We start from the raw sequence: 576,716 nt of genomic DNA, 5'->3' as shown, positions 1-576,716 counted from the left end.
AAACTATAAAACACTGATGAAAGAAATCAAAGATGACACAAACAGATGGAGAAATATACCATGTTCCTGAATTGGAAGAATCAGTATTGTGAAAATGACTACACTACCCAAAGCAATCTGCAGATTCAATGTAATCCCTATCAAATTACCAATGGCATTCTTAACAGAATTAGAACAAAAATTTTTACAATTTGTATGGAAACACAAAAGACCCTGAATAGCCAAAGCAATCTTGGGCAAGAAAAACAGAGCTGGAGGAATCAAGCTCTCCAACTTCAGACTATGCTATGAGTCTACAGTAATCAAGACCGTATGGTACTGGCACAAAAACAGAAATATAGATAAATGGTACAGGATAGAAAGCCCAGAGATAAACCCATGCACATATGGTCACCTAATTTATGACAAAGGAGGTAAGAACATACAATGGAGAAAAGACAGTCTCTTCAATAAGTGGTGCTGGGAAAACTGGACTGCTACATGTAAAAGAATGAAATTAGAACACTTCCTAACACCATACACAAAAATAAACTCAAAATGGATTTAAATCCTAAAGGTAAGGCCCTCTAAAACTCCTAGAGGAAAACATAGGCAGAATGCTCTATAACATAAACCATAGCAAGATCCTTTTTGAACCCCCTTCCAGAATAATGGAAATTAAAAAAAATAAAATAAACAAATGGGACCTAATGAAATTTAAAAGCTTTTGCATAGCAAAGGAAACTGTAAGCATGATGAAAAGACAAACCTCAGAATGGAAGAAAATGTTTGTAAATGAAGCAACTGACAAAGCATTAATCTTCAAAGTATACAAGTAGCTCATGCAGCTCAATATCAAAAAAACAAACAACCCAACCCAATAATGGGCAGAGGAACCTAAATAGACATTTCTCTAAGGAAGGCATACAGATGGCCAACAAACACATGAAAAGATGCTCAGCATCACTAGTCATTAGAGAAATGCAAATTGAAACCACAATGAGGTATCACCTCACACCAGTCAGAATGGCCATCATCAGAAAATCTAGAAACAGTAAATGCCAAAGAGGGTGTGGAGAAAAGGGAACCCTCCTGCACTGTTGGTGGGAATGTAACTTGATATAGCCAGTATGGAGAACAGTATAGAGGTTCCTTAAAAACCTAACTAGAACTACCGTATGACCCAGAAATCCCACTCCTGGGCATATACCCTGAGAAAACTATAATTCAAAAATATTCATATACCACAATCTTCATTGCAATATTATTTACGATAGCCAGGATATGGAAGCAACCTAAATGTTCACTGGCAGATGAATGGATAAAGAAGAGGTGGGACATATATACAATGAAATATTACTCAGCCATAAAAGGGAACAAAATTGAGTTATTTGTAGTGAGGTGGATGGACCTACAGTCAGTCATACAGACTGAAGTAAGTCAGAAAGAATAAAACAAATACCATATGCTAATGCATACATACGGAATCTAGGAAAATGGTATTGATGAACCTAGTGACAGGGCATGCATGGAGATGCAGACGTAGACAATGGACTTGAGAACACAGTTGGGGAAGGGGAAACTGGGACGAAGTGTGAGAGTGGCATTGACATATATACACTACCAAATGTAAAATAGATAGCTAGTGGGAAGCTGCTGCAGAGCATGGGGAGATCAGCTCAATGCTTTGTGATAACCTAGAGGGTGGGATAGGGATGGTGGGAGAGGCTCAAGAAGGAGGGGATATAGGGATATATGTATACACATAGCTTATTCACTTTGTTGTGCAGCAGAAAATAACATGACATTGTAAAGCAATTATACTCCAATAAAGATGAAAAAAATGAAAAAGAGTCATATGGATGGATTAGTAGAGGCCTGTGTGACCATAGGAATTCCATATGCCAGTGGACTTAGATCTTAGATCTGGATGCTTGACTCAGTACTCATTGATAAGAGGATAGAGTTAAACTTGACTAGCTTAGATCTTAGCAAAATCTTAGCAAAAGCAGAACAACCCTGAGGAGGCATTTTAGAAATCTGAAGCAGCTTTAAAAAAACTATTCTAATGATTAGAGAGAATTAAAGATATTTAGTGAATGAGGGTAGAGGAGGTGAAAGATGCTCGGAATCATGTGCAGAATAGTTCTCCATAAAAAAGAATGTCCCATAAGACATTCAAACGTCCTGCTAGACACTCATGCAGAAAGTCATATGCGATTGAATTTGGTAGTGGTTCGTTATCACTAATCCTCACAATAATTTTGCTTTTATAAAGACATTTTAGGATTTATGAGTATGTTTCTTATGGAGTTGTGACTGTGCATATACATACTGAAACCCACATGATATTATCAACATTACATTATTTTAATTTATGCTTTGTATTACAGTTAAAGTATTATATTACTTTTTATCTGAGTAGGTGACTCTCATGTTAGGACAACAAAGAAGGCGTTACAAAAGATGGCATCAAGACTGTTACAGTTGAAACCCATTGTCTTATATCAATTAATGCCAACCACTGGGCACATGGCGGCCACATTACAGAGTCAGCAGGGCATGGATGATGGGAGAGAATCATGTACACAGGTGATTCTTTCATCTAGTTTAATAAAAAAAAAACAGTATATATCATAGAAATGATTCCGTATAAGAGCTAAGATATTCAATCACAGATGATCTTGTTCATGATCAGTTTTGAGCCCTGGATATGGTCTAAAAAAGCACTTATTTTGTATAGCAATTTTTAAAGCTATGTAAAATAGCTAAGAAGTAAAGAGGATGTATTTTTACTTTCTAAATGCTAGTCCAATGCCATACATTTTAAATTATTCCTCAGTGTATGTTATAGTGTATTACAGTTATATGCAAACTTTGATCCCTTTAGGGATTCAATTCGTTTTCTAAAAATATATATCATGCTAATGGAATGTCTTTACAAAGTGAAAACTAAGGTGAAATGAGTCTCCTCATCACCTGCATCCCCTGAGAGCCAGAACCGGGAAAAGGTGATGCTCTTTATTTCCCGCTAGGAAAATTTTAAGAATCCACATTCAATTCCTTTTTTAAAAATCTACATTACATTTCCACAATCAGTGTTGTTTCTGTGAATGATGGATAATATTTTACTTCTCTGTTTCCTTGAAGAAGAAGCATTACTATCTAGAAACAGCAAAATGCAAGGAAGGAAAGAAAAATACTTCTGCCACTCCACTCAAAATGTCACTGCATATTGAAGGCAATATGCCACTAGAGGAAAAGTGTGTGTGTGTGTTTAATACTAGGGATTTTCATGTGGTTTGACATCTTTCCCCATCTCCACGGGGAGCATATGATAAGATTTCCTAAGAGAGCAATCTGGAATGAATATTTTAATCTTCCTCAGGAGGGGAGAATTTATAGCATCGCTGATAAAATAATAAGCATCTTAATGGCATCAGCTTTTTTTCTTTCTCTTATTTTTAACTTATAAAGCATGTCTCTGAAGACTTTTATGAATGCCTTAAAGTTCTACTTCTTGAGAAATTATTTAGAAAGGAAAATTATTCTCATTTGCTTACTTGAGGAAAATTACCCATTGTCCCTTCATAAGAATCTCAGTAACCAATTTTGATACTAAAGTTTTCACAGTAAGGGTAACAGCTGTATTGAGTTTTTAATTTAAAAGTATTTCTAGCAAATGGCATAGAGCACTGCCCTTCTGGTTTCTGGGAAATGCATATGCCATACATAATTAATTGTTATAAAAGAAGATTAATAACTGATATTCACTGCCACCATCTCGCGCATCTCCTCTAAATATCTCTTGTTTGAAATCGAAATCTACAGATGACTGGGATCAGGACAACAATGAATGTTCCATGATGGCCTGGCATGTAGTAGGTACTACACATACATGCACACACACTGAACGCTCGAATCATCGACTCTGCTTCCTTTCTGTTTCTTAGTGGCACTATAAAGGACTCTGAAGATGTCACCCACATGTGAAAAGTTGCCAATTCCTGGACTGAACCTCCACTCCCATCCTGGCCTGTCAATGACAGAACCAATCAGACACCTTTTGTTGTCCTGATGGTGTACACTTTTTTTTAAATCTCAGGAGCTGCACGAATCCAAGGACTGTCCACGTGGCCAAGGAAAAGAGAGGAGTGGATTTTTCTAGGGATCATTCTCTCCCCCATCCTGTCTCCACAGTTCCCGTATGTCAGGCATCTGCTCCGGCTAGGCCACTTATCAATGGAATCCCATACTTGCCTTTCCAAGCTACCTCCAAATTTCCCCTCTGCCAGCTAGAACTCTGGTCCACTCACACAATGTACCAGTAGAAATATGAAACTCTCTTCCTATCCACGTCTCCTCCAGAGCTTGGGGTTTATTTGTACTTGCTCCTTTAAATCTATTTCACAAAAGAAATGAAAGTGTAAGTATTATATGACACAGAAATGTCTGGTTTTGTTTTTATAAGACTTCTACCTGCTGTGGTTAATCACCTTGTGTCTATGGGAGATCTTGGTACCTAATAATTACTTTTATGTATGCCATCCAGTGTCATATTGTACTCACTGGCTGTTCTAATTTTTATTTTTCTAAGAAAACTCTAGTAGTGATGGGAAAAATATCAAAGGTTGAACTTCATATTTTACATAACCACAGGTGAAATGTTCCATCAGGTCGTCATGCCTTTATTTCAAATCATGACCTTAATTAACTTCTTAAGCCAACAAAAGCTGATTAGAGATGGGCTGTTCATTCAGTCTAGCATCTAGCAGAAGATGTGATACACAGTAAGTGAATAAGTGATGAATTTAAAGTTTTGAAAAAATTAAGTTGAACAAATCCCTTTCAATTTTCTGATCTGTAAAATGAGGACTGAAGGAAAATAACACATATATCTAGTTCAGGGCTTGGTGCCTAGTAGGACACAGCAAATGTGTAGCATACACTCATTCCCTTTGGATGTACCACATTCTTTTTTTTTTTAAATAAATAAATAAATAAATTTATTTTTTTATTTATCTATTTATTTAATTTATTTATTTTTGGCTGCATTGGGTCTTTGTTGCTGCACGCTATCTTTCTCTAGTAGCAGCGAGCAGGGGCTACTCTTCATTGTGGTGCTTGGGCTTCTCATTGCAGTGGTTTCTCTTGTTGGGGAGCATGGGCTCTAGGCATGCGGGTTTCAGTAGTTGCGGCACACGGGCTTAGTTGCTCCACGGCACATGGAAATCTTCCTGGACCAGGGCTCAAACCTGTGTCCCTTGCATTGGCAAGCAGATTCTTAACCACTGTGCCAACAGGGAAAGGATGTACCACATTCTGCTGCCTTTGTACCTCTGCTCATATTGTGACCAGGGCTTGAAAAGACTCTATTCACCCTGCTGGAACTTCCCCGCTCAAATATCACCCCTGTCGCATGTTCTCTCCTAATTTCTCCTCCTCCTCTAGGTCCTCTTTTCTCCTTTCTCTATACTCCCTTCACACTTTATTCATGTTGCTATTGTACTATGGATTGCATGTTGGTACCATTACAAGCATTTGTATACTAACATGATGACATCACTGAGAACAGGGACTGTGTCTTATAAGTTTCCATATCCCTCAAATGTCTTGCACAGACACCGCTATTTTTTGAGTCAATGAATGAATCAATAAACTAGTTGCCCAGCAAACTAACAAAAATATCAACCTGAAATAAACTAACATTCTAGAAACACCAAAACCTTTAGTTCTTATTTGCTCTATTGCCAGATATAGTGTGTAATTTTTATTAGTAAAATAAAGATAAAGACATTTACTTTTAATTTGAAGTAAATGAGACTAAGATTTATTTTTTCTAAATAACATTATGTGTGTGTGAGTGTGCACTTATGTGTGTGTACACAGAGACAGCAAGAGAGAGGAGAAACATCTCCATGTCATTGGATGTTAACATGAAACTCTTCTGTTTCATAAATGGGTGGATCTCAAAACAATAGGTGTCAACAATTCCATATGTAAGGCATATGCTGACCATCTATGCAAGATTTGCTGAGAATTGTGTTAAAATCATTCACAATCCTTGGTGACTTATCCATCTTGAGGATACAAAAGACCTGCACCTGTAGAAAAGTGGAGGAATCTTTTGGAGAGAGTGTCTTAGGCATGTTACATCTTCTCCCTTGAGGAAAGGGTAGGACACTTTTTCCTAAACTAAAACACAATGGAAGAAGGAGGAGATTCAAAATAATTTAGAGGATTTGGCATATGGATTTGCGGGGCTCAGTGTACTAATATAGACACACACCTAGGGAAAAAAATGGTGAGAGAGCTAGAGCTTTCCACCAGCTAAATTAGGCAGCCACACAGGGACCAGTGTACACCACATGTGTTTGTCCAGGTAAAGGATACTTAAAGGATTCCTGTGAGCTATCTTGAACTAGTCTGGAGCCATCTTAAAGGGGATTTACCCAAGATGGCGGATGGATTCCCCATTGCCAAGAAAGACTCTCTATGGGCTAGATTGCCCAAGGTAAGGGGAAACTAATTCCCATTAATGCTTTGGGAATTACATACTCCTCTGGTTTGTTTATTTATTTATTTATTTATTTATTTATTTATTTATTTATTTTGTTGAGAGCCTTCTCTCTGTGTATGTGTGTGTGTGTGTGTGTTGTGCAAAGTCCTTTACTTAAAGATCCAGTGCTGTTTCAAAATTCCACATTTTTCAGTTTAGAAAGGTCAAAGCACAATGCATGTTACATATTATAAACACACCTATAATCAAAGACATTATTATAGATATACATATTTTGCAGTGAAATATGAATATTGTACTAATAGACTGCCTTAGTTAAGAACTGGTTTTGATCTAAATGAATAATGTAAACTCTGAGTTTTCAAATTGTTTTAAAGTAATGGGGACTGTACAGATTTTACTCATGCCTGAACACAGGGAACGTTCACTTCTGCGCTACTTTCTATTTTGTCTCCATCTGGATAATCTTGAAAAAACTTGTTCTCTCTCAGCCTTGGTTACTACAATTTAAAATAGGAGGGAGGGAGAAAAGATGGCGGTGAAGTAGAGAGACGTGGAGTGCATCCCTCTCCACAGATGCATTGGGAATGCACGGAAGGACGCAGTAATTCCCACATAGAACCAGCTGAACACCAGCAGACGTCCTCGGACACCAGAAAGGACTGTGGGGAGCCCGACATAGCCGGTAGGGAGGCATCTATGAAGGCTCAAAGAGGGTGAAGCGGCGGAGCTGCGGCAGACGGGAGGGAGTGAGAAACATACGGAGGGTGCGCAGCGCAGCTCAGCTTTCCCGGACCGAGACATCGATCCGCGGCTGAACGGAGGGTCCAGCAGCGGGAGCGTGGGAACTGGAGAGCTGGTTCAGGGTGAGAAACATTGTTGCCGGTAGGGTGACGGACCAAGAGGACAGGAGGGAGGAGGTCCACGGAGAGGAGTGCCCGTCCCTGAGAGCTGCCCGGCCATGATGGCGGCTGGAGGCTGCAGGCTCACGGGCAGGGGGGAGGAGCCGCGCGTGTAGCCTCTCCCTCTCTTTCGGTGCCTCTGCGACAGGCAGTGGAGAGAAGCCCTGCGGGCCACCTAAGGCGCTCAGGGATAACAAGCACCCTCAGGCGCTCGGGCGGGGCTAGATTAAAACCCCTTGCAACGCCAGCAGCAGGGAGGCTGCGGAGAGAAAAACAACAACAACAACAACAGCAACAACAACAAAAAGAACCGGAGAGAGGCCCAACTCTAAGACTTTCTGTTTACGCCTGAGCCACTGGGCGTCCCTCTGCATCAGGCACCTCCAAGCCCGACTGAAACAACGGTGCGCCACTGCTCACTCACTCCCAGGAGAAGGAGCCACTATTGTACCCTCTCCCTCCCCACACACGGACCCTTACAGACGAACAATAAAGGAACCTCTGCTGGTCACAGAATAATGCAAAAAAACCCAAGGCAAGGAGAAGGACACTTACAGCTGAGACGCTAAGGAAACAGAAATAGTAGTATCAATATCTATTGAACTGGTCCATTCTGGGATCAGTTCTGGAGTTTTTTTTGTTTGTTTTTTGTTTTTTTTTTTTCTTTTTCTTTCTCTCTCTCTCTCTCTCTCTTTATTTTTTTTTTTCATTATTAAATACAATCTTAGCCCTAAGGGATCTACAAGTTTTATAACATAATTTTTTAATGATATTTTTTATTCTTTTTTTTTTTTTTGCCTTTTTATATACTTCTATATCTAGCTAAGTTTTTGGTAGTACGGACAATATATCTCTCATACTTTCCTTTCATCCCTGTCTTTTATACATTTCTATTCCTTTCTTTTTCTTTGCATATTTCCAACCACATTACGCTCTTCTGTTCCCCTTTATTCCAGCCATTTTAAGTTTATTTTATCTTAACATACTTATAAGCAACACTATCGGTCTGCTCAGACTCCTTGCTCTATTCCCTAGATGACGCACTGCCTTGGTATTTAATATTAGGCTTTTGTCTTTATCTTAGTTCTTAGTACAGTTGTCTAATTACATGCTGAGAATCTCCATTCTCTCTGGTGGTACTCCAGCTCTTTTCTATATTTGATCCTAGCTTACAAAACTCCCTGGATTAATGTTTGTATGTGTAAGGCGTTATTTGTTTGTTTGTTTGCTTTTGCTTTTGTCTCTGATTTGTTCTGTTTCAGTTGTCAATTTCTGCTGGGTTTCTCTTTGAATATCTGATAGCACACTGGGGTTCTGTCAGGTCTTTCTAGAGCCTTATGTCCTAACGGATTCAGTAATTGTGTGTCTTATACATGTATGTGTTTCCTAGACTTAATATTTGTTTAATCCAATACTTGGACATTAGTCTGAGGCTTGGACAGTCTTCTATAAACACCTCTATCGCCAGGACAAGCAACCCCAAAAGTTTGGACAACCATGAGGCAACAAAGAAACACCATGCAGGCAAAGGAGCAGGAAAAAACCCCACAAGACCAAATAAATGAGGAGGAAATAGGAAAAATGCCTGAAAAAGAATTTAGAGTAATGATAGTAAAAATGATACAAAATCTCGATAACAAAATAGAGAAAGTACAAGAAACAGTTCATAAGAACTCAGAAAAACAAACAGCAATGGATAACAAAATAACTGAAATTAAAAATACTCTAGATGCTATAACCAGCAGAATGACTGAGGCAGAAGAACGAATAAGTGAGTTGGAAGATAGAATGGGGGAAATAACTGCCACAGAGCAGGAAAAAGAAAAAAGAATAAAAAGATTAGAAGACAGTCTCAGAGACCTCAGTGATAACATTAAGCATACCAACATTCGAAGCATAGGCATCCCAGAAGAAGAAGAAAACAAGAAAGGGTCTGAGAAAATATTTGAAGAGGTTATAGTGGAAAACTTCCCCAGCATGGGAAAGGAAATAATTCACCAAGTCCAAGAAGCACAGAGAGTCCCATACAGAATAAACCCAAGGAGAAATACACCAAGACACATATTAATCAAACTAACGACAATTAAACACAAAGAAAAAATATTAAAAGCAGCAAGAGAAAAGCAACAAACAACATATAAGGGAAAACCCATCAGGGTAACAGCTGACCTTTCTACAGAAACTCTGCAGGCCAGAAGGGAATGGCAGGATATCCTGAAAGTCCTGAAAGAGAGAAACCTACAGCCAAGAATACTCTACCCAGCAAGAATCTCATTCAGATTTGAGGGAGAAATCAAAAGCTTTCCAGACAAGCAAAAGTTGAGAGAATTCAGCACCATCAAACCAGCCTTACAACAAGTGCTAAAGGAACTTCTCTAAGTAGGTAACACAAGGAAAGGAAAACACCTACAAATACAAACCCAAAACAATTCAGAAAATGGTAATTGGAACACACATGTCAATAATCACTTTAAATGTAAATGGATTAAATGCTCCAACCAAAAGACACAGACTGGCTGAATGGATACAAAAACAAGACCCTTCTATAAGCTGCCTACAAGAAACCCACTTCAGACCAAGGGATACATATAGACTGAAAGTAAAGGGATGGAAAAAGATATTCCATGCAAATGGAAGTCAAAAGAAAGCTGGAGTAGCAATACTCGTATCAGACAAATTAGACTTGAAAGTAAAGACTATTAAAAGAGACAAGGAAGGACACTACATAATGATCAAGGGATCCATCCAAGAAGAACATATCACAATGGTAAATATCTATGCCCCCAATATAGGAGCACCACAATACATAAGGCAAATGCTAACAGCTATAAAAGGGGACATCGACAGTAACCCAATAATAGTGGGAGACTTGAACACCCCACTTACATCAATGGACAGATCACCCAAACAGAAAATCAATAAAGACACACAAGCTTTAAATGACACATTAGACCATCTCGACTTAATGGATATTTATAGGACATTCCATCCAAAAACGACAGACTACACTTTCTTCTCAAGTGCACACGGAACATTTTCCAGGATAGATCACATCTTGGGTCACAGATCAAACCTCAGCAAATTCAAGAAAATTGAAATCATATCAAGCATCTTCTCAGACCACAACGCCATGAGACTAGATATCAATTACAGGAAAAAAACTGCAAAAAAGACAAACACATGGAGGCTAAACAATTCACTCCTAAACAACCAAGGAATCACTAAAGAAATCAAAGAGGAAATCAAAAAATATCTAGAAACAAATGACAACGAAAACACAACAACCCAAAACCTATGGGACGCAGCAAAAGCAGTTCTAAGAGGGAAGTATATAGCAATACAGTCCTACCTTAAGAAACAAGAAAATGATCGAATAAACAACCTAACCTTACACCTAAAACAACTAGAGAAAGAAGAACAAAGAAACCCCAAAGTGAGCAGAAGGAAAGAAATCATAAAGATCAGAGCAGAAATAAATGAAAAAGAAAGGAAAGAAACCATAAGAAAAATAAATAAAACTAAAAGCTGGTTCTTTGAGAAGATTAACAAAATTGATAAACCATTAGCCAGACTCATCAAGAAAAAAAGGGAGAAGATGCAAATCAACAGAATTAGAAATGAAAAAGGAGAAGGAACAACGGACACCTCAGAAATACAAAACATCATGAGAGACTACTACAAGCAACTATATGCCAATCAATTGGATAACCTGGAAGAAATGGATACATTCTTAGAAAAATACAATCTTCCAAGACTGAACCAGGAAGAAATAGAAACCATGAACAGACCAATCACAAGTACGGAAATTGAGGCAGTGATTAAAAATCTCCCAACACACAAAAGCCCAGGACCAGATGGGTTCATGGGGGAATTCTATCAAACATTTCGAGAAGAGTTAACACCTATCCTTCTCAAACTCTTCCAAAATATTGCAGAAGGCGGAACACTCCCAAACTCATTCTACGAGGCTACCATCACCCTGATACCAAAACCAGGCAAAGATATCACAAAAAAAGAAAACTACAGACCAATATCACTGATGAATATAGATGCAAAAATCCTCAACAAAATACTAGCTAACAGACTGCAACAGCACATTAAAAAAATCATACACCATGATCAAGTGGGGTTTATCCCTGGCATGCAAGGATTCTTCAATATATGCAAATCAATCAACGTGATACATCATATCAACAAATTGAAGGATAAAAACCATATGATCATTTCAATAGATGCAGAAAAAGCTTTTGACAAAGTTCAACATCCATTTATGATAAAAGCTCTCCAGAAAATGGGCATAGAAGGAAATTATCTCAACATAATAAAAGCCATATATGAAAAACCAAAAGCCAACATTGTTCTCAATGGGGAAAAACTGGAAGAATTCCCTCTAAGAACAGGAACAAGACAAGGATGTCCACTCTCACCACTATTATTCAACATAGTTTTGGAAGTTTTAGCCACAGCAATCAGAGAAGAAAAAGAAATAAAAGGAATCCAAATTGGAAAAGAAGAAGTAAAATTGTCACTCTTCGCAGATGACATGATATTATACATAGAAAACCCTAAAGACTCTACCAGAAAACTGCTAGCACTCATTGATGAGTTTAGTAAAGTAGCAGGATACAAAATTAATGTACAGAAATCTCTTGCATTCCTATACACTAACAACGGAAGAGCAGAAAGAGACATTAAGGAAACTCTCCCATTCACCATTGCAGCCAAAAGAATGAAATACCTAGGAATAAACCTGCCTAAGGAGGCAAAAGATCTGTATGCAGAAAACTTTAAGACATTGATGAAAGAAATCAAAGATGACACAAACAGATGGAGGGACATACCATGTTCCTGGATTGGAAGAATCAACATCGTGAAAATGTCTGTACTACCCAAAGCAATTTACAGATTCAATGCAATCCCGATCAAATTACCAATGGCATTTTTCACAGAACTAGAGCAAGAAATCTTACGATTTGTATGGAAACGCAAAAGACCCCGAATAGCCAAAGCAATCTGGAGAAGGAAAAATGGAGTTGGTGGAATCAGGCTTCCTGACTTCAAACTATACTACAAGGCCATAGTGATCAAGACAGTTTGGTGCTGGCACAAAAATAGAAAGGAAGATCAATGGAATAGAATAGAGAACTCAGAAGTAAGCCCAAACACATATGGGCACCTTATCTTTGACAAAGGAGGCACGAGTATACAATGGAAAAAAGACAGCCTCTTCAATAAGTGGTGCTGGGAACATTGGACAGCAACATGTAAAAGAATGAAATTAGAACACTTCCTAACACCGTACACAAAAAGAAACTCCAAATGGATTAAAGACCTACATGTAAGGCCAGACACTATAAAACTCCTAGAGGAAAACATAGGCAGAACACTCTATGACATCCATCAAAGCAAGATCCTTTTTGACCCACCTCCTAGAATCATGGAAATAAAATCAAGAATAAACAAATGGGACCTCATGAAACTTAAAAGCTTTTGCACAGTGAAAGAAACCATAAACAAGACTAAAAGGCAACCCTGAGAATGGGAAAAAATAATTGCCTATGAAACAACGGACAACAGATTAACCTCCAAAATATACAAGCAGCTCATGAAGCTTAATACCAAAAAAGCAAATAACCCAATCCACAAATGGGCAGAAGACCTAAATAGACATTTCTCCAAAGAAGACACCCAGATGGCCAACAGACACATGAAAAGATGCTCAACATCACTCATCATCAGAGAAATGCAAGTCAAAGCCACAATGAGGTATCACCTCACACCAATCAGAATGGCCATCATCACAAAATCTGGAAACAACAAATGTTGGAGAGGGTGTGGAGAAAAGGGAACTCTCCTGCACTGTTGGTGGGAATGTAAGTTGGTACAGCCACTATGGAAAACAATTTGGCGGTTCCTTCAAAAACTACAAATAGAACTACCATATGATCCAGTAATCCCACTACTGGGCATATACCCAAAGAAAACCATAATCCCAAAAGAAACTTGTACCATAATATTTATTGCAGCACTATTTACAATAGCCAGGACATGGAAGCAACCTAAATGCCCATCAACAAATGAATGGATACAGAAGATGTGGCATATATATACAATGGAATATTACTCAGCTATAAAAAGGGATGAGATGGAGCTATATGTAATGAGGTGGATAGAACTACAATCTGTCATACAGAGTGAAGTAAGTCAGAAAGAGAAAGACAAATATTGTATGCTAACTCACATATATGGAATCTAAAAATGGTACTGATGAACTCAGTGAGAAGAACAAGGATGCAGATACAGAGAATGGACTGGAGAACTCGAGGTATGGGAGGGGGCGGGGGGTGAAGGGGAAACTGAGATGAAGCGAGAGAGTAGCACAGACATATATATACTACCAACTGTAAAATAGTCAGTGTGAAGTTGTATAACAAAGGGAGTCCAACTCGAGGATGGAAGATGCCTTAGAGGACTGGGGCAGGGAGGGTGGGGGGGACTCGAGGGGGGGGGGAGTCAAGGAAGGGAGGGAATACGGGGATATGTGTATAAAAACAGATGATTGAACCTGGTGTACCCCCCCAAAAAAATAAAAAATAAATTAAAAAAAAAATAAAATAGGAGGATTGGGCTAGATCAGGAATCACAAATGCAAATGTCTTCAGAGCACAGGTTATAGATACTAGTGAAGCAGCCAGTTGCATATGTTACTGTCAATGAAAAAATGTTGCCTGCCAGCTCAGTAAACAAAGGATGTTGCGGCCATCAAGCCATCACATTACAGCTGCTCCAAATGGTGAGACCTGAGGATGCTCAGGATATAAACAGGATGCCCGCCATCTAGCAGACCGTCACTGCAGCCACCCCCGATGGCACACCCTGAGGGGACTTAAGATGAGGAAGTATGAGATGCTAGACCCACACACCTGAGGTGCATATCAAAGGAATGATTTCAGTGAGCCCAGACTTTTGTATCTTCCCATATATAGAAAAGCACAATTCACTAACTCGAGATGTCTGGTTTTCTTTAATTAACAGTAATCTTTTGAGGTTCTGACTCCATGGTCTTTGTAGCAAAAACTCCTATGTGTCCTGGCTCCTCCCTTACCTCTTAGGAGCAATCTCTCAGAGCTATCTGAGAGGCTGCATTCCAGGCTTAAGTCTTCAGTTTTGTCAACTAAATAAAACATAATTTTCAACTTTTAGGTTGCACATTTTTTTTCAGTCGACAGCACCATAGTAAGAGTTGGCGAGGTTGGGGTGGATTGGAACACCTCATCCTGTCCATAGGCATCCACATTCAGGAGGACGTCAGTGTTTTCTGAGGATCAAACAGCACATCTGTGAACAGATTCTCTGACCTACGGCTGCCTGGGTGGGTAACTTGACCTGTGTCCTTCCTCAACCTGTATTCTTCAACGTTGTTCTCAAACTCCACACACGATGCTTGTACCATCACATAAAGTCATCATCCGCTGAAGCAGTCTCCTATCTGCTTATTCCTCCTTTGTTTTTTCTCTACTGAAGTCATTACTGTCTTCCTTTCCTCATTCATTTATTTTTTTTTCTATCCAGTAGGATTAAATACTCAGAGGTTTCCTTTTATGACAAAATAAAGGAGCCAGGAGTTAAATGAAATGATCCAAAGAATTCCAAAATGGATGAAAGCAAATTCAAAGGGAAAAAATAATTGAGTCCAGGATTATGAAATCACTTTCCTCTACTTTCAAGCAATGGATTTGTTGGACCATTAAAAGCAAGCTTTGATGAGAAGCCCTCTATTCTACAGTATCATAAAAATAATAAAGCATTCCATCCCACATGCTGCAAACTCATCACTCACTGAAAGCATTCCTGTCTGCTACTTTCCCTTCAATATTCACTGTTCTATGGGGGGAGTGCTATTTCAGAGCTCAGTGGGATTTCTCTGCTTTTCATCAGAGTTTTGACACTTTGGGAGGCAAATTTCACCTATGATAGCCTTAAAAAGTCCAAGTATTCAAAAGAATGCACCTTTTCTTATGCTTTCTTACTACTATTTCTCTCTGACGTGCCCACTTCTGCCTTACATTTGCTTCATGTGTGAAGTGATGAAGAAAAGGCAGTTCAGAATTAAACCATCCAGCATTCCATTTCAAAACCTTTTTCCCTGCAGTGTGCATTTCTTCCTACACTGTGGGTATTTGTTGATGTCTGGGTCTTGTTCAAGCTTTTAGACCTGTTTACATGCAACTGGCAATCAAGCTAAGTAGTGCAAATCCTTTCCCTTTGTGATGAATACTGAATTTGCTTCTCTGTGACATCTGGCTAAGAAGGACAGAGCAATTCCATGATTGAGGGAGAGAACAGGGCAGAGCTCTGATGATTCTGAAGGAAAAGATACCATTTGGCTAAAGATATAAAATTACTCTGACTCTCCTCATTTCCCAATCCCTTGTGTTCACCAGTCAACAAAAATAAAAGTTTGTACTTAGTACTTGTGGGTTTAGTTATTCATACTTGGATTCATGAGCTAACTTAGTGCTTGGTACTAAGAAGGATCCGATAAGAAATCCAAGGCCATCCCCGTTTAGTATCAGTAAAGCATTTACCACACTAACACCAAACAGAAACAAATATAAAATTAAGACTTTTTAAAATGCTTCTCACACTCATAGATGAGGGGGTAGGGGGGATAGAGGAGGCAGACACACCCCTGTGTTCTCACTTCTTCCTTAATCTACCTTCACCAAATGACCTTTGACAAGAGGTGAGCTTTCCATACTGGCTGGGGCTGAGGAGCAGGGGGAAATTCTGTGTGTGTGTGTGTGTGTGTGTGTGTGTGTAGTAAGGGAATTAAAAGCAGTGGTTTCTGAAAGACGAGGATACTTAAAATTTGCAAGAATCACATCATCTGTACTATATTATTTTGATAATGTCATGACCAGTGACAGGATAAAACCCTGACCTGTTTATGTCTCTAAGCAGAGATTCAGGATACATATTTTCTTCTCCACACTTCATAATTTGATTCTGGGAGAATGAGTCTATATACAAAATCTAAATATCAATGCATAGTGTAATACAGAGATTTCAAGAGGCAATACACATGTACGACGGAGGCCTTAAACTTGGGGATTTGGAAAAGCAGTAAAGACTGTGAGGGTCCTGTGTATCTAGGACTTTGGTATCAATCAGTGCCAGCTAGTGACTCTCATCCTTCTGTAAAGACCCAGTTAAAAAATAACAGTAGGTCCTGAGGTGTATGTGCTTTATTTATGCTTTTGGATTATTCTCTGCCTCCTGCCCAAGCCTGGGGTTTCCTTTGACCCATTTTTCCCTGGAATCCTGAGTCTGCTGTGGTGCCTGTGGTACCTCTTGCCTAAACACTGTTTGAGAGATGAATGGATAAAGAAGAGGTGGCACATATATACGATGGAATATTACTCAGCCATCACAAAGAATGAAATAATGCCATTTGCAGCAACATGGATGGACCTGGAGATTATCATACTAAGTGAAGTAAGTCAGATGGAGAAAGACAAAGACCATATGTCATCACTTATATGTGGAATATAAAATATGGCACAAATGAACCTAGCTATGAAACAGACACAGACTCACAGACTTGTGGTTGCCAAGGGGTAGGAGGAGAAGGGGAGGAAAGGAATGGGAGTTTGGGATTAGCAGACACAAACTATCACATATAGAATGGATAAACAACAAGGTCCTATTGAATAGCACAGGGAACTATATTCAATATTCTGTGATAAACCATAATGGAAAAGAATATGAAAAATAATATATGTATATTATATGTGTACAATATATATATTCAGTTATATATGTATATCTGACATCACTTTGCTGTACAGAAGAAATCAACAGACATTGTAAATCAACTATACTTCAATATTTTTTTGAATGTGAAAAAAACCAGTCAGTTGTAATACTTAAAAGATTTTAAAATACACTTCAGCACAGAAACTGTAAAGGGGACCCTCCCACCCTTTTGGAATGGAGTCATAATTTCAGGGACTCACCAAGCTGTGCAGAGGAGGATGAGAAAAGTTGGAAAAAAATTAGAAGTCACGTCGGCTCACATGTGTACTCTGAGTTCAGGGAGTGCATACTTGGGAATGTTCACCCTGCATGCCCTCTGCAGTTAGGGGAATGCCTGCTTCAGATTCTATATGATCCTGAGCCAGATCCATGTGGAGATGGAAAAGGCAGCTGTCTACACACTGAAATTTGAAAGGTCCTCCTGCCAGTCTGTCACTGTGCCCAGAGCACAAACCTCTGTAATCACTCATCTGAGATGAGGGACTATGTCCTCAAGAAACCTCTGCCAATAAGAAAAGGGAATGACTTGTTTATTTATCACAGCTCTGTCTTAATTAGGGATATTCTGGTTGCAGGTAACAAAGGCATATTTCAAATTTGCTACTTTATTGTAAAGTAATTGAAACGTCTCTCAATCCAAGACCAGGAACAACCAGACCAGGTTGGGGGGTCCCTACAGAAGAAAGCTATTAGAAACAGAAAACTCTTTTTAAAACATTCTCTCTCCCTCTCTCTTTCAATTCCCCCCACCTGTGGGGCTGCACAGTCTCTGCTGTGCTTCTTTGAAATGCTGCCATTTCTCTCTGTCCGTTGCTTTGAGAATGTGGTGGCCACATGACGTCAGCCTCGGCTCCTGAGTTCAAATCCCTCACTCCAGGCAAACCGTCCAGAAGGAATTAGAGTATCTCTGAATTAAATGAATTTTGGAGAGACTGAATCTTGTTGGTGCGGCATTAGTCCTGTGTCTGCCCTTGGCTTGACTGGTCATGGGCAAGAGTGTGAGAACAGTCCCTGTGTGTGCAGCAACCCAGAGTGGTAGGTTTTTGTTTGTATGTTTAAAATTCTTTACTGAAGTAGAGTTGATTTATAATATCAATGTAAGTTTCAGGTGCATAGCACAGAGAATATATTTACATATATATATATATATATATATATATATATATATATATTCTTTTTCAGATTCTTCTCCCATATAGGTTATTCCAGAATATTGAGTAGAGTTCGCTGTACTATATAGTAGGTCCTTGTTGGTTATCTGTTTTCTATATAGTCGTGTGTATATGTTAATCCCAGCTTCCTAATTGATCCCTCCCCTACCCACCCCCTTCCCCCTTTGGTAACCATACATTTGCTTTCTGTATCTATGAGTCTGTGTTTGGGAAGAAAGTTCACTTGCGTCTTTTTTTTTTTTTCATTTAGCATCCACATATAAGTGATACCATTTATTTGTCTTCTGTGTTTTATTTCACTCAGTATGACCATCTCTAGGTTCATCCATGTTGCTGCACATGGCATTATTTCATTCATCTCTATGGCTGAGTAATAGTCCATCATATACATGTACCACATGAAGTCATTTTCACAGAAGTAGGACCTTAAGTTATCTGCAATAGATTCACTAAAGCCCACTATGCAGGTTGAGGGTCTTAGATTAGCAAAACATGGTCTGGCATAAAGGAAGGAAGATTGGACCTTTTGAAGGGGTAGGAAGGTATAACAATACTGAGGAACTCAGGGTTGGCTTGGCTTGGAAGTAGGTGTCCGGTGGCAGGGCAGCTGCAGCAAGTGAGGGTGAGACCCACCAGGGGAAGGAAAACCCTGAAGACTAACACTGCATGGAGGAGGCCTTGTGGTCTCGAAAGACACACTCTTCAACCATGCTGGGTAACTTTCCTCCCTGTACTATTCTTGCTCACTGGGAAAAATCACCAGCTAGATGACTTGCTTGCTCAGCTTACTGTGTAACTTCTAGGGAACATTTGAACAGGCTTCTAGCAATTTTGCAAGTAAGATGTGAAGAATCATCCTTCTGTGAATTAGTAGTTTTCTGGAAAAAATTTCAGTGGCCAAGTATTTTTGAGAATCACAAGGCAAGGCAAACTTAGCAGGAAGTTTCATTGTAGTGAAGTTTCTCGGAGCTGTTAAGAAGCTTTTGCTCATGTTTTAAGTGCACAGTCTCCCTTGACCTGGTTCCTGTGTTCTCACAGCATTTTTAGGCACTGCTTTTCTGTAGATCATATTTTGAGAGGCTAAACAGAAATGGTAATGGATCTTCTACATATAAAAAAAGGAAAAGCCAACTTGTATGCAAATATATATTACATGGAAAGTACCATGATCCCAGATAAGGAGAATGGTTTTGTAAACAAGTTCAGAAACATTCTCAAGCTCTTGTAGGAAGGTGAGGCAGCTCATAAAAGGACTGGACAAAAAACCAGGATGTGATTTGTGGTCCTGTCTCCACCTTATAGTTCATGGGATATTCAACAAAATCACTGCCTTTGTGAGCCTGGAGTCATGGGTTACTCACTTGTGAAATGTCTGTCCTGTTGTAATCACACTGCTGGCACAAGAATCAAAAACATAGTATAGGGAATTCCCTGGTGGTCCAGTTGTTAGGACTTCACTGTTGTGGCCCAGGTTCAATCCCTGGTCTGGGAACTAGGATCCTGCAAACCACATGGTATGGTCAAAACAATCAAAAAAACAAGCAAACAAACAAACAAACTAGTGTATGTGAATACATCTTGTAAATCAGAAACTACCGTGCTAAATGTTGTCTCCAAGCCTAGCAAGAGTGCAAGTGTGAAACAGGCTCAGTACTCAGTAAGTGTTGCTGTGTCACCAATCATTGATATCTTAAATTGCCATGACATTGGCACAAGTTATCCTCATGTAAGATCATCATAGCCCTGTATATTTTAAAAGAAAATTTGTATAAGCTCCATTTAGAATACTAAAGCACATATAAAAACATAGTAATAATTACATGTAATCATACCAAACCAATTATTTTACATATGATTTATCCTGGAATTGTTATAAAGAGTTTATAGGTTTCACCTAGCATTAAAGTGCACATTTTCCCATGTTTCTATATAACGTTCATAATAACTAGAATATATTCTAATGTCTTGTGCCATATGATTAAGCCATTTCCCTGTTTAACTAAACTTTATTGATTAATTATGTGTGAAACTCATCACTCAATGTTTATTTGTATTATCTTTAATCCTTGCTAAAGCCTTATGAGACCAATGTTATTATTATATCCATTTTATGGACTGCAAAATTGAGGCTCTGCAAAGTTATGTGACTTTCCTAAGATCACACAGGTAGAAAGTGACAGAGCTAGACTCCAAATTAGTGTCAGTTTGGATTCAAATTGTTTCTAATTTTATTTTAAATATTTCTTTAATAAATGCCTTTTTGTGTAGTTCTTTATTCTTTTTGCTTGTAATAATTTGCTTTCTAGTATAAATTCCTGGAGATGGACTTACTGGCTCCAAAAAAGTACATTATTTTGTATCTCTTGATGCATATTGCTACACTGTACTCAAATTACAATTTATTTTATTTTTTAAAAATTAAAAATATATTTTATTTATTTATTTATTTATTTAGCTGTGTTGGGTCTTTGTTGTGGCATGCAGGATCTTTCCTTTTGCAGGCTCTTTGTTGAAGCGCTTGGGCTTCTCTCCAGTTGTGGCGTGTGGGTTTTCTCTCCTCTAGTTGTGGGGTGCAGACTCCAGGCACATGGGCTGTGTAGTTTGCGGCACACAGGCTCTATGGTTGAGGTGCACAAGCTCAGTATTTGTGGTGAGTGGGCTTAGCTGCCCTGTGGCTTGTGGGATCTTAGTTCTGCAACCAGGGGTCGAACCTGCATCCCCTGTATTGCAAGACATACTCTTTACCACTGGACCACCAGGGAAGTCCCACAATTTATTTTAGTTCAAGACCCAACTTTTCATTGGTCTTGATTTTACAATCTGTAAGTCAAGTATTTAATTCTCCTTTTCTAAGAGAAAACAACAGAAGGAATACTGACATGTTTTAACCAATAAGAGCTCTATATACAGTATTTAAATGTTATTATACAAATTTAATTCATACATTCAATCAACAAATTTCATTCAAACATTCAACAACAAATATTTTGCAACATACTGTGTGCATGGCATCGATTTATAGCAAATTTCTTTATCCCTGGGTATTCTTAAATTATAATATTCCTTTTTAGATTGCAATGTTTAACTGTCCTACTTTGTGAAATTTTCTATCTTTCTACCCTTTCCTATTTCTTTCACTCTGATTAAAGACTTTTTTGGGGGTGGGGGTGCGGCGGAGTTAGAGAACAGCAGGTAGTCATTTCTAAATGTCATTCCCATCTAATTAGAAGAACATTTCTCAATCTATTCTATCGATAACTCATTCCATGGAAAGTTCTGTGAAGAAAGGATTCATAGACAAAGTTTTGGGACTTTGCAAATGTACCCTTTTTTAGAATCAATCAACAACTAGCATCTGAAAGCCTTGAAGAAAGCCTTTAATAAATATAGTTCAATTTATTTAGTCCAGAGTTTCTCAAACATATTTGACCATGGAACTCATTTTCAAGCGCATCATCTGACACTAATGCTACAGGCGAAGCCCTACAGCAGCTGCCGCTACAGCCCATTGACTTTAAAAGGCAATTTCATTCCACAGTGTAGCAGGAATTGCTGAGAGATCTGGGAACATTTATTCAATTATATGTGTAATCCTAATTTCTTTGGGCCTTACTAAACTACAGGGCAAACCAGGGCATATTAATGGAAATAACTCAAATTTCACTCATGCATTGATTCTATTACATGAAGCAGGACCTATTTGTGAAGTGTCCATATAAACACATGTGAGTTCACCTGTATGTATGTGTGTGTATGTCCACATATGAATTAAATTTGGGGGGAGACATAAGGGCAGTTTTTAGAAGGTATTTCACATGTATTCACAAATAAGCCCACTTCCACTGAGGTCCTGCTGCTAATATAGTACCTGTGGTTACTGACACAGGCCCACAGGGATCAAAGGTCTCTCCTCCTGCCCAGGGTCACTTGCACAGGGCACCAACTCTCTTGAAATGCCTCCCTTGACTTTGGGAATTCTCTGTTAAAGTACTTACTGAGCTCGACTGTTTTAAGAGGTTTTAGTGAACTAGCTCTCACAGTTATAATTCTGTGCCTTGAATCAGTACTTTCTCTGGCCACTAAAATTCCACAGGGTCTGCTTGTAATAAACAACTTCTTCACCTGGGATGAGTTCTCTCCCAGAAGCCTCCTCAGTCTTGGAATGGTTCTCCCAGCACTCTTGATGATATGTAAGCTAAAGGTGACACATTTTGTGATGTTTTTCAAAAGGTGTTGAAACTTTCATTCAAATAACCTTCTGTTGGACCACTCTGCTACTTCTCTCAGTTTTCTGGCCATGTGCTCAAATTTTAGGCTGAAGCTGAGATCACAAGTCCAAAAATATGCAATAAAAATTGTAGTTCCCCTGTCTGTAATAGGATGATTCACCTCCATCCAGATTAGGACTTTGTCCTTAAGGACTCCCAAGATCATGAACTCCAATTCTAGGCTAATCTGATTCTGACTGAACACTGTTGTTCAATCTGACCTCTTTGGTTTCTCAGTTCTCTTTCACTTTGTATCTGAATTCTGTCCTTCTCTTCCTCAGGTTGCAAAACCAATTTGGAAAACTCAGTACATTCATTTGCCAAATTTGTTTCTGAATTGCCCATTCTGGCTCACCGACTGCCCAGCTGTCTAGGCTTCCTGCTTACCTCCTGGAAGAAAATTGGGTGATGGTTACTTACAAAGTCAATGGCTACATTTTAAGTTTCCCTCTTCCTCAACAACTGTCTGTGAGTCTTATATTGCTGACCAGGTATTAGTCCTGAAACTCCCTGGCAATAGTGACTTTGTATTTGTCTTATTCTACTTTCTCCCTCTCTTAGCAACACTTCCTCTATGCTTCTCACCTGTGGTTGCTTCCTGTGGAGTGTCTCCAGGCTTCTTTTCTCCACAGTTCTCCTATGGAAATCACTTTCATCCTTAATAATTCAGCTCTTGCTATGTACAGAAGGCTTGAAGACTCACATCTTCATTTTTAACTTTTGTCCTCTGTTCCAGGACTTGAAAACTTACTGCCCATTGGGTGTCTCTAGATGGATGCCTGGTGCCTGAAACCCAACATGTCCAAAAGCAACTCTTCACTCTCCTCTTCCACATGGCTCTCCTTAAGTACTCTTGCTAACCCTCCTTTCCAAGTCTTAAACTCTCAGGCTTTTTTGAATCTTCCATTTTGACTCATCCTCCACAGGCTGGCAGTTTCTAAGACTCATTGACTTTACCTTTATTTCATTTTTCCTCCATTTTTCTTCCTGCTAAAGCCATAGTTTACACTCTCTTGTCTCTCAGACTAAGATTCTCTTCTATTTGGTCACCTGGCCACCAGTCTTTTCTATACACAAGCCACCTTACAGACTACTATTGACCAATTTTCCTCAACTTCAGTACTTCTTCTTTGACTATAAAGTCCAAACCTGGCTTCTAATAAGCTGTACTATATACCAACATCCTTTTCCAACTGTATTTAGAAATCCTTGTATTTAAAGGCTGCAATCCAAATGACTTCTTGCTGTTCTCCATATATGTGCCAAGTTTTAAGCCTTGACGGCTTTATTTATGATACTCCCCCATATTGGAAGGTCCCTCTTCCTTCCAGATCGTGTTATCATGTCCAAAATAATTTTCTTTAGTATATTTATTATATTAACATTTTCCTTATTATAATATTTCCCTTTGTTTTTCTCCTCAAACGCTATCCTTCAATGAAGCTTTCCATGGTACAACTACAAAAAAAAATATTGCTTAAATTCCCCTCCGATATTACTTTCTGTTATGAAAACTTCCCTTTAGGTACCTATGTTTCCTACCTTTTATTTTAAATGTGGTTGTATATTTTCCCTTCTAGAAATTATGTTATTTGAAGAAAGATTCCATAAGCCTTATTTATCTTTATTTTCTTCATGATACTTGATGAACTATTCAAATTGTCCTACGTGATAACTAGTAATTTTTAAAGATTTTAAAATAGATTGACATGTTAAAAAAGTGTCATGTTTCTAAAACCCTTAGTATTTATTAATTAATCAGCTTGTGAGTTTTTGCTATCACAAAGTTTCTGCTATGGAGTTTGGATTAGTGTTGCCTTAAGGATAAAGCTTGGCTTAACACATTCAATTATCTGAATCTGTGGGATGTGATTAAAGAATAAGTAGTGGCCTGTCAAATTGTTTTACAAATTAAATTACTTTCATGAAGACCAAAGAATAAGATGAACTGAAGAATAGGGTTTAGCAAAGAGGATGCCAGATTCTTCTAAAGTACCTATAAAACCAAGTGAATTAAAGGATGGAGTGTCAAATACAGGGCTCTGCTGAAACTTCTGATAAGGAGAGTAGGAGTTATAACGTCAATTTTAAACACCCAGTGGCCTAGCCAGCAAAAAAGTCCAGGAAAAAGAGAAAAAAAAAAGTGGGCTCTTCTTTTTCAACTCGAGATTTAATACTGCATGTCTATAACCAGCACTATGTAGAAACAGACTTAGAATAATACAAGTTAAGAGGAGATAGTAACTAATATCTACTTAATGCTTACAAAAGTACCAGACACTGTCCTAAGTGCCTTGGATATATTCCTCGTTTAATTCTCACAACTCTGTATATAGGTACCACTATTAACCTTTTTTCACATTGGAAGAAAAGTAACGCACAGACTAGTTAAGTAAGTATTCAAAATCATACAAGAGCCCAACTGAGAAGACTGAATTTTAATTCAGGCAATTGGGCTCCAGGGCATACAATCATTATGCTCTATTGTTTTACAGATAAAATTATCTTCCCCAACTTGTCATATGAGAGCACATGCAAGAAAATGAGCAACATTCATTCTGACCCATTTGTTTGTTGAACCAATATCTGCTGAGCACTTCCATTGTACTAGCTAACTTTATGGGCACTGGAACACAGTTAGGAACAAGGTAGAAAAGGCTCCTGTCTTGAAAGAGGCTCCATGCTGGTTAGGTATACAGACAAAAATTAAGTAAAATAATAAAGAGGTAATATAAGTCTAGATGTTACTTCAAATATATAAACTAAAAGAAATAAAGAATATGTACTGATATGGAGGAAGGGGTCCTACTGTAGTTAGTTTTGTCTAAAAAGGCTTACCAGAGGAGGGGGTCCTTTGACCAGGGGAAGAAAGGAGCATGCCATGTGAAGATGTGAGTGACAGATGTGTAAAAGTCCTGTTATCAGAAGACAATAGACCATGTACCTGAAACTGAGTGAGCAATGAGAGAGTAGAAAAGTAGAGAGAAGACAGAGCATGTAATTTTTTTTGAAGGCCAAGGTGGTGAGTTTGAGTTTTATTCTAAGTGTGTTGGGAAACCATTACAAAATTTGAACTGAAGAAGTGAACTGATCTATGTTACACTGTAAAAGATTCTTTGTGGCTACAGTGTGGAAAATAAGATGTAGAGATTGGGGAATATATGAATGGAAAGAACGAGACTATTTAGGAACGATTTCAGTCTTCTAGTCTAGATAAGATGGAAAAATAGTGGTGGACATGATGAGTGATAATCAGATTCTGTATATATGTTGAGAGCAAAGTCAACAGGACTCTTTTGACCCTTTTCCCCCTCTTCTTCCTGAACTCCACTAATGCGTAAATTGTTTCTCTTAATAATATCCCATAGGCTTAGTTCACCTTTTCATTCTTTTTCCTTTGTTTTCCTCTGATGGGATAATTTCAAGTGAACACTCCTCAAGTTCAGATTCTTTCTTCTGCTTTTTCACATCTACTGTCATGCTCTCTATTACATTTTTCATTTCACTCATTGTATTCTCTAGCTCCAGAATTTCTTGTTGTTGTCATTTTTGTTTTATCATTCCTGTCTCTCTGTTAAACTAGTCATTTTGTTCATGTTTGGTTTTCTTGAGTTCATTTAATTGTCTTTCTGTGTTTTCTTGCAACTCACGGAGCAGCCTTAAAACAATAATTTTGATGTCTTTTTCAGGCAAATTATAGATCTCCATTTCTTTGGTGTTAGTTACTGGAAAACCATTGCGTTCCTTCAGTGGTGTCATGTTTCCTTGATTTTTCAGATTCCCTGAAGTCTTGTATTGCTATTCAGTCACTTGCAGAAGTGGTCATCCCCTCCAGTTTTGGCTGACTGGTTTCAAGAGACAAATACCTTCTGTCAGTCCTGCCAGGCTTTCTGATCCTCTCTCAGAACTTTTTCTCTCTATGTGCCTGCTCTAGACTTCTTGTTCCTGCTTGTGAGGGAACTTTAAGCTTGTGTTCCTTCTCTTAATTCTGCAAAGGCAGGCTGGGTGCTGACAATCTCCAGTTTGCTTTCCCTAGTGCTGAATGCTCAAATTTATGTGCCTCCTCCCAATCCCACAGAGTCAGGGTAGATTTCTATGTGTTCTGACCATCTACAAAGGCTCACACTCACCACCCTCAGAAGCATGCACAAGGAACCAGTCACATGGTGTGTGTGTGTGTGTGTGTGTATGTGAGTGCATGTGTGTATTACACAGTAGGTTGGGGATTCCTATGAGTCAAATCACAGGAATCATAGGCAAGGCTTCCCAGCAGCTTGAGGGCAGGCTTCCTGATGTGTCCACAGTGAGTGTAGTAGGATCTGCATCCCTTTGAAGCCCTCCAAGAGGTCTGACTGCTGTTCTTCCAGTCATTCCCTGCTTCCCAGTCATGCAGCATACCTCAGGATTCTGGATGGGGCCAGAAAGTTGTGGGCCTCTTGCTGATGTCACTCCTCTATATGCTTATAAATTTTTATGCTCACAAATTTATTGGACCAAAACAAAATTAAGAACTTCAACTCATGGAAAGACATTAGTAAGAGAGCAAAAAAGCAATCAACAGAGGGGGAAAAGATATTTACAATACATATATTTGACAAATGACTCATTCAGAATTTAAAATTGATAAGAAAAAGGAATACAAAGAAATAGGAAAAAGAGGAGCCTTAGACTCAAAGAGGTACTTCAAAAAAAGACTATTCAAATATCTAGAGAGAAGAAAGATGGCAGCAAAGTAGAAGGACATGGAATGCATCCCTCTCCACAGATGCATCAGGAATACACCAAAAGACGCAATAATTCCCACAGAGAACCATCTGAACACCAGCAAATGACCTCAGACACCAGAAAGGACTTCAAAGATCCTGACATAACTGAGTAGGACAGAGGGGGAAAAAAAAGGAGGAAGAGGAGGAGAAGAAAGGAAAGGGATGGGTCCCACACCCTGGGGTTGGGGGATCTGAAACAGAGGGGAGATTGCCAAACTTGGGGAAACATCCCTTATCTGATGGGGAAACCCCTTCTCCAACAGGGAATTTCCCTGGGTCAGAAGGGAGGCATTGGGACTGTTGAAAGAGGGGGAAGCAGCTGAGCTGCGGCAGACAGGAAGGAATGAGAAACACACAGAGGGTCCGCACCACGGCTCATTGTGTCTGGACTGAGACATCGGTTCACAGCTGAATAGGAGGTCTTGGAGCCAGAACATGGGAACTGGAGAACTGGTTCAGGGTGAGAAACATTGTTGGCAGTGGGGAGATGGACTGAGAGGACAGGAGGGAAGAAATCCGCAGTGGAGAGTGCCTACCACAGAAAGCTGGGTGGCCATGGTGGTGGCTCGATACTGCTGACTCACAAGCAGCGGGGAGGAGCTGTGGGTGTAGCTTCTCTCTCAGAGCCTGCAATGGACAAAGGAAGGACCCCTGTGGGCCTGGCTAATGCACTTAGGGATAACAAAGGCCCTCAGGTGGGACTGGCCTAGAGTGCCTGCAGCTGAGAGCCAAAAGTCTGCAGAGTGGCCCAGCTCTGGAGACATTCTCTTTATACCTGAGCCACTGGCATTTCTCTGCAACAGTCACCATCACAGCCAACTGAACCACCGTGACCTAGGCAGGGCACCCCAGTGGAGTCATAACGGGGGCAAGAGCCACGGTTGGAGTTACTCTCTTGGCCTGAGCTGCCTGAGCCACCATGACACAGGTAGGGTGCCACTGCTCACTCACTCCCAGGGGAAGGAGCCACTATTGTACCCTCTCTCTCCCTATACACCAGCGCTTACAGATGAACAATAAAGGAAGCTCTGATGGTTGCAGAGTAATACAAAAAATGCAAGGAAGGTAGAAGGGCACTTACAGCTGAGACCCCAAGGAAACAGAAATATTACTGTTAATTCTATCAATCTGGTCCATTCTGGGGTCAGTTCTAGTTTTTTAATTTTTTTTATTAATTACGATCTTAGTCCTAAGGGATCTACACCTTTTATAACATTTTTTAAATTCTATTTTTATTCTACTTTTATTTTTAGCCTTTTTATATATTTCTATTTCTAGCTGTTTTTTGTAGTGCTAACTGTATCTCTCCTACCTTCTTTTCATCTCTATCTTTTATACATTTCTATTTCTTTCTTTTTCTTTTCATATTTCTAGTCACACTATGCTCTTCTGTTGCCCTGTTTTCTATCCTTTATTAGTTTCTTTTATCATAATATACTTTTCAAATATCTAATAAGAATAACAAAAAGATGTTCAGCATCATTAATTAGGGGAGTGCAAACTAAAACCCACAATAAGTTAACACTTTGTTTTCATACCTGCTAACACAACATCCATTCTCATCCAATAATCACAGGCTCTGGGCCTCTGCTTGGTTCACCAGGTCAGCAAGCCCTCTCCATTCAAATTCCTGACTGAGGATCCCTCTGCTCTTTTCCTTCTGACCCTGTTCATCCATCTGCTTTCTTTCTCCAAGTACTGTTTTGAAATTTCTCATCTGCTGACAGTTTCCCATCTCTTCTTCTTGTGGGAGGTAATTATTTTAATACAACTATTTAATAAGACATTGAATGAGAAACTGTGACTTTAAAAAAAAATTTTTTTTCTGGTCTCTTAAATGGCACATGTAAACATTTTTCTTTCATTTTATAAAACATAAAATTTTATTCTGATTAGAGCATTAGCTTTTATATGAAATGTTCCTATTTTTGTTAATTCCTACATGATTTAGAATTTCAGTTTTTATTATCTTTTTGATGGAGGACATTATTATGTTGACTCATATGAATTATGATTTTGTAGATCAAAATGAGAAAATATCAGCAATTGCATAGGATTCAGCTTAGGTTGGATGTCTCCAAGCTGTTCCATTTTTTTTTTTTAGTGTTTTTGTTAATTACTCATTTATTGGATTTTGTTAGAGAACATGGCTTACAAACTATATTATTTTAGATCTATAATAAGATTTTAAAATTCATGTGCAAGCATATAGAATTTTTTATGGATGAACAAATGTATTCCTCTGGAGGGAACACAGTAGTGTGTGTGTGTGAGGGGTACATGTGCATGTGTGTGAACTGTAGTTATTCAAATTCTTTATATCAGTATCTGAAAAGTATGATATACTGTACAGATTCCTACCAGTAGAAAACTTTATTTTTGGCCTGTTGAGTTTTTAAAAACTAAAATTTGAATGCCTCTAGAGCAAGGCATGGACTCTCCATTTCAGCCACAGTCTTTACCATTCCCTATTGTATTATTATTAATCTATTGCACACAATTATATTATCTGCCAAGATCCTGTAGGCACTTGACTTTTATTACCTCATTTATATATTTTCTTGTGGGAAGACATTCTGGAACCTTTTTGAAGCATTGAAAGTGTTGAAGTATGTGGGCCGAGCGATGGGATTCAGAATGTCCTGCTTGAGCAGTGGAGGAGCTGAGGGTGCGGGGCGTGAAGACTAATATCACCCTGTTTGGTCCTGAGGGATGGCTGGTTAGCCAAAGACGGGTAAGATTCCTCAGAGGAGGAACAACCTAAGACAGGCACAGCCGCAGAGGGGCCAACAGGGTTGGTGCATAGAACCTTCCTTATATCACCGTGTTTGGCCCTGGAGGATGACTGGTTAGCCAGAGACGGGTAAGATTCCTCAAGGGAGGAACAACCTAAGACAGGCACAGTCGCAAAGGGGCCAACACGGATGGGGCACAGACCCTTAATCCTTTTGAGAGAGGTCTCCTGCCCCCAGGGCTGTTTTGCTCTCCACCCCCAGCTCAAATCCACACCTGCTCAACTCAGACCCAGGAAGTAAACAAAGATAATTGCCTCAATCATGTGAGGCCTTTGACTGTTTATGAGTGTAACCTGAGAATGTTAGCCCACGAACTCAATAAAAGCAGCCTGGGATGAGTCAGCGGGGCTCTTGATCCGAGAGGTCTTGAGCCCCCCGGTCCCACTTTTCTCTTCAGTCTGTGTCTGTGTCTTCTTCAAGCTTGCGGCACCCGTCACTCGCCTCGAGTCGCCGAGCTGGTCTCGGCATTTTCTCTTGCAATTGTCACCATATTTTGTCTTGTTAGGTAGTTCTTCCATTATTCCTTTCTACTGCTAAAGCAACTATCCTCCTCTTCTATTCCTGTACAAAATTTTATAATTCAAATATCATGCTTCTTTGGTTTCATAAAGACCTTTGTTATGCTCTAATTGCTACCTCTTGAGAGCTTACATTTCTTTTTTGTTCAAACTTTTTTCCACCTTTTCATTTATTTTGTCTCAACGGGAAACACCTGTTCTTATTATTCGGATTAGTCTTTTTCTCTGTTTTTACTGAGTCTTTTAAAAATGGATTTCTTTGCCTTCTCATGAGTTTAGGTACCTCCACATCTTCATAAACCAGGATGTTGTGGTTTCTTAGGTATGAGCAGCCCCTGAGAGACACCATAGTCCCTTCCCTGTGAGGCAGTGGATAAAGTCAGCTGACGATATCAGGACCCTTTGCAATGAAGCATGTGATGAAGACTGAGTGATGTTTTAGTCTTAATTAAATACTCTTGAGGAGGTGTATCTTCTCCCAACCACATGAAATATTGTGTAGCCCACTACGGGCAACTCTTTCCTAGGCCATTGGCACCATGAGGACCACAGAGCTTCCTCCAGGACTTGATTTCACAGGAGAGAAGGCACAGCCCTCTCCTCTCCCAATTCATGTCAGGCAGTCAGGGTAATTTATTGGTCTTCACTCTAGGCTCTGCTACCTCTACAAATAATAAAAGCCAAGTTTTGGTAGCAAAGTGATTTCCTCCAGACTCATTTAATAGGATTATTTTATTTGTTGAGATGCCCACTAAGGAACTAAAAAAAGGGGTGTGTGTGTCAGGGACGTAAATTCAAATCATCAGCTTTCCTGAACAGCCAACCATTCTTTTTCAATCATGTTCACCAATTTTTTTCTAGTCTTATAAGGTTGAATATCCTCTAGCATTGCCCAGTCTTCTTTCATCTTCTACATTGTCACTGGAGAATCCTAGTACTTCCCATCCCATCATCACTTACTCTCTAATGAATCCCCAAAGTTACCTCTAACTCCAATCTCCTTTCTAACCTCTAGCCCCATAAATCAAACCACCCTTCAGGAAGCTTCTCATGGAGATTCCAAATTGAATTCAGCAGTTCAATGTGATAAAAATTGAATTCATCATCTTTCCCATACTTGTTCCATGTTCCATAAGGAATTCATCAAATTATATCAATAGGAAGAGTTTAGATGGTGGCAGAGTAGAAGGACATGGAGTTCATCCCTCTCCATGGATGCATCAGAAATACATTTACAGATGCAACAATTCTCATGGAAAACCAGCTGAACACCAGCAGAAGACCTTGGACACCAGAAAGGACTATAATGATTCCTGCATAACTGGGTAGGATGAAAAAAAGAAGGGAGAAGGAGGAGGAGAAGAAATGGGGTGGCACCTGCACCCTGGGACAGGAAGCTGAAGTAAAGGAGAGATTCTTGAGTTTGAGGAAACCCCCTATCTGACAGGGAAACCCCCTTTCCGATGGGGAATTTGATTGGGACAGAAAGGAGGCATTTGGGGCTGTCAGAAAAGAGTGAGGCAGCCCACCTGTGGCAGATGGGACAGGGTGAGAGATACACAGATAGTCCGTACCATGACCCAGGATGCCCCAGACTGAGATGTGTGTTCACAGGTGTGCAAGTGGGCTTGGAGCTGTAGTGTGGAGATCAGAGAACAGGCCCAGGGTAAGAACTGATTTTGGCGAGGGGGAGATGAACTGAGGGAATGGGAGGGAAGAAGTCCACAGCAGGGAATGCCTACTGGGGAAGACTGGGCTGCCATGGAGGCATGGCACTACTGCCGAGTTACACACAGGGGGAGGAGCCACTATTGTAGCCTCTCTCTTAGTGACTGCCAATGAACAATGAAGGAAGCCCTTTCCAAGGCAGGCTGTCACATGCCAGTTGATGAGTAATAGAAAAAGCCCCTGTAAGAGCTGGCCCTAGCATGCCTGCTGCTGAGTGCCAAAAAAAGACTAGCCAGGGCTAGCCCTCACTAGGGCCATGGCCCTCAGCTGCCCTGTACATTTCGGGCTGCCACTGGGGCTCCCACAATCCAAGCAGGGTGCTACTGCTGAGTCACATGCAGGGAGAGGAGTTGCTATATTTAGTCCCTCTCTCCTCACATGCTGGCACCTGCAGGCGAGGAATAAAGGAAACTCTCTCCAGGGCTGGCTGTTGCATGCCAGTTGCTGAGTAATACAAAAAGCCCCCTGAGGGCTGGCCTTCATGTGCCTTACTCAGGGCACCAGAAAATTCTCTCAATAGGGCCATAGCTGTTGCACGAGTGGCCATCGACTTCCCTGCACATTTGGTGCTGCTGGGGCTCCCACAATCCAAGCAGTCATACCACCTATGTGCCCTGTCCTCCCTGAGGCAGATCCAAGAGCTCCAAGGCAGGCTCAAGACCAGACTCCTTTGGGTGGACCACATGCAGAGGTGTGAATAAAACCAAAGATGAACATCAGGGACAGGGGAACTAAGGAAGAGGGTCAAAAATCTTTCCATCAGCTGTACAAGCTATAAATTAAATCCCCATGATTTAGGGGTAGACCCTAGCTGATTTTAAATTTTTAAATTTTTAAAAATTTTCGTGCCTTTGGAATATCTGAGTAGACAATGAATGTTCCCACAAATGAAAAAGCTCTATCTCTGGCAGCTGTGGACTTGGGGGGCAAACACGTGCAGGAATTGGACCAGATCAGAGACTAAGTGGACCCCATATGGCCCACAGCATATCCAGATTCCAAGCTCCCCAGAGGCAGAGGAGGGCCTCTTGGGGAGGCAGAGGTGGCCTGTGGCTCAAGGCATGCACAAGGACACTTACAGCTGTGGCCCAGAAGAAATATAATTATTATTATTAATTCTATTGTTTTGAATCATTCTGTGTTGGTTCTGGCTTTTTTTTTTCTTTATTAATTTAGTCTTATGAGTTCCTTGTGTTTTATAACTTTTTTATTTTTATTTTTTATATGTTTCTATTTCTAGTTTGCTTTTCTGTTGTGCTGTGTTCTTTTCCCTTATCTTTTTTCTTATTTTTCTTTAATGTATTTTTAATTTTTAAAAAATTTTTAAATTTTTAATTTTTTAATTTTTCCATTTTTTAATCAATTTTATCAGTTTGTTTTGTTTACTTGCTTTATTCAGTTGACATACTGCTTTGGCTTTTGTTATTAGGTTTTGTATTTTTCTTAGTTTTAATTGTAATTGTTGGTTTAGTTTTGGGGTTCTTCAGTTTATCTGGTTGTTCCCTTGCTCTTTGTTATATTTGGTCCTGTTTTGGTTTCTTTTATGTGAGTGTCTGTTTCCTTGTTTCTATTTTTGATTGTTTGATTTTGTTTTCATTTTTTCTATGGGGCTTTGTTTCCTCTCTCTTTTTTTTTCTTTTTATTTTCCTTTAAAAATTTTTTTTATATTTCCATTTCTTTGTTGCTCTTCTGTTTTTCTCTTTTCTTTCCCCTTTCTCTCCCTTTTTTCTTTTAATCATTTCTGTCAATTTGTTTTGTATCCTTGCAGCAATCTTAGGTTGGCACTCTGCTTTGGTTTTGTTTTTGTGGTTTTGTGTTTTTGTTAGTTTTCTTTTTAATTGTCTGATTTCATTCTGGGGTTCTTTTGTGTTGTTGTTCTAGTGTTTTATGTTTTATTTGTCTCTTTGTTTCTTTTGTGCATGTACATGTTACCCTGTTTCAGTTTTTATTTGTTTGACTTAAATTTTTACCATTAGTCTGGCACTTGATTAGTCTTTTTTTTTTAAATCCCCTTTATTGCCAGGATGAGTGACCTGTAGGGTCTGATTCCATGATGAGAAGTCAGGCCTAATGATCTGGGGTGGGAACACGAGGTCCAGGATGCTGGGCCACTAGAGAATTCCTAGCCACAGGGAAGATTAACTGCTAAGAGCTCTCACTGAAGCCTCCATCAGAGTCCAAGACCTGGTTCCTCCCAACTGCCTGTATCTCCCAGTGCTGGATGCCTCACATCAAACAACAAACAGGAGAGGAACACAAACCCACCAATCAACACACAGACTACCTAAAGTCATACTAAGCTCACAGACACCCCAAAACACCACCTAACATGGCCCTGCTCATTAGAGGGAAAAGACTCAGCTCCACCCACCAGAAAGCAGGCACCATTCCCTCCCATCAGGAAACCTACTCAAGACACTGGATCAACCTGACCACTATGGGCAGAGAACAGAAGCAAGAGGACATAGGACTGGGCAGCCTAGGGAAAGGAGACCTCAAATCCCATAAGTTAGACAAAATGAGAAAACAGAGAAACATATTGCAGGCAAAGGAGCAAGATAAAAACCCACAAGACCAAATAAATGAAGAAGAAATAAGCAAATTGCCTGAAAAAGAATTCAGAGTAATGATAGTAAGGATGATCCAAAATCTCAGGAACAAAATAGAGAAAATACAAGAAACATTTAACAAGGACCTAGAAGAACTAAATAGCAAACAAACAGTAATGAACAACATAATAATTGAAATTAATAATACTCTAGATGGAATGAATAGCAGAATAACTGAGGCAAAAGAATGAGTAAGTGAGCTGGAAGATAGAATTGTGGAAATAAATGCTACAGAGCATAATAAAGGAAAAAGAATGAAAAGAGTGGAAGGCAATCTCAGAGAGCTTGGGGACAACATTAAGTGCACCAACATTCAAATTATAGGCATCCCAGAAGAAGAAAAAAAAAGGGTCTGAGAAAATATTTGAAAAGAATATAGTTGAAAACGTCCCCAACATGGGAAAGGAAATAGTCAATCAAGTCCAAGAACTGCAGAGAGTCCCATACAGAATAAACCCAAGAAGAAACACACTGAGACACATATTAATCAAACTAACAAAAATTTAACACAAAGAAAACATCTTAAAAGCAGCAAGAGAAAAGCAACACATAACATACAAGGGAACCCCCATAAGGTTAACAGTTGATCTTTCTGCAGAAACTCTGCAGACCAGAAGGGACTGGCAGGATATACTTAAAGTGATGAAACAAAGAATACTCTACCCAGCAAGTGTCTTATTCAGATTTGACAGAGAAATCAAAAGCTTTACAGACAAGCAAAAGTTAAGAGAATTTAGCACCACCAAACCAGGTTTACAATTGCTAAAGGTACTTCTCTAAGCAGGAAACACAAGAGAAGGAAGAAACTTACAAAAACAACCCCAAAACAATTAAGAAAATGGTAATAGGAACATACATATATCAATAATTACCTTAAATGTAAATGAATTAAATGCTGCAACCAAAAGACACAGACTGGCTGAATGGATACAGAAACAAGACCCATGTATATGCTGTCTACAGGAGACCCACTTCAGAACTAGGGACACATACAAACTGAAAGTGAGGGGATGGAAAAGGTGGAAATCAAAAGAAAGTCAGAGTAGCAATACTCATATCAGGCAAACTGGACTTTAAAATAAAGACTATTACAAGAGACAAGAAAAGACACTACATAATGGTCAAGGGATCAATCCAAGAAGAACATATAAAAACTGTAAATATTTATGCACCCAACATAGGAGCACCTCAATACATAAGGCAAATGTTAACAACCATAAAAGGGGAAATCAACAGTAACACAATAATAGTAGCAGACTTTAACCCTCCACATACACCAATGGACAGAGCATCCAAACAGAAAATAAATAAGGACACACAAGTTTTAAATGACACATTAGACCAGATGGACTTAACTGATATATATAGGACATTCCATACAAATGGAATACACTTTCTTCTCAAGTGCACATGGAACATTCTCCAGGATAGATCACATCTTGGGTCACAAATCAAGCCTCGGGAAATATAATAAAATTGAAATCATAACAAGCATCTTTTCTGACCACAATGCTATGAAACTAGATATCAATTACAGGAAAAACTGTAAAAAATATAAACACATGGAGGCTAATCAACATGCTTCTAAACAACCAATAGATCACTGAAGAAATCAAAGAAGAAATTTAAAAAAAACCCTAGAAACAAATGACAATGAAAACATGAAGACCAAAAACCTATGGGATGCAGCAAAAGCAGTTCTAAGAGGCAATCTTATAAAAATACAATCCTATCCCAAGAAACAAGAAAAATCTCAAATAAACAACCTAACCTTACACCTAAAACAATTAGAGGAAGAAGAACCAAAAATCCTCAAAGTTAGCAGAAGGAAAGAAATCATAAAGATCAGATCAGAAATAAACAAAAAAGAAGTGAAGGAAACAACAGCAAAGATCAGTTAAACTAAAAGCTGGTTCTTTGAGAAGATAAACAAAATTGATAAACCATTAGCCAGATTCATCAGGGAAAAAAAGGAAGAAGATGCAAATCAACAGAATTAGAAATGAAAATGAAGTATCAATTAATACCACAGAAATTCAAAGGATAGTGAAAGACTACTACAAGCAAAACAGACACTCTGGAAGAAATGGAGAAATTCTTAGAAAAGTACAACCTTCTAAGACTGAACCAGGAAGAAACACAAAATATGAACAGACCAATCACAAGCAATGAGATTGAAACTGTGATTAAAAATCTTCCAACAGACAAAAGCCTAGGGACAGATGGCTTCACAACCGAATTTTATCAAACATTTAGAGAAGAGCTAACACCTATCCTTCTCAAATTCTTCCAAAATATAGCAGAAGAAGGAACACTTCCAAACTCATTCTATGAGGCCACCATCATCCTGATGGCAAAACCAGACAAAGATGTCACAAAAAAAGAAAATTACAGGCTAATATTACTGATGAACATAGATACAAAAATACTCAACAAAAAACTAGCAAACGATTGCAGCATTATTTACAATAGCCAGAATATGGAAGCAACCTAAATGCCCATCAACAAATGAATGGATAAAGAAGACGTGGCATATATATACAATGGAATATTACTCAGCCATAAAAAGGAATGAGATGGAGCTATATGTAATAAGGTGGATAGACCTAGAGTCTGTCATACAGAGTGAAGTAGGCCAGAAAGGGAAAAACAAATATTGTATGCTAACTCATATATACAGAATCTAAAAAAAAAAAAATGGTACTGATGAACCCAATGATAGGACAAGAATAAGGATGCAGATGCAGAGAATGGACTGGAGGACATGGGGTTGGGGGAGCAGGGGGTGAAGGGGAAGCTGGGACAAAGTGAAAGAGTAACGTAGACATATATATATACTACCACTGTAAAACAGATAGCTAGTGGGAAGTTGCTGTGTAACAAAGGGAGATCAACTCAATGATGGGTGATGCCTTGGAGGGCTGGGATGGGAAGAGTGGAGGGGGAGTCATGGGAGGGAGGGGATATGGGGATATGTGTATAAATATAGCTGATTCACTTTGCTGTACCTCATAAGCTGGTACAAGAGTGCAAAGCAATTATATTCCAATAAAGAGCTTAAAAAAAAAACTAGCAAACAGAATTTAACAGCACATTAAAAGGATCACACACCATGAGCAAGTGGGTTTTATCCCAGGAATGCAAGGATTCTTAATATACACAAAACAATCAATGTGATATACTGTATCAACAAATTGAAGGGTAAAAACCATATGATAATCTCAGTAGATGCAGAAATATCTTTTGACAAAATTCAACACCCACTTATGATAAAAAAAAAACTGTCCAGAAAGTGGGCATAGAAGGAAAGTACCTCAACATAGTAAAAGCCATGTACAACAAAACTGCAGCCAACAACATTCTCAATGGTGAAAAACTGAAACATTCCCTCTAAGAACAGGGACAAGACAAAGGTGCCCACTCTCACCATTATTATTCAACATAATTTTGGAAGTTTTAGCCACTGCAATTAGAGAAGAAAAAGAAATAAAAGTAATCCAAATGGGAAAAGAAATAGTAAAACTGTCACTCTTTGCAGATGACATGCTATTATACATAGAAAATCCTAAAGATGTTACCGGAAAACTCCTAGCACTAATCAATGAATTTAGTAAAGTAGCAGGATACAAAATTAATGGACAGAAATCTGTTGCATTCCTATACACTAACAATGAAAAAGCAGAAAGAGAAATTAAGGAAACACTCCAACTTACCACTGCAAGAAAAAGAATAAGGTACCTAGGAATAAACCTGCCTAAGGAGGCAAAAGACCTGTATGCAGAAAACTATAAGACATTGATGAAAGAAATCAAAGACAATAAAAACAGATGGAGAGGTATGCCATGTTTTTGGATTGGAAGAATCAACATTGTGAAAATGATTATACTACCCAAAGTAATTTACAGATTCAATGCAATGCTTATCAAATTACCATTGGCATTTTTCACAGAATTAGAACAAGAAATTTTACAATTTATATGGAAATGCAAAAAGACCCTGAATAGCCAAAGCAATATTGAGAAAGAAAAATGGAGCTGGAGGAATCAGGCTCCCTGACATCAGACTATACTATGAAGATACATTGATCAAGACAGTATAGTATTGGCACAATAACAGACATACAGATCAATGGTACAGGAGAGAGAGCCCAGAGATAAACCCACACGCATATGATCATCTCTTCTTTGACATAGGAGGCAAGAATATACAATGTAGAAAAGATAGTCTCTTCAATAAGTGGTGCTGGGAAAATTGGACAGCTACATGTAAAAGAATGAAATTAGAACACTTCCTAACACCACACACAAAAATAAACTCAAAATGGACTAAAGAGCTAAAAGTAAGGCCAGACACTATAAAACTGTTAGAGGAAAGCCTAGGCAGAACACTCTATGACATAAATGACAGAAATATCCTTTTTGACCCACCTCCTACAGTAATGGAAATAAAAACAAAAATAAACAAATGGGACCTAATGAAACTTAAAAGCTTTTGCACAGCAAAAGAAACCATAAACAAGACAAGAAGACAACCCTCAGAATGGGAAAAAACACTTGCCAACAAAATAACTGACAAAGGATTAATCTCCAAAATATACAAGCAGCTCATTCAGCTCAATATTAAAAAAAAAAAACCCAATCCCAAAATGGGCAGAAGACCTAAATAGACATTTCTCCAAAGAAGACATGCACATGGCTAACGAACACATGAAATGACGCTCAGCATCTTAGAGATTCTTAACTAATCATTAGAGAAATGCAAATCAAAGCCAATGAGGTATCACCTCACACCTGTCAGAATGGCCATCATCAAAAAGTCTAGAGAAAATAAAAGATGGAGAGGGTGTGGAGAAAAGGGAACCCTCCTACATTGTTGGTGGGAATGTAAATTGATACAGCCACTATGAAGAACAGTATGGCGGTTCCTTAAAAAAAACTAGAAATAAAACTACTGTATGACCCAGCAATCCCACTACTGGGCATATACCCTGATTTTTCTCATAATTCAAAAAGATACATGTCCCACAATGTTCATTGCAGCACTGTTTACAATAGCCAGAATATGGAAGCAACCTAACTGTCCATCAACAGATGAATGGATAAAGAAGAGGTGGCACATATATACAATAGGATACTACTCAGCCATAAAAAGGAATGAAATTGAGCTATTTGTAGTGAGGTGAAGTAAGCCAGAAAGAGAAAAACAAATACCGTATGCTAATGCAAATATTTGGAATCTAAAAAAAAAATGGTACTGAAGAACCTGGTGGCAGGGCAAGAATAAAGATGCAGACGTAGAGAATGTACTTGATGACACAAGGTGGGGGGGAGAGTAAGCTGGGACAAAGTGAGAGAGTAGCATTGACATATACAAACTACCAAATGTAAAATAGATAGGTAGTGGGAAGATGCTGCATGACACAGGGAGATCAACTTGATGCTTGGCATTCACCTGGAGGGGTGGGATAGGGAGGATGGGAAGGAAGCTCAACAGGGAGGGGTTATGGGGATATATGTATAACTACAGCAGATTCACTTTGTTATACAGTGGAAACTGCACAACATTGTAAAGGAATTATACTTCAATAAAGCTCTGAAGGAAAAAAAATCAATATTTTTCTAGCTTTTAATCAAGCTAGAAGTTGAAAACAATTCTTGACTCCTGCCTTCCTAACTCCAATAGTAAGCGGATACTCCAGTGTTGATTTCACATTTGGAATATTCTGAATTCATCAATTTCCCCATTTCTATGACCACCATCCATTATGGACCCCCTTGTTCTTTATCAGGCACTATTGTAACATTCCTAACAGGAACCTTTCTCTCCAGATTTTCTGTTTATAGCCCATTCATCAACCTGCTATATGTTTTCAAATTGTCACATTCCCAGAGTTTTCTTTCAAAACTAGAGTGGAATTCCCATTATAAACCTAAACCCTTTAATGGCTACATTTCCATAGCATAGAGCATCTGGTCCTAGAAATCCATCCCTAATCTACATTTAAAGGTTCATCTCCAGTCCCTCCTCTAACAGAGACATCTCAGGCTCTAGCTATGCCATGATATTCACCCTTCTCCCTAACATACAATGTACTTTTACACCCTCATGCGCAGGCTCTTGTAACTGCATTTACTTACTATTCCTGATGCTCTTCTATCCTTTTCTACATATTCTCCATATTCTTTAAGACTAAGCTCCAATATCACAGCTTCTTTCAAATCTTCTCTGATTTTGCTGAAAATTACCCCTTCTTCTATCATCTCAAAGCATTTTGAAATAGCATATTGTGTACCAGAGTTGTTTTAACTTATTTGTTTCTTTGGATAAATTGTAAGTTGTGGAAAAGCTAGATAGCATCTTTTATCAGTAATGTAGTAAGTTATTAAATAAATGGTTTGTTCAATAAATTATGAACCACACTATTCTGATTATTTGGACTTCTCTGATTATGGGGAGAGAAAAACAAGTTAGTTTAATCAAAATAGGGAAATATTGACTGACATAATCGAATCAAGAAAAGATAAAAGGGCTTATTCCTTCCTTCCTCTCTGCTTTCTTTTATATGGGGCTTTTCTCTAGTTGGCTATCCCCATGGACCTGGAATCTTACTACAAGCAACACTACAATCACAGTCTCACATCAGAAGGAAAATGGAGTTGTTTTCCTCAAGCCCTCGATAGAAAACACAAATGGAAAACTCCACGTGATCCAGTTTTAATACGTACACAAGGAGACCAGAGGGCAGGGGACTGCCTCTTCCAACAAAATCACAGGATAGAAGGTGAAAGACACAGTTCCTCCAAATAGACTGCATTTTTAGTTTGAGAAAGAATAGAGGTTCCCCTCCATTACATTCATTATGTGTAAATATCAAACACCCAGTAATTGGTCCAAAAAGTGAGTATTAGCCCTTTTCATCAACACCAGTTTTATATGTGCTTGAATTTTCTGTAGCCTAAGGAGTTTCCTCTTTTTAAATATGAAAACATTTTATTCACAATTTTTGCCTCCTGAATAAGCTAACTCCAGAGGCAGAGAACAAATAAAACTTTCAGTTTTGCTATTACTCCATTGCTATGGTGTAGAGAAATGGATATTTCATGAACATAAACTTTTTTTCTCATCTCTTTTTATAAGAACATTGCTAGGGATATTAAAAATTAGTCCCTATGGAGAAATAACTAGTTTCCTAGTGTAACAGAACTTTACAGGCATGTTAATGTCTGAGATTTCCATTAAATAACCAAGCAAAAATCAAGATTCTTGATTGAATCTACATGCATTATTGATTACACCTGCATCTGTTTTTTAATCAAATATTCTGAGAATCACACAGCACTTCAAATACTAATTGGCCCATAATTTAATGCTTCTGCATGTAGCATCAAATATAACCTCAATTTTAAAATGTACAAATTACGTATTTGAAATTTCAAAGTGCTGGCAGCTAGCTAAGTGTTATCTTTTCTACCAAAGAAGATTGGAGCAGAGAATCTAAAAAAATTAACTTTTGTTGTACTTTGGAATACATATGGCTTATTTAGGAAAAAGCGTTGCCTCCTAAATTTTCTTGATTAAGCAAATATTAAATTTTGCCTTGTATTGCCTGAGTGTGCAGAGCTTGGTGAATCACTGATTTCACTTGCATTGACTAAAGCGTCTATGTAACAGAGTTGCATTTGGCTTCATGAAGCAGAAAAACAACTCTAACTGTTTGACGAGGAGTGTGTGTGTATTTGAGATTTCCAAGCAACGAGAAATCTGGATGATAGACTGATCGGGGCTTACTCCAAGGTGCTGAGACCCAGGCTTCTATTCCCACTTTTAGCATGCAGCTTTTGTGTGCATGATTCCAAAATAACTACTTAACCTTCAGGAAGAAGGAGGCAGTGATAAAAATAAAGGCATGATACCTATCTCAGAGATGTAAAACTTCCCAGAAATAGATGTCTGCTTCTATTTCATTAGCTGAAATTTTTAAACATACCTCCCATTAGCTGCAAAAATGGCTTTAAAATATCATTTTAGCCTGGACCCATGCAATCTGGGTTCTCTTAATTTTAAGAAAAAGGAGGGGCAGTGAGGGTGAATAGTGACAAAACTCACAGTGTCCAACACAGCCCACATTGGTTAGTGATTGTGTTAATCACCAGAGAACAGGAACTGAAGGAAAAGATGAAAGCCTGCCAAAGCTTTGTGGTGATAATCATGCTTCAAGAAATCCACAGGGCTCATGCTTCTCTAGTTGAGGCAAAAAAAAAAAATGATCAAATCCAACTCAGTCAAAATTTTGTTTCTGTCAGAAGGAGCCAGACACACATGTATCTTCAAGAAACCTGCGGTGAATATGAGTTTGGCTCCATCTCTTTCCATTGGTCTGGGCAAGTTCCTTAACTTCCCGTTGTCTCCTTGTGTGTAAAATGAGAAAACACTTGCCCATTGTGTTGTAGGAGAAGTAAATGAAGTGATATATGTAAAACACCTAACTTTGCAGCAATAATTATTAAGAGTACTAGACAACCATAGTTAGTTGAAAAGAGGTAACGTAGCAAAATCCTTGTCAAAAGCACTTTATAGTGAAGAAAATTTATGTAATTATTCACTTTACTATTTTAATTTTTTTCTTAAAGTCTCAACTAAATCCTCATGACCAACTCACGTCATACAACTCTCGAAAAATCTGACTTTTATTCTCACAATGTACACTTAAATGTTTTATCCCTTTCTTTATTTCCTGAGCATTTAAAATATTCTTATTTTCTATGTTCCTTATATCCTGGTGTTCAGATTCTCCTGTTTGTTTCACCACATTGCTCCCTGTTATAAAGCTCTGTGTCCTTGAATCTTGTGAAGTCTTTGTGAGTTCATCATGTTTTCCAACCCACATGCCCTGTGCTGTGGAAACATTGTACTCTTTCATCTCTGCAGAGCAGAGCCGCTATGGGTTCATTGACTCTCTCGCCATTCCTGAATTAATTACCAGTTTGGGGATGCTCACTTCACAGGATCTCAGGTCCATTACAATAGAGGCCTGAGGAACCTTGCTTGTGAGCTACACTTTTTCTAGTAAGACCCCCAGGTGGTCTGCAATTTCCTTTAAGTGTCTTTGTTTTCTTATGGGCAGGCTGCACAACCTCCATGCAGATTCTCAAGACCCTGAGTGGGAGCCCTTTCTAATCTGCTGGGACTACTGTGTAGATGAATTCTTTCCCATGTAGGATCTGTTTATTCTTTCTTCCTCCTTTGGACTATGAGCTCCTTTGAGGCTGGTCTTGGCAGACTTAACTCTTTTAGCCTAGTCATCAACCAATATTAGTCCATTATAAAATTAATGAAGAAATGTTAAGTCTGTGAGCTTTAGTGTTCCACGTCCCACTGCTTTCATATCTGGGGGTACATTTACCCCTGTGTGACAACCCAGTTTTAATAAGCAATGTGAATATGGACAAGCCAGGCATTGTGATGCTCTGCTAAAGAAGATACTTTTACACAGAAAAAGGAAATTGCTGTTTCTTTGTGAATAAGTGTTGGAGACATTACCTTCTTGAGAAGGGCAGACTTAGCAAGGCCAACTATTGAGTTTACAGTAGGGAGAACGCACTGCTCTCCCGCACTCAGGTGAGGGCAAGAGAAGACTGAGAAAGCTTGTCTCCGGCAGACTGATGTCAGTGACTCACTCCCATTCGTGGTGTTTCTTTGAGTTTTATTCATCTTTAAGAATATGATGTTCTAGAACTCCTTTATCCCTTCACAAACAACACCTTATAACTGCTGATTTTTCAAAGATGCTCCTTTCCCGGTCAGGTCATTCTGTCAGTTTTATACTAAAATCCAGTCTCATATTGCCTATTCAAGGATGTACAGTGTATTTCCTCTTTTGAAACATTTTAAGATTCATTTCTTAAAAAATAATTATAATAGGAGAGATTTTAAATATAATGAATGCATTTACTTGCATAATTGTTTTCATACTGAGTATGTTTGATTTAAAAATCAAACCTATATTTTTCATTGTTTTATTTTTATCAAAACATGAGTAAATACAAAATAATATAAAATACACGAAGACATAAATAATAATGATAAAAGGGTCACCTGAGAATCCACTATTGAATTTTTTTTTTTGGCTTTTACATTTGCATTTATTTTTTGTGTTGTTTTATCCCGGGTCATAAGTTTTTGTTTCTTCAGTTTCTTCTGGGGTATATTTTTCTTCTGTGCAACCTCCTCTTCTGGTTTAGGAACAATCTGTTCTCTCTCAGTAAGGATCATCTCACTGTGGCAGGGAGAGCTCATCTATGGATTGATCTGACCATGAGCTCTAAGTCCTTCGTCGCATCTTGTGGGCTTTGTTCACCTGGATGTGTTCTGTGACCAGAGAATCTACACATAAGGGCTTAAGTTCAGCATTACTCTCTGCATTTTTGAGCACGTGCAGTAAAAATTCAGCACTCTTTTTGGGCCACCGACCCTGCGTCCAACCCCACTGTTTGGCCTGGGCACACCTACCAACTCCCCCATTGTAATGGCGGAGTGGCACACATTGCTTCTGTAAAGTGACATCCTTCAGATACTTGGTGGCTTTTTGGATATGCATACCCTTCATGGCCTGGGCAGTTTCACAAGTGTTCTTAAATGAATACGAAGATTTGAAACTCTCGACTTGCATGATTTTGTGGGGTTTTCTGGGTCAAGTGTATAGCGAACCATTTTTAGAGGTCGCCTCAGGCCGCTTGCCAGAAAAGGAAGAGTGGTGGCTTATCTCCACTATCAATTTTAAGGAAATAAAGAACAGCTTTCACTTTGAAGACATTATCATCAACTTTTGTGTCACATCCTGATTGCATCCCAATTCCATTCTCTCTCGGATGAAATACTCATCATGAAATTCTGTATCTACTATTTCCTGCTTTTTCTTTATACTCGTATTTATGTGTACTTGCTCCTAGTTATTTGCTTGTACCATATAATGTGTAATATGTGTTTTGTATTATTGAAATACAAATATATGTAATATATTTAGTTTGTAAGTCTTCTGAAGGAAAAGACTGAAGTACCAGCTCAAAGCAGTCAGGTAGGCAGAATTCTCTCTTACTCAGGGAAGGGTCAGCCTTTTTGTTCTATTCAGGACTTCAGCTGATTGTACCAGGCCCAACTGGGTTGGGAAGGGTAATCTGTTTTCCTCAGTCTACAGACTGATTGTTAATCTCATCTGAAAAACGTCATCACAGATACTCGTGCAATAATATGTGACCTACTATCTGGGCATCCTGTGGCCCGGTCAAGTGAACACACAAAATTAATCATTACAGTTGATATGAAAAAGATCAGCTGAGTTAAAAATATGTTCACATTATTGCCAGAATGTGCAACTTAACCACTGGAACAAAAGGAAGATGCGTTTTCTACTCTAAACATAGTTTCAACTGTTGTACGTTTATTGATTTGAGAAACTAATTTTAACTTTTATTACATATTGGCGTGAACAAAGTTCTTTGCTGATGCTGATTTTTAAGAATGTGAAGAATTCATTAGGCAAGAGGCAGGATCGAGACTTGCACAGAGTAACTGCAAGTATAAGGCAGATAAACACATTCATGGAAATGAATTCAACGTTGCCATAAATATTCTGAAAACATATTATTTGGAAGTTTTAGATAACTTTAACTTTAAATTTATTTTAAAATACTTTTTATTTTACTTTTAAAATATCAATTAATAAACTTTTGCAAATCAAAGCCTCAATATAAATGCTTTCAGGATTCCTAAACTTTACAGTAGTACAGACCATATGTATATTTTCATTGTAAATGTTGGGAAAAAATACTCTGAGTGTATGTTTAAGAATAGAAATTCTACTTCAGACAGCATGAGCATAATCTTTAGTAGACAATGGCTAATTGTTTTCCAACTTACACCCCAAGTAGCAAAGCACAAAGCGTTCTTGTTCCTAATCTTTGCCAACACTTGACGTTCTCATGGTTTTTCATATTGGCAATTGTGTAGGTATGCTTTTTAATTTGTAGCTCTTTAGTTATAAAGGAGTTTAATCATCTTCCATGTTTATTTACCGCAGTTGCTTTTTATATGTAATATCCAACCAAATATTTTGCCCACTTTAATTGCTTACCTTTTTCTTATTGATTTATAAGAGTTCTTTGTTCATCCCAGATAACAATCCTCTGTAAATTCTTTATAAATCCTCCCAGCACATTGATTGACTTATACTCTTTAAGGTGCCTTAATGAGCAAAAGTTTTTAAATTTTAATTTATCAATCATTTCCTTTTTGGCTTACATCTTTATATCTTGCTAAGGTTTTTTCCTGTAATGAATTATTATTCTCTTATATGCCTTCTAAAAGTTTTACAGTTTGCCTTTCCCATTTCGGTTTTAGTCCATCATTAATTTATACTGGAGAAGTAGGTTGGGATCAATTTTTTTTATCTGATATAAATATTTTCATCAGCAATCTGCACATTCTTCTGTCATAAGCCAAGTTTTTATATATTTAGAGCACAGTTTGAGACTCCCCAGTCCGTTTAATTTACAACGCTCTGTATCTCTTTGCAATATACTTCAGTCCTCATTAACATATTATTAAAAGTTCTAAGTATGTTAGGCTTTTTATTTCAATCTCATTAAATCTGTAGGAAGGACTGAGATCTTTCAGCGTTGGTTTTTCAATGTGTGAAGTTGTTGTATTTCTCCATTATTGACCTTCTTGAATGTCTTTTAGTGAAGTTTTTTTCATGAAGGTCTTGAAACAGTTTTTGATTTATTCTTATTTTATATTTTCAAGGTAATGTAAATGTATGTTTTTATGATTATATTTTCTGTGTGTTGTTAAGGTAGAAAAATTCAGCTACTTTTTGTAGAATGTATTCAGCAAACTTGTACTCTCCCACAGGTGCTGAAAATTCTGTAGTTTCTTTGGGGTGTTTTGTATGGAAAACCATATCATTCAAAATAACGAGTGTTATGATTATTTCTTCCCAAACTATATTTTTTTTTGTTTCAGTTACTGCTTGTATAGAGATGGCCAGAGCCTCTGCTTTCATTCTGCTTACGTTCCTTCATGATGCCTTGTTTCCATGTGTGTGTGTGTGTGTGTGTGTGTGTATGTGAGAGAGAGAGAGGGAGGAAGGGATTTGTGATGATAAAATTACATTTTGGGGAACCTTATTATGTAAAACACTTGGAAGCCTATGTGAAGATGAGTTATTACTTGGGGAAGTAAAGGTCTATATTTGCTTCTACCATGCACCTGGGGTTACTACAGAATTTTTCTATTATTATTTTTTTAATTTATTGAATTACAGTTGGTTTACAATGTTGTTTTAGTTTCAGGTGTACAGCAAAATGATTCAGTTATACATACATATATATTTTTTCAGATTATTTACCAATAGAGGTTATTACAAGAAATTGAATATAGTGCTCTACAATAAATCTTTGTTGTTTGTCTATTTTACATACAGTTGTGTGTATCCATTAATCCCATACTCCTAATTTATCCCTCCCACCTCAGATTTTTAATTCAAGATATTTTCAATACACCAAGCTAAGGTGAATTTGGACTATAAACCTGCCTGAGGACCATTAAATGAATATTCTAAATTTTTGTGCACTTCCACTTATGACAGACAATTTTCCTGGTTGCCTCTCAGAGTGGGCTGTTTCCACTCTAACCTGCAGAGACTAGACTTGTTCCATGGAGGGATCCCAGCAGTTTGAGAAAAGTTCCTTATTAGACCTGCCATCTCGGGCTGCTGGGCACTTTTTTCCCTCAAGCCCCTGAGTTCAACACTGTCCTCAAGTAAACACCAACATCTGTGTGTCTGTTTTCATTTACCTTTAGCCCTTTCTGTGTTTCTTATTCATTTCCAGCTTATTGATTCATTAGAGATATTTTTTAAAACTCTACATTTTCAGGTGTCTTTTTTCATGGGAGAATTGAGGATTTGTGGGGCAGGTGGCCTTATAACCAGAAGCAGAAGGATAAATAGTCTCAGTGCCATTCTGATTTGTCCTTTTTCATGCATATTTATTTCAGCTTTAAAATGACAGTCCTGGTTGCTAGGAGAAATTCTTCTGTACTTCAAGCACATCAATTAGCAGAATTGGCTGCTCTTTTCAAAACAATGAGTTAAGTTAAAGAAGCTGTGGTGGCAGCAGAAGTCTGAGATGGCCTCCCTGGTCCCCAGCCCTTAATGTCCACATTCTGTATTGTCCCCTTTCCTTGGGTGAGGACAGGACTATGAACAGAATGCATTTCCCTCCCATGATTAGATCACATCATAAGACAAAGGTGAGGACACTTTTCTTTTTTTTAACTTTTTATTTGTTTATTTTTTACAATAAACTGCATATATTTAGAGTATACAATTTGGAATCCCAGCCTCCCAATTCGTTCCCCCCCCAACCCTCCCCACTTTCCCCTTTGTTGTCCATATGTTTGTTCTCTACATCTGTGTCTCTATTTCTGCCTTGCAAACCAGTTGATTTGTACCATTTTTCTATGGTCCACATATATGTGTTAATATACAACATTTGTTTTTCTCTTTCTGAGTCACTTCCCTCTGTATGACAGTCTCTAGGTCCATCCATGTCTCTAAAAATGTCCCAGTTTCATTGCTTTTCACAGCTGAGTAATATTCCATTGTATGTATGTACCACATCTTCTTTTGAGGCTGTAAAAGAATTTGAGTTAATTAAAATGGAGATCATCCTGGGTGGGCTTGAGCTAATCAGGTGATCCCTGAAGAGGGAGCAGGTCCTTCTTGAAACAAGTAATTCAAAGCATGAATTACTGCCTTGCTTGTCCCAGAAGAGCAAACTGCCACAGTCTCAGAATAACCACATGGCAAGGGCTTGAGAGTGGCCTCTGAGTGTGGAGAGTAATCCCTGGTACCCATGTGCAGTAAAGCCAAGCTTCTGACACTCAGTTGTGGTGAATGAAAGTACAACATTTATTGCAGGGTGCCAAGCAATGAGAGCAGGCAGCTCAAGTTCAAAAGACCCAAACTCCCCAAGGGCTTTCATGAAAGGGGCTTTAAAGGCAGAGTGAGGGAGGGGACTACAGGATATGTGATCTGCTTGTGCTCAATTCTCAAATTGGTTGGCATCAAGGTGAAATTCTGAGCATCATCCACCTTCTGGTTTCAACCGGTCTGGGGTTTACATGCTTGTGATCAGCAGTTTTCATCTGGTGGGGAGTCTGCTTCCTGTAAAAACAACTTAGGAATGTGGGTCAGGCCTTTATCTTTCAGGGAACTGAAAATTTGGTGATTCTGCTATGTAGCGAATTTATAAACTAAGTTGTTATAAGTTGCCAACTCAACAGTTATTTTTTGGAGCCAGTCTTTTGAGACTGGGGGAAAGTCCAAGAGACTCAAGCCAAAGCCTCTTGCTATAAAAGATAGGGACCCAGGGGCTTGTATACAGTTTCAGTAGCCATCCAGCAAGACAGTGGGACCTTAGTCGTACAACCACAGGAAATGAATTCTGCCGAAGCCTGAGGAAGCTTGGAGGTGGATATTTGCCTAGTCAGGTCTCCAAAAACAGAATGAGGTCAGCTGATACCTTGACTTAGTCTCTGGAGATACTGAGCAGAGGACCAGCTGAAATGCATGGAAACAGTGATGTAGTACAATTGTATTGTTATAAGCTGCTGTGTGTGATGATTTGTTACACAGCATTAGAGACCTAAAAAAGAAGCCATCACACCTAACGCATGTTGTGTCAATACTCACCACTTTTTTATTGTCCTCTCATATAAATATTCCTTGGCACTAAAATTAAAATCATAGAACAAAATCTTTCCAGGTTCACTTTTTCATCGGAAGAATAGGGTTGATTTGGGGGAAAAACAGCATTCCCTTTTGTAAATTTAGACAAAGTCTGCAAGTTAACACAATATCTTAGAGAAAGTTTATTTTACTTTATTTTCAGGGCATTGTTAGCATTTAAATATCTGGAACACATGTTATATAGAAAATGTTAATTATAGTTTTAAAAAACTAGTATAAAAATTAAGAGAAATTCATTTTTAAAGCCTATAAAAACTAATTAAGGTAAAATTATGATGATGCTGGTTTATCGCATCACTGTATCTTAGGGACATAGTCAAGGGAACACCATAGTGACTCACTCAGTACCTCCTTACAAAATACCATTATTTTCATTTTTTAAAATGTTATTGAAGTATAGTTGATTTACAATGTTGTGTTAATTTCTCCTGCACAGCAAAGTGACTTATACACACACATACACACACACACACATATACTTTTTTTTTCATATTCTTCTCCATTATGGTTTGTCACAGGATATTGAATATAGAAATACTGTGCTATACAGTAGGACCTTGTTGTTTATCCATTCTATATATAATAGTTTGCATCTGCTAATCTCAAACTCCCATTCCTTCCCTTTAAAATATCATTATTTTAAAACTCAGTGTAGGAAACCTCAAAACTTGCAAAGTGGTGTAATTTTGTCTTCCTCCTAGTTGACAGGAAAATGTGCATGTAAATTACAATAGTTGTGCTTTGACAAAGAATTTTTTAACTATTATGAACTAGCAACACATGCTATCAAAAATAGGGTCTTATACCTTGGACATCTTGTAAAATTGCACCACCACAAGACTTATTCCTCACTGATTTCACTTTGTCAGAGGGATGTGAGGAATTGGTTTATGGTGAGGGGCTGTTTGATTCCAATTAGAAGCCAAACTCCAACCAGACAGACAAAGTTTGGCATTACAATGTCTGACCAGATGAAGCAACAGAAATGTGTCTTAAGCTACCTGATCGCGTGTTAGCTCTCAAACATTTGTTAAAACATAATTCCAAATCTCTTTCAATTACTCTAGGAAAAGTAGTATGTTAGCACCATAACAGAATGATCTCCCCACGCAGAAGCATTTGTTTCTTAGTATCCCATAGAGTTGTACATGTCATAAAAGGTCTGCGCCTCCAGGGCTGAGCTGAGAAAAGAGAAATGGCTGTAACATCTTTGCAAAAACAAGAGTCAGAGCCCAAGGCATCAGCAGTGATGTGAGGAGAAAGCTGACCACCTGTTCTTTTTTACTGCAAATAAAGGCAAGGGTTTGCAGCGCCTCTAGTCATTAAATTGCTGTATTTGTCCATTAAGAACAAACAAAGCAAAACAGAAGCGAACAAAATAAAATCAATATTTATTGAGAAATCAGATATGATAGAATAAGGAAATTTTCAAACGTCCGATCAAAGCTATCAAGTGTTGGTATGTTGGCTAATGTCAGTGTCACTCTGATCAGAGTCCTTGCTAATTCTCTGAGCCTGATGGGATAAAATTAGAAGGTAGCTTCGCACTCTCACCCCACCCCACCCCTGCCTAGACCCTCCAGTTTTTATCTGGGCACTCTCTCACTCTCCTCTACTCTGCCACTGGTGCTTTAAGCCAGGGAAATTTTTCTCCTTGCCTGCAGGTCAGCCCAGTTCCATGGTTCTCTTAAGTGCAGCAATTAGCATGCAAGACATAGCTCTGGTTGCTGTCAAAGCACTGGAAGCAGAATCTCTTTCCTCAAAGATCTCACTGCCAGTAACAGATACATATGACTCTCCTGATAACAGCCCCAGACCCTATATCACTGACCACATCCACCTTAATCCAACTTCTTTATCAGTTTCATCTTCTTGACCCTGAGCCGGCAGCTTGATTCCTGTTTTTGGACCCAGGACTTATTATTTATACTTTGCATCTCCAACATTTGATCCCACTTATCCAGCCAACTTCTGTTGCTCTTGTTCTGAGTTTCCTGGGTTATTTCCAGTAGGAACATACAATTCCATATCTGGTGCTTGGGCACCACGTGGGACATTCTATTCTCCCTTCCTTCTCCTTAAAGGGAAAATTTAGAGATTCATCTCTCTAAGTACCTCCCTGAAGATTTCTCTAGAGATGTTGTCCTGTTAGCAGAGACTGAGCAAAGGCTATAGCACACCATCAACATTCAGAGATGCTGGTTACACCGCGTGGGGCTGAACACAGAGAAGAATGTAAGCTTAGGGCTGGACAGAGAAGGACATGAATCCCAACACTGCCACTTCCAAGCTGTATCCTATTGAGGAAATCACTTAATAGCTCTGAAATTCAGTTTTCTTATTTATAGAAAAAAATCTGGTTTTGCAGGATTGCTTAGGACAGGCGAATGCATAGTAGTCACTCCTCAAATTGTAGCTGAAAGGTATAGAATGAGAAACAAAATGAAATCCAGCTCTAACCACAATACTGGTTTTCCTATATGCCTAAGAAAATGGCTTCAAGTGCAGAAAAATGCTAAAAAAAAAAACCCAAAAAACAAAAAACAAAACCCCCCCGAAAACCAGGTACAATCAAATATACACGTGCAAATTGTGTCTAGTCCCTAGCAAGATAAAACAACACAGAGGCTATCTGGGGAATCTGAAAATAGCCCTGAAATCCCTCTGTGCAGATAATAGATATCTTATATACAAGCGTATTTCATAGTTCCTAGGACATATGTATCTTATAGTTCATATTCTATTCATAAGATAATTTCTAGGATCAGTGTACAGAGCCTATTTACCCTTATTTTACCAAAATTTCATCAAGTTCACCTTTCTAATTTCCCAATTCATAACATGTTCAAAATAACAAATTAAGTGGGAATAAAGAGTCTGCATGGAAATAAATAGATGATTTTATTATCCAAGAATTCATTCCTGAGGGTTCAGATATTTTTTAATGGGAGTTATGTTGAAAAATGAATCTTTGCCTTGCATTTTCAAATTGTATAGTGATATATAATTCGAGAGCCTATCTGAGACAAATGGAACAGTGTATTAAGTAAGGTCACCTTTTCATTGTCACTCAGAAGTTTTCTCTAACACAGGAGATCAGACTTTGTTTTCCCTCAAATCTTTATAAACAAAGCATTTTAAAATATTTACTTGGGATGGATAAGAGTAGATTACTACAAAACAGGATATCAATATTTATACTGATATACTGTGGTATATCAGGGACTCCTCAAAACATAGAAGTTAACCAAATTTCTTGGTTTGGATAGCCTCAAACCACCAAGAAACAGTAATGACCTGCACTTAGGTTAGACTTTCTTTTCAAACTTCCCCATATCACATCAGGCCTTTCTAGCCGAGATCCTGTCTAATTTCAGGTCTTAGATTTAAATTCTTAATCCATTGTAGTTCAAGTTTCATTATTTTACATGTGGTTATTCAATTTTCCTAACTATCGTTTCCTCATTGTGTGTTCTTGGCACCCTTGTCAAAGATCAGTTGATCTTATATGCATGGATTTACTTCTGGGATATTTATTATCTTCCATTGACCTATACAGGTGTCTTTATGCCAGTATCATACTTTTGTGTTTTGTCCATAGTTTTTAGTAACCATCAGTGGGAGAGACAGGTTGTGGTGAATTGACTTCCTCTTAGCCTAACAGAAGTCTCAGGTCAATGATGTAAGTTTAAAAAAAGAAATCACAAAGACACTAGAGGAAAATATAGGGGGGTATATTTTGTAAAAACAGGAGAAATCATTTCTAAGTGATAGTCATAAAGAAAAGATAACCTGACTCCATGAAACTTAAAATATCCACATGACAAAAATAATACACACAAAATGAAGAGGGAAAAACAAATTGGCCAAAAATATTTGGCAAACATACTCAATACGTTAATGTCAGTACTCTTTAAAGAAATCTTATAAATAAATGTATAAAAGACAACAACCCAACAAAGGTCAAGAGCAGACAGTTCATAGCAGAAAGACATTTTAAGCCTGCACAAAGCTATCCAGCCTCACTCAAAATTAAGGAAATTTAAACTAAGACAAAATATGTCTTTTTTCTTCTATCTGAGAAGCAAATAGAAAAGTTGTGGTTATGTACTGGGTTGAAAGTAGTTTGGGGAAACAGCCTCTCATACAGTTTTTTAAAAATTTTAATTTAATTTATTTAATTTATGACTCTGTTGGATCTTTGTGGCTCTGCACAGGCTTTCTCTAGTTGCAGTGATTGGGGGCTACTCATCGTTGTGGTGTGCGGTCTTCTCACTGCAGTGGCTTCTCTTGTTGCAGAGCACAGTCTCTAGGCACACGGGCTTCAGTAGTTGCAGCACACAGGCTCAGTAGTTGTGGCTTTCAGGCTCTAGAGCACTGGCTCAGTTGCTGTGGCGCATGGGCTTAGTTGCTCCGTGGCATGTGGGATCTTCCTGGAGCAGGGATCAAATCCATGTCCCCTGCATTGGCAGATGGATTCTTTTTTTTTTAACTCTTTTGTTTTTAAATTTATTGGCTGTGTTGGGTCTTCTTTGCTGCACACGGGCTTTCTGTAGCTGCAGAGAGCTGGGGCTACTCTTCATTGTGGTGTGTGGGTTTCTCATTGTGGTGGCTTCTCTTGTGGAGCACAGGCTCTAGGCATGCAGGATTCAGTAGTTGCAGAGCATGGGCTCATCATTAGTTGTGGCTCACCAGGTTTAGAGCACAGGCTCAGTAGTTGTGGCGGTTGGGCTTGGCTGCTCCGCAACATGTGGGATCTTCCCAGACCAGGGCTCGAACCTGTGTCCCCTGCGTTGGCAGGCAGATTCTTTTCTTTTTTTTTTAAGAACTTTTATTGAGATACAGTTAACAGACAATAAACAGCATATATTTAGAGAGTACAAGTTGGTATCCCAATCTCCCAGTTCATCCCCCCCCAACCCTCCCCACTTTCCCCACTTGGTGTCCATATGTTTGTTCTCTACATCCGTGTCTCTATTTCTGCCTTGCATTTCCTCTTTCATAGTTGTGAGCATTTGCCTTATGTATTGAGGTGCTCCTATATTGGGTGCGTATATATTTATAATTGTTATCTCCTCTTCTTGGATGGATCCCTTGATCTTCATGTAATGTCCTTTCTTGTCTCTTGTAGCATTTTATATTTTGAAGTCTATTTTATCTGATATGAGTATTGCTACTCCAGCTTTTTTTTTTTGATTTTCATTTGCATGGAATATCTTTTTCCATCCCCTCACTTTCCATCTGTATGTGTCCCTAGGTCTGAAGTGGGTCTCTTGGAGACAGCATACATATGGGTCTTGTTTTTGTATCCATTCAGCCTGTCTGTGTCTTTTGCTTGGTGCATTTAGTCCATTTACATTCAAGGTAATTACTGATATGTATGTTCCTATTACCATTTTCTTAATTGTTTTGTTTTTGTTTTTGTAGGTCCTTTTCTTCTCTTATGTTTCCCACTTAGAGAAGTTCCTTTAGCATTTGTTGTAGGGCTGGTTTGGTGGTGCTGAATTCTCTTAGCTGTTGCTTGTCTGTAAAGATTTTGATTTCTCCATCGAATCTGAATGAGATCCTTGCTGGGTAGAGTATTCTTTGTTGTAGGTTCTTCCCTTTCATCACTTGAAATATATCATGCCACTCCCTTCTGGCTTGCAGAGTTTCTGCTGAGAAATCAGCTGTTAAACTTATGGGAGTTCCCTTGTATGTTTTTTGTCATTTTTCCCTTGTTGCTTTTAATAACATTTCTCTGTCTTTGATTTTTGTCAATTTGACTACTATATGTCTTGGCGTGTTTCTCCTTGGGTTTATCCTGCCTGGGACTCTCTGCACTTCCTGCACTTGGGTAGCTATTTCCTTTCCCATGTTAGGGAAGTTTTCAACTATAATCTCTTCCAATATTTTCTTGGGTCCTTTCTCTCTCTCTTCTCCTTCTGGGATCCCTATCATGCGAATGTTGGCATGTTTAACGTTGTCCCAGAGGTCTCTTAGGCTGTCTTCAGTTCTTTTCATTCTTTTTTCCTTATACTTTTCCACATCAGTGATGATCACCATTCTGTCTTCCAGGTCACTTATTTGCCCTTCTGCCTCAGTTGATCTGCTATTGGTTCCTTCTAGTGTATTTTTCATTTCAGTTATTGTGTTGCATATCTCTTTGTTTGCTCTTTAATTCTTCTGGGTCTTTGGTAAACTTTTCAATCTCTGCATCCAGTCTTTTTTCAAAGTCCTGGATCATCTTCACCATCATTATTCTGAATTCTTTTTCCGGAAAGGTGCCTATCTCCTCTTCATTTAGTTGTTTTTCTGGGTTTTTATCCTGTCCCTTCATCTGGTACAAAGTCCTCTGCTTTTTCATTTTCTCTGTCTTTCTGTGGCTGTGGTTTTCAGTTCCACAAGACAAAATACTGCTGATATTGCTTGATACTTCTGTCTGCCCTCTTGTGGAGGAAGCTGTGTAGGAGGCTCGTGGGTGCTTCCTGATGGGAGGGACTGATGGTGGGTAGGGCTGAGTGGGCAGAGCTCAGTATATCTTTAATCCAATTTGGTGGGGAGAGCTCAGTAAAACTTTAATCTGCTTGTCTGCTAATGGGTGGGGCTGTGTTCACACCTTGTTGGTTGTTTGGCCTGAGGCTACTTAGCACTGGAGCTTACAGGCTCTTTGGTAGGGCTAATGGTGGACTATGGGAGGGTTCATGCCAATGAGCACTTCCCAGAACCCCTGCCACTAGTGCCCCTGTCTCCTTGGTGAGCCACAGCTGTCCCCCACCTCTGCAGGCAACCCTCCAACAGCAGCAGGTAGGTCTGGTTCAGTCTCCTGTGGGGTCACTGCTCCTTCTCCCTGGGTCCTGGTGAGCACACTTTTTTTGTGTGTGCCCTCCAAGAGTGGAGTCTCCATTTCCCCCAGTCCTGTGGAGGTCCTGCAATCAAATCCTGCTGGCTTTCAGAGTCTGATTCTCTGGGGATTCCTCCTCCCATTGCTGGACTCTCAGGTTGGGAAGCCTGACGTTGGGCTCAGAACCCTCACTTTAGTGGGTGGACTTCTGCAGTATAACTGTTCTCCAGTTTGTGAGTCACCAACCCAGCATTTATGGGATTTGATTTTAATGCTATTGCACCCCTCCTACCGTCTCACTGCGGCTTCTCCTTTGTCTCTGAGTGTGGGGTGTCTTTTTTGGTGAGTTCCAGTGTCTTTCTGTTGATGATTGTTCAGCATTTAGTTGTAATTCTGGTGCTTTTGCAAGAGGGAGTGAGTGCACGTCCTCCTACTCCACCATCTTAATCCTACCTCCTGGCAGGCAGATTCTTAACCACTGTGCCACCAGGGAAGACCCCTCTCATACGCTCTTACTGGCCATATTATTTGGCAGTCTCCCACTGGAACATGATTTATACTATGCATAGGCATTAGTGTTTAATGTTTACAAAGTTTATTTCACACATATTAACTAAATTTATCCTCCCAACACCCATGAGGGTTAGTTATTTCTTTTTAAGCTCTTTATTGGAGTATAATTGCTTTACACTGTTTTGCCAGTTTCTGCTGTACAACAAAGTGAATCAGCTCTATTTATACATATATCCCCATATCCCCTCCCTCCTGGGACTCCTTCCCACCCTCCCTATCCCACCTCTGTAAGTCATCACCAATCATGAAGTTGATCTCCCTGTGTTGTGCAGCAGCTTCCCACTAGTTATCTGTTTTACATTTGGTAGTGTATATATGTCAATGCTACTCTCTCACTTCATCCCAGCTTCCCCTTCGCCCCCCCACCTCTGTCCTCACCATTGTAAAATTAAGAAAATTGAAGCTCAGAGATGCCATGTCAAGTTATGTCATACAAGCTATAAGTAGCATAGTCAGGCTGGAAGCCCATGTCTTTGAATTTGAAGTTCAGTTATATTTCCAGTAATCAGAGTTGACCTACCTTGAAAGGCAAGCATTTTGTACAACAAAGTGCATCACTGTTTCGTACAATGAACATGAAAAGTGCTGTGTTTTATTAGCATGAAGACAGATAATGCACTGGTATCATCTCTATTTCCAGGGTAGTAGAGTTGCTATGGCAAGAAAAGTATTAAATAGACAAGAAAACATTAAGGTTAAGGACATTCTTTTTCTTTATTAAAATTTTGAAAGAGTGTTTCTATTTTTATGTATTTTTGTTTGTTTTAAGGATATGTTTCTAAATCTATCAGTTGGAAGCTTTGGGTTAATAATCCTTTGGCTGTTTCAAAGAAGAGATTCTGGAAATTATTAATATAATCAATGATTATTTTAAATAAAATACATGGAAAAAGTAAGTGTCATTTTGAAATAACATATTATCTGGCATTGCACCAGCTTTTGAGAGCGATAATTATTGTGAGTTCCTGAAGCTTACTGCAATTTTCACATGGAAGTATTTCTTCTCCCATTTCCTCATATTACTGAAGATGTATTATGAAAGCTATAATATATTGGAAGTTTGCAATTTGGAACTCATTTGATTTAACTGATAAGAAGCTTTTTCATTTCATGAAACATAACTTCACTCAGAATTAGAAAACTATTGTGCTGTATTAAACAGTGAACAACAAGACAGCAATGTTAATTGGCTTTTGGACTGTGAATATTTGAATCAGTTCTCTTCCTCGTTATTTTTCCATTAGACTTTGCTTGAATTACTCAAAAAACCAAGTTATGAATCCTGATGTGTAACACTGTGTAACATTTTTCTAAAATTACTATTTTAGCATTTTTAGAAATTCTCTGTACTATAGGATACACATAAAGCTACTCCAGAATGTGTGTTTAACTGATTGGCCATTAAACGTTTGTTCACTGTTCAATGACAATGTCCAAGTCAAAAATATCAAATAGGATGTTTAGTTTTATTGTGATAAAAGGGAAAGGATGAGTTTGGGAGTTAATCCTATTTAGGTTTGATTCCTGACATCTTTGATTTGCTGTCTCTCCTCTAGGGCAGGATCAGGAACTAGTTAATGATGCGAATCCTTCACTCAAGCAACCTTTCTTTGGCCACCTCTTAGCTGTGTGAATTGGGGCAAACTACTTAGCTTCTCTGAACCTCAGTTTTCTCACCTGTAAAATAAAGTAACCATTTAAACACATAGAGAGTTGTAATAGGTAAATGAGATAACCGAGGCAATGTCTAGTCCAGCGCCTGGAACATAAGAAATATTAAATGCATTAATTTTCTTTTCTCTCCACTCCCTTACCTCTCCTCTACAGCTAGTGGGGCTTGCTGTGAACCCTGTGATATGCCAAGATTCCCTTTCAAAGAGGGTCTTAATGTCCCAGTTGCTGGCAGACAGTCTTAAGTGGCTGCCCCTTCAGGCTTGCCTCAGCTGCTGCTGGCTGCTTTCAGAAACATCACAACCTTCCTAGGGAAGCTCATGAATAATGCTGGACCAGTCCTTGCATAAATAGGTCAGGCCATCTCCGCTCGAATCTTAACAACTCTGGAAGGTCAATAACTGTCATAGAGGGGTCATAGAGCCTCTCTATGGGGTCTCTTAGGCTATCACTAAGGCTGAATCCCAGCTTCTCCCTCTGCGCACTGCTGTTGCCTTTCCCTTCTCTCCAGAGGGATGGGTCCTAAGGCCACTGCTTGAGAAACATCTTTCAGTTAACCTGCAACTCACAGTTCGCTCTCCAGAGAACCTTAGCAGCAACCCGTCTCCATCTGCGCTTTGTAAGTCTTCAAGGAATATTCAATTCAGACCATTGCCAAGGACACTCACTTTCATTTCATTTTCCCTGCCCATAGCACACAAGGGCCAGCACCCCAGCCCAGGTGAGAAAAGAGCCAGCAACTCAGGGAGAGCACTGGCTCTTGATAAAAGCCCTGGGCTTTAGTATACTTACCATTTCTATAGGCTGGAAAGCTTTCTTGCAGGCTGGTCAGACTCTTAATTCTATAGCCAAGAACTACAAAGATTTTAAGACATTGGTATGAAAATCAAATTAACCTCAGTGTTATATGTTGTTCAGAACAGGCTGTTTTTGATAACACATTTGTATTTGAACAAAACAAAATATTTAATGCTATCATTCTACCATCAACCATTCCTCTAACTATTACCAATAAAAGCACAGGGAACTACATTCAATATTCTGTGACAAACCATAATGGAAAAGAATATGAAAAATATATATATATTTATATGTGTGTGTGTGTATAACTGTCACTTTCTATATAGAAGAAATTAATACAACATTGTAAATCAGCTGTACTTCGATAAAATTTTTTAAAAAAGAGCAACAAACGTAAAAATAATTTACTTTCTGATTTTTTTTAATTCAAGATTTTTTGCCATCTTGTTAGAGTTTAGAGAACCCAACACATAAAAGTGATATAGAGAAGTTAGGAGTATTACCCTGATACTGTATATAAAGAAAATGAGGCCCAGACAAATTAATTGTTCATAAAAGTTCACAGAGCTAGTTGGTGAAATTGAGACTAAATTCAGACTTCTAACTTTAGACTTAATGGTTTTCCTCCTCCATTCTGATAAACCCTACATCTCTTACAAAAATCAAGCTTGAGAATGTGAATACAACACAGTCTTAATTCTTTCATAGTAGACTACTGTGAATATGTACATTAATCCATAGAACACAGGTTTGCAGGGTACTAGTCTCAAAGAGCTGCACTTGCCTGCGCATAACAACAAATGAATTAATGTACACGTACGGACTATAATTATTAACCCTGATTATTAACAGAGACAATATTGCACAGGTGGAAAATGTGGCTTTTCCAAGGATACATGTGAAATCGAGCAAACATCTGATAGGGCCATCATCTGGGGACAAGTTTAGCTTTGTGTTCTAAATAAAGAGACCCACCTACCAGGTAGGGACTGGAGGCTGGGAACTGGAGACAGGGTTTCTTTGTTTCATCATGTATGGACCCCTTGATACAGAATATAAAGAGGCTTCATAGTGATGTGAATGGCAAGTGCTTTGTAGAATGCTCTACATTTAGAAATCACACCGAACACACTGTCAGAATTCTAATGGCCTGATGTACTTTCTGGCTTTACTTTGCTAAGAGGAGTCTCTAATGATGGTTTAGTTGACATATATCAGATATCTTCTCTGGCATATGTTTAACATGAATAACAAAAGCACGCAAAGATTTCCATTTCCCTCATGTAATTGCTTTGATGGAAAGCCATTTTCCCAGCATTTGCAAGATGGCAAGAGATTCCAAGGTACTGAATAAAAAATACGTTGTTCAAAATCCATGAAGAGAGTTCTTTATCAGTTTACAAATGGAGATTCATAAAGTTAGGTTGGTAAAGGAAAATTTCCCTTCAGCATGTTCCTCACTAAAGGTGATAGCAGGCATTGCCCAGAACAGAGCTAATTCTTATTGTCAATGTCCCACATGGAAGCAGAGGCAACAGTTATGGTCTGATGGAGACAGACCTGGAGACACCCTGGATGTGCTTCATGGGGCATGGTGACAGCTAACACAAGCTGGAGTTCGCTCTGTCCCCCAAGAGAACGATTTGGTATTTCCTGAAGTTTGAGATGACTACATGCTTTGTTTGTAAGTGTGTGGTATTAGTGGAGAATTGCTTTGTAAACTGTTATGGGATGTTCACAATCCTATAAAACTTCTCCAACCTATAGAAACAAGGCGTGACATCTCACCAAATTGAATACTTTTGTATATCTCCTTCCAATAAGGAAAGAAAGAAATGGTTTTCTCATCTTGGGTGTCCATCACATATATAGTTTATAATTTTCCATGTTCTAATTTATTAACTTTTTTCATTTATGCATATTTTCCCTAATCTTACTATTTAAAAATATTTTTAAAATTTATTTTCTCCTTTCTTAGTTGAGTGCCGAATCCACTTACTTTTATTTTTTTCTTGTCATGTGATAAAGGTATATAAGGCTCCATATTTTTCCTCTGAAGAAATTCTGCATTCTAGCTTATAAGCTTGATACATATGTTCTTAAGATTATATTTTTTCTATATATTCGACAATTTCCATTTTATTTTCATCTTTGGTTCTAGTTTTCTCAAGAAAAAAATTAAATTTCCAATAGTTGGAAGACTTCCTCCTTAATTTTTATTATTTTGGTTTTATTATTGTAAGGGTGTGTTGAAATGGTCTCTTTCTAGTTTTTTTTTTGGATATTATTACTGTTTTATATGTCCATAAATATGACTAATTTAAATTCATGCTTCATGTATCCCAAGATGTGTCTTTGTTTCCAGGACACATATCGACTAGGGCCATCAATTAAAATACTCAGGACTATCCTATATTGCTGAAATTTTATCTTAGTTCATTAAAAACTGGGAACAGGAGACTTCCCTGGTGGTCCAGTGGGTAAGACTCTGCACTCCCAATGCAGGGGCCCCGGGTGCCATCCCTGGTTGGGGAACTAGATCCCACGTGCATGCTGAAACTAAGTTTCCATGCTGAAACTAAGAAGTCTGCATGCCGCAACTAAAGATCCCACACATTGCAACAAAACATGCCACAATGAAGACTGCGCATGCTTCAACTGAGACCTGGTGCAGCCTAAAAAAATAAATATTTAAAATTTTTTTTTACTAAAGACGAAACAAAAAACCCTCAAAACTGAAAACAGAATGATAAAATAATTTTATAAATATTGTTTTTGCTAAATTTTTCTTATATTTCCAGTAGTTTTGTAATCTATATTTCAGGGTTATGTCAAATATTACATAAAAGTTTAGGATTATTATGATTTTTGCAAAGTCATTTCAGAGTCATTATAAAATAGATTCATCCTAGTTGATACTTTTTATATGCAGCATATATTACATACACAGTATATGTATATGTGTATATGTATATATATATATGTTTATATTACATATTTTATATTATAAACTATAACAGTATTATTTTTCATTTTGTGTGTAGGTTTGTCTGGTATTTCTTTAATTATTCTTTTACTGTTTGCATGTTTAAATCTCTCTGTGGTGTAGTTATTACACATAACATATAATAAACTTTTCTTTTTGAGTCAAACTGAGTAGCTTTCTTATGGGCTATTTTCCTATTATATGTATTGTTATAACAGATGAGCTTGATGTATTGTAATTTTATGTCAAGCTTTGGCTTACTGCCTCCTTGATTTTTTTTCTCTTTTTATTAAAAAAAAAAATCTCATCCATTTCTTTAAGGCTTGATCTGAGCCCCTCAACTACTGCAGTGATTTAGAAAGTACATAGCCTGTTTTAAAGATTCTATTTGCATTTACTTTTCTTCTCTTAAAATAATTACTTAAACACATAAGCTTTGTTTCTCACCTTAACAGAACAGGAAATTATATTTTTCCTTTACTAATCTCCTGACATTTATTTGTTAGGTCTGTAATTGTTTTCCCCATTCTATTAATACTGATCATCATTTGACATTTTGAGGCTTTTTACAAAATCTTTTAACATTTGTATTCAATGCAGTAATCATAATTTCATTTATTTATATTTATTTATTATTCAAATGGATTCAGTGCTTACCACTAATTCATTCATGCCGTAGTTTTACCTCTTTACCAGTTTTTCTTTTAAATTCATAATAAGTATGGATAATTGATATCTCTTACTGATGTGTCACTTATTGGAAAAAATGTATTGATTCGTGTTCACATGAATAAATAATAATTTGATACTGTATGTGTGACACTGTTGGTTGCCTAACCATAATCAATCCCACTTTCTTATTTGCTATCAAAATTTCAGGGTTTCTTTTTTTTTTGAAACAGCAATGTACCCAGCTAAATATTAATTTTTCCAACCACCCTAGACAATAGGCTGTAAGTACGCTAATAAAATGGTCCAGGTGCAGGTTGACTGGGCCCCTCAACCTTGTCTTGAACATGGACACCTAAAGCTGATTTAGGGATCATGGGCCATGAGGCTACATGCTTGAAGACAAAAGCTAACAGGCTTAAAGTGTTGGAGGAGAAACCTAGCATCTGTGCCTCTGAGGTCATTTTTAACCAGCTGGACCAACTAACTACTATCTGTCCCTGAAATGCTTGTTATTTGAAGAGGGAAACTTATTTGTTTAAGCCACAGTAATTTGGATTTTCAGTTCCTCTCAGCTGAAAACATTCCTCCTAACTAATACAGATTGCCAAAGATTACAGGTGGTTTGGGACTTCCTACGTGATGCAGTGGTTAAGAATCTGCCAGCCAGTGCAGGGGACACGGGTTCAATCCCTGCTCCAGGAGGATCCCACATGCAGCAGAATAACTAAGCCCGTGTGCCACAACTATTGAGCCCATGTGCTGCAACTACTGAAGCCCACGCACCTGGAGCCTGTACTCCACAAGAGAAGACACCAAAATGAGGAGACCGCACACCACAATGAAGAGTAGCCCCCACTCTCAGCAACTAGAGAAAGCCTGTGTGCAGCAATGAAGACACAATGCAGCCAAAAAATAAATAAATTAAGTAATTAATTAAAAAAATAAAATAAAAATTGGCAAAGGATTCAAATAGACTTTAAAAAAAAGGAGAAGAATACAGGTGGTTCAACCTGGTCCACTGTTTACCAGCATTAGGGTAAATGGAAGCTCTAAAGAACAACAGTTCTTCTAGTAATCTTCAAGGTAATTTCAAACTTCTGAAGATAATTTCACTATGCCAATGATTATGTAACCCAATCTGCAACATTTATTCTTGCTACTGATCCTTGCCTGAACATCTGGCCAGTCTCAAAACTACTGGTCTAGACCTCTAATGCTGAATACACTAGCCATTAGCTTCATATGTCCGGTTAAATTTGCATTTATTAACAATAAATACAAGGTGAAAGATTTATGCAATCTGAAGAGAAACCAGAGTATGATTATTAGAAAAATGCAAATCAAAACTATGAGCTATCACCTCACACTGGTCAGAATGGCCATCATCAAAAAATCTACAAATGATAAATTTGGAGAGGGTGTAGAAAAAAGGGAACCCTCCTATGCTGTTGGTGGGAATGTATATTGATACAGCCACTAAGGAGAACAGTATTGAAGTACCTTAAAACACTAAAAATAGAGCTACCATATGATCCAACAATCTCACTACTGGGCATACATTTGGAGAAAACCATAATTCAAAAAGACACATGCACTCCAATGCTCATTGCAGCACTGTTTACAATAGCCAGGAAATGAAATCAACCTAAATGTCCATCAACAGAGGAATGGATAAAGATGTGGTACAGGTATACAATGGAAAACTATTCAGCCATAAAAAAGAATGACATAATGCCATTTGTGAATAGTGCTGCAATGAACATTGGGGTGCATGTGTCTTTTTGAATTATGGTTTTCTCGGTATATGTCCAGTAGTGGGATTGCTGGGTCATGTGGTAATTCTATTTTTAGTTTTTTAAGGAACCTCTGTACCATTCTCCATAATGCCTGTATCAATTTACATTCAGGGATGATGTTTTATATGAATGTGTGCTTGTGTTAAAACCGAGAGGACTGTACACTTTAATAAGTATATTTTTATTGTATTTTAATGTGAGCAATAAAACTTTTATAACTGTGAAAACTCATTGGGGAAGAGTAAACTTAAAATGCAAAAGGAATGCTGAGTTAGAAGCTCATTCTATACCATTACCTAGTAAATCACCTGCATTAAGTGAATTCAGTTTTAATTCTTCTCAGTCTGTTAAGTGGATGTAATGATACCTGACTCAGCTTTCTGTATAGCAGTGGTTCTCAATGTTTTTTAATCCCCATTTCCATTTAAGTCCTTAAAAATTATTAAGAATGTCAAAGAATTTTTATTTATGTGGGTTATACTTATCAGCATTTACAATATTAGAAACTAAAACAGAACAAATGTAAATATTTATTAACTCATTTTAAAAGGATAATAACAAACTTATTACATATTAACACAAATAACATTTTTAATAAAAACTATTTTTCAAACAAACAACAAAAAAAAGAATGACATAATGCCATTTATAACAACATGGATGGACCTAGGGATTGTCATACTGAGTGAAGTAAGTCAAAGACAAATATCATATGATATCACTTATACCTGGAATCTAAAAAAGACTACAAATGAACTTATCTACAAAACAGAAAGAGTTACAGATGTAGAAAATAAACTTATGGTTACTGGGGGGTAAGGTGGAGGAAGGGATAAATTGGAAGATTGGTATTGACAGATGTACACTACTATACATAAAATAGATAACTAATAAGGACCTACTGTATAGCACAGGGAACTCTACTCAATACTCTGTAATGACCTATATGAGAAAGGAATCTAAAAAAGAGTGGATATATGTATATGTAAACAGATTTACTTTGCTGTACACCTGAAACTAACACAACATTGTAAATCAACTATACCCCAGTAAAAATTAATTAATTAATTAATTAAAACATCAATAAGTACAAAATTAAAAGTTCAGAATTCTCCATTCTCCATTGCACTAGCCACATTTTAATCTCCACAGGTGGTTAGCACCTGCCATATTTGAAAGAGCAGATATAGCACATTTCATCATTACAAAAAGCTCTACTGGACAACGTTCGTCTAGAGTTTGCTATACAAAAAAGTGATCCTTGGACCAGAGACATTAGAGTCCCCTGGGCTTGTTAGAAATGCAGAATCCAGGTCACACTGCAGATCTCTGAATCAAAATCTGAGTTTGAATAAGAGTCCAGGTGGTTCATATCAACCCTAGTGTTTGAGGTGCACTGCCCCACGTGATCTGGTCCTGCATACACCTGGCTCTCAACATTTAATAATGATCTACCATTTATTGATCTCCAACAAGTTCCTAAGAACTATGCCAAGAACTCTATAAAAATCTCAATGATTTCTCACAATAGCCCTGTAACATCTGTATTATTATCATATAGGAAAACAAAGGCACAAAGAAGTTATATAATTTTACTTAGATCACTCTGAGTATGTCAAGAAGCCAAAATTAAAATTCAGTCATTCTGACTAGAGGACTCACAGTGTGCTTCACTGTCGGTACCAGGTGGTAAGCTCTTGGAGGGAGGACTGTACCTTATTTACCTTTTGAGTTTAGAACATAGTACAATATTTGGCACACAACAGGTGCTTAGTTCCTATTTGTGGAATGAAGCATGAATGAATGCAGGGATCTAGCCTTCTTTTGTCCCATGTCAAGTGGCGCTCCTGACAACCTTGTCACAAAGCCCATCCTTTCCTGAGGAGACTTTGTCCCTATTTCGCTTAGGTAAAAATAGAACCCTAAAACTAGTCTGCACAGTTATTACTTTTAAGCAAATAACAGATCCAGCAAAGGGTCTTCACATCGAGCCCTGAGAAGAGTGAGTGGATAGAACATGTTTAGGGATGAGTGCCCACCAAGGAGGTGTTCAGAGCATTAAACTAGTCCGAGGACAAAAGCAGTGTGATGACAGCTGCTATAGCAAACCAACACCAAGGTGTATAATGACAAATTTAATAGAAGTTTATTTCTTATTAATAGAAAATCTAAAACAGGTATTGGTGCCTAGTTCCCTCCAAATGTTTTTTTAGGGCTGATTTTTCTCGACTTTTTTGACTCTGCTATGTTTTCCATGCAGCTTACAAGTTAATTAAGTTCACCATGATCAAGCCATGAAAAATATCTGAAAAAAAGAAGTATGAAGAAAGCAACTTTCTTTGTAACCCTCTTGGCCTGGGAGTAACATGCATATCTTCTGCTTACATTTCATTGGCATGATTTAGGTGTCTAGCTCTATCTAGATGTAGGCAGGGTGGGGGTGGGGATGCTAGGGAAACACTGGTACCATCATGCATCTCTGAACCAGAGTGAACCTGGCCACACACCTAATTACTGAAGTTATATTTTATTGTTCCTGAGTCAATCAACACCTCTCCAACTTGGCGTATAGGTAGGGAGAGATGACACCCATAAAAAGGGTATTTATATAAACACGAAGCCAACACTAATTACATTTAATTGTATGAGAGCCATGGATGCTACAAGTAAAATGGAAAGAATTGTATTAGAAAAGGCTTTGTCAGATCCATATCCATCCATCATTTAACAGCAGCGTGAACTCAGGCTCACGGGTGACTTAACCCCTCTCAATCTAAAAGTCTTGAAACACAAATCAGGATGGACTAATACCTATCCCGTGTGCCCAGTGCCAGTGTTTTATGCTAGACAGCCTGGCATAAAAGAAAAGCCAAAAAACCTATTGTATATTTTAATACTGAGCCAAGAATCAACCACTAACAGAAACAGAGTAGAATGAACCAACTGGGATAAAGATACTGTAAGAATTTCAGGAAGAGTAAGTAGCCTGGAATGTGATACTCCATCCTGGGCTGACAGCGGAAGTATTCCCACCACTAATAATGAGTTGGCTTCATACGTTTAGAATGATAGTAGTAAGAAAAATGCCTGTGGATGTTAGAGATGTTTATAAGGTCTATTCACTTTCAGTACTAATGCTTTCTTTGACATTCAAGGTGAGATCAGTTTTTATTCTTCCTGACATTGATCTAAGTCTGCATCTAGCTCTTAAAAAAAAAAAAAAATCAATGGCAGTTCCTCCCTGGGCTCGTCTTTGGAGACCCAGAAGCAAGTCCAGCAGGCTTGTAGTTTCTTTTTGGTAAAGATGAGCACGATAGAGAATGCCTGGACACCTGTAGCATCCCTGATGAAGTAGTTATTCCTGATTATTCTGAGCAGACAGACTTATTTGCAGTAATATGTCACACGTATTATTCCTTGGGTCCTCTGGTTTACTAAACTTAGACATTGCAGGAGCAGAGAGTGACATTATCATATTTTTATAGCCACAATAATCCCTTAATATTTAGAATTAATATTTTTAATGTTCATGATAAAATATTTTTATCAGTCTCTATCTCCTAATAATACATTACTCCTATACTTATATTTCTATTTTATTTATCAGTCTTTTAGTAGATGTATCATATAAGATCTTCCAAGGTTTATTTTAATGATATTATTCTTAGAGATATTCTGGAGGATGCATCTTCTTAATTACAGCTATCTCATTACTAACCTAACTTTGACAGCTATGTTTTCCATGAGTTGAAAATAGCAATATAATAAAAATCATTTTTCACTTAGTCTGAATACATATGAATCACAATAGAGACACTTGGTAAACACAAAACTGTTTTTTTTCCGAAGATACTAATGCTAATTTAACTTTAGTGTATGCTAAGATCTGTTTTGCAAAACTGATGAAAATAATAATCAAGGACCATCATTTTATGTGACTGAATTCTATGTCAGGGCGGATAAGTGGTACTCACACATTTCTTCTGTATTGATTGGAGGTCACTTATTGAAATTATGTGTATTATTTACCAAAAAAAATGCCACTTGGTATATTCCATACCCTTCCAAGCCTCCACCGCTGCCATTGGCAATCAAGAGTGAGCAGAGATACTTGTCCGTGGCTTTGCTACCTTGATTATATTTACAAGGTTGTGCTGGCAGCCTGCTTCACTGAATGGATGAGTAACTGCCAGGATATTACACCGAAAACATTTTCTCTCTATCTCCCATCAACATGTCTCAGGGAACTTGTTAGTTGAAATGTTAGTGGGTATCATCAACGCTATCATTTCTAAATTGGTTTCCTCTCTATCATGTTCCTTTTCAATATTCACTTTTTACATGCTCTAAAAAATGTTTGTTATTCATCAGGAATGTAGAAAATGCTAATAGTCAAAATGGAGAAAATTAAAATAAAAAAAAACGAAAAACAACATCCTGAGAGAACTCGTGACTCATGTTGCCACATTTCCTTCACATATTTTTGTTTCTACATCTGTGTATTACATATATGTATTTCAGTTTTTAAGGAATCATTATTTTTTGAGTTGACTTTTTCACTATAGAATCTTGAATATCTTTTCATTTTACTAACTGTCCTATCACACATAATTTTAATGGCTACATGGTATTCAGAGCTGTCAGGATGAATCTGCTGACTCCACAGTACCAGTGATCCTCATTCAATCGTGTACTATTTTTGCCCCTGTGTTGTCCACCAAGACCTGACTTCCCTGGTCATGTGTTGCAGGCACTTACTAATGATCTTTTTTATTTTTCAAAAAAGTTTTTTTTGTTTCATTGGTTATTAGTGACTTTTTATTTATTTATTTATTTATTTCTATTTTGGCTGCGTTGGGTCTTCGTTGCTGCATGTGGGCTCTCACTAGTTGCTGCAAGCTGGGGCTATTCTTCAATGCAGTGCATGGGCTTCTCATTGTGGTGGCTTCTCTTGTTGCAGTGCACTGGCTCTAGGGTGCGAGAGCTTCAGTAGTTGTGGTGCATATGCTCAGTAGTTGTGGCTCACAGGCCTAGGTGCTCCACAGCATGTGGCATCTTCCTGCACCAGGGATCGAACCCGTGTCCCCTGCATTGGCAGGTGGATTCTCAACCACTGCACCACCGGGGAAGTCCACTAATGATCATTCAAGTAACTCTTCTGCCTTGGCAGTCAATGGGCTGCCAATATTTCAGTTTTCAACCATAAACAGATCACCATTGTCTTCAGATCCCATTAGGTAAGATAACAGTTACAGATTTCCCTCACTGCAGGTCTGTTGCATGCAGACATTTATGGTTTCAAATATAGTATCAATCAAATTCCAGTTTAAGAAACAGAAGCCCCTTGAAAATTGTTAGAAAGAAAATAATTTAATACAGAGAATAAGGTGTTCTCCTTTGCAGGACTGGAGGAGTAGGAAGCAAGAGGCTGCCACAGGAATTATTGAATTTAAGGGTATAAAATTGTAACAACAATCCAGGTATCAAAGGAACAGCTGTCATCAATATCCACAAGAAGCAGCTGCAGAAAAAGGGCTTCAGCTTCATTGCTGCCTTCCAAATCTCATACAAATGCACCTAATTGGTGGAAACTACTGCTCATCCAAAACCCTGGCTCTAAGTATATGGGAGATGCAGTTCTCAGTTTTCTGAATCCTGAAGTACAGAAACACTTATAAATGGAGTGGGATGGATGTTGACCATGTCAGTGGTAGTCATGCTATAGGATTAGTTACAATCTATACCCTTTGTTTCAAACCCATAATTTTATTTTTGTGCTAGAAAGCTGCCTGACCCACTGTAATAGCTACATAAGTGCTAGCTGTTTTTTTAATTTTTATTTTGTATTGGAGTATAGTTGATTTACAATATTGTATTAGTTTCAAGTGTACAGCAAAGTGATTCAGTTATACATATATATGTATCCATTCTTTTTCAGATTCTTTTCCCATATAGGTTATTACAGAATATTTAGTAGAGTTCCCTGTGCTCTACAATAGGTCCTTGTTGGTTATTTTATACATAGTCCTGTGTATATGTTAATCCCAAGTTCCTAATTTATCCCCCTTACCTTTCCCCTATTGTTATTGTTATCACTATTTATAACTTCTCTTTCTAGACCAAAATATACATGAATTATTACCATTAACTCATATGAATGCTTTTAGAACATCTTTAGGTTTTATAAATCTCTAAAGGATCATGGGGTTCTGGAAGAGGTTGTCAGCAGGTGAACAAGTAGAAGCCACATGTCCCCACTTTCTAGTGGCAGTGGAGGTTCACGACGGACCCCTAGACGAGGTGAGAGGGGACAGGTAAGCAGTGAGGCGGCAGACTTGCTCTCCACTCCTCATCTGCTCTGGCTCCATGGAAGCCCTTGGATCCTCTGTATTTTGCAACATAAAGATAAAGGGCAGCTGAGTGTCCTAAGAGAGGGTTGTGAAAGAGAAGAAATTGAATTGTGCCCTTAGATTTTCTCATTAACTTTCTACCTCCAGAGAGAAAAGTAGCTTTAATCCTCTGAATGGGGATGGGGCAGTTGGAGCAAGGAGCTGTCAAAGAGAACTGCAATGCCTATTTCTAGATGTCATCTTAGCTTTCCTGCCAAGTCTGTATTTTTATTTTACGTTGTAAGAGCAGAAATTAGGACTGAGCCTGTATACGGCAACACAGGCTCTTTTAAGGGAGTTATATAAAACCTTAGTTTCTTTTATTTCTTCGTATTTTTAAATTTTATTGAAGTATACTTGTGTTAACAATGTTGTGTTAATTTCTGCTGTATACCAAAGTGACATACATATGTGTGTATATATTCTTTTTCATATTCTTTTCCATTACGGTTTATCGCAAGATATTGAAAATCGTTCCCTGTGCTCTACAGAAGCACTTGTTGTTTATCCTTCCTATATATACTAGTTTGCATCTGCTTATCCCAAACTCCCAATCCATCCATCCCCCACCCCACCCCCTGGCAACCGCAAGTCTGTTCTCTACATCTGTGAGTCTGTTTCTGTTTCATTAGATATGTTCACTTGTGTCATATTTTAGACTCCACATATAAATGATATCATGTGATATTTATCTTTCTCCTTCTGACTTATTTCACTTAGTATGATAATCTCTAGGTCCATCCATGTTACTGCTAAAATCTTAGTTTAAAGGTTAACTGTAATTATTATCACAATCTTTATTAGATCAGAATTAGCTGCTATCACATGGTAACTAATCGCTTTAAGATGCAGATATTAAGAATTCAGAAAGGAAGAGAGGTTCCTCTCATCTTTATTGCTTAGTTCCCTTTGAAAATATAATAACAATAAAGATAACTTCTGCAAACACTCAAAGTCTGCTCTAATATTTCCTTCTTTATAATTTCATTTCAGTTATACTAATAGAGACGTTTTAAGAGTTAAATAAAGAGGATGTTAAATAAGTAGCTAACATAGATTAGTCAGAAATGAGAATAAGAACATTCCCCTTAAACTACACAAAAATCCTCATTTCTGTTCATGTCGGCATTTCTTTTCGTTCATGTTAAAAGTCAACAGTTCTTTTTGTTCATGTTATCTCTCTTACATCAAGCCTGCTGAAAGTTAATTTGGCAGAAAAAAGGTATGATAAAAATATGAGTCTTATCTTTTGAAATTCATTAGAGACTGTTCCCTCTGGTAAATTTCCCTTCATCAAACACTGTATACAGATTATCAACAAAAACACCTTGATTGCTTGATAAACTCATTGAGAGTAAGACTCCAGCCCAGGATCCCATCAGCTATTGCTCTAACCTGCTTCCCCCAGAGACTCTGCACTCTGATTGCTAATCTTACAGAGGAAAAAGGGAATAGGAATCCTTAGAATCAACCACTTCTTTTAGAAAAGAATGGGTGAGAATGACTGATCAGAATAGCAGGAGATGCAGAACTTTAATCTAGTTTAGTTCACCTTCAAAGTCCTTCACAAGTTGCTACATAAAATGAAGAGAGACTTGGGCGAAACCTCTTGGACTCAGCACATTATTTAACCCACTTTGTGACTGCGAGGCTGAGACAGGAGGAGATTATGAAAATGTATCCCAGACCCTCCTAATAAAAATGTCTGTCTGTGAACTGACCCCTCAATATGCCTTTCTTAGAAGCATTCATCACTGTCATTTTCAGGGATTTTCTTTCTTTCTTCAGGGAACTTAAACAGGATGTGTAGGTTAGAAGCTTAAAGCCAATGGACTTTTTAATTTTCTTCACCAAGTCATCATAGACTGATATAGCACAAGAAATGACCTTCAGAGATTATATTATACCTGATCACAGGGCATGGGCATAAAAATGCTACAAATTCATGCAGAGGCTGACACGGGTGGAAGTTCAGATTGAAAACACCTTTTTCATTATTTACAGTGGAGAAAAAATATGTGTGAAGAAATATTGCTCTATTAAAATTTACGGTCTTTCAATAAAAGGGCACAGACACCCCTCCTATTCTAATCAATTTTCTCACTGTCATGCATTTTATCTCAATACAGGTGTACTTGGTGCTACTCAATCAGTGACATTTCACCTGAAAGCAAGATCTCAGGTTACCATGTAGGAGGAAGACCTGGCCAAAATGGGGCATTGCCAGTAGAACACACACACAAATGCTGTCCCATAGCCAGGCTGCTTCTTGAATAAAGCAGGTGGTAGGAAACAACTCTAGTGACATTGGCTCAAGGGATTCCTACACAAGGATTCCTATTTTAAATAAAATCTTTTTGAAAAAAGATTTATCAAATATGAAATTAGCATAGCAACCTAACCAACATAAATGCATTCACAGTGCCAAGCCCCATATCAGGCACCAAGGGAACATAAGAAAAGTGTCAAAATAGGTTCCAGTGGAGATGTGAATATGCTTTGGTGTCCAACAGACCTGGCTTTAAGTCTTGCACTGATCACTACATTGTTACTTGTCTTAATCTGTAATCAAGCTAGTTTAGGGAAAAAGAGGAATTTATCAAAATGTTCAAAGCTTCTAGAGCTGTTTTTTCATTGCTTTCTAGGTTTTATTTAATAAGACTAGCTTGTGCACATGGTTTAAATCATTGCTGCAAGTGTTGACATTGCTTTATTATTTCTGGGCCCCAATTTAAAGTCCTGGAACAGGGTTTACCATTGCTTGATTTCAAGTCAAGTCCTGATCTCACAGACAAAAGTCTGTGTCTGGGAATGGAAGGTGAAATAGTAGGGTAAGGTTTTTATAAGAATATAGAATTTTACAATCTCTATCAAAATTTCAATGCATTATACAATGGTGATTGATTTAAGCTAATAATACTCTATCATATATTAAGTATTTCTAAAAGAGTAGATTTCAAATGTTTTCACCAAAAAAAAGAAATGGTAACTCTGTGACAGGATGGAGGTGGTAGCTAATTCTATTGTAGAAATAATTTTACAATATGTAAGTGTATTAAATCACTACATTGTACACCTTAAACTTACACAATGTTATGTGTCAATTATATCTCAATAAAGCTGGAAAAAAAATTCCAATGCATTTTTACAGAAATAGACGAACAATTCTAAAATTTGTATGGAACCACAAAAGACCCCAACTAGACAAAGTAACCATGAGAAAGAAGAACAAAACTGAAGTTTTCATGCTTCCTAATTTTAAACTATATTACAAAGCTATAGCAATGCAAACAGTATGTATGGTATTAGTATATAAAACAGACACATGGAACATAATAGGGGCACAGAAATAAAACCACACATATATGGTCAATTAATGAAGACAAGGGAGCCACGAATATACAATGGAGAAAGGAAAGTTTTTTCAATAAATGGTGTTGGGAAAACTGGACAGTCATGTGCAAAAGAATGAACCTGGACTACTATTTTCACCATACAAAAAAAAATAACTCAAAATGGATTAAAGACTTGAGTATAAAATCTAAGACCATAAAACTCCAAGAAGAAAACATAGGCAGTAAGCTCATAGACATTGGTCATTGCAATGATGCTTTCAGATTTTATACCAAAAGCAAAGGCAACAAAAGCAAAGATAAATAAGTGGGACTACATCAAACTAAAAAGGTTCTGCAGAGAAAAGGAACCCAACAAAATGAAAAGGCAGTCTCCTGAATGGGAGAACATATTTGCAAGCTGTATACTGATAAGGGGTTAGTAATCCAAAATATATGAAGAACTCCTACAACTGAATAGCAAAAGTAAAAATAAAGTAAAAAATAAATCTGATTAAAAAGTGGACAGAGGATCTGAATAGATATTTTTTTCCAAAGAAGACATACACATGGCCAACAGGTACATGAAAAGATGCTCAACATCACTAATCATCAGAGAAATGCAAATCAAAACCACAATGAGACATCACCTCACATCCGTTAGAATGGTTATTATCAAAAAGACAAGACATAACAACAGTTGGTGTGGATGTAGAGAAAGGGGAAACCTTCAGGAACTGCTGGTGGGAATGTAAACTGGTGCAGGCACTATGGAAAACAGTATGGAGATTTTTCAAAAAATAAAAAATGGAACTATCATATGATTCAGCAATTGCATTTTTGAGTATTTATTCAAAGAAAACAAAAACACTAACTTGAAAAGATATCTGCACTTCCATTGCCACATTATTTACAATAGCCAAGAACATGGAAGCAACCCAAGTGTCCATGATAGATGAATAGATAAAGAAAATGTGGTATTTATGCATACAATGAAATATTATTGAGCCATAGAAAGGGGAAATCTTGCCGTTTTCTACAAAATACACAGACCTTGAGGGCATTATGCTAAGTTAAATAAGTCAGACAGAGAAAAACATATACTTCTATGTGAATCTAAAGCAAAAACAGAAACAAAAACACCAGAACTTATAGGTAAAGCAAACAGATTGGTGGTTGCTAGAGGCAGGGGCAGGGGTTGGGTAAAAAGAGTGAACAGGGTCAAAAGGTACAAAGATTCAGTTATAAAATAAATACATCCTGGGAATGTTATGACAGCATGGTCACTGTAGTTAATCGTACTGTATTGTATATTTGAAAGTTACTAATAACCTACAAGGACCTACTATATAGCACAGGGAACTCTGCCCATTACTCTGTAATAACCGAAATGGGAAAAGAATTTGAAAAAGAATAGATACATGTATATGTACAACTGAATCGCTTTGCTATACACCTGAAACTAACACAGCATTGTTAATCAACTATACTCCAATATAAATTTGTTTCTTAAAAAAGAGAGTAAATCTTAAAAGTTTTCATCACAAGAAAAAAAAATGTAACTGTGTGGTTAAAAAAGGAAAAAAAAAAAGAATATGGTATTTTCAATTTGACCCTGTCGTTTACAGTGACTTCAGTATTAGAAAAGGGTACCATGGACTCCTACATTAACCCTGTAAGTTGGCTCCCTTTGTTGCAAGTGAGAGGCATTCCAAACTCAAACTGACTTAGGCAGAAAAAGTACCTATTGCCTGACACAGCTGAGAAATTCAGTAATCACCAGGCTTCAGCAGTACAAAGGGTTTAATGTGATACCATCAGTTCTCAGTTTCTCTCTCTCCATCTCTTGCTTTACTTCTTTTTTTTTTTTGGCTTCTTTTTGTCTTAAATAAAAACTTCACTCCTAGTGCCAAAATGGCTGCAGAAGTCCACTGGAAATAGTGAGCTTCTTTTCTAGTATTCACTCCCCTCCCCCCGCCCCCCACCCCGCGCCTCCAAAAATCTATATGTTCATTCTGATTAGATTGACCTAAGTCACGTTTCAACATGTGAAATAAATAGAGTGGCTGAAATAATGTGCTGGTTTACACTGACAGGCGTGAGTCAGGTGCTCAACTGTGGAGCACAGGTGTGGATCCCTACACAGAAAATATTGAAAGGTCTGTTTATATATTTTTTATTGAAGTATAGTTGATTTACAATATTGTGTTACTTTCAGGTGTACAGTAAAGTGATTGCAATATGTATATATATACTTTTCCATTATAGGTTATTATAAGACATTGAATGTAGTTCCCTGTGCTATACAGTATGTCCTTGTTATTTATCTGTTTTATGTAGTGTGTATCTGTTAATCTAAAACTCCTAATTTACCCCTCCTCTCACCTTCCCCCTTGGTAACTGTAGTTTGTTTTCTATGTCTGTGAGTCTGTTTTTGTTTTGTAAATAAGTTCATTTGTACTATTTTCTGGCTTCCATATATAAGTAATCATATAATATTTGTCTTACTCCATTGAAAGGTTTTGAGGTATTAACCTTTATCTAAAAACTGAGGTTACTGTCAGCAAATGGTAAAATAGAGGCTAGGAAAGCAAATGACAAATATTTATAAATAATTCTTAATGGTGAAGAAGTAAAAGACAGAAGGTGAAGTAGTTGCTCTAATAAAGCATTTTCTCAGAAGTAAAAGCAGCACCATTTTGGTGTCAAGTGACAACGGTCATACAGGTAGAATAGAATGTATTCTCCACTCATATTTTCTGAAGACCCTTTAGCTTCAATACATTGAGGGATCAAAGATACAGCCTTATTCTAACAAAACAAAGATATGTGGGTTGAGTAGAGTCAGGAAATGAAGTGTTCTGGAAGCATCTGCAGTGGAAAGATTCCCCTAAAAAATCTTCGCAGAGAATAATAAAGAAGAACATGAGAGGGCTCTTCAAAAACTCATGAGTCACCTCTGATACTCCCGGAAATTAGTGGCTTCAATCAGATGGTGATAAGAGAAAGTGAAAAATGATTATTACCTTAAAGTTTCTCCAGGCTGCACCCATAGGCTGGTGAAACTACAGGAAACTTCAGTCAAAATTACCAAAAACCCACAAATAGCAAATGCATTAGGGGTAGAAGAAAAAAATTACAAATGCAAAAGAGAGAAAGCAAAAAGAAAGCAGCAAAAAAAAAAAAAAAGGAGGGAGGAGAATTTAATCCAATCCAGGGAGTTGCACATTGCAGAGTATAGTCGTGACAAGGAAAACAAAAATAAACTATAAACAAGTTATATTAAAAAAATACTGCCATTTTTCCATGGAAGAAACAATATTTCCAGTATAAGAAAACAGCAGAAGCAGAAGTACAATGGCAAAAATTTCAGAATATTTGTATTATCAATTTGATTACTTTAATCAGAGTGGAGGGATGGATGAATATGTCTGGTTAGTAGCTTGTGAAAAAGTGAGAAGTGGCAAGTTAACTCCTTGGCAGCAGACTCCCAGAGTACAGAAAAGAATACCCCTACTACTGTGATGGGTACTACCTGCTATAGGTAGTGAAACTTAGAACCGATGACAGGTATGCCAGGGATGTAACACCCCAAACAGAATGCAACACACTGGGTAGTTGGATGAACCTGAAAATGGGGTCTAGGAAACTGATAAAAGGCTTTAAATCAATGCTCAGAAACTTGGTCTTTTTTCTACAAGTAACAGAGAGCTGGCAAAGATTTTTGTGTAAGGAGATGATATTATAAATCTACTTTAGAAGCATAATTCTGGCAGCCTGTGCAAGATAGAGGTACACATTTATTTAGGAAATTATTGCTATGATCCTGCTGGGAGTAGTGATAAGCCTTTAAATAGGATTATGTCAGTAGGAATGGAAAGAGAATGGATAAGAAAAATGATTCCCAAATACAATGAATAAATCATATTGCAAGTAGGGAGTAAGTGAAATGATTAGAAAAAAAAAGGTTCTGTGATTATTCATTTGAGTTTTGAGGGAGAGGTAATGGAAATCACAGGAAGAGAGGAAATTTTGGAGAGTAGAAAGAGGAAATTTTGGTTTGGACAGTAAAACATCCAGTTACAGTTGTTCAGCATATATTTAGAAAGCTTGGGTCTGCAGCTCTAGAAAAAGGTGAGATCTAGAGATTATTATAGCTAGAATGGGGAAGACAAGGCCAATGGACACTGAGCGACATTGTAAATGTGCTTGTAGGGATGCTCCTGGAAGCCTGGAGACTCGCCTCTGGAGTCTCCATTTCAAATTATAGCATCGATTCACTTAACAGGTTAAAAATGTGTATCAGCTTCTATTTCTCACCAGGATGGCATAACTGATAAAGGACTTATTCTTCCAGTGTTGTAAAGCACAAAACTGGACAAAGTATATGAGGCACTTGTTTTCATGCATCGGATATGGGCCATTGAGCATTTTCTGAGTGAAAGGAAATAAAAGATATAAGCCCCACATTCACCCAGTCTTTTTACCTGGGGTCAGTTTCCCAAAATGCACAAAGGAAGGCAGCCTCAAGCAGTGGGTGGAGGTCTTCACAATGAGGAGGCACTGAGCAGAGTCCAGGATGGGGGTGGTAGGTAGACTTGGAGGGACATAATCCAAAGAGGAGCAGCCTTCATAGAGGGTTTGTTTGCCTGTGGACCCCCTGTGAGTTGTTGACTAAGGGCTGGGCTGCATGTATTCAGGGAAAGACTCTACAACACCCAGCACAGAGTGACAGTAGTGGATCTGAGAGCTAAACAAGATATCAGACTCATCTTAGAGAGACCACAGTGAGCGGTGGCTTGAAGGGAGATCTTAGTTCACTGCCCAGGAATTGAACCTGGGCAGCCTGAGTGAAAACCAGGAATCCTAGCCACTAGCCCACCAGGGGCTAGAGGCTAGAAGCAAAATTCCTCTGGCCCTTGCCCCCATTGAAAAATGCATTTCTCAGGGAGGCCAAAATTGTAAAACCAAATACAAAGTTTATTATTAGAGACACAGCACAACAAGCAGGAGAGCATGCAGAGAAATAGTTTGTTTAATTAAGACAGAGCAAGGCAGAGATACACACCTGGAGAGAAAGGTTGTGGGCATCCTCCCTAATGAGGAGGAGTGCAGTAGAGAGACAGTTAAATCATATGTATAGGGCAGTTCTTCTGGGGCTTTCTTTACCTTTGGCCAATTATCTGATTTCTTTTTCCACACCTGCCCTGCCCTAGGAACCTCCCCAACATGCGTGCGCAACTTTTTTCCCAGATGGATTCCAGCAAAGAGGCCTATGGGGGGCCATGGCATTACCTATTCTGGTGTGGTTCTCCCTCCTTTTTGACCCCCAAGGAGCCTTTCTGCACATGTACAGTGTTTCCCTTGCCCCAAGGATGGGAAATATGTGACCTCTTGCTCTTTCACTCAGATAGGGTTTAGCCCCTCTCTGTCCCTGCCATAACTGTTATCTTAAAGCATCCACAGGAGGCAATGTCCAGCTATTTACTCTGTTCCTGTTGTTATTAACATCTTGAAGTGCAAACAGAAGGCTGGTTGTAAATATCTAATCTAGAGCTCACCTGCCTCCTTCCTCAAGAAATGCAAAGAGGAGGCCAGTTGTAAATGCTTAGCCTGGAGCCCATCTATCTCCTGACTCAAGACAACTTATAAGACTAAGAGACACTGGAGCTCTTACCCAGAAAAGAATCACTCTTGGGAATCCATTGGAAAAATCTGGAAAAACCATACCTTATGAGTAAGAATCATACCCTGAAATAGGAGCTACACCCTAGGACTAAGAAAAACTGAAGCAGTCTTACCCTAACAAAGAGTAGGACCAAAACTAAGAGAATCAAAACCATTTCCTAGTGATTTAATTGCTGTAAAACTAAAATTTAAAACTATTTAAGGAAAGACAACATAATCTTGACTCTCTTCCATGAATCATTAAGCAAAAAGAGAGGAAAAGAGGATCCATAATGAGAGAAAATAGGTGTCAATAAGAGAGATTCTAAGATGACTCAGATGTTAGAATTAGCAGTCAAGTATTTTCAAAGAGCTATTATAAATGTCTTCCAGGACCTTTAAAAAAAGATGGATATAATAAACAAAGAGACGCAAGCTGCAGAGAAAAGAAACCTATAAAAAAAGGCTAAAACAATTTTAATAAAAGAGGATCAGAGTTGGAAGTCTCACATTCCCTGATTTCAAAACATTATAAATCTGTAAATAGTAATCAAGTGCTATAAATAGTAATCAAGACAGTGTGATGTTGGCAAAATAATAGATATATAGATTCATGGAAGAGAAAAAAAAATGATCAATTGATTTTCAACAAAATACTGACTCAAACTTAAAAGAGAAATGAGTTTCTTTAATAAATTGTGCTAGAACAAGTAGATTTCCCTCATACCAGCCACAAATTTAATTTAGATGAAGTATAGACCAAAGATGTAAGTGGAAGCTGTAATTATTCTAGAAGAAAGCATAAAAGACTATCTTTCTGATATTCTTAGAGAGAATAAAACAAAAGAAAAATAATGATAAATTTGACTTCATCAAAGGTAAAAACCTATGCTCATTAAAAAGTAGTATTAAGAAAATAAAAAGGCAAGGCACACATTGGGAAAAAATATTCTAAATACATATATTTGACAAAAGGTTGGTATTCTGAATATATAAGGAAGTGTTATAACTCAATAACAACCAAGCCAACAACTTAATTAAAAAGAAGCAAAGAATTTAAGAAGACACAACATTGTTCTGTACAGTGTTTTCCAAATGGCCACTAAGCTCACAAAAAGGTGCTCAATATCCTTGTTATCATGAATATACAAATAAAACCACAATGAAATATCATTTCCTAACCTCTACAGTGGCCAAAAATTTTAAAATAATAATTACACCACCAAATGTCAGCAAAGATGTGGAAAAACTGGTTTCTCCTACATTTCTGGTGGGAATGCTAAATAGTACCACCTCTTTGGAAAACTCTTTAGAAGTTAAATATACACCTGCCCTACCAGCTAGCAATTTCACTCACAGATGTTTACCAAAAAGAAGTGAAAGTATGTGCTCACAAAAGGAATAATACAAGAATACTTATGGCAGCTTTATTGAAAATAATCCCCAACTGGAAAAAACCCACCGAACATTATAATGTCCATCAATAGAGAACGAAAAAACAATTTGTGGTATATTAATACAACAAAACATTACCCAGCAGTAAAGTATAATGAACTAATATAAATAATAATGTGGGTATAGCTTAAAAACCTATTGAATGAAAAAAGACAAAAATACTAATAATACCATTTAGATAGCATTCAAAACAGACAGAATAGTCAAGGAACAAAGAAATCAGAACAGTGTTTGTTGCCCATGTGTAGTGAAAATTGACTGGAATGGGACAGGGAGGATCTTGCTTGATGATGGAATTGTTCTCTATCTTGACTGGAGTGTTGGTTACATGGGTGTATGTATCTGTCAGAACTCATGAACTGTATGTTAAAAAGCTGCATATGTTACTGTACATAAAGTTTACATACATACACACATACACTAGAAAGAATGTGTACAGAACCACATGGGTTTGTGGGGGACCCAAAGAACAACAAGATGACCATTAGAACAAGGAGACGATAGATTTACTCAAACATGGTTTGGAGATCTAAGTGGTGAAGACGTGATTAGAAGCCTTAGTGAAACCTAGCAGGGCCCTATGGGGCTCCTGGGCACAAAGCCTTTCTGTGTCCCCCATTTCTTTGATTATAGGAAATAGACTTCATTCAGCCTCCATGACCTTCCCTGAGTTCCAATGGGCAGATTCAAGCAGCTGTTAATTAGGGAAAGGAGGGGATATGAGACCGGGGGAAACAAACAGTCAAGAGAAACAATAGTGCAGCCTTGGGGCAGGGTCCTGGTTTCCCATCAAGGGAAACACACAACACTACCTTTGAACTGTTTTGCAGATACTGAAAACCCCACCAGGTGGAAGAAGTTAATGGTAACAACATTATGCAGCCCACAAGCACGTAGACCCCAGACGGGTTAGAGCCTGGAGGTTGATGATGCTGACTCCTAATGACCTCACTACCAATCAATCAGAAGAATGTCCATGAACGGATCACATCCTCTTTGAACCATTGCTATAAAACTTCTCACTATCCTGTCCAAGTGGGGACACACCCTTTTGAGGGCATTAGCCCATGGTGGCCCCCTTTTGCCTGACCAAGCAATAAAGTTATTCTTTTTGACTTCACCCAAAACTCTGTCTCTGAGTTTTAATTCGATGTTGGATTACAGAGGCTGGATCTGGCTTCATTAGTAAATCATTCCTTTGCTCTTAGCAAAGGTAGCTTTTTCTTGTTTTTATTACAACAGTAATATATTTATAAACAAGAACAGCTACTCATTAAATACATAACATAATCACTTACGTACATTTTGTAAAAATATAAACACTTTGGAACGGCTAAGTTTTACCCATTACTTTATCTTTTAACCACGTTCTTGTTTCTTTTCATGGTTAAGTGCATTGCCTTTTAAAATTCATTCTCCTCAACATTTTCTTTGCCTGACCTTTTCCCATCTCCAGAAATCTCTTTTCAGCTTCCTAAAAGTAGCTTTCCTCCCTTCTTTACTTGTCACTCTAGGGAGAGAACTGATCAGTTCCATCTTAATCAGAGAGCAGGCATGAACTTGTCTTTTTAGCATTCTGAATTAGATTGCTGAATACCAAGCATCTCTGCTGTGTTTCTTCTGACACCCTCCTCTTTTTCTCTCTACTCTTGGCAAAACAGAAAGAGACAAGAATTATGCAGCAGCATGAAGCCTCTGGTCTGAATGAAAACTCTGTGATTGTCTTTTTCCAACCAACAAGTTCTCTGGAGGACAGCTTCTAAATTGCCTTAAGCTCCCCTCTCAGTAGGTATGCTAGATGCTTACTAATTAATTTGAACTGAATGGACCCTTAGCAACTCTCTATCACAGAACTAAATCTCTGTGCTCTGTAGATTTGAAAGGACTATACCTTCCAAGAGTGTAACATTTTACAACCTGGATTAGGTTTGTGAGCAGATATTCTATAAGCAGCAAGTTAAGCCTAGCTATTAACATATTAATATGTTAATATTTAGAACATATTACAAACAAAAGAATGGGAAGCACTGATTGATGGGAACTTTAGGCATTAAACTGAGCCACTTAATTTTAGTAGATGTTTAGGTACCTATTATATGTATCGACATAATAAAAAGAGCACTTGACAAAAGTATGTGCATCTTTTCTGAAAATCTGGAGTTTTTTTTAACGTAAGTGATCTTCAAGTGTGGGGGAAGAAAATCAGATTCTAAAAGAAGAAAAACTAAATATTTTAGAAACTGATATAAATGATGTTACAAGTGGGTGAATATTACAAAAGAGCGAAAAGATAGTTGATCAGGAATGTTTGGATTAATAACAGATCTGTGATGCTTACTGAAAAAGAAATTATAGAAAGCACACATCTATTATCTATCTTCACCCTTACTGAAAATAATTTTTAGAAAAAGGAATACTGGGAATAATATAATTACTGAATCTGAAATACTCCCATGGTTAGTGTTGAGTACTTACTTTGTTACTTGCAAATGTATCTTTCTTCAACTTTACATATATCATCACTTAAAGCACTTGGCCAATGGTAGCACACTCCATGGAGCCTGTTTTGTCTCCATGTCTCTGTGGACAAAGAATGTTGCCTGCCATCTCAGTAAACAAAGGATATTGAAGCCACCAGGCCATCAGCCACTGCAGCCACCCCCAATGGTGCACCCTGAGGGGATTCAGGATGGAGAAAAATAAGATACTGGCCCTAGATAGCTAAGGTACATAACAAAGGAATATTTTCAATAAGCCCAAACTCTTGCTTCTTTCCATTTGTAGGAAAGTGCTAAATTCATTAACTTGAGGTATCTGGTTTTCTTTAATTAGCAGTAATCTTTTGGTGGTCCAATTAACTGGGGTTTTTTTTTTTTTTTTTTTTTGCAAAAACTCCTATTTATCTTGCCCCTCTTCAGAACAGCCCCTCAGAGTTATTTGAGAAGCTGTATCCTAGGCTTAAGTCCTCAGTGATACACTTTTTTTTTCTTTTTTTTTTTTGGTGACTCCATGTAGCATGTGGGATCTTAGTTCCCTGACCAGGAATCAAACCTGTGCCCCCTGCATTGGGAGCTCAGAGTCTTAACCACTGTGCCCCCAGGGAAGTCCCATGCACTTTTTTTTTTCAGTTGACATCCCAAGTGACTTAGCTGACACCAGGTGCTATAGACTGAATGCCACCCCCCCAAATTCATACAAAAATCCTGATACCCAATGTGATAATATTTGGAGGTGGGGCATTTGGGAGGTAATTAGGTTGTGAAATTAGAGCCTCATGAATGGGATCAGTTTGATAAATGGAATATGGCTGCCATATCAGTAAACAAAGGACGTCACAGTCATCAGGGATTGCATCCACCACCTGACAGTGAGCTGGTGAGCCCTCAGGGGACCCAGGAAGGAAAAGAACACCTGCCATCTAGCAGCCATCAGACTGCAGCCACTCCCCATGTTGAGCCCTGAGGAAACTCTGGATGAGAAAACACAGGATACTGGCCCCAGATGGCGGAGGTGCATATCGAAGGAATGATCTCAGTGAGCCCAGAATCAAGCATCTTTGCCTACATGGAAAAGTGCTAAATCCTTAACTTGAGATGTCTGATTTTCTTTAATTAACAGTAATCTTTTGTTCCTACTACCTGCCCTTTGTTGCAAAACTCCTGTATATCCTGACTCCCCCCCATCACCTCCTCCTTGGAGCAGTTCTCTCAGGGTTCCTTGAGATGCTGCCTCCCAGGCTTGAAGTCTTAAAAATTCCCACTGAATAAAACAGAATTCTCAACTTTTAGGTTGTGAATGTTTTTTCAGTCGACAGTGTCTTTATGAAAGAGACCCCAGAGAGCTCCCCTGCCCCTTCTGCCATGTGGGGATAGAGAAAAGAAGGCCGTCTATGAACCAGAAAGAAGGTCTCACCAGACACCATATATGCTGGTGTCTTGATCTTGGACTTCCCAGCCTTCTTAGTGTTCTATTATAGCTGCCCAAAGGGACCAAGAAAACAAGCCACACCCAAGGTTTCTGCAGTATCTGGATGTTCTCAGCTCTAGTGATTCATCAGAGTTAAGTATGGATATTTTTAGGCACATGGAAAGCTTATCTGGACTTAATGAATCATAATCTTCAGAAGAGGATACTTTATTTAGAGTGGCATAGGCAATTTTGATGTGTAATCCAATATGAGAACTACTAGTGTAGACCAACTCTCCTACTGAAGACTGCAAGTGAAAAACTAAAACCAACATAATTTTTCTCTCCCTGCATTAAATTATATTGGGACCAGGCATACTTTCCTATCCCTCTGTTAAAGAATACTGGGATTAAGGAAAAATAACCTAGCTACTTGCACCAGGCAATATTTGCTCTTGGAAGATAAGTCTGTGAACCAAGGAATAAAGCTTACATATCAAGACAAACAGTTTATTCATCAAAACTGACTTCAAGACTTTTGCCCCATTGTGCCCCCAAGTCCAGAGCTATTATGTGATCAAAATCTGCTAAATCCTGAGTAAATCTTGCCTTGTAAACTGACTTTTAAGTTTCCCAGGCCAGGCCCCAGTGCCTTACAAATAGGTTCCCTGACTCCCCTTCTATTGAGGAACGTCTGAGAGTCTCTCAAGGTGGTGTTCTCCCTGATGGCAGTGTGTCCAATAAACTTAGCTTTGCTTGATCAATAGGTATTTTTGGTGAGTTGAAAATCACAGTTCAATCATCATCACTCAGTTGTATTAATTATACACTTAATAACAATGGCTACATTTTATAATAATAAAATATAGAGTTCAAAAGGCATACATCACCTGGATACAGACTGAGGTGAATCACTTGGGCATTTTTTGCAAAAATTGTCTTGGTTTCTCCTTTCCGCAGATGATTTTGTTCTTCGGTGAGCTCTAGAAATACTGCAAGATTTGATAACCCAGAACAACCTAGTTTAGTACCTTCACCTGGAGAAGCTGACAACAATTTCTAAGCTGCATTTTCTCCTGTTCAAACATCATGCCACTCCCAGGAATCCAAAGTCCCTGATTGTTTTCCCTTTGTTAGGGGTTATTTTGTTGCTGTTTCCATCTATTAATGTATGTGCTAAATCAATTAGGAAAATATTACCCATGGCAATTAGGCAATTATGACATTTACTTCACCTTAATCTGTATCTCCTACTTTGAAAAAAACTGTTTCTATTTATTTTACTCAGAAGTAACTTAATTCTACTATATCTAAATTCTAAACCTATATTTGACGTTAGACACACATTTCAAAAATCCCTGACAGAATATGTTGGAGCTCACGAACTGAGGTTCTAAAATGGAAAATATTCAAGAAAATTAGAGACTATCAATTTAAAAAAAAAGGAAGAAAGAAAGAAAGAAAAAAAAGGTGGTCTGAGAAGAAGGAACATTAGGTTAAATACCCAAAAGCCAAATAGGGATATTTGACCTGTGAGATTTTTAAAGGACACATATAAAAGACAACTAAGAGTGAATTTGATAGAGTGGATGACGTGAGGATCCAGAAGAAGCCTACAGTTGTGCCCAAAAAATTAAAATAAAATTATTTTCAAGTCAAATTTGGCTAAACCGGCCTTTAAAATTACCTATGTAGTATGAAGAGGAAAAGGAACTGAGCTTGAAAAACTTTACAAGAGCAATTACATCCATTCTTCAGAGCATGTGGTTAAAGGTTAAAATTCCTAAAAGATTTTGACTCAACCTCAAACTCCCAGATTTAAGATAAAGAAAAATAGACTTTATAAATAAATGTCAACATATGTGTTTTTGATCCACTATTTGACATGTCTGGTTAGAGGCAATAAGGGAGGAATTAGTGAGATAAAGCCACATGACAGTTCAGCTCAGGTGGGTCATTGAACGCTAAGGACTGGGTCCAGCTGCAAGTTCAGACACAATTATGATGCATGGCGTAGAATAAACTAGGCCTCTATGGCACAATTTTAATAGAATGAGCTTTCAATTTATCCATGATGTTTATTTCTGGTTTTACTTTATGATAATGTCTGGATCTGTAGTTAAGTCACCAAAGACATGCAATGGGTTAGGACACCCAAATCTCAACATCAAATAAAACATTTGCTCATATTTTAATATATAGACTTCCAGACTTGGTGTGTATGAATATAGAGACACATAAGACTGGTATAATACAGTGTTTAGTGTTTTATAACCTTTTAAACTTTACCTACTAAGGTTTGTCAAAAATACTCATCAATAACTTTTAATGGCTGCATAGATACTGGATTGGATCATAACTGATTTAACTATCAAACTATTATTAAAACCATAATGTTTTAGCCCCCAAACATTCATATAGCTATAATATTTTCATACACTACTAAATATTTTCTCCAGATAAACTCCTACAAGTACAAATACTGGGTCCAAGGCTTTTCTCTCATCATTTCAGCTGTTAAAAGTCTCTTTGGTATGAATTTATTGATGAGAAATTGTATATGTGAAAAAGAATAAAGGCAAACGTCAGTAACTGTTCTATTTCACAGTATGATATTTTAACATATTGGGTGTATCAAGTTGGCAACAGATAAGGAAGTGCTAAATGTGAGGTTGGAAAACCTGGATTAAATTCCCACCATGTCACCTATTACTAGAGTCTCTTAAGCAATGCATTGATCTCTATCAACCTATTTCATCATCTTTGAAGTTGGATTAATAATACCTGTCATGCCAATCTCTCATGCTTGTCTTAAGAATCAATATGAAACAAAGTACCTGGAGCACTTAGAAATATATATCAAGATTTTCACTAAGGCCAGGGCTGAATGGAAGTCACAGCTAGATCTCAGAGTTTGTCTGCAGTATCCTCAAGAGCCCAAGTACATCTGAGTAGGTCAGGGAGCTTCCTGGTCCTCTGACCAGCTAGACTTCAACATGTACATCATTCAGAGAATCAGTTTCTGCTTAAAGTAAGGGAGCATGTCATTCTTTTTCTATTGCTACATCACAAATTACACTCTGTGGTTTAAATAAAAACAACCATTCACTATCATTCACAGTTTCTGATGGTTAGGAATTCAGACAAGGTTGTCTGGAGCCTCAGTTGGAACACTCGAAGGCTGGAGGCTGGGATCTTCTGAAGGCTCCTTCATGTATGTGCCTGGCAGTCGACGCCAGTTGTGAACTGAAGGCATGGTTGGACTATCACTTTGAAGGTCTATACATGACCTTGACATGTGCCCTGGTTTTCCTTACAACATGGTGGCTGGGTTAACCCACGGGCTGGATTCTATGGAGAGACATCTAGAGGGAAAGGGAGAGACACAGAGACAGTGAGAAGCCACCTTGCCTTTATGCACCAGTAAGCGGCTATGGAGGTCACACGGCATCATCTCCACCACATGCTATTGGTTGAGACAGTTTCAAAGGTGCACTCTGGTTCAAGGAGTGGGAACAATGATGACACCTCTTGATAGAAGTGTGTCAATATCACATTGTAAGGCACCACCTGGGATGTGATATACCTTGGTGAAACCATCTTTGGAAAATATATAATACAGAATATACCAACCCCTAGAACTGTTACTTCTCCCCTCCTCCGTAAAGTTGTAAGAGCTACATTCTTCTTCCCAGGAGCCATCTTGGGAAGGTACCAGTGGTGGTGTTGTGGCATGGAAAACTCAAGAAATCTGAGAGATTATCAAGTCTAAGTATTATACATATTAAAAAAAAAAGCTACCTTGAAAATTATTGGTATTAGCTAAGTTCTAAGTTGGGTTAAATTAATGACTAATATTCTAGTATTTTTTACTACCCAATGTGTAGGGCTTGGAAGAAAGAATCATTTAGTTATACATAAAATTTTAAATATTGTGTTTTTTCAATACCTTCATTCTAGTATAAGTTAAAATTTATTACTCTGTTTTTATTGAATTAGGTTTGTTAAGAGAATTCTTACAATTATTAAAAATTGCTTCCTTCTATTTAATATAGTAAGTTGCCTGATTATGATTGAATATTAAAATTGTTGAAGTTGGAAAATCTTATTTGGGATTCGAGGCAGACACCTTTGAACTAGGAAAATGGTTATATTTTGATAGACGTTTATAAATATGCACTGCCTAAAGAGGTGCTTTATAATTATTCTTGAGGAAGTTCTAAACCCATCACTGTTGATACCTAGGAGTAACTCCTAAATATGGTAGATTTGGGGGAAATTTACTGTCAGGTGTTATGATTATCTTATGTGATTGAAGCATGAAGAAGGCCTGGGTTCTTGAGATCAGTACACGCAGTGAGAAAAGGAGGCAAACTTTGGACATAGGCAGACAAATATCTCCTCTTTCCTCAGGCCAGGAGGCACCTGGAGATTCTTTTTATCTTTTGAATTGGCAGACAGGAGTCATACTGTCCTCTTTTTCTTGCCCAGGCCTTTGTCTTTTGTTTTTGTTCTACTTTCTTGTTTTGTTTCATTCTACTTCTTTGTTTCATTTTGTCTTGCATTTCCTGTACTCTATTCTTTATTTTGAATAACATATTTATAATTTTCAGAGGTTTCTCAGTTGTATTGTTTCTTTTCATACCATTTATTTTTTATGGGTGCAATATTTTCTCTTGCTTCTGAAAGATATTGATTATAGTTACTTTGATTTAAGTTTTCTCTAGGCACTTTTTCTGCTTACTTATTTTGTAGCTATCTTTAATGTTGGGGAATTTCAATTGTCTGGTTACATAGTGTTGGCTACATTCAAGAACGGGACACCAAAATTAAGCAGTAACTCTATGCCTGTGGACTAGAAGTCTTCCCTGGAGGGTGATAGGGTGGACAGCTGGCTTTTCTCTAACTTCCAATGTAAATGTTGGTAATCCTGCCTCCTTTGGTTCATTTTCCAGAGAAGGATCTTTTAGTATCATCACAGGAAGTTTACAGCTAGTTTAGGAAAGGTGGAGGGAGGTTTTCCACCATTCCATATGCACATCTTTAACTAGTCTCTCTATGTTCAACTTTGCTCTTTGCCCTTATTTATATCTAGATTTATATTGAGGGGGAGAGGTTACCTCTTTATATCTAGATTTATGTGGGGGAGGGGGAGTGTTAAGAAGGGATGGTTATCTATGTGTTCAGGGTGGAAGCCTGAAAGTATAGCAATTCCCTTAAAATCAGCTCCTCCGAACACTCTCATACTTCTTAAGGTTTTCTGGGGTTCCATGGAGAAAATCGCCTTGTTTCTCACAGAACCACTCCAACAACTGCAGGAACATTGGGAAATTATTCATCTTCCCTCACCTGCCTTACACCATCATACATGGGGATAAGAGGGCTGTAAAAGTCTCCTAGTTTCATTTCAATTCAGGATTCATATTTCTGTCTTCTCCTTGATGATTTGGGATAATTTTTTAAAGGAGAAGGCAAAAGACATGCAGACTCTAATCTTTGAAGTTCTAAATCTGGTTTACATATCAAATATATATTTTTATAGAATTAAAGCTAGAATATCTAGATTTTAAAGAATAGAAATAATAAAATAAAAAACATCCAGAATCCTATCACTCTGAGATAACACTCTTAAAGTATTAATATATATTTTTTAATAAAAATTTTAATATATTCTTTTCTTTAAGCTCTTTATTGGAGTATAATTGCTTTACACTGTTGTGTCAGTTTTTGAAGTACAACAAAGTGAATCAGCTCTATTTATACATATATCCCCATACCCCGCCCCGCGACTCCCTCCTACCCTCCCTATCCCTGCCCCAAGTCATCACCTATCATTGAGTTGATCTCCCTGTGTTATGCAGCAGCTTCCCACTAGCTATCTATTTTATATTTGGTAGTGTATATATGTCTATGCTACTCTCTCACTTCATCCCAGCTTCCCCTTCGCCCCCAGCCCATGTCCTCCAGTCCATTCTCTACATTTCATCTTTATTCTTGCCCTGTCACTGGGTTCATCAGTACCATTTTTTTTCCAGATTCCATATATATCATTTAGCATACAGTATTTGTTTTTCTCTTTCTGCCTTACTATGCTCTTTATGACAGACTCTAGTTCTATCCACCTCACTACAAAGAACTCAATTTCATTCGTTTTTGTGGCTGAGTAATATTCCATTGTATATATGTGCTGCATCTTCTTTATCCATTCATCTGTTGATGGGCATTTAGGTTGCTTCCATGTCCTGGCTATTGCAAATAGTGTTGCAGTGAATATTGTGGTACATGTTTATTATTGGATTATGGTTTCTCTGGGTATATGCCCAGTAGTGGGATTGCAGGGTCATATGATATTTCTACTTTTAGTTTTTTAAGGAAACTCCATACTGTTTTCCATAGTGGCTGCATCAATTTACATCCCCACCAACAGTGTAGGAGGGTTCCCTTTTCTCCACACCCTCTCTAGCATTTATTGTTTTTAGATTTTTTGATGATGACCATTCTGACCAGTGTGACATGATACCTCATCGTGGTTTTGACTTGCATTTCTCTAATGATTAGTGATGTTGAGCTTCTTTTCATGTGTTTGTTAGCCATCTGCATGTCTTCTTTGTAGAAATATCTACTTAGGTCTTCCACCCATTTGTGGATTCAGTTATTTGCTTTTTTGATATTGAGCTGCATGAGCTGCTTGTATATTTTGGAGATTAATCCTTTGTCAGTTGCTTCATTGGCAAATACTTTCTCTCACTCTGAGGGTGTCTTTTTGTCTTGTTTATAGTTTCTTTTGCTGTGCAAAAGCTTTTAGGTTTCATTATGTCCCATTTGTTTATTCATAATTTTACCACCAGTATTCTAGGAGGTGGGTCAAAAAGGATCTTGCTTTGATTTATTACATAGAGTGTTCCACCTATGTTTTATAGGGTCTGGCCTTATATTTAGCTCTCTCATCCATTTTGAGTTTATTTTTGTGTATGGTGTTAGGAAGTGTTCTAATTTCATTCTCTTACATGCTGCTGTCCAATTTTCCCAGCACCGCTTACATTTTTGCCTCCTTTGTCAAAGATAAGTTACCCACATGTGCATGGGTTTATCTCTGGGCTCCCTATTCTGTGCCATTGACCTACATTTCTGTTTTTGTGCCAGTACCATACTGTCTTGACCACTGTAGCCTCATAGTATAGTTTGAAGTCACAGGGGGTTCTTCAGCTCCATCTTTCCTTCTCAAGATTGCTTTGGCTATTCAGGGTCTTTTGTGTTTCCATACAAATCATAAAATTTCTTGTTCTAGTTCTGTGAAAAATGCCATTGGTAATTTGATAGGGATTGTGTTGAATCTAAAATTGCTTTGGGTAGTATAGTCATTTTCACAATGTTGATTCTTCCAATCCAAGAACATGGTATGTCCCTCCATGTGTTTGTATCGTCTTTGATTTCTTTCATCAATGTCTTATAGTTTTCTGCATACAGGTCTTTTGCCTCCTTAGGCAGGATTATTCCTAGGTAATTTATTCTTTTTGTTGCAATGGTAAATGAGATTGTTTCCTTAATTTCTCTTTCTGATCTTTTGCTGTTAGTGTATAGGAATGCAAGAGATTTCTGTGCATTAATTTTGTATCCTGCTACTTTACTAAATTCATCGAGTAGTGCTAGCAGTTTTCTGAGACCTTCTTCACAGTTTTCTATGTGTAATATCATGTCATCTGCAAAGAGTGACAATTTTACTTCTTCTTTTCCAATTTGGATTCCTTTTATTTCTTTTTCTTCTCTGATCACTGTGGCTAAAACTTCCAAAACTATGTTGAATAATAATGGTGAGAGTGGACACCCTTGTCTTGTTCCTGTTCTTAGAATGCTTTCGATTTTTCACCATTTAGAATGATGTTGGCTTTTGGTTTGTCAAATATGGCTTTTATTAAGTTGAGGTAATTTCTTTCTATACCCATTTTCTGGTGTGGTTTTATCATAAATGGATGTTGAACTTTGTCAAAAGCTTTTTCTGCACCTATTGAGATTATCATATGGTTTTTATCCTTCAATTGTTGATATGATGGATCACATTGATAGATTTGCATATATTGAAGAATCCTTGCATTCCAGGGATAAACCCCACTTGATCATGGTGTATGATCTTTTTAACGTGCTGTTGGATTCTGTTAGCTAGTCTTTTGTTGAGGATTTTTGCATCTACATTCATCAGTGATATTGGCATGTAATTTTCTTTTTTTGTGTTATCTTTGCCTGGTTTTGGTATTAGGGTGATGGTGGCCTCATAGAATGAGTTTGGGAGTGTTCCTCCTTCTGCTATATTTTGGAAGAGTTTGAGAAGGATAGGTGTTAGCTCTTCTCTAAATGTTTGATAGAATTCACCTGTGAAGCCATCGGGCCCTGGGCTTTTGTTTGTTGGGAGATTTTTAATCACAGTCTCAATTTCAGTGCTTGTGATTGGTCTGTTCATATTTTCTATTTCTTCCTGGTTCAGTCTTGGAAGATTGTACTTTTCTAAGAATTTATCCATTTCTTCCACGTGATCCAATTTATTGGCATATAGTTGCTTGTAGTAGTCTCTCATGATCTTTTGTATTTCTGTGGTGTTTGTTGTTAACTCTTTTTCATTTCTTTTCTTTTTTTTATAAATTTATTTATTTATTTATTTTATTTATTTATTGGCTGAATTGGGTCTTCATTGCTGCACATGGGCTTTCTCTAGTTGCTGCTAGTGGAGGCTACTCTTCACTGTGGTGCACAGGCTCCTCATTGTAGTGGCTTCTCTTGTGGAGCACGGGCCCTAGGTGCACAAGCTTCAATAGTTGCGGCACATGGGCTCAGTAGTTGTGGCTCACAGGCTCTAGAGCACAGGCTCAATTGTTGTGGCACATGGGCTTAGTTGCTCCATGGCATGTGGAATCTTCCCAGGGCAGGGCTCATACCCATGTCCCCTGCATTGGTAGGTGGATTCTTTACCACTGTGCCACCTAGGAAGTCCTTCTTTTTCATTTCTAATTCTGTTGATATGCATCTTCTCCCTTTTTTTCCTGATGAATCTGCCTAATGGTTTATTAATTTCGTTTATCTTCTCAAAGAACCAGCTTCTAGTTTTATCAGTCTTCGCTATTGTTTCCTTCATTTCTCTTTTGTTTATTTCTGATCTGATCTTTATGATTTCTTTCCTTTGGCTCACTTTGGGTTTTTTTTGTTGTTGTTCTTCTTCTTTCTCTAATTGTTTTAGGTGTAAGGTTAGGTTGTTTATTTGAGATTTTTCTTGTTTCTTGAGGTAGGATTGTATTGCTATAAACTTCCCTCTTAGAACTTCTTTTGCTGCATCCCTTAGTTTTGGGTCATCGTGTTTTCATTGTCAATTTTTTCTAGGTATTTTTTGATTTCCTCTTTGATTTCTTCTGTCTTGGTTTTTTTAACAGCGTACTGTTTAGCCTCCATGTGTGTATTTTTTACATTTTTCTCCCTGTAATTGACATCTTGTCTCATGACATTGTGGTCAGAGAAGATGCTTGATATGATTTCAATTTTCTTGAATTTACTGAGTTTTCATTTGTGACCCAAGATGTGATCTATCCTGGGGAATGTTCCATGTGCTCTTGAGAAGAAAGTGTATTCTGTGGTTTTTGGATGGAATGCCCTATAAATATCAGTTAAGTCGAGATGGTTTAATGTGACATTTAAAGCTTTTACTTCCTTATTTATTTTCTGTTTGGATGATCTGCCCATTTAGTGTAAGTGGGGTGTTAATGTCTCCTACTGTTATTGTGTTACTGTTGATTTCTGCTTTTATGGCTGTTAGCGTTTGCCTTATATATTGAGGTGCTCCTATGTTGGGTGCATAGACATTTACAATTGTTATATCTTCTTCTTGGATGGATCCCTTGATCATTATGTAGTGTCCTTCTTTGTCTCTTGTAAAAGTCTTTACTTTAAAGTCTAATTTGTCTGATGTGAGTATTACTACTCCAGCTTTCTTTTGACTTCCATTTGCATGGAATATGCAAATTTTCCATCCCCTTACTTTCTGTCTGTATGTATGCCTAGGTCTGAAGTGGGTTTCTTGTAGACAGCATATATAAGGGTCTTGTATTTGTATGCATTCAGCCAATCTGTGTTTTTTGGTTGGAGCATTTAATTCATTTACATTTAAGGTAATTATTGATATATGTATGTTCCTATTACCACTTTCTTAACTGTTTTGGATTTGTTTTTGTAGGTCTTTTCCTTGTCTTGTGTTTCCTGCCTAGAGAAGTTCCTTTAGCAATTGTTGTAAGGCTAGTTTGGTGGTGCTGAATTCCCTTAACTTTTCTTATCTGTAAAGCTTTTGATTTCTCCATCAAATCTGAAAGAGATTCTTGCTGGGTAGAGTATTCTTGGCTGTAGGTTTTTCTTTTTCAAGACTTTAAGTATATCCTGCCACTCCCTTCTGGGCTGCAGAGTTTCTGTAGAGAGATGAGCTGTTATCCTTATGGTTTTCCCCTGGCATGTTATTTGTTGCTTTTCTCTTGCTGCTTTTAATATTTTTTCTTTGTGTTTAATTTTCCTTAGTTTAATTAATATGTGCCTTGGTGTGTTTCTCCTTGGGTTTATTCTGTATGGGACTCTCTGTGCTTCTTGGACTTGATTGACTATTTCCTTTCCCATGTTGGGGAATCTCTTCAACTATTTTCTCATACCCTTTCTGTTTTTCTTCTTCTTCTGGGACACCTGTGACTTGAATGTTGGTGTGCTTAATGTTGTCCCTGAGTCTCTGAGACTCTCTTCCATTCTTTTTATTCTTTTTTTCTGCTCTTGGCAGTTATTTTCATCATTCTATCTTCCAACTCACTTATTCCTTCTTCTACCTCCATTATTCTGATGTTTATACCATATAGAGTATTTTTAATTTCAGTTACTGTGTTGTTCATTACTGTTTGTTTGCTCTTTAGTTCTTCTAGGTCCTTATTAAATGTTTCTTGTATTTTCTCTATTTTGTTTTTGAAGTTTTGGATCATCTTTACTATCATTACTCTGAATTCTTTTTCAGGCAATTTGCCTATTCCCGCTTCATTTATTTGGCCTTGTGGGTTTTTGTCTTGCTCCTTTGCCTGCAAGATGTTTCTTTGTTTTCTCATTTTGTCTAATTTATAGTATTTGCTGTCTCCTTTCCTTATGCTGCCTAATAGTAATTCCTCTTGTCTCTGTTCTGTTTGGCTTGAGGTATCCAACACCGGAGCTTGGTGACCTTTGTTTGGATTTGGATCTCAGTGTTGAGAATGAGACCTATGGGAGAGTACTTGCTGATTAATATTCCATGGGCTCTGGAGTTCTTTGGTGGTCCAACATCCTGGACTCAGCTCTGCTGCCTCAGAGGTGTAGGTTTGACCCCCAGCCTGGGCACTAAGACCCTGGAAGCTGCACAGCATGGAGAAAAAGGAGGTAGAAGAATAGAAAAGAAAAAAATTAAAAAAACAAAAAGGAAGAAAGAGAAAGGACAGACAAATCCCCCAGACAAGTGGTAAAAGCAACTTTAATTAGTCAAAATCACCCAAGAAGATATGCACACTTGCACTTGCAAAAAGAGAAGAAGAAGAGAAAACAAAGAAAAGAGAAGGAGAGAGAACAAAGAAAACAAAGAAGGGAGTAAACAAACAAATAAGCAAACCCACATACAAATATATATAGTAAAGATTAAACTAACAAATACATAAAACCAGGAACAAGTCAAACATACCAGGAAGTCCTCCAGTACTTTTGTGTAGGTCTCTCCACCTGTTGGGGGAGGACTGTGGAGAGCTCAGACTGTGATCTTGTATTAGTCCTGCATGTATTTTCCCCCACAGTCCACAGTTACCCCCTAAGTCTACAGACTCTATTATAGAAACACTCTTCTATTCAGGTGATCCACCGACAGAGGGTCTATCAAACCTATTGTGGGTATTAAATCTGCTCCTGTGGCTGTTTCCCTTTCTATTCTTTGGTCGTTCAGTCCTCAGGGATCAGTTTTGGTATTGGTCCCTTTTTTCTATGTGGGCTGCTCTCAGGAGTCAGTTCCCCACCCAGGCAAGTGGGGCCAGAAAAGGGTGATTGGGGCTCACTTGCAACTTCAGGTCAGGGGGATGGAGGGATATGGCAGTCTAATTGAAATTTGAAGGAGTGTTTGCAGCAGTAGAGGTTGCATGAGCCTGAGGTGTGCCATGCATTTTCCCAGGGAAGTTGGTCCTGAAATTGAGATCCTTGGCCTTGGTGGGCTGAACCTGCTGCTGGGAGGGTGTAGCCAATGACCTGACTTATACACAGGACCCTTGGTGGCTGCCACAGCAGGCTCTGTATTTTGATTTACCAGCCATGGGTCATGGGTGGTGCTCGCTCAGGTGCTGCTCTGCAGCCTGTGAGTTCGTGGAGCAGCAAGCTCCTCTCGAGCACCCCGAAACAAAGGTCTCCTGCTTCTCTGTCAAGTCCAGTCTTTTCCCCAGATTTGCTCCCAGCTAGCTGTGGTGCACTTGCCCCCCAAGCTGTTTTCACACAGCCAGCCCCAGTTGTCTCCCTGGTGTCTGTTCTCCAAAGCCCAAGCCTTGGTGCCCAGCCCCCACCCACTGCTTCGGGTGAGCTGACTACTGTCTCTGGCTGGGGAGTGCTGTTTGGCCTGGATCCTCTGTGTGGGAATCTTTCCACTCTGCCCTTTGTCTTCTACTTTTCTCTCTCCTCTGGGGGTTCTGAAACACCCCATATCCATCCCCCCACCCAGTGAGGGGGCTTCCTAGTGTGTGGAAGCTTTCCCCTCTTCACAGCTCCCTCCCAGAGGGGCACATCTCCTCAGGATTCCATTGTCTCTTTTTTTCCCTTTCTCTCTTTTGAGCTACCCAATTATGTGGGGGTTTTCTTGCCTTTTTGGAGGTCTGAGGTCCCTGCCAGCATTCGGAAGGTGTTCTATAGGAGCTTTTCCATAAGTAGATGTATTTTTGATGTATTTGTGGGGAGGAAGTTTATCTCCATGTCTTACTCCTCCACCATCTTCCTGTCCCTCCTCCTTAATATATATTCTTAATTGACACATTAGTATTCTATCTTTCTGTTCTAAGGTTGTTTCACCACCCATGTCCTCACCCATGTAAATACCTTCCACAGCCAGTTTACCATTTAATGGAACTACTTCCTTTAGAGTATCAAGTCTATCTCTTTATTTACAGCTATTTTTCTGGAAGACATTTGCAAACATTAGAGAGCACTCCATAAAGATTTGGACTCTAAGAATCGATACTTCTGTCTATACAAATAAATAACTGAAGTCAAAAACAAAAATTCCATACAATGGAGAAAACAAAAAGTGTTAGTCATTGATTACTTCTCTAGAAAGAAAGAAATTATCTGTAGTTTTACTTTCCACAGCTCAGAAACAGTAACCCTTGTGAAGCTCTCATGAGCTACCTAATTAATCAATCATGATTCGTGACATTGAGAAATCCCTTCACAACAGAGGCTGTGTCTTATTTAGCCTTATCTCTTTCCTGGTGCCTTGATAACTACTTTGCACATATTTCACTCTTAAGAAAAGGATATTAAATACCCGAAAAAATGACTCTGACATAATTTAATAGACTGTATTTTTGCATTCAGGTTTCTTTTTCCCTTTGCTGATATCAATTTCAATTTAGACTAAGATATGGCAGAAACTAATTTATTGTGCAGATGGCAACTGCAAGTGAAAATAAAATATAGTTTGCTTGGCTTTCCTCTGAATAAGGGTGCTTTGCTTCTCTTTCAAGCAAAAAGATATTATATTGACAGAACTGTGTGAAAGAAGTCTAACTTTTGAAAATATCAAAAGGAAAATGGTATATTTGGAGTATAACAAATTTGATTAATTTACACTTTTTAATTTAATGATTTATTTATTACTAGAAAATCTATATTGATAACATTAAAAATACAAATAAGAAACAAAGATAGAAAAAGAAACAGAATCATAAGCCCAATATAGCCACTGTTTACATCTTTGTTCTACTTTTTATGCATAATATGTTTACCAAATTTAAAGATAAAGAATTGCATGATTTTGTCATACAAATAATTAGAATTTTCAGACACCCCTGGGAGAGTGTAAAGTGGTATAGCCACTTTAGAAGCATTCTGGCAGTTCCCCAAAAGGCTAAACAGAGTTTCTATATGACCCAGCAATTCTACTACCAGGTACATACCAAAGAGAAATGAAAATATATGGCCACTCAAAAACATGTACATGAATGTTCATAGTAACTTTATTCATAATAGTCAAATGTTTGTCTGGTTTTGGTACCATGGTGATGCTGGCCTTGTAAAATGAGTTCAGAAGCATTCCTTCTTCAGCAATTTTTTCAGTAGTTTGAGAGGATAGGTGTTATCTTTCCTTTAAAGGTTTAGTAGAATTTATCTGTGAAGCCATCTGGTCCTAGAGTTTCATTTCTTGGGATTTGTTACATTACTGAATGTAATTTCAGAATTATCATTTCTGAATATTATTATCAATTTCAGAATAATCACTCTGTTCTTATTTTCTATTTCTATTTCTTCCTGGCTCAGCCTTGGGAGATCATATATTTCTAGGAATTTATCTATTTCTTCTAGGTTGTCCATTTCACTGGTGCATACTTCCTTATTGTAATCTCTTATGATTTTTATATTTCTGTGGTGTCAATTTAAATTCTCCTCTTACATTTCTGGTTTTATTTATTTGAACTCTTTCTTTTTTCCTGATGTGTCTGGCTAAAGATTAGTCAATTTTGTATATCTTTACAAAGGACCAACTCACTGATAGTTTCTAGTTTTTTTTAGTCTCTTTCATTTATTTCTACTCTGATCTTTTTAGATTTTCTACTAATTTTAGATCTTATTTGTTCTTCTTTTCCTCACTACTTTAGATGTAACATTAGATTCTTTATTTGTTTTTTGTTTTTGTTTTTGTTTTTTTTTATTTCCTGAGATGGGCTTGTATCACTATAAACGTCCCTTTTAGAACTGCTTTTGCTGCATCCCATAGATTTTTGATGTTGTTTTTCCATTTTCTAGGTATTTTTAAATTTCTTCTTTGATTTCTTTGGTGACCTATTAGTTATTTAGTAGCATATTGTTTAGCTTTCACGTGTTTGTGTTTTTTGCAGGTTTTATTTATTTATTTATTTATTTACTTATTTACTTATTGTAGTTGATTTCTAGTCTCATACCATTGTGGTTGGAAAAGATTCTTGATATAACTTCAGACTCTTTAAATTTGTTGAGACTTGTTTTGTGGCCTAACATATGACCTATCCTGGAGAATGTTCCATATGCACTTGAAAATAATGTGTATTCTTCTGCTTTTGGCTGGAATGTTCTACACACAGTTGACCTTTGAACAACTTGAGAGTTAATCTGTGTATAACTTATAGTCAGACCTCCATATCCACAGTCCTTCACCTCTGCAGATTCAACAAACCATGAACCAAGTAGTACTGTAATATTTACTGTTGAAAAATATCCACAGATAAGTAAACCTATGTAGTTCAAACTCCTGTTGTTCACGGATCAAACACCTAAGACCAGTATTTCTTTATTGACTTTTCTGTCTGGATGATCTCTCCATTGATGTAAGTGGGGTGTTTAAATCTGCTGCTACTATTGTTTTCTATCTTCTTCCTGGATTAATCTTTTTATCATTATATAATGTCCTTCTTTGTCTCTTGTTACAGACTTTGTTTTAATTTCTATTTTTTAATTATTTATTTACTTATTATTATGATTATTTTTTGGTTGTGTTGGGTATTTGTTACTGTGCATGGGCTTTCTCTAGCTGTGGAGAGCAGGGGCCACTCTTCATTGTGGTACACAGGCTTCTCAATGCAGTGGCTTCTCTTGTCATGGAGCATGGGCTCTAAGCACACAGGCTTCAGTAGTTGTGCCACATGGGCTCACTAGTCATGGCACATGGGCTTAGTTGTTCCATGGCATGTAGGATCTTCTCAGCCCAGGGATCAAACCTGTGTCTCCTACATTTGCAGGCAGATTCTTAATCACTGTGCCACCAGGGAAGTCCTAATTTCCATTTTGTCTGATAGAAATATTACTACCCTAGCTTTATTTTTGTCTCCATATTTTTGAAATACTTTTTCCATTCACTTATTTTCAGTCTCTGTGTGTCTCTAGAACTGAAATGAGTCTCTTGTAGGCAACATATATATGGATCTTGTTTTTTATCCATTCAGCAACTCTACATCTTTGAATTGATGTTTACATTTAAAGTGAATCTTGATAGGTATGTTTTATTGCCATTTTGTTAATTGTTTTAGGGTTGTTTTTATAGTTCTTTTTTGTTCCTTTCTTCTTTTTCTCTCTTTGCTTGGATGTAATGACTATCTTTAGTGTTATGTTTGGATTCCTTTCTCTTTTTCTATGTGTGTATTTTTGGTTTCTGGTTACCACAAGGTTCATATATGACAACATATATGATATAGTTAAATAGATAGAGGTAGATATAAGAGTATTTAGTTATTTTAAGTTGGTGTTTTCTAAGACTGAACACATTCTAACAACCTTGCAGTTTTACTCCCCCATCATAGTTGAATGTTTTTTTACATCACATTTTACATATTTTTATTTTGTGTATCCCTTAACTACTTATTGCAGATGTAGATAATTTTACTAGTTTCTCTTTTAAACTTCCTACTAGCTTTAAAAGAGGTTGACCAACTACCTTTACTGTCTTTCTGCCTTCACCAATGAGATTTTTCCTCTTATAATTTTCATGTTTCTAGTCGCAGCCTTTTCTTTTCTGCTTAGAGAAGTCCCTTTCACATTTCTTTTAAAGCTGGTTTGATGGTGCTAAGCTTTTTTAGCTTTTGCGTGTCTGTAAAACTCTTGATCTCTCCTTCCATCTGAATGACATCCTTGCTGGGTAGATTATTCTAGGTTGTAGATCTTTCCCTCTCATCACTTTGAATACATTGTGTGACTTTATTCTGGCCTACAGAATTTCTGTCGAAAAGTCAGCTGATAGACTTATGGGAGTTACTTGTATGTAAATTGTTTTTCTCTTGCTGCTTTTAATATTCTGTTTATATTTAATTTTTGCCATTTTAATTACAGTGTATGTTGGTGTGGTCTTCTTTGGGTTGATCCTGTTTGGGACTGTCTGTGCTTCCTGGACTTGGATGTCTATTTCCTTCCCCAAGTTAAGTAATTTTTCAGCTATTGTGTCTTCAAATATGTTCTCTATAGCTTACTCTCTCTCTTCTCATTCTGGTACCCCTATAATGTGAATGTTAGTATGCTTGATGTTGTCCCAGATGTCTCTAAAATTATCCTCATTTTAAAAAATTCTTTACTCTTTTTTCTGTTCCACTTAGGTGATTTCCACTACTCTACCAGTTTTCTGATCCATTCTTCTGTATCATCTAATCTACTGTTGATTCTTTCTGGTGTATTTTTAAATTTTTAAATATTCTTCAGCTCTGTTTGGTTCTTCTTTATATTTTCTATTTATTTGTTAAAATCCTCACTGTGTTCATCCACTGAGGCATCACATTTGTTGAACATCTTTATGATTATTACCTTGAATTCTTTATCAGGTAGATTGCTTATCTCTACTTTGTTTAGTTCTCTTTTTTGAGGTTTTGTCTTCTTGCTTCGTTTGTATTATATTCCTCTGTTTCCTAATTTTGTCCAAATTTCTGTGTTTATTTCTACATATTAGGAAGGTCAGTTTCATTTCCCAATCTTGGAGAAGTGGACTTGTGCATGAGGCATCCTATGGGGCCCAGCAGCACACTCCCCTTTGGTCACCAGAACTACATGCTCTAAGGGTGTCCCCCATGTGGGCTGTGTGGGCCCTTCTGTTGTTGTTGGGCTGACTATGGTGGATGCATTGGTAGGTGGTGCTGGCTCCCAGCCTGCTTGGCTTCCATACTCTGCCTCATGTGGTGGCTGCTGGCCTGCTGGTGGGTAAGCCTGGGTCTTGGCATGACTGGCAGCACACCTGGGGAGGTTCCCAGGGCTGGTGCTAACCTGCCAATGGATGAATAGTCCCCACTGCTGCCTAATTTCTTATGACCTGTGAGACAAAAATGGGTGTCAAATTTTTTACTTGGCTGGATAGAAATCAAAAGATGAATAATAATTTAAACATACAAAATTATATGAAATTCAAATTTCAGTGTCATATATAAAGTTCTGTTGGTACAACCAAACCCCTTTATTTATATATCATCTGTGGCTGCTTTCATGCTACACAGAGATAAGTAGTTGAGACAGACATTGGATGGCCTGCAAAGTCTAAAATACTCTCTGGCGATTTACAAAAAACATTTGCTGACCCTTGGTTTAATCTTTTCATTCCATTCTAATATCAGCATCAAGTGTTGATATTTCAGGGTGGGAAATAACTCTATTTGGCCCATTCAGCCTAAGACTAACTTATTAGAATTGGGAGCCCATTTTTTAAATTATTCAGCTACTATATTTTGATGAATAAAAAAAAAAAATTCAGCAAAACCAAACAGAGAGGCATCTGCTAGAAAATACAACATTTCATCCACTGCCTTTATTCAAGAGTGTGCTCCAGCCATAAGCATCATTCACTTTTTCACGATCTCTTTATCCGAAGACAAGATAATCATTGAAGCATCAGGCTCTTGTAATCCTCATTTTGAGTGATCTATTTATCTTTAAGAGTGACTCATTAGAAGCTGGGAACTATTTCTTATTGTCTCACTGATTTTTCTTGGTGAGTGAGATAAAGTTTAGAGGCCCTGGTTATTGTCAGCAGTCATTGAGGACTTCAATTTTGTTTTGTTTTTTTATCCCAGAACTTGCAACATATAAACAAATGTAATGTTCACATTTCTTCACCCTCCCCAAAGTAAGATCATCACCAACAGAATTTGAAGCTATCTTCTTTTAAGTTTTGAAGAGATGTACTTGGATTCTCTTCAGTATTAGGTGTTTATTACTAAAATACAATATATAATGCAGTAAAGTACACACTTTTGTTTTCAATAATATAGACTCTGAGACTGGGGTATATAACATGCTCCAGAGATAATGAAAAGAGTAAGTTAGAGATATGGTTACTTCCAGAGACCTTCATTTTCTTTGTTCATCTATTACTTTTACTTTCAGGGGAGATAATTTAAAATTGTATCAGTTTTTTTTTTTACCAGGAAGTATGGAGTAAAAACTCCTGCAAAAAGAACTATACATATGTTAAATTTTTGTTGAACTGAGGTAATATTCTAGGGCTCAATATGTTTGGCCCAGACCAAAGTAAAGAAATAACAAAGCTAATGGAATCACTGTATCTAGGAAATCTTTGGTGGTGACTGAAATATTTTTTCTGAAGATTGAATGTCATTCAGGTTCATAAATTTAGTTGACAGGAGGACCACTCATGTCTTCCTCCTGGCCATCAATATTATACCTCCATCCAAAATCTTTTGCTCCATGGGTTAGGGAACCACTAGCTTTATTATTTTTTTAATTACTAAATACAATTTCCAAGTATATACTCCTGAATCTGGGACTTCAAAATTGGAAAAATTGTAAACCATTGGAAAAAATATAAATCATTTTCCCACCTACTGTGAGATAAATTCAATCACAATCATCCATCACTTGATAACATAAGCCTCTAGTGGACCACTGGGGTCAATGTGTGAAAACTTTTAAAGTGCCCCTTCTCTAGATAACAATCACTTTATAACTTTTTCAGTTTTTAAAGAAGACAGAGTACAGTGGCATAATCTGTATAAAAGCAATTATAGAAGCCTGTATCAGAGCTTATTTTCTCATTTGCTAATTGTCTACAGTCTTCTTATAACAAATGAGACAAAGTATCTTGGTCTTAGTAACAAAATTTAATATTTTATATATTTTCTCTTCATTCTCACAACCCTTTGAAGTAATATTCTTATCTCCATGTTACATTTCTTTTGAAGAGACCCAGACCCCAAATCACACAGCAAGTTTAAGGGGAACCCGATATTTGCCCCTAGGCTGTTTGCACTATACTGTTGATATAATGGCTAGTTGGTATGAAAGAAGCACAGCTCCCATCTTTATCAGGCCAGTACAATTTCCTTGTTTATACAGGTCAAATGAAATCTTAGGGAATACATTTAAATTTCATTTTACACTTTCTAAGCCATGACCAAATGTCCCTGGTGTTGTAATTCCCCAACTCTTGAGAACCACACCCACTTCTTGCTCTTGTTTGTGGTCACTACTTGACCAGTCCCACCATAATCAACAGCTCCTTGTGCTTACAGCCTCTTCCACCAGCGGAGGAAAGGACAAGAGGTTCACTGACCCCTCCTGGAGCTTCTTATCAGCCTCTCTTTCTGGCTATTAACAGGGAGGACACAATGTGTAGGAAATATAATGTGAGCTCCAGCAGCCAGCCGGGTGATATCAATAGGTCTACTCCACAAATTCTTTGGCCCCAAACACTGAATTTCTTTGCCTAAAGTATGCCAAATGCTGGCTCATCACAGCAGTCATTATGAACCAGGGATTAGCATAATTGTGCATCAGTTAAAACAGCACACAGAGTTGTCCATGATTGTGCTTTAACGTGCATGCCTGATGCGTCCAAAAAAAATAAATGAAGTGTGCTCCAAGTACATGTTCATGTCTTTCAGACAAAGGATCTCTAAAATGAAGACCACTTCATCTCTTTTACCTTCTGTCAATACTCTGAAGACTTGTACAAATCATCCTGGGTCCATTTCCACTTCTCCTGAGTATGGATTTGCATAGTGATGCTAAAGTCAGTACAAATTCCAACTCTATTTACTTTTGTGTCTCATATTTGGAAAGATCATCCTCGCTGCAAGAAAAGAAAGATGGAGGGAGGGGTCCAGGTGGCAGGGAAATGGTTAGAAATGTCTTGGTGTATGATGTATTCCAAACTTAAAGCTTCCTTTAATCCTTTTAAAGTCCACACTTCAGTGAAACAAATCCTAAATTTGATGGAGAACCCTGCTTTTTTTATTGGAGTATTGTTGCTTTACACTGCTGTGTCAGTTTCTGCTGTACAGCAAAGTGAATCAGCCATACGTGTACATATACCCCTTCTTTATTGGATTTCTTTCCCATTTAGGTCATCACAGAGCAGCAAGTAGAGTTCCCTGGGCTATGCAGTAGGTTCTTATTAGTTATCTATTTTATACATAGTAGTGTGTGTGTGTGTGTGTATATATATATATGTCAATCCCAATCTCCCAATTCATTCTAACCCCCTTTTCCTCTTGGTATCCATACTTTTGTTCTCTACATCTGTGTCTCTGTTTCTGCTTTGCCAATAAGATTATCCATATGATTTTCCTAGATTCCATGTATATGCATTAACATATGATATTTGTTTATCTCTTTCTGACTTACTTCACTCTGTATGACAGTCTAGGTCCATCCACATCTCTATAAATGACACAATTTCATTCCCTTTTAATGGTTGAGTAATATTCCTTTGTATATGTGCACCACATCTTCTTTATCCATTCCTCTGTTGATGGACATTTAGGTTGCTTCCATGTCCTTTGTATTGTAAATAGTGCTGCAATGAACATTGGGGTGCATGTATCTTTTTGAATTATGGTTTTCCTCTAGGTATATGCCCAGGAATGGGATTGCTGGATCATATGGTAGTTCTATTTTTAGTTTTTTAAGGAAACTCCATACTGTTCTCCACAGAGGCTGTATCAATGTACATTCTCACCAACAGTGAAAGAGGTTTCCCTTTTCTTCACACCCTGTACAGCATTTATTGTTTGTAGATTTTTTGATGATGACCTTTCTGACCAGTGTGAGGTAGTACCTCACTGTAGTTTTGATTTGCATTTCTCTAATAATTAGTGATGTTGAGCATCTTTTCATGTGTTTATTGACCATCTGTTTGTCTTCTTTAGAGAAATGTCTATTTAGGTCTTCTGTTCACTTTTTTATTGGATTGTTTGTTTGTTTGTTTTTGATCTTGAGCTTCATGAGCCATTTGTTATTTTAGAGATTAATCCTTTATCAGCTGCCTCATTTGCAAATATTTTCTCCAGTTCTGAGGGTTGTCGTTTTGTCTTGTCTATGGTTTCCTTTGCTGTGCTAAAGCTTTTAAATTTAATAAGGTCCCATTTATATATTTTTACTTTTATTTTCATTACTCTAGAAGGTGGGTCAAGTAAGATCTTGCTGGAGTTTATGTCAAAGAGTGTTCTGCCTATTTTTTCCTCTAAGAATTTTATAGTGTGTAGCCTTACATTTAGGTCTTTAATATCTTGAGTTTACTTTTGTGAATGGTGTTAGGGAGTGTTCTAATTTCATTGTTTTACATGTAGCTGTCTGGCTTTCCCAGCATCACTTATTTAAGAGACTGTCTTTGCTCCATTGTATATTCTTGCCTCCATTGTCCTACATTAGGTGACCACAGGTGCATAGGTTTATCTCTGGGCTTTCTATCCTGTATCATTGATCCACATTTCTGTTTTTGTGCCAGTACCATACTGTCTTGATTGCTGTAGCTTTGTAGTGTAGTCTGAAGTCAGAGAGTCTGATTCCTCCAGCTCCATTTTTCTTTCTCAAGATTGCTTTGGCTATTCAGGGTCTTTTATGTTTCCATACAAATTATAAAAATTTTTTGTTCTAAATCTGTGAAACATGCTATTGGTAATTTGATAGGGATTGCATGAATCTGTAGATTGCTTTGGTTAGTATAGTCATTTTCACAATATTGATTCTTCCAATCCAAGAACATGGTATATCTCTGCATCTGTTTGTGTCTTCTTTTATTACTTTCATCAGTGTCTTGTAGTTTTTTGAGCACCAGTCTTTTATTTCCTTAGGTAGGTTTATGCCTAGGTATTTTATTCTCTTTGTTGCAATGGTAAATGGGATTGTTTCCTTAATTTCTATTTCTGATCTTTCATTGTTAGTGTATAGGAATGAAAGATTTTTACATATTAATTTTGTATCCTGAAACTTTACAAAATTCATTGATTAGCTTTAGTTGTTTTCTGGAGACATCTTTAGGATTTTCTATGTATAGTATCATGTCATCTGCAAACAGTGACAGTTTTACTTCTTTTCCAATTTGGAATTCTTTCATTTCTTTTTCTTCTCTGATAGCTGTGGACAGGACTTCCAAAACTGTGTTGAATAATAGAGGTGAGAGTGAAAACCTTTGTCCTTTTCCTGATCTTAGAGTAAATGCTTTCAGTTTTTCACCATTGAGAGTGAAGTGTGCTATGGGTTTGTCATACATGGCCTTTATTATGTTGAGGTAGGTTCCGTCTATGCCCACTTTCTGGAGAGTTTTTATCATTAATGGTGTTGAAATTTGTCAAAAGTTTTTTTTTGCATATATTGAGATGATCATATACTTTTAATTCTTCAGTTTGTTAATATGATGTATCACATTGATTTACATATATTGAAGAATCCTTGCATCCCTGGGATAAATTCCACTTCATCATGGTGTATGTTCCTTTTAATGCATTATTGGATTCGGTTTGCTAGTATTGTGTTGAGGATTTTTGCATCTATGTTCATCAGTGATATTGGCCTCTAATTCTCTTTTTTTGTGTGTGATATCTTTGTCTGGTTTTAGAGCCAGGGTGATGGTGAGCTCATAGAATGAGCTTGGCAATGTTCTAATCTGCGATTTTTTGCAAGAGTTTGAGAAGGATGGGTGTTAGCTCTTCTTTAAGTGTTTGATAGAAGTCACCTGTTAAGGTATCTGATCCTGGACTTTTGTTTTCTTGGAAGATTTTTAATCACTGTTTCAATTTCATTACTTGTGGTTGGTCTGTTCATATTTTCTGTTTATTCCTGGTTCAGTCTTGGACAGTTGTATTTTTCTAAGAATTTGTCCACTTCTTCCAGATTGTCCATTTTATCAGCATATAGTTTTTTGTTGGACTCTCTTGTGATCCTTTGTATTTCTGTGGTGTCAGTTGTAACTTCTCCTTTTTCATTTCTAATTTTATTGATTTGAATCCTCTCCCTTTTTTTCTTGATGAGTCTGGCTAAAGGTTTATCAATTTTGTTTATCTTCTCAAAAAACCAGCTTTTAGTTTCATTGATCTTTGCTATTGTTTGTTTCTATTTCATTTATTTCTGCTCTGATTTTTATGATTTCTTTCCTTATACTAAGTTTGGGGATTTTATATTATTGTTCTTCTTTCTCTAGTTGTTTTAGGTGTAAGGTTAGATAGTTTATTTGAGATTTTTCTTGTTTCTTGAGGTAGGATTGTATTGCTATAAACTTCCTGCTTAGAATTGCTTTTGCAGCTCCCATAGATTATTGGGTCATTGTGTTTTCATTGTTATTTGTTTCTAGGTATTTTTTGATTTCCTCTTTGATTTTTTCAGTGTTCCATTGGTTATTTAGTAACACATTGTTTACCCCCATGTGTTTGTGTTTTTTACAGTTTTTTTTTTCCTGTAATTGATTTCTAATCTCATAGTGTTGTGGTCAGAAAAGATGCTTGATATGATTTCAGTTTTATTAAATTTACTGAGACTTGATATGTGACCCAAGATGTGATCTATCCTGGAAAATGTTCCTTGTGCTCTTGAGAAGAGAGTGTATTCTGCTCTTTCCTTATGGAATATCCTCTAAATATCAATTAAGTGTATCTGGTCTAATATGTCATTTAAGGCTTGTGTTTCCTTATTAATTTTCTGTCTCAATAATCTATTCATTGTTGTATGTGGAGTGTTAAAATCCTCCTCTATTATTGTGTTACTGTTGATTTCCCCTTTTATGGCTGTTAGCATTTGCCTTATGTATTGAGGTGCTACAATGTTGGGTGCATAAATATTTACAATTGTTACATCTTCTTCTTGGAATGATCCCTTGATCATTATGCAGTGTCCTTCCTTGTCTCTTGCAATAGTCTTTATTTTAAAGTCTAATTTGTCTGATATAAGTATTACTACCCCAGCTTCATTTTGACTTCTATTTGCATGGAATATCTTTTTCCATCCCCTCACTTCCAGTCTGTATGTGTCCCTAAGTGTGAAGTGGGTCTCCTGTAGACAACATATATATGGGTCTTGTTTTTTTTTTATCCATTCAGCCAGTCTATGTCTTTTGGTTGGAGAATTTAATCCATTCATATTTGAGGTAATTACCAATATGTATGTTACTACTGCCATTTTCTTAATTGTTTTGGATTTGTTTTTGTGGGTGTTTTTCTTCTCTTGTGTGTCCCATCTAGAGAAGTTCCTTTAGCATTTGCTGTAAAGCTGGTTTAGTGGTGCTGAATCCTCTTACCTTTTGCTTGTCTGTAAAGCTTTTGATTTCTCCACTGAATCTGAATGAGATCCTTGCTGGATAGAGTATTCTTGGTTGTAAGTTCTTCCCTTTCATCACTTTAACTATAATCTGTCACTCTCTTCTGGCCTATAGAATTTCTGCTGAAAAATCAGGTGATAACCTTGCTGGGATTCCCTTGTATGTTATTTGTTGCTTTTCCCTTGCTGATATTTATATTTTTTCTTTGCATTTAATTTTTGTTAGTTTGATTAATATGTGTCTTGGTGTGTTTCTCCTGGGTCTATCCTGTATGGAACTCTCTGTGCTTCCTGACTTGGGTGACTATTTCCTTTCCCATATTAGGGAAGTTTTTACTATAATTTCAAATATTTTTTCAGACCCTTTCTCTTTCTCTTATTCTTCTGGTATCCCTATAATTCAAATGTTGGTGCCTTTAATGTTGTCCCAGAGGTCTCTTATACAGTCCTCATTTACTCATTTATTTTCATTCTTTTTTCTTTATTGTGCTTGTGGCAGTTATTTCAATCATTCTATCTTCCAGGTCAAATATGCATTCTCCTGCATCCATTTTTCTGCTATTGATTCCTTCTAGTGTATTTTTCATTTCAGTTATTTTGTTGTTCATCACTAATTGTTTGTTCTTTAGTTCTTCTAGGTCCTTTTAAAATATTTCTTGTATCTTCTTGATCCAAGCCTCCATTCTATTTCTGAGATCTTGGATCATTTTTAATACCATTACTTTGTATTCTTTTTGAGGTAGATTGCCTATTTCCTCATCATTTATTTGGTCTTGTGAGATTTTACCTTGTTCCTCTGTCTGCAGCATATTTCTCTGTCATCTCATTTTGTGTAACTTTTTGTGTTTATGGCCTCCTTTCCACAGGCTGCAGCATCATAGCTCCTCTTGCTTCTGTTGTCTGTCCCCTGGTGGGTGAGGTTGGTCCAGGGGCTTATGTAGGCTTCCTAGTGGGAGGGACCAATGACTGAACTCTGGTGAGTGAAGCTGAGTCTTTACCCTCTGATAGGTAGGGCCATGTCAGGTGGTGTGTTTTGGGGTGTCTGTGAGCTTAGTATGACTTTAGGCAGCCTGTCTGCTAATGGGTTGGGCTGTGTTCCTGTCTTGCTGGCTGTTTGATGTGAGGTGTCCAGCACTGGAGCCTGCAGGTTGTTGGGTGGATCTTAGTCTTTTTGTTGTGTCAACTGAAAAAAAAAAAAAAAAGCACAACATGAGAGTTGTGAGCTGAGTTTATTTGGGGAAAAATAAGGTCTGCAGCCCAGGAGACAGCATCCCAGATAGCTCTGAGAAACTGTTCCAAAGAGGCAGGGTTGAGGATTAATATATATGAAATCTTGGTAAAGGAGGAGTACATGCAACCAAATACATATTTTTTTGTAGGAGATTTGTGCTAATCACAAGGAGCAGGTGTCACCATGTAGGGATTTAGTGCTTTTCTAGATATGAGGAGATGCAAGAGTTGGGCTCATAAAATCAGCTCCTGAAAGCACCTACCTATCTGACAACCTATTCCACCCATTTTCCAAGGCACAGAGTGCCTCATTCCTGGTCTCCACCCTGAATTCCCTTCAGGGGATGTTGAAGGTCAGCAGCTCCAGCAGCACATGTGATTTAATCCTTGTAGTAGAGGTACATGGCAAGTGCCCATGGCAAGTGCCAATTTATAGTTGACAGTTGAGATGGATACCTTCAGGAGAACACATGCCAGTTAGTATTCCCTAGGCCCAGGAACTCACTGGTGGTCCAGTGTCCTGAACTTGGTGCTCCCACCCCAGAAGCCCAAGTTTGACCCCTGACCAGAGAACCAAGAGCCCATACAGTACAGCCAGAGAAAAAAGAAAAAGAAAAGAAACAGACAAACAAGACCCAAGACAAATAGCAAAAACAAAAATAAGCAAACAACAACACATACACAAAGAAAGAAAGAAAACAGACATCCAAACTTAAGACAAATGATAAAAACAAAAGCAAACAGAAAAAACAAACAAAAAATAAGAGAACAACCAAACAAAAGAACTCAAAAATGAAGCTAATCAATAAAGGCTAAGCTAACAAAAAAAAAAAAAAAAAAAAAAAGAAAAACAAAACAAAAATAGAATGCAAATTAAAGAAAAAGCAAAGAAAACATAAACACATAAAAATTCAAAAAAGAAAAAACAAAAAACAAAAACAAGAAAAAAACAGCAAACACAAAACACAAAAACAAAACACAAAAAAAGTAAAGATAGAAAAAATACATATTAAAAAATAGAAAAATAAAAAATAATAAAAATAACTGAACAAAATGAAACAATTAAAAAATAGAATAATAGTAATAAGGATATTTTCCTGGTGCCTCCCCTCTCAGTGTCCTTACTCCCACAGTGAGGCACAGCCAACCACTGCCTCCCCAGGAAACCCTCCAAGACCTCTAGGTGGCTCCCTGGTGCCTCTGTGGGCACTGTGGTGGCAGCTCAGACTCTTACCTGGCCAACTCCTGTGTGTATTTGCCCCCAAAATCGACTGCTGTAAAAGCTAGACCAGTGTCAGTTGTAGGAACACTTGTCTATTCAGATATTCTCAGATGCAGGATTTACCAAGCCAATCATGAGGATTTAATCTATGGCTTGTGCAGCTGCACAGAGAGATTTCTGTTCCTCTTCCTTAGTTGCATGGCCCCTGGGGCTCAGCTTTGTTTTTGGCCCCACCTCTTCATGTGTGCCACCCTTAGATGTCTGTTCCCCACCCAGGAGAGAGGGAGTGAACACAGCAACTAACTGGGGCACACTTACTCACTCAGGCCAGGGAGGGCTATGGCAGCCACAACTGTGGTCTGTGTGAAGTGCCTGCAGCAGCAGGGACTAGAGGGTAGTTGCAACACACTGGGGCACCCTTGCACTGGTTGGAGGCCCTCCCAGTGCCCACAGAGGCAGGGGTTGGTGTGTGGGGGCAGTGGTGGCCCCACCCCTTGTGTGCCACTCAACAATGGCACCACATTTCCTAGGCAGACCACACTTCCTTTAGGGGCCTTCCTGGCCATGGAGCCCCTCATTCCTCTTCCCTCTGTTGTATCTGCACAGCCAACAGCAATCTTCCCCCCAGATCCACTCTCTTAACCCCATGCTTTAGCACTCACCCCTTGCCAGCATTGGCAGCTTCCTGTCTCAGGCAGGGGTGCCCAGGGCTGATTCCTGAGGAGGCTTGTGATGGGTGGCCCTTAGGACATCAGAACCTACATGGGTTGCGGAGGCCTTGGCCTGAGGGGTGGGAGAAGCTGCTCAGTTGGGTGCCCCTCTCAGTGCCTGAGGAGGCTGATGTCGGTGGGGGTGGGGGGAAAGGGATTATAATGGCAGCCTTCCCCTTGTGCGCCACTCAACAATGATGCCTTGTTTCTATGGTGTCCTGGGCTTCCTCAGCAAACATTCCCGGTTTAGGAGCTCCTTACTCCTGTCCCTTCAGGCTGTCTTTTCATAGCCAACAGCTGTCCCCTCCCTGGGTTCATGCTCCAGACCCCACTTTCCAGCACCCTCTGCAACAGGAGACACACTTCTCAGGCTGGGGTGCACGGGGCTGTGACACAGACCATGTACACAGTTCTTACTTTGTTCTGCCTTCCACAGACCATCTTCTGCATCCCCCTTTGATCCCCTGAAGCTTTCTTTCTGTCTCAGCTGATTTCCCCACCATGAGGGAGTTTTTCTGAGTGCAAGGACCTCTCCTCCCCTTCAGCTTCCCACCAGGTTTGCTGGTACCTTTTTTGATTCCTTTTTTCTCTTTTTTTCTTCCTAACTGATTGTGAGGGGATTTTTCTTGTTCTTTTAAGAGTCTGATGTCTTCTGCAAATATTCAACAGGTGCTCTGTGAGAATTGTTCCATTTATAGATGTATTCTTGATGTACTTGAGAGGAGAGATGAATTTCATGTCCTCCTATTCTGCCGTATTGACTCTTCCACCCAAAACCTTGATTGTAACTGTGAAAAATTAATGCACTTGAGAATTCAGCTCTTCTTTACATCTTTCTATGTGCCTACACTATTGCATTGCCTGGAATACAGCTGTGAAAGCACTTGATGCAAGCTGAATGTGTTTCCTTCTATAGAGTCACATGGCTGTGGCAGTTAGGACACATTTGAGCCAAAGAACAATAGACCTTCCTCAATGCACTTTGATAAGAAGACACTGCTTTCTTACACCACGAAGATCTGTAGTAAAAAATTTCAATGTTGTTCCAAGATCTTCATATCATCAAGGACTGAGGCTCTTTTTACCTTCCTTTTCTACCATACTCAGCAAGATGGCTCAGATTTCCTCTTGCCCCTCATGGTAAAAATATGCCTACTGCAGTTCAAAGCATCATGATAGCCAATAAAGTATTCAGTCCAAGGAAAGGGATATATATTCAACATTTCTATTATTATGGATGAAAACACTCCATAAGCCAAGCAGACAGCCCTTTGTTTCCCAAACCAGGTTCTGGCTACAATGGGCTGAGATGCCTGGGCATAACCTCCTCACAGATAGAGCAGCCAAAATGAGTACCTGGAATTTCAATCTTAGGCCAAAAGTCCTTACAAACATCAAAAGGGAGAAATAGTCAGTTGGGTAAGCAACCCAGCATATTCGACACAATATGGAACTCAGTTTTGTTAGTTGTCTAGAATCAGAATATCTGAGTATATTGTTTTTTCTGTATAGAATACAGAGGGTCACCAGAATTGCCTATTTATCCTGTTATTCTTCCATATCATAATCCTTCCAAAATAACATACTGTGGTGCCAGGTTCATGCCTGAACTCTTGATTTTGTTGCATATGTCACCCTGAAATAACAGGGGTTGATACCTTAGTTTCTAATTTACTCCCTACACCCAAATCTGTGTCAAGTCTGAGGTCTGTTCCTGAAAACCTCAATACCAGGCATCAATAGGTTACAAAAGGACTAGGAGGAAGAGATAAAACCTAGGCGCCTTGGTACAGGACATTTATTATGAGTGCTCAAAATGAGACAGGAGGGAAAGGGGCAGGACACAAATGCTAGACAATAAAGAAGGGGTACAGCTGTTGGGATGCAATAAAGACCGGCTGCAACCAGCTGAAACCAAGATGGCTTTGAAAATAGTCTTGTCATTGATATTTAGCTCATTATATCATCATTGTAATCATTCCCCATTGTGCCATGACTGTCCTGAGGAGGACCATAAAAGGCCCAAAAGTGGGCAGTGACCTGATTCCTGGGAAATCCCCACCTTACTATGAAGTAGCAAGACTAATTCTCTTATTCCTTAGCCTGTGAAATTACTTAACCCATAAAAACCTATGACCACTCTGGGAAGTGCTCATTCACGTGAGCCCTCCTGCAGTATGCCATTAGCCCCACCAAAGAGCCTGTAAGCTCCAGTGCTGGGTCACCTCAGGCCAAAAAACCAACAGGGAGGGAATGCAGTCCCACCCATTGGCAGACAAGTGGATTAAAGTTTTACTGAGCTCTGCCCACCAAAGCAACACCCAGCCCTAACCCACCACCAGTCCCTCCCATCAGGAAGCACACACAAGCCTTTTAGATAGCCTCCTCCACAAGGTGGCAGACAGCAGTAGCAAGAACTATAATCCTGCAGCCTGCAGATTGAAAACCACAGCCACAGAAAGATAGAGAAAATGAAAAGGCAGAGCACTTTGTAGCAGATGAAGGAACAAGATAAAAAAAACCCAGAAAAACAACTAAATGAAGTGGAGATAGGCACTTTTCCAGAAAATGAATTCAAAATAATGATAGTGAAGACAATCCAGGACTTCGAAAAAAGACAAGATGCAAAGATTGAAAAGATGCAAGAAAAGTTTAACAAAGACCTAGAAGAATTAAAGAACAAACAAACAGAGATATGCAACAGAATAACTGAAGTGAAAAATAAACTAGAAAGAACCATTAGCAGAATAAAAGAGGCAGAAGAATGGATATGTGACCTGGAAAACAGAATGGTGGAAGTCACTGATGTGGAAAAGCATAAAGAAAAAAGAATGAAAAGAAATGAAGACAGCCTAAGAGATCTCTGGGAAAACATTAAATGCACCAACATTCACATAATAGGGGTCCCAGAAGGAGAAGAGAGAGAGAAAGGACCTGAGAAAATATTTGAGGAGATTATAGTCGAAAACTTCCCTAACTGTGGGAAAGAAAGCACAGAGAGTCCCACCCAGGATAAACCCAAGAAGAAACATGCCAAGACACATAGTAGTCAAACTGACAAAAATTAAAGACAGAGAAAAATTATTAAAAGTAACAAGGGAAAAACAACAAATAGCATACAAGGGAACTCCCATAAGGTTAACAACTGATTTCTCAGCAGACACTCTGCAAGCCAGAAGGGAGTGGTATGATATATTTAAAGTGATGAAAGGGAAGAACCTACAACCAAGAATACTCTACCCAGTAAGGATCTCATTCAGATTTGATGGAGAAATCAAAAGCTTTACAGACAAGCAAAAGCTAAGAGAATTCAGTACAACCAAATCAGCCCCACAACAAATGCTAAAGGAACTTCTCTAAGCAGGAAACATAAGAGAAGAAAAGAACCTACAAAAACAAAAACAAAACAATTTAAAAAATGGTAATAGTAACATACATATAGGTAATTACCTTGAATGTAAATGGACTAAACGCTCCAATCAAAAGACACAGACAGGCTGAATGGATACAAAAACAAGACTCATATATATGCTGTCTACAAGAGACCCAATTCAGACCTAGGAACACATACAGACTGAAAGTGAGAGCATGAAAAAAGATATTCCATGCAAATGGAAATCAAAAGAAAGCTGGAGTAGCAATACTCATATCAGATCAAATGGATTTAAAATAAAAAATGTTGCAAGAGACAAGAAAGGACACTACATCATGATCAAGGGATCAATCCAAGAAGAGGATATAACAATTATAAATAGATATGCACCCAATATAGGAGAACCTCGATACATAAGGCTAATGCTAACAACTATAAAAGAGGTAATCGACAGTAACACAATAATAGTGGGGGACTTTAACACCCCACTCACACCAGTGGAGAGATCATCCAGACAGAAAATTAATAAGGATACACAAGCTTTAAATGACACAATAAAACAGCTGGATTTAATTGATATTTATAGGAAATTCCATTAAAAAACAGCAGATTTCACTTTCTTCTCAAGTGCACGCAGAGCATTCTCCAGGAGAGATCACATCTTGGGTCACAATTCAAGAAAATTGAAATCATAACATCTTCTCTGACCACAACGCCATGAGACTAGATATCAATTACTGGGAAAAGAATTGTAAAAAATACAAACACATGGAGGCTAAACAATATGCTATTAAACAACCAAGAAATCACTGAAGAAATCAAAAAGGAAATCAAAAAGTACCTAGAAACAAATGGCAATGAAAACATAACAACCCAAAACATATGTGACACAGCAAAAGCAATTCTAAGAGAGAAGTATATAGCAATACAATCCTACCTCAAGAAACAAGAAAAATATCAAATGAACAACCTAACCATACATCTAAAACAATTAGAGAAAGGAGGACAAAAAAAAAAACCTAAAGTGAGCCAAAGAAAAGAGATCATAAAGATCAGATCAGAAAGAAGTGAAAAAGAAATGTAGGAAACAATACCAAAGGTCGATAAAACTAGAAACTGGTTCTTTGAGAAGATAAACAAAATTAATAAACCATTAGCCAGAGTCATCTGGAAAAAAGAGAGAGAAGATGCAATTCAACAGAATTAGAAATGAAAAAGGGGAAGAAACAAGTGACACCACAGAAATACAAAAGATCATGAGAGACTACTACAAGCAACTATATGCCAATAAATTGGATCACCTGGAAGAAATGGATAAATTCTTAGAAAAGTACAATCTTCCAAGACTGAACCAGGAAGAAATAGAAAAAATGAACAGACCAATCACAAGTATGGAATTTGAGACTGTTATTAAAAACCTCCCAACAAAAAAAAGCCCAGGGCCAGATAGCTTCACAGGTGAATTCTATCAAACATTTAGAGAAGAGCTAACACCTAGTCTTCTCAAACTCTTCCAAAATATAGCAGAAGGAGGAACACTCCCAAACTCATTCTATGAGGCTACCATCACCCTAATACCAAAACCAGGCAAAGATGTCACACAAAAAGAAAATTACAGACCAATATCACTGATGAACATAGACGCAAAAATCCTCAACAAAAGACTAGCTAACAGAATCCAACAGCACGTTAAAAAGATCATACACCATGATCAAGTGGGGTTTATCCCTGGAATGCAAGGATTCTTTAATATATGCAAATCAATCAATGTGATACATCATATCAACAAATTGAAGGATAAAAACCATATGATAATCTCAATAGGTGCAGAAAAAGCTTTTGACAAAGTTCAACATCCATTTATGATAAAACCACACCAGAAAATGGGTATAGAAAGAAATTACCTCAACTTAATAAAAGCCATATTTGACAAACCAATAGCCAACATCATTCTAAGTGGGGAAAAACTGAAAGCATTCCCTCTAAGAACAGGAACAAGACAAGGGTGTCCACTCTCACCATTATTATTCAACATAGTTTTGGAAGTTTTAGCCACAGCAATCAGAGAAGAAAATGAAATAAAAGGAATACAAATTGGAAAAGAAGCAAACTTGTCACTCTTTGCAGATGACATGGTATTGCACATAGAAAACCCTAAACATTTTACCAGAAAACTGCTAGCATTAATCAATGAATTTAGTAAATAGCAGGATACAAAATTAATGCACAGAAATATCTTGCATTCCTATACACTAACAATGAAAGAGCAGAAAGAGAAATTAAGGAAACTCTCTCATTTCCAACTGCAACAAAAAGAATAAAATACCTAGGAATAATCCTGCTTAAGGAGGCAAAAGATCTGTATGCAGAAAACTATAAGACACTGTTGAAAGAAATCAAAGATGATACAAAGAGATGGAGAGACATACCATGTTCTTGGATTGGAAGGATCAACATTGTGAAAATGACTGTACTACCCAAAGCAATTTACAGATTGAACACAATCCCTATCAAATTACCAACAGCATTTTTCACAGAACTAGAACAAGAAATCTTACGATTTGTATGGAAATGCAAAAGACCCCAAATAGCCAAAGCAATCTTGAGAAGGAAAGATGGAGTTGGTGGAATTAGGCTTCCTGACTTCAAACTATACTACGAGGCTACAGTGATCAAGACAGTATGGTACTGGCACAAAAATAGAAATGTAGATCAATGGAACAGAATAGAGAACTCAGAGGTAAACCCATGCACATATGGGCACTTTATCTTTGACAAAGGAGGCAAGAATATACAATGGAAAAAGACAGCCTCTTCAATAAGTGGTGCTGGGAAAATTGGACAGTAGCATGTAAAAGAATGAAATTAGAACACTTCCTAACACCATACACAAAAATAAACTCAAAATGGATGAAAGAGCTAAATATAAGGCCAGACACTATCAAACACCTAGAGGAAAACACAGGCAGAACACTCTATGACATCCATCAAAGCAAGATCCTTTTTGACCCACCTCCTAGAATCATGGAAATAAAATCAAGGATAAACAAATAGGATATAATGAAACTTAAATGCTTTTGCACAGAGAAAGAAACCATAAACAAGACAAGAAGACAACCCTCAGAATGGGAGAAAATATTTGCCAATGAAGCAACTGACAAAGGATTAATCTGCAAAATATACAAGCAGCTCATGCAGCTTAATAACAAAAAAGTAAATAACCCAATCCACAAATGGGCAGAAGACCTAAATAGACATTTCTCTAAAGAAGACATTCAGATGGCTAACAAACACATGAAAAGATGCTCAGCATCAGTAATCATTAGAGAAATGCAAGTCAAAGCCACAATGAGATTACCTCACACCAGTCAGAATGGCCATCATCAAAAAATCTAGAAACAGTTAATGTCGGAGAGGATGTAGAGAAAAGGGAACCCTCCTACACTGTTGGTGGGAATGTAAGTTGGTACAGCCGCTAGGGAAAACAGTTTGGAGGTTCCTTAAAAAACTAAAAATGGAACTACCATATGACCCAGTAATCCCACTACTGGGCATATATCCAGAGAAAACCATAATCCAAAAAGAAACATTTACTACAATATTCATTGCAACACTATTTACAATAGTCAGGACATGGAAGCAACCTAAATGCCCATCAACAGATGAATGGATAAAGAAGATGTGACACATGTATACAATGGAATATTACTCAGCCATAGAAAGGAATGAAATTGAGTTATTTGTAATGAGGTGGATAGATCTAGAGAATGTCATACAGAGTGAAGTAAATCAGAAAGAGAAAAACAAATACTGTATGCTAACTCATATATATGGAATCTAAAAAAAAAAAAAATGGTACTGATGAATCCAGTGACAGGGCAAGAATAAAGATGCAGATGTAGAGAATGGACTGAAGGACGTGGAGTTGGGAGGGTGGGGGGAGAAGGGGAACCTGGGATGAAGTTAGAGAGTAGCATAGACATATATATACTACCAACTGTAAAATAGATAGCTAGTGGGAAATTGCTGTATAACAGAGGGTGATCAACTTGATGATGGGTGAGGCCTTAGAGGGCCAGGATAATGAGGGTGGGAAGGAGTCACAGGAGGGAGGTGATATGGGGATATATGTATAAATACAGCTGATTCACTTTGATGTACCTCAAAAACTGGTACAGTCATACTCCAATAAAGAGATTAAAAAATAAATAAACAAAATTAGCAAACAAAATAAAAAAAAGAAAAAAAATCATATTGTACACTTTAAATATATGCAGTTTACTGTATGTCTGTTATATCTCAATAAAAGTTCAAAAGAAAAAGAAAGAAAGAAAGAAAGAAAGAAAGAAAGAAAGAAAGAAAGAAAGAAAGAAAGAAAGAAAGAAAGAAAAAAGGAAGGAAGGAGGGAAGGAAGGAAGGAAGGAAGGAAGGAAAGAAAGAAAGAAAGAAAGAAAGAAAGAAAGAAAGAAAGAAAGAAAGAAAGAAAGAAAGAAAGAAAGAAAGAAAGAAAGAAAGAAAGTCACAGATATGAAATGTAAAAAAAAAACAAAAAACCTAAGACCCCATGCCCTGTGGTGACACTCACTTCCTGAAATGATCTGCATTCTGCCTATGGAATGTGTGTCTCTCTAAATAAACTTGCTTTCCCTTTATTCTGGCTCGGCCTTGAATCCTTTTCTGCACAAAGCCAAGAGCCCTCACTTGCCAGTCCATCCTAAGGACTCCTGCAAGTCCCAGGACATAACATTTCTGTCTTCTGCAACTTAAAGGGTGTTTCTATGTCTCTGTAGCCATGCTTGTTGTTCTGGGTTTGGGTTTCAGTTTTTAAAAGAGCAAATATTACCTTAGTGATAGTCTGCACCAGACTATTCAGAGCTAAATCAAATGATCAGCCTTCTCTTTGTTTATTTAGTATTTATATATTCTAAGAGTGATTAATTTTTTCACCGTTCATTGTAGAGAATATCACCAAGCAGAGCTTCATCTTGGCCATGTCCGGAGGAATTGGTTTATTCCAAGAGCAGCTGCCAGTGGACATGTTTGAATCAGGTATTCTAGTTCCTGATTCCATCATTTGTGGCTAGGCCAGCATGGTTACTTTTATTCAACCCGAGTGGCATGATCCTCAGAAGTTCATTGTTAAAGCAATACTAATTAGAAGAATACAGTGGATTTCAAATGTGCTTTAGGCTTTATTTCTGAATCACTCCAAAGCATCAACAGCAGCCATTTGGAGAACGCTTGTTTCACACCAGTCAACTTACTAAGTGTGTTGCATATTTAATCAGCATAGTAGTAGTAACCTCTCCATAGTACAGATGAAGAAACACAATCTCCAGTATCATACAATAGGTAAACCTATCTATACTCACTGCATTGGTTGACTTTGAATAGCTTGAAAGAAGATGGTGAAAAGTGAAAAGTGAAAAGAAAGCCCTTTAACCTTGATCATCTTTTAAATCAGGCACTTGTAAAAAGAAATAAACATAAGGAGACAGCCAAATATTAGCCATGTTTCAAATGTTTATGGCTAATATTTCTCCAAGCAGGCTTTAATGATTAAGAAAAATAAAGTGAGTGTAAGATAAATCTGAACTTTAAGTAATCATCTTCATCTGAATAGAATTCTACTTAAAGTCTCAGCTAAACTTGATCTATAGTTGCTTTTGTTTTAGTTGTTTTTTTTTAAATTAATTTATTTATTGGCTGTGTTGGGTCTTTGTTGCTGTGCATGGGCTTTCTCTAGTTGTAGCAAGCAGGAGCTGCTCTTCATTGTGGTGCCTGGGCTCCTCATTGTGGTGGCTTCTCTTGTTGCAGAGCATGGGCTCTAGGCACGTGGGCTTCAGTAGTTGCGGCACATGGGCTCAATAGTTGTGGCTCGTGGGCTCTAGAGTGCAAGATCAATAGTTGTGGTGCACAGGTTTACTTGCCCTGCGGCATGTGGTATCTTCCTGGGGCAAGGATCGAACCTGTGTCCCCTGCATTGGCAGGTGGATTCTTAACCACTGCACCACCCAGGAAGTCCTTAGTTGGATTTTTAACTATTGCTTTCCCCACCTGTTAAACTAGAGGGAAACTAACTCTGTCATGACAACTGCGTGCCAGGCATGAGGCCGGATGCTTTATGTACACTAGGTCACTGAGTTTTATTAATAGTATTACATTTCTCTTATTTGAAATGTATAATTCCCCATTGATTAAAGAAGTAGGTCACAATGACATACATCTTGTGAGAATTCCTTAACATATGTATTTAAATATTATATCACATCATTTACCTGAGAACCTTAGACTATCTCTGAAATATCTCCAAATTTATAAATTATGGTTTTCCAAAAGTGATTCTAGGTTTTTCTCATTGTTACCATGAGCACATCTAATGTTTCGCCTGGTTATAACCATCCCCTAAATGGAACATTACAAACTAACCTGGGGAATGATTTTGATCTATATTCTGATGTTGTGGATATGCCCCTCGTTTCTAATTTGTATTCAGATTCACATCAGGAGGCAAGAGTCTAATTGGTTGTTCTGAAGACAGAGTGCAGACTGCATGAAAATAATTGGAAATCTTGGACTCAGCCTTGTATACATAATGCATTTTTCCCCAGTTAGGATTTCTTTTGAATTTGAGGTTGTGCGGTCAAAATGAAAATTATTAAACTAGCCTTGCATTATTATGGATACTTTGCAGTTCATAAGCATGTGCATTTAAAATACCAAAAAATGAAGTATCAGGGACTTTCTTTATGGTATAATCTAAGTTCAACTTCACTTGAAATTTACAGTTTCATTGTTAAACAGGTAAATACAGATGACCTGTGTTCAAATTCTGACTCTCCTCTGATGAGCTTGTTTAACCTCCTGCCCAAGCTCTTTAAGCTTCTTTCCTAATCTTGAAAAGCCCATAATAATTCTGAGTATTATCTGTGAGGATTATGGAATAATATAAGTGAAAATGTCTAGCCCAAGACAGGCTTTAGTAAATGTTTTTATGTCTCACTTCTGCAAAATGTTAGCTTGTCTAAATGCTGCACAAGTTACATAAATCTCCAAGACAAAGGGAAATTAGCATTCATGTAAAAAACAGTCCTAACCATTTCCTTTTCACTCTCTGCAGGTAAAACAGTTGGATTTCAAAGTAAAGGTAAAGGAAAATTCTGGTAACCAAGTGGCAAGACAGAACTGTTACTCTGTTTTCTCCTTAAGTACCTAAGTGTTTAAGTACCTTAGGGGTAGAAGGACTAACTTTCCAGCATCCGCTCCAGATATCCTCCCTTATAAAATACCCATCCTTTATATTGTTCCCGCATCCTTGCCTCCAAATTGAATGTCTACCTCACAGCCCACGTTTTCTTTCTATACTGAAAATGTGCCATGTTCTCATCCCCATGCTTTTCAATGTGCACCTACTCTCCTATGACCTAATACCTCTCATCTCAACCTAGATAATACCTGCCTAGAAAGCCTTACCTGAACATCATACTCTACCCAAAGAGAATAAAAGTACGTGCAATTCTATCCTTGCTAGGGGGAGCAGATGCTCAATAAAGAGGAGTACACACGGGGTACTCAGAGCTTGTTGACTAAGTCCATTGGCTTCTTTTCCTCCTGTATCAGCAAAGGGACTGTTCTAAGTCAGAAACACAATTTGAAGCTGTCTGAAGATTCACGAATGTGATCTTTGTATTTTGGAGTCTAATCTCCATGTCAAGTCCACGGGCACAAATAAGTTCAGAGTGGCAAAGAGAAAAGTTGAAAAAACAACTCAATCTACGTTATGAATTTATGCCTGATTGCACGCTTGGCTTTAAAAAAATGGTGGCGTAAGTAGCTGCAAAGGACAGTGGACTGTTGGAATTTCTACACTTGGAAACTTATAGGTCAGTTCCTGTCACACTTCTGGTGTGTTATTTGGTGCTAGCCCTTGACATTGACCTTAGAATAATATTAAGAAATTCTCATTGAGCAATTTAAAGCTTTTCTCCTATAGGTCTAATAATAAGAAACAAATACAATGATAAAATTCAAAAAATATTGGATAGTGTAATTAAATATTATGATTACGTTAAAAGTAAATAAATATTAACTTGAAAACCACATGTAATAATGCCCTACGTTTATTTGTATTATATTCAGGAGCATAAAGAAAACACAGCTTTTTTATTTTCAAATTAACAGATGTGATGGTAACTTGAGCCCCCACCTTCTGGGTAGCTGGGTGGTGGAAGCAAAAGAGAAAACAGTAAATTTATTTTAATATGATAACATTGGTTCATTATAATAAATTGAAAGTATTTTAAACTTATATGTTCTCTTTTGGGTCATTCGGCTTTCTCAGATCTACCTCTTCCCCTCTTGGAGAGGAGCCCTCTTCTCTGCAAATCTGAGGGCTTCTCTCCAAGCCAGACCTGAGGAGACTGTGAAAAAACATGGCACTTCAGCCCCCAAGTTGCTCACCTGCTCAGGTCCCTTCCAGGGCTCTGGAATCTTCTCACAGGGTGATACATTTGAATGGAATTTGCAATATTAATACATATTAACCACAACTGGTGAAGACCACTGTTTGTTTCCACTCCGATTTCCTCTGTCACAGATCCCCTCTTCTTTGGTGGCATTGGCACAGCCATGGGAAGTTTTGGAATCAGCCTATGGAGACATTTAACAGGGAATCCATATTGTCTAAGTTTAGAGTAATCTACTTTTGCAGTTTGCAGTCATTTCTCTGTGAGTCAAATTACTGCTGGCAGTCTTGAATGGTTCCTAGGACTAATGTAGTCAGTTTAAAGAGTATTTAAGTGTTTAAGGAGACCTGAAATATCCTTAAATGTTAAAGCACACGTATGACAGAAGCTTGACAAAGGGTTTTCCAGATTTGACAGCCATGGTAGAAAACCTACATGGCATTACTAATTATGAGTTGTGAAGCCAAAAGGAACTTTTTTGAAACTGATACTATTTTTTAAGAAATTAATTGCAAATTGATGATTTTTAAAAAACCAATTATTATTAACCATGCCAGAGGAAAGAGAGTTACTTTCCTAATCTCTCTGTGAAGGCATACAAAAACACATCTTATCAAGAAGCAGTTAAAATATAAGCAGGGGGGCACTTCCCTGGGGATGCAGTGATTAAGACTTCGTGGTCCCAATGCAGAGGGCCCTGGTTGATCTCTGGTCAGGGAGCTAGATCCCACATGCATGCCACAACTAAGGAGCCCACATGTCACAACTAAGGAGCCCGCCTGCTACAACTAAGACTCAGCGCAACAACAACAGCTATATAAGCAGGGAATAATGTAGGGATGAAAATTATGATAGAGGTGAGTCAGGGAGCTCATAAATAATAATTAGTTATATCTTTTTCCTCCCATATATTTTTTAGAGCATTTGATAGCTTTTGAAAATTTAAATATTCTGTTGTAAGTTCTTCTCCATCCTGAATATACATGTTCATTTTCATTCTTAATGTTTTTACTTGTAATTTTATTTTCTTTTTTGGCAAAGCTTCAAAAATTGTTTCAGGCACCACAAAACCAACAGCTTGAATCCCCACCGCCCACCCCGCCACCCCTGCCACCCCCGCCTCACGCTACTCCCCCCAACCCCGCCTCGGCCCCCCACCATGTGGCTGCTGTGAACTTGTAGCTCCAGTTGGGAAGGAGGCCTCCAGTGTCTGCGGTGTCTTCCTGGGAGACCCAGCTCTGAGCGTGAATTAGTGTGAGAGGCCCCATGCACTGTTGGAGGCAACCACTGACCCCTTGTCAGAAATCCCTGGTCTCAAGTTGTTCTCTTTGCTGCAACCCCAATCCTCTTCTGCTCCACCAGCCATCACTAAGTCCCTCCACATCTATCCGGGGAGGCAGATGCCTTGGGCTTCCCTTTGCACAGCACACATCCACAGAGGGGTGGCAGGAGCGATGCTTAGGATTCTCTCCAATGACTGCCTTTCATCGATACCACAAAGTTCCCTCACACAGTGGAGGGGACTCCCGACTGGGGCATTTCCTCGAGATTGTTGTCCCCAGAGAAACACAGAGGAGGGTGCTTCTCAAATCACCTTTAATAAGCCATAGGTTTCTAAAGACCACCTCTCATCATTTAGCCCAAATGGTGACATCCCAACATTTAACCTAGTTCCCATTTCCTCCATCCATTTAGACTATGATTTTACTTACTTTCTGATCATAACCTCCTGTACATAAAATTCTATGTTCTACATCTATGTCTTGACTTGATAGAGGAGAAGTCATACTCATGCATCATGGAATCCAAGCTGATTCTCTCACTCAAGTTTTGAAAATCCACTTTTGGATGTCTGAAACAGAATATAAATGATTTCTTTCTCTTTTTATTTTTGCTGGGATACATTGTAATCTACCCCCAACCCATCAGCCACGAGCAATAATGGATCTCATGCTGATTAAAGAAAAGGTCGTGTACAAAGAGAGACAAAGGAGCAAAACAGGTATTACTTGAGTTGCCCAGTCTTCACTCCCTCCCTTGCTTCACAGAAGTAGACAAAAAATAAGCAAAATAATTTCAGAAATAATATTTCAGAACTAATTGGAAATGAAAATGGGAAAGAAGAAAACCTATCAAATTATAAGCACCAAGCTTTCTTGCATTGGCTTGTATTTACTCTATTTTAATGGCTTTCCACGGAGTCGCCCCTCTCTTGAGGGAAACACAGAGGGGAGAACATAGTGTTGACCCCACTGCAGGCAGTGACACAGCCAGGATGCTGAGTTCCTGCTCCCAGAACAGCCCAGAAGGTTCTCCTTAAGGTGGGATTCTGTTTTTAATGGCAGCAAGACAAAGAATAAAATGAACATGCATTTTGATATTTTTAATCTTTGGCGTCCTACTTCAGTAACTGGAGAGAATCTATGTAGTATGAATTCTTAATTTCATAATTGCTAATAGCTTTTCTGACAAACATGGCATAACCTGAATTTCCTTTATTCTTGCTTATATTTGGCCAACTACGTCACACAGTAGGAGATACATGTTGATGAGAAATAAACATGCCAACCTAAAATACAATACCAGTCATTAACTGCTAGTTGAAATATGAACTCAACCCTTAAAGTATTCAAAGATGATTTTTCCTTCCCTTGTCCACCTGTTTCATTTTTCCACTGACCGTTCCATTGTGACCATTGAAGCATTTGATGCTGCCAACATCTTTTCCCTGTGTTTTCTACTGATACTCCGAAGTTGTTCAGCTCATAATATTTTAAACAACTGCACTTATTTTAAATTGGAAGAAACTGAGGCTCTAAAAGAAAAAAAGATATTTTCTGAAAACAGACAGCTGTTACTCTCAGACTTCACTTCACCCTTTGTAATATGCAACACCCTCCTTCTTTATTTGGCTGCAGATAATTGCACCATCTCCATTAAAAAAAGCTGACTGGGTAGAATCACAGAATTTCAGGTCTTGAGAGATACCTCAATGAAAATACTATTCAATGTCTTTATTTTACAAATGAAGAAACCAAAATCCAAAGAAGTTAAATATCTTACTCAAAGTCACACACCTAAATGGTGACAGATACAAGACTCCCATATAAAACTCTTTATATAAAAATGGTTGAAATATAGACTAAAAAAATACAACCTAGGATAAGGGAAAGAAGCTTATATTTTTCACTGGGCAAGACAAAAAATTTAACTTAAGAGCATTACAATTTTGTACAGCATACGAACAAAATAAATTGCTTTGCACAAGTTTTTTATATATGAAAACATGCTCAGGAAAACCATCTTTAGAAAGGACCTCAAACAATTTCCAGATGAAGAGTAAATTTTGAATGTAAAAAAATAAAATTTTATTTAAGAAGTAGAAAACAGAGATTGATAATTTTTCAAACCCTGTATAAAGACTTTCTAACTTTAAGACCAGTTAGTAAAACAAACAAACAAAAATAAATGAATTTGACCACACAAAAATAGGAAACATCTCTGAATATAGAAACACTATGCAGTATATACCAACAAGACATATGTATGTAGTACATACAATATATACAAACAATATAGGCAGAAGCGAGAATAAAAGCAAAATAATTGCCAGTCACAAAGAGAATTAAAACTCAAGCAGCTAGCCTGGAAAATATATTTGTAAAAACTCTGTAGATATTTAATATCTTTAATATTTTAATATTTAATATTTTCTATAAAAGAAAAGAAAAATACTGAGACACTCTTCTGAGTTGGATTGTGTCCCTCTGAAAAAGATGTGTTGAAGCTCTAACTCCTATGAACTCAGAATGTGGGTTTATTTGGACATGGGGTCTTTAAAGAGGTAACCAAGTTAAAATGTAAGATCATTAGGGTGGGCCCTAATCCAATATTACTGATGTCTCTATAAAAGGGGAAATTTGGACACAGAGACAGATGTGCATACAGGAAGAATGCCTTATGAATGTGTAGGCGCAGGTCAGGGTGGTGTGGCTTAAGCCAAGGTTGTCAGCAAACTCACAGAAGTGAGGAAACAAGTCTGGAACATACTATTCCTCGCTGTCCTCAGGAACCAACCCTGCCAACACCTGGACCTCAGACTTCTAGCCCTGAGAACCGTGAGTCAGTGATTTCTGCTCTATAATCTACCTGGTCTCTGATACTTGGTTAGGACAGCCCAAGCAGCTCTCTACAAACCCCACACCATAAACGGGCAAGGGACACAAGCTGATACATTTGAAAACTAGCCTACACAAATGGTTAATAAGTGTTTTGCAATGATTAAAATTTGCTAATAATTTTAAAGTGCATATTTAAGTAACACAGTTTTCTTTTTCATAAAGTAAATTGGCAATTAAAATGCTAATATTGAATGCTCTTGGGTATCTATGAGTGAACAATTTTTCATTATGAATCATGAGACAAAAATAATATTTCTACTTCTTGACTGGGTATTTTCCACTCCTCTAAATACCCCTTTTACGGAAATAGGGAGACAAAGGTTGATGTACATCCCATTACTTAAAAGAGCAAGTAACTCAAAAACTTGAATTTCCAAAAATAGAGAGTGATTTAAAGAAATTAAAGTCCCTTTACAGGAGGGATTAATTTATAGAGATTGGAAATAATATTAAACAAAACTTTTTAATACTACTGGGGAAAACTATTTAATTTTTAAAAAGAAAGAAAAACATGACTACACGTGAATTCACAATTATAAGCTTGGTTATGCAATAGTTTATTTGAAGAAAATAGGTGGAGGTCATTTTTAAATGTGAAAAGTGGCTGTCTTGAGATATAGAGGATTATTTATTTATTTTTTACAGGTAAGGAAGCCCCTCAGGCTTCCCTGTGAAATGTATATAAAGGGAAGAGAAGGAATCAAAATGGAAAGTGTATTAGTTTCCTAGAGCTGCCATAGCAAATTACCAGAAATCAGAGGCTTAAAAGAACAGAAATAAGTTTTCTCATAGTTCCAGAGGCCTGAAGTGCAAAATCAAGGTTTGAGCAGAACCATGTTCCCTCTGAAGGCTCCAGGGGAGGATCCTGTCTTGCCTTTTCCAACATCTGTGGCTTCTGGTTTCATTGGCTTGTATCAGCCCATCTCCACTGTGCCCCCACCCTCATGTGGCCTTCTTCCCTGTGTCTCTATGCCTTCATCTCTTCTTGTAAGGAAACCATTCATTGGATGTAGGGGATATAGGGCTTGCTAGAAATACAGGGTAATTTAATCTCAAGGCCCTTAACTAATTACATCTGTGAAGACCCTCTTTCCTAATAAGGTCACATTCTGAGGTTTCAGATGGATGTAAATTTTGGTAGGACACTTTTCAACCCAGTACATAACAAAGAAAAAGGGAACAAAATCTTTTTTAAAAATGTAGCTATCTTTGTGTTGAGATTATGTATGATACATTTTACTCAGTGTCTTTATATCAGTTCAAAGGTTGCAATTTTCTTTTACTGTCAGAATAATTTTAGATAGGTAAGATCATGAGTCTTATGTAAATGCACAACAAATATGTCGTTTCATTTAACTCAATTTTTAGAATTTATTTTTTATTGAAGTATGGTTGATTTACAATGTTGTGTTGGTTTCAGGTGTACATCAAAGTGATTGTTATATATACATATGTCTATTTTTTTTCCAGATTCTTTTCCCTTATAGGTTATTGCAAAATACTGAATATAGTTTCTTGTGCTGTAATGTAGTAGGTCCTTGTTGGTTATCTATTTTATGTACAGTAATGTGTATATGTTAATTCAAAACTCCTAATTTATGCCTCCCTCCCACCATCACCTTTCCCCTTTGGTAACCATAGGTTTGTTTTCTATGTCTGTGGGTCTATTTCTGTTTTGTATAAAAGTTCATTTATATCACTGTTTTTAAGATTCCACATATAAGTGATATCATATGATAATTTGTCTTTGACTTACATTACTTAGCATGATAATCTCTTGGTCCATCCGTATTGCTGCAAATGGCATTATTTCACTCTGTTCTGTGGCTGAGTGATATCTCATTGTATAAATATACCACATCTTCTTTATTCATTCATCTGTCAATGGGCTCATTTGATGAAGAATCAGGAAGATGTTAAAACTGGTTCAAAGATACTTCTCAGCTTGAGGGCAGGTGACACTTCCTTCAATATGGCTAAAGTGGGGAGAGAAGGACAGACAAAACACAGAAGCCAGCACCAAGTGTTCTGGAGATTTGGTGTCTAAGTCATCAATGGTCCAGAGCGAGCCTATGTCTTTCCCCTGAAGAACCCATTCTGAGCTCCTAAGTGTAAAAGGCCAAATTACCTCACCTGCCTTCCAACATGGGAGAAAATCTGGGGGTGGGGGTGGGAGGAGGAGTTGAATATTTTCACATGGTTGCTAAAAACTTTGTGCTACAATGAAATACTACACAGCTGGCTTTAGCAAATTACAGTCCAAGGGCCAAATTCAGCCCAATGCCTGACTTCACAACTAAAGTTTTATTGAAACATACACACACACTAGTTCAAAGGGCATTTGAAAAGCTTAATATTAGTAAGTGATATCAAAATAAAGTTGTTTATTTAGAAATGAAACTAGTAAAACTTCAAGGGACCATAAACTATAACCTTTGGAATTTTTCTATTCTACCAGGCAGAAATTATCTGCATCTCCATAGGATAAAAATCTTGTGACTAACAGATAACTTCACTAAGTCTCAGGCATTTAACCAGTGGTAAACAATAAATTGAACTAAATATATTCCAGTCATACAGTGGTGAGAGAAGAGAAATAGAATAAATTCTGTAATGAAAAGAAAGGAATTTTTAAAATGGAAAAATATTGCACACTGAAAATTTCAAAAGTTAGTTTTGATTATATTCTCAGAAAAAATAGTTCATCAAATAGTAAAGTGTTATATTTGGAAGTATTTATTATTCATTCCTTTTAAATATAAATAATGGTCCCAAATGTAATTTTAATACTAAGGGTCTTATTTTTGGAGGAATTGGTAGAGGTAGGCAGGACACCGAGGCTTATAATGCAGGAAGCAATGTTTATTGTACCTGTACAGGCCCAGTGGATTCACATCCAAAGACTGAGTCCCGAACCAAAGGAGAGCTTCTCCTTTTATAGACCAGTTCCCGCGCTTTGGGGAGCCTATAGCTATGTTTATCTATGCAGAAGCAATGTACAGAAGCCAGAGTGCATACATTAGTTTTTCCTTATCTCATTGACCCAGGTATTTGTGCTGCCCCTGGCAGGGTCTCGTGAAAGAGGCCATAAATTATTTACTCCCTGGGGCTTGCATTTTCCTATGTTTCCCTGTTTTTGTTATTAACCTGCCTCATTATGTGATCGTTATATTAGACTAAAACTCTTGAGATAATTTCGAGTAACAAAATATATTAGGATGAGTCATTAATTTCATTTCAATACAACTAAATTCAAACTAGTTTACACATCAGTTTTTTGGGTATAATTAAAATTGAAATGTCATCTACATAATTTCTGAAGTAATTAACTGTTATAAAAATAAAGCCATTAACTCATATGCTATTCTAAAATATACATATACAATTTATTTATATGTAATTCATTTATACATATGTGTATTCATCAAAATTCATTTACATTTATATGTATATTCATCAAAATCATTTACCATTTTAAAATACACATACATATATTTGTGTATAGTTTATATGTACATATGTAACCACACGTAGTTTTTTTCTTTAAGAACTTTTATTGAGGTACAATTGACATACAATAAACTGCATATATTTAAAGTGTACAATTTAATATTTTTTTTCTTATTAGTAATGTATATATGGCAATCCCAATATCCCAATTCATCCCCCACCCCAACTCTGCCCTACTTTCCCCACTTGGTATGCGTGTGTAACACTATAGTTTTTTGAAAGATGGGACAGAATTTTTTTTCTTAAAGGGAATCTTTATTGTAATGCAAAATGAATTGTAAAATGATTAGAAATTGTCCAATCAAGAAAACAAATCTGGGGACTTCCCTGGATAAGACTCCGTGCTCCCACTGCAAGGGACCCAGGTTCAATCCCTGGTTAGGGAACTAGATGCCACTGCATGCCACAACTAAGGAGCACATGTGCCGCAACTAAGACCCAGCGCAACCAAGTAAAATAAAATAATTTTTTTTGAAAATTAGAAAACTAAGGAGCATCAATAATTTACAAAGAAAAAAAGAAAACAAGAAAACAAATCTGTCATTTCCTATCAGGCAGGAGTCCCTAGGATGATGACGAGCCCCTTTGGATGAAGCAAGAAGTCTCTCAAGGTGGACAAGGTCTTCCACGATCTGCCCATCTTGCCTCCTCTTGCCCCTTCATGCTCTCCTCTCCAGTCTCACTCAACTTCTGTTGCTCCACAAGGTCCAGATGTCCCTTTGCCACCAGGCCTTTGAACATGCTATTTATGGCCTTGCTGTCCCCCTTTTACCTGGCTGACTCCTGGACAGAACTTTTTAATTGTTAAAAAGTTTTCTATACACAACACCAAAACTGGAAAATACATTTTAAAAAAATGAAAATACATTAAAATTTCTACTAAAAGAAGAAAATACATTAAAAGAATAAAGTAGCCATGAAAAGATTTCAAAATAATCTTATATGCTTACGCGTGTTTCACTAAAGGCTACAAGAACTTTCTCTGATAAAAACTGTTAGAATGTTTTGCTACCAGAAGAATATCTATGTGATTTTTAAAATCAATACGTTTCTCTGGATCTATCACAATTACATCCACTAGTTATGCCAGTTTGAAAACATATTCATCAGTTTCCCCTTAAGCACTTACATATCAAGGATGAGTCACAGGTAAGAAGCCAAAAAAATTAATTTCAAAGAAAATGTAACCAAATAATAATTGAGTACCTTCTCTGAGCCTGTACTTTGCTGGATACTTTAGGAGAAACAAAAGTCATACTTTTAGAGCTTTCAGGTATCCCTACTGGAAAATTCCCTTAACCTGAAAATGAGGATAATTACAATATCTTTTCTGTACAGCAACTGGAAATCTGTTTCTTTGTTGATTGGTAATCTGAGAGCCCTACTGATATGTCAGGACTATTGCATCATCAAGGCTGAGATCAAAAAGAAAGAATAAAGCACATTCACCTATTTAGCAAATAATAAACATAAGTGTCCATGAGTTGCCAGACACTTTGATAGTGAATTGAGGCCAAGCCCCTTGCGCCTTCTATTTTAATATAATGGCTGTCAAATTGGTGGTAAAAATCTATTCATGTGAAACAATTGGAAAGCTATGAAAGAGAGTATATTGTAATCTGGTACTAAAACACTGAAGCAACTCTTGACATCTTTTTCTCACATCCCATATCCAATCCATCAGAAAATCCTGCATGCTCTTTCAAAATACACATCCAAATCCAAACAACGGTCATGACCTTTCTTGTCTGAGCACCACCATCCCTTACCTGGGTCCAGCAGATGGAACCCATGTGGTCCCCCAGTGTCCATCTTTGCCTTCCTATAGCCTATTCTCAACACAACTGGGAGAGGGATCTGCTTAAAATTTAAATCAAATCATAACCACCCCCCCCCCCCCAATTAAAACCTGCCAAGACCTCCCACTTCATTCACAACAAAAGCCAATATCTCTGCAATGGCCTGCAAAGCCCTACCTGGTCTGGCGCCCGCCACTCTCTGACTTGTCTTCATTGGTTTCCCCTCCTTCCACTGGGCTAATCATTCAGGACACTTCATTTTTTCAAGCATAACAAGCCTACTCTCACCTCAACATTTGGTACTTGTTTTGCCCTCTGCCTTGAATGCTATTCAGTGAGTGTGCTTCTCTCTAACTTCCTCCCAGATCTCTACTTAAACATCCGTTTATTGAAGGCTCTCTCACTGAGTTCTGTACTTAAAATAATAATCGACCTCTTTCCACCTCGTGCTGTTTGTTGTTCCTCATAGAAGTTAATCACCATTGGTTGCACAAGGTATTAACTCTTTTTTTCCTTCTTCATGGTTTGCAAAAAGATGAAAAGCATTCTGAACAGAGAGAAGAGAAATTGCAAAGACTTTTGGTCAGTGCTGAGCTACCTCTGTCCTGGACTAGCGGAACTGGGAGGGAGAGAAAGAGAAATTGACTGAGGGTGGGGGAGAGGTTTAAATAAAAAGACAAGCATGAGAAGCATGGTGAGAAGCTTGACTTTCCATCTAGCTGTAATAGGTGTTTTACATATTGGATTCACAAGGTATAAATGGTGTTATTGAAAGGTCACTTTACTGTGTGAAAAAAGGATGGAGTGGAGCATGCTGGATATTTTCTAGCTCTCCTTACCCACTTTCTTTCTTGTCTATCCTGGGAGGCTGATCATTATAAACAGTATTAATCAGACCTCTGGCCTTCTGGATTCCCATTCGATTTGGCCAATGGAAGGATTCAGAAGGAGAGATCAATTAGGGGAACTTTTTGCTCCAACAGCATACTGAGCTGAGGTTTGGCAGCCCCTGTGTTATTCTACCAAAGGCCTCGGCTGCTGTCAGGAGGATGCCTCGTATAGTCCCTGCTGGCCCTGGGTTCCCATAACCACTCTCTTGCCTCACGCACTGTGACACTGGGCTGGCCTAGACAGGGGTCATCATTCCTTGTTGGTTCCTTCACCACATTCACACCTTGTTGCGCACCATCGTTTCCTGCCAGAGTCCTGACAACAGGTAAGTAAAGAATGAGTTAGGAAGCAACTTTCAGTCCAAGAAGAGAGGTGGCTTAGACTAGCATGGTGTCAGCAGAGATAAAGATAGGTGTGAGATATATTTTGGAGGTAAAATTGGAGGCCTTTACAGTTGGATTATCACTGGAAGACAAGACAAAGGAATAAATAAGAACCCTGATGTTTGTGCTTGAGCTTCTGGCTGGACTGTGGTATTGTATAAAGACAGGAAAACCAGGATGGTGCAAAACAGTATGGAGGAGGAAAATATGGAGAGTCCCTTTTGACAAGTGGAGGTGAACTTGTCTTTTGGCAGAGAACGTAATTAGGGACTTGAGTGCCAGGGAGACACTAGGGCTGGATAAAAGTGTGGACGTCATCAGCATAGAGGGGATATTTAATATCAGACAACCGGAAAGGGGTAACCTTAGAAGAAAGCATGGATTTAAATGAGAAAGTCTGCAGGGCATAGTCCCTTCCAAAGGTGGGAAATGCAAACCTTTAGAAATTGGGTAGAGAAGGAAGATTCAGCAAAGATAACTGAGAAGTATGCAATGTGGAGGTAGAGAGGAGAGAATCAGAGTGCAGAGTTCCAAAGGCATGGAGGCATGAAAGAGATTTCATTGAAAGGATTTTTGCTTTAGGCATGATGTGGAGGTTAAATGAAACAAAGATGTTTTCATTAGCATCCCACCCAGCTCATTAGAGACCTACTCTGAGGATAGAGGATTAAATACCACCTAGTTTAAAAAAAATGTTCTTTTGTGTTCATTTATTTATTATTATTTACTTTTCACAGCTGAGGATATATTTTTCTTGGCACCATGTAGGCAGGCTGTACTACTCACTGGTAGGATTCAGGGGTCAGTGCCTTGCCCCTGCCACTATATGTTTGTTTATAAATATCTATTACCACCACATCTTAATTGAATTATAGGGCATATTATGCTTTACCAGCAGAATAACAATAGCCACAAAATAAATTACAGATGTTCAAGATGGCATAACAATGAATGCACTGTCATTAAAAATCCTACTTAAAAAGTTTTTAATCTATCCAGAGAGCTTTATTTTTTTTTCCATTGTCTCACTTTAAAAGCCACTATTCCAAATTCGCTTTTATAAAAATTTTAATAAGTTTTAACAATAATAGTTATATAGTCTCTCTCATCGATGGGGTCTATAAAATATTTTGATAAGAAAAGAATTCCATTGCTATAAGGTGAATATACAGATCATTTTGGGGGTGGGGGGGGAAGTGGTATGTTTATTCAAGAACTCTTTTTTCTATTTGCAATTAAAATATTCCAAATAATTTTTCCATATTAATACTTTCATTGCCTTTTCTATTGCAAATAATAGATAACTAATCAATAACATGGTCCTACCTCAGTATCAAGATAGAATTTAACTATAAAGTCAAGAAAAGCTTGGTAAAAACAAAACAAATTTGATTTGCAGAGAGCATTTTTAATTTTAAACTGCATTTTATTATAAACATCATACCAGACTTTACTAGTTATCCTGTTTTTCAGATGAGATTTTTTAAATGACATTCCTCAAAGTTGTGTAAATAACAGGGTTTATATAAAATCATCTGTGTGCTAGCTCTAATTTTTCCATTCTATATTTTAAGGTTTTTTGATGTGCCAATTGCCTTAGTCCTTAAAAGAATCAAACAAAATTGGAATGCAAACTAACTGATTAAGATTTGTTATCTAATATGAAAATGAATGCTTTGATCCAAGACATAGACAGATGGCTATTGTAGTAATTAATTAAAACATGAATCTGTTTTTTACGTTTAGATAAACAGCATCCTCCAATAATCGCTTTTTACTTAAAGATACCTGTATAGCTCAAATATCCTTCCCAGCTTCAAAACTGTACTTAAATAAATCAGAATGTAAACAGATTAAAAGTAGATGACTCCAGTTGGGATATAGATTATTCAAAATAGGACATTGCAATGGAACAAAACCAGCTCTCAGAATAAGAACAAAGAGAGAAGAGATTTGATTTCATACCAAGATCTACCCACTCGCTCTTGGAAGAGTCAAATGTCGCTTATGTTACTTTCTTTATAAGCAAAATAAATGGGAATCTGCTTCTTTCTATTTCAGGAAGAGTTGTTTTTTGTTTCTTGGGTTTTTTGTTTATTTGCTTGTTTTTGTTTTTTGAGAAAGAAGGCTTTCTTTGGATTGTTTTGGTTTTGTTAACCTGTGGAAATGTGAAGTGTAAGTACAGCTTAAATTAATAAGATACATGATGACATATATTTGACTGAACACCTCTTGGGAAGATCCAGCCTTGATGGACTGTACACTTTAATTTTAATAAGGTGTCAAATTTCCACAGTATGGATTTGGTTTTTCCATGGGAGAAAATGACTTGATATACCCTGATATAAATGTAAACTCTGTGGATCACTGGTATAGGAGTAACTATTATTTTTTGAACAGTTCATCAACTTGTACAGAAATTGGGAGAGAATTTCCAATCTGATATCACTCTGGTGACATAACTTGGAAATGACATGTACCTGTATCAATACTTTGTTTTTGCAATAAATAAGCACAACTTTATTTTTGTCTTCCACCATCTCTTTAAAATTTATTCAGCAGAGAACATTTTCTCTACTGGAGGAAAAAATTCTGGCAGGATCTATGACTTTTCTGGTGACTTGGAGGTAATAGAAAGTCCTATGGTCACTGTAAATTGTAAACAATCTTGACTCAAATTGTATTGTTAAGACTGATATATTAAACAATATTTCCATCTGGATTCAAAAAAAATAGGCTTTTCCCCGCCTCCCAGCTGGGGCATGTAGTAGGCAATTTGCCTGCCTTCAGGGGAGGGCTGTGGAATGGACTGTGCTTACTCTCCTTTTTCTAACTTTTTTTTTAGACATATATCAGATTTACAGAAAAGTTGCAAGAATAATACAAAAAAATCACCTTATGCCCTTCACTCACATTTCACAAAGGCTAAAATGAATATTTTACCGTATATGTTGTTCCACTTTATCTATATATAATTTCTTCCTGAACTATTTGAGAATAACTTGTAGCCATCATGCCTCTTTATCCTCAAATGTGTCAGTATGTATTTTCTAAAAACGGGAACTCTACCCATATGGGAAAAGAATCTCAAAAAGAGTAGATATATGTATAACTGATTCACCTTGCTGTACACCTGAAACTAACACAACATTGTAAATCAACTATATGCCAATAAAAATTAAAATAAATCAACAAACAAGCAAGGCTGTTCTCAACTCACAGACATAGAGAACAGACTTGTGGCTGCCAAGGGGAAGGGGAGCTGGGGGAGGAATGAATTGGGAATTTAGGATTAGCAGATGCAAACTAGTATATATAAAATGGGTAAATGACAAGGTCCATATAGCACAGGGAACTATATTCAATATCCTGTGATAAAATGGAAAATAATATTAAAAAGAATATGTATATATATATACATATATATATAAAACTGAATCACTTTGTTGTACAGCAGAAATGAACACAACATTGAAAATCTACTATACTTCAATAAAATATTTTAAAAATGCTGTTCTCATATAATTTCAATATTATTTTCAAAATCAGGATAATACTATTGATACAACTCTATGACCTACTCTCAGACCTTATTCAGATTTTGCTAATTGTCCCTGTAACATCCTTTATAGAAAAAGAAAATTCCAGGTCTTTTTAGTTGTCATGTTTCTTTAGTCTTCTTCTGAGGCTTCCCGCAAATCCCACAATTTAGGGCTTGGGCTACTCTACTCCTAGAGCAATGACTACTTTAGATTTTAACAAAATTCCAAACAACCTTCACAGGAATCAGATTTAGCCATCAATAAAATAAATGGTTACACTTCTGCCTACAAAGTGTCCATGCCTCTCTTCTTCAAGCTTATAGACTCTCCCCCCGGCAGGAAGAAAAACCATAGTTCTACTCAGTCCCTACACCAGCTTATCCTGGATCTTTATTGAAGTGAAGTTTGATCCCTTGGGCTCAGATCTAGTGATTTGTGAAGTGAAACAAGAGGAAAATTATCGTTTTCTTTGCTTTTCCACAGATATCAACCCTCAATATGCGATGGAATCACAAGAACAAAATATTTCCAATGATAGTTCCCACCAGAATAGAAGCATACCAATCAGCAATCAACTGAAAATGACTTTCATAAGGTTCTGATTAGAAATCCATTCTGTGGCTCTTGGATACACCTTCTGGAAGGTTCTTTCTTGCCTGTTTTCCTCCTTGACCACAACGGCAGTGATCATTGGGGGTATGTTACTTTGGGGCATGATATTTGAGACTTCTAGAACTTTCACAGCACAACTCTTGCTGATGCAAAAGTGGAGCCCTTGGAGTTGTTTTGACCCTAGAATAATGACAGGCTTTGTTGTTGCTGTTTTGCTTAGACTTGTGATTTCTTTAACAAACTAATTCTCTAAAAAATTTAGTAGGCTTTTGCTCTATTTGCTTCCAGTTTCTGGTGCCAGTAGGCACACTGAAAGCGTTTTTCTTAGACATGATTCATAAATCTAATTTATCTGTTTGCTTCTTTGCCCCGTGTCCTTTTCTCTCAACCTAATTACGGCTGCCTCAGGACCACCACTATGAAACATGTCACTTTTCCACTGTTGGATTGCAAATAAGGCATCAACTCCATATTTTCTTTTTGCATTTCCACTAACAAATTCTCCCTCCTTATACATAGAGATTCTTTTGCCATATTTCCATTGTTTGCCCATTTCGTTAATGAAGTCCTTGGAGTATTAATTAAATGTCACCTCATAAAAGTATTTTTCCTAACAAACAACCTAAAATAGATTTCCACTCAGTTTGCTCTATGACCCTATTTGTCTTTCTCAGCATTTACACACTCCGAATTTTTGGTTATTCATTTTTAACCCTGCAAGTTTTCTGCCTTCCCACGAGCTATACAGAGCATGAGAGAAGTGGCAAGCACCGTGTCCAGCATGTAGGAGGTGCTCAGTATTTACACACTGGATTAGCACTGGACAAATGAGCCAGAAAATGCTTCAGGTAAAACATGTGGCACTGTGTTCCAGAATTATAGTTTTTAATGCCTCTTGAGCCATTACCTTCTAAGTGGTTCACAAGAATGGTACATGCACAAATAAAAGAAGGAAAAAAAAGAAAGGAAGAAAATTCTAGATAATCTCAAAGTTGTGCACTTATTTTCTGAATCATGCTGGAACACTTGACATGGAGCAGAACACCCTCTTGGGAAAGGCAGGGCATTAAGCCGATGAGTACTTTGCCCCTACAATCTTCCCTGGAATTTCATTCCAAATGGAACTCAAGAGTCTCCTTAACTTGTTCCTTCTAGTTTACCACCTCCCCCTGATATCTGAGTGGAATCTGAAATAACAGTGCTTTACTGTCAACACTATAAGGAACCCAGGAGTGGCCTTCCTTCATATGGAAAGTTGGCAGAAACATGAACTTCTTAACTTCACAGTTTTTAGGACACTGTCAGAATCAGTAATGGAGCAAACCTCCTAGTCATCCAAAGAAGATATCAAACTGAAAAATCATATAGTACTTCTATGAGAATACAAATACATACTGAAGCATGCTACACTTTAGCAAGTTAAGTAGAATAGAAAGTTTAGTATAATAGTAACATAATGTAATATTCTTTTTTCCAAAGAAGACATACACATGGCCGACCAGGTACATGAAAAGACGCTCGACATCACTAATCATCAGGGAAATGCAAGATAAAACCACAAGGAGGTATCACCTCACACCTGTTAGAATGGTAGTTACCAAAAAGACAAGAAATAACAAACGTTGAGAATATTGCTGAGGATGTGGAGGAAAGCAAACCGTTGTGTACTGTTGGTGGGAATGTAAATTATGGAAAATAGAATGAAGGTTCTTCAAAAAGTAAAATAAGACTACAATATGATCCAGCAATCTCACGTCTGGGTACATAGCCAAAGGAAATGAAAACAGGGTTATTTGTACCCCGTGTTTTTGTATGGGGTTATTCATGTAGCCAAGGTACAGAAACAATCTAAGTGCTGTGGTATACATATGTATACTCAATGGAACGTTATTCGGCCATGTGAAAGAAGGAAATTCTGACATTTGCAACAGTGTGGTTGGACTTTGAGGGCTTTGTACTAATTGAAATAAGTCAGACAGAGGAAGCCAAATACTGCATGGTATTACTTATATGTAAAATAAAAAAAAAAATCCAGTGTATAGAAACAGAAGAAAAGTAGTTACCAGGAGCTGGGTGGGTGAGGGAAATAGAGAAAGATTGGAAAAAAGATACATAGGTTCAGCTATAAGATGATTAAGAGATGAATGAGATCTGAGGATCTAATGTATAACATGGTGACCCTAGCTGATAACATGTATTGTATAATTGAACTTAAATGTTCTCACCAAAAACAAAAACAAATGCAAACTAACAAAATATTTTGTAACATTTAAAAGTTGGAAATACCATCTAGAGAGAAATGGATAAAATGTGATATACTCACAGACTTGAAAACTACAAAACCACTGAAAATTTAAAAAGGAATGAATGAGCTACTAAATGTAACATGGACAAATCTCACAGACATCAAGTTGAATGAAAGAATCCAGACATAAGAGTACTTATGTGAAGTTCAAATACAAGCAAAACTAATCTATGGTGATAGGAGATGGAGTATTTGGGATTATTGAATGGGAAGTGTTCTATAGTCATGTTCTAAATATTAGGCTGAGTGTAAAATTCACTGAGCTGAACACAACATTTACACACATTACTATAGATATGACATACCTTAACATAAAAATATATTTAATCCATGGGTCCTAGAGTATATATGTTAACCAAACATTTCTTGTTAATGCTGTATTCAGATTAATTTGTATCACCACAAGACATTTCTATCTATATTTCAAAAATGCTTTTCAGTTTCTCCTCTTTCTACCCCAGTTAAGTGTAGGACACCCACTTATTAACTGCCACTCTGCTATTTCATTACCCAGTTCTATTTTCTCTGAGAACTTCTTTCCAATTCTGAACAACCTAAGAAGCATTTAGAGTTTTGAATCATCTGAATAAATTTGCCTAAACCGAGGCATCACTTTGAAGTTCAAAATCCATTTGAACCACCAAGCAGTTCTATGCCAACCAAGGAGTATGATTTAAATTACAGCAGAAATGGCAATCAAGTTCAAAGTGAAGCAATATGCTAGAGAGAAAATGAATCTAATAATATCTTTTCCCTCTTTTTCCAGAAGTACCAGATTAAAATGATTGCTAATGCCTTTTGTTACCCAGACACTCACACCTAAAAGGAATAAAAGAAACCATGGATATTAGCATAGGCTTTTCTTCTGAATGAGAATGCTGTGTGTTTTGCCTTTATGTAATTGAAGGCAAATATATAGAAAGACTAATTCCATTCAAGATGGTTACAAAAATAAAATTCTGAAGCATAGATTATAACCTATATTTCACGGCAAAATAGTTGTCTTGGATTGGGCTGCCGTAACAAGATATCATAAAGTGGGTGGTTTAAAAGGTAGAAATTTATTACTCACATAGCAGGATGCCGTCATGATTGGCTTCTCTGCCTCATAGTCCTGTGCTTGTGGAGAGTAAGAAAGAGCTCTGTCCCTCTTCTTATAAAGGCACCAACCTGTCAGATTAGGACCCTATCCTTACGACCTTGTTTAGCCTTAATTAGCCTTAATTAACTCCTAAAAGTCCTCTCTCTAAATAGTGTCCTTTGGGAGTTAGGAATTCAACATATGAATTTTAGGGGACTGAATTATGTCCCCTAAAATTATAACAACATAATAATATATAACTAAATATAGTTCAATCAAGTTCAAATCTCCAATCCACCACCTCCTAACGTTGTGACCTTAAACTCTCTGTGATATACTTCTCATCTGTAAATCAGATAATAGTACTAACCCTATAGAATTATTGTGATAATTAAATGAATACAGACATGCATAGCAGATGGTAATTTTTTCAAGATGTAATTGGTATATAACTGTTTTCTTTTAGCTGTGCAATATGATTTGAAATAAGTATATATTGCAAACCTATTACCACAATAAGTTTAGCTAACATTCATCTTCCCGCAGTTACATTTTTTTCTTATGGTGAGAACTTGTAAGATCTCATAAGGTCTACCCTCTTAGCAACTTAGCAGTGATGAATAGGAGAAATGTAGAAGCCTACAGGCAATAATAATAATAATAATAATAACGATGTGGGTTTATTTAGCACAAAGGCTTTTAAGTTAAATCTACTCCAGAGACAGCAGTGTGAATTCTGGTATCTCTGCTGAAAATCTCCAGGATTTGTCTTTTTCTAAAACAGGAAGTCACATGAGGAGCTATACTGCTCAAGAATTTATGCAAGCCATTTATGTTCTAGGCTAAGCCCTGAGAGCAGCTTCATTTGATAATACAGTTTTGCAAGTACCTGCTTGAACACCAGAGACACTTTTGCATAATCTTACTTTATCTCTGCCTTTGGCTTTGCAAATGTGCTTCACTCTGTTATAAAATGGCATTATGTCATTTTTCAGTTGGAGTTCATATTGACTGGAAGTATTAAACAAGAGAGACTTGACTGGAATCCAAGTTATTATCCACAGCAACATTACCAAGATATTAAAAATGAATAAAAAGGAGTCAAGGCCATAAGCCTGTTTCACAGATGAGGGGCTGAAATGACTTCCTCTGATTTGTCACAGCTGAACATGAAAGTCAAGAAGAAGTGGGTCAGTGTACGTATGAGTCCTATCCAGAAAGTTCTTCACTATCAATTCAACTTCAGAATTTATTTCTGTATTCACCCCTCATGCATCGCCTAAGGCCATGGTTGCAAAGAACATTCACCCAGAAATTAGGGATGGGGTGGGGAGGTGAATGACTAGGTAAAAAGGAGGAGGAAGAGTTAAGGGGAAAGAAAGTGAAGGTGAGTGGAAATCTTTAACAGCAAACATGCTTAATAGAATTCACAAAATGCTTTATTCTGTGTAGTTGTAATGGACTCTTCAGGCTGTAAACTAACCGAACAGGTAGTTTATGCAGTTGCGACCCACCCAATGAGGCAGAGCAAAGAGAAGTCAAATATAATGCTATGCAGAGAGTGAATATTCAAGAAAGACTTGGTTATTACTTTGGTAAGCAAAGTATCAAGGCACACGATCATCAAATTGCCTCCCTCCATCAGCATCTCAGGGGCATTTAATTGGGTTCCTATAGGACTGCAAAAGTCCGCCTTCGCGCTTGAGTTACCCAACATCTTCCTATTACTATTCATTCAGTGGCGGGTTTACAGTGAGTACTTCATTTGTACAGGTAATGAGGTACTCCACACGTGTTTAATTAGTATTTTATTTCAAGTGGAACTGAGGTTAATGGCTTATCAAAGGCATTTTAAGTGAGTAGTTGACTAAAAATAGAGCATGGCTTTAAACACATGTGCATTATATTTAAACATTCGTACCGGAGTTTGAGTGATTTTGTCAGTTAGTGGGCTTATCATCCCAACCACCCTAGTGCTAAAGTCCTTGAAACATTGATTTTTTTTCCAGATTCACTAACCATCATTGTCACATAAATCAGAATGCCTTGCTTTAATTTACATCTTTACACAAAAATATTATTTAGATATTAACTCACAAGAAAGCAATTTATAGTTGAAGTAAAATCGCTCATAGACTTTTGGTTTACAATAGACCATTTAATTTTAATCAGCTAAAGCTCTCAGTCCCATACCAAAGGGCTTAAAAATAGGTCTTTCAGGTTTTAAATACAAAGGAATTTTAAATGTTAAGAACAATCCCTTGTGAAATGCAAACTCCTTTTGAAAATTATACTATTTAAAAATACTTCCGTGGTGGTGAACTCATTCCTAAAGAAGCCACTTTGCCCCTTTACATTGCAGATTCTACCATAAATATTTCTACCCTGAAAGTTAGATTTCCATTTTATTATATAAAATATAATTTTAAGCAGGTTTTAATTTTATTAGAAATGTCAAATGAGATTTCGTACATAGAAAGTAAAAGCGTTTTGAGGAAAAGTTTTTTTTTTCATTTTATTTATTTATTTATTATTTTTTTGAGGTACACCAAGTTCAATCATCTGGATTTATACACATATCCCAGTATTCCCTCCCTCCCTCGACTCCCCCCCACCCTCCCTGTCCCAGTCCTCTAAGGCATCATCCGTCCTCTAGTTGAACTCCTTTTGTTATACAGCAACTTCCCACTGGCTATCTATTTTACAGTTGGTAGTATATATATATATGTCTCTGCTACTCTCTCACTTCGTCTCAGCTTCCCCTTCACCTCCCCCGCCCCCTCAAACCTCGAGTTCTCCAGTCCCTTCTCTGCATCTGCGTCCTTGTTCTTGTCTTGTCACTGAGTTACAGTACCATTTTTAGATTCCGTATATATGAGTTAGCATACAATATTTGTCTTTTAATTATACAATTTCATTAGTGTCGACCAAAAAAATTCACAACCCAAAAGTTGAGAGTTATGTTTTATTCAGCAGGAATTTTTAGGACTTCAAGACCAGGAGGCAGCATCTCAAGTAACCCTGAGAAAACTACTATGAGGAGGGGAGGCAGGGAGCCAGGATATATACGAGTTTTGAAACAAAGGGCAGGTAGTCTGAATGTCAAAAGATTATTGTTAATTAAAGAAACCAGATAACACAAGGACTTTAGTGCTTTTCTCTGTATGGGAAGATGCAAGAGTCTAGATTCACTGAAATCGTTCCTTCGATGTTCACCTCAGCTATCTGGGGCCAGTATACTGTGCTTTTCCCATCCTGAGTTTCCACAGGGCTCAACATAGGGAGTGGCTGCAGTCTGATGGCTGCTAGATGGCAGGTGTTCTTTTCCTTCCTGGGTCCCCTGAGGGCTCACCAGCTCACCTTCAGGTGGTGGATGCAGTCCCTGACAACTGTGACTTCCTTTGTTTACTGATATGGCAGCCATATTCCATTTATCATTAACAATCAATAATTTGCAGAATATTCTACTTTAATTTTCAATAGTCTGCAATCAGAAAAACCTTAACTGCTCAAAACAAATTTTTAGAAAATGAGTCCATTTCTGCTCAGAATAATTTGGTTTTTGAAGACTTTACTGTTTTGCACACAGTTTTTAATATGCATTATACATTCAATGTCATATATTTGATATGGCTGCTTCTGTTGCCTATGAGTTTTAATCAATTTTTTAAAGAAATGCTAGCAAAGTGGTTACCCATGAAGCTCTGGATTTAGGCTTGGGACTGATTCTTGGTTTCCATTGAACTAGCTACAATGAAGTACAAGTTATTTTTTGGTTTTCTTGTCATAAAATAGGATGTATCAATTATCTATTGGTATGTAACAAGTTACCACAAGTCCAATGATATCGATCAGGCACCATTTTCTTCAAAGCTTATTCAAGCAGTTGGCAGAATTCATTTTCTTTAGGTTGTAAGACTGAAACCCTCAGATTTTCAGACTGCCTCTCCCCACAGGCAGTACACAAATGGCTTCTTCAAAGCAAGAGGGAAGAGTCCCTCCTACCTCCAGTCTCTTCTCTCAGGGAAAGCACAGCCATCCTTTAAAGGGCTCACTTGATAAGGTCAGGCCCACCTAGGATATTCTGCCTTTTCATCAACTCAACATCAACTGATTAGGGACCTTAATTTCACCTGCGAAATTCCTTTAACTTTGCCCTATTCTATGGGTTAGAAGCAAGCTTCAGTTTCCACCTGTACTCAATGAAAAGAGCTAGGTACCAGGAGAAGAGAATCACAGGTTACATCTTATCATTTTAACTACCATATTGGAATAATAATGGTACATATCTTTTTGGGTTGATTTTTTAAAATTTATTTGTATAAAGTATTTAGAGTAGTGCATGACACGCAGTAACTATTATTACTTTTTTTTAGTTTGATAGTCATTTTTGCAGAAGCTTTGAGCAATTAAAATGGTGGTCATACAGGGGAAGGCTACAAGCTGACATGGAGGTGGCAGGTTGGAAGGGAGCCTCACATGTCCACTGTGCTCCATTGATATCTTTGTGGTAGGTATATTCTGTTGTCTTGTGTGTAGCACTAATGGACCCAAGTGACAAATTTCCATGGGATCATTATGTTGTCCCATAATGCCCCATGGTCTATCATATTTCAAACATTAAATATTTTTCCTACTGGATATTGAGAAACTAAGTAAAATTTGAGGAGAGTTAAGTGGGTTGTTACATGGGTTATTCTATAGTCTCCAGATTTACATTCTCCTCATTGCTTTAATGAAGGATCCAGAAATTTTTTCTAAGGAAATAATTTTTGCTCAAATGAATGGTAAACTGTACTTCATTAACCAAAGAAAGCATCTTTAAAAAAATATTTCTGATGATCTCACCCTTTCCTCTTCCCTCCACATATCACAGGAAAATCTTCAAATCATCCACAGAAATGCTCTGTTTAACTAGAATAGAGTAAGCAAGCTATGGTAGTATTAACTTTTTGCTCTGAAAACAGGGAAAGCTCTTTTTCTTCCCTTGAAGCCCCAGACTGTGGTGAGGTGGAGAGAGAGGGAGTGTGAAGGGTGACATCCTGGTACTGCATGAATTCGGGGTAAATAAAGTTTTTATTTTCCTGAACGTGCTTGAAAACAAAACGATCACCTATTTCCCTCCACGGTATTCAGCTCTCCATTCGACCCCTAGAGGACTCACAGGAAATTCAGGCTACACCAACACACAGTCCCTATTATTTTTCAGGAACAGTTGCCAAAAGAACTTTACAGCTTTTTCTCATTAATTCTCAGAAAACCCCAGTGGAAAAGGGGAATTCTTAAAAACAAAATGTAGAGAGTTTAGTGATTCCAAAATGTAATTTAGGTAGAAAATACATCATTCTTTGTTTTGATAGGTCATTGACATTTTAGCTTAATTTACTAAATATTTTAAGTGAACTTCAAGAGTATTCTCGCTTAAATATGCAACATTAAAACAACTCACTATGTTTTTCTTCTGGCATCTAAGTAATTGTCACCCCCGCCCCGCCCCCCAAATTTCTCACAAGGATCTCTTTCCTAAGATTTCTTGAAGAATAATTTGTTTGAATATGTTGCCAAAGCCATTGATTCGTTTCATATTCTGGTCAAAAATATTGTTAATAAGTTCACTTTTTAAATTGCAAAGCAGGCATACATGTTGAGGTGACAAAGAGAAGCTGTTTGTTGATCATTTTCTCTGTTTTCACCGAATTTTGTGGTATTTCTTAAACCTTATCTCAGCTTTTTTAATCATTTCAGGTTTTTTTATTGATATCTACTAACAGCTTGAGTTTTATTTCTTGATTGCATAATTTTAGTAATCATTTTCTTGATTTAATTGTTTCTGCATGTAGGGAAATATTTTAAAAGACAGAATTAGTTTATGTAAACATGTACAGCCTCAATACACACAGCCACATAACATTATGTTTATATTTGGGGAGGAGATTTATGTGTGTGTGTAACCACCCATGTGGTGTTTTCAGGTCTTTTAAGTCCACTTTATCCCATATTTACAACGTCCAATCCACTCTCTTATGTGAAAATTGCATATTCAGAGACTCAGTTTTTTAGCTTAAAGTATTGATTTCATTGAAAATCAGGTCCAGGTGTAAATTCCAATTTGGTAATTGTTTGACAGGCAGTCACTCTGCTAATGTCTCCCTCAAATACTTAGGAAGTTACACAGAATCATGGCGACATTTCCATTAGATTTAAAGTCCATGGAATTGGACTGAAAGCCCAACAAGTAGAAGAAACTGTGATACACCAGTAACTTTATTGCTTTAAAATATTGCCAAAGATCCTGTCTATTTCCCTCTTTTTTGAACTCTTGTCAAGATAAACAAACAAAAGAAAAAGAAGGCAGCCATCTTTTCACCACATGGGTACATGTTTAAGGAAGCAGTGGAGTCCTCCCCTTTTTACAATCTTCTCTTCTATACCATTGAGAGACAGAAATGCTTGGGAAAAAACAAAACAAAACAAGACAAAATAACAAAAAAGCAAGAAGAGCGAACTTCGTGGGGAGTCAACTGGAATTGGCACATTGCTTTATGGTAATCACAGTTCCTGTCTGTCGTGCAAGGTAGACTTGGCAGAAAGAGGAAAATTTACTAAACACAGGACATTCTGAGAATTGAAGTTATTATATACTTCTTTCTTTTACCCTAATGTATCATGGTTCAGAAAATGAGGATAAGTGAAGACCCCATTTTAGTCCAACACTGGTGCCAGAGAAGAAAGCCTTTCAGACGCAGTGAATTGGCAGAGTCAGCATTTCCCCACATTCATATGTTCTAAGTTACTGAGAAAAATAGGTTAATTTTAAAAAGTGGTTTTCTTTTTTAAAATTTATTTTGTTGAAGTATAGTTGATTTACAATGTTGTGTTGATTTCTGATGTACAGCAAAGTGACTCAGTCATACACATATATATTCTTTTTAAAATATGTTCTTTTCCATTGTGGTTTATCACAGGATGCTGAATATAGTTCCCTGTGCTCTACGGTAGGACCTTGTTGTTTATCCATTCTATGTATAATAGTTTGCATCTGCTAATCCCAAACTCCCAATCCATCCCTCCCCCACTCTCCCTCCCTCTTGGCAACCATAAGTTTGTTTTCTATATCTGTGCGTCTGTTTCTGTTTTGTAAATAAGTTCATTTGTGTCATATTTTAGATTCCACATATAAGTGATATCATATGGTGTTTGTCTTCTCTTTCTGACTTACTTCACTTAGTATGATCATCTCTAGATCCATCCATGTTGTAAAAAGGGGTTTTCTTAACTCAAGTTCTCAGAATTTTTTATGCCAATATTCATTGTAAAGAGGATCATGGGGGCAGCCAGCTGCATGATTTGCAGCATTTATAGAAAGTATAGCATAACTGCACCCTTTCCCACACCAGGACATCTTGTGCGATGGGGATTCTCAAAAGAAGATGTAATGATTAAAACTACATATGTCAGCCTACCCTTAACCTGTAAATCTGAGAACCTATACAAATCAGACCCTTAAAAATAAGGATTTGTTGCCAGAATGTGTGAATGAGACAGGAAGACCTGTGGTGAATGAGGCAGACTGGCAAAAAATCACTTCTTTTCATGGCCTGCATGGTAACCCTCTCTTCTCTCACTACTAACTGGTCAACCCTTTCCCACAGCCTTATCTTTCCCCTCAAGTTCCTGGTCTAAATTCAGGAGGAGCCAGTGTGCGTGGCTGGATTAATTAGCACACCCCCACATTGAGCTGTGCTCTCAGCGCTTTGCCAGTGCTGTGTCCTCTGACATCTGTGTGGGGTCACCTTTGGCCAAAGGACCTACCCAATGTCCAGTTAGAGTCTACTTTGGGCTGTCCTGTTTTCCTGACCTAGGGGCTATTGGAAAAGAAAATTGAGCAAGCCTGAAACCATGATAGACAATTCCATATTTATGAAATAAAATTACAGAACTAAGGGGAAAAAACAAGCATCATTCTAAAAATACAGAGGAGAAGCAAATCCCTGAAAATGACCTTCTGAAAGAAGCAAGAGTATTGAGAAATGTTGAGCAATCTCAAGATTCCAGAAGATCTTATTTGTCTTGGTAAAAGCAGAAATCCCCAAGAAGTGAAAAAGTCTAAGCGGGGGAAGAAGCAGGATGAGATAAAGAGAAACAGAGTGTCAAAGAAAAAAGGACAATGGCATAAATCAAACAGACAGAACAAGGACTAAAAAGGAGAATCAATGCTATAGAAATTTAAATATTTGATGTGAAAGTCAAAACTACAAAGTGATGAAAATAGGAAAAAGTGGTATTTATATAAGAAGACATTGACTCAAACCCAAGCCCTCTCAAATCTTCCCACTATGCCCTCTGGGATTCATGGTCAGTTACCAGCATTTTCTCTATATTCCTTCCTTATGAAATATTTTCCTGAGGGTGACACCTAACTTAACAACTCTCTCAGGTCAAAGCTGTATTTCATTTCATGCACCATGTATCCCAGTGCATAGAGATAAGCCAAGTGTCTCTTTGTTCTCCATTGCTGTTTCCAAACCATCTTTAGTTCTTTTTTTTTTCCACAAACCTCCACCTCTTTGAAAGCCATGTTTTGGAGCTCTGCCATTTGCTACACTCTTTTATGTGTCATCTACATTTTTTTTTGTATAGACAGTGTCTTTCTCTCCACCAGTATTTCAGCAATTATTCTTGATGTTCTCAACACTCATTTGGATAATTCCTTTTGGTGTTCAATTTCTTTGACCTACCAAGCTCCAGTGATATATACATTTTTTTGTATCCCACCTTGGCTAAGCACATGGTTGTTGTCTTGATTTGTTTATAGCAACTGACCCCCCCCCCTTCAAAATCACAATAAATATCTCTTTCTGATGACTGCCTCTAATTTTCCCAGTTCACTCAACCTGGAATCTCCATGCCATCAATCCCTAATTCATTAACCCAGCCATGTTTTCAATATTAGTAATACTTCTCATCTCATCAACCACTCCACTCCATACTCTGCCCAGATTCCAGAACTCCTGACAGCTCATCCACCCAAACTTTCCCCTCCCCTAGTCTCCACTATCCATCTGCTTGTACAAATAAACAACCATGCGGCAATTTAAAAAATTTCTTTTCTTCAAACCCCATAGTCAACCCATCAGCAAGTCTTGTCAGTCCTACCTCCAAGCTGTGTCCCAAATTCATGCACTGGTCTCTGTTGCCTACCATCTCCCTGATTCAAACAACCATTACTTCTCACCTGACCTGCAGCATGAGATACCCTAACTGCATCACCTGCTTCTTTCCTATCTCTTTATAATCATTCATGATATACAAACAAAGGTAAATGTTTAGAGAATGTAGACTGAATCATATCTTTCCACTTTGTAAAACCCTTCAATGGCTTTCCCTTTCAAACTCTATCTGAAGGTCTCATTATGTCCTTTGTGAGCTGGACCCACCCTATCCCTCAGACCTCAGCTCCGAGCAAATGATGGCATATTCACTGCGCCCAAGACCTTCTGGCTTTCTTTTATTTATCTGAGCAGTCACCACAATCATCATGCCTCCACACAAATGTTACCCTTCAGAGAGGCTTTTTCTTATGACTGTTTAAAATTGACCACCTTTTCCCTTCTTCTCTCATCAGGCTTTTCTGTCAACGACACTGTTTTTCTCCCGCATGTTTATTGTCCATCTCTTTCTCATAGTATAAATATAAAGATCCACTACACTACACTAAGGATCTTTCTGTCTTGCACATCATGACATCTCCAACAGTCAGAACAATGCCTGCTACAGAGTGATTGCTACTCAGTAAGAAACCAGAAAAATTAAAATAGAAACTAAGTAAATATACAACTGAAAAAACTCATCAGAGCTGAGAAATGATGTGTGTTCAGATTTAAAGTATTTAAATGTATTAAGAAAAATCCTCAACCTGGTAAGAACAAATTTATGGAAAGGTTGCAAAAGATAAAGACAAGTTTTCCACAGACTTTTCAACTACAACAATAGGAGCCCAGGGACAAAAGGGATGGCTGTTATTTCAAAAAGTTTATAACCAGCTTAATTTTCTTCCAGATGCAATGCTGCTAAAAGACTCTCTCGGGTGGGTTATAGCTTAGGAAGTTTAATATCAACTCTTTTAGGATTAAAATAAATAATAAACTAGAAAAAATTTTAAAAACAAATGAATAAAAAATCAGGAACCAAAATAAGAAGATTTTTTCAAACTTCAAGTGAGCTACTTAGGTACGTTTTATAGACTTACAAAACAGGCATCACTGTGCTTATGTTAGCTGTTTGACTTTTCCTACAACCTTTTTTGCATACCAGGAATTCTTTCTCATTCCACATGCTTAAGATTTTGAATGAACTATCTTGCCAACCATGATAACCAATTAAAACAATAATTGGTTCTATTCCGTTCCAAACTTGAAGTATTTTTGCAATTGTGACACTGTGCTGGGAGAGATGCAAGAAAAATCAATCTCTCCCTCCCTCACTCCATCAGTGAAGAGATTCATAGAGCTGTATAATGGCAATTTTCATTATCTAAAAACTTAAGTAATAATTTTCATTATCTTTGAATGACCTCAAACACTACTATTAACTCAGGAAGGATAATAAGTCACCTTGTGCCACATGCTGTCATCAACAAGCCTTCCTTTGTCCCTTGCTATGTCATTGGCCATATAAATGTTCCTATGTTAATACTGAGTGGAAAATGATCTCAGCCATGTTACACAGACTGAAAGGGTGCAATGAAATTAGCCAAAATAATAGCGTTACTATTTTTTTAAGGACTTTTAGTAGGGTTACTATTGAATCACAAAATTATGCATGATTTTTCCTCTTTACACATTTCTATATTTTCTTAATATACGGTGACATCATTGTGTTTAAAATCAGCTGGAAGTCCTTATAGATCTTGCACAATGTCATAATATACTATGTGATCATAATTTGGTAGAAAAATACATAACAAGCGACTTGAGAGAAATCACGTTGTTAATGGTAGTCACCTCTGGTTGTATAAAAAGAGATGATTTTTTTCTTCCTTTTAATCTAATTTTTATACATTTTTTCAAAATGAACCTGTGTTAACTTTATAATAGGAATGAATAAACTTTGATTTTAAAACTGTGTGTTCCCTGGAAAAGTTAACATATCAAGCTGCAATCAGCTGCTTTCAATTTCAGTGTGAATTAAGAAGCTGAGCAGGGACAAATAAGGGTGGAGGTGGGGTCGTAGAGGGGGAGAAAGCTAGAGGGGGAGAAAGGGCATTGAGGCACAGGAGGATTCTGTAAAGTAGGAAGGGGTTAGGGAAGGATCTATGATAAATATGCATATTTGCCATCATCACATTCCCCAGAGATACTTTTCTTTGCCTACTTTCAAACAAAGTTGAGCTATTTACCTGCTTTTCAATCTTGCTTAAGGCTGACTGGACTCTGCATAAGTCAAAACATCAGCTGCAACATTGTCAGATTGATATTTTTGACATTAGAGGTAGATTTTACAACAGTCCGTTCATTCCCCAAGTATTTATTTAACATCTACCACTGAGCCCTGGAGTACAACACTAAACACACATAGATGCAGATTTTAAAAACTAGTGCAAGTGTGTGAGAGGGGGATGGATAATAAAAGACAAACACAAAATCAAGATAATTTTAAATATTAATAAATGCTGTGAAGACAATAGAACAGGTGAATAGAACAGGGGCAACTGGAAAAATGGGGAAATTGGAGTTTGATATGAGTAGGGGCTCTCTACATAACACTGAGTTAAATGTTTACCAAATATCGATTTACTGGCAATTTGTTATGTTCTGATAAAAGAAATGTTCACATATTGAGATACAGGGAAGTCATTCTGGCTTATACATGAGTTAACTCGAATTTGACGCTAAAATAGCCTGCTTGTGGCCTATCATACATACATTGTACATCTGCTTTAATCGTTAAAAAAAGAAAGTCTGTTTTAAAAATAAAGATTAAATGCCCCTCTTCCTGGGACACCAATGCTGGTCCTCCCTGGATGATAAGACTCCCTCCCCAGGTGCCAAGGCCATGCTAGACACACTGTACGTGCACGTGCTGGTCTGCTTTTTTGAAACCTTGAAGAAATGTTTCCCTGACTTGTTTAATGTTCTTTGCTCTGATGAGATATAAAACTGTGCTGAAAAGCTTGCTTCTTGGGAGCAGTTTCTCAGAGTAATCTGGGAAGTGGGCTTCTGGGCTAGTCCTTAGTTTGGTTCAAATAAAACTCTTTTTATTATTATTACAGATTGTTTATTGAAAAATTTCCATTAACAGTTCAATACACTGAGTTCAGTGAGATGAAGAATGAATGATAAGAAAAAGTTACTGCTTTTTGGAGACTCACAACCTAGTGGGTTTACAGAACACCTATTTTTTTAATGCAATGGTTCTCAAAATGTGGCCCTCAGACCAGCAGCTTCAGAATCTCCAAGTACTTGTGAGAAGTGTAAATCCTTGGGCTTCACCCTAGACCTACTGAGTCAGAAATTTGGGGGTGGCCTAGCCGTGGGTGTTTTAACAGCCCTCCAGACAATTCTGATGCATGTTCAAGTTTGGGAACCACTGCCTTCTTTCCTGCTCAGCTGACTCTGCTAATGGATCCGATTTTCTCAGCTAACTGGAAATTACTGACGATTTAAATATGTTCTTTTTCTCCTTTCTTACCTAGGACTTCTCAGAAAGTCTTAGAAACTTCATAGTGGCACAAATAGTCTAAAAAGTCACAATCTCTTCTCTGAATCCCTAGGGAAGAGCACAGACTTTCTTTCACAAATAACTCTGCAAACTGACATTACCATGCTGCAAGAGAGGCCGTGCAGGAGAGGTGAATCACCCCACTTAGTCTCAGCACACTTGCCGCTAGAAGGAAAAAGGAAGAATTGTTTTTTTTAAAAGCCCCAAACCTAGAGGAGAGCTAGATGCTTTCTGTTTCTAAGAAAAAACATGGCTCTTTATACGAAGTAGATGAACTGATCTCATGACAAATAGCTCATTCTTGTAGCTTGTTCACTCAGTGAATAGCTGTGGAAAGGAAAAAAAGTAAGAGAAAATATAATTTTTATGGCCACAAGTAACTCTACTGGAAGATTCACTAGAAAGTTGAGGCAGCAAACTCTAATAATCGATATTTCTCATATTGAATATATATTTCACTTCTTCTAAAGAGACTTCCACGTGCTTTATGCTGTTATGAAAGGAACAGGTGTGAAGATGCTAGTTCCTTTCTCTTTACACTTACATGTCAATAATGCTACCATCAATTTTTCCAAATGATAAATGAAGTTAAAATGGTGTTGGACTGTACCCCACAGGCCTGCCAGCCTTATTGCCCAGCCTCCAGACTAAACAAAGAGCCCAGAGACAGTGACAGAGATAAGGATGGTTTATTGGGAGGGAAATCTTACACAAAGGGTCCTGGTGCGACACCCCACCGTGTGCAGCAGACGATGGGCAGGACATGACAGCAATCTTGGCTACTCGGGGGAGAAGGAGGCTACCATTTAAAGGGGGAATTGAGGTCAGGTGGGCTCATCAGTTATCAGGGACTAATTAAGCCCTGTAATTAAGAGGACTGGTTGGTCACGTGAGGGAAGCAGGGACTGGCTTAGCAGGGGAGGTACAGAGAGCAAGAGAACAGCCATCTTGAATGGCCTGACCGCACGTGGTATGCCATTCTCCTCAGTCTTATGCTTTTAAGAAAAGAAAGAGGGGAAGAGGAGGGAAGAAAAGAGAGAAACTGAAGTCAGACTCTCAGCTACAGGGCCTAATAAAACTTATCTTAAAATAAAATTCAAATTAAAAATACTTCTCAATGAAGAAAATAGAACCAATCTCAGGATTTTCTTGTTCTATGTTTTTAAAGCCCAAACGCATTTAAACTAAAAAAGGCTACAAACAGCACAATGCTAGGAAATTCTACTCACCAGACATAACCACTTTTGCTGAATTTGCAAACCAAACAACCATTTTAAAGAGTAAGGCTTTAAAAGCTATTTATAAATTAAACTCAGCATCGTGCTAGTTTCTTATTCTCTTATTTTCAATATCCATGTAATTCTGAGCTGTTGTGTTTCATTCCAGTTTTGAATATTTACCCACTGTGTGTCCAAATGGTCCAGAAGAAGACACTTAGCCAGAATTACCATCCTCTGTCCCACTGATGGGCTGTCACGGACGTGTTATTGCTCATGGTGAGTTCTGTTCTTTCATGCCTAAAACGTGTTTGTGATGAAGCCAAACTAATTACACAATTTCAATCCCGAATTGTTCAAGTTTCTGGTAAATTAGAGTGTAGAGAATGTACAAGTTTTATTCATTCACTCATGGATATTGAATATACTGTTAATATTACATAAAATCCAGTTTAATAAGGTGCATAATTATTCAACCAGAAAACAATATACAGATAATGCAAGTCCTTTGGTCTATATAATGCATATAGTATGTAAGATATTTCAATCCTTTGGGGTAACATATCTATAAAAGCATGCGTTAATATTTCATAGCAATTTGTGGCAAATTAACAATTATTTAAAATTTCATGTTTTAATCTCACTGAAATACCTTGATTCTTTGATAAAGTTATCTAAAAATGAACCAAAGTACAGAAGACCCAAAATTCTAAAAGATGGAATTTCTGTAGTAAGTACAATAATATATAAAAAATAATAATTCTCCATGAAGTCTACAAAGATTAAAAAAAAGGAAGGAAATATAATCAAATGTTGAATGAGTAGATAATGATGTAAAGAAAGCAAATAGAAAACCATTGTCTTACCACAAAGAAAGAAGGATAATGGGAAGGCCACTATAAAATCAGAAACACAGTGAATTTATTATTTTAAAAAGAAATCTCTTTTGCAGCTCTCTCACTAAAGAACCCTGATGCAAGGTCATATTGTCTCCCAATAGTATGACAAAGACAATTTTATGTGCACCCCTAAACCCACTAAAAGGTAGAGAAGAGGGGAGAAGCTGAGTTCATGACTCACTGTAGGCAAATGTCAAGGTAGGTCAGGACTATCTTGAGAAGAAGCAAGGATCTGTTCATAGGTTTCAAAGGTATTGCTGAAATGGGAAAGCAGCTGTATCAAACTTTCAGATGTTTGATTTCACTGAAAGGAAAAAAAAGCTATAATTAAATGGAATAAGTTGAATCTGTGAAAAGCCATGAACCCCAAAGGATACTCAAAATGGAAAAATAAATGCAATGTGTTTAAGCAATTATTTAACATGCTAAAGGAATAGCACCGATAAAAATATATAATATATTGATTTTTAATAAGTTTGGAAGTATTTGAATCTGTTTCTGGTGTTAAGCATATTTTCACTCAAAGTATTATATGAACCCTTCTCTATCGATCGTTTAGCAGCGCTCCCCAACTTTTTGGCACCAGGGCCCGTTTTTATGGAAGACAATTCTTCCAAGGACTAGGGAAAGGGGGATGGTTTGGGGATGATTCAAGAACATTACATTTATTGTGCACTTTATTTCTATTATTATTACATCAACTCCACCTCAGATTATCAGACATTAGATCCCAGGGGTTGGGGACCCCTGGTTTAAAGGAATAGGAACAGGGAACTCTATGCTGTAAACTCTCGGGAGTGAACCAGGAGGACCAGTCAACAGAGTAAATACACATACTTACCCATGGCCAATCTTCACTAAAGGTGACACCATGACAACTGAAAAGAGGAGCTAGCGATATGGTCCAAAATGATGGCTTAGACAAATGTTCTCAAAGGGAGAGGTCATTTTGCCCTCAACCCTGTGTCTCCTGGAAATAAAGCCCCTAAATCGTTGGTAATGAGACGTTCACTAGTCAAGCATGTTTTCAATTGCACTAATGGTCCTGGACAATAGGGAGGAGAAGACAGTGGATATGTAACACCGGCTAAGTAAAATTCCTCAACACAGTCATGGAAAAGGGAACAGGATCTGCAAGGCTAAAGCTCAGTGGAAATGTCTGGGCTCAGAGTCCCATTGATGTAGCAGTGAAGCTGAGCTATAAGACAGTGCCTAGTTTGAAGCACTCCTGGTGAGGTTTGGAAAATACAATTAGCTCTTTATGCCAACCACGAGTCCATCAATCATCCAGAACCTGCAACCTCAGCTTCCATGAGACAAGAATCTTTTACTTTTTTTTGGCTTGGAAGATGGTTGTATCCTAAGGAAAATATAAAAAAATATATCCAATGAAATTGTTGTAACCTTAGCATACATAAGAAGCAGTTTAAGAAGGTGTGTATTCACTGAGAATGAGAGAATAAAAAGATAATTAGAAATAGAGTTATATGCACTGTATTGATTATTTTGTACTAGATTAAGTGTAAGTTCATAGCTTTAAAACAATTTTAATTTTAAAATGTGTTTTGTCTGCTTCTTTAGGTGACTAAAGCAATTAGATCTCATAGTATACTTAATTTTAATTACATGTTTGGGAAATTTGATTAAATAAATGTCATAATCGTTAAATAACTGGAAATTTTTCCTTTTGTTCAACTTACAATACATTAGTTTTTTAAGTATTTAAGTATTCAGAATAATATTATTTAATCAATATACAATATTAAAACATTGAGCATTAAGTAAATTACGAATAGTTTTAAATGTGTTTCTGCATATACAGGAGCCTATTGGGCATTAAAGTTAATAAGAAGAAACCTATTGAGCACTTCTGTGTGCTGGTACTGTTTCCAGTGCCTTGTCACGTTTTTCCTCGCAGTGTACCCTGATCTGTGCACTATGAGTTTTATACTGTTGTATCTTATAGATGAGGACCCTCCAGCACAAAGAGATGAAGAAACGTGTTCTGGGTTACATATTATGCAATCCCAGACAAGGCGACTTCACCTGTTCCCAATCTTAACTACTATGATGGGGCACCCCAGTCACACCCATACGTAATGAGCAGCATTGAGTCACTGCTGGTACGTGAGTTGAGCAGCCCTCTTCTCAGCAGAGCTGAATGTATACAAGCAAACCTTGGTGAGTCTTCATCGAGGTAGAGCATTTACACAAGTGGCAAACGGGCCTCTTAGTAAGATGTTCTGTCTTAGTATCTCCTGCCTCTGCTCTGCTGACTGCAATGAAGCAAGACTTCACTTAAAATTCAAATCTTTGGAAGGAAGGCTCTGAAGAAAATGGTTGCCCAGCCGCATAATTCATATTTTGAATGACAGCAATAATGTATGAAATAAACATTTTTGAGTTCAAAATCCTTTCAGTACATTAAAAAAAATGTTTATACCTTCATTCAAGACACCAAGAAATACAGAGACATAGGTATTTCTAAATCGTTTAATGTTCTTTCCAAAGTTCAACTCCCTTCATTTAATTGTACTTTTACACACGCAAACAAAGTGAGCAAGGATATGCAATGAGTCTAGGACCAATTTTGCCCTGCTTTTGGCATCAGCCAAGAGCACAAGTTTCCATATTATTGTTACAGTCCCTCGGTGCTTAATTATCAGCTACGGCCAAACGCCCTTATGAATGCAATAACACGTGTCTTCCCAGGCAAGAAGTCTTTCTTCTTCCTGTTGGGCTCCGCACTCATCAGAGGGCAGGAGAGCTCCCCCTTCTGGTCTCCTGACTATTTTAATTGCAGTTTCTCTTCATTAACTTTTACACTTATTATCAATTTAAACCCAACTTAATTCTCTCATTTCTTTCCACTTTCCTTTCACCAATAACCCTAACTCTTTCTATATCAGTCAGCAGTCTTGCTTTCATTCTGCCTGTGACATATAGCACTTAAAATCTTTGAGTCTGACCTTATTGAATCCTAAAATCCTGCCACATACAAGCTTCGAAGAAACTTGGGACAATCAACTCTTCTTGGATAAATTATTTACCACTCCTCTCTCCATAGCTCCCATGGTTTGTAAGTTTATAAAGAGAACATCCACGTTTCTGGGTCTGCTACTCAAAGTCGGCTAACCACAGCCAAAGTTGACAGTGGGAAGGCTGTGGTCAGGACTTGGCCTCTGAAGACTGACTGCCTTGTCTTAGAACTCAGCTAGTGCTGTGAACTTAAGAACATTGCTTCACTCCTCTATGACAACATTTGTTCCCTTTAAGTAATCATATTCTAATCATTCTTCAAAATTTCCACCCCCTTGAAGCCTTGTCTATATTACAGAGGATGAATTCTTCCTCCTCTGAAATCATTTAAGAGGTAAGTATATTTTCTATGTCACTCAGTAGGGTTTTAACAGAGTATTCACTATGTTGCTAATGGTTCAGAAAAGGCAGTCTGTCTCTCTAGACAGAATCGAAGCTTCTTGAGGACAGGAACAGTCTCTTCTGTGCTTTATACATAACTATTGGTTACTTCATTGAAGTTCAGCAACAAGCTATAAACACAGAAGATGTTTACTTATAAACAGGGGGTGTATTTTTGACATCACCCATGTCAACTTCATCCTTCATATTTTTTTTCCAGATTTGTTAAATTTATTAAGATATGCAGGGGCAAAAACCAGCAACTTTTCCTTGGGAGATTAAGTTCCTAAATTTTTTTTTCATAACATTAGCCACAGCTACAAGTATAACTGTGACCTTTGCCTCCATACAGTCCAGAAAGCATACAGCTAACTCACTTCCTGATTTAAGGCCAACATTAGTGTCAGTACCAGTAAAAAAGCACATGTGCTCACATGCACACACATGATTAGAACTAGCTTGTAAACAGCAATTAGTTTTGAACGATCTTCTGTTTTATTCCAAGGGTATTCTTTTCGGCACCTCCTGCATCTGATCACTAATTGGCTTAAATTGAAAAAATATATTTTAAATGTGGAAGAAAATGTAACTGTTGACCATATTACCATTTTCTTCTCTCACAATATTATGCTCTCAAATGAGAGGTAAATATTTTTTATGCACTTTTACTGCACTGCAGGTTTATCTTACCAGGTTATAAAAATGAAAAAAAAAATCATTTGAAGCAGTGAGGAATGTGCTGACAATTGGATACACTTGAATGTCAAATATTAATATTCTGAATAATTGTCAGGTTATTTTAGTACATTTTGTCAGGCCGCACTTGTTTGGAGATATTTCTATGGGAATTAAATTTTAAAGCTGTTTAGGCAGCTAGATCTATGAAGTCCCTAAATCTAGTAAATCACAAAAGGTGAATTATTTTTCATGGAACTTAACTGCTTTCAATCAGCTTTTGTTAGCTTTTCCTTAGAGTGTCTAAAGAATGTTGCAAATTAAGTTGTGTATTAATAATAGTAGTCAACACTTAGGTAGGGTCTGCTCTGCAGTAAGCATTGTTCTAAGAGTAGGCATTGTTCTAAATCCATGTATTAACATAGTTAATAGTTAGTATTATGTTTCCTGTGTTACAAACAAAGAACCAAATAACATGGCCAAAATCATAGTGCTATTTGTATTGCCCCAATTTTATTATTTCATGTATTTAATGAATATTTAGGAACACTGACCATGTATGAGCCACTTTACATATTTTTACATGTTTTTCTCTTTGGCTTGATTCTCTCATTTCTTTTTCCTATCTATTTATATTGTATATGTTTTGGAAGCCGTAAAAAAATTAGAATATAGCACATGTATATGTATACAGACACCTGCATATGCATTCACTAAACAAAAGCCTCCCAAGGCTGATTTTGAAATGCAGGCAATTTATGGGGCTTATTACCCACATCTCCCCACATGGCCAGTGTCCCAGCACTATCATCTCCTCAACATCCCCACCATCACACACTTATGTATTGGCTCACGGTGTGTCTGCAACATCCTCCCTTCTCTATTTAGTTGAATCCTATCCTTAAATCCCATCTTCTCCATGAAGTCCTCTCAAATATTTCCACCTCCTTATCCTCTCCTCTGAAATCCTACACTTACCATTATTGTATGGTCACTAGGGGCCATGATATGTACTTTTAAATTCCATAGGGCACTTAATACTCTAAGACCTCACAATGAATACCAGTTAGATGGTTGGTTGATCAATAAGCACAGTTCTTCTTCTATTTTCTCATATTTTCATTTTATGTAAATTATTACTAAGAACATATAAATTATTAGTAGTAAGGAGTAATCAGAGACCATGTCCTAGGCCTATGGTCAATAAGATTAGCATATTCTTATTTTCTTCTTCCAACGATACCAAATTAGCATAATTATTTGCTAAAAGATATTCAGCCAAAATATATACTGAGTTGGTAAAATATTTCACTGACATTATATAAATTATTTCCTCTACATATACACAACAGGTTTTATAAATATGCATTTTACTTTTAAAAAAAAATGTTTTCCCAAATTGCACCTTTACAGAGGATTTGCTTTTCTCCTAGGTGAGTCATCTTTTTACAATGATTCATAATCTTTTACAGAGTCCCTTAAAAATCAGAATCTCTTTTATAAGAACAATTTTGAGAGGTAAAAACACTTTTCTGCATCTCCCATCAATTGTAAGTAAATTCAAAGTGGTTGTTGAGATATGTAAGGTTTGACCACATTCTTAGAGATAGAAGGATCAAAGGAAAACAAAACAAACTTTTGTGCTCATGGTCCTGCCAAGTATTTAACTGTTGCAACACCATAGGGTCTTAACATAAATGGGTTCTGAAGATGTCTCTTTATCTCTAGAAAATGCTCTAGAACCTACTAGAAAGGGAAGAGTTGAGGTTTTAATGTGAAGTATCCAGCAATAACCAAACACTCCCTTATGTAAAATAGTGTCCAGAACATCTGCTCCTTTCTTTGTACTAGTGATCGAATCATGTCATTTATGTTTCCATTCCAATCTTGAACTGAGGAGTATATAGAGCAGGGGTTGGCAAACTTAAGCTTATGAGCCAAATTCCTTCCTCGCCCACCTGTTTTTGTAAACACAGATGTATTTTATTAGAACACAGACACATCCATTCATTCTCATATTTTCTACGCCTACTATCAGGACACAGCAGCAGGGCTGAGTAGTTGCAACAAACATCACATGGACCACAACATCTAAAATTTGTTCTATCTGGTCCTTTACAGAAAAGATATGCACAACTTTAAAGGATATTATGTAAAATTCTTAATCTTGGGTTGACCTGATGAATACGTGCCATCTCTATGCTTATCAATAGACTTGAAGAATCAGTGACAAGGATGAGGTACTGAAAATACTCATTTGTAATGTGTTATCCAGCAAGTCGTTATCAAGTACATGTAGCTGCTTTTATAATTTCCACTATTATTATTATTAGTGAACATTATTGAACATTTATGATATGCCAAGCACTTTGTACGTAGTATCTTATTTACACCACACAAAGAAACTTGTGACGTAGGTACTATTATAATCTCAATTTTTGAAATGATGAAATTGAAGAGTAATTTGCACAAAGTTACGCATTTAGGAATAGGTAGGGCAAAAGGTAGAAACGGATCTATTCAACTCTACAACTCATATTCTAAACAACTGTGTTCACTGCACACCACCAGGGACTAGGGAGAAAAATAAAGAAAAACAGTAGACCCAGCCTCTGCCCACTCCTGCAGAAAGCTTCTAAGCATGCTGCAAGCAAACATACACATCATAAACATCTGTACAGTGTTTGTGGTGGGCACTGTCCTCGGAACTTTACACATATTATCTCATTTAGTCTCCAAAACAGTCTTTTGGTCTGAGCTCTGTTATCCACCACTTCCTACAGATGAGGCAGAAACGTTAGGTCACTAGTTATGGCCACCACACAGTTAGAGTAACTGCAGGGTGTTTGCTTAATCACACTACATAGGTCCACCCAACCGTCAACAAGCAAAATGCACACAACTGAAGCTTTCAGACAATGCTTAAGTTCCTTACTCTTAAATCTGATCAGATATCCAGGAAATGTCAGACATTTAAGGAAATATTGTAACACCAAAACAAGAGAAGGTAAAGGAAGTAATCAAAGAGATTGAAGAAAGCTTTAAAAATATTTACAAATGCTATACTGGGAAAATAAGAAAAGATGTTTTATCTATGAAGCACAAAAAAGATGCTAATTTTTAGAATGAGGGACATTAAAAGCACAAGAGACAGGTTTTAGAAAATAAAAATATGAGAGCACAACACATACAATGGAAGGAGAGAAAATGAATAGCAATAAAAAAATAGTCATGACGATAGAACATGGTAACAGTAGGAAACCATTTAAAAACTCAACACAGATTAGACACGCCAGAAACGATGGAATACGTAATTTAATTTTTGAGAACTTAAGGACATGAGTTTCCAAAGTGAACAGGGTCCACTGGTGGCCAGCACACTGAATACAAAAATAGAAATAAACATCACTGCAATAACAAAATCAGGCATACAGAGAACTCAAACCCTTTCAGAGAGAGAGAGAAGGAAAAATGAGTTACGCTTATGACACTTTATACCAGAACAACTTATAACTTCAGAAGCTTGAAGCAAATGGAACAAGGTGTTCTTTATTTTACCCAGGAATTGTAAATTCTGTGAGTGTGCTAAAGCTCTCCGCTAAGATTTTCATATTGTCGGTTTCTCTTTGTGTATCTACCAATTCTGCCTTGGCTATTTTGATCCCATTTTCTTTGCTATATAACATTTTATCTGTAGTTTCTTCATGGTTTATTGTACCATTTTCCCAAAATGTACTCTTTTGTCCCTTTTTAATCTTGTACGTTGAATTCTTCTTTAATATTAGTAAGGTCACCTCTATTCTGCATTTTTGTACTTTTAACTTTTAGAACTTTTGCCACCTCATGATTTTCAACAGTCTGGTTGTTTCGTTTTAGAAATGTGTCTTATAAATACTGAAGATACTTAAATGTATCTGACCATATATTTTTCTATCAATATCAGTAATTAAAGTGTCCACGATCTTTCACACACTCTCCCCAAGTCTTTCCATGAAAATGCTGAGAACTTTAGTTTTACATTTTGTGATAAAGTGTTCCCATCACCTTCTATTAAAGAAAATAAGCACTCTTTGAAAATCTTTCAGCAGGTGAGAAAAAGATCCCATTATTGCTTTAGAATAATACTTTGGGAATTAACGAGGATACATTGTACATTTGGGAATTGTGTGTTGTTGCTAATTCTTGCTACTGAGCTATGATAATTGTTTAAGGGAGAGATGATAATTGCTTGGTCTAAGGCAGTTAAACATTGAGAGATGACTAGATTTCAGAGGCCTAAGAAAGTAGAGATGAGAGGTTGTCCAACATCTTGGGGGCTTGATTTTGAGTAACAGGAGAATGATAATGACATTATCACAGGAAGCGAAAGGGAAAGAGAAGGTTTGTCTGCATGTCAATTTGAAGTGTCTCAGGAACCAGAACTCTACCTCAGAGTTGCAAATAGAGGTTAGTAAAGTAATGAGTCAGTCTTAAAGTGAAACTTCCCCCTAATTCTGCCTTGACCTAGAACCTGGATTCTGTAATTAGACTTTTACCTGACTGATTCTATGACTAAGTACCCGTCTGTGAACGAGTCCCTCTTAGATTTTTCTCCACTTCCAAGGATTGAGATTGTTTCCTGGAATCCCCACAGTCCAGTGTAAAGCTCATGCTACCCATTAATCCCCCTATCTGATGGATCTCTTGTTTTCTCCTGCCCAGTATCAGTTAAGATCCTTGCATGCAAACAACAGATAACAATGATAGGCACCACAAAGACTTTCTATAAAGATAGAAAACCAAGTTTAGAAAAGAATTGGATCTTCAGGAAGGATGAACAGTGAGAATCACGTCCCAAGGCCAGGGAGTTTAGTTTAGTTAAGACTCTACTTCTGGGCCTGCCGCCGTGATGCTCTGAAACATGGCAGCCACTAAAGCAGAGATTTGAAACCACCACCCCCACACATTTGATGCCACTACTGCTACTGTGAATAACATCTAAACAGAACAGCGTCTGTCTCTCAAGGGCCTAACTCCCTGATGGAAGTCTTCTGTTGGCTGTACCAAAGTCACCTGCTCAGGCCCTTGATGTCAGATATGGAAACAGAGGCTGTCACCTTTCCTTGGCTTCCCTAGTGAGGGGAAGGCATTGTGTGTCCCATCAAATTATTCAACAAATACTTATTGAGTATATACTAGGTGCCAGTTCTAGGCATTGGGAAACAGTAATAAACAAGTAAAAATACAATAAAACAAGCAAAAATTCTCACCCTCATAGCCTTGTAGGATAAAGGTATAAGAGGGTTTCTGGCATGCCTTTGCTTGAAGCTTTTTTTCCCTAATCTATTGTAAATTAGTTTTGCAAAGATCTAAACTCTAGACAATGATTGACTGATTTTCCAAATCTATGTTTCCTTAAGAATTTAGGTCAGCTGCAGGGTAGAAGATACTATGGAATAATAGATATGTACTAAAAGTTTGGAAAGCCTGAAAGGCTTTAATTTCTCAGTTCTGCACTTTCCACAAGAGCAGCCCTCTCAGCCTCCTACCCGAAGTCTCCCTCCAATCCATGCTTCTAATTTGCATGACACAATTAAAATTTGCACCAGCCAAGGTTATTTCTCGTGGATCTTTGACAACTTTTTGGTTCTAATTTTACATGCACAAGCAAATCCTGAAATATTATACAAAGGACTAATCCTTATCTATGTTGGTTCAAATCTAGACCTTCCTATGGAAAAACTCCCATCTGCAGCCATATGTCACCCGATCTCCCAGTTGGAGAAAAAAAATGGAGCTGGTTTCTTAATTAATTCAGAACACCCAGTATCTTTTACACAGATATAAGGGATAAACACTGAAAATGTTCGGTGCAAGAATTTCTAATCCCAGCTCACTGAAGCCCAATGGGGGAAGCAAACAAGTTTGATTCTGAAGTCTAGAATTAGCAACAAAACATCCCACAGGAGCAATATGATGAATGGGGTCAAGTATAACTTAAAACATAGCAAGAATGCTTGAGATACCAAATGGTTGGACAGCTTCTAGAGACCTGGCTATGCATCTAACCAGCATGTATGTCTTGTCTATGTGGGGGAAGGTACTCCAACTTTGAAACAACCCAATTTACAAATGAATTTTGGACAGGCAGTCTTGCATAATGCCACCATTCCTTGTTTCAAGACTGGTTTTCAAAAAGTCCTTGTCCCTATGAAGCTCATGCCTGATCATTTCCTTCGGATTTTCAGATTGATGGGCTTTTTAGAAGAAAAGATTGGGGGAAAAAAGTCATCAAAACCAAGATAATGGTTCTGTTAGTATTAGCATTCCTTTGTTCCTCTCTGTAAAGAAGGACCTGACTACCACACCCCTCAAAAGGAGAGAATAAGCACTGCCCAATTGTAAATGTCAAAACGACAGCAGAGGCTCAAACTATGACTCAGCCACGCGTTGCAGAAGAAAATATCAGTCTCCTAGGAAACCTACATGAACCAGAATTGTGGCACCCTTTAACTGCCAAAGATGTTTCTATACAACTCACAAATGTTCAGCTTGTGGTAAAATATTACTTTAAAAACCTTTACAAGCTACTGAAAGTAAGGTAAAACACAAAGCTAGTTTACTGATTTTTTTCAACATGTAACTATGCAGAGTCAATCACAAGCTAGGAACTGCTCTGCTAGCTGCGTGTACAGCACTAAAAACCCTGACCAAGCCCTTGGTTCTCTGGAGCTGATAATCTTATGGGGAAGTAGCTTTTAAAGGAAAAACAAAATATATAGATTATAATGTGATGTATTTAGGTCTGTGGGGGAACAGATAAAGCAGACTTCAAGGATGAGGAGCCATGAGTTGGGAATGGCACAGTAACACAGGATGGGCATGGAAGGTGGTTCAGACGAGATGGAATTGGAACAGAGACCATGCAATGAAGGAGAAAACAAGGGTGCAAGCCAAGTGGGTATCCAAGGAGGCAGGGGTAGGACATGTGAAAGCATCCTGGCAGCCACGTGTTTGGTGGGTGTGACACTGGGAGGTGTTGAGAGCGGCTGCTGTAACTCTAGCAGGGGGAGAGACTGAGCAGGAGGGAGGCAGGAGCTGCAGCTGGAGAAGGGACAAGACCAGACCATCCAGGGCTGTGGAGCCACAGTAGGGACGTGGGCTTTATTCTACGTGAGATGGGAAATGATATAGGGGAGTTTCAACAGGTGAGCAAACAGTCTGACTTTATTTTAAAAGGGACCACTCTAATGCCTCTGGGCAGGGATGAGAAAGAGCCCTTCAGGTGTAAGAATATGGTAAATGCTGGATGATCTTGCTGCTGTGTGAAACCTAAGATGCCAGACTCGTAGAAACAGAGAGTAGAGCAGTGGGTACCAGAGGAACTGGGGCAATGTTGGGCAAAGGTGCAAACTTCCAGTTAGAAGCGAGTTCTGGAGATCTAAGGCACAGCATAGTGATTGTAGTCAACAATACTATGTTACATTCTTCAAAGTTGCTAAGAGATAGGTCTGAAATGTTCTCACCACACACACACACACACACACACACACACACACACACACGAAATTGGTAATTATATGATATGACGAGGTGCTATGGTGGTAACAAAAGTGCAATATCAATGTATCAAATCAACATGTTATACACCTTAAAATAATACATGCCAGTAATATGCCAAATGCATCTCAATTTAAAAACACGTAAGTATATACCTATAGAACAATGTTATTATTTGTGTATCAGTAAGTTATCACTGTTTCTGATCTTTTATTTTATTGATCTTCCATTTTACACATTTTCAAAATGAGGGACCCTAAAGCTTTTGTGATATTCTATTGATACCAACAATAACATATTTTTCCTGAACTGCCACTGATGTAATCATTTTCTACCCTCCCAAAATTATTGTTTTCAAATTCTACCTCTGATGTGATTTTAATTAAGCATAGCTGAAAAACTAACCAAAATTTTCTGCTATGTGAAAATGATATCTCTAAATATTATATATCTCAAAAATCTTGATGGCAACAAGGGAGTATTTTCTTCGCATTCAACTAAAAATTAGCATCAGAAATATTGGTGACGTGTGGTCTGAGAAGGAATGAAAAAAGAATCAATAGGTAAAGGAGATATATTTTCAAAACTCTTCAGCCATTCTTTGATTAGTGTAACTGGGAGGGCACCTCTGTCTGGTGTGGGATCCTCTCTTCAATAATCAGTTTATCAGGGCTTCCCTGGTGGCACAGTGGTTAAGAATTGCCTGCCAATGCAGGGAACACAGTTTCGATCCCTGGGCCGGGAAGATCCCACATACCTCGGAGCAACTAAGTCCGTGAGCCACAACTACTGAGCCTGCGTGCCACAACTACTGAAGCCCACGCGCCTAGAACCTATGCTCTGCAACAAGAAAAGCCATATCAATGAGAGGTCCGTGCACCACAACAGAGAGTAGCCCCCACTTGCTGCAACTAGAGAAAGCCCACACACAGCAACGAACACCCAACACAGCCAATAAATAAATAAGTAAATAAATAAAATAAATAAATAAACAATAAGTTTGTGAGAACTCTGTCTGGGACTCTTCCTGCTTAGCTCCCAGGATGAACTCTCTTGGGCTGGACTCGTCCTTGGCTTTCTGCTGCCCACAGTGGCCATGGCGACTGGTTCATAGGTGGGCACATGACCCAGTCAGGGCATCTCAAGCACACCTCAGGGATTATAGGAAGCTGGGGAAAAGCATGTTCTCTTTCCAGGAGACGTAAAGGAGTTTATAACTAGACTTGCTGCAATAAGGCAGAGCCCCTTTGGGAAAAGAACCAATCCAGAAAAGAGGAATTGAAAACTCAAAGACAGAAACCAGACCTTGGGGTCATTATTTGAACCTTGGCCTTAAGTTCCATCTAATGCCATAAAACTCATTGTATTTAAGCTAGATTGAGTTGGGTTTTCTGTCACCTAAAAATAAAAATATGTTAATGGGTATATATTGATTTCACATAATCTCGAAATGTATTTGAAAAATATCTTCTGTATTTCAAAAATATATGACACAAGATATTAGAATGTTGTTCTCCTAAATAGTAGGCAATACGTCTTCTCGTCTACTGAATGGAAAACTATTTATTAATAAATATAAAATAAAACTAGCAAGCTCTATGCAAGCACACAGAGAAGTAGGAGCTAGGCAACCTGGACTAGGGTGGAGAACAGGCATCCGAGTGGGACACAGCGGGAAGGGGGTGGTATGGGCTTCAGGGCAGTCCAACAGAAGCATCAAGCCACAGAGGCCAGGTACTAAGTCAGAATATAAGCAAGAGGCCGAAGCCCATGAGGTCTCCCAGACCACTGAAGGAGGTTTCAAACGGATGTTCAAAAGGCCAGACTTAAAGGGGGTGCTTGATGACTTGGGGCTGAGCTGCATGCTTTTTAGAGGTCACCTCTGGAGCCAGCCCAGGAGGAGGGGGAATTATGATGGCCCTCAAGAGTAGAAATAGTCTTGACAAAATAAAATATTCAGTTATGTACCCAGGCCAAGTAAAAAACTCAGAATTCAGTAGACCTTCAAATCCCCAAGGCAACATTACTTTGAAAGGTGAAATATCTTCATGTAGGAAAACACTCCCTATTGATGAAATGGTCATTCTCCGTGACCTGCCACTGAATCCCTGAAAGCAATCAAAGTATGAGAGAAACATTGCATTTCTCTGCTTTTTTCCCACACACCTCCTCCCACATAATAGAGAATGTGTTTGGCATTGACCACTTCACAATAAAATGTAAAGATGACCTCAACTTCCTGTAAATGTACATGAGGTTAAGGGAAGAGGTGAGTATGTTAAAAGTGCCACTAGTGATTAGAGAAATGCAAATCCAAACTATAATGAGGTATCACCTCACACTGGTCAGAATGGCATGATCAAAAAATCTACAAATAATAACTGTTGGAGAGGTTGTGGAGAAAAGGGAACTTCCCCTCCTACACTGTTGGTGGGAATGTAAATTGGTGAAGCCAATATGGAAAACAGTATGGAGGTTCCTTAAAAAACTACGAATAGAGCTACCACATTAACCAGTAATCCCGCTCATGGGCATACATCTGGAAAAGATAAAAACTCTAATTCAAAAAGATACATGAACCCCAATGTTCATAGCAGCACTATTTACAACAGCCAAGACATGGAAGCAACCTAAATGTCCACCAACAGATGAATGGATAAAGAAGAGGTGGTACATAACACACAATGAAATATTACTCAGACATAAAAAGAAAGAAATAATGCCATTTGCAACAACATGGATGGACCTAGAGATGATCATACTAAGTGAAATAAGCCAGACAGAGAAAGACAAATATCATACAATATCACTTCTATGCGGAATAAAAGAAAATGGTACAAATGAACTTATATACAAAACAAAAACAGACACAGAGACATAGAAAATGAATTTATGGTTACCAAAGGGGAAACTGGAGGGAGAGATAAATTAGGAGGTTGGGATTAACAGATACACACTACTGTATATAAAATAGATTAAAAAAAGCAAGATCCTACTGTATAGCAGGGAAGTATATTCAATATCCTGTGATAAGTCATAATGGAAAAGAATCCAAAAAAGAATATTGATATATGTGTATAACTGAATCACTTTGCTGTATACCTGAAACTGACACAACATTGTAAATCAACTACACTTCAAAAAAAAAAAACCCCAAAATATAGGCCAATAATTTTTTTTTAAGTATTGCTACATAGAGAGAACTTGGAGAGTCCACTTCTCCCACAGCTACAGGTCAAAGCTAGACTCAGACTTGTGAGATGAAAGGCCACACTCCAGTAGTGCTCAAAGGGCATCCTGGGCCAGCAGCTTCAGCGTCGCCTGGGAACGTGTTAGGCGTAACTACTGAATCCAGAACTCCAGGGAGGGGGCTCAGTACCCTGTGGTTTAGCAAGCCCCCCAGGGGTTTCAGATTTACAGGCAAGTTTATGATCGGCTGCCTTAGCCCAGCCGCCTCTCAGCTGGAGTCACTGAGCCTTTCCTCTGACAACTCAACCATAACCATTTTCTGAGCACATATCTCGTAAGAGAAGATAGAGGAAAGCTTCTCGCTATGATGGAAAATGTCCTCAAGCATTTACGAATGAAAAAAAGGGAAACGTTAACAAATTAAAAAAAAAAAAGAAAAAAAAGATGGATGAGGCGCTTATTAAGGAAAGAAAAAGTTTAAGTATCTTTTCCCCGGGGAATATTTTTTCTTCCGGAAAAACAAACGTTTCTGGCAGCCAGTCACAAAAGCATTCGGCAGCGTGGTTGCTACACGAATGGCTACATTGCAGAAAGATTCAAATGTGCATTTGTTAACACTTTTAACTTGTTTTTAATTTTAGGCAGAAATATATTTGAAGCATGTGTTGGTGATTTATACTAGAATGTGAATACTAACCGCATAGTACTAATCACAGACTCTTCATATTGGGAAGGATATCACGGTCATGGATCTTAACTTCCTAGCCAGGGCGGAAACCCCTTTTCCAGCATCCGCAGTAAGCAGTCCTCAAGCCCCTGGTTAAATATTTATAGGGAGAAGAGACTAACAATCAGAAAGTTTTTTGAGTAAGACTAATGATCAGAATTTTTTTTAACTTTAGCTGACAAAACTACCTTGACTTATCATTTTGTCAGCAGTAACCCCCTTTGGAGGCACCTCTCAGAGTCTGGTCACAAGTGGAATTTCTTACAAGATGGTATTAATATTAGGGTCCTGTTTGCATATCTCCCATTGCTATGAGTCACTTTCATATAATTTAGCCACAAATGGTCACAACTTTTGGGTGCATATGTGGCTGCTTGAGGGATGCTGGTATTTTGGAAGCTCTAGTAAGCCTCCTGACATGAACAGTCTGTCTTGAAACCATATTTTAGTGCAGCTGTCATCTGGTATCATTAAATGCAGCATATTAGTCATATGTGAAATTTCCAGATAAATAAAAAAATTTCCCCATTAGTAATAACACTAAAAGAAAGGTATAGTGCAGACTAACACCTCTTACAGAGCAGGCCTCTTATAAAAAGACTTTAGTATGCAGAGGGGAACTTTGGGGAAGAGATGGACCAGTTTGCTTAAGCATTTTGGAAGAGAAACTTCCAAGACCTTGAGTCAGCTCCCTAAGATTCAGTATCAGTGAGAGCTAAGTGAGTGAAGACATTCATTTATTTATTTATTCATTTATCCATCTATCAAGGACCAAGCACAGACCTAGATGCTAGGGACACAGCAGTAAACAAGATTCCTGCCCTTGGCTCCTGGCCAAGTCTGCTGGCAGAGAAGGACTCCAAGAATATCCTTGAATGGCAGCAAGTCTGATGCTTTAAGGACCAAAGCACACAAAAGATGAGATGATTATAGCACACCAGCTTCCTTGGCATAGCGGCTGTTTTGTGGAGGAATAACGGAACATGGGAGTGTGAATCAGAAGAGTTTTGATTTTGGTACTCACTGTGGGACCAGCAGGAATACCCCTGCGACAATGGAGAAATATCACCCCACACATTAGGCCGTTCACCAGCTGTTTGAGAGGAAGGAACTGATGACAACAATGGATCAGTTATTTTTCTGTCTGCTTAGTGTCTGAACTACTACTAACCTCCTTTTGAACAGAATAAGCGCCTGGATTTTTCTGCACAATAGGTGTAGGTGGGTAGATGTCTCAAGAGAGAGAGATAATGGATTTACTGCTACTAAATAAGTGAAGGACTAATTGAACGTAATTTAAGTGGTTATATATTTATAAAAGCGGGTGAATTGATAAGGTTGATCGTGGAGGTTATTCCTACAACATCAATGCCTGCCGTGTACATCACTGTGCTATGAGCTACATATATGTTATATCTGACCCTCCCAGCAAATCTGCACGATAGATCACACTTCTCTTTATTTAATAACTGTACAACATCACACTGCTATCTAATAGAAACTTACTATAAACCACTGTTAGTAACTTAACAGTTCAGGGCTTCCTCTTACTAAACCTAGAGGTTTACGTTGCACATAGTGCAGCCAGAATAAATAGAAGCTCCCAAAAGAAATCAAAGACTTTTATCAATGACTCAGTCTTCATCATGAAAACTATTCACATTGTAGCAGCATAGTATTGTCTTATGGAGTTCACATATTCAGAGAGATTTGAAATTGTTTATTTGATGGGCAGATTTAGCCCTCTCCTCTCAAAAATAATTTTTTCTCTTTCTGTGTCGAGACCAGGAGTGCACAGGAAGCTGAAAGGACCAGGTGACCCACCATTTGCATAATGACCTTTGGTTACACCACATTCTGCATTTCTCCCTGTCAATGTTTGCTGCTCCCTGGAGAAGGAATCTAGTTTTCCTTGCTATATTTGATGCATACAGCCTGGACTTTGGGAGCATATGCATGATATTTTGACGGAGGGAAAGCTTAGAATGTTAGAAGGTCTCCATAATCCTCATGACTCCTTTGGTGGGCTGTAGTCCTGGAAATTCACAAACGAGGCAGGGCCCCCAAATAACAGCAGTAGAAGTTTCCCTTATGGCTTTTTGTCCCAGTAAGTCTGCCCCTGCCTTGGAATATGATCGTTTATAGTGATGAGAAATACCACAGAAAGGGGATCATGTGTAAAATTATGCATGAAAGATCATTTCCTTGAATTAGTCCCGAAACAGAGTAAAATCTCTTCTTATGGAATAGCTCTACATCATTAGGATATTAAGGTCCAAAACTCTAGAATTTAGAGGCATCTCTGCATTCACTTCCTACACCAGGGCCCTGAATAAGTCGTGACTCTAGAGAGGATCCTGGTATAAGTTAAAAAACAAAAAACCCTCCAATTTTTGTGCTAGATTATTTTTGATTATGTGTAACAATTTTTCTTTGAGATCTCTTTTTTTTTCAATATCACAGGACATTTCTGCATCTGTCTGTGTGCTCTTCTTGCCCAAATGTCTTCTTGTCTCAATCCACCCTCACTCCTACCAGGTAAATCAACAACTCTATAAAATGTAGGACTCTAATTCAAGACATTTAGACAAAATCCTCAGGCAGTTTCATCTTTTCTCTGCAAGATAAACTGTATGAGGTTGGGCCGTATGTCAGCTATTTACTTAGTTTTTCCATCTACTTCTGAGAACACGAAATGACAGTGGCTGAGACTTCTCTGAATTCTGACCATCATTTAGATGATAGGTTACCATACAGTGAACTATAACACTTCCCATCAAAACTATTCCAGGGAAAAAACACTGTAAAAACAGGACTAGTAAACTAGACCATGCTAAGATCAAATGCTAGATTAGAGCACTGCTCTATTACAGGTGCAATGCTGAGTCCAGCAAGAGTCAAATAGTTCTTGCCTCAGATGCAGCAAAAACTTCCAAAACAGGTTGTCAGACCTGCTGTGCTTTCAACAGCAGCCAAAAGTCCATCTGGAGCTAAAAAAGTTAACAAATAAAAAAGTTATTTAAGAAGTATAATTTAAAATGGCATATTTATATGCAATGACACTAATTCTTCTATAATGTATTGATGGAATTTTTAAAAATTTTTTCCATGTATAATTATTGAAAACCTAGTGTGCTTTAGGCATTGTTTGTGGTTTGAGGAAATGGAAAGAACGAGAGACAATGCTCTTTATCTCAAAAAAATTTATATTCTTTTTTTTTAATTAATTTTTTTTTTTTTTTGGCTGCATTGGGTCTTCGTTGCTGCCCATGGGCTTTCTCTGTTTGAGGGGAGCCAGGGCTACTCTTCGTTGTAGTGCATGGGCTTCTCATTGCGGTGGTTTCTATTGCTGCGGAGCACAGGCTCTAGGGTGCGGGCTTCAGTAGTTGTGGCTCAAGGGCTTAGTTGCTCTGCGGCATGTGGGATCTTCCCAGAGCAGGGCTCAAACCCGTGTGCCCTGCATTGGCAGGCAGATTCTCAACCACAGCATCACCAGGGAAGTCCAAGAAATTTATATTCTTGTGGGAAGAAAATCTAATTAAAATAAATCAACTTAAAACTTTTAGATGGTGATAAAGTCTATGAAGGAAATGAAAATGGGTAACTATAGACAGGGGCCAGATCTGGGAGGAAAAGCCTAGAATGAAATGGAGTTGTCAGGACGGCTTCTCTGCGGAACTATAGCTCAGACCTGGTTCCATTTTAAACTTTAAACATTTAACTAGAACTTGATGTGAACTTAAAAACATTTTGATAAAGGAAAGGCTTAGAAAAAACAAAGTAGACAAAAGACAGTTGCAACACTCAAAGGGAATAAAGGTAATTTAAAGGATGCATATATGTTATATAACGGTGAAAGTTTGCCATGTGTTTTTTAAAGCAGACTTTGTTATTTTGATAAGCATCCCCTGTACGTGACTGGGAGCCCTAGTGAGTACATTATTACAGGAAGATACACTCTGTGCACTTAAAATGATGAAAGGAAGATAAACAGCAGAAGTCTTATTAAAAATCACCTATCTATATTTTTGTCCAGGATGACCCATATTTTCTGCTCAAAGCACCTCCACATAGGAAAATAGGATTTGTCATGCTGGATTAGAGCACTGCTCTATTACATGTGCAATGCTGAGTCCAGCAAGAGTCAAATAGTTCTTGCATCAGACGCAAGCAAAAACTTCCAAAACAGGCTGTCAGACTTGCTGTGCTTTCAACAGCAGCCGAAAGTCCATCTGGAGCTACACTTCACTGACTCCCATTTTAGATGGAAGATATTTTATTTGAGAACTTTAAAAGTGGCTGAGAAAGTAGATCTTAAAAGTTCTCATCACACAAAAAAAGAATTTTGTAACTATGTATGGTGACTGATGTTGACTAGACTTGTGGGGATCATTTCACAATATATACAAGCACTGAATCATCATGAAACTAATATAATGTTACATGTTAACTATACCTCAGTAAAAAGACATTTAAACACCTTATTTTATGAAGATCTGTGTGAAGTATGAGAGACCACATGGACCCCAGTGAGCCATGGGTCAAAGATAATAAACAAAGTAAATTAAAAATGATTTCACACCAAATGACAATTAAAATTCCACAGAATGCACGTGATAGGATGTATCTACAGGTGTTTAGAAAAGAAATATATAGCACTAAATGCTTTTATACAAAAATAGAGTTGTAAAATCAGATTATGCTTCTACCTTAAGAAGGTAGAAAAGTGTAAAATTAAATCCAAAATATTTAGAAGGAAGGAAATAAAGATGAGTGAAAAAAAATTACATAGAAAATGACAATATAGAAAAATTAATAAAATATAAATTTGTTTTTTAAAGATTAGTAAAATTTATAAACCTGTAATAGATTAATCATAAAAATATAGGGGTAATATCAAGAATGAATGAAGCCACATGGCTATGGGAGCTAAAATAAAAGGATAATGAGGGAATATTATAAGGATAATAAGGAAATATTATGAGCCACTTTATACCAATAAAACGGACAACTTAAAAGAAATGAACAAATCCTCTGAAAGACACACATTTCTAAAACTAATCCTGAAAGAAACAGAACATCTGAATATTCCTACAGAGCTAAAGAAACTGGATTGTAACTGAAATTTCCCCTCAAAAAGAAAACCTCAAGCCCATATAGCCTCACTATTAACTCTATCCAAAAATCTAACAAAGTTATAACAATCCTGAAACTCTTCTAGAAAATAGAAAAGGAGAGAACTTTCCAAACTATTTTATGAGTTCAGCGTTACCCTAATACCAAAACCAAACAAAGACATTAGAAGACAAAATAATCACAAACCAATAAGCTTTATTAATCCTCTTTACTGTTATTATGCCGTTTTACTAAGGAAACTGTGGCTTAGAGACCACACAGCTAATAAGTGGCAGCGTGGTGCCTAGGACTCAGGCATCCACACTTTTCATTACTAAACTCATGCCTATGAGGAATTGCCCACATTTTCCACCAGAAACTGTGATTTCTAGTCCCTGTCTGATTCCAGACTCAAACACCTGTAAAATTATTACTTCAACAAATACTGGCACCTTGACACCCTTTGTAGGATAATTGTTTTGATTGGATATAGGAGCGCATAGGGTTCCCTAAAAAGCCCAGAGGTCTTACTATAAATACATATTTAATCCAGCTACAAATACTATAATCCCTTATTTTGATGACCAGTTTTTAAAGGCGTTGGAAGATTAAAAGCTGCACATGCAAAAAATGCAAGTATTTTAACAGTCCTTGACAAGAATAATAGAAACCAGAGTCGAGAAAATTTGAGAGAGCAACTAGTTTATCCTCTCTACTCACGTATCCCCTGAGGCAATTCTGCTCTAACATTTAAAGTAGGTAGCTTTGTTGCATCACTTTGATTCTAAAATTTTAAAGGGTCACAGTTTTAATCAAAAAGTGACCTGTTGGCTTTAACTCATGTCTTGAATATGCCAGCATGTTCCTTACCACCTGGTTTATACACGTGAACAATGAAGAAATGAAGATCACCTTAAAATGTAAAAGGAAACACAACTCATAACATTTTCCATGCCTGTTACATGATTTGATACTCAGCTCTGTGAATTGGCCAGATTGGTTACAGTTTGCTCCATTTTACAGAAAACTAAACAGAGACCCAGAGATATTAAATGGCTTCAATGGCTTGTTTGTCCAGGATCACATAACCAAGAAGGAGCAAAAAATACGGCAGAACTCAGTTTTTGTAACGTTAAATTTTTTTTCAGCGATGTATGCTTTTTGTCTCTTAATTTGATGTAAAAATGTCTCAAGTGTTTCTTTTCCAATAAATAAATTATTCTGGATATGGTTGTAGGGGGCTCATAATTTACATTTCAAACACGGAACATGAGGTAAGGCATTGACCAAGGAAGAGTATCATGTAACTGACACTTCCTCAGAACCCATGACAGAGTTATAGGATTAACTCTTAACATCTAAGCAGTCGGTGAAAAGGTAAACTTCTGGTCACTGCTCTTTGTTTTGTTTGTTTGTTTTGTTTTGTTTTGCTTTAAGCTCTTTATTGGAATATAATTGCTTTACACTGTTGTGTCAGTTTCTGCTGTACAACAAAGTGAATCAGCTCTATTTATACATATATCCCCTCCCTCCCTCGACTGCCTCCCACCCTCCCTATCCCACCCCTCTAAGTCATCACCCATCGTTGAGTTGATATCCCTGTGTTATGCAGCAGCTTCCCACTAGCTATCTGTTTTACATTTGGAAGTGTATATATGTCAATGCTACTCTCTCCCTTTGTCCCAGCTTCCCCTCCACCCCCCACCTGGTGCCCTCAAGTCCATTCTCTACATCTGCATCTTTATTCTTGCCATGTCACTGGGTTTATCAGTGCCATTTTTTTAGATTCCATAGGTATGAGTTAGCATACTGTATTTGTTTAGAAGAAGTCTGATCTAAGGCTAAGTATTATGAGCCAACTTTTGCTTTGAAATATGAGTTACATATCTCAAAGGTTACCTACTTTCTAACTGCCATGAACACTAAAGGTACAGATGTATAACTATATTGTTTGTGAAGACATCAACATGCTAAGAGTGTACACATTGGCAAAGAAGTAACCCTTTTTCTACAAAAGAAGAACAGAACTATGAAGTGGAAATATCTCTGCAATATCTCTGCACCTAGAGTGCATGGGGCAAATAGTATTAGTATTTTCTACCTAAAATTAATAGCTTCTACAAAGGCCCTAAAAAAATTAGGCCAAGTGAAATAAGCGAGACACAAAAGGACAAATATTGCAAGGTTCCACTGACATGAAATATCTAGTTAAATTCATAGAGACAGAAGTAGCTTAGAGGTTGCTAATGGTTGAGGGGGTGGGTAGGGAATGGGAAGTTATTGCTTATGGTTAACAGAGTTTCTGTTTGCAGTGATGAAAACATTTAAAAAATAGATAATGGTGAGGGTTTGCAACACTGTGAATGTACTCAATGCCAATAAATTGTGTACTGAAAATGAAAAAAAAATTGTCATGAAAACAAAACAATCTTCTAAAAGGTAACACAACACAAGTTGGCTAGATGAACTGTTTTTTGATATCCCATCCAGTTGAGTTTTTTTTTTTTGTTTGTTTGTTTGTTTTAATATTCCTGGAAGCCAGCTGGGAGAACCTGTCTGGTGGCAGCTGAATCTCAGAAATGACCAATCAGGCAAAAGGAGTCTTTCTATGCAAATCCAGCCTATTCCAGACACATTAAACATTGACCACAGCTGTAGCATTTAAATGAGTAGTTTAAAAACTATGAAAGTGAATTTAATAACAATTTAATCATTCATTATTTAATTATTAAGACAATAAAAACCCATGCATTCAAGTAGTAAATATTTTTGAGGATTATTATATGAAAGGCAGTATAAAAGAATCAAAGATGTATAGGACATTTATCTTAGCCTCAGAAAGAGTTTACAAAAGGAGAAGAGATTTGTCAATATACATCAGTTACCATAACATAAGACAGCATGTGATTAGATGGGACATACAGCAGAGGGAGGGGCCCCTTGATCAATGGTGAGCAGAGCAGGCTTACTGAGCAACTTTGACACTGCATCTTTTAGGATAAGCAGATTTCACTAGACAAAAATAGAAGGGAATCTAGAAAATGACATTTTAAAAAAAGGATGACCTGAAAAAGGTGGAATAGCAATAAGGCATTTTTGAAGAATGGACAGAATCGTAATTTCTTGGACCATTATTCATGAGGTAATAAATATACTATATAATAATAAAAGCACAAAATGATTTGTTAAATGTATGATTTACCTTAAAATATAATAATTTTTTGGCGGATTTTACTAATTTAAACTCATGTCCCGACCCAAATTTTCTACAAGCAGGACATTGAATCTGTACCTGAAAAAATGTAATTCTAATTTTAATTAAAAAGTCTTGCTCAAATAGCATGTGGTTCACTATTGCTGCTGTGTGGATAAGCAGTCAGATGTGTCAAGTCACTGTCTTTCCTCTACTGCTACATTCCCGACAGACCTACAAAGTGTCTTCAAACTGTGAAAGCTTCCAATTTCCTTATAAACGTGCTTAAATTAGAAGCAGTTCAGAGAAAGCAACAATTTTATCAAGGATAAATGAATCTGAATCAAGATACATCCTATCTTCAAATTCTACAAAACAAATATTTATCTTGATTAAAAAGAATCAAACTTTGCAGTCATTTTTCATGATGAAGATATATACTCATATTATACTTTGACATGAAAGGAAAACACAAAATTATTAGGGACAATTTCTAGGCATGTAAGTGAACATATGCTAGTTTAGGTCTGAAACCTATGTGCAGTCCCTTGGTACTTCCTGACTTTGATGGGCATTTCTTCCCACCCAGAGATAGAATGCAGCACTGGGTCCCATCCAAGCTTGCCCTGGCCCTTCTTTATCATGACGTTTATGAATCTAGGCTTCTGATCTAAGACTCAACATTGTTTTTTGTTTTCTTTTGTTTTGTTTTGTGTTTTAGATTCATATATATGTATGGCTGAATCACTTTGCTGCACACCTAAAATTAACACAACGTTGTTAATCAACTATACTCCAGTACAAAATAAAAAGTTACAAAATGAAAACTCAGCATTCCTTTATTCTACTCTTTTTCCCTTTCTCTACTAGCAGAAAATGAGGATGCGGGTGAGGATACAGCCTTCTCTTTCCTGAGTTACTCATTCCAATTAAAAAGGCCTTAGACCTCAAGTTCAACCTTTTGTGTCCTAGACCCCTTTAGCATTCTGGTGGAGTCCATGAACCCCTTCCCAGAATAATGTTTTTAAATGCTGAGCATTATGAGGAAGCTAGTTATACTGCAATCCTATTATTAAAATTAAAAAGTGATATAATGTTTCTTTATTAACCTATTAAATAGCAGTATCTGGTGAGATATCTCATAATGCCATATTTTCAAAGTAATGATGAGTGTGAATGATATTTTTGAAATATGGCAATATCTTTAATATGCCAGAAAAATACTACATGGCTTCTGGTGGTAAAGTCACCGGTATTGCTAATTCTACTGTGATTTGTTGCCTATATTCAAAATTAATGAAACTGCTAACTTTGAGTGAGATGTTAGTGAAAGTGAAGATGTAGTTTTGTTCCTCCACCCCAGTTCCTAGATTCCCCTAATCCTCTCTCTGCAAGGTCAACCCTTGCTTTAATGATGTAAAATGAGGCATTTGTGCACCATGACAGCTGAGAAGCAGCAAAGCGTTTTCTGAAGACACTAGTTTTATAATCAGTGAGACCCAAATTTCAACCCAGGATGTGCCGTTTACCAAGCCGCATCACCTAGTGAGTAAAGGGCTTGTCACCCAGTGGTTGTTCCCATCCCCTCCGGGTGAAGCCAATCCTGGACATGGGCAAGGGGTCTACCAGGATTTCTCCAATCTCGTGTAACATGGTGTAGACCACAATGTCTAGAACTATCTCAGCTGAGTCTAAAGGACATGACCTTCTTTTGTGCACCCCTCATTTGGTACCTTATTTACCTCTCTCCTTTGGCACTTGCTGTCTGTGACTTGTGTATGTACTGAGAGGCCAACTTATCCTTTAAAATGTAAGAGCTGGTTTGTTTGTCACCCCACGTTCAGTCTAATAACCCCTGTGTAAGAGCTCTGTGTAGTTACCAAAGGCATGTTGTCTCACAGTTCCTTCTGCCCAGTCTCTCCTGTTGGTGAACTCCTAGCCCCTCGTGTATCTCATTCTCTCTCCTTCTTTTCAGTGGATAGACTGAACGTGGAGAACTGGCCACTTCTCCACAGTCCTCCTCTTTCGCCCACCCTTCTCAAAAGCGAATATCAACAGTGCCCACAGGGCATTTTGTGAGCAGACCCAAGGATGTTTTAGGGCTATGGAGGGGTTGACGGCACACCTTGTTCCCCACCTCCCCCCTCTCAGTCCTCTCCTGGCAGCTCTGCTTTCCCAGACCTTAGCATCCTTGGGCCCTACTTACAAAACTCTTTCCCTTTCCGGGTATTGAGCTGAGTAATTTAGCTCTTTACCACCAAATGTGTGCAGAGTTTATTTTTGTAGATCCAAAGACTTTCATGTCTCCTCTAGCAAAGGGAGAATCTCTTCCTTTAACAGCAAAGAAGAATCAGCAGAAACACTTCTGTTCCTCTTCCTCCACCAGCCTCTGAGTGGGAAAAAGAGTAACAGGAAGATTTCTTCTCTCACTGATGCAAATTTTGCCACTCATCTTCAAACAAACGTAGTGAGAGGTAGAGTAAGTTTTGGTTTTAAATAATGGATTCCTCTGTGGCACTGGCATGACAGCTATTCGGTGTAGCGTTTCTCTCTCTCACTGTAGTCCCAGCTCCTAGAGGAGAGAGTTTAGGACTTTGCAATACACAAGCTCCTCACTGCATAGCAAGATGCTTTGCACATAGGATTTCTTGGGTGGAAGGGGAACACATGAATGAATGGATGAATGGATGGATGATGAGAGAGGATATTGCAATATTGCAAATTCTCTGCATGCACTTAAATGTTTCATTAGTGGTCTGTGTGAGTAGTCGTTTGGATGAGCAGAGTCCAAGTGATGTATCAGCTGGTAATGTGGTCTGTGTGAGCTCCTAAGTGAATCACCTCAAATTAATATTTATAGTTAAACAGTATGTATGTATGGAGAGCTATTAGGAGAAGTAATGAAGATATAAAATCATACTGAACCCTTGTAACACAAAGGATCTAAATAGTGTTCCCTGCTTTCTGACGAAGTATAACAACATGATCAAGTTCAAGGGATTCAGAGTAAAGCAAATGCCAGTGCAAATCCTGACCTGTCACCTATGAGTCATAAAACATTGACAAATTCATTCACCCCATTTTTTTCACCAGTAAAATAGTTATTGTTAAAGAAGAGGATTTGGGGAGAATTAAAAAGAGAAAGAGTGTATATAAAGCCCCTAGGTCACTTAACATAATGTTTGCTATATAATCAGGAAACATGATAAGATACTTATAGTAATTGCCATGAGTATTATTATTAAAAAAAAGCAATAATAAGTAGACCACATGATGCTGAGGAATGTCCTGGGTACCTAGCTAAGATTTTCTTTAGCTTCAACTCGTAAAATTTGTTAATCCTTCTGCTAATTTTTGAAGCCAAATGGAATGTTTTAATTGTCTCTCATTAAAATTATCTTTGGCTGTGTTCAGCAGGCACAAAACAAGCCAGAGGAGATCTCTGTGGTTCAATGAGATCAAAAGAAAAACAATACTCCATTATGTTGTTAGCAAACAGAGTTGTCAGATCAGCCCTAATACAATCCAATCCATGGCGCATTTATACATATTTTATTCTAAATTGTGAAGGGGACCTGATTGTACAACTCATTGGAACTTTTATTGCCTACCATTGGGAACATGTATAGACAAATTATCTCGGGGACTCCTTTAACAGTCTTCAAATGACATCAGAAAAATGTGGAAACTTTCTCATACTCTTCTATGAAAAAGGATTTAATTCGGTGAGTGGGCTATGCTTTGATAACTGGCTGTTCAAAACATCGATGGCTTTCAACACTGCTGTGTGAATTTCACTGGGAATGAGCCATCTTTTCTCTTCCAGTGATCGTGATGGCCAGAGCCGTGGTGATTAGTATTTGTGGGCCTGATTGAGGTTTCTCTAGGCTACAGGGTGCTAACTACCTCCACTTTGTCCCTTTGTGCAAAGGTCTTATCAACAACTGTGTGGACCCTTTTAGCTCCATATGAATCCCAAGTCCTGTGAGTAACAGAACTTCATCAAAGGGCAAACAGGATCCCATGCTGTTCTGTCTCCTCACATTTATGGGTTAATCAATGTCCATTTAGTTGTGTTCCCTAAGGCATTGTGTCTGCCCCATTATATAACGTGGAGAATATTTTGTATGAATGTTAATAGCATTTGTTAAACTATTCCTGGTTTCACAAAGCTAGAAAGGCAATTTTTAAACACAGAAAAAAAAAAAGAAATTTATAATTGTCAATACATACAATTCCTTTCCTGCCAGGAACATGAAAAGCCTATATTCCTAAATAAATACAGTCTTAAGTGTATCCAGTTCCCAGGAAATCTCTGTATCACAGTCAAAGTGTAGAAGAGATGTGATAAAGAAAAGAAGCTGTGTTTGGAAGGTAGATGAAAACTTCTGTAAACAGCCAACTGCTCCCTTTAATAGTTTTTCTACAAGAGGCACTTTCTGCTGGGTTTTTTTTTTCCTTGTAGGAACAACATTGAATTTGATTCTTTTCTAGCCCACAAGACGTCCCTACATTTTATAAGGCCAGTGTCAGCCTGATACTAAAGCCAAACAAAGCACGACAACAAACTACAGACCTATATCTTTGATGATCATACATGCAAAAATTCTCAGCGTCCAATAAGCACTTGGTGAAAGAGGAAAGAATCAAGAGTAGAGAGATCAGAACTGGATTTGAGGGTTGGACCACAGAGAATGTGAGAAGAAATCTGCCCAGCGACTAAGAAAAAGAAGAAAAGGGTCTTCCATCTTGGCATGGACAGATGAGAAATAAGATGAGATAGTGAGAAGCAGTGTGAGTTTACACATCCCTTTACGTGCTTTTCCATTAAGTGTTCATGTTTCCATGGGAACAAACAAGAGATGGCAAATGGGAATAGGTGAAGCTATATAGCCTATGCGTTAGCATAGGTTATATCAGTAACCAAAAGAATTATATTTGATAATATACAACATACTAATGCAGAAACGCATCACAGTATCATGGTTTGTCAATAGGTATAAATGATTTTTTAATAAGAATAACCCACATAAATTTCACCCGGGGCCATCAATATTTGCTAAAATTAAATCTCTATTCACTGTTGATAGAGTTCCTAGCTACCCCCTTTTGCATACGGCCTCTCTAAAAATGATGTATTTAAATATTCAAATGAAGTCCTTAGGGGTTAGGGAATAAGGAGAATGAATACAATTGGGGGAGAGACTCAGATTTGCTTGAAACAGACTCAATTTCAAATATTTCATCCTGTAGTCACTCCATGAATTACAATTTGAGTTGGCAAAATATAATCAGCTAAATGAGTCAAAGACCCAGAAATGAGCAGAGGTGGGAGGGGGTGGAGGCAAGATTAGTCAAATAGTTAAGATGCTGTTTTTTAGCTTTTTTCTCTGCCACCTGCTTCATTTGCTAGTCCCCTCTATCCCTTTCTCAATCTGAGAAACTCGTCCTTTTTCATCAATGCCCAATTTACATTTTTTCCACTCTTGTGGGTTTAACCTGAAAAAACCCATCCCACCCTAAATGATAACTGCTTTTTCCTTTGCAAACCCAGATAATATTGTTCACGTTGAACACTTAATTTTATACAATTACTTGTTTTTATGCTCATCTTCAGCTTCACTGGGTCTTTGCACACCTGGTACTTAGCATAGAGTACTCACTCAATACATTTTTATTGACTAAACTAAACAATAAGCAGTGGGAGGGCCTGGGGCTGAGCAGCAGACAACGTGAGACCCTCCCATGTCTCCCCATCTACTGGCCATGTTTCTTTTCCTTCCTCACTTACTCAGCTCCCTTTCCATCACTTTGAGTCCTTTCTTTTCTTACTTTTTTCTAGTATCTTTCCCATTTCTTCCTTATCCCCTGTCATTTTCTTCTTCTTCCTCTTTTCTCTACTTTTCATTAGTTTCCATTCTTATGAGACCTAAGAAACCCAAATTTTAAATTTAGAATTAATAAAATTTAACTTTCAACTTTTTTATTTGTCTAGTAGAATTTTCTCTTTGATGGTAAGGATTTTAAGAAACACAGAGGAATTAATGTTTTATAGTTCCTCTTTTCTTCTCTAACTCCCATTTTCCCTGATCCACTCTTTACTCCCAAGACTGACTCACAATAAATTCTAACTAACAGTATTTCAATTTGTTTTTAAGTGAAACCAAGTTTTTTTGAATCCTTGATGAGGAAGCAACCATGAAAATAAAACCGATTTCTTCTGCTTTGTGCTTAAGAAGGCTAACCGTTGGGATCTACGCAAGCCCTCAATTAATCTGGGGGATTCTCATTCCTTACAGATTAATTTTATCCCTAAACAGAAGCTACCTGGAATCAAGCATAATCCTGAAAAAAATGTTATCTTTATGGCAGAATAATAAATCAACAGATGGAAGATTGTTGACTGGCAGTTTTTATCTTTTAGCTCAAGACCTCAAAACTGAAATCCAATAGGAGTATTTAAAGCACTCCCCAAGTTTTTTCTCATAGGCTAATTAATTTTGCTCTAATCAGTTCTTACATTTAAATACATTTCAGAATAATTCCTTTTCTTCTATTTGAAATAGATAATGTTCCCTTGCCTTCATAAAAATATTTACATTTCGAAACACAAAATAGGGTATTTGCCTGCAGTTTCCTGTAGTAATGATTCATTTACTTGCTTTTTTTTTTCCCCTTTGGGAAATAGACTTTTGTTTTATGGAGGATGCACTGTTCAAACAAAAGGAAATTTACATGATTTTTTGATACTTTGAAAGCCACCTCTCATCACAACATCCCAGTATAATAGGGAGAAATGAGTTATTATTTTCATTTTGCAGAAGAGCACACTAAATTCCAGGGAGGTTAAGTGTCTTGTTCAAAGGCACATAACAGGGAGTATGTAATATAGAGATTTATAATTCCTAAACAAATATTTTTTTCCTAACCAAATATTTTATAAAATCTTATTTCCTCTTAACTCTTACAGGCAATGTTAAACTTACAGCACTAAAGTTCTGAGTTTTTTTCCTTCTGGCATGGCTCTTTTTGATCCATACCTGTAATAAATATATGAAGGATATCATACTACACTAGTCCAATAGAAGAGGCAAAAGAGATACACAATATACATCTCCTTGGTAAAGGGGACTTAAGTTTCCTCTAGTAGGATACACGGGAGAACATGCAAATCACCTTGGCATCTCTTTTGATATTCGGCTTATAAAACCAATACTACAATTAATTGGAACATAGGCATTCACAGAGTATTGGAAAAACTGAAAATAAATAATAAGGTTAAGATGCAGTTAAACATGCAACCATCATTCAGAATGCCTTACTTCTTCATATTGTTTAGAGTCTCAGTTTCTGCCCATAGAATCCATCTTAGCTCGTTCACACAAAAGAGAATCTATGGATCCACATTGGAAGCTCCAAGAATTATTAGGCTTTGAACTCCATTGTCAGAACCTCCCTGACTCCAGAACTGGCCTGAGAAGATGGCTTTACACACTAATGATGTCAGAACAACTTTGGGTCTGCCACAATTGAGTTTCTTAATTTGAGATGTTGTCACATTACCCACTGCCAGTTCCAGAAACACCATGTTGAACTGGCTTGGTTAGGAATTTTTCACTATGGTCAACCCCAGAAACAACAGCCAACAAAGTGCACTTTCCATGTTGAGCCTGTTTCTTCATCTAGCTCAACTCCACACCATAATTCAGGGAGGTTTGCTTCACTGGAAGAAAGTAGATCATCTCTCTGTCCCGAGTGGAAGGGAAGCTGGGGAAGACAACTGGATGCACTGGGGAGGCAGCATTCAGTAAGGCTATGGAAATGTGGAGACACATTGAAAAGATTTTAGGCGTTTCTGAATGACAGATGGTCATCACACCTCTGAAAAAACATCACTCTTATTTGTAGACATGTCTAGGACAGAAAGAAAAAATTAAACACTAACCATCCACTAAGTTTTTTTTTTGTAATACAGGTCACTCATAGTTCCTTGGTTCTCGGGTATTTCCTTGGGAAGAAGTTCTGAAGCAAGTTTAATTTAAAAAATGTAAAGTTAACGATGTTCACATATTTTAGTTGAGGTTGTTTGGAAACGAAATCAGAGTAGACTTCTAAAATTACACTCTTCAAGAAGTCAAGGTATATCTGGGATTAGCTGAAAAAAATCTGTTTGACAGTGATCTGATTAATGAAGCATAATGCTTTCCACACTTTTAAAGCTGAACTTTTCACAGACTCAAGGCACAATGTTAAACTTTATTTGCTTTCCTTTAATATAGACTTCTGAGCTTTCACATTTTATTTGTAAAACTTTATCAAATGCTGTTTTTCCAGGTAGCTTGTTTTAGAAGCCATCCTGCATCAATAAAGTGATACTATTTTGTCTTGACTAATTAATCTAATCTATATCTAGTTTTTTCTCTTTCCTACAGATGGGTTTAAGTTACAAAAAGTTAAATAACCAGAAAAAGGGGAGAATATTATCATCTGGGTATTGTGACCATAAGGTGATATCAGCAAAATCTTATTTTGCTAGTATATCTGCAACATCTGACAAGTAGAGTATATTTCCTGACTTGCCCATTTATACACTGTAGTCGAGTTTTGACTCCATCATTCGATGAATAACCTTGAACAAATCATTTAAACTTTATATTTTGTATTTTTCCACAGTGGCAACAGGTAAAACTGATAATACATGACTCGTGCTTCCCAAGAACATTGATAAGATGGAATTGATAATATATGTCCATGTTCTGTGGCATGTATGAGATAAATATTCAAAGATGACTGGTTGTCTTTGAATTGCAGAAGAGGATCCAATCTTATTCTTTTAAACAGTCTTCCATATCTTGCTTTTTAAATTATTTTTATTGAAATATAGTTGATTTACAATGTTGTGTTAGTTTCTGGTGTACAGCAAAGTGATTCAGTTTATATATATATACACACATATATTCTTTCTCATATTGCTTTTCATTATAGGTTATTACAAGATACAAATCTTCTGTGTTTCCTCCAACTTTGCATGCTTTCCCCCTTTATTAGGTAACAGCACTCTCCTTGTCTGGGGAGAGATTCTCTTCCTCTGCTTCCCCTGTGTGATTTTGCAGGGACTTCCAAACATAGAATCTCATTCCCCCTGGTCAAGGGTGCAAACTTCAGCCACTCTCATTACAGTTTGAGATATAATTGATGCTAAGTCAATGAGTCCCTCCCTGAGACTCATGTAACACTGTAAGAGACAGTCTTTCTTTCCTTCAGAGCAATGCTTCTCTCAAAATTTAGCAGACTTCAGTATTACCTGGACAGTATGTCAAGGCATAGACTGAGGATGGGAAGCCCAGATCCAGAGTTTCTGAGTCAGTAGATCTGGGATGGGAGCCTGGCATTTGCATTTCTAACTAGTTTCTAGGTGGTTCGGCATCAGCAACTTTGAGAACCACTTCTCTGGAGTCAGTTAAGATGATGTCAGCCTAAAACCACCAGTGACTGCTTCCCTTGCTATGTGGATAAAGTCTGCTCATTTTCTAATTGGTACGTGATGAGGTCAAAGCTCAAGAAGTAGAGAAGACGAGAACAATGAAGATATGAGATAGAGAATGGTGAGGTCACCATTTAGGCTCTGCAGTTGACCTGATGCCTGGTTCCGTCTCAATTTTCCCCAGTTATATAAATCAATAAATGCTCTATCCATCTGATTCTAATTTGGGATGGCCTTCTATTTTTTGAAAACAAAAATATCTTGTGGTCAGTTTCCAACAATAAAGGAAAATTTATTTTGATGATGTTATTTAATGGTCTAAGTTTTATTTAAGAAACGCTCCCCCCTCTGGCCTCCAAATGTACAGTATGGTGGCCATGTTTAATTATGCAGGAAGAAGATGTCCAGGAATCTTTATATGCAACAATATTTTGTACCAAAGTTTTTGAAAGAGCATTCCCATTTTTATGTGTCATACGCTAGAATATATTAGATAGTACAGAGGATCAGTGCATTGGTGATTGGTTCCTTAAGAAATAGATACACATAATTATTTGAATTTCCATTAAAAATTATATTTAATTTCAGCACAGCTTTTTGTCCACTCACCATTCTCAGTTGGGTTTTTAAATAGTTCATCAGCAGAGTTCACATTATAATAATATAGAGGCAGCATAAAATTTCATATGTTTGGAAAATACCCACAATTTTCTGCATGTTTGCACTATCTGCTTTACTAATTCTTGAGTGGCTCAAACCACAGAACCTATTCAGAAGTTTAAATTCATTTTCAAAAATAAAAGTGGAAGGACAGAGGAGAGTCTCGGTGCTGGGAAGATGCAGGAGAAGAGTTTTGATGATTCCGCTAGGTAATTAATACAAGTAATGCCTTCTGCATGATCTCTCAATTCCCCCACAGAGCCAAAATCAAAATCTTTTCATCTTTTACTTCACCCCCATTTCTAAGGATCTTTTCTTTACACATCACTGAAAAGTCCTTCATTTCTCATTATTGCTTTAAGTACAAAGCTAGTTCTGGTGATGATATAATTTTTCCCAAGTCTAAATTAGGTTTCCTGCAGAGCATTACAAAGTCAAAAGGCAGAACTCATGCTGTTCTGCTATTTTACTTAGTATTTATATGAATGGAGAAACATGGAGTTTCGGAAGTTTGTTTTTTTCTCTTCTTTTCCTTTTTCAAATCAAATTTTTATAGTTGACTTAGCATTTGTTGGACCAAAAATAGCAGAAGTGGTCAGTTTTATTCTTGCCCAGATTTCAAAAGCATACATAGAGTTTCATTCATTGTGTATGTAGCCAAGAAAAGAACTATCTAAATTTTAGTAAAAATTTTCTGTTTATTTGCATCATATGAAATTCAACTTATGAGAACCAAATTTTTGTCGGTTTCTTATTTTCTTGGGATTTTGATTAATCAGAATTATCTCATTCTATAGACATTGCAGATACTAAATCTGGCCACTGGGATATTCAACAAAATTTTGCATTTTTTTAATTGTGTTATAGAAGGTTGTCTATTCATCAGCAAGCATATATTAAACATCTGTTTGGAACAACCATTACATTAAGCACAACCGAGGATACAAAATTTTCTCTCTCAAGAAAATTCTAATTAACTATGAAGAGAATATACATTTTACACACAGACACACACATACTCTGTAAGTATACACACACATATACGTACACATACATACATACATGTAGAACTTTTTTAGTAATTTTGTAATGTTGTTTAATTTCAATTTTAATTGCCCATCCAGTATTATGTGCAAATAATGTTATATTAGTCAATTCTTGGTATACATAGTCATTTCTATTTCAAAATTAGTTAACTGGGGATTTATCTCTTCCCTGATTGCTTTCTGGGAGGCAGCTAATTCCCAGGACTTATTTAGCCTTCCTTGGAGCATTGTGTGGTGAGAGGAGAGAAGAAGGGTATTTGGACCTCATCACTGGCATCTGTCCATACTGGCATGTGCTAACATGATGCTTATTCTCCTGCCTGGTCTTGCGCAGGACCGTCCCTCCATCCACTGAGATGTCTATCTCACTGTCAGTCTCCAGAACACTTCATTTTGTCCAATTCATCCAGACTTAGAGGCCCCTCTTGCTATTTCTCTGTCCCTATCTGGTACCTAGGAGAATTTTGGTCTCTCCTACATCACTTTAGGACTGTGAGAGACTTGGAGTCATATCAATTTTAGTATGTCCAAGTGTGAACTCTTGGTTTTATCTCAAACCTGCTTTTTCTGATTCTTCCACATCTCAGTGAATGACATCACCATCAACCCAACTGGTCAGGGAGAGATATAAAAGTCTTCCCTAAATGTAAGTTGGTACAGCCACTATGGAAAATAGTATGGAAGTTCCTCAGAAAACTAAAAATAGAATTACCATATGATCCAGCAATCCCAATCCTGGGCATATATCCAGAAAAAACTATAATACAAAAAGATACATGCAGCTCCATGTTCATAGCAGCACTGTTCACAGTAGCCAAGATGTGGAAACAACCTAAATGTCTATCGACAGATGAACGGATAATGAAGTTGTGGTACATACACACAATGGAATACTACTCAGCCATAAAAAAGAATGAAATAATGCCATTTGTAGCAACATGGATGCAGCTAGAGATTATCATACTAAGTAAAGTAGGTCAGAAAGAGAAAGACAAATACCATATGATATCACTTATATGTGGAATCTAAAATATGACACAAATGAACCTATCTATGAAACAGAAACAAAATCATGGACAAAGAGAACAGACTGGTGGTTGCCAAGGGAGAGAAGGTTGGGAGAGGGATGGAGTGGGAGGTTGAGGTTACCAGATGTAAGCTTTTATATATAGAATAAACAACAAGGTCCTACTGCAGAGCACAGGGAACTATATTCAGTATCCTATGATAAACCATAATGGAAAAGAATATAAAAAAGAGTGTGTGTGTGTGTGTGTGTGTGTCTGTATAACTGAATCTCTTTGCTGTACAGCAGTAATTAACACAACATTGTAAATCAATTATACTTCAATTTAAAAGAAAAAGTCTTCCCTCATCACATATACATCTTTTTCTTCCTGCTTCTCATGACTCTCAGTCTTCAGTTACTGCCCTGATCTGAACATCCATTACCTCTCACCTGTTCCACTGCAATAGCTTGCTTACTGGTTCTCTTTCTTCATCTTGATTTTTCTTCAACCTGTTTTTCATACAGCAGTTTAAGTGATAATAGTTGCTCAATGCCTCCCTACTCCACTGAGAATAAAAAAATCTAAGCTCTGTACCATGGCCTTTTTAGTCCACATGGATCTGTCCTCTGCTGCTTCACCAGAATTACCTTGGTCTACCCCCCATCACATCACACCCCACCCCACTATGCTCTAACCAGTTTATTTTTCTTTCAGCTATTTTCTCACATCAAGAATATTCATGCCACCCTTTTGCACAGATTATTTTCTTTTCCTAAAATTCTCTTCCCTCCTTTACTCACCTGACTCATTTTTTAATACCTTTACCATAACTTACCCATAAAAGGCTTTCACACTCAGGCTATCCAGATAGATCCTCCTTCCCGTATCTCCTTGATGCTCCCTCATTCCAGCCTGTTTGAACTACAAAACTATGTCCATTTTTTCTCTCTATAATGCTATAACTGTTCTCAATACTCAGCAATAGAGTAGGCACTCAAAAGGATCTATTGAATTAGATACCAAATGGGCTGGGACAGAAAAAAATTACATCCAGCACGTTTACTTTCTCTTTTCAAAGCAGTATTTCAAGGACAACTTCATGGTATCCTGGAAATTCACCATGAAAATCCCTGAGCTTTAACTGTTTAATAACCCAAACCTTTGGAGTCCTTCTGGAATGCCCTCTCTCTCACTCATCACCATGGTCTTATATCAAGTCCCAATGATCTTATAACCCAAACATTTTGCAAAAGTGGGCATTTCTCTTCTCCACTTCCTGGTCTAAATCACCACCATCTCTGGCCTCAAGCGTCACAATCAACCGCTGACCAGTAACCTTGTCTCTGGTCTTGCCTTCCTCAAATCCAATCTCCAGCCAGCAACCAAAGTGACTTTTCTAATCCTTTCATAGCACCCCCCTCCAATTGCTTTGGTGATAATGGCAAATCTCCCCAACATCACTCCTACAGTCCTTTACAACCTGCTCATCGCCCACCTTCCTAGTGCCTTCCCTGCCAATCTCTTTCACTTGCAAAAGAAACTCTCCTTGACTTCTTTGAGATTGCTTCTCCCTCCAGGCCTCCCTAGAATGTTATCATCTACCATCCAGGCCAGACTTTCTCTAGTCTACTACTTTTTCTTCGGTACCAACCTAAACATCCCTCCGGAAAAGCCCTCTGGCTGCCAACACTCAGAACTAGACCTAGTTCGGCCTCTACAGCTTCTGTTCATGTGGAAACTTCCATCAAAATATCCCCCATAATTTATTGTAACTATGCGTTGAATGTCTATTTTTTTCATGCCAGACTTAAAAAACACATTTCTGAAAGGAGGGCCTAAGTCTGACTTTTTTGCCCCAAATATCCCCAGTGCCTGGCACAGAGTCTAATACAGAGCAGACACTCAATAAATTTCTATTTAAATAACAAGCTTCCAAACTTAGACATGAAAGAGATTCCTACCTCCAAAGTTCCCAAAAGACCATGTGTGTCTGTGTCTACGTGTGTGCACACGTGCACAATTGTGTGTGTTCTCACCAAAGATGATGTCAGATTATTAAAACCATTGGCAACAAATGAATATTGAAACTCTCCCACTGTAAGAAGCCCAGAGAATCCTGGAAGACACAGATTTCCATTTCCATCTCCTAAAAAGAGATGATGTGTGTTTACCTCCAGATTCTATCTGGAAATTGAGAACCCTCTCTTTCCTTCCCCTGCCCCAGGCAGTCCTTGGAACATAATTTGAAAACTAGCAGTCTAGTCTATCTATTTAGAAGCCTTTATACACATAGCATCCTTGGGTCATAGATTTTCCAGGGCAGTCATGATGTCAAATAGAAGATCTCATTATCTCCCTAAGCACACTTGTAGATATCTGACCAGGCATCCTAATGGTTGGGTCAGAAAATATGGACACTGGCCCTACACAGAACTACTCTGAGGGCAAGCTGCCCACCCTTAGTCACCTGAAGCATTGGGTGTCAGGAGTGGGGAAAAAAGCTTCGAAGACTTGTTTGGACCATCTGTGTTCCCTCCCCTCTGTGTTCACTGCACCTGGCACCACCTTAAGGTGAGGAGAGAGGTATTCTGTCATTAAGAGAGCTTGCACCCCCTTTAAATTACATCTTCTGGAGCTGCATGAACCACTTACTAAATTAAGTGGAGACTATGAACAGCACTTATCATCATCACTCAGTACACAGCAAAGGCTCCATGAATGTTGGTATGATTAATGTGTTAACTTAGTTGAACATGACCCCCAAAAAAGCAATAGACCTTTAGTAACTTCTCAGAGATCTTAAAGCTGCTTTACCTGTTAATTTAATATTTGTGAGGAGGATTGAGGCTTAGTTTTACTGTACAGTTGCCCCTTGAATAATATGGGTTTGAACTGCATGGGTCCACTTATACAAGGATTTTCTTCAATAATTAACTACGTGATCCACAGTTTGTTGAATCCGTGGATGTGGAACCAGAACTGTGGTCATGCAAGGCCGACTGTAGAGTTATACATGGACTTTTGACTTTGTGGAGTGTCAGAGCTCTTAACCCCTACATTGTTCAAGAATCAACTATATTTCATAGGTGCTTTTCAAAACTACATTAAAATAGGAAAAATGCTATTTTATTATTTCAGTTATGTCATCATCTTAATTATTCTATAAACTTTTTAAGCACTGCTCATAAGCATGTCATATGCATATGTAAAATATTCTGACAAAAAAATCAAAAGGGGTTTTTTTCTACAATGGACTTATTTCCATTTTAAATTAATATTTATTACTAAGGAAAGATATCTCGTGCCATATTAATTCATGAAACAAAAGCATAAACTAGAGTAGGTTAAATGCTAAAAGAGATTGCAAATGGAAATTATCAATGGTAATTGCAACGGTAAGAATAAAGCTTTCTTCCTTTGAGCAAATATCTCTTTTCTTTACTGGGAAAATATCTGTGAATTTAACATACCAAATACTAAAATACTTTAAAGAGAAATACAACATACTACAAAATCAGAAACAAATTTTTAAATGCCAAAGTCATTTACAGCTTGCTCGACTTTTCTGCTACTTTATTTTCTTTGTCTCTGAGGGAAACTAGTGGACTAAGAAAGGAGAGATCTAGGGCTAGCAATTCTTGAAAAAGACAATGTTATCACTTGAATTGAAAAAAACAGCACTTAATGGCCTGGCCACAGAGAGTGGCTCTCCCTGGAAACGTGGCTTTCATAAGTAAATATATCTGTGAACTAGTCTATTGTGAATCTTTCAGTTTCAAACATATATTAGAGACCTAAACACTGAAACATGTTTCTTACAATGTAAAGTACATCAGTGCAACTCGTAGTTACCAAATCACATAATTATATTACGCAATTAAATTATTTCTACAATGTGTTTGTAAACTTACTGAATAGAGATGATCTAACAGAGTACATCAGAAGTAAAACTTTTACAATTCATGCAACTTTTCTACAGGTTTCACTAATTAAATGGTTTTTAAAAAACATTTAAGTAATTAGAATTATAAAGAGCTAAAGGAAGCCATGATTATACTGAGAAGCATCATTTAGAGAGCACCGTACATAATTACTTAAATTAGAATACCAGTAAAGCTCAAAATTAATGAGTTAAGAGTTTACTTTAAGAAGTTAGAAAAAATTTTCAGAATAAATGCAAAGAAATTAGGAAGAAGATAACAAAGACGAGAGAGAGCAGTTATTAACTAAGCAGGAAACAAAGACAGAAGAGAGTACCAAAAAACAAAACTTGTTTTTTGAAAAGGAAAATGAAATAGACAAGCCTCTGATAAGTCTGTTCAAGAAAGAAAAAGAGAGAATGCATAAATTAAAGGATAAATAATATTAGGGAGAAAAAGTGAGAAATAAATGCAGATCCAGAAAAATTAAAAGAATGTTAGTAACAATATGAATAATATAAACCAATATCTTCTAATAACATGAAAACATGAAATAGGCAAGTATATATTTTTTTTATTGCTTCCATATGATACAAATATTTTCTCCTCACTTACCTCATCTGTTCCTTTTCCTTATTGTGTCAACTGTGTCTTTCGGGGAGCAATGTTCTAAATTTCACGTAGCAAAATTTAGCAGACCTATTTATCTCATGGTTAATGTTTTTCTGTCTTTATGTATTTCTTCTTGAGTCACTTTGTGTTTTATACATACACATATACACACATCATATAATTTACATAATTATATAATATATAATACATGTATATATAAAACACAAAATGACTATATACACTATTTTATAAGACAGCAGTTTCTAAGATATATATAGTTGAATTTGCAGATATGAAACCCATGGATAAGGAGGGCCAACTGTCATCATTGAAATATGCTATTTTATACATAAAAGGGACTTGCGTATCTGCAGATATTGGTATCAATGTGGGCTCCTGGAACCAACCCCCCAGATATATCGAGGGACGATTGTAATAAACATTAAATTGATAATGTGTTATCTAATAAGGATTTTCAGGAGAAAAGGGTCTGTGGATACACATGCTGTATACATGTATGTGTTCTATACAATTGTGAAATAAAAGTCATATTTTTATGGCAAGACAAGAGAAATTTAAACAAAAAAAACTTCTCTGTCCTTTGGCCTCCTCTCGCCCCACACCATGCCTTATGTAACTGTATTATGCATCAACCAGACCTCCCCCATTGGCAGGAATACCTGCTCAACCGTAAACAGCAACATTTTCCCAGCATCAACAAGACAACTCCTTAAAAGATAACATTCCTTCTCGATCTTGTAAGGGGTCACATGACCCACCATGATAACAATTAGATCTGATTATGTAAACTGTCAATAATATGTCATTTGATGTAGAGTCCTCTGTCTTAAAAAATTATATAACTGTACCTTGACTTCTAACAGGTGGAATAGTTCTCAGAGTTTTCTGAGATGCTCTTCCTGGGTTATAATCTTCAAATCTGGCTCAAATAAAATTTTCCACTTCTTTTTTAGATTGATTAATTTTTCATAGATACAATGAACTACTGTATACAATATATACAATGTTTGGTATGTTGTATACAATGAACCATCATTTACAACTGTACATTGTATACAACTGTACATACTGATCCCTACCACGAGTACCTAGTCAGGTGAGTGAGAACCAAGCCAGGCAGGGATTTGCCAGTACTACTGCAGGACTTCCCAATGGCTTAACTGTGACCTGGAATCTTTAAAATTGTGGACATAATGCAAGATATATCTTAAATTCTACATAACTGACACTTTTTATTCTTAGAGTGTCAGAAGAAACATAGACTTAGCTCATTTTATAGGGAATGGAGGCAAGAATTATTTCCAGACACTCTATTTCTAACTAATGAGGCTCTTACTGCTGGTTCTCAGGAAAAATCCCACTTTATTGAATTTACATGTCAATGACTTTTTTTTAAGCTCTTTATTGGAGTATAATTGCTTTACACTGTTGTGCCAGTTTCTGCTGTACAACAAAGTGAATCACCTGTATTTATACATATATCCCCATATCCCCTCCCTGCAGCAACTCCCTCCACCCTCCCTATCCCAGCCCTCTAAGTCATCACCCATCATGGAGTTAATCTCCCTGTGTTATACAGAAGCTTCCCACTAGCTATCTATTTTACATTTGGTAGTGTATATATGTCAATGCTACTTTCTCACTTCTTCCCAGACTCCCCTTCATCCTCCCCCCAACCCCGGGTCCTCAAGTCCATTCTCTACATCTGCATCTTTATTCTTGCCCTGTCACTGGGCTCAATGACTTTTTGAACATTTCCTTTAGGTATCTAAGCAAAATGATGTATGATTCTGTTAACAGCTGAAGGTGGAGAAGCTTTTCCCCTTCATTCAATCACCCCATTCTTGACAGTGCAGGACTGATTTTTCCTCCTTCATTGATGGCTCTGGGGAGGGAATGTCTGAATGTCCTTTAGGACTTTTCCTTTCTGATTCAATGGCACCTGATGGCGTGATTCTTTTCTATCTTGAAACATTTCATAAAAAGTAGTTTATGAGATGACATTCACTCTCCTTTTCCTCCTTTTTTCTTTTGAATATGGAATCAACCTCCATCCAAAGAAAATTAAATGTCTTAAGATAAGATCATAATCCTTTTGATAAGCAATCATAGTCAAAAAAACATACAAATTCCCTATAGATTACTGTAAAGAAGTGGGAAAAATATTTCCCTACATAAATTATAGTATATTTCCTATGTCATAAGAGTTTAACTAAAAAAAAGGACATACAATAGGAAGCATTATAGTACATAGGACTATATTAAACAAGGTGCTGAGTGCATGAGCTAAACAATCATTGAGAAATTATTCCTTTATGAAGTCTTAATTTCCAATATCTATATGGAATGAATCAAAAATGTATTTTCTGTTCATCCTATTATTTATTCCTTGCCCTCATCCTAGTCTCCTCTGCATCTGGTAAAGTGTGGAAGTTGATCTTGACAGCTTAATTTCATCACTTCCTGTATCAGTTGTCTTTCTGTAGGCTCAGCCAATGAGAGGCACTGATGAGAGTTTGGAAGATGTGAGCAATGGAGAAGCCTCAGTGTTTCTCTCCCTTCCTCTCTGCTTCAGGTAGCAAATTTGGCAACACCATGTTTTTTTGTAACTCCAGCTTCTATCAGACAAGCCAGTCACGCTCCCAGCTACCACCAGGAAAACACCGGTCTGCAGATCCCAGTAACCCACCACTTCACTTTGTCCCTTCAGTCTAGGAATGATGGCAGCTTCCTACTTTTGCTCATCCCTGGACTGATTGGGCATCATTTATTGCCTTCTCTGCTCCTCCACCACCTATGAAGCCAAGTCCTTTCACTATATTCCTTTTGTTTGCAAATAGTTAGAGAGGTTTCGCTTGTTTCTGGCTGAATATCAACTAACAAACAATTCCATTTTATGGGTTTAAAGGGAATTTGTGAACATGCATTTTAAAAACCTAGAGAAGTCTTTTTATTGCTTAGGATACAATGAGACAGGACTCAAATATGGTGAAGCAGGAGAGGCCCTAAGCCCTGTCTTTAAGATCTTTCCTACTTCTTCCTTACATATGTTTCCAAATGAAGAAAGAAGCATTATTCAAAAGAGTGGAGTGGCCAAGCTTTAATTCAATGTGCTGTATTGGGACTATTCCCTCTTTTTTCCAGGAAAAACTAGACGCAGCAACCAGTTTCAACCGGAACAGTTAGGAGCACATAAATGGCACATACTTTGGATTGAACAGGAAGAAAACTAGGTCTGTGTACTCACGGCATCCCCTAATTTGAGACACATTGTCCTGGCTGAGTTACATGATCATAAGGACAGTGCTTCCCTCCTATGCTCTAAGCACAAGATAATAGGACCTCATAGATATGGATCAAGATGGCAGAGTAGGAGGACATGCACTCACTCCCTCTTGCAAGAGTGCCAGAATTACAACTAACTGCTGAACAATCATTGACATAAAGACACTGGAACTCACCAAAAAAGACACCCCACATCCAGAGACAAAGGAGAAGCTGCAATGAGACAGTAGGAGGAGCATAAACACGTTAAAATCAAGTCCCATAAATGCTGGGTGGGTGACTCACAAACTGGAGAACAGTTATACTGCAGAAGTCCACCCACTAAAGTGAGGGTTCTGAGACCCACATCAGGCTTCCTAACCTTGGGATCCAACAATGGGAGGAGGAATTCCCAGAGAATCAGACTTTGAAAGCCAGCAGGATTTGATTGCAGGACCTCCACAGGACTGGGAGAAATGGAGACGTCACTCTTGGAGGGCACACAAAAAAGTGTGGTCACCAGGACCCAGGGGGTAGGAGCAGTGACCCCATAGGAGACTGAACCAGACCTACCTGCTGGTGTTGGAGGGTTGCCTGCAGAGGTGGGGGGCAGCTGTGGCTCACTGAGGAGACAGGGCACTGGCAGCAGGGGTTCTGGGAAGTGCTCATTGGCATGAGCCCTCCCAGAGCCCCAACAAAGAGCCTGTAAGCTCCAGGGCTGGGTAGCCTCAGGCCAAACAACCAACAAGGTGGGAAAATAGCCCCATCCATTAGCAGACAAGCAGATTAAAATTTCACTGAGCTCCACCCCCCCAGCCCAACCCACCATCAGTCCCTCCCATCAAGAAGCACCCATGAGCCTCCTAGATAGCTTCCTCCACAAGAGGGCAGACAGCAGAATTAAGCAGTATCAGCAGTATTTCATCTTGTGGGACTGAAAGCCACAGCCACAGAAAGACACAGAAAATGAAAAGGCAAAAGACTTTGTACCAGATGAAGGGACAAGATAAAACCCCAGAAAAACAACTAAATGAAGAGGAGATAGGCACCCTACCAGAAAACAAATTCAGAATAATGATGGTGAAGATGATCCAGGACTTTGAAAAAAGACTGGATGCAAAGATTGAAAAGTTGAAAGAAAAGTTTACAAAGACCTAAAAGAATTAAAGAACAAACAAACAGAGATATGCAACACAATAACTGAAATGAAAAATACACTAGAAGGAACCAATAGCAGATTAACTGAGGCAGAAGGGCGAATAAGTGAGCTGGAAGACAAAATGGTGATAATCACTGATGCGGAAAAGAATAAAGAAAAAAGAAAGAAAAGAACTGAAGACAGCCTAAGAGACCTCTAGGACAACATTAAATGCACCAACATTCAGGGGTCCCAGAAGGGGAAGAGAGAGAGAAAGGACCCGAGAAAATATTGGAAGAGATTATAGTTGAAAACTTCCCTAATATGGGAAAGGAAATAGCTACCCAAGTCCAGGAAGCGTAGAGAGTCCCAGGCAGGATAAACTGAAAGAGAAACATGCCAAGACATACAGTAGTTAAACTGACAAAAATCAAAGACAGAGAAAAGTTATTAAAAGCAACAAGGGAAAAATGACAAGGGAACTCCCATAAGGCTAACAGCTGATTTCTCAGCAGAAATTCTGCAAGCCAGAAGGGAGTGGCAAGATATATTTCAAGTGATGAGAGGGAAGAACCTACAACCAAGAATACTCTACCCAGCAAGGATCTCATTCAGATTCAATGGAGAAATCAAAAGCTTTACAGAGAAGCAAAAGCTAAGAGAATTCAGCACAACCAAACCAGCCCTACAACAAATGCTAAAGGAACTTCTCTAAGTGGGAAACAGGAGAAGAAAAGGACCTACAAAAACAAAAACCAAACAATTAAGAAAATGGTAATAGGAACATACGTATCGATAGTCACCTTGAATGTAAATGGACTAAATGCAACAAGCAAAAGTCACAGACTGGCTGAATGAATACAAAAACAAGACCCATATATATGCTGTCTACAAGAGACTCACTTCAGATGTAGACACACATACAGGCTGAAAGTGAGGGGATAGAAAAAGATATTCCATGCAAATGGAGATCAAAAGAAAGCCGGAGTAGCGATACTCATATAAGATAAAATAGACTTTAAAATGAAAAATGTTACAAGAGACAAGAAAGGACACTACATAAAGATCAAGGGATCCATCCAAGAAGAAGAGATAACAATTATAAATATATATGCACACAGTAGAGGAGCACCTCAATACATAAGGCAAATGCTAACAACTATGAAAGAAGAAATCAACAGTAACACAATAATAGCGGGGGACTTTAACACCCCACTTACACAAATGGGCAGATCATCCACACTGCAAATTAATAAGGAAACACAAGCTTTAAATGACACAATAAATCAGTTTGATTTAATAGATATCTATAGGACATTACATCCAAAAACAGCAGATTACACATTCTTCTCAAGTGCACATGGAACATTCTCCAGAATAGATCACATTTTGGGTCATAAATCAAGCCTTGGTAAATTCAAGAAAATTGAAATTGTATCAAGCATCTTTTTCTGGCCACAGCGTTATGGGATTAGAAATCAATTACAGGAAAAAAACTGTAAAAACCATAAACACGTGGAGGCTAAACAATACGCTACTAAATAACCAAGAGATCACTGAAGAAATCAAAAAGGAAATTAAAAAATACCTAGAGACAAATGACAATGAAAACAGAATGATCCAAAACCTATGGGATGCAGCAAAGGCAGTTCTAAGAGGGAAGTTTATAGCAATACAATCCTACCTCAAGAAACAAGAAAAAGCCCAAATAAACAATCTAACCTCACACCTAAAGAAACTAGAGAAAGAAGAGCAAACAAAACCCAAAGTTAGTAGATGGAGAAAAATCATAAATATCAGAGCTGAAATAAATGAAATAGAAACAAAGAAAATAATAGCAAAAATCAATAAAACTAAAAGCTGGTTCTTTAAGATAAATAAAATTGATAAACCTCTAGCAAGACTCATCAAGAAAAAGAGGGAAAGGACTCAAATCAATAAAATTAGAAATGAAACCGGAGAAGTTACAACGGACACCACAGAAATAAAAAGCACCATAAGAGACTACTACAAGCAACTATATGCCAATAAGATGGACAACCTGGATGAAATGGACAGATTCTTAGAAAGGTATAGACTTCCAAGATTGAGTCAGGAAGAAATAGAAAATATGAACAGACCAATCACAATAATGAAATTGAAATTGTGATTAAAAATCTCCCAAAAACAACAACAACAAAAAAATCTCCCAACAAACAAAAGTCCAAGACCAGGTGGATTCACAGGTGAATTTTATCAAATATTTAGAGAAGAGTTAACACTGATTCTTCTCAAACTCTTCCAAAAAATTTCAGAGGAAGGAACACTCCCAAACTCATTTTATGAGGCCATTATCACCCTGATACCAAAACCAGACAAAGATGTCACAAAAAAAGAAAATTACAGACTAATATCACTGATGAACATAGATGCAAGAATCCTCAACAAAATACTAGCAAACAGAATCCAACAATACATTAAAAGAATCATACACCATGATCAAGTGGGGTTTATCCCTGGAATGCAAGTATTCTTCAATATACGCAAATCAATCAATGTGATACACCATATTAACAAATTGAAGGATAAAAACCACATGATCATCTCAATAGATGCAGAAAAAGCTTTTGACAAAATTCAACACCCATTTATGAAAATAACTCTCCAGAAGGTGGGCATAGAGGGAACCTACCTCAGCATAATAAAGGCCATAAATGACAAACCCACAGCAAACATCATTCTCAATGGTGAAAAACTGGAAGCATTCCCTCTAAGATCAGGAATAAGACAATGATGTCCACTCTCACAACTACTATTCAATGTAGTTTTGGAAGTTCTTGCCACAGCAATCAGCAAAGAAAAAGAAGTAAAATGAATCCAAATTGGAAAAGAAGAAGTAAAACTGTCACTGTTTGCAGATGACATGATACTATACATAGAAAATCCTAAAGATGCCACCAGAAAACCACTTGAGCTAATCAATGACTTTGGTAAAGTTGCAGGATACAAAATTAACAGACAGGAATCTCTTGCATTTCTATACACTAACATTGAAAGATCAGAAAGAGAAATTAAGGAAACAATCCCATTCACCATTGCAACAAAAAGAATAAAATACCTAGGAATAAACCTAACTAAGGAGATAAAAGACCTGTACTCAGAAAACTATAAGACACTAATGAAAGAAATCAAAGATGACACAAACAGATAGAGGGACATACCATGTTTTTGGATTGGAAGAATCAACATTGTGAAAATGACTATACTACCGAATGCAATTTACAGATTCAATGCAATCCCAATCAAATTACCAATGGCATTTTTCACAGAACTAGAACAAGAAATTTTATGATTTGTGTGGAAACGCAAAAGACCCCGAATAGCCAAAGCAATTTTGAGACGGAAAGGCAGAGTTGGTGGAATCAGGCTTCTTGACTTCAGGCTATACTACAAGGCTACAGTGATCAAGACAGTATGGTACTGGCACAAAAACAGAAATATAGATCAATGGAACAGGATAGAAAGCCCAGAGATAAACTATGGTCAACTAATCTATGACAAAGGAGGCAAGGATATACAATGGAGAAAAGGCAGCCTCCTCAATAAGTGGTGCTGGGGAAATTGGTCAGCTACACATAAAAGAATGAAATTAGAACACTCTTTAACACCATACACAAAAATAAACTCATTATGGATTAAAGACCTAAATATAAGGCCAGACACTATAAAACTCCTGGAGGAAAACGTAAGAACATTCTTTGACGTAAATCACAGAAAGATCTTTTTTGATCCACCCCCTAGAGTAATGGAAATAAAAACAAAAATAAAGAAGTGGGACCTAATGAAACTTCAGAACTTTTGCACAGCAAAGGAAACTATAAGCACGACGAAAAGGCAACCCTCAGAATGGGAGAAAATTTTGCAAATGAATCAACAGAGAATGGATTAATCTCCAAAATATATAAACAGTTCATCCAGCTCGATATCAAAAAAACAAGCAACCCAATCAAAAAATGGGCAGAAGACCTAAATAGGCATTTCTCCAAAGACGTATGGATGGCCAAGAGGTATATGAAAGCTACTCAACATCACTAATTATTAGAGAAATGCCAATCAAAACTACAATGAGGTATCACCTCACACTGGTTAGAATGGGCATCATCAGAAAATCTGCAAACAGTAAATGCTGGAGAGGGTGTGGAGAAAAGGGAACGCTCTTGCACTGTTGGTGGGAACGTAAATTCATACAGCCACTATTGAGAACAGTATGGAGGTTCCTTGCAAAACTAAAAATAGAACTACCATATGACCCAGCAATCCCACTGCTGGGCATATACCCAGAGAACACCATAATGCAGAAATACACATGCACTCCAATGTTCATTGCAGCACTATTTACAATAGCCAGGACATGGAAGCAACCTAAATGTCCATCAACAGATGAATGGATTAAAAAGATTTGATACATATATACAATGGAATATTACTCAGCTGTAAAAAGCAATGAAACTGGGACATTTTTAGAGACATGGATAGAGCTAGAGACTATCATCCAGACTGAAGTGAGTCAGAAAGAGAAAAACAAATATTGTATATTAACACATATATGTGGAATATAGAAAAAGTGTACAAATCAACCTGTTTGCAAGGCAGAAATAGAGACACAGATGTAGAGAACAAACATATGGACCCCAAGTGGGGAAAGTGGGGAGGGTTGGGGGGGAATGAATTGGGAGATTGGGATACCAAATTGTACACTCTAAATATACGCAGTTTATTGTATGTTAACTATCTCAATAAAAGTTCTTAAAAAAAATAAGATAATAAGATCTCATAAATGCAAACAGAGACTGGAGTGCTGAAAACACATTGACCAAATATGTGGTCCTTCCCATTGCTTAGTCCAGGCCAAGGTGAGTAGGGCATAGCTGTAGGCCAAGATGTGGTATATATACCATGTCTACTTTATCCATTCATCTGTCGATACACTTAAGTTGCTTCCATGTCTTGGCTATCATAAATTGTGCTGCTATGAACATTGGGATGCATGCATCTTTTCAAATTAAGAATTTTCTCCAGATACATGCCCAGAAGTATGATTGCTGGACATATGGTAGCTTTATTTTTAGTTTTTTGTTTTTTGTGTTTTTTTAATTTTATTTATTTATTTAATTTATTTATTGGCTGCATTGGGTCTTCATTGCTGCACACGGGCTTTCTCTAGTTGCTGCAAGCGGGGGCTACTCTTCATTGTGGTGCACGGGCTCCTCATTGTAGTGGTTTCTCTTGTTGCAGAGCATGGGCTCTAGGCGTGTGGGCTTCAATAGTTGCAGCACACGGGCTCAATAGTTGTGGCTCACAGTCTCTAGAGCACAGGCTCAATAGCTGTGGTGCATGGGCTTAGTTGCTCCGTGGCATGTAGAATCTTCCCAGAGCAGGGATGGAACCTGTGTCCCCTGCATTGGCAGGCAGCTTCTTAACCACTCTGCCACCTAGGAAGTCCTATTTTTAGTTTTTCAAGTAACCTCCATACTGTTTTCCACAGTGACTGCAAAGGTAGGAAATTTTAAAACAGCAGAATCTGGGCCTATTGTCTAGACCCACAAGCCACATGTGAAAATTCATTCCAACAATTTTCTTTCATTTACAGACTAAATCAACTTCATCCCATAAGTGTTTTTCAAAGCAGTGTTAGTCACCTGGCATTTTTATACATTATCATTTATTACTTCTTCAGTTTTCAGCATCTAAAGAATATTTTAAAAGTGTTTTAACCCTGTAGCTGAGACACTGCTGGTGCCCTGCCCACACAGCCTCACCTGTCACATTTCAGTGGACATCAGCCTCACATCCAGCTACTGGAACCTGCTTTTCTTTGTCTGTGGATGTTTTCTTGACACTGGACGCTGTTTCTTACACCCTTGTGCCAGGTCAGAATACTCAGGAAATTCACAGCCCCAGGAGCAGCCCTCAACCAATAAGCATCCTTCTTCCGTGGCATTTATCTGAGGGATGATGTGAACAGTCTCCAGTACATAAGAGCTAGTTGCCTGATGCTTTGCTTGGTAATGGGCCCTTCATTGTCTGCCTTTGCTGCCCTTGAATCACTGCCTCACTCCCCTCTCAGGGTTCCCTCCACCACCCAAACCAACTAGTATTTGCACTTAAAACCTTGTCTCAGAGAATCCAAACAGATGAGCCCAAATTATGTCTCAACCCTCTGGGGGCATATCAGGCAACCACAACAAGGTGAATTAAACACATGTATAGTTTCTAGGGGGCAACGAAGTAAACTGATGCTTCTTCTGATAAAGCTGCAGTGATTACTGGAGCAAACAATCATTAAGGAAGCACTTCATCTTTCTGTGCTCCATTTTCTCACATTTCAGCACATCTGGCTTATCTAACCAGGGTACCTTTGGGCACTACCTCATTAAAAAAAACTGTACACTGGAAATCCAGACAGTAGAGGGCCCAGAAATGAAGACCATGGATATCCCACCATTGTCATTATACTCTGCCATGCTCACTGACAGATCAGCTTTGCTTCTTCATTTGTTTGCCATTTAAGATACCAGTGAGTTATTAAAAGTTTGCATCCTTTCCCAACCAGGATGATGATGCTATTTTTGTTTCTCTGACTATAGAGAATTAAAATTAAAATTAGATGCAAATTAGTGCCAATTTAGCTTACTTTTCAGCATCTCAAGCAGCGAATTGTGACATGGTTGTGATAAAAGTGTATTTATTCTTTCTGAGTCATGGCATCAGGTTGCTGTTTTGGAGGGATAAATATGTGATCCTTCTAAATACAGTTTTGCAGGTCATTTTAACAGACTTTACACAAAGTGCACTGGCTTCCAAAAATAGGAGTAAGAGTGTGTATCAGGACGGTACTTGCATCGCCAGCATCAGCCTCTAAGTCATTCTGCTTATTATCATCTCCCCACCCCACAAGCCATTACACAGTAAGGAAAAGAGTAGCTCTTTCCCGTGATAGTGACTCTCCTTTTGAGTTCAGACTGTGTGTTCAGTTTAGGCAAATGCAAAGAACCAAAGTGTGAGCTTATTGAGAGAAACAATCTATTTACTTCGCTTTTTGGCAAAACATAAGCAATGTCTGAATTAAGAAAGTATTATTGGGTTGAAAAAAATCATAAAGATAGTAAACTGGTGTCTTCAGTGCTTTTTGTCAGAAGTTCTCATTGGCCAAAGAGAGAGAAACCAGATCATTGCTAAAAACAAATGCTATGAACTTTTAGAACAAGCGCCATCACAGTGTTTGCAAATGATCGAAGTCAAAAAGAACATTGTCATGAGAGAGAAATAAGACTACCAGTGAACTTGAAAGGTACTGGAAGCCAGCTCCATCCTCTGTTAGTGTTTTTACATACTTGGTAATATAAAGGAAGCAGGAATTCAGAGCCTGGGGTGAAACAATAAAACAAGCACCTTATAATAACCAGGTGAAGAGTCAGAGACACCACTGTCACAGAGAACCTCACATTGCTTAATTTCAATTTAAAGGGTGACTTGAATGCCTGGCCTTATGGAAATTCAATGATATGTTATGGTTCATCTGAACTCGTCAGTTGGCCCCAAGCTGCGATAATCAACTTTTCAATGTCAGCCTCATTTACTCCTCGAAGAATCCTGAAATAGCCATTCTCTCCCCAGGACTTTCCCCAGGAATTGGCAGCAATCTGCAGAAAAACAAAAAATGAAAACCACTGAATATCGTATGTGGATTTTTTTAATCCAGTCTATAAAGTTACAGAGGACTCCTATGTAGCTTTATGTGCCTCTGACTTATTATAGATTGTGATTATTAAGAACCTACATATTTTTAAAATAAGAACAAAACTGTTACATTATTCATTAATTACATTAATATGCATATATATTCATGTTCATGATAATCAGAATTGGTGAACCCCCCAGAGTACAGTGGTGGTGTATGCATGGGAGTTTCAAATGCCACATCAGAATAGACACTCTGTAACTATTATGTGATTGGCCCTGTACTAAGCACGGGAGGAACCATGATAAAAAATATCCTGTGTTAATGGAGCTTATGGTCTCATGAGGGATGGTCAACATTAAGGCAAGTACTAAGGCAGAAACATGTACATGGAGAGGCATCTCACTTGTCTGAATGGTTCAGGGAAGCTGTCATGAAAGAAGTACCACATGTGATGCATATTAAAGCCTAGGAGTAAATTAACCAGATTTAAAAAAAAAGGATTCAGGTAAAGGGAAACAGCAAAAACATAAACATCAAAGCATGAAGCAGCATGAAGTGATGAAATGAAGCAACAAAATTGTTATCACTAGATCATAAAACAGAAGCAGGATGGTAGTTTATGAGGCTAGAAGCGGAGGAAAGGAAATCCATACTGAGAAAATAATGGGGGAAATGATGACAAGTTGTCACCTGCTCTCCTCCTTCCAGCAGGAGAGCAGGTGAACGAATTTATATTTTGATTACATTATTCTATATGAACTGAGATGGATGAATTTAAAAGGGTAGGAAAAAAAATAAACACAGGGTTGTAAGCAGCTCTTTGCAAGAAACTGTCCTTAGCAGGAAACCTCTTTTCTAGTCACTTCAGCAGAGCTATATTTCATCTAAATTTAAATGTGCCACTCCCATGCTCTGCTCTGTTCTGACCCAAGCACACTTTTCAAATCTTTTGATCACACACTACCTTGCCTAACCTGTTGGTTTTTCTCATAGATCAAAGAAGTAGAAATGAAGAATAAATAATTAACAGATGACCAGATCCCTTCCCTAGCTTCCCCTTCAGTAATCTCACGGACAAACTGTGTGAACAAGATAACAACTAAAGAAAGATCAGAAGAATCTGACCAGCTTGCAGGCAGTGGGGGATGGCAAGGACTCTGACCCCCTACCCCAATGATTAACTGAGATTACTTACCTTTTACGCTTTAAAACTTTCATGGCCAAGCAGAATCTTTGGAGCTGACTTTTGCTGCACATAAGTCTGCCTTCTCCCCAGATTGCTGACTTTCTAAATAAAAGCAATTTTCTTTTTCACCTTTATTTCTGGGCTCTCAATTCTGTTCCATTAACCTATTTGTCTGTTTTTATGCCAGTATGTGCCAATAGACTGCTCAGTACTGTCTATTGCCACAAATCTTCAATTTGTATAATAAAACAAAACAAAAAACCCAATATTTGTAAAGTGCAATAAAGTGAAGTGCAGTGAAACACAGTATGCCAATATATAAAATCGTAATCTGCAAATAGAGATAATTTTACTTCTTCTTTTCCAATTCTGATGGCTTTTATTTCTTTTCCTTTCCAGATGGCTCTGGAAAGGACTTCCAATATTATGTTGAATAGGAGTGGTGAGGATGGGCACCATTGTCTTGTTCTCATCTTAGAGGAAAAGCTTTCAACCTTTCACCATTAAGTAGAATGTTATCTGTGAGGTATATGCCTTCTATACTTAATTGTTAAGGGTTTTTATCATGAACAAATGTAGAATTTTGTCAAATGCTTTTTCTGAATCTATTAAGAATACTATATAATTTTTTTTTTCATTCTATAAATGTGATGTTTCACATTGACTGGTTTGTGTATGTTGAACCATCCTTGCATACCAGGTATAAATCACATGTGATCATGGTGAATGATTCTTTTAATGTGCTATTGAATTCAATCTGCTGGCAATAAAATGCTGTCTTAATTAATGTAGATTTATATAAAGTCTTAAAACCTAATAGTGTACATCCTCTAGTTTTGTTATTCTTTTCTGTGGCTATCTTGGGTACTCTAGGTCTTTTGCATTTCCATTTAAAGTTTAAAATCATCTTTTCAATATAATCCTCTCTCCCCCCTCCAAAAAAAAAATCTTTGCTGGCACTTAGATTAGGATGTTACTAAATTAATAGATCAATTTAGGAATGTTAATCTAGAGGCTTCCAGGTCATCGATATGGTATAATTTTCCTTTTAGCTAGGTCTTCTTTAATTTCTCACAACACTAAAAATCTTGCACATTTTTCAATGAAATAGTCCCTAGGTTTTTAAATAGTTACATCATTTTAGGTCACGTTTATTTTTAATTTCCCATTGTTTCTTGCTACTACTATGTAGAACTATAATTTGTTTTTCATATTGACCTAATATCAAGAAAGCTTGCTAAATATGCATACTGCTTCTAATAGTTTATTTCTATACACATATATTTTATTTTCTATATACATGGTCATGTCATCTGCAAATAACAACAGTTGTATTTCTTTCCATGCCCTTTAGTTTTTGTTTGTTTGCTTGTTTGTTTTGCTACGCTAGGTGGAACCTTAAGTAAAATGTTAATAAAGATGATGACAGGGAATGTTTTATTGTTCAGGGATAAGGCTAAAGTGTTTAGTATTTTACCGTTAATTGTGATGTTAGCTACAGGATTTTTGAGGATAGACTTTATAAGGCGAAGGAAGGTAGGTTCTATTCCTAATTTGCTGAGGTTTTAGATCATAAATGAGTTCTGTGGTCATCAGAATTCTAAGATGAGCCCCTTATTCCTGCTCCCTGGTTTAGCTGCTCCCTATGATCTTCTCCACTTCAGTGTGGGAAAGACCTGAGAATATAATGGGATATCACTCCTCTGATTAGGTTATGTTATCTCACAAAGTTGAACAGATTTTGAAGATGTGGTTCAAATCCCCAATCAATTCACTGAGTTAATTAAAAGGGGGATTATTCTGCCCAAGCTAATCATGTGAACACTTTAAAAGAGAGTCTAGAAATCAGAAGCTGTTTTTTCCTATTGACCCTGAAGTTACCGTGTTTGGAGAGGATTTATGAGAGTACCTATGAGGGGGGAGGTGGCAAAAAACTGTTATTGAATTTTCTGTACCAATTAAGAAATTCATGGTTTTTTTTCCATCTTTAGTCTGGCAATGTGATGAACAATATTCATTGTTTTTACCTATAAAACCAACTTTGCATTCCTGCAATAAACCTCACTTGATCATAATATATTGTCCTTTTAACATATTTTACAGTTGTGATACTTTGTTTAGAATTTTGTGTTCATAAGAGATATTGACCTATAGTTTTCCTTTCTTGTGTTGTCCCTGTCAAGTTTTGGTATTGGTGTTATGCTGGTTCATAAAATGAGTTGGGAACTGCTTTTTCTCTATTTCCTAAAGGCTATTGATGTAAAAAATTGATTTTTTTTATTCTTTTATTTGTTCAGTGAAGCCATTAGAGACTGGTGTTTTTTGTAAGAGTTTCCTTTTAATACAGAGTCAGGTTTTCAGTTAGTATTATAACTAGACTTTTCTATTTCACCTTGTGTAAGTTTTGATGCTTTGTTTTCCAAGGAATTTATCCATTTCATCTATATTTTCAAATATATTGGCAAAATGTTTGCAAAGCATCTTATATTACCTACTTAATATCTATTGAAACTGAAGAAAGTCCTCTTTTTTCATTTCTATGGTAATTGTTTTTTCTCTTTGGGTTTCTTTATGAGTCTTCCTAGGAATTTAATCTTCTCAAAGAATCAAATCTTTGCTCTCTTGATATTCTGTATTGTATGTCCACTTTTTGTCATTGATTTCTGCCCTTTTCATTGCTTTCATTCTTTTTTTTTTTTTTTTTTGGAAGTTTGAGTTCTTTATCTAGCTTATTGGATTGCTATTTTCAACTTTTTCTTTTTTAATATATGCATTGATTTTAACCTTTCTTTTTTCAAATACATGCATTGTATATTAAATTCAGTACACTTTAGCTAACACAAGTTTTGACATAGCATAATCTATAAAATTTCAATCCTTTCAATTTGTTGAACAGCACATGGTCAACTTTGGCAACTCTTGGATATGCACAAAGAGAATGTATATTCATTAATATTTATGTCTAGTACTCTATGAATTTTAATTACATAAAACTAGTTAATAGTATTTTAATCTTCTATATCTTTACTTATATTTTAGCTGCTTTCTGTATGAAATAATAAGTGGGATGTGTTGAAATATACAACCAAATTGTGGATTTGTCTTTTTTTCTTTTCTCTAATTTTTGCTTTATATTTTTGATGCTGTGTTATCTTAGCTTTTGTTTGAATGAAAATGTTTCTGATTTGCCTTCTTTGAAGACAGTTGCCACTGGATATAAATTCTAGTTTCTCCTACTTGGAGTTTATTGAGCTTCCTGAGTTTAGGTTGGTGTCTTTCAGTTTTGGAAAACTTTTGGCCATCAATTCTTCAAATATCGATTCTGCCTCATTCTCTCTCTCATCCTTCTGAGAATACAGTTACGTGTATGTTAAAACATTTGATTGTGTACCACTCATCTCTTCCCAGTGTCCTGGATTTTCCATTACATTTTCCTCTATGTACTACAACTTAGATATATTTTATTGCATTTATTTAAGGTATCTAATTCTGTCTCTATTTAACCCATATGTCAAGTTCTTAATTTCAGACATTGCACTCACACCTACAATAACTCTTTTTTTTTTTTGTATATTGAAATCACTTGTTGAAATTCTCCATCTTTTCATTCATATTTTTAAAAAATTTTTTACAATAGTTATTACATCCATTGCTTCTATTGATAATTTTTTCCCTTGGTTATTGGTCACATTTTTCTGCTGCATATGTCTCAAAATGTTTAAATGTATCTGGATACTTTGCCATAATAATTACACTTGTCCCTCGGTATCTGTGGGAGATTGGTTCCTGGGAACCCCCTCCCCCCCACACCCAAATCCACAGATGCTCAAGTCTGCCAACTAAAAATTGGCACTTGACATCTGCCTCTACAAGGATGAAGTCATTAGCCACTGCAGTCTCTGAGCTTCAACACCCTCTGAAAGGAGTTCGGGGTGGAGATCAGGAATGAGGAGCCCTGTGCTCTGGGGAAAACTGGCAGAACAAACAGGCCTTCAGATAGTTAGATATTTTCAGAAGAAGATTTTTTGAGCCCAAAATCTTGCATCTTCTCATATCTAGAAAAGTACTAAAATCTTTAACGGAGACATCTGCTCCTCCTGCCTAGCAGTAACCTTCACGAAACTAGCAGCAAACGTCTGCAAAAGTGTGTGCTTGATTGCATGTATTCCCTATCACCAAAATCATATATATACAGACCTCCTCCATATCTCTCCTGAGCTGTTCCTCGGAGCTGAGATTCTATCTCCCCAGCTGTAGTTCTTATTTTGCCCCAAATAAAACTTAACTCACAGCTCCCAGAGTGTGCATTTTTTTTAGTTGACAAGTCCCTTATATAAAATAGCATAATATTTGCATATAATCTACACATATCCTCTCCTTTGTTTTAAACCATCTCTAGATTACTTTTAATATCTGATGCAATGTAAATGGTATGTAAATAGTTGTAAATACAATGTAAATGGTATGTAAATAGTTGCCCATGTACAGCAAATGCAAGTTTTGCTTTTTGGAACTTTCTGGAATTTTTAAAATATTTTTGATCCACAGTTGGTTGAACCAGCAGATATGGAGGGCTACTACATAGAGATTGACACTGGGATTATTTTCCAAAGAAGGTTTGTCTTTTCTTCTCCTAGAGAGTATGAGAGGGACTAATCCCCTCAACTTGATCAAGAACTGAGTAGGGTCAGGTCTAGAGAAAAGTTTTGATTAAACTTAATTGTACCTGATTTCAAATATTTCAAGGGCTATACCTACCATGTGTGTGTTTCAGGCTCTCCTCAGCCTTCTCCTACTCTGGGTTTGGCAACATTGTAGAAGATTTCACCCTGCCATCCCCCCACCCTTAACTATTCACTATTCACTATTCTGGCATTCAGAAATATTCCAGGAGGCTCAAATAATACATTCTCTTTCACATTTGATAAATGTTAACTATTGAGCACTAATTTTAATTATTGACTATCTCAAGCTATTTTAATAAGGAAAATGATATTTAAGGATGCTCAGTTTAAATACAAAGAAACATCATTCTACTCAGAAGCATAACACCTCCCCGCGTCACCATGACAAATATGAGTGGTGACCACATACTTGGGTGATTGATTTTTGTGAGTGCCTTGTAGCGAAATCTAATTAACAAGGGTCACTCGAGTGAGCACAAGCCCTAATATTTAGTGTTTTATAAATTATAAATGCCCTCTAATGCATACATTCAAATTCAAATTCTATGATGAGTATTATTACCCAAACCTTATTTTTGGGGGAAAAGAGGTATACGATACAAGGATCTGAAATAATTATCTTTATTGTAATCAACTGAATATTTGAAGTAATATATTCCAATCTTCTTCAAACTGTTTCTTACATATAACTTTCCATTAAGTTTTAGACCAGATATTAGTAAAGAATCATGTGTATGTTATAGCTGGCAAAAACAAAAACCAAACTATATACATATGTATGTATATTTGATAATAATTACAAAAGTACCACCCATAGTGAAAATAATGTAAGAATACAAAGTTGATTGACATATATGAGACAACTCTAATCCTTTGTTTGTTTAACATAGATGATAATGGAACAAAAGTTTTTCTATTGATTCTTATTTTGAAAAAAAATACTGACTAATCTGTTACAATTTGAAATAAGAAGAGTTGAAAATATTACTATAATATAAATGATTATAATGGATTTTCTGTTGGAGAAAATACCGGTATTACAAACGATATTACAGTGACTTAGGACATGACTAAATAATACAAAGCTACGAGCACAGACGCAGATGATTCTAAAATACTAACTTCACAGTAGAAATTCAAATGGAAAGTGTTACATACCCAAAATTTTTCTTTTCGTCCCTGTGCTCCTCTCAGTGTGCCCCATCTAAAAATAATAATAAAAAAATTGGCATGGTTAAAAATGTTTGAGTTGCATCTTGACAAAATTCAAGTTATTATCAGAATTATATCTTTTCTTTTCCCTTTGCTCCACTGTGTTTTATTACGGAACTGTCATCATTGCCTACAGAAATGTGTACGTATCATTTTCTTTTTAACCATAACATCATTGACTTGTTCAGAAAATACTCATCTATGTCCAAATGGCTTGAAATCAAACTCATTGACCAAAAGATATGTCTTAGGGCAGCTGGAACACAGGAGTTTTAAAGTACTTAAAAATGCCTCCCCTTTTTACATCTCACCTTCTGAAACTCTACTAAAAATCTCCCAGACTACTGATAAAAACCATAATGTAAATAAAGATAATTGTTGTAGAAAAGAGCATTTGTGTAAAAATATTCATATGCATATGTTATTTCATAAAATGGCTATATGCCTAATGTGGAATTTCTCTATATACATGTACATATGGAAATCAAATCCTATATTCTCATTACTGGTCCTTTCTCAATGTAGCAGTAATGGTTCATAAAAAATCCAGACCTACAATACCTTGTTTTTTCTCTTGACTAAAACCAGTGACACGTTACTAACATGTTCTATTTACTAATGAAATATCAAGACTTGTCCAAGATCACAGAGTATTGTTGAGCCAGGATTCCAAATCCCATGTTCTTAATATGCTATATTGTTTCTTTTATAAACATGCAGTCCTCAACCACAGTGTGTCCTGAATGGCATCAGTTTGATGTGGAGAAAGTATATTGACCACCACTTTCATGCACTTTGGTAGATTATGAGGAAATAATCCTGCCCACATCAATTCATCCCTAATACCCCAAATCTCAACATCAGAGTGTATGCCATTGTATAAAACACATTCTGGAAGAGATACAAATTTGTTGTGCAAATATTTTCAACATGTCCATTTGTCAGAAAGCTATTTTTAATGGCGTATATAATAGAATGATGTCACTGTAGCACAGAAGTATTGCTTAAAGATGTTAGGTTAATTTTAAGAATCTTGGGGCTTTCAAGAGAATATGCAATAATGCATTTGGATACTTTGGTACAAGAGTGAGGGAAGAAAAAAGTGATATGGGAGGTAGAAAAACACTAAAGAACATTTTTTATTTATTTTGTTCCTGATGGAGACTAGGATGGGTAATTGCACTGATTGCCATGTCTTTTTTAGTTCTCTGATGCACAGAGGAGTGGACTGGAATACTTCAGGGTTTCAAATATTCTGGGTACTCTAACATGAAAGTTCAAACTGGTTCAGTTTTCAAAATCATTTTGCAGTTTTATAATTGTACCTACATTCTTGTAACTTTTGTAAAAAAGCTATCCTCATTGAAAAAATTTACCAATCATACTATGTGTCCAGAACTCTTCAAAGGTCAGTATGTTCTTCAAGCAGTGATCATATCTGAAACCTCAAGTTGTTTATTTTTTTACTCATGGCTGTAATGACAATTTCAGGAAGACTGTACCATTCAAGCAAACTTCCTTTCAGGTGGTCTGGCCACTAGTTACTTTGGCTATTTATATGAAATACAAGATATCAATACAAGACTAAATCAGAAGAATCTAAGGAATTATTTGACCCCAAAACAATACAGGCAGGAGAGGATCCCCATATCTGAGATCCCAGTAGACATGGTGAGAAATTGCTTGAAGCACTAAGGTGCCGAATAAGAAAGAACTCCTAGTCATGTATCCAGACATGACAAGCTCAGTCCGGCAATTAAGCCCTCATCAAAAGCAAGGAGGAGCTATTAAGAGTGTGACTCGTTCCCTGTCACTCAGATACCCCTAGGCACTCTCAGCAATACTGAGACATTGTTTTGGGGCATGAAGATCCACAATTGCATATGGGGTTAAGATTTACCAAGATGACGATGACACATAATCCCATTACCAACAGATCAGAGAATGACTACAGTGGACCTTTGAACAACATAGGTTTGAACTGTGCGGGTCCACTGATACTGGGTTTTTTTCACTACATACACACTACAGTACTACAGGCTCTGCAGTTGGTTGAATCGGTGGATGAGAAACTGTGGGTGCTGAGGGTGGACTATAAAGTTACAAGCAGGATTCCAAATGTATGGGGTCGGCGCCCCTAACCCAGCACTGTTCAAGGGCCAACTGTAAATCTAAGGAAATAATATTTCCTCACAAAGGAGAAGAGGCACTTCAGAATGTAGTTATATAATTTTTCTTATTGTAGTATTATCAAGTAAATTAAAGGTGGAATAAACTACTTTATTTTGGAGATGTCTAGGAAATACAAACTATCACTTTTACTTTTGTTCAAATGGCCTTATTTATCATATGTTCCTATATATTTTTACGATTATCTAAATAATATTTTTAATGATATAGTAACAATAATTATTATCTTGCAAATCCATCAACTCTTTGGAGTTGCTATAAATTTCTTTTCAAGAAGTATTGCTGTTTATTTTAACTTTAAGATGCGTTACTTTGAGCACCAGTCATTTTTAACCCAGAGAGAATACCAGCATTCAAATTATTATAAAAATTCTCAAAATGGACAGAAAAGTTAATCAAGTCTTCAAATAAAGGTGGGAGAGGAAAAGGAATATAAGTCTGCTGAAGCTGATAGTTTCAGGGGCTTGGATGCTTGTGAAAAAAATTATAAACAAAGGATATTGACCTTTATGCAAAATTCAGTTGGAAAGAAAATATCACAGCTCACTACAGAAGCTATCGTTCAGTTCCCCTACGTTACACCTTCTGTGTCAAATGACAAGCAAGTTTCATCCTTCAGAGAGTCTAACGTCTGCACTGCCACCTTCAGCTATCTTTTCTTTCCTCTATCTTCTGTAGATAGTTCCTAAGATGGTAATCAAATATCCCATAAGTTCGCAAAGGAGTGTTGTAGAAAAATAGATAAATGGGTTATTTTCTAAATATCCCAGGTTCTGAACCACTGGGAAAAATCATTTGACCCCAGGTTATTTCTCACTGGTATCACAGTGAATTCATGTAATTAAAACATCCATCCAAACAAAGATAAAGTTTAGTACAAAACAAGACTACCATTATTCATGTATGGAGAGAGTCCCTCTATTTTTGACCTGTGAAGGGCATTTTTCCCATATGTCTACTTTCCTGAATTGTGGTCCTGGATTTTTGCCATTATACCAGCAGGCTGAAAATTTTAGAAGTATGTATATATTTTCACAAATATCTTCTTGTCAAACAATGGGTGTCTTTGAGGACATGAGGATTTTCATTACATACATACTTGCTCTAAGCCTAACTATGAACACAATTCTTTGCTTCCATGATACCTCTTCATTTCGAGGACTATTCACAAACATTTGTTTAGACTCACCAGAACCTTAACCGTCCTGAGCTGAGATTGTTTCCTTAACCTTGTTCATCTAAAACGAATTTACAATAGGTTCACCAGCTGGAGAGACCTTAGCAGAGGCTGTTCTTGCCTTGAGGGATTCAACTTCCTATGAGCTTATACTATTCTTTTCATTTTTTCTACCGCCTTAAATTAAATCATTTCCACTATTTGTTAAGACCCATTAATGTTTATTTTTCCTCAAAATTTAGTGACTCCTGGGAAAATGCTAGTGTTGGAAAACTCCAGGCAGCTTGCAGGTCATGTACTATATTCCCTGATGATGCCTGAGGACCGATGGTTCCTACACTGAGTCTATTGCTACACCTCTCACTTCAAGTACATGATCACTTAAGCTCTTCCTTCTGGATTCATCTTATATGCTCATTTCTAGGTAGTTCTGGAAATTCTACTCTTTTGTGTAACATTAAAAATTTTTCTTGGAGAAACCATAAATTCTGCAAAGTAAGCATTAAAGAATGGTGTAAGATTTTGTATCTTTAAGGTTATTCCCTTTGAAAAAGTTGTTCTTTTCAGACAACTGTGCTAAACAATACTAGACTTCTTAAAACCCTATTTTAGTCTGTTTAGATAGTAAAATCATTGAAACTGAATAAGTACTTTATATAATATTTTAAATGATAATTTTTTTCCTCTCCCTTGGTTTTTTCTGATTTTGCCATTGAGGTCCATTTATCCAATGGTGGTTGTATTAGACATGGTAAATAAGAGAAAAGTTAATATACAATTTTCTTAAAGTAATATTGATATTCCTATAAGTATCCCTTTTAATAATGAAAGCACAGCATCTCTTGTGTACTTCACCCATTTATTTCTGCCTTTATTCAGCAAACTTAGTACAAAGAAAATGTATCTTCTGCCTTCAAGAAGCTGATAACCTAATGGGAATGATGTAGGGAAATAAAAAACAAGTATAAAAATAATCTGAATTCTACAATTGCTACTCTTATAAAAGCATGTTTCACAATTTTTCTATGGGTTACAGATGAGGAAATTAACCATGGAGGTCAAAGAAAACTCCCTTTACAGAGTGGAGTAGAAATTCTTCAGGTGGAAATGGGAGTGTAGAACTGTAGGCACAAGAAGTGCAGAGTCACAAGAGAGCCATGAAAACCTCATCCCAGCCTGTTCTTAGAGCAGCACTTGGTCCAGTGTGACTGGAGAACATAGGTGGAAATACAGAAGTGGCTGGAAATAAAGTTAGAAAAGCAGATTTGGCTCAGCCCATAAAGAGCACTCAAGGCTACCAAGCTTGGAATTTATAGAGCTGGTGATAAAGAGTCATCAAATATGGGGTGTGGGATGATCCAGATTTTTTTTCACAGAGACAACTCTGGTGTTAGTGTGGGGATAGACTCCAGGGGGAGGAGACTGAAAGCTTAAGGTGAATGCTGTTATTAAAACAAGGCATAATGAAATGCTGAATAAGAATGTAAGCCCTCTCAGGCAAACGTTGATTCTTTTAACAGCTGTGTCTCCAACACCTGGGAGAGTGACTATCACACAGGCAACTCTCAATAGATATTTTTTGAGCAAGTACACTGACAGTGGGAATGAACAGGAGGGCACAGATCTGAGAGCTCTTTTGGAGATAAAAGGGAGGAATTTATTGGCTAATTTATACCGACTGAAAGGGAGAAAAATAAGTCAAGGTTAACTGCAGGATTTCAAGGTTGAATGAGTAGGGAGGTACAACAAATGTGGCAGATCTTGGGGTACATATCACACTATGGAGAGAGGTGTTCCTGATGCCCACATCCTGACTGATCATCACCAAGACTGGAATTGCAGAGTTACTTCATCTTCTTTCGAGTTCTCCCTCCTGCTAGTGGTTCTGCATATTAACCTTTAAATTCGCGGCGTTTCAGAGTTTCTGACAGGTAAACCACGAAAAGAACCAAGGAAAGCTGATGATTAGAAATAATTGTGAAAGAGACTTTCCGCAGAGTGAGGAATTCTTCTGTGATGATAATTATTTTCTAACTCACATGTGAAGATCATATTTGCTTAGGAATCAAGTTCTTTAAAGCAGACCTCACCTCCAGCTAAGAATTTGAAGTTACAATAAGAAAAAAAATTATTTTATATTGATGGTAGGTATATTACACTGTAGCCCAATCATCTAAATCAAAATGTTGCAATGCTTCTGATGATTTGTTACTTCTGGAGTCCCAACATGTACCCAATATACTGACAAGAGGAATTCAAACTCATGTTTTCTGGGCAGACCCATTCCTTATTAGTGACTATAGATCCAGACAGATAAAAAGTAAAGTTTCTAAACCGTGGAAATGTAAAAAATCTGATGCAGTACAGACAACTGCAACAGGAAATTTTGGAGGAAAACAGGGAACAGATACATAAGAGAGCCTGATATGAAATTCCAACCCTTCAAGGAAATGAAAGTCAGACAGGATACAAGTATAAAGAAAACATGTGATGAATTTCAAGTCAATAACAATGATATCACTACTCTGGATATAGGACTTTACTTTCAAAGGTGAGCCTGCAGATAGATGATTAGGCCCCTTTAACACAAAGATTTTAAAGGTAACTGCAGTATTAATGAAGCGAAGATACACAGGTGTCTGTTGTCTTATGACTATTCTAGCAGAGACACTTAGTAACTTCATTCAAAAGTTGAATGGACTCAGGCTTGGTGAGCGTGGCAGTGTTGAATGTGACGAGAGCTAGTTAATGCTAGATCAGAGATGAATGAAAATAGACAGCATAGGAAAGAAAAATAAAATGAGGGTCTTCCCCATCCTCTTCATTTTTCTACTAAAACAAAATGTACATCAAGCCAGGGTTCACTGAATCTAAGACTGGGTATTGATGCATTCTGCCAAGGAGTTACAAACTTTATCATTGATTGAGAAAGTAGATGGTGATTTCTGAAAGATTATTACTTTGTATGAAAATGTCAGAGAAGATTGTGTGAATTGTGTGCTCCTCATGTTAATTAATCACCCAAATAACACTGTTTATTGAATTGCTGACACGTTGCTTACACTACCCTGTACCCTGTTCGAATATTTCAGGAAGCAAAAAGATTGCTGAGTATACTGTCACATTTAATTTGACCTATAAAAAGGATTATGGAGGAAACTGATGACAAGGTTGTACCCAGTTTATGCTCTGGTCAGAATGATCTGCTGTGAAACTGGAAGAAGTATCCCTCTGCATGGACTGTATTGACAGAATATGTGTTAAGATGTCCACATTATGTGAAATGTGCTGGGGAGAGACTGCAGGACCCAAATTATCCATCATCATCAGTGACAAAGACTTAGGGTAATATCTAATGAAGATGCACTGTGAGGGAAAACTTCAGCCCTTTGATGTTAGGAATAGAAATGGCTTTCTATTTTCTTATAAAATCTTAGCACTGAAAGGAGACTTCAGGGGTTGGAGTGTATGCCTCACAGGCTAAATCTGGCCCACAGCCTGTTTGTTTGTTTGTTTTTTAATTGAAGTATAGTTGACTTACAATGTCATGTTAATTTCAGATGTACAGCAAAGTGACTCAGTTATGGAACAGTCAAGCTCATTCATCTACATATTATCTGTATCTACAAATGGCAGAGTTGAGTAGTCAAGACCATATGGTCCCCCAAATTAATCTGACTCTAATCTAATTTCTTTGCTTCATAGATAAGGCAACTGAGGCCCCAAGAGGTTAAGTAACAGTTCAAAATTATATGGTAAGTGACTAAATTGGCACTAGTATCTAAGGAGCAAATTATAACACAAGCGAAAAAAAGGAACAGGAAGAGGCAGAAATGGGTGGAGTCATGATGACTTAGAGGGCTGGGATAGAGAGGGTGGGAGGGAGTCATGGGAGGGAGGGGATAGGGGGATATATGTATAAATACAGCTGATTCACTTTGGTGTACAGCATAAACTGGCACAACAGTGTAAAGCAATTATATTCCCATAAAGAGCTTTAAAAAAATTAAATCAAAAAAAAAAAAAAAAAAAGAGAAAGAAATGGGTGGAGTCATTTCCAGCTGTGAAGAGGAAGGGCATGATGGGCCTTGAGTAATTTGTAGAAGATACCAAGAGGAAAGAGGCACACCTGAGACAAAGGAAAGAGACAATGCCAGGGGCCACCTTTTGTGCCTTCATAGAGGAGTCATGAAAGGTTAGGAAGGAGAAGGATTATAGGCAGCCGTAGAAAGATGAAGCTGGTGATGGTGAACAAGATGGTCCAAAACAGAAAAAGTATGGGCTTGGAGGCAGGCAGAACAGCTTGGTCCTGATAACAAGGTTCCAATAAGAGGTGTGTTCATCATATCCAAGCAACTTGTTTATATCCAAAGACATAATGAACCTAATTATTAGAATCACAGAGATGGAAAAGAATAATATTTGATATATTTATTTTGAGGACCCAAGTAAATCAAATTTGTCACTTAGTATCACAAGTAGTACTCATTCATCTTCTGTGAAATTCATTTTTTCTGCAGCCTCTCCCCTTTCAGTGTAACGTAGACTTGGCCCTACCTTCTCTTTTGTCTTATTGAAGGAGTTGGTTGTATCTTACGTGTTTCTGTTCAGAGAGGACGTTGCAAATTGCCATAGCAACATATGCCTTTTAAAAACATTTTCCCAGTTGATTCATGCATAAGAATTGTACTATATATCATATTGCTGGAGCATAAGCTCAAATTCTGATCCTAGATTCCAGCATGGTAAGCTTGTATTCTATACTTTCTAAAAATGTGCAGTGATTACCCTGAAAGTTCTCTCTCCTTCAAGGGGTGACCAATCCACACTTCTTCCTGACAAAAGAAGTCAGAAGCCACTGTACTTCCTGTTCCCAATGTCCCCTCCCCCACCACCACACAGCTCAAGAAATTCACAAGCATATGCTTTACCTAACCTCCATGTGAATTCTATAATACTTGAAATTTTGAGGACAACACCTACCACAGAAGGTATTAGCTTTTAAAACAGAATCACCAAAAGTAATGCATTAGGCTGAATTTGAAGACAGCTCTGTACCAGGGACTAAGACAGCTCCATCACACAGGCCCCCCAAATCTTAACTATCCACAGACATTAAAACTCATCCCAGCAAGAAGGTAAAGGATGCTTTCCCAGTAACTGAAAGCCATACTTTTTGACTTATTGCTAATAACAGTAAATATTTATTGAATGCGTCCATACATCAAACACACAAGTACTGTATATGCATGATTCCATTTATTCCAAACATCATTTTATCCCCAGGTTACAAAAGGCTAAACACATCTAAGTAAGTGGCAGCAAGAGCTTTTTGATGTAGATTGTCTGACTTCAACACACATATTCATAAAACTGTTGTGTCCGAGTGGTTTACTAAACAAGATTAGTATTGAAGTGCCTTGGGCTTAGTATCGATTCTGCAACTAACCAGCATGTAATCTCTGGAAAATCTCTATCACTATACCTTCTTCTTTTACATTAGGTTATTGGGTAGATAAAATCTGGGTCCTTTACAGATCTTGGATGGATAAGATATTTTAAGTGTGAAAAATGGTAAATTCTTTAATCAATTTAAATTATCCTTTTAATATTTCTTTTATTTTTAATAGTATTTACTGCTGAAATACCTCAACCTGGCAATGAAAGTGAAATAAAATAATAGTTTAGCAGTCAAATAGCTTCATCTTCAAAAGCTGCATTTAAGAAAGACATAAAAATCTTAGGATATAGCGAAGAGGAAAAGGTTTTATAGAAATTAAATCCTTGAAAAATAGCATTTCTCTAAAGAAAAATAGATGAGGGTACTTAACAGTCTTTAAAAAGTAAGAAAGTTTATGCTGTCTTCTTCATAAGTAAAACATTCACATTCCAATTTAAGTTGCTCTGAGTGTTTGTTTTCATCTCATTAGGAAAAGAAATAGGAAAAATAACTAGATAAATATTGAAAAAACTAGAGCAATGCAGCAATGTGAATACCACCTGATATTAAACTAAAGTGGTAGAAATTGAATTACAGACAGTGTGCACTTTGAACAGGACACCTCAGAATCAAACCATAATAAATTTATGTAAGAATTTAATAAGCTATAAAAACTGCATTTCAGAGAGTAAGAGGGAGTGGATTATTCATTATGTGGCCTTGGTGCTTTTAGCTCAGAGTCTGGAGAAAAAAATTACATCATCACCACACATCATTCACCCAAATATCTTCCAGGTAGATCTTTGACTTCATTACTTTAGGAAGAGAACTTTAAAAATCTAGAATAAGAGTTAAAGTATTGTCCAGGTCAAAACCATTAAAAATAAGTTTATGAAGCCAACAATAAACTGGGGTTTAGTCAATAGTATAACAAAGTCCATGATCCCAATGCATTATGAGCTCATACCCAGCAAGATTTTTTAAATGAACGCTGTGTTAGAAAAGTGAATAAAGGGCAAGAATAATGAGTTCACAGTAGAGGAAATGCAAAATCTTAATTAACATGCTAGTAACCTTTATTCTAGGGTCATTTCCTACTCTAGTCCTCACTTGTCTGGTCTCTAATGCACCTGTATGCTCTTAGGTGAGGTTCCCCTCCTCTATGCTAACACTTTGATTCCATCCATTTCAAAGCCAATGCACTTACATTATATGGGTTTTTTGTTTGTTTGTTTTTGTTTGTTTTAACTTTTGGACATCAGTCAAGATGACAGAGTAGAAAGACCCTGAGCTCACCTCCTCTCACATTGTATGTTTACAGGGCTGTTTCCACTGCTAGATCCAAAGCACTTCAAGGTCAGGCTAGTGTATGAATGTGGTTTCCCAGAGCTCAGGTCTGCCACAACGTGTCAGGGAAAGAAAGATTCTTTTTCCTTTTTGAATGTTATTTAGTTTGTGCTACTTGCTTTATAGCAGAAACCGTACAGTGGATCTAGTTTATTGAAATCCCATTTCTATTCTCTGGTGACAGTTTCTGCTCTCACATCTACCCGTATCTCAAAGTAGAATAACCCAGAGCTGGGAGGCTGAACTGAACTGAACTGAACATCACAGAATAGGGGTAGAGGAATGCCACCTGGACACTTGGAACTTTCACTGTAAAGCAAACAATGTTGCTAGAAAGGCATATAAATTCATATGGAGATAATGGAGGACAGGGAGGCAAACCCAGAGACACTGAGGCAGTCAGACCAGGTGAGGGCCCAGGACAGGTGTGTAAATTATCAGTAATAGAAGAATACCCCGTGAGCAGGCTACCTCTTAGTCTCAGTTTTCACTAGATTCCTCCTCGCTCTACACTCAACCCATTTAACCCTTGCAGTTTCTTAAGTAGGTCATATTCTCTCTCACCATGAGACTGTCCATTTGCTGCTCACTTTTCCTGGGACAGGCTCTTCTCTTTCCATGCACCTTTAATAATTCCGACCTGAGCTACTTCCCTCCACAGCAGGTGCTACCTCTTCCCACAAGACTTCTCTGGCCCCAGGACTGGAGTTATGTGCCTTTCTATAAGACTCACACCCTCACTACTCAATTTAAATTCCTGTCCTATTTCCATCTCCACTTAAAACATTGCACGTTAGCACTGCTTTCTCCTCTCTCTCTCCTGCTCTGTCTCCCCCTCTCCATCTCTGTCCCCCTCCTCTCTCTCTCTCCCCCACCCTGTTTCCACTTGCTTGAAAACAGGAGCAGGATATTTTTGCCATTTGTATTCTTAACGCCTAGCACACTAGGTGACACATATTATGTACTCAAAAAAGTTTCTTGTTGAAAAATTAGGCAAAAGTCTTTATGTACAGATTAAAAATGTGTGGTCAATGCAAGTGAGAATAGAATTTTCAGATAGGAAAAAAAAAGGATACACTTATTTTTTACCCTAAGGGCATTTTTACTAAAGGAAAAAATACAGCAGTTTCTTGAGAAAACCTAGGTGATAAATAAACATTGAGTGAATCCTGATACCGGACCTTCCTTGTTCATGTATGTGTGTGTGTGTGTGAGTGTCTGTGTGTGTGTGCAAATGTAGTATTATTAAAATAGTTATTTTGAAGTCAGAAGAACTTAAAAAGTTTTCTAAAACATTCTCAGTCTCTTCTTTCTATTAAAATGGAATAATAATTCCCATTGTATAAAGCTTTTTGAACAGGAAGATGCTGTGACAGTGCTACTTCACTGATTATGGATGTAGTTGGTACCAAATGCATTTATTAATTGATTCAATCTTGTAGAGCAGTAATTCTTAGAATTTCCCAGTGAAGATTCTCTAAAACAGAACACATAATCACAGAGGGCCTGGGAGAGGCAGATCAAGTCAGCTCTCCACAAACTCAAATTTATATCTGTTTTTTTTCTTTAAAATTTATGCAAATTTGGAATTCTACTCCAAACTATAGCTCTACTTGTTCTGATGTCTGCCAAATCTTTTTTACTTCCCAGCCACCTTTGCAGTTGGATAGAGTCTTGTGAATGAGTTTAAGCCAAACAAATGGAAATGGACTGCTAAGTGCCATTTCAGAGTCTAGGCTTTAAAAGAAGTGAATTTAAGAAGCCCTCCTCATGCTCTTCTTCATTTTCCAGAGGCAGAATGAAATCAAAACATTGACCCTAAGAGATGGCAGAGCAACAAGGTAGAAAGAGGTTGGAGTCCCTGAAACCATATGGAGGAAAGCCATCCAAATCTAGGATCTCCCATCTTGAACTAGTATATGAATAAGAAATAAACTTCTCTTAATATATTTGAATTATTAAATATTTGGAGTATATTTATTGCAGCAGCTACTGTTATTTCAAAGCAGTGCACCCCAAGACCCAAATTAAATGTCTTTGCATTGTCTATACTTATTATCACATATTTATTTTTATTTTCTAAATAAGTGTAGTTGGAAGTTTCTTTCAACTGTCTTAGACTTCACCATGCATTAAAAATGTCTAATTAAAACATCTGCTTAGAACTTATCAATTTGCCAAGGGTAAAATATAACATAGCATGAAATTTCAGGCTTACCATTCAGTTGTTATTCAGAAAAGAAGGAAAAAAGATGAATGGGGGAAAACAAGGGGTGGCCCCAATAAAGCTATGTTAAATAATTTGTAATCACACTAAATAATGATTTATGCTCCTGGAGTCCTTGCTGTTTATATGTTTAGAAAATATGGGGAAAATATATTAGAAATTTAATTCCGAAGCATTATTTTAAAATTTTTATTGAAATATAGTTGATTTACAATGTTGTGTTAGCACAATAAAGTGATTTAATTATACATATATGTAATATATATATATTTTAAAAATTATTCAAACCAAATTTAATAGGTAGAAAAATCAGAATGTGAAACTCATTCTAATTTTTCTGTTTAGCATTCTTTCACTACGATACATGAAGCACAAAAGCAGGCAAAAGAAATCAAAAACCTACAAGCAAACAAAATCATAGAATATTTATGAAAAAAAGTACAATATTCACAGTTGTCATTTTCCTGATTTTATGCTATTTGCTAGCAACCAAGAAGAGCTATGACTGATTTTGTATCAGTTTTTAACAAACTATGAGCCTAGAGTGGCCACTTATTTTTTAAATAAAATTTATTGGCCACATCTAATTCAGTTATTTATTATCTGTGGCTTCTCTGGAGTTCTAATGATAGAGTTTAGTTGCAGCAGGAATTTATGCCTTGCCAAGCCTAAAATATTTTTTTAAAATTTTTGGCATATAGTTGATTGACAATGTTGTGTTAGTTTCAGGTATACAGCAAAGTGAATCAGTTATACATATATCCACACTTTTTTTTTTTTTAATATTCTGTTCCCATATAGGCCATTACAGGGTATTGAGTAGAGTTCCCTATGCTATACAGCAGGTTCTTATTAGTTATCTGTTTTATATATGGTAGTGTGTATATGTCAGTCTCCACCCCCCAATTTATCCCTCCCTCACATTATCCCCTGGTTACCATAAGTTTGTTTCTACATCTGTGACTCTACTTCTATTTTGTAAATAAGTTCATTTGTAGTCTTTTTTTAGATTCCATGTATAAGTGATATCATATGATATTTGTCTCTCTGTGTCTGACTTACTTCTTTCAGTATGACAATCTCGAGGTCCATTTGTTGCTGCAAATGGCATTTATTTTGTTCTTTTTTATGGTTGAGTAATATTCCATTGTATATATGTACCACATCCTCTTTATCCATTCCTCTGTTGATGGACATTTATGTATATTCTTTTTTAAATTCTTTTCCATCATAGGTTATTACAAAATGCATTATTTTTACAGTCTCTTAGGTGGCAACTATCTTTACAAGGATGGATAGATAAATAGATGATAGATGATAGATAGATAGATAGATAGATAGATAGATAGATGATAGACAGGTATCAAAAGTTTAGGACCTAAAAGCAGACAATGAGTATTACAAGATAATTATATAAAATTATGACTTAGTCACGCTATACCTCTGTATTCATAATCTGTAAAATATTACCTCATTATTATGATTACTTTTTTCTCATAAACAATAGAAATAAAAGATTAAAATCTAAAAGGTAAGAAAAACAGAGAATCATAAAAATCATGGAGATTAGAATCACCACGGTCTCTAGTCCAATGAATTTTCTAATTTCTTTGAATCCATCAACCCTCTCTTTTTATCAAGCTCATTAAGCTTTCTGCCATTTTAGCAACACTTAGGTCAATACTTATACCCTAAACCCCTTGTTTTTCTGACTCCTCATTGCACTCATCTGGAAAACGGTCTGTCTTAGATGAACTCAACTAACTACGCATTTCTCTTTGCATCCACCCGGGTGGCTGACTACAACTGCAGAAAGCACACACAAGAGGGCAGAATGGTACCATTAGCAACATGAGGCAATGCCTGTAGGTAGGTTCCTTGGGCAAATCCCTCACCTAAACATCCAGAGAACCACTGCAAACCACCTCTATTCTCAAATTTCTAATCATGTATCCTCCCACCACCTCTTCCCTCTATAGATAACCTTACCTCCTACTCCTGGAGATTAAAAAACAGAAGCAATCTGATAGGAATTTTCCTCAACTTACCACTACTTTAAATACTAAAAGTTTCATTTAACCTTTTCTCTTCCTTCTTTCTTGATAAAATAGATGTGTAACTCAGTCTTTCTCTAAGACCAATGTCTTCACATAGTCAGGATCCCAACCTTATAGTTTTCCAGTTTTCTCGAAATGTTACACTAGCCACTTTAAAAAACAAACAAACAAACAAAAACAAAACTCACTGGCCTCTCCTTCTTAGCCAGTCATGAAATACTGGATTTTCCCATGGTTTAGCTTCAATCAGTTTTTCTTTTTCTCTTTTATTCTGTTCAGTGCCATCCATCTTCAACCTAGTCTCTACTATGACTTTGAGATGAGTATATCTATCTGTCTTCTCTGACATCTATCTGCATTTTTATGTCTCAAAGACTTCTTGAAATCACGAGACCCAGTAGTGACCACCTTCCGCATTTTGTTGTCCATCTCAGTTCCAAATCCACATCCCTTCTTCCAGCTTTTCTCTTTAAATATTTCTTGATCCACCCATCTCTTCCTAACTCTTTCACCATCTTACCAAGTCCAGGCTGTTGTCTTTTACTAGAATTACCACCATTTGAGTTTTATATCAAATTCTTTATAGTTAAAACAATCTTTGAAAAAATACCACTTTCCTATTCAAATCTCTTCAATGATTTTCCTTTGCTCTCAAGATCCTTAATGAAATACTTAGCATCCTTGACTAAATTCTGTAAACTGGTCTACAAGTCCTTGCCTTCCAAGATTCAGCAAACACAATCTTCTTTGCATTCATACAGTGTTTTCTATCCTTCTGACCACAGGGCCTTTACACAAGCTGCTCCCTTTGCTTGCTGCTAAACAACCCATAAATCTCAGCTCATACTTTTCTTCCTCAATCATATTTCCTGGATCCTCAAGTATAGATCAAGTATTAAACATCCTCTTACCACTTTCTACCCTGCCTTTATAAAATGCATCATAACTGTACATTTTTGTGTGTTTTTGGTTGATATCTAGTTGCACTGTGGGGGCAAAGACTTTTTTTTTTTTTTTTCCTTATCATGCCTACTACTAAGCACAGCACTGGAACAACATGGTTTTCTTTTAATATTTGTTGAATATATAGAAAAGAGAAACTCTACAGAAATCTCTGACAAATTCTTAATGATTTGCTCAAACCAAATGTCTTCACAGTCATTTACTGGAAACATGCCCAATTTCTATCACTTTGCAACATTTTTAATGTATTTGGGGTGTTTGATTTAATTTAAAAAATTACAATTCTCATCACAATCTACTTGAAAACATCTTTGTTATTCTTTTATCTGTTCTTCTCAGACTATTTTAATATTTGCTTTCCTTTTGGCCTCCATTTCCTAATTGTTTGTCTTCTCTGTCTCTGAGTCACTACTCAATATTTATACATTAAAATTTGATATTATTGACACCAGACACACACACACAAACTTTAGCACCAAAATTCTGGCCTTTTATAAAACACAATTGTGTTTGCCTAACAGCTATACATCAATTCGTAGAATATAAATTAGATGAGGACCAGGATCTGTGTCTATTTTGTTTCCTGATATATCCTTAGCTTCTAAAACAACATCTGGAACATAGAGGTACTCAACAAATGTTTGTTCAATAAATAAACTTTCACATAAAACATTATTGAATGATGGCAAAAATATGTCCTAAAATGATTTTATTATTCTCTTTTGTAACAGACTCTATCCTCAATAAAATTCTGTCATGCAAGCAGGGTTGACAGTGATTTATCCCCATTAGTTCTCTTAATTTTCTAAAGCGTCTGACTGCTAGATTGTTTTTTTCATTTGAGTCGTAGTGCTGATTCCTGGAATCATACGCAAAAGTAAACAGCATTAATGAGCTGCTTTATAAACTTCCGAGTGAGGGTTTCAAGAAAGCGCAAAACTTTTGGTGGACAGGGACACAAGATGAACTGTAATGTCTAAAGAGATGTGGAATAGAACCATGACATAAATAATATTGGCCACAATGAAAATCTTAAATATCATATTTTTTATTGTCTGACACTTTTTTCCCCACATTTTAACATCCCTATAATTGAAATCTATCTAACTACCATGTCTAGTATAATTGGTAATATTTTATTCTTATTATTGATATAGAAAATAATGCCACGTTTCAAAATATTTGGCATTTTTAATTCAATTAAATACTTTTATGACTTTAGTATCCATAATGGGGCTAGACAGAGGTTGTGGAAATAGAAGAGAGAGCAGTGAACTACAATTATGAAGAGCAAAGAAATGCATCACAAGTGTTTCTCTACATACCACTATATATAAAGCCCTATATGTATGGAAATATACAACTTCTATCATCTTACGCCAGAATCAGTTGTGAATGTCTCTACCTTATTCCCTAAACTCCTTAAGAGCAGGACTATGTACTAATCCTCCCTGTATTCCCCAGTGATGGGCATTCAATAAAAATTTAAATTCATTTGTTCAAGTAAGTTAAATCTAATAGCTTTGTCTTTTACAGAATGGACAGCAAATAGAATTTGTTGCAATAAATTCGTAAGGTACTTCTATGAAGTACATTAAGCTCTCCGATAAGGAACATTAACTTACTTGGGCTATTTGATTCTTCTCTAATTCATTGATGCATTAATTTTCTGAATACAGTAATTACCAAATCAGGAATTTCTAATAGAGAAGTAAATGAAAATCTACTGCTTCAGGGCACTTAACAATGCCTAGGGGACTTAAAATAGTTCTGAAAAATAAACAAATTCTCCAAAAGTTGCTTGCCTACTAGCAGAATTAGCCTTGTTAATTGTCATACAAGTGAAGTAAATTTATAAATGTCTCAATCTTCTAGGAGTTTATAAAAGTGAACACATTACTGCAACTAACACACTGAACATGGAAAGTATATAAACAGTGCAGAGTGATTAAACAGAAACACATTCATATCTTGTTCAACCCCAACATGAGAAAATTTAGAAGGAGAATGAAGAAAACATGACCAGCATGGTTAAATCCTCTATCAGAATCAGTTCTGATAAATCAAGGAAGGCACCACATCAGTGCTGCCATTTCCAGAGTTCTCTGAATCATAGGAAAAATTATTTCAATCACCAAGTGTATAGGAAAAATTTTTCCACATCATGGCTATTACTAGAGAAAACAAAAATTGATAATGAAACATATGTAGGATACAGAGGTTTAGAAGAAATGAGACTTTCAAACTGAAGGGAAACAGAACTCAAGTGGCACTGAAATCCCAGTTCTAGTGGCAGCATAAAGGCATTTTTATTCCATTTGCCCTCCTGAAAAGTCAATGAACAACTAAGAAAGGGAAAGCAAAATAAAACAAAACAAGTTTTAAAACCTCAGTACCTTCCTTCTATCTTTAGTAAACCAGGCAAACAGCCATAATCCCCCCCAAAAAAACAACCTTGAGGAATATTGGGAAAAGCACATTTTGTTCTGTATCAAAGCAAAAGTAGATGTTGAGAACAAGACTCACCGCAACCCTCTCCCTCCCTCTCCAGACCTGAAAAGGAATTTTTTCCTTTAAAAGTATGTAAAACAATCAGAAATATCCCCTTAAGCTCTTTACAAAGGCCCTGCACAGGGCTAGGTGATCAGACTATCAGTCCCTCCCCATCCCATCCTGGGGATCAGCTGAAGAAGTCACACTGGGAGCCCACTGGGCTGCCCTAGTCCTGGCCAAGCCACGAGGGGCAATGCTTGAAAGATGGAAGTGAAGCAAAAAGGAAAGGCAAGGAGTAGCACATAGCAGTAAAGACCCTTGGAGGCATTTATTGTGAGTCCCACCAAACTCTCTGGGCTGTGAACTAGGGACAAAATTGATCAGATGAGTGTGGGTCCAAGAATTATAAACCAATCAAAGTTGAGCAGAGTCTCAGCTCTCTCCTCCATCTTCTCCTCACTCTATTTTTTCAACAAGTAGCTGTCTCACTGAAAGATGAGTATCAGATGAGAACTAGTGCAGAGTTTGCTAAAATAAATTCATTATTTGAATAGAAAAAGCATGAGGTGTAAAGATATAAAGAAATGTAGATATAGAAAAAGAAATGAGATGTAAAGAAAAAGCATGATGGAACAGCATCACATGGTTTGGCTACATCAGCAAATAAGATAGACACCTGTTCTCATGCAGCTTCGTTCTAGTAGGGGAGACAGACAATACACAATCAACATCAAAAGCTAATTAAATTAGTATGTTAGAACATGATCATTGTTATGTAAACAATTCTAAATAGATCAGATGCGGGGGATCAGAGGTGCTGAAGCAGAGGGCAGGCGGCAGTATTAAATAGGGCAGTCAGGGATGTCACACTGAGAAAACGAGATCTACGCAAAGATTAGATGGAGACACAGGCACTAAGGAATCAGATGTCTGATAAAGGAGAGTGTAAGCAGAGGGAAAGGCTCTGGGCGTGGGTGTCTGAAACATAAAGGAGCAGGAGAGCAGGAAGAACAAGGTACAGGTGAACAGAAATTGGGATCAGAAAGTTGATGGGGTGTAGGCAGGCAGATGGGGGAGTCCTCAGATCATGGCAGCCTTTGTAGGCCATTGTAAGGTCCCTGGCTTTTACTATGAGGGAGAAGCAAAAGTACTGTAGGGTTTTGAGCAAAGGAGTGATGAAATCTGACTATTGCTCTAAAAGAACATCCTGATTTCTCTGTTGAGAACAGACTATCCAGGGCAAGAGGACCTGTTAGAAGCTTCTCCAGTAACCCATGTACAAAACGATGGGTAATGGTGGTTCAGGCAAGGATGGAGAGAATTTAGACGGTGAAAAGCGGTTGGGTTCTGGATATAAGTTAAAAGAACCAACAGAGTTTCTGACATCTTGAAAGTGAGTTGCAAGGAGAATAGAGGATGATTCCTAGGTTTCCAGTGAGAGCACATGGGAGAATAGCGTGGTCATCAGCTGAGAAGGAGAAGGTAGATGCTATGTAGCAAGGGTAAGGGGAGAGACCAGGACTTCTGTTTTGGAAGTACTAACTGTGAGCCATCCATTAGGTACCCAGGTGAAGGTGTCCAGGAGGCCATGAAATGGATGAGTCTGGAGGTCAGGATCAGATCTGGGCTAGAGATATAAATTCAGCCAGTGTCAGAGTTCAATGGGACTCAAAGCCAGGATGAGCTCAGAGACCGATGACTTCACTGGAGAATAAGTAAGGGGAGAAAGGACCAAGACCTGAGTCTGGGGCTTTCCAACATGAAGTGTAGAAGTACATAAAAAGGAAAAAGGAGAGCAAAGAATATTGAAAAGTCATGACAGTAAGGAAAATCCAGAAGGAGGGGATGGGTAGGTCTGGATTCTGACAGATGGATATAATAATGGGGACGTCGCTGAGAACCTTGACCCAGATATTGTTGTGAAGAGGAAGAAGGAAGGAAAAAAGTGATTGGAGGGATTTAAGAAAAAATGGGCAGAGAAGAAGTGAAGAAAGTGAGTACAGACTGCTCTCTCTAAGAGTTTACTGTATGGAAAGAACATAAATGGAACGTAGAGGAAGTGAAGACAAGAGAGAGGCTTTTTGTTTGTTTTGTTTGTTTTTCATAATGTCTGAGAAATAATGGCATGCTTGTATGGTGGGAAAAATAAAATCGATTACAGAGTAAAAAATGGGAAATTTGCCTCTGCATGTTCTTGAATTTGGAGAGAGGTTGAGGTCTACACTATAGCAAGAGGGGTTTAAATAGGATCCGGGAAAGTTTGACTCTGAAAAGTGGGAAGAAAGGGAGAAGCAGTACTTGTGGGAAGGGTGTGTGATGCTGAGAGCTGTTTTCTGATTGCTTGAATCTCTTCGGTGAAATATAATGCAAGGTAAGAGCACAAGGTCAAATTATTGGTGATTCAAGATAAAAGGAAAAGTTTTGAGATCATCACCTGAAGAGTGGGACAGTAAGCATTTCATTTGAATTGGAGTGAGACATGAGAAAGCTTGGAAACTGAACGGAGTCAGAATGAGACTGAAAAGGTGGTGTCCAAGGATCACACTCTGAGTAGCATCTGTTTGTGAGATGACTTACTCTTGAAATACAACCAAAATTTGAACCTTTCTCAATCTTGCAGAGCTGAATATATTTGACTCAAAAATTTGATAAATTTCATTTCCACAACTCTCAAATATAAAAAATAATCTTTCATTGAATGAAAGGTGACCCTACCCTCTCTTCCTGCTTAATCTCTACCATTTATAATTCCATCCAAAACCTTCTCCCCAAATCCTGATACACTTTGGTTTTTTACCGTTTCCTCAATTATTCCACATGCAGAATCTTTTCCAATAATCAATTTCCCTTGCCCATAGGACAGATTCTTAGGATGGACTCCCAAGTAAGTGAGAGACAGAATTTGGTTCCCTTTCCGAAAATATTGATTTACTTTTCCACCAGACTTTAAAATATAATATCAAGGCTTTTATAATTTTTAATTTGTGTGAGAATCTCTCATACCAAGAGGAATTCCGGCACCTAAATGCACTACATACTCTATTCTCAGTTTTATTTTCCAAAAGTATTCAATGAAGATTTTTAAGAAAGTGACTTACCCAGTGAGTTTGACTGCATGTGTCCGAAGCTTTCGATATTTTTCTGATTCTTCATTTGTGCTGGTAACATGTCTATATATCCCTGTCTTATAATTGAAGAAATCCTCATGGACTTGCATTATGGCTAAAATAAAATCCAACAGGATAAGTGACACTGTTTTAAACAATAATCTTTAAAAACCTCCAGAAATTCTCACAGAACAGTCACTGAGTAAATTGCCAGGGGTAGACTCGAAGAAGGAATTTTGCAATTCGACCTAATTTTTTTTCCTACTTAATTGGCTGCAATATTTTCTTGTTCTCTTATAAAAAATAACTTTTAGCTACTTAGAATATTACTTAAGGTCATATTATACATTTAGAATGCCATCTATTTTTAATTGATAGAAGCACTATTACCAGGAAGTAATATTCTAAGTAACATTCTTCCCTCGCAGGAAGCCCACTACACTTGGCCAATGATCACTATTTCTCCATTAACCTTGGGCTTCTCCACAAATCTCTCAAAATTCCAATTAAGCTAGCAGCAAAGGGTAAACCTAGCAAACAGGGTTTAAAGTATTCGTCCTTCATCCTTAGAAGTCAATACAAAACTTTCCCTGGTGAGTTTGAATAAAAAGCAAACCCTTGGCAAAAGAATCCTGTGACAAGATTGCATCCCTCCAACTCTGGAGAGCTAAGCCAATAGTGTATTCTTTAGAAAGGAAGAGCTTATACTTTATAAAGCTCTCCTTCCTTCCCTCACTTAATTTCTTTTCTGTATTGTGTGCTGTTTTGTTGAAGGCCTTGGGCAATTCAAGGTGAACACTTTAAACTTCTCCTCTAGAAGACTCCAATTGAAAATATTTTTAGTTGGACTAGTTAAGCAAACCTTGATAACTGTGCACAGCACTTGTCTTAGTTTGAGGTGCATTTTAAATAAAATAAGAAATAAAATCATTAGCATTTTATAGATCCTAAAATGAAGCTTCTCCTCCAAAGTCAAATATTTCTTTTTTTGTTGTTTAATGTTCCATGCCTTTCCTGATGCTGTCCAAATATTCTCAAAAGAGATTAAATCTTCTTTATTTACTTTAAAACACCTTCCTATAGGATTTTAAGAATTTATATAACTGTACTCTACGCAGATCTTTGCTTTTGTTCTCTTTCCAGCACCTAAAGTTATTTTTAATTCTATAGATTTTAGAAGAATGCACACAGTGCTATTTTTTATTCAGCATTCTATGGTCTTTTACCTTCTTTTGTACCAAGAGGAGGAAAACGCTGTACATTAGCCCAGGCAACAATGCACACACAACCACGTTGCATCGACAGCAAGATGAGGCAACCAGCATTTATAAAAGTGGGAAATGTTGCTGGTGGTTTTCTCTTCCATTGAATCAGTGACTCCATTAGCTTTTCTCAGTTCTAAGCACTGCAAATAAAATATACTCTTCGATGCAGAACAATACCACCGCCAACAAAAGAGACATGAGTGAGACAGCAGGACAATTAACTTGAAGATGGAGCCTTCCTTGAGTTTCTGACACCAAAACAGACTTGATAAGCCCATCAACATATACGTACATAAGCTACTGTAGGGCAAGTTAACTTTTGGAAAATTGCAGCAAACTTATTACACAGAATCATAACACACCTGAGGGTAGGATGGTGAGCCCTATCTCGTGCTCCTAGCTCAGCCTGGCAGGAGGAAGGTTCTCAACAAACATTGGCTACGTGGAGGTTGAATAATTTGAATTTCAACATTATTATTTTCAAATTGTATTTCTTTATTTTTGATTCATTGTGTGAAATTCATGAACACTTAAGTATTAGACTGTAAAATAAACCTAAAGTGTTCTCAATTTTAAATCATTATGAGGCAAGTTTCTTTTGACTGATTAAAAGAGAGAGGGAAATATGAAACAGTAATATAATGATTTGAAGATTCAGAGAGGTTTAAATAACTTGACCGAAGTCATTTAAGTAGCAAATGTCAAAATTGGAATTTCAAATTCAGCCTTGACTTCAAATGCCTGTGTTCCTTCAGATGTGTCACATAAACTTCACTTAATGAAGCATATATTTAAATGACACATGAATTCCCCCACTCTTTAACCAGCCTTCAAAGATTACACAACCATAAGGAGAAAAAAATTTTCTCTTTATTTGTTTCAGGTTTTGTGTAAGGTCCCAGGATTTAAAAAACTGAATTCAGGACATGTTTAGAGTAAGCTTTGGTTTCCCAATAAATGTTAAGAGATAAAAATCAATAAAAATCCCCCAATACAATTTTAAAATCCATGATTCCTGCTAGATGTTGAACCAATACTAATGAGGCCAGCATTCAGAGAAACAAAAATACGTATTGGCCAATAGTTCTTTGGGTATATATCAAATGTTTTCAAGTTAATTTTGGCTTATTTAACCAAATTCTTTAATTTATTTATTTATCAGTTCCACCGCATTGATAATATATTCTGGGTCTTTCAGTATTCACACCCTGAATTTCTATTTTAGGCCTCACAGGTCTTGTTCTTCCAAGTATTTCAAGGCAATGTTTAGTACAGGAAATATACACTGTGAATTTATTTTTATTCATGCCATTGGTGCAAAATAAAATCAGGTAGGTAAGCAGAGGAACTACGTATCAGAGATAACATCTTCATATCAAAATCAATGGACAGGGCTTCCTAGGTGGCGCAGTGGTTAAGAATCCACCTGCCAATGCAGGGGACACAGGTTCGATCCCTGCTCCAGGAAGATCCCACATGCCACGGAGCAACTAAGCCCGTGTGCCAAAAAAACAAACAAAACAAAAACAAAAACAAAAAAAAAATCAATGGACAGAAAGTCAGTATATTATTTCCTTATTTACTGTTAGTTTACTGTACATAACACATCTACAAAACTGATCACAATGGAAAGCATTTTATAAAACGCAAAAATCATACCTACTTATTTGATGTCTTTTGAGCTTGTAGAAAAAGGGAAGTGTCTACTTTTTTTCTATTGCTAAACCTTAATTTTTTTTCAACCCATTACCTAATCCATTTAAACCAAAGTGAGAAAATTTCCAACACTATGTATGAGTCTTAAATATAACTAAACAATTAAATGAACTCTATCAGTTAGCATGTCTTTTGGATCCATAATCACTTTGGATACACTTAGCAGACTTTCATCCAATGTGTCATTAACATTTGTTTAAGAATTCAATTTATGAATGAGTCTATCTTCTTCAAATAGAAGTGCAGCTAACGAGGCTATTAGGTGAGTATATCTCCTATAATTACATTGGTCTTACAACCATTGAATGCTTAAGAACAATCTAAAAGTTAAAAATTCCTATCATTTACTAAGCTCTTTATTTAGGCACTAAAATGTAATAATGTTCTTTATTAAAGGAATAAATAAGACAAAACCATATTTCATCCAAGCTTACCTTGAACTGGTCCATTTTGCATGATTTCTTTCATTATCTCAGTTTCCTGGAAGGAAAAATATCAGTGAGCACCACTATTATCAGAGTACACGAAACCTATTGTTTGGTGTGTAATGTTAGGTGTTGTACAGTCAGTTTAGGAACTATGCAACCCAACGTGCCTTGACCACTTGCAATTTACGCTTAATCATCCTTTGAAATACTCACATGTGAATTGCCACATTAATGAAGTTGCTAAAGACAAGACACATACACATTTCATTGACTCTTACCACTGACAATAATTTTGGAATGAAGAAAAATACAAAGATTTTTATGGTCACGAAGAAAACATAATTCAGTTAAAACTCTGTTAGTGGAGATTAGTGTCATCTCCATTCTTTGGATCACAGGAGCAATCCCAGATGATTGTTTAGTGAGGTTCCTCAGTTTTAGCATGCAAATATTTCTCTGTTGTCACCCCCTGTGAAATGCAACCCCTAGGGAAAAGTCAGGTCATTCATTCATTTATTCATATAAATATGAAAACATTGATCAGAGTGAAAACAAGAAACTAGGACAGAAACAAATATTGACCTTGCATCTGTCCTAAAGATATTTGCATTTAGGTGGAGTAGACAGACAGTAGCACAACTAATTGCATTATGATACACTAAGTTCTATCACAGGGATGAGTATAAAGTGCCCTGGATGCAAACAAGAAAGGGACATTGATTCTGCCCAGGAGTCAAGAAAACTTCTCAAAGAAGATGAAGTTTTGACCTACTTCCTTGACATTGAAGTAGGTGGGATAACCATTTGGGTGAGAGAAATCATCCCCCGGCTAAGTAGAGAAGCATGAAGGGCGTAGTGCATCTGGGGAGCAGAGAGCAGGCCAGTTTACCAGGAGCATTACGGGCAGGTGGTGGGGAGGGGTAGAAGCTGGTCAGTCATAAGTCTGTGAAAGCAGTAGGGCAGAACCAAATCATGAAAGGCCTGTATGTCATGATAAGAATGCTGAACTGTATTCTGCAGGTAATTGAAAGCCACTGAAGTTTCAAGTATTCTGAAAGTGAGAATGTCTGGGTGACACTGATACGATGGAGTAAAATTTTCCTAGGCTTTTAACAGGATAAACTGGAATCCAAGGGAAGTTTTTTCCGTTATGACTATGTCCACTTCAGTTATTTTGTGGAGTAAGGCAAAGGATTGACAAAATGAGCTACTAACACAAAAAAGTCAGTGGAAAAGGATTTGCTGTACCTTTTATCTGTCAAGTGTATATTTATAAAACTCTACTTCCATGGGCATTTTAAAATTTAAGGCAATCATTTGGACTGCTAATCTTACAAAGATCAAAACTTATACCCAAATTGGAAGTCTTTAATAGACACCTTAAGAACATCAAAAATTATGCCTGAAAGCATAGCATTATTTTACAATATACTAGTTTTTAAATAGTTTTAATAACAGTAGTATATATTTTTGAGAAAGTTAACCCTTGATAATTCTTGCCATTCAGACTTACATTGGAAGAGACCCTGTATGGCGGAGAACATTGGTAGATTTTATTGGACTTCTCGATGCTGTTGGGACATGGCTTGGTGGCGTGCCGCTTTCCCCGCCCATCGGAACTACTTGCCATGGCGCAGCCATTATTGGTAGCATTTTGGTCCTTGAAAAGTGGATAGCATGCATGGGATACCAGTCTATGAGAAATAAGCAAAAACGTAAAGGTAATACTTAGAAAAATGACATAATTACCTATCTATAGGTATTACCTATAATATGAAATTATTGCATATAGATATATTGCATATATCTATAATATGGAATTTTACTGAATTAAACATTTGTGGCTTATTCTGGCTATTTATATGTAAGTTTAATGACATTGAACATAATCATTCAATCATATTAACTCTTCCCCACCCCACTCCTATTTCATCATTATAATTTTTTTTCGTGGAAAGGCATTTTATTTTAAATATAGCAGTGTGTACATGTCAATCCCAAACTCCCCATTTATCTCTCCCCTCCACCCCTTTTCCCCCTTTAACCATAAGTTCCTTCTCTGAGTCTGTGAGTCTGTTTCTATTTTGTAAATAAGCTCATTTGTATCATTTTTTAGATACTAAAATCTTACTCGAATCCATTCTAATAAATAAATTTATCCACCAACTAGAATTTTCTGAAGATGAGAATTGTTCATCAATATAACCTGTGGTAATATTAATAGGGGAAAAACTCTTAAGTCTGCATCTATAATTATAATGTAAAAGAGTCAAAGTTAATGTGAAAGAAAATAAATTTTATCATACTCAGATGGAATATTCTGATAAATTATGTAACTTTTAGAATTAAGGGGTTTTTTTTACATTTTTATTAAGATATAGATATCTTCTCATAAGACTTCAATTATTATGTGTCTGTAGTTTATGATACTTTGGGGAAAATTGTATATACTAATATAATATTAAAGTTAATAAGGTAGAAAGTTATCAGATATATACATTATACAAATAGTAAAAATTTTAATTTCTGATTTTGAAATTGAACATAGAAAAGTACAAATTATTTGGATCCAAATCTAACATAATTCATTGAATATAGAAGCAGGTGGCTGAGTAATATCCCACTGTATACATGTCCCACATCTTCAGGTGGTAAGGAAAATAAAACAATGGAATTGATTTTATGGGTAGTCAATGCTGAGATGGCCAAGGAATTATCTGGTAGGATTGCCTCAAGAAAATTCAATAGTGTTCAACAAAGCAAGAGAATCTGGGCAAAGGAGCATGTTGAAAGCAAAGCCATTTCTAAAAAGGGTCTCAACTTGGGGTCATGAGGACTATGGATTGAAGTGTGTCACCCCAGATTCATGGATTGAAGCCCAAACCTCCATGTGATAGTATCAGGAGATGGGGCTTTGGCACAAAATTAACTTTAAATCCCTCATGCTGGAATTAGTGCCCTTATAAGCGGAGGAGACACTAGCGCTCTCTCTCTGCCTGGTGAGGGCACAAGAGAAGGCAAGCCAGGAGGAGACTTCTCACCAGGAAACAGAATGACTAACACCTTGGTCTTGAATTTATCAGCCTCCAGAACTGTGGGAAATAAATGCCTGTTGTTCAGCCCACACAGTCTATGGTATTTTGTTAGGTTAAACTGAGCAGACTACTACAATAAGATTTCATTGACTCTCAATGTTAAGTTATATTTTTAAGCTCCTAAAGGCTTTAGTTTTTATTATAGTACAAAACAGAAGGCCAACCAGGCACTACTACACCAGGAACGTTTTAGCCCAGGTTGTCCATTCTAAGCACCATCTTATCAGGCAAAACATAAGAAAAAAAGTTAAAGGACATTATATCTATAAATTCCTAACACCCACTCTTTCATAGCACCTAACTTGTCTGGAGCAGACCCAGAGCACTCGATGGACAAGGAAAGAACACGGGAGCAGCACATATGTCTGCTACTAGTTATCAGCTGAAGTTTCCTTAGTCAACTCAGCTTTTAAGTAGATTAGCTCTTATAGCTGACAGGAGGATGCCTGTGGGTATCAGACTACATGAGAGTAAAGAAATGCAACCTGCCTCTTCTCATCAGGTGGTGACAGTGATGTTCACGAGTTGTGGCAACTATACAGCCCATCTTTATATTATTCCTCTGATTATTAACCTCATTTTTACCTGGCATTATCTACTCATCTACCTGGGGAACTAAAGTTCTCAAGAGAGGTATCAACAATATCAACTACTCTCTTTCCTCAGTGGTGACCTCAGTAGAACCATTTGGCTCAGAGCCACAAGAAGACAAGGCTTACTTGACTATTCCCATTAATTTAGCTAGAAATGCATACATTCTTCAGACAATTGTTCCCAACAGCTTATAATCTCAATAGTTACAAAATATAGTATATATTTAAATATCATCCATGTATTTATATAGATGTATCATATATATTTGTAGATTTTTTGGAAAACTCTTAATATGTATTTTTTTCTCATTCTAACCCCAAACCGCACTCCTAAGAATCCTAGAGACGTGTGTTGGGCAGCTATTTACCCACGTTTTCTCAGGTACCACCAAGCCCTATCGATGCTTCCACTGTTGCATCCATGGCGGTTCTTGGCACAGCAAGAGATCAGATTCTGAGGGGATAGGTTGGCTGTGTATCGACCTTTGGATTGAATTGCTATGCGGTCAGCTGCCACACCTTTTTCAAAGAGAATATTGATTAATATTCAAGTGACACACGGTATTGCCAAGAATTTACATAGCCCTTTTTGTTTGACTCTTACACTAGTCTTCAAAACTTAATGTAACTTAAAATCAAGGCCAAATGTGATGACTATATCTATGCATTCCAACAAGTTCAACTGTGTCATTTTACCCATAGTTTTTGTCCAGTTTTGGCATTGCTTCATCATTACCAACTTCAAAGACTTTTCTAGTTCCTTGTTCCTTTCATGTTCTATATACCTCTGAATTCTTCATTAAGACATTTGCCAAGTGAACTCCTTGTGGGCAAGAGCCATATCTTACTTACATTTATATCTCCTGTACCTAAAACTGTGTTATATACAATCATGGCTTCAAATATATAGTTTTGAAATGAATATAACTAAACTGAGGAAATCAGAAAAACTGATCATAGAAATATTAATTGGAAATTCACCCATGTTAATCTGATATATGGGAATAAATTAAAGCTTTGGTTTTTAAATTAATTGAGACTAACATGAATCTACATTATAAACTATCAAAAAACTACATAGCACATTTTTATGCTTATAATTTTCTTGAATATTATGATCCTAATTTTGCCTTAGTAGACATGAAATTCACCTTGTGACTGAACCTTCTATTTGTTTAAATAATTCTCTAGCATGGTTGTTGTTAATCAGTTTGTGCCTTTCCCCAACACACAGTTGTTGACCACCTACTAGGTGACAGGCAGTGGACTACGCAGTAGAAATTGCAAAAATGAATGAAAATCAAGAGTCATCATCTTGACCTCACAGAACAATAGACTAGGGAAACTAATCAACCAGTAGCAGGCAACTACATAGGTGAGCATTTTGATCATGCTACCATGATAATATGTGTGCTGAGATCACAAGAAAGTTGGAGTCAGTGACATTTTGGTACAGATTTTTGTTGTTGTTGGAGACCTGATACAGTCTTGTTCTTAATCTCTCACTCACTTTTGATGAAAGGCAACAAAGACATAATCTTTCTTCTATCTATCCACTTTTCTCAGAAGTTATTGCTTTTGCTCATCAAATTTCTCTGTGTACTGAAACCCCTCACGATGCTAGTTTAGAATTATTCTAAAATAATTCATTTTAAAATAATTAATTTACATATGTATTTCTGCATATATATGGTATATGTAACTACATATGTTACATTTTTTATGTGACTACAGCATATGTACAATTCTGTAATGTAATTGTTGGCACAATTTAGACACTCAGTGTGTGTTGAGTTTATAACCTCCTACTTCCTTCTCAATTCCTATTTTGTGCTAGATATATTTCATATGAGCAAATGCCATTGTGGCACCATCTCTCTTAGTTCCAAGAAAATAATTCCCTATTTCATAAAGGAAAATAGAAATTCTTTGATGCTTTGACTTTCAGTACAAGGATCCAGAATCAAGTATATTTTTTTAAATGTTAGTGTCACTATTCTTGGTTCAGAAAAGACTTTCACAAACAATATTGAAGGAGTCTGATGCCTGGCTTCCAGGATCACTTCTGAGATTTCTCGCCTTTCATTTTGGGCAGTTCACTTTCCCTTTTTGTGCCTCTCTGACAAAACCAAAGCCTTGAAAAAGGGGACCTCTAACATCCCTCCTGGACCCATGAATCTGTAGATTTCAACTAAAGGATGAGGGTTTTAAATTCTAATGATATTCAATATGTTGCTTTTTTACAGACATTTCTGAATCTCAGTGAAGGTTTAATCCAAATTCACTTGAAATACTTAGAAAAGGTCAGAAGATTTAAGAATGACTCAGTTCAGCAAATTGCTTTCCACTCTTTTCCTGAAAACTTTCACTGGGCTTTACCTCCGAGACACAGTATGATTTTCCCTGCTTATTTCATTCTGTCTCCAAGTTTGCTCTGCAGCATGTATCGCCCCCACCATTTCAAACTCCTTTACCTCTTAGCGTCTGACATCTTGCTTGAGTTTTATTTGGCTGCATAACTATATTTTTATATGTGTGTCTATTTTTTAATTATCATATTTATCCCATTTTATAGTTTTTAGCTTCTTTGAAAGACTTTTCTTATTTTAACTACAACATCCTGACTTAATTTTCTAGATCTTTAAGAGACCCTAGATTATTCTTTTCTTTACTTAACACACTCAAAAACATAGCATCAGCCTGATTTGCCATGTTGAATACACAGGATACAAAACTGTGTTATCTATTTTGAGGGACAAATCCAGACTTAGCCCTGTGCTGAGGCCATCTATGGGGCTGTGACCTGGGGGCACCAGAGTACACAGCCCAAATCAGCCTAGTAAATTACTCTCAGTATTTTACCACCAATGTCTTTCCTAAGACATGTTCAGAAATACTGGTCTAACAAAGTAAAATTGTTATATATCCCCTAGGAGGTGTAATACATTAACCACATGAACATAAAATGACAAATGATTTATCTGATTAAATCTGTCCCCACCCAACTGGAATAGGGCTCAGAGAGGTCCCCGTGTGTCGGAGAACATTTATACTGGGGGAATAGGTGTTAGCGTAGAGGTAACGATGGAGATGCTCCAGAGGTGAGCTCAGTCAAATGCATCCTTTCTAGGACAAACTAGCTCATACTATGAAGTGATGAGTTTAGACAAAGTATCAGCTCTCCTCTGTGCCAAGGAGTGCCACCCTTCAGACCTATAAACTTATTTCATGATGCTTTCAGTACTTAGTCTGCTTTTGAGCACTCTTTTGGAATTATTTTTAAGCCTAGAGCACAGTTTTATGAAACTGATCTTTGATACTAGAAAATCAATGTCATATTAGGCTTAATTGTTGTAATACAACCAACACTATTTTGAGGATAATTTGGAGACCAAATCTTGTGATTAACCTGAATATCAACGTATTGGACTTGTGAAAATATATGAAAGTTTCTGTAACAGAGGTATGTATTCCTCATATTTTTGAAGGAACAGCAACACCAATTTGGAAACTACTCATTAGAAGATCAGTTATATCAATTTAGAGTCAGAATCTACATATTCGCTTTTATCTAAAATGAGATAAAACCCATTTAATCCACTATTATTTAGTTCTGAAGTCTTACTTCACATCAAATACATTAGTTTAATAACTAAATATATTCTTGCAGATCTTATCAAGAGAAAAGAATATAAGAATTATATGTCTGTGTGATATGCATATTAGAATTACAGATAGTACTATGGGTGAAGAAGAACCTTATTATCTGTCCCTAACTATCAAAGAACAAATAAATTTTGGCAACTTTGTTGCTCTTTTGCTCTACTCTCTATTTAAAATTAGACGCTAAAAATAAAGGCCAATTTTCAGAGTAAAAATGGATTTTTATAAAATCTTCAGGCTGCTTTCTCTTGCCACAGTAAGACTTTAATTGACCAAATGTTAATATTTAAATGTTCTAAATTAAAAACGCTTTTAATTACTATGCCAACATCTAGAGTCAAAGGGAGAATTTATAAGGAAGTAATTTATATGATTTTATTACTTGCAGTAGAAAAAGCCCAGGATGCAGCACAATTTTTTTGATCCAATGGGCCATGGGTCCAGCCAGGCCATTTGTAAGAAGCAACAAAGAATTCCGGAAGATTGGTTGTTACAGGTAAAGAAGCCTAAAGAAGAAGAGGCAGATGTGTCAGCACTTTTCAAATATATTCCAATAACCATTATAAGAAAACACTATAAGAAATCCTAGAAATTCAGTGATTTTAGATTCCTACGCCTTCAGATTGGCCACACTTAGAGTTGGAGCAGAATACATTTATGGCTCTGAGTAGATAGTTTCAGAGACATAGACTTACTCCCAAAGGAGTCGTTCTACCTGGGACAGAAATACGCATACCCTATGCATTACTCGTACCTTCCAATTGTATTATTATTGGCTAATCAGTGTGCTTTTAGGGATTTATAATATTAAGTTGCCTCATGTTCCAGAAAAATAGCTAGAGTGTCACTGTTATTTTAATTTATCACTTTATAATTCTAATTTAATAGCAGAGCTAGGCTATTTCCCTTCTGCTCTGTGGAAGCAATAAAGACATAACTATGACTTCAAACACATTTCATCAGGGTTAAGCTATTCAGGACTTAACGTCCACATGTCCACATTCCAAGTCAACTAGAGAATTTGCGCATGGGAGGTATTCAGTAAATACCTGATAATACTGAGAAGATACATATCTAGCTGGTAGATTTCATCACTTTAAAAAGTCATTTTCCCCTCACAGGCACAGCAAGTTAAATTATAATAACAGCATGCATTCGTTTTTTATGATGTATTGTTTAAAAATGAAAATACATGAATGGATAATCCTTCTCCATAAGATAAGGCAATAGAGAAACAACAGGCAAAAACCGTATTTACTGAAAACATATTTACCGACTCACTAAGCCAGATCAATTCATGAAACTCACCTGTTGGATCTTTCAAGATTGTTACCAGTTATTAATACTGCTTTTCTTAAAAATAAGCCCATAGGAGTTGAGGCCCAATAAGCACATATTACCTTGCAATTTTATTTACCTTTTGATACCAGATGATCTGATATAATAAACATAGGGCAAATTTTACACCTCATTACTCTGTAATTATTGCATTCCCCTATAAAGTGAGAGTGTTTTTAAGGGCTTATAAACAAAAGTAAACACCACAGAATAAGAGCTTTTAGGAATTGGTAATAGCAGTCTGACTTTAATAAGTGATTTTTTTTTTCTTTTTGGTCAAAAGATAGCTTAGTAAAGCCAAAAAGTCAAAAGAGGCAGCTGACAGAGACAGAAATTCCAAAATGACAGTGGCTTAAATAAGGTATAAATTTAATTTTAAAAAGTTTTACACTATTACATGTGGGCATTTTAAATTATTTTCATCCTAATGTTGAAAATTTTCAGTCATAATCTAATTCTATTTCCAAATTAACATTAGTCAAATGTGAACAGTCTCCCTGCTTGAATATTTCAACTTAGAGATTAAAGATACTATGAACAAATGTAAGAATTAAATGCACTGGTGAACACGAGAATTTCTTACAATAATTCCTGCATTTAATCAAATCAAAATCTCTAAAAGTAATGGAAACCTAGTCACACAGCAGCTTGAGAAAAACCTAATCAAATTCTGGACATTCTGGACATTCTTACTAAGAGCCTGTATCTACACAATATCCACCGGTGAATCTCCCTTTATCCCTTGTTGCACTTTCTGCCGCTTAAATTAGTGTAATGAGTGACCTGAGAATCAGAAGAAGGCAACAGAGAACATCATCCTCTTCTGACCTTCACAATCCAAGGTCAGTGGCCATGCATACCAAGAAGTTTCTTCTAAGCTACTTGATATTGGAGGGGAGAGGGGTAATTTTTTCGTTGCTAATGGAGAAATGAATTTTTCATTTTCAACAATATTTGCCCTCATGCCTTAACTCTGAAAGAGTTATGATTTGATATGTTGCTAGTTTCTGTTTTTTTTTAAACAATCTAACTTCTTGTAAATATCAATAATCAGCGACCACACTATGGCAGGTGATGCTAGTTCTCCAGGGCTCCCTCTTTGAATAAGCTTTCCTTTTATTTATAGTGATAACAATTTTAGCTAAGTACCTGCAAGCTTAGAAAAATGACTGTATTTCCTGGTCCACCTTGGCTCCCAGGTGTAGCCACATTACTAAATACCAGCCCATGGAATGTAAGCAGAAGTATCACTGGAAGCTTCCGAGAACTTTTCCTTAAGAGACATCTGGGGGCTTCCTAGGTGGTTAAGAATCCTGCCAATGCAGGGGACATGGGTTCGATCCCTGCTCCAGGAAGATCCCACGTGCCGCGGAGCAACTAAGCCCATGAGCCACAACTATTGAGCCTGTGCTTTAGAGCCTGTGAGCCACAACTATTGAGCCCATGTGCTGCAACTACTGAAGCCCATGCACCTAGAGCCTGTGCTCCGCAACAAGAGAAGCCACAGCAATGAGGAGCCCTTGCACCGCGACGAAGAGTAGCCCCCACTCACCGCAACTAAAGAAAGACCTTGCACAGCAAAAAAACACCAAACACAGCCAATAAAATAAATAAATAATTTATTAAAAAAAAAAGAGAGAGAGAGAGAGAGACATCTGGAACTTGATTTTACTCGTTTTTATTGATTTTTTTTTTCTTTTCCTGCTGGCGGGAATTTGGGTATAGATGGACACGGAGCAGCTTCTTGAACCATTATATGACCTCAGATATAAAGGCTCTGGAAAATAGAACAAGAAGGAAGAAGCCTGGGTATCCAACACCAAGGAATGCAGTTCTAGTGGGGGACTACCCACCTCGAGATTTGTTGGTGAAAAATCAATTTCCATTTAAACCGCTATCATTTTGGCCTTTTGTTATTCTCTGATGAGCCCAGTCATAGCTAAAACAGCACACAGAACTGACATTAAAGATGCTATGGTAGGACAATACCATATTTCATTGAACCCAGGACATCTTCAAATGTAAGAAGCATCCCAATTCAGAGCTGTAGAAAAGTGAAGAAAATCTGCCTCTGGAAATTGATGAGCTGATATTTCCTAAAATGACTTCCTTAGAACTACTAGTTCTAAGAAATTGTAATAGATAATTACCAAAGGAGGAGCTGATTAATCAAACCATTCTGAGAAACAATGGTTTTAATAATTAAATAGATTTTTGTCCTCACTGCAATATTTTTTATAAACTACCCAAGTGCTGAGAGGCTCCAAGAAACGAAAATAATGTTTGTGATTTTTAATGTGTGTGGCCCAGTGTAAAACATTTTACTTTATTTTCTTGATTTCACATCACTTTTATCGTGAAGCAGATCAGAGGACTTATGTTTCATGGAGTGCACTTTGGCAAGAACCATAGTATGGACTAGATAGATGCAAATCTGGGGAGTCCATGTTAGCAAGCAGGACCCTACAAGGCCTTCCAAAGTAGACCCCACCCATGTCCTCTGCCTGCCTTTGTCTGTAGAAAAACTTCAGTCAAAGAATAGATTTCATCAGAGAAGTGAGAAAATGCAGGAAGAAACAGTCAAGCAAGACAAAATAATAATACTTTAACCATTAAACTAAATCAAAGAACTTTAGTTCTTCCTCAAGGACTATGGATAATATTCTGAGCTATGTCTTTTAAGCTGTTTTGCAGATACTGAAGCACTCACCAGATGGAAGAAGTTAACTCTGTGCTGTCCATAAGCATGTAGATCCCAGACTGGTTGGAACCAAAAGATTGATGATGCTGACTCCCAGTTACCTCACCACCAACCAATCAGAAGACGTCCATGAGCTGACCACGCCCTGCTCCTTGAACACTGTAAGACTCATTACCCCCTCCAGGGCGGGACACACAGTTTTGAGGATATTAGCCTACTGTGGTCCCCTTTGCCTGGCAAAGCAATAAAGTTATTCCTTTTAACTTCACCCAAAACTCTGTCTCTGCATTTCTATTCGGCACTGGTGAACAGAAGCCATGTTTCAGCAACAACCAGAGAGCAGGTGCTCCTTATATCAACACACCAAATCGCCTCAGGAATCTGCTTTTTAACAGCCCCCAATTTTTGTTCCCAGAGAAGGGAAAAAAATGAATTTTCAAATTTCTTTTTGAAGATGTGTCCTACGGTGATCAATTCAGCCCCATGTCATTGGTCAAGTCATGTTCAATTACATCACAGTGCTATGCCTCAGACTGACTAGTAAAGAAAATAAACTGAAGCCTCGGAAACTGATTTGACAGATAAGACAATCATTCTGCCACAAATTCAGCTGGATAAGTAATGAGATCAGTGTGTATTTCGTAAAGTTTGCTGAAGGGTTTGAGGTTCTATTCTGAGAAAGAGAGAAAGAAAGAAAAGGGAGGGCCTGGAGGAGACATTCGGAAATGCTTCGATGCTCTTTGAATTTTAAAGCTCTTAATTCAGAGACATCTGATTCTGTCCCTAGTTCTTACCCACAGAGCGGAGGAGATTCTGAGATGGGCCGAGGGAAGGATGTACTCAAACAGAATCCACCATGACAGCCGGCTGTGATGCGCTTCTGCAGCATCACTGGCACCTACTGTATACAATTATTATAAAAGCCTGACGCCATTTGCCTCATGTTCATGTGGGTGGAGCTAAGCATCAATTTTATGGGAAAGTAGTCATTTTTGTTCAATATTATATTAAGAATATAACTGTAGACCTCTGTTTTTCACTTCTCTGATCAGTGTTTTGGTTTCTACAAGATGCTTTACACAGGTGACACACATTATTCATAAGCAGATGTTTGTTCAGGTAGGTTAGTTAATTAAATTAAAATTTTAATTAAATAAATTAAAACTAGTTAAATAAAAGATTTCAGTAACCTATGATGGGTAAAAATGAAACTTGGTAACAGTCACTCTGATTTTTTCCAAAGGTACCTCTCGTCCCTCAGTACTTACTATCACTGAAATATATTTCAGAAAGGAAATAACAAATTCCTCCTAGAGAAATAGATCCAGTCAGTCAAATAGTATGTCTTATCTAGATAATGATAAAGTATGCAGATGATGAAATAAATTTTCCTTTCTCATCTCAATGATCAGTGGTTTTAAAAGTTATTACATAATATATAAAATATTGTTTTACTTTAACTTCCAACAAACAATAGAAAAAGATGCTAATTTTTCTTTACTGGTACACACTAAAATCATCTGTATTGGGTGACTGAGAAAAGATGTACTAGTTAGCTATGAGATTGACAAAAAAATTTAGAACATTTTTATATGCATCAATCTGATACCATATAAGACTGTAAAACTGCAGGTTTTAAATGTCATACCAGCCTTCTTATTGTTTTAACAGTTTCCAAATATTGATAGCTCCACCTAAGATGTGATACTTATCTATAATAGCTTTGTTAACTTTTATCATTCTCACTGGGGAATGAACAACAAAACCAGTAAAAACATATCATTTTAACTAAGCCAAGTAGAGAAATGAAATCTGAATTTCCCCATCTCTGAAAATAATGTTTTATGCAAAAAATCTTCAATATTTATAATAGGATATAACACAGTGGAAGCCTCTTGAAGTTATCTTCCAAATTCAAATGCACTTGAACATGATGCCTGGGAAAACAATCAGGTACAGAGTTGTTGATTTGATTAGATTTGACTTGACATGATTGGATTGGATTTGATTTAGAAGCATAGTAGAAGAACTTTCAGGTTCACCAGAAGTGCATAATCTCCGTCAGGGCCAATAAATACAGAGCTACACCTTTCTTTATGAAAGAAAATGCTCCGAATGATGAAATCTTGGGTAATTTAACTCTTACAGAATTTACCTGTTTCAGAAACTTGCTCATCTCCCAAGGTTAATCCAAGGGAGAAAGAACCACTTTATATATTATATAATAATATTTCTATGCTCTACTATACAGTCTGTCCAAAAGCATTGTTTATGCATCATTTCATGGAATTCTTACAGCCCTGTGAGCTGGGTACCACTGCTACCATCATGTCAGCCAAACGTAAGAGCCAAGCACAAAGGATGCAGAGCACACCTCCATCCCAGTATGTGAAATGCAGCTACATGACTAATGTACTGCCTACATGTGCCTATTAACAGACCTCAATTGTGATGCTTCTACTGGCTCCAAAGGACCTCAGTCCTTGCCAGTTTTGCAAAGAGTCATAATAATTGTTTTCTTTCTGAGACATTAAGTTCTGTTTTATCCCTGAATATACTTCTGTTCTCTCCAGCACTGTTCTTTCAATATTTTAGCTTACGTTAGCATCTCCTAAAGTGTGTTCTGTGAAACTTAAGTCCTGGGGAATATTAACAATCATTATAAACAAACAAAGAAGAAAATGTTCTCCGATGTCATGAGTTTGGGAAACACTGGGTGGAAAAAAATGTCAATGGAGGAAGAGTTCTCAGTGCCTTCAGTATACTAATGAATAGTGCAACTCTTCGGAAGAAAGATACAACATAAAATGCATTTAACCACACTTTTTTCCAAATCTTGCAGGACTGGAGGCCCATGGCACAAATGTTGAGAAATATTGAAATAAGGTTTTAACCCTGTCATTACCAGTTTTGTACCATAAGAAGACAAAAGGCTCAGGTAGCAGAATTTAAAGTTTCTGTGGGGAGCTCTATCAGTCCCATGGTGACTCTATCCAGGCAACATACACAGTCCCAATGGACTGATGGAGAATTGTTGGTTCATCTAATCATTCTTAACATTTTTAGTGTAGAACAATTTGGAACAGAGCTGTCCAATCAAGATGTTACTTTGAACAATCTCAAGAAAACACCTTTAGGGAAAAGTTAGGCAGAGGTTGATCAGCTGGTATTTTTGACCTGACACTAGACATAATTCTAAAGTGGGTGAATTGGGATTTTGCTCGTGGCGCAGTGGTTAAGAATCCGCCAGCCAACGCAGGGGACACAGGTTTGATCCCTGGCCCAGGAAGATCCCACATGCCTCAGAGCAACTAAACCTGTGTACCACAACTACTGAGCCAGCACTCTAGAGTCCGCAAGCCACAAGTATTGAGTCCACGTGCCACAACTACTGAAGCCCATGCACCTAGAGCCCGTGTTCCGCAACAAGAGAAGCCACCACAATGAGAAGCCCGAGCACTGCAACAGAGTCGCCCCGCTTACCACAGCTAGAGAAAGCCCGTGTACAGCAACGAAGACCCAACACAGCCAATAAATACATAAATGAATAAATAAATTTATTTTTAAAAAGATAATAATAAAGTGGGCAAAGCAAGTCTTCATACAAAACAAGGAGCTGAATGGTATAGGCAGGGCCCTCTTGGCCTTCTTTCTTTCCCTTTTTTCACTTCCTCTCAACCAGTCTTCTTGCACCCAGAGAAAACAGTAAGTTTTTGTTTCCTTTTGTCTGCCCTCACTTAGGACTGCCATCCACGAAAGGCCCACTAAATCCTTAAGTTAGTTTTTCCTAATGTCCCGTGACCAACATATTTCAATTCCTCATTGGTACGAATCACACTCTACAAAAATTCATTTGAATTGAACTAATTCATCTAGATTAAACAGATTTTTTCATATTTACATGATCATGAAACTCTTTGTACAAGACCTGTTGATAGTCTTCTAACTTAGGTTCAGCAGACCCATTGTGGGAATAGTGACTGAAGCCAAGCAATGAAGCCAGGAAACCAGCAAGAGAGGAGCTTTCCCAGGAAACTGGAATGACTCACACACAGCTCATCTTTCGCATCCAAGCTAAAGAATTTGATGAATCTCAGTGCTCATCCCGGTAATGTGCTCAAGAAAAGGGAGATGCTCTAGGCTGGGGATGCAGTGGATTTTCTCAGAAACATCATTCCCACTGTTGGCAACTGCCTGCCCTAACTGTACATGTATGCCAACCTATGTTGAAAATGATATTTTAAAAAACTGGGAAAAAATGTGTGTGGGGAAGTTTTCCAGAAGCATACCCACACAAAGGAATTCATTTTCACTGTATTCAGAGACAAGCTGGTGTATTTGAGTGTATTTTATATGTAGTTACCAGGCTAAGAATTAATCTATTTTTTAAGCTCTTCCTGTGGCTACCAGTTTAACTCAGTTCATATTGACCCCACGTTCTTCATTGAAGTTCTTGTTGTATTTCTGATTTTCTGACATCTGACCAGATATTAGGACAACTCCAACACTCAGAATCTTTTGGAAAGGACCTCAGCCCTCAAACTACTGTGCCCTAGAAATGGGAAGCCATTTCCTTGTGTTATATCATAAGTGGGTAACAGAACTCTTACAGACCAGGCAAATTTTCCTTATTGCTTTCCTGGAATTACTTGGCAACGTTATTACATTAATTCATAGCACTAGGTAATTTAAATTCTCCCAAAGTACTAGTCATTAAGATTTTTCATTTAAATATCACCGTAGTGACTTTTATGCAAACAAATCCCCAAGAACCAATAAATGATTTAGAATTAATTCCCTTTTTCTATGCTACAGTGAGTGGCAACCTGGGAAAGAAATGTATCTCATTTTCCCTAGAATATAAAATACTCTGTGCTGCAAAAAATAAAGCTTCAAAAGGAAATATTACAAAGAATCCAGACAAAATGTGTACTGGTACACAAATGAGTATGTGGCTGACTGGGGCCCCTTACTAAAAGCGAGGGAAAGAATAATCCTTATAAAAGGGTAGATTTATTATCTTCTTAAACAATTCTGCCTCTTTTTTTTTTCCAGATAAGGACAAAAAGAAAAAAGAAAACAGCCAGAAAAAAATAACTCTTTTCCAACTGATTATACGAGGGTGAGTCAAAAATTATCCTCACTCTGACTGTAGAATTTATTTTAATTAACTTTTATAAAAGGCAAATACATCATTTTTTGACATGATCTCCTTGCTTCTCAATACACTTTGTCTGTCTGTCAACAAGCTTTCCTGTTCCCTCATTAAAAAATGTTTTAGGCGGAGCTGTGAGCCACGAATGCACCACTGTCTTCACTTCTTCATCAAAGGTCAACCTTCATCCTCATGGGGCTGCTTTCAGGGAACCAAACAGGTGAAAGTCTAGTGGAACAAGATCAGGACTATAGGGAGGATAGTTTAACACCTCAAAACGAAGTAATCTACAACAGACTTAGGTTTTGAAAAGTTTGTGAGAGATGGGTACCAAAACCACTCACAGAAGAGCATAAACAGAAGCGTTTGGATATCTGCAAACAACATTTGGACGAATACTCTAAGGAAGGTGAAAGTTTCTTAAAAGTCAACTATCAGCTGGAAAATTGATACAGTTTTCTGGGATTCTCAAGGGCCAGTGTTGGGACAGTATCAGGAAAAAGGTTCAACAATCAACAGTCCTCATTACAGTGAGATGCTTATTGAAGAGCTGAAGCCTAAACTTCGGATTAGAGGACTGCTATCCAAGGGCGTTGTGATCTTGCATGACAATGCATGTCCACACACTGTCAACACTCCGCAAAAACTTCGTTTTGAGGAGTTAAAGCATTCTCCCTATAGTCCTGATCTTGCTCCATTGGACTTCCACCTGTTTGGTCCCTGAAAGCAGCCCTACAAGGATGAAGGTTCACCTCTAAAGAAGTGAATATGGAGGTGCATTCGTGGCTCACAGCTCAGCCTAAAACATTTTTTAATGAGGGAATACAAAAGCTTGTTGACAGATGGACAAAGTGTATTGAAAAGCAATGAGATTATGTTGGAAAATGATGTATTTGTCTTTTCTAAAAATTGATTAAAATAAATTCTACAGCCAGAGTGAGGATAATTTTTGACTCACCCTCATATAATGAAGTCACTAAAAGCTATGAATCTGAGTCACACCTCTAAAGATATGTCTTACTGACTGCAGAAAAAATCCAGAAATGTATCTCAGCTGATCATTTCATAAAGTTAGCTCTGTTTCCAAGATTAAAAGGCTTTTTGCTTGCGGGGAGCTGCCCTGAACAGGGGTCCTGGTTTCCGTAGTTGCCCCCAACAAGGGCCTTGGTCTCCAGGACATAGCCCTGGGAGCTGCCTTACTGTAAGGGCTTGCCTAGGCAAGCATAGCTCTCTGTCCCGCCACCCCTGACCTTTGAGTAAGTGCTTAAACAAAGAGCATGTGATCCCCTGGGCTGCACTATGTGCGCCCACAGGTCTGTGATCTCGCTAGTACATCTAGAAACAATCAACAGGAGGTCTTATGCTCGCTACGGTAGATGGTTATGGGAAAAACACATTGTTCTCTAAAGAAAGAATCATTTTTCTTTTAGCCTTGCTGTCAATGACTCCTCTGCTTTAATCTGTATAAAAAGCCACTGTAAAATAAAGAAGTTTTGTCAGTTGCCTATGAGCTTCTGACCCTCTCGACCCCATCTTTTGTGTGTCTGTCTGTCTTTCTTTCTTAGCCGCGTCGTGTTTGCCTAAGGACCTGATCGATTTTGCCGGCAGGCTCCGGCATTTGCTATTTTGAAACTGAACTGACCAAAGCTAACTGATTCTACACGAAATCTAGGACCATTGGGGGGCAGATCTTTTAAAGTTCTGGTTCTGCCTTTTAAGCAGTTCTCTGGTGGCTTTTCTCTCCTCTCCATTTCCATGTAACTTGGCCTCTTTCTGTGTCAATGTTCTTGAGTTTAAAATGTGGATAATTACAGTACCCACTACATCAAGCTGGGAATTAGATGAGATAATGTATGAAAATGCTGATAAGAGTGCTTGGCACAAAACTACTCAATACATGGCAGCTATTATGATCTTTTCTGATACTAGTTTTAATTTAGCAGAATTTGCTACTGAAATTTGAATTGGAATAATAACTCATGGGATTACATCTTTTGAAAGCAAAGCACATTAAACATTTAATGAGAAACTTGTGGATTTACAACTCATCCAACAGCAAACAACAGCCCTGCTCGCTCTGAGATGCTGCGAGCTTTCGGGCAGCCAGGACCTGACGTCTTCATTGCAGAGTGAAGAGGCAGCTCTCCAGCAGCCTGGGAGCCCCTCTCAGCCCTGGACATTTGTTTCTTTGGTTTTATTTTTTTTTATTTAATTTTTATTTTATATTGGAGTCTAGTTGATTTACAGTGCTGTGTTAGTTTCAGGTGTATGGTAGTGATTCAGTTATCCATATACATATATCCATTCTTTTTCAGATTCTTTCTCATATAAGTTATTACAGAATATTGAGTATAGTTCCCTGTGCTGTGGAGTAGGTCCTTGTTGATAATCTATTTTATATATAGTAGTGTGCATATGTTAATCCCAAACTCCTAATTTATTCCTCCCTCCCACCTTTCCCCTTTGGTAACCATAAGTTTGTTTTTGAAGTCAAATAGAGTAAGACATATTATATGACATCACTTATATGTGGAATCTAAAAAAAAAAATGATACAAATGCCCTGGGTATTTGTAGCAAGCCTCAAATACAATCAACATCTCAACTGAGACACACCACACGTGGGGTGGTAAAACTGCAGCTGTAATTTAGAGATCTGTGATAACTAGACAGGTAGAAGATTCTTTATGCAAGATACCTATTATCAGAAGATAACACCACTTGAAAATGAAAGGGAAAACCAATGCAACAGTACAAAGCATGAGGGTGTTAGGAAACATGACATTTTCACGAAGGAGTTTGCCAGCTCATCAGAGAAATTTGAAGGTGTTCTTTAAATGGAAAACGTTTGAGGATTTTTTAGGATAAACTTCTACTAATCATCATAGCATACCTGTCTACAGTTACTGGCATTTATTTTATCTTCATTTCATAATGGGGAGCCCAAGAGCCATCAGAACTCTGTTTTGATAAATTCACAAAATAACTAAGTTTACTTAAAAAAAGAAAAATAAGGTCAACTAATGACTTGCTTAAACATTGGGTCACTGAAAAGTCAGTCATCAGAAACATGAATTTCTCTGGAATGATCAGCAATGTAAATGAACATACAATCATTCTCCAAGAGAGGAAACTATATCTAATTGATATTAGTGAACTTTCAAAGTCCACGTGAAGATTTGCGGGGATGGAACAACCATTTTGGGGAAATTTTTTTTTTAATTTATATGACAAAATTATCTCGGAAAACTCAAAACTCACTGTTTTAGTTATTTAAAATTGCTTTAAATGCATCTATAAATACACTGATAGAAACACACACATATATGAGTCAAACAGAGAGGATACTTACTGTCACTTCATTCATACTCAGAAGCAAGGGGCTGGGTGGCAGGGTGCCAAGGCGATATTTGAAACCATCCTCCAAAGTCATTCCCCAGAATTGGCTGTAGTTCTGGGCTGTCCATCTGCCTTACAAATGAAAGAGAAAAATAGATACAGGTTGTATGATGTCACTTTTATTAACACATTTATATTTCAGACATTATATAGAAGCAAATCTGACAAAATTGGAACTATTACTGAAAGCTAGATATTCATTATATTAATGATGCATTATTGATTACACTAATGGGGAAGCATATCACTCTTCCTAAATTAGATCTCTGTCAATTATTTTAATGACTCATACGAGGAAACTAAGGCTGTATCAATATAGACTAAATTTAAGAATATGGAATCTCCAAATACTGTAAAGGGATTTTAGGGACGATAAGGCCAATATATGCAGTTTCTTCTAAATGTTGTTAAATGCATTTTAGAAAGAAGCTTGAATGTTCAGAGATGTACTTATAGGTTAAATAGGGTAGTCTATTTTATTTATAATTTAGATTTGAAAAGAAGTTGACCATGTAATACGAGGTATCCATGAAAATTTGAGGATAAAATAGTTATACTTTAAAAGATTACAGCAACGCTAATTAATTTTATTGAAATGTTATTAAAATATTCTATTATATATTAAATGAGCTAATTTGTGTTAAGTGCTCAATAATCTTAGCCATTATCAATAATAATATAAATTCAACTGAAGTAAAATTAGATAAAAAAATGCACATCTTTCTAGAGACATATTTTGTGCCCTTACATAGAAAAGTAAGCTTTGTTTTCAAAATCTAATGTAGAGATTTCAAGACAACAATTCCCTAGGAGATGAAAAATGAGAAAGATGAAAGTAATTTCATCATTGTTTATTTGAATTAGCTACAACTTGAGGACAATATATTTTCAGTACTTAAGGCAAATCTAAACTCTATCTAGTTGTGTTTATCACCAAAATGGTTTATAATGTGAGAGGGTCTTATGAATGATTGAGGACATGACTCAATTTTCAATAATGTGCCTGGCAAGTTAATGCTTTTCTTTTATAAGATCTGTTAGTTCATAAAACCTTAAGCAACTTTGAGCCAGAATTTTTAATTGTAATCTCCATCATCCAGGGAATTTCAATAAGGAAACTGCTGAATATATTAGACATTGCAGCTTTATTTAAGAGACTACCAGGACCAGCCTTAGGCAAAATCACAACATCAGTAAAGTATGTTTCTGGGGCCCTACACTAGTAGTTTTCAAACACTGAGACATTTGTGAGCCATTTAATTAATCATTCAATTTAGTGAATTGGGATTAGTATTTTAAGAGATAGCAGAATATAGGAGAAACAACAGGAAATATTAGAGTTTATTGGACAGAGTGAAGGTAAGTACTATTTATATACATTTAAGTATATGTACAGGTGTGTGTGTGTGTGTGTGTGTGTGTGTACTAGGTCATAATGTTAAATGTATGCTTTACTATGACTTCTGTTCAAAAAAGCATGAAAAGCATCACTGCTCTATACCATTCTTTTTAACCTAGACTCATCACTTTTCTTTTAATTGAAGTATAGTTGATTCACAATATTGTGTTAATTTCTGCTGTACAGCAAAGTGATTCAGTTATACATATACATACATTCTTTTTTATGTTCTTTTCCATTATGGTTTACCACAGGAGATTGAACATAATTCCCTGTGAGATACAGTAGGACCTTGTTGTTTATCCATCCTATAGATACTAGTTTGCATCTGTTAATCCCAAACTCCCAATCCATCCCCCCTCCCACCTACCCTCCCCCTTGACAACCACCTGTCTGTTCTCTGTGTCAGGTCATCACTTTCCTTTTAACCCAAGTTAGCATTTACTGAACCTTCTTAATTTACCTATCATATTCTCTAGTAAACACTGAGAACACAGAAGTAAATAAATTTCTCTACTTCAAAAAGCTCATATACTAAAAAGACTACAAAGCGAGAAATGACTTCAGCATGTGTTATTTATTAGCAGTAGGTCAAAGTCTGATCAGAGTAGAGGACTGAAACATAACTGCCTGAAGGAATTAGAACAACTATTTTTACAGAAAGTGACTTTTTAATGCTTAGCCTGGAAGGATAAGAATGAGTTAGGTGGCCAGATGTGAGAGAAGAGAGAATTCGTTATAAATAAAGGCAACTCTGGAGCAAAGCAGGTTTGAAATTGGGAAGCACATTTAGGGAATAGCAGAGAAGTAGAACGCTTAGACTATGAGAGCGACCAGGGAGACAGGGGCTGGAAAGAGTGTAAAAGATGAGGCAGTAAAGCATTTGGGCCGGATTGTTATTTATTCTGAGGAGTATAATTACATTCTCAAGCAATGAAGTGTCACTGAAGATTTTTTAAGAACATGAGCGGCAGAATCAAAGCTTTGTTTTAGAAGCATAACCATGAAAGTATAAAGGATTGGCTGGAGTTTGGTCAGACTGTTTCCCTCTGGAAACAGAGAGAAGAGTCAGATTATTTCAAACTAGGCTTGATAAATAAATACACTAGAATATAGCATAAGTGTATAGGAAATAAATTTCTAAAATAAACGTTGTGGGAGTTACAAGAGTCTAGTGACTCCGAGTGAAGAGGAAAGAAACCTCAAACTAACTTCAGATTTTCTGGCTCAGTTGGCAAGGTCGAGGGGGACGCCAGTAACCATGGACAAGTCAAAAGATTAATCCTTTTGGTTTGGGGTATTTTTGATTTTGACAAATCAGTAAGAAATCAAGGCCAACTTATTCAATAGACTAGACTTTGCGTTCATAGGAAAAATCAGGGTTAGAGATAGGATAGATTATAAATGGGTACAAATTCTTTGTGGCTCTTTCCATCAAGAGATGGAGTCCATTTTTCCCACGGTTGAGTATGAGCTGGCCTGGTAACTTGCTTTGCCCAGTAGAAAGCGGTGGAATTGATGATGTGAAAATTTCAAGCTTTGGATTCACGTGAGGCTGTTTCCAGCCTCCACTCGTGTCCTGCTTGAACACTGTCATCATGTGAAGAAGCCAAGACTGTCCTGCTGGAGACACGTGGGTCCCCCAACAACCAGCACCAACCACCAGGCATGGGCGGGTGGCCACCTAGACAATACAGCCCCAGCTGAGGCCCTAGATGTCTGTGGACACATCAGTAACCCCAGAAGAGACCAGGAAAAGAGCCTCAGCTAAGTCCATCCCGAATTGCTGATGTGAACAAATGAAAAAGCTTGTGCTTTTAAGCTGCTAAATTCTGAAGTGGTTTGTTAACACAGCATCAGATAAATTGAGACTGTTCCCTCTCTCCCTTTGTTGCACTAACTTATTGATTATTACTTGTGCTACTAATTTGCCACTCGTAACTGCGCTATCACTAGAAATCCTTTTACAAAGTTATGACATGTGGACTCCTCAGCTCGATTGTAAATTCCTCTAAGAAATTATTTATTTGTATCCTCAGCAGTGCCAAAAGGGAAACACATGTTTTGTTAATATTAACTGCATTATAACATAATACAGGGAATAAATAAATAAATAAGGAAGTAGGTTATACAGAATGAATAAAGACTTAGATCTAAATACTACCAAGATGCCAGACATAAATGTTTTAAGGCAAAGCTTGTATATAGTTGTATGTAGGCTATTTTTAAAAGCACCTAAAATAGACATTAAATGATATGACTCTGTTTTCATCCATGAAAACAACTTGAACATCAGGAACAGCAAGTATCTGAGAATTAGAACTTTCTTTTAAATTCAAGGATTTTCTACACTCCTTCTTTTTGTTCCCTGGTTAAATAATTTTAGTTTTACTCCTTTTCTTCATACTTTGTCTCTTTTACTTAACTTTTTTCTTTGATATGTGTATATTTCCTTTTGGTGCAATTTTACTTCACCCTTTTTTTTATTCAGTCATCCATGTTTGCTACTAAAAGGCAAACCCCATGCTTCTTAAACAGCCCTAGAGTACTCTCAGAATAAACAACTGATGGAAAGAAAATCCTTCTTTCCAAGGAAGGCAGCATTCCCAACAGATCTGCACTCTTACATGACTTTCTTTCCATATTGCTTTAGACTTCGGTTTCTCCTGGGTTCTGTGACAGCAGAAAGGTTAGCCACTTATCTTGGCTTTTTGGAAGTGTGTGCTTGTTAGGTCAAGCATTTGAATCCTTTTAGAAACTTGACTTAGATAATCTCTCATGATGGCACATATTCTCGTGTCCTTTTAATGATTTAAATATCACTTAGCCATAGAAAATAATTGGTTTTCTCTAGACATACTTAAAATGTCATCATGTTATCACCTAAAATATTGGCAACACACACACAAAAGAGTTGAGAATGGTTTAAGAATATTAACATCAACAAATGTGACTTCTATCTTTCATGTCTTCCAAGAAAATACTCTGGGAAAATACACTGAAAATACTCCAAGAAAATACATTGAAAATTAGTGCCCGCATTGTCTTGGGAAACATATGTCTTAGGTGTAGCAAGAAATGGTATTTCTACTTTTTAAAAATGCATTTCAGGATGACTTCACTCTTAGAGTTGCTTGACAATAGATCTTCTCACATAAAATCTTTTCCTGAAGGTGGAAAACATTACCAAGGATGTATAAAGATTTGATCAATGGCAGTGGAGAAATCCTGAGGCAGAAACCAGCCAGCCCATCCCTCTTCCTTTCAGTTCAGTAGAGAAGGCCAGTGTTGGCACCTACACCTTAATTCCCTCTATGTAAGTGGAGAAGTCACTTAAATTATTAATCTATCAGAGAGCATCAAACAGTTATTTCCTTTAAGTGTCAATCAGCCCAAGCTTTCTTTTATTAGCAAAGTAAAATGGCTCAACCAGTCTTTTGACCGAACCGTGAGTGAAATTGGCTAGATATTAGTCATGTCAATGAAGCTCTGTAGATGGACTGGTCATTTGGGGGATCATCGAGATAAGTTACTGCCCTCTGAAGGGCAGATTCTTCCAGGATAGCATGTGATTGGCTGGGTCAGGGCAGCAGCGGAAGGAAAGATGATAAACATGAATGAGTCAGTTTGCCTACTTCCTGATTTTGCCCGAATACTTATTTAAACTAAAGCTCCCCCTGCTAACCTCACTCACACCTCAACACCGCTCCTTCCTAAACAATGTAAGATCATGCTCTATATTTCCTTTTTGTGCATTTTAATTTTTAATTATTTAATGTTCACCTCTGTGCATTTCAATTTCACATACCTTTCAACCTCCCTCCCCATTTCTCACCCATTCTTTTTTTTTTAAAAGAATGATCATTTTTAGAAGGAACTGATAGGAAATACGTTGTTTGAAACCTGAGCGGTAACAGGGGGTGGGGGTAGGAGGGCAGGTGCCAAAAAGCCTAGAAAGCAATATTTCTCTCACCCATAGTCTCCTTTGTTGACATGTTCAATTAATCCTGGTTGAACAAGGCATACACGCTGGGAACATTTCCATTGTTGTCCTGAGCACGTGCTGTAAAGATACAAAAATTACAAAAGTGGCCTGGCCTTTTGGGAGTACACTTATAAAATTAGTGACCAGAGTTGCACCTTGTTAAGGCATAAAACGTATTTTTGATTAATGTTAGCCATATGACTATTTAATTCTTGGCAAAAATAAATCACAACACATGCATAGCTACCACTCAATATCTTCTACTCCAGGCAATTAATAAATGAAATGACCACACAGTCATTGAAGTTTGAAAATATAAAACAATGGAGACAGTAGAATCAATGCATTTGTAATTGGAAATTTCCTGCAGGATAATCAATTTCAAGGCAGCTTGATTTAATATATAGTTACTGTGTTCAAGAACACATGATTTTACTGCTGTATATCAGAATGTTTATAATTAAGAGGTTTGTGACAGCAGGCCCACTGTCACAAACACCAAACTCAAATGTGAAAAGAAAGTATTCATGATTAGCTTTTAAACATTTATTAAAATTAAATATGCTTATAAAAACTATGGGTATGTGATATCTTATGACTTATGATTCTATCTGTATTTAAATATATGCTTTGTTTCACAAATGTTCCTTTTATTTGAAGAAAACATACACAAACAGTAGAATTCAGTTCTGTGCCACTTAAATTCATTACCAGGAATTGCAGTTTTCTTTAATTACTGATCCTTCTTCATAATGTTGACCATCTCTGTGGCAACCTGTCAACAAAGAAATCAAAATTCTAAATTGAGTAATAAGTAACCTAAAATTGCATTTAGTTTTTTCAAATATGCAAAAAAAACTTTTGGTGCCAAGCTGAAGGAAATCCACATCAGGTTTGTGTCAAGGTTTATATGTATTGAATTCTTCTGGGCTTTTTCCATGAGCTTTCTATCTTTACATTGTATATTTGTTCCAACTGAGAGGACTTGTAAAGCATAAAAACTAGATTACTGAGGTATTAATCACCCAACACACTCAAGAAATAATTAATGCATTTAAATAGGTAGAAGTAGTGAAACAGTGTTTGAGTTAATTTATGGTGCTTCTCATCTTAAAAATCTAATCAACTCTCATGTGAATACGATTAATTGCATATGATTAGAGGAAAGAGCTCAAGATTGTTGGACCAAAATATGAAACAATTTCAGTGAATTCACCTTACAAAGATAAACTCTATTTTTTCTTCAAAATTTGGATCAGGAGAAAAATTTATAAGATTGTAGCCCTTTGTGTTCCAAATCCTAATGTTTTTCAATTATTAACCAAAACTCTTTTTTAACTATTTTACCAGATTCTATAAACTATTCCAAAGAGATCAGTGGCGAATTATCATTATATGAAAACCAATCAGTAATAGATGGTGAAAATAGTACCCTGGCTACACATTAAATCCCTTTTGAAAATACAATTTACCCAAATTTAAAATTCATGCTGAATTAGCAAAAGTAGCAAAATTCACTCCTTTGTCATGTGAGAACTTTTTTGATGGAGACAGGTCACTGATAGATCACATCAATGGCCTCTAGTTAAATAAAATGAATTCTAACTTTTTATTCATAAAATCATAGGAGGAAATCTACATGCTGAGAAAGCATTCCAAAAGCCCTGGCTTAACCACCAGCCACAATGTCACAAAAGCCACTTATAAATTAGCTACCCTCCAATTTTTCTAAAAATTGTTTCACAGGAAATACTTTACAACTGTCCCTCTTCAGCATGCATGATGTTCTCATAGTTCAATCTTTTCCTTAATGAATCTAAACATCTACTTGGAATTGCATCTACCCATCTCTTTTTTGTGGATTTTTGACATTCCGCTCTCACAAGAAGAGAGAAGAAAATCACCTCTCTCCTGGACCACAGGGGAGGGAAAAGATTAACTTTTAATCAAGTTCAGAGTTTTAGTTACCACTCAGGATTAAACACTTTTTGTAAATGAATTTCTATGTTTGTAACTTACAAAGACCCTGGAACATTTTACTGCCTAGGAAAGCAACAGAAAATTCATGCAACAATTCAAGTTTTATTCAAAGTCAAGGGAAGGACTTCCCTGACTAGTTCTAAAGGGAGAGTAAGGGGCAACATCAAAGCTGATTTTTTAAAATTTATTTTACTGAAGTCTAGTTGATTTACAAAGTTGGGTTAATTTCTGCTGTACAGCAAAGTGATACAGTTATACACATATACATCCTCAAAGCCAGTTTTTAATCAAATCCTGTGAATGTTTCTTGGCCTTCATATCAGTTATATAGATAAAGGCACCAGAAATCACAAAGTCTTAAGGAAAAAAAGCCTGTCCCTTCTCTGACCTGTACCCCAGCTATTAATTTTGAAGTCAAAAGAATGCTATTACCAGGCCCACCCAAAATCATTAGTACTGAGGCAGGAGATAGATGGGCCCCAGGCTGAACAGCTTCTCCCCTGTGGACAGAAACTCCATGATAGCAGAAACCCCATAAAAGCAGGATGATGGAGGAGGCTGGGCCCTGCCCAGACAAGAGATTAAAGACCACATATTCCTCATTATTGAAGTCCAGGAGACCTTCCAGACTACACGTGCTCAGAAAGGCTCCTTGGAGGTCAGCAAGGGAGAAGGTACCATCTCATAGTCAGTGATGCCAACTACCAATAGGCCTCTTCACTAGAATCCATCTTGGCTAAGAGATGCGCAGGCACACAGGGGAGGACCCTGAGATACACCAAATACGGACTCAGAACCAGGCGAAGCAAGACGACTGGTCAAAGGACACCTGAACGACATGCCCCGTATAAGTGATGTAAACTGCCACAAGGGCACGACTCCCTCTCTGAGCCCGCCTGTGTGTCCATCCACACATACAGTACCCTCTTCCTCCTAATAAACACTCCACTTGCTTCACTACTTTCTGTCTCTGTGTGGAAAGTCATTTCTACAGAGCTGACGCGTCAGGGCCTTGTCACTGGCCACTCGTCCCTGGTGGCTGGGATTCAGCCCTCTCACTGCCTCTGCCCAACCTCAGTCTCTGGCTGGGAACTGAAATGTTGCTTCAAGCCTCTGCAGGTCAAGGCTACCCGAAATCAGTACTACATCTAGCGTTAGCAAAAGTTCCGTTTCTTGGTCTTCTCTCCTTAATATCAAGTCAGAGTTGACTATAAGAAACAATGTCTGTGACTTCTTTATTTTGTACCTGGAGGCTTATATCTTTTGACCCTTTTCACCATTTCCTGGACTCCCACCTTGGTCTCTGGCAACCACCAATCTGTTCTCTGTATTGATGAGCTTGATTTTTTTTTAAATCCTTCATATAAGTGAGATCATAAAAAAAAAAGAAGAAAGAAATAATGTTTTCTGTAATCTCACTTGAGAGTTGGCCTTTTGCGGACAAAGTGAAGCATTAGCTTCTACATGATACAGAAACTTAGTCCACTCCCTTCCTCCACTCCTTCCCAATTCCAGTGTATCCTTCACCCCTTGAACAGCATGTAGAGATCTCTTAAAATCTACAGTGTCACTCCCTGCTTAAAATCTTTGAGTTAGTCCCCATCAAATTTAGAGTAAAACCAAACTTCCCACAATGACCTATAAGACTTTATCCACAGTGTCTCTTCCATAATCTTGTCCTCATCACTCCTGCTGTGCAGGCTGGGATGGGGTTCCCAGAGGAGTAAAGGGTTTCCATGATACTGATGAGGATGGAGAGAAGTGGATGAACATAATCTGGAGGCAAAGCAATGGGATTAGCTCTTGGATTGAGTTTGAGAAGGAGGAAGAAGAGGACTCAGGATGTCTCACTAGGATTTTGGCCTCAGCTATAGAGAGGCAGTGAAGCTATTACCGAAGTAAGGAACAGGCTTGTGGCAAGAAATCAAGAGTTCTGCTCTGCATGTTTTAGATTTAGATTAAATCTAGGTTAGACATCCTAATGGAGAATGTCAAGTAGCTTAGTAATGGAAATTCAGAGTTAAGTCAAGGCTAGAGCATGAATTTGAGAGCTGGCAACATACACACATTTAAAACCCTGTGACTACATAACAGGCTGCTTGAGAGAGGGCTTCTAGGTAAGAGAAAGACGTCCAGGACTGAACTCAAACTCTGTAGCCAACAGACATTCAGAAGAGGAAACAGGGAAGGAGTGACCTGTGAGAAAGAAGGGAATTTAAAGGAGGGTAGAGTCTTGAAAGGTAAAAGAAGAAAGTATTCCATACAGGCAAAAGTGGTCACCTACAGAGTACCACTGAGGGGTTAAGAAAAGAACAGAGGTCTGAATATTGCATTTGGAGACATGGAAGTCTTCAATAACCCTGCCAAGATAGAGCTTGGTAAAGTAGCAGGGAACAAGGTCTTGTAGGAATGAGCTGATGAGAGGCTTGGAAATCAGGAAGTCAAATGTTTCCTTCAGATATCTTATCATTAAAGGAAAGAAGGAAATGGGATAATAGTTGGTTAAGGATATGGAGTCAAAGGAGGGCTTTTTCAAAGATGGGAGCTACAACTACCTACTAACCTCTTGCAAGAGAACATCTTATAAATGTTGTTTGCTCACTTTTTTAGTTACTTCCTTGATTCCTAGAAGTGGAAATTCTGGGCCCAAATTGATATCTGGACATGTTTAAGGCATTTAATTCATACTGTCTTTTTTTTTTTTTCTTTTCAGAATGGTTTTACCAATTTACATTCACCAGCAGTGAATGAATGAGTTAACCTCTGTCACCCTAATGCATAGACCATAACTTTGGTCCCCATGTTAGGTACCACTTCATCATGGCAACACAGTCAGGGTTAGAAATTAACCTTTGATGTTGTCTAGCTCCATCTCCCAAGCAACGCCTGAATCCTCTTTTTGGATTCTACTAGTTTTAAATGAAAAATATTTCTTTTAAAATGCTAGTTTGAGAACATGATTGATGTTTAAAGGTAGTAGAAAAATTGAGGGAGTTAAAAAAAAAAGTTGGGAGCTACAAGAACACTTTTGTAAATCAATAGTTTTGTAAATTGATTTATCCAGAAAAGAAGGGGAGAAATGATTCCTTAGGGGAGAAAGAGGGAGAGGAGAGAAGAGAGAAAAGGAGAGAGAGGAAGGGAGGGACCATTGTAAGGGTGGAGATCTCGAAAAGACAAGAGACAATGGGATTCAGAGCTCAAGAGGAGGAATCTACTCCATGGAAACAGAAACCAATATGGAGGTAGGTTGAAAATTATGATGATGAAGCAATGAGAAAAGTCCTGGTGGCTTTACTTCCCCGAGGAAAAATGTATAAAGCACCTCAAAGTGACTTGATCAAACTGATTACACCTTGACATAGATAGATAGATGATGATAGATAGATAGATAGATGATAGATATAGATAGATGATAGATAGTAATGGTTGTGGAAATTAAAGGAGTTTTGCAACTTTATCAGCCATTAATATAAAAATGAGGCAAATCAGATATTTGGAAAGTGAGGTCAGTCCCTTGATTTGATAAAAGATGACAATATGATATAACTTATTTTAAAATACCTCATCATAATGTGTTCTAATATCTGTGCTGGTCTCAACATCACTTAGGGAAGGCAGTTGCCTGCTCTACAGGAGTCCACATCCTAGGGGTGTTCAGTAGCACTGATCCTGAAAGGCTGGTCTCTAGGGCAGCTGCTACAAGTGATCCCATTATCCGTCTTTTAATGAACACTAAAGTAGCAGCATAATGAGTGTCAGAAATGGGCTTTCATTGGTAAAATTAGTGGCTTGTTAATCAGCATAATGGATATACGTAATCAGCTCTTATCGATTAAATTAATAGTAATCAATTGATGTAGATTAGCTGAAACATTTAAAAATCATATCCCACTCTCATACTCCACAGTTTTTATGTATCTCTTAAGGTCAAAAGCTTTCACCTGGTGCCCTAGGATTGATCTCTACAAGATCCTGTATCCAGGCACTGGGTAGGAGGATTCATCATAACCTGACACCCTCTGTAATATTATCACATGGGAAAATTCCAATAAATTTTTCAGGCAAGGTAGATGTGGGAACATCTAACAGGACAGGGACATGAGACTTCATGAAGCTTACAGAAGTTTATGAATTGGTGTATATCTCCTTACCAGGATATATTTTTGTAACTATCCGTATGCACGGCGGAATTTGGACTGTGATTTATTTTCATTGTAATGTGGTTAAAGAGGTTGTGAAGGGGTAAATAATCCTTACTCAATTCAAATGTCAGTGGTTTACACCCATTTTTTACCAAGGTGAATGTAAGAGTTGTGTGTAGTCAAATTAGCTTAGCTCTGTTCACAGCAGATCTATTTCCTTAAGATCTGCTACACGAGATTCTGTCTGGAAAATTCACTCTGGTTCTGTTTCAAACTCTATCACTTGTTTTCTGTATCTGACATTTGAAATCCTCCCGTGACTGGAAGTAACCAGCAGAGGTGGGACAAAACACGGAAGATGTTTGATATGTCCAAACCAATTTACACAAAAGGTACATATCTCTTTATTTCTTTGGAAACATATATTTTTTAAACCTTAAGATAATATACATAGTTTTAAGTACCGGGTTGAAAAACAATTGCAGTATAAGAAACTATACAATACCATGTAACTAGATAATTGAAAAATATTTAATAAATCAGTGATGCTTTCCTAGCATCTCAGAGTAAATTCACTTTATACAGGCAAAAAATTAGTATAAACAGTATACCATTGTCTATTTTAGTTACTTTTGTACAGTTATTTAATATTGTGTAGTGCTATTTTCTTTCAACCAGCTACTTTCATAAGGAAGATAAAACAAAAGAAAAAAATTACCTTCATGAGTGCAATTATAGTCTAGTGTGAACTTTTTGCTACAAAATAAAATGATGAATTACTTTCCTCCATCATGAACGGAATAAAAACTATACCAGGAACATAAGTTCTACCTAAAACATGATCCTAAATTAAAGTCTTATCAAAATTCTAGCTTTCAAGCAAAAATGAACATTGAAGAAGTAGCAATTTTTTTTTTCTAAATGGACTACATGACTCAAATAAGAAAAGCTCAAATAACATTTTAGTATATCAAAAGCACTGTAGCTGATACTAAATGTTTATCCTCAACATCCCGGAAGTGGACCCTATTCATACTTAATGTCTTTCAATGAGTTCTCATAACAGGATAAAATCTTACATTCTTGATATGGCCTATAAATCCTGACAAAATCTGACCTCTACCCACCTCTCAAACCTCACCTTATGTCACAGCCAACCCTCCACGGACCATGACTCTCCAGAAGTGGTGGCCTCCATCCAATTCCTGGACCACACCAAGATCCCTTTCTGTCAGCTCTTCTTCAAGTCATCTCACTCCTCACTCCTCAAGTCTCCCACCCAAGCTAATGTTAGGTATTATTTTACATGTTAATGTTATATTCTGGTATAATTTCTCCCAGCACCCTAAACATTTCCTTCAGAGAATTTAACACAATTTGCAATTGTACAGTGAATTTGTTAAATATCTTGCAACCCCCATGCATAACTTGACTGTCACTTCCATGAAGATAAGATCTTGTCTTGTTTCTTCCCCGTGGGTTTGCCCCAAGCAAAAGCTCAATGCCTGGCATGGTGGAGGTAGTCAATGAATGTTTTTTGATGAATGGTTAGGTCTCCCATTTCTAAGACACTATCTGCCACTTTTTAGGGTGAAATAAATGTTTGCTGAGCTGTTTATTCGTAAAGACAAAGGCCCAGCATGAAGTTTTTTTTTTATTGAAATCTAGTCAATTTAAAATGTTGTGTTACTTTCTGCTCTACAGCAAAGTGATTCAGTTATACATATGTATATATGTATTCTTTTTTATAGTCTTTTTCATTATGGCTTATCACATGATATTGAATATAGTTCCCTGTGCTAGAGAGGAGAACCTTATTGTTTATCCATCCTGTATGTAAAAGCTTATAATACATGTGTGTTTTAAGGAGCACTTCCTCAATTTACAAACAAGATGACATATTGGGAATGAAGGCAACAGTTAGTGTCTAGATTTTGCTATAAGAACACCAAATCCTAGCTTATCCTACATTGTGTTCTAATTGTAATTTCCACTCACCATCAACCATTTACAGTCGTGTGATAGAGCTCTGAGGAAACCTGCGCTTTTGCCTCATACAAGTGGAGCAGTAGAGTTTTGCTTTGTGTTTTTTGCAAATTTTGGATATATCGATTGCTCAGATTCTATAGCCATTTTACTATAATTAGACCAATACAGGAAACACCACTATTCTCCTTATGAATTATTTGTATTTATTCACTCAATCTTAGACTTAGAAAACTACCCTATATGGAGCATTGTTTTGTTTTTAGCAGTTTGAAACCTCAGAATGGCAAAATGAAACAAAACAAAAACAGACATGATGACTCTATTTGGTATTACTTAGGCAGGCAGGGTAGCCAACTTTATTTTGCTTTTGCACTGGTTCAAATGATATTGCTATAATACACATTCAGATGCTACGAGGTCCAAATAGTATCATGAAATAGTAAGTAAAATGTTACATGAATCTGCAAAGGATCAGGCTTGTGACTTTGATGAGATTCTCTAAGAGGTTATACTCAAAAAAGTGTGAGAGCTTTTTTGTTGTCAATACACCTTACAAAGAAAGAAAATTTTTAAGTAACCTTTATATAAGTTGAGTGAATATTCAAAACAGAATCTAGACCAGCCTTCATGACTGTCACAGCAGAACTTTCCTGAAGGCACTATTCTGATGCAGGTACCTGGCATCTAAACCAAAGCATGTTAACAATCCAAAGAAATTTATCCTGGTGATCAAAAGATTCATTTTTCATTTCAACTTAAGAAAGGAAGGGAGGAAGGAAGGATGGAAGGAAGGGAAGGAGGGGGGGGGGAAGGAGGGAGGGAGGGGGGAAGGAGGGAGGAAAGAGAAAGAGAAAGGGAAAGAGAGAAAGGTGGACAGATCTTGTTATGAACTAGGATAAGGCTCGAACACATTCCCAAAGCCTACCTTCTGGATACCAAGGCTTTGTGTGAGGAGGCCATTCCTTCTCTTCATGGCAAAATGACTTGTAATCAGGACAGCAATCAGAATTTTCCCTTTCACAGAATTTATCACAGTAACACAGTGCATTCACCTCATAGAATTGGGTCACACAGGCATCATCTCTGTCTTCACAACAACCGAAACTTCTACAGTATTGCCCTCTGAAAATGGCTCTTTTGAATCGAGTACTTTCCAAAATGGCGTGATTCCTAGTGAAATTGGCTCCTGGGTCCACTTCTCTTTGATGTAAATGCTGTCTCTCCATCCCAATTTCTGTGGTGAGATAAGTGAGGATTAAGATCTTATATCCCGTCCACATTCTCCGGAGGTCAGGCGTGGCTCCCACTTGCTCTTATATTCAATACCCTTGGCCTTGGGGCTTCTCCTTGGAGCCTGGATTCTAATTATCAAGACAACTCAGCCCGAATCCTGAAATGATCCTGACTTGAACTGAGTGTATTTCTTGTAGTTAAACATTAATCAAGAATTTCAATGTTTGCAAGATAATGAAAGTGTTAGACCATTGTCATTCCTCCAACATTAAAATTTTATATTTAATATCATGAGGAAAAATGTCCTTTGCCATAAAAATAAGCACATAAAAATCTTAGGCATAGATGATACATTGAATATTGCTTGCTTCCAAAATAATCTAGATTCTTAAATCAAAAACCTCTCTGGAATACACATGACCCAAATTATGGCTGTAATAACTACTGGCAAGGTGTAGGGAATTCAAAAGTCAAAAACACAATTTTTCATCACCTACTTGCCCTGCAACTATAATCCAGGCTCTCCTGATGTTGCCTGCTAGGATCTGTCATATCAATAACATATGCCCAGTCACACACTGGCTTGATTTCCCATCAGTACCCCAGTCACCTACCAGAAGCATTTAGATTTCAAGGCTTAGTGGAGCTTAATTCAGCTAGAAGTTCCCTGACGGTGACTTTAGTTTTCTCTACCTGACATCAATGCAGGGATCTGCAGTATCTGAAAGGCAGTTTATAGTCAAGAAAAGTCAGTCCTCTGTACTAAAGAGCAGCAGGGGGAGGGAGATGTGAAGGAAACTCAAAGGTCAAGATGTCTTTTGTGTTCCTGTAAACCTGTGGGATTTGATATACTGCATTTATTCATTAACTATAATAACTCCCTTTGGGTTGGGGATAAATAACCAGCAGACGGTGAGTCAGCAAGAGTGGCTGGGTTGCCTAGTGGAAAGGACTTGTCTGGATGATCAGAAAACCTGGACTCTTGTCCCTGAGCTACTGTTGAATAGGCTTTATGATCTTGGGTTCACAATTTGCTTCCCTGGTCCTCAGTTATTTTCCTATAAAATGAGTGTCTTCTTTCTTCAAGACTAATCCATAATTCAAACCTTTCAAACTTGTTCCCCAACTTTGCTCTGTAAATTATTTGACTCACAATTTTATCTTTATTGTTTCCCTTTCTTCTGGCATATTCCTCTCTGGCTATAAACCAGTGCCAATCTCTTTCTCTTGTGTTGTTTTAATTTTACATCATTGTGGTGTCAATTTCCATAATTCCCCTGTCTCTCCAATCCAAAAACAGCTGCTTCCACTTCCTTGCCACCCACTGAGTCACTAAACTACTGCAAAGTACTGTCTCCAGTCTCACTGACCATCACTAACATTGTGATTCCCATTGACTTGTGTCCATCTTGACCACACCTGAATCCTCTGCAGCATTTAACCCTGTATAGTGAACTGGTCAAGAATAGGAGCCAAAGAGTTAGACTAATGAAGTTCAAATCCTAGTTTCACCACTGACAAGCAGCACATCTTTGAGAAAGTGGCTTAGTCTCTCTATGCTTTAATTTCATCACCTGCTACATTTAGATAACAATATTTATTACCATATCAGGTAAGTGGGAAATTTAAATGAGATAATACATAAAGTACTTAGACATCATTCATACTCAATAAATGTTAGTTATCATTCAAAAATATATCTTCCACTTAAAAATTCTTTCCTCCTTTAAATCTGACACTTGCATTCTCTCCCGATTCTTGTCCCATTTTTCGTAAGGCTCCCGATTTATCTGCTTACTCTTAGACTCACTTCCTTCCCTTCTGTGTGGTCATTTAAAATGTTTTCATCAATATCCTCAATCCTTTCCTTCCCTGACGTTCACATATCATCTTTTCTCAAAACTCACAGCATTGAACCAACCTAAAAGCCATGGGTGAGATAGCTTCCTTCACAAGAGGGCAAAGAGCAGTATCAAGCAGAATCAGCAGTATTTCATTCTGTGGGACAGAAAACCACAGCCTCAGAAAGAAAGAGAAAATGAAAAGGCAGAAGACTTTGTACCAGACGAAGGGACAAGATAAAACCTAAGGAAAACAAATAAATGAAGTGGAGATAGGCACCCTTTCAGAAAAAGAATTCAGAATAATGATAGTGAAGATGATCCAGGACTTTGAAAAAAGACCAGATGCAAAGATCAAAAATATGCAAGAAAAGTTGAACAAAGACCTAGAAGAATTAAAGAACAAACAGAGATAAGCAATACAATAACTGAAATGGAAAATATACTAGAAGGAACCAATAGCAGGTTAACTGAGGCAGAAGAACGAATAAGTGACCTGGAAAACAGAATGGAGAAAATCACTGATGTGGAAAAGAATAAAGAAAAAAAATGAAAAGAACTGAAGACAGCTTGAGAGACCTCTGGGACAATGTTAAATGCACCAACATTCACATTACAGGAGTCCCAAAAGGAAAAGAGAGAGTGAAAGGACCCAAGAAAATACTGGAAGAGATTATAGTCGAAAGCTTCCCTAACATGGGAAAGGAAATAGACACCCAAGTCCAGGAAGCACAGAGAGTTCCATGCAGGATAAACCCAAGACACATGGTAGTCAAATTGGCAAAAATTAAAGACAGACAAAATTATAAAAATCAACAAGGGAAAAATGACAAATAACATACAAGGAAACTCCCATAAGGTTAACAGATGATTCCTCAGCAGAAACTCTGCAAGCCAGAAGGGAGTGGCATGATATATTTAAAGTGATGAAAGGGAAGAACCTATGAGCAAGAATATTCTACCTGGCAAGGATCTCATTCAGATGCGATGGAGAAATCAAAAGCTTTACAGAGAAGCAAAAGTTAAGAGAATTCGGCACCACCAAACCAGCCCTACAACAAATGCTAAAGGAACTTCTCTAAGTGGGAAATATAAGAGAAGAAAAGGACCTACAAAAACAAAATCAAATAAATTAAGAAGATGGCAATAGGAACATACACATTGATAATTACCTTGACTGTAAATGGACTAAATGTTCCAACCAAAAGACACAGACTGGCTAAATGGATACAAAACAAAACCTATATATATGTTGTCTACAAGAGACTCACTTCAGACCTAGACACACATACAGACTGAAAGTGAGGGGATGGAAAAAGATATTCCATGCAAATGGAAATCAAAAGAAACCTGGAGTAGTGACACTAATATCAGATAAAATAGACTTTAAAATAAAAAATGTTACAAGAGACAAGAAAGGACACTACATAAAGATCAAGGGATCAATCCAAGAAGAGGAGATAACAATTATAAAAATATATGCACCCAATAGAGGAGCACCTCAATACATAAGGCAAATGCTAACAACTATAAAAAAGGAAGTTGACAGTAACACAATCATAGTGGGGGACTTTAACATCCCACTTACACCAGTGGACAGACCATCCACACAGAAAATTAATAAGGAAACACAAGTTTTAATGACACAATAAACCAGCTTGATTTAATAGATATCTATAGGACATTACACCCAAAAACAGCAGATTACACGTTCTTCTCAAGTGCATATGGAACATTCTCCAGAATAGATCACATTTTGGGTCATAAATCAAGCCTTGGTAAATTCAAGAAAACTGAAATCGTATCAAGAATCTTTTCTGACTACAATGCTATGAGATTAGAAATTAATTACAGGAAACAAACTGTAAAAAATACAAACACATGGAGGCTAAGCAAGACGCTACTAAATAACCAAGAGATCACTGAAGAAATCAAAGAGGAAATCAAAAAATACCTAGAGACAAATGACAAAGAAAACACAACAATCCAAAACCTATGGGATGCAGCAAAAACAGTTATGAGAGGGAAGTTTATAGCAATACAATCCTACCTCAAGAAACAAGAAAAATCCCAAATAAACAATCTAACCTGACACCTGAAGAAACCAGAGGAGGAAAAACAAACAAAACCCAAAGTTAGTAGAGGAGAGAAACCATAAAGATCAGAGCAGAAATAAAGAAACAAAGAAAACAATAGCAAAAATCAATAAAACCAAAAGCTGGTTCTTTGAGAAGATAAATTGATAAACCTTTAGCAAGACTCATCAAGAAAAAGAGGGAGAGGATTCAAACCAATAAAATTAGAAATGAAACAGGAAAAGTTACAATGGACAATGCAGAAATAAAAAGCACCATAAGAGACTACTACAAGCAACTATATGCCAATAAAACAGAAAACCTGGAAGAAATGGACTAATTCTTAGAAAGGTATAACCTTCCAAGACTGAATCAGGAAGAAATAGAAATTATTAACAGACCAGTCACAAGTAATGAAATTGAAACTGTGATTAAAAATCTTCCAACAAACAAAAGTCCAGGACCAGATGGATTCACAGGTGAATTCTAACAAATATTTGAAGAGCTAACACCCATCCTTCTCAAACTCTTCCAAAAAATTTCAGAGGAAGGAACACTCCCAAACTCATTCTATGAGGCCACCAACACCCTGATACCAAAACAAGACAAAGATGGCACAAAAAAAGAAAATTACAGACTAATATCACTGATGAATTTAGATGCAAAAATCCTCAACAAAATACTAGCAAACAGAATCCAACAACACATTAAAAGGATCATGCACCATGATCAAGTGAGGTTTATCCCTGGAATGCAAGGATTCTTCAATATATGCAAGTCAATCAATGTGATACACCATATTAACAAATTGAAGGATAAAAACCACATGATCATCTCAATAGATGCAGAAAAAGCTTTTGACAAAATTCAACACCCATTTATGAAAAAAACTCTCCAGAAGGTGGGCATAGAGGGAACCTACCTCAACATAATATAGGCCACATATGACAAACCCACAGCAAACATCATTCTCAATGGTGAAAAACTGAAAGCATTCCCTCTAAGATCAGGAGCAAGACAAGGATGTCCACTCTCTCCACTACTATTCAACTTAGCTTTAGAGGTCCTTGCCACAGCAATCAGAGAAGAAAAAGAAATAAAAGGAATCCAAATTGAAAAAGAAGTAATGCTGTCACTGTTTGCAGATGACATGATACTATACATAGAAAAATCCTAAAGATGCCACCAGAAAACTATTTCAACTAATCATTGAATTTGGTAAAGTTGCAGGATACAAAATTAACACACAGAAATCTCTTGCATTTCTATACATTAACAAGGAAAGATCAATAAGAGAAATTAAGGAAACAATCCAATTCCCCATTGCAACAAAAAGAATAAAATACCTAGGAATAAACCTAACCAAGGAGATAAAAGACCTGTACTCAGAAAACTATAAGACACTAATGAAAGAAATCAAAGATGACACAAACAGATGGAGAGACATACCATGTTCTCAGATTGGAAGAATTAACATTGTAAAAATGACTGTGCTACCCAAAGCAATCTACAGATTCAATGCAATCCCTATCAAATTACCAATGGCATTTTTTACAGAACTAGAACAAAAAATCCTAAAATTTGTATGGAGACACAAAAGACCCCAAATAGCCAAAGCAATCTTGAGGGGGAAAAAATGGAGCTGGAGGAATCAGACTCCCAGACTTCAAAGTATACTGCAAAGCTACAGTAATCAAGACAATATGGTACTGGCACAAACACAGAAATATAGATCAATGGAACAGGATAGAAAGCCCAGAGATAAACTATGGTCAACTAATCTATGACAAAGGAGGCAATGATATACAATGGAGAAAAGACAGCCTCTTAAATAAGTGATGCTGGGAAAACTGGACAGCTACATGTAAAAGAATGAAATCAGAACACTCCCTAACACTATACACAAAAATAAACTCAAAATGGATTAAAGACCTAAATGTAAGGCCAGACACTATAAAACTCCTAGAGGAAAACATAGGAAGAAACTCTTTGACATAAATCACAGCAAGATCTGTTTTGACCCACCTCCTAGAGTAATGGAAATAAAAACAAAAATAAACGAGTGGGAACTAATGAAACAAAAGCTTTTGCACAGCAAAGGAAACTATAAGCACGACGAAAAGACAACCCTCAGAATGGGGGAAAATATGTGCAAATGAATCAACAGACAAAGGATTAATCTCCAAAATATATAAACTGCTTATGCAGCTCCATATCAAAAAAACAAATGGCCCATTCAAAAAATGGGCAGAAGACCTAAATAGGCATTTCTCCAAAGAACATGTACAGATGGCCAGGGGGCACTTGAAAAGCTGCTCAACATCACTAATTATTAGAGAAATGCAAATCAAAACTACAGTGAAGTATCACCTCACACTGGTTAGAGTGGGCATCATCAGAAAATCTACAAACAGTAAATGCTGGAGAGGGTGTGGAGAAAAGGGAATGCTCTTGCACTGTTGGTGGGAATGTAAATTGATAGAGCCCCTATGGAGAATAGTATGGAGGTTCCTTGCAAAACTAAAAATAGAGTTACCATATGACCCAGCAGTCCCACTGCTGGGCATATACTCAGACAACACCATAATGCAGAAAGACACATGCACTCCAATGTTCATTGCAGCACTATTTACAATAGCCAGGACATGGAAGCACCCTAAGTGATGAAAGGATAAAGAAGGATAAAGAAGATGTGGTACATATATACAATGGAATATTACTCAGCTGTAAAAAGCAATGAAACTGGGACATTTGTAGAGACATGGATAGACCTAGCGACTGTCATACAGAGTGAAGAGAGTCAGAAAGAGAAAAACAAATACCGTATATTAATACATATATGTGGAATATAGAAAAATGGTACAAATCAAACAGACACAGATGTAGAGAACAAACATATAGACACCAAGTGGAGAAAGTGGGAGGAAAATTCCAGAAATAAACAATTCATAAGTTTTAATTTGTGCACTGTTCTGAGTATCTTTATGAAATCTCACACCAACTAGCTCCATCCCACCCAATATATGAATCATCACTCTGTCCAGTGTGCCCAGGCTGATATGCTACCCACCTGTTCATCGCTTAGTGGCCATCTCGGTTATCAGATTGACTGTTGGAGTATCCCGGTCAGTGTTTTCAAGTAACTCTTATCTTACTTAATAATGGCCCCAAAGCACAGGAGTAGTGATACTGGCAATTCAGATATTCTCTTACTGTGCCTAATTTATAAATAAAACTTTACCATAGGTATGTATGTATAGGAAAAAACATACTATTATACATACAGTGTTGGTACTACCTAGGTTTCAGGCATTCATTGCGGCTTTTAGAGCATATGCCTGTGGATAAGGGGCTAGTACTAAAATTGGAAGTTTTTTAGATATATTTAAATAGGCAAAAATGGGGGGAGAGAAAGAGAGAGAACAGGAAGGTGGGCTTGCCAAAAACAATTTATCTTACTGTTTTAAATTCCACCATTAGCGATTTCTCTCCTCAAATTATGGAGGCTGCAAAAACGTCCTGTGGTAGTAAGTGCTCTTTGGTGAGATGAGTTAAGTAATATTGACTCACCTTTGAGGGTGTGGGGCTTTGTCCCTTCACCTGGATGAGAGATTTAGGATGGTCTCGTGATGTGGTGGGAAGGACTGTTGAGGATGGTCAGAGTAGGGAGAAGACTTGCTGAAAGTGAAGTGTTTGTGAGGAAAAACAGATGTTTCATGATTCATTTGCAGAAAATGGAGTAAAATTTGCTGATGTGACCAAAGGCTCCAGCCAAAACGGAACAAAAGGAGGCGTGGTAACAGTCACCTCATCTTGGAGGAAGTCTAAACCCTCCAATCAAATAGCAACAAAGTACTTATTTTAACCTCATGGGTAGGTGATGTTCAGGAAAGCATGTGAACCCTGTAGTACTCAACCAATGAGGAACCAGGAGGTGATTTGCGAACTAGGGAATAAAATGCTTGCTGTAATCATCCGGGGTGTGCCTGTCCAGCACATACCCGCTCCTGCAAGACCATCATTAAAGTCTGGCTTTGCTGTGCTCTGGGCTTCCATGTCCTTTCTTTGGTAATCAGACATGTGGGCTTATTTCTCACAGCACACAGCTCATCTGCACACATTGGGCCATCAATTAATAACTTGCAGCTACATTCTTCTTATTTCTACTCCACTGAGGTTACTCAAATCAGAGAAACGAATTTCAGTGAGACATAAAGAAAACTTCTGCCTACAAGGCGTAGTTGTTTTTGGTTTAGGTTGTGAAGGGAGACTGGAAGATTTTATACACTGTAATTATAATGTATCTCTGTATACTATGTACATATATATGTCTATTTAGGACACAATACACATTGTGTGTTAGTGTGTGCACATAATCTCTTTGGATCTTGCCATAGTCCATGATGGTAGAAATTATAATTATTATCCCTCTTTTCCTTTTTGCAGATGAAGAAATGAGACTCAAGTGATTATGCAAGTTCACACATCCCCGCCCCATCCAGCCTTTCTGTTTAAGTGTTGACCCTCAAATCAGGGCACATATCCCTCCGCAATCCAGCCTTTCTCTTTAAGTGTTCACCTGATCAACTTGCCTAAACCCTGCCCTTAGCCCATGACATGGATAACCTATCCAGATTCTTTCCAACCCAGTGATTCCTGAAGTGGGGAGAATACGAGAGGAGGTGGAGATCTAGGGAAGAATCATGAGGTTTTTCACTGACTGGTTGTACACTGTAAAAACACTCAGGTGAAACCCTGCTCCTCTATGGGAAGTTATCAGTTAATTCAGACTTGGTCTCTAAATATACATTAATGAGAAAATTGAAAAAAGGTCAAAACTCAGTAGATCCATGAAATGGAAAAGAGGATCTTACAATAGTTCCCCAAGTGGTAATGTTCAGGATGCTGGTCCCAGGTCTAACCATATAGCACTTTGGCTCAAAACCTTCTCACCTCTCACAATAATTAAACATATACTTTGGGTATACTTTCACCTTGTTTTTTACTTTTTTTGAAATAACAATTTCAACATCCTTTTCCATTTTTTAAAAAAAATTTCCAACACAGAATTGCATGCACAGCTATTTATGTAGCATGAATTTGCAGATTAAGACAGCCTAGCTGGAATATTTGGTTTAGACCAATAGGCACCAAAGCAAACCTCTAATGGGCCAAGAGAATGCATCCAATTTGGGCCGGGAAGGAAAAGAGCGGCCCTGACCAAGGCCCCATTTTACTTCCCATCTAGTCTCCACTCTGGTTCAAGGACCTCTTGCAGAGGGTATGCTGTCCATTCTTTGCCTTGGTGTAAACAGAGGAGGAGCCTTTGAAACTTCATAATGGCAAGACCCAAAAAGAAACAAACAAATCAAAGAAAATGAAGGAAAATGCATGAAGGCAAAGGAGATCGTAAAAGACTACAATAGAGAAAAAGCTAACATAAAAAATGTTATTAGAGGAAAAGTTGTGCATATGAGTAAGAACAAAATTTTCTTTCTCATCAAAATTCGAATTTCAATATATTTAAACAGGAAACAATAGGTAATACAAACAGTTATCCTCTAGAGCTAAAAAAAATTTTTAATTAATGCTTTATTTCACAAGAGGCAGTTGAAAATAAGAAATAAGCCTGCCATCTAATCCTCTTAGCATGCTTTTAGCAGCATAATGTTTTGAGAAAAGGAAGTTTTAGTCTTTCATTATTTTATTAAATATATATATATACAAAACTCCAAATGTACTCTAGGCACTACTATATTGGGGGGATGTACAGATTAATAAAACCTAATCCTAATCCTTACAGAAAAACCCAGCATAGCCAGGGAAGCCAGCTTGTAAAAAACTTTTTGCAAGGAGCCTTGATAAGTGTTATTACAGGGACAGGCAGAGGGCTTAATAAGAACACAAAAGACGCAATGGCCAACGCTTCCTGGTGGAATTAGGAAGGACGTTACTAAGGAAATGATGTTACAGTGGAGGCTTAAAGTTAGTAAGTAGGATACTTGTCATATAAGGTAGATAGAATTCTAGACTGAGAAACAGAATATAACGCCTTTGAAAAATTGGTAGGGCCCAGATACTTTTGGACCTTGAATGACAAGGACACACTAAGTACAGACTTCACTTCTTTAAAAATAAGAAGGATTGTGGTTTTCTCTGGGTATATGCCCAGGAGTGGGATTGCTGGGTCCTATGGTAGTGAAGTAAATCAGAAAGAGAAAAACAAATACTGTACGCTACTGCATATATATGGAATCTAGAAAAATGGTACTGATGAACCTAGTGGCAGGGCAGGAATAGAGATGCAGATGTAGAGAACAGAGTTGAGGACACCAGGAGGGGAAGCTGGGATGTAGTGAGAGAGCAGCATTGACATATACACTCTATCAAATGTAAAATAGATAGCTAGTGGGAAGCTGCTACAGGACACAGGGAGATCAGCTCGATGATTTGCCAAGACCTAAAGGGGTGGGATCGGGAGGCTGGGAGGGAGGCTCAAGAGGGAGGGGATATGGGGATATATGTATACATATATCTGATTCACTTGGATGTACAGCCGAAACTAACACAATACTGTAAAGCAATTATACTCCAATAAAGATGAAAAAACTTAAAAAAAATAAAAAATAAAAATAAAAACAAGAAAGAATATGAGTCAGTTGTTGTTTTCCCTCACCCCCCAATTTTTTTTAAGTAACAACATATATTTTCCTTTGGGGATCTGCTCTGTCTCCAAGCCATGGAGTCTTGGTGAAAGTGACCATCATTCATCTTCATCTTACCACTTCCTGAAGGTCTCATGTGACATGAACTGAGCCCATAACTCTCTCCAAGAATTGAATCTTCAGTGGAGTGACTGGTATGAGTCATTCAGATACTGACACCCCCACACCTGGCCAGAAGGTACTGACCAAGATCCTCAGTCAGTCAGCTTTTCTTTAACTTCTGTGAATACCAATATCCTTCAAAATATTCTTTTGGGAAGACTTTCAATTAACCATAGTCAGGGTCTGTCATTTGTAACTAATGAATCCTTGGGAAAGAAAGTTATTTGAAATTCATAACAAGACAAGGATATGGTGAGGATGGCATTTGTTAATAGATCATCATGCTAGCAGAATAGAGGATAGATCACATGAGGGTGAGATTGGAGACTGGGAAACTATTCTCAGCAAGAACGATGAGAACTTGGCCTTGAAAAGTGGTTCTGAAATAGACTTAAATAAGAGAGATATGAAGGAAGTAATACTTATAAAACGTCTCACTGAATGTGGAGATAAAAGAAGAGGGGTCACCTAGGGTGAGTTCCAGGGTCCTTGCACCTATGACTAGCTAGTAGCATTAGCTACAGAAGAAGTTTAGGGCAAAAATTAGATCAATTTGAAATCTATTGTTTGATTTTCTTGTGGGTTCTCAGATGGGGATGTCTAATGTGAAACTGACTTCCATCTTTGCTAGAATGTAGATTTGCAAGTCATCAACATATAGTAAGAGCCATGAACGTGAATGACCTTGCCCATGGTCAGCCAGGGCTGAAGCAGGGCTCTGGAAGGAAGCTATTTGAATAGTCTAAATGTGTTTGTAAATGTGTTTGCAAGGAATTTTATTTTAGAACCTCATGGGCTATATTGAAAGTTTTTTTAATCATTTTTTTCATAAACTATATGAAAATTCCAAGTATTCCTCAGGTATGTGTTTTACGAGAGATATCACAATATATCAGAATGATTCTTAGCTTTGGATTCAAGTCAAAAGTAGACTGAGATTCCTTACCAACCATGTGACATGAGTCAAGTTATTTTATCTTCTTATGGGCTTGGTTAACTCATATATCAAAGTAGGAAGCATAGTACCAATCTTATAGAGTCGTTTTGAGGATTAAATAAAATAATCTATAAGAAAGTACTGGAAATATGCAGAAGCTCCTTTCCTTACAAAGAATTAATTCACAAAAGACTGCTCTTAAGGCAATGTATGTAAAACCCAAAGGGACTCCACAGTTTTAACTTGTGGCCCTGATGCATTCTCCTAAAATGACTTAAAACTAAACCTAATCTTATCTTCTATGTTGATTTGTATTTATTTAGAAATCTTCTTCAAAACCTGACTGTTTCATCTATATGAAAATGTGTGAATAAGGCCAGCCATTTTCTCAATGATCTCTGCACAAGTGAAAGAGGTGTTCCTAGAATAGGGCAATAGCATTTGCTGCCTCATCACTACCTTTAATTTGCAAAATTTGAAAAAGTGTTGAGTCTGTGAAATCTCCACTAGCTTGAGGCAATCATCCTAAATGTACAAGGGTGAGTCAAAATTTATCCACACTCTGTAGAATTTATTTCAATTAAATTTTTGAAAAGACAAATACATCATTTTTTGACATAATCTCCTTGCTTTTCTTTTTTCTTTTTTTTTTAATTTATTTATTTTATTTATTTATTGGCTGTGTTGGGTCTTTGTTGCTGCACACGGGTTCTCTCTAGTTGCTGCAAGTTGGGGCTACTGTTCATTGTGGTGCGCTGGCTCCCCATTGCAGTGGCTTCTCTTATTGTGGATAGTTGTGGCACATGGGCTCAATAGTTGTGGCTCACGGGCTTCAGAGCACAGGCTCAATAGTTGTGGCGCATGGGCTTAGTTGCTCCATGGCATATGGAATCTTCCCAGAGCAGGGCTCGAACCTGTGTTCCTTACATTGGCAGATGGATTCCCAACCACTGCACCACTTAAGAAGTCCCTCCTTGCTTTTCAATACACTTTGTCCATCTGTCAACAAGCTTTTGTATCCCCTCATTAAAAAATGTTTTAGGTTGAGCTGCGAGCCACAAATGCACCACTGTCTTCACTTCTTCAGAAGTGAATCTTTGTCCTGGTAGGGCTGCTTTCAGGAGACCAAACAGGTGAAAGTACTGAGGGAGCAAGATCAGGACTATAGGCAGGTTGCTTTAACACCTCAAAATGAAGTTTTTGCAGAGTGTCAACAGTGTGGGCAGAAGTGTGTGGATGTGCATTGTCACTCAAGATCACAATACCCTTGGATAGGAGTCCTCTGCATTTAATCCGAAGTTTAGGCTTCAGCACAATCTTTTGGAAACCTAAGTCTGTCGTGAATTTTTTCATAGGCAGAGACATGGCTGATTTGCAAATGATTTGCCACACAATCCACTGTCACTCATCTATTTGACAGAATCATTTCATGTGTGGGCTCAATGTTGTCATCAGCTGTGGATGTAGACAGGGGTCCAGCTCCTTCTTGATGGCTATCACATGTGCAAGCTTCCTTGAACTTCTCTAGCCATGCATACTCATTTCTTCATGACAAAACACTTTCCTCATACCATGCAGAAAGTTTTCAATAAATAACAGCACTAGGTACACCCTCAGACCACAAAAAATGAATCATTGCACACTGCTCTTCTTTCCTGCAAATCACAAGTGGGGAATCCATTTTTGCTCACACCGCAGTTACGAATGAACTGATGTAACACATTCACACCTGCATAGCAGTAACTGGGGAGACAGCAGCCTTGAACAGAAAGTGCTGATAAGACCAACAGAAGTTTTAATATAACCGGAGTGTGGATAGTTTTTGACTTACCCTTATACAATTCCAGGACACCCAATCTTTAAAAGCCCTTTCATTTACAAACCCATCAATTCCCTTCTGAACTCCTAAACCGGTGGTTCACACACCAGTTGTACAATAGAATCACCGGGGAAGTAAAAATTATAAAAAATATAAGCAAACAAGTCTCCAGGTCTTATCTCAAGAAATGATTTCATTGGTATGGAATGCAATATGGTCAAACTCAAAAACAACTACTAGAACCGAACACTCAAAAGCTGATTCATGTTTTCAATCACTTCTTCTCAACTCTTGTCTATTAATTTCAATGGTACTGACCCAGGGCCTTCCTTCAAGTATTTCATGATTCAGGGTATGTCCTCTGGATTCATTGAAAAATGAGTCATTCCATACACTTGTGCAATACTCATCCATTTCTTTATCACTTTTAATTTATAAAAATTATCTCTACTTTCCATCCCATCATGTCTTTTCATTTTGGCACTTATTTTGTACTTATCAACAAGGATGGGGTTTAACATGATGTTAAATTATCTGAAAACTAACACATGCTTGGCAGACTTCCTGTCTATGACTCAAGAAACAAAATGACCAAAAATGATCTAACATTAATACTAACCCCATCTGTTGGTGATGGACACTTTCTTTTTTAAAGCTCTTTATTGGAAAAAAATTGCTTTACACTCTTGTACCAGCTTTTGAGGTACACCAAAGTGAATCAGCTGTATTTATACATGTATCCCATATCCCCTCCCTCCCATGACTTCCTCTCACCCTCCCTATCCTGGCCCTCTAAGGCCTCACCCATCATCAAATTGATCTCCCTTTGTTATACAGCTACTTCCCACTAGCTATCTATTTTACAGTTGGTAGTGTATATACGTCTATGCTCCTCTCTCACTTCGTCCCAGATTCCCCTTCGCCCCCCGCCCCCCCAACCCCATGTCTTCCAGTCCATTCTCCGCATCTGCATCCTTATTCTTGCCCTGTCACTGGGTTCATCAGTACCATTTTATTTTATTTTTTTTAGATTCCATATATATGAGTTAGCATACAGTATTTGTTTTTCTCTTTCTGGTTTACTTCACTCTGTGTGACAGACTCTAGGTCTATCCACCTCATTACATATAGCTCCATTTCATTCCTTTTTATGGCTGAGTAATATTCCATTGTATATATATGCCACCTCTTCTTTATCCATTCATCTGTTGATAGGCATGTAGGTTGCTTCCATGACCTGGCTATTGTAAATAGTGCTGCAATGAACATTATGGTACATGTTTCTTTTGGGATTATGGTTTTCTCTGGGTATATACCCAGTGTGGGATTACTGGGTCATATGGTAGTTCCATTTTTAGTTTTTTAAGAAACCTCCAAGCTGTTTTCCGTAGTGGCTGTACCAACTTACAGTCCCACCAACAGTGCAGGAGAGTTCCCTTTTCTCCACATCCTCTCCAACATTTGTTGTTTCTAGATGTTTTGATGATGGGCATTCTGACCAGTGTGAGGTGATATCTCATTGTGGCTTTGACTTGCCTTTCTCTAGTGATTAGTGATGTTGATCATCTTTTCATGTGTTTGTTGGCCATCTGCATGACTTCTTTGAAGAAATGCCTATATAGGTCTTCCACCCATTTGTGGATTGTGTCATTTCCTTTTTTGGTATTAAGCTGCATGAACTGCTTGTATATTTTGGAGATTAATCCTTTGTCCATTGCTTCGCTGGCAAGTATTTTCTCCCATTCTGAGGGTTGCCTTCTTGTTTTCTTTATGGTTTCTTTCACTGTGCAAAGCATTTAAGTTTCATTAGGTCCCATTTGTTTATTCTTGACTTTATTTCCATGATTCTAGGAGGTGGGTCAAAAAGGATCTTGCTTTGATATATGTCATAGAGTGTTCTGCTTATATATTACTCTAGGAGTTTTATAGTGTCTGGCCTTACATTTAGGTCTGTAATCCATTTTGAGTTGATTTTTGTGTATGGTGTTAGGAAGTGTTCTAATTTCATTCTTTTACATGTTTCTGTCCAATTTTCCCAGCACCACTTATTAAAGAGGCTGTCTTTTCTCCGTTGTATATTCTTGCTTCCTTTGTCAAAGATAAGGTGCATATATGTGCTTGGGTTTACCTCAGAGTTCTCTATTCTGTTACATTGATCTTCTTTTTTATTTTTGTGCCAGTACCATACTGTCTGGATCACTGTGGCCTTGTAATATAGTTTGAAGTCAGGAAGCCTAATTACACCAACTCCGTCTTTCCTTGTCAAGATTGCTTTGGCTATTTGGGGTCTTTTGCATTTCCATACAAATCATAAGATTTCTTGTTCTAGTTCTGTGAAAATTGCCATTGGAAATTTGATAGGGATTGCATTGAATCTGTAAATTGCTTTGGGTAGTACAGTCATTTTCACAATATTGATTATTCCAATACAAGAACATGGTATGTCTCTCCATCTGTTTGTATCGTCTTTGATTTCTTTCATCAGTGTCTTATAGTTTTCTGCATACAGGTCTTTTGCCTCCTTAGGCAGGCTTACTCCTAAGGATTTTATTCTTTTTTTGCAATGGTAAATGGGAGAGTTTCTTTAATTTCTATTTCTGCTTTTTCATTGTTAGTGTATAGGAATGCAAGAGATTTCTGTGCATTAATTTTGTATCCTGCTACTTTACTAAATTCATCAATTAGTGCTAGCAGTTTTCTGGTAGAGTCTTTAGGGTTTTCTATGTATAATATCATGTCATCTGCAAAGTGTGACAATTTTACTTCTTCTTTTAAATTTTGGATTCTTTTTTATTTCATTTTCCTCTCTGATTGCTGTGGCTAAAACTTCCAAAACTATGTTGAATAATAATGGTGAGGGTGGGCACCCTTGTCTTGTTCCTGTTCTTAGAGGGAATTCTTTCAGTTTTTCACCATTTAGAATGATGTTGGCTTTTGGTTTCTCATATATGGCTTTTATTATGTTGAGGTAATTTCCTTCTATGCCCATTTTCTGGAGAGTTTTGATCATAAATGGATGTTGAATTTTGTCAAAAGCTTTTTCTGCATCTATTGAGATTATCATATGGTTTTTATTCTTCAATTTGTTGATATGATGTATCACATTGATTGATTTGCATATATTGAAGAATCCTTGCATCCCAGGGATAAACCCCACTTGATCATAGTATACGATCTTTTTAATATGCTGTTGGATTCTGTTTGCTAGTACTTTGTTGACGATTTTTGCATCTATATTCATCCGTGATATTGGTCTGTAGTTTTCTTTTTTTGTGACATCTTTGCCTGGTTTTGGTATCAGGGTGATGGTGGCCTCATAGAATGAGTTTGGGAGTGTTCCTCCTTCTGCTATATTTTGGAAGAGTTTGAGAAGGATAGGTATTAACTCTTCTCTAGATGTTTGATAGAATTCGCCTGTGAAGCCATCTGGCCCTGGGCTCTTGTTTGTTGGGAGATTTTTAATCACAGTCTCAATTTCCTTACTTGTGATTGGTCCGTTCATAGTTTCTATTTCTTTCTGGTTCAGTCTTAGAAGATTGTATTTTTCTAAGAATTTATCCATTTCTTCCAGGTGATCCAATTTATTGGCATATAGTTGGTTATAGTAGTCTCTCATGATCTTTTGTATTTCTGCAGTGTCAGTTGTTACTTCTCCTTTTTCATTTCTAATTCTGTTGATATGTGTGTTCTCCCTTTTTTTCCTGATGAGTCTGGCTAATGGTTTATCAATTTTGTTTATCTTCTCAAGGAACCAGCTTTTAGTTTCATTGATCTTTGCTATTGCTTCCTTCCTTTCTTTTTCTTTTATTTCTGATCTGATCTTTATGATTTCTTTCCTTCTGCTCACTTTGGGGTTTCTTTGTTCTTCTTTCTCTAATTGTTTTAGGTGTAAGGTCAGATTGTTTATTCGATATTTTTCTTGTTTCTTGAGGTAGCACTGTATTGCTCTAATCTTCCCTCTTAGAACTGCTTTTGCTGTGTCCAATAGGTTTTGGGTTGTTGTGTGTCCATTGTCTTTTGTTTCTAGATTTTTATTGGTTTCTTCTTTGATTTCTTTAGTGATTTCTTGGCTGTTTAATAGCATATTGTTTAGCCTCCATATGTTTGTATTTTTTACAGTTTTTTTCCTGCAATTGATATCTAGTCTCATGGCATTGTGGTCAGAGAAGATGCTTGACATGATTTCAATTTTCTTGAATTTACCAAGGCTTGATTTGTGACCCAAAATGGGATCTATCCTGGAAAATGTTCCATGTGCACTTAAGAAGAAAGTGTATTCTGTAGTTTGGGGATGGAATGTCCTATAAATATCAATTAAGTCGATATGGTCTAATGTGTCATTTAAAGCTTATGTGTCATTTATTTTCTGTTTGGATGATCTGTCCATTGATGTAAGTGGGGTGTTAAAATCTCCTACTGTTATTGTGTTACTATGGATGTCCCCTTTTATGGCTGTTAGCATTTGCCTTATGTATTGAGGTACTCCTATGTTGGGTGCATAGATATTTTCAATTGTTATATGTTCTTCTTGGAATGATCCCTTGATCATTACGTAGTGTCCTTCCTTGTCTCTTATAATAGTCTTTACTTTAAAGTCTAATTTTTCTGGTATGAGTATTGCTACTCTAGCTTTCTTTTGACTTCCATTTGCATGGAATATCTTTTTCCATCCCTTTACTTTCAGTCTATATGTGTCCCTTGGTCTGAAATGGGTTTCTTGTAGTCAGCATATAGAAGGGTCTTTTTTTCATATCCATTCTGCCATTCTGTGTCATTTGGTTGGAGCATTTAATCCATTTACATTTAAGGTGATTATTGGCATATGTGTTCCTATTACCATTTTTTAATTGTTTTGTCTTTGTTTTCATAGGTGTTTTCCTTCTCTTGTGTTTCCTACCTAGAAAAGTTCCTTTAGCAATTGTTGTAAGGCTGGTTTGGTAGTGCTGAATTCTCTTAACTTTTGTTTGTCTGAAAAGCTTTTGATTTCTCCATTGAATCTGAATGTGATTCTTGCTTAGTAGAGTATTCTTAGCTGTAGGTTTTTCTTTTTCAAGACTTTAAGTATATCCTGCCACTCCTTTCTGGCCTGCAGAGTTTCTGCAGAGAGATGAGCTGTTATCCTTATGGTTTTCTCCATGTATGTTATTTGTTGCTTTTCTCTTGCTGCTTTTAATATTTTTTCTTTGTGTTTAATATTTGTTAGTTTGATTAATATGTGTCTTGCTGTATTTCTCCTTGGGTTTATTCTGTGTGGGACTCTCTGTGCTTCTTGGACTTGATTAATTATTTCCTTTCTCATGTTGGGGAAGTTTTCCAGTATAAACTCTTGAAATATTTTCTCAGACCCTTTCTATTTTTCTTCTTCTTCTGGGATGCCTATGATCTGAATGTGGGTGCACTTAATGTTGTCCCCAAGGTCTCTGCGACTGTCTTGCATTCTTTTTATTCTTTTTTCTTTTTCCTGCTCTGTGGCAGTTGTTTCCCCCATTGTATCTTCCAACTCACTTATTTGTTCTTCTGCCTCAGTTATTCTGCTGTTTATACCATCTAGAGTATTTTTAATTTCAGTTACTTTGTTGTCATTTACTGTTTGTTTGCTCTTTAGTTGTTCGGAGTCCTTATTAACTGTTTTTTGTATTTTCTCTATTTTATTTTCGAGATTTTGGATCATCTTTACTATCATTACTCTGAATTCTTTTTCAGGCAATTTTCCTATTTCCTCTTCATTTATTTGGTCTTGTGGGTTTTTTTCCTGCTCCTTTGCCTGCATGGTGTTTTTTTGTTTTCTCATTTTGTCTAAATATAGGATTTGCTGTCTCCTTTCCCTATGCTGCCTAGTAGTAATTCCTCTTGTTTCTGCCCTCTGTCCCCTGTGGTAGGGTTTGTCCAATGTCTTGAGTAGGCTTCCTGGTGGGGGCTCTGCTGTCCGGTGTGTGGTTGTGTGTTTTCTCTCTGATTAGCTGGGCCGTGTCAGGTGGTATGTTTTAGGGTATCTGTGAGGTTAATATGGCCTTAGGTAGTCTGTGTGCTGATGGGTGGGTTTGTGTTCCTGTCTTGTTTGTAATTTGGTGTGAGGTGTCCAGCACTGGCAGTTGCAGACAGTCAGATGAAGCCGAGTCTTAGACTCTGATACAGGGCTGTGTGAGAGTTCTCTGCAGTTAATCTTCCCTGTGTCTGAGGACTCCCTAGTAGTCTAGCATCCTGGATTTAGAGCTCCCTCCCCAGAGCCTCCTACTTGACCTCAGATGGAGTAGTCCAGACTTCAGAGGTTGCTTGTCCCGGCAATAAAGCGGTTTAAAGAAGACTGTCCAAGCCCCAGACTAATGGCAGAGTGCTGAGTCAAACAAATACTAATCAAGGAAACACATACATGTATAAGACACACAAATACTGAATCCAGTAGAACATAGGGCACTAGAAAGACCCGACAGAAGAACCCCAGTATGCCATCAGACAATCAAAGAGAAAAGCAACAGAAATTCAAAAAACAAAAAAACACACACACACACAAACACAAATCCAGGGAGATTTTGAAAGCTAGAATCAAATATAATAAAGAGCGAGAGTAGCACCAGACAGACTGAAGATTCTCACAATGAAATCAGACAATTATACTTAGAACTAAGATAAAGACCAAACCTAATAATAAAAACCAAAGCAGTGTGTCATCCAGAGAATAAAGCAAGGAAACAGAGCAGACTGATAATATTGCTTGTAAGTATATTAAGATAAAATAAACTAAAAAAAGGATAGAAGACATGGCAACAGAAGAGCATGGTGTGACTGGAAATATGAAAAGAAAAAGAAAAGAGGAAAAAAATTAGGAATGTATAAATGATAGAGAAGGAAAGAGGGTAGAAGTGATAAAGTCAGCACTACAAAAAACTTAGATAGAAATAGAAATATGTAAGAAGTCTAAAAATAAAAATAGAAGAAAAAATAGAATAAAAGAATTAAAAAATGCTACAATACATGTAGATCCCTTAGGACTAAGATTATAATTAATTACAAAAAAAAAAAAAAACATATACACACAAGCACACATGCAGGGAAATTTTGAAAGCTAGGATCAAATGTAATAAAGAATGAGAGTACAGTCAGACAGATTGACGATTCCTAAAACAAAATCAGACAATTATAATCAGAACTAAGATAAAGACCAAACCTAATAATAAAAACCAAAGCAGTGTGTCATCTGGAGACTAAAGCAAGGAAACAGAGCTGAGTGATAGTATTGGTTATAAGTATATTAAGATAAAAGAAACTAAAAAAGGATAGAAGGCAGTGCAGCAGAAGAGCATAGTGTGACTGGAAATATGAATAGAAAAAGAAAGAAATAGAAATGTATAAAAGATAGAGATGAAAGGAAGGTAGGAGAGATACAGTTAGCACTACAAAAAACTTAGCTAGAAATAGAAATATATAAAAAGGCTAAAAATAAAAATAGAATAAAAACTAGAATAAAAAATATGTTATAAAACGTGTAGATCCCTTAGGACAATGATCGTAATTAGTAAAAAAAAAAAAAAAAAAAAAAGACTAGAACTGACCCCGGAATGGACCAGATCAGCAGAATTAATAATAATATTTCTGTTTCCTTGGGGTCTCAGCTGTAAGTGTCCTTCTACCTGCCTTGGGCTTTTTGTGTTACTCTGTGACCAGCAGAGCTTCCTTTATTGTTTGTCTGTAAGTGCTGGTGTGTGGGGAGAGAGAGGGTACAATAGTGGCTCCTTCCCCTGGGAGTCAGTGAGCAGTGGCACCCTGTCTAGGTCACAACGGCTTGGGTGGCTCAGGCCAAGAGAGCGACTCCAACTGTGGCTCCTCCCCCCTGCTACTATTCCACCAGGGCACCCTGCCTGGGTCACAGTGGCTCAGTCAGCCATGGCGGAGCCTGTTGCAGAGGGATGCCAGTGGCTCAGGTGTAAACAGAATGTCTCCAGAGCTGGGCCACTCTGCAGACTTTTGGCTCTCGGCTGCAGGCATTCTAGGCCAGCCCTGCCCAGGGGCCTTTGTTAGCCCTGACTGCATTAGCCAGGCCCAGAGGGGTCCTTCCTTTGTCCATCACAGGCTCTGAGAGAGAGGCTATACCCACAGCTCGTTCCCTTGCTTGTGAGACAGCAGTATCGAGCCGCTGCCATGGCCACCAAGCTTTCCGTGGTAGGCACTCTCTGCTGTGGATTTCTTCCCTCCTGTCCTCTCAGTCTGCCTCCCCACTGCCAACAATGCTTCTCACCCTGAACCAATTCTCTGGTTCCCACGTTCCAGCTCCCACACTCCTTGTTCAGCTGTGAGCCGATGTCTCAGTCCGGACATGCTGAGCTGTGGTGCAGACCCTCCATGTGTTTCTCACTCTTTCCCATCTGCCACAGCTCAGCCACTTCACCCTCTTTGAACAGTCCCGAATGTCTCCCTTCTGACTCAGGGAATTTCCCCTTTGGAGAAGGGGTTTCCCTGTCAGATAAGCGATGTTTCCCCAAATTCAGCAATCTCCCCTGTTTCAGATCCCCCCACTCCAGGGTGTGGGACCCATATCCTTCCTTTTTTCTCCTCCTCTTTCTCCTTTTTTTTTTTTTTCCTCTGTCCTACCCAGTTATGTTAGGATCTTTGCAGTCCTTTCTGCTGTCTGAGGTCGTTTTCTCTGATGGACACTTTTAATTGCAGCATAATTTCATTTACAGAATGAGAGAGAGCCCATGAATTGAAAATTTATAAGTGGAAAAGATTCTGTGAAATAATGCCATTTGCAGCAACATGGATGCAACTAGAGGGGATCATACTAAGTAAGTCAGAAAGAGAAAGATGAATACCATATGATATCTCTTCTATGTGGAATCTAAAATATGACAAAAATGAAGCTATCTACTAAACAGAAACAGACTCCGACACAGAGAACAGACTTGTGGTTGCCAAGGGGGAAGGCGTTGGGGGACAGATGGAGTGGGAGGTTGGGGTTAGCAGATGTAAGCTTTTATACATATGATGAATAAACAACAAGGTACTACTTTATAGCACAGGGAACTATATCCAATATCCCGTGATAAAGTATAATGGAAAAGAATTTGAAAAAAAGAATGTATATATGTGTATAACTGAATCACTTTGCAGTACAGCAGAAATTAACGCAACATTGTAAATCAACTATACTTCAATTTAAAAAAAGAGAAAAGGAAAGCTTCTGTACCAGATATAATAGCCACTCAATATATATTGGTTTCATCTCTAGATTATACCCTTGCTCTTCCCCCTCCCTTTCCTGGCATTCACCTTTGGATAAAAAAAAAAAATGCATTAGGCAGACCTTACATTGTCTAACCTTAAATTCTAATCTCTTGTGGGCTGTTAATATTCAGCAATCATATTTCTTCTTTTTTTTAGAAAAGAAGTTTGTATTCATAAGTGAGGATCCTGAGGGTAATCACCTCCCATGTGCTCACAGAGACAGTGATAACAACCCATTCAAAAATGATGATATTCAATCAGACCAGAAGGAGGCAAACAAGATAAAACACTGTGTGAGATGGTTGTGTGTGGATTGGGGGAGGGATGATGGTTCCAGACAAGGACAGGGCTCTCTGTTTCTCATCAGAAATAGGCACCTTTTGGTGTGTTTTACAGGGACTGTATGCTGTGGGTCCTTCCCTCCCAAACATGAGGCAGGAACCACTGCTGATTGGAAAAGCTGAGTCATTTTGAGCAGCTGCTCTAGTGAAAACCAGAAGAGAGAAGGGAAGCATTTCCATTATCACAAACAAGCAAGAGGGATACTGGAGATGAAGGACTATCTCTAAAATATTTCAAAGCTTCAAGGACAAAATAAAGGGGGAAAAAAAAGAAAGAAACAGGAACACATCCTTTCCACAATACAGAGGGATATAAATAACACACCTGAAATGATCTCATTCAAAGCAGTGTGTTCAAGAAAAGACAGTGTTGGGTTTGGAATTAAAAAGGACCAAATTGGGTTTTGACTTTAGCTTTCATGTTTTGGTGTATTTTTTTTTAGAAATCACTTAATCCTTCTGCAAATCACTTTCTGAAATGACAATAAATAGACCAGTTCATCATATTTTTCTCCCATACAGGTTGTCTGTGTGAAGGACATCAATGGTATAGACCAGAAGGGACCAGGACACTGCCCCAAGGCTGCACTATTGTTTCTTGACTCCTTACCCCTTGTCTCTGCATCCCCTCCCTTCCCTAATTCACAACTGCTTGAACCTGCCCTTTGGAACTCAGGGAAGGTCATGGAGGCTATTTCTGTAATCAAGAAACAGGGGATGCAGAAAAGCTTTTGTGCCCATCTAATGAACTCGTATCAGATTCTGTCTTATATTTTTATCCCTGGCAAAGCAACAAACTCTTCAGCATTATAAAGTGTAGTTCAATCATGTAAAATTTACATTACCAAATAAATCTAGCTTCTGTGTCTAAAATTATGACATTCAGAATATTTTGTAGCTGTCCACAATAATATATTGGTACTTACGTTACATTTGTGCAACCAAAGGTTCCTTTTAGATAATTTTTCAAAACAACTCCTAGTTTGAGTTTGAGACACCACTTAGATAAAAACTGGCTCCAGATTTTTGATAGTAATTTTTTGGCTTACCTAGCCTTCTATGAGGTGGAAGTTGGTTCTTCCACATTCAGGTACCCGGATGCCTACAGTATTATGAAGAAGGGAAAAAGAGAAAATAGCTTTATACTGTATGACAATATTGATATTGACTTATGCAAGTTTAAAAGGAAAGGGTAAAGTTTTCTGGAATTCTACTGCTTTCTCTAAAAGACCAACTAATAGAGACGATGCCTAGAAAAATAATGTGCTCGCATTATTTTAGATCAGATTTTTCAGGAATCTCTTTCCTCACATGGCTTCATTTGTTGGCTATGATGCCTTTTGAAATCTATATCCCCAGTCTAGATTTTACTTCAAATTCCTCACCCACATTTTAAATGTATACTGGGTACATCCACTTAAATCTCTCTCAGTGATCTTAAATTCAACACTTGTAAAACTAAATTTACCTTCTGCCTTTTCCATTCCCCTTTCTTTTTGCCTCCATGCCCACTCACAACACACACACACACACACACACACACACACACACACTTTCTATGTTCCAGTATTTGTCAGGATAGGCTAGCCTTAATTTGTATGAACAAACAGTCCCAAAATCTCAAAGTATAAAATGTAAAGTTTATTTCCAGCTCACACAAAGTCCTCTCTTGATTGGGCAACAATCCAGAGCAGCTGCCCTCCGAGGCATGACTCAGGGTTCTCAGCTGCTTTGATTCTGTGGCTCTACCATCTCCACATATGGCCTTGCAGCTTCTTGCCAAAGAGGAAGAAAGAGAGGTGAGAATGGCACCAGGCTTTCTATGGCTTCATTCCAGAAGGAGCAGCCATCACCTCCACTCACATCTCCTTAGCCAGTGATAGCTACACAGTCTCTCCTCACTGCAAGGGTGTTGCTAGGTCTAGTTATCCACGTGGCAGAAAGAAGGAAAAGGAAATGAAACCATGCAGTGTTGTCTTGGACCAAATGTCCTATTTCCGATTCCCAGGTCGGAAACTGTGACTTCATCTCTTTTTCTCCATCACCCCCACACTCTTCCATCCATAAGTTGATACCATTAATTTTGCTTTCTCTATATCTCTTTAATCAGTTCACTTTTCTTTATTTCCCCACTGAGTAAATTCAACCTCATATCACGTCTGTCTTTGATGACTGCAGCCACTTTCTCACAGGGCTCCCTGCCTCCAGTATTCTCTCCGATCAATTCTCTACACAGCAGCCATGGTGATCCTTTTAAAATACAAACATGATAGTATTGATTTAACCTCTAGCTTAAAATCCTTCGGTAGCTCCCTGTTGCTTTAAAAAAAAAAAGCCCAAGTCTGCAAATATGATTTATAAGACCCTGTACTACTTGGTATGTGCTTACCTCTCTAAATACATCTCTTATAAATTCATTCCTTGTAGTGGGTGCAGTGCTGTGCTGCCCAGAGCCCCTTCAAGCCCCAAGCCCTTCTCTGGAGTCACTGGAAGGTGGCCAGCAGACAGCTCACTACTGAAACCCTTTTCCAGAATTTCCTTCTACCAAAGGAAGCTGCCTCACCCAAGGTTACTCCTTCGCCCCAGGACAATGTTTATTAAAGTTCAGTGGAAGATACAAAGACTCTCTCCTTGCTTCAATCTGTTATAAATTTAAAGAGCCATCCTGGTTCTAGAACTCACTAGAGGACAGCCCGAGATCCCTGTTGTAACTTCATCACAGCCCAACTTCTCCCGCTGCCCAGTCCTGCCTCCCTCCCCCCCTGAGGAGTGTTGTCAACTGAACACACTTTCCAATAACTTCCTACACTGACATCTCTGTCCTAGACTCCATTTACGGGGGGAACCTAAAACATGCCTCAAACTCTGTGCTGCAGCCACTTGAAATACACATGGCATCTAGAAAGTTCCTTCTAGACCTTTGCTCACGTGATGTCTGAGGCCTGGAATGCCAATTCCACCTCCTTGATTTTCCATGAGTACGTCCTATTCATCCTTAAGGACATGAAGATCACATCAGGTCAACACAGAACATCACAATCTAAAGAAGCCCTCTCATCAAGTCCATAGTGAGTTAGGGGATATATATATCTCCTCCCGCCCTCAAAACCCTACCTATTGTATAGCACAGGGAACTCTATTCAGTATTCTGTAATAACCTATGTGGGAAAAGAATCTGAAAAAGAATGAATATGTGTGTATGTATAACTGAACCACTCTGTTGTACACCGGTGATGAATGGAATATTTATAAATGGAATATTTCCTGCCATATCAATAAACAGGATGTCACAGTCATCAAAGATTGCAGCCCCTGCTGAAAAGAATACCTGCTGCTCCCTGTGGTGAGCCCTGAGGACACTCAGGATGTGAAAATGCAGGCCCCAGACAGCTGAGGTGCATATCAAAGGAATGATTTCAGTGAGCCTAAAGCTTGCATCTTCCCATACACTGAAAAAGCTAAATTCCTTAACCTGAGATATCTGGTTTCCTTTAATTAACAGTAATCTCTTGACATTCTTGACTACCTGTCCTTTGTTGCAAAACTCCTATATATCCTGGCTCCTCCCTTCGCCTCCTCGGAGCAGTTTCTCAGAGCTATCTGAAATGCTGCCTCCTGGGCTGCAGTCCTCATTTTGCCCCAAATAAAATTTCACTGGCAACTCTCACATTGTGTATATATATTTTTTAAGTCAACACCTGAAAGGAACACAATGTCGTAAATCAACTATTCTCCAATAAAATTAATTAAAAAAAAAAAAAAAACTACCCAGATTCTGGGCAATGCAATCTTATCAAATTGCATTTTAGCCCCCTGTGAAGTGGGGTCCTGAGTACTCTCAGATACACAGTGGGAACCATTTGGGGTGACAAAATGGACTTACCATATATTCTGTGATCCCAGCTATTGGTTCTGGGCTTGAAGCTCATATACATTGCTTTTTTTATTCTGAACATAGCCCTTGCTAGTGCCCTGGGCTCTTAGCACCCTCTTCTGACCTGGGAACCTCTGAATCCCCAGAACTCTGCACGGGGGCCTTGGGGAGACAGAGATCTCCCTGGATTCCTCCCTGTGCACCTCCACCCAGTCACTTACAGACCATGTGGATGTGACAACAAGCTGAAAGCTAGGATTCATCTGGAGATCTTCAGCCTCTCTCATGTTACATCTTTCCCTTCTTTTCTCTCACCAAACCTCAGGGGCAGCAGCGGGCTTTCTCCATCCTCCCCCAGTACCCTGAGATTTCTCTACCTGCTGCCTCTTCAGTACAGTCTTTCACTTATCTTTGGATATGCTAAGGGTGTAACCAAGCAGGACCCTATGGGGTCTTCCAGGGCAGGCCCCTCCCCCATACCCGCTGCTTTAGCTCCCCTCTGAAGTACCCAGATAATAAATAGTAGCTGATGTACATTTCCTGAGCTGTTTTACAGTTGCCAGAACCCCAGCAAATGGAAGAAATTAACTACTTGATGATGGTGAGCAGCCCCTAGACCTACTGAAGCCTGAGGATTGATAATGTTAACCCCTTCGACACCACCCCGGTGCCTCACCATGAACCAATCAGAGAATTGTGTGCTAGCTGATAGAGCTGATCACTTACCGTGGGACTTCCCTCCCTCACCTGGTCTTTAAAAATGCTTTGCTGAAACCCATCAGGGAGTTTGGATGTTTTGAGCACTTAGCTGCCTTAGACACCTTGCTTGGCACCTGCAGTAAACACTGCATTTTCCTTAACCACGACCCAGTGTCAGTAGATTGGCTTTACTGTGCACGGGTGAGTGGACCCAAGTTTGGTTCAGTAACAAGGGAAAATTGATGAGGAAATTGAAACTTCCATACTTGTAATTTCTTTCTATCTTGCAAAGGTCTGCTCGCCACTCTCAGTTAAACAGTAAAATGAATTACTAAGAGTGATCAGATAAGGGAAGAATGTCTAGCTCTCAGGCACCCACCCCAAGCCTTTGTTTGAGACCCTTTGCTGCACATAGACTTGTTAAGTGACCTAACTTCAACCTGCAACCAATGTGAGAATGCAAATTGGGACCTTAGTCCTGATAGGAATGGAATGTCCGGCTCCTACAAGTTCCTGTTAGGACCCCCTACTATGTGGGTAACCCATGGCAACTCCTGCGCTTTGTAACTGCCCGTGACCTATAGTAATTTGTAGCCAATCAGTTTGTACCAATTATAGCTGTATGTTTTAACCTATATAAGGAGAAGACTCCCCTGAAACGGGGCCCCAGAATTTTGGAGCGTTAGCTCGTCTGGGTCCGCCGGCTCAATAAACCTGAGTTCTCCAACTCTCTGAGTGTTGTGCTTGGTTTCTCGTGGGATCAGTTCCTTTCTGCAACAAAATAAAGTAATTTAGAAAATAATTTTCTCTCTTACAATCTGTGGCAGAGCTACTGATTTCCTACAAAGGTCAATAAAGTCAGCCTTAAAATTTCAAGACCAATCATTGGCCTCTTTCCTAAGCTATATCTTTCTCTTCTCCCTCCCTGAAACAAGAAGCTAGAGCTGAGGAATGGCTGCAAGGAAACATGTTCAGGAATGATATGAAAATGTGTGGGTTTCATATTTGCAAAAAAAAAAAAAAAAGTCCCACATCACATCTATTCATGTGTCTGCCACTCCAGAGTATAAGGGTCTTGTCAGCAGTAAGTATTCTTATTTGTTTTTGCAAACTCAGTGACTAATAGAGTGCATAGTACATGGCAGGTGTGCAAATATTTATTGAAAGATTTTCACGATAACTCCACCTCTGACTTCAGGTCTGTTACAATGTTTCTCCTGTTCTGAAGAGCTCCATCTTCTCTCTTTAAACTCTTGCCTCTTCTCTCTCTGCTTTTTTTTTTTTTTTTTTTTTTGAAAGTTAAGAACTGCTTATAATTTTATTTTATATTGGAGTATAGTTGATTAACAATGTTGTGTTAGTTTCAGGTGTACAGCAAAGTAGTTCAGTTATACATATACTTGTATCTATGCTTTTTCAAATTCTTTTCCCATTTAGGTTATTATAGAATATTGAAAAGAATTCCCTGTGCTATACAGTAGGTCCTCGTTGGTTATTTTAAATATAGCAGTGTGTATATGTCAATCCCAAACTCCCAGTCTATCCCTCCCCTCAACCTTCTGCCCCATACCCATAAGTTCATTCTTTAAATCTGTGAGTCTGTTTTTGTTTAGTAAATAAGCTCATCTGTATAGATTCTGCATATAAGCGATATTTGCCTTTCTCTGTCTGACTTACTTCACTTAGTATAATAATCTCTAGGTCCATCCATATCACTACAAATATTGCCTCTTCCTTTTTAATTTCAATTAACAAGTATCCTCTGAGATACTGGTCTCTTCCATTTTCACCAGTAATCCACACATTTGGATTACTAAGAAAAATAGGCTAGATCCTTGTACATGTAGTAAAAATTTGCACTTGTGGTATTCATTCTATGTATTTATTTTTGTTTATTAATTATTTATTTTTTCATCTTCTTCAGCTATTGTCCCAGACTCTAATCTCCTAAAGATAGAAAATTATTTTTTATATCACTTGTGTTTAACTGGTATAGTTTTCTTCTGCATACAATTTAAAATAATGTTAACCAGTAAACAGAAATATATAAATAAAGGAGTTAGACTTTAGAATCATAAATAACTTCAAGATATTTATTCCACTTAGAGGTTGAGGCACACAAGAATTTCTAAACCTGGCTAAGGCTACATAGCTGTAACAATCAAAATAATAGATAACATTTATTGACCTATTACTCTAAACCAGACCATGTATTAATAATTTTACATGTACAACATCACAGCATCATAGAATGTTACTACTGGAAATGTTCCTGTTTTACAGGTGAGTTTAAATAACTGGTTGAAAGTCACACAGTTGCTAAGTGTTAAAATCGCAATTCAAATTAAGACATTTTAGTCTATAATCCATGATTTTAAATATTACAATACAGGACTGGCTACTTTCTGCATATCTAAGGAATCTTTCTGTTACTGCTATGAAACATGCTTTCCACTACACACACTAGTTTCCTAATATGATGAATGGGTCATGATTGTTACACAATGAGGTGATCTAAGTGGATCCTAAGAGTGTGGTACTTGAACCCCAATTTGTGTCTTCTGCTTTAAACCCAAGCAATCTCCTCTTAGGGTATGGTTTAATGAAATTTCCCCCAAAATGTTCCAATTTACTCTAAAACACCGTACTCCTTAATAAGTCTAACTTAAACTAAAAGTAAATTAGAAAACCTATATCTGAATATCATTACAACATGGACATACTTAGTAGGAGTAAAGAATGCTTCAGGAAACCTACGTACAGGACTTCTTCGAAAAGTGATCCTTCGTCTCTAAGCACTCCTCTGGCCACCCAAGCTAGCAGGCTGTGAGTTTTAATATCACTATTAGTCAGTTAAACTTCTTTTGGTTACACGTAGCAAAATGCAACTTGAACTAATGAAGCTAAAAATAAGAATATCATTGGAAGGGTACATGGAGAGCTAATGTAAGCAGGGAGGCAGGTGGCCCTTTGGAAACAGTGGGACCAGTGGCCGCAAAGCCAGAGGAATTCAGATGAGTCCCTCTCATCTACATTTCCCTCCATGCCTTTCCTTCTTTTGACTCTCATTGCAAATCACATTACTGTGTTTACCTGTATCCACTGTGGAAAATGACCCTGAAAGCTTCTGAGACAGTTCAACATCGAGCCATCTACATAGAAGGTGAAATTAATTCTCTCAAGTCAAAATCCAAATTTATAGGGAAGAAACATATTAGTCCAGCCTGAAACATGTGCTCATCATGACCAATCCGATGCGGATTGAGCTCCATTCTCTAGCTGGGGTTTGGTTTCTGTACAATTGCACTGGGACCTGGGGGTGTCATCACAGTTGTATGTTCACCAACACCCCTGCAGTAACTGTGTTGGTAGAATGCTGGAGTTCCTAGCAAAAAAAGTATGTGTTAGGTAAATTAATAGAGGTTCACCTCAAATAAGAAAGGTGGAAAGCATAGCTATAATTCTCAAACATGCTTCTGTACATCATAGACGTTGAAGAATAAAAGAATCACAACCTCAATACCCATGAATGAGTGTATACATGGTGTACCCCTTCCTTCATCTCATGCAGAGATTGGCTACTATGAGTGAGGCTAAAGGAAAAATAGGGACTTATTATTGGTAATCTGAAGGAAGGCACAAGAAAACTATTCTTTATTGGGTAGGGTACAATATCAGCTCTTTTCACTTATTATTTTATTAATCCTCACAGCAATAAATAAAATGGTCTATAGTTTCTCCATTTAGCAAATGTGAAATTACCTTAAAGAGGTAATAACTTTCCTAAAATCAATTCTAGTAAGTTGAAAAGAAAAGAATTTAAACCCAGGCCTGTCTTAGTCCAAAGACTGTATTCTTTTGTTTTCACCACAGAAACGCATTTTAGAATAAGAAAGGAAATAAAAACTCAAGCTCTGAAGAATTTGGGTAGCAAAGTATAAAATACAAATAATATAGTAAATCATATAGATGAAGAAAACATGAGTAAATCATATAGATGAAAAAAACATCTGGGAAAGAAGGAAAGGAGAAAAGCTTTCGCTAATGAAAACAAACTCATGAGCTGGCAGTATAAAGGTAACGTGTTCAGTGACAGAATCTATCAGACATGCTTGGTAACTAGTTCAGGATTTCCACTGACCGTTGCCTAGGAAAATCATGTCATATAACTCAGGACTTGTACAGCCTGGTTAATGAATAGTCTGCTAGTGAACTTTGAAGCTCTGACCACAGTTTGCTGGGCCTGCTGGCCAGGGTTAACAACTTCATTCAATCATTTTTGCTTAGTGAAACATTGTTTGGTACACATTAATCATAGAGTCTCTGAGTATAAATTCCAGGAAGATTCTGAGCTATCACTCAGTGAGGGAGGGGGTAGAATCCTCACTTTACAGACAAAGAAACTGAAGCCCAAACAGAACCATTGACTCAGCCACACTCACACCAAGCATCGGGGGTGGAGCCACTGTCCTACCTTCTACGCTGTGCACTGAGAAGGGAAAGAAAGGGCTGAGCCTAAGGCAGGTCCAGTGTGTCTCCAAATACAGGAAGAGTCCACGCTGGCAGGAGAGGGCCCTGGACCTGAGGTCAGAGGGCACGATCCGCAAACCAGCCACTTCAAGTTTAATGCCAGTTATCAAAACACAGCTCAGAGCCTCCTCAGCCTTAATGAAGTAGTCGTGTTCAACTGTTGTTCAAGTCTGAGAATGGTCTGATGTCTTATTTTAGGAAAAACAATTGGACAGAAGCTTTCAGTTCACCAAGGCTGATCTCCTCCACACACAGGGACTATGGCCCTACAGTGATCCAGTCTTTCAAGCCCATCCAGGGACAGAGCCTTGTTATCCCTCTTTTCTGAAATTTTTTTAAATTAAAACTTTTAATCTTCTTTTTAATTGAAGTATACTTGATTTATAATGTTTCAGGTGTATAGCAAAATATACATATACATTTTTTCAGATTCTTTTCCATTATAGGTTATTACAAGATATTGAATGTAGTTCCCTGTGCTATACAGTAGGACCTTGTTGATTACCTATTTTGTATATAGTAGTGTGTATCTGTTAACCCCAATCCCCTAATTTATCCCTGCCCCCTCCCACCTTTCCCTTTTGGTAACCATAAATTTGTTTTCTACATCTGTGAATCTGTTCCTGTTTTGCACATAAGTTCATTTGTATCATTTTTTTAGATTCCACATATAAGTGGTATCATATGATATTTGTCTCTGTCTGGCTTACTTCACTTCCTATGATAATCTCTAGGTCTGTCCTTGTTGCTGCAAATGGCATTATTTCATTCTTTTTATGGCTAAGTAGTATTCCATTGTATATATGTACCACATCTTCTTTATTCATTCATCTGTCAGTGGACACTTAGGTTGTTTCCATGTCTTGGTTATTGTGAATAGTGCTGCTTTGAAACTTTCAATAATACAATGATACATGACACGAATGCCCTTGTGCTGACACTAACTCAGCCCTCCAGTTCCATGCTGCGTAAGCCAGGACGTAGTTTAGTTTCAATGCACATTGGTTCAGAGCCTTCAGCCCCTTTTCTCCCAAATTTATTGACTAGGTATGTAATTCAGTCAAAATGAGAGACAGTGAGGCAGAATGAGAGATTGCCATTTGTTGCAAGTTCAGTTCATTCCAGGTTCACTTTGGATGCAAATATTTGCTTTTAGCTTTGGTTTGGTTTTACTTTTCTAATGTCACTTGTCCTTAAATAGGATCTGCGAAGAAAGAGCTGAGGTTTAAATACCAAGAAACTTTTTCCACAATTCCTAGAATGCACCCTTCTTGTCTGTACCTCCAACTCCTTTACACCTTCAGTGCCCTCTCTGCTAATCCATCCATCCTCCCTGGCCTTGGTGGACCATACTTCATCCTTTACACTCCTCAATGAAACCACACCCCATCCCACTGCCAAACACTCCATAGTACCTTCTGTCTTTCTGCGAGTCTGCAAGCAACAGGAGAGCCTGGAGGTAAGTGCAGCCCAGCCCGGCACAGTGCCTGGCACAGAGCAGATGCTCAACAACAACAAAAATTGTAAAATAATGAAATGAATCAATTAATTAATAAACTCCAAACCCATCCCCCTTGAAAGCTGCTTTTGCTACCTAAGTTAACCAGAAATATCTCCTTAGATGAAGAATATTGGGCCCCAAGGAGGTCTAGTAACAATGTGAATTTAGTCACGTTACTTAACATCTTTGTGTCTCAGTTTTCTCATCTGTAAAATGAAAATAACAATAGTAAATAATGACATAATACAAATTAAGAACTTAGAGTAATTCTTGTGGTATAATAAGAACTCAATTAATTTGAACTATCTTTTTTTTTAAATAAATTTATTTATTTATTTGTTTGTTTTTATTTATTTTGGCTGTGTTGAGTCTTTGTTGCTGCACACGGGCTTTCTCTAGTTGTGGTGAGTGGGGTCTACTCTTCATTGTGGTGCGCGGGCTTCTCAGTGTGGTGGCTTCTCTTGTTGTGGAACACGGGCTCTAGGTGCTCAAGCTTCGGTAGTTTCAGCACATGGGCTCAGTAGTTGTGGTGCACAGGCTTAGTTGCTCCGAGGCATGTGGGATCCTCCTGGACCAGGGATCGAAACCGTGTCCCCTGCATTGGCAAGTACATTCTAAACCACCTCACCACCAGGGAAGTCCCTAATTTGAACTATTCTTACGCGAGGGTAGTAGTATATCAATAGATGGGTATATGGGTGATATACTCAGGGTGGGTGGATTATGGATTGTGAATTATGGATTCTGAAGCAGCAGCACACCACCCAGCTCTTGTATCATTCTCAGCAGCCCCCAGGCATCTAGATTATTCCAGTTCCCATACATTCTCCAAGAGAGTTGAGACAGAAATCAGTCCTTTGACTAGCCCCCCTCAAAGTCAGAATGTTGGCTATAGGTCCAGTCTTCTCCTTCCACCTCCCGTGAGAAGCCAGGAGTTGAGAGTTTTCCTCCCAACCACATGGCAGTACCTCAAGGGCAGGAATTATTATGAGTAGGTGCCAATTTTCCTGCTGGCTTTAATGCACCCGGTTTTGTGTTTGCCTGGGATGCGGGAGCCTCTTAACTGGCTTCTGGATTTCCCACAAAGAGAATTGGTCCCTGTATTGTCATTGAATCGGTGTCTCCGTGGGCAGAAGGGGAAAATAGGGCTTCCTATTGTGATCGAGTAGGACCCTATGAGGCTTTCCAAAATAGATCCCCACCCATGTCCTCCGTCCACCTTTTGGCTGTAGAAAAACTTTAGTCAAAGAATAAATTTAATCAGAGAAGTGAGAAAATGCAGAAAGAAAGGGAAACAGTCAAGCCATACAAAATAATAATACTTTAACTATTCAACAAAGTCAAGGACCTTCAGTTCCTCCTCAAGGACTATAGACAATATTCTAAGCCATGTCCTTTGAGCTGTTTTGCAGATACTGAAACACCCACCTGGTGGAAGAAGTTAACTCTATGCTGCCCACAAGTATGTAGACCCTAGACCGGTTGGAACCGGAAGGTTGATGATGCTGACCCTCAGTTACCTCCGCACCAACCAATCAGAAGACGTCCGCGAGCTGATCACACACCCCACAAACTCTCTACCTCATCCTGTCTTTACAAACCTTTCCCTGAAAGCCTTCATAGAGTTCGGGTCTTTTAAGCATGAGCTGTCCTGGACTCCCTGCTTGGCACCTGTAACAAAGCTTTTCTTTTCTACGTCACCCAAAACTCGGTCTCCGAGATTCAATTCGGTGTCAGTGCACAGAGGTCGGGTTTCGGCGATACCACTCTGCCATCTCACTTGCTCCCCTCCACACCTGCACTGTGTCTCTTTCTAAGAGCTAAGAAATGCTTATTAGAAGACCCTGAGCAGATCTCCCCTTAAATCTCATGGACCACAACTAGGTCCCTTCGTACACCAACAATGACACTGGGTTCCAGTGGCACTAGGGAGTAGGACAAGTAAGTTTAAATTTTAGAAGTGAAATATGGGGAGGACAGCATATCTTTACTGCAGGAAAAAAAAATGGTGGTTTTTATAAATTGGAAGGAAGGAAAGATGCAGTTGAGCACAAAAGGTATTAACATTGCAGGAGGACTACGTTTTGTGAAGCCTCTGCCTATATAAGCAATTTGAGTCAGCAGAGATCAGCCTGTTAGCACCATGCAGAGGCCTGATCTTGCATGATTCTGGGAAGGAAATAACGCACAGGGCAGCCAGAATGATCCACTCACCAGACCGATTTCCTAAAACTGGGGCTGGCCACAGGACCATGGGACAACCATGTAGGCATGAATCTCTACGCATCTTAGAGGACCTAGCTGCCCCAAGCATGATGTAGAAGGTGGAGATACCCTGAATATAGGGGCTAGAGCCCATAAAGTTTCTGATTCAAACTCAGGATGCCCCGTTTGAGTGGTGCTGTTGACCCTGACTCCTTCCAGCAACTAAAGAGGGATCCAGACATTTTTGAAGAAAGCATTTCAAAGCTCAGGGACCCCTGAAGTTCAGATTCCAGAGCACCGGCCCCACTTGCCCAGGGATAATGGGAGGACTGGGGATCTGGGTTGATTTAGACAATCAGAGAGAATGATCCTTGGGGAGGAGGAAAAAGAGCACAGAGGAAAGCATTGCCCAAGAGCTAACTTGAAACACATCAGGTCAGGAGAAATAACAGGTTTCAGCTTGAACATGAACTATAACTATTTGATTATGGCTGCCTGGAACTCTGTGTGGGAGACTGGGGACCCAAACCTAGATTCCATAGCTCAAGGCCACGATCACAAAAGGATTCTTCATGAGTACATGGTGGGGGCTGGGGAGACTGATGTCAGATGTTTCCATTCTGGCTGAGAAGAGTTGTCTCAACCCCTTACCCCTTAGATCTGTATAAAAGCTTCTTACATAAACCGTCAGATTGGTACTCATAGGTCTGTAATGAAATATTCAAAAGGAAGTTTAGATTATTCTAGAGCCATCAGAATGAAAAAAAAAGAATGCTTATGACAGCTGTTAGTAATAAAGTACAGGAGTGCGTCTATGAATGTGTGTGTATAGGTATGTGAGGGAAAGAGTGTGTGTGTGTGTGTGTGTGTGTGTGTGTGTTGGGATATACATTGGGAAGCACTCAGAGAAACTGGAGAATTGTGACTGGATTAACACTGAGAGACTGATTTGACACCTCATCTGCTTTTGCTCCCTTGCCCACCCTACTCCCATCCTGGAATCCGGTGACAGTGCTAACAGGCTGTGACACTGCCAACACCCAGGGCCTGAGATGTCAGCCTCATCAGCTTTCCTGCCCTGAGAGCTGACTGGGAAGTGTCTGCCAGGAAAAGCTTCCCTGAGGTCGTGTGCGGACTGGCCCTGACAGCCAAGGACGTTCTCTTTGCAGGAAATATCTGAAACTCGCTCCCCAAGGCAGTTCAACAAAGCAGAACATTATCAGGTGTACAAAGCGTATTTTCTTAGTTAAATTCTGTCTCTAGGCATACATGGAAGTAGGATGCAAGCTGAAAGGACCATACATCAGCTGCAGGTTTCCATTTATGTTTCCTGTTAATTGTAGAGATAAAGCACTTACTGCTTACGAAATGGCCTGACACAAAATACTGGTAATAAGCCTAAAAAGGTAGCTTATAAAACAAAAATGACTTTGGGTTTCAGAGCTGACAGGCAAACTCACCTTCGTATATTCGGCTCTATTTAAATCTTCCAAAGTAAGCACAACGCTCCCATAGCTAATCAATAGGAAGGGAAAAGTTTTCTGGGCATTTTTCCAGAAAGTCAAATGCATTTTTAATCAACAGCACTTTTCACTGTTTCTCCCCACATTATTATCTTTCTTTGAGACAGAGTGAAAAGCACAGGTCACCTTCACCATAACTTATCATTCAATTCATAACCACAAATTGAGACTCCCAAATGGTTCAAGTCTGAGGTTAAGTCTCCCCCATTTCCTTTGCTGCGTAGGTTGGTCCTGGGGCCTGAGATCACAGCTGCACCAGAGACCTGAACATGGCAAATTTTCTAACACAGAGGTCCCTAGAGTTTAGGGGTCAGCCCCTCAGGGAAGTGTCAGATCAGAGCCGAGGATGTGTTTCAAACTCAAGTTCAAATGCTAATCTGAAATTAGGGGGGCCTGGCAAAGAGGGAGTATGACAGAAGAATGTGTTTCAGTCCCATCCCCATTACTGCCCATCGTTTTGCCTCTCTGTTAGTACTGCCACAAAGCATGCTTCTGGCTAAATATTGCACAGAGATTTCTCTTTCTCTGTTGGGTGGAATCTTCCACTGTTTTCATTTTAGAGATTCTCTTCAGTATGAGTCACCATCCGTAGCCCCCTGGAAAATTTTGTCTTTTTTTACATTATTTACTAAGCTTCCTCTGCCTGTTGTATAGTTTCTTTTTTTTTTTTTTTTAATTTATTCCCAGAGTTTTTAGTTAAGGAAAGTCTGGACTCGGGTGCCTAAGTGATACTGAACAATTCCAAATCAATCCATTAGAGAAGCTTTATAAGAATAAATTAAAATGTGTTCATTAAAGTATGAAACAAATAAAAAGGATTTCTAGTCAAATATATTGAGAATAATATGTTCTAAAGCATGAGGGAAATATAATTTTACAATATACCACAGGAATATGTGGAAAGTCCCCAAAATGTAATATATATTTTTTCTAAAAATTCAGTAATTACTATTTGATTATTCAAATAATCATTAGGCCTCTAGACTTGCTCTAAGCAAAACAATCTTTCCTTCTTACAAACCTAGTGATCTTCTCACACAGTTTCTTTAATTTCTAATAGATAAAGATTGTTTCAAATGTGAAAATCCAGGGCAGTCAAGTTAAAGATTTTTGTTCCTAGTCCTAACTGCACAGTTGCCCATTTTTTTAATAAACAAAATTCTGAGAATTCCCCTTATTACTTAAGCTTCCCATTAACTCTTCCTTCCTGATCTTCAGAGGCAATAAAGAACAATTCCCATTTTTTCTAAATTCAAATTTTAGATTGGGATTGCTGTATATACATTACTAATAAGAAAAAAATACCAAATTGTACACTTTAAGTACATGCAGTTTATTGTATGTCAATTCCATCTCAATAAAAGTTCTTTAAAAAAAGGAAAATAATGAGTCCTATTAGAAACGTATCATGGAAAGTCAAAAAAAAAAAAAAAAAAGGCTTTACAAAGAGAGAAATCCGGGCTGCACAAAGTTTGAGAGTCCAACTGTAGAATGACGACCCCAGTTTACTTTCCTCCAAGTTGAATCAACTGTGAGATACATGTTGTTCAGCCTTGTGTCCTAGAACTCCCCTCCCGCTCAGGGGGATGAGCTCCAGTTGTCCGCTGTAGTAACTGGTCTTCTGATGGATTCTTTACTGGTCCCTTCCCTCCCCTGGCTCACTGCCTTCCTCCCTTACCAAGGCTGCCTGTGCTCACCTCCCAGACAAACTCATCACACTCACTACCTGTCTTCAAATCTGCTTGCCATGGAAACCCAAATAAAGACACTGCCTCAGCATCTGTCTGTTCCAGGCTACTTCCTCCTACCTCCTTCCTCCTTCCTCCTCGCAAGCATCAGTTGTGCCCCTGAGTTGCTCAGGACATTGATGCTAGTACCAACCAGCCTGAAAAGCACTCCATTCACTGTGTCTCCCTACAACCAACTTGTCCTTCCTGTTCTCATGGTCTCAACACTCTGATCTTTGCTGAGAAGCTAACAGAGTGGACTGTGACGTTCGGACGCAGTTTGTTTTGGTAGACTTAACATAGCAGGAAAACCAAAGGGCCTTGTGCTAGGTTTATCCATCACTACTTTGGTGACCTCAGTTAAATAATCTCTCAGGTTCCAGGCTTTCATCAATGATATGAAAATAGTAACACTTAAGTGTTACTGAGTTAGAGGGTCTACAAGTCTCTCAGAATTGGAAAGTTCAGGATGAATAGGACAGCATGTTCAAACTTCCTGTCTTACAAGTTGCCTTCAATGATGGTAAAGCCTGAGGTTTCAAAGTTCACATCTCCAAGTAGAGAGATACTCGGGGACATAAGAGCCCTAACTTATTGCTGGTGGGAATAAAAACGAGGACATGCATTCTAGCGAACAGCAGTCTGGGAGGATTTAGCCAAATTAAGCACATACAGACTTAAAATTAAACAACTCTAAACCTGGGTATATATTCCAGAGAAATTCTCACAAAGGTTCACAGGAGGTTACATGCAACAATGTACATCACAACTGTTCCTGGTAGAGGGATGCATCCTGAGAGCTCACCATGGGGCAGGTGGGCAGGTGAGATGTGAAGAAGGCACCCCAGGTAGCTGTGAGGAAACAATCCACTAGGTATTTATAGACCAATGTGGATGGAGCCTAAAAACCATTGTGCTAAGTGGAAAAAAAAAAGAAACACAATATAAGTATATCATTTACATTTATTAAATACATATGCAGAGAAAAACAATGCACATCCTCAAAACATATATAGGTAAAGAATATATATCAAACACAAGAATGTGTGCTTATAGCAGAAGGGAAGATAGAAATTGTTATAAAAGTTAATCAATCGATCATCTAATCAACAAGTATACAGAAGAGGGGGTCTTGCCCAAACTTATAACAGCAATGAACTAGGGAGGGTGATCAACTCCACCTTTTATTCTCAAAGTCAAAAACGGATGGACAAATGACTGAATAAATGACTTGGTGTTAGAATCGGATTATCTGGATGTTATTTCTATCTCTACCATTTAGTAGCTTGATTTACCCTTTCGGAGCCTATTCTCACAAACACAAAATATGAATAATACTATTATCGGTCTCACAGGCTCATTGTGAAGGTTAAATCAAATTCATGTGCCTGACGCATGATCAGAGCACAGGGAATACTAGAGATGATTATTAATAATCTCACGTGATGCCTCATTCACAATTTAGCAGGTAGAGAAGTAGTTTCTGTTTGGGGGAGGAGAGAGGTCAGAAAGCTTTACTAAGCCTCTGCGGCTTCTCACCCGCTAGTGGAGGAGATGATGAGAACTCTGTGTTTCCAGGTGCCAATGGATGACTAGCAATGAAACTTCCAAAATGGTGTGTGGAGGATGAGGAGGCCAGTGGCTCTTCTGTGGCACCTCTCCCTGCTTGGCCCTGGGCAGGATGATGGGGGTGATGGAGCAGTGGTCTAAGGCAGCCGTGGCTCACACAGAGCTGGCTCCCAGGGGAGCGTGGATTGTGGGCAAGGGTATAGTCTGTACTGAGAGTCCTCTGCTACCAGGAGCTCACCGTCCAGAACCACGGTGGATTCTTCCTTAGTGTGTTGCCTCAGCAGAAGGCTAGAAAAAGGAAACCGCTTAGAGAAGGTGAGCACGGGATTCTGGGGATGGCAGCTGGGAAAGAAAGAGACCATGGCCAACGTGGTGGACGTCGTGTGTGCTGGAGGGTGGGCTCCGGGATTGTCACCAATGTGGTTCGCTCTATGATCTTGGCTGCTCCCAAGATTATGGGTACAAACTAACTCTGAAGTAGCCTTTTCAAGAATCAGGTGGTGATGGTCAGAGAGACACTGATGTTAGAAACATTCCAGCAACACGGCCTCAACATGACTGTCTGTCCCATCAAGCACAGAACCCAAACAGAACAGGAAATACCAACTTTTTCATGTTCAAGAGCGCCCCCAATGAGCCCCTGAAAGCAGGCGGGAACTCCTTTTTTAAAAGTTGTTGTTTTTTTTTTTTTTACATGTAAAAAAAAAAAATAGCAGAAGGGGAATAAAAACTGATTCAGGGAGTAATGTATGCATTGAATAAAACTGGTGTTGAAAAATTGTCACACCCATCCTTCTATTTCCCCATGATTCTTCTTTATTTGGCTGCTAAACAGAGGGGCATGTTAGTATTGCTGTCAGCTTAAAGAAGGCATTCAAGGCTCTAACGGTGGTGGGAGAAACTTAGGTAAATGTCTCCTATGCCAGGTATTAGTGAGTACTGCTATGTTATGTGCCTGCAGGAAACTTTTTTTTCATTCCACTGCAGTTCATAAAGGAAATACTAAGACTGCAAAAAAATAATAATAAAAGTTAAATCTAGCAAGTGATTAGCACCAGCATTCCAAAAAACTGCAGCCCAGTCTGGGTTTTCACTTCTGCTCCATCTTCATTGCTGCAAAATAAGAGAAAATAAGTCAGGTTAATGGAGATATAGAATTTTTTAAAATATGCCCTATTCATGTTCAGGGATAGTATCACATATAAAAAATGGTTGAAGTAGGAAGTTTTTGTTTATTTTTTTTTCCTCAGTAGCTGTTTTCTTGTTATACAATTAACGGCAGGATAAAGACACACAGCTGTACCTTCAAATCAGACCCTGATCTCTCGAGAGCTCAGCAGAGCAGTTCTGGCCTCCTGAGAGGGGTGACTATGGCTTTGAGGGGATGATGCCACCATAAGGAACAGCCCTGCCATATCCCACCCACAACTCCTCACCCTTCAATTGCCTGGTTACCTATTCCTTTAGCATCGAGTGCATCATTCCCTAAAATGTAACCTCTAAAGCACGGAGGAGGTAAAGTGAACTGGGATTGGATTAAGCCCCAGCTTTTGCAAAAAGGAACATTACAAAAGCGAGAGACAGCAAATGAACCTCTTTTTTTTTTTTTCCTTATATTGATTCGACTGGCTTTCTAAGGCTGCAATGGAGTACAAGAGTGATTGCATGGATTTCTTTTTTTTTATGAACTTTTATTGAGATATAATTGACATACAATAAACTGCATATATTTAAAGTGTATGATTTGATTTTTTTTCTCTCTTATTAGTAATGTATATATGGCAATCCCAATCTCCCAATTCATCCCACCCCAACACCCCCGCCCCAGTTTTCCCCCTTGGTGTCTACATGTTTGTTCTCTACATCTGTGTCTCTATTTCTGCCAGATCAACCAGTTTGCACTGATTTCTTTATCCATCAGTCTCTGTTTGATAAGGTTACACTGTCTGGAGCAGATAAAATAAGCTTAACTGAGTGGAGATCAGTATTAGCAGATTATACCAGTCAAGAAAGAAGTATAAAGAAAATATCAGAGAAGAGGGAAAAAGAGAAATTTAGTTCTAAAACTCTAATAGAACAATGTGATGAAAGTGAGGGAGGTCAGTTTCTCTTCTGCAGGCAACTCCCTCTGTGGTTGTTTAAAATTTTCATTGGCGTATAGTTGATTTACAATGTTGTGTTAGTTTCAGATGTACAGCAAAGTCAATCAGTTATCCATATACATATATCCACACTTTTTTACATTCTTTTCCCACATAGGTCATTATAGAGTATGGGGTACAGTTCCCTGTGCTATACAACAGGTCCTTATTAGTTATCTATTTTATATATAGTAGTGTGTATATGTCAATCCCAATCTCCCAGTTTCTCTCTCCCTCCTCCTATTTCCCTCCTGGTAACCATAGGTTTGTTTTCCACATCCATGACTCTATTTCTGCTTTGTAAATAAGTCTGGCTTTTTGGTTGGTTGGTTGGTTGGTTGGTTGGTTGGTTGGTGGTTGGTTGGTTGGTTGTTTTGTCCTGGGCTGGATCACGGGGTGAGGAAGCAATGGTCTGAGAGAGCTGTGGCTCAGAGCTGGCTCCAAGGTGGACATGGGGTAAATGGGCAAGGCATAAGGAAAGCAGACAGGACACCTGCATGTGGCAGAGCCACGTGGCTGAGCAGGGCGCCGAAACAGGACACACCCTGCCTCACGGAGGAGAAACTGCATTTGTTAGACTAGAAGGATAAGGTGGAAGAAAACTTGCTAAAACGAGGGGTAGCTTCACTCCTGCACTGATTTGTTCTGGCCACAGAAATTCAACAGTCATGAAATAAATGGGTTGTAGCTTTCATCATCGGGAATTCTCTGAAGCTTTAGAATGAAAGGAAGAAATGCCTCAATGACATCTCCTCCTTTTCTTTCTAACAAATGAAAATGAGCATGTTTTTTATTTTCCTGAGAGTAGCAACATTTGGTAGTTACTCTTACAAGAGATTTAAAGAAATCATCATCTCTGGCTAACCCTTGTGAAGGGCTATGTATTTTATACACTAAGCACTTTACATGCATGAACGCAAATCTTCACCATAATCCTTTGATCTCATTTTACAGAGAATGAAACTGAGGCTCCAAAGATTAAATACCATGCCCAAGGCCACAGTATTTGAAACTAAACTCTGGTTTGTTCAATGTTTCTTGTCTGTTTTCATTGTTCATGCAGTCATTAGTTTGTTTCATCTGTATTAAAACATATTGTTTCTGGCTTGTAAATGATAAACTCTCTGTCACCAGAAGACTTTCAACAGAAGATTTATAAGGATAAACAGGATTATAACATTCAATACAAGATTGGACTGAATGCCCTCTCAATTATCTTTCAAATGTAAGATGTTATAATTATAGGAATAATTAAATCAGATTGAAGAGGAATAGGTATCTCATACTCTGACACTGGGCTGACAAGCTGAGCATTATTTCTCAGCTCTTCCTGAACGCGCTGGAAAGTCAAAGCAGTGTTTGCCACAATTCAGCAGCTGGTTTGAAATGACGTGATGCTATGACAGGTAGAGTCATGATTTTGGACCTTTTGTGGTGTTTCTACTCTCCTTTGCCAATCTCAGTATAGGTAAAGAGCTGAATAACTTGGGAAAAACAAACGTCTACATTTAGGAGAGATGGAGATCATTAATAAAATAAACAAATCATAATTTTCAGACTAGCCCCCGGCAGTGAAGACTCAGCATCATATCCTATCGCCAATTGAACAACAGTGTTATTTAGGATAAGAAAATATAAATAAGAAAGACCTTAAGACACTTAGAAAATCATAATTTTCAAGGGAGTCACATTCCAAAATTTGTTTTGTTTAGAGTTAACTTTGGGTAATAAGTGATGTAGCTGTGAAACTTTAAGCCAATATTACAGAAAACACTTTCTTAAGGAATGTGCTGTGTAAAATGATTTTTCCTTCCCTTTTAATACATAACCAACTCTGAACATTCTTATCTGCCAAATGAAAGCAGGATGATCTACATATATGTTCTTATAAGTATGAAACCAGACTTCATGTATCACAAGCAAATTGTCATTTCCAGAAAATGTATATCGTAATTAATTCACAGTTATATATTCATTTTTTTCTGAAAGATTTTAAATGTATTTTGGGCATTTACATAACTACTAACTATGGGGTAAAATTACAAGATCTAGTATCAGAATTTATTATCTATAAGCCAAGAAGTGAGGAAACATTCAGTACTTAAGGTCCTATAAAAGTAGGATGGTAGGTGGAGAATGCAGGTATATGATGGACTCTAAGAAAGACAATATTGAATCTGGGGTCAAAAACATTTAATATTTGGGTGACCTGAGCTCCAAATAGTTATTAACCCTGATTCTACTCTTTTGTTTATCTTGAAAAACCAGCACACACAGAAATGTCTGTCCTACTTTCTGACTTTTGCTCAGCTTTTTACCATGATTCATTACAATATAAAAACCAACATTAAGCCTTTGAAATTACTTCGAAGGAGAAATTGTCAAACCTCCACCTCTCCTATAGTATTTTCAACAGAGTCCCTAGAAAAGAAAAATCAGTGACACTTGTTTCTTTTTAGTGGCTATTTCAGGGTCAGACTCTGAGATTTTTGTTTCTGCCCCATGACAGCCAGGTGTAAGGACAAAGAGAAATGTTTAAAAAGAGGCTTAATTCCCCTTGTTGAAAATAAGGAAGAGATTTCCCTCCTTTGTTCTTAGAGCAATTTATTTTAGAAAAACTTGTCTTTATAAGTACATGCTCCTCTCTTTGAAATGGAGAGAAATCCTTGTGAAAACTAGATGGATGTTTTGTCAGCTTTAAGACTCAGGAAAGTCTCAAGGACTTGAGAATCCTCTCCTTTGAAGGTAGATATCCGAGGGAGATAGCAGCCTTATTGAGTTTCTCCTAGTTTCTGAGGAGGGTGGGAGTCTAACTTTACCTGACACCTGGCTCTAAGCTATAAAACTACTCCCTGTCATAAAGATATGAGAAGTTTATTTTTCCTTTGTGTAAAGCCAATGAACCAACACAGATGGTCCCCCCAATTACCAGGTGATTTAGGATGAACTATGTGTAGTAAATGATACTTGTCAAGTCCTCTTACTTGAGGATAAACTGAATTACTCTTTATCTTGAGAACATATATACAATGGGTTACACCTACTCTTATGGAGAGTGCGATTTGTTCTCTCTTTGTAATCTCTTAGTGTTTGTGATAGACATCACATTCTAGTTTGAATGCTCAGTCAATAATAAAAGGGTTTTCTTTCTCTACAACCTTTGTGAAGAGGACTCCTGGGTTGCCAAACATATTTTTTATATTTTTATTTCCTCAACACAGACTGGGCTTACAACACGGGAAGCTCATCCTGATGGGGTGTACTACTGCCAAATCTGGTGGTCGGAATGTCCTTCTCCTTATTGTTTCCCTGCTCACCTGTGTGCCTGGGCAAGGTGGCTATTCATTCAGGTGTCTTTATAGGACAGATTGACCCTGGCCCTATAGTCAGTTGTCTACCAAAGAATATGAATCTTCATGAGCAGTTAAAACTATCCAGGTAGGGACTTCCCTGATGAATAAGACTCCGCGGTCCCAGTGCTGGGAGCCTGGGTTCAGTCCTTGGTTGGGGAACTGGATCCCACATGCATGCTGCAACTAAAAGTTTGCATGGCACAACTAAGAAGCCTGCATGCCGCAACTAAGGAGCTGGTAAGCCACAACAAGAGGCTGCAAGCCACGACTGAGAAGCCCACCTGCTGCAACTAAGGAGCCCACGTGTCACAACTAAGGAGCCAGTGAGCCGCAGCTAAAGAGCGTGCGAGCTGCAAATGAGGAGCCCATGAGCTGCAACTAAGACCCAGCGCAACCAAAATAAATAAATATTAAAAAAATATATTTAAAAAAAAAATCCAGATATCAAGTCCTTCCCTAAGGTTACAACCTTGAGCACCACAATCCAAGATTTACCAAAGCTTGATTTTGATAAATAATATTTATGGGAAATTGCCTAAAGGGAATAGAGTGGGCCCATTCCTCTTGGTAATTTCATTTTTACCCTTAAATCAAACCAGAAAATGAGAGTGGCTTCCATGGACAAATAACTTATTTTTCTCTTTTCTGTGTTCTCATCTGGAGAATAAAGATAAAGGAATGAGACACTTGCTCCATAAAATTAGAACTCCAGACATCAGTGAAGATTCTGGAATTCAAAATAAAATGAACACAAAAACTTATACACACTGCAGGAGCAAATCAATCCTAGACAGTCACCTTGCCAGCAGAATTGTTATCTTGCCAGCAGAATTGTTACCTTGCCAAGCCTGAAGTGTTTATCGAAAATCTACAGAGAAGGAATAAGAAAGCAGAAGAAGAATTTGCCTAGTATGTGTTTTATGGACAGGTAGTAAATGATTAGCTCTCTGGTTGTGTTAATAACAAGTGGATCTGAAACCAAATGCATTTCATCATGTTTTTGAAAATCCATTGACCCTCAGTTAAAAATAAAACAGGCATAGGACTGAGCGTAGCAGGTGATATGAAGAGTGGCAGATCGGTTATATCTCTTCCCCAGTATGACTTTCACATTTAAACCCATAGAGAGAAAAGTAGGTGATATAGACTGGTTGTGAATTCTAGTTGCTGAATTCGCCAGATGTAATGAATACAATCAGAAATAATCGTTGCTACTGGAATTTAATTTTTTCTAAGTAACTATAATCAGAAACCGTTGACCTAGATGAGAGATCAAGCTGTCATTTTGAGTTAGTTGTTTTCAAATGGACTTGATAAATCATAGGACTTGTAAAAATGATGATCAAATTAAATCTGATAGATCTGAGGTCTCTGTTTTTAAATGAGTTACTGAGCTAATTTGAAAAACTAGTATCTACAAACAGCAGGATTAAATGCAAGAAACAGGAGTCTGGCAGTAAGAAAGGAAGACTGTTATCTTTAGCAAATAAGAGAAAACCAAGAGGGACATTCTCAGATCCGATCAAGGTTCTTCCATGAGTGTTTATTTGCACTGGGCTGGTAACTAACATGCTTTACTCCTTAGTTCATATGGTCATAAGAAACGAATTGCTTTATAAAAACAGGTAGTTTTCTTCTTTGGTTCTTTGTGGGTAAATAAATACCAAAAAGAGGGTTTGGGAAAAATACACGGGTAAATATTGCAATCTGATCACATATCATAAGGAATTGTAAAAGATTGTTAAATTGCTCTCAAATGTGCCAGTGTAACTAAGAAGAAAAATCCAGCATACTACATACATAAAAAGGTAGTTTGATTATTTATTTCCTTTATTTTTGTAGTTTGATATATATTTATTTATCTTTATTGAAGTATAGTTGATTTACAATGTCGTGTTAGTTTCAGGTGTACAACAAAGTGATTCAGTGATTCACTTTATATATATATATTCTTTTTCAGATTCTTTTCTATTAGAGGTTATTACAAGATATTGACTATAGTTCCCTAGGCTATACAGTAAGACCTCGTTGTTTATCTATTTTATACATAGTAGTGTGTATCTGTTAATCCCAAACTTCCAATTTATCCCCTTCTCTTTCCCCTTTGGTAACCTTGTTGGTTTTCTACACCTATGAGTGTGTCTCTGTTTTGTAAATAAGTTCATTTGTATCATATTTAGATTCCACATATAAGTGATATCATATGATATTTGTCTTTCTCTGTATGACTTCCTTCATTCAGTATGACAATCTCTAGGTCCAACCATGTTACTACAAATGGCACTATTTTGTTCTTTTTTATGACTAATATTCCATTGTGTGTGTATGTGTTTCTTTTAACACTAAGAGTAGCTCATTATCTCTCACAATTTTTAAACTTCAAGCTGTAGAAGTTTTTATGGTGTTTTTTATATATTCTAAACATGAGAGTTGAAATCATTTTTTCACAATCTTATCCACTAACTTAATGTTAAGTTTTGTCTCTGGGATTGTGATAACTGGAGCCCCAAAAATGCAAATACTACAATACTACATCTACCCTGTTCTTCTCAGCAATAGTCTTTTACATCACCTAAGATTCAAAATTTCTTAATTCAGCATTTATTATCTGAACCAGATGTTTTTGTTATTTAAACAACCTATTTTCCATTATTGTGTAGAAACATTCTTATTTGTATCTGTAGCTTCTGTAAATTTGAGCCCAAATTATGATGTTTGAAAGAGAGCATTTGATTATATTTTATTTTATTTTATTATTTTTATTTTATTTTGTTTATTTATTTTATTTTTTTATTCATCGAAAATGTGCAAAATTTATTGAAACTTTCTCCTTTTTTTGGAACTATGTATTTATCCAATTGTTTTACTGTTACACAATTTGCCACCATCATAGTGAAAGAGCCAGCACATTTGACAAAAATATAAAACTCCCTTAATATATAAAGGGAGTTTACAACTTGATAATAAGAATATTACAGATAAATGCTTAACATGATGCAAAAGCAAAGTAGACAAAAATAGCAGAAAAATACAGAATTTTAAAAATGCAAATAAAAATGAAAGATAACTTCCTCTTTTAAACTGCAAATATTTTAAAGCATGATTTTAAAGGGGAAAAAGACTTAAATAGTATAGATAGAGATTGAGATAAAGATAGCTGGATAGAGCAAAGTAGATTGTTTAAGAGCATAGGCCCCAGGCAATCATATCTGGATTCCATTCCTGACTGTATAGAAACTTGTCAGCTATTTGACTTTAGGCAATAAATGAATTTCTCTTGGCCCCAGTTTCCTCACCTGTAAAATGGGAACAACAATACTTAACTTACAATGTTCTGTGAAGATTAGGTAAAATAATGCATCTAAAGTGCATAACACATTAACACATGGTAAACTCTCAATAAATTGGCAATTATAATAATTCTCAGCACTGGCAGGTATATAATACATGGAAACAGGTCTTATAACAAGCTTCTGGTAAGGTGAATTGCTACAATTGTTCAGCAATGCAACTTGGCTACATGTATTAAAAGTTTTCCATGTGTCCATACTTTTACCAATAATCCTGGTTTTAAAAAAAATCAGAGGTATGGTCAAGGGTACAAATTCACCCCTATTCATAATATCCCTTATATTTTAATGACTAAAGCTATAGCAGAGAGACACATCAGTCCCGTATGATACAGGTTTCAAAATTTGCAGAAATAGGGATGTCAGTTTATGAAATATGCCCTAAATTTTGGAAAATATGCTTTGGGAAAAAAATCAGATTTCATTTAGAATTTTATTTAGAATTTTATTATTCTTATTGCTCTTTTGTATTATTTTTTTTTTCTAAACTTGGAGGCGACAAAATTAAGCATGCCTCATTTGTGAGGATATCTGGAATGAATGAATGAGCTCACTTTTTACCTTCTCAAAGATAAGTCCTTTAAAAAGCACCTTTTTCCCTCACATTTACCACTTTGTCTGAAGGGATACAGAAGAAGAAAACATTGTTCAATTTTTCTTGCTCTTAACACAAAATTTAAATTTTTTTACAAAATTTCTTCTTGTCTCTTTGGTATAGCATTTATAAAAATAAAAAGGTTTTTTCATTTATTTTTGTCTGTTAGCGTGGTTAAACATTTACATAAAATTTAGAGGCTATGTTTGAGATAACACGCTTTTGCCTATATGCTACCCACCATATGCAAAATTCACTTGTGGGATGGGAAACTGAGCTACCAAGAGGTCCTGAGACCTCTGACTCAGAAGACACATAGAAGTATTAAGGCATATCCACTGACCCTCTAGAAAAAGAAGACAACAGTGGTTTCACATATGAATCCAAAGAGAAAAATCACAAAGACACACAGGATAGAAGTTAGTTTGTGATCAAGATGCTATACACAGGGGGACCTCTAGCACCACTTACACATTGAGAAGTGGCAAGAATTTACTCATGTATCTATCAGAGTAGGCCAGTTTATTCGTTCTTTAAAAAAAAAAACCTGACTTTATTAATATTTAAAAAAAATGATTGGCTTATTTATGCCACCTAATATCACATGGAAACAGATAACCAGATTTCCAATTGTATCTTCCATTTACCTCTTTGGAATCAAGAGTTTCGTGTTCCGGAATAGCCATCATTGGATGACTCGGCTTCACAGAAAAGACGCCCAGGATGTGATCAAGGTTAGAAGTAAGAAGAGATAAATGTTTAAATTTCATTTAAGTTGACAGTTAAATGATGATGTAAGTATATAATTGCTGATCATATTCTACCAATGTAAACATTAAGATCTGATTATTATTAAAAACAAAAGAAAGTTATAATGTTATATGACAAATATACCTCAATAAAGAAAAGGTAATTGATGTGAAAAAAAATTAAAATAAAAAATAAAGTTACTGGAAATCTCAAAAAAAAATTTAAAAAAAGGAAGATTCTTAACACAGAAAAAAAATGTTAGCAGATGGTCAGTCGTTGGAGCCTAAGACCACATCTTATTTATCTGTGTCCCACATAAACTCTAACAGTGCTTGGCACAACAGCATAGACAGTTATTAAATGTTTATTGAATGAATGAATTGTTAAAACACACCGCCAGTTATCAGAGAGAGGAAACGAAGTTAAATTTATATTTCCATTCTCCCAACAGCCCTCAAATTGAAAAGCTACAAAGCAAAAGAGACATATCATGCTCAGACTCGCAATGCAGATACATCTGTAGATAGTTAATGCTTAAGTGAAATGTAAAACATTGAACGTTACTGTAAACATTAAGAATCTCAAATCACAGGGACTTCATAAACATTGCAATCTTAGCAAATGACACTATTATCATGCAGTTTACAACATAGTGAGACTTTAACCGAGCGAGGTTCTTTTGTTTATATAGGAATTTTTATTATTGCATGGGTCTTCTGAGAACTATACATACACTGAAACCTATTAGGACAGAGGAAAGTCATAGATATGAAAGCACAAGAAACAGAATGAGGGACACAGATGAGGGGAAAGCAATCATTTGTAATAAACCTGCTTACTCCCTTTATTTTTTAACCATCTCTCCTCACTCCAACTTTAAGGTAACCACAATACGTGATTTGCCAGGTACATGCCCAGTTTCTACTATTATCCTGGGCAAAACTGGGCTGTGGAAATAATTGGCCCCCTTTTACTCTCAGCCTGGTCCTGATTTGATCAATAAATCATCGGATCAGTGATCAGCTCTGGATGCTCCAGGGTGACTCAGGGGGTCGCAGAAATGCACCCTTGGGCCCTAGGAGGACATCACCAGAGGCTGCCAGGGAGGCCAAGGCGGTCCCATCTCACTTTCCCCCTGTTCCAGCTGATTTTCAAGAATGGAGCCTGCTTTTATTTACAGCTAAACCTTCATTAAGTCCCAGCCATTACACTCTGTCCCAACTATGGAATTCTCTGGGTGTCATAACATCAGGGCTCCCAGCTTCCTGAGACCATTACTTTAAATAGAAGCATGATCTGGCCCCAAGCCAGATCCAAATAGTTTTCCAAAAATCAGCTGAAAGCACCTACATTTTGCTGTTCATCAGGGTCCCCTGAGATCCTAAACCTGGCTTAGGATTAGATGCTATGCACCCCTTCAAACTTCAGACCAAGGTAACTGGTCTTCAGCACACCTAGGTTAAATGGCATGAATCATCAAAATTTGTACGTGGCAAATCCCCATTCTCCTAGTCTCCTAAGATAGAGTAGCATAAACATGCTAAAATTTGAAAATGTTGTTGTCCCAATAAACTATTCAGCTGAGATTGGAAAAGCGATTGAATAATTATGTGATATCTATTTTACATTCTATCCCATCTTTCCACTATAGGTATTCATTCATTTAAATCCATTTTATTCTAATCTTGAATTTCAAAAACTGTGTATTAACTATCCTAACCAACAAAAGAGGACAGCAAATGACTGATCCTAATTAACTGGTAATCCCCAAATCATTTATATTTGGCTTTGGAATGCTTTCTTCTATTTATGATCTTGGGTCCCAAAAGGTTTGCTCTTTTATAATCCTCAAGGGGACCAAAAACATTACATAAAATGTGATACTGTTAATGGAGTTAGTCATAATAATGTATTGTGTACTTGCGTGATAAATTCATTATATGCATTTGCTTATATAGTGTTGACAGCAATCTAGTGAAGTGAGTGCTAATTTTACCCTGATTCACAAATGAGGAAACAAAACCACCAAGAGGCAGGATAACTTCTTCAAGGTCCAGAGCTAGTAAGTGGCAGCATCATGACTGGAATCCAGGCTGACAGTCTCTGGAGGCTGTGCTTTCAACGCAGCAGGAAGTGGTAACACGCCACTGGGAAGATGCTCGGGAGATAGGAGACAGAGGGAGGGAATGGTGTGTGTGCCATTTTGCAAAAGGGAAAGCCGTGTGCGTCAGAGATCTGAAGCAGTTTGGGATGGTTGGTGTAGCTGGTGTCTCCATGCAGGAGACACAAGACAATGAAGACTGTATGTCAGACAAGGATTCTTTCTCTAGGCAGTGCCAAACCATCGAATCTCCAAGCAAGAAAGGGACACGTGAGATCAGATTCTTATGTCAAAAAACATCACCCTGGCTGATGTGCAGAATATAGATGGGGGAGGGGGTTGGAAGATATATAAGTAATCAGAGAGACAGAGAATAAAGAAGAAGGTCTAAATGAAAGCATTGTCTTAGAGAAAAGAATGAACTCGTTTTCCTGGGTGACTCTGGGCCCCTTACTCTCTAGGGTGAGTGAAGGAGCATCGGGTAGACACGTTGATATTTTGTTGATTAGGGAAGAAAAATTACAAAATCTCCCAGAGGAATAATGTTGAAGTTGGTATGCGTGCTGAAGGCAGAGGTTTTGTAAAGCATGAGGTCTGGAGATGTCACGTGGGAAGAACAGATATAGCAGGAACATCCTCTCACAGTCAGAATGAGAATGATTAACACTAAAACACTGAAACAAATGTCATATAGGTGGATGGCTTGTTATCCAGAGTCAATGGACACAAGAGGACAGAGAGAGTCCTCCAAGCCTGTTTACTTGGTGGTGAGTGATCTGGAGAACAAATTACTATTTTGTCTCAAAAAAAAAAAAAAAAAAAAAAAACCCAAAAAACCAAACTCCTGAAAAGTTACCAATTTTATCCTCAGACCATTATTCAACATAGATGGATGAATGAAATGGAAAGCTTGGGTGAAATGAGACAAAACATCCTTTCATCCTGGATGGAAACTTCAGTGCCAGATATTGTATAACATTCATCAGACCTTTGCTCACTCACTACTGTGGGCTAATCAATAAGACGTATTTGAATGAAACCTGCAGTTGAGTTTTATTACATTCTTGGTCCCAACTGCCACCATACAAATATAAAGCCTTGTGGACTGTTTGTTGCCAGCGTGGGGCTTTCTCATAAATGTCACTGCATCTCTAGAGCTAACTGCTGTGACAAAGACAGATAAAGTTCCCTCCAACCAACTGGAGGGAACCCTACAACTAGAAAAAAAAAGAAAATATGCTCAATGTGGTGAAATCACTTAATGAAGTCTTAATCTACCTGAGGAACAGCATTCAGCCCTCTAGCTTTGTGAAACAGCTCTCCCTCCTGTGCAAAGATGAAGTCAATTTTCTTGCCTGCCAGAAATGATGAAGCTGAGGAAGTGTTGCAAGAAATGTTCCCATTTTTAAATCGCCGAGGGTGCTACACCTGCTATTCAGAATTCACTCCTCGGGATTGCTTTTTAGCTGAACCAAATCCTCTCATCAACCTCCTTCGCTCCATTTGTCTTCAGGAAGCTGTCCCGCCTACTTCTGTCTCCCACCAAGATTTGTGAACTACTCAAGCTAGAATGTAACCTTCTTAAGAACATCTCTCAAATACAGACGTGACAATTACTGTAGGGATACCTACATAAAGCACTGTTTCCCGAGTACAGTGTAGTCATCGTGAGACTGTGAGCCACTGGACGTTGTATACATTCGATGCTATTCACCTTTAGGGGGACTGTACCTGGCACAGGGACCACTTACTCAGCACAGGAGACACGGAATGTGTATTGAATCAATTAGTAATGAAAGAGAGAAGAATTGAAATAGAGAAAAGAGAGTTTTCTGATTTGCAAAACTAAAGAAATCTGCATTAGTGAAGAATTAGAAGCATTTACTGCATTCATTGGTAAGAAACTTTCAGACTAGAGACGTTTCAACCAGCACTGTAGCACAGGTGTGTTCTGCTTAAGTCCTTCGTGATTCTTCTGCTTAAAGTCAGACAGAGGAAGACAAATACATGATAACACTTATATGTGGAATCTAAAAAAGTGATATAAATGAACTTATATACAAAACAGAAACAGATCCACAGACATCGAAAACAAACTTACGGTTACCAAAGGGGAAAGGAGGGGGAAGAAATTGGGAATTTGGGATTAACAGATATACACTACTATACATAAAATAGATAAACAACAAGGACCTACTGTATAGCACAGGGAACTATATTCAATATATTTTAATAGCCTATAATGAAAAAGAATCTCAAAAAGAATATATATATACACATATATATATAACTGAATCACTTTGCCATACACCTGAAACCAACACAACGCTGTGTATTAATTACACTTCAATTAAAAAAAGAAAAAAATTAATAAATAAAAAGAACTGAATTTAGTTGTCTGTGTTTGAGTCCACAGATTCTACTTGCAGGTTTGTATCTTTCTCTTGAATTGCTCAAGGGTCCTGGAACACGAGGCCTGCAATTGTCTTGATACGTACAGTGCTGCCCCTGTTAGATGAAGCTAATCTCCAGTCAACACAGTACCCAGCACTCCCACTGAGGGAGGCCACGTGTCAGATCATGCTTCTACCTAAATGTCTGGTTTACTTCACTCACCTAGAGGATCTGCTTGGCCAAACCAAACATTTGAGTTTTTCATCCTTGATTTACAACATATCCCAGCCCATAGGAAGCACCTGACGAGTCCTGTAAATTTCAGGTTCTGACGCAGCACGTCTGGGGAGGGGCCTGAGCGCCTGCATTTCTAATGGATCTCAGCTGATGCCGACAATACCATAAGTTGAGGAGCAAGATCACTATCAAGAATTTTGTATGAACTGATGGAATAGATGTTTTTCAAATATTTACCGATTCAGAACTGAAATTAGCTCTATTCACGATGTCCGGATCAATTAAGTTACACTACTCTTGTGTAATTAAATACTTTATCACTGCTCTTTTTTGAGTACGTGCTCATGTACCAGACACTTTGCTGGATGTTAGAGATATGACAGTGAGCGAACAGACATTGTCCCTGCTCTTGGAGACCTCAGTGCAGGGGGAGAGGCGGATATTAACTATATAATCAGGAATATACAGAAACGAACACAAAAAAATGTATTCTGAAGGACAAGTTCAGAATGCTACAAGGGTTCATCACAGATAAATCGGACCTGGTCTGGAAAGAGGAAGAAATCTCTTCCCAAGAGGCTGAAATCTATAGAATAATTCTCATCATAGAGATAAGAGGGACAGAGTTCATGTGGGGTAAGTACCTGAAAAGAAGTTCTTCACCATTGGGCTGATGGGAAAATAGGGAGAAATTTCAGAGTGGGTGGACCAAACAAGTGAAAAAATCAGAAACCAGGCTAGAAAATTACTGTGCAAGGATTTTGCCTGCATCAGCTCCACTTCAGAAGCAAATGCTCATTAAATGAATCAAGGCTGTTAAATACGAGTCTGTCTCATTGCCCAGAAAGTCTGCAAGCTGCTTGAGGGCAGGGTCCATAATATGCTACCACTAGTTGATCGATTTTACTGCTCAAGATTCTATGCCTGGTTGCAGCAACATGGATGGACCTAGAGATTATCATACTAAGTGAAATAAGCCAGAGAAAGACAAATATATTATATCGCTTATATGTGGAATCTGAAAATAATGATACAAATGAATTTATATACAAAAACAGAAATGGATCCACAGACATAGAAAACAAACTTCTGGTTACCAAAGGGGAAAGGGGGTGGGGGAGGGATAAATTAGAAGTTTGGGATTAACATATCCACCTACTATATATAAAAGAGATAAACAACAAGGACCTACTATATAGAACAGGGAACTGTACTCAATATTTTGTAATAACCTATAAGGGAAAAGAATCTGAGAAAGAATATATATATAAAAAACTGAATTATTTTACTGTACACCTGAAACTAACACAACATTTTATTAAATCAATTATACTTAAAAAAGAAGTCAGGAGATTAGACTATGTGCGTAAAAAAAAAAAAAAAGATTCTATGCCTGGAACAAAACATGGACAGTGCTCTGAGTTTGTCCTTAATGAGGGCAGCTCATGATATGTGATGTGAAGACACAGCTGCTTTCATGATGGTCAGAAACATGCTATTCCTATCCACATGTCTTAAAGATTTCATCTGCATTAGCCTGGGATATTTTTTTAAGTTACAAAACAATTAAAGTAGCTTGAATATTTATTTTTAGAATTTAAAGGTACAGCATCTGTTTGGGGTGATGCCCAAACGCATTTGTCGATGCCACTCACTTCCGATGTAAATTGGGGAAAATACCACTTTGTCTCTGGACCTCAATTTTCTCATCTTTAAATTCTGAGCGCTAACTAGGTTATTTCCATTTCCTCCGCTCCTTGAATTAAGCAAAAATCTCTCCATTGATAAATGCTGCTCTCTCAGAAGAGTTCTTCCTTTTTGGAATCTCCTGCACTGAGCCACAGCTCAGGCAGAAGTTCCACCTTTAGGGATGGTAAAAATGACCTCTCCGTGGAATCTTACCTGGGATCCTTAACATCAGTTCGTAGCTGTGCACAGTGAAGTTTCACAGCATTCCTTTGTGTATTCCCTGAGAATTCTCAAATGCTGGAATTGGTCCACGTTAATTGTTTATAAACCCACCGACAACTCCCTGTTAAGTGCTGATCATTAATATCATTATATAGCTGTCTAAGGACCAGTTAAGTCTTACACCAGCAAGAAAACAAGAATTTTCTGCTCTGATCTTCATAATAGGTCTTTTGAGATATGGCTGCAAATGCCCCAATTATACTATTTTTTATTCTTGGCCTTTTCTCTTCCACCCCAGGAGGCCCAGACTCAGGACACGTTTGAATTCCCCCCTCCTCCAAAGACCACCTTTGAGAGGGCAGCAGGATGGAATTTTTCCATCTATGTGTTCAGCCTGTTTTGAAGGCAAGCACCACCTCCCTGTGTTTACTCACATTTTTCATCTAAAGTTGCTTCTTTTTCAATTGAAAAACCACTCCCCCGAGGGGTAAACCACCTCATTCACTTTCTTCATTGCACAGCTACCAGGATGGAATGGAAATGAAGCTAAATCTATGTTCTAACGACGTTTTAGGACTGAAAATAAATTCTGGAACTTGAAATTGGAATTGACAAGGAAGGATATTTGCTGCTCTCTTTCTTTCCTCTATCTTTTAAGGGCACAATTAGTTTCTCAGTACTACAAGCAAAACATCCTTTTCAGTTGTTCTCAGTATCTCTAGTACTAACTCTAGTACAATCATAACCCAAATGTCTTCTTCACAAAAGATGATGTTGGCAGAATTTTTCTTCCCCTGTTCTCTCCCTTCTATAGAATAGAAGTGGTAATAGCCATTTTATTCCAATATGACATACAGTTCCTGCCCTGCCTTAGCTCTACCCCAGCTATTCCTAATTTGTAACTAGTTGCAAGAAACTTATCCCAGAACCCAGGAACGTGTCAACAGATGTCAACTGGTATATCATAAAAATTTGGAAGTGTTTCTGAAGAGGAAGGACAGGCATGACTGTGATGGGGTCAATCTGTGCCCCCATCACCTCCAGAGACCCCGGATAAGACCCCACCCTGCTCTCTCCTAATACGACACCCCCAGCAGCATCTTTGAGGGAGAAAATATGTGGATCATTGGTAGGCAGATGAGCTAAGGACAGTAAGTCTATATGTAGGTCAAGTGGAAGGCTGCCTCCTGCATGGTGCCTGCCAGCCCCGCCTCCTTGGACTTGGACCCTGTTCCTTCATCCCCACATCTCCATATGCATTTTCTCAAACCACATTTCAGGAATGATGTAAGCACCTCCTAACACTCCTATCATGTCTGTTATACACCTTCGAGCTTTCAGTACACCCATGTTCTCTGCCCCACCGTCGGCCCCTCCTCCAACTGTATTGTCCTGCCAGGCACTGCAACTTGGTCTTAGAGGGCAGCCATTCCTGAGGGATTCCGACAGCCTTGCTTTCTGGAGCCTTGTTGTAAGCTAAGATCTCCCCTCTGGAGACTGTTTTCTTTTACTCCCTGCTACGTTCCTTTTAGAATCACACCCTAACACCATGGTAGCTCTTTATCTAAATTTCAAATCATAACATAGGTGGGGTATTTACTGATTGCTAAGAAGCCCATGGAAAAAATCTATGTTTAGTTATGTTATGTTAGTAGGTTTCAGCCATTCCAAAGAGAGAGTGAGATCTTTTGAAATCAGGGTAAAAATGCTTCTGAATTTGTCTAAGATTTTTGTCACCTAAAGTTTGATACACTGTTAAAATGTCATATAAATATGGAAGCATAAATATGTTCTCAGTCATAAAAGGCCTCAGAATATTTGCCAAGTAAAGACACACCTTAAAACTTTCTTGGATCAAGGACTCAAATAAGAAGATAAATAAACACAGAAAGAGGCAGCAAGAAATATAGAAAGGTAGAGTAATAAAACACCCTGAGTAAGTATATCATTGCCATAAAAAATGCTACAAAAAACTATGGAAAAGAAAGAGAAATTATAACCATAAAATGCCAGAGGTAAAAATTTAGAATTAGACAATATCAACATGATGAAAGATAATGGAAGGGACCAATGAACTTGTCTTCCTGGGAGAAAACATGGATATTGACAGAGGTGTATAAAAGGGAATGTGATAGAATTCACCTGTGAAGCCATCTAAATAGAAGAGCAGACATTTCTGTAAAATTTAACTTCTGCTACAGTTCTTCAAACTGCATACCACCATCTGGTGACTTGGAGGTGTTATTACAATCTAGTCTTTATATTCTACAAATGAGGAAGGAAATCATGATGTATAGTGGTCTATAATTTACCAAAAAGTGTCACTTTGGAATAATTCCTCTAATTATTGTCTCCTACACTACAAAGACTGGAGCTGCATATGTACACATTAAAATACATTTTACTTTATTTTAAAACACATATAGTCTGCTATGTTTCAGACATTATATAAAAGGCTTTAAAATATAATTCACTGTGACTTAAATATAAAGTCTCCTAATGTATAATTTAGAAGATAAGTATGACACATTTTAGAAATTATAATGGCAGAATAATCATTTCAGCAACTTATTTCTATGTTTATTTTTCTTAGATCAATCATCATAACATTACAGAAAACTGTAGCCTTGTAAATAAATGGTATACATTTTTATGCTGGGAAAAAAAAAGTGAATGTGAGCCCTAAGCTAGGGCAATCATAACAACAAAGTAGGATGAACAAATTCTACACTAATAAATCAAACCCGTATCTCTTGGATGGAAAACAGGAAAGAAGCGATAGGAAATTATAGTAATGGAAAACGTAAACTAATGTGGCAGAATTAACGTCATGTAATGAGATAATCTCAGATGAAGAGAAGTCTCTTGTGATAAAATAAAAAAATCAAGATGGGAGAATATATGCTCAATAAGAGACACACACAAACAAGAAGACATATAAAAATTGAAAAAAAGGAGGGCAAGATGCATTTGTTCAATATGAGCCAAAATAAAACTAGAGGAGCAGCCTTATTATCTTTAAAGTGGAATTCAAGAAAAAAAATTTATAAGGGACCAAAAATAATTACATACTGGTGAAAAAAAAAATCACTGAACAGGAAGATGTGACCATGATAAACATGCATTTCTAATAATACTATCCCAAAGTTTTAAGATGTCCCAGTGGTTGACCTGTAATACTTTGAGGAGTGATCTTATACATCGTTTGAATGCCTCAAGAGCTAGGGAAGTGTTTCAGTGCCCAATGGGAGCTAAATAAATACTTTTAAACAACCTGAGGAAAGGTCCAATCCCGATATGATATCTTTCTTCCTCAAAAGAGATGTCTATTTGATTCACAAGACATATGAACCATATGGCTTAAATGAGGACAAATGGGTATTATTATTTGATGGCTATTAACCAAGTGTCTAGTTGCACTCTGATCAGTCACACATGGGTAAACCTCAACAAAGTTAGCCATTTTATGGTCATATTTTACTAAAAGAAGTAAAATAGTAGTCATATTAAGCAAGAGGAAGCAACATAGGAAAATTTTGCCCTGAATTTTCAAAATAAGAGACTCAATTATGTAAATACCACATATCACGTATGGCTTTTGCTACATGGAGTAAGTAGAAAGGTAACAAAAAAAATTAAAGCAACGAGACAGCAATTAGTCTAAACTATGTGAAACTGATAAAACTGATGTTTTTCTAAGTCAAGAACTGCTGAATAAGGCAAAGGGATGAACCTCATATAAAAGACAGTTGCTTATCTAACCTTCTTTTAATGCTATTCCTTTTCTTAAATATCTTTTAAGAAATACATATTTAAATATCTTTTAAATATATGTATGTATTTTGTATATATGTATGTGCCAAAGCAAGCACAAAATATATACGTACACAATACATATATTTTAAAGACTCAATTTGCAAAGATAAATGCCTCCATCAGGGATTTCATTTATATCAGAGCCTGCAGCTGCCTCCTTCCACAGATCATCGCCCTCAGCTGAGAAGCGTGTCCCAATGCTGAGTTCCTTGACCCTCTACCCACACTGAGGTTCACAAACAATGATGACTGATAAGGGGTATCCAAGGGCAGCTCCTTTGCCTCAAGGATGGGTGACCTTGCAATTTATGCTCCAGAGCCCTCTCCCTGTGAATCAGGAGATGGCTAGCCTATCTGAGACCACTCTTTCTCCTCTCACCGCCCTTCCCAATCACGATGGACACGCTCCCTTACAGGACATTTTTCTGGAGAGCCACGCCCTCAGCAAATCACAAATACCCGAACCCCTGTCTCGGGCTCTGCTTCTAAGGAACCCGGTCTAAGACACCAGGCAGTGGGGAGCGAACAGGTGGCAGCTGAGTGCTGTGAAACACAGGGGGCTCGTTTTTCCTTAGTGCCTCCATCTGATCAAGGTGCAAACAGATGCCTAAAAAACACAAGCATGGATTATCAATTCTAAGGGACCAGCATGTTATTTTACAAGATCTTTACAACAAATCTTTCTCCAAGTATACTTTTCCTTGCTAAAAATGCCATCTAGCCCGCCTCCTACTGCACCTCTCTTTAGAATTAGCAAATTCTTAATTTTTAAGGTGATTTTATTAAAAGTGTTACAATGAAAATTTTCACCTAGATGGCAACACATGAGCTTAGGGACAGATATATAAAAAAAATGGATTGTTTTTCTTTTCCTGGAAGAAATGTACAAGTCAACTGCCTGTAATTATATTAAGTGCATTTTTAAATGATAATTGATCACGAGATAACACAAAATATGCCTGGTTTCAAATGTCAGCCTATCATTAAGGCATCTGCAGTGTTGAGATGTTCTTTTTGCCCTCTAGTGGAGAACGTAACAAAATATAACTAATACTTTAGTTTTCAGAACAGCTTCTATTAAAATACCTGTTAACTGGTATTCATTTTTTTTAACTTTGAGTCCAATTAATTTGCATTTAGCCATTTTAAACAGAATGTTCTTTATGAACATATTATACCAATTCATCCATTTTGAAAACATTTTGGCATAGGCCAAGAAGGTTCAGGTTTCAGTTTCCTGGAAAATCTCAAAACATTAAAAACCAATTTTGAGTTTATAGGGCTTTTTCTCCTATGCCACCCACTTCAATGGTTTTCTCTTCTACAGCATCTTAATAGTTATCCAATTTCCATTAATTCCAAAAGTTGTCAGAGAAGTTTTCGAATTAAGAGCAAGGCAGTTTATCTCAGTGATGATAGAAAATAAATTACCTTGGTTTATTCACACAGAAGGATTTCTAATTATGTAGACAGAACACAAACAGACATTATTAATGAGGAGGATACAAAGAGGTTTTGCTTTCAAAAGTCAAGATGACTTTTTTCAGTAGATGTGGCTAACTATACATTTTTGTCAGAGTTTTAGATAAACAGTGGCTCTCTTAGCCGCTAACCTTTGGAACTGTGGCCACCAAAAGAAGGTTGGAGCCTGGGATGAAATGTGAAAGGTGTGTGTGGTTCAAGATAAACCCAGGCTCTGGCAATCACTCACACCAGGCCTGTGAGTATGTCACCTGGCATCTTTAGTTGTCAGTTTCCTCATCTGGAAACTGAAGGAAGTCAGATGGTCTCAGCAGTTTCTTAGTTCCTATCCTGACTTCTCCATCCTATCATCTGACCAAAAGGAAGCCTGTGATTCCAGGGCAGAGGCATCCAAGAAAGCGGTGATGCAGCTTCATTGATAGTTTTTTTTTTTGAAAGGGGGGTAGTTTCTTAAGAAAAAATAGTCAAATACCAGCTTTTAAGCCAGTTCTGTAGAATCCTGTCTACATTATTTACACTTTCTGAGCCTCAGTTTCTTCATATGTAAAATAAACGGGATAAAACCTATTTTATGATTGTTTTGAAATTTAAATAAAATATTGTCTATAGAGAAAGTGGCCTGTGGTCTACTTTTCGTAAATATCAATTCCTTTTGTACAAAACCTCAGGGACCCTTCATCTCACTCCCTGCTTTCTTTCAGATGAGCACACAGAGGAAGAGCTGTCCCGCTCTCTTCTTGCTAACTTCAAACCGTAGTTCCTGATTCCAGTGGCTTCCTCAGTACTCTGGCCTGCTTTCATTTTCTCAAGCTCATCCTGCTCCTTTTCTTTCCTGCCTGGAAACCTTTGCCCATGCTTCTCCCTCTGCCTAGATGCCCAGCATCCTTTGTTTCCTTCCAAACCTCAGATGAGACATCATTTCCTCACATTCCTGATTCATCAGACAAGATCAGGACCTCTGTTCTATGCACTCATAACTGCTTGTCTTCTGCATAGCATGTGTCGCAATGATCATTTATATTGATTTATTGATTTATTTATTGTTTGCTTATTTGTTTCATTTCTGTTTTTCCCAAATAGAGAAGAAGTACCTGGCAAAGTCCCTTGCTTTGCACAGACACAGTGCTTTGCAAATAAAAGCTATGCAATAAATCTTTGTGAAATGAATAAATAAGTGTGCTTTGTCAAGTTCCAGACTTCAGGGTTCCTAGACTTTGTGTTGGAATAAAAAGCTGCAAGGTCTATGCTCTTTGTTATTGGTGGGAAATTAGGTTATGAGGTGGACAAGGACTTTGTAAAATTGAACCTAATCACATAACTTAGTGCTCATCTTCTCCTTCTGAAGCTATGACCAGTTGTAAACGGCTTATCTCAAAAGGGTGTTGCTTTATTCTTTATATATTTGTAGAATATTTTTCACATCTTTAGATCTAAATATTTACAGCTTACATTAGAAAGGCACATTTTTATTTCTAAGCTCCCTCAGCCTTTGAATCAGTTGGTGAGAGTTAGAATTACTTTAGATTTTCCCTTCTCCAGCTGAGTCATAATCTGCTTTAACTTCTGTTGATTGATTTCTGTTAAAATATCAAAAGAAACCTCAGAAAAGAAATCTCATTTCAGAGGAGCTACTAAAAAATTTAACTCATGTTGGAAATATGCCTTTAATATTAATGTTTTAATTCATTTATTGAATTTCTGTAGATTCACAGGGTCAGTTCTATGAGTAGCTATGCAATGATTATACCAGTTAAGATATGCTCAATAATGGTAAAAATATAAACTTTACAAATGAATTTTACATTTGAAAATTAAGAAGTAGGAGATATGGGACTTCCCTAGTGGCACAGCGGTTAAGAATCCGCCTGCCAATGCAGGGGACACAGGTTTGAGCCCTGGTCTGGGAAGATCCAACATGCTGCAGAGCAACTAAGCCCACGCGCCGCAGCTACTGAAGCCCACATGCCTAGAGCCCATGCTCCGCAACGCGAGAAGCCTTCTCAATGAGAAGCCCGCACCCACAGCGAAGAGTAGCCTCTGCTCACCGCAACTAGAGAAAGCCTGTGTGCAGCAACGAAGACCCAACACAGTCAATAAAAATAAACAAACAAACAAACAAATAAATAAATAAATAAATAAATTTTGAAGGAAAAAAGTAGGAGATAAAAATGGGGAAAAAGAAATGAATGAGAAAAGTCGACATTTATAGGGTGAAATATCCAAAAGGTTTAAAGAAAGTATGGTCGTGACCTAGGAAGCAGGCTAAAGCCACTTTATGGAGAGACCTGTCCCTCCAACTTATTCTGGATGTAAATGTTTCTTTCCTTCCTTCTGTCTTCCTACCTCATTCAAAGTCCATGCACCAACCCCCCTAATACTCTGTGATGTGAAAACAAAAGTCAATAGGACCCAATTCCCCCAAAAAGTTGACTATTACATTTTTTCCCTTCTTATCTCCAAAACTGTGTATTTCTCATTCATAATACATTTTCTAGGTAATTCCTCACTATTCTAATAGATGTTTCACCCTTGGCTTATTATAAGTGGAGTGATCCTTTACCAGAAAATACAAGTAATGGATGGAATTGGGCTGAAAACACCTCCGTTTTTCTCACTGAACTCTCACTTTTTCATCACAGACAAGTTATATTTCCTATTTATTCTTAATCTACAATCTCAAAAGCAGCTGCTTGGAAAACAGCCTAATAAAAATGGATCAGTAAATATTCTGTTGACATATCATAAGGATAAAATACATTTCAAGTAAAATGCTTTATCTTTCTTAGCAAAACCATAATCCTAACATAAAGGATTGTTATATTTTTAAATCTCTTTTTTATGAAAGAGGTACTTTAATTTCTTAAAAAGTAAATCATAAGAAAGTACATGTTGGCAGTTGTGGTATTTTTTCAAAGAGAAATGACTTTTAATAATTGAAGTAGTGCACTGGGGAAAAAAATGTACATCTGATTCAATAAGTACAAGAATACTGGATGTATAAATACTCAACCCAATTGTAAATGTTACAAGCACATAGGGACAATTTTGACTAAGAACTCAGCCTTACATGTTACAACTTACTCAAATTAAAAAAAATCCTGTGACCTAAGTTAGTATATATACGATTTAAAAGTTGTGTTTCTTTTTACTTACTAGGGGTTTTATGAGGAAAAAAATCAATTATAATCAAACACTCATGAATATGTCAGTATAAAAAGTTTTTCTTTGTAAAGTTATTTTTCATAATGAAGTTCATTTTCTTGCTGAATCATTACAGAATTTAAAAAGCAAAAGAGGAAAAGTTTGCTATCATGGAGGAAGCATAGACATTTCAGTGGAGTAAAAACTTTAAGATCACTTAGTCCAGTGGAAGTTCTGAGTTTAGAAGTTACAATTGAGTCCCATTAACTTGCATTTCTCTAAGATCTCCAGGTAATTCCAATGCAATCAGCTCAGTTTATCTCTGAGAGTAAGTTTTGGAACCAAACCCAATACGCTACTATTACTGATGAGAAAAAAGAAACCCACAGAAAAAGAGTGAAGTATGTGACACAATAGCATTTATGTAAATTTAATTATAAACACACAAAATAATAATGCAACTTCTGAAAGAAAATATACTATCAATAACAACAAAAACATCAGCATAGTTGCCTGGGGAAGAAGGAAAGCAAAGTGAAAAATCAGAATGAAAGAGAATACATATGTGAGTAAAGTTGGAAGGATTGAAAGTAATGAATAGATTGTAATAAAAGGAAAAAGGCAATTTTAGATGAGAGTGATGTCCTACTAGCTATGTTGGTGAATTGTTTCTTTACTCCAGCACCAAAAATCTACAAACAATAGGCAGCATGCTGGAAAATATGCAAAACTGGGTACTTATGGTGGAATGTGAAAGTTGCACGCATCAATTGATCGTGGTAACAATTCAATGCTAGAGATTCTATTTTTATTGCTATTTTATAGGTAAGGAAACTAAAGTAAGAGTTTGAATTACTTTTCCAAATATAGGCATAAAACAATTCATTTATTCAACAAAATTGTCAGCAACTGATGTCTTATTATAAATAGAGTCTGCAGACAAACTTTAAGCTGTATTTCACTATAGGTGTACCCAGTGATCAAATCAAAACACTTCTGCTAACAAGAAGGCTCAGTAAAAATAACAGAAACTATATCATTTTTAAATATTTATTGATTGATTAAAATGGTTTGTTACATTAATACACCTATAAAATATTCCTTTTCAAAAAGCTTTTTTTAAATAAAATTATTTCAAAAAATAGAAAAAGACGTTGGTATACTTTTTTAAAAAATGTCTGGGAAAGATCAAGATGAATGGTTACCCTACACAGGAGTATATGTTTTCCTCTCTCAGTGGGAGACTTTAAAGTCTTGCCCTGACACATAGCAATGGTGACAGCAGCCTGGGGGTCTGCACTGGAGTGGGAGCAGGAGTGGTCATGACCTCAAGGAGACAGAAGTAAGCAGTGGCTTGAAGTGAGATCTTAGTTCCCTGCCCAGCAGTTGAACCTGGGCAGCATGGATGAAAACCAGGAATCCTAACTGCTAGTCCACCAGGGGATAGTGGCTGGAACTGAAGCCACCCTGGCTCTTGTCTTCCTTGAAAACAAGAATTTGTCAAGGAGACAGAAGCTGTAAAAACAGGCACAACGTTTATTATTAGAGGCACAGCACGTGTGGGATAGCACGCAAAGAAGCAGTTTATTTAAGACAGAAGCAAGGCAGAATTACACATCCAGAGAAGAGTTCACTGTCCTCCTGAATGAGGAGCACACCAGGGAGGTGACTGAAATCACTTGTATGGATCTTTGCTTTCCTCTGGCCAATCATTTCACGTCTTTTCCCACATCTGACCTGGCCCAGGGCCTCCCTGATATGTGTGTGCATCTTCTAGCCAAGATGGATTCCAGTGAGGGGGGTCTCTGAGAGATTGATAGAACCTATTATGGGATAGCACCCCCTTCCTTTTTGCCCGCAAAGGAGCCTTTCCACCCACGTGCGGTCAGGGAGGTCTCCTTGACCCCAAGAATGATAGATGTGGTCATCTTATCTCTTTACTCCAGCAGAGCTCACCTCCTACCATTAACTTTTTCCTTGACTTGTCAGGGGGAGACGAGCCCCAGTTTACTCAGCTTGATAAATTCCAGCTGCTCAGCCCCAGAGCCCATCTACCTCCTACCTCATTCAGGGCTGAGAAGTGTTCTGGACAGGAAGAAAAGAGCTGGAAGATGAAGAGCTACCCCTCTCCTGCTCTGCAGGGAAAGCTAGAGTGGAAGGGATTTTTCAGAGACTACTCCAGAGATAAGCACCGAAATATTCAAATTGAAAGTGCTGGAACTAGCCCTTACATAGAAAACACACAACAGCATATAATGGCAGGGGAACGAATGGGAGGGCATGTATATAAAGAAACCAGCCATACTCACCCCTCCACGGACAGAAGCGAACCAGACATAAAATGGTAAGTGGTCACAAACAAGGCTCAAGGATTTTCACGAAACTGAAAGTGAAATAAGGTGTCTGGACAGTCACAAACTCAGCCCCCTAAATAATATCATTTTTGGAAACCAAAAGAGAATATATCCTCAGAATGTCTGTGAATTTTCTCCTGGGGCTTCAAAGCTGTCTCTCTGTCGATAAAAATCTTATTCTTCCTTGTAAAACTTCTCAAGCTTTCACTGTAAATAGAGCCTTCCAGAGTAGGAAATCCCAGCCTTTCTCCTGCCAGCAGATCAGAAAAGCCATCTGATGGTGACGGCTTAGTTCTGTCTCCTCCCAGTTCTAATCATCATCTGGCATGTGTTTTCTTGTTTGTTGCTGGTGCAAATTGGCAGAGTAGAGACTCAGGGGAAACAAGGATGAAAAATTACATCCTGTCTCCATAGCCCATGGTTGTGCTAAATAAAAGGTCAAAAATGTAGTTGGGATAAGAAAAGAGGGGAAAGTGCACAAAGCTGATACTTCAGTTGTAATGTGAAAGTAGGCCAGAAGAGTTGGAATTTGGGGTAGACTAAAAAGACGGAGCTACCTTAAAGACTGTGAGAGTGGAAGACAGAATAAATGAGGCAGAGGCTGGAGAAAAGAAAATATTTTTGGGAGCATGATAAACTTTCCACAGATGCACATTATACGCATGTAGGTTTTCTCACCTGAGGGTCAAGAAAGTAGCTGAGACCCCTGGGCAATGTATTACAGGGGCCAGAGAAGAGGGGTTTTCTAAATGAACTGAATTTTTAAAAAGCAGAGAGTGGATGGCATTAGACCTAAACACAAAAGCCGGGTTGTGGGAGGTATTTTATTAGCTTTGAAGATAAACATCTTTAAATGCATTGCAAAATGGAGGAAAAATTACAAATGACTCTAGATGAGAGACAATTTTAAGATAGTAACACCACACATCCAGACACAAATTCTTTGGTACCCTTTATTGTTTCAGCAGGTATAGGTAGCCCGAATCATAATTATCAAAAATGAAAATTCTCTTGAGTTTTTGATAGCCAAAAGTTTTGATTTGCAGGATCCCAGACTTCAAATTTAGATCATAAACATGGTATTTGTGGATACATATTTTATAAATCATGGAACTACGTGTGTCATCTCAGACCTTGACATTTTAATACCGACCTCTCAACTTTAAAATGCCTGTCCCTGCTTCTCTTGGACTGAGGGCTCTTTCTGGGGAGGAATGCTCCCCTCCCTCAAATGCAGCCCTCAAATTAGACCAGCAGGGATCCCCTCCCCCACCTCAGACTGCCCAACTCTTGAACTGTCTGCTCTCCACTGGGTCTCAGAATCCCTCGGGAAACTCAAGCTCCAGTTACCTACAGTGGCACCTTGCTTGGTGGTACAACCTTTATTATACCCTTATCTCAGTCTCCACTCCCTTAATTGTTTTTCCCTGGAACCACCTCCCAAATTAACTACTCATATATGAATCCTTTTCTTAGGGAAACCCAAACCAAGATACAATTGATTCTCATTATAAGCAGTAGTTCTGTCCCATAAAGTCACTACAACCATGGAAATAGTAAATCCTGAACCATGGCTCTGAGATGAAATACAGGATTGGATTCCTGTGAGCTTCTAATTACATTTTCATCAGCCAATCAGACATCACCTTGTTTTATGTGTGTTTCTGTTTAAAGACATCTGATTTAATATATATTATTGATTCATTAACACTGAATGAATCAGCCAACAGCATTATAACTCATGACCGAAGGAAGCTTAACTGACATGCACATTTTCTCTGTAAGACAGATCACAACATCCTTGCATTTGGAACACTAGAGAGCACTTCAGCACTAGGCTTAGGGGCCATTTAAAATAGCAAAGTCACCAACAAAAAAGCACAATAATTCCAAACACATGAGATCAGATGGTCCGTGAAAAGAACCATTATTTACAACGTGAGAAGAGAAAAACAAAACAAAACATTGCCTCGTTCACCTCAGCTTGGGAGCACATGCACAGGTCAATGAAGTTTTCCACTGTTCATCACATGTCCACAAAACAACCACAGAAGTGCAAGGAAGTATCAACTTGGGGTCACAAATAAATTTTAGCGAGCAGGCAAATTCACAAATATGGACTCTTGTGGAATTCCCTATGGCAAAGGGGGCAGGAACAGAAGAGGAGAGAAGAATATGTAGAGTCTCTAAGCTGATGGTTCTGAGATGGCCTCAGAGTTTATCTGCTCCCAGCATGTAGGTAACAATGTTTTCCCATACACGTTATAGATGTTCAGGATTAGCTGACCAAGAGCCAATGAGGTCATGCTGTGCAGGTCAAGAAAGAAGGATACAGTTATTTATTATAGCATTGATGGTCATGTACCAGACAGAACTGAGGACACCCCAAAGGATATCAGCGTCCACATAGCAGAGGAAGGTCAGAGACCTCCTGCCTCCACATGTGCTTCTATGCCAAGGTACTCCATAAGCTCTCAGGAAATTGGATGCAGCCCTCAAAAAAAGGAGATTCCCAACTGACAGAAATTTTACTGAATGTACTCATAAATTGACTCAGGTTTAGTTTCTGCTTAAAATAGAAATAATCTGAAATATTCAAGCATCTGTGCTCCTGGTGAATAAGTTGGGTCATTTTAGGATTTGGTCATCATTAACACATATTTGTTACCCTCCTTACAATGTGAAGAATACCATATTAAGCATGTCATGCCCTAGATGGACACGAAATGGACACTAAAACAATCACAACAAAAAAATACATGATAACCTTAACATGCATGAGATACCTTGGCACAGGCAAGGGTTATAGAAACTGAAAGGAGAAAAATATCACTTTGAGTGTTAATGCAGGAGGGAACTTCACAGAGAAGGAGGGATCATTGGACTAGGTCATAAAGTGTGAGAATGGTTTGCATAAGTAAGGTGAAAAGCAAGAAGGTATTTTATATGAGGAGAATGTGTGAATAAGTTGAACACTAAGAAATTCCCAAGGTATGCCTGCAGGAAAATAAGTAGATTAGTTTAAGGAAAGTGGAATAATAATAGAGTAGTAAGAGATAACATGACAGGCATAACAAAAGAAGAATCCATTCAACTTGGTGAATGACTAGCTATTAGGACAAAGCAGAAAAATCATAACAGATGAATCGAGTTTCAAGTCTAAGACTGAGCATCGTGGTATTAATGACAGAAGTAGGGAAGCCAGAACAGAACTGGTTTGAGGTGAAATGAATGATGAGTCTGAGGTGACAACATGACACCCTGGGGGAAATGACAAGCAAGCATCTGGAGGTATAAAACTGGATCTCAGAGGAGAAGCAGAATTGGAAATGTGGATTTGAGGATTATCGGTAAGTAAGATCATCCCAGAAGTCTATGAGCAGGTGAATACCTGAAGTGAGGCAATTAGAGAGAAGAGGAGGAAGTGCCCACCAAGAGAACAAAGAAGGAACAGTCAGGGAGTTGAAATGTACATATTATCCCAAGAGCAGAGTGAGGACAGAGATTAAAGAGTGAATGATCAATAGTGTCATTTGCTACAAGGGACAAAAGAGACACTTAGAAAATTCAGCTGAATTTGCTGACAAGCAATTTACCCTTGAGAGAGAAATTTTAGTAGAGTGGTTGAAGGACAAAATACCTTCAAGAATGAGTTAAAGAGAGAGTTTATAGAGGGGGGGATGGCAACTAATCACTTTGAGAGAAAGTAAGTCTTAAAATTACTAGGTTTGCAGCCTCAGCAAGGAAAAGGAGGGAGAAGTATTCATTTTATTTTGTGTTTTGAAGCTTCTGCCTACCAAGAGGACAGGTTCAATGGAAAAAGAACAAATGAAGATGTAAGAGAATGATGGGAATGACAATTCAGGAAGGCTTATTAATAAAAAAAGACCTAACTCTTATATGGTTCTTATTATGTCCCAGGCACTATTCTAAATGCTTTACACATGTTAGTCCATCTTAATCTCATAATATTCTATTAAGGTGGTCCTATTATCATCTGCACTTTACAGATGAATAAATGGAGGCATTCAGAATCTATGGAACTTGCCCACTATCACCATCTGGAAGGAATGGGGGGGTCAAGAAATGAACTCAGGTGGACTGGCTAAAGACAATCATGCTCTTATCCACTGGGCTATCTTAGTTATAAGGGTTAAAGAAGGAAGTAAGAGTAATGACTCCCTTCATGAGACAGGGGAGGGAGGATATACTGATTTAACCAACATAAAAGGGAAAGCGTCTGAGCATCATCATATATGATAGGACATCATATGAAGTTCATCATATGAACTAATGAAAGAGAAGAGAGCAGGGATTACTGTATGGATTTAGGACAAGAGAGGAGCACACACTAAGATGCAACAGAGAAATAAATCCTGTCAAACATCTTCTGCAACCTCAGTTGATAAGGGAGCCTCAGAGACAGTTATATAAGGCAAGTTCAGTGTGGATCTCTGGGGGAGGGGAGGGAAGGTTTGAGTTTGGAGATGAGCCTAGCAGATAAAGCTGCAAAGTGAGGCCTAGGAAGGATGTTAGGATACTGGCGAGAAGTTAATTTAAATGACAGATTATGATTTACAGTTTCAGACAAGAACCTATTTCAAGTAAAAAAGAAACACAAGTCGATAACTTAGTATGCTATTGGCAGAATATTTACAACACAATGTTTGTAAACATAGATATGAAATTGAGTAAAATTCATATATTTTAATAGGAGCAATTAAAATACAAGACTAAGCAACTGAATCTTCCATCAGGAAATGTTGTCTAACTACATCATCATCATCATTATTACTATTTCAGATGTGAATGTTTATTCAATATCAATAAATCTCAAACACTGAAAGACGAAATCTATTGTGAAGCGTGTGTAGACTGAAAATAGTTGTGTAGCCTCAAATGGCTTTTATATATTGTTCTTCACAGCCTGACCAAGCAAAGGCTAAATTATGAATGAAATACTGACTCTACCTTTGCTGAATATCTCCAGAAAACACCACTAAAAATAGCTCTTCAAAAGAAGAGCTATTTGAAGCAATTGATATCTATAAAATACAATTATAATCCTATCAGATGACAATTTATAAGAAAATAGTTATAGTATTATCAGAATTATTAACTCTAATAGCTAAATGGATGTCATAGATGTTGGCTAGTATTAAAAGAGGGAGAATTTCAAAAAATATAAAATCATTTTAAAGTGTCATACTCTCCCTGAAATACTTCTTTTTTCTAGACCAAGGATGAGAAGCAACTGAAGGTCATACAAATGTCATCCTGAAGTTTGCCTAAAAACTCTTGATTTGCAGAAAATGGATACTTTAAAAATTTAATTCAGGGTTGACCATTCAGTCATGATAAATGTTATTAAATATAAAAAGAGAATTTTTCCTCATATGATTATGTTCACTTTTTAGATGATTCTTTGTGTTTAGATTGGGTTTATAAACATTTTTTAATGTTTTAAGGCCCAAGGAATATTGCTCAACTACATTCTGGAACATATGCCCTTGATTGATTTCCAAGCTTAAAGGTGTATTTCATTAAATATAGAGAATTTGCAAAACAAATGCTTTAAAACAAGATTTAGAATTTTTAAAAAAGATTTAATTGCAGATTGATTTTGACTAGTCAACTCTTTTAGAAAAGTTTCAAGGTCTGAGAGTCTGTGCTAAGCCAGGATGTCCTATGGTGATGCTCAGAAGAGCAAAGGATGCTTATACATAAGCCTTATGTTCTATTGCCTGCTTGCTTCTAATAGAATATTTATGATTACATTCCAAAGCCAACTATAAGTATTTTTGCTTTTTAAAAAATATGTATACATATTTTAGGTACTGAACACCTCATTATTTGTTATATATCTCTTAACTATATATTATGAGGCAGATAGATACATTTTAAAATAAAATATTAATACTATGTTCAGACACCTGTAGCAATTCTAATTATTTCTTTGCCCACTGACTGCAATGATAAATGCTTCCTCATCAAGGCATTGTCATTAAGAAGCTTTTTAAGAACACTGAACTAAGGCTAGAAGATAAATTAACAATGGTATTTTGCAACGTTTTGAAACATCTTGGGATTTCCATCTTGGGATTAGAACCTGAAACAATGAGCATTGCAAATCAGGAAATGACTTTTAAAGGAAACATAAATATTTCATACTTTCCCCAGGTTAATTATTCTCTTTTTGTAAGGACATCTTCCTTCACACAAATATTTACTATTCTTAATATATTTAAATATCCTTACTATATGCTTCCTGCACATTTAAGTTTCAGAAGTTAAGCATGAAGAAGGTTCATAGCACAGGGCATTCTCACCTTATTATATGCGTTGTGACTAGACAGGGCGTGAGAATTCTCCTGTTCATCACTCAGGGAGAAGGAGGACAAGTGACTGAAGGGTCCTGGGGTAAGACAGTCAGCGTGTGGGAGGGTCTGTGGATGCAGCAGGGACTTAGCGGGAGGATGGAGTCTAGTCTGATATAAAGGATGGAGAGAAACAGGCTTGGGAGGGATGGGCACATCCTGGGAAGAAGAAAGGCATAAAGAGGATGTTAGCAGGCAAAGGTCAAGCTCACTTGGAATTAAGTCTAAATATTATAGACGTAGTGTCAGAATATTTTACTAGTCGGAAGAAAACCTCCTGTCATACTCTGGATCCTCACAAGACTCCTGCTTTCGTAGTGCATTGGCTGTCTCTTCCAGTAATTCCCGTTGGTCACCCACCTCCAGCCTCTCCTGCAGAACTGAATGAGTGCCCACAGAATCTCCCAACAGGGCCATGTTTGTTTAAGGAAGGAGAGAGCTCATCCCAAAGTGGGGAGGATTGGATTAGAAGAGTCTTCATTGAAGTAACAATGGAAATAAATTTAAAGGTGCTTGTGATCTGGTCTGGAAGAAACTGGGGGCAGAAAGGGGGAGGGCATCGTAGAGGGTATGTGGTTTAATTCACGGTGCCATGAGCTTTCAGCTGGGCTGAGTATGGGGAAGGGCTCAGGAAGAGGTGAGTCTAGAAAGAAAGAACAAAGATGTCCATTCCAGGCAGTGTTTTACTTTGGAAAGAAACTGGAGAGCAAACAGCGGAGCTCAAATGTAGAGGGGAAAGGTAATGAGGTCTTAACTAGAGAGGGTCTTTTCATCCCCTGGAAAGGGATGCCTGCCTGAGGAAGTCTTTGAAGAAGGAAGAGCTACTACCTGAGGCCTTGACTTATGTGAATGGAGCAAGGAAACTACAATAGAGGGAAGTCTTGCATCTACAAAGAAAACTCACAAGAAGGGCCTATATACATATACATCATAAAAGAAAAGGGCTACTAGTTTGCAGATCTTTTTTAAGCATCTCTTATATTCTTGCAATTTTTAATATAAGATAATAAATTGCAGTGATTATCCTACAGTAAAAACCCCTTAGGGGATAAACCTTATAAAATGAAAACTGTTTTATTCAACTTTGTGACCTCAGCATCAAGCCTAATGCCTAATAGAGTAGATGTTTAATGCAGTAACGATTGAATTTTCAAAGGAATATATTTTCAATGAGATCAAGAATGCATTCTATTACTCCATTGTTTCTCTGCTCCATTAGTAATGAATGAATATGTTTGGCTTTGTGTGAAATGGAAATTTAGTTCAAAATAATGCACATTGCTCAAAATGATATTCAGCTAAACAGGTAAATTCAACTTTTAAAACTATACAATTAATTTTTTTTTCATGTAAGCTGAATTGATTTTGCCAAAGCCATGTACTTTTAAGCCACTTGATTGGTTTTCTAAAATTTATTCCGAATGTGTTTGCTGTATCAGAAGATGCCCCCACAGTGAGTTCAAACTTACTTTAAAAACTTACTTCAAAACGTACTTTAAAAAAGTCTTGGAAAGTTTTAATCAGGTTAGAAAATTATAATTCTAGGGTTTTTAAGTTTGCAGAAATGAGGGGTTTTAACCCTCTGTACCTTAAAAATGTAACTAAATGTGTTTTATTTTTATTAGTTTCTCTTTGTGTCTCAAGTGTTTTATATATCAAGCAATTACAAACATACATTCTCATTTCACACACACAGACTACAAACATACACTTATGAAAAAGACAGCATCCTATATACAGTGTTCTGCATCTGATTTGTTTGAGGGTTTTTTTTCCATCTGATAACAGTTTTGGGACATTTCTGTATCAGTACATGAAAGCTACGGATTCCCTATGACACACATTACTGAGATATCTCACTGATTATAATCGTCATTCAGTGACTCTCTTGGAAGTCCCAGGTGTATCACCTAAAATATTCGTTCACCTAACACGGTCATAAGTTTCTCTCTTCTTTGCCAGTTTTCATACTTTTCAGGACTTTCTTTTGTGTGATCCCACTGGCTATTGCCTCTAACATTATTATTATTATTATTAAATAATAGTCATGTTAATGTGCAATTTTAATGAAAGAGTTGTAGTATTTGCCCACTAAAGACGGCTTTTAGTTTAAAACATACTCTAATTGTGTTTTATTTCTCAATCAACTACATATTTCATTAGTTCACCAACAACTAATTACATTTCTTAATGGTGTGGAAAAGGATTAATATGAAAATTGAGTAGTAAGCACAAAGACCAACTGTGTGAGAAAAAGGCAGCATTGTTATCGGCCGTCGACCATGCCTAGGAAACGAAGCTGAACAGTCTCTGGTTTATAGCCTGGCTTCAGCTTTTTTTTTTGCCTCGAATGTTTTTTGTAAAATTATTTATCTTTATTGCAGTATAGCTGATTTACAATATTGTGTTAGTTCAGTCGTACAGCAAAATGATTCAGTTATACATACATATATCTAATTTTTCAGATTCTTTTCCCTTTATAGGTTATTACAAAATACTGAGTATAGTTCCCTGTGCTATACAGTAGGTCCCTGTTGATGATCTATTTCATATATAGTATTGTGTAGTATGTTAATTCCAAACCCCTAATTTATCCCTCCCCCACCTTTCCTCTTTGGTAACCATAAGTTTGTTTTCTTTGTCTATGGGTCTGTTTCTGTTTTGTACATAAGCTCATTTGTATCATTTTTCTTGGAAGGTTCAAGAACCCATTGTGAGAATGTCAGGAGGCAGCCTGTAGTAACCCATGGGCATCAGAGAGTTCCTTATATGGAGCAATTTGGCAGGGTCAAGGTCTAATCGATCCAGTGGGAAAAGTCTGAAGACCGTGTGCTGCTCTGTGCTCTATGCTTCTAAGCTCTCTGGGGCTAACCTCCATCTCTCAGGGGTCAGTCAAACCTGAACACTTCTGTAGGGTCATATGGTGTCAGCTATTTCAGGCAGCTGGGCAGGGAGGAGAGAGCAGAGTTTTATCAGCATTTGCACAGCACAAAGAGAGCTAAGAATTTTGGACAGGCTCACTTGAACACTGCGGACAGGATTATACAAAGCAGAAAGGGCCCTTGGTGGTGACAGCCTGTGCAGGTATGTCACCAGCGGCACCTTTTCCCATCTGTGCTTTTTGTCTTCTATGTTTTGTGTAAGTTGTTAGCCCGCAATTCTTTTTATCATCATCCTGGGAATTTGCTTTGCTCTTCTCTTGTGTTTGATGTCCTGTTTCCAGTAGCCCATGTTTTTCTTTTCCATGGTTCTGATCATTCATTGGGCCTTAAAGGAGCTTCCTGGGAAGACGGAGTTTGGGAAGCCAATTTTTGACAACTTGCATGTAAAAAACTTTGTTCTGCCCTTACATAACTTTTTGGACTAAGTCATTTAATTTTTTTGGATTAAATCATTGAATTAAATCCAAAATTCTAAGTTGCAAAATAATTTCCTTCAGGATTTTGAAAGAATCCTTTTAATCTCAATAGATGCAGAAAAAGCTTTTGACAAAGTTCAACATCCATTTCTGATAAAAGCTCTCCAGAAAATGGGCATAGAAGGAAATTACCTCAACATAATAAAAGCCATATATGACAAACCAAAAGCCAACATCATTCTCAATGGGGAAAAACTGGAAGAACTCCAAGAACAGGAACAAGACAAGGGTGTCCACTCTCACCACTGTTATTCAACATAGTTTTGGAAGTTTTAGCCACAGCAATTAGAGAAGAAAAAGAAATACAAATTGGAAAAGAAGAAGTAAAATTGTCACTCTTTGCAGATGACATGATATTATATATAGAAAACCCGAAAGACTCTACCAGAAAACTGCTAGCACTAATTGATGAGTTTAGTAAAGTAGCAGGATACAAAATTAATGCACAGAAATCTCTTGCATTCCTATACACTAACAACAGAAGAGCAGAGAGAGAAATGAAGGAAACTCTCCCATTCACCATTGCAACAAAAAGAATAAAATACCTAGGAATAAACCTGCCTAAGGAGGCAAAAGACCTGTATGCAGAAAACTTTAAGACATTGATGAAAGAAATCAAAGACGACACAAACAGATGGAGAGACATACCATGTTCCTGGATTGGAAGAATCAACATCGTGAAAATGTCTGTACTACCCAAAGCAATTTACAGATTCAATGCAATCCCGATGAAATTACCAATGGCATTTTTCACAGAACTAGAGCAAGAAATCTTATGATTTGTATGGAAATGCAAAAGACCCCGAATAGCCAAAGCAATCTGGAGAAGGAAAAATGGAGTTGGTGGAATCAGGCTTCCTGACTTCAAACTATACTACAAGGCCATAGTGATCAAGACAGTATGGTACTGGCACAAAAATAGAAAGGAAGATCAATGGAATAGAATAGAGAACTCAGAAGTAAGCCCAAACACATATGGGCACCTTATCTTTGACAAAGGAGGCATGAGTATACAATGGAAAAAAGACAGCCTCTTCAATAAGTGGTGCTGGGAACATTGGACAGCAACATGTAAAAGAATGAAATTAGAACACTTCCTAACACCATACACAAAAATCAACTCCAAATGGATTAAAGACCTACATGTAAGGCCAGACACTATCAAACTCCTAGAGGAAAACATAGGCAGAACACTCTATGACATCCATCAAAGCAAGATCTTTTTTGACCCACCTCCTAGAATCATGGAAATAAAATCAAGAATAAACAAATGGGACCTCATGAAACTTAAAAGCTTTTGCACAGTGAAAGAAACCATAAACAAGACTAAAAGGCAACCCTCAGAATGGGAAAAAATAGTTGCCTATGAAACAACAGACAAAGGATTAACCTCCAAAATATACAAGCAGCTCATGAAGCTCCATACTAAAAAAGCAAATAACCCAATCCACAAATGGGCAGAAGACCTAAATAGACATTTCTCCAAAGAAGACATACAGATGGCCAACACACCCATGAAAACATGCTCAACATCACTAATCATCAGAGAAATGCAAGTCAAAGCCACAATGAGGTATCACCTCACACCAATCAGAATGGCCATCATCACAAAATCTGGAAACAACAAATGTTGGAGAAGGTGTGGAGAAAAGGGAACTCTCCTGTACTGTTGGTGGGAATGTAAGTTGGTACAGCCACTATGGAAAACAATTTGGAGGTTCCTTAAAAAACTACAAATAGAACTACCATATGATCCAGTAATCCCACTCCTGGGCATATACCCAAAGAAAACCATAATCCCAAAAGAAACTTGTACCATAATGTTTATTGCAGCACTATTTACAATAGCCAGGACATGGAAGCAACCTAAATGCCCATCAACAAATGAATGGATACAGAAGATGTGGCATATATATACAATGGAATATTACTCAGCTATCAAAAGGGATGAGATGGAGCTATATGTAATGAGGTGGATAGAACTACAATCTGTCATACAGAGTGAAGTAAGTCAGAAAGAGAAGGACAAATATTGTATGCTAACTCACATATACGGAATTTAAAAAGGGTACTGATGAACTCAGTGAGAAGAACAAGGATGCAGATACAGAGTATGGACTGGAGAACTCGAGGTATGGGAGGGGGCGGGGGGTGAAGGGGAAACTGAGATGAAGCGAGAGAGTAGCACAGACATATATATACTACCAACTGTAAAATAGTCAGTGGGAAGTTGTTGTATAACAAAGGGAGTCCAACTCGAGGATGGAAGATGCCTTAGAGGACTGGGGCGGGGAGGGTAGGGGGGACTCGAGGGGGGGGAGTCAAGGAAGGGAGGGAATACGGGGATATGTGTATAAAAACAGATGACTGAACCTGGTGTACCCCCAAAAAATAAAAAAAAAATAAAAAAAAGCTTTTAAAAAAAAATTAAAAAAAATTTAAAAAAACCAAAACTTTGTTCTGCCCTTACATAACTTTTTGGACTAAGTCATTTAATTTTTTTGGATTAAATCATTTAATTTTTTTGAATTAAATCCAAAATTCTAAGTTGCAAAATAATTTCCTTCAGGATTTTGAAAGTGTTGTTACACTGTAATAGTGTTACTACACTGTTACTATTTTACACACTTTTTTTCAAACATATTTTTTATAAATGATTTCTGTAGCTCTTCTGTTTTACAGGTATCTTCTGTCAATTCTTATCAGTTCCTTTCTTTTACTTTTCTTATGTGCAGGAGAGTTTACTGTTCTTTAATTTTCTAAATTGAATAATTAATTGATTAATTTTTATTCTCTTACTCATTAAGCATATTTAGAGTTATAACGTTTCTTCCAAGGGCTATTTTAACTATATTTGATAAGTTATAATAGATGATTGTTTCATTACCTTTTTTTTCTAGGTAGAAATTTTATTTTGAACTTCCTTCTTAATCAAATCATTTGTTAAAGAACAAATTTTCAGTATTCAGATGGCAGGGACTTTTTGTGTTTTCTAAATTTGTTATTAATTTATAAAATTTTTGTGATCAGAGAAATTTCTCTGTATTATTTTTATCTTGTCAGCTAATAGTATTTTTATTGAGGTAGAGTTGATTTACAATATTATATAAAGTTTAGGTGTACAACATGGTGATTCACAATTTTAAAGATTATATTACATTTGTAGTTATAAAATATTGGCTATATGGCCTGTGCTCTACAATATAACTTTGTGGCTTATTTTATGCATACTAGTTTGTACTTTTAATCCCCTACCCCTGTCTTATCCTGTCTTGTATTACTTTTATCTTGGCAACTGATAGGTTTTTCTTTTTGGCCTAATATCAATACATGGTTGGGTTTTGTGACGAATCAGCAAATATGCAAAAGAGTAGTTTTTGGTTTTCTTGTTTTTTTGCAGGATACAGAGTCCAACTACAAACATATTAATTCAATTTACTTTATAAGAACTATTTTTACCTACTTTCCTATGGAATCTATCATAAACTATAAAATGATTGTGAAAGTATTTTACCACCAATGTATTTTCATTTTTTTGCATCCTATCTCTTACTTTTGCCTTATGAGTGTTGATGTTATATTTTAATGCTTAGATACTCTAATGATTATATTTTCCACGTGAAGTTTATCCTTTAGCATATAAGGGGGTCTTGTTTGTCTTCTTTAAGGAAATTTTGGCCTGAATTCAACCTTCCCATTCTGAAGATTATAAACCCTCCTTTCTTTTTGTTTGTAGTACCTAGAACACTTTGTCATCCTCAAATGTTCACAATCACTTGGTTTAACAGTCCTAGCTTAAAGACTGCTTTTGTTTGCTATCTAATCTGGGAAGCTTTTCTTTTCCCTTTTTTAAAAATTTATTTATCTCCATAGTAAAAGAATCTTTCCTGGGCCATAAATTTTTGCAAGAGGTTCACATGAGGAAGGGACTACTGCATGGGATTGTCTTTGTGCTCCAAAGATACAGGCTTTGGGATGTAAGTCTATTTAGCCTTTATTTTTCCACAAACAATGAAGACTGTCAGCTCTACGGTATTTTACATAGCAACTTATCTGTGTCTGGGCTGCCATGGAGAGAGAGAGCCTGCTGCAAACATGACTTCCTCTGTGATTCACTGTATAGCCTCACCTCCTCTGCTTCCTAGAACAAAATCAGGTCAGGGATCTTCTGTTGCCAACATATGCACCCATGCAAAGACAAGGGATTGGGGGTTTGCATATTAAGGTGTATCCCACATATTGAAGAAGGGTATTTTCCCAAAGAACAATTATTTCATTAAAGTCACTTATTTTAGAAAAGAAAATATATTCTGATTTATTTCTGGCTTATTTTCCCTGTGAGTCTGAAAAAATGATTTTATTAAAGTCACTTATTTTAGAGAATAAGATATGTTCCAACATTTTTCCCTTAAGCCTGAAAAAAAAGTCACTCATATATTTCAGATTTATAACACAAATGCTATAAATTGAGAATATTGTTAAATGTATACTTTGATCCAACTTCATAATAAAATCCCAATATAATGTATTTTGCTCATTACTTGCTTTTTCAAATCTTCAGTGGTGTTTTCTATGCATTTTCTAATGGTATTTGATACAAAGGAATGAATTTCTAATGGTAATTGATACAAAGTCCCTTCCTCATATGAACCTCTTGCAAAAATTTATGGTCCAGGAAAGATTCCTTTACTATGGAGATAAACAAATTTTTAAAAAATGGAAAAGAAAAGCTTCCCAGATCAGTTCACCATTCTTTTGTTTTCTGTGTATTATATTATGACGTTTACTGTAGCAGGAAGAACACATGTATCCCAATTAAATTGGGTTTTTAATTTTTCCCTTTATTAAGATTCCTCATAAAAGACTCCCAACATTTACTTAAGCAAAACTTTAAACATTACATTAGTGAGTACCCTTTGTCTTTAAATATTCCTGAAAATGGCACAGCATTTCCAAGTCCTAGGTAACTACTTTGTAAATGTCTTACTAATTATGATGCCATAATACAATTTTTAATTAAAACTCAAGGCAAAAATATACGCTTAGGGCTAGGTATGTTAATAACGAAAGTAGTTACAAAACAGAAACAGACTCGCAGACATAGAGAACAGACTTGTGGGGGTCAAGGAGGAGGGGTGGGAGAGGGAAGGATTGGGAGCTTGGGATTAGCAGATGCAAACTATCATATATAGGATGGATAAACAACAAGGTCCTACTGTTCATAGAACAGGGAACTATATTCAATATCCTGTGATACATCATAATGAAAAAGAATATAGTGTATAAATGAGTCACTTTGCTGTACAGCAGAAATTAACACAACACTGTAAAGTAACTATATACTTCAATAAAATTTTTAAAAAATGAAAGCAGATATAAAATCTTATTTCAAATAATTTTAATAATTTCAAAAATTTGTCCTACTTCTTGTCAAATTCTAGTAGGTTAACACTGATGAATATACAACTTATATTTATAGCTGATAACAGGCTTATCCTAGACCTAGGTGTTATGTGACCTCTGTCATTTCTTACTGTTTATGTCTATATGAATAGCGGTATATTCAATCTAGATTATTTTGCAGGAGATTTTTTAGTCAAGTTATTTGCTTACTCTGTGAAGATTATTTTAGTTGAAAATAATTGAAATGATAAATCACATGTCCAGTTGGGCACATGAATGGCAATAAGGTGCAACAGGCTTAAGGAAGAGACAGCTGAGGAATCTCTGTCCATTGCACGAAGCTGGAGAGCCCTGACCCTTTTATCTCCCCTCAGGACTACATTTATTAGATTCTTGTAGCTGAAAGAATCTCAGTGATGATGGAAAGTAAGGGATGGGGCAAGAGACCCTTGGTCGGGAAATCTCTCCTAGAATACATGTGAGTTTTAAACGTCTAGCATTCAGAGCTACAAAAGAGACCAATGTAAAACCATCTACATCAGCAAAGCTCAATTTTTTTTTACTACTTTAGGTCAGGAGTTGGCCAACTTTTTCTGTAAAGGCCCAGATACTGTATTTTGTAGGGTTTGCAAACCATATATTCTGTCACAATTACTCCTGCTATGATAGCATGAAAGCAGCCTCAGATAATATATAAATGAATAAGCATGACTGTGTGCCAATAAAACTTTATAGATGACGTGGTGCATCAGCGCTGACCCACAGGCCATAGCTTCTAAACCTAAAGGTTTGAAAAAAACACACATTAATAAAATCTTTATTATGTTTGACCTGCACCCTACCTCCCTTCCCATGAATTATCTTGAGGTCGGTACAGTTTTCTTTGGAGATCACTATTGGAAATGATTCCTGAAAATGAACATCTTTCTACACTGCTTTGGTATTCAGTAGATGAATCTCATAAGGTTCTAGTTTTTGAGGGAAGAACAGGAATCATAAAATTCTCTTCTTTATGTTTTCATCAGTGAGATATGTAACATAGTTATAATCCTTACAGTGCTTTTCACTTACTTGAGAATTGTCTTTTTCAATATAAAAATACTTAGAACACATTTTTTAAAAGAAAAGCAGATTTATTTAAGAGCTTGGGTTTTTAAAAGGAATTATTTGGCTTGATTATCATGTACTGCAAAACTTCAAGAACATAAGAAGTTATGAAGCAAATAATATCTTTTCTCATTAGAGAAAAATTACCAAAAATATGCAGTGAATAAATTCATTTAGCTTTGTTAAAAGAACTACAGAACCTGTAGAATCAGATATTGACAGAGACATCAGAAAAGTAATACTATGGCAATATCTGATGCATTCATCACTCTAGAAAAAGCCCACTTGCTAATCAGCCATCAAGTCAAATTGTTTAACCATAAAAGCTGTTTCCATTGCAACACCAAAGGGCATTGGAAGGTATATGGGCTCTTTTCATCAAAGCCTGCACTTCTTGAGGCTCTTTTGTTCCATCCTGTTTTTTTTAAAGTTACCTCCTCTCCTGTGGTTTGGTAGCGAAGGACGAAAATCTACTTTTCTCTTGCTCCCACTGTCCCCTCTACACACCACACACAGTTATCTGTGCCCCTTAAAACTCAGAGCACCACTGGGTGAAATTACAGGAGCCTTTAACTCCATCCTCTCTTCCTTCTTCCCACCTCTTTGGGAAAACAACACTTTTTTTAACAACACATTTTTAAATGTAGCATTTATTTTCAGCTTTTCTTTCCTGCCTGCAGCCTATAATAATCCCAAATCAGAATTACAGCATTTCTGCTACAGTTTTAATTTAAAACAACATCCTGTTCAGAGTCAAGGACATTACAACGTGTTTCTTAACGAGTGCCTCCTTCAACCAAAGATGTACCAACATTTTACAGATATGATCACAGAATCTCCAAATTACTAAGAAGAGATTCTAATCATCTACATTGCAGTAAAATCAAGCCAAGATAAATTAGGTCTCTTAATTTTGAGCATATGGCACAATTTCTTGCTTATCTGCCCTAATTTTGAAGCATCCGTATGCATTTTAAAAACAGACATTCTTAAAGCAACACATCTATTTCAGATCCTGATATGAACCACAAAATTTGAACTTGTGAAATATGAAAAAGGTAGCATATGCTTAGCTACTTCAAATTCTCTATTTAAAAAAAAGTTTTTAAAGGACTAAAACATAATAGTGAAGATGGGATTTGGATTATTTACTGCTGAAAGCAAGTTTCACAGAGCGGATAACATAGATAAAGTGTGAAGATATTTGACTGAGACATGCTCAAGAGAAAAGAAAGAAGTATTTTATAATCAATCACAGTGGGCACTAGAGCATGAAAATGCTGAGTTTATGTTTTTCCATACATATAGCTTACTTCTCATCCTACATTCTGACCTGGATGCGTTTGGGGGAAGGGCGCAATTTAAGTTGAAGAAGTTAGAAAGTAACACAGAAAAGAGGCTTCTCTGCCTTCTCATCGTGGTGGGAAGAAAGAAAAGAATGTATTTGGTTACCCTATAGTAGGAAGTCAAACTCCTTCCTTCCAAAATTACAGTGCTCCTAAAAGAAATGATAACAGTAAACATTTTAAAATTTGTATTCTCTTTAAAGAGTCCAGAGCTCTTTCACAATGACTGTTTCATTTAATCATCAATGGGTATGAATATGGGTACCATTAGAAATGAGACTAGTCCATTCTCTACTTCCACATCTCCACTCTTGTCTGTCACTGGTTTCATCAGTACCATTTCTTCAGATTCCATATATATGTGTTAGCATACAGTATTTGTTTTTCTCTTTCTGGCTTACTTCACTCTGTATGACAGACTCTAGGTCTATCCACCTCATGACATATAGTTCAATTTCATTCCTTTTTATGGCTGAGTAATATTCTATTGTATATATGTGCCACCTCTTCTTTATCCACTCATCTGTTGATGGGCATCTAGGTTGTTTCCATGTCCTGGCTATTGTAAATAGTGCCGCAATGAACATTATGCTACTTGTTTCTTTTTGGATCATGGTTTTCTCTGGGTATATGCCCAGGAGTGGGATTACTGGGTCATATGGTAGTTCTATTTTTAGTTTTTTAAGGAACCTCCAAACTGTTTTCCATAGTAGCTGTACCAGCTTACAATCCCATCAACAGTGCAGGAGAGTTCCCTTTTTTCCACACCCTCTCGGACACGGGGCTGGGGTGAAGGGCAAAGGGGAAGTTGGGACGAGGTGAGAGAGTAGCATAGACATATTTACACAACCAGCTGTAAAATAGATGGCTAGCGGGAAGTTGCGATATAACAAAAGGAGATCAACTTCATGGGAGATGCCTTGGAGGGCCAGGACGGGGAGGGTGGGGGGGAGTCGCGGGAGGGAGGGGATATGGGGATATGTGTGTAGATGCAGCTGATTCACTTTGGTGTACCTCAGAGACGGGTACAAGAGTGTAAAGCAAATATATTCCAATAAAGAGTTAAAAAAAAAAAAAAAAGAAAAGAAATGAGACTAGCAGCCCCATTTCTCCAGGATGAAATTGAAGTTCCGAGAGTTGACTGATCTTCCCAAGATCGCACGAAGACTGTGTTCTTTCCATTGCGTTCTATCATAATGTTTCTCTCCTTTGCAGGAAGCACGGAAGTTACTGCTGGAGCAGTAGGCCCCAGTAACCTACAGTCAAGGTAGGGTCCCTTAGTGGATTAGGCAACCAGAGGGCCAGGCCATGCAGTGTGTAGCCTGAGTGTGAAATAGACAGGTGAGAGTGAGAAAGTACAGAGGGTTGCAAAGAAGGTTAAGAGTAGCAGGAAGGAGGCAAAGACTGAGGTTCAGATATTTAGAACCCACTAGAATCTAAGCTCCATGGGGTCAAAGATATCGTCTGCTCTGTTTCTGGAGAAGCCACTCATCTTTTACAGAGCCTGGCACAAACGTAAATGGCTGGATGCTAAGAGGAGACAGAAGCGGAGTGAGTGTGGAGACAAGTACCAACACCATCCGTCAGGATCCATAGCAAGGACCACAAGCCTGGAAATACTTTCCAATCCTTTCTCCCCTATGCTTCTGTGCTCTATGGTCCTTCCACCAACCTGGGCAGCTAAGGCTTAATACCATCTTCATATCTCAGGGTAGGATTTTGGTGGTGACAGTTAAAACTGAATTTCAAAGAGAAATTCAGTACATTTCATGTACAAGATACATGAAATGTAGCCTTCATATTGCTGATGTTAACAAAGCGTTATAATTTTAAAGAAAAATGGTCTTGCAGTTTTTAATATCCTGAGGTTTTGTTCCTTTGAATCTATTGTTGTTTTACCGAGAAATTTAAGTGAAAGTGTTGACATTCAGAAACTAAATTGCGTTTCCTGTACACAGCCTGTCACCCAGCCTAAAATCACCTTTCAGAGTGATTCAGAAAAGCAAAAATGATCCCCAAAGTTCATTACAGAGATTATCCCAGAGTCTTTTGTGATTATTAAATAAAGGAATCAAACATGGTGTCTTCTGCACTTAAAGAATGCAGAAACAACAAATCCAGACATAGCAAAGACTTGCAAAGGTATCTTCACTTTCATTATAGAAAGCATCTTTGTTTAAATTTTAGGTTGCCTACTTAGCCTTCTTATTCAGGATATTTGCAATGGAAATCGTTGTCAGGTTCACCAATGTGAAAAAAAAGAAAAAAGTAATTTAAGTAGCAAATACTAGGGCCCTAATAAAGGCTGTTATATATGGGTCTTTCATATGAACACACACACACACACACATAAATTATATATATATACACATATATATAAATTTAATTTCAAAAAGAAATCATTTCTCAGGGATTTTAGCAAAACAAAATTATAGTTATTCAAAGGGAAATAATGACCATGAACCATATTGCTGACTTCTTAATGCTCCACAAATAGGAAGTAAATAGGACATGATTTTTCTAAACAGGAAAAGGTCAAAATAAAAGAAAAGATTCCTTACCCCAAATTGCTCAATCAAAAAGAAAAAAACCGAAGTAAACTACATGGCGGTAGGTATTATTTGTCATGATTTTGACCTAGACAGTAGATTATAAGATTTTCCATCTCTCCAAAGTTATGACCTGATTAATACTTGCTCTTTTTTTTTTTTTTTTTTTTTTGGATCATCTAAGGATGTGAAATATCAGAAGGGTTCCAATAATATTTAAAGGCATGAACACAGAATTTCAGGGTAAGGGGGTGCCTTTGAAAGCACTTCATACAGCACCCTCATTTTGCAGATGTGTAGTTAAATCCAGAATCAGGAATGACTTAGTCCAACAGCACGCATTTCAAGAGTTAGCACCAGACTGCCTGACTTTTAACAATTTCTCTTTTAGTTAACTGTCCTGATACCTAACAACTGCGGAAATAGAAGAAGGAGGGAGAAATGTCTAGAAAAGTGGGGAAGCCATAATTTGCTGACATAGCCAGAGCCAATGAAAATGTATGCCCCTTATTAACCAGGGCTATCTATCATTATGAGTAGAGGCTCCACGGAATGTGGAAATCTTCACAGATGGAGGCTTACTTACCTCCTCTGTATAAATCAAATAGGGAAAAGTTCTTAGTTCAAACACAGAAGAAGGCACCTAATCCATGTTGGTTGAACCAAAATGCCCCTGGCAGAGAAGCATTGAGTATCAGCAGTCACAGAATTCTTGGAGCTGGAAGGGAGGCAGGAGATGGACTAGCCCAGGGTCTCTCAACCCCAGCACTAGTGACAGTTGGGGCATGATAAGTCTTTGCTGTAGGGGACTGTCCTGGATACTGCAGGATGTTTAACAGCATCTCTGGCCCCTACTCACTGGATGCCAGTAGCACCCGCAGCCCCAGTCATGGCAATAATGTCTGGGGCAAAGCCATGCCAGTTGAGAACCACTGGTCCCTTCATTTCATCGATGAGATTCAGATTTCACAAATACACTGAGGAGAACTGGTTAACCACGCAATCACAACTAGAACACACACCTCAGAGCCCTTTCTGCAAAAAACCAAGCTGCCCTAGTTCCCCTTTGGTTCAATTATATATCAGAATGGATAAAGGCATCAGATCCTGCCTGAATGTGGTTTCTGAAATGAGAGATGAAACTAGCCTGACCTTAGAATACACTGCAAAGGGCCAGTCCTTTTACCAAATGCAATTCATGAGGGCCTATACTTCCCAAAAGCCATTAAGCCACAGATTGGGAAAAACACCTCTATTTTTCTGAGCTTACCCAATGGAATAAATATTATACCTACTTGCTTTTAGTGAGCAAGTAAAATATGCTAAGCCTCTCAGCTCTACTGGACAAAGATAACTGACAATCTGGTTCCTGGTGAGTTGTTTCTTACCAAATGCATTTTCTGTTTTCAAGGAAAAGTAAGGTAAAAAATATTAAAAATCTAAAGGTTCATAAAACAAATTGGTATTTGGATGGCTGGGCTACAGTAGATTAAATTTCACTTAGGATGTCTAGATTTGGAGATTAGAACATTATTTTTAAAAATTCTAAAAACCTACCAGCTCTCCCTTCTCAAAGGAATCACTAATTTTGAATTTACAAATTTACTACAGATTGTTCTTTTCACGCAGCCTTTGAGATAAAGAAAAATACATTTTTAATCTTGTTTTCTTTTTCTCCCATATGTTTATTTTAAATCACTTGCCTCACTAACCTGATTTCAGTTTTCACAGGTGGGACTTCTAAAGCTTCTTTGGTTTCTTTAATGGAATTTATAAAATAGTTTATTTACCAGTTTTAGCTCTCTGCTTCATTCTGTCCTGTGCACTCTCTTGGTTGTTCTTCTCATTTGGATTTATTGTTTTCTCTGCCAAAATGACAGACTTACAGTTATTTTATCTTAGATCACAGTGAGGAAGAGAAAGTTCCCAATTCTCTTCATATATGACTCAGCTTCAGACTTCTATATCGTGCTGTGACTTTTACATTTCTCATCATGGAAAGTCGGTCTACTCCCACCCACACTTTAAAATATCTAACAATCTCTCCAATGGTTAGAGATTATAACATTTATTCTAAACACAGTAATCTTAGCATTTATATTCAAAGAATACATCCAGTTTTTACTACGTCCTCCTCTAGATGTGTTCTACCTGTGTTCCATTTCTCCTAGGTCAAAGAAAATGTTCATTAGAGAAAAGAAAATCATGAGCCCCTCACCCTAGTTGCATTTCCTATGTATACTTATTGATAACTAGCCCCCAAATTATCCCCAAACTATCTTAAGGAAGTTGTAGAATCAAATCTGTTTGGAGGGGGATAGGGGAGATCATTGTAGACGGTGTCCTGGGAGAGGTATAAACGACAAAACTATGCCAAAGGCATGTGGTTGTCATCATACAGTTCTATTCACAGGCTGACATTGACTCAAAGTTCAGGAAGTTTTGAGAAACAGACTCCTCTGAAGCAAAACAAAAGAACTCATCTTTTTACTCACCAACAAATAAAATGAACTTGCTAAACTTTGAATGATATTTACTTTGGCTATTACTTAAAATTATTTTTACACAGCTACCTTCTCTCTTTTGAAATTCTAGTGTCTGATACTTTTCAGGTGAAACCAATAGAGAATTTTGAATTCTATTTTAACAAAACCTTAAGTACTGTTTGTCTTGCCCTTCCCTGGCTTTTCTCATACAAATTAAAAAAAACAAACAAACAAAAAAAAAACACAACGTACTTTAAAACTGGAATATACAAAAAGGTTTTAAATAAAAATAAAATAAAACACTTTTTTAATTTTTAAAAATTTAAAAAAGAAACAGCCTTCCAATTAGAAATGATAAAAATTTAGATTTAATGCCTATAGCTTTTTATTTCATAGACCTCAACCCTATTAGATGTAGTTAAAAATGAAAATAAAGGTTAAATTCAACCAAAACAAAAAACAAAAAAATGAATATAATTTACATGAGAGGTTCTAAATATGGCAATTGTCATCTCTCACAAATAAAGATATCTGGAGACATCAAGAGTTAACAAGACATAGCACGTATTTACATAAAGCTTTCAGATTGCCATTGTTTCCCAATAGATTGGGGTATAGTCAGACACTACATATTCACCAAGTATTTGTTAAACTAATGCTTCAAAGCTTAACTAATTATTAGAATTATTTCTATTTCATCTGTTATGATAAAACTGGCAAATAGGTCTTCTTTGTGTGTTTGTTTTAAAGTAAGTAAAAATCTAAGATTCTTAATCCTACGTCAAGCAAAGGAAAGGGGACAGGAGAAGAAGTCTCCCTTAGCAATGTGGAAACTTGCAACCCTTAGATCCTGTCTTCCCTGGTACACACACAAGGTCAAGAGAAAGCTTAAAGCTATAATAAATAAATACATACATACAGACATACATATATACATACATAAATGGGAGAGAAAAAGCCTAAGTTTGAAGATGAGATCCTATCTGATTACATCCTGGAGGAAAAGGCAAATATTGTCTTTATAGGACAATTTTTTTAATATTAAAAACGTTTACTGTGTTTTTTTTTTTTTTTTTGGGGGGGGGTACACCAGGATTTACTGTGTTGATAAATTATCTACTACATATCGTACATAGCCTATATATGATAAATTGTCTATTATCTGTTATATATACAGGAAGTAAAGAAGGGAGGAAGGAAGGAAGAAAAGGAGGAGAAAAGGAAGGGAGGGGAAAAAAAGAAGAGAAAAACTCACAAGGATGTCATTACTTGAATAATCAAAGACAACATGGTAAAACTTGGAGAAGACAAATCTCTGGTCTTAACTATTCCAAAAGAAATGTAACCCTACAAGGAATTTCAGTTCTCTCTCCTAAAAACTATTTAGCAAACGACTTATGCATTTCTACACCTAAAAATGTTAAACATTTTAATCTGAAAGCGATGATAAAAGATAATTTAATGCCAAAAAGAGTGTCAGCTTGATTGAGAAACAAATGTTAAAAAAAAAGTAGCGATTTGTGGCAAAGTGAGAAGTCATTCAGAATAAAAGGCAGTATTATCTAGTTCACCTTTTGACAAAGGTGACTGCTCTGTAATTGTAACACATGGGTGACATAAGGAAGTGCAGGTGAAGGCCATGGTAAAAATATAATTTGATGAATAATTAGATAGAAATGTGAAAGCCACCCACATAATCATCAAAGTTGAATGTCAGGGCTTCCTAGGTGGCGCAGTGGTTGAGAATCCACCTGCCAATGCAGGGGACACGGGTTCGATCCCTGCTCCAGGAAGATCCCACATGCGTGGAGCAACTAAGCCTGTGTGCCACAACTATTGAGCCTGTGCTTTAGAGCCCATGAGCCACAACTACTGAGCCCATGTGCTGCAACTACTGAAGCCCATGCGCCTAGAGCCCGTGCTCCGCAACAAGAGAAGTCACGGCAATGAGGAGCCCGCGCACCACAATGAAAAGTAGCCCCCATTCACCACAACTAAAGAAAGCCCACGCACAGCAAAAAGGAAACCCAACACAGCCAATAACAAATTAATTAATTAATTAATTTAAAAAAAGTTGAATGTCAGACAAATAGTTTGGTAAGGAAGTCAAATGTCTAAGAAAACTCAGAAGAAAAGAAAGAACGTAAATACTACAATAAAGAAAATTCCCTATAATTACCCTTTTACATCCTCTGTGGTGTGAGGGAAATTTGTTAAACGGTCATTTTGACACAAAACCATACTCTTTTCCCTACTGAAGCAAATTAGGAAGAAAAGAAAATTTAAGAGGCATATATTCTGGAAAGTATTATTTCTCATTTAAAAAAAAAAGAAAAAAAAAGACATTTCCAGGAAAATCAGATGAAACTACAATGTCATCCTCCTTTCACTTCTGTCCAAAATCCTTTTTATACATTTTCCTAGGGCTTCAAGAAAGAAATGACATATCTAATATCATGGGTTGAATTACTAATTTATAAAAAATGAAAGAAAAATATTTTATACCACATTTTATATAACTGAGGTTAGCAATTGCTTTTTCTACTAAGTTGAGACTCTTCAGTGCAGAAATCACTTTTGTCTAATTAAATACATTAAATGACCAGAAAGCAATTAGTATATTTTGCAAACTCACAAGTAGTCAGACAAACAAAACACCATTCTTCTTTTTAGTGTCTCCATTTTCATCAGTAAATTGATTTTCTAAGCCTCTATGTCTTCTGGATGCCCATTTGTCCACTCAATTCTGTTAGTTATTTTCCAACTCTGCCTTTAGTTATCAATAGAACTATGCTTCAAAATACATCACCACAGTTCTATATGCATATGTGGAGAGTGAGGATATTTTGTAAGAACTCAGAAGGACCACAAATTGATATAATAATGGATTGAGAGGTAATTTCAGAGCATAAGCTTCATTCTGAAGTGTCTTTGTTTAAAAATCCATCTAATATAGAATGATGCTTCCTGGCCTAAGCCAGGATGTAAAAGTTGCTGATTAATACGTCTCAATTACTTGATTATGCATTTGGTTTCAAACTTTGCTTTTAGTACTCAGAGGCTGTCTCCAGGCAAATTTTCAGTTCATTATCTGTTCAAAAGGCTGCCTAGTTGTACCTTCTTAAGCTGGTCTCATCATCTTTGCTGTGTGACATTTTGTAACAGAGAGTTTTGAAATCATATTTTATGACACTGAAGCTGCTAGGGGAAATTTATTGACTTAACCATTCCATTCAACATTTCCTGTCATGTGGGACTGTCCCCAGGACAAGGCAGATTAGTGAATACGAGCTGCTTCAATTTGGCTCAACTGTCAGGCTAAAGAATTTTCCATTACATGGGTGGGTGAGATCTACTGAGTTTGGAACCATTCAATTTATCCTGTGGCAGCAGCGAAAGAGAACATCATAGTGACCAGACTGAATTTGAGTATGCTCTCTCAGGTTGCGTTCTGATGAAGTAGCCATGCTGAGATCATAAATTGTTATTACTCAATTTATTGTTTAAGGAGCTCTCAGCATCCACGCTTGTGAGCTACCTTTTGTATCTGCCTCCATTGTAGATTCTGGCCACAATGAGGTGGTGGTCATAGCACCATGTAGAGGCCAACTGATAGTATATGTAGATTCCCAGTTTCCTAGTATATCCATTTTTCCTCTCCTGCAAGGTCAATGAATAAGACCAGGAAAGGTCTGGACTTCACTTTTAAGTGCTCTGCTAGACTTCTTTCAATTCTAACAGTCTGCTGACACAGAATTTGGGATACACACAAGAATAAATTGATTGCAAGAAAATATAAATGTCTATGTACCACCAAAACACTAGATTACTTTTATAAATTTTTATAATAATCACATACTATCTAAAATGTCACATCAAACCTCTAAAATATTACTGTCATATAAGCAATAGATATCTAATGAGTATTTTTACTGATGATGGAAGTATGATTTCCTAACAGGAATTTCCACTTCTTTTACATGCAGATTTAGTGAACACAATCTTATATATCAATAAGATTTCTCTCTTTAATTTAAATTGGGGGCTACATTTTATTCTGTAAAATGAAAATAATTGCCTCATTATCATTTTCAATGATATTAGTGCCTCCTAAAAATATTTAACTTATTGAAATCCTATCAGTCTTCACAAAGTATATATAAATAAGCAGAAAACATCATCTCCATTTTATAAATAAAAACTGTCACTAAGTATGAGAAAGTATTAATAATGAACTTTCTCAAGGCTTTTAGCCTAGTCACAGGTCTTAGATTTTAAATAACCCAGATTTTAGAATTTGAAGGATCCTTAAAAAGTACCTCATCTGACTGCCTCATTTTATGCGTTAAGACACTGCAACTGGGCGAGATGAAACACCTTGCTCAGTGTCATAAAGCTAATATAACACGAGACGAGATATTTCTTATGTTTCACAAATATGAAAGTAATTTATATTTTCCAGCATATTGTTAGTAATCATTTTCAAACTGAACTTTAAAAAGAGTATAGCACTTACATTCTTTTGTAAGCCTATTCTATTATAGATTACCAAATGTGGTGGATGTGGTGGTGATCTTACATGTCCTGGTCGTATCCACAGAGGTTTCTGGATTGCTTGCCTTGCTGAAGCATATATTAATGTTTGAGATATAAAATACATAACCCATGTCTGTTTGTTGCATTTGAAGAAGACAAAGATGTAAGATTTCCCTTTGAGATAATTTGTAAACTTTAATACTGCATAAATGTGTATTTTCATATTTTTTCCCTATATCTTATAAAGCACCATCAACAACCTTCCATTGTACTTTCTCTAACATAGAATATATAAGCGGAAGATAGTACACCTTTTTTGCATATAAACCAAAAAAACAATGATGCCTTAAAATAACTTAGGCCCCTGTTCCCTACCTTGTACCACTCAATCTAGGGGATCACATCATCTCTACTGTCGATAAAAGCCAAACAATAGATCTTTTGTCAAATGTACCAATATACCAAACCTAAAGCATTGCATTGCTTCAAAAGGAAGCAGGATTTTAGAAATATAACACCTATATGACTCATCCAATCAGTGACTCCATGATGTCTTTATAGGAAGTAATATCTTGGTCCCCAAAACAATAATAGCACAAGGGAGAAAAATTTTAGGAAAAAGCATTTAAATACTTCAAAATATCATCCTGGAAATACTTAAGAATTTTTCATTATGCAAAAAAAATAGATCTTTTTTATTACTAAGGATATTCCAATCACAAACATTTTCTTGCACACACTATATTCATAGAGGCATCTCTATATTTTGTAGAGTTATTTGTTCAAATATGAAAGACTTTCTCATGTGTACACTCACCTGCTCAGAAAAGAAGTCACTGTTATCTTCCAGATATTTACTGAAAGGGTTGGGTTCATAAACTTCCTCCTCTTTTTTCAGTAATATTTTGGATTTTACAGGTACGGGGCGAATTACTCCAGGCTTCGTCTTCATGAATATCATATTTTTAAAAAGTAAAGGAAAAAATAGTATTAAAATGAATACACAGGTGTATTAAGTCATTCAAATGTTCTCACAGCAATTATAATTTTTTTATTTTAAAATTATTTATAAATACATAAAAACAGCCAGAAATCAAATAATTTTTAACTAATGTAACTTTAAAGTTACCTGTTACAGCACAATCAGCTCATTAAGATCTACTATTATGACATTCAAAATGCAAAAATGTCTCCATTTATCTAGTCAAACGTGTTCTTATATCCTTGCCAGCACATTCAGTCCATAAATATTTCATCTGACAGATACTTACTGGGAGCATCCTCAGTGCCAGGCAGCACACTCATTTGGGGCATGATAGGATAGATGAATTTGGTACAATCTACCAAGCCCATAACAATTTTCTTTTTCTGGAAACCCTAAAATCCCAGAAGCCATGTTCAGACTGTGCATGATGAAATCAAGGGTGGTTTTCTGACCTAAAGGGATGGGCGCTAGGCAGCAAACAGATTTTCTCCTCCAAGAATATGGAACATGGCTTTAAACTGTTCTGCAGGCACGCTGAAAGACTGAAATTATAATACGTTAATTTGGGAGCTACGGGAAAGGCTTAGCCTACCATAAAAGCAGATCTGATGAGATCAAGAAAAATACAGCAAAGTGCATGGAGAGAGACACACTTGAGGGCTTTCCAGAATTGAATTCTGATGCATTCCTGGGACCCAGCTGAATTTTTTCTCTCAGGCTCCCTGAGATTTTCCTTTTCTTTTACACAAAATTCCCATTTTTTTCCAACTCAGGTTGACTTGTATAACTTATCACAAAAGAGTTTGAGTAAATAGACCAGTCATTCAAGGTTCATGAATTTGTACCCAATGTCAGTTTGACATGAAAGAGAGAGAGAGAGAGAGGGAGGGAGAGAGAGAGAGAGGTGGTGGGGGGGATCTAGTTTGGGGCAATTTTAAAATGATGTTTCACAAATGCCAAAATCTTATTACATTGTAAAATGTCACAAAATGATTGATAAGTTTACCAAAAAGAATCCCAAACAAGAATTCAATAAAAAGTTGTCTTTCTGCTTGAGCATTTTGCTGTAATCATTCTTCTCGAGCCCATCTCCTTTCAGAAAACAGTATATGAGCGCCCCTCAGTCCGTGCTGATGCTCACGAGTTATGCCTTAGGGGCGGACATCTATCTCTCTGCCCTACACGCCACCCGTTAAGTTTTGCGTCTTGAATAAATGCTGGTCAACCCGTATTTTCCCAGCTGACTTTCATATCTATGCCAACTGGGAAAATAAAGATTGAGAAAAATCTCTATCTCCCTCAGGCTGGGAAATATCTCCTACTTAAGAAACTCTGATTTCTCTCCGGCGGGGGAAATGAGCAAGTCACATCCAATTGCACGTGAAGTCACGCAGTTGAGTATACATATGAGAGTAATATCCGCCAATGAACTCAGCACGAGAACAAAGCCCAGGCAGCTGCTGATTTCTAGAGCCGCCTATCATAGGGAGATGCCTGATACCTGGGTCATGATCCAAAATTGTCCAGATTTCCTGTCTCTCTTTTCCATGTGACTTCCTGTTTCATTTCTCCTTCCTGCCTCTCCTACTCCTGTACCTTCTCCTCTCCTGCTCCTTTGGGAGGTAGGAAATCCGTACAACTCCAGTACTCAGGGCTTACTGGGTTCTAAAGCCAGCATGGAATTTTAGGAGCTAAGCTTGACAGCAGCAGCAGAAATATGAAAGCAGAGGGAAGAAATCTGACCAGTAGCACTTGATATGCTATAAGAACCTCCCTGCCAGAGAAACATGATGCCCTGGTTCCTGAATTGCTTAGCAGGAGGATGTTTTGGCTTATCCTGGCCTGGACCCTTCCACCCAGGTCATCTCTCTTGGGATCATCATCCTCCAGGGTGAGTCCAGAAAAGACAGTCTTTTGGTTGGCTGGATACCAAGTAGCTTTAATATCAGAATCAGTTACTGATGCTTTATGTTTGTTTCTCTACCAGGTTTGATGCTTTTTGTTGCTATGAATTTCCTGGATCTAACAGTTGTCTGGCAATTGGACACGGATTCTTTCCCTATTTTCTCTACTCTACCAGATTTTCCACCTGCTCTTTTCTTGGACTCTGTATTCCTAGGCTTTGGTCTACCTGAAGTCTCTGAATTTTCCTCATTCTAGTTTGCTTACTTGTTCTCAGAACAATTGCCCCAGTTCTTCCATTATATCCACCTCCTCTTTCCTCAGTCCTGTTTTCTCTCCTGCACCATAACTTGTTGTCACTCACCAGCCAGCATTTCATGAACAGGGAAGCCAACTCCAGGCAAAAGAAGACTAAACATGGTTTGCCTTTGACATTGTTCACACTTCCCACCCTATAACCTTTAGCCATACCCTCCACACCTGTGTCTCAGTGTTTAGTCAAATTCGAACTCAAACCCTGTTGGCCTTATTCTGAACCTCACGAACTCTCCATAAACCATGGTACACTGAACAATCCTGTTTGTGGCAGCCTCTGGACCTTCTCATACCATTCCATGTGCTCTGAAATCAGCCTCAAAACCCTTGAGGACTCATTTCAGATAATGACACCATCACTATCCCATCGACCCAGATTCCATATCTTACAGGCACTACATTCAATATTTTCAATTATCTCATCAGTTCCTTATCAACAACCTTGTGAGAGACTTACAATCAGTCACATGCCAAAGCCATGCAGTTAATATGTCAACAAGTCAAGATTTAATCCAGATCTGGTCTGATCATAAGCCCAGGATTTTAATTACTCTGATGCCTACTCCAGAGACAGATGGGGAGACAAACAGCGAAGAGAGAAACTTAACACGATTTTTAAACACCTCTGGCCAATCACTAATATAGTCCTAGTATTTTTATATTTTTGATTCCTTCTAAATCCATTGCCTCTGTTTTATCTCCACTGCCAACTGCCACATTCATGACTTAGGTCATGGTTAACTTATATGTCATTTTACTCTTTTTTTCACTAGTCTTAGTAAATTTGGTTTTTCTTACTATAAGCAGAACACAAACACTGCATTCAGCTTCCTAAAGGATTCCGTAGTTTGCACGGCCAGACATCAAAATTTATACTGATATTTCTCTGGACTTGGTAAAAAATCGACTCCCAAGAAGCAGCATGACATTGGTTGGGGGGAAAGCATACGGACATAGATTCTGATTTTTGCAATAGTGTTAATAGACTGTATGCCCTTGGAAAAAGCCATTCAACCTGTCTGGATCGTCTACTAAAGGATTCTAATTTTCATCCATGATTAGGTCCTTTAATAATGAATAATGGCACATTTGATTATTTACGTTCCGGCCTCCTCAGGAATAACATCACACAAAATTATTGCATAAGGCCTAGAACAGACTGTCCTTTATCAGTTCCTAATCTACATTGCATCTTTGGTCATAGTCACCTGATATCTTTAGAATTCAAGTAGACTGGTTTGCTAATTCTGGCAAATCTAATTCGCTAAGTCTGCATCCAAACAAAAACTAAGGAAATTAGATTAATCAAGTTAGAAGAATCTATAAAGGTGATCTACTCTGAGATGACCATTGCCAGCAATATGACAACTAAACTAACCCAAAGAGGCCCTTCCTTCATTTTTAGCTGCTAAAGAATCGACAGATTCAGCTAGACTCGTGAGTGACTCAAACAAATGTCATTCTTACGATGCCAGGAAAAGTGACTCCATAATTTTTGTTGCACCCTACATGGAGAAATGAAAACAGATAATGACTCCCACAGCCAGCAAAGAGGGCACAGCAAGAACAATGAGAAGTTTCTCCAAACAGCAAATTTCAATGTATTGTGATGAGCCTCCTGAGAATTGATTTACACTGGATGTAAGAATTCTGCCCCCCTCTTTTGGAGCTATATTTTGAAAAATTAAAAAAACAAAGGGGTTAATCTTTTCATTCTTGTTAGCAAAATATTTCCCCTACCTTCAGAAAAATAGCATTATCATTGCAGAAAAGGGTAGTCAGATGTTTTAACTGGAACAAGAATACTGTGATTCTGATTAGTTATTGTAAGTTTTAAAATTCTGAGAACCTCATTAGAGCCAGGGGTACATATGGGCTTTTAGTGGATGGGGAATCTGCCTGTTTATATTCTTCTTGACACAATTCCAAGAGTGCTAGATTCCAACAATCACGGACAACTCTGCTCTCTGTTTGCTTTGATAAGCCAAGTAGTTCACATGATACTGATAAAGTCTTTTTTTAAAACTGAAGTATAGTTCATTTGCAATGTTGTGTTAGTTTCAGGTGCAAAGCAAAGTGATTCAGTTATACAAACACACATACATGTATGTATGTATGTATGTATGTATGTATGTATGTATGTATTCTTGACATTTTTGAAGTGCCTTAAAGACAAAGCAACCCTTGTCTTGGAGCTCTGAATCATCCCTCTATCAGACCATCTATAAGATGCTCTCTGGAGCCATTTTGCCAGTTGAGACCTATTCTATGGCAGGAATTGTAGTGTCTACACAGATAAATAAGACACAAGCCTTGTTCTCAGAGGGCTCACAATTCAGGTGAGTTAAGCACAGAACAATCACCCTGTAAGTTAAGACACGTCACTGGACTCCAGTTGAAGCTCTCTAATGCTTCACCTTCCCAGAGTAAAAACCCAAACCCTTACAATGCCTGCAGGGTGATGTCCATAAAGCTCTGGATGACTTAATCTTTCACTCCCCAACCAGCCTCTCCCTTTCCAATCCTGTCTCCTGCTACTGCCCCTCTCTCTCCCTCACTCTCCACTCTGGCGCACGCTGTGCATTCCCTGCTCTGAGAGCTTGCACTTGCTCTTCATGTTGTCTGGAACTCTCTTCTCCCTTTCCAGGACTCTCGCTCTCAATTCTTCAAGTCTCTGCTCAAATGCCACCTTACTATCAGACAGGTCTTTCCTGATGACTCATACAAAATAGCAATCCCCACCTCCTCTCACTGGCCCCATTTTTTTTCCATAGTACTTAACAATCTGACCTCAGTTTATTTTTATTTTCTTGCTTCTTCCACTAGAATCTATTGAAGATCTGTGAGGCCAGAGATCATTGTTTTGTTCACTGTTACCTCTCCAACACCTAGAACTGTGCCGGGAACATAGTAGATGCTAAACAGACATTTAAAGGATGAATAAACTAATTGACAGGCAGAAGTTCAGTACACTGGCTATGATCCAATATGGAGGCCTTAAAGGGTGGTGATTGCCCATTTAGGGTCTCCCCTTATTTTTTCTGGACTGACTTTCTGATTACAGTAGAACCGAGGAAGAAGGAACTTTGCAAGATAGAAGATCCACATTCCTTTCACCCCCTAGAGGACCAGAAGAATAAATGTGAGTTGGTGAGCTCCACCCTCAGAGATAAGAGTAGAAAGCAGAAGTTATCATCTCTGATGATAGAGGAAGTCAAGACCAGGGACCAGAGACCACATCTTTAAGGACTCTGCAAGATTTTCACCCTCTCTATTTTTAAAAAATCATTTCTTTGTCCCCCTGTTTGCTTGTGGTGATAAGTAAGAAAACTCTTAACACTGGAAGACAATGATATCATCTTCTTTGGAGAATTCAAGAGTGGGTGGAACTCGGGAGATCACATCTAACTCTATTGTTAGTCTTAAGGGAGAAAAAGCCCAAGAGATACAGTATGTGGAGTCCTGGGGCCCGGGGGAAGATTTTAATGGCCTGTGGGGCACTGACCCCGCTATTCATTTGTGTTTATAACTCATCAAGTATACACTTATCCTTGAATATTGCTACTCAGGCACTGTAAAAATAGACATTGCTTTTGTCCTTTGGAACTTATAACCATAATTCTATGACAACAAGTTGGTACTGCCTCTGGCTGGAGACCAAAATTGAGAATTAACTGCTAGCACTGATCTAGTGCCGAGACCAGCTCGGCGACTCGAGGTGAGTGACGGGTGCCGCAAGCTTGAAGAAGACACAGACACAGACTGAAGAGAAAAGTGGGACCGGGGGGCTCAAGACCTCTCGGATCAAGAGCCCCGCTGACTCATCCCAGGCTGCTTTTATTGAGTTCGTGGGCTTACATTCTCAGGTTACACTCATAAACAATCAAAGGCCTCACATGACTGAGGCAATTATCTTTGTTTACTTCCTGGGTCCGAGTTGAGCAGGTGTGGATCTGAGCTGGGGGTGGAGAGCAAAACAGCCCTGGGGGCAGGAGACCTCTCTCAGATATTAGGGGTCTGTGCCCCACCCGTGTTGGCCCCTCTGCGACTGTGCCTGTCTTAGGTTGTTCCTCCCTTGAGGAATCTTACCCGTCTCTGGCTAACCAGTCATCCTCCAGGACCAAACAGGGTGATATTAGTCTCCACGCCCCGCACCCTCAGCTCCTCCACCGCTCAAGCAGGACATTCTGAATCCCATCGCTCGGCCCACATACTTCAACATTTTCAGTTTCAAAAAGGTTCCAGAATGTCTTCCCACAATCTAGACAATCCATTATATGGAAAATGCCTTCTTAGAACCACGGCTTTCTTAAATTAACTCCAGCTAGTGGACTGATGTTTTTAATTGGCTTTAACTGCAGTAGTAAGCTCTGGGGTTGTGTGATAAGAAAACAAAAGAAATAAAGGATAGGGTCCCAGTTTTCAAGGGTTTATTTCTATCTTTTCGAAGAATGAAGATGTGTAAAAAAAAAAAAAAAACAAGCAAGAAAGTAATAAAACACAGTGCACAGAAAATTCTGTGAATCTGGCTAATTTGAAGGATCCAAAGAGTTTGTCAAAGTACCATTGCTGCTTCTTTTAGCCATTTGCTTCTGTCTTGTCTATATTCTCCAGCGTTTTTTTTTTTTTTTTTTTAGTTTCTGTGGCAACAAGCTCAGAGAAACTCAAAAACATTCTCCTAATCAAGACTGTTGACAAAGAAATATTTTCCAAATTATTTGGCTGATTCACTCATTAATAAAAATCTAGTAACTCTAATTCTTTTTTTAAAATAAAAATGTTATATGCTTGAAGCAAATACTTAAGCTTTTTTTCCCCCCTCAAATAAACATCTCAAAACACTACAATACAGAGTAAAGCCTCCAAGATTGGGGCGGAGGGGGCAGACAGTTTTTAATACCACCCCTTAGCTATGGGACAGTTGACACGTGGTAGATATCTAGACTTCAGGGTTTCTCTCTCTCTCTCTCTTTTTTTTTTTAGGAACTTTTATTGAGATACAATTGACATACAATAAACTGCATATATTTAGAGTGTACAATTTGGTATCCCAATCTCCCAATTCATCCCCCCCCAACCCTCCCCGCTTTCCCCACTTGGTGTCCATATGTTTGTTCTCTACATCTGCGTCTCTGTTTCTGCCTTGCAAACCGGTTGATTTGTACCATTTTTCTATATTCCGCATATATGTGTTAATATATGATATTTGTTTTTCTCTTTCTGCTCACTTCACTCTGTATGACAGTCTTTAGGCCCATCTATGTCTCTACAAATAGACTTCAGTGTCTTTTTATCAGAATAATGGAAATAACAATTCCTGCCATACTAACTCACAAAGTGGTTGTGCAAATCTAACGAGATAACATGCATGACAGAAATTTGTAAAGAAAAAATAGCATAAAAAGAACTTGAAAGGAAAAAAAGAATCTTTCCTTTTTCCTGTTTTTTGCACTTATAATACAGAGTATTAATACCAAATGATCTCAACTACCCAGGAAAATACTTACCTGATGAGCTTCTTCCCAAAAAATATTTTATAATTACTATGATAGTTGTATTAAAATAAACATACACAGGATTTCAGTAATTATAAACCACAGCCCACAGCTCCAAAAACATTTTTTGGAATGTACACAACACAGATTGGCCAGATTGAAATATTTCAACAATTAAAGAAAAGAAAAAGCATGACTCAAACCTGAGGAGGCGTACATCATAAATTCTGTAGCACTCAAGCATGTTTGTGCCAAGGAAAATTAGCCAAGGACAAACCACCCTTGAGCTTGAAGAAGACATCAGTTCTACACAAAAGCTTTCAGGACTGCATTTTCTGAACAACAGAGACATCAAGGGCCCTTAGAAAGATCGGTTGTGCACCCCTAAAACAGGCCACATCAGCTGGCTTTCAGAACTGGGAACAAAGTATCTGCAAGGTTAAGCACTCCTCTGTATAGCGTTCCAGTAGCTGCATTTTGCTTTTACCTGTACATAGCCATGTGGTTTATTTTTTAAATCTATTGTTTTGTACTCTCAAAATTCAGTATTCCATCTTGGGCAACAATGAGCATTTTGTAATGGCATGAAATTTCAAAAGCAAAAGCCAAATGTCTTCTAAACCAGGTTCCTTCACCTACAGCCAAGGTAGACCAGTGCTTACCCATCTTATAAAGCCCAACCTGTTTTCTTACCCAGAGAAAAGAGACCCCCACCAGCCTCTGTTAATACTGTGATGAGTCAGCTCAGGAATTAGGAAAAGCTTTGTGAAGGTTCAGCCTACATCCTGGATCTTCCTTTCCTTTTGTGGTCTTTCTGATGTGTTACCCACAGGTGTGAAGCCTCAGGATGCTAACTGACCCTACTCAGTACCTCCTCTTCAGGAAGTGATCACATGCACCTGGTAAAGGTCACACTTCCAGAGAGGCCCGATTTCCCAGCTCCTTCATCAGCCTTTTTTATTCTCCTTGAATTATCTCAAATCAATAATGATTCCTTTTTAAAAGTCACGCAGAACAAAGATGACCACGAACACTGTGATCTTAGATGATCTATTCAAACTCTTTGACCCTCTGTTTCTTTATCTGTATAAATGGCCACTCATTAAATCTCAGAGATAATATTTCAGAGACTTTTTGTGTCATAATAACACCCCCCACCCCGTATGGACAGGGCTATATTGGCAACTTCACATTTTATGATATGTGAGCCTTACGATAACCCCTGCAGGTTGGCAGAGTAGTTGTCTCAACCTCCATTTGCTAGGTGGGTATTTACAACACCCTCATCCCTAAGTCCCTCCCCAGTTTTGATGTACTGTGTTACTGCTTAATAGAAGACGAGAAACTGAGGCACAAAATGGTGAACTAGTTTCTAAGGACCCCCAAACACTTTTCTCTGAGCCCAGTTTGGTTTTCAGAGTAAACAGTGGAAATATTTTGAGTAAGGGGCAAAGTCATATTTCTTTTTTTCCTTCCAGTGTTGAATTGGCACAGTTGCAATGTAAACAAGCAAATAGGTAAGCCGGGTTAAAAAGGAAAAATATGAAAACATGATATATTCTTAAAAAGCCAAAGCTCAAAAGCAAAATGGCTTCTGTATTAAGCTTGTGCTATCATGGCAATTCATCAGATATTTTCACTTCAGTTTACTACATTTCTCCTCTAAAAATAGGAGGCAAATAATTTTAGCTGCTTATTTTATGCAAAACATACAATATTTACTTACATAATTTAACTATAAGCTATCATGTTCCCCCAAATTTTGTTTTTATGTGCTATATGCATGTACACACATGTATACACAAAAAGCAGTATGTGTGTGTGTGCTATCAGAATTACCTGTCACATGGCATCTGTGTGTATAGTATATGTTATAAACACACACACATACTTGTGTGTATATATACACATTTGTTTTTCAAAGGCATTCTTATTTACTAAAATTACTCAGAGCTTAACCCTGAAGAGAGTTCGTGATGGCAAATATTGGAAATCCGTTCATAAAAATGAAAAAGTTACAATTCACTCATAAATTACAATAATTAAGAGTGAAAATATTACAAATTCTTAAAAAAGCAAATTCATACAGCATCCCTTGCATGCAACTATTTCTACTCTATTGTATATTCACAGAATGTAAATACAGGGTTAATATCATGAACTTGAAGTCAGTGACTGAATTGAATAATTACATCAGTCCAAGAGATGTTCTTTTTGTGTGTGATAGCCTGCTTGATAATAATCCCGTCACAAACTCAAGTGCATTTTGGGATTAAAACTTAATTTAAAACTTGGTTAAGAAATTCCTTGAACTTTCTAAGAAAAGGTCTAAAGTAAATGCAAAAAAATTATCATCAAAGTCAGTCAAAGCAACGCTTTGTATTTTTCCCCTTAGAGAACACAAGCATCAAATTCATAGAATTATTTGATTAAGCCAAAAAAGCTTCACTTGTTACATTTATAAGTGGTCATTTATACTGTGTCTTATTTTATCAAATCATTGAATATATATTTGCTCCTTTGAAATAGTTTCCTAAAATACTAAGCCAAGAACTGACACCTACCTATATATGCATACATATGTCAGTCTAATGATATATACACACTCATACACATTCAATGTCAAAAATCTGTTGTATACTATGTTGAGTATACAAAATATTTCTTGATTTTCACACATTACTCTCAACAAACAAGTACGTATATCATTGTTTTAAATATTAAAATAGCTGTAACGATAGTTCCATTATCTAAAGTGGGAAACTGTTCAACTTCATAATGTTATTGTAGCACTTGTTTCCATGGCAACTCCTTCACTCCTCTGAGCTAGTAACCATGGACTCACTGCCCTAGAGGGGCTTGGACACAGTGTAATCGAACGCTCTCGTTGTCCATTTAGGAGATTGAAGCCCAGGCTCCCAGATTCTTGACTTCTCCACTGTCAGCCCAGTAGTTAGCGTCATAGCAGGAAGTAAAAGATGGTTCTCCTAGTGCGCGTTCCAGCATTCTTTCAACTACCCTATGCTGCCAGCCACTATTCTAAACCAGCTGACACTAAAATTACACACACACACACACACACACACATGCAAACACACACACACGCAAACACACCCCATCTACACACTGTACGTATAAACACCAACATGCCTAAGCTACTTGCTTCAATCAGGCTATTTTAACAGTCAAACTACACTTTTTATGATTTTACAGTACTACAAATAAAAATATCATTGTCATTTTGGCATGATAATAAGATGACTTGTTGGCTATGGAAGTAGGACACAGAAATAATTGCTTACAATGGGGAAGAAAATCAGTATTAAACTGCTTTTGTCCTCTTAATGTCTGCTTTAATAGATATTTTCATTCATTTTTACTGAAGGAATTTACAATTATAAACAGTAAAAATTAAAAGATATAAAGAAAATATTTAGTAATACCTAGGCAACTTATATCATGGTTCCAATTTGCTAATCACTATAACAAGAAGAAATACAAAACACTATAGGGACTTCCCTCGTGGCGCAGTGGTTAAGAATCCGCCTGCCAGTGCAGGGGACACAGGTTCAAGCCCTTGTGCAGGAAGATCCCACATACCGAGGAGCAACTAAGCCTGTGAGCCTCAACTACTGAGCCTGTGCTTTAGACCCTGCAAACCACAACTACTGAGCCTGTGTGCTGCAAATACTGAAGCCCGAGAGCCTAGAGCCTGTGCTCCACAAGAGAAGGCACCTCACTGAGAAGTCTGCGCACCGCAACAAGGTGTAGCCCCCGCTGGCTGCAACTAGAGAAAAGCCTGCATGCACCAGTGAAGACCTAATGTAGCCAAATAAATAAATAATAATTTAAAAAAAGAAATACAAAACACTATAAAAGTAATTTTCCTACTTAATCAAATTTTTATCTGTAAACAACAGATTCTAGAGCCTAGATCTGTGTTGTCCTGCACAGTGGCAACCAGCCCCCATGTTGGGCCCTTGAAATGTGGCTAGCCTGAATTTAGATATGCTGTAAATGTAAAATATACAGCAGATTTCAAAGATTTCACCCCCAAAAAAGAATCTAAAATAATCTCAATTTCATGCTGATTATATGTTGAAATGATAATATGTATACAAATAAAATGTATTATTAAAATTAATGTGACCTGTTTCTTTTTACTTTTTTAAAGTGGCTACTATAAAATTTAAAATACAGCTTGTATTTGTGGTTCACACTATATTTCTATTGCTTGTCCCTGGTCTAGACCATCCACGTACTAATATTCCTGTCTGAAGTATCCCATTTCCTCAAGTCCAGAACCTACCCTTCATAAGCAAAGGCCACCCTGTCCTTGAACCCTTTTCTGATCTCTCCCACCTGGAAGTGAGTCCTTGCCTCTAAACTCCATCAGCATCTTGCTTCTGGCTCTGCCCATTCTATCCTAACACCACTACTAGGATGCACGTTGCTGGCAAATAAGTGTTTATGTATGTCTATAACCTGCAAAACAACCACATGGAGCGTTAGTAAAGCACCAGTGAACTTTTACTAGACAAGTAAGCAAATAAACTTATATACAGTAAATGTGTCCTCGGTTCACGTTTGTTCAGATAAATCTACCTTGAAAGACCAGAATTTTCTAAAGTACCAGGTCTACGCATTGGTAAGAGGATACATACCAGCTGATTCTCAGATACTGTAGAAGATGGTGAGGAGAGGTTTGCCTGCAAAATTATAAACATCATGTTTATTTAGTGAAATTCATAATGTAGTAAAATAATATATCTGTATTTTTAAGTATTCTGAAGTTTTTATTATTAAAATAATACATGTCCATTGTAGAATTTTGACAGGTATTTAAGTAAAGGAAAAATATTATGCCACCAAAAAAATGATTTTTTTATATTTTTGGTACCTTGCCTTACAATATTTCTCCTACGCATTTTTATTCCACTCACATAATAGTAAATATGGTGTTTTCTATGTTGCTTTTCCTCAACATCATAACACAAATACTAGCATAAGACATCAAAAATTCTTCAAGGTGATGTAATATTTCATGTTCTGTATACTCCATATTATACTCAAACATACCAGCAGTGTTAGCTATTTATATTTATTTACAGCAAAATGAAACAAATAACCATTTTTTTTCCTTAAATTACTCATATTAGAAAATAAAGTTTTCATGATCTCGTGAAAAAATTTTTTGGTCTTTTAAATTGTTTTACATTAAAGAGGAGGCTAATATTGTCTCATCCTTCTTGGTTCCTGAATTTCACTCCTTTCTTCTGGATTTAGTTTCCTTCTTGCTACAGTAAATGCTCTGGTAGTTTTCTCAGAACTTTCTGTCTTGGCCTGTGTCTGAAAATGTTTTTATTTTCTTCCCATGTTGAATGAGAGTTTACCTGGACATAGGATTCTAAGGCAATAGTTATTAGTCCCCAGAATCCCGAAGCTACTGCCAACTTGCTCTGGCTTCTGTTACTGCTGCCAATGTAAACATCATAATCTGGATCATCCGTCTTCACATTTAGTTCATGTTTGAGTTTTTCCTTCGTGACATTCGGTAATTCCACTATGAGGTGTCTGAGCATGGACTTCTTTTTATGAATCCTTTTCTGGGGCGTGGTGCAGTCCTTCATTCTGAGAATACACATCTTTCTTCATTTCTGGAGAATCCTCCAGGAATCGCTTCTTTGGAGCTCAATCAAATGTATGTTGGGGCTTCTGAATCAAGCGGCCAGGACAGGGAGAGTGGGAGGGAGTCGCGGGAGGGAGGGGATATGGGGATATATGTATACATACAGCTGATTCACTTTGGTGTACCTCAAAAACTTGTACAAGAGTGTAAAGCAATTATATTCCTACAAAGAGCTTAAAAAAAATTCCGTCATATTTTTTATCTCTTTATGCTGCATTCTGGATGGTTTCCACATATAAGCCTGACGGTCAACAAATTTTTCTTCAACTGTATATTAATATATTTAACATGGCCATTGAATTTTATATTTTAATAACATTATTTTTAACTTCTAGAAGTTCAATTTGGTTCTTTATCAGATCTTCTTTATGGTATCCATAATTCCTTTTAACTATTTCAACATTTTATTATATTTATAAATTCATCCCAGATTTTTCTATAATCACTCTTGGCTAAATCTCCTGTTTCTTGTATCTGCTGACTCCCGTTCATGCCTCTGCCCCTTGATGTTCTTTACTCATTTGATGACTTCTTAGTTTTGATTTTGACCTCCTCTTCAGTTAGGGTAATTTCAGGGATGATTTCTGTAGGTATCTGAGAAACCCTGGGTTGGGAAACCATGCCAACAATACATTCCACGTTTGCCCTAGTGCCCCCAGGTGTTTCACGGATTCTGGACCAGTTTCTGTTTTATTTCATCACCCTCATATTCCTGAACTCAGAGGGTGGCAGGTCCCCACATCTCCAAGTTTCACAGGTTTCGGACCCATTTTCTCATGGATGACTAACTACGTTACCATCTAAGCGTGCAGAGTAAAGACGGTGGAAGGACTTATGTTTATTTCTAACCCATGTTTCATGGCCGTGTGGCCTTCTGAATGCACACAAAGGAGTCATCCACAGCTCTCAGACTCATTACATAGTGAAAGTTAAACTCTAAGCTCCTGGCTCCTATTACCTGGGTTCTGAGGTGCCTGTGTTCCCCCAGAGCTTAAGCTGCTTCTTCACTTTCCCACCTGGAGCTCCCTTTTCATTTCTGACACTCACAGTTCCTCTTTCTTGTAGATTGGGTGATATATATATATATATATAGTTATGTTTTCTCAAGCTTTTCTGCCCTTAAATGGGAGGCCAGGCTTCCACATCAGCTCAGCCTTCAACGTTGTTGGGAAGTGGTCAACATACAGATGCGCAATGATAAATACACTTGGCTAAGACGTGATAAAGTTGTGTTCCTACACTACCTCTATTCTTTCGAAATATCAAATATTTTGGGAGTTATGACAGATGTGTCAACATCGCTTTTACTCTCTGAGAAGTGAATGATAACTGAAAACTGAAAGCTGAGTGGTTCCTATGGTACTGCCTTATGTGAATCACCAAACATAAGGACCAGGCACCCGCAGTCCTTCTCATACTGTGCCCATCATGGTTTGTTTTTGATTTTTGACTCATGCCGTTCTTCACCTGCGTGGTCACTGCTCACTGCCATCCCTGCTTGCTCTACGGCAGCAGGCTGTCCTGGCTAATTGCTGCCCACCTCTAATGCTGTGGACTAGGTTACTGTCCACTGGGGTTTATGACTATTCTGTGCTGTAGCAAGTTACCCTTCAGAATTCCCATCCCAGTGGTTTTTCAGTTCACCTAGGGTTTCATTTTTAACCTCATAATGTAATATGAATAATAATGATTTATTCTAATGTCTTAGGATCTTTTCCCTTTGGTTAATTCTTCATTATTTCAAAATGATGAGAGAATTCTCTATGAATTCCCTAAGTTAAATGGCTTCTATGAAATATGCTGAACTGAATGCATCTTAACAGAAACAAAACACAGTTAAATTTTTTATCTCAATAATTACAGGAAAAAAGAAGTCACACACTAAAAGTAAAGTATTTGCACAATTTAACTATATTGCTAACATTTTTCAGTACATTGTGGTAAATAATACCAAACTATCATAGGGAAAAAAGAGAAAGTGTTCACGCAAATACATTAAGTAAATTAGGGGAAACCCAAATATCTCTGTATCCAGTCTCCATAAGTCCCCAAAATTTCTTCACTGGGAATTATGACAAAATAATAAGATGCTCTAGACTTCCCCAGTACATTTTTATTTCATCTAATACAATGGACTTCATATCATTATTATGAGAAATAATTTCCAGGGGAAAAAACAATTAAATTTGAATCTTAGGGTGGAGTTAATATTTATAAAGCCACTGCAGAGCCTTTATCAAAGAAAAAGAATATTGGCTCACGTGTATCATCACAAATATAACCAGATTCTTTCAACTAACCCTGCTATGTCAAACCCTTTGAGAAGCCTCCTTCTGCTTGCCCAATGCAGGTTAATTTTGTTTATCAACTTCTGTAGCTATAGTTATGTTATCAATATTGTAGCAATGATTTTCAAAAAGTAAGGAAAGATGGTTTGGTGAGCTGAGATCAGAACGCTATGTAGTGACAGAACGCTACTATATTTAAAAAACTGCCAATCGGTCAACTAAACTCAGGAAGAGAAGCAACATGATGTCCTTAAAAATAAACTTGAAATTGAGCTAGAACAGCACTGAGGTTTTTAGTCATCTGATCTATCCACGTTAATACTAACCATGAAGAATATTAGAGATGAGTGTAAGAATGGCTTTTGTGTGAAACAAGACCCCGTATCCTATATTCTACAGCCTTTGACATCATTTTAATTACAATAGAAAAAAGTGAGAAGAAGAAAGAGTAGGAGCTTTTTAACCAGTATATCATCATTAAAAAACAAACAAAACTTTAAAACAAACAGAGCAGTCAAAAAATTGTGACAGTCACAATTTCTTTTTTCAAAGAAAATCTATTAAAGAGGTAGGTTACATGCAAACTGAAACAGTTAAGACTAAGGAAAGAAATGAGGATTTGAGATCCACTGGAAAAAAAAATTGCTACACAAAGCCAGCACTTAGGCCACGCCCACTTTGGAGAAACCATCTTCTTCTTCCAAAGCCCTCATGCTAGAGGCACATAAAGTACAATCAAGCTCCTCAGTCATTGTCTAGAATGGCTTTTCCTTGCAATCTGCAGCTTTTCCCCATTCTTGATGCATGGGTGTCTCGCATTACACTAGCAGACACCCTTTTGGGAGACTAGGACAAAATCAAATTGTATCAGGTAAAAAGTATGGAACAGCTGCTTTTGCCTTCTACCCTCTGCACTTCTATTTTTGGCAATATGTTTTTTTCCCTTTCAGCAGTCATGTCCCTCCTCCCTGAATATAATGTCCAATTCAATAGGATTACAATGTTTCTCTTTGACCTTTTCTTTGTTGAGTTTAATTGCCCTGAGTTTTCTTAAGGCTCAAAGAACTCTAATTAGTGATCATGTGTTAACTGAATTATTTTAGTTCTCCCAGATAAGACTGGTCAACAGATAAGCAAAAGGACAAAACTTTAAATATCAACAGAGCCCCTAATAATCCCTGAGTTGCACCTTCATGTTTGGCTATGTCTAAAATGCTGATGAGAAGGACCAAAACATAAAAGGTGTTTCATAAAATTATTTCTCTTCCTTCTTATTTAGCACAACCTATATAATTACCTTCCTTTCCCTCCTCATCCCCTCTCACACTTGCAAACCTTGGAGACACTTCTGAATAATGAAAAAGAAAAGAAGGAAGGAAGGAAGGAAGGAAGGAAGGAAGGAAGGAAGGAAGGAAGGAAGGAAGGAAGGAAGGAAAAGAAAGAGAGAGAAAGGAAGAAGAATGATCAGTAGAGTGGAATTTCTTGCTTAAATTATTCACAAGTCATCGAATCTCTGGTCACAACCTACAGAAGCAGATCTAGATCCATGTTTGGATTTAAATAGATTGGCTGTGTCACCTCTTACTCTAAGATCTATGGCTGCATTAGGGCACATCGCCTCTGAAACACTCCAGCATAGCAACGTTTCCAAGCATAGCAACAAGGGGACTGTGTGAGCAGCTAAATTGGAGAAGATGACCTTTATTTGAATATCTGTATATATAGAGGGAAATATTCTTAATAAAGTTTGACACATTTTTAATATACTGTGATATTTTGAAAGCAATATGCTTCCATTGTAATGATATTTTTCTGTCCCTCAAGTTCATTAAAATGAGGTTTTACCTCTATGCTACATCATATTCAATAAGTCTGTCTTTGTTAGTTCTCTGGCACTTAAAAGTAAATTCTGAAATGTAGAGAGTTTATTAAATAAGTTGTTATCAATAGAATGTGACTCAAAATGAGAGTTTTTTTGATAAATTAGTAATAGGTCCAAATACCTGTCCTATTTTCTGAGGTTGCTCTTTATTAAGAAAACATACTGTGGTTTTGAACTACATGCGTGAAATGAATTTATACTGATAGTACTTAATAAAATATAATAAATATTTACAAAGGCAACTGTAATGCAAACAAAACAAAAAAGACATTCTCCTCTAAGGATGATAGAATGAAAACAGAACGAAATAGAAATTTAATTAGAAAACTCATTCCTTTACATAGGGGAAAGAAACTCTTTAAAAATGAGTGCCATGAGAAACAATCACTCATAGAGTAACTGATAAATTATGATTTAATTTACATATAAGCAAATAATTTAAAACATTAGAAATATATTAAACATTATCATCTTAGGTGTTGTCACCAAATACAAAATTACTCATTTAAAGTTTAGGCTGAAGTTTACTGGGGATGAAGAAATAATTTAGACCCAGAATATGAATACTAACAGATAAAATATTTAAGGAAGACAAATTATTCCCAGTTCCCATTGGTACACACAAATAATAACAACAGGGGCTTTGACATGAGGAAGACCTGGACTGGGCTTTGCCTCCTCTGCGACTTTGTTTCCTCCTCCAGAAAATGGAGATTTGAAATAAGCATACTCCTGTCATAGGACTGGTATAAGGCTAAATGAGATACTTAAAACTCATTTGCAAGGTATCAAAACACTAGTTATTATGATTGTTGAATTTGGCATCTGTTAAAAACAATCAAGTGAAACACGAATAATAAATTAATATAATCAATCTCACAAGTGACCTGTAGAGATCAGGACCACTCAACCTGTCCGTTGGCCTTGTTTAAATTCTATGACACTTAAGAAAACCTCAATTAAATTCCTTTAGAATAAACTGCAATTTAAGCACACCATGAATTGAAGAAAAACCTTGACTTTAATTAGTCTAAATTGATGGTCCTTTACTGCATCTGGCTCATCCTAAAAAGCAGACTATGTGAAATGTAACAATGTGTGCAATCAAGATTAAGAAAAGGAAATGAATTGTTTTACACGGATTTCCTTTCCTTTCTTTCTTTCTGTCTGTCTTTTTTTTTTTCATGAAGGAAAGCCAGCTTTTCATCAAAGGCCCCATAAAAAGGAATCAGTCATATCATTTCTCATTATTTAATTAAACCACTATCATCATCCCAGGAAAAACTGGAAATCCACTATCATCAGCCCAGGAAATTTCAATCTGACATACTGACAGATTGAAAATAGCAACTTTGTACATTTGTTTTAACTCAACCAGTTCTCTGGCTAGCTCTCCTCCAATTTCTGAAAGTATCTTGCTCTTTCCTATTTTAATTGTTTACTGTCTCCCACATCCTATGCTTCAGAAATGGGGACCTTGCTGTTCTATTCATCCATCACACCCCAGTGACTCTGCAGGAGTACTGAGACGCTCAAATATTTGTCGAATCAGTGAAAAAAGTGAAAAATTGAATAATAGAGCTGAGAACTGACTATACTTTCTACTCATCACAATTCAAAGATTATATACTATACTTTTAAAGAGCCCCCAGAAACAGGAGTTTTGAGTGGACTGTGCTAAGCAGTGAGGGGCATCCTCAAGTGTAACAAAACTTTTTCTTGGTTCTAATTTAAGTCTTCCCTTTTGTCCTCTGTGGTGCAAATGCTGGTAAACTGCATGATCCCTGCTTTGGAATCAAATCTAAGAAGCTCTACAAAGGCAAGGACACACTGAGTCCCAGCAGGTGTATACTGTGAAGATGCCTACTTTCTTCCAAGTTTTGAAGAGAGACGGTAGTATATCGAAATGTTATAGTCTGTAGGAGTCTCAGATTTGCCTTTGAGTTTCCATGGGAGAGGAAGGGAGAGAAATATAGAGATTAATTAATTAAGTGAAAACTACTCAAGTCACAATATGAGGCATTTGTAGCTCTGCTAATATAAATATTAGAATTTCTAGAAGAAAATATTAGAGTGTCAGGGGGAGGGATAAATTAGGAGCTTGGGATTAACATATATTTACATACTATTACATATAAAATAGATAAGCAACAAGGACCTAAAGTATAGCCCAGGGAACTCTACTCAATACTCTGTAATAATTTATATGGGAAAAGAAACTGGAAAAGAATAGATATATGTATAACTAAATCACTTTGCTGTACACCTGAAACTAACACAACATTGTAAATCAACTACACTCCAATATAAAATAAAAAATGTTTAATAAAAGATAATTTAAAAATTAAAAAATTAAAAAGTTTACAAAAAAGAAAATATTACAGCATCATTCTTTTTTAAGAATCAGCATGTATTGTATTTAAGATCAATTGTTCACATGTGATTAAGGCTTATAACTAAGGAAGACTTACTTCTGTTCTAAAATTTCATTTTTTCTCCTCAAAAAAAAAAATGATTCAGACATCACTTCGTCAGTGTAATAACTGCAGCCGAATATTTACAGGTGCGACTTCCCCTTGATGGCACCAAAAATTGGTTTTCCCATTCCACCATAAAATTGTCCCATCTAGTCTTTCAAAAGACATGGACATATTTGAGGGGTCACAAACCACCATTCAAATGTCATTTTGTAAGAGACAGTAAAAAACAAAGCTTTTCCAAAAAACCAAATTTAAGCAAAGTCAAGAATCTTATCTGAAGCAGAGTTTAAATTTGTTCAAGTCTGTATTAAATCTATTTGATGATTCAGTGTTAACTCTGAATGACTCAAATGCTCTCACAAAGTCTGGGGCAAATGTTAACCTCCTTTAATTAAGTCGGATAACTGACAGAAGAATAATTTGAAATAACCTCTACCTATGGAGACTGTACCAACCCCTCCAGAATTGTTTCCATTGCTATCAAATTTTCCACCCCCAGGAGGTGAGGGAGGAGGCATCAGCCCTCTGTACCTTATTGAAAATGAGTCTAAATCAGAGGCAATTTCGTGTAAATTAGGAGTAGATGAGAAAGGAACATGAGAGTAAAGAATATTCTAGCTACTTTTTCTTGGGTTTCGTCTTGTAGAATGTCTCAGTCAAAAAATATAGTAGCATCTTTAGGGACTTTTTTTTCTCATATCGAACTGAAGAATCAAGGAACTCAGGTAAATCAGGGCTCGTCTAGTCTTCCCAAAATAAGGAGGAGGAAGAGAAAGGGGGAGATATGGATGACGGGAAAAAGGAAAAAGAGAGGGAGAAAAAAGGGGAGAACCATTATTTATTGAATCATTTCCATGTGTCAGACTACTAAGGGCTTTTCATATGTTAACCGTTATGAATCTTACATCAACTAAATATTAGTGTCCCAATTTTACAGATGAAATAAACTAAGGCAGAGAGAGGTTAAGCGACTTTCCTGGACAACCCTGTGATTGAAGCAGCAACACCGTGATTAAAACTCGAGTATAGCCCGCTAAATGCCTCCACTCTTTCAAGTATGACTCCAATGACTCCCAGTAATAACAGAGAACAACACTGAGAGCTTCTAGGAAATGTTCTAAGCAGTGTTCCTACCCATACCTTCTAAACATCATTTTCTGAATATGATGAAGCTCGGTAGCTTCACCCAATTTATTATCTGCCTTAGGGAGGTTCTAAAGAAGGCAGAAATGCATAAATTGCAAATAAGATTTTTCACAAAATTTATATTTACTAATTATTGACTCAATGATGATTGATGATGAAAACTACATAGTAAAAAATATAAACTAAAGGGAATAGTTTACTGGTTTGTTTTAAACTAAAAACTAAACACTTGCTTAGGAGACAAGAAAATGTTGGGTCAGAAGCAGAAGCTGGCCATATGATGGATTATTATGTGAACAAAGAATAGGAATGGGATGAGGCTACGCTTGTGTGTGTGTGTGTGTGTGTGTGTGTGTGTGTGTGTGTGTGTCTGTGCATCTAGGACATTTGGAGCCGGCTCCCCACAATTAATTGAATCAAGTGTGTGAGTCTATATCTACATACCCATTATTACTATATTTTTGCTCATAGGTGGAAATTGATTTATTTGAAAACAATTTAAATGAACGAAAGCAACAAACTAGTCCAAATCAACGAAATTGGCAATCCCATTGGAAACAGACAAATCTTAATGTTTCAAGTATACGAGTTGACTCTTTCATAATAAGCACAATAAACCATTACAGAAATTTAAGCCTTGATAATTAGGAAGACAGAAAGCAGGTGTTAGAGTTCTGTTTGATTCAGCCACACTAATCAAATGAGACCTCACTTAAGAAAGAATTTATTCAAATAAACTAACCTGACATAATCTGATTTTCCACCTCTGGGCCAATCATACCATCGTACCCCTTCCATTTATGAAAAATTCAACTAATTCAACTTAAACGACTGTATAATTGAGTTCCCTCCAAAGCATGCACATGCACCCATTAAAAAAGCAGTATGGATAATTATGTAGGGACTTACATATTTGGTTTCCCGACCAGCTGCTCTCGGAAGCGTCGTAGGTGTCTGTATGAAAAGAAAAACAATTATACTACTGAAGTAATCAGGAAAATATTAGAAGACTCAACTTCTGGGATATGTGCTCACCTTTTTTTTTCCTATTATGACTTTCTAACCATTACATCTTCTTTTCTATACAAAACCCCCTGTTCCTTTGAAAATTATTTCATTAAACACCATCACTTTGTTGTTCTTCTCACTGCTGTTATCGATCAGCTCTCTAGGGAATTTTATCTTATTTATCGAGATGTTCACTCATGGATCACGATAGTTTCTTACATAATTTTGGCAATTTCAGAATCCACACAGAAGTCTCTATCCCCTCAATTCTTTGAGCTGTTCAACTCCAAAGATATTCTCATCCACTCCGTTTCAATCATCCGCTCCCAGGGCCATTCCTAAATGTTACCTTCACAAATAGAAAACTTTTGAAATTTCATTTCCCACATCCTCCTCCTAGAACTCTACCTCCCATCTACCATCTTCATTTCTCAAATATCCCAAAGCAACATTTCTTCAGCCTCACTGAGACTTCAAAATCAATGAGCCTTCCCAGCTCCATTACGGCCTTACTGCCTCTTTCATTACATGTTGCATATTGTCAGCCATTTTAACAGCACCTTAATTTATCTTGCTTCCTTCTCTGCTTGTGACAAACTCACAACAACTAACAACAACAAAAACCTGGATGGACCGTATCATATATTTTCTCTAAATTTGTACTCGAGATGCAAAACATAGCTGAGGGAAATCTCTCAACCAACCTAACTGCTTTCATTACAACTTATGAAAAAATACTGTACATCAACTATATTTCAATAAAAAATAAGAAATTAGCTAGAGATACATGCATGTGCTCTTGGGCTGCAGGAAGGAATAGACTACAAAGGAGCACAAGGGAACTTTTTCACTTGATGGAAGTTTTATATTTTGGATGTGGTGGAGGTTACACAATTCAATGCTTTGTCAAAATTCATAGAACTGTACACTAAAAGGGTAAATTTTACAGTGGGTAAATTATACCTTAATAAACCTGACTTTTAAAACAGAACTATATAAGCTATAATAAAGAACTGAACATAGGAACTGAAGAATAGAATGGATACTGCAAAAATTCTTGAACTGAAATATCGAATTGAGGAATCCTCTTGGAGGCATTAGGAAGCAATAAATTTTTAAAATATTTAAGTATTAAGAGATATGGAATACAGAAGCAAAAGTGACAAAATCAGTGTAGTAAAGAGTCCTAGCAGGAAATAAACATTTGGAAAAAAAATAATGACTAAAATTTGCCTAAATGTAAGGGGAAGAAAAGATTGAATACTTCAGATGAAAGATCAAAGTGATACATAAGAGGAAAAAAAAGTACAATTAGACACATAATGGAAAAAATCAGTAATATCATAAAGATAAACAAGAGTTCGACAAGAAGAAAAATAAATCCAGGAAAAAGCTATGAATGTGTAAGAAATAAGGATCTAAATAAAGTTCAAGTGTCTAAAGAAGACATCAAGAAAAATATAACCATTAAAATTCAGATCTAGAAGTCCAAAAAATACTAACAAATTGTGCCTGTGTATGTATATATGTATAGATAGATAGATAGATAGATAGATAGATAGATAGATCTTAATTTAAAATAACTGGAAAGTGAAAAGCTCTGTGGTATTTAAGTTTAGAAAAAGATATTTGTAAGCTTTAAAATTGATAGCAAAATAAGCACATTTATTGTCTTTAATAATTTAGTTGTAACTATGAAAAGTAACAAAAATGCAAAGTAAACTTTTCAAAATTTTCAAACCAGTAAATACCAAAATATCCAAAGGAAACCAGGAAAGTCAAAATATAAAGTTGAAAATATAAAATAAGATAGGAGAAATTAGTCCTAATATAAGAAGAATTACAATAATTGTTAATGGCTTCAGGTCCCCAATAAACAGAATTTCAGATTGAATATAAAAGTGATATCCAGAAATATGTTGTCTTGAAGAAAATAAGACAAGTGTACAAAAAGATAAAAAATAAAGTAATAGAAAATAGTAAAAAAAAAAGGAATAGAAAAAAGTAATAAAAGGTATATCTAGGAAAACATGAATTAAAAATTACATATATGTTATTTATCAATATATAAGGTCACTGTTTTCATACAAGACCAAAAAAAAAATCAGCCTTATGTTCAAAAGGACTGTATAGGCTACTAAAGGCTAGAAAAATCAAAATGATGAGAATGAACATGTAAGCAACAGCAAAAGAGTTTCAAAATCAAAGTCAAATCTAATGAACACTTCTCTAGCCCGATTCATTCCTTTTTCTTGGCAGCAGTCACTCGATCACACTCTCTTAAACACTGTGCTCTTGTAGCTTCCATGTTACCACACGGCTCTGACCACAATGGACTTTCATTCTCCTGGTCTGGACCTGCAATGTTTGTTCCTGGGAGCTCCATACTGGGCACCCACAACATCGATGTACCACTCATCCCCCGATCCCTCCTACCAGCTCCAGCCACACAGGTTTAAGACCTCCTTGACACACACCTCAAGCTCATCCTGTTCAGACAAATATAACCCTCTTCCCTCTACCAAACTGAGCCTCCTTCACGGTTGTCTACCCTCGAGGCAGAGACCGGGAGCTCTTCCATGATTTTCCTGTTCTTCTCAACGCACATCCAAACCCAAGCAAGCCTGCAATATCCCTTTCACACCCAGTGCTGCTCTGCGGCTCCCCTGCACCCACCCCACCCAGGCCACCATCATTGCTCCTCTGACCTAGGTCGCCTCCTCACAGCAGCCATCACGAGCTTTCTCGATGGTTTCATAGTATTCTCCCCATATTTTTATATCTTCCCATTTTCTCTGAAATCCAAACTTCATGCCATGGCATGTAAGTATCATCTCCATCCGCACCCCCCTTCTCACCTCATGTCACACTATTCACCATACTGCAACCACACTGGCTTTCTTCACACACACTAAGCCCTTTCCTGCCAGGATATTTGCACACGCTTACTCCTCTTCCTGAAAGCTATTCTCCCTGATCTTTCTATGACTGGCTTCTTTGCATCACAGTCTCAGTTTGAATCCTACTTTCAGATCCAAAGTACACCTCTCAGTGTGGAGAAAAAGGAACCCTCCTACACTGTTGGTGGGAATGTAAATTGTTGCAGCCACTATGGAGAACAGTATGGAGTGTCCTTAAAAAAACTAAAAATAGAACTACCATATGATCCTGGAATCCCACTCCTCGGCATATATCCCGGAGAAAACTCCAGTTTGAAAAGATACAAGCACCCCAATGTTCACTGCAGCACTATTCACCATAGTCAAGACATGGAAGCAACCTAAATGTCCATTGACAGATGAATGGACAAAGAAGATGTGGTACATATATACAATGGAATATTACTCAGCCATAAAAAATAATTAAATAATGCCATCTGCAGCAACACGGATGCACCTAGCGATTATCATACTAAGTGATGTAAGTCAGACAAAGAAAGACAAATACCATATGATATCACTTATATGTGGAATCTAAAAAAAAAAGATACAAGTGAACTTATTTATAAAACAGAAACAGATCCATGGACATAGAAAACAAATTTATGGTTACCAAAGGGGGAAAGGGGGTGTGGGGTGGGGTACATTACAAGGTTGGAATTAATATATACACACTCCTATATATAAAATAGATGAACAACAAAGTCCTGCTGTACAGCACAGGGAACTATACTCAATATTTTGTAATAACCTATAAGTGAAAAGAATCTGCAAAAGAATATATATAGGTATATATGTATAACTGAATCACCGTGCTGTATTCTGAAACTAACGACATTGTAAATCAACTGTACTTCAACTTAAAAAAAAAAGTACATCTCTCCGATTACTCTGCCTTGCTCACCCTTATTGCCATAGTACCTCACAGTGCCAAGCCTATAGGAAGCACTAATAAATATTTGTTAAATAAAATAATTGCCTTAAATTGCATGGCCTAGAATAATATGTTTTAACACTATAAGCATTAAATATTTGTTAAATAAATCAATAATTTATTTATTATTACACACGTTACTTCCTAAGTCCTATTCCTATTACATTTAATGTAATATGGGGTATATTTACATGTTCAACAGATGAAATGAGAAAAAAATATATTTAAAATTTATATAGTATCTACAACTACCATATAATCCAAAAATCCCACTCCTGGGCATATACCCAGAGAAAACCATAATCCAAAAAGAAACATGTACCATAATGTTCATTGCAGCACTATTTACAATAGCCAGGCCATGGAAGCAACCTAAATGCCCATCAACAGAGGAATGGATAAAGAAGATGTGCCACGTATATGCAATGGAATATTACTCAGCCATAAAAAGGAATGACATGGAGCTATATGTAATGAGGTGGATAGACCTAGAGTCTGTCATACAGAGTGAAGTAAGCCAGAAAGAGAAAAACAAATACTGTATGCTAACTCATATATACAGAATCCAAAAAAAAAAAAAAAAAAAATGGTACAGATGAACCCAGTGACAGGGCAAGAATAAGAATGCAGATGCAGAAAATGGACTGGAAGACACAGAGTTAGGGGGGCGGGGGGTGAAGGGGAATCTGGGATGAAGTGAGAGAGTAGCATAGACATATATACACTACCAACTGTAAAACAGATGGCTAGTGGGAAGTTGCTGTATAACAAAGGGAGATCAACTTGATTATGGGTGATGCCTTAGAGGGCCAGGACAGGGAGGGTGGGAGGGAGTCGCAGGAAGTAGGATATATGTATAAATACAGCTGATTCACTTTGGTGTACCTCAAAAGCTGGTACAAGAATGTAAAGCAATTATATTCCAATAAAGAGCTTAAAAAACTTATATAGTATCTCTGGCATATCAAATTTCTCTACCTTTAGATTAAAAGACTTAAAGAATACACAAAATAGGTTACAAATAGAGAAACGGTAACTCCCTTTGCAGGTTCTATTAAAATATAATAATATTGACAATTATTGATTACCTGTCTTCTACATCATTATTAAAGGATATTCATCTATAATGTTCCAGTTGAAAATTAGTAATACTCCTTTAGTTATAGGCAATTTCATACATGTAAAACCTTCTTTAAACACAACATTGTGAATCAACTCTAATAAAAATTTTAAAATAAATAAAATAAAATCGACTTTATACATAAAATGTCCAATTTTGAAAAAGAATATGCAAAAAGTATTTACACTAATTCCAAGAGAGAAAATGAGACTGACAAAAAAACTAACAATTATCAATAAAAGAAAAACTACAATCATTTTGAAATTTGGATAAGTAGATCTGTACAAAGCATTCAAAAAAAATCATTTGGAGAAATGTAATATTTTATCCCAACAAATGAAAATGGCTACATGATAAGAAGGAAATATTTAAATATTCAATTATAACAATGCTTTAGTAGTCCTCAAATAATCTAAAATATCCAGGATTCTGTCCTTCTGAGTCAAAGAACAATGAAATAAATTCAGTCAACCAAAAGAAAAGAAGTGCAGAAACAATATCAGTGTTAAAGCTCTTAGAGTAACACTACTTTGGTCTACCTCATTTTCCATTTCTACAAGTCTAAGGGCTGTAAATTACATAAGGACTGAAGCTATGGTTTGGGATGAGAACAAGTCAGAAATTCTACATATATTTCCATATTGTAAATGCCAACATATAACAACACAGTCTAATACTTTGACTTTCAAACTGTTTTGAACTTGAACTACAGTTAGAAATAGATTTTACTGCAACTTATATACACATGCCTATACCTGTACATGTAAACAAATTGAAATAAATGTCAACAATACCTATTCACTGCTTGGAATAATACAGCCTGACTGATAGTTTACATTCTTACTATTCTATTTTTAAAATGTGGTTTGCTAACAACAAATAAATAAACAAAAAAACACAATGCTGGTTGCTATCCACTAATTTCCCAAATCACTATTGGGCCTTGACTTGCAGTTTAAAAATCATTAATCTAGTAACTCTTACAGTTCCATAAATTATATTAAATATATACATACTTTGATTGTGTCAGGACCCAACAATGTCTGTAGGGAACTTGAAGGAGAATCAGAAGAATGCTAGGGGAAAAAAAAAAAGGGACGAGCTTGTGAAGCATCCAACATAGTCAAACAGAAGGAAATGAAGTGAAGCAAAGCAAAGGTTTGAATTGCACAGTCTAGTCTAAGGCATTACCATAGACAAGGAATCCTGTAAGACCTTATCAATGGTAGCACAGAGCTCTTCAGTTTGCTGCCTGAGCTGTGCAGGAAAACACAACTGGAAGAATTGAAACCAGGTACTGGGTTAGCAACGAGTTTCGGGATTGCATTTCAAAAGCAGGGGTGATCTGAAGCCATTACCTCCAGAGGTGGGTCTAATGTATTGTCCTTGGAGATGCTCTCCGTCTTGGCTGGTTCATCTAGTGCCTGGTGATAATAAATGAAATAGTTCTCACGTGAGACTTTTAGTCAAATGTACATGTGATAAAGTCTGACTTCAGAGAAAGCCCTGTATGTGTCAATATTTCCAAGAAGGAAAATCTTTGAATCATTTGACTAGCTATTCTCTGACATGGAGGTACTACCCACAACTGTCTACTTTCTCCTGGGGAACCAGTATCTCCAATATAAGAATTCTTGTAATTCTTGTGGGCACAAGCCCCACTGGCTTTCGGAGCTAGGTATTTTGGGGTCTTGTCCCTTGGGTGTGAGCCTTAAAAATTGGGACATTAGATGTGCAGCCTAAAACCTCAGGGTGAAGCTGGAAGTTGGGGTTTCCCTCCCAATTGTTTGGCACTGTGCCAAGGGTAGGGTTTATGTCAAGAGTGTATCTCAGCCTTCCCTGCCAGGTTTCATATGGGTATTTCTTTTTACTCTGACATGTTGGAGTCACTCAGCTAGTTTCTGGATTTCCCTCAGAGGGAATTTCTCCATGTGCAGCTTTATATTCAGTGCAGCCCTGGGAGGAGAGAAGTTCAGAAGCCTCCTATGTTGCCATCTTGGTCCTTCTCCTTCATCATTTCTAATATTTATTTGTGTCCACCAGCTTTTTTCTTAATCAAATTCCATACAGAATTATCCATTTCTAATGTCTTAATTGGACTAGCTTTTGGCTTTGATCTTCTTTGGCATGCTCACATTCCATTTCAATAATTTCTGTTCATATCTTTATTTCCACCTATATTCTTTATTTTTATCCTGTTTTTCCTCAAAGAATCCCTTTTGTTGCATTCTACAAGTTGTGATATGTAGTATGGTCACTGTCATTCAACTCTAAACACATTTTTAAATATTTCCATTAAGTTTCTTAGCCTATGGGTTATTTAAAAGTAGTTTTTTCTAATTTTTTAAAAACATAAGGGTTTTTTTCCCAATTTTTAAATTACCTACTTATTTAGTTGTATTATAACCAAAGAACTTTTCAAAATAGCCATTTCTTATGTAGTTTGAGATTTATGGTATGACATGATCAGTTTTTTGTACATATTCAATTTATGCTAAAAAAATCTATTCTCTAATTGTTGGATGCAGAGCTCTGTGTGTGTGTGTGTGTGTGTGTGTGTGTGTATCTATCAGATCAAGATTTTTCATCCTTTTTTAATTAATTTATTTATTTTTATTTTTGGCTGTGTTGGGTCTTTGTTGCTGTGCACAAGCTTTCTCTAGTTGCAGCAAGCGGCGGCTACCCTTCATTGCAGTGTGCAGGTTTCTCATTGCCATGGCTTCTCCTGTTGCAGAGCACCAGCTCTAGGCACTCGGGCTTCATTAGTTGTGGCACGCAGGCTCAGTAGTTGTGGCTCTCGGGCTCTAGAGTGCAGGCTCAATAGTTGTGGCATAGGGGCTTAGTTGCTCTGCAGCATGTGGGATCATCCCAGACCAGGGCTCAAACCGTGTCCCCTGCATTGACAGGAGGATTCTTAACCACTGAGCTACCAGGGAAGTCCCTTCACTGTTTTGTTTTTGTTCTTTTTTTTCAAATCATCTCTAGTTTTACTGCTTTCTTTTGCATACTTATTCTCTTCATAATTGAAAGTCATCAATTAACTGAAAGTCATCATGAAATCTCACAGAATTGTAGTGAGCCTGTTAATTTCTCCATGTGATCTTAGCAATTTTGCTCAGTGTAGTTTGAAGCCATTTTATTAGCTACATTCATAATTAGAAGTATACCTTCCTCATGAATTAAAGATTTGTCATTATGAGGTGACCATCTATATCCCTCATAGTGCTTTGTGTCTTAATCTCTATTCTGCCTGATACAACCAAATGTTTTTATTAGCATTTTTAGTATATTATTGCCTTCTTATTTCCAACTTTCTGCATCCAAATATTAAAAATCAGTGTTTTTTGCAAATGTCTGGAATTCATTTCTTAATCCAGTCTAATAACCTCTATCTTTTAATATGAGAGGTTAACTTATTCAATATTTCTTTTATTACAATTATTTATATATTTAAATTTGTTTCTAAAATATATTTGTTTTACTTTTGTCTCGCCTTTTTAATTTTTTATTCAGTTTTTGAATTGTTTAATTGATTAAAGTTGTGAGGGTTTTTAATTTGCTTTTTCCCTGCACTAATTTGGATATCATGCTAGACAATGCTAAGCGTTCACCAGATTTCCTCAAATTTCTCAGGCACAGACACACATTTCCTTGGCCTCGAGAATTTAGGTATGGGCTTGTGACTGATTTTTCCTAAATGAATGTGAACAAAACAAAAGTGATACATAACTTCTGAGGCAAGGCAGTTAAGGGGGGATATGGCTTTTCATCATTCTCTCTTCTTCAGATAGCTAAGATGCGAGATGGAAATAGACTACATTGCTGAGTTGCTGATAGAGAGCCATGTTTAATGGCCAAATTGAGCTCTACCCCACTGTGATATGGAGAGGAAATAAACATTTATTATGTTAAGCTATCCCTCTAATTTCAATAATTCACAAAGGAAAATATAGTCCAGAAATTATTTTTTCAAAATCTGTTTCTCTGCATTAAATAAAATACAAAACATTGGCTATGATAACCTAATAGAAACACTTGAGATTGACTCTTTCCTACCATAAAAAAAATCTCTTTTCCTCTCCTCCTCCATCCTCTATACTTATGATTAATCATAAGTAATGGATAGCAGGGAACAGAAAATGTCATAAAGATAAACATAGCTGATTCACTTTGTTGTACAGCAGAAACTGGCACAACAGTGTAAAGCAATTATACTACAATAAAGAGCTTAAAAAGAAAAGATAACTCCTTACTGGTGTTCAGTTTAATTTTTCCTTGACATGGTATTCTAATCACCTCCTATTTACCCTGTTGGTGAAGGAGGGGAAGGGCTTCCCACTCTATGGTGATGGGGATGGCCAAATACACGACACCTGACACTGGGCAGATGAAATCAACAGCAGTTTAATAGTTCGAGGTAGTCACAACCCAGGGGAAGACACTGCATTTCATCAGGGCCACATATGAGTTGAGCTCGGGCACCAGTGAACGACAGGGGCCATGGGAGGCACGTTTTGTAGGATCAAGAGAGTGAGGCATCCCGGGTTCCTTAGAAGGGTATGGTTGGCTTGTCTGAATAAGTAGGCACTTCACCTGGCCGGTTTGATAGGGAGGGTTAGGGGACCTTATCTGGGGGAGCAGAGTGGGGAGGGGAGCTTGCAGTTAGACCAGCTGAGGCCCTCCCAATTCTACCAGGTGCCAAGCACATAATATTGGGCCTTAATTTTAGGCTTTACACTGCACATGGCTTCTAACTGTATTGGTAATTATAGAGAAAAAAAAAGTCTGAAATTAACGACCAGGATGAAGAGCAAGCTCCTTAGAGGAGAAGTTTGGTCTAGCTCTTCCTCGCCTCTCCAACAGCACCTTCTACCCGCTCCTCACTTACATGCTGCTCTTTAACCACATCTGACCGCTTGAGTTCTCGGAACTCATGCTGACCTTCCAACCACATGTTACTAACTGTGCCTACATTATCCCTTCTCCACCCTCAGCTTACTTAGAATTCATTTTGTCCTAAAGATCCTAATCCAACTCCTTCATAATGTTTCTTGGCATTTGCACCTGGCCAAGTCTGCCATTCCCTCCTTGGGGCACCACATCATTCCACACATGCCTTAAGTATATTGTATCATCAATACTCTTCAACATATCTCCACCATACTGGCCACTTGTCCTATTACAATTAGGAAAGTATGGGGTTTATCTTTGTGGTCTCAGGATAGAGCCCATGATACGTCCTCAGTAAAGATCTTTAGGATGAATTGAAAAGAGAAACTGACAAATAAATGGAGCTTAATGAATAAATGAATCATAGGAAGAATATGATTTTAATATGCCTCAGCAACAGGCTCTAGAGAAGGAGTTTAAACTCTGACTATGTTAAGTAACAAATAATTTCTTTTCCCATATTTCAATTAACTGTGTTTACCAGCAAAGATCTGAGTATACGTGATCCGCGCTAATATAATGAGCAAATATTTTTTCAACCAAAATCAAATAGGGTTATTATCCCGGTTACTCCATGGGAACTTACTATAGACAAATACAACTTTTATTATGCCATTTAAAATATAGAAATTTACTCAAAGAATGAAAAACATATCTACTCAGAATGCTTGGAAAATTAAGGAAGCTAACTAGTATTCGGTCTGTAATGCTGAAACTTTGAAATGGAGACAACACTCAAACTGCATTAAAATTTGAAGGGGGGATTATTTTGAGTTTAAATAGCTTTGAAATTTACTAGAATTGATGTTTTTATTGACAAGGAATTCTCTGTCAAATACATCATCTGGATCCACTCTTTCTAGCAGCCATAAAAAGGAGGTTTTTTTCCTCTGTAGTACAAAAATGTATTAAAAGAAAATATATTAAATCTCCATTAAATCTGACCAGCGATTGCTGTTTGATGACTTAGCCAGCAGGATTGTATTGATACTTCTTTAGATTTATTCATTTTGAGTGAAGTTTTCTCAGAATATTCTCCAGTAAAAGATTTAATAAAAAATATATATTTTCTACCAAATTGGATGATAGCCAAGCAAGGAATAAATGCAACATCCTATTTTTAAAGATTCTTAACTAATGGTTAGAAATAGCCTCATTAAAATTGGTTATATTTTGCTCAGCACAACCAACTTTGGGGCTCAGTTTTTGAAAGGAGACATAGTGAATCTGACTTTTAGAAGAAAATAGTTTCTTAGCTCAGCATGACATTATAATTAAGAGGCAAGAAATAGAAGCAAGCATTGTGAGTCAAAGTGTTTATGAGAATGTATGCCCACTCGTTGGAACACCCCCACCCAAAAGGAGCATCACACATGGAACTGCAAACACTGTTAAGTCAGATATATTGAATCAGTAGACTGATTAGAACCTGCTCCCTTTGCAAATAGGATTAAGTTCCAAAAATCTGAAAACAGAATGAATTAGTTGCACTCTAAGTAGAGTTAGAATGTAAACTGCTTCCAAAGGAAGGATAATCTAAAAGGGCTTGCAAACTTTTTGTGATGCCTGGACTATCTGTATAACTGGATTGGACTTCAAAAATTTCATGGGCGAGTCCTGTATTTTAATAATGATAAACTCAACCTCCCCAAAAATAATTCAGGCAGAACCCAAATGCTGCTATACTTTGTTAACCTGACCAGCTATTTGGAAGAATAAATCCCCCGGCTACAAGAGACTTGCTTGAGTCTCACTCATTAATACAAAACCATTTGTAGGACTGGAGATATTCTCAGCCAAATAAATCTCGCTTTGATTCTCTAGTTGGAGATTCTGGTCTGACTAGCATTCATGTCTGAAGAAAAGGGGGAAATGTATGCTGTGAGCCAAAGGGACCTCCAATATATAAAAGTATGTCTTCTTTAAAGGTCTAGGAATATTGATCAGCAGATTATTTTCATATGCTTGCCTTAAAAATTTCAAGAATTGAGGAAATTTACTTGGTGTTTTTAATCCCAAGATCTTTGGAGGAGTAAATGTCTGTTCCTCTCACACAGAAGGAAGGGAGTTTTGTCAAGTCATTTACGGCCAGTTTCAAACCTGTTTCGGAAGGCTTGATGCCAAAGCCTTGGGACTTTTTCTTTGTTTAATCAAGGATATCAAAAGTGTGCTCCTGATGCCCACCCAGCACCTCCTCCACTGTAATTCACCTCCTCTCTTCTAGTAACTCAAAAAAATTGGGCTGCTTTGTAAACTCTCACTAACTCAAGTCTTGTCAGAACTAAGCCATTTCCAATTTCCTTTAACTGGTCCTCCTTAGGAAAAAGCAAAACAAAAACAAACAAACACTTGCTGCTGTAATTTCATAAAGATTTAAATACATTTTAGCAAGTAATAAAAAATTATCCAAAACCTTCATCTCTTGCGCAATATTTCACTTTAGCTAATTGATTTCACTGTGGCATGGTGAGCAGGGAAAAGCCAGGGATAATCAAATCCCACTTGAGGTCCATCTCAGCACTTACTAGCCCTGGTGCTTTGAGAAACTTAGTTGACATCTTGGAGCATCAAAATCTTCACAGAATTGTGAGGATAGAAAGCATTTAGCTCAATGTCTGAAATGCTAAAGTACTCAATATGGCAGCCATAGTGATGGTATTCTTTAACCATTAAAAGGCGCCAAGTCTAAAACCAACTTACTTTCCTTGTAGCAGAAGGCCTTTTACATCTTTTCAATGGAACTATAATTGATGAAGCTTATTCTACCCTAAAGGAAGATGCTTATCATCATCCTAATTGCCATACACTAGGGCCCTTTATTTTTATCGTATGAGCAAAAATGTTGCCTTAAAATCATGTGGAATAAAATTGGAAATTTTAGAGACCTATCCAGGTACAAACTAAATTCATTTATTCAGTGAATGTTTAACAAAAACTACTGTATTTTCTCAAATAGTTTATAGTAGGGAAAAAAACCCAACCAATATGGATACTTAAATATGGTTTAGCAATCACTTTAAAAGAGATAGTTGCATGGTAGACAACTGCCCAAGAAGAACCAATTAGTATAGATTTGAGTCCTGGGCACTTTTCCATTCCTAAAGAAATTGGGAATGCATCTACTTCTTGAACTAACCTAAATTAAGCGATGTCTCTCTACTCTACACCATATGCTAAGTTAGTAAACAAATTTTGTTAAATTTTTGAGACAGGCAGAGATCTTAAAATAGTCTCACCCAAAGACATATGCTTAATCAGATTGGAGTTTAGCAACTCACATTTTAAAAAATTAAACTGGCAACTTGGAATAAAATGATTTGACAATTGGGACTTCCCTGGTGGCACAGTGGTTAAGACTCCACCTGCCAATGCAGGGGACACAGGTTTGATTCCTGGTCCAGGAAGACCCCACATGCCATGGAGCAACTAAACCCGTGCACCACAGCTACTGAGCCTGTGCTCTAGAGCCCATGTGCCACAACTACTGAAGCCTGCACACCTAGGGCCTGTGCTCCACAATAAGAGAAGCCACCACAATGAGAAGCCCGCACATCACAACAAAGAGTAGCCCCCGCTTGCCACAACTAGAGAAAGCCCATGAAACAAAGATTTAACACAGCCAATAAATAAATTAATTTTAAAAAAACTGAGCACTTACTATTTTTAAAAAAATGATTTGACAATTGACAAGATGTCTCAAATCTTTACCTTTCTATTTGTATAGCACAGTTTTTACTATTGTCTTCTAAATAGTTCTTATCCTCCTTCCACCGAGAAAAATAAAATAATTTTTCCCCTGTAACTTTCATGTCAATAATTAATCCTGTAATTCATAGGTGCTATTTGTAAAAATGAACTACTGTAAAATTCTTTCAAACATACATAGCTCAGGAATTAAATGCATGGTAATATCATTTGTTGGAAAACAGTACCTAACCACAGGCTTGATTTTATCCTGAGAAATAATTGTGAGGAAGGGAACAGATAAATTACTTCCAAGAAAAAAGTGTATTCTTTCATGGAAAAAAAGTTAAAATTAATCACAATATATATTCATATTATTTGATTTCAAGGAAATATTCCTCCATCTTTCCTTTCCTTAAAACAATTGCACAATAAAAATAATAATCCACTTTTTGAAATATTAATATGTGCCCTTCAATTTCATTTTAACTTTTTACCTATTGCTATCAGACTCAGAGGATAAGAAGAAAAATTAGTCAATGGGACAGATGAGAGAGAGTCAATGAGAGAGTCAATGAGTCAATGAGGGAGATCTTTAACATTCTCTGAAAAGGACAGCAGTACCCACCCACATCGAGACTAAAAAATAATGTCCATATCAAAATTATTTCCTCTGCAGAGGAACCTATTGTAATAAGGACAGTCACAAATGAAAGTTCATCTGATTATTTTGTTCCTGCTTTATAATCACTTGTATTACATCCTCATCTCAGTCTTGGAGAAGATGGTTATTGGCAGGTTAAGTCAAAGACCCCAATGCCAACACATTAAAATATGATGCCTGACATTCATCCTTTCCTGTAAAGCCTTAGTTAACGCTTAAGCGAAAAATGCTTCCCTCCTAAATGTTCATAGGGAAAAAATGATAGAAAATGGAATAAGCTATAAATTTAAGTTTGACGCAGACAATAAATTACAGCACTGAAGTACCAGAAACCTCATGTCCCCTGCCAACAAAATGTACTCTTTTGAAAATTATGGGCTTCATCAAGGGGTGATTGAAACTGAAACCAATCCAGGGATTCAATGAGAGCTTAATGTCTGATTGGAAGGGATGCCTGTATTTCAATTTGGAGAAAATTTTGCATTTAAAAATAGTATTATTTTTTAAAGTGATTCTGGTTCCTCATTAATTATACTATATGTTATAAAACAGAATGTGGTATAAAAATCTGGTGGGGGAGAGAATTAATTGTCCAACTCTCTTACGATGAAGTAAATGTGTTCATTCTATCTTCAAGGTGTTCCACAGCACAGACCCTAGCAGAATATTGCAATGACACTGCACCAGCACCATACCCCTGAATTGTGGTGTTTTGCATGATATTAAAGGGATCTCAGAAAAGTTTCTGTGATTTAAAATATTCCAAAATGATAATCCTCTCCCAAACAGACGAGTCTCTGATTATTATAGCATTAATTTACCCACTCAATTCAGAAATAAGTCCCTTTGATTTTAATGGCATAGGATGAGTTCTAGTGTATAAACAGATGGGCAAAAAGATCTAAATTAGTAGATTTATTTTTTAAAAACTACAGCCATGAAAGAGACAGCACAATATCATTCAAGAAATATAACTGAGAATAGAAATAAACTCTCATAAAATCTTGGGATAACATGTTTGTTATTTAAAATTTTTTACAAAGTAAATTTTCTCATTAAGAAGGACATAACGTGGGAAAGCCAGCAAAAAAAATACATGAAATTATAAAAGGCGTTAAAGAAAAACTAACATCATGTTAAATCCTGTGACCTTTGAGTAATTCAAATATTTATGGTCCAAAAACATCTTAGCCATAAGACAATTATCCACACTAGATACAGATATTTTGAATTACATATCATGATGTTTACATGTTGTCGTACTAAAAGTAATTTTATTGAATAGTATGTTTTATTCGAAATTAAAAACACTAAACCTCTCTTCTATGAACTTGCATTAGGTTCAGTGCAAACTGATACCACCATAGACATTTACGAAATGGTTTTTTGATGAAATTTGAAATTAAGGTAATAATTCTTCATTTTTAATAACTAATAGGTTATAATCTCTAAAAATCCATTTAATTGGAAGAGAAGAGAGCTGATAGACAGAAATTCTGGAACCAATAAGGACATCCAGCCTTAATTTACAAAGGTCTTTCAAGAAGAATTAACTATCACTTTTCTAAATAGAAAATTAATACAGTGGTACCACACAGGTACAGGAGAATATGCTCGGTCGGTGAGACCAGCATGAGGGAAGGACACAGCCCCTATTCTCTCTGTCCAGCTGCTGGGTGGGAGAGCTTCTCCCATTTCTGTGAAGGCAGGCACTTGTGACCAGATTTCAGAAATGTCCATCTGAAATGGGGAGAGGATCTGAAATGGTGCAGGAACACTTCTACTATGACTCAAGGTAGTAACTCTAGACAGTCGGATCTGGTGATGGTATCACTTCCTGAAGCCTCCTGAAATCTCCTGATACTAGTGTTTTAGGCTCATGTCATCTTTCTGTTTTTCTTTTTTCTTTTTCTTTTTCTTTTTTTTTTTTTTTTTTTGCTGCACCTCCTGGCACATGGGATCTTAGTTCCCCAACCAGGGATCAAACCCGCGCCCCCTGCAGTGAAAGCATAGAGTCCTAACCACTGGACTGCCAGGGAATTCCCCCATGTCAAAGGTCAAAATTCAGAAGAGAAGCTAGAGAAAAAGCTACAGATCTCCCTGCAACCAAGTGACCATCCCCCCACCCCGGCTGCCAGTTCAAAGCATTCAGATATATAGAGCATAGGCTCTGGACCACAGGTAGATAATTAGGAATTCATCATCAGAGATATGTGATACAAGAGACACTGCCAACTAATGTTCATCTACACATCGCTTAGCATCTCCCACTAACAATTCCTACTTTTTAGACAAGAGAATATACAACAGTTTTCTTCTCCATGCTAAAATAGCAAGAATGTGGATTCATAAACCAGTGGTCAAAATATCACCTGGTTGCAAACATTAATATCTTGACAAATGATAACATTATTTGAAACACTGTAATTGCACAGGAAAAAAAAATGGGCTCCATGCAGTCAAAGACAAATTGCCTAAGTAAATATCATAAAAATAGCATAGGAAATGTATCATGTCATAGGCTTGGTAATTGATTTCACTTCAATTCTGATATGATCCTCCACTGGGGCTTCATTTGTGTCTTTGTAATGGACTTATGAAACAAGAGGCTTTAATTTAATTTACCTACTGAAGCAGAATCCTATAGTTTTATAGTTAATGACTTAAGAGCAAATCAAAAACACGCTGGAGCCATGTGAAAGCAGCTGAGTCATTGGAAGGGATCTCAATCCTCCCTCCTATTTGTGAAAGAAGCATCAGTGACTGGTGAGAATGGATAAAGGTGTTCAGACCATGACGGGATTTAAGAGGATAAGTTGGATGCTCAGCTAACATATTTACACCTTGTGGAAGCCACTATCGATCACCAAATCTGGAAGGTGGCCACGTGTAACCCCATTTTACCTCTACTCTATCGATCAATATGAATGGAGGTACAGCGTGTAAATATTAACAACCAGCTTAAAACCCCAAAGGACAGGGATATACCCAAATCTGAATCAGGTTTCCCAGAGCTTCTTGACAGTAGCTTGGACAGGCTCCTACCCAGACCCTAGGGATAAATCAATGATGTCTCCGATTCTATCCACCAAGATGCTTTCACCACATCACCCTAAACTAAGAGCAGCATTTTGTTTTAGTAAAGGCAGAACTTGAAAACGATTTTTTTAAAAACATAACAAAAATTACATAAGCAATTTTAGAAAACATCACCAAAATTCACTCTGCTTCTGAGCCAACACTGACCTTCTGTTCCAAAAGCAATGTGTTTGTTGGGATTGCTGCAAAAGCCTTGTAGCTGGACTTGGTCTTGTATTGCTAGAATGGGGGGTAACCAGAAAGCAAGAGTGGAGTTGAAAAGGGGAAAGAATGTGACATAAATTTAGACTAGTTCTACCAAGTTAAACGACATGTTATCAAATTGAAGAAAACAGTGATTACGCTTCAACAACTTGTTTCTGACAGAAAAAAATTAGCTCCTCATGTTAATACTTTATTAGAACGAGAAGCAAAGAAATATCATAGTAAAATAGCAGCGTAGGGATTATAGGCAATTATATGCTATACAGTTTCAGAACTTACAACACTCACTCGACAAAGTTATATATAAATTTCTCATTGGCCACATTCCCACAGAGGAATACCATTCTATAAATATGTGGGTTATTTTAGCTTGATTCTCAGAGGAAAGCGGTTCTTTTCTTATAGTGCTATCATTAACAAATATTATGCCAATAAGTTTAACTGAACTCCTGATACATTCTCTTGCATCATTCGTAAAAACAATGACCAGGACACATAAAAATTAGCAGTAATTTTTTAAAAGTAATATATTTTGAATAGCAGTGATATCAACAATTTAACTCCATAATGGAAAAACTAGAAGGTCATGCTCTTGATCTTAAATTCATCTTTTTAAACCTCATCACCCTCCCCTGCACTTTCCAATATGGTGAAGTTAGTGAATCAAACGATAAAATATCCGAAGTTTTAAGTAAAAATCAGGGTAATCTAATTCAGTTTTGTGAAGTGTTTGGGGGAGAGGGTTGAGCATGAGGGAACTGTAGAAATCAGGATCATATACATAACCAGAAGCCCAGCTTTGATATTGCTGGGTCCCAAGCTCAAGTTTCCTCTCGCTCCAAAACCCTCAGGCAGCTTCCCCTCTGGCCCAGAGCCAGCAGGAAACTGGCACGCGGCTCTGGCTGCCTTGTCCTCTGGAAAGCACACCAAAGGATCTACAGAAGAAGACAGGGTAATCAAGTAAAATAAAACCTTGAATTTTCTGGATGTGATTGATGTAACCCTCATTCAACTGGTATGAGGAAGGTAAGAGGCCGGCACATTTGTGTTCCTTAGGAAGAAATTTCAATAGACAAAAATCAAAATGCCAGACCTGGAAGAAGCAAGTCTCTGGTCCCTTCAAGACTCGAGTGTACCTACTGAAGCAGAATCCTGTAATTTTATAATTAATGACTCTAGTCATTAATTATAAGTCTCTCTATAGCAGTCTCTCTGCACTGCTATGGTCTCCAGACAATAACGTATTTGGATAAGCACTAAAGTAAAATGTCATCTCAGCATGGGGAATAAGAGCTGGCATCTATGACTAGGCAAATAACATACGTTGCCTCATTTAAGTTTGCAGAACCCCTATAACTAAAGAGTCATTAGGAAAAGGAGATATGGTGAGCTCAGGTGACTCATCTAAGACCACAGCTCATAAAAAACTTAATAGGTTTGGAATCCAGGCCCACCTGGATCCAACATCCAAGTTTCTCTATAAGATATTTTCTCCCCAGGTATATCTAAACAGACAAATAATGCAGAATAAAATATGTTATTAATACTCCACAATGGTTTTGTGGATATTTAATTGTAACAATAGTTGCAGTAATACTAATAGCTAACAATCACTACAAACCAGGTACCCTTCTGAAACCTTAATGTGTATTATCTCATTTAGTTTTCACAACAAACCTGTTATGTAGATCAGGGAGTCCCCAATCCCTGGGCTGCGGACTGGTACTGGTCTAGCTACTAAATCATAGCTGGGATTTGGACACGGGCTCTCCAGCTCAACAACTGATTTATCTGCCGTATGCCCTTGCCTGTCCTTTCAGGATGCATAATCATTTATAACATTTGTTCTCCTCTCCGCAGCTGCCCTAAAGATTATATTTGGAGAAGATTGTACAGAGCGATATCTTGTTATTACACATGTGATACCATAAAATCCTAGAATCAGAAGTGATGTGGAAGGCGAGCTGGTTCAACCGCCTTATCCAAGGCATGAATGTCTCTGATCCTCTGTTCACCACGCCACGAGCCCTCGCCTACCTCCTCAGGCAGCACATTTAGGTCTCATTGTTAGAAATGGTACAAAATTCTCCTTTATATTGAGCCAGAATATGCTTCCGGCTAACTTACTCCTATAGGACATTGGTCCTCTTTCTCCCTGCTTGGGCTAAGAGCGCTCTTCTGCATGATGGTTATACTGCTGTTTCCCCCAACCCCTTCCTTACCGACCCTCAACTAAAGAACTTCACTATCCTTTTCTTCTGTCAATCTTCCTGTAAAATTTTTAAAATTTAATTTCGATTTTATACTATAGTTGATTTACAATGTTGTGTTTAAAAATGATACACATGAAATTATTTACAAAACAGAAACAGACTCACAGACTTCGAAACAAGTTTATGGTGACCAAAGGGGAAAGGTGGGGGGAGGCATACAATAGGAGTTTGGGATTGACATATACACACTAATATATATAAATATTTAAAAGATGCATTTAACCAGACGTATTTTTAGCACAATGTAGAATATCATCATCACCTACATGATACTGACATAACTCAATTAATACAGCGAAAGTGATAATCATTGGAATTGTCTCCTTGGTTTTTTGTGGTGTGTTTAAAATACACAAGAGAGTGAAGTTGAAGTCATTTTATATTGTTGGACTATGCTATAACCTAAATTTCCTAATTCTTTTATCTTTTTTTTAAACATTTGTTGAAATTAAACTCCATCCTGTAGTTGTGCTTTTTCTCCTCTAGATCCGAAAGTAGTACCTTAGGCATTATCTCTATCCAATTTCACTGATTAGATTTGTCTGTCATTGTAAACTATAAAGATAATAATTTTATATTATTTCATGAACCATTTTTTAGGCATGTCATCTTTATCTTCATTTAAGTCTCATAACAAGGATAGGGAGTTCTTGCCTACTGGGTTCTGCCAACCTGATGGGCACCAATCCATCTTGTAAATTTATTTGGAAATGGCAGTTCAGCTAATGGATCCATCCAACAAAATATTATTAACTATTTTGTGACGTGCATTGCTCTAAGTATCAGAGGTTTGGCAGTAAACAAAATACACAAAGCTTTTACTCTCTAGAGCTTACATCTTAATGAACTGAAACAAACAATAAACAAAGAAAGAAAAAGTCCTTCAGAGATAAATAGTATGCAAAAAATTAAAATAGGATGATGAGATAGACAGTGATCTCGAGGATGCTTTGGATTAAGCATTCAGAACAAACAGGAATTCACAGAAATACATCACTACACCTCGAGTATCTCTCCTTGTGCATGATATCATGAAAGACATCACAAATGCTAGAAGCTGGAAGGCATTCAATGAATGTCTATTGCTTGAAGAAAATGTCTGACTTCCAGTTACAACTGTTTTTGTAAACATTCACAAACTAAGAATCTGCCATCATTTTCAGAATTTATCCTCCATTTTTGTGTATGTTGGTTCTTTTTTCCTGGTAAATCTCTTATTTCCCATCATTCACAACAGTTTTGCAATAGTAGTAGAAATTTCATCTGTTTTTTGAGATACAATTTATCTAGACCAAGAGATGTGAACTTATTTAGAGCAACTAGATGTCCTTTCTAGTTCCTCATCTATCGTGGGCTTTTTGCACCTCTAAGACATATGTAGCCTTTCCTTTTCAGTCTGAAAATCTTTCTTGTTGCCATAAGAGATACTTTTTGTGTTCAGTATATTTCCTCTGGGTTCTCTTAACAATATTCTAACATGGAACACATTTCTTCTTCAGCACGTTAAGGCTTCCAGGTGTGAAAGCAAATTCATTGGTTTCCCTTCCTTGGTTTAAAATAACAAATCACTCTAGTCACTGTAATTATAACTTGAATAATAATAATAAGCTGTGATATTGCAGGCTGGAATCAAAGTTCAGTGATAACAATTGTATCTCTCCAATTTGTGATCAATGCTTTCAGTCATCATTCAATAAACATTTCTTAAATATCCACAGCATGACAGGTGCAGGGTAAAGTTTAGGTTTAAAAAAGGAAATGGTATTTTGTACGTAAGTTTATCAGAGCTAATTCTATTGATAGGCAATTCTAGATATTGCAACATAAATCCTGGGTGTGACGGTGGGGATAGCAAGAACACACCCTTCCCCTGCGGAAAATATTTCCCACCACCATCCTACCCACCATTGCTGACACCTAAAACTCACCACGGGCTCCAGTAACAAAGACCTATGAGATCTCAAAACAAACTGTACTATTTGCCTTGAGAATCAGGGATTTGAACTCATGGTTACACTCTAAGTGCAGGTGAATGGCAGGACCTCAAATTGCATAAACAATAAGACCCTGGTGAAGGGCCTCCCACCACCATGGCCAGCTTCTCCTCTGGAACCATCCATTAGCATGGATGAGAGCATCACTCCAAACACACGCTTCCTGCTCCTCAGGGACCATGATTACACTGCCTGAGTCACAGTCTCCCTGAGACAAAAGCTCAAGCCAAGCCCTGATCCAATTCGCTGGAGTTATCCAGATACCTCCCTTACATCTGGATTCCTGGCAGAACATAAGCTCCAGGATGATCCTGATGACTGAGTGGTGTGGGGGCAACAAGCTGGCTGTAGACCACGGCCTGGCAGAGGAGACCAGAGCTACTAACAACACTTCCCTGAACAACACTTCCCAGGTCCTCGCTCCATGGCTGATTTCTCTTTTTCTATTTCTAGCAAATGTATAGCATTTACTCCACCGTATTATAATATCTTGCCATTCCTACGAGCCTGATAGGTCTTTTACAGGAGAGATTTTATATTATTTCGTACACCTAACACCAATCTGGCAAAGAACAAATGTTTAGCAAATATTTGTTGACTTCAATTGAAGTATTTAATTGAAAATTACAGTCAGATTCATAAGATTTGAAAAAAAAAAATTAGTTCCCCATCTGCTGTTCAAGTCTTAGAAGAGCCTGGCTGATTCGAGACCCTCTTCCCCATTTCCAAGTATTCCCTGAAGGATTTCCCAATTTTGTTGTTTCTTTTTCCTTTTTTTTTTTTTTTGGCCACGCTGCTCAGCTTATAGGATCTTAGTTCCCCAACCGGGAATCAAAGCTGGGCCCTCAGCACTGAAAGCGCAGGGCCCTGACCACCGGCTGGTCAGGGAAGTCCCAGTACGTTAAGTTTCTAAAATCATCTTCCGTCAACAATGTGACCTTATAAGATTTGATCTCATGACCCTGAAGTGCTGCTTTGTTTTTCTTTTGAAAAATCTCTTCCTGGAGTTAAACTGCACAAGACTCCCTCAATTAAAGTGTAAATACTCCCTAAGGGATAAAAAAGGTTTTGCCAATCACTGTCACTTAAGTCTGAATCATTGCTAAAATCAGTTCAGAAAGCTTAGCTGGAGAGAAGCAAAGGGAACTGGACACACAATTGGTTAATACCAAGATGGCAGGGACAGATGGCAAGGATGGGATAACTGTGGAAAATCTAGAATCCCCAGAAAGGTGCCGAAAATTCTGCAGTGGACATAGAGTAGAAGACAGTGGGACAAAAAGAGAGAAAGGAAACAAGAAGATACATGTGTCTAGTGTCAGCGTTTTAACGTCCTCTCACATATGGCTGGCTTTAATGATTGCTGAATGCTTGCTAATCTACCTACAAAATATAAACAGAAATATTATCTTCACCTTCACTGCCACCAGAGTCACCATCACCACTAGGTTGTTGCAAGAGGTCTCCTGACTTTCCCTCTCACCCTCTGATGGTCTTCTCTTAGCACAGCAGCCAGACAGATAAGATTGTGTCAATTTCTATTCAAAACCCTGCAATGGTTTCCTGTCTTACCCAAATTAAGAATCAAAGACTTACTATAGTTCCCCGTGCTAAATATCTTGTAATAATCTGTAAGGGAAAAGAATCTGAAAAAGAATATATATATATATACACACAACAGAATCACTTTTCTGTACACTTGAAACTAACACAACATTGCAAATCAACTATATTTCAATGAAAAAATAAAAATAAAAAATAAAAGACTTGGAAGTTGTCCACAAGGCCTCACAGGATCGAGCTCCCAGTTACATCTCCCTCTGACAACCTCAGCTTCTCCCACTCACTCTACTTTTGCTACACTGGCTCCCCATCTCTTCTTTGTACCTGCCAAGCAATCCCTGGCCTTAGGAACTTTTCCTGACTATACTCTCTCAAGAAGCATCACCTCCTCGGATGTCAACCTCTCAAAGAAACCTACCTCCACCACCCAATATAAATTTGTGACAACCACCTCTTACCCTGCTACGTTTTTCTCCGTATCACTTACGGTCTTCTAACATATAAGGAAATTTACTCCTTGGGGGGTGGGGGTGGGGGGAGACTGTGTTGATTGCTCCTCTTTCATGACAAAATATAAACGTTCTTTTAGCAGGCATTTTTCACAATTTTATTTGTTTCAACATCTTCACAACTTTGGAACATGCACATGATAAGCACTCAATACACGTTTGTTGAATGAAGGAGTGATTTGTCTGAACCCAGATTAACCATTTTTGCTCATGGAGGTACATTTCATTCTGTTCATTTCCCAGATTACGTGAGGATCAGCAGAAATGGAGAAAGTCACATAGGGACTTGCCACCAAGTTTCCAGTGTGATATATTTAGAAATGTTATGATGCCTTAAAGGAATGAGAGTTTATAAATAAAACATCAGCTATAAAAGTTTATGAAATATCAAAAAGCTCCCAGCTGATTCCGTAAACAAGCTATGTGTTCAGCTAGCTTTCAGGCCAGGGCAGTGACAACACTGGAGCCCACACAGAGCTTCAGACCATCATCAATCATCGAGGAGCAAAATGTATGAGGTTTTGAGGTAATGGCCATCCCAGTTTTCCATATGGAATGCCATGATAGCTCACTAGGAGAAAAAATGCAAACTATTTTATAAATGAAGGTAAAAGACATTGGGAACCCAAATACAGCTACATGAATTAATTTTCTGATATTCAGGCTTTCCCAAGGGGGAAAAATATCTCAGACAATATACACGTTGATCAAAGAGCCACAGGAGCAGCATTCAGGGAAACCCTCATCCTGTCTAGGACCATGATTACAACATGAAATAATATTTTTCAACCATATCTGAAATTAAAATGTAGCCATTATATCATACGAATATAAGCAGATTCAGAACCTTAAGATTCTATCTATGAAAAAAGAAACACCAAACATGCCGTAACCTGAATTTAGCTCAGTCTAATCGAGTTGTTCCATTTTATTTTCATATCAAAAGACAGTAGGGCCCAGACTTGGAACTAATATCTTTCAAGCATTGATGTTGTAATTTGATGGCCATCTGTATTCTAGGACCTCTTTCCTTTCGGGATCTGGCATTGAAAGAAGCTGATCTAAATATGAAACTCTTTGACTTCAAAGAAGGTTCTGTGCTCAGATTAGCACCACAGTGGAAAAAGCCAGACAAGAAACAGTCCATAAAAGCATATAAATTCTTTTATATCCCAAAGCTTTTGTCTATTTCCTCCCATCAATCTATAAAATAATCTTAGCAATTTAAACAAAACTAGTGAAACATCAAAAGAAACTAGGATAAGATTCATCTCTTCCAGTATCCATCAGTGTCCATTTTAGTGAACTTTTTGCACTCAAGTTACAATTCTTGCAAGTAATAGTTTGATAGATATATATAGATATATATATAGATATATATATATATATACTGGTTTTTACCTAGAGAGATAACAGCAAAAAGCAAGGTAGAAATAAATATGACAAAGAACAGCGTGTCTCGAGAGAAACTAACTTAGCAGAAGTTATCATAAATTCTACACATTATAAGAAATATTTTTTCTGTTCAAAGGAACAGATAAAAATGGATGAACTATAAGCATTATATGTTCATACATGTTCATCAAATTTATCATACATTTCTACAAGCTTGAATACAAACTTGGGAATAAAGAAAAAAACAGGGAAAAAAAAGCAAACACTGAAAATTCTTTGATATTGGGAGCAGCAAATGAGCTGGGGAGGAACAGGTCTTCGAAAAACTTAATTTTAGGACCAAAAAGGACTTTATCAGAAGCCCCTCTGGGCTCACCCTTTTCTGACTCTCCAAAAATGTGACAAAACATGAACAAGGCAGAGTGAACCACAAACAGAAACCTTCTAAAGAAGACTGTGGAGTAAAACTTTTCACAAAGGTAAACGATAATTTAAGTGTAAGGCAGTGTGGTTTAAGAGATAATTGTCAATACATTCAGGAAAAAGCACTGTTTAGATCACCAGGGTTTTTTTAAAAATACATCACAAATGAATTCCATAATAACACATATGGATTGAAAAGATAACCACCAGGTCATTTCACCTCAAATAAATCAGATTTTCAAATTTAGAATTCGGGAAAAAGATTTCCTCCATCCCATTTGCTTTGAAGTTTAAAGTACAAGGACTTAATAATCTCAAAAAATACATTTTAAAATGATCCAAATATTATATAAATTGATAATTCTAATCATCATTTCATAATGATGATTTCCTTCCTGAGAAATATTAAATCAGGCTAAAATGGTAATTAATATGAGTTATTGCTTTGTAGCAATAAATCTCAGTAATAAACAACATGGCTTCAAGAATCAGTAGACTTCAATTAATATAAATGTCAGCTCTGCCAGTATAAGAAATGTAATCTGGGCAAGAAATTCACTGAACTACAGTTTCTTGGTGTACAGAATGGAGAAAATAATATTACCAATCTCACGTGGTCATTAACTGACGTGGTTCCTTTTAATTAAATTTTGACTACTTTGTGTAACTACTAGGACAGTCCTTAACTCAGAGTAAGTATTTGATACTGTAAATATCATTACTAGTGTCACTATTTGATGATAAGACCAGTCTTCTCAGGTGTCCACATACACTCCTCTGGGATCACCTTCTGTACATTTGGTCGAGTTGTTTACCATTTCTGAAATGCCAGCTGCTTTCCTCTTCATTAAGCTAAATCCTAAACATTTCCAACAGGCCTGACATTTATGATAACGCCCTTCACTATTGACATTTATGATAACGCCCTTCACTAATAACATCCCATAATAATATATCTTTTATACTGAATTCAATGAACTTTTATAAATAATCGGTATTACACTAGATTGATATTGCCTTATCCTTGTTTCCTAGCTTTACTGTAGATTTAATAACTCTCTATAGCTTCTCCACATTATGTATATGTTGTCCTGCTGAATAAAATTTATTTTTTTAACACAAGGGATTAGCTCTTATTTTCCTTAAAAGTAAAACAACTCCCCCAAAAATCTAGTATAGTGGTGGGGATACAGGAGATGTCTAATGCATGCTTTTTAAGTTGATTTGTAAAATATGAACAAGATTATGTGGCTGTTTCATCTTTTCCATGGCAACTTCATCATCCCAACAGTGACAATCTCCATGGAACCAAATGGTGGATACTCTCAAATGGTGTTAATTTGATGCACTGAACTGAAAATCCCAATCCCCTCCTAATATAGGCACTTTCATAATTTTATTTCATTTATATACCAATGACTGAATTCTAGGTATGTAAGCTCCATACCCTAAATTACATGAGAACAGTTGGGAAGCTGGCACGCCCTAGAGCAGAGGTGCCTTCCTCAGCAGAAATGAACAGTGAACGCTATAGGTAACTCCTTCAAATGTTTCCTTTCTCATAGTAAAATGCTGATTTCACATCCTTGCTCAACAGGTCCCTTCAGGGCCTTTAAAAGCCAATATTTCTCCTTTCTTAATTCTATTTCCCTACATCCAGCCTGTTTACCCTTTCTGTATTTTATAATCACTAAGTATTTAGTGTTCATAATAAATAAAAACTAGTTTTCACATATAAAGGAAATTTCTATTCCCTTTTGCCCAATATGTGTATAACTAAATCCATATTGATTTAGCTTGAGGTGTATGGAGAGCAGTAAAGAAATCAACGTGGTAGAAGGGGAAGAAAATTAATAATAATAAATAAATACCAGCAAAGGAAATAGAAAGTTTTTGAATTGGTTCAGCAATCATATGGGCCTTGATATATGATAATATTCCATTTTATACTAATCCCGTCTACTATTCTACCAGCATAGGATATTTTGATGGATAATAGGGTCCATGGTATTAAATAATCAGAAACATATCATATTCCCAAATCTCATCTAACTGCTCTAAATCCCCATCTTTGAGATCAATAATATAACTCATTTAATGCCTGGAAAAAATGCCCTTGGAGACATAGAAATAAAAAGTTACTGTAAGAGGATCTGCAAACTCAAAGAAGTTTTCGGAAACATGCACAATTTTAGACAGATTATACTTCATCTGCACATTCAGATACACCAAATCCTGAATCCCCTCGCACGATCTCCTTGTAGGAGCAGAATGAATATCATAATTATTGATTTTCCCCCTGAAAAAAAATTCTTCCATATTTCTAAAGAAGCATGCACCATGCAAACGTGCAAAAAATACCTTGGGTTTCTTATTTTCTGGGCCTGTTGACATGGACAATGCACAAGGTGAAATCAGCTCCTTGGTTCTTGTTAGAGAGATGGGAGGTGATGGGGATGAAACAGATGACCTGTGGTCAGATATGGAGCTTTCGGATTTCCCAAGTCTTGAAGGCAGGGTAAGATTTGGGTGCGGCGCTGAGGGACTGAGGTGGTGCGCCTGTGTGGACGGTTTAGGACGAGGGACAGCTGAGGACCCCAGATGGGGAAGAGACACAGAGCCAGAGCTGGAGACAGGGAGTGGGGGAGGAGCTGAAGGAGTCTGCCCCTGGCCAGAGAGCGGTGCTGATGCTCTCTTGGATCTGTTTATCAGGTTTGAAAGAGCTGGGGAAGGATGGTAGCATTTCTCTGGAGAGGAGCGCCTGGCTCTTGGGTTAGTGGGAAGAGATACGGAAGATGAGGCCGAGGAGGCTGACGTGGAAGGATGTGGGCAAATATTCCCGGGCTTTCCTGGGCCCCTGAGGTCAGCATCCTGTCTGCCCTTGGAAGACAGAGGAAAAAAGCTTGGAGGGACAGGAGGCAGACCTGCAGAACTGGAGATACTGTCTTGCAGCGGGGAAAGCATTGGGCTGCTCTTCAGAGAAGTGGGGGATGGCGTTTTCTCCACATTCAGAGAAGCAAGGCTGCTACTGCCCTGTTTGGGGGGAGAGAGGGAGGATGCCTGCGGAAGGGGAGAGGCTTTGGTGGAAAAAGGGAAGGGAAAGGGTTGCTGGCTGAGATCAGAAACCTGGTTTTCCTTTTGTTCTGGAGACCCCGCTCGCAGGGAGCAACTCGAGAGGGATTTTTTAGGCGTGGGTGGTGTTTGTTTTACTTTTTGATCGAGTGTGAGGGTGGAAGAAGCCAGGGAGTTGAGAGAGAAGGTGGGACAGGAGGCCGGGGAAAGGGGTCTCTGGTGAGAAGGGTTGGACTTGAGGATGGCAGTGAGGAGGGAAAGCCGGGAGGGCACCGGGGATTTCACCCCTGGCTTTGAGAGGTTCCCGCTGGATGACACCTGGCTACAGACAGTGGAAGAAGAGCCATGGAAAGGGGAAGGGAAGGGTTTGGGACTCGGAGAGAGTGAGTGCGTGACGATGCGCACTGGGATGTAGGACGCTGAGTTTGACTTCAGAGAAGCACCGGAGGGCGGTGAAGGAGAAGAGGTTCTCGGACTTTCTCTGGGACTAAGAACGTGCGAGGTGACAGTCTTCTTGAGGACTTCAGACGTCAAGCCAGGTTTTTGCTGGGCTGCACTTGGACTGGATGAATGAGACCCTGACAACTGAGCGGGATGGGGGAACTGTGACGTCGAGGACGTGCCCTTCGGTGCAAAAAAAGGTGCAGAGTGAGCGGAAGTTTGAAAGTACGTGGCTGTTTCTTCCACCAGGGCCCCACTGACATCCAGCCTCCTCGAGTGGAACTCCTCCAGGACAGAGGCTCCGGCGAGGTCGACTGGGGCAGGTGGTGTTTTCTGATTAGTTGGAGAAACAAAGGAGAAAGCAGGTGGTTTACAGGCAAGCTGCTCAGAGGCAGTGGGAGAAGTTAACTAGAGGAAAGAGAAATAGACAGGGTCACAGGACATTATTTGTGAAACTGTCAAAACATTCTTGTCAGTTGCGCGTTTATGCAAACAGTCCTATTAGTTTACACAAAAGGAGGCCCTTAAACCTCCGAGAAAATGGAAGAAACTCTTGTTTTGCTAATGAGGCATTGCTTTGAATTTGAACTAAATATAAATAAACAGTGAACTCTTAGATATTATATCTCATTTATTCCCCAGAATGAACATCAATATAAAATTGTATTTGCATGTCTCCCTTTAGAAAATAATTCATTGACAAAAAGCTAAAAGAGTTTTCTTTTGGAATTGTGTGATTTGAAAAGATTTAAGTCACCATCAATATAAATTTCAAAATGCACTTTGGAAAAGGAAACAGGTTTTAACCATACTATAATAATAATGACTACAATCCTTAAAAACTTTACCACACTTCAAGTGTTTAAAATTCTAAAAACTTGGACTACTCCTACATATTGTAAACCTGAAAATAATGCCCAGAATTCAAAAGATGCAGCACCCAACATCAATATAACTGAGATAAATTGAGAGAGTGAAAGCCAAGGCCAAAATAGAGAGGGAGTTTTAACCTACGAAAAATATTTTCCCTAATTACTTGCCAGAATGAACAGTTAAAAAGTGATGTGGGTTATGTAGGAAGGAAGGAATAGATACTCTTTCATATCAAAAGATGCCAGAGTACTTTGCAAGTGTAATATTCCTGAAACAATGCAATCCACCAATCCCACATCAAATAAAAAGAAAATAAAGAAATAATGTATCATTTTCAAGAGAGGCTAGGGAGAGCCTGTAAAATAACTGAGTATCTGTATTCTTCTGCTGTTTTTAAAATTATCCAGTCCTTTAAGACAAGTACTGAAATTATAAATGATTCTAAAGCTAACTCTTTCAAACAGAGGTTTCCCTTCAAAATTATTGATTTGAGTCTATCAATCCATAAGTAAAAGGAAAATATTTGTACCTAATACAGAATTTAGGGACTATCTGTTATTCAAAATATTAATTAGCATTTATTAAGTAATATACTTAATTTATTAAGTTATTTATTGTTACATAATAATATTATATACATTGCATTACATAGCAGAAAAGTGTACAACCATAATGATTAAACTTAGCAAGAGCTTCATTTATAAACTCGTAAGAGATATTTCTTGATTTTGCTCTATAACATGTTAAGAAGATATCCATCAGACCTAATGCAAAGATTTTCATATCATAGAGTTTTGACTTCTAAAAATATTTAAAACTGATAAATTCAAACAACTCACCCCAAACTTCTAAGTTTCTCAGCAAATGTACCCAAAATATTCCTTTCTTTTTATAAGTAAATTCATTTGTGTATTTGCAACACAGAACTCCTGCCACATAAATCATTTTTGAATAATTTCAGCATGTAACCCAGAATATCTGAAAATCAGGGATAATTGAAAATCAAGCAGAATTCAATCAAATTGAGAAAGAAAGCTTAACAATTCCCTCACATAAATTTTACATAGAAACAATTCTGCTTATCCAGTGTTTGTAAAACTGACTCATGTGATTAGCTGTAAGTGAAAGTTCTCTGTTTCCTGTGATTGGTCTCTCCTCACGGAAGGAATGAAGACATTTCGAGACTATATAGAGTCTCTTTGCATGTTATGCCGTAGCTTTTGGTATAAAAAAAATTGTTAATTAATAACAGCCACAAAGATTCCATTACCTTTCAGTCATGTTTCCAAATAACTTCAGTTTATATGAGAAACTCATTAATTCATCCTGATTATCCACCGAATTATCATGTTAAAATCACAGGACAATGATTTTGAAGGTCTCATCAGAGGAAAAGACTGTTCCTCCAACTTCCTCGTGACTACGGCTTCTAATTACCATTCTGTCACGTGAAGTCATATCTTACCTAACATAAGTAACTCTGAATTTTATTGTACTTTTTAATACTTGATTATTGAAGAACCTCTAAGAAAAAGTTCAAAGAGAAAGATTCTGAGAAGTCTAAGAATTTTTTTATATTTTCCTATTCAGTGTACTAATAAGCATTTGCAATATATTTGTTTCTAATTTGATGTTATCCTAATTTATACTAATATAAAAATGTGGCACCATATTTTTTATAAAATTCCCAGGAGAGGAGAATGCATTTTTTAATGAAAAAGATGCATTTTCCTGAGTTCCTCTAATTAATAAGTTTTTTTTTAAAGAGGGAGTAAAGACATGAATAATTTTATGCAGAAAGAAGGGATGGATATCTGTCAAATATTCAGTCAGGTAGCTCAAAATAGGTCCTTCATTTCACCTCTTTCCTGTAAATCCCTTACTGGTGATAATAAAGTGCTCTGATGATGCTTACCAATTAGTTCAGTCCCTTCATCCTCTCCCAGTAATAACACCTGTTCTGTTCTCTACGCTTGTTACTGTTGCTCTAATTCCTTCTCTCTCAAGCCTGTTCTCTGTCTTCTCTGCCATTTATTTCTAACCTGATATTTGTTGATGCCTTTGCCTTAGACAGGTCTCTAAAATCACCCCTGACTATGTTCTCCAATCCCCAGCCCTCTTCTGATTCCTTGAGCCCTCTTTCAAAACTCAGTTTCAAAACTCTCTCCTAGAAAAACTATCCTGAGCTCTGAATACATGCACAGTAATCTCAGTAACAGAGGATGTTTACAATGTTCTGCTCTCATTAAGTGGATGATCTTAATCCTAAATTCACACTTGGATCCTGCATCATAGAGGCTATCAGTTATTTTAACAACCAGTCTCTGTAGTAGAGCTGCCTTGTCATTTTAGTCAACCTCAAATTAACTGCTTCTCAGCACTATTCACAATAGCCAACCCATGGAAGCAACCTAAATGTCCATCAACAGATGAATGGATAAAGAAGATGTGGTACATATATACAACAGAATACTACTCAGCCATAAAAAAGAATGAAATAATGCCATTTACAGCAACATGGATGTAACTGGAGATTATCATACTAAATGAAGTAAGTCAGAAAGAGAAAGACAAATACCATATGATTTCACTTATATGTGGGATCTAAAATACAACACAAATGAACCTATCTATGAAACAGAAACAGACTCAACAGACATAGAGAACAGACTTGAGGTTGCCAAGAGGGAGGGGGTTGGGGGAGGGATGGAATGAGAGGTTGGGATTATCAGATGCAAAGTATTATATATAGAAACAATGGAGAAACAACAAGGTCCTACTGTATAGCACAGGGAACTATATTCAATATCCTATGATAAACCATAATGAAAAAGAATATAAAAAAGAATGTATATATACGTATAACTGAATCACTGCTGTACAGGAGAAATTAACACACTGCAAGTAAACTGTATTTAAATAAATAAATAAAATTAACTGCTTCTGCATATATTCAGTTTTTCCTGTGTCCATGACATTCCAAAATATCTGAATAAAAGCCAGAAGTGTCTGACCTGCTGCCTGATGGTCTGAATAGTTCCCAAGATTTGAACCATGTTGGTCCATATAGTTGTGCTCTTTCTCCTGAATCTGTACTGTCATGCAAGGCAGAAACTCCCAATTCTCCTTTGTCCTCTCATACAGTCATTACATTATAGCAGCTTGACCTCTTAAACGTACCTACTGATCTGTCGTCTTCTCACTGATGGACACTTGTAATGCCACTGAGCAGACTCTCAGCCTTTCTTACAGGAACAATTTAAGTCATCTTTTTGGAATTCCTATTTCTAATTTCATTTCACCTATCTTCAAACTGACCTGTTAAAAGTCTCATCAAAATACACCAATGCTTAAGAAGCAATCAATACTTTCCCACATCTACCATAAATTCAAGATTGTTCCTTCAGGAGAGAGCCCCTCTCTTGGTACCCAGTCTCATCTCCCTCATCCCCTGCTATTTTGCATTTTAGGTTTTAGAAATACATGTTTAATCTCAACCTTCTTGCCAGTATTGTCAACACTCTAGCCATCTTGTTCTTTTGCTGATCAGCTTGGCAAATCATTATTCTTAAATCAATCCCAGCAACTGTCATTATGCTCCTAGATCTAGTCTACTTAAAGCGGTTATTTAAAAAATTTAATATAACCCAGGGCCACTGCACTTGACTTATGAACTTGTGCTGTACAAGGGCACCAGCTGAGAGTGGCGCTGAACTTTCCTGCGCTAAGCAGAGGGGGTACCTTTTTCTAATTCACACATGGGCTGGGTAAGGCCCTGTACATTAGTGTGATCATAAATTTAAGGTCTATAATCTCAGCTGGGCTATATACCACTCAGCTTTTTTGTGGGTTGTTTGGGGTTTTTTTCTTTTCTTATATTTTGACCTCAGCTTCCTCTCCTGTTCTAAACAGCAGCCTTCCACAGAGTTAGCACTCACTAACCCCTTTCCCAGAACCTCCCTCATTGTGTGCAACAGATGACCAAGATTCCTTTTCTCCAAGGAAAACTGAGATTACTAGGAAAATTAAAATTTTCCTAGACGTCCTTATCCCCTTTCCTTCACTCTAAAGAAAAACAGTGACTTTTCCCTTTTTAAGAGTAAATTTCCCTCTGTGCTCTGAATCAAGCAGCTCTTGCCTTCTCAGGGATCCCATTTCATCAGCTCTCCCCTGTATGCTATGTATCCATCCTTTTTCTTTTTCACTAGTTCTCCCATCCTAACATAAAGCAGAATCCTTCCCATCATTAAAAAGATAACAATAATTGTCAGGTAGTAGACTGTAAAAAAACACCCACATTTTTCTGCTCTTTTCATAAGAAAGGCAAAATCCTTTCCCTCACACACCCTTTAACCTCACCTGGCCATGTGACTTGTTTTGACCAGCAGGATGTCAGCAAATGTGATACAAGACACAGAGACTTGAAAAGCACTTGTGAGTAAGCACAGCAAGCATTGGGGCTTATTGGCTTGCTGAGTGCATAACATCACCACAAGGTAAATGAGCCCAGGCTAGTCCACTGGGAGATGCAAGACCACATCTCAGCTAACCAACTACCAGACAGCTAATCAGCCAGCAGCTGACCCAGCAGCCAATTGCAGACCCATAAGTGAACCACAGCAAAGATCAGCTAAGCCTGACCCAGATCTGCAGAACCACCCAGGTGAACAAAGCCAAATTGTTGACCTGCAGATTGCTGAGCTAAATAGATGGCTGCTGTTTGAAAACACAATTTTGGCGCCATATGTTAAGCAACAAACGCTAACTGATAAAAACATGAACACACACATGCACCAAGATCTGTGGAGCCTGTAAATACCCTAGTCACAGATCCATGTAGCTTTCTTCTCAGTCACATCTGTACCTACCATCACTGTGTTGATTTCCTTACTTCTTCTGGCCAAGACACCCTAAAGTGACTTCCCAAAAAGCCCCACCACGACCAGCTTAATCCCCTCCTCTTAAGTATAGATGAAGACTGTGACTTGGTTCTAGCTAATAGAACCTGGCAGAGGTGAAGGGATTTTTCAGGTGTATTTAAGGTTCCTAATCAGCTGACTTTAACTTAATCAAGTAGGAGATCCTCCTGAGTAGGCATGACCTAATGCAAAGGGAAGAACAAATCTGACACCATATTGGATGTGTTTATTTTACTTTAACCTTTGTATCTATTGCTTTGGGTACAAGTTAAGAATGTTGCCTGTAGCCTGAAATATATAGGATAGTACATTCTCAAGGTTCTAAACTTTGACCTACATGGACAGCTGCAAGAACAAAGGATTCGGACACCAAGAGGTTTGCAACAACTAACCACACCCTCTCCCCTTTTTAGTAGGAAAGAAGACTGAATTCTAACTCAGGGAAGCTAGTTCCTTGGGACACTACTCTGCCATCTTCTTGGTGTGCTAGCTTTCCGAATATCGCTATTTCCGGCCCCAACAACTCATCTCTTGATTTATTGGCCTGACATGAGGTGAGCAGTACAAGCTTGGTCTTGGCAACACTAATAAAATGAGCCTTTTAAAAGAGGGTCAGAAGGCTAATGATCAAAGTAGAGAGACTCTATTGCCAGCTTTAGCAAGCTTCCCTACAGCCTGGAGGAAATGAATTCTGCCAATAATATGGGGGATCTTAGAAGCGGACCCTTCCCTTAGGAGAGCCTCCAGATGAGATGAACTTGATATCTTGGTTTCAAACTTGTGAGACCTAGCTCAGCTGTGTGCACATCTCTGATCTGAGAAAACTGGAGAGAATAAATAGGTGTGTTTACTAAATTTATGGTGACCTGTTATGCAGCAATAGAAAAGTAATACACTTCCCCTGACTTCCTAACAACTTTTACCCTCTGCTCTTCAGCAGAAACTGTCACCAATGTCTACAATGGTTTATTTTTTTCCTAAGCCCCACAGGCACTTGAATCCCTTATCTCTTCTGATTTCTCTACAGAATCTGACTTGCAATCTCTTCCTCCTTTTCAAAACTGTTTTATCTGTGACTCTATTTCATCACTCTCTCCTAGTGTATTTCCTAGTGTATTTGATGAGCCCTTATCATATTCCTTCTCTTTTCCACCCTCTTCTCCTGTGTCGGTACTTGCCTGGCTGTCCCCACTATCTGGAATGCCTGGACCCTGGTTGTCAGCTAAGAGCACTTTTACTCATCTTTCACATTTCAACGTGACAACATGAATGCTTCCTGGTGGTCCAGACTGATCTAGGCTGCCTCCCTCTAGATATCCCACTGTTCCTTTAACATGTCATCTTTCACTGTCATTATTTTCAGCTGCAACTGTTTTCCAAGCTCCTTGAAGGAAGGTACTAAGTTTTTTTTAAAGTTTACTCCCCTAGTGTCTAATGCCTAGCATGTTACCTTCATGCAGGAATGAGGAAATAAAGTGTCTAGTGGGTGTAGGAACAGAAGGCCAGAGAGAAGGGATGTGGTGTCACATCCTGACACCTCCTTCTGCAGTGGCACCATCACCTCCCTTGGCGGTTGGCCCCTCTTAATCTGCTCCAGATGCTGGGCATGAGGGTGGAGAGAACGATGGCTCTGATATCCACGTCAATCTTCACCTCACCAGCAAGACAAACATTTGAGTTCTGATACCAACAAGTCAGGAGACCCTCCTTTTAAAAGCCTTCCTCACCCTTCTGCTGAAATTGTCAAAGCAACTTGATTTTCCATAAGTGGACTTCCTGTGCTCCTCTGGCTAATGGTACAATTGATCTCACCCAGAGGAAGCAACCAACCACCAGTGAGGGATCACAGGGATTCTGCCAGTGTCAGAGCAGAGCTGGGGTCCCACTGAGTCAGAAGAATTCTCCTTGGTGTGTTCCGTGTCACTCACCATGGATGGTGACAAAGTAGGTTAAGAGGATGGAATAGGATGGAATCATATACTCACCCTAAACAAGAACGAAAATGAGGAGACAGCAATGGGAAGATCACCAGAGAAAAGTTGTTAAAACAGTAAAATCTGTTGGTCAGGAATATGTATACCAATTAAAAGAATGAGGGCCTCTACATTTTTAATCATCTCCACTGCCTTAGGCAGTTATAGGACTGAGTGGGTCCAGCCAGAATCTGAGTTCCTACTTGGATCACCTTCCACCTGCAAGACAGACTCCTGTTTTGTTTTCTTCGCTGTCAGGCCCCATGCAGCTCTGCTCTGCATGCAGTTAGAAAGTCATCCAGCTGATGGGCCTGTACAAATGATTCCCTTGCATTTTAATAGAAACATGTCATTTTCCAGGAACTTGTGACTCCAAGCTAGTCTTCTCAGCAGTTAGCAGAACTAACATGGAAGTTTAACCTCCCAGCTTTTTTCAAAGTCTTCAATCTCTAAATCCCTAGGCCAAAAGTTATGGCCGATGTGTTTTAACAGGCAAAATACAAAACAACAGCCAATCTATGAGGCAGGATTTCTAGGCAGTCCATTCTCTATTAAATTTTTTTCTCAGCTGTAAATTAAGAGACTTCATGTAATGATGTCTGTTCCCTATTTATATCACAGGGTCATGGGAAAAGGAGGGTCATTCATTCATTCATCAGACACTTTCCAAGCACCTAGAGTGTCCCAGGCATTGGGGTTAGGTGATGTAGACAGAAGGTGAGATTTTTTTGTCATCACACAAAATAAAGGCTATTCTGATACAACGTGCTGATACGAATAGGGTATTTCATTCTAAAATAAAGGTCCAGAACAATAAGAAAGCTTTCTATTTCTAATGCCCTATCCAAATAATTTGCTGTGATCTCTTTTCCCTAAAATCTAGGCTCTTAATTAATGTGTTCTGCTGTCCGAATTTCCCAGAATTTTTTGTAAGACCCTCCTCTATTTGACCACAGCTGGTTCTTCTGATCTTATTTTTTGTGTCCTTCCTTCAGTTCTGACATCCAAGCTATATTTGAACCAATATATAAAAATATTCCCTCCTTCCATGTTCCTTACCCTGTGCCCCCAAACATGCTGCCATTTCCAACTTTTTAAACACAGCGAACCATTCCTGAGAACCTACCATGGGCCAGCAACTGTTCTAGGCCATATATATAATCTCATTTAATTCTCACAAGGAAGGTTGACAGCATCACCCCATTCTACAAATGAGGACACAAAGGTTTACCATTTCAAATCACTGCCCAGAGGAGGGTGACCATAGGTTGCCAGGCTCATTTTTGCTTTTTCATACCATCTCTCCAATGCGTGACCCCCCTTTCCTTACCACTTATCCATTCCTCAGCTTGATGTCTGCCCCATCACTCCACTCACACTGTTCCCATCAAGGTCATCAAATGCCTTCCTGATTTCTATATTTAATGGACTTTGAGGGCCCTACTTTATTTGGCTTTGTTTTGTATTTTATTTTGACTTGTATTACATTTATAATATTTTCTATTGTATTATATATTATTTTCATAAATCATATTATATAATAATATTTTAACACAAGGCACCAGGCAGCTGTTCCAGAGCAGAGCTGGTCAGAAGCTGGACAACCTCATCCTGTCTCCCAGAGGAGGAGCCCAGAGGAGGTGTGTGTCCAAGCAGGTAACAGGGGCCAGGCTCTGGGCTCTGACCTGGGAGAGCAGAAGAGCGCCCATATTCCAAACTGAGACAGTGGCCAGGTCGACCCCATATGCCTGGCTCCATCCCAACACATCAGGTTCTAATAATAGTCACGGAGGAGACAGTCCCCTCCCTTCCTTGCAGGGGACACACCTCCCTACAGGGGTCCCTAATGCTTCCCCTCCAGCTCTATCAGCAAGAGGCCTTTTGATCCCTCCCTTCTATTTGATCTTGGCCTCTTGATCTCCTAGCTTCTGATCTTCTCTAAATCAAGCAGCAGCATATATTAACCTGGCTGTCCCACTTGGCAGAATTACTTGCTGCTGTACAGTAAGAAAATCTGGCAAGGCAGCTAGAAAAAAAATGAAAGTACAATGTTGTAGAAGAAAGCTGCATTCTCCAGGCGGTCTCCCAGCATAAAAGGGGGAGAAGAATGTGCTTCCTGCGTGATAATTCCATGTTCGTGCTCAATACATGTCATGCTGGCAGAATGTTCTTTCATGGGTTGGTATTTTATATTCTCAAATGGATATGACTGTTATCTTTAAAGTATCTTTAAATAACCTTTAAATTATTGATTGATCAATTAATTAATCAATGTTTATATATTTTATTTAGTTGGCCTTGTTTATAAGCTACCCTTTTTGTTGAAAGTTCCTTTGGCTTTGCCTGCATGAAACCCTCTCTCCAGCTTCTTTGTCCCCTCTCAGCCTCTTTCTCTAGCTTCTCTTTCACTGTCCTTTTATACTTGACTGTGCCCTGCCTTGTATCTTGTGTCTTCCTGATTTGCATTATTTCCATGAGTAAACAGCTCCATTCCCTTAGCTTCAGCTTATGTAGCAAATACCTCCAGTCTCCTATCTGCCTCCTATGTCCAGATTCATATTTCTGGCTTCTTTCTAGATAGCATCATGCTCTACCATCAGGCATCTCTAACTCAACATCACATGTCTCATCTCTTCCTATCCCTTCCCAAGACCTGTTATTCTCTCCTCAATTAATGCCAGCATTCATTCAATTTCCTTGGTTCCTTCAGGTTTCAATTCCTGAAATTCATTCAAATTTCATTCATTGTTGACTTTTTCCATATATTGTCAATGAAAAAATCCAGTTCATTCTACCCTACAAAGTCCCTCTTTTTAGTCTCACTGTCACTGCCTTAGCTCCAGACTTTATCATAGATCTTTCAAACAAATCACTCTGTTTTCATATGTGTGTACTCACCTCTCTTTTAAGTCTAATATTATCCCTAGGAAAGTCAATTCTTAGACGTCTACACCAACACTCAAGATATTAACATTCAAAATCGTTACTCTTCTCTTTCTGCATTCTATTTGAGAGAATTGTGATTCAACTGCTTATATTATATAGACTTTTTATTTTGATTTACACTTTAAAATTTTAAATTCTTTAATGATTTTTAACATAATGTACTTCTACCTAAACATGCCACTTCAGCAAAAGTATTTGCAACGCAAATAAACTCAACCAAACATTTATGTTGACTTTGTTCAAGATAATATAGTACCACTGTAGGGAAGGAAGTGTTTAATAAAATAGGTTTAATATGGACCTCACCTTTAAAGACTTTACAATCTGCTAGGCGAGATAAGGCATGAACCTAAATAGCTATAATACATGCTGGAATAGGATACTTGTTATAGACGATGTACAGAAAAGCTACCAGAATCATCTTAAGGGAGCATTTGCTTTCACTGAAGGAACCAAAGCAGGCTTCATGAAGGAGTCAATATCTGAGTAAGGACTTCAAAGATATGAACTTTTAAAACATTTAGGCTTTTCATACACCTTATTGAAACTCACATTTATGTAAGACACTCGACTAAGAGCTAGAGATACAGAAATGAACAAGAAATAGACCTTGACTTCAAATTGTTCTCGGTTTAGTGAGGAAGAAAGATAAAACCCATCATTATAATCAGGTAAAAAGGAGTTATTGGACAGTTCATAGAAAGAGTACAAACTATAAGGAAAATGACAAAGATGTAGGAGAGAAATTAACTCCTCTTCAAAGGGAATGTCTCTAGAAAAAGGTGCTACTTGGGCTGAGCTTAGAGCATCAAGTAGCCGAGGCCACATGAAGACGGGCTGGGAAGAAAGAAGCATCACATAGAAAGGAACCAAGGGCCAGGGATGCAAAGGTATGATGAATGTACTTTGATGACAGTTCAGGAGTGCTGAAGAATAGAAGTACCAGATGAGGGTAGCAAATGACATCTAGGCTAGGTTATAGAAAGCTTAAAGGCCAGACTAGGACCTAAGTACATTTTTTTAGGAATAGTTTCATAAATTATTCCTAACTAACTGATAGTGATAATACACAGACAGTTCTGCACATGGATTCATTTTTATCAGGTGGATTGAAAAACTGATGCTGTTGGCATCCAGTAATCCAATCATGGGATAATCTTGAGGCTTTTTACATTAAGCTTTGACTACTGACTATATTAACCTACTCAGAGTGCTTTCTTTGATGCTCTGGCCATTTCTGTTTAGTTCACATTTGTGAGTAACAGTCATCTTGTTCTTATTTCTTCCTATTTTTATTTCATGATGACCTACTATTCATCATGCCAATGGGTTATTATAGGAAATGGAATGGGAGCAACGGCTATTCCCAAACATTTCAGGACCCAGTTTTCCTCCATCTGCGGTAACCACAATGCCCAGCCACCACGAATTAGGCTGAGCTTTGCCTTTTCATTTGGAGCTTTGGTAATATGAACTATAATCTACTTCTCACTAATTTATTTTGGCCAAAAGAAAGTCCCAAATGTATGTTTTGTCTCTAGTTTACCCTCTATATATTTGGTCACATGAAAACAAAATAAAAGACCAACTTAGTGGAAGAAATCTATCAGTTGGGGAAAAGAATAAATTAAAAACCTAAACATTGCTTCATTATGAATATTTTTCTTTATTTATATTTGGTATCATCATGTCTAAATGTTCTTCAAAAGGCCACATTAAACTACCCTCCACTGACTATGGAAATGTCTACATCTCCAACTTGCTTATTCCATTATCTTTCCTAAGGCAAGAACGAAATGTTTAGTGCTGTCACCAGTTACCAAGAGTATGTTTAATTATATGATTAGAATATTTCCAATAACAAAGTGAGAATAAACTTCAAGAATAAATAAATGTTTTAGTCCAGTAGACCAGGGAGGTGGTGGTACCGCAGTGAGAGTCTTTTATCACCAAAAGACAGCATGAAGATACTGGATGCTTGAAGGTGACATAAATACAGCATCAGGAAGTCAGTGAAGGCTGAATAAATAAAGATAAGGTGGCACCAAAGATAAGATGCCTACGCTACAGCTTTGCATAGGTCCTAGCAGTACCAAAAGGCCAACTCACCAATGAAAACATTCTTGCAAATACTTTGGGATGCTTGCAAATGCCTGGTCTAGGAGATTCTAAATAGGACATCTTGGTGCTGACTCATGCTCATTGTCACAGAGAGCTCTGCACCATTATTTACTCCCAAAGCCAAGCCAGCCTCTGCACTCTTGACATTCTTTGCCTTGTCAAAGTGATCTGATAACTTCATGACAACAAATAGCCAGTCACCCTATTTTTTCCCCTTCAAAATCCCTCCCTCTCCACCCCGTTTCTTTCCTGCCATCACAAATGAGAGTCTTCTCCTGCTGTATCAAAGGCTCTCCACCTTTAAGGAAATTTTCAATCTTGCTGCCAAGTTTTGGGGTGGGATCTTCTCCCCAATTCTCTGAGGCCAGCCCTGCTTCTAGTGGTTTCCAGGAATACAGTCGATATTTCTCTGAAGACACACAGGAGGAAATGATTTTCCTTACACACTCTTATTTCCTAGCATATCCTTTTACTACTCTTTTACTAGCTTAAAAGTAATGTGTCTACATGTAATATCCAGTTGATGTCTTCTTGCTGAATCTTTCTCATCTCTGAAATGTGCTTCTTGGTGCACCCAGTCCACCAAGCACTCTCTCCTAAGAAATTCCTCCAAGACTTTTCAAAAGGAAGAGTTAATATTCCCCCAAATCCACTCCAGCTAAGTGTTTTACATGTTCTCTTCAGCCAGTTCACAGTACAATTATATATAATCCTTTTCATCTTATGAATTTATTATCTATATTTACACTGTGATGATTTATGATCTTGGGATTTTAGTTTTTTAGTATCTTTTTCCTTGAGAGTTTTGTATGCCTTGATGCCTTGATGCCTTGAATAAATAGGAAGGCCTTTGCAGGCAAGGGGTATGAAACTTTTTTTTTTCTTTTTTGACAAGAAGAAAAACCTACCTGCCCATGTTTTTGCTGAGGAGTCATCCCATGAGGCATTTCAGGATGTGATGGGACCTGGCGGTCTGCCCCCCGAGTTTTGGGGCGCACCACATCAGAGACCAGACTGGAGGAGATTGCTAGAGACGTGGGCCGAGCAGCTGTGGTGCCCATCCCCCCTGGGGGACCTTGTTCACCTTTTCTGCTTGGAGCTTCATCTTCCCCCTCAGAGTCCACAATAAAGACATATTCAGCTTTGAAGAGGTCACTTTGCTGCATTCCTTGAGGTTCGTTTGCTTTAAATCCCCTTCCTTGGGAAGCCTTGTCCTTGACCTCTAAAGGGTAAGTCAATGTTTCTTGGTCTCTCTCCCGCTGGCTCCCAACATTCAAGGTCAAGTACTCATTGGAATCAGACTGCAATAAATGTAGACACATAAAAATGTTGATATTGCTTTGATAAATGCTTCTTTTTTCATATACTCTTTAAAACATAACCTGCTTATAATCTCCAAGGACAAGAGTTTTTACAAATATATCTAAAAATCAGGTTGGCATAGGAGAGATTGTATTGAAGCTGATGGGTTACTTTTACTAACCCACTTGTTTGTCCTGGTCCAAGCCCAAACCATTAGGGCTCAGAATCAACATCAGCAAAACCTGTTTTCAAATAAATCCTGATAGGACTTTTTAAAAAGAGAGGAAGAGGGCAATGTTTTCCGTAAAGACATTCATGAAACAAATGGGGTTTAGTTAATGGTCAAGTGAAACTCGTGTATCCTGTATAAACCAAGGAGAAAAGGAAATCCCATTGAAACTTTCTAAAATAATATGAATCCCTCTAAAAGTCTGAGAAGAAAAGTAAAATTGGAACAAAATTTACAAATATTCAGACAAAACAATCCAAGCTAATTGAGAAAAACTGAATAGGACACCAAAAAAGATATTTTTAGTACAAGGTATTTTTTTTTACTGTTATTTTACTTTGGATTTATAATTCTAAATGTTTTCCCTTTCAATTTCCTATGAACACATAGGAGGTTTACAAGACCAGGAGTAAGATAGCTTTACCACGCTGCCAAAGCATCTATTTTTTCTAAAATGATAGCAGCTATATACACTAACATTGTGTTTAAAAGACCCAATGTTAATTTTTTTGGTTTTGAAAATCATACTATGATTCCCACTCTTTTTTTTTTTTTTTGCAACTTTTCTCTAAGTCTAATATTATTTCAAAATAGAAAGTTAAAGACACAAAATAAACTAAAATAAACTAAATTTCAACCAAAACTAAAATAAACTAAATTTCAGCCATAGTCATCGACTTCACGTGTGCTAACATGTATTATGTGTTGCATGTGTGAAGACAGAATATTCACACAATGCCATTGATGAGATAGAACTAAACTAAGCAGTTGACTTCATACCTCCAGACCACATTTCTCAGCTGCTGATGACATAGGTAAAACATATTTTGCCTCTGATTCGGATTTCTCCAACAGTGGTCATTTCACACATTAAGTTACAATACTGTGTAGTAACAAAACCCAAATTGGAAAGAAGTTTAAATTAAAACTAGAAGGATTCAAAGACAGATTGCTCATGATGGAAAGTTAACAGAATAACTAAAGAGCTGGCAAAATTGACCTATTTTTTGAAAATATTATTAATTATCTACAGTAACTCCCTGTCCCCACAGTTCATCATTCTCTATTCCTTTATTCTGATGTATTAAAAAAAAAAAAAAAAAACACAGCATTTATCACCACCTGAGATTTTATTATATGCTTTTTACTTTTTTCATTGTCTGCCTTCCCAATAACAAATAAGTTATATAAGTGGACTTTATTCATTCAGAATCCACAGCACCAAGCACATAGCATGTGTTTAAGTAAATAGTTTTTCAATATATAAAAAATGAAGGATTGGCCTTCCCTGGTGGTCCAGTGGTTGAGATGCCACACTTCCAATGCAGGAGGTGCAGGGTTCAATCCCAGGTCAGGGAACTAAGATCCCACATGTCGCACAGTGCGGCCAAAAAAAGAAAACCAAAAAAAAAATAAACAAACAAAAACCTGAGGGACTGTGTACCCTGCTCTATTATAATATTGAACTGTTTAAAAAATAGCAGCAAAAATCTTTAATCTTGTAAAGATGTGGTTGTGTAGGTACCATTGATATCAGCAGATGAAAGTCATTATTTCAGGAGGCTTCAGAGATCCGCAACCAAGACTGATCCACACGCACATCTATAGTCTCACGAACACTTAGCACCGAATCACAAAGTATCCAGTGAATATATTATGTGTACCTGTGTACCGTTAGGGAGAAACTTCCCAGAAGTGCCTGATAACAGCATTCAGAATTTCTCTGAAATAATTTGGTCCCAACAGTCTTTGAAATAAGATAGCATTGTAAGTCCCAGGTTATATATTACTACTTGCTAGATAAGATGTTTTCATATAGACAAGGAGAATCAGATAATTTTATCTCCTACAAGTTGGCTCAAAAATACTACAAAGTTCCCCCAGTCACATTTTCTTTATAATAAGATAGTATTAAAATATATTTTGCAGAAAAATTTCCTTTACCCAAAATGTCTCTTTTAACACAAGTAGTTTTTAGGTGTTTGTTTGTTTTAATTTCTTTTTCAGTCTTGGTCTCACCTTAGATAGGTATAATCAGGGTATAAATACAATTTTATAACCTATTGTATCACTTAATATCATAAGATTAACACATCCCATGAAATTACATAATCATTATAATTATAACTTTGTCAAGGTGATGTGTGATCATATGCTCAGCTTTTCTCTGATTGTTAGATAATGGGCTCTTCTTATTTTCCCCTAATTATTTTCCTACATAACACTTTTTTTCCTCTGTACTATTTCCCTGGGATACATTTCCAAGAGTTAGAACATTAAAAGTTTATAAACAGCTGTATAACTGTGTTTTCCACCAAAATGTGCAAATTCACAAAACTAGCAGCAAATTGTGAGCATGCCAATATATCCACAATTGCCCCAACATTGGCTGTTACATTTTTTAATGTTGCTGATCTGTTACAAGTAAAATAACACCTCACTCCTTTATCTAGTATTCTTTAAAGATAGATTTAAACTGTGTAAAAGTTTTATTTTTATTATTTTAAGATACATTTGGGAAGGGAGGTGCCTGGAGGCAGAATATATCACATGAACAGCAAGCAACTGTCAAATCAACAGGGTTGAGAATAATATATTGGAGAGAACCTGAGATCTGATAACATGGAAGTTCTTATTACATAGCTATATTTTTAGCCAATCTTAGATTTCCCAGTTATCTCACTTTAAGCAGAGAAAATAAACATCCATACAAATTTTCAAGTCATTATTATGGATAATTTAATGTTAACTGCTTGATATAAAAAAATAATAAAAAATAATCCTACCCTATTTACAGTTTCTGGAGTCTTATCACTTGGTTCCTCAGGAATTTTAACAATGAATTTAGAGGTGTCACCCAACTGGGAGTGGGTTGGTAGTCTTCTGACAGTGGGGACAAATGTGAAGATCAGAGGTTTGGCTTCAGAATCACCAGAAGAGACCTATGAGACATGTAATAAATTAGACTTTCAGTCTTATCAAAGGTTTATCTTGACTTTACGCTCTCTATATTATATTTATCTTGTTTATTTTGATAAATTGCCTATTGTCCTGTGATCATGTATATGGTTGCCAAAGAGAACATCTATTAAAATATTCATAGTATACCCAATCCTTTTTTTTTTTATGAAAATATTTGTCAGAGAAAGAAACACAACCCCAGGAAGATCCTACTGCAGGACATGGCAACAGAAAAGCCCGTTTGCAAGTTGAGCTGCTAGAATGTTGCAATTTAACAGGGAGAAAGTCAGTTTCAAAACAGATGCCTGTGTTTGTGATGCTCCCATGGAGGTCAAGGAATTTTATCCATTTAACCCTGGGTTAGTAGGTTCCATGTGACTCATAATCACCAAGCATGCGTGAAGCTTCTGACGTGTATGGAGAATGCTGATATGTGAATTGAAAATGGAAAGTTTAATTTTCTTGCTGTCAGAATACCAATGCCCCTTCTCGAGAATATACCTTCTCTTCCATTCATTCTTTATTCATTCAAAAATCATTTTGTGAAGTGTTTGCTGTGTGGCAGGAGAGCCAGAGGTACAACAGCAAATGAGAAACAGCCAATAGACCAGTCACAAGTAGGAAAAGCATATGCACAGAATAGGAAGGATGAGGGATGCCTACCCAGTCTGGGAAGCTCCACAGAAGGCAGCACCTGGAATCTAAGTGCTAGTGAAGAGAAAGATAAGGCTCTTCCAGGCTGAGGAAACCAGCTGAGTGGAGGCATGGAAAGCAGCATCGGGTGTGAATCAAGCTTGGGTTTTGTCCTATTGACAATGAGAACCAAGTGCTGTAGATTGGGAATGAGATGGTCACATTAGCATGTCAGATAGTTAATGCCGGTTTCATAAGACCCAAGGCTAGAGATCAGGACAGAAAGCCGAGAGTGATAGATGGAGGACTAAATGGAAAGGCAGAAAGAGAAGATGGTGCTGGAGATTTCTCTTTCGAGAGAAGTAGGAAGACAGATAGAGAGTAGTTAGAAAGGAAAATCCAGTCAAAGAGTGCCCTTGTTGGTCTGTAACAGGACAGATGTGAAGACATCTGTAGACTCGGAGAAGGAACCAGTGAGAAGGAAAGTGGAACACAGTCCTGGAGGAAGAGGGCAGAAAAAGCTAAAGGAACAACAGAAGGAACATGGCCTCCTCTGAGAACGGAGAAAATTAAAGAAGATACAGAAAAGCTCTGACTAGGGGGCAGTGGGAGAAGCTGGAAGGTGAGGGGAATCATTTTGCATATAATGCATGTTCATGATGCTATCAGCCCCACCTAGTCACGGTGACACTGCCACGCTGCCACCTCCATGCCTCTGTCATAAGAAATGCAATGGCCCCGGCAGGACTCCCCAGGCTCCTCTCCCTTCAGGTTGTGTCACCCTTGTGTGCCTTATCTCAACATGCCCTTTAAACCATGTCAGCCACATGAGAAACCCAGCCATCCCTGTACCCCTGTATGCGATATACACCACTAGTTTTGTTCCCTTCTTGTACCTGTAACTGATCAGGACCCTCTGAGGCCTTTCCAAAATAGACCCCCACCCATGTCCTCTGCCTGCCTTTTGTCTGTAGAAAAACTTTCGTCGAAGAATAAATTTAATCAGAGAAGTAAGAAAATGCAGAAAGAAAAGAAAACAGTCAACCGAGACAAAATAATTATACTTTAGCCATTACAGTCAAGGATGTTTAGTTCTTCTTCAAGGACTATCGATAATATTCTGAGCCATGTCCTTTGAGCTGTCTTGCAGATACTGAAACCTTCACCTGGTGGAAGAAGTTAACTGAATGCTGCCCACAAACATGTAGACCCCAGACCCGTTGGAACCAGAAGGTGGATGACGCTGACTCCCAAATACCTCACCACCAACCAATCAGAAGGTGTCCACGAGCTGACCACACCATGCTCCTTGAACACTATAAGACTCCTCACTATCCCCTCCAGGGTGGGACACACAGTTTTGAGGGCATTAGCCCACTGTGGTCCCCTTTGCCTGGCAAAGCAATAAAAGCTAGTGTTTTCTACTTCACCCAAAACTCTGTCCCTGAGCTCCTATTTGGCACCGGTGAAGAGAGACCAAGTTTCAGTGACATCCCTTGAACAAACTCTTGGAAACTTTTCACCACACACTTTCTGGAATTCAGGCAGTTATCACACATCCCTCCACATCCTTAACCTCTTCTCTACATGTTCTGGCTCTAACTAAACCATGGTTCTCACTGAAGGACTCTGCTTCCCGAGAAGCTCTGTTTCCTCCCACACTGGGTCTAGAAGTAGGCTAGGTGTCCTCTGTGCCCTCTTTATTGCTTCCAGACCATTCTTCTTCCCTCTTACCTACAAACTTCCAGGTTTGAAGCTCCTGCCATCCATCAGATTACACCAATCACTATCTCTCCTTGTTACGGCCATCTGCTCACACCCAAGTCAAACCCTTCTTTCTTTGAAGATTTAGTTCTGGGGTTAGCTCCACTCCTTCTAACACTATACTTTTTATAATACCCAATATCATATCCCACGGGTAATTTTTCTAATAGCGTGTTTCACTAACCTCTACTCTTCCTTGCCCTTCCCATCCCTAGCAACAACCAAAAGCCACAACCCCACCATAATTTGGGGGCTTTTTCCTTCTCTGATCAACACTTCTTTTCTTTCCACACAATCTCTCCAGTTCTCTGACTCCAACATTTCTGGGAACCCACCACAATGAAAGTCTACTGATCCTTCCAACATTACGTTTTCCCAGACTTTTCTTTTGGCTGGCCTTAATGACCGAGTTGGCCATAACTCCTGTGCATGCCCCTCAAATGCCTTGCCTTATCTCACATCATCATTCCTTTTGGGTAAATCATGGTTGTCACTCAGTCTAACCCCCTACCTACTCTGCTCCTGCACCACAGGGGTAAGTGTGGTTGGGGAAAAAAAATCACACAACTATGCTTGCTGGTTTCACTTCAAATTTATGACTCTGAACCTCAAGCTGGCCCTTTAATTCTTCTCTATAATCATATTATATAGTTCCAGAACCCATCTGCTCTCCCACTCACTGGAAAACTCACCCCTTCTTCCCTTTCTTTAAGCCCCTGCATCTTCTTCCCCATTCTCACTCTGAGCTGACAACTTTGTTTCCCATGTCACTGAGATAATTGAAGCAATCAGAAAAGAACTTCCAAAACCCCCATCACCACATCTAGTCACCCGCCTACATCTTTGTCCTTTTACGTGGCCATCAGCCCTGCTACTACGCTCCTAGTGAAACCAAACCTCACTTGAATATGTTGCCTTCTACTTAATTTCATTTACTCAACAAGATCTTATTAAATGCCTACCAGAGGCTAGGCTCTATTCTAGGGGTTGGTGATACAACAGTGAACAAAAACCTCTACCCATTCTGGTAGGAGGGAGGCAGGAAACAAAATAAATATGCAAAAAAAAATAGTATTTTCAATTGTGATAAGTGCTGTGAAGACTAGTGTAATAACCTGTAGAAGAGAAAATGATGGGTAAAACTTGGGTTGGTTCTAATATAAAGGAAAAACTTAGAATTTGCTGAAAAATTAGAAGTGAGATATAAAAGGCAAACAAGATCCAAGACAAGTACAACATTTTTGACCTGAGTAACTGAAAGAAATAAGATATTCTTCACTGAAATGGGGAAAACAAGAGGTGAAGCTGGTTTGAGAATAAAGATCGAATTTGATACGAAAAATACACATCTAAGTGGAAATTTGGGGATGGGGAAAAAGTTCAGATGGAAGTTGGTGCTGAAGAGAAAGTTATTAGGGTTGTTAACCTATACATGATATTGAAAACCATGAGACCAGATGAGATCTCAAGGGAGTAAGCACAAACAGGAAAAGAAGAGGTCCAAGGTTGAACCATTCAGCACTACTATTAAGTGGTCCAGTAGCTGGGGAAAAACTAGTAAAGGTGACAGCAGATTTTAAGAGAAATAGAAAACCTGGAACATCATTGATGTAGGATGATGCAATGGGAAAGAGGACTGACCGTAAATAAGTAAAAGGATTGTGAGGGCCCAGCCCGAATGCAAATCTATGAATTTGTAGTGAAAGCAATTCACTTGGCTGTTTGATAATCTCTCCAGGGATGTTCAGCTGCCTATCATAGGAACAGAGAAAGTGGATTGCAGCATTTACAGAACAGATGATAGGAGGTGGTTTTGGCAGAAAAATGTTGTGAGTGTCTGGAAATTGAGGGTACTGGTGGGAGAAGAGCAAAGGATCAGCCGTGGAGTTCAACGTGGACAGGGAAGAAGAGTGACCTCCAACTAAGGGACTAGAGGACTCTATGATTCAGGAATCAGATTTGAAAGTGTGGTTGGTGTTTGGGAGAATGACCCAGAGTCACAGTATGGAATATGAGAGCTTAGGATTTAGTAGGATGGTAAGACTAGATGATTATAAGCTCTAGCCTTATAACAGGGTAGGGTTAGGGTTGGGTAGAGTTATGGTTAGGGTTTCTAGAAACAATGCCTATTCCTTAGGGCATAAAAATACATGGACAGCTTCCTCCACAAGAGGGCAGACAGCAGAATCAAGCAGTATCAGCAGCATTTTGTCTTGTGGAACTGAAAACCACAGCCACAGAAAGATAGAGAAAATGAAAAAGCAGAGGACTTTGTACCAGATGAAGGGACAGGATAAAACCCCAGAAAAACAACTAAATGAAGAGGAGATAGGCACCCTTACAGAAAATGAATTCAGAATAATGATGGTGAAGATGATCCAGGACTTTGAAAAAAGACTGGATGCAAAGATCGAAAAGTTTACCAAAGACCTAGAAGAATTAAAGAGCAAACAAACAGAGATATGCAACACAATAACTGAAATGAAAAATACACTAAAAGGAACCAATAGCAGATTAACTGAGGCAGAAAGGCGAATAAGTGACCTGGAAAATGGAATGATGAAAATCATTAATGCAGAAAAGAATAAAGAAAAAAAAAATGAAAAGAACTGAAGACAGCCTAAGAGACCTCTAGGACAACGTTAAATGCGCCACCATTCGCATTATAGGGATCCCAGAAGGAGAAGAGAGAGAGAAAGGATCCGAGAAAATACTGGAAGAGATTATAGTTGAAAACTTCCCTAACATGGGAAAGGAAATAGCTACCCAAGTCCAGGAAGCACAGAGAGTCCCAGGCAGGATAAACCCAAGGAGAAACACGCCAAGACATATAGTAGTCAAACTGACAAAAATTAAAGACAGAGAAAAGTTATTAAAAGCAACAAGGGAAAAACAACAAATAACATACAAGGGAACTCCCATAAGGTTAACAGCTGATTTCTCAGCAGAAACTCTGCAAGCCAGAAGGGAGTGGCATGATATATTTAAAGTGATGAAAGGGAAGAACCTACAACCAAGAATACTCTACCCAGCAAGGATCTCATTCAGATTCCATGGAGAAATCAAAAGCTTTACAGACAAGCAACAGCTAAGAGAATTCAGCACCACCAAACCAGCCCTACAAGAAATGCTAAAGGAACTTCTCTATGTGGGAAACATAAGAGAAGAAAGGGACCTACAGAAACAACAACAAAACAATTAAGAAAATGGTAATAGGAACATACATATCAATAATGACCTTGAATGTAAACGGACTAAATGCACCAACCAAAAGACACAGACTGGCTGAATGGATATAAAAACAAGATCCATATATATGCTGTCTACAAGAGACTCACTTCAGACCTAGGGACACCTACAGACGGAAAGTGAGGGGATGGAAAAAGATATTCCATGCAAATGAAAATCAAAAAAAAAAATAGCGCTATTCATATCAGATAAAATAGACTTTAAAATAAAAAGTGTTACAAGAGACAAGAAAGGACATTACATAAAGGTCAAGGGATCAATCCAAGAAGAGAAGATAACAATTATAAATATATATGCACCCAATATAAGAGCACCTCAATACATAAGGCAAATGCTAACAACTATGAAAGAGGAAATGCAAGGCAGAAATAGAGACACAGATATAGAGAACAAACATATGGACACCAAGTGGGGAAAGCGGGGAGGGTTGGGGGGGAATGAACTGGTAGATGGGGATACCAAATTGTACACTTTAAATATATACTGTTTATTGTCTCTTAACTGTATCTCAATAGAAGTTCTTAAAAAAAAATACATGGACAAACCCATCTGAGCCAACTTTCATTTTTCTATATTATTTTCTACTTTTCAAAATAATGATCATTATTCCCCCATTGCAGTCAGGTCACAATTCCCAGGTTGTAGCTTATCATCAGAAAATAATAAATCAATGGACTTGAGACCGAGTCTCTGAGATAAAAAAACAGAAAGGGCCCTGAGCCTGTGAAGGTCAAGGAACTGGGAGACAAGAACAGTGACAAGACCATAATTGTAACAAGAGCCACACTGGGCGACCACATAGCTGGTCTGGAGAAGACGGATAACATGTGGCACGGCGTGAGGCTAGGGTCAGGGGTCACTAGGAACAGGCCACTTGGGACACAGGATTGTCAATCAGATTTTTGTGTGTGAACATGAAATCAAATAAAAAGAACTGGACATTCCTGTAGGAGATTTCACCCAAGTTATACAGGGTCCAGTGAACTAACTCTGGACCACTTACTGTAGGGTATAACTTTCCGGTAACCAGAAAACTAAAACACCTATGCCTTCTAGAAACGATGCGTATTCCTTAGGGGGTAAAAAATACACAGACAAACCCTTCTGAGCCAACTTTCATTTTTCTATATTATTTTCTGCCTTTCAAAATAATTGTCACTATTCCTCCATGGCAGTCAGGTGACAATTCCCAGGCTGTAGCTTGTCATCTGAAAATAATAAATCAATGCTTTCCTTTGTAGGAAGGGACATTAGATCCTTCATGAGATTCAGGGAGCCCACTAGTCTTATCAGTGATACACAATACCACACACTTTCTAGATGGATTATTTTCTAGGAAGGCTTCTTTACGTGACTAATCTCATTAATATCATGATGCGTGGAGAAGGATTTTAGCAAGGAGATCACTGAAGGTAGTTCAGATAATTTATCACAGCATTTCATTTGGGTAGGAAATAGAGATAGTCTTTTAGGAGTCCAAGAAGAGGTGAAAGTGTGTCTTTGTCCCCCGTGCTGTAGGCCTGCCCTCATCTCCCCACATGACGACTACAGGTCTATCTTAGGTTCTATCCAGATGATATTTAAATACTGATGTATGTGCTTCAGTATAAGTGCTCTGTGGTTACAAAATACATAGCACCATTATTAAAAGTAAGTGCCTTTGCCTTCTAAAGCATATACAGTGACAAAAATTTACTTCTTCCAAAATTTACTTCTTTACTTTAGCTTGCTACTAAAGCCTCCAAAATGCAAATAGAGCATCACTACTGACACGTCATAAACTATTGACTTTTTGAAGGTTAATAGTTACAATTTTAGTGAATAAAATGGAAACAAAGTATGAATAAAAATGGATGCTTCTATGAATGAGTTGTGCTTCCAGAACCGGCATCCTCAGAGGAATTTCTAAACTTAACCACATGTTGACAGTGAAAGCAACTGAAAACAAGTAAAATTGTTTCTTTCTCTTTTATTGTTATATTTTCCTACAGAAACATCCACAGCCTACATAAAATTTCTTCAGCAGGTAACAAGAACAGTTTTTTGGGTTCTTTTAATTTTAGTTGCTCCAATATATGATGTCATCAAGAATAACATAAAAATAGAAAATCCAACAATACTAAATACTTTTCATCTTCCTAGAGAGAATAAGATCTGGGATAAATTCCTGTCCACAAGTATAACCTCAGATTAAGCACAAAAAGGGCAATGGTTTGGTATTCGCTTTTAAGCTGGGAGTACAATGTTAGCATGGCACTCTTTTCCCTAGCATCCTCTAATCCTACCAAGGATGTACAGAATTTTTTGCACAGAGTTTAGATGAAAAAGGATTTGAAATTATACTAGCTACACTATACAACATTTACATGAAGAGCTCCGTGTTAACCGTTGACTGCTGAATCCCCTATTCAGAAAAGAAAAAAAAAATTTGCTGTTTACTGCATACCATAGCCAAGTTCCAGTGAGCCCAGAAATGAATTGCTATGGTGATGAAAAATCATTTTCCACACAAAGCAGAAACAGATGCATGTTAATATCATTGCATTGGTTAAATGCCAATTAACACTTTCCATTGTCAGCGTTGTTTAAAAACACATTCTAGTTCCTATACTTGGGAAACTAGTTTAATAATAGAAATTAGAGCTGAAAGGATGAAAAGCTATTCTTAAATGTGGTTTCAAGTGCTCAAAACTCTGAGACTGTCACCTCACCAGCCAGCCGACTAATAATTTGAGAAACTGTTTTTCCCCACACCATACAGTGCTCCTTTGCTCAGTTTTGGGCTGCAGTGCCTTCCATTCTTCGATTTCCCTAAAAGTTCTCTTCCTTCTGACGTTGACACCCACACTCACAGATGGCCGCTAGCCTCTTGTTGAGAAGAGACATGACAAGGTGTCTCTCAGCACTCACACTACGCCAAGGACAGTCCTGAACATCTTCTTTGGTTGCCAGTAAGCAGTTTTGCCTTTATCTGCTCATCCTTTCCACTAACTGTCTATAACATTGCATTTTGATATAGTCAAATTTATCTACACCCGGGCATCTCTCCCTCAAACCCTCTTGCAGTAAACGCCACAGTGCGTAGCCTTTCAAAGTTCTCAAAAGCATGAAGGAAAGACTTCCTTTTACCTGGGGTGTGGTCTGAACGCTCCCTGCTAAGATGCACGAGTTCATTTGGAAGTAATTGTTCCCGCAGTCCCTCGGAAGCCCCCGGGTTTCTGGAAGCATTGATTCATCCCATAAGGTAGTGAGCAAACCAATGAGTGAGGTGGGAAGGGAGCCGCTCCCTGAAACAACACACACACTCGCAGGGAAAAAAAGAAATCTAAAAAGAGGTAATGTGGAATCCTCCCTGAAGGGAAGGGTTTTGTCAGCTCCAAAGAGTAGATTTATGTTCAGACAATTTTTAGATTTGGAACTTCAGGAGAGGTCAGACTGACTGCCGAAAGGGAGCCAGTAGAGGTGAAAAAAAGAATTGCCACCTATATGCTTTTCCCCTCTTTTCTTTTCATGCATGTTAGTCCAATTAAACATTCTGCAAAAAGAACAGAGAAGCCAGATTGTACAGCAACAAGAAGCTGATTGAAAGGCCCGCACAGCTGACAATCCCAGCGATCAGCTGGTCACACTCACTGAGAACATTTAGAGGTACAAATACATGCAAACATTGGGTCTAAATAAAGAACGAGAAAACACGCAGCGATCCCTTCAAAAATCAATAGCTTTAATTACTGATCCTTGGCATGTACGAAGCGAGCAATGGTACAGGAGCGTCTCTAGTGACGAAGTTTTTTGCTATTAACTAAATCTGCTCTAAAATAGAGCTTGGAATCAAATATTTGTCAAAACAAAATTCCATTCCAGTGTTCCTGGAAGACAATGAGTTTCCTGACTGCAAACAAACCTTAAAGCTTTACACATGAAATTGATTGGAGACTTCAGCTTTCCTACTTCTATTTTCTAAGTATTGATTTTTCTCCAAATCTGTAATATCTATATTTGTGCTTTGGCGATGAAAGATGTTGTGTCACAAGGGCTGGTTATAGACCAAAGGCTCTGGGAAGGAATGAAGGTTTTATTTTAGGGACCTAGATTATACCTCTTAACATTTTCACTGTTGTCAGAAGCCTGAATTTGTGGAAACATTACAAGTGAAACAATTGTCAAAAGTGATGCTGTTAGCACACTGGGAAAAACTATTCCAAATAACCCAGTACTTTTCGACCTAGTAAATGATCTAAATTTTTTAATGTGTGTGCTGTGTTATATCAGAAAACAAATTATGTGCCTTCTTCTATGCTATATGTATTTATGCATACCCTCCTGCCCACAGAGTTTACAGTCCAATTGAGAATATAAAATAGGTGTACAAATACAGAGGTGTAAAGCAAAAAAGAAAAGAAAAAATCCCATACAGCAGTTCTCAAATTTTATACATAAACCACTTGGAGATCTTAAACTGCAGTTTCTTAAATATCCTGTGATAAACCGTAATGGAAAAGAATCTGAAAAAGAATGTATTGCTAGATACATGTATAACTGAATCACTTTGTTGTACAGCAGAAATTAACACAACATTGTAAATCAACTATCTTTCATAAAATAATTTTTTAAAAAAATGCGTTTTCTGATTGAGGACATCTTGCGTGTGGCCTCAGATTCAACATTTCCAACAAGCTTCTGGTGGTGCCCAGCCACTGGTCTGTGACACCCTGAGTAGCAAAGACTTAGAGGAACTTTTGGAAGGTGGTGAGATCACAGTCACCTGGGGTAAGTAACTGAGGGATGAAGTGGCACTTGGGCTCACTTAGAAGGGCAGAATGGGACCTCTGAAGGTGAGATAGAATAGCCCTTATTTCAGGCAGAGAGAAAAGCTTGAGTGAAGGCACCTATCAGAATGGCAGGAAGCAGCAGGGGTACTGCAGAGCAGGGGACCAAGGAGTCAGATCACCCACTGGCTGTGGGACCTGGGGGTCTGGGGGAGGGTTGTGGGAGCTCTCGAAGGCTCAGTCCCCCACCAGTGAAATGTGATCAGAATAGTTCTTATTTCACAGGGTTCTCGTGAAAATTACAGTTAAATTTGGCAAGTGAAGCTCTGTGCCAGGCAAGTACTTACTATATGTTACTCCTGTGAGCACTATTGTTACTCAGTTTGGTAAATAACATACATGAGAATAAAGGTAAATAAGACTAGAAAAGTAGGTTCGGTCTAGATCACGAGAGCTTTTTTTGTAATTTACCATTTTAATTATTTCTAAGTGTACAGTTTAGTAAGTGGCATTAAGTACATTTACATTGCCGTGCAACCATCACCACTGTCCAGCCACAGAACTTTTTTCATTTTGTCAAACTGAAATTCCGTTCCCATAGAGCGATAATTCCCCATTCCTCGCCCCCACCCCCAATCCCTGGTAACAACTGTTCTACCTTCTATGTTCAGGTTCATCTCTCTTCCCCTTTGTAGATCATCAGAGATCTTGAATTAAGGTGTTCTGATGTTATTCAGTAGGGAGATTTTAATAATTACATAAATACATGTATATGCATATATATCATATATGTATCACCTATATATAAAATATATATATAAAATCTTAATTCCTATTCCCTACTGAATAGGGTAGATTTAACAAATCCTAAAGACCACACTCATCTCCACCTTCCGTCCCTTGTCAATGGTTCAATCAGTTTATTCTAAGTGGATTCAAACAACAAGGAAGCTCTTTTCCTGGATCTCATTCTGTCCTTCTCCCTCTGATCTTTCTTCCCATTCCCTCCCCCAAACATAAAGCAATATTTAGACATGTTGGCACAGTCAGATTTGGTAGAGGAAATACTTCAGAACCTATCCTTTGCCCTACTTGATTTCTTCCATGAGTCTTTTTATAACATGAGAACCAATGAAATTCATCCATTATTTTACTATTTTGTTCCGTGTCGTATTGGGAACTTTTCTCTAATCCTTTTCTTTCCTTTGTTTTATTAATAATTGTTGGTATTATAGACCAGCGGTCCCCAAGCTTTTTGGGGATTGGTTTCATGGAAGACAATTTTTCCATGGATGGGAGTGGGGGGGATGGTTTCAGGATGATTCAAATGCATTACATTTATTGTGCACTTTATTGCTATTATTATTACACTGTAAAATATAGTGAAATAATTGTACAACTCACCATAATGCAGAATCAGTGGGAGCCCTGAGCTTGTTTTCCTGCAACTAGATGGTCCCATCTGGGGGTGATGGGAGACGGTGACATCCGAAGTGTCTTGCTTATGTCCAATCTACTCCATAAGATTCAGCTTAGTTGCCACTGGCCACTCGCTGATAGGGTTTTGATATGAGTCTGCAAGCAATTGATTTATTATGGTCTCTGTGCAGTCAAACCTCTCTGCTAATGATAATCTGTATTTGCAGCCGCTCCCCAGGGCTATCATCACCGCCTCAGCTCCACCTCAAATCATCAGGCATTAGATTCTCATAAGGCGAGCATAACCTAGATCCCTGGCATGTGCAGTTCACAGTAGGGTTCGCACTCCTATGAGAATGTAATGCCGCCGCTGATCTGACAGGAGGCGGAGCTCAGGCGGTGATGCAAGTGATGGGGAGCGGCTGTAAATACAGATGAAGCTTCGCCCCCTAGCCTGCCGCTCACCTCCTGCTGTGCAGCCCAGTTCCTAACAGACCACAGATCAGTACTGGGGGTTGGGGACTCCTATGACAGACTATTTCTTATATTGATAGAAGACATAATTTTTGCTTAACAAAAAGCAGAATAGTCATGGATCATAATAGCGTGCTTCAGCCATCTGTTTAGTAACTACATATAGACTCAAAGAGCTCATGTATTTAGAACAATTTCTATAGAAACCATCCTCATTGGAATGGAAGACGATGGACCTAGTCAAAAAATAGGCCTCCGTCTTGGATGATGAAGACCAAGTGAGTTACTGACACAGGATCGGGGGTGGGAGAAGGGGAGAGTCTAGCCTCCAGTTACAACCCCTTTTTTCTATAGATGAGAAGGCCATCTAGGGTCTGCCTAAGACCCTGAAGCATTTTATAAACACAAACTTTTAATGCTTTCTCTCCTACTGAGGAACAGAAACGGTTCTGTTGAATAATCTATCCCCAAAAGAAATTAAAGTTTGTTGACGTTTGCAACAGACAAATACAATACAAAATTCTCTTTAAAATCTGGTGTTATTGATGGCTGAGGTAGGGCATCCTTCACCCTTCTTACTAAACAGATATTACTGCACTACCTTCCAGCCAAGAGACTCTTAGGGTATTGCTTTTAAAGCATAGAGTGTAGAACAAATAGTCTCTATTCCTGACATGGAAAACAAATTTGAGAGAAAAAATAGACACATCTACAAAAGTTTGCTAAGAAATATCTAAGTGATTGAACAGATCCAGCTGTCAGGCCTCTCAGAAGACTATTTGTCTGTTCTTATGACTTGTGCTTAAAAAAAAAAAAAGAGCACTAGAAATCCCATTTATTTATCTTAATAAACCCCTGTTGAGTGTCAGGCACTATTTTAAGCTCTAGGAGACATCAAGATAAAGACTTGGACCCCACTCTCAACATCAGTTATAGTCTCATGAAGGAGACACCTTCACAGCTACACCAGTGGTGAGTAAAGTTAGAAGGTAGGGCAGGTGATGTGCTAAATCTAAGCTGCTTGGGAAAGCAACCTCAGGCCACCCCCAAGGAGCTTTCACTCAGCTTCTGCACTTAGTTTCAATTTCCGGTAACCAATATCAGGACCACTTCTTATTATCCTTTGGCCCTGGGTAGTGTTTTTCTTCTGAAGTGGGGAATCACCCAGGGTTTTGACCCATCTCCAGAGTAATAGGTGATTCCAGGAATCATAATCACAACTCAGAATTGGCTGTATGATATTTAAATGAATCCTGACATCTCATCAAAAATGCATAAATCCTGTTGAAACTGGGGAATTTCAGCTTCAAGTATGCTAAGCCTGACTCCTGCCCTAATTCCCCTTCAACTTTAGCTTAGTGTACAAAAGAATAAGCTAACGATGCATATTGAAATGGAAGATTAGTTGTTCTATTTTGCTTTTACCCTTATTCCCTATTTTTTAGAGATAGCTAGCCAGAGACTCATGGCCCAATGACGTTCCAATCATAAGCAAGATGTGACGAAAGTTTGGCACAAACGATCGTGATAACCATCTCTGAAAATAGAAGACTACCCTCTCCCCAGCACATAGCTCCTTCCTTTTTTCTCTATATTATCTCCAAGAAAAACCTGGGGAGTTGGTTCTTTAGGACATGAGTCCACCTTCTCCCCAGGATTGCCAGCTTCCTCAGTAAAGCTATCTTTCCTCTTACCCAACACTTGTCTTTCAGTATTAGATGCTCAAGCGATAAGTAGCCAAACCTGAGTTCAGTAACACCATCACAGTCTAAGTTTGGCCTCATCTATATTAGCATCTGCACTGTGCTTATCTGGATTTCTTATATCCTGTTACTACTGCTTGTAGAGTCTCTTCTCTTTAGGGTATATCCTCCTAGGAAAAAGGATACTAACAGTCCTCCTTAATTCAAGTTAACCAAAAGCTTCAAAGTATAGAAGAAAATCTAACACCTAAGTGAAAATGTTTGACATAATTAGATATTCAGAAGAGGCAAATAGGGCTTGTACATGGTAGAATTTGAAAGAAGAACAGAGACAATGATAAGAAATATATATACAACAGGAATAAGTGTCTGGTGGTCACTCTCCCCTTACTGAATCACTTTCCAGCTTGGCTTCTGGTACACCATTTCTCTTGGTCCCCTTCTATCCCCTGCACCCTCCTTCTCTGCCTGCTTTGTGCCACTTGACCCTGAAGCATTGAAGTGGCCCAGGAGTCACTCCCTGGATAATCTCATCCAGTCCCATAGCTTTAATTAGCATTTATAAGCCAATGAGTTCCAAATTTGTTTCCCCAGCCTGGACAATGTCCTTGGATAATACACTCCTAGAGTCAACTAACATCTTCACGTAGATATTGCACAGACATTTGAAACTTAATACGTCTGAAACTGAATAATTTGCTTTCTCCTGAAATTGTTTCCCAACTGCCCCCCCACCCCAATTTCTCCCCACTAGCATATAATTGTACTTATTTCTCATTGCATGAGCCAACAATAAGGGCTTATATTGATCTTGTTGGTTTCCCATAATCCCCAATCACTGTATCAGTATTGGTCAATATACGGATATCCTTGCTTTCTCACAACTCCCATCAACATATCAGTATAACTTATCTCTCCTTTCAAAATAAGTCCAGAAAATGAATCGATCTCATTACTACTTCTAACATCCTAGTAGCAGATCCTACCATCACCTCCTTTCAGAATCACTTCCTCATAACTGGTCTCTCTGCTTCCACTTTGCCTCCTACAGTCAATGCTCTGATAAACCACTCACATCTCCCTTTGGGCTGGAGGACTATCCCCAGCTGCTGGAAGTGCTGTGACAGTGCTCAGCTGTCAGTCCTCTCCAAGAGTTGCTTCCAGTTGAGTAAAGCTCCTTGCAAAGATCCCCCCTTTCGCAGGGGCAGCCTGTATCCAATTGCTGCTTGATACATCCATACAAAAGCCTGGCACCACTGTTCCAATCTGAGACAATGCTGAAAGGTGATCCCAGTTTCAGAGTTCCCCATGAGGTCGGGTCAGTGTTGCTGAGACTTCATTGCAGCCCAGTTATCCCTCTGCATAATCTTCTTTCCTTCCCATCTCCTACCGGTGTTGGTCCTGAGAGCACTTCCAAGAGGGAAAACATCCTGTCTGCTAATCTCCATCTCAGAGTCTGCTTCCTGGGAAATTGATCTGTCACATCTCCCCAGTTACTTTCCATACAGTAGCAAGATTGAGCCTTTAAAACATAAGTCAGACCACATGGCTTCTCTGAGCAACACCTTCCAGCAGCTTCCCCTGTCACCCACAGGCTAAGCCAAAGTCCCTAAAATAGTCAACAGCCCAATAGAACTTGGTCCCTACAACTCTCCCTCCTGCTTCCCCAGTTCCAGCCATGCTGACTTTTGTGTATTCCTAGAGCAGGCAAATCCCGCTCCCTGGAATGTTTTTCCCAAGCTTATTACTGTTCCTTCACTTCCTCAGGTCTCTGCTCAAAAGTCACTTTAACTGTAAAACCTCCCTCACCACCCCACACAAGACTGCAACCCTCATTCAAGCCCCTTGTCCACACTCTCTATCCTCCTTTGCCCGTATTATTTGCTGTAGAGCATGTACCAAATTCTCATGCTTGTTTCCTATCTAATTTGGTCATTTTCTAATTTTTATTTTATATTGGAGTATAGTTGATTTACAAGTTGTGTTAGTTTCAGGTGTATAGCAAAGTGATTCAGTTATACATAGGCATACAATACGCATACCATTTTGTCATTGGTTTTTAAACTCCACGAGGGCAAGGATTTGGTTTTGATCACCTCTATTTTCCTAGGATAGTATGTGGCACTTATTACCACTCCATAAATATTTATCCAATGATCTTCTTAACTGACTGGGCTCTTAATTTGTGGATATTTCTTACACTTGTTTTCTTCTAATGAAAAGGACAATTTTAATTAACTTTGAATTGACTGTCTAAAAGAAAAAAGAATCATCCCAATATCAAGTTTCCCCGTTCCACTGGGTCAGTTGCTGCTGGAGCTCACAAGTCCTTACTGAGAATCAAAGGTCTAGAGGCTAAAGGTCATAGCAAAATGGGAGTAATTGCAGTCAGCTTCCTCCCCATGACTCTTACATACAAATACCTGTAGCAAGAAATGGCAAGATGCTCAAAGTTATGCACTGTCCAACCATCTAGGTCAGAAGCAGACAAAACCGGTTCTGGTCTCAGATTTTCCACCAAATAAATTGCTGTGAGGTCTTGGGTAACTCACATTTCTCAGGGATAATTTGTTTCTAAAGCAACGTTCTAGAATCAGTGTTGGTTGCCCAATGTGCCTTCTTTAGAATATCAGCCTTGCAAGATAGAGATAAAAGGATTATGTGGTCCAATAAATTTAGGAATTGGTTTATTTGACATTCACCTTTTGGAGTTGTCTCATGACCCAGAGGCCCTTCTAGCTTGGCTTAGCCCACAGTTTCTCACATTTATTTGGCCACAGAACCCCTGGCTTGCTCAGTGCCCACTTCCACGCCACTCACAGGTGAACTAGCAAAATGGGCAGTCCACAGAGGTGTCTTTCTGCTGTGATATTTGATGAAGGCATGAGAAAAAGATAGTTTGCTCAAACAAACCAAAAAGTTTCCGCAAAATTGCTAGATGAAATGCTGTTCCTGATCTGGGTGGGGAAGAGAGTCCAGTGAGATAGATGGATAAGAGCAGATGTCCTCTGAGTGAGAAAGAAAGGAAGAGGTGGGCCCACATTCCATGCCTAGTGGGCACTATAAACCCAGGTGTGCCCATGGGTCACAAATATATTCATCAGCACAGGAATAGGAACTGAATAAATGGATACTAAATTGACTAGAATGTCTTGAAACATATCGAGAAGGATAGTAATAAAGCATGGTGCAAAGAATTGGGGATAAAACATATTGTTTAATAGAAATACTCAGAAGCTCCATATATATAGAATCATTTCTATATACATCATAAGAGAAACCTAAATTCTGGCCCACAACACAATTCACAAAATCTTATTTGGAACTGAATAGAGTAATACTAGCATCTTTAGAGTTTGCAGCATAATTTCATAAAGGAACAGAGCAAAATAATATTTATTTCCAATACGACTTTTGGTATAATATGATTCAAACATATTTTATTTAAAATAAAGGGGAAATCAGGGAAAGAGGCCCCAGGGGCCCCAAGCCTCAGCCCAGGCTCTTAGAGTTCTATTTATTTATTTATTTGTTCCTTTGTACCTTATCCCTCTGAGCTCCAGGGAGAGGGGCCCCTCACCTGCCTCCCCCTTCCTCTCTCTGAAGCCAGGGCTGCTGCTTGGCTGTCAGTCACTTCCATGCCATTTAGCTCTGGATAATCCTGGCTGGGGGAAGTGGGGCAGAGCCACTCAGCCCCACTCTCCCCAGCAGCCCTTCAGTCTCTTCTATACATCTGTTTATTTTGTATGTGTGTATTTGTGTGGGGAGGTTGTTTGTTGCTTCCTTTTTTTAAGGCTCTGGGGTGTCGTGTGTGGTTTCTCTTCACATCCCAGCCTCCTCAGGGCACTTCCAAGAAGAGAGGGGATTTCTCCAAAAAGGAGAGCAAAATCCCCTGGCACAGGGGAAGGCAGTGCCAGCCAGCTGTTGTGGACCTTCCCGAGAAATAAACATCCTCTACATTTTCAAACCAAAATAAATAAATAAATAAAATTTTTAAAAAATAAAGGGGAAGTAATATCTTATTTTATGTTCCAAGTATATTTACATATGAAGAATGCCCTCAAAAGCCTTCATCATATTCTACAGATAAAAATCTTATTTGTATTACTCAGTTTTGATGATGAAAACTGCGTTCAAAAAGTGTTTTTAGGATGGTTCAAATAAAAGGGTTTAATTGATTATTTTTAAAAGCTCTAAGCTTTACGTTCAGGCTCTGCCAACCAGGACAAGTCATGAACCATCCCCACCCACAGGGTATCTTGTCATAAAGAAATCATAACCAATGTTTTGTCATTAGAGTCACATCTACCCTTTCAGAAGCAACTGTATTTTATTTTATTTTTTTTCAAGTGAGCAACTGTATTTTAAATTAGCTTCCTTATATTGGTCAACATAAAGAATAGGCTAAATTTGTGTAAAAACATGCATACCAAGAAAACAACTACTACTTACTATACATATTTTATATTTTATCTTAATCCATCAACTTTTTTTTACTGTACTCTATAGAAACTCATGAGTCAGCAGAATAACTGAAGGCAGATATCAGAAAGCCAGTGTTTGTCTGTTTTTTCCTTGGACTACCTAACCGTAATTAGAATAAAATAGAGAGCAATAGAGGGGTAGAACTAACTGATCCTGTTTGCAATGCAGAAGAGAGAACAGGGGCTTTAGGTGACAGAGTACTGGTGTGCTGTCCCCACCCTCTGCCACTTACTGGCCGTGGGACCCAAGGTAGATACTTGATCTCTCTGAGCTTCATTTATTTAGGACCAGAGAATTCATCACATAAACTGGGACACTCTCAAGTGTGAAAGGTGGGAGGGGAATGGGGGGGCATAATTAGTGATTCCTTCAGGGCAATAGGCATAAAATGGGACTGTTTGGGGCAAAGTGAGATATAATCAGCCTACTTATTTGCAATATTGAGATCACAGTCTCTCAAAACAGTTGTGAGGTTAAAAATGACATGATATAATAGGTCATGGAGGAAGTTTAACAGTACATGTTCGGTAAGTTACTTTTCCCTTTTCATAAATAACAATCGGGTATTGGTTGGGGGTGGGGATGATGCAAAGGGCTAACTGCACTATCTTTTAAAAAACGGAGCAAGATGAATGGTTGGCCTGCTGCTTCTTCTGCTTGCAATGCTCTCCGGCACCCCCCTCCCTGCTTCATTCCTCTTTACCCTGCTGAGTTGCAAGAAACTCAGAGGTTCCGTGGCGAATGACTTTAATTTGCATGATGAGGGTAACACCATTGCTGACACACGATACATACTTCGTAAAATCACTACCTGAAGACTCCTTCTCTGACTTCCTGGTGAGATACAACCTCCTGTTGCTGTTTCCTTAGGCCTTGTACTTCTGAACAGCATGTGCTGCTATCAAAACTATGTGGTTACATGTACCGTGAATTCTTTAATGTCTGGCTCCCCACATGGAACATAAGCCCCAGGACAATGGGAAGTTTCTATTTTGTCTCCTGCTGTACCCCAGCACCTAGTATAGTGCCCATCACATAGTTGGGGGTGAATAAATGTCCATTAACTAAACGAATGAGGGTGGTATGGGGAATTCAGAGGGTAAGAGAGATTTCTGTCTTCAAGGAACATACACTTGTTAGGGAACTGTTGACCAAACCCGCCTGCCTTGGCCAGGCATTATGATGACCACTTGCATGAGGCGTCTCACAGCAGGAGATCCCAATAAGGAACATGGTGCTGCGGCGGAAAACTAATGGGGAGGATTCTGGAGGGGCCAAAAGAAGAGAGGGGATGCCTGCCCATACTATGTCCCACCAATCTCCCAGAATTCTTCGTGATGGAATGCATCTTGGCTGAGAGATGCGCACACCACCAGGAAGGACCCCGAGTCAGACCAAATGTGGGCCAAGCAGGATGATCAGCCAGAGACAACCCAGACACTAATCCCATCACCATAAAACCTGAGACTGCGAGCCACGTGGCAGAGCAGTCCTCCTGGGTTCCCTTACCCTGCTGCTCTCTGCCCAGGCGCCCCTTCCCAATCCTGTCTCTTACTTTGTCAGCTCGTGTGTCTCCTTGGACAATTCATCTCCGAGTGTTAGACAAGAGCCCGCTCTTGGACCCTGGAAGGGGTCCCCCTTCCTGCAACACAGTGACAGGAGCCATAGAGAAATGAGTGATTTAATCACTGCATAATTTTGTTACTTTGAAGCTCGATCACATATACAAATAGCAACCTGCACGGAATGCCAAACCTGCGAATGTTTTAAGAGCAGATGGAAGGAATCAGCATCCAAAGGGTATGTGAGGGGCTGGGGTGTTTGGAGGGAAATGGAGAAGGTTTTCTGGTCTCGATCAAGCCTCCCAATCCTGGCAGCTGTGATCTGTCACCCCTGCCACCCCACATGCTCCACCCACTCCTCGCAAAGCAGATTTGATCCTAGTTATACTATGTAGAAATACCATTTAAGGAGTTTTATGTGATGCTTTACTAGGTACTTAATATAGATCATCTCTTGAACTTCTCACAACAAGCCAGCAAGAGAATTATGATGTCCATCTGACAAGTAAGAGAAATGAGACTCGGGGAGATTAAGTTACTTGCTTAACCAGCACAAGATATAATCGGATTTGAATCCCAGTCTACCTGGCTAGAACCCAGTTTCATATGGTGTCTTATTTGCTGACTGCTTCTGCCAGCCTTATGTTAGAAATACTTATTTAACAGAAAAGTGATAAGAAAGGTTCAGGAGACAGTAGCCAGCAAGGATTTTGTTTTTAACGACGTTAAGGAGAATTGGGCTCAGATGAACGTTTACCCAAAGCCTCCAGTATTCATTCCCAAAATGAGGCTATACACTCTGACTTTTCTACCATTCATCACTATTATTCTCTTACTGTCTCTACGTCATTCTGGCTTTAAAACAATTCATGGTTATTTTTGCAACATAACTTTAAAACAGAAATGAGATATCAGCAAAAAATCCAATTGTATTGGTATGAATGCTAACGCTACCTAAATTTCAATACGGATAGTGCAACATAGATCCAGAAAAATATTGTTGGATGGCTAAATATGTTTATGACTAGTATTTCCTTGTATTTAGTAAACAATATCTTCAAAAACATCTAAAGTAATGTGTGAATTCTGCCTTATGTTTTATACCATCAATTTATTAATTCTACTAATGGAAACAGTGAGATGTGGAGTCCAATTCAAATCATAAATCTACCAATAACTAGCCAATGACACTATGACAGTTATTTAAATTTCGTGAGCTTTCATTTCTCCATCTATAAAATGGGCATACTAAAGGCATCCAAATCTCAGAGGGTGAATGTGAAAATTAAATGAGATGACATATAAGACCCTGATGTCTGGCCCACATGCACACAACACACAATTGGCACACAATAAATGTTCATTTCTCTCTTTCTTTCTAGGACAGATGAAATGTATAAGGTTTAACAAAAATCTCTAATTGATACATTCTCAGAATACTACCATGTTTTCTTGTAGGATCCTCTATTTTCTCCCCTTAATGTGTTCACTCCAAAACAAAACAGAAAGGCAGATTTTAACCATCTTCATCCTCATCCACCGTCATCCTAAAGATCCTTTACAAACCCTGTGACTTGCGCACAACTACTGAAAACCAGATTCATCAGGAGTTAACACTCCAGTAGCACAGTAATAGACCCAACATTCAACGCTTCACATCCTCCAGGATCAATCGCCACTTAGACCGAGGGTTGTCCTGAATGAAGGTGCGTATGGATTTGTAAAAGAGTAACTGAGTGCGTGAAGAGATGCCGGTGAATCAAAGTACATTGGAATGATCTTCCCTTTTGATTTTAGGTTTGACACCATAATTTCCACAGAGGAAAAAAAGCAGCTGATGGCTACAGTAGTCAGTATATTCTCCCAGAACGGGAAGTGTCCTGGGACAAACACTGCCAAGCGGTCTTCCACGAAGACAGGAATTAATGATGCCCTTTTGGATCACCACTGCATCTCTGGTACTTAGCACTGAGTAGATACTAAATATATATTTGTTGAATAAATTAATTAACAGTGCATGCCAACCCTAGAGGAAAAAAAGAGGTTAGAAATGAAGGTGCTGGGGTCAAGTGTAAAGAAATAGAAAATAAAAGGCAAAGCTTTTCTCCCCATGATTCACCTTATTAGTGGTAAGTCATTTGCTACTGTAATTTAACCTTCCACTGTCACTTCTTTGACTGTATCACCTTGGATGACAGGATGCTTCCTAGGTCAGAAATGGCTAGGGTTTCAAAGGTGGGATATTAAGAAGCAATACAGGAGATAATACAAGGAAAACATGTTTCCTAATTGTCTTCTCTCAGTGTGCAGTGAAGTAATATGCAGGATATAAGAAGGAAAATTTTCAAGTTAATAAAATAGATCATTTTAAGGTATGTTATACATCATGAAAGGGAAACTGAAAAAAATAGCAACCATCTTACCTGAAAGAAAGCACTTTACCTATTTATCAAATTTGTCCACAGATTAGAATTAAGGGAGTATTAAAACTTTGCAACGAAGAATGGCTCCCTCATTTCCATAAAGAAACTAGATTATCTAACTCCTAGGGATTCTAGGATAATTAAATGAAATGATACATAAGACATTCCCAATATGAGGCCCACCAAATGATAAACTCTCAGAAATGATCAGCTATTATTGTAGCTGTAGGCTATCATATTGTGTTGCCCAATGTAACTAACAATCTAACATTAAGTACATATTTAAAGCCAATAAATGCCAGTTCTGTAATCATATAAAAATTTCAAAAATATATATTATTACAGAATATTTACTCCCAAGTACTTGTCTTTAAAATCAGTATTTTGAGTTCTTTTTTTTGATCAACTCTTATAATTTCCTTGCCTCTTTATTTTACATCTCTGCATACAGTGAAACTCTCTTCCCACTTATGATTTTGTTCATTGATTAGTCTGCAGGGAAAGGCAAAGCTATTCCCTTCAAATCTGCCTACTCTAGTAACCAGGAAATTCTAAACGGAAACCCTATTCAAGAGTCTCTGGTTTTGAATATCATAGTACTATTTTATTCAAAAATTGAACTGTAAGGTTCCTGGTAGAAATATTTTAAGAATCACTTCTCAGTCTTTTGAAAGCCCATATTGACATAAATAAATCTGGTTACCTGAAAGGGTTAGGAATGCTGTAAGGCTGGCATCTGTAAGTCTTAGATCCCAATAGGCTGCCCATGTGTATCATGTGCAGTTACATGTATATATATATGTTTTTTTTCAAATCAACATGTGACTGTGTAGGCGATGAGTGAGCCTTCAAACTATGCGAAAATAAGTTCTAGAGGTTCTAATGACATTCAGCTGGACAGTCTGTAGGCATAAAGGAATTTGAGACACAAAAAAATCATTGTTCCAGTGCATAGTTATTAAGATGTTTTGCTGTAAAAAGAGAATGCCCTCTTTCTTTCTGAGGACATTTACTAAGGATCATAATGTATCCTTTCTATTCTCTCAATAAGCTTACCATCAAAAAATGCAATATATGTTCCCTCAGTACTTTCAATTTCACTTATTTTTTAAATTATTTTTTTCTTTAAAGACTGACACAGGAAAAAATAAAACAAAACTGATCCCTCTTCAAAACAGTTTTTTAGGGAAAGAAGAATGAATCCACTAAGTACCCTTAACAATTTCTGTGAAAATGGATGTGAGATTTTTATCTCAGAAAAAAAAATCTGTGGACTCTTGCCAATTCATTACTTTTTAAAGAAATCGTTGGCTTTTCTAGATTCCTAACCATGAGCTCAACAGCCACACTGCTGGGCTTGGGTCCCAACTCTGCCACTAAATAGTTATGTGTCTTTAGACTGATAACTCAATTTTCTCATCTGTAAAATGGGAATAATCAGAGTAGCGACCCCATGAGGTGCACATAAATCCTTGGAACAGCACCCAGCATGGAGTAAACACTCCATAAATATTCACAGTTATGATCAACCATTGCTAATAGGATGACCATATAGGTTTTAAATAGCTGATCCATTTTTTCCAAACTTCCTCCGCATCCCACTTGTAGTGAATAAATGACCTCTTACTGCTCAGATAATTGACTTTTTTCTGAACATCTATGTTATAGACATTGTTGGCACCTTTGACAGTCAAGAATGTCTTTCTCTGGGTCTCTCAGAACCCTTCCTGCCTGGTTCTGCCCAGGCACTCCTCTGCTTCTCTTCCTCCAGGAAAAAGAGCCCAAAGACTCAGCACTTAATGCCTCCTCTTTCCTTTGCCTGATTCTCTCCATCCTGATGGTTTTCCTCTGCTCTCATGGTTTCAACCCTCCTGAGTGCTGGCTGGCTCCCCACCTGTACCTCCACCTCTGCCCTTCTCCTGAGCCCCAGCTTTTCTTCTGATGCTTGATACAAGCACCATAGTGCAAGTGGTTGGATTAGGGGGCTTGACAAACATGGGTTTGAAGCTTGGCTCTGCCGTTTACAAGTTGTGTGACTTTGATCAATCTCTTAATTTCTCAAAATCTCCATTTCCTCACCTGTAATGGATCATTTAGAAAATCTACCTCATAGGCTCCATTAAACAATACAACAGATATAAAGCATTTGACATAGTTCCTGGTCCATAGAAAACATGTTAGAGATTATTAATATTAATGTCCAGTTGCATATGTCCAAAATCTTTTGCCATTCCTCACTCACATACCAAATAGCTCTTCTTCTCTGTAATTAAAATGTTTTACTGCCACCATCAATTTCAAGACACGAGATTTTTAGGCTTTTTATTATTTTCTACCACTTGTTTCCATGGTCTGAAAATATGGTAATATATTCTTCAATTGTAATAAAAAGAATTTTTTTCAGCTGTATATATCTTTGCCTAGTTTAAAGGTAATGTTCTACAACCTCTCTCTTACTTATAAGTGTGGCCATGTGATTTAGCTGTGACCCATGAGATGTAATTAGAAGTAAATCTCCTTAAAATGGTGTGGCATGCCTTTCTTTGTTTCATCCTTCATCCTGCCGTCTGGAATTTGGATGTGATGGCTGGATCTCTGGCAGCCATATGAGACCCTGATGATAGAAAGCTTCACTCTAAAGATGATAGAATGATTCCTGAATTGGCAGGGGGAGCCCCCAATCAAGGTTGGGACCGACCACTCTGAATTTTTTTTTTAATAATGTGAGAGAGAAGTAAATGCCTATCATGAGGTTTCTCTCTTGTCTACGGCCAGATCTGATCTTAAGTGAGTTAAAAATATTTCAATTTCTGACTCTTCTCTGACATGCACCCCTCATTCTAGCCAGCCCCCCTTTCCTCACAGTCTCCCACTCACTTTGCCTGTACTGTCTTCTCACCCTCAAGTGTCTTGGCTTTGCTAAACAAATGGTCCAAATCCAGCAGAAGCCTATAACTGATTTTTGAAATGCTCACCTCTCTCCTTCTTATCTGAATGTTTTAGCATTTCTATTCTGTTTGATATAATCAATTACCCCCAAAGGATAATCTTGCCTCTTTGATGATCTGTAAGATCGTCAATAACCAGGGGTCACAGGTTAGGTTTTCCAGAAACAGATCTCGAGACAAAGTCCAGGGTGTCAGTTATTTGCGAGGGATCAACAGCAGTGAGAGGGATGGGGCAGAAGCAGAACTGGGCAAAGGGAGAAGTTGAACTGTGATGCAGACCCTCCTTAGCCAAGCTCGACTGTGTAGAGAGCTCAGGAGTGAGTATTACCATGAGAGCATCCCACATCCAGCCAAAGTGGACAGGCCTTCACCTGGTATGGACTGCGCTGGGAAGTTGTGACCTTAGCAAGGCATCTCGCTGCTGGTGATGCAGACATGAGCAAGGTGACAGATGGAGGCTGTCTGCCTGCCACACTCCCTGCGCTGGGCAGCAAGACCTTCCTCAAAGAGGAGGCTGGGTACCCATCTCTGCGTCCACCCCCTTGTGTGTCTGAATTCTACGCTTCTCCGCCCAAGGCACCAATTTTAATATTAAACCAACAATAGGTGTATGATAAATATTTACAGAAGACTTGCTCTATGCCTAGCCTAAGAAATATAATCAGTAAGCAGTTCCTGAGATGAATCCACTCATGCCCTTAAAAAGATATTTATGTATAAAAACAGATGATTGAACTTGGTGTACCCCCCAAAAAAATTTAAAAAAAATAAAAAAATTTAAAAAAAAAAAAGGTATTTAAATATGCCTTTATAAGAAAAAATCTTTTTATTTCCCTGGCCTTGCAGCGGTTAAGATTTGGCACTGTCACTGCACGGGGTTCAATCCCTGGTCGGGGCACTGAGATGGCGCAAACCTCACGGAGCAGGCATCAGGGAGGGAGAGAGGGAGGAAGGGAGGAAGAAACTTTTTAAAACCTCTTCCTTCTGCTTCCTGGAATCAGCACTGATTTCACAAAAGCTCCAAATCCTTTGTTTTGCAGAACACGCCTTTTTCACTTAATTCCATCTAACGCCTCCCACCATGCTAGGTGCTGCCAGGGCCTCCAAACACACTCACCCCATCTGAAGTAGGAGCACGTGGGACGGAGCTGCCCATTCGACTTGCTTCTATGAGGAACACTGTGCTCCTGGGGGAAATGTTCTGAGGAAGAAAACTCACCATTCACCTGGAGATCGTGAAAGCAAGCTCATGACGAGAACACTCTGACGAAGCGTCCCCTGTTATAGTTTCTGTTCTTCTCTGATCATCCAATCCCCCTTCACTCCAAGCTCATTCAGGGGTCTCTGCAGAGTCTCGTCAATTTCTATAGGTTTCTCTCCCCTTTGTGAAGGGTGAGTAGGAGTTGACATAAGGAAGCAGGCACCTCTCTTGTTTACTCTGCCCTGCTTTCCTGCCCCAAATACTCCAACCACCCCCAACTGCACTCCAGTTACAGCAGGGGCTGTCATAGGATTTTGGTGGGAAGAAACCCATAATTGAATGAGGTTCTGACTCTACTCATGGGTTGAGCAGAGGGGGTGGGGGGAAAGGAGGGGGAGATAGCACCAGGGCTAAACAATAATGATAACAGTAAAAAGTGAAAAGCCAGTCTGAGGATCAGCCAGGACCAGCATCCTCTCACTTGGCCCTGGCCATTTGTGAGCAGAGGGAGGAGAAGGCTGTGTTCCTATGATGTATCTGGGTTGTGACTGATATTTCTATTTTAGCCTAGAAATGAGCAGGATTGAACAATCCCTAGGTGAGCTCACTTGGCGAGGCTGCCTACTGCAAATCTTTCTACCTCTCCTCTACCCGCCGCTTCCCAGAATATAACTTTATGATAATTTATCCGCTCAGAGCATCACTCCCATCTGTTCTCTGCTACAAAGATAGCTACTTCAAGAGATCGCTGTCTTTGCCAGTTGGCTGGGGAGGGTGGTGGTGGTGCTGTCTGACACACCATCCACAGCAAAGTCACCTCAATGGAGTTCCCATTTGTAATTCACCACTTGGGTGTCTTTGCAATGTTTGTGTTTGGATGCTGTTTTCTTCATCTCCCTGAGCCAGAAGGCCTTGTCAGAAAGTCAAACTTCAAAAGTGAGAAAGTGCTCTGATCATAGAAGGGTGGTTTTGTTGCCAGAGAAACTGCTTGCAAGGGGGAAACAGAGCCTATCAGTGAATTTATAACCAGGAGAAGAAACAGATGCTAAGTTTCTGAGTGAGTCTCATTTACTTCGAGAGGTACTTGATGGTAAGAATGGGTTACATTTTTTAGGCCATAGATTAGCAAAATTATCCACTTTATAGGAAATCCTTACCATAGTCTAGAAATTATGAATAAAAACAAATTCTTTTTTCTCCTTTTCTTAGCTATGCAAAAAAAAAAAAAAAAAGGTCCAGAAAAGCAAACACATTTTTCTCAGGAAATCTGTGGGATCCAGGAAAATGACCAGGACTCAACACAAAGCCCAACACAGGTGAAGGCATCTGGTACACGCTGAAGCATGATCTTAGGGAAAAACAAAAATCATGAACGCTCCACACATATTTTCAAAGGAGTTGTCCAGAATGAAAAAATAAGTATGAAGAGATTAGTGGCCACTCTTTGCAGAGATGGACAAGCAGCAGTTCTGGGCTTCCCCTCAAGATACCCCCCCACACCTGTTGATTAAGCCTACAATCTAGAACTTCATTCTTTCACCTTGTAGCAAAGTTTCAGATCCTTTCCTGAAAATTAATTTGATAGCATGGGAAAGGAAAAACCCCTAAGTGTTAGGCACCTGGCAATAGAAGAGGTGATTTCTGTAACAGGGTAAAAGAATTTGAAGCTGGCGGCCACAGAATTTCATATACTTTTTATTATCATCCCCTTCACTCTCCACACACCATCACCTCTGTTATCGCTATCAGCACCGCCACCATCCTAATTCACCCGAACCTCGATTACCGCTATATAATGAGGATAACTGCTCTTCTTTGGAATTTACCGTGTGCCAGAAACAGTTACGTGTTTTACATTCATGATCAAATAATTCTCAGGAGTTGGCAAACTTTTTCTGTAAAGGGCCAGAGAGTAAATATTTCAGGCTTTTTGAATCATACCAACTCTGGCACAGCTACTCAGCTCTGCCAACGTCGGGTAAAAGCAGTCACAGAAAATGGGCACAGCGTGGGCGCGCTGGTGATTCCATTCAACTTCAACTACAAAAGCAGAGGGAGGGCCAGGTGTGGGCTGCTGGCCCAGGTTTACCAACCAGCATCCTCTCATCGGTATCCTCCCGAGGCTGTGAGCTGGGAAGGAGCATCTTCATTCCTTCAGTGAGGAAACTAAGCGTATCAGAGACTGAGTCGTTTGTCCGTGGTCACACGGGGAGCAGGTGGAGGGCAGGGTGAGACCCTAGGTCCAGCCATCGCCAAGGCAACTGTCTGCTCTCCACCTCATCCAAGTGTGATACACATACGCCTGGCTGGTATTCAAGATGATTTTAGGAGATACATATGTAAACATTTTAATAGCTCCATTTATTTCCACGTACGTGAAAAAATATAACCCGAAAACCCAATGTTTGATTTTATTAATGCTTTTTCTTCAGATGAAACATGAGAACAATCATCAATAATCATTTTTGTGCCTTTCTATTATTTAAAAATAAAGAATAAAATCTATCTGATTGCTGACAAGAGGGGAAAATTTTTTTCAGTACTCGCTCAGTATGTAGGTGTGATTTTGGCCTCTCAAAAAGCTTTCCTTCTTTTCTCTCATTTGAGTACAATACAAGAAGTACAATATTATTATACCCACGTGGCAGACGAGAAAAACTAAAATACAAAAAGATTAAATGGTTTCTCAAGGTCATGCCCTATGACAGTGGCCTGGGGCAGAGGGGGCATTTCACCTGGCCCCGGCTCCCTTCTTTCCTCCTTCTGTGTCATCCACGCGGGTTCTCCAGGGCTCAGAGTTGCACAAAGCCAAACTCAGGAATTTCTTGTTTCTCCCAAGGTATCAAGGTAACTAAAAGTCAGCACCATGAGTCGGGTTTCTTGGGCCTGGGTGTCACAGGGCCAGTCACCCAGATGAGCAGGTGTGTGTGTGCAGGCACAGTGGCAATGGGGAAGGCTGCCTCCTGACTTCCACCAGACAGTCTGAGAGTACTGCCTGAATGAGCCGTACATCATTTGGTAAGCGCCAAATGCTGGATGGCATGAATCTGAAATTCCATATGTGTTTTCAGAAGAGCCCTTGCTTTAGCTGCTAATGAGCTGTTGGTCCTAAGATAAGTCACTTCAGATTCCTACCCAGAAAACACAGCTGCTGGACTCCATCAGGGTTTGTTTGTTTTTTGTTGTTGTTGTTTTGGGTTTTTTTTAGGGGATTCTAGTTTATTCATCTACGAAAGAAAACCTAGATGCACTTCTGGATAAACAGACTGAGAAGAAGAGAACATCTCTAGCTTTTCCAGCATAAACCTGAACATCTATCCATTTCAGGAACCAATCGATAAGGCAAACACAGCAGAGCCTTGAAGAAAGTGTCCCAATGCTGAAAAATATTTCTACAGTTTAACTTAGGAAAACTTTGTTCATTCCCTGAACTGGTCCTGCCTTTAATGAGACACAGACTTAGAAAAAACCGGTACCAGATAGTAATAAATAGGTTTTAGGGAAAAAAAATTTCACTCTATCAGTGTTTTTCAAACCACAAGTATGACCATGAGTGAATTGTGTTCAGTATTTTAAATGAATTAGAAAAGAGAACAGAATGGAAAAGAATAAAATGTAATAGAAAATAACCCAATAAACACTATTTCAGAGACTGTTTCAGATTTATATAAATGCACACATGCAAACACACACACACTCACCCACACACACCCGATGTGTGGTCCACAAATTTGAAAGCCATTGGACCAAATGATCTGAGAGCTTTGTGCAAGATTCAATAACTCTCTAACCTATTCTCACTGCAATAAAACCACCCAAACCACACACTGAAGTGATGGAAACTCAATAGAATTGTAATTCTTACAAATCCTCTCAACGCTCCAAGTCTTGCAACTGTTGAGAAATTCTTTATAACCATTCTATTATTATTATAAATTCGGTTCTATTATATTATGAATTCTATCACAATGCTCTTTAGATCATTACCATAACACTATAGATATTTTAAATAAGAATAATGACACTTCTGCTACATTATAGATATAACATCATTATATCTATATTTAAATATACTTTGAGAAAATGTGATCAAAAAAAGAAATAAGGTCTGAAAAACCTGCCTGATTTTTGTGGCCCTCCTTGCCTGCATATAAGTAAAATAAGACCAAATAAAGCATTCCATAGGCACCGCTTTGAAATGAATCAAACATGTACCAAGATATATAAAAAGGACAAAGCTTTCCAGTTTTTGTTTCCCTTTGAAGGTACAGTCAATGCTTATGCTGGACCGGTATGTTATAACTTTCATTGAAATGGCAACTCACCAGTCTGTAGAAAAATCCAGCCAAAAGAATTCAGCCCTTTGGGTTCCATTTCAATCTGGAAACCCCAGAGGACACTCTGCCTCATTTGCAGAAATGGTGATGCCAGGGTGTGTGATAAATTGAAGGAAAAGGACAGGAAAAACACTTCAAGAATTCACTTTCTGAAAGTGAAACTCATTCTATTTTTAATCCTCTCTCACGGGCATTTAATTCCAGGTCCTAGTCAAGTCATATTGTAAAAAGTATACACGTTGACAAATTATCAGTGTTTCACTTAGCTGCCATTTCCCTTCTGAAACCCATCTTTGTGGATTCGTATTCAGAAACACAAGCTCAGTTCAGTGCCAGTTCTGCAGAATAAAGACTCTGAAAACTGAATTGAAAGTAGAAATTATAAAACACATGAGTAAAAAGAAGTGAGAGAGTAAATAATAATTTTTGAATGTGCTGAATGTTTACAAGTTTTCCAACAACAGGTATGCGTATAATGAAAAGAAATCTCTAGCTGGAGGTCTGGGGTTTAGAAGGATCATCAATATTGATCCTCAGAGCCAGAGGCTGAGCCCAAGGGGCTATACCCAGATTATAAGGGTCAAGTCTGCTTATTCTCACTGCATTTAGGGGATGGTTAGATTTCACTGGCATAATAAAAACTAGCATTACCTACTGTATAGCACAGGGAACTCTACTCAATATTCTGTAATAACCTATATGGGAAAAGAATCTGATAGAGAATGGATATACCTACATGTATAACTGAATCACTTTGCTGTACACCTGAAACTAACACAACTTTGTAAATTAACTGTACTCCAATATAAAAATAAAATTTTTTTTAAGAACTAGCATTTCTTTGGAACGTACTGATTTTTCTTCCAAAAGATCTTGAAAACACAACCTTACTCCTATTTTATTGACAAGACTAATCTATATAGTCTCCCAAACAGATTCTATGAATAAAATCTTGCCCACTCTCCATTTCATCCTATATTCAATTGATAAATATTTTCTCTTAAACAACATCAAAGAAGAATGCCTGTATTGGAGACATTGAGAGTTGTCAGAAAAAGAAGATATTAGTTCAAACTTCACTGAATGAGATTTTAGAGGCCTCCTCTCTATCACATGTCTTCCTTAAAAGAAATATAGATTTTATAGTATTTTGTTTTCCACATTTAATAAATGTCTTTAATAAATACAAGTTTTAATAAAACTCCAGTGGCTCACATATCACTCATCAGTCCGGAAGTGGTTCTCAGCCCAGACTATTTGACTCCCCCGAGGACATGGCTGGAGACATTTTTGGTTGTCACAAAAATGGGGAGAGGTTTCCTACTGGCATCTAGTGGGTAGAGGCTAGGAATGTTTCTAAACATCCTGCAACACGCAGGTCAGCCCCCACAACAATGATCTGGCCCAAAATGTCAGTAGTGACAAGCCAGCTCTACAGTGTTTCCCCAACAATAAAAACAACAACAGCGATTGTAACACCGCTGTATTTCGATCTGTTGGCTGACATATCAGCTAAGTGACTTGCTCCCCTACCTTAACCTCAAGTAGCTGGGATTCAAGTTAATGTTTAGCAAAGCTGCAGATCCCTTCATGACTCCGTGACTTAGCAACTCAGGATTGCTCTCCATGGAACTTAAAATCACCCACGCCAAAATCTGCAGTTCTGTCTTTTGGTGGGGGGCAGGAGGGAGGAGGCTTCTCTCTCTCTCTCTCTCCTTAATACAGAGAGAATGCCCTGCATACAACTCGTGCTCCTTCTTCTGTGAAGGTTGGTACCCACATCAACCTCAGAGCGAGAGGGTTAAAATGACTGCCTTGGAGTCAGAAGGATGAAGATTCTAATGGTCAAAGAAAGTTGCTCTGGACAGAAGGTGAAAATTAAAATCAACTAAAGTGAAAAACTTAGAATAAGGCTGTCAGACATGCCAACTGATGGCAGAGTGGGAATATCTTCCTGGAAGGGTTAGAATAATCTGTAAGTCTAGTTGATTCCCATAGAGACCAGGCGTCTTCAACATAATTCTTGTGCATAACATCTGTATCTCAAGACATCTTCACAAGCTGGCCGTTGCACTTTGTGCAGCCTTCGGAGCCTTTTCTGCCAGAGGCGCCACAAAAGGAGGGTTATCACTGATAATGGGTTGAAAAGAAAACACAAATCCCTCAAGCATCAGAGTCCTTCTGGTGATGGGAAGATGAAGTCTGAGACCCGCTGCTCATGTCTCTTCCACTCTGAATGTGCAAAAGCACAAGAAAAGAAATCAAGAATCAGGAAACAAAACCCGATAGATTATCCACTTTCATCTCTCTAAGAATGATGTTTCCAAATTAGAGACAAGGTTATTTAAGAAGCGGGGAGGTACTATCCACAAGGATTCATGGGAAATTGGTTGTAGAGTTGTGGGCAGGTGAGGAAGTTCAATCCAGAGACTTACCTACCACCAAGGCACTGGATCAAGTCCAATTTCATTCAAAGGATATTGATGGCCTTGTTTGGTTACAGTCCTGTAGGCTTTGAAGTATTCAAATTTGGCAGCAGTTCAAAAGAAATCGTTAAAAAATATTTTGTTCAATATAGATTTTAGTTTAAAAATAAACTCAATATTTGGACTTAATTCAGGGTTTTGCAAATTCTTCAAGGATATTTGGTGTAATGGGACATGGCCCTTTATTTTGTTTATTTGAAATGGTGTATCAAGGGGATTCTGACTGTGGTTCCTGAAAGACTCAGTCAGGTATGAAAATCCTGTGGGAGGGACAGTTTCAGACTCTGAGCAGTCCGTCCATCAGAATTAGAACTGTCCCAAAATCCAGGCCCTTCAGCTCACCTGTCATTCCCCAAAACCAAAATGTGTTTTCAATCACATTCTCCACTCTATTGAGAGAAGCACAGTTTTGAATCCTGGAAGGAAAATTATCTTGTGGCCTTGGGATACAGGCTTATTCAGGTAACATAAAATGCCAAGCAGTTCAAGCTTAGCCAAGGTAATTCCCAATATTATTTATATCCTGAAAAATAGGTATTTCAACCTTGTTGAAATATTACTATCATGAAAGGACTTCTCTTTTTAATCATTAATGTAACTCATCATGGCTACAAGTGTACAGAACCTCTGAAAATTCATATATATCTTTTAAATCCTAAGTCAATTTGCTACTAATTTAACTAAAACTCTTGGAGAAAACCAGGTGTCTTTGAAAAGAAAGATGCTTATGTTATACTTTTGCTACGGAAACAATTTTTTCTTAAAAGTCCACCAGAATTCTGTCTAAATGTTTTCTTTTTCTTTTTTTTTTTTAATGTTCCACTGGAAACAGTTCAAATTCTTTACTATTGGCCTCAAAAAACAAAGTTTTAATTTGGGGGAAAAAGTCTTAATTTAAAAATTAAGGAATTTTTAGGAAACTGTATTGAGTTATCATCTACAGCATAAGAATGAGCATATCTAATAAAAAAGAGAAAGAAAATCTCTTCCAGTGGGTCAGCATCCTCTATCATATTGCATATATAGGACACACTTAAGTGTTTATTAAATACTATGTCTCAGTCTCAGGGGCTGGCACATAAGGATTGTTTAGGTTGAGGTGGGGGTATCAAAGCACATACCGTGGTCCCCAGGACTCCTGGAGTATGCACTCATCACTAAAATAATCTGTACTCATACTTCCACTATATGCATATTTATATGTTTATTCATTCATTATCTTGTGCATGGACTCCTGCACAAACGTATAATGTAAAACTTGCACCCAGATGAAATCAGAACGGTGAAAGCAAAAATCAATTCAGATTAATAATTTCTCTCCATGCTCAAATGTTGTAGGAGATAGATAGGCCCCAGACTGAGCAGCTGCAACCAGTATCTTGCTGACACTTTGAGATAAGATACCAGCAGGAGCATCGGGCCCTGAGAGGGTAGAAGACAAAGAGACCACAATTTCCTCATTCTTGTGGTCAAGGGGATTTCCCAGACTGAAACATGTGCAGAGAAGGTCCTCAGTCTGGGGAGGAGCCAAAGGAGGGAAGAGCCACCCGCCCATAATATGTCCTGCCAACCCCCAGAAATCTTCACGCTGGAATCCATCTTGGCTGAGAGATGTGTGCATCCACCAGGAAGGATCCTGAGTCAGACCAAATAAGCAGGTGATTGACCAGAGACAATCTGGAAACTAACCCCATATAAGCAACCTAAGCCACCCCTGTTGCATGCAACCCACTCTGAGTTCACCTGCGTGCTCTTCCACATGTACTCTGCTTCTAATAAATGCTTTAGCTATTTCACAATCTTGGTCTTTTTGCTGAATTCTTTCTTCAAAGAAGACAAAGACTGAGGTCCTTCTTCCAGCCATCTCACCGCCAAGATCACTTAACAGGTTGTTTGGCACAATCACTGAGATGTGGTATCCACTCAGTGGTACCCACTGAGACCACTAAAATAGATATAATTCAAGCTACTCAAGCACCATGCATGGCTGATTTTTAATGACCCAATGTTTTCTGAGCTTCATAGGGACTGGTAAACAATACCCACCAAAGCTGAGAAGCCAGTTTGCCCTAACATCTAAGAGAGAGATGTGCTTTGGGAAACATTCTTTGATGCCCCAGTAATTTAAACAATGGGCTAGAAGATGGTGGTGATAGATGAGGGGTATTTATCTTCATGTATAAGGTTAAGTCACAACCCATCCCTTATGGCCAGTCATGCTGTCTGGCCTCTTCCAGCTCTGGCTTGGAGATTGTCTCATTTGCCATAGAACCCCAGGGAAGAAATAAAGGGTAAAATAAATCTATACTTTGCCAGTCCCACACTTGTGTGTGCCTTGCCAGTCCCTCAGATCTCCCACTTAGGTTGTATTCACACCTCTTCCTTCCCTGAACCTCCAGCATCAGACCTTTGACATCTTCAGGGAGTTGCATGCCTCAGAGACCTCACACAAGTTTCTCTCTTCCTGGGATTTTCTTCAGAAAAGACAAACTCTTTTACCTTAATTCTGAAACCACCTGGTTTCAACTAAATGTCTGACATTTGGAAAACGTATTAGCATAAGAAGATGAACATTTCTTCTTCAGAACAAGGGCGAATGTGAAAATAACCCCAGGGTCCTTTCTGAAGCCTCCCAAAGACAGCTGCTCAGCTCAAGAGGTTGAGTTCAATACAGAGTAAACTCGGCCTCCCCGCCTCCAGGTGTTTTCCCATTGGACACAATCCCCAACCAGTGCTTCAGGATCTTCAGAAAGACTGGCAGATGGGCCATCTGGCAAAGGGTAAGGATCTCGAGGGAAGGTAGAAGAGTCCAAAATGGGAATTTCCCTCATAAGTATCTGAATATATCTCATGCCTTTTAAAATTTTTTTAATCAGTTCAGTAAAGGGCAGTATCATCCAGGTTAAATCTTCTTTCTTTGGTTTAAGCAAAGTAGTATTCTCCCAAGAAGTGTGCCCATGTGTGTTGAGAGCTTGCACGCTTTTCCTTTCACTGACGTGCATTTCTAAGAGCACGTGCCCCATGGTGCAGAAGCAGGAGTGCTCAGGAGAAGCCACAAAGAGCTTTCAAGGGAATTCTTACCTGAAATTCCTTGGCTCTTTTATTGGACTCATTTTCCCTTTGCCCTTATTTTTTCTCCCTGATTTCCTCTATTTTCCATGTCTTTTTTTCCCTTCCTTTTCTTGAAACACTTTGCCTCCATGAAATATCCGCCTCAACTGAGTCATCTGGTTCATTCTTATTCACTGATGAACAATCTAAACCCCAAAGCTTATTGCTCTCAATTTGAAACTTATTCTCAGCAGTTTATGTCCCTAAGACAGATTTTGTAACACTTCCCCATCCTCCACCATCACAGCTATAGAAGAGTTGCTGCTACAGTATGTCATCTTGGCTTTGGTGCCATATTGGTATGGAATTTCCAAAGGCCATTCCCTACTGTTATCTCCTCAACTGTGTGCATTCATTGTTTGTTCAATAAATATTGATCTAAGCACTAGCTCTGTATTATTCTAGGTCCTGGAGACACAGCAGTAAACTAAACACACAAAATTCCCTGCCGTCTTGGAGCTTCCATTCTAGAGGAGAGAGACAGACCATAAAAGTAAATAAGTTACACATTAAAAATGTGATAGTGCTGAGAAAAAGATAATTGTGGAAGCTGGATAGAGAGTGCCAGGGAGTAGAGATGGGAGTATAATACATTTTTTAAAAGTGAACAGGAAGCTTTCCTTGAGGATGACTTTTTAAGAAGAGACTTGAAGGAAGTTAGGAAATGAACCATGCAGACATCTGGGGAAAACACATTTCGAAGAGGAGACAGCAAAAGCCAAGACCCAAAGATGGGAGAAGATCTGACGTGTTTGAGGAACAGAAGCTGGGGTGGCTGAGGGTGAGTGATCCTGGGGAAGAGCCCCTGGAGATAAGGCAAGAAGAGGCTTGAGAACAGAGGCCAGAAGCAAAGGCCTGTCAGCCGCTGTGAGGACCTGGATTTTTATCCTGAGTGAGAAGGGAAATTCTTGGAATATTTGGAGCAAAGCAGTAACATGATCTCATTATCCTTTGGAAGGGTCATTCTGGCTGTACTAGGAATAAGCAATAGGAAATGATTAGACAGAAGTGAATAAATTAATGACTTGCACTGGGCAGAGGGCAGGAAAAGCAGGAGGACACTGAAGGGTGTTTACTTCCCCAAGGACACTTTTCTGTATAGTTTTAACCATTGAAATCATGCTAGTCTTTTTTGTGTTCAAAAAGGTAAAATTCGGGCTTCTCTGGTAGCACAGTGGTTAAGAATTCTCCTGCCAATGCAAGGAACATGGGTTTGAACCCTGGTCCAGGAAGATCCCACATGCCGTGGAGCAACTAAGCTCGTGCACCACAACTACCAAGCCTGTGCTCTAGAGCCCACGAGCCGCAACTACTGAGTCCACCTGCTGCAACTACTGAAACCTGCACACCTGGAGCCCATGCTCCACAACAAGAGACGCCACTGCAATGAGGAACCCTCACACCCCAATGAAGAGTAGCCCCCGCTCTCTGCAACTACAGAAAAAAAAACAAAAAACACGTGTGCAGCAACAAAGACCCAATGCAGCCAATAAAATAAAATAAAATAAATAAATAATAAAAAAAAATAAACCTCCCTACTTACTAGAGAGGAAATTAAAAAAAAAAAGGTAAAATTAAATCAACAATGAAGGGGGTAGAATCCTACCAATGACTATAAAAAGAAACAAGTTAACCTAGTCAGATATAAAGTTGACAACATAATGCCACAAAAGAAAGCAAAAGAAATTAATCCAAGTAATTTTTGAAGTTTATATACCCAAAAAATGCATGAAACATCATTGTTCAACTCAAAGAATTTATAAAATCGAATATACCCTTATAACAATCTCCCAGATCAAGAAACAGAACCTTGCCAGCACCCCTAGAAGCCCTCATCCTCCCTTCCAGTCACTTCCAACCCCCCGGCCCCCCAAGGGTAATTGCTACCCTAACTTCTAACAGCATGGATTGGTGTCATCTGGGGTTTTTTTTAACTCTATATAAATGGACTCACACAGTATGAACTCTTTTAAGTCTGGCTTGTTTTTCTCAATATTATATGTGTAAGATTAATGCATATGGGTGTGTGAAGATGTAGAACCTTTACTCTGAGAGAAAAGAGATATAACTGTGAAAGTAGAAGATAAAGAAGAACCCCAATCTGTTGAATGTTAGAGATGACAAAAAAACATTTGTTTTTCCTAGTTTTGTCTGCTGAAAGGACCTAGAGGCAATGACACCCCAAAAATAATAAGCACACTGGTCACCCAAATCTTGATTCCTAAATGCTATACCCCCAAAAAACGGACCATGGTTGGAGAAAGGAATGATTCCAAAGTTGAGTCAAGAGAAATACCTATCATATGATCCAGTAATCCCACTCCTGGGCATATACGCACAGAAAACCATAATCCAAAAAGAAACATGTACCATAATGTTCATTGCAGCACTATTTACAATAGCCAGGACATGGAAGCAACCTAAATGCCCAGCAACAGATAAATGGATAAAGAAGATGTGCCACGTATATAAAATGGAATATTACTCAGCCATAAAAAGGAATGAGATGGAGCTATATATAATGAGGTGGTTAGACCTAGAGTCTGTCATACAGAGTGAAGTAAGCCAGAAAAAGAAAAACAAATACTGTATGCTAACTCATATATACAGAATCTAAAAAAAAAAAAAAAATGGTACTGATGAACTCAGTGACAGGGCAAGAATAAGGATGCAGACGCAGAGAATGGACTGGAGGACACAGGGTTGGGGGAGTGGGGGTGAAGAGGAAGCTGGGATGAAGTGAGAGAGTAGCATAGACATATATACACTACCAACTGTAAAATAGATAGGCAGTGGGAAGTTGCTGTATAACAAAGGGAGATCAACTCAATGATGGGTGATGCCTTAGAGGGCCAGGATGGGGAGGGAGGGAGGGAGTCACAGGAGGGAAGGGACGTGGGGATATATGTATAAATATAGCTGATTCACTTTGGTGTACCTCATAAGCTGGTTCAAGCGTGTAAAGCAACTATATTCCAATAAAGAGCTAAAAAAATATTGGGGCACTGAAAAAAAAAAGGAGATAGAGAAATACAAGATGATACTGAGACAGGCTGGGACCTAGGACCTGGGACACTTTACTGCAGGGCTTGCACCTGGACAAAGGTCTCCTCAAACAACAAAATACAAAGAAACTATAAGGGACTAAAAATAGCTGCATGCATGCACAGCTGGGGCAAATTATGGACAACGAGATACAAAAAGACCAAAAACACACAACTGTCGCTTCTGAAGAGCTGGAAGCAAAAGCAGGGTACTGCGCATGCCCCCTACACACAACGCCAGCAAAGTGGGGGGCTAACCACTGAAGCGACCCCTCTGGTCCAACCCCTGGACACACCTCTACCCTCACCCCATATAAGGAACCAGGAGTGAGAAACAAAGCCTTTTTCTTGTCCTTGCTCCCCGCTGCTGCAGCAGGGGCTCCAATAAAGCCTTGCCTAAATTTCTTGTCTGGCCTCTGACCAATTTCTATTGATTAAGGCGGCCAAGAACCCTAGTTGGTAACAACACTGAAAATTAAACATAGAACATAAGTAGATGGGGTAGGGAGAGAAAGTTCTTCCTAGCAGGAGAATACCAACTAATTGCAGAATCAATATTAGAATTAGAAACAAATGAATCCTAATGAATGCCAAAGCCATTGGATAAAAGTTTGGGAACAGGATATACAGTCTCAAAGTATCTCCTCAAAGATTGCTTATTAATCACAAAGGGAAAGGATACCTTTACAGTAGGTGAATATGGTAGACACCAACTTCTGCAAGTAATCAATGTGAACAACAACAATAAATTAACAAACTGAAATCCTTTGCTTTCTGATGTGATATAGCAGAATACATCACTTGTGTCTCATTCCAGACAAAAACAATAACCTGAATCTCATCATGAGGAAATAAGCAAAAAACACCCAAATTAAAGGACTACAAAATAAATGCTCTGCAGTCTTCAAAACGTCAATGTCAGAAAAGACAAAGAAAAGCTGAGAAAATGTCCTATGTAAAGAAAACAAAAAAGACAAACGTCTAAATATAGCACATGACTCTGGGTTACATTCTAGATTGAAAAGAAACAATGCTATAAGGAACAAGGCTGTAGAGAACAGTGCACTAATTTTGCACTAATCCAACCAAGAAAGAATGAGTTTGGGATGAGGGTACTAGCTGTGGAAATTAATGTAAAATATATGTTCAAAAACAGTATTATATTTATGCTAAATTTCCTAAATTTGATAACTAATGGGTTATATAAGAAAACTTTATTATACTTAGAAGATCTATATAGAAGTATTCAGGGATGAAATATTGTGATGTCCCTATCTTACTCTCAATTGGTTCAACAAAAATGAACAAAGATATGATAGATGATGACAATGATAGATGGATAAAGCAAATGTGGCAAAAATGTTAAATAATTGGTGAACGTAGGTGAAAGATATTTGGTGTTCATTGTACTTTCCTTGGAATTTTTCTGCAGCTTTGATATTTTTAAAATAAAAAGGTAAAAAGCTTGAAAAGAATCTATTAAAACATTTTTAGTTTTAATATGCATATCTTAGTTCTAACAAATCAGAAATATCAGCTATCAATGTGCTATAATGAATCCTTTGTTAGCCTGAAGCAAAAATACAATTGAACCGACACTGCTTTCTTATTCTGAATGTACAGACAGTTATTTGGCAATAGACACTAATAATACTGGCTTATTTAAACTGATTTGTTATGACAAGATGTCCTAGGAAAGAACAGGGGTAGGGGGATCTAAAACTTCGCAAGAGAATAAAAGTTTACACTTAAAAAGAGAAGACAATAGACTACAGGGGAAAGGGAGAAGCAAGGAGGGCAGATTGGAGGCACTAGTTTTGCATAGACAAGAAAGCATGAGTTTGGGATCAGGACAATATCTGCAGAGGAGGCGAGAACTGGGGAGACTCAATATATTTTCAGAGTAGATCTACAATGAGGCTGATGGACTGGATGTGGAGTATGAGAGAGAGAGAGGAGTTGATGGTTATTCCAAAGTGTTGGACCTGAATAAGAAAATGAGTATGAATAGATGCTTATAGGAGGACAAACACTAGTAGGCAGCTCTGTATACAATGACCTCTTCAAAGGAAGGGAGGATGAGGGGCTTTTGAGATGCCGGTAAGGTTCTATTCTCCATCTGGGAGATAGTTATAAGGCGACATCACTACAGATGCTATGGACATTAAAAGAATAATAAGGGAACATTGTGAATGACTGTATGATCACAAAACTGTGGACTTTGGGTGATTATGCTGTGTCTATATAGGTTCATCTATTACAATGAATGCATCACTCTGGTGAGGGATGCTAATAATGGGAGCGGCTACAGATAGATGGAGGCAGAGGGTATAAGGGAAATCTCTGTACCTGCCCCTCAATTTTGCTGAGCCTTAAACTGTTCTAAAAAGTAAAGTCTTAATAATTTTAAAAAGTGGTTAAATAACCTCTCACAAGGTCATACACCAAGCAAATGATAGATCTAGGATTCAAATCCAGATCTTCTGACTCCATGGCACTGTGATTTTAACCATTAACCTACAATGCTTCTCAGAGAGATGTCTCTCTGAGATGTAACTTAGTGGCTAGCTGGAAATGAAGAGACTGCACTCAAGAGAAAAGAGTGGGATGGAAATGTGCTCTCAGTTAACCTGGCCATGTCCCTCAGTTATTCATTTAAGGAGCTCCCATTTGGAGCCTGGGATTTACTACGGGTGAAAAGTCTCCCACAGATGCAATGCCTGGTGAAAAGCCATCTACAGGATAAGTGCAGTGGATTTGAAATCAGACTTATCCATGCTATTGGATCTTCCAAGAAGTAAGTATCATTACAGAATCAGAACACAATTCTAGAGTAACTTGACATCACCTCAAAGAACCTTCAAATCTTAACATATACAACTTTCAGACAAAATATAAATGAAGCAAAGACAAAATGTTACAGAAATTCACAACGGCTGAATTTCTGGAATAAAAACTTAATATTCAACTGCTCCCTTGACTCTGAGATAAAAAGGCCTTTACAATAGCCAGGATATATTGGGAACAGTTACAGCTGTGCTACCCTGGGGGAACAAGGTTAAAAGGCAATAAAAATTCACTAATCTTCCCAATTTGAGGAATTCTAGAAGGAAAAAAAATGCCTGAATTTGCAAGGCAAAGAATACTTTTCTCTCCTTATTAACGGAAATAAAAAAGTCCCCAGCTATTTCACCTGTGCACATATCCACCTGCTAGAAGGTACAGAAAAACAATCAGATCACTCTGGAATGCATTCATGGTGGATTAGATAAATCCTCTTCTCCATGTCCTATTTCACTTGCATCTAGGTAATGTGATTCTGACTGCATGAGCAATGCCTGGCAAATAAAAGCTGCAGGAACATTCAGTACCCATTTATTATTCCATCGTCATAGGCCTGACATACCCAACACCAAATGTAATTATGTACAGCACCATAAACAACGTTATCTCCAGGTATTGCTATGGATAATTCTCAGTTTCAAAGGACACTATTGGGAAAAAAAATACAGTAATAAAACTTCATAACTGGAGTGCAAAGTGTCACCGGAAGAACGTAGGAATGCTTGACTGCTATGTTAGGAAAAAGAGAAGGGAAGGATAGGGAGAGAGAGGGAGGAACATAGAGAAAGAGAAATAGGAGGGAAGTTCAAGGAAGGACCAAGAGGGGAAGGTGAGAACTGTGGCTTCTGTATTTTGCTATCCCAGTGCATAGCTAAGATTATGTTGAGGTGTTAGAATTGCATTTAGAAAGGTGTTTCAATACATTTCAATATATTTCAAATATATCTCAATATGTTTCAATATATTTCAAAAGTTTAGTTATATCTTAAATATAAAGTAATTCTCTAAACTCATGATGCTCACTCTGACCCACAATTTACTTAAATTACTTCTTGTTATATAAAGTTACAGTAAAATCAGCTTTTCCTGCAGCAGTTCTAAATTGAGCATGCATCAGTCCACAGCAACTTGAGCATCTGCCGTCTGCTACATTGTAAACAGTCACATCAACTACAGCGTAACTACTGTGATATGAAAGAAGAACCACCAAGACAGGACACAGTAATTGTAGATGTCAAAAGTGTGATATGGTGACAATTACAAGGAATTTCAGTAGTAATGCCAGAGAACTCACAGTACATTCAAGTCCAAGGTACCAGCTGCCCACGGAGTCTGGTGCCACCTGTCAAACTAGCAGATGTCAAGAAAGCAGTGGTTGTAACGACAAGGTCAGGGTCAGCCGACAGACCTAAACTGACAAACACTTGCCTGTGTCAGCTGCTGTTATTGATGAGCTGAAAAGATGACAAAGCATTGTACCATTATGCTCTCCTTCCTCCCGCTTCCCCAACAACTCTGGACTAGAAATAGAAATGCATCTGTTATTTCAATTGCATCTGAATATATTAACCTATCTCAACCTTAGCAGCATTCTAAGAGAAACTCTTTGCCTGGAAATTGGGGGAAGCCCTATTTTAAAGGTTATGAAAAGGGCCTAATCTGATTCGGTTGCAAAAGTGTCATTCTTTCAAGGGATGTGTGTGTGTGTGTGTGTGTGTGTGTGTGTGAACATATAAGTATATATCAAATGACTAAGATTGACAGAAATGCCTTTAAATTGAAAGCCTTAAGTAAAAACCTCAAATTTACAATAGCATCTACATTAATTAAGTGGCACTCTCAAGTCAACTCAAGTACTTTTGCTAGGTATCATCTATGTGCCATGGACTAAGGAAATAAAAATGAAAAGGTCTGTTCTTGCTCTCACTTGAATTCATCGCCTTATGAGAGAAAGAGACAGACAAACATAAAATATTACACAATGAGGTAACTGCTACATTAATCCATAGATAGGAAAAATGCTATGCTCTTTCATAGATGGGGAGAAGATATTTGCAGTCACATAAAATTTTTTTTTAAAAAAACAATTTATGTCAAAAATACATGTTAAGGTCTCCACAAATCAGCTTTTAAGAAATGGAATAATTAGCAAATTATGGAAGGAGAAAATTCACAGGATGAGATACACAAATGGCAAAAACAAAACAGGAAAAGATATGCAATCTTCCTAGTAATCAGCAAAGCGCAAATTAAACCTGTAATGAAATGTCATTTCCTATCCCCCAAACTGGCAATACTGGATGCTGCCAGGATGCAGTGCAACAGGTAACATCACCCACAACTAAAGGGAGAGTGAGGCCACATTGGAAAGCAGTCTGGCATATCTCAGGAGACCCTGGATACACTCCATAATCAGCAATCCCATCGCTGGGTGTTCACCCTAGAGAAGCTCCTGCACCGGGCCCAAGATATCACGTACTGAATACTGTATTGATGCTTTACATTAGATGAAAACAAAAAGAAAATAATCTAAATGCCCATCAACTTAAGAATACACAAATACATGTGGTATATTTATGCAGTGAAATAGTACAAAGCAATAAAATTAATTCCCTAGAATTATATATATCAACATACCTGTATCTTAAAAATAGAATATTGTGAAAATAAGCAAATTATAAAAGAATAACTACCATGACATGATTTGTGTGGTATTTAAAAAAAACCCACAAAAGCAGCTGCATAAAATTTTATAGATTATAGGGGGAATTAGTATAAAATGCTCACAAATATTATAAACACTAAGCCCAGGACAGTAAACTCTGGGCAAGAGTGAGAAAAATAAGATAGAAATAGGTGTAGATAAGAAGTTTCCATTAATATTGAAAGGTCACTATTTCTCTTTGTTATGGATGAGAACTACTTTAAGATATTAACAATAATCTCTAAAAATGCAACAAAAGCAGAGGTAAAGGAGCAATTGGTTCTGCCTCAAGATAAATAACACCAAAATTAAAACGAATATGATGGTGGGTTATTATGGTATCAAAAAAAATTGCCATGGATAAGTCAGAATATCCCAAATTTTTTGGATAAAAGTATTTTGATCCAAACAGTGATTTAGAGGGTCCACTGCTTTTTATTCATTTGCTTGCAAATGAGACTCTGAACATAGTTGCTATGATTAAATACTCTGTATAATCTGCACAAGCATTAAACGTCCCCCTTATCATCAGCACTGATGGAAACCTGAGAGTGTCTTAGGATACGAAGGCGGCACCTCCCCAGGACCTTGTTCTTCTTGAAAATCAAACTGCTTGACAGCAACTCACTTTCAGGGCAAAATGTTTTCTGTGATACTGAGCAGTGCTTGATCCCACCAGCGGGTAGTCACAGAGAGATGTTGAGAGGAGGAGAGAGATGGCATCTGTCTGTTGATGCTGCCATGCAGCAGTTCAGCAGTGCAGTCAACAAATGCTTATTAAGCACCTACTGTGTTCCAGCCACTGTCATGAGCAAATGGAGGGAGGTGAATTGCCATGTCATCTATTGCTTGCAGGAAGCTCCCAGAGAGACTCGTGAATAAACGATGGCACCAGAGGAGGATACATCAGTGCCAGAGGGGACCAGGGGAGGCGGGGAGGCTGGTCTGAACAATATGATAAAATAAAATGGCCCTTCACAAAAGCTTCGAAGTCACTTCAGGCAGAATCACAGAATCACGAAGCTTAGAGTTGGAATGGAGCTCGTTTAAAACAAGGTCTGTGAGGTCAGGGTAAGGAAGATCGGGGGAAGTAGGGCATAAAAGGAGGTGAAATAAATGTTCTTTCACCTATACTGGTGATGAAGTCTTGTCCAGGAATAACTGGTCTGCCTCAAATGAAAGAGGAAGTACACAGTACTTTCAAAGTTTCTTCTGGTTCTTTGGAAAGATGATATATCTATATTGATATCGATATCTAGATAGATAGGCATAATTTTTTTCTTAGACAAAAATGTATAAATCTATCTACAGGATAGAGAGCCCAGAAATAAAACCCACCCACTTATGGTCAATTAATCTATGACAAAGGAGGTGAGAATATTCAATGGAGAGAAGACAGACTCCTCAATAAGTGGTACTGGGAAAACTGAACAGCTACATGTAAAAGAATGAAATTAGAACATTCACTCACACCATATACAAAAGGAAATTCAAAATGGATTAAAGACATAAATGTAAAATACTATAAAACTCCTAGAGGAAAACATAGGAAGAGCACTCTGACATAAATCACAGCAATTTTTTTTTTTTTTTGGATCCATCTCCTAAAGCAAAGGAAACAAAAGCAAAACTAAACAAATGGGACCTAATTAAACTTAAAAGCTTTTGCACAGCAAAGGAAACCATCGACAAAATGAAAAGAAAATCTACTGAGTGGGAGAAAATATTAGCAAATGATATGACTGATAAGGGGTTAATATGCAACATACATAAACAGCTCATTTGACTCAATATGAGAAAAAAAAAACAAATAACCCAATTTTAAAAATGAGCAGAAGAACTGAGCAGACACTTTTCCAAAGAGGACAACTAGATGGCCACCAGGCACGTGAAAAGGTGCTCAATTTTGCTAATCATCAAGGAGAGACAAATGAAAACCATAATGAGATATCACCTCACACCCATCAGAAGGGCCATCATCAAAAAGAACATAAATAACAAATGTTGGCAAGGATGTGGAGAAAAGGGAGCCCTCCTACACTGTTGGTAGGAATGTAAATTGGTGCGGCCACTGTGGAAAACAGTATGGAGGTTTCTCAAAAACCTAAAAATAAAACTACCATGTGATTCAGCAATCCATTCCTGGGTAGATATCTGAAAAAAACAAAAACACTAAAATTTGAAGAGATACATGCACCTCAGTGTTCATAGCAGCATTATTTATAATAGTCAAGACATGGAAGCAACCTAAGCACCCATCAACAGATGAGTGGGTAAAGAAGATGTGGTACATATATAATTTTCTCTCAGTCAAAAATTTATATATAAGTGTGTGTGTGTATATATATATATAGAGAGAGAGAGAGATGATAGGTAGATAGATTTTTAAATCTATTAAAATCTATTAATCTATGAAAGGTTAATAAAGGGGCTTAATCTGATTATTTGGTTGTAAAATTCAAATATAGATATCAATTTAAAGTATAAATATATAAATTTAAAAGTGTACCTTTTTATCTGAGAAAGTCTAAGAGCCCTGGGAAAGGCAGGGAGGGGAGAGGGCAAAACAAGCACCTGCTGCATTCTCTGCATGATAAAGTCATGAGCATTTGGGGGTTTAGAGTCTAAAGCAGGAGGAGCAAAGGCACTGGGGGGAGGGTATTCAGGGCTCTAGAATGAGGAGAAGAGGCTCCCAGTAGAAGAAGACTTGGGGAAGGGGTATTAAATTGTGTTAGGAACTTGCATTAGGCATTACAACATGGTAGGTGGCCAGAACCCAGTGAAAAAGCCCTACAGCTGATGATGGCAGAGAAACTTCTAAGAATAGGGTGTTCTGTACCCAATGTCAAGTACTTCCCATCCCGTGCTACACTGTAAACCCACCCCCACCATCTCTCTGACCTCCAGTAAAAGCCGACTCCATACAACAGTGCTGCGTTAGTAGCATTTGGAGGAATGCAGTGAGAGGGACTATTTCTAATATGAGATTAAACGACATGAAAAGAGGAAGAGTGACAACCAGAGGGGTGGTTGAAGACCTGTCAGAGAAGGAAGGGGGAGCAAGAGGCTATAGGAACTGAGATTACATGCTTAGGTTGAATCTTTTGAGATACTCACTTCCCACAATATGGGGGAAGGAGAATCAAGGCAGTTTATTTGGAAGTTAATGGTAAAGGTGGTATTTCAGAGCTGAAGTGTTTTCAAATATTCAAGACATCATAGCTGCTCTACTTATTATATAGGTATGCATGTAAAAGACTGCATCGATACTACAAATAACAAATGCTGGAGAGGGTGTGGAGAAAAGGGAACCCTCCTACACTGTTGGTGGGAATGTTAAGTTGGTGCAGCCACTATGGAGAACAGTATGGGGGTTCCTTAAAAAACTAAAAGTAGAATTACCATATGATTCAGCAACACCACTCCTGCGCATATAACTAGACTAAACTATAATTCAAAAAGATACACGCACCCCTGTGTTCATAGCAGTGCTATTCACAATAGCCAAGACCTGGAAACAACCTAAATGTTCATTGACAGAGAATGAATGGATATAGAAGATGTGGTACATATATACAATGGAATATTACTCGGCCATAAAAAAGAACAAAATAATGCCATTTGCAGCAATGTGATACAACTAGAGATGATCACACTAAATGAAGTGAGTCACAAAGAGAAAGATAAACACCATATGATAACACTTATACGTGGAATCTAAAATATGGCACAAATGAATCTGTCTATGAAAAAGAAACAGACTCACGGACATAGAGAACAAACTTGTGGTTGCCAAGGTGGGGTGGGAGGGGGACAGACAGACTGGGAGTTTGAGATCAGCAGATGCAAACTACTATATATAGGATGGATAAACAATAAGGTCCTACTGTATAGCACAGGGAAATATATTCAATATCCTATAATAAACCATAATGGAAAAGAATATATATAACTAGATCACTTCGCTGTACACCAGAAAGTAACAGAACATTTTAAATCAACTATGCTTCAATTAAAAAATTTTTAAATGAATTGTATACTAGAAGCATTTGCATTTTTCAGTTTTAGCAGTACCCAACATAAAACATAGCAAAAACTTCCTTTACTAGAACATGCTTCAGTATGCAGTTAAATTTGAATTTCAGGTAAACACCAAATAAGCTTTTAATCTAATTATGCCCCAACAAATATTTAGAATGAATAATTTTTTAGTACAAGCATGTTCCAAATAGATCATGTGACATACTTAAACTAAAACAAGTATCTGCCATTTATCTGAAATTCACATCTAACAGGGCCTCCTGTGTTTCTATTTGCTAAATCTGGCAACACTATTCCCATATCTTATGCCAAGACCTAAACAAGAGCTAGAGATCTACTTTGTCTACTAACTACCTGTGTGGTATTTTATGAGCACCATTTCTTAGGGAGAAAATGGCGGAAATGAATTGATTACAAATCCATTTTTAAGCATTGTGAACCTAATCTGTAAAAGCCTGAAGCAGTAGGTGTCTCAAAGGGAGTAGCTTTGACACAACAAAGAACCCCCTGCCTTTCAGGAGCAGTAAATGGAATCAGTTGAAACATTTCTGCCAAAATGACAGTAGGTCAGGTGGCCATATGACCTATTCAGATCATTATTCCGTTTTTCTGTTAAATTGCTGAGTGAAAAGGAGAACAACCTGGACCACAGCAAAGTGGATTCCAGATACAGAAAACTGTTGATTTTGACCTGAATGTAAAGCTATTTTCTCATTAACGACAAAATGGTCCATAATCATCCATAACAGTTTAAATAATCCAACTATGTGTCTGGCAAGAAAGCATATGTCCTGAGTCACGTATTTGGAAGATGAATGCTCGACCGAGCTTTATCCATCTGTTTCTTAAAGCATTTGCTTGCCTGCTTCCTTGTTTGTTCATCCATGCATAGATGGAAGGCATTTACCTTTCCCTAACATTAATAAGACACACAGTCTCTGACTGCTATAGAGGTTCTTGCACATTTTAATTTTTTAAGGAAAAGTTGAGTTTGGTATGGGTATGCTGTTCAAGCAAGAGCACATCAAATAATTATTTTGAATATTGAATATATTAATATAGTCTACTTTTTATAGGTTCACCAGAAACGGTCTAAACCAGGGGTTTGCAGCTAAGGTCCACAGACCAATCCTGGCCTGCCACCTAGTTTAGAAAAGGAACTTTTATTGGAACACAACCGCACTCGTTTATGTGTACATTGTCCTCTGCTACAACCATAGGGTTGAGTAGTTACAGCCTATAACGCCTAAAGTATTGACTCTCTGATTTTTACCCAAAGATTTGCCAACCTCTTGTCTAAATAAATATTTACCACCAGTCAAGGGGATGGATCACTCCCCTGGAGCTGATTTGGATATAGTTAGAATAGTACGGCAGCTTTGATAATTTAGGCTTTGAATAGTGAAGAGAGACAAAGTCTAAAACACTGTCAACTTGGACATGTCTCCTCAGGCAAGTGCAACAAAAGAAAACAAACAAATGGGATCACATCAAACTCAAAAGCTTTTGCACATTGAAGGAAACCATCAAGAAAAAGAAAATGCAACTGAATGGGAGAAGATATTTGCAAATGATATATCTAAGAAGGGGCTGGGGTCCAAAATATATAATGAATTCATACAACTAATATCAGAAAAACAAATAAACTGATTAAAAGTGGATAGAGGATCTGAATGGACTTTTTTTAGGAAGACATAGATGGCCAACAGACATGAAAAGGTATCCAACATCACTAATTATCAGGGAAATGCAAATCAAAACCACAATGAGATACCTTCTCACATCTGTCAGAATGGCTGTTATCAAAACTACAACAAATAACAAGCATTGGTGAGGATGTGGGGAAAAGGGAACCCTCATACACTGTTGAAAATGTAAATTGGTTGAGCCACTATGGAAAACAGTATGAAAAAAAAATAAAAAGAAGAAAAAAAAAGAAAACAGTATGAAGTTTCCTTAAAAACTAAAAATAGAACTACCATATGATCCAGCAATTACTTTCTTTGCATAAATACTTGCAGGTATTTATGCAAAGAAAATAGAAACACTAATTTGAAAAGCACTATCAGTGTTTCAAAACACTAACTCGAAAAGTTCATTGCAGCACTATTTACAATAGCCAAGATATGGAAGCAATCTAAGTGCCTATCAACAAATGAATGGATTAAGAAGACATGGTACACACACACACACACACACACACACACACACATACACACACACACACACGTACACACACACACACAATGGAATGTTACTCAGCTATAAAAAAGAACAAAATCTTGCCAGGTTTGGTAGCATGGATGGACCTGGAGTAAGATATAAGTCAGACAGAGAAAAACAAATACCTCATGGTTTCACTTACATGTGGAATCAAAAAATGAAACAAACCAAGAAAACAAAACAGAAATTCTCATAGATACAAAAAACAAATTGGTGGTTGCCAAGATGTAGGGGTTAGGGGACATGGATGAAATAGGTGAAGGAAATTAAGAGGTACAAACTGCTAGCTGTAAGATAAATAAGTCAAGAGAATAGAATGTACACATGGAATACAGGCAACAATATTGTGACAACATTGTGTGGTGGCAGATAATAACTGGTCTTATTGTGGTGATTATTTATATGAAATGTATAAAAAATCAAATCACTATGTTGTACACCTGAAACTAATAAAATATTGCATGTTAATTATAACTCAAAAAATAAATAAATATAAATATATGGGAAAGTAAAGAAAAATAAATAAATTAAATTGTGGTGATGGTCGCACAGCTCTGGAGTATACTAAAAACCACTGAATTATACACTTTAAATGAGTGAACTGTATGGTATGTGAACTATATCACAATAAAGCTTTAGACACACACACACACACACACACACACACACACACACACTGCCTGGCAAAGGGGCTCTCTCCTCACTAGGTTTAATGCAAAAACCATTCTCAGTGAATCATTCACCTCCATCCTTTGCTCCTGGCAGATACAAGAGCTAGTTATCCAGTTGCTATAAGAATCACGTTAACGACTCAGTTTGATGTCTTTCTCCTTTTATCTTTTTGAAACTAAAAAATCCATTAAAGTTCTAGCCTCTGGCAAATCCCACCCTCACCACCAGAAGACACTAGCTGAAACCAAGCCTAGACACACTCCCAAGCCAGTCCTCATAATCAGCTGGTACACACTCATTTGGGGAATATAGGAAATGCATACTTTTCATGCAGGGCTGTTTTAGATGAAATTGTATTCAGGCATCTAACTTGGTGGCACCTCCAGCACGCTATACAAAATTTATTCTTTGAAGCTTGGGAAAAGCCACCCAGAAACCATCTATTCGGCTGCTCTCCTTTTCCAGCAAACAGTGGCCACAGACACGCCTCATTCCAGAAAACATGTGCCTCAACACTGCGTTTATTTTAATTAAATTCTACTGGTAGTGCCCTAAAGATGCTTTCCTCCATAAAGATGGTCCAGTAGCCTTTGTTCAGGCAAAGCCCAGAGACATCAACCAGATGTGGATCAGGTAGAGGAAAACAGTGTCCACGCTTGCCTCTGACTGCATGGTCAGCACTCGATTTTAGTTAGATTTATGATTTATGATTATTTGGGGGTGGGGGTGCTTCGGGAAGCCCAATGGAGAGTACAGTGAGGGGCCTTAGAATTTCCACTCTACTCTGCCCCAGCACATCCGTTCATCCCAGACTCATGGGGGCAAGAGAGGATGGGCGATTGCAGAGAGGTAAGTGCTTCTCCAAGAAGGTCAGAAATGTATCATCTGATGCTCACTAGAACAGGATGCTTTAGTAGGCTAAAAAACAGTGAAATCACTCACTTCATTATTGAAAAACATTCTTAACTGGGATACAAATTATATTCTCACCATTTGAACCATTCGTCCACCATAAAAAATAAGATAAAATGGTTCTGTAATGATGAAATACATTTATTCAAACCCCTGCTTTTAACTGTAGTGAAACAAATGACTGACCCCTGGGGGTATCACCTGGCAGACTCTAGAGATGTACTTGGGAGGCAGCAGTCTTGGTGCTGGGCTCTGAGTCATGGGGAAAACTGCCTTGACGGCCTGGGAGACCAGGAGGCCATCAGGAATAAAAGAGGAAGCCGCTCTTTATGAGATATTACCGAAGGGATATCTTAACTTGCCTCCTGACTATGGACCCATATAAGAAGTGTTCAGAAAAAAACAGCCCTTTCACGCTTTAAAACATTTAGAGCCTGCAAGCATGTATCACGGAAACTTTTGATAGTACAATGACTAACAAAAATCATTAATATTTATCGAATAAATGGTATGTGCTATCGAATAATGGTATGTGGTAGAGATTTTCAGCATTTACCAGACTCATGATAGAAATCCTATATATAACTACGACATACTTAAAAGTTGCTTTAAAGAATTTAATCATAAACAACAAGGTCCTAGGGTATAGCACAGGAAACTATATTCAACATCTTATGATAAACCATAATGGAGAAAAATATTTTAAAAAGAATGTATATATATACATATATATATATGTATATATATATGTATATATATGTGTATATATATGTATATATGTGTATATATATGTATATATATGTATATATGTATAACTGAATCACTTTGCTGTACAGCAGAAATTAACACAACATTGTAAATCGACTATATGTCAATATAAATAAATAAGAATTTGATCAAATTGGTAAAAGGTCTCATGTGGCTATTAAAATTCAACAAACCAGTCACAAATCCATCTCCACATAGTAAACAAAACCAAGGACAAATAAGCATAAATCACCTTGAATAAAAATTCAGTATGAGGTACACAGGCATTTCTCTGATTATAATTCAGGAATGTAGGAAATTTTTTTTCTCAAATGAATACAGCAGCTGTGCTTTTGCAAATGAAGAAGTCAAAAAAATTGAAATTTATTAGCAAATTTATGAATTTCTGTCTAATAATAATTTCCATTTATTAGGTGTTTACTGTATACCTGGCATTTTCCATCTGGTGTTTCTCATCCCTCACAGCCTGCAGGCTCTACATCATCTTATAGACAAGAAAACTAAACACTTGCCCCAGGTAGCATAACAAACAAATGACACATTTGGCCTTTGAACTCAAAACGATGTCCCCAAGGTTGGGCTCATTCTTTGACGCCTCTCTGCTTGCCCAGTAGATAGAAGTTTCCGGTTTGAACACTGAACAAAGAGACACACCCATTAGTTTGCATAAAGTAGGCCAAACCCAGGCTTCTTTCAGTTAGGGGCAGACCTTAACTCAATATATCAAAATTATTCACTTTCAGGATGACAACTGAACTAAGATACCTCCACTGTGATCAAAAGGTGTTTGTTTTTGAAAGTGAGCTCATGAGAGCTAACAGGAAAAAAAAATGTGGTTTTAGGTCCTACTGTATAATACAGGGAAATATATTCAATATCCTGTGATAAATCATAATGGAAAAGAATATAAAAATGAATGTATATATATGTATAACTGAATCTGCTGTACAGCAGAAATTAACACAACATTGTAAATCAACTGTGCTTCAATTAAAAAAAAATGTGGCTTTGATTTCCCTTTACAGGGACTTCCTTGGCGGTCCAGTGGTTAAGACTCTGCACTTCCACTGAAGGGGGCACAGTGGAATCCCTGGTCAGGAAACTAAGATCCTGCAATGCCGTGATAAAATAAATAAATAAATAAAATAAAATATAAAAATAATGATTTCTCTTTTCCTCCAGAAAAGAAAAGCAATCCCAGGCCATTCACCTCCCAAACCTAGTCTGGAGTCTTGTCGTGATTAGCAACAGAAGTCTCCCATCCCCACTCAATTCACAGGTCTGCAAAGTGCAGGCAGGTTCCAGAGCTGAACACTCAGAATCACTATAAAATCAATTACCTTTTCCCATCTACAGCAGCAGGCACATATTGGCAGCTGTTTATCAATAGTGCCTTGAGAAAAAAATAACTTTAAACTACCAAGATAGCAAACTTCATGGAATTTCTTTTTTGAAACTTCTAAAAAACATGACTTAAGAAAGTATGGCTCAAAAGCAAAAGAAATGGCTGGGAGGAAAATTGATGACAAAAAAAAAGGAAGCTTAGTTTGGTTAAACATTCACATTTTTATGTGAATTCATGAATACTAGCCCATTTATAGCCAACTTATAAAAATTTCTATTACAAATTATGAAGTTAATATCTGATAGCAAACCTGACAACAGGCAATTAACTGTAAGTTCTAAGTGAACCTGTATGCACCTCTATTTAGTTGTGACTCTGCCAGAGGAATTTAAAATACACACTATGGTGAAAATTTGGGATTTAAACTGTATTAGGAATAATAGAGATTGATGGTAATTTTAGCTCTATGGCCTGTCCTCTAGGACAGTGGTTCTCAAAGTCTGCTTCTGGATCAGGAGCAAGGAATCACTTGGGAATTTGGTAGAAATGCAAATTCTTAGGCCCTAGCCCAGATTTGCTAAATCAGGAACTCTGGAGATGGGGAAATTCTAAAATTTGAGAACCACTATTCTAGGGCCCAGTGTAAACTCAGTGTTCTGGTTTACAATAATTGGTTAAAATACATGCCTTTAAGGACTAACCAAAGGAAAAGTGAACTACAGTAATTCTCAATTTACAGAACGAAAAGTTTACTTGCAAACTACTTTGGTTTCCTATAAGAACATAGCAAAATGAACTAAAATTCCCAGTCCAATCCACAAAGCCAATTTAACTTCTATAATTAGAACTATCATACTAAAAATACAATTTTATAGGCACTATAATGGAATGCCCTTCCAAAAGTAACTATGGAAAGCTGAAAGCTGATACAGGGGAAGGGGCAAGGTATATGAGGAAGGCAAAAAGGCTCTCCCAATCCCACTCCCCCAGGGCTCCTACCCCCACTTCTGGGCCAAACCCACTGGAAGAGAAGGACAGAGTTTGAAAATGGGACAATGTCATGGGGGAGTGGTGGCAGAGGCTGAGTACCCCCAACAGGAGAAGGGAGTGAGTGATGACTGTTGTCATTTGGACCTCTGACAATGTGTGGCTAGGTTGAGGAAGGGATGGCAAAAATCTCCAGAGATTTTGAATGTGATCAGTCAATCACTGTAGAAGTAGCACTGTAACTTTAATTCTTATAGAAATCATCAATATCTTTATATCACATTACAATATGATATTGCAGATACAGCAAAATCCCCCTAGGAGCTGAAAAAGTCAACAGCAGCCCCTGAGGCAGAAGAAAAAGAGGCATGCTTGGAAAAAGCTGTTTGTTACCCAGGCATTTGAAAGCAGAGACAATCACTAGATACACTTACACAAACGGTTCAGAGAGGGGAGGAGAGATAAATTACTTCTGATGACAGATTCAGACGAGAGCTTGTTTCTCCTCCGATTAAAACTCCCCAAAAGGACACGGGGTGGGGGGCAAGGGGGAAGTTGGGACGAAGTGAGAGAGTAGTATTGACATATATACACCACTAAATGTAAAATAGATAGCTAGTGGGAAGCTGCTGCATAATACAGGGAGATCAACTTGATGATGGGTGATGACTTAGAGGGCTGGGATAGGGAGGGTGGGGAGGAGTCACAGGAGGGAGGGGATATGGGGATATATGTATAAATACAGCTAATTCACTTTGTTGTACAGCAAAAACTGGCACAACAGTGTAAAACAATTATATTCCAATAAAGAGCTAAAAAAAAAAAAAAAACTCCTCAAAAGGTATCATAGAGGCATCTCAATGTGAATCACAGGATGCTTCAAGCAGCAGAACCCCAGGAAACTCCAAAATATGATTACTAACCAGTGGACACCACCATCAGCAGTGCATGATCTCACTTGGAATGTGCAGAGTTTAAGTAGCCAGAATTAGTTTCATGCAGAAGTAGAAAAGACAAATGCCTAAATCATAAGATTTGAAGTTCAGTGGGAGGGCCTATATACCCCAAATTACAACACATGGCTCGTGAGGTCAGATTTTTTTTTAACTTATATCCATATGAAAGTTATCTACAAAGAAGTTACCCTGGGAGTCCATACGTTTCTTTAGCGTTTCTGCCATTTCTCAAAAGATGTTTGAAATCTCTCTCAGAATTAACTTAAAACTAATTTATGAAACAAAGAAAACAGCTTTCACTGCCTTAAATTTACACCCTTCTTCTTTTAATCCTAAACAGTTTACCTGTTTTGACTTTCTAAAAATCTGCTATTGAAAAATAATGATTTATCATGGATGCAGAAGATTAGGATTGTATCTACGAAGAAAATTAAGAATTTTTCCCCAGGAAGTTTCTGATATGATAAATAATTAGCAAATGTTATTATAGCCTATGGAAGTATAACTTTGACAGAGAAAGCATTCATACATGTTTGATTTTGTCATGTTTGTTAAAACATATACCACTATTGCAGCAAAGAATATACCGCCCCCCCAATAAAAAAGGATGATACAGTGCTTGAAATTCCATTATTATTTTTTGCAAACCATTTCTCTCTCCCTGAAGGTCTTATATTAAAATGCAAATACCTAGGAAAGAAGTAATGCATTAAGTCGCCTACAATTTATAGCAGTGGAATATATTACATTTTGTTTGCATTAATCCTTTCCTTACATTACAAATGTAATCAATCAATCACTGCAGAATTAGCACTGTAACTTTAATTCCTATAGTAATCATCAATAATTTTATATCACATTACAATATAATATTGCAGATACAGCAAAATATCACCAATCACTACTTTGAAATTACAATAGTTATTAGACCTATCTCCAAATCTTGTTATTTAATGAATGAAGCACCTATCACTATATCACAATTTTTAAAAATATTTTCATGCCTGTATTTCAAGATAAGTGGTTTCCTTTATTGTATGTATTTTATAGATGCATGTAAAAACCATATGCTAGGAAGGGAACCATCAGCTTCCTCCACCTGAAAAGAGATGGCTCAAAATAGGTTATATAAAGAGCTCATTTACTATATTTATTTTCTTTTTGTATTGAAGTGTAGTTTACAATGTTGTGTTAATTTCTGCTGTACACAAAAAGTAACTCAGTTATATATATAATATATAGAAAGAATATATAATATAACATATATTATATATATTATATATATATATTCTTTTTTATATTCTTTTCCATTATGGTTTATCCCAAGACGTTGACTATAGTTCCCTGTGCTCTACAGTAGGACATTGTTGTCCATCCACTCTATATATAATAGTTTGCATCTATAAACCCCAAACTCCCAATCTGTCCCTCCCCCATCCTCCCTCCCCCTTCGCAACCACAAATCTGTTTTCTATGTCTGTGAGCCTGTTTCTGCGTCTATTTTCTTTTTGATCAGGGCAGCAAAAGATTATAGGCTACCATAATGGCTGTTGGAAGGATTAGAAGGCAAATTTTGCATGTAATAAACTTGGCATGCCCTTCCCTTTCCAGAAGCAAAAGCAGCAACATGGTCCTAGGCACATTACATAAGCTGTCAGCTTGGAAATCATGAAGTGGATGTACCTACTCTGTCTCTATGACCTAAATGTCAGCAGAGAATCTCTGGTAAAGCAGTCTAGTTTAACCATTTACCTTTGTCCAGGAAAACAATTGTGGAGGAGGGGGGGAAAGGCAGAAATGGAAAATAGGACATTATATCAAGCTGACCTAATCCCAACATGATACTAAGTAGCCGAGAAAATTGAAGGAGAAGCAACAAAATGATGAATGAGACAGGGGGACTGAGTCAGGGAGATGAGCTGAACAGCGGTCTTGGGAAAACAGTCAAGACATTGTGCCTGGGTATCGGGAAGGGTCCACCCTTAATGCCTGCTACTAAAGAGTGAAAGTGATCATCTGGTGTGGTTTATCTCTGAAGGGAGCAGAGAGGGGGAAGATGGAACAAAATGAATAACTGTATGGTGGACACATTGGCGCAAATATAAAAGAAGCTTAGCAAAAAAAAAAAAAAAAAAGTGTTAAGTCAAAACTGTGAACTCAAACACTCCACATTTTGCCAGTATTTTTTCACAACTTTCCAAAGAATCTTATTGATGAAATACTATGGTACCAAAGAAAAATAAGAGAATAATGTAATCTCACTTTGTGGTTTAGTCCCCTATGCTTGAAATAAAAATACTGATTAAAAAATAAAAATAGCTGATTTGAGTCTTTTTTTAAAAGACGTATTTTCTGAAATTTTTGAGTGTTTTAAATAATTTTGAAATAAAGAGCACTATTTTCATCATCAAGCAACTGTAAAGATCACCACCTGAACATGTATATGTAAATATATTTGTACTATTTGTTACCTGTAAGCATCACAATGAGAAAGAATAATCCACTTAACTGAGAAGGAAAGGATAACTTTCACTGAGTAATCTTGAAATTGCCTCAAGAAGAAACAGCTATATCCTCTTCCTAGTAAATAGATAAATTACATAGTAGAAAAATTTACATTAAGTGAGATTGTGACCTCTGGAAACACAAGGAGGATTCTTAAGATTCTTGGAACATTGAAGAGCTATCAGATGTGTTTGTGTATTAGGGCAATCAACACTGGCTGGGTAACAAACATCACCAAAATCTCGGTAGGTAATGGTAGGAATGTAGAGGACATCTGTTACATTGTCCTCTTCTCCGGGATGTTTCCCCACCTCCAATCACCACTTTCACCTTAACTACTCTGGGAGTCGACATGTTCCCTCATGGTCCCTCCACCTGGCAATGGTCTAGGAGATGCACACCTGCCCAGAAGAGGTTACTCACCGGGATAGTCAGTGGAGAATGATGGGAGCTATGGAAAAAGATCCATCCCAAAGCAAACCCTGGGCTCAAATCCTGGCTGTAGAGATTTATGAGCTGGTGAGTTGAGGCAAGTCACCTAACTCAAGTCTCAAGAATATCATGTATCAAATAAAAGTTGTGATAATTCTGATCTCACAGAGTTGTGAGAAACAAAGTTAAAAATTAATTGACAGTGTATAAGATTGCTTCTGACAAAAAGTGTTCCATTCATTATTTCACTAGACCACGTTCAGCAGTAACAGCTGACTAACTCGGACCAACAAGAACTTTCTTCTGGATGTTTTAAATTGGGGGATAGATGGTTGAAACCCATCCCCCACATTAAGGAGCCACTGGTGAGGGACTTCCCTGGCAGTCCAGTGGTTAACACTTCACCTTCCAGTACAGGGGGGGTGAGGGTTTGATCCCTGGTCAGGGAGCTAAGATCCACATGCCTCCGGGCCAAAAAACCAAAACATAAAACAGAAGCAATATTGTAACAAATTCAATAAAGACTTTAAAAATGGTCCACATGAAAAAAAAAAATCTTAAAAAAAAAAAAAAAGGAGCCACTGGTGACCTACCCAGTCACATGGCAGCCCCAGTCTGCAGTGGGAAAAAAAATAAGCTGTTGAAAAAAAGAACTAGAGACAGGTGCCCAGGGAATAGCCCAACTGATGTAAATGCCAGCTTCAAATATCCCTGGAGGCCTGGGCATTCCAATCTCAGCTGAATGTGGATTTTCAACCTCGGCTTGGATGTGTGAGTCAGTAAAATACTGCTTGGCCTAAACTATATAAAGTTTGATTCCTATCACTTACAGCAGTCCTGCTGACTATAATGAAGACCATTAAGGTTTCATGGCTTCCTGGGTTTTCTCAGTCTCTGTCTACAATGTTCAAGGTATAGGCTATGTGCAGAACAGCTTTTAATGGTGTGACCTGAATACTGAAAGTACAGAACTCACTTTCAACCTAAGAGAATCTCAAAATGATGGCCTGTTTAGAAGAGAACAGTAAAATTTAGCCTGAACTTGGGAAAACTGATCAAATCTAATTCTAGAAAGTGAATAGGAATGAGCTGATGATTTTAAAGGATAACTTTTATGTCTATTTCTAAAGAATCTGCTACTTAAAGATTCTGCATAAGCTGCTGAAGGTTAATTAGGTACAGTTCTAAAAGAAAGAGCTAAAAGTGCCAATTTTAGATTTTCTCCTTTGTTTTATTTCTGAGCAAACTGTGTTTTATTGAATGTGCTGGGCATTTAATGTAATGACAGCTATGAAACAATATGTCAAAATCAATTTCTTTCTTCTTTTTATCAGTTTCAGTATATTTGATTAATTCAGCTATAAATACATACTGTAACCTGAATTAATCTTAGTGTCCTGCTAAAGATCTAATGCCAGCTCATGAAATTTAAAATTCTTGAGTGGTTTTCCCATTAATCTCAACCTCTGTATTTCCCAGAAGAGGTTATGCCTTGACAAATAAATGCCTTTGGGAAAATTACAGTACACTTGCTTGCCATAAGGATGTTGTAATTTCATAAGGTTTCCTAAATATTTTCATGCATCAATGCCTCTGATGAAGGCAGAAAAGCTTACATAATTAGTTTTGAAATGAAGTTTCATTGGCCTTCAAGTAGAAATGAGAATGGAGGTTTTTTCCTCTAGATATCACTGATGTTGAATATTTAGGTTCAAGATAAATCATCACTTCATCAAAGCAATCTCTCCACTTAACTCTCACATTTCTTTTTGGAGGAGACATCACTTTCTAATTAGTATTATATTGATTTGCGGTCATGTGTTATCCCACTTATTTGACTAGAAAGTCACTGAGGGCTGTGAGTGTGGTTTTTACATCTTTGGAGCTGTCAGCGCACCTGATTCAGGACTTTGGACAATGAGGAAGTTCCATAAGTGTTGGCTGAAGTAACATCGCCTGCAAAACCAATCTATTTCTCACTAAATTACAATAATATAATGCTGGGAGAAACATTTACTGCCTTTCCTCAGTCAGTATCTATCTAAACTCTGCTTAAACTGAACCTTCTAAGTAAGGCAACTTTACAGCATATTATACAAGGCGATCAAAATATCAGAAAGTCCTCTTGCCTCTAAATCTTCAGAAATTTATGTTAATATGTATCCACACACACTTATACTGCTTAGAATTTCTCTCTAAAAGAGTAAAGAAAAGGCCGTCAATCATTCATACATCAATTGGATTTAGTCAAATTATTTCTTTCCTAAAATCTCAGGAATTAGGATAATGGGGGTTTATGAGCCAAATATATTGCACAGATTTAATGCTGATAGAAAGAGAAATTTGCTTATTACTTTTAGAGGGAGACCTGGCTATGTGTCTGAACATACGTGCTGACACATAGAAATGTTTATGCCTTTGACCTCATCATCCAACATTTGGAATTTGTTCTAAGTAAATAATGAGAAAATGAAAAACAAAATGAGCAAAAACATTTATAACAACATTTGAAGAGGAAAAATATAAAAACGAGCCAAATAATCAATAATAGGAAAAGTATTCGAGATTTATAGAGAAATCGGATGACAGATTCTACAGCTAAGATAAATGTAGAAAGGACATAGAAAATGATGCTGAGTGGACAAAAGAAAATACAAAATTATGTATACATTTTGATTACAACGACATACAATTTCATTGGTATAAAAACTAGAAGAGATCGTCCAAAAAAATTACAGATACAGTTATCTGAGTCAGAAATCCATTTTGAAAAGATTATTGATAAAGTAAAAACTATTAAATCTGCAAAAAGTTTGCGATGAGGACAAGGAGGAATGTATAAAATTTATATTGACTAAGTAAATCAGAGGTGGCCTGGACTAGACATTCCAGGAAGGGCTTCAGCGGCCCATGGGAAGAATAGCAAGGAAACCCACGAGAATGAAGGACACCAAAAAATTAACCCAAGTGTTTCAAATGCTATGCAAGTTGGACCTGCCTGAAGCATCCCAGAGTCATAACTGCACTTAGAATTAATCGTAAGTCTCAGTGGTATATTCTTCATTATAGTTTCTCTAATGCCTTTATGCTCTAGTTTAAGACTTTTGTGGTTGCTTTTCCCTGGGAAGAAACAATGATTTAGCTAGAATTCATGCCAGTGCAATTCCTCTCATACATACAGTTGTCATCTTTACATATATGCATCTAAATTCTGTTTAAAAGAGTAGGAAGTCTCTATCCTTGATTCTTTTTAACTAGAGATAGCTTTGATGTTATAAGAAATGATTCATAATAATTTAGTCCTTATAACAATAGGTTGTTGTTATAATGAGTGTTTATCAGGCAACATTCTGAGAGGTTAGCATGGAGTAATTCATCTTCCTCACATAACAATCGTATGATGTGGGTACATTCATAGTCTCCAGATAAAAAAGCCAAGGGAGAGAGAAGTTCATTGTCCCAGATTTTCCAACTAGTTTGAGCAGAGCTGGGATTTATACACTAACCATCTAAATAAAAAGCCACTCAATCACTTTCAATCCTACCTCTCTTTAGGCATTATCTCCCTCCTGTTAAAAATCATGAGGGAGTTAATAATCATCTTAGCAACATGGAAAAACTCTATTAAGGGAGATCTCCTGAAGGGCATCGGGCTTGCTAATTCCAGATTCTCTCAACCCTGATAGAGTATGTACACAGTTAAACTTCCTAATACTTTAAGAAAATTATCAGTTGCTGAAGATGAGTTATTTGGTTTAGTGTCCGTTAACTCCTTTGTCTCTGGAGTTCCTGAACCTCCTCTTCCTCCCAGACTCCTCTTAATAGTTCCCAAAAGCTACAAGCTGACCTTGACTCATACAAGGGAAGAAATGTTTATCTTGTGGTTACCAAAGTTTGAGAGGCTTTTGAAAGAGACTTTGAGGCTCAAGAGTATGTAACACACACTCTTACTGTGCTGATGAATTAAATCCCCATGTCATATTGGGCATTGATGCTACTTGGGAAAAAGTTGAAGGAGACAAACCCCCAGGCTGCTGTATTTTAGCCCTCAGCAGCCAGTCACCTGACACTATGAAAACCTTCAAACTTCTCATGCTTCTTTCCCCAGAATTGAATAAATTAATCACATGCCCTGGACTACAAATAAATGTGTGCCTTGTTGTTAATTCTTAACCCTGAGGATTGATTGGCGTTAACACACAAAAATACATGAGGAAAAATTAGGTGGGGTCCACCATAATTTCTCAGTCTCTTATTTTTATGATTTCCTATTCTTTTAAGTCAAAATTATCCCCACACAACTGGGTTATTTTCAAACTAGAGCCAACAGTTTTTTTTTATTTTTTATTTCTTTTAATTATTTTTTTGAGGTACACCAAGTTCAATCATCTGTATTTATACACATATTCCGTATTCCCTCCCTCCCTCGACTCCCCTCCACCCTCCCCATCCCAGTCCTCTAAGGCATCATCCATCCTTGAGTTGAAATCCCTTTGCTATACAGCAACTTCCCACTTGGTAGTATATATATGTCTCTGCTACTCTCTCACTTTGTCTCAGCTTCCCCTTCACCTCCCCCGCCCCCCCAAACCTCGAGTTCTCCAGTCCATTCTCTGCATCTGCGTCCTTGTTTTTGTCTTGTCACTGAGTTCATCAGTACCATTTTTAGATTCCGTATATATGAGTTAGCATACAATATTTGTCTTTCTCTCTCTGACTTACTTCACTCTGTATGACAGACTCTAGATCTATCCACCTCATTACATATAGCTCCATCTCATCCCTTTTTATAGCTGAGTAATATTCCATTGTATATATATGCCACATCTTCTTGATCCATTCATTTGTTGATGGGCATTTAGGTTGCTTCCATGTTCTGGCTATTGTAAATAGTGCTGCAATAAACATTATGGTACATGTTTCTTTTCAGAAGCCAACAGTTTTTAGTAGTCAGAAAAGCAGAACTCATCGGTACTGAAACTTCAAGCAAGGAAAGTCCAGACAAGGGACAATTTCTAAAGTAGGCTTAACTTGTTTCCAGAGAAACACTAACTGAAATTTCTGAGAAAGCAAATTATTTAATTTAAACCTATAAATGACCTTTCTAACTCTTTGATTCTACCAATTAAGTTCAGTGTTGAATTCTAAAAGTACTGAATGCATTCTCTAAGTACAAATATCTGTCTCGGGCAATAAAATTGGGAACAAGATTTTCATTCTCTATACTGAGAAAGCTCATACACACACGAGTGTACACACACACACACACACACACCCCCCACTGCCCAGCTCTGCCACCCCCTCGACACATGATCTGTCCAACTGATCGTGTCTGTTTTAAAAAGCTTTGACTTTTTAGGGTGAATCTATCTTGAGCAAATTTACTTACCATAATAATGTTTGCCAAGATAAATACAAAAGGTTTAAATTGTTTAATACCTATTTGCATTACACTTGCACCTAAATGGTAAGCAAAAAAATTAATCATATGTACAGTTAGTATATCATCGTTAAATATGCCAAAGTCATAATATCTTTATCATAAGCAAAATATTTCCTGCAAATATCACAAAATTATTAGGCTTCAAATGTAATTCTTTATCCATTAATTTTTCAAAATACACATACCCACACGTACATACATACATATTGACAAGAGAGTTTTCGTGTTAAAAGAGAAGCAAGGTGATGGGGGAAAGGTGGGGGGAACTGAGGGATCAGAGGAAGAAGAGAAAGGTCTCACACTTTGGCCAATTTTAATTCTGGCTCTGGACATTCATTTATTCATTCAACAAACATTTATTGAGAACCTATTAAGTGGCAGACACAAGATCTGATCTCTGTTCAAAAATATACAAAGAAGCTACTTTAAAGTTGACTTTTTTCTTATGTTCATTTGTTTGTCAATGACCATAGACAACTTCTTTTATTTAGTTTTTTCCACTTTAAAAAATTGAGAAATGGATATTAAAGTTAAGCCAGGATTAACAGAAGCTTAGAGAAGAATTCCGCTGAGGGATGAGTAAGCACTTCTGTCTTTCACCTTTGTCTTCTTCCCCATTCATCCTATGACACTCCTGGAGCGGGGGGGGGGGGGGGGGGGGGGGGGGGGGGGCGGCGCGGGACGGATGGAACAAAAGGGCCTCTGCTTTCAGGGAAAAGTGTGTAAATCAGGTTACAGTTAAAAGGTTCCGAAACGTGAGCAAGTGGAGACTGGCCTAAACCATAGATTGTCTGACAGTCTAAAGAAGTTTTAACTTCATCATGGAGAATTATAAAGTTTTTTTATTACTTTTTATTGGCACATAGTTGCTTTACGATATTGTGTTACTTTTCATATATCCCCTCTATAAAGTTTTTAAAGAAGGAAAAAGCCTGATTTACTGTAAAGGTGCTTTTCGAGCTCTTGACCTGGCTGCAATCCACAGAGTGAAACAGACAGACAGTCTCTTAAAATATTCCAAGATATTAGCTGTAGGGGGGTGGATGGATTGATGGATTGAATTCAAACATTTTAGAGAGAGCTTTGTCAGAACTTGACGACAGAGAGGAGTGGGGGATAGGGAAAGGGGTTAAGTGACGACTGCGACTGGGAGAGTAAGAAAAAAGAGAGCTGGCAGCAAGAGAGCGAATACATGGGTACAGGGTTTGGACTGGAAGGAAGAAACACTACCAAAAAATTCTCCTCATTTCTCATGTTGAAAGTAATTTGTTCTCTGCTTTGGTTCATTTGCCCCCATCACTCAGATGGGGAAGGACCAGAACTGATGACTGCCGAGGCTATTACCTTCTTTATCACAATGGTGTCTGATGTAAAATCAGGTCAGCTGGAAAAGATTTCAGAAATCTCCTGAAATAACATGTTTTACATGCGCAGAGCAAAAATAAGTGCATTTCAAAGCAAAGATTTTTAAAAGAGAATGGTCTTTCCAAAAAAAAAACAGATGTCACCAACTTGAAAGAGGAATGGGATTTGTCACAAATCCCTGGGCAAACCTTGTGCTCTAGGACTTCTAAACTGCCCTTTGCTTTCTCTTCCCACCCCTTCTGAGATTTTCCTCCATACCCCTGTGACATTCGGATCACTTTGCCTTTGTCTTTCACACCTGCATTCTTAATATTATTATAATTTGCGTTCATTTTTCACACTAATTCCCCGGTGGAAACTCCCTGAGGGCAGGGATATCTTATTCATTTTTGTATCCAGATACTGGAACAGTGTTTAATGCAAAAAAGATCTCATTTTATTCAATGCCATTTAAATTCAATTTGTATATTTTTTCTCTGGAATTACACACAAATTCTTCCAAGGTTGGAGCGCAATCCCCTGGATAAAGCCTTGGGCACAATGGAATAATAGTGACAGAGCTTACTTTCTTATTTTGTCCACTTTACAGTTAGGAAAAAACATACACTGTCACATTTGATCTTCAAGGCAGTCCAGTAAGCCGAGGTTTTTCTCCCAGGTGTGAATAAGAAACAAGCTCACATTTTAAGCCATCAACTCAGGACTGCAAGGCTCGTAGGCCCAGTCCAGAACTCAGCTTCCCCAGATACAGTCTGGTCCACTGCTTACCTGGTCCTTGTCCTCAAGACAAGTCACTCAGTTAACTGAACCATCTCCATTTCCTTGTTTCCATCTGCTTCTGGAACCAGTTGCTTTTCTACTAATAAGATGACATACTTGCAAAACAGAAGCAAACTGGGAAAACTGCTTTGAGGAGTGAAATTATCAAATTGTAGGTGACAGCTTCTAGTGACTCAGACACTTCCCCCAGATTGCTCAACCCCTTTGGATCTTTTGTAAACTTTCCCCCATTGTCTGCAGTGACCAGGGAAGAGAATTGTAAAACTCTTTACCCAAAGAATCAATAAAGGTCTAAACTTCAGTCCTTAATAAATATCCCTAGATCTCTCTCCCCTGTCTGCCCCCATCTGACTGCCTCCCCAGGGCACTGTGTCTAAATATACATTGGTTTGTGCGTCTTCTTTCTATATATGTACATTTTTTCTCTGTCTGTCTTCTATTCTCATACTATGATTAAATCTCCTTCTTTCTTTTTTATTCTCTCTTCTTCCTGCTACATTATTGTCATTACTAAAGAATTTTTATTCTCTACCATCTTTTGCAGTTATCTACTTCCAAAACTAAGATAATAGAACAATTGTTGTTATTTATGTAACCCTTGACTAATGCATTGCCCCTGAGACCAAAAATGTTTCTCACCCCCATTCCTTGATTTTATTTTCATCTAAAGATACCTAAATGTTATTAAAATATGTATTAGCTGAATGACTGAGGCATATAAATGAGATAGCACAGCTCAGGTCAGGTTGCAAAGCGGGAGTCACATCTTACAACTTTGACCACCACACAGAATCACTAAACACGGCACTAGACGAACATTCTCATCCAGCTGAGGTTTGCTCCCTGTTTTCTCTGACCTGGCCCTTTGGAGACACTTAGGAATGTTGGTTTTAACAATGAAAGGTCAAATTACAACACAGGTAAATGACGTCTCCCCTAAGATTTCTTACATCTCAGTTGAACTTGTTAAGAAGAAAGAGTTGCTAAAATAACTATGATTCAGGAAAATGTCATTTAAACACTTTAGAATTTTGGTAAGAATGCCATATATTTAAGCCATAATACTGTCATCTTTTAAAAGTAGATAACTATAGCTTTCAGTGGCTCTGAAGGTATCTAGGCATTTCTGGGGGAATATTTGAAACTACATAAGATTTCTCCAGACATGGCAATAGAATATGTCAATTCCATTTTTCCACTGCTCTAATTCTCCCTATTTATAAATTGAGTGTAATAATGTTATACAAGAGCATTGCATTTACAATCTTAAAAATCTTTCAACAGAAGTCTACTTTTTGGACAAAATTTTGGGAGAAATCAATGCATACCCATTATGAATGAAATAGATCTCATTTTCCATCCAGTTCAAAATATTTTGAGAACTAGACAATAAAACACCCATCAGAGAAAAGAAATTATATTTGATCAGACTAATGCAGTGATTGTTCCATTCGTAAACCAAAGTAATAGAGAACAAAGTCAGATGTATTCTACTACTCTTTTTCCCTCTAAACAACCATTAACTAGCTACCCAATCACTATAAAGAAATGCTAGGAGGTGAGGGAAGGTAGGATTGGGAGCCTGGGATTAACAGATGTAAACTAGTATATATAGGATGGATAAACAACAAAGTATAGCACAGGGAATTTATATTCAATATCCTGTGATAAACCACAATGGAAAAGAATATGAAAAAGAAAATGTATATATGTATGTTTAACTGAATCACTTTGCTGTGCAGCAGAATTTAACACAACATTGTAAATCAACTATACTTCAATAAAGTTTTTTAAACACCTAAAAAATAAAAAAGAAAAGCTAGCCTTTAATCATGCCAATAATAGTAACTCTTTATTTATGGTCAGCAGGATATTTAAAATAACATTCCCTGGTGTCATTTCCATAAAATGAGAAACTTGCAGATGAGCCTTTCCCTTCTGACACTTACATTCCAAAATTTTATTAATGCCATCAAACTTTAATTAATTTCCTATTTACTCAAGTTTTCCTATTTACTCCTATTTTTATTCCTCATATGTTAGTCTCCTTTCAATTTTGAGAATAAAGAGGAGGTATTAACAGGAATTAGCAGCAGTATTTTCATAGTATTATGGCAAGACGCATAGGAGTACCTGAGTTCGGCCAGGCACCTCAACTTCAAGGAGTTCCGAGGCAGCCACATCACCAAGACAAATCAAAGTAACATTTTATTAATAACTGTCCCAATACCAGATTCCCCAGTCACAGGCTTCGATTGGAAGTCAGAACTGATTTGAGGCCTAAGCACCATCTTTTACTCCATCCAAAACAGTAGAACAGCACCTTCCGGTTGAAAGGAACAGAGAGGAGAAAGGAGAGAAAGCAAGATGTTCGAACACACTGACTCATATCTTTGAAGATGCAGTGGTCAACACAGTCTCTCTCTCTCTCTCTCTCTCATTCTATCTCCAACACTTTCTAAATGTTAATGTCTCACTATTATTATGGACTTGTAGGATTTGCCTTGTTTGTTGTTGTTGATATTGAAATCACTGGAGTCAACGACAGAGCATTAAGCTCCAATTTACTGCAGCAGATGAAGGGATTAAGTTCATGTCCACATAACTTTCTCTGTATGCCCTCCTTTTACTCCTTCTATCTCGCTTTATCCTCCCCTAGACATTTGGTTCCTACCCCAACTAACCGACTTAAAACTGTCATTGAGCCAATAATCGATCTTTGAGGGGTCAATGCCACCAACACCTTTTTGTAAGAGGAGCTGGTTCTCTTCTAAACCAGTATGGCTTCTGTTCTTAGTGGTGCTCTTCAGGGCTCATCTTAAAGGTCACGTTCTCAAGGAGGCTTTTCCTGGCCTTTTGATCTAAATTAAATAATTTCTTGTCTTATGCCTCCTTCCCTTTGGTAACACTAATTACATAGTTATGTGTTTAAAGACTGCATTTCTTGTTAGAATATAAGCCCTATAAAGGCAGGCAGTCGGCCATAAGCCCAGACAGCAGTTCTGGGCTGGGTAGATAAATGTCCCCGCTCTCCAGGCAGATGCAGCACTGAGCCCAGGTGCAGGCTTATCCAGTGCAGTTCTGCCTGCACTTCAGTCCCACTCATGCCCTTGGCAGGAATGGGCACAAACACACATGATGCTCTAAAGGCAGAGGCCGGATATGTGCTTTACCACTGTATCCCCAGTACGTAACATGAAATCTGCCACCTGGATAATGCTTGATAATTACTTAACAAATGGAATTTTAATACTTGAAGTTCTGACATTTAAAAGACCTAATTATAAATTGAGCCTTTCAATTGCCCAATAAATTTTCCTGCATCTTTCTCTTTCCATCCTCTTAAAACACATACATACACGCACACACACATACACACACGTACACACACTATCTTCACACACTGTAAATTTTTTTTGCTCCTAGCCTCTAATCCAAACGTATTTGCTTATATTAGTCTGACTAATACAGCCTAGCTTTACAATGAAAGTTTCAGAGGTAAAGTGGGAGACACTAAGGAAGTTAACACAGTGTATTATTACAAGTTAGATTTTTCTCTTCTGTTAATAACTATTGATATGTCTGTTAAACATGTCGTCTCTATTTTTACCTCCTTGTCCCAAACAGTTTGGAAAGATCTCCTGGATTCTCTTGATAAAACTGGAGCTCTATTTAACTGCATAGTTTACATACTGCATCTTGAAATCCACAAAGCAAAATATTTTACTACATTCAGGACACATTTGATCTAAATATATATGTTAGGGGAAGGATAAATTAGAGGTTTGAGATGAACATATACACACTACTATATATAAGACAGAAAATCAACAAGGACGTACTGTATAACACAGAAGAGCTTTACTCAATTTTCTATAATAAACTATATAGAAAAAGAATCTGAAAAAGAATGGATTTATGTATATGTATAACTGAACCACTTTGCTGTACACCTGAAACTAACACAACATTGTAAATCAACTATACTCCAGTGTAAAATAAAAATCATCTAAAAAATGACAATAAATAAAAAATAAAATAAACATGTATATGTGGGTAATATATATATACACGAAAAAGAAGTTCCCAACAATTAGTTATCCCCAAATAGAGCAAAACCGCCTCAAAATGTTAAAGGACTTGCCGTGACTGGACCTGATCAAGCAGTATCTGTCACAGGTGTCCTAAAGAGATTCCTACAGGAAAAAAGAAAGTTTGAGAAGATTTATATTCTCAACATTTCCTAAGAACACAGATCCTGCTGCCTAAAAAAGTAACTACTATCCCCATGAACGCAAACTCACAGGTACTTTATTAATAGAATTGCTAGGAATACATTTTGTTGTGAGTTCACTGTAATAAAAAATCCAAGATTAGTTTGCTTTCCTTCTGCAGCCCAAAGCAGCACTCATACCAGGACTGCAACTACTCAACTTAGAGACCTCTCAGGACTCAGATTCCATGATCAGAGCCCAAGTCTCCCATCTACCCAGTCGCACAGCTATACGGAATAGGGCTTCAGTGTTCTGGATTAGAACTAGGGTTCTTTGGGGGTAAATGCCATCTCTGCTACTAATTAGCTGTGCATGTCCTTGAGTGAGTCATTTAATTTCTCAATGCCTGATCTGAAAAATTGGGATGAAAACAATATCAAAATTATCTGGGCCACTGGAAGGAGTAAATAAATGAGCAAATATATAAAGTACTTAGAATCCTGCCTGACACAGGAAGTACTCAGCAAATGTTAATCTTATGTCCTTTGGCAATTTTCTTTTATCTTTTCTGTATCTTAGTTTTCTCATTCTAAATCATGTACAAAAATAACGCTGCTACCTTAGAGCGTTGTGAAAATCACAGGAGAGATGTAAAAATGCTTTGGAATAGATCAGCTTCTACGCAAATGCCAGGATTGAATAAAACTAACGTTACGGACTGCTAAGCAAATTCTTTTCTTTCTGCCTTCCTTCAGTTGAAAGTACTTTGTAACTTTCTTCACTCCCTAAGAGAAAGTGTTTCACCAAAAAGAGCTAGCAATTTTACATCAAAGTAGACAATAGCTGTAGCAGTAAAGGCATTCTTGCTGGTAAGCTTTCAGAGATGGGTTTTAGCATTTTTCTACATATAGGAGATTGAAGCTTTTTCAGTATCAGAGTGAAATAAAAACACGCTCCACAAAAACATAAAAGCATTCTCTCGAAGCAGAACAGGGCCCTGGTTCCTGGGCCTCCCGCTGTTTATACTTCAGCAAGTATTCCCTGGTGCATCACTCACAGAGCAGTCTGTCAGAGGTGCAGGGAGCAGAATGACCTCTGACAAAGAGGAAGCGCAGCATCTTCTCAATGTGGGAGAGAAGATGGAGAGAGAAGCAAAAGCCTCTCGGAATCGCTCCCAAAGGTCTGCCTGACCTTTCGCTTTCAAGCTGCCATACAGGGCGTCCTCCTCCAGATTTTCAGTGGACTCTTCCAGTTTCCCAAACTTGCTCAACTTAGGGTCAAAACTTAAAGATGCAAATGCAAAGCCTTACATTTAGAGCCAAGAAAAAGGATTACATTTGTGCCTGATGAACAACGGGGCTTAATTCAACAGCAGTTCAAGTGTATCAGGCTGAGGGGCAGGTGGCTTCCCATCAGGGTTTATGCCGCCACGTGATATGCTCACAAAATCATGGCACTAAGCGTTTTAAAGTGAAGAGGTCATGTTTCTTATTATAAAAGTGGCACATGGTTGTTGTAGAAAAGTTTGAAAATATTTAAATATATATATTTTATTATTTATATGTAATAGTATATATAAATATATGTACAACACAAAAATCACCCTGAATCCCACAACTTGGAAATAACCCAGGTAACGTTAGACCTTAGAGTCTAAGCTCCACGAGGGCAGGGATCTCACATAAGGATGAGCCAGGAGACAAAATCCCAGCCTTGAGGAACTCAGCAGGGCTCCTCTCCTTCAGATGTCACCTGCTCAGGCTGGCCCTGTCACTCCATTTTAAATTTCCCTCCAGTACTCTCTGAGTAATTTTTATCCATAGCACTGATCACATTTGAACACTATACATATATATATTAAATTATATTATTACATATTATATACATATATAAGTATATATTATATAAGTATTATTACAAATTATTATTCAATATATATTTACTGATCATTTTTCATGTGTTACATTCATTAAGAAAAGTGGGAGATCATTAGTGATCAGCTGATTCCACATTATTTATTTTTCCTATTTATTTTGTTTATTATCTCTTTATTCTCCCTAAAATGTTGGTTTGCTCTGATATTCCCAACTGTAAACAGTAGCTGACATGGAGCAGACAATTGGTAAAGATTCCTAAATTAATGAGTGAGGAGAGATTAAATAAAAACACATTGCAATGTACCTTTTCCTAAGAATTATGAATGATTTTAATTGATTTAATTGTAGTTGGTTTAATCATTATAAACCAGTCCAATAAGAGAGGACTGGGTAAATATATTATGATTCTTCCACAAAATAAAATATACCAAAATATATATTTCTGTATTCTATGGCATGTAAATTTTCCATGATGTTTGTTAGATTTTGAAAGTCAGATTGTGAAAGAACACACATAATATGATACCATTTTCAATATACATACACATATATTCACATTGATGTACAATACTTGCTGTGTATCTGGCATGATGTTATGCTCTAGGGCCACATGGATAAAAAAGTGTACTCAGGAAACTGACATATGAAAAGATAATGACTATACAACTAGATAAGCACTATAATAAATATGCGTGCATTTCTTCTGCTTTAGGAGAGGTCTGGCTTCTTGAGAAAATGGCCACGGAAAGGTGGGAACAGTTATCTCATTAGAGAAAAGGCACTCTATACATGTACGTTACTTTAATGGCCAAGCTGCCAGAGAAAATGTTATCTTTTTGGTGTACATGATGATGCAATGTTTTACTTACCATTCAAAAGCAAAGCCACTACTTCCAAACCATTCCCTATCACAATGAGATCTTGCAAGTGACAAATAGATTATAACCACTTTGGTATCTTTACTTGAGCCCTGATTATAAATTGGGAACAGTATGAAAATCAGAAAATTGCGAAGAAGCGTGTTTTTGTTCAGTGCTCACTCCATCCTATTTTGCTGTATCTGCCACGGTCCTGAAATCACAAAAAGATTCTTCTCCTTGGTTTGTTTCACTGTCCCTCATACACCAAGGAAAGCAGAGACTTGGAAACTCAATCTGACCCAACCACCCTGTTTGTCATCAGTACAATGTGTTATTTGCAAGTTCATCCAGTATCTTCCATTACAGGGTGGGGAGCAGCTAAGAATAGCTGCAGAATTTGACTCTAAGCTGCCTGCCGGGAAGCACAGAACTGACTGCGTGACTCACTGTGGGATGTAAATTTTTGTGAGAGTGCTGTTAGAGAAGAGCCTTTCAGCAAGGGAAGGAGAGGGTGCCTTTTAACAAGTTGCCATGGCTGCCAAGAACTTCTGCCCCTTTGGTCTTTTAGTGAGAAAGAGCAGACCTGGAGATAGGCGACACTCCAGAAATTGCTAAATGGCGCGAGGTTAAATTTCTTTCATGCACCTCAGATAAAAAAGTTGGATGCTTTCCTTTAAATAAAATTTAAACTCTGAAGTAAGCTTTGGTCATAAACAGCACCATATGCTTTGTGACGACCTAGAAGGGTGGGATAGGGAGGGTGGGAGGGAGACTCAAGAGGGAGGGGATATGGGGATATATGTATACACGTAGCTGATTCACTTTGTTGTACAGCAAAAACTAACACAACATTGTAAAGCAGTTATACTCCAATAAAGATGTATTTAAAATATATATATATATAAATCAGTTGTTATATAACAAAGGGTGTTCAACTCGAGGATGGAAGATGCCTTAGAGGACTGGGAGGGGGAGGATGGGGGGAACTCGAGGGAGGGTGGGGGGGGAGTCGAGGGAGGGAGGGAATACGGGGATAGGTGTATAAAAACAGATAATTGAACTTGGTGTACCCCCCAAAAAATAATAAATAAATAAATAAAATTTAAAAAAAAATAAAAAAAATAAAAAAAACAGATGATTGAACTTGGTGTACCCCCCAAAAAAATAATAAATTAATTTAAAAAATAAAATAAAATAAGAATAACAGGATATAAAAAATATATATATATATATATATATATATATATATATATATTAAAATAAACAGCACCATAAGCTAAGATATCAGAGCCAAGGATTAAACAGGCTGGGAGTGCTTACACAGCCTTCATGTCAAGTGATTCGTATACCATTTATTATCTTAGCCACTGGTGAACTTGCATCAGCAAACCATCTCAGAATATCCCAGATGGATACCATTCTCAAATACCCACTTAAAAATCTGAAAATAAAATGCAAATAATACTAGCAGGGAATATGTATTCAGCGAGGCACTATGCTAAGCCCTTTATCTGCAATTTCTAATTTAATTTTTACAATCACTCTATAAAATATATTAGATTATTATGTCTGAATTAAGTTCTGTTACTTGCCCACAGTCACAACACTAGTCATGAGGGCATCCTGCAATTTGGCATTACTTTCTTCCATTTTCATTTCACGACCACCTGCTATGGTAAATCAAGAAATTAACATCATGTCACCTGAATTTTCTAATGAGATTGTGTACAAGCTTCTGCCCATGGTAAGTAAGACTATTAATTCCAACTTTATACTGTATTCACCTAGAATGCAAATTAGAAGAGAACATTTTTTTCTCTATACTGTGGAAGAGGAGACATCATTAACGTTCGTCATTCTCACATGAGATTTTTAAAGGTAGAAAAACAGAAAAATCGTCTTTTTAACATTCAAAAGTTCCAGTGCCATGCACCTTCTTTTATTTCATGAAATAGCTGACATCTGACTGTTTTGAACCACAAAAACGGCAAATCCGCGTGGTTCAACCCTCCAGATGACACAATGGTGCTTCTGGACATGGGCTCCAAGCCAAGCAGACCTACGTTCAAGACCTAATAGTGCCACTTGCTCAGTCTGCTACCTTGGCTCTTTATTATTGCTCCCAGCCAAAGGTCCTTGTGTGGTAAAATGGGGCCAATGAAAGTTCCCACCTCTGTGAAAATATAATTCGCACAAAGCACTCACTGGAGCACCCAACCCATTCTCAGCAGTAAAGGATGCTCTAAGGTGACCATTGTGTAAGTTACTCAGGTACTTTCAAGCCAACAAGTGCCCAATCCACATACTTTCCTTTTACAATACCTCTTCAATCTAAGTAGACCAGCACATGAATACAAGTCCTCATTTGCAATTCTATCAATTTTTCTGTGAAATAAGTGTCAGAGTCACTTTAGAATCCAGTAAAGATTCAATTCTGCAACCTAATTTAGTCTCTTATTCTAGAATTATTTACTTAAAATGTGTCACCGTGTTTTCTCATTTTTCTCTCTTGGACCATCACTTTCCCCATTTCAAGAAGAATAGGGACTTCCCTGGTGGTCCAGTATGTGGGACTCTGCGCTTCCAGTGCGGGGGAGAGGAGGCATTGGGTTTAATTCCTGGTCTGGGAACTGGATCCCGGGTGCATGCCAGGGCTAGGAGTTCACACGTTGCAACTAAGAGTCCGAATGCCATAGCTGAGAAGTCCACATGTCGCAACTGAAGGATCCCCCACATTCCACTGAGTGGACCCTGTGTGCCTTAGCTGGGACCGGGCACAGCCATAAATAAATAAATAAATAAATAAATAAATATTTTTTAAAAAGAATAAATTTTTCCTTATAAGTTCTCTCTAAAGAGACACAGGAGAACACACTTGAATGTGTGCTAAGACATGTCATTATAACTCATGGGATTTTTAGCAGATTATACAAACATAGTAATGTAGATAATTATTTACTGTTTCAGTAACTTTGTGTAAAATAAAAATAGATGTGTCTTTTAAAAATAAAAATGCTAATTAATTCTCTAAAATCAGTGTTATTATACATCACCTAAATCTTTTTTTTGCCAGAGTTGCAGAAAGAATATAGATATTCTCAGTAGTTTGTTGAACAATAGATAGATGAACTTTAAATTTTCTTCTGCCCAAGACTCATGATTTTGATAGGAGCTTAATATGATTCCCTGACTCCAAGGTTCTTGTACCTCTTATTCCACTTCATTGCCCCTGTAAGGCTATTTATCAAAGTTGTCCCACAGCCACCCAGTTTTACATTCATCACAGCCTAGGATGACCATATTTTTATTCCTCAGGACCCAGTGATTGGGTAAAGGTTTATGCCTATGATCTACACCTGACAAGTTAGAGTCCTCACTCATAATTTTCCAGCTTAAGACAGTCACCATCCATCTTTTTCATGGTATCACATGAGCCTACCTACAAGCGGAGCCAACACAGAGAAGCCAGGAGATACAGAGAAGCCAGGAGATGCAGAGAGAGAAAGGCAGAACAGCAAGGGGATGGAGAGAGTCAGAGCACTGAACACATCATCTGAATTCCTAGATTCAGCTATGCCTGAAGTCTATATACCCATATTCTTATTATTTATACCAACTAATAGAGTCCTTTTTTTAAAAGCGAGTTGACTTGGATTTCTGTTATCAGCAACCAAAAACACATGTAAAATAAATGATAAGGACCTACTGTATAGCACAAGGAACTGTATTCAATATCTTGTAATAACCTATAATGGAAAAGAATCTGAAAACAAAGATAGATAGATAGATAGATGATAGATAGATAGATAGATAGATAGATAGATAGATAGATAGAACTGAATCACTTTGCTGACACCTGAAACTAACACAACATTGTAAACCAACTATACTTCGATTAAAAAAAATGTAGGGCTTCCCTGGTGGTGCAGTGATTAAGAATCTGCCTGCCAATGCAGGGGACATGGGTTTGAGCCCTGGTTTGGGAAGATTCCACATGCCATGGAGCAACTAAGCCCGTGCACCACAACTACTGAGCCTGCGCTCTAGAGCCCATGCGCCACGACTATTGAGGCCATGTGCCACAACTACTGAAGCCCATGCACCTAGAGCCCATGCTCCGCAACAAGAGAAGCCACCGCAATAAGAAGCCTGTGCACTGCAATGAAGAGTAGCCTCCACTCTCCACAACTGCAGAAAGCCCCTGCACAGCAATGAAGACCCAACACAGCCAATACATAAATAAATAAATATTTTTTAAAAAAGAATCCTTTTAATCTCAATAGATGCAGAAAAAGCTTTTGACAAAGTTCAACATCCATTTATGATAAAAGCTCTCCAGAAAATGGGCATAGAAGGAAATTACCTCAACATAATAAAAGCCATATATGAAAAACCAAAAGCCAACATCGTTCTAAATGGGGAAAAACTGGAAGAATTCCCTCTAAGAACAGCAACAAGACAAGGGTGTCCACTCTCACCATTATTATTCAACATAGTTTTGGACGTTTTAGCCACAGCAATCAGAGAAGAAAAAGAAATAAAAGGAGTCCAAATTGGAAAAGAAGAAGTAAAATTGTCACTCTTTTCAGATGACATGATATTATATATAGAAAACCCGAAAGACTCTACCAGAAAACTGCTAGCACTAATTGATGAGTTTAGTAACGTAGCAGGATACAAAATTAATGCACAGAAATCTCTTGCATTCCTATACACTAACAACAGAAGAGCAGAGAGAGAAATGAAGGAAACTCTCCCATTCACCATTGCAACAAAAAGAATAAAATACCTAGGAATAAACCTGCCTAAGGAAGCAAAAGATCTGTATGCAGAAAACTTTAAGACACTGATGAAAGAAATCAAAGACGACAGAAACAGATGGAGGGACATACCATGTTCCTGGATTGGAAGAATCAACATAGTGAAAATGACTGTACTACTCAAAGCAATTTACAGATTCAATGCAATCCCAATCAAATTACCAATGGCATTTTTCATAGAACTAGAGCAAGAAATCTTACGATTTGTATGGAAACGCAAAAGACCCCGAATAGCCAAAGCAATCTTGAGAAGGAAAAATGGAGTTGGTGGAATCAGGCTTCCGGACTTCAAACTATACTACAAGGCCATAGTGATCAAGACAGTATGGTACTGGCCCAAAAATAGAAAGGAAGATCAATGGAATAGAATAGAGAACTCAGAAGTAAGCCCAAACGCATACGGGCACCTTATCTTTGACAAAGGAGGCACGAGTATACAATGGAAAAAAGACAGCCTCTTCAATAAGTGGTACTGGGAAAATTGGACAGCAACATGTAAAAGAATGAAATTAGAACACTTCCTAACTCCATACACAAAAATCAACTCCAAATGGATTAAAGACCTACATGTAAGGCCAGACACTATAATACTCCTAGAGGAAAACATAGGCAGAACACTCTATGACATACATCAAAGCAAGATCCTTTTGGACCCACCTAGAATCATGGAAATAAAATCAAGAATAAACAAATGGGACCTCATGAAACTTAAAAGCTTTTGCACAGTGAAAGAAACCATAAACAAGACTAGAAGGCAACCCTCAGAATGGGAAAAAATAGTTGCCTATGAAACAACGGACAAAGGATTAACCTCCAAAATATACAAGCAGCTCATGCAGCTTAATACCAAAAAAAGTAAATAACCCAATCCACAAATGGGTGGAAGACCTAAATAGACATTTCTCCAAAGAAGACATACAGATGGCCAACAAACACATGAAAAGATGCTCAACATCACTAATCATCAGAGAAATGCAAGTCAAAGCCACAATGAGGTATCACCTCACACCAATCAGAATGGCCATCATCACAAAATCTGGAAACAACAAATGTTGGAGAGGGTGTGGAGAAAAGGGAACTCTCCTGCACTGTTGGTGGGAATGTAAGTTGGTACAGACACTATGGAAAACAATTTGGAGATTCCTTAAAAAACTACAAATAGAACTACCATATGATCCAGTAATCCCACTACTGGGCATATACTCAAAGAAAACCATAATCCCAAAAGAAACATGTACCATAATGTTTATTGCAGCACTATTTACAATAGCCAGGACATGGAAGCAACCTAAATGCCCATCAACAAATGAATGGATAAAGAAGATATGGCATATATATACAATGGAATATTACTCAGCTATAAAAAGGGATGAGATGGAGCTATATGTAATGAGGTGGATAGATCTAGAGTCTGTCATACAGAGTGAAGTAAGTCAGAAAGAGAAGGACAAATATTGTATGCTAACTCACATATACGGAATCTAAAAATGGTACTGATGAACTCAGTGACAAGAACAAGGACACAGATGCAGAGAATGGACTGGAGAACTCGAGGTTTGGGGGAGCGGGGGGTGAAGGGGAAGCTGAGATGAAGCGAGAGAGTAGCAGAGACATATATATACTACCAACTGTAAAATAGATAGCCAGTGGGAAGTTGTTGTATAACAAAGGGAGTTCAACTCGAGGATGGAAGATGCCTTAGAGCACTGGGACGGGGAGGGTGGGGGGGAGTCGAGGGAGGGAAGGAATACAGGGATATGTGTATAAAAACAGATAATTGAACTTGGTGTACCCCCAAAAAAATAATAAATAAATAAAATTTAAAAAAAAAAGAATCCTTTAAAGAAAATGTAAAATGTGTGGCATAATGCCTAGTTCATAGTAAGCACTCTTTAAACTGTATAGATAGGTACACAATTTAATACAAAGAACACCCATTGATCTCAAGCACTGGGGAAGCACTATACAATGTATCACAGACAAAACAAAGATGAGTAAACCATACTTCAGGATATAGCTCTTCAAGTATTAATGCTATGTATTAACTATTAAATAACTTCAAATATTAACTATGTATAACTTCAAATGTTAATATGCTGTTGTAATTAGACAGCACTGGGTCCACAGAGGAGCCTGGGTGTGGATGTCTGGGGAAGAGGACTGGAGAGATGGGCACAGAGGGGTGGAGATCAGTTCCTCCTGAAGGACTTGGGGAAACTTTCTGCGAAAAGTGGGCTTTCAGCTGGCTTTGCTGAAAGGTTGGATTTCGAAGCCTGAGTTGGGGCTATGGTGAAAAAAAAAAGCTTCCGAGGTGGTCAATGGCCTGAGTACAGAAACCTGAAAATTCAGGGTATGTTTGTAAACAGAGCAGCCCCGGATCCATAAGAGCTCCCGTGAAAGGTAAGTGTATGCAAGTAGGATTAGAATTAGGGGGAAATGCCAGGAGAACTTCCTGTCTTCAATAGGCTTTCAGAATTCTCAAACTCTCAAGGAGTTTGGAGGACAAATATAGTGATGCCAGTGCAACTCATCAGAATATTAAGAATGCACTCCATTACCTTGGTGACCAACTGGGGCAAAATACATCTTCCCCTTCAACCCTGGGGACGGCTCCTCTTTCAATGCCCAAATCTGGACGTACCTCTCTTCCACATTACCGTCTCTCTCCTTCTTCAATAATGAGCTAAGCCTCTTCAAAAGAAGTCCAATCTGCTGCCTCCGCCTTTTCACCAACCATTTACTATAGAATCCCTCAGAGGCCGTACAGCTGATTAAAACAGTCACAGAGAAGTTTAGAGCACATCCCCGAGTTTGTGTCCTACGTGTGGCTCATTGTGTGATCTTGGGAAAAAAATATTTCATCTCTATAGACTTTGATTTCCTTCTATAAAAGGGGGGCAATGAAAACTTCTATATCTCAGCTGTTGCTGAGAAGATCAAATGATGTGCTCAGCCCAGTAGCTGCGGCAGAGTAAATTCTTAACAAGGGCTACATTTTCTTTTTGTCATTATTTTTTTCATTATTCTCTGGCTTCTACACCCATTCATTTGAAACAGCTTAGTTGAAGTTCGACAGGGACACTAAGTCACGGGTCAGCGGTTTTCAATCCTCATCTGTCTCCAAAGCTGTGTCCTTCCCGGGCTCCTGCCGACACTGCCCCCTCCCACTCCCCCACCTCCTAACTCTTCAATCTTCAAATGTAGCCTCGCGCGCGCCCTCGCTCTCTCTCTTTCTCTGGTTTTGGTTTTGGTTTATTTGGCGGCGGCTGTGCCAGGTAGTTTGTGGGATCTTAGTTCCCCAACGCATGCCCCCTGCAGTGGAAGTGCTGAGTCCTAACCACTGGACCACCAAGGAAGTCCCAGAATCCTTTTTCTATAGACACTTATTCCTTCTTCTGGTTAAAACTATGAATTGTGTGCACTTACTATTCTAGCTCTAATTTTGCATTGCCACTTCTCCGCTGGGATATCTTCACATGGTTCCACGGGCAGAAGCCCGGGCTCAACGCGTGCTGTGGAATTTGTCTATATCCACACACCTTGTTCCTCCTCAACAAACGGCAGGACCATCCTTCTGCCTCCAGGCTCCTAGTATCCATCCTCCATCTCCCTCCCTCCTAGCTGATGATGTGTCCAATCCCACAAATTTGGCCCACGTAACATTCCTTTCCAAGCACTGTCCTTTTCTCGCGGTCAGTTCCCCAGCACCTGTTTCGAACTCTTTCCCACCTACCTGCCCTGTAACTTTGACGCTGACCGAGATTCACCGTTTAGGAGAAACCACTCTAGAATCATGACTATTTCAGCCATGAGTAACTTTCACGTGAAAGGCTCTGCATTGAAATTCAAATGCTGTGAACTCAATTTTATTGCAGTGTTTCCAAATATTATAGTTATTTGGGTTGACTATAGGTCAGATAATTCACTTTTGTGTGTTTTCAATCCAACATAAAGCACTTCCAAACTTTCAACTATTTGCTCGTACTTTTCTCCCTCAGTGAGTGCCAAATTAGCTCAGATTTTGTTCATTTTTGAGTGCTAACAAACAAGCCTATCCACAGCAGCAAGCAGGAAAAAAAAAATCCTGCATGACGAGATATGATTTCAAGGGGCAAGAAATTTCTCTGTCCCTGGCTCACTGGCAATGAGGAATCACATCCAAGGTGTTTCCCTTTATAATCATGACTGCATTTGAAGAAATAGGCAAAAGGATGTTCATTTCAACTACTTATAAGAGCAAAATAATGGACACAATTTTAACGTCAGATAATAGTGGATTATTTATACAACTTAGGGTACAATCATATAGTACAAGCCATGGAAATATTAAATTTGACTTAAATTTAATGATGTTTAAAGATATTTTAAAACTCACAAATTAAGAGAAAAGATACAGTTTAAAATCTACACAGGATGATTTCATTTTTTCATATACAGAGTGTATATCAAAATTAGCAGAGGTAGTCTTGGAGAAATGGAATCATGGAATTTTCTTTCTTTTTGTTCAACTACTTTCTATGTATCCTACAATGAAAATGTGTTAAATTACAGGAAGGGAAAAAAAGGTAATGTTTTCTTACCATTAGAAATAGTAGTCAAAAAAAAAAAAAAAAAAAAAGGAATACCTATGCCTTAAGAATAGCCTTTTATTGGCCAACATTTAGTGTTAATATAAATAGGTTATTCTTTATTTGTGGATAGTGTATATGGATGGATTCTTGGTAAAGAGTTTCCTGACATGAGTTTCTGAAGACACTAGAAGGAAGAGAAATACGGCCACTAATGACTGGGTTGGTCAAAGAGAGAGGAGTATAAAAATACCAGCTTCCCCACCTCACAATCTTACCTAGAGAGAGCCTGCCACAAAATACAGCTGACAGTAAAGAAAGGAAAAATTAGAGGTCTCTGCCAAGTGTGCTGTTACTCTCTCAACAACCATGGCAACTCACCTGTGTAATAAAATAGGTCACGCTGATTCACAGGGAAATCAAATTTATATTTTTGCCACAAGCATATTCCGTGAGAAGTTTAAGGCCATGCTCACAGCACCACTACACTTCATGAATTTCTAATTTCTATAATTCTACAATTTAAAGCCAAGTTTAATATAACTATGTTTAAGATACATACAACATTTTAAAATAAAAATCTAGAATTCCTTACATGTCAAACATGGTGTATGATCTCATGAACTACTTCCTGTTATACAAGCTCAGTATGAAATTTTCTTCTACACTTGCCTATTGCACATGGGAAGAAAGTTGATGCACCTAAGCTGTGCTGGAGAAGAATTTTTTTTCTATATTTTTATTCTCAAAATGTACACCCAAATTATCCTATCTTGAAATCATCTTTTTATATTTTTATTGGGGTATAGTTGATTTACAACATTGTGTTAGTTTCAGGTGTATAGCAAAGTGGATCTGTTATACATACACATATATCCATTATTTTTTAGACTATTTTCCCATATAGGCCATTACAGAGTATTGAGTAGAGTTCCCTGTGCTATACAGTAGGTCCTTATTAGTTATCCATTTTATATATAGTAGTGTGTATATGTCAATCCCCACCTCCCAATTTATCCCCTCCCTTACACCCTGGTAACCATAAGTTTGTTTTCTATATCTGTAACTCTATTTCTGTCTTGTAGATAAGTTCATTTGTAGCCTTTTTTTTAGATTCCACATATATGCAATATCATATGATATTTATCTTTCTCTGATTTACTTCATTCAGTATGACAATCTCTAGGTCCATCCATGTTGCTGCAAATGGCATTATTTCATCCTTTTTATGACTGAGTAGTATTCCATTGTATATATGTACCACATCTTCTTTATCCATTCCTCCACTGATGGACATTTAGGTGGCTTCCATGTCCTGGCTATTGTTAAGTAGTGCTGCAATGGACATTAGGGTGCATGTATTTTTTCAAATTATGGTTTTGAAGAAGCATTTTTAGAGGAACTTTTCAAAGGATCCTTTGTTCCCTGAGTCCTCTCCACTGTTCAGCTCTGACTATTTCTTTCTAATATTCGCGGCATTGATTTCACTGATGCAGCACCCCCTAAAGTTTTACTAGTGGAATTCCAAATTAATTAATGGTTTTCTCATGGTTACCGAAGGGGAAAGGGGAGAAGGGGTAAATTGGGAATTGGGGATTAAGAGATACACACTACTGTATGTAAAACAGATAAACAACAGGACCTACTGTATAGCATAAGGGATGATCATCGATATCTTGTAATAACCTACAAAGCAAAAGAATCTGAAAAAGAACATATCTATGTGAATATATATTGACATAACTGAATCACTTTGCTATACACCTGAAACATTGTAAATCAACTATATTTCAATTTGAAAAAAAAAGTACAAAGAAAAAAAAATACCAAAAACAAACAAAAACAAAGTAATTAATGGTCTTAGAATGAATTTTAAGGTCTTTTGAAATCATGTTATATTGAAAAAAAGCCTGCCACCAATGAAAAAACCACTTTCAAACACCTAAAAACTGGCAAAAGCAGCCACATGGTTGACCTACATATTAGAATAATGAGCACGTGCCCGTTGGTTTGAAACACTTCCTAAACTTTGCAATTTTTCAAAAGAAAAAAGAGCTGAGGTATGTATTTTAAAGAGTATTGAGAGGTCCTGGGACACAGAGCATCCCATTCGGACCAGAGCAACTGGACTCTCGTGGGGACAGACAGTATTTCCACGTCCCACCAAGAGCATTCATCACGTTTGCAGGCAACAGCTCGAAGCGAGGCAGTGAAGGGTGGCTGCTGGCCTTCTATTTCCACCCACTCCTACAGAATTGTGGCAGCTTTTTAAATGGATTGTGGCTTTTCATTCTTGAACCAGGAACCACAGACCAAGGTAATTGTCACATTTGTCAGATCTAAGGACTAAATACTCAAAATGTCCAGACCATTGACTGTGTTTGCTGTGAATCCCTGAATCTGCACTGACAACAGAATGATAACGAGTGTTCTTTTTTAAAGTCCAAGAAATTTGACTTCTACTCTGCTGCAAAGGAAGAAAGAAGCACTGAAGTCATCTCTTTGGTAACTTTTTAACATAAAGTAGCAAAGACACCACTTCCCATACATCTGAATCGCCTTGGTTCTACCACCAATACCCTATCCTAAGCCACCTTCACCTCACAGTTTTGTGTTAAGTGAGGCTTGTCTTGCTTCCTGTCTTTCTTTGTTCTCATCCATTCCACACACTGCTGCCATGCTGAATTTTCTATAATGCCGTCTTTAGCATTTGAGTCACTTGAAATACTTCCTAAGTATAAGTTAAGACACTATTAGACTTTGGCTACTTCCTCAACTTTGCTCTCCCATGTAACACGCCCCCCTCCCCCCCCACACACTTCTTTCTACCTGGTAATTTATCATTAATTGGCATCTTATTCCCTGATCCTAAGGGAGAGCCCAGTCCATCTCTGTGCTAGGTTATCCTTCTTTCTACTGGTTCTGGGTGGCTGGGTCTCCTGGTTCAGTTAGCTGTACATGGAGGTGAGGGGAGAATATACTTGGCACAAAAAAATTGTAGGGTTGTACGTGGAGCAGCTTTCCTTAGGGTTGAGGGTGGGCAAGAATAAAAACACCTGGAATAAAAAAAAAAAAAAAAAAAAAAACACCTGGAATAAACCCAAACACCAAGAAGAGGATTACGTAGATGCTGAAGTTGGCATACTGGGCTGAGCTTTTTCAATTCAGCTCAGTTTCTCAAAAGTGATCTTTTCAATTCATTATATTTTTAACTAGCCACCAGGGAGATAAGTAAAAACTCACCCTTATTTATTGAAAATACCATGTTTCCTTTAAGACAAATAAAATTATCATGGGGTAAAAATGCAAAATTCACATTTCTCTTTTAAGATAAAATTAAAACATTTTCAAAACATGTCTGACTTGAGACAGCATTAGGCTACACAAAGTATTTGGGGTCCTTGTTCTCACTCCTCTGACTTGAGGGGAACTCGAATGAAGCAGCACTGGGTCTAAAGGTTTAGGGGTGTTGGAGGAAAATGGATGTGTTGGGGGGCTCCACTGGCAGAGATCTCAGAGCACCTGGGGAGAAAATCTCTGAGTCTCAAGACCTTTGCCTACAGTATACACTGAACACATAACCGGCTCTAAATCTCTCCAGATGACACCTTGTCCCCTGTTATATTTCATGATCCTTTCCTGGCATGGTCCCTCCCCTACTTCCCAAGCCAGCTAAGAAATGATGAGGAGGAGGAGGAGGATGTTTGTGATGGGTAGTTTTACGGGCCAGCAAAACTGGGCTAAGGAAAGTTCAGGTAGCTGGTAAAAACATTATTTCTGGGTGTGTTTGAGGGTATTTTTGGAGGAGGTTAGCCTTTGAATCCCATGACTGAGGACAGAAGATCTTCCACACCAATCAGAAAAGGCATCATCCAATCCTTTCAGAGCCCCAGGAAGACAAAAAGGCAAAAGAAGGGTGAATTGTCCCTTTTTTTTTTTTTTTTTGGATTTTTAAAAAATTTTTTAAATTTATAATTTTTAAATGTTAGCTTCCATTTACAGTTATTACCAAATATTGGCTGTATTCCCCGTGTTGTACAGCACATCCTTGAGCCTATCTCACATCCAGCAGTTTTTGCCTCCCACCCCCAACCCCCATATTGCCCCATCCCTCCATCCCCACAGACAACCACTAGTTTGTTCTCTGTACCTGTGAGTCTGCTTCTCCTTTGTTATAGTCACTAGTTTGTTGTGTTTTTTAGATCCCACATATAAGTGACATCATACAATATTTGCCTTTCTCTGTCTGAATCGTGTCTCTTTTGGAGCCCTGCCCTCCAACATTGGGGTTCCTAGTTTTCAGGCTTTCAGACTTGGACTGAATTACACTACTGGCTTTCCTGGCTCCCCAGTTTGCAGACAGTGTATCGTGGCGTATCTTAGCCTCCGCAAGCATGTAAGCCATAATAAATTTCCTCTTATATATCTAGAGGGAGAGAGAGAGAGATAGGTGTCCTATTGGTTCTGTCTCTGGAGAACCCTAACTAATACAATTATGATGATGTTGATGTTGATGGATAGATTCCTACCTTTCCAGATTTCAAAGCATTGTGATATATATTATACGCACACACACACACATATATAACATATATACACATTACCTATATTTATACCTACATGCATTATCATGGTATCTTAGCAGTTGTCATGTCAGATTTAGAGAGGAGGAACTTCATCCATAACTTATGAAAGAGGAAACTGAGAGAGAAAGTGTTTCAGCAAGTTGTCCCTGGTCAGGACAGAGTCTTGTGACTGTAGGTCTGCTGCCCTTGATGCCAAGACTTTGTCTGCAACTCTTCCATTCTCTGTTTCCTCAATATGTTTAGTTTATATCACAGAACACTTGTTTACAGATATTTTGTAGATATTCTTATGTAAGTTTACATTTTGCCCCCAACTAAACTGTGACTTTCTGATGATAATCTCAGTTATTACATTGTCCAATTTTCTGTCTACTATTATTATAGACAGTCATGACTTTAAAGAAAAATAATTTGCTCGGGATTCTAAAATCAGTTGCTAGGAGAATAAGCTAAAAATTCAGCCGTAAATCTGTAAATATACTTATTGAAATCCAAAAAAAAGAAGGAGGAGGAGGAAGAGGAGGGGGAAGGAGAAGGGAGGTGAAGGGGAAGGGGCGAGGGGGAGGAGAAAGCAGATAGTAGTTGATCCTCTCCTCTCGTACATATCCTAGCTGGAAATTCACAAAAAATACCTTAGGTAATGGGAGGAACTTGGTCCAAGCAATGTTTATGGCATCTAAGGAAGTTGTTTTCAGTTCTTTATTTACAGAAAGGCTACCTAAAGGCTAAGCCATAGACACACAGACTGTTGAGAAAGAGAGTTAAATCCCAGTGGACACTGCTGTACATCTGACCAGCTTTAATTCCCCTCCTCCCAAGAAGAGCCCTGATATGGTTAAGCTATTCATCCTTCCTCCACAAACCCTATGTGAATTGGGGGAAAATGACCTGCTTTTAGGGAAAGATCCTAATTCCTAAGCTACCGGTCTTTATTAAATGGTACCATCCTCCTCATAAAGTTTGGAAATATGTGAGAGTATATTTTGGTCATCACAACGTCATGTGCTTTGAGCATTTTATGTCCCAAATCCAGGGAATCTAAATGAGCTGCAATGAATAGGACAGCCTACAAAACCAGGAATTATATCACCCCAAATGCCAACAGTGGGCATGTTGAAAAACACTGCTTTCACCAAACCAATGGCCAATTATTTTGACAATGGCAAACATTCTTGAATAGACAGTTAAACAATGATACACAAATAGCAAATCTGCACGTGAAAAGATGTCCAACATCCTTAGTTATTACGGACACAAGACAAAACCATGATGAGACTCCAGCATGTACCCATTAAAATGGCTATAATAAAAAAAGCTGACAATATAGGTAAAGTGCAGGTAAAGATACAGAGCAACTAGAACACTAACACATTGCAGGTGGGAATGCAAAACAGTGTTGCTACCCTCAGAAAACAGTTTGGCGGTTTCTTATAAAGGTAAACATATGCTTACATGACCCCAAAGTCCTCTCCTAGTTATTTACTCTAGAGAAATGAAGGCTCATGTCTACACGAAAACCTGAACACTAATGTTTGTAATAGCTCTGTTGATAAATAGCCCAAAAATGGAAACCACCCACTGTCCTTCAGTGGGTGAATGGTTAAACAAACCATGGCACATCATACAATGGAATCTTCCTCAATAATAAAAAGAACAAAGCATTGATCTAAGGAGGTGTGCAACAGCTTGGATGGATCTCGAAGGCATTATGCCACATGAAAAAGCCAGTCTCAAAAGGTTACACAGTATACAATTCTATTGATATGAATGTCTCAAAGAGACATAGTTTTGGAGAACAGATCAGTGGTTGCCAGAGGTCAGGAGAAAGGGGAAAGATATAACCATAAAAGGGCAATTTTGAAATTGCATATCATGTCCTCACAAGAGGGTTTTTTAAGGTGATTGAACTGTTCTCTACTCTGATGGTAGTGTATACGAATCTACATATGTGCTAAAATATATAGAACTGTACAGCAAAAAAATCAATTATATGGTATGTTACTTTAAAAATAAAATTTCAAATGAGAAAAATAATTACCAGACATGTTTATTCAGTAGCTTTTTCCTTTGCAGCAGGGCTCTCAAGAACAAATAAAAGTTATTTAACCAAGGATAAAAGCACACATTAGAAAGTCATAGTGCATAACAGAGACACAGAAAAATCCCTGGGAGATTTGAGTGGGGAGAAATCATTTCCAGATAAGACTGAGGACAGGTCAAAGGCAGCCTGAATCTTAAAGGACTGGTAGATTTTTTTAATTTTTTTACTTTTGTAATTAATAGTAATAGTACTACAGAAGTAATATATGCCCAGGTAACACATTCCAACAACACAGAAGTGGAAAACTAATTGGTAAAAGACACATGCACAATCACTATCAATCCCACTCCCCAGGGTAACCACTGATAACTTGGACACAGCTTGGTTTGTATCCTCCCAAACATCCTCCTGTGCACACACAAATATATACAATTTATTGACCAGACTGAACTCAGTAGAGTACAAACATGAAATGGGGTTTTTTTTTTTTCTCCAATTCCTATAACTGTGCTATCAGATTTCTCTGTATCACCCCTTAAAAACAGCTTGAGAGGATTCCACAGTTTTGTGGTGCCTTTCAGCCTCTAAAACTAAGAGCAGCAGTTTTGGGTGGGAGAAGTATTAGCTTAAAATGATCTCAAACAATACCTAACAGATCAAAAATTTGAAAAAAATTGCCAAAAATGCAAGAGTAAAAAACCAATCTGTCTAGGTTAATATTATCTTATGTTTCTGATGTTGAATATGCATATTTAGCTACATTAATAATTTATGGGTAGACTTTTATTTCATCTATATCCCTAAAGATTTACATATTCAAGTTTGCCCCAAGACACTTGAGGGAATCCCTATCAGAAAAATGGACAATCACCTCTCATTCAAGGTCACTGTATGTCAAACATACAAATGGATGATTTGGTTTTATTTTTCAATAATAATAGTGTCTTTTTTCCTTACTTAATATATCACTTATGAGTTGTCAGTGTAATTAGATCTATCTTCTTTTTTTAATGACATAACTTAGTTAACCAGTCACACATTGACCAGCATTTAGACTGTTTCTAGTTTTGCCATTACAAAATATTGTCACATGAAAGGTGGATATACCTTCTGCACTAGTTTCCTAGGGCTGCCAGAACACATTATCATAAACAGCAGGAATACATTCTCTCACAGCTCTGGAGGCCAGAAGTCCAAAAGCAAGTGGTTGGCAGGACCACAGTCCCATGGAAAGATCTAGGAGAATCCTTGCTGCTTCCGGCTTCCTGTGGTCCAGGTGTTCCTTGACTTCTAGCACCTCACCCCAAGCTGCCCCCATGTGTCTGTCTTCTCCAACTTCTCTTAGGACACTGTCGATTAAGAGTCCATCCTAGCCCAGGATGATATCATCTTGAGATCCTTAATCACACCCACAAAGACTCTTCCTTCAAAGAAGGTCATGTTCACAGGTCCTGTCTGGTCACATCTTTTGAGAGCATGAGGTACCATCCCACTCACTACACCCTGTACCATGTGAACATGGAGTCTGTGAGATCTGGTTAAAGTGCCCCAACTAGACTATAAAATATTTACACCAAAATTCTGCTAGATATCTCACCAGCCCTGGATATTCTTGGTCTCTTTCATATTTGCTAATAGAAAAGGTTAAAATGGTACCCTGTTTTCCTTTGTAATTCTTTGGTAATTGATGAGAATAAACATCTTTTTGCATCCTCATTAGCATTTTCTATTTCTTCATCTGGCTTATGTCCTTTGTTATTTCTTTACTATGATTTTAAATTTTACTCATTGATTTGCAATTGCTCTTGATTGATAGGATTTGGGTATACGAAAGAGAAAGAAGTGGATTTTTTAAACCTGGCCTCTGCTACCTTCTGGAGGCTCTGGGTGTGAACAACTCAGGTCTGGAACTTGGGTGAGGCAAGACGGCTCCCACTGTTGGAGCCCATCTCCACTAAGCAGTATAACACGATAGCTGAAAACATAGGCTCTGAGTAAAACATGCTTCAAGGAAAGAATATGCCCGTTCCTCACTGTGCTGCTTTGGACAGTTACAAAATGAGAAATATATGCAAATAAGATGCTGAGAACCCATTGCCCCTGTTTTTCTGTGGGGAATGCTCCCCCCACCCCGTCTCCTCCTCATGGAGTGTCAGCTCCTAAGAGAGGCTTTCCTGAAGGTTCCTGAGTTGTCCCCACTCACTCTCTCAATTCCATCCATCTCTATTCCTTCTTCCTATTTTATTTTCTTTTTTCCCATTTACCGTTACCTGCAATTACCTTGTTCATTCATTTGTTTGATGGACTACTGTCAGCTCTCTCACCACTCTCCCCTATAACGCTGGTCCCATGAAGGCTGCGGTCCAGCTGGTGGTGTTCACTCCTGCATCCTCAATACTTAGAGTGATGCCTGAGCCACAGCAGATGCTCAAAGGACATTTCAAGTAGTTAAAGTAGATGAATGAATGACTGATGAATGAGAGTAGGTAGCCTTGCACACAGTAAGTGCTCAAAATGATAATGAGAGGCAATATCTAAACCTCTATGATTCTGCTTGTTAAATTAACAAAACAAAGAGGCCATTGGATTGAGTGGTTTCAACACCTTAGCTGCCTCCATAAGCAAACCAAAACCTAAGCTTGAAACACATCAAGGTTAAGAAATCGAAACCCAAAGATAACCAATCACAAATAGCCAATTAGACTTTCCCAAATAAGGCGGCCGCTTAAGCCCCAGCCCATTAGACCCTGTCCTTGCTTTGCTTCCCCTGCTTCTCTGTACAAGTCTCTCCCAGCTCCTGTGGGTGGAGGTCTCCTAACCACTTCTGGTTTGATGCTGCCCAATTCAATCGATTTTTGCTCAAATAAAACTGTTAACATTTTCAGTATGCCTCAATTTATCTTTTAATATACTTTATCCAGCACAAAAATAGAACTTGCTAACAAGTGCCTGTGCTGTCAAATCCTCTTTCAGGTCAAATGTACTGTGTTTGCATTATCATTGTCACTGTCTTATTTTTAAATGTTCTAGCCTTTAAAAGGGGAGAACTCTGTAGCTATTATTTGGTTTTGGTCTAAAGATAGTTAACATATTAGCACGGCTGACCAGTTCACTCACAACTCACTATAACACAGAACACACACTGTATTTATTGCATTACCTCTATTCTTTTCAACTTCATTTTATAGTTCATCTTACAGGGTGCAGGCTGGGAGATATGAGTACAGGTGGTCAAAAGGTACAAACCGCCAGTTATAAGATTAATATGTTCTGGGGAAGTAATGCACAGCATGGTGACTATTATTTTTTTTAATCAAAAGAGATTGGGAGATTTTAGGACAGAATTTAAACACAGGGCTCTTCATTTTCATATCTTTCCTGTTTGGATCACTGAGTAAACCTGCATCATGCAGTTTCACACATGGGACCACCATCCATCTGCTCCTTTGAAACCATGGTCACAGGTCAGCACCCCGCCAGAGAGAATTTTCTTTTTTTAACTTTTTTTAACATTTTTATTTCATATTGGAGTACAGTTGATTCACAATGCTCTGTTGGTTTCAGGTGAACAGCAAAGTGATTCAGTGAGACATATACATATATCCATTCTTTTTCGGAATATTTTCCCATTTAGGTTATTACAGAATACTGAGTAGAGTTCCCTCTGCTAATATAGTAGGTCCTTGTTGGGATGATTTTTTTATATATAGCAGTGTGTGTATGTTCAATTCCCATGTCAAAGAGAATTTTCTAATTTGTGTTTTCATCACCAACAGTCACTTCTTTAAACCTGAGAGACACAACTGTCTGCACTGCAGCCATGTCCAAGGACATTCCCTTTTGAAGGACAAGTGGACTCAGGCTTCAAGATCAGTCTTGGCCATTAACGCACTTCGGTAACATTCACGCATTTAAAATCCAGCCTATTTATCCCTCTTGAGTTATTTTATTTGTGCTTGTTTGTTCTTAAATGGCAGCTCCCAGCATGATTTTCAGAGGAGAATGATTTAAAGTTCATAAAATGTCATTACACGGTCCCAATTTCTCTAACAAATTTCCCAGGAAAGTAAGATGAAAGTCAAACTTAAACCACTTAAAATTATTCCATAACACGGTCAAAAATGATAGAAACACCAACTTCCAAAGATCTCCTACAATTTTGCTTTTCCCCTTTATTAGTGAAACTTTTATTGTTCAAGGATCTAAAGCATGCCAATCTTTAAAAATTATTTAAATTGTGTTTATAGATTTTTATGGTTATTATGCCTCTTCCACTCCAACTAGAGATAAATTTTCCAGTAGTAACTCTAAATCTATTAACTTCTGTGATGGGACTGTGGTCTTTCTGAGATTCTCTCTGAGTAGGGTTCTGATAAAACACCCATCTTAACTTGAATCATGGGTTTCATTGATTAAAAAAATTCCTCCAAAAGAACATTCTGAACACCCGATATATTGCAATTGCTCAGTTACCACCCATACCACACCTAGTTCCACAGGAGAAAAAGAAATCTCAAATTCTTGGACTTTCCTGGTGGCGCAGTGGTTAAGAATCTGCCTGCCAATGCAGGGGACACAGGTTGGATCCCTTGTCAGGGAAGACTCCACGTGCCACGGAGCAACTAAGCCTGTGCACCACAACTACTGAGCCCAAGCTCTAGAGCCCACGAGCCACAACTACTGACCCCCATGTGCTGCAACTACTGAAGCCCATGCACCCTAGAGCCCATGCTCTGCAACAAGAAAAGCCACTGCAATGAGAAGAGAAGCCAACACACTGCAGCAAAGAGTAGCCCCTGCTTGCCACACTAGAGAAAGCCTGAGTGCAGCAACAAAGACCCAACTCAGCCAAAAAAAATTTTTTTGATTTTAAAAAAAGAAAGAAATTTCAAGTTCCTAGGGAACATAAAGCAAGGCTGCGGTGAGGTAAAAATGAGACAACAATATAAAATCCCAACGACCATGTCTATCTCACCGATATGTGCTCAAAACCTTTGTTGCTTTTGATTCCAATTTCCTAACGTGAAAAGTAAATGTACCTTCTTATGTACGTGACAAGAATGATGAAAAAAAAATTGAGTGTTTATACGTAACAAAAACTGATTTGTTTGCTAAGTAAGAAAATTAGGATTCTAAAAGAAACAGAAGAAAATGAGATACAGTACATGCTAAGAAGTCACAGTTTGGCAATGCCAAAAAACAAAAGCAAAACGAAATCCAGTTGACCTTTCTAAGGACATCTGAATGCAGAGACCTAAATGTCAGAGAGTGCTTTTCCACTGGGACTTCATGGATCACTCATTGTTTTTTAAAGATTCATCATCATTTTATAAATAGAATGAAAATTTTAAAACCAAAAAAAAGTGAAGAATGTACTCTCCCCATAGAAAGGACACTCCATTAAATAAATTGAATAAACATAAATTGTTTTATGAAGGAGTTCGCATTGTTCTTATTTCTCTCATTTACTCTAGAGTGTGTAAAACCTTGTCACAGACAAGCAGTAATCCACAAACTGTTTCTAGCAGCCAGTCTTCTAGAAAACACCATGAATGAATGAGAGCTTTCTGAGATCCGCATTTCTCCACTCAAGGAGCTTGAATTCTTCTGACATAAGTAAGAGAAAACCTCACTATGAAACCAGTAACCTTAACTTAGACTGGAGTCAGATCGGAGAACAAGTCTACTGATGACTCATCAGAGGGCACATTCAATAGTCTAATGAGTATTTTATGGGCACTCAGGCCACATGTCAGGACCAGAGCTGACCCTTGGCAGAACACTGAGGGACCAGGGGAGGCAGGGGAGGTGTAAACAAGATTTTTCTGAACACCATACACCTTGATCTAAGAGGTGTCATTATTTAATCTCCCATTAAATCATAAAAATATCATCAGTAGATATTAGTAACAATACTTAAAAAGAGAAAACTGAGGTTCACTGAAGAAAAGTGGCCAAAGATGACTCCAGAGCTGGAAGGCACCAGAACCGTGATTCCATCTTTGAATCCAATGTGACATTTTAAGCCCTCAGCACTCGCAACTTTATTGGAACCATTACCCACAATCCTCCCTGCAATACCCATCCGTCTCTTTATCAGAATGATCAAAAGGTACCCCCAAGCCTGCTGACCTTTTGCTTTCTGAACAAACTTGATAGACTTCTACAAAGCCCCCCAAAGGTGAACAGATCACCCGTCCCATTGTAATAGATATCATCACTTCACAACACTTCCGTAATCCAAAATCATGGTGGGGAGTTATTGTTTGGAGGCATCTATCAAGACTTCTTTCACTGTACTTTAAATCTCTCTCTCTCTGTCTCTGTCTCTCTCTCTCTCTCTCTCTCACACACACACACACCTACATACACACACACACACAAGCATATACTCAGTTTTAGTGACTTACAGATGTCCTTTGAGAGGAAATTCCCTATACGGACCCACTTAGTCGTGTTGGGTTACAGAGCTAATCCAGGGAAGCGATGGAAGATTGGCAAGATTCCAGACACCAAGCATGCAGAATTAATACATGTGCAGCTAGAGCAGCATTACACACCCCTCCCAGCTGCCAGGATCATAGAAACACTGTGAGCGTTACCACCTGTCCTTTGCAGAGCACACACAGAATTAACAATTAAGTAAGAACAAAAGCGGAACATGACATGGGAAGAAGTAATGCAATCTATGAGACCTCCTTCTGACTTCCAACCTTTGTTTTTAATTTTATTGAAGTATATTTGATTTACAATGTTGTGTTGATTTCTCATGTACAGCGCAGTGATCCACCATATATATATATATATATATATATATTTCATATTCTTTTCCATTATGGCTTATCACAGGTTATTGAAAATAGTTCCCTGTGCTAATCAGTAGGACCTTATTGTTTGTCTATTCTATATATAATAGTTTGCATCTGCTAATCCCGAACTTCCAATCCTTCCCTCCCCCCACCTCCCTTACCCTGTGGCAACCACAAGTCTGATCTCTATGTCTGTGCGTCTGTTTCTGTTTCGTGGATCAGTTCATTTGTGTCGTATTTTAGATTCCATATATCAGTGACTGCCCCAACTTTTCGATTACTCCTTGCCTTGTGTGTCAGCCAAGGACAAGATCAGTAAGAATCACGAGCGTTTAATATGTCCCTGTGACTCTCACAGGGTAATACCGAAGGAACACTTTTTCCCAGCTCTATCGACGTATAATTGACAAATAAAATTGTAGGATATTTAAAATGTACAATGTGATGATTTGATACACATGTACATTGCAAAATAGTTCCCTGCATCAACCTGATTAACTCCTCCAGCACCTCACCTATTCATCTTTTTTCCTTTTGGTAAGAACATTTAAGTTCTACTCTTTTAGCAAATTTCAACTATATGATACAGTATTATCAACTATAACCACCATGTTATACATTAGATCCTCAGACCTTATTCACCTTAGAAATGAAAGTTTGCATCCTTTCATCAATCTCTCCCTATTTCCCCCAGCCCCCAGTCCCTAGCAATCACTTTTCTACTCTCTCAAAACAGCTTTTGTAAGTGCTGGCATCATCCACAAGTTCCCAACAGGGTCTGGGTGTTTCTCCCCCACCCCTAATGCCCCAACAACACAGTATCGATCTCTACTCTGTAGTCACTGGGGATCCTATTGGAGACCTCTCTTCCCTCATCCCTCCTTCCAGGGCTGTTGTGTGAGAGAAAAATTAATTTTAACTCTGTTAGGTCAATATATTTGGGTCTACTTATAAACCTATGTAGACTACCTTCCTAATACAAGTAAACTAGCCTAATAATTTTCCCCATTAAAAGTTAAGCCAAAAAAAATAAAAATAAAAAAAAATAAAAAAAAAAAAGTTAAGCCATCAGCTGGACTTACAGGGAAATAAGTGCCAAGATTTTTACATGTGTTATTTCTAACAATAACCCTTCTTATGAGTGCTATTATGATCTTCACTTCATAGACAAGGATTCTGACATTGAAAGAAGTTAATAAACTTGATTACAAGTTAATACACTTGACAAGGTTGGACGCCCCACGTTACACAGTGAACCGTGGGAGCCAGGAATTGTGTCAGTGTGACTGTCAAGCCAGGGCTTTTCACCACCATGTATAGGATCCCTTTGTTCCTAAGTACACTGGGCTAAGCCAACTCAAATATTTTGAGAGAGAAATGTGTTTTTTAAACCATAAACTGTTTGGTTTTTTTTGTGTGTGATTTTTTAAATCTTTGCCCAATACTTCTACATTTGCCCGTGCTGATCAACTGCAGTGTGGGGGCCTCATAACATGGCTCTCTTACTATATATAAATCTTTGCTTTTAAAGGTACAACTTCAATAATTAAATATACTTGGACGAGTGTCATTCCCTACGGTAAAAACCCCAGAAGGATTTGGATGTTCCCATTTCTGTAGGTGAGGCATGAAATCTAGGCATGATGTTTCCATCAGGGCGTTCAAGAATCCAGGGAGGATTCTTGCTCTAACCTTGCAGGAGGTCATAGAATCACATAAATTAACACCAGGAGGAACCTCAGATGATCTAGTTTACCATTTTCTTTTTATCAATAAGGAAATTGAGACCCAGGGAAGTTAAGTGACTTGTCCCAGCTATGCTTAAACTGATGGTCACGCTTTCCTCATTCTTTCCACAATTCCACTCAGCTTCACTCAGAGAATGCCAAGAGGCCAAGGAAAAGAGCAACATTTAATGTTCCTTAGTTACCTCATGACAAGATTTATGATGCTGGAGGAAAAAAAAAAAAGGATACCATTTACACCTTTGAACAAAATGCTTCTACACCTTTGAATAGAGTAATATAATATTCTATCCACTGGGAAACTGTTGGAATTGCAGCTATTTGTTTACAGCCCTTCTCTTTCTATTAATGGATACTTTTCATTTCACAAGTGAAATTAACCAGCATTTAGGAAAACTAGGCTGAACTCTCCCTCTCTCTTCACTGTCAAGGGCATTGGCTGCACCACTAACTCTGTAGCCCTGAAGCAACGACATGACAGACCATCTCTGTCTGTGTCATACAAGATAAACTGATACACAAAAAGGAAACCTAAGCTCAAGCTCTTAAAAAGAATGTCAGTAAGTGGGTTCAAGTTGTCCTTTTGCTAAGAACAGAAGCAAATGACATTTATCTGTTAGAGAATACTTTCAACTTTTCAAGAGTCTAGAAGCCATCCCTGACCCCTGGAATCACTGATTCCCTGGTCTCCATGCATGACTAAGTTAAGTATCAGCTGCCCATGTCCCCTGGCTTGTCTGGGACAGTCCTGGTTAAGTGCCTGTTGTCATGAAGTGATTATTAATAGGGCCCCCTTTTACTCTCAAAAGGATCTCTGTTTAAATAATAAATCACATGGTCACCTGGTCAAATAAGAATAAAAAAGTCTGACCATCACATAAAGAACTCTGATACTTACAAATAAATACCAATAGTACCATAGAGGAAATTAAAATGGTTGGTCATAAACACAAGAAAATCTCCCCTGAAGCTATCGTGCCGTTCTTTAAAGTTATAAAGTTTCAGGTAGAAGGATATCTCAAAGAAAGTTCTTATAAAATGCAGACTTGCAAAATATTGCAAATGCCTCATACAGAAAATATTTCCTATAATCTTTCTAAAACAGTAAATCTTGTCCATCTGAATCTTTAATTAAACTAATGTTTCAGTCCACCATTCTTAGTGTTCCTGTAGGAGCATCATTTGTTTTTTGGACCCAAACACTAATTAGAAAGCATATGAGTTGTTACATAAATTTATCCCAAAATGTATTCTTGTGTAAATTTAACCATAAAGAAAATTGAGTTTAGAGGCAACATGATATGGTGGTTAGGACTTGGAGACAGCCTGGGTTTGAAACGAGCTCTACCAGTTACTAACCGTTTAACTAATATCTCTTACCTTGGTTTCCCCATACATAAAACTAGAACAGAAATAATATCAACTTTGGGAGTTACTATATGTAGTTATGTATCATAGATAGATAATAGATGATAGATAAATGATAGATGATAGATAATAGATAGATGGATGGATAGATAGATAGATAGATAGATAGATAGATAGATAGATGATAGATAGATGGATGGATAGCTAGATAGATAGATAGATAGATAGATAGATGAACAGTGATGCCTAGGTCATAGCAAAAATAGGTAAGTATTAGTAGTATGGGTGGCTGCTGTTGAGATGATGAAACACTTCCCTGGTTTTAAAGAGAATCTATAATACATGGGATTCTTTCTCTTGTTGATAATTAGAGTGTCTACACCTTTCCAATAACTGGTGCTGGAACATTTGGACACCAAAAGACGAAAAAGAAGAAAGTAGAAAAGGAGCAGGACAAGAAGGAGGAGGACAGGACGAGGAGAACAATGATGAGGAGTGGGGGAAGGAGGGGAGAGGAGCCAAAGAGGAGGAGGAGGAGAGGGAGGAGGAGGACAGGGAGGAGGAGGACAGGGAGGAGGAGGACAGGGAGAAGGGAAAGGAGGGGGGAGAGGGGAAGGCGAGGGGGTAAGTATCAACCTAAAATTTCACCTAGGACTTTAAATACATGGGAAACCAACAATGATCCCTTTTACATCTCAAGTATTATGAAAACAAACCAAAGCTACCATGTCGAAGAATTTCAGACATCTCTGGAACAGACATGCTGTACTTCATTCAGAGTCTATAATTGATACTGCAGAGTATGTTAGGGATGATCTACCTCACAGCACTGGAAATTGGTAGATAGAGAAAAGGAATCTTAGCAAACTCCTCAAAAATAAACATAATAATCCTCAAAGGATACTGAAGATTTTACTGACATCCTAAGCACCTCATTAATCATAACTGACAGTGGGTATCTGAAAATATCTAATTAATTGCCATTTTTCATAGTACTTAATTTTCACAAGGGAACTGTAAATATGACCTGTTCTTGGAGCAAAAATGAAGTCCAATTTACTATTTTAAATGGTATTAAAATAGTATCACTGTGGCTATATTTCTACCCACCCTGAGAAAGTTCCACGCCTCTGTCATTCTTTCATTGCTCCAACGAACTAGTGCTTTGGCTCACATTCGGAGTCTGCCACTTTCCTCCTGTCACGTGCTGGCCTATTGTCACACTCTGGCAATGCTGTCACCAATGCCAAAACCTGCAATTCTGCCACCAATGCCACCACTGCCTGCCAACGGCCACACCGAGGTGTCCAGGGCTCTGCATTGAGGAGGCTGATGCCTTTGCCCAAGCTGCCAGCACCAAGCACAACTGGTATTTAGGGCTCTCCACGCTGCTCAAAGACTTCATAAAAGACAACTCTGTCCATTTTTACTCACAAGCAAAACTGCTGAAGTCAAGTTGGAGGTCAACCAGAAGGGGAAGGCCACCTGCCACACTCAGGGTCTCTCATTTTCTATGAACATAACCATAAGAATCTCATCTGTCTTTTCCCCCAGGGCTTGTGGGTAAGTCTTTCCCTGGGAAGTTATTCAATGTCTCTTAAAAACACTCCTTTGAAAGTGCCAAGCTACCAGCTCTCCAGACACGGCTGAATCTTAGGATGAATTCAGTGTAGGCTTAGTCTGTGATCCCTGCTACTCATGAAATCAGATAAAGTGCACTGCACACCCACACACAGACACACGTAAAAGTCACACCTGTGCCGCTGAACCAAGGTTTATTGGGTACACATCAGACCCAGCCCTTGGTGGCGGGAAAATCAAGTTCCTGACCTTGAGGAGTCTGCACTCTGCTGGTGGCCCAAGGCTGTTTGGCTAAATGATGAAAGGTCTCCAGATTTGTACAGATCTGCTCTCGGATGGAGAATAGTGCACCAAATATCAGCTTACCTTGCATTCTTCTCTGATTCAATCTCATCAGTTCAGCAGAATCATAAAAACGTGAGGTTATTATGAAAAAAAAAAATCACTCTGAGCTATTTGAAATTTCAGTAAAACTGAAAAGTGTAGTTCAACCCACAGTATTCTTGTCTGTATTTAATAGAAGCGGTGCACAAATATATTCTCTGATTTGCATGTTAATGTCCTGCCAACGTGGAGGGTCCATAGAGGACTTATTCCACATTGCATAACATCTGTATTTTTGTAGGAAAAAATGGAGTATATTGTCCACTCTACCAGGGGTCCCCAACCCCAGGGCCGTGGCCTGGCACTGGTCCGTGGCCTGTTAGGAACTGGGCCAGACAGCAGGAAGTGAGCTGTGGGCAAGCTCCATCTGCCTCTCCCCACCCCTTGCACTACCGCCTGAAACATCGCCCAACCCTGTCCATGGCAATGTTGTCTTCCATGAAACCGGTCCCTGGTGTCAAACACAGTGGGGACCGCTGCACTATACCACTGCCCTTAAATTTCCTTGTATAAGGTTTTCATACATTAATAACTTATTTCCCTACTGTGTCCATTATTCTTACTTTTACCAACGACATTGTAATAAATATCAGTATAACTAATATTTGTGCATTTCTTTGCTTTACAAAATTCCTAGAGTAAAATTACCTGGGCGGTAGGGAAGTGTTTAAAGCCTTGATATGTATTATGCTCCAGAAAAATTGTACCAATATAAGTCCTACTTGTATAGGAACTATATGTTTTATAGAAAAAGTTTTAAATGGAAAAATAAATGAACCATTGGTGGTGTTGCTTTCCCAGGAAAATACATTATGTACAGGAGAAAAAAATGCCAGGTGAAAGTGAGAGACATAAATTATGATCTCCTGAACAGAATAAATAATTTCTGGATTTAAAACTGTTTTCAACCAAACAGCACTGTTAACCATATTTATGTTCTTCTTTTAAACATTCTACACACACACACACACACACACACACACACATGCACCAGGATGCCTTCCTATTTACCTCTATTCTTCCCCTCCTATAAACATCCCACCTTGATAAGTCTAGCAGTCATTGGTATATTTTTTATTAATTATATGAGCCACATATTAGGTATGTCCTAATTATTTGTGCCTTACAATTTAGCCATTTGCTCTCTCCCTACATATGAGGGTGAGTCAAAAATTATCCAAACTCCAATTATATTAAAACTTCTATAAATTCTACAGCCAGAGCGCGGAAAATTTTTGACTCACCCTCCTAGTACTTGCATTAATGTAATATAATTATTCCCCTCTGACACTAGACCATAATGTCTTTCAGAATGGGTGCCATGTTTTAAATGCTCTTACTCTTAAAATTCTGTCACCTTCCAGGACAGACAAAATTAAAACTTAGAGTTTTGAGGATAGCATCCTTCCTAAGCATTGCCTCTGGTTTGAAATCACTTTCTCTCTGCAGAGGACAAATCCCAAGCACAAGTCCAGGGTTTCTTCTCCAGATGCAAGAAGTAAATTGTACCCCATTGCGATTCTCATTTGTCTAAAGGTTCCCGTGCAAGGATTTTTCCAAAATTTCCTTATTTCCAGTCCATATAACCACCCTGGGAGGCACGTCACATCCCATTTTACAGTTAAGGAAACCGAAGCTGAACACACGAGAGCCTGGATTTGAACCCTCACATCCGAGTCTCTGAATTTAACCATCACGATCACTATGGCACAAAGAAGAAAGGTCAGAAGTATAACTCTCTTAATTTTCAATTTTCAGATTTTTAGAAACAGCATAATTTTTTTAGTTATATGCTCCGAATATTTCTTGGCATGCTACGTACCATAGCTCATACAACACTTCTACATAATGCCTCTCTCTCAATGAAGAATCAGGGTATTGCCAACACTCCCCACCTACTGAAAAGATTTTCCAACACAAAGTATTGAGGAAGAGCTTTAAAAAAATCAAGGGTCTTCTGGTTCAAGATGGCTAATGGAACCCAGGAATTTCCCTCACATCCTTCTCTGGACCTCATTTAAAAAAGGGGAAAGGAATTGAAAAGAATAAACCCACAACAATAGAGTCAGCATGAAAAAGCATATCATAAATTTCTAAAAGATAAAAAGGAGATGGAGGTGTATTGCTCTATGAAGCAGAGCTGCAGCCAGGAAGGAACCCTAATAGATGCCTTTCCAAACCCTGGAGGTGCCAGAGTCAAGGAGGCAAATTCCACAGGGCATGACTGTAGTAGGGTTGCAAAGGACAGAATTCATTGGATGTCTCTAAGAGCCATCCCCACTTCTGCTTCCACCCCCCCGGAAAAGGAGTACGGGCAGCCACGAGGTCAGCAAGCTACGTGCACAAGACTCCCAGACCGGATGAATGAATGAATGAGGAGAAGCAAACAGAACAACAAAACATACAGGAATTCCCAGATTGAAAGCTGGGCTCCACTGGATAAACAAAATAGAAATGGAAACACTTGATTTTCCATATTTCCTTCACACTTTCTAAAAGAGCTCCCTGCTCTCTGTGATAAGCTTATTAATTCATGCTGACATTTTTTCATTCAGCTTCCCCATGACGATGTGATATCCCGGGAAATTATAACAGGTTCGGGAAAGCAATCCTATGGGCTCACATCTGCTCCAAAAATAAACGTCATCAAGTCAGTATTTAAGAGTAGGAAGTGGTCTCTGAATGGCTACATCCTGATATCCACAAGGCCAATTTTGGAGAATAAGCTGCAGTGGCATCTTCCCCAGAAGCTACCCATGCAAGGAAACACCCACTAACTGAGAAGGCAATTGATGAAAGGACCCTTGAGAAAAACTTAGGTTATAAATAAAAGAGAGAAACCAGCAATTAAACCACAGACACTCTGTCACCATTTTTAGAAACCATCTCCTTATTTTTATGAAGATCAGTAGCAAAATAAAGCCCGTGGCTCTCAAATATAATTCCATCACTAATACAGCAATCTATTTGTCATTTCCTGGGGGGAGCTGTACTCAGGACAGAACAACTGGCCAGGTAAGTCATTGTAATTCCCACAAAGAGAACCCAGAAACTATCTCGCCACACGAACAGGGTGTTATAAATGTCACTGTGAAATCGCAGCTCAGTTAAAGTCTGCCATCCATCTCTCTTCTGTTACTCACCATCACACAGAGCTCTAGCAAAAGATCCATTCAAACAGTGCATCCCAGACTTACATTATCAGCAGACACTGGTTTAATTAGCAGTGGTTTTCAAAGGCCTGGATGGCTTCGAGAACTTCGTGTGAACCGTAAAGTATAAATCTGGATCCTCATCAGTTGCACTTTACTCTGCATCTCCCCACCCCGGGTTCTAACAGACAGAGCCCTCATTTTTGCTTCAAGGAAAATGAAAAATGGAAATGGTGGCTAGGATTTTGCCATTCGCCTGCAATCCACTTTTTCTTCAACCTCGGTGATGCAAAAGGGACTAAAATTAGAGTTGCAAAGGGACCAAGTTATCTGTGTCAGGCACATTGCAGGGAGCAGTGAGAACTACAAAAGGGAATGAATTCACCCTAAACAAACCATCTTAGAAATAACATCTAAAACACAGAGCTTGTATTTTCTAAATTGTTATTCCTGATGAAAATAGAGTATCCACTTTATTTTATGTAATATTGTAAGAAAATAGAACGCCTTATTTTGATAATATCTTGATATTAACAGTGAGGCATTTACATGCTTCTTTCTTCATCTATTCTAACTTTCCTCCATGATCCAGTTCTCAAATACTTGTCATTTCTCAGTGAAAACATCAAAAATATATGCAATTCAATTCGTGAGTACTGAACTGTGAACTTTCTATACTGCAAGGAAGGTTTACTCCAATAGTGAAGATTTCTATTTTACATTTGATCAGTGATGACATAAAAATATAAACTATTTCAATGTTTATATAAAGAGGCAATGTTTGGTATGGCAAGCATTTAATCAGTACACAGCCAAAGGGTATTTCCTAGAGACTCATAAAGTTTTAGAGAGAGTAGCAATCTTGGCAAATCCAACCCAGCTCTCACCTTGTAGATAAGGACACCAAAGATTAAGTGATTTGTCAAAAGCTACACAAACACAGCTTTCCCACCAATACTGGCCCTAGACTCAGATACAACATGCTTTCACCACACCAGATGACACTTAGGAAGAGGGAAGAAGGCCTCTTCCTTGGAATAAGAAGTCTTCATCACCATACAATCACTCTCTCTCTCTCTCTCTCTCTCTCTCTCTCTCTCACACACACACACACACACACACACACGCACAAGCATAGGTTCTCTGTTCCTATTTTCCTAGATATGTTAGGATGGTCCTCGGAATGCCTGCATGCACTTTCCTACTTGAACTCATCATTTCCCCAGTCTCACCTCATTCTGCAATGATGCCCATTAAGACTCAGTTCCCACTGCTTAGTAATTTCCCATTGATTCCTGTGATCTACCATCAAGGCATCTTGTCTCTTCCCTCCTTTTTTTATTTCATGCTACATATGCTTCAGGTATTTTTTAAAATTTGTTACTGACTCTATGGAGAGGAGGCCAGAGAGAGGTGAGAGTGAGGTTATTTCTTATGAAAGAGAGCTTTAAGAGCAATTATTTAGTTTTTCACTTTGATCTGCCAGATGATAAGGGTTCATGTTATTCTTTGCAACTATACATCTTCACCCAGGGTGAAACCAGAATCTTCTCACTACTCGTAATGCTTGAGGGCTGTTTAAGTTCTTGGGAGACCATGTCCTAATCAATGAACTCCCAAGGACCTAGTTCAGACTGATCAATCCTACATCCCCTTTAAGAACTCTCAGAGAGTTCTTATCCCTGTAAGACATGGGAACTTAATTGATTTTACTAAAAATTCAGACGTGACACTGAGCTCAGAAATTCAGAGAATCCTAGTTCTGAGTTTCCTGTTTGCCTTCCAGTCAGAGGATGCTTATTGAGGCACTTACCATAAAATTGTGTTCATTACCACCCATCTGTTTTGCGAAAATAATCATTTCCGCAGAGTATGTTGGATGTCAACTTATTACAGAGCTCTGGCCCTCTCTGGAGAAAAGGGAATAGTAAATTCAAAATATACTGATGACGAATGGGCCATCTTGGGAGGGATGCCAAATAAGGGTATAGAATGCTCAGTAGGCCCCACAGACGTGCTAGGAGACCAGTAGCATTCTCAGAGATGCCCGAATGCCTACCATGCTTGGTTATGGTCCCACCCATAAAAACAAGCGAGCCAGGAGCATAGGGGAGTTAAGCTTTGGGGACAAATTAACTCACATCCTCCACCATCAAAATGATCAGACACAATGCACAGCCAAGGCAACTTTCTCAGTAAAATCCAGAACATAGCAAGAGTCATTGATCCACTCTTACAAATGGCAAAGAAATGGAAGAAAGTTTTCAAAATAAATAATCAAGTGCCAAAGAAAAGATGTCACATTGTTTGTTCATTTGTTTTCATTTTCCTTCATTTTGGTCCTCACCAAAATTAGTTTTTTAAGGATCTAGGGCAGTTGATTATGGTCTAAAGATATAGAGATCCAGTACCTTACCGCCAACAATTACAACCCTAAATTTACCACTTATTGTATTATATGATGCTATCTTGTCAGGAGTTATGTATAGAACAGAAACAACACTCAAGCTAACTGAAAATAATTTCTAGATAACTCACCAAAAACATCAGCAGTATACACTTTTTTGTATGTCAGCACCTACTAAGTACCTGCTATCAGAGACCCTAGTTAGATATAGTTAGAAAAATAAATAGATATGTAGATGTTGGTTTGAAGCCTTGGGAGCTTGCTGGGTGAAATTTGAAATTGGTCCCATACAGAGAGGGCAAGGAGAGACTGGAGAAGAGGAAGACACTCCTATTTGGTGGGTGGAAGTTTTAGTAAGCAGGGAACTTAATACCAGACTTGTCTCAGGCATCAGCAAGAGGAGTGGATCTCCTGAATCACCTGCCAGAATCTTAAGAGTTTATAGAGAGGCCCTAACTGGGTTCAGTCAGATGGTACCACCCAGCTGGTCTCAGCATCACCTTCCTCTCAAGGCTGCATCCTTGAAACAGTTCCCACTGTGTGAATAGTGAGCAGAATGCACGTTCTAAGGACAGGGGAGGGGTAAGGAGACTTCCACTGCCCGGGTCCTGCTCTTGGATCAGCTGGAGGTCATGTCCGCCCCATGACCTCCTCCAACAGTAGACATTATAATGAAATAAAATATGTTACTGCATAAAATGTTTTACAATTATTCCCATTGCTAGGACATTCTGATGGGTAATTATAGTTTTGCTGTCCTAAGTCTATGCAAAAAAAAAAAAATAGAATTTGGAATATCTATGTTTTGTACACTTCGAATAAGTCTAAGTTACTAAAACTTACCATTATTCTTTTGTAATTTGCTAAAAAATAATCAAAACATAATCATCTCCTTGATGGTCAAGACTTTATCACGCATGTTCTGCTGCAGCCCTTAGTACCTGTCTTGTTCAAAACAGGAGCTCAGGAACGTGTATTGATCTGAAAGGCTCTTCTTTTCTTTCTGAGGACAATCCTACCTAATAGACACCAGGTTGCATCTCTGAAGATGCTCCGAACAAAACTCAAACTTGTCGACAGATAATAACATCAGGAATTATAACCAAAACAGTAGTTCTGTGGGGGTTTTTTTGCTAACAGATTTCTTCTTAGAAAATAACTAATTTTATTTGTATTAATGAACCTGTGAATTGATAACTAATTTAACTTTAAAGTGCTACCCTTCACTGAATTACCACAGAATTTTTAAATGTACACTTTGTATTTTTATATTTTACCCATAGTTTTTTCTTCAATGCCTTTCTCATTCATTGTATTTAAAAGTGGCATGATTCTCTTTTCCTGAAATAGAAGAATGTTTTTTGTGAGATTCTAAGGAAATCTGCACGTCATCGGATAAGACTTCCACCCTCAAATTTAAAATGTCAAAATTTTTTTAAATATTAAAGGTAAAATGTTATTTAAAAATACAAATTTTGGGCTTCCTAGGTGGCGCAGTGGTTAAGAATCCACCTGCCAGTGCAGAGGTCACGGGTTCAATCCCAGCTCCAGGAAGATCCCACATGCCGCGGAGCAACTAAGCCCGTGTGCCAAATAAATAAATAAAATAAAAATACAAGTTTTTAGCTTCTTATGTTAGATAAATCCTGTTTAAAAAACTGTCAGATGAAAAATTTCTTTCTCAATCTCAGAGAGTTACTTTTACACAAAAAAGCAATATTGATGACATTCAGCAATTGACTACTGTTAATTTTCTTCTACCAAGCCTCAATATAAAATGAGTTGGATGCCATACCCTTCTAATTATTATTATTTTTGTTATATTTATTGAACATTTATTACTTGGGAATATAGAATTGTCTCGAGATATATCATACTAATGTGATAAAAATGATTAGACGTGTGTGAGGTCTACTTGTTCTTATCATCTTTTAGAGAAAGAAACCATTCTGATGTCAGAATGCCCTGAAGTGCATGACCATTTTTACTGTTAACACATGAATTGTTCCTTTTTATTAAGAAATTTCAGTTGAAGATCAATGTAAATGAAATTCTTTGCTGATGCATTTAATAATCTAAAAGAAAAAGAGTTCGGAGAGTAGTCAGCGTTCTTGCCTTAATTTTACTTCTTTATTAACTTATTATTTACCTATTTATCTATACAGGTAACTTCCCCAAGTACTGAACTTTATTGCTACTGTATCCCCTCCCTCCCTGAGAACCAGCTCTGCTCAGCACAAACTGGATATTCTGGTGCCTTCGGATTGGACCTAGATTTTCCTAGAATCTTCTGGAAATTAATCAGAGGCCAGCCCTCAGCTTCCCCTCCAGAGTAAGGTCCACGAATGTTGTGGCAGCTACTCCCTCCCTAAGGAGAGTTTTTTGCTCATTTCTAGATGCATAGCTATGTTCCAGGTAGACTCAGGCATGCAGAATGTGTGACCTCCCAGGCAGTGACATGTTTATACACCAAGAGATCATTTTCACTTTTGTTCACTTGCCCCATATCCACTATGTTTATTTGCAAAACTTCCTGTAAAAGATTGCCAGGCAGCTGTGAGTCAAATTTCACACTAATTCATAGCAACTCCTATTCATGTATTTATTTACCATCTATCTGGTTCCATCAAGGTTTTATAACCACTAAGCCTTTATGGTTAACATATCTGAGTTTTCCTTTTCCTTTGAAATGCATTTCAGCTTTCTCTTTCCATATAAACAAACCCTGGGTATGTACTTGCTAAGTAAGTCAAGCCAAAAACAGTTTGAAAACAACAGGCTCAGCAGAGGGACTTCACATATGTTATAGTTTTTAATGCTCATGACAGCCTTCGAATTAGGTATCACTGCTCCCCAGCAACAAGTACGTTAACTGAGAGGCAAAAAGCTTAAACAAAATCCCAGTGTCCTACATTTAGAAGTTATAGAGTGAGAATTCTCACCAGATCTTTCTGACTCAAAACCCCTGGTTAGTTCTACAATAATACATGGATTTTCAAAACAGTCAAAAAGTAAGGTAGTCTCTGACCATGACGTGTTTAAACAACCACCTAGAACAGAGGTCCACAGTTGATATTCAAAATGACCCGAATCCTTTAGGTTATATTTTATGCAATATATTTCTTTAAGACCTTGAAATTCTAATACACTTTAAGAGTTTTCAACCCAGTATCTTTTTTTTTTTCTATCTTTCAAGAATACCATTACTAGTGCATACATCTCAACATCAGAAATCCAGAACAATGCAATCTCATGAGTTTAAGAAGCCATGGTCTTAAAGTCAATATAGTTTTACTTTTTGCTACTTGCACTGCTTTTAAAATTAGCTGGCCCTGTTCTAACATTAACTCTGAAGCCACAGAAGCTTTACAAACATAATTAGCCTCCTATACCCATCAAGTGGACCATAAAAAATACATTCTACTCTAGGTTACTGTATATTTTATATTTGAGCAAATAGAAGTGACCACTATGTTCACTGACATTGAATTTCTCAGCATCAAGGTAAAGCTACTTTTATAGCCAAAAAATAAAAACTTTTTGAAGAGTACACTTTATCCTTACACCAGAAGATCATTAACTTATTCCATAAAACATTAAAACAGTCCATAATTCCTATATTTCCCTTGACACATATTCCTGGCATCTCTGAGAGAAACCGGGCTTTGAACATACGTTAAACTTCATATCAGTAAAGACAATAATCTCCCAGTATGGAGACAATCACACAAGGGCTCAAAATGAAACGGATTCTGGTTTTAAAAATGGAGATAAACGACATCATTAACCCAATCAAATCTGCCCACATTCTGGTAATGACAACGTATTGATAATTTTATTACATTGTTTTCAGTAAAGCCCTTGGAACTCATTCATGTTAATGTTGTTGACCAGAAAAACATGGAAATATAGGCTGCCTGGTACAACTGTTCCAAACTATGACAGCTGATTGTTACCCCGTCAGTCTCATCATAAATCTGTGTTTGAGAAATCTCACCAGTCTTACCGTCAGTTTCTCCTCTAAATTCTCGTTTAATAAGCTTCCTTTTTCATGCTTTTCAAATTCCATGTTGAAAGAGAATGAGAGAGCGAGAGCGAGAGAGAGAAACAGAAAAAGTGAGATTCCGATTCTGTCTAGAAAATGATGTGACTTGCTTACATGTTAGATATTGCAGGACATTCCAACTTGTGAGAGCCCAGGACACTATCAGAAAGCCCTGGCGATAATTTCTGGTTAGCTAGTGTTTCCATTTATAGATGTTCAAACCCCATAAACAGAGCGCTGAAGAGAAGTCAGGCAGCTGGCCTTAGATAATGATAAATGTCACTAGATATAAAAGCAAACTCTCCAACAGGAGAATATCCCAACACGTTAGGTTCCCTGAGCCAAGAAAGACGTCTGTGACAAAAAGCCACTATCAAAGAATTCTTTAATAGCCATTGCAGCAGAATAAAATATACTCCAAGATATGGGCCTAATAAATTAATTTTAAAAGGACAAATGTGATGGCCAATATAGCAAATAAGAATCAGCCAGCCCCGTTCTTCCAGATTCCAGTTTGGGTCCTGGTAATCTAGACATGTATGCATTATTTTGTAGCTCAAAACTTTAAAAAGTCACTTAAAGGGAAGCACAAAGGATAACTAATTAAAACTATTCAGACCCACAATACATATATATATTCAAGAGATGTTAATTTTATTCCATGAAAAGTGGGCAAATGACGTTTAGAAACTTTATAAGAGAAAAGTGATGTTTTCCTTCACGGAACTATTTTTCCTTCATTATCCTGGCTTTTCTACTGAGAACAAAGTTATGACAGAGAAGATGAAATTCACTTTTCCAATGGAACAAACGTTCTCAGAATTCTTTAGAAATTGTTACACGCACGAAAGAAAATTAACTGTAGCACGATAGTAATTAACTCCCTGTTTTTTTTACAGCAAACTACATATGTGAATGGCAATAAAAAATAAAAATGGCTTTCAGAGTAAGCTAAGACTAATCTCGACAGTTGCCTAGTCCCTCAGCCTTTTCAAATGTCCTTTTCACACCTGTTTGTGATCATAACACAAATTTCCAGTCGATTTTTCCTCTACTTTTTAAGAAAACATGTTGGGAAATGTGTTGTGAGGCTCTGTCCTTTAGCGCGATTACAGCTGGTTCTCTGTTGCCAGGCAGGGTTGCTCTAGAGCTTATTCTGCATCAGGATGGAAAGGCCAAGGATTCCAGAAGTGAAACATTTAGTAGGAATAAACCTAGCTAGCCCTGCTTCAGGATGAGAATTCAGAAACGCTCTATCAGACTCATGGGCTAAAGAGGCTTCCCTCTTTGGCTCAACTCTGAGTTCCAGAAAGGGAATCACATGTATTGTCCTAACAAGTTTGAAATGAAGTCCTATAGGCTGACTAGCATGCAGGATTGGTAGAGGTCAAAAGCAAGGCAAGAGTTGAAATTTTATGTGAAGGGAACTTCCAAAGTCTCTTTCGGAAAAAAAAGGGGCACACTATGGCTGCCAATAGGAAACTCAGTTATTGCTAATGTAATGCCTGAAGGTGAAATTCAGGATCCAGTTGGGAGTAGGGGGACAGTGGGATGCAGACCTGGTTGGACAAGAAGATAACAGGTATGATGACAGGGACGTGCCAGTGACAGTGGGAGGGGTGGAAAGTTTAACTCAATAAACACGCACTGAGTATACATAATGGGTGACGATTGCCCTGGGTGCAGGCAGAGTTTTTAAAAATAATGAACAAAAACAATAATAAAATGAAAAGATACTTTTCTTCCCCCAACAAATTCACAATGTAGATGTGACTGGATATAAATAAGATATAATAACACGCTTACATAGCACTCACCACATGCCGGGAACGGCTTTAAGATTTTCCATTTATTTCCTCAATTAATTCTCCAAACCACTTCTAGAAGGCAGATACTATTCTACCTACTTCCTAGTGTTTGTTAAGCACTTCTAGGCAGATACTATTATTCTCTCCCTTGTTATGGACTGAATTGTGTTCCCCCAAAAATTCATAAGTGGAAGTCCTAACCCCCAGCCTCTCAGAATAAGATTATATTTAGAGATAGGGTCTCTCTAGAGGAAATTAAGTTAAGATGAAGTTATAACAGTGGGGGGGGCCTAATCCAATATGACTGGTGTCTCTATAGGAAGAGGAGATTAGGACAAAGATGCACAGAGTGGGAAGACCACGTGAGGACACAGGGAGAGGCTGGTTATCTCCAAGCCAAGGAGAAGGCTCCAGAAGAAACCAACCCTGCCGACACCTTGATCTTGGAATTCTAGCCTCCAGAACTGTGAGGAAATATATTTTTGTTAAGCCACCCAGTCTGTGACTTAACAGACTAGCAGCCCTAGCAAACTAATGCACCCATTTTATAGTTGAAAAAATAAGACACAGTTACACAGCCAATAGCCGGCACTCAAGCCCACTGGCCCAAGCACCTACCCACGGGGCACTTCAGCACCTCTGAACAAGTAATCTCATTCCAGGCACAACAGGGCGAGTGGGTCCATAGCCCCAGCTCTGCATGGTAAGGATCACTTACTCCGTCCGTGTACAGAGATATGCTTAAATATATTTACATATATTTTAGGGACAGGAGCTTTCTTAGGTAAGATTATGCCCGTGCAAAAGCCAGCCCTTGTCCACTTGCTGGTTCAGCAGAAGAGATGAGCTACATAGGTCTCCTTCCTGTTCATCAATCACAACAAACACATCTCCTTCCCCTGACCAGAGAGCCCTCGCTCCAGAGTCACATGGCTCCCTTCTCCCTTCATCCAGAGCTTCCCCAGTGACCATCTAAAATAGCAAACCCTCTGTCCATTCATTTGCTGTTTTCTCCTTCATAGCTCTTATTACCTCTGGTAATCTATTATTTCACATATTTGAAGTTTATACATATTTAATATTTATTTGCAGTTCGTTTCTCCTGCCACTGTATAAGCACCAGAGGGGGCTTTATTCATTGCTTTATCCAGGCACTTAGAACGTAGTAAGGACTAAATAAAGGACTTGGAAAGGAAAGAAGGCAGGATAAAGAGGGAGGAAGGGAAGGAGGGGGAGACATGCGGAAAATGTATCAAATGGACATGACTTAAGACATTTAATGCGCTACTATTTAGAAGGCTTTTGGTAGGAAACACAGGAATAAAATGTATGTTTATCCAACACAAATCATACTATAGATGAATACAATATTGACTGCTCTCTTATCTTACTCAAACCACTAACTGTTAGAGCAAAGGAGAAATAAATAGACTCAGGAAGTAGGAAGAATTGAATGCATTTGAAGATTCTGCCACTTTCTAGTTGGGTTACTTTGAGCAAATTAATTCTCAGAGTTTCAGTGCCCTCTCCCTTTAATAAAGGAATGATATCAATGTCTTAATGTTATGACAGAAATTAAAAAGTGGTAACAGGTGCAAAGAACTTAACACAGTGTCTGCTATCAAGCAGGATCTTGGTGGAAATGTGTGCCATTATTTCCCCAGGCTTCATGAACTTTATCTAGAAAAAAAGGTTAACTTTAAAGATAGTATCAAAGTCCTAACAAATGTGGCATAAAATCTAACAGAAAGAATGGGAGAAAATATTTGCAAATCATTTATCTGATAAGGGACTTGTATCCAGAATATATAAAGAACACTTACAACCCAACAATAAAACAAAGACAAATAACTCAATTTTTAAAATGGGCAAAGGATTTGAATAGACATTTATCCAAAGAAGACAAACAAATGGCCAACAAGCACATGAAAAGCTGTTCCACAAGTTTGTGATTAGGGAACACAAATCAAAACCACGAGACAGCACTTCACACCCACTAGGATGGCTAAAATCAAAACAGACGTGACAAGCACTGGCCAGGATGTGGGTAACCAAAATCCTCATATGTTGCTGGTGGGGTTATAAAGTGGAACAGTCACATTAGAAAACAATGTGGGGGTCCCTCAAAACTTTATATACAGAGTTACCACATTATCCAGAAATTCTACGTCTAGGTATATACATAAGAAGTGTGAAAACATATGTTCATACAAAAACTTGTAAACAAATGTTCATTATAGCATTATTCATAATAGTCAAAAAGTGAAAACATAAATGCCTATCGACATATGAAAGGTGAAACAAGGGGATAAATCATACAGAGGCATATTACTCAGCAATAAAAAGGAAGAAGTATTGATACATGCAATAATGTGGATGAACCTTGAAAATATGGTAAGTGAAAGAAGCTAGACACAAGAAGTCACATATTATGATTCACTTATATGAAACGTCCAGAACAGACAAATCCATAGAAATTGATAACAGCTGCCAGGGTTTGAGAGGGAAGTCAGACTGTGGAGTGACTGCTACTGGGTAGGCGTGAGTTTTTTTGAGGGTGATGAAAATACTCTGAAATTAGATGATGGTGACTACATAACCCTATGCTAAAAAGCACTGAACCATATGTACACTTTGAAAGAATGAATTTATGGCATGTGAATTATAGTTCAATGAAGGTATTATTTAAAAAAAAACAAAACAGAGGAAGACCTATAATTCCTTTCTAAGATGGGAATTTATGATTTTTTTCCCCAGGAATATAATATGAACAACAGTTTGTTCCAAACAGGAAATTAAAATCTACTCTACAGTAGGCCAGCAAGAATTTCAATCAAAAGTGAAAAAAATGACCCTCAGCAAATGATATTTGCATCAAGACCCTGCCACCTCACTCCATTCCTTTGCATCATCACCATATGCCTTGTGGAGCTGGGGAAATCTCAGCTGCTCAGATTTTGTGCTCATATTCAAAAACGGGGGGAAAGAAGAAATTGCAGCTATTAAAATGGCTTGTTCATCCACTGGGTCCAAGAGTTAAATTTTGTTTTGTTTTGTTTTGTTTCGTTTCATTTCATTTTGTTTTGTTTTGTTTAATAGTGGTAACTTCCCCACATCTGCCATTTAAAAAATCTTTCATCTCCACAACAAAAGCACAGATAACTGCTCTACTGCCGAAACCTCACGAGGTAGGTAGGTACCCACAAGACATGAAAAACAAATGCTGTCTTCATTTTAAAAGGACAACAAGTCTGCAAAGCATGGTGTAGACAACTGAAGATCTTCCTCATTGTATGCTCCAAGGATGAATATCTTTTTATTAAGATAGGATCCTCTTCTGAGACAAGGAACGCCTTTTATATGGGTTTCTTATCATTCTACATAGCATCTCCCAGACATGGGTCCTATGTGCTCTCCACAGTCAAGTCAGAAACCCATGTAACCCCACACCCATTTAGCAGTGATCCAGGACACTGCACTCAGCACCTGCCTCCAGGTGCCATAAACTGTCCCAAGAACCACCCCCCCCCACCCCCACCGCCCAGGGATGTGTTTCCTTTGGTACTCAAGCACCATATGCAATTCCAGCTAGACCCAGCACTGAGAACTGATCTCACTCAAACAGCTAACTTTGGACCTGTTGGTGTTGCTTTTGGTTCAAAATGCATGCCTATGTCTCTAGGAAGCTCTGTTTGATGGTCCATTGGGATGGGGGTGGGGGGTGGCAGTGAAAAAGAAAATGCAGAGGATGGTTCCCAGAATTCCCTGGTTTTCCCATCATCCCTACCTGAGCCTGTTTATCAGCTTTGACCACTGTGAACTCTCAGGCAGTGGTTGTGAACTCTTATTCTAGATCCTTCTGACTCTTATTTTCCGGTCTGTCTGTGCATCTGGCAAATAGGCAAATACCCAAAGACTTTAACCTCCCACTGTCACCATTTTTAAGCCCCCTTATGGCTTCTGCAGGCCAGAGGTACATGTCCACAGCTTGTGAAAAGATAATATCTACAGAGGAATTTCTTAAAGTTGAATTTGTCACTATGTAATAAACATTTTTTGTAAGTTGAAGCTGCCAAGTGGACACAAAAGCAAACCCCAAAATATCCGTATATGATAATTATGATAATGACAGCTTAACAAATTTGTAGCTCCGTGATTACCACTCTTCAATGAAACACAAACCTTTTCTACTGGAATATGATATTTTTGACTTTTTCTGATATTATTTGTTCCCTTATTATGGCTCTGGGTCATATTTTTTAAATGATCCTAGGCAAGACATTTTAGTCAATGGAAGGAAAAGAACATTTTCTTTATAAAAATCACCTTTGATGATGATTTTGATGAACATTTGTTTGGAGCATTAGAAAATATTTCAATTAAGTGAGAGCTGTGAGAACTTTAAAAAGTGTTATCTTTTTTAATGTGTGCATCTGAAAAATGCAATACTTTTATCAAAACTTATTAAAAAATAAAATGAGAGGTTTTTAAAACAAACACTAATAATCAACACTGATGAGAGCAATGATTCTGGTGTCTTTGCAGCTTCATCAAAGCAATGAGATTTTACACCATGGCTCACTCCTCCCCTAACCCCAGCAGCTTAGCTGTTGTTGCGTTGACATGACAAATCACTTTGCCCCCAAAGTCACGGCTCTGTGCCCTTTGACAGCGTGCCCAGGATATACTTTCAGCTTTATCGGTGGAAATTGAAACAGGTTCCAAGGCAGTGTGCCCTTAAACAGAAAGAACGCTTACCTTTCAACTGACTTGGAAGCAGCCTGCAGGACAGTCATCCATCAGGGAGGTCACCAGCCACATTCCGCGAGCAGCTGACCCTGTCAGTCTTTGGAAAATACTGTTTACTCTGTAACTAATGCTGGAGACCAGGCACAAGATACAGAAACGAAATTTAAAAAGAGTTAGGCGTAAATATCATCCACCCCAGGACCTCTTCATGAAAAAAGGAGTGGCGAAGTTCCCCCAGATGATTTCTTGATAAGAATCTCAGTACTCGTGGAGATTTGAAGTCAAACTGAAAAGTGTTGCAACGCAGTGGACTATCTACTTTTTAGTGTACTGATGAAAATTCTTTAAGCTTCCCTACAGACATAAGTGGCAGACGAGTAAAAGGTTACTCAAAATGGAGTTTCTCTTCCATTTATTGTGACTGGATTTTTTAAAATAAAATTGAAAGTCTTCCTGAAATGAAATGCCAATTGTTCCAGAGAAGATAGGTCAGAATTATACAAGAGGCAGCCTGTGGCAGGCTGAACAAAACCCCACAGTCATGCGGGGCACTTGTCCTGCGATCCAGCCACCAGGAAACGCCCAAAGGGGCAGAATCTTGGTTCACAAACTGGCCTTGACATGACCGGCAAGGAGAAAGAGGCAGACACTCCAGATTGGCAGGTGGCAGATTTAATAAGGGCAGGAACTTACATCTGAGGCTTGTCTTGGGCGACCACCAGACAAGTAGATCTCCATACCTGCCCACAGGAATCTTAAAGTTTACATAGAAGTCTAACTGGGTTCAATCACGTGCTCCATTCAGATGGTCTCAACAACACAGAGCTCACTCAAGGCTGCGTCCTTCAAAACAGCTCCCACCATAGGAACTGTGGGCAGAATGTACATTTCCAGGACAGGGGAGGGGGAGTGGCCTCTGATGACCGAGGTCCAGCTCAGGGGTCAACAGGCCATCATGCCCTCTTGATGACTGCCCCAAAACAGACCTCCCCTGCACCTTCCTCATTTCCCACAAATTTTCTCCCTGATTACATTTAGGGAGAAAGCAAGTCCATGTTACCCCAAAGCCCACTAATTTCTCTCCAGTCTGCATACCAGGTTATCCAACTTTGGTCTCTTGTCCATTTGGAGGCTGCTTTTAAACCATGGCCCAAGAGACTCACAGCTTGCAAAACAAATGATTACCCATTTATTTGATGTTCTGTGGAAAATACATAGTCTCAGGTTGGCTTTGTCATCCCACCAAGTATATCATCCCACCCTGTATATCATCCCACCCTGCATTCTGTAATGTGTAACCTATTTTTAGAAGAAAGAAAATATCACAATCATATATTTGTCATTTGGAATTATTCACATCAGTACTGTCTTCCACTATTTCCACAAATTAAATGGATTTATGTTGTCAATTTCTAAGTGAATACTTACGTAAAAGGTATCATTTCCTTCTTTCTCATCTAGTTCAATAATTTGACAATTACTGGTGGCACAGTAGACCACATCACTGTGCTGGTGCTGACAGTTCCCGGGGTGTATCACACCATCTACTGTCAGGAGCTTCGAGAGGAGTGAACAGAATCCCGTATGGCAATACACCAAAGCAGGCTGGACGTGAGCAGTGCTACATTCGGAGTGTAAGTGATGTGCTTTGAGAGCCAAAGAAGGAGAGGACCACTCTGGCTAGGGATACTGGAGGTGATTCTACACAGATGTTGGATTGGAGCTGGGTCACCCTAGTCCTTGCTACTAAAAGTGGTCTTTGGACAGCAACATGGACCTCACATGGGAGTTTGTTAAAAATTCAAAATCTTGGATGCCAAGCCAGACCTATAGAGTCAGAAATGGTATTTTCACAAGACCTCCAAGTGGCTCCTGTGGGCATTAAATTTTGAGAAGCACTAATTTAACTACTCTCAGAATTGATAGAGATATAGGAAGCACGTGCCAGAGTAAAATAATAGAGGCCAGAATACGGACAGTGTGCTTGAGGAAAGGCAGGTAGGAATGGAGGATTTATAGAGTACATAGGAGGATTTGTGTCTGCTACCTAACGGTAGCAGTAATAAAAATATCATGACCACGTACTACGAGCCAGTGACTCTGCTGAGTGATTGATACAATGCTATCTCATTTTACACTCTCAACAACCTGGTGAGGATGCTGCATCGTTTTACAGATGAGGAAGCTGAGACTTACAGAGGTTAAGTACCTTCTCAAGTCCACACAGATAGAAAGGAGCAGAGCCAGGCTTCCTCCTAAGCCAGAGCTCTCAGCCGCTCCCCGCTGTAAGCTTTGGATTCTCCGGATCGGCAACAAACCCCAGTCCATGTCTTTCTAAGAAATGTTCCCCTAAAGAGCAACCAGAGGGCCTGCATCCCACAGGTAGAGCATCCAAGAAGCCCAAGCTCTATTCCTCCATCCTTCTTTCTTAAACTCCTGCACCTGATAAAATCAGGAGAGAAGACAGACAAGATTGTTTTGGTGACTAAGGAATAATTATTTTTTCACTAAAAATTTAACTTTTAAAATATGTTATTAACAAATTCATATACACTGTAGAAAATTTGGAAAATACAAAGTACAAAAAGGAAAATTTAAATTTTCTCTGAAGCTACAACTCAATTACACCATAGTTAATGTTAAAGTACATTTCTTTCCAGGTTTTTTTTTTAATATAGTTAGAATTTCTAATGTAATTAGAATGGTGACCTGTATTTTTATTTAATTATGAGCAATGTCTCCTGTCATTAATGCTTTTATCTATGAGCATTTCAAATGGCTGGGTGGTGATAAACATAATTTTTGTCTGTCCAGCCAAGAGTCAGGGACAGAGGTCAGACAATGACATTGGTGAGAACTGGCAGATATAACCCACCCTAATGGACAGCTCTCTCCTTTATCATTTTAAAATTGAAATCGGTCATAATAATTTTGCTTAAAATAACAAATAACTGTATGTTAGAGGCAAATGAAGTGATCATACTTCCCCCAAAACAGAAAAACAAGACCAGCAGAAACACTGTAATGCTATGGCCATGAGACCTATGCTTCTTACTTATTGCAAACAGTGGCTCAACAAGGGCTCTTGATAAAATATCTGTTATTTTTTTTAAATACATCAATTATTATGTTTGCTATAATAGTATTTTAGTAATAACGCATAATCCCTTTGGATATTTTTTAAATATCCCGCAGTAAAGGCATCTTAATTACTTATACTTAGTTTCAGGTAACAGAAACCAACTAGAGAAAAATAATAATAATATGAATAATATATTATAAGGACACAAGAATATCTCATGGCATTCAGCCAGGCCTCATGAGGGCTAGAACCAGAAACTAGAAAGTCATCAGAAACAAGTTTTTCCTCTGGGGTCCCATGACCTCCTGTTTTTTTCTTTCTTTGTATATTTACATTCTTCCTATTTTTCTGAAAATTTGCTTTCTTTGTATAAGCGAGGGAAGATGCCTGCACTCCCAGTCCAAAATTTGCATATCCTTCAATCCAAGGCATGCATACCAACTGACTTGCTTTCTCTGAATTCCCAATTATAAATTCCTGGGAGAGAAAATCCAGTTTCCCCACTTTGAGTCAGGTGACCACCAGGATCCAATCTAGTTTGGACAATGGACCCGTGGAGTGGGAAGGAGACAAGGCAAGGTCACACGTTCTCAACACCAAAGCACAGAGGAGACACAATCAAAGGGATGTGCTAAAACTTGGAAAAACAAAATCAAACAACAAAATACAAACAAGGTTAATATTTTAGTGGATTTTCTTTCAGTCTTTTTTCTATTCTTAGATTTAATACTATTTCCTTCCAGACTTTTTCTCCATTGGTATATTTTAATTGTGATAACGATGTAAACATAAGAATTTTTATCTTACTATAAAATCTTGGAAAACATTTTATATCAACAAGTAAAGCTTCAATTAGTGAATACGCCACATTTCACTCACCATCCCCATACTGTTGGAAATTTAGGTTGTTTCTAGTTTGCCATGACTTCAAACAAATGTAAGAGGAGTGTCTTGGTGGCCAAAAGCTATTTCTCTGTTTTAAATTATTTCTTTAACATTGGCTTCCAGATGCTGAATTTTGCCAGATTAATGAAAACAAACATCATCTAAATTCTTGATAGAGATTACTAAATTTCTTTCCTGAAAGGCTGCATAAGTGTGCTTTTCACACAACCTCACCAGCCTAAAGTATCATCATATTTTAAAATTAGCCACAGTGGAAACTTAAAAAATATATAACATTCACTAGTGTTTTTTTTTCTATAAATACTTTTATTATTTTTTAATATTTATTTATGTATTTATTCGGTTATGCCGAGTCTTAGTTGTGGCTCACCAGCTCCTCAGTTGCAGCATGCAAACACAGTTGCGGCATACACGTGGGATCTAGTTCCCTGACCAGGGATTGAACCCGGGCCCCCTGCATTGGGAGCATGGAGTCTTACCCACTGCACTACCAGGGAAGCCCCCATTCACTAGTGTTCTTAAGGCAATATGAGTGCAAACATGGTTTCTTCTGTATGATTGTTGAGACACCACCACCACGCGTTGGCCAGCTAGAATCAAGACTCCTTGGGTAGCCAGGATCAAACATTCATCTACTTGTTAGCTTCTGAGCACTGTGCAAAACTTGGAGATAAAACATTGATACACAGTCCCTGTGCCTAAGGGGATTATTATACAAAGAAAAAGATAATAGTCTCCACAGCAATAGAAGTACTAGTGCCTTCTACTCAGGGTTGCCCTGCAGAGACTCTGGAAACACTCAGTGATGCTTACCCAATAGGTCCTCTGGCTAACCCTGGTCCAGACTGGCACTCCAGGAAAGCCCAAGGAGTGGGAATGAGTGGTGCTCTGAACACATCCCAGCCCCAAAGCCCAGGCCCACTAAGCACATTCCTGCTTGACTGAAAGAAGAATGCCTCCTAAAAATATGAGTGGGTGCGATATGCCCTTGGGCGTTATCCAGACACATCAAAATGGTAAGCTCAACTGCAATACCTGACGCAGACAAAACTCACACTCAGTAGAAGACTGTCATGAAAGCACTCCCTCCTCTGACTGATGACAAATTATTAATGACAAATTATTAAATGTTGCTCCCAATTCGAGAAGTCCGTTGAGGTATAATTTAGAATTAATAAACCGAGGCAATAGTACACAGTGAATGCACTTCCCAAGTTAGACAGGGGTTTAAAATCACTACATAAAAACGAGTCTCTGTGATTATCTGAGTACCAGCTGTGCACTGGTACATGAGAGGAATTCTGTTAATTATCATTACCCAGAGAAAAATAATTAGTTGCTTTGTAGGGAGAACAAAAAACAAATGTTGCTATTTCCATTTTAATTTCAACTACTGAAGTTAATAAAACTCAAAATTGGTCTACTTTATGAAAATCATAAACTCATTAACACAACATTAGCAGATTGCATGTTAATTTTCATGTCCATAAATTAATTGGTACACCATTCACTGGATGATTGATGCATTGTTTTCAGGGGACATGAAGTAACTGCCAACCAGGGAGTCAGAAGGGTGACTCAAGCACCCTTGAAGAGGATAATACAAGCCAGCTTTCTCAAGATTTCAAAACACTGTAAAGTTTCTTTTACCCCACTTCCTTTCCTTCAATCATGACAAACTGACTTTCCTCCTCCTCCACACCCTGCAGATGAATTTCAGAACCATCAGATCAGAGCAACATAGAGTATAGCCAACAGGCACATGAAAAATGCTCAACATCACTAATCATCAGGGAAATGTAAATCAAAACCACTATGAGATATAACCTCACACCTGTCAGAATGGCTATCATCAAAAAGAACACAAATAACAAATGCCAGTGAGGATGTGGAGAAAAGGGAACCCTCGTACACTGTTGGTGGGAATGTAAATTGGTGCAGCCACCGTGGAAAATAGTATAAAGTTTTCTCAAAAAACTAAAAATACAACTACCTTATAACCTAACAATTCCAGTCCTGGGTATATATCCACAAAAGTAAAAACACTAATTCAAAACGATGTATGTACCTCCATGTTCACGACATCATTATTACAATGGCTAAGACAAGAAAGCACCCTAAAGTGTCTATCAACCGATGAATGGATAAAGAAGATATGGTATATATATACAATGGAATACCACTCTGCCATAAAAAAAAGAGTGAAACTTTGCCATTTGCAACAACATGGATGGACTTGGAGGGTACTATGCTAAGTGAAAGAAGTCAGACAGAGAAAGACACATACTGCATGATATCCTTATATGTGGAATCCAAAAAATACAACAAACTAGTGAATATAACAACAACAAAAAAATAGACTCACAGATACAGAGAACAAATTAGCGGTTACCAGGGGGAGGAACAAACTGTTATGTGTCAAATAAGCTACAAAGATATATTGCGCAACACAGGGAATATAGCTAATATTCTATAATAACTATAAATGGCATATAACCTCTAAAAATTGTGAATCACTATATTGTACATCTATAATTAATATAATATTGTACACCAACCATACTTCAATTAAAAACAAAAGAATTCAGATCAATTATAGCCTCCTCCTCTCAAGAGCCATCAGGTATGAACTCAGTGACAAGACAAGAACAAGGACACAGATGCAGAGAATGGACTGGAGATCTTGAGGTTTGGGGGGGTGGGGGGTGAAGGGGAAGCTGAGACGAAGTGAGAGAGTAGCATAGACATATATATACTACCAACTGTAAAATAGATAGCCAGTGGGAAGTTGCTGTATAACAAAGGGAGTTCAACTTGAGGATGGATGATGCCTTAGAGGACTGGGATGGGGAGGGTGGGGGGGAGTCGAGGGAGGGAGGGAATACGGGGATATGTGTATAAAAACAGTTGATTGAACTTGGTGTACCCCTAAAAAAATAATAAATAAATAAACAAAATTAAAAAAAAAAAGTTCGGAGCTTTTAGGAAGCCTACAGAATACAAAGTGCAGGCAGACACCAAAGAACGTCAAAAAAACAAAAACATCTGAGGGGGAATTCCCTGGTGGTACAGTGGTTAGGACTTGGTGCTTTCACTGCCAAGGGCTCAGGTTCAGTCCCTGGTCGGGGAACAGCAAGCAGCATCACATGGCAAAAAAAGCAAACAAACAAACAAACATAAAAACACTGAAGAAAATTGGACCCCAAGGACGAATAAGCAGTCACACAGTTGGCCCTACATCTAGAACTCAGGCCCAGGCTCCAAATCTCAGTTGATGCCAATCCATCTCTCTTCTCATTTGCATGCCATTAATTAAAGCATTTACGTGTGTCATTACACACCTTCCAACAGATCAGCTTTGCCACAAAACTTCGAATAAGAACTTGGGACAGAATATTATTTGAGTCTAATTTCTGTCTTTATGGATTTAGGCATTTATTTAAATACCCTGAGCCTTCATTTCTTATCAGACAAATAATAAGAATAACAACTCTCCCATAGTACCGTCTGAGGAAGAAAATGTAAAAAAGGTCACTACACACGAGTACTATCTTCGTGGGAACTGTTCTTCCTTTCATGGTTCTGGGTTGTCAGCAGACGAACACGTTACCGGAGCACAAAATTCCACGGCCAGGTGTCCGTGGAGAGAACCTGGGGCTGCGATGGCATGAAACAAGTTAGTGGTGACATATCTAAGAATCTGCATCCTTGTCATTGTGCTATGTGCTAATTGTTGTCATAAATAATAAGCCGTGGATATAACCGTGTATAATTATTATCGCTTTTATAGTCAAGTCCCTTTTAAAACCTGTAACCAGCGTCAATGTCAACAATTTTTTTTAATGTGGCTTCTTCACAATTATCACTTACAGGAACAATCAGCCACGTGAAAAGACAGAGGGTTCCCTTGACCCTGAACCCAGATGGCCCTGCCCCAGTGCTCGGGACTTGCACCCACGGTTCACTTCCTGGCCTCATCTGTGGGGCCCGAGGCGGTGGACTATCTGGACCGCGGGGCCATGTCTTTCCTCCTCGTGGAGGAGGACTGGTAGCAGAATAAAGAAGAGGAAGCCAGTCAGTATTTGTGGACAGCTTTGTACTGACATCTCACACCAATTCCATAAGGTAGCTGGGACCATTCTCTCCCTTTTACAAGTGGGGAAGTTGTGCCTGGTAAATGTCGAATAACTTGCCCAAGGCCCCAGCTAGAAAGGGACAGAATGAGACTCGGAATTGAGATGGGCGCCCGCCTCCACTTTAACCTGTGGTGTTAGAGTGAGTCATCAGAGCAGAGGCCTCACCCTCCCAAGGATGCAGGTATGGGGACAGTGTGTGAGGTGGGTAGGGCCAGGGAGAGGGAGTTCGGAATTCTGTGCAGTGGGAGTTTTAAAAGAGAGATGCTAATGGTCAAGGATTAATGGGGAAAGAGAGGGTGAGTTCAGATCATTTCCACTATAAGAATTTTGCTCTGGGAAAAGAAATGGATGTGCCTGGGGTGGATCAGTCTGGCTTTAGTTGGGGAAGCAAAGCCACCATGAGTGTTATGGCAATAAGGGATTTACTATCTGAATTACAGCTTTCACAATTTTGGGAGGAGCAGAAAGGTCTAGAAGAGTTAGAGGACAGAAGAGTCATTAGCCAGCTTCCTCGGTACACTGAACCCACTGGACAAGACAGAGCTTGAAGAAAGATCTGAGAAGCCAAGCACAGTTAGCCTCTGAAGAGGGGTGTAAGAGGAGCTCGAGGTGGTAACAGGGGGACTGTGGCCTCTGGCAGTCACCGCCTCTGTGGGTCTGAGCTCAAGACCCACATCTGGCCCATCTGATGGTGGTCCTGGGGCCATAGCTGGTCAGCAGGTCCAGTGGTCAGGAAGATGAGAGGGCCATCAAGTGGAGGATAGCGAAGACAAGCTGATACCCACCAGACACTTCTGCATCTTTTCATCTCTGGATCTGGTGGGCTTCTATTTCTGTATTTCCACCAAAGTTCCTCTCTTGACCAAAATTAAGGGAAACTCGCCAGGAAGGGGTTCAGGAGATATGGTTCCAAGCTTAACCAGGTTATCAATAGGCACAATTCAACACAAAGAGCGAATGCAGGAAAATCAGTTAGGGAGGTGTGTGCGATACAATGCAGCTGGTGGAGAAGGATAAAAAAAAGATCGGAAAGACAAAAAGGAAATGAAGAGGACTTGGCAATCTACTAAACAAATTTAAAGAATTCATCTTTAGGGTTAACATTAGCTAATATTAAAAATATAATCACTTATAAATATGTTATAGTTTACACCAGTAATTTATAAAAGTATTTATAAATCCAATTTTAGCATTATCAAAGGCTCTTTGCCCTTACAGCAAAGCTTAATATTTCTAACAAGAATGTATTAAACTGACAATGTCACTTTGAATTACCATTGTTAAAATTTCAAACATGAAAATATTCTTCATAGAAAATGCTACCAAAACATCTTAGAAGGAGAACATTTCTTAGAGGTGATATACAGTTTTACTCACCTCTAATAGGTTTTATTGTCAGTGTGAAAAGTCATGCTGGATTTTCAATTGTGAAAATTCTTCTTGTATTTGGAGGATTGAAGACCTACGACTTCAACAGCCAAAAGAGTAAGACATGCTTGGGATTTTGCTTTCCAGAATATTTGAGGATGTAGAGCAATCCTTCTGTTTCTTCCAACCATTGAAAAACCAAATCTCATCAGCATTCCTATTGACCCCCTAACCCATCCAAGATGATAACTTATTGAGGTTCCCTTATTTGACTCACAAGGTAAATAAACCTTAAAGGACACAGAAGAAAAGGGTCTCTAGCTTCCTTTAAAAATAGCAGAATTAACAGATTTCAGGTAAACCCATGTGGGCATCAAACACTGTCTTGTAAGTGATACCACAGATACTGGATTGAGAGTCTAGGGGTCCAGGGGTCCAATAATTTCATCATTAAAATGAGTGAACTAGACAAGATCACATCTATCTTTTCTTCTTGCTCTAGAAGTCTAATACGGCCATAGTGATAGGTTCAATAAATTTCATCCACCCTCTAAGCAAAACATAATGCAGAAAATCTTCAAACCTTAGTTGATGACCAGGTTGGAAAATTTAGAAGATAGTAGAAGACTCTGTCTACTGGCCACAATCCCCAGAGCCTCCATATGTATGGAAGCATCCTTTTTTTCATGAGAAATCACAGAGGTTTAAAGTTGGACAGTTTTTTTAGACCAGTATCACTTTCCGGCAAAACTTTTTATCAAGACCCCAAGACGCATAATGATAATAAGCAACAGCCCCTTTCATCTGAAGGTCCTCAGTAGCCACTCACAGTGCTGGTGACATACACCGTTCCACTTGAATATCAATGAAAACCTCACCATGTAGACAGAGCTGGGGACAGTATAGCTATTTTCCAAAAGAACGTACTGCGGGTCAAGGAGACCAAATGGGTTAACAAAAGCCAAGTAGACATCACGCCTGAAGATTCATGGTCTTATTTTGTTCTTTTTGTCATAACCTGCTGAGGATTTTTTTTAGACGGTAATGTGTATCAGATAGCAATTGTTTTGCAAGGCACAAAAATTGTATAGGATAATTAGAAACAAGATTTGTAATAGAGAGGTGTTTCATGGTGTTTCATGGTTGTTCACTCAAGCAGGCTGGTAGCCAATGTAAACTCAATGCAATGTGATAAGCTTGTATCAACAGAAACAGACTTATGTCGCTGTACCTTGACAAGAATTGCAAGTGTGCAAGTTAACCCAGTAATGCTTCCTCAAGAAGATATATATGTATGTGTATACACGCACATACGTATACACATACATATATACACACACATAATATATATATACATATACATTATATACATATATACACTTAAATACACACATACATATATACATATATATACGCACATACATATATATACACATACATATACATATGGAGGACACAAACCGTCTCTATATAAATACTTGATGTACTGTACTAGAGGTAGCAAATATAAATGCTTTCAGGAGTCAACCAACCTTAAGTTAGTCAAGCGGGCACTTGTGAAACAACCGGAAATGAGGACCATGCTGGACGGCCAGTCCTTATTCAGCTCCAGGCTATTGTTTCTATGGGAGAATGCAGGCCCGGTGTTTCCAGATCTTCTCATTTTCCCAGAGAAACTGGATTCTTCTATGAAATCTCCTGATTTTTAAATGTGGGAAACTGGGTCAGCTTTTCTCATGTTATACAAGAAAAGAACACACAAACACAGTACTGATCACGTGCATAGGTCCGAGCAGGCCAGCAGACCGCTGATGGACAGCTCCCACTGGACTCCGGTGTGAACACCAGAAAGGATTTGGCTTGATAGAGGTCCCAGGATAGTGGAACCTGGGACTAAGTTCTAAGGAATGAGAATCAGGCGAAACTAACAGATGACAGTACAATTACCAAGGACAGGATGAAGACCAAAGTCTTGAAAAAAGTGAGGTGTTTGCCTAAATTTCCATCCCTCATGCCTGTGATCCAGACATGGAGAATCACTTGTGGTTCTTGAGTAAACCGTGCATCTCATCACCTCCGGGCCTTTGTACGTGCTGTTCTGATGCCTGGACCCCCTCCATTTGCTCTTCTCACTTTTACTGGCCATCTTCTCTTCACGCTCCAAATCCCAGGCCACATCTCACCTGTTCCAAGTATCAGTTAGCAACTGCACACTCTAATCCTGTCCTTGGCAGAGCTACACTCTATGGTTTGTCCATCACACAGGACTGTATTTGTCTGTTTCCCTGCACTTCTTCTGGATGAATCCAGAGGGTCCTTGAAGGCAAAATCTCTGCTTTATTAGTTTACAGTCTCAACTTTTAAAATACTGTCTGGCACATAGTTGGTGCACAGTATCTCTTAAATGATTATATGCTAAATAATAATGTAATAAAAGTATTTTATAGACTTTCAATTAAGTAATTTGAAAAGTAAAATATTACTCTAAATAGAAAAGTTACAACATTTCTATTTTCAGGTTACACATCTTCCTGTATCTATTTCTTAAATTATAAGCTAAAGGCAGGTCCTTTCCCTTTCTTCTTGCCTTGATAGTACATATGATGGCTAGATCGATGGCAGCCTTCTTGTGACTATAAGGAAAAGGCAAAGAGAATTGCAGAGATGTTAGACTTGACATCATTTATCATTGAATCAACTGCCATCCAGTACTGTCTGAACTTTTTATTTGAGGAAAATGCACCGTTTTTTAAAATTTCTAATTAAAGTACTATAAAGAATAGCAGCATTTACTCAAGGATAGAGCACTATTTTAGGAGGAGAGACTTGTTCTTTTGAAGGTAAATAAAAGATATGATTCCATGTATGAATTAATCTTGGAGGAAATTAACCTAAAGGAAAACCCTTTAAAAGAAAAAACTACACATAATGAATTAACTTATTGTTACTTGCTCTCTCCCCTAAACAAATGCATGTTCATCTGAAGTTAATCACTAAATTGAGAGGTATTTTATTCCAGCAGAAAATGAACAGTGTTTAGCAAGTAGGTCATTTGTACCTAAAGCAAAGAATTAGTTACACAGAACACAAAAGAATAAGGTAAAAATCTATATGATTATTTAACCACTTTTTTCCTGTAAAATATAAGGAGTGAAAATATATCCATGGTTACTTTAGAGTCTTTGACTATGGAGTTTTAATAAAATATACTTAAAATAAAATACACTTGAAAAGTAGAAAATTTTTAATATGCCGACAACTTCATTTTATGTAGACTGTTTCAAGTTATATGATTTTTAACTCAAATTTCTAATGTTTGCAAATGAAAGACAACCTATATGGAGCTGGATTTTCTTTGTTCTGTTTAAAACAATCTCTAACAACTTGTTAAACTCTGCCTAAGGCAGCATGACTCAAGTACAAAATTAGAAAAACATAAGTGACAAAAATATCCAATTGTTTTTCTAGGAGAGTAAGACAAGTAAAAAGCATTCAAACAGTCTGAATAGGGGAGGACAGCCCCACTGGCTCCATCCTCCCTCTTGAAGTCAGCTGGGTCTTGAGATCCCAGGTCAGGGTCCTCACTGGATGTAGAAGGATGCGGCAGAATAATCCCAGCTCCCATAAGATAATTGAGATAATCAGAAGTTGCTGAGAAATGAGATGTAGGGATTTCAAAAGAAAGGAGGATAAACAAAAAAAGATGAGACAAATTCCAGGAATCACCATGAAAGATGAGTAATCCAATAAATGTAATTTCCAACAAAGATGTGACTAAAGCATGAATAAAACAATGGGGCAAATGTTTTAGGCAGTAGAATGGAAAAGAGGAGACAATGGGTCCAATTAGGGATAGAAAAGCAAATAAAGCTGTTACACACTTCAAGAATGTCAGTCTGACTTTGCTATTTTATTGGCAATTTTGATATGTGGGTTATTTCATTTAGCAAGTGCTGGGATCACAAGGGTTCACCTGTACGTTAAAAGGCCACATTACAAATGGCATAGATTTTGATAAACTGAAGAGAAACCTCGAAGTACTCAATGCC

The 576,716-nt window shown here is 37.8% G+C and overlaps 3 protein-coding genes across 11 annotated transcripts; all 3 read right to left on the bottom strand.

Moving 5' to 3' along the window:
• Window positions 1-45,397: 45,397 nt before the first annotated feature.
• LOC130831546 (60S ribosomal protein L17-like) lies at window positions 45,398-45,745 on the bottom strand. Its single transcript, XM_057699782.1, has one exon. It carries the CDS (start codon window positions 45,743-45,745, stop codon window positions 45,398-45,400), a length of 348 nt encoding a protein of 115 aa, XP_057555765.1.
• Window positions 45,746-212,502: 166,757 nt separating this feature from the next.
• TINAG (tubulointerstitial nephritis antigen) lies at window positions 212,503-279,403 on the bottom strand. Its single transcript, XM_057699521.1, has 11 exons — window positions 278,957-279,403; window positions 270,632-270,695; window positions 269,909-269,998; window positions 264,490-264,604; window positions 252,327-252,450; window positions 248,650-248,800; window positions 246,107-246,287; window positions 244,600-244,645; window positions 241,176-241,299; window positions 220,130-220,175; window positions 212,503-213,059 (listed from the first exon to the last, which is right to left on the bottom strand). Exons 1-11 carry the CDS (start codon window positions 279,309-279,311, stop codon window positions 212,925-212,927), a joined length of 1,431 nt encoding a protein of 476 aa, XP_057555504.1. The 5' UTR covers window positions 279,312-279,403; the 3' UTR covers window positions 212,503-212,924.
• A 39,982-nt stretch (window positions 279,404-319,385) lies between these two features.
• Window positions 319,386-556,747, bottom strand: MLIP (muscular LMNA interacting protein). Of its 9 annotated transcripts, none has more exons than XM_057700596.1 (14): window positions 556,580-556,747; window positions 444,402-444,557; window positions 440,993-441,385; window positions 426,101-427,660; window positions 415,526-415,597; window positions 404,340-404,405; window positions 404,173-404,256; window positions 403,998-404,057; window positions 397,890-397,934; window positions 388,160-388,204; window positions 375,616-375,744; window positions 353,906-354,112; window positions 330,038-330,091; window positions 319,386-321,064 (listed from the first exon to the last, which is right to left on the bottom strand). In XM_057700596.1, exons 1-14 carry the CDS (start codon window positions 556,640-556,642, stop codon window positions 321,059-321,061), a joined length of 2,940 nt encoding a protein of 979 aa, XP_057556579.1. In that variant the 5' UTR covers window positions 556,643-556,747; the 3' UTR covers window positions 319,386-321,058. The 9 variants fall into 9 exon arrangements, with proteins under 9 accessions (XP_057556579.1, XP_057556582.1, XP_057556581.1 ...); XM_057700599.1 differs by having other exon boundaries at window positions 426,101-427,585; XM_057700598.1 differs by lacking the exon at window positions 330,038-330,091.
• Between the last annotated feature and the right edge of the window lie 19,969 nt (window positions 556,748-576,716).

Source organism: Hippopotamus amphibius, chromosome 11 (assembly GCF_030028045.1).
Source record: "Hippopotamus amphibius kiboko isolate mHipAmp2 chromosome 11, mHipAmp2.hap2, whole genome shotgun sequence".
Taxonomy (NCBI): domain Eukaryota; kingdom Metazoa; phylum Chordata; class Mammalia; order Artiodactyla; family Hippopotamidae; genus Hippopotamus; species Hippopotamus amphibius.
Note: the sequence above shows the minus strand (reverse complement) of the source record. Positions and strands in the feature narration are given on the sequence as shown.

Bases quoted from the DNA above. Each gene is read 5' to 3' on its own strand.
- LOC130831546 (XM_057699782.1), bottom strand. From the start codon at position 45,745: ATGCAAGTCGAGAGTTTCAAATCTTCGTATTCATTTAAGAACACTTGT.
- TINAG (XM_057699521.1), bottom strand. From the start codon at position 279,311: ATGTGGACGGGATATAAGATCTTAATCCTCACTTATCTCACCACAGAA. The intron at 252,451-264,489 runs GTAAGTATCCTC...CTTCTTCTTTAG, and splicing joins TGAGTATGAATGAAGTGACA to GCTTCTTTACCTGTAACAAC. The intron at 220,176-241,175 runs GTAAGTCACTTT...TATTATTTTTAG, and splicing joins CATGCAGTCAAACTCACTGG to ATGGGGCACACTGAGAGGAG.
- MLIP (XM_057700596.1), bottom strand. From the start codon at position 556,642: ATGGAATTTGAAAAGCATGAAAAAGGAAGCTTATTAAACGAGAATTTA. The intron at 404,257-404,339 runs GTAATGGCTTCA...CAATTCTTCCAG, and splicing joins CATTAGACCCACCTCTGGAG to TTGTGTTTTCCTGCACAGCT. The intron at 354,113-375,615 runs GTGAGTGTACAC...TCTTCTTCCCAG, and splicing joins GTGACTTCTTTTCTGAGCAG to GATGTGCCCATCCCTCCCAA.